Source organism: Falco peregrinus, chromosome 10, assembly GCF_023634155.1.
Source record: "Falco peregrinus isolate bFalPer1 chromosome 10, bFalPer1.pri, whole genome shotgun sequence".
NCBI classification, from domain to species: Eukaryota; Metazoa; Chordata; class Aves; order Falconiformes; family Falconidae; genus Falco; species Falco peregrinus.
The window spans coordinates 12,501-423,318 of NC_073730.1; the positions used below are offsets into that span (position 1 = coordinate 12,501).

Sequence of the window (410,818 nt, forward strand, 5' to 3'; positions counted from 1 at the left end):
CCCACTTATAGGTCGCTAGGCGGCAGCAGCGCTCCACCAACCGGGCGGCTGCAGTACCCATTTATATTTCGCTAGGTGGCAGCAGTGCTCTACCAACCGGGCCGGCTGCAGTACCCATTTATATTTCGCTAGGTGGCAGCAGTGCTCTACCAACCGGGCCGGCTGCAGTACCCATTTATATTTCGCTAGGTGGCAGCAGCGCTCCACCAACCGGGCGGCTGCAGCACACAATTACATTTCGCTAGATGGCAGCAGCGCTCCACCAACAGGGCCGGCTGCAGTACCCATTTTTATTTCGCTAGATGGCAGCAGCGATCCACCAACCGGGCCGGCTGCAGTACCTAAATATATTTCGCTAGATGGCAGCAGCGCTCCACGAACAGGGCCGGCTGCAGTACCCACTTATATTTCGGTAGATGGCAGCAGCGATCCACCAACCGGGCCGGCTGCAGTACCCAAATATCTTTCGCTAGATGGCAGCAGCGCTCCACGAACAGGGCCGGCTGCAGTACCCACTTATATTTCGGTAGATGGCAGCAGCGCTCCACCAACCGGGCGGCTGCAGTACCGAAATATCTTTCGCTAGGTGGCAGCAGCGCTCCACCAAAAGGGCCGGTTGCAGTACCCATTTTTATTTCGCGAGGTGGCAGCAGCGATCCACCAACAGGGTCAGTTGCAGTACCCAAATATATATTTCGCTAGATGGCAGCAGCGCTGCACCAACAGGGCCGGCTGCAGTACCCATTTTTATTTCGCTAGGTGGCAGAAGCGCTCCACCAAAAGGGCCGGCTGCAGTACCCAATTATATTTCGCTAGGTGGCAGCAGCGCTCCACCAACAGGGCCGGCTGCAGTACACAAATATATTTCGCTAGGTGGCAGCAGCGCTGCACCAACAGGGCCGGCTGCAGTACCCAATTAAGTTTCGCTAGGTGGCAGCAGCGCTCCACCAACCGGGTGGCTGCAGTACCCATTTTTATTTCGCTAGATGGCAGCGGCGCTCCACCAACAGGGCCGGCTGCAGTACCCATTTTTATTTCGCTAGGTGGCAGCAGCGCTGCACCAACAGGGCCGGCTGCAGTACCCAATTAAGTTTCGCTAGGTGGCAGCAGCGCTCCACCAACCGGGTGGCTGCAGTACCCATTTTTATTTCGCTAGGTGGCAGCAGCGCTCCACCAACCGGGCCGGCTGCAGTACCCATTTTTATTTCGCTAGGTGGCAGCAGCGCTGCACCAACCGGGCCGGCTGCAGTACCCAATTAAGTTTCGCTAGGTGGCAGCAGCGCTCCACCAACCGGGCCGGCTGCAGTACCCATTTTTATTTCGCTAGATGGCAGCAGCGCTCCACCAAAAGGGCCGGCTGCAGTACACAATTATATTTCGCTAGGTGGCAGCAGCGCTCCACCAACAGGGCCGGCTGCAGTACCCAAATATATTTCGCTAGATGGCAGCAGCGCTCCACCAACCGGGCGGCTGCAGTACCCCAAATATCTTTCGCTAGGTGGCAGCAGCGCTCCACCAAAAGGGCCGGTTGCAGTACCCATTTTTATTTCGCTAGGTGGCAGCAGCGATCCACCAACAGGGTCAGTTGCAGTACCCAAATATATATTTCGCTAGATGGCAGCAGCGCTGCACCAACAGGGCCGGCTGCAGTACCCATTTATATTTCGCTAGGTGGCAGCAGCGCTCCACCAACAGGGCCGGCTGCAGTACCCAAATATATTTCGCTAGATGGCAGCAGCGATCCACCAACCGGGCCGGCTGCAGTACCTAAATATATTTCGCTAGGTGGCAGCAGAGATCCACCAACAGGGCCGGCTGCAGTACCCATTTATATTTCGCTAGATGGCAGCAGCGCTCCACCAACAGGGCCGGCTGCAGTACCCATTTTTATTTCGCTAGGTGGCAGTAGCGATCCACCAACAGGGCCGGCTGCAGTACCCAATTATATTTCGCTAGGTGGCAGCAGCGCTCCACCAACAGGGCCGGCTGCAGTACCCATTTTTATTTCGCTAGGTGGCAGCAGCGATCCACCAACAGGGCCGGCTGCAGTACCCAAATATATTTCGCTAGAGGGCAGCAGAGATCCACCAACAGGGCCGGCTGCAGTACCCAATTAAGTTTCGCTAGGTGGCAGCAGCGATCCACAAACAGGCCCGGCTGCAGTACCCAATTATATTTCGCTAGGTGGCAGCAGCGCTCCACCAACAGGGCCGGCTGCAGTGCCCATTTTTATTTCGCTAGGTGGCAGCAGCGCTCCACCAACAGGGCCGGCTGCAGTACCCAATTAAGTTTCGCTAGGTGGCAGCAGCGCTCCACCAACCGGGTGGCTGCAGTACCCATTTTTATTTCGCTAGATGGCAGCAGCGCTGCACCAACAGGGCCGGCTGCAGTACCCATTTTTATTTCGCTAGGTGGCAGCAGCGCTGCACCAACAGGGCCGGCTGCAGTACCCAATTAAGTTTCGCTAGGTGGCAGCAGCGCTCCACCAACCGGGTGGCTGCAGTACCCATTTTTATTTCGCTAGGTGGCAGCAGCGCTCCACCAACCGGGCCGGCTGCAGTACCCATTTTTATTTCGCTAGGTGGCAGCAGCGCTGCACCAACCGGGCCGGCTGCAGTACCCAATTAAGTTTCGCTAGGTGGCAGCAGCGCTCCACCAACCGGGCCGGCTGCAGTACCCATCTTTCTTTCGCTAGATGGCAGCAGCGCTCCACCAACAGGCCCGGCTGCAGTACCCAATTATATTTCGCTAGATGGCAGCAGCGCTCCAACAATCGGGCAGCGCATGCGCAGAAACGACGTGACGCCAAAGGGGCGGGGCTTCCGGCCTCGTACGTATGGGCTACGCATACGGCCCCGGAAGGTGGGTTCATTTCCGGCCCGCGCGGCGCGCTGGAGTGGCTGTGGAGGTGCGGAGCCTTCGCCGGGAGCCTGGAAGAGTTTCGGGCCGGGACGTGCGGCGGCGCGGTGGGTGAGCGCTCGGGCTGAGGGCGGGCGGGGGCCGGCGGGCAGCGGCCGAGTCGGGGGGATGTGGCGGCCCGGCGCTCGGCCGCGGCAGGGAGCGCCTGGTGCCGGCGGCGGGCGGGCTGAGGCAGGCGGGCGGCCCGGCCCCGGCACCGGCGGGGCTGCCGCCGGTTCTCGTCTCCCCGGCAGGGACGGTGGTCAGCGGGCTCCTCACGGGGCTGCCCTTTTCTGGGTGGGTGGGTGTTTGTTTTTTTTTTTTTTTTCTCTCGGAGCCGCGCCGGTACCTCGGCGAGGAGCGGTGGCGGGGCCGCCCCGGTGCTCGCTTGTGGCGGCGGCGCCCGGGAGAGAGGGGTCGGCCCGCGCCGCCCCGCCGCCCACCGCCGCCGCCTCCGGGCTGCCCGGGCAAGCCGCCGCAGCTCTGCGCGGGGCTTTGTCTTTCCCCCAGCCGCTGGCCTGAGCCGTGGCAGCCGGCTGGGGCTGCCGGCCCCCGCGGGCCGCAGAGGCTGCCTTGGGGCCTGCGGTAACGCTGTCGCGGGGGGGGGTGGCTCAGGAGCCTCTTCCCGCCCCTGGGAGCGGGCAAAGGCAAGAAAAGAAAGCCGGTAGCAGAATCCCCAGCCGTCGCCCCCGACTGCTGATTTCTCCGCAAGCGTTTAACCACCGGGATGGGCTGGGAGGCAGCAGCTACTCAGGTGTCTGGCTGATCTTGTATCGTGACAGTCAGCTCCGGGTCCGGAGCAGCCGAGGGGAAGAGGCCTTTTGATTTGCTTCCCAGTGAAACGGGGGTCTTTTGTTTTTCCTTTGTCCTTAGGTTCGTCTGGAATTGTACATTGACAAATCAAGGGGAGCGGAACCGAAGGTCAGTTGAGATGTTACTTTTCCCCGTGTGCCTTGTGCTTGTGAGTCGGACTGCTGACTACGGAGGGATAACCTTTGTACTTGCCGAGGGCCCGCGAGGCTCCGTGTGCCCGCTGCTTCCGAGTGCTGCGCTGCGGCTCGGGCAACGGCCGGGGAGGAATTGTCGATCCCTCGTGGTTACGCAGCCAGGCCTGCTAGGCGCTTGAAGCAGCGCGTCCGGTCGGGCAGTATTATTTTTCTAGATTGTAAATGAGCCCGAGGTATAAACCCACTTACGTTTCTGTATGGCGGTGTACTTTGTGAGAGAGCTCAGATGTACTGATGGAGCTGGCACAGAGTTCCCTTGGGACTCCAGATTTGACTGTCTTGTTGAAAGGCTCCAGAGCCTGCTTTGAAAGTCGCTTGACAAAGCACAGCTTTGCCGTGATTTTTATACTGGAATTCCGACTGTAATGCCAATGCCACGTGTTAGCCTTTCTCCAGCAGCTATTAAAAGCAGAATGAGCGTTAAGAATCTGATTACCTTTGAACTAAATTCAAAAACAAAGCTGCGTGGTGAAGCGACTGGAAGCGTCCTGCCAGTCTGACGTGGGTATCGCTGCCGTGCGTGTTTTCTGCCTGTCTACTGATCGCTCCTGCCTCTTGTTCTGCTGTGGTAATTCCTTTGGGTAAGGCGTTGGGCTCTGACTGAAGTGCATCCTGACTTCCTCCTGACCCCTGCGAGATGTTATCGGTGTTTGCCTTCCTCCCCTTTCACAGGGCCTCGGCTGTTGCGTGCAGAGAAGCTGTCAGCCTTGTGAGAGAGCATGCAGCCGGCAAGCGCGTCGTGGTGCTTCGGTACCGAGCTGATACCACAGGCGTCCGTCTTTTGTTTGCAAAAAGGGATCGCGAGGAAAGGTGCTGACGTTGGAGGGGGAAAGGTGGCGGGAGAACAGGTAGGAGGCAGCTTTCAACCGGTTTTAGGCTTAACTCCTGTGTTCCTGAGCAAGGTTCTGGGCTTCGAGGGGTTTGCTTTTGGCTTTTTGCCTTCAGCGCGTCCTCCGTCACCGCTGTCGGCGTGCGCTGAGCTGCTGCTTAGGGAACTGTGGTGATACAGACTGTGTGCGTGCCAACCGTCCTCCAGGCTATAGCTGTATTCTACCCTAAAAAAAGCTTTCCGTAATACTATGCTTCCGTTAGGACGCAATTTTCTCGAGTTCCCCCCACCTCAGGGTGATTTTCCCACACCCCTAACCCCAACCCCTAAGCCCACCTGCAACACCCCATTTTCTCCTAGGCTTTTAGGAGTGGCCTGAGAGGTGCTTGCAGGGTATTCCATTTTGCCTTAGACAGCTTAGGAGACCAACCACATGCCTGGAGATCTGTATCTATCCTTAGGCTCCTAGTGGGATTCACACAAAACCAGTATGTGTGGGCACATTCTCCTAGCTGCTCGGTGTCTTTTTGCTGTTGCAGAGGTGATTTCCAGGCGGAGCTGACCAGTGGGGTTCTCTGGCTGAGGGGAAGACCAGCAGTCAGCTGGTGGATGTGCTTCTGGAAGAAATAGCAACGGGAGCTCTAAGAGAGGGAAATGGCTTCCCTGCATGGGTATGTGGAAGCTTTCTTCACTGCTTGTTTCCACTGAGATTAATTGGTAATAAATACCCATTAGGAAGGTGGGAGAATTACTTTCGTGGCCGGTGTCTTCAATATTCACCTTCTTCTTAGTGTAAACACTGAAAACTTTAAAGCCAGGGAAACTCAGGTGCACTAGAAAAGCTGAAACGGTGAGCGTACTGAAGACATAGCTGAAGTAGCCACACTTGACAATGATGCCACGTGAACCACCGGACATGCAGGTATTTCTAGTGGGCTCGAGCCCCTGCTAATGCTGCGCTATATGGCCAAGCCAAAGTAACAGCTTCCTGCTGCTGAAAAGCCTCATCCTCCTCCCCTCTCCCTGCCCCGGTACTGGTGGCCGTGACCGGGAAGTGTCCAGCAGAGCAGTATTTGGGTTTTCCCGGGTTACTTCTCTGCTGACGAGATTAATGCAGACAAGCGCCAGAATGACTAAGTAGCAAGACTACATTGTAAGGAATGACTGCTTCTTGTGGCATGAGGAAGTTCATTCAACTCACAATGTCCCATTGCACCGTACCCCAGCACATGGGGGAAGCAGGCAATGATACAGGGACAAGGAAGCGTTGCAAGAATTCTTCACGTCATACTAAGCACGACTGTATCCAGAGGTTCTCTCTGGGATAGAGTAGCATTTCTTTGATCCTTCGACGTCTTTTCCTCAGCCTTTCCAGAAGCTTGAACCGTTTTCCCTGCCATTCCTGAAAGGTATTTCCAAGGAAGATCTTTCCTTTTCTGGTTTTGTTGGGCAGAACCTCTCAGAGAGTCCCATTTTTTTTCCACCCTGGAGCACTCGAGACAAGTTGCAAAGGTGCTGACAGTTGTGTTTTGTAGTACTGCGAGACCCACACAAAAGACCTATCCCTAATATAATCCCTAAATCCCTAAAACAAATGTAATCCTTAATTAAATCTCTAATCCCTAAAACTTAAGTAACGTCAGTTTAATTCTTTGAATAAGGATAAGTAGTCAATGAGGTCTTCAGTGCTGTACCTGCTTGCATCAACTAGTTCTTGGATTGGCTCTTTCCTTTTCAGGAGAATGGGATTAAATTAGGGATTAAATTAGTTTTATAAGACTAGCTAGGTTTATCAGACTTACAAAGCTGGAGTGCCCACCACAAGCTCTAACACCTGAAGGCCCTCTGCAGACAATGGCAGTGCAAGCTTGTGCCTTTTCTGTGATGGGAGTTTTTCCCATATTCTTTCTCTCTATTTCCACTTTTCACATGGAAATTCCATTTCTAGGAGAGCCGCGTTATTTTCGTGCACATTGAGAGGCAGCTCTAATGCAGACCGGAACACATGTTCCGTGCTAACACAGCTGTAATTTCTTTCAGGAGGAGGAGGGGAGCGCTGAAGCTTTCGTGGCCAAGCCCCGGAGCCAGGATGTCAGGGAGAAGCAGGAGTATCTGAGCCAGCTGAAGAACAAGCTGGGAGATCTACTTGTAAGTATGGAGGGAAGGGGCTGATGGGGACAGTAGCTCAGGACCGTGCGTGCAGAGGGAACCCCGCAGTGGACGCAGTGTGCGTGGCCAGCGCAGGCCTCCCTGCGCTACAGAGCTGTGCCCGTTGCAGTGAATGCCGAGACCTGGCTGAGCCCGGCTCTGCGGAACACTGCCAGCAGCAGTCCCCGACCCAAAGAACTTTGGCGTGGCAGACAGCGAGCAGAGATCAGTTGTACCACTAATCCCCTTTGGTACAGTGCTCCTCTGTCGCGACGGAGGGAAGACACAGTCAATCAATATGAGTGATCAGCAGACTTCGTTTATTGTACCTTACAGTCACCTTTTATGCCTTGTTATAATTAGCTCATACGTATTACAAAAGTTAAGCTCATTATTGGTGAGTTGCCTAAATATCAAGCCCATCCCTAGTTTCTCTTCTGTAGTTATCTGTTCCCACCTGCAACATTCTTTTCCCACCGAAATCTTCCGTTATTTTGTAACAAGAACAGCCAAAGACAGCGTATTTTTGCTTTACTTCAGATAAGCTGAGAGCGATGCGCATCTTTGTCCAGTCAGCTAGACTATGTTTATGTGAACTTTTTCAGCTAGCCAGTTATCCACACTCCTCAGCTCTCCAAAAATAGCAGTAAAATCCTGTACATCTTCAGACACTGGTTCTGAGGAGTGGGAAGAGCAAATAGGACTGACAACTGGTGCAAATCTGAGAAATAATTCCACCTCAAAACAAGAGGCAATTACTGCATTGAAAAAAAGTCTGGTGCCACACCGAGCACCGAGGAGAACGCCAGAGGTGGGCAGGTGCCTGTGAAGTGAAATCCTGTCCAACGTGGGCACTGGATTAGCAAGAAGTACAGTTCTGTAATAAGGGATATCAATGCACAATAGAGTGAAATTAAGGTCTTCCCAGGTTATCATGAATCTAAGATTTCTTAACTTCCGGTCAGTTTGACGTTTAGCATTCACCAGTCTTTATTGCACATTTGTTTAACAACGGGATGCTAGTAGAGGCAGAGATGACTGTATCAAAAGACATCTCTGCTCTGCATTTCGGGCAACATGGATTCTCAGTGTGACACAAGTAAGTAAATGTTCTTTTCACATACCACAACGTAATGGTGACTGTGTTGTTTTGGAACAGAGAGGGGAAGGCAGATGATCTGAAGACTGCTTTCTGTGCGATTGATCCCGGTATCGACGATCAGACGCTAGATACCTACATTGACCTGCCGGATCAAGAAGATGTGCCTGTGGAAACTGCACTCGAGAGGCTGCTTGCTGGATATGCGAGACGAGTAGGGCCCTCGCCCTGGGAGGGAAGCACGACAGGCTTCGGAGGGGAGGAAGGAGACTTCCAATAATAAGAATAAATGGACTGTTTGATCTACGGGTTTGGGTGCCAAGCCTAGAGTTGGAGTTACTGCGTTAAATACTTCTTCCCATTGCATATGGAGGTACAGCTCGTAAGAGCTGAGTGGGTGGGCTAGCTTGAGCTATCGGAAGCGCTTTCATCTTAAGCAGCACAGCACTCCGAGACAATTTTACAGCCTCTGCAGAGTCATTGTAGCTCAGCAAGACCTGTGGTGGGAGGCTGCCTGATCCCCAGACAGAGGCTTCACACCCCCGGGGCGCCGAGGCACTTCAGGGTGTCAGGCGCTCTGCTTGGTGACACAAGAGCTGTGCTCCACAGCCATTGCTGGAACCTGAGAAGCCACCGTCAGGCTCCAGGCTGCAGCGTGGCTGCTTTGGCCCTTGGCCCTTACAGTCCCTTGTCTCAAAGAAAGAGGGTTTCAAAGATTCCTTTGCAAAATAAGGTGCCGGTTGCAAGCAAAAGGTGAGGTCAGCCCACACGAAGTCTGCTATCGTGTCTGTCCCCGAGGAGACTTTTGTCTTGGTGTGGCTGCTGTTGTCCAGTATGAAATCACTCAACAGACGTTCAAGTGCTGCCCCACGAGTAGATTTAACCAAACTCTGAGCTGCAAAAGTCATCCCAGCATAGAAAACCTGAAATCAGTCCCTTGCGTCGAGGAAGGCACCACGTGCCCGTTGGTAACTTTACTCAGTCGTCTCTACTCTTGGTGTCCGCTTTGCCCTGCACATAGCCCTCTCTAGGGAGGGGAGGGAGGGTTCTGGAAACTGTAGGAAAACAGCTCTGCTGTGGTCATGCCTGAATTGCCGAGTAACTGGAGCAAACCTGAGAAGCAAAACCCTTTCTTTTTCTTGCGATGTAGGCATATGAAAAGTAGAAATGGGTAAGCTGAAACCGAAAGACACCTTCCTGATAAAGCACTAGTTTTGTAAGCTTGCCAAAACTGATTGCATTTGTAAAGTGGGAAGGCACCACAGCTGGTGTGACACAGCATGAGCCACCCAGAGGTACGAGGCCCTGGGGCTTTCTGCCTTAATACTCGAATCTGGTGCCAGGCACTTCCAACACAAGTCACAAAATAGCAGGAAAGGACCTCCACCAACCGGGCGGCTGCAGTACCCAATTATATTTCGCTAGATGGCAGCAGCGCTCCACCAACAGGGCCGGCTGCAGTGCCCAGTTATATTTCGCTAGATGGCAGCAGCGCTCCACCCACAGGGCCGGCTGCAGTTCCCATTTATATTTTGCTAGGTGGCAGCAGCGCTCCACCAAAGGGGCCGGCTGCAGTTCCCATTTATATTTCGCTAGGTGGCAGCAGCGCTCCACCAACAGGGCCGGCTGCAGTACCCAAATATATTTCGCTAGAGGGCAGCAGAGATCCACCAACAGGGCCGGCTGCAGTACCCTTTTATATTTCGCTAGATGGCAGCAGCGCTCCACCAAAAGGGCCGGCTGCAGTACCTATTTTTATTTCGCTAGGTGGCAGCAGCGCTCCACCAACAGGGCCGGCTGCAGTACCCATTTTTATTTCGCTAGGTGGCAGCAGCGCTGCACCAACAGGGCCGGCTGCAGTACCCAATTAAGTTTCGCTAGGTGGCAGCAGCGCTCCACCAACCGGGTGGCTGCAGTACCCAAATATATTTCGCTAGGTGGCAGCAGCGATCCACCAACAGGCCCGGCTGCAGTACCCATTTTTATTTCGCTAGGTGGCAGCAGCGCTGCACCAACCGGGCCGGCTGCAGTACCCAATTATATTTCGCTAGATGGCAGCAGCGCTCCACCAACCGGGCCGGCTGCAGTACCCATTTTTATTTCGCTAGATGGCAGCAGCGCTCCACCAACAGGGCCGGCTGCAGTACCCAAATATATTTCGCTAGATGGCAGCAGCGATCCACCAACCGGGCCGGTTGCAGTACCCAAATATATTTCGCTAGGTGGCAGCAGCGCTCCACCAACCGGGCCGGCTGCAGTACCCAAATATATTTCGCTAGATGGCAGCAGCGCTCCAACAACAGGGCCGGTTGCAGTACCCATTTATATTTCGCTAGGTGGCAGCAGCGCTCCACCAAAGGGGCCGGCTGCAGTTCCCATTTATATTTCGCTAGGTGGCAGCAGCGCTCCACCAACAGGGCCGGCTGCAGTACCCAAATATATTTCGCTAGAGGGCAGCAGAGATCCACCAACCGGGCCGGCTGCAGTACCCATTTTTATTTCGCTAGATGGCAGCAGCGCTCCACCAACAGGGCCGGCTGCAGTACCCATTTTTATTTCGCTAGGTGGCAGCAGCGCTCCACCAACAGGGCCGGCTGCAGTACCCATTTTTATTTCGCTAGGTGGCAGCAGCGCTGCACCAACCGGGCCGGCTGCAGTACCCAATTAAGTTTCGCTAGGTGGCAGCAGCGCTCCACCAACCGGGCCGGCTGCAGGACCCATTTTTATTTCGCTAGATGGCAGCAGCGCTCCACCAACAGGGCCGGCTGCAGTACCCAAATATATTTCGCTAGATGGCAGCAGCGCTCCAACAATCGGGCAGCGCATGCGCAGAAACGACGTGACGCCAAAGGGGCGGGGCTTCCGGCCTCGTACGTATGGGCTACGCATACGGCCCCGGAAGGTGGGTTCATTTCCGGCCCGCGCGGCGCGCTGGAGTGGCTGTGGAGGTGCGGAGCCTTCGCCGGGAGCCTGGAAGAGTTTCGGGCCGGGACGTGCGGCGGCGCGGTGGGTGAGCGCTCGGGCTGAGGGCGGGCGGGGGCCGGCGGGCAGCGGCCGAGTGGGGGGGATGTGGCGGCCCGGCGCTCGGCCGCGGCAGGGAGCGCCTGGTGCCGGCGGCGGGCGGGCTGAGGCAGGCGGGCGGCCCGGCCCGGCACCGGCGGGGCTGCCGCCGGTTCTCGTCTCCCCGGCAGGGACGGTGGTCAGCGGGCTTCTCACGGGGCTGCCTTTTTTTGGTTGTGGTTTTTTTTTTTGTTGTATCTCGGAGCTGCGCCGCTACCTCGGCGAGGAGCGGCGGCCGGGCGGCCCCGGTGCTCGGTTGTGGCGGCGGGGCCCGGGAGAGGGGTCGGCCCGCAGCGCCTTGCCGCCCACCCGCCGCCTCTGGGCTGCCCGGGCAGCCGCCGCAGCCCTGCGCGGGGCTTTGTCTTTCCCCCAGCCGCTGGCCTGAGCCGTGGCAGCCGGCTGGGGCTGCCGGCCCCCGCGGGCCGCAGAGGCTGCCTTGGGGCCTGTGGTAACGCTGTCGCGGGGGGGGGTGGCTCAGGAGCCTCTTCCCGCCCCTGGGAGCGGGCCAGAGAAAGAAAAGAAAGCCGGTAGCGGAATCCCCAGCCGTCGCCCCCGACTGCTGATTTCTCCGCAAGCGTTTAACTACCGGGGAGGGCTGGGAGGCAGCAGCAGCTCAGGTGTCTGGCTGATCTTGTGTCGTGACAGTCAGCTCCGGGGCCGGAGCAGCCGAGGGGAAGAGGCCTTTTGATTTGCTTCCCAGTGAAACGGGGCTCTTTTGTTTTTCCTTTGTCCCTAGGTTCGTCTGGAATTGTACATTGACAAATCAAGGGGAGCGGAACCGAAGGTCAGTTGAGATGTTACTTTTCCCCGTGTGCCTTGTGCTTGTGAGTCGGACTGCTGACTACGGAGGGATAACCTTTGTACTTGCCGAGGGCCCGCGAGGCTCCGTGTGCCCGCTGCTTCCGAGTGCTGCGCTGCGGCTCGGGCAACGGCCGGGGAGGAATTGTCGATCCCTCGTGGTTACGCAGCCAGGCCTGCTAGGCGCTTGAAGCAGCGCGTCCGGTCGGGCAGTATTATTTTTCTAGATTGTAAATGAGCCCGAGGTATAAACCCACTTACGTTTCTGTATGGCGGTGTACTTTGTGAGAGAGCTCAGATGTACTGATGGAGCTGGCACAGAGTTCCCTTGGGACTCCAGATTTGACTGTCTTGTTGAAAGGCTCCAGAGCCTGCTTTGAAAGTCGCTTGACAAAGCACAGCTTTGCCGTGATTTTTATACTGGAATTCCGACTGTAATGCCAATGCCACGTGTTAGCCTTTCTCCAGCAGCTATTAAAAGCAGAATGAGCGTTAAGAATCTGATTACCTTTTAACTAAATTCAAAACAAAGCTGCGTGGTGAAGCGACTGGAAGCGTCCTGCCAGTCTGACGTGGGTATCGCTGCCGTGCGTGTTTTCTGCCTGTCTACTGATCGCTCCTGCCTCTTGTTCTGCTGTGGTAATTCCTTTGGGTAAGGCGTTGGGCTCTGACTGAAGTGCATCCTGACTTCCTCCTGACCCCTGCGAGATGTTATCGGTGTTTGCCTTCCTCCCCTTTCACAGGGCCTCGGCTGTTGCGTGCAGAGAAGCTGTCAGCCTTGTGAGAGAGCATGCAGCCGGCAAGCGCGTCGTGGTGCTTCGGTACCGAGCTGATACCGCAGGCGTCCGTCTTTTGTTTGCGAAAAGGGATCGCGAGGAAAGGTGCTGACATAGGAGGGGGAGAGGTGGCGGGGGAACAGGTAGGAGGCAGCTTTCAACCGGTTTTAGGCTTAACTCCTGTGTTCCTGAGCAAGGTTCTGGGCTTCGAGGGGTTTGCTTTTGGCTTTTTGCCTTCAGCGCGTCCTCCGTCACCGCTGTCGGCGTGCGCTGAGCTGCTGCTTAGGGAACTGTGGTGATACAGACTGTGTGCGTGCCAACCGTCCTCCAGGCTATAGCTGTATTCTACCCTAAAAAAAGCTTTCCGTAATACTATGCTTCCGTTAGGACGCAATTTTCTCGAGTTCCCCCCACCTCGGTGATTTTCCCACACCCCTAACCCCAACCCCTAAGCCCACCTGCAACACCCCATTTTCTCCTAGGCTTTTAGGAGTGGCCTGAGAGGTGCTTGCAGGGTATTCCATTTTGCCTTAGACAGCTTAGGAGACCAACCACATGCCTGGAGATCTGTATCTATCCTTAGGCTCCTAGTGGGATTCACACAAAACCAGTATGTGTGGGCACATTCTCCTAGCTGCTCGGTGTCTTTTTGCTGTTGCAGAGGTGATTTCCAGGCGGAGCTGACCAGTGGGGTTCTCTGGCTGAGGGGAAGACCAGCAGTCAGCTGGTGGATGTGCTTCTGGAAGAAATAGCAACGGGAGCTCTAAGAGAGGGAAATGGCTTCCCTGCATGGGTATGTGGAAGCTTTCTTCACTGCTTGTTTCCACTGAGATTAATTGGTAATAAATACCCATTAGGAAGGTGGGAGAATTACTTTCGTGGCCGGTGTCTTCAATATTCACCTTCTTCTTAGTGTAAACACTGAAAACTTTAAAGCCAGGGAAACTCAGGTGCACTAGAAAAGCTGAAACGGTGAGCGTACTGAAGACATAGCTGAAGTAGCCACACTTGACAATGATGCCACGTGAACCACCGGACATGCAGGTATTTCTAGTGGGCTCGAGCCCCTGCTAATGCTGCGCTATATGGCCAAGCCAAAGTAACAGCTTCCTGCTGCTGAAAAGCCTCATCCTCCTCCCCTCTCCCTGCCCCGGTACTGGTGGCCGTGACCGGGAAGTGTCCAGCAGAGCAGTATTTGGGTTTTCCCGGGTTACTTCTCTGCTGACGAGATTAATGCAGACAAGCGCCAGAATGACTAAGTAGCAAGACTACATTGTAAGGAATGACTGCTTCTTGTGGCATGAGGAAGTTCATTCAACTCACAATGTCCCATTGCACCGTACCCCAGCACATGGGGGAAGCAGGCAATGATACAGGGACAAGGAAGCGTTGCAAGAATTCTTCACGTCATACTAAGCACGACTGTATCCAGAGGTTCTCTCTGGGATAGAGTAGCATTTCTTTGATCCTTCGACGTCTTTTCCTCAGCCTTTCCAGAAGCTTGAACCGTTTTCCCTGCCATTCCTGAAAGGTATTTCCAAGGAAGATCTTTCCTTTTCTGGTTTTGTTGGGCAGAACCTCTCAGAGAGTCCCATTTTTTTTCCACCCTGGAGCACTCGAGACAAGTTGCAAAGGTGCTGACAGATGTGTTTTGTAGTACTGCGAGACCCACACAAAAGACCTATCCCTAATATAATCCCTAAATCCCTAAAACAAATGTAATCCTTAATTAAATCTCTAATCCCTAAAACTTAAGTAACGTCAGTGTAATTCTTTGAATAAGGATAAGTTGTCAATGCGGTCTTCAGTGCTGTACCTGCTTGCATCAACTAGTTCTTGGATTGGCTCTTTCCTTTTCAGGAGAATGGGATTAAATTAGGGATTAAATTAGTTTTATAAGACTAGCTAGGTTTATCAGACTTACAAAGCTGGAGTGCCCACCACAAGCTCTAACACCTGAAGGCCCTCTGCAGACAATGGCAGTGCAAGCTTGTGCCTTTTCTGTGATGGGAGTTTTTCCCATATTCTTTCTCTCTATTTCCACTTTTCACATGGAAATTCCATTTCTAGGAGAGCCGCGTTATTTTCGTGCACATTGAGAGGCAGCTCTAATGCAGACCGGGACACATGTTCCGTGCTAACACAGCTGTAATTTCTTTCAGAAGGAGGAGGGGAGCGCTGAAGCTTTCGTGGCCAAGCCCCGGAGCCAGGATGTCAGGGAGAAGCAGGAGTATCTGAGCCAGCTGAAGAACAAGCTGGGAGATCTACTGTAAGTATGGAGGGAAGGGGCTGATGGGGACAGTAGCTCAGGACCGTGCGTGCAGAGGGAACCCCGCAGTGGACGCAGTGTGCGTGGCCAGCGCAGGCCTCCCTGCGCTACAGAGCTGTGCCCGTTGCAGTGAATGCCGAGACCTGGCTGAGCCCGGCTCTGCGGAACACTGCCAGCAGCAGTCCCCGACCCAAAGAACTTTGGCGTGGCAGACAGCGAGCAGAGATCAGTTGTACCACTAATCCCCTTTGGTACAGTGCTCCTCTGTCGCGACGGAGGGAAGACACAGTCAATCAATATGAGTGATCAGCAGACTTCGTTTATTGTACCTTACAGTCACCTTTTATGCCTTGTTATAATTAGCTCATACGTATTACAAAAGTTAAGCTCATTATTGGTGAGTTGCCTAAATATCCAGCCCACCCCTAGTTTCTCTTCTGTAGTTATCTGTTCCCACCTGCAACATTCTTTTCCCACCGAAATCTTCCTGTTATTGTGTAACAAGAACAGCCAAAGACAGCGTATTTTTGCTTTACTTCAGATAAGCTGAGAGCGATGCGCATCTTTGTCCAGTCAGCTAGACTATGTTTATGTGAACTTTTTCAGCTAGCCAGTTATCCACACTCCTCAGCTCTCCAAAAATAGCAGTAAAATCCTGTACATCTTCAGACACTGGTTCTGAGGAGTGGGAAGAGCAAATAGGACTGACAACTGGTGCAAATCTGAGAAATAATTCCACCTCAAAACAAGAGGCAATTACTGCATTGAAAAAAAGTCTGGTGCCACACCGAGCACCGAGGAGAACGCCAGAGGTGGGCAGGTGCCTGTGAAGTGAAATCCTGTCCAACGTGGGCACTGGATTAGCAAGAAGTACAGTTCTGTAATAAGGGATATCAATGCACAATAGAGTGAAATTAAGGTCTTCCCAGGTTATCATGAATCTAAGATTTCTTAACTTCCGGTCAGTTTGACGTTTAGCATTCACCAGTCTTTATTGCACATTTGTTTAACAACGGGATGCTAGTAGAGGCAGAGATGACTGTATCAAAAGACATCTCTGCTCTGCATTTCGGGCAACATGGATTCTCAGTGTGACACAAGTAAGTAAATGTTCTTTTCACATACCACAACGTAATGGTGACTGTGTTGTTTTGGAACAGAGAGGGGAAGGCAGATGATCTGAAGACTGCTTTCTGTGCGATTGATCCCGGTATCGACGATCAGACGCTAGATACCTACATTGACCTGCCGGATCAAGAAGATGTGCCTGTGGAAACTGCACTCGAGAGGCTGCTTGCTGGATATGCGAGACGAGTAGGGCCCTCGCCCAGGGAGGGAAGCACGACAGGCTTCGGAGGGGAGGAAGGAGACTTCCAATAATAAGAATAAATGGACTGTTTGATCTACGGGTTTGGGTGCCAAGCCGAGAGTTGGAGTTACTGCGTTAAATACTTCTTCCCATTGCATATGGAGGTACAGCTCGTAAGAGCTGAGTGGGTGGGCTAGCTTGAGCTATCGGAAGCGCTTTCATCTTAAGCAGCACAGCACTCCGAGACAATTTTACAGCCTCTGCAGAGTCATTGTAGCTCAGCAAGACCTGTGGTGGGAGGCTGCCTGATCCCCAGACAGAGGCTTCACACCCCCGGGGCGCCGAGGCACTTCAGGGTGTCAGGCGCTCTGCTTGGTGACACAAGAGCTGTGCTCCACAGCCATTGCTGGAACCTGAGAAGCCACCGTCAGGCTCCAGGCTGCAGCGTGGCTGCTTTGGCCCTTGGCCCTTACAGTCCCTTGTCTCAAAGAAAGAGGGTTTCAAAGATTCCTTTGCAAAATAAGGTGCCGGTTGCAAGCAAAAGGTGAGGTCAGCCCACACGAAGTCTACTATCGTTTCTGTCCCCGAGGAGACTTTTGTCTTGGTGTGGCTGCGGTTGTCCAGTATGAAATCACTCAACAGACGTTCAAGTGCTGCCCCACGAGTAGATTTAACCAAACTCTGAGCTGCAAAAGTCATCCCAGCATAGAAAACCTGAAATCAGTCCCTTGCTTCGAGGAAGGCACCACGTGCCCTTTGGTAACTTTACTCAGTCGTCCCTACTCATAGTGTCCGCTTTGCCCTGCACATAGCCCTCTCTAGGGAGGGGAGGGAGGATTCTGGAAACAAAAAAGACTGTAGGAAAACAGCTCTGCTGTGGTCATGCCTGAATTGCCGAGTAACTGGAGCAAACCTGAGAAGCAAAACCCTTTCTTTTTCTTGCGATGTAGGCATTTGAAAAGTAGAAAGGGGTAAGCTGAAATTCAAAGATACCTTCCTGATAAAGCACTAGTTTTGTAAACTTGCCAAAACTGATTGCATTTGTAAAGCAGGAAGGCACCATAGCTGGTGTGACACAGCATGAGCCACCCAGAGGTACGAGGCCCTGGGGCTTTCTGCCTTAATACTCGAACCTGGTGCCAGGCACTTCCAACACAAGACACAAAATAGCAGGAAAGGACCTCCACCAACCGGGCGGCTGCAGTACCCAATTATATTTCGCTAGATGGCAGCAGCGCTCCACCAACAGGGCCGGCTGCAGTACCCATTTTTATTTCGCTAGATGGCAGCAGCGCTCCAACAATCGGGCGGCGCATGCGCAGAAGCGGCTTTGACCCCCTAGGGGCGGGGCTTCCGGCCTCGTGCGTAGGGGCAGATGACGCATCCGGCCCGGGAAAGGCGGGTTCACTTCCGGCCCGCGCGGCGCGCTGGAGCGGTCGTGGAGGTGCGGAGCCTTCGCCGGGAGCCCGGGAGACTTTCGGGCCGGGACGTGCGGCGGCGCGCTCGGGCTGAAGGGCGGCGGAGGGCCGGCGGGCAGCGGCCCGGTCGGGGGGGATGTGGCGGCCCGGCGCTCGGCCGCGGCAGGGAGCGCCTGGTGCCGGCGGCGGGCGGGCTGAGGCAGGCGGGCGGCCCGGCCCGGCACCGGCGGGGCTGCCGCCGGTTCTCGTCTCCCCGCCAGGGACGGTGGTCAGCGGGCTCCTCACGGGGCTGCCCTTTTCTGGGTGGGTGGTTTTTTGTTTTTTTGTTTGTTTTTTTTTTTTTTTTTTTCTCTCGGAGCCGCGCCGCTACCTCGGCGAGGAGCGGCGGCGGGGCGGCCCCGGTGCTCGCTTGTGGCGGCGGCGCCCGGGAGAGAGGGGTCGGCCCGCGCCGCCCCGCCGCCCACCCGCCGCCGCCTCCGGGCTGCCCGGGCAGCCGCCGCAGCTCTGCGCGGGGCTTTGTCTTTCCCCCAGCCGCTGGCCTGAGCCGTGGCAGCCGGCTGGGGCTGCTGGCCCCCGCGGGCCGCAGAGAGGCTGCCTCGGGGCCTGCGGTAACGCTGTCGCGGCGGGGGGTGTGTGTGTGTGTGGCTCAGGAGCCTCTTCCCGCCCCTGGGAGCGGGCCAGAGCAAGAAAAGGCAGCCGGCAGCGGAATCCCCAGCCGTCGCCCCCGACTGCTGCTTTCTCCGCAAGCCTTTTAACTGCCGGGGAGGGCTGGGAGGCAGCAGCAGCTCAGGTGTCTGGCTGGTCTTGTGTCGTGACAGTCAGCTCCGGGGCCGGAGCAGCCGAGGGGAAGAGGCCTTTTGGTTTGCTTCCCCGCGAAACCGGGGCCTTTTGTTTTCCCTTTTGTCCCTAGGTTCGTCCGGAAGCGTCCGTCGACAAGTCAAGGGGAGCGGAACCGAAGGTCGCTCGAGATGTTACTTCACCACGCGTGCCTCGTGCTTGCGAGTCGGACTGCTGACTACGGAGGGATCACTTTTGTAGCCGCCGAGGGCCCGCGAGGCTCCGTGTGCCCGCCGCTTCCGAGTGCTGCGCTGCGGCTCGGGCAACGGCCGGGGAGGAATTGTCGGTCCCTCCTGGTAACGCAGCCGGGCCTGCTAGGCGCTTAAAGCAGCGCGTCCGGCCGGGCGGTATTGTTTTCCGAGGCTGTAAAGGAGCCCGAGGTATAAACCCGCTTTACGTTTCCGTACGGCGGTGCGCTTTGTCGGAGAGCTCGGCCGTACTGACGGAGCTGGCACAGGGTTCCCGCGGGACTCCGGCTTTGACCGTCTCGTGGAAAGGCTCCAGAGCCTGCTTGGGAAGCCGCTTGACAAGGCACGGCTTTGCCGTGATTTTTACGCCGGAATTCCGACGGTAACGCCGATGCCACGTGTTAGCCTTTCTCCAGCAGCTCTTCAAAGCAGAGTGAGCCTTAAGAATCGGGCTGCCTTTTAACGAAATTCGAAACAAAGCGGCGGGGTGAAGCGGCTGGAAGCGTCCTGCCAGTCTGCCGTGGGTATCGCTGCCGTGCGTGTTACCTGCCTGTCTGCCGATCGCTCCTGCCTCTTGTTGTGCCCCGGTAATTCCTCTGGGGAAGGCGTTGGGCTCTGACTGCGGCGCACCCCGACTCCCTCCTGACCCCGGCGAGACGTGATCGGTGTTTGCCTTCCTCCCCTTTCACAGGGCCTCGGCTGTTGCGTGCAGAGAAGCTGTCAGCCTTGTGAGAGAGCACGCCGCCGGCAAGCGCGTCGTGGTGCTTCGGTACCGAGCTGAGACCGCAGGCGTCCGTCTTTTGTTTGCGAAAAGGGATCGCGAGGAAAGGTGCTGACCTCGGAGGGGGAGAGGTGGCGGGGGAACAGGTAGGAGGCAGCTCTTTCAACCGGTTTTAGGCTTAACTCCTGGGTGCCTGAGCACGGTTCTGGGCTTCGGGGGGTTGGCTTTCGGCTTTTCTCCTTCAGCGCGTCCTCCGTCACCGCTGTCGGCGCGCGCTGAGCTGCGGCTCAGGGGACCGCGGCGATACAGGCCGTGTGCGTGCCAGCCGTCCTCAAGGCTAGAGCTGTATTCTGCTTGTTACCCTGATGAAAGCGTTTCTTTTTTTCTAGGGGGCGTTCCCACAAGGCAGTGGTGTGGAGCCGAAGGGGACTGCGATTGAACGGTGACGGAGCCGTTTGGACCGAGTCTTGAAGATCTCTCTGGTTTTTGTCCGAGGAAACTTCGTCTCGAGACGGTCCTATCGCTCGCTGGCAACGTGGTAGGAAGCTGCTTTGTTGATCTTGACGGCGCAGTGTGTTGGGAGTGTTAAGATTCCTCGAGAGCTCAGAAGCGAGTAGGTTGTTTCTCTAAGGGAAAGGGGAATAGGCCTGTATCGTTAAAGGAAAGACTCAGAGCGGGTTTTGTTTCTCTTAAGTACAAAGCGCCCCATCTCAAGTGATTGCAAAGTCTGAAACGATGGTTCAAAAGCAGACTTGTGCTGTTTGCAAAGCGTCTGTTGCACTGCTCAAAGACAAAAGGCGCTCACCCGAGAAAGTTTTTGGAAACCGATGTCCGATAGGCACGGGGAAAGAGCTGCAGAGGTTTACGTCTCGTCTGTCGAATTCTGTTCTCTTTCGTGCCCTTCCATTTTACAATAAAAACTTTCGTGACCTCTTTTCTCGTTCAGGCACTGTTGCTAGTGTTTTCATAAGGGGGGAAAAAAAAGCGTAAGCCTGGTCTCTGGAGTGATTTTTTTTTTTTTTCTTTTTTTCTTTTTCGCTAGACTAGTTGAATCGAGAATGTTCGCTGCCAGAACTTCATCCACCGAGATGGGAAGCCAGGCAACTTCCTAACGGGCCGTGGGCAGAGTTCCCTTCTTGATGCCGTGCCTATATAATAAACTGTGCAGTCCGTTAGCTGGACGGGCTGCAGTACCCAATTTTTTTCGCCAGGCGGCAGCACCGCGCCCCCCCAGGCGGAGTAAGGGCAGCGCATGCGCAGACGCGGCTTGACGCCGAAGGGGCGGGGCTTCCGGCCTCGTGCGTATGGCATATGACGCAATCTCGCTTTGGCGCATGCGCAGAAACGGCTTGACCCCTAGGGGCGGGGCTTCCGGCCTCCTGCGTAAGGGCATATGACGCATCCGGCCCGGGAAAGGTGGGTTCATTTCATCCACCGAGATGTGAAGCCAGGCAACTTCCTAACGGGCCGTGGGAAGAGTTCCCTTATTGATTCCATTCCTATAATGAACTGTGCAGTCTGTTAGAATCGCCTTGAGTCTTAGGGGTGGGGTTTCTGGAGACTTTTGCATATGCGCATGCGCAGAAAACTTTCTGGCAAAACTAATGGCAGCGCATGCGTAGAAGTGGCTTGACTTTAACGACCCGGCTTCGCGTCACGCCGTCGATAGAATCTTTCCCGTACGGAGGACACGCGTTCGAGCCCCGTAGTCTGATACCAATTTTTGGTCGCCAGAGGGCAGCAGCTCTCCCTCAACCGTGCGGCTGCAGTACGCAAATATTTTTCGCTAGATGGCAGCAACGCTCTACCAGTCGTGATGCTGCAGTACTCAAATATTTTCGCTAGATGGCAGCAGCGCTCCACCAACCGGGCGGCTGCAGTACCCATTTTTTTTTTTTTTTCGCTAGATGGCAGCAGCGCTCCACAAAGCGCGTGGCTGCAGTACCTAATTTTTTATGCCAGATAACAGCAGCGCTCTAGCAACCGGGCGGCTGCAGTACCCAATGTTTTTCGTCAGACGGCAGCAGCGCTCCACCGACCCTATGCTGAGCACTGGCACGGTGAGCACGGGCCGAGATCCCAGCCCAGTTTACACCACCAGACCACAGGAGCTGCTCGCTGCGGATGCAGGGTTCACATTGCTCTGCCCTTTTCCCACTCGCAGCCCAGGCATTAATACTTATTGCCTCCGTATGCAAAAGCACCCACGTGGCTCATGCTGTTAAATCCTTTCTGTATGACGCATTCCATTTTGCTGTGGGAAATAGCAATTTGCTCTGTTCGCATTTCGAAGCACGTTAGTAACAGCGATTTTAATTTATTTTTTTTTTAAATAGAAGAGATTTTGCAGGAGTGCACTTTTTGAGTTGGAAAAAACGAGTGGTGTGAATGTGTGGCTTAGGAAAAGCTCATACAAGGTTTTCCCCTGCACAAGTAAGCCATTATGAGCTGTTGCACGGTTTAACCTTTTGAACTCATAGCCGTTCCCTGTGACGGGAAAGTGAGGTGTTACCGGAATGAAGGGGTGCAGAGTACGCGGCAGGGCTGGAAGGGGGAACAAGGAAGCGGGGTCTTTCCTCCGCCTGCCTCTCCCCGCCCCCCCCTCCCCCAGGTAGCCGCTCTCGGCACAGCCCGCACCCCGCCGGTGGCCCCCGCAGAGACCCGGGGGCCGGCAGGCTCAGAGGAGCACGCGGCGGCACCGAGCCCCTGCCCGCCCCTTGGGCGGAACGGCAGCCCCAGCCCCTCCTCGGCCGGCTCCGAGCCGCGCTGCCCGGCGGGGCGGGGCCGGGGCCGGCGCGCGTGGGCGGGGCCGGCGGCGGGCCTGGCCCGGCCCCGGAAGGTGGGTTTATTTCCGGCCCGCGCGGCACCCTGGGGCAGCTGTGGCGGTGCGGGGAGTCTCCGGGAGCCTGGAAGACTTTCGGGCCGGGACGTGTGGCGGCGCGCTGGGTGAGCGGTCGGGCTGAGGGCGGCCGGGGGCTGGTGGGCGAACCTGGGCGTGACTGTCGGGCTGCGGTCGGCCGCGGGGGACGTGGTGGGTCGGCGCTCGGCCGCGGCAGGAAGCGCCGGGTGCCGGCGGCGGGTGGGCTAAGCCGGGCGGGCCGGCCCGGGATTGGCGGGGCTGTCGGCGGTTCTCGTCTCCCCGGTAGTGACGGTGGCCAGCGGGCTGCTCACGGTGCTGCCTTTTTTTTTCTCGGAGCTGCGCCGCTACCTCAGCGAGGAGGCGAGGAGCGGCGGCGGGGCGGCCCCGGTGCTCGCTTGTGGCGGCGGGGCCCGGGAGAGAGGGGTCGGCCCGCGCCGCCCCGCCGCCCACCCGCCGCCGCCTCCGGGCTGCCTGAGCAGCCGCCGCAGCCGCCGCAGCCCTGCGCGGGGCTTTGTCTTTCCCCCAGCCGCTGGCCTGAGCCGTGGCAGGCGGCTGGGGCTGCCGGCCCCCGCGGGCCGCAGAGAGGCTGCCTCGGGGCCTGCGGTAACGCTGTCGCGGGTGTGTGTGTGTGTGTGTGTGTGTGTGTGGCTCAGGAGCCTCTTCCCGCCCCTGCGAGCGGGCAAGGAAAAGAAAAGAAAGCCAGCGGTGGAATCCACACCCCTCGCCCCCACCTACTGATTTCTCTAAAAAGTATTGCAAAGGGCAAGCGTTTAACTACCGGGAAGGGTTGGGAGGCAGCAGCTCAGGTGTCTGGCTGATCTGTGTCTTGATAGTCAGCTCCTGGGCTGGAGCAGCCGAGGGAAAGAGGCCTTTTGGTTTGCTTCTGAGTGAAACAGTACTCTATTTTTTATTTCTTTTTCCTTTATACCTAGGTTCATCCAGAATTGTACGTTGACAAATCAAGGGGAGATAAATTGAAGATCAATCTAGATGTTATTTTTCCACATATGCCTTGTGCTTGTGAGTCGGACTGCTGACTGTGGAGGGATAACTTTTGTACTTGCGAGTGCTGCGCTGCGGCTCGGGCAACGGCCGGGGAGGAATTGTCGGTCCCTCGTGGTTACGCAGCCGGGCCTGCTAGGCGCTTAAACCAGCGCGTCCGGTCGGGCAGTATTATTTTTCTACATTGTAAATGAACCTGAGGTTTAAACCCACTTACATTTCTGTATGGTGTTGTACTTTGTCAGAGAGCTCAGCCGTACTGATGGAGCTGGCACAGGGTTCCCTCGGGACTCCAGATTTGGCTGTCTCGTTGAAAGGCTCCAGAGCCTGCTTTGGAAGCCACTTGACAAAGCACGGCTTTGCCGTGATTTTTATACCGGAATTCCGACTGTAACGCCAATGCCACGTGTTAGCCTTTCTCCAGCAGCTCTTAAAAGCAGAATGAGCCTTAAGAATCTGATTACCTTTTAACTAAATTAAAAAAAATAAATTGTGGGATTAAGTGACTTCAAGTCTGACTGGGTATTACTGCTGTGCATGTTATCTGCCTGTCTACCGATCGTTCCTGCCTCTTATTCTGTTGTGGTAATTCCTTTGGGTAATGCATTGGGCTCTGAATGTAGTGCATCTTGACTTTCCTCCTGACCCCCTGAGATTTTACCGGTCTTTGCCTTCCTCACGTTTCACAGGGCATGGGAAGGCCAGAGAGACTGGAAGCCTCAGCTGTTGCGTGCAGAGAAGCTGTCAGCCTTCTAAGAGAGCATGTAGCCAGCAAGCGCATCGTGGTGCTTTGGTACCGAGCTGATACCACAGGCCTCAATCTTTTTGTGAAAAGGGATCACAAGGAAATGTGCTGACGTTGGAGGGGGAAAGGTGGCGGGGGAAGAGGTAGGAGGCAGCTTTCAACCAATTTTAGGCTTAACTCCTGTGTTCCTGAGCATGGTTCTGGGCTTTGAGGGGTTTGCTTTTGGCTTTTTGCCTTAAGTGCGTCTACCTTTCAGGGTAACGCTTTCTTGGAAGTTGGAAACGGTCCTTCTTGGGCACCAAACCAAACCCCGTACCTGGGAGAGGGCCATTTAGCGTGCTGCACCGTGTGTTTTATTCCCTGTCGTGTCCTAGCCGTACACGCTCTCCCAGTTTGGCACGTTCTTACCCTGCTGGCCGAAAGATTGTGTCTTTTCATTTCCTCAGCTTGTCACAGGCCATAACAGACCACTTTCCTTGCTCGCTGCTTTCGGATTTGAGCATCGATGCCATGGATGTAACAGGAGAGCAGCAGCAGGACGTAGAGCACAAGCCGTTTAAACAATGCTTGGATAAGGCTGGCAATCGTGTGACTCCAGAGGCTGAGAGACATGATAAGATGCTATTCTGCCTTTCTTGGATGGATGCTGTCATAGTTTTTCCATCACCTTATGCCTGCTGTGAGGTTCATGGAAACAAGTGATGGCTGAAATCAGGGTGTTTTAAACGCTACAAACTCTTGAAGAGTTTATAGGAAGCTAATCCATTACAGTGGCAGATCAGACAAGCTCCTCTGTGTGTGTGTGTGTATATATATTATACTCGGTACTTTTGCAAGGCAAGTCTTTGCCTGGTCCCTCTGAAATTGGGACAAGGACTCATTGATGCATTTCAGGAGCAAAGCTGCTGAGCAAATAGGCTTTTCCTACCAGAAATCAAGCAGCTGCTCTGGCAAAACTTGACTTTGGTTGCATCTTTAAATCCTAGGAGGCTGACAAATGGGACGAGCTGGTTAGAGGAAAGAGCCTCTCTCCAGGGAATGCTCCACTGACTTGACCCTTAAGCCTAAACTTGCGTCTTACTATGTTTGCTTTGTGTATGTTAATGCATACCTGATAAATATATTTCAGTTGATATATCAGTGTGTTCCACGTTGGAGTAAGTGGTCCTTGGCTACATAAAGCTCTACTCTGCATTTTTTACATGTTATGACTTACTGTTTTACTTCGATACAAAGCAGGAACAATTCTGGTAGTGTTGCAATGTAATGATAATACTGTCCCGACTTTGTTTTTCTAAAATGTGAGCTCCTTATTATCTGTTCTGGGAGATACTGTAGTTCTGTGTATTGGCATGAACTAAATTTGCTGATTTGTTGTAACTCAGATTTAACTTTTCTGTTCTTGAAGCTGAAAGACTAAACTACGCCAAGAGTTGAACAGTGGGTAGGGTACAAGACCTTCTGTTGTCATGGGAATGTGGTGATTGCGTTCTTACTATTGTGTCACTTAGCAGCCTTTCTGTATTCAGTGGCGTTACGAATGTAATGTCTGGGGATAAACCCCACTTTTCTGTATCTAATTCTCTGTTAACACACATAGGCCTCCTGCCTTACGTTGCCAGCCTCAACTGGGATTACTTGGTCTGAACCAATTGCTCTCACTCCTTATATTATCAACAGAGAGGAAGGAAAACCTGAAGGGAGCAAACCATCTCATCCAGAAGAGGCATTTTGAAAGCAATCAAGTTCCATTGCATGCAACAAGCAATTTCTTCTGCTGTCTGGAAAAGGGATGTGGCTAGTTGGATTTCCATAACCACTGTGGCATGTTGGATTGGAAGTGTCCACCCATCTTCATGAAACTCTATGGTTATCAGTTTCTATTAGTAACACTTGATGTTCAGTCAGTTATTTAAATGGCAACTACAGCAGTATTGACTGTTAAAGGAAAAATTTACACAGTCATAGGTACCACTGGGCTTTCTTTAGTCACAACTCAGAGCTGGGCCACCACCCCAGTGAGTGGCAGAGAACCAAGCGATACAGCACAGCTTATATACACTTATCAAACCATTAGTCAACATCTGAAGTTTGTAGCAGTTTCCTTTGGTCCTGTCGGTTCTGCAAATCCATCGCCTGACTCTGTCCCAGGTGATTCATCTCCTTGTTTCCAGGCTCTGCCTTGGTTCCAGGCTCCTCCTTGGATCGTGATCTTCTTTCTGCCAGCTTTAACTCACACACTCCTTCAAGCGTGCTTAGTCTTTGAACAAGCAATTCATATACTATTTTTTCTAAAAACGCCTGCGTTTCTGAGAGCACCTGTGTGCACAAATTGGTCGTCTATTGTTTCTCTGTTCTCCCACTGACTGACTGGACTGGGTTTTAAACCAGCCTTGGATTAGGGCTACGCTAGGGACAAGGCCTGGTTCTGCCACTTAGCTGCTTCGGCACTTTAAATTTCTTAGTTAAAAATACACTTTCTTTAACATTGACCTTAAACTTAACAAAGCATACCTAAATATTATGGAGTAGTATGTGGAGGCTTTTCCTGATCATAGTTACACTAAAATAGTTAATGGCTTAAAGATTTGTGGTAGGTTGCATTCTGTGCCGGGATGTCATCTCATTCATTTCCATTGAATGACAATAGAGGATTGGATTTTTTATGGGTGGTTCTTACTGTTTCCTTCCTTTTAACATGGACAGAGTTTTCCTGTGTCATGTGTCATATCTGCATGCAAGCTGAGGACCATGTTAACGGCAAGAAACTTTGCATGTGGGGTTTCATGTACTGCAGTTTCTTTATAGTATCCAAGCTGTGTGCAGTGCCTCTGGGTGCTCTTTGAGACAACTTGACAGGCAGCTACTGATTACATTCAGAAAGCTGTTACTGGTTGCTGTATCTTGAAAGATTCCGTGTGTTGTACAGGTGTTCTTCAAATGGCAGGAATCATGGCTTTGACAAAGAGTAGAAATTATTAAGCAGCATTCTTCCTGACACTATCTTCTAGTGTAACTACAGGAACAAAACCCATACTGGTTGAATTCCTAAGTGTACTTTCAACTTGTTTGAATGTTGTAAGCTGTAGAAATTTAAGTCTCATACCGTTGTTTAAGAATGGGTATATTTTCCTAAAAGTTTTTATTTGCTTGATCATAACTACCATAAAGTATTTGATCAAAGAAGCGAGGTTAATGATTGATTTTCATGCATATTTCATGCTTTCTAATTAAAATCTCTTTTTTTCTGTGGCTAATACAGATGTCTTCAATACTCATTTCTGTCTACCTGTTATACTTTCCAATCTCAACAAAGAGGGTCCCGATAACATTTTGTCCCCTCGGCAGTGTCTGACTTATCACCTGCCCTAGCCTTAGTTATCCAAGAAGCCACCTTTTCAAGGCTTGTAAGAGGGTAGTGCCGCGGTACCTAGAGAGTGAGCCTTAGAGGGCTTCTGTAACCCAGAAGACTTGGTCCTGTCCTTCAGGATTTGTGAGTGAAACAGCCTGGTTTTAAGGGGCCTCTTCTAATAAGAACCCATGTTTTTCAAAATTTTAGACGTGCAGTTCCTTGGCTCACTTATTCCAAGCTCCAAAATTCGCAGACCTTTGGTATTTGTTTTGGTTCTTGGAAAAACAAAGGTCCTGTTTGAGTTTTCTGGAGGCATGTCTTGCCCTTTGGCGGGTTTCAGCTGTCACCAGCTCTCATCTCCTCTTTTACGAGTCTCTCTGCAGCCTTCTGCACTTAAGAACATAAAACTCCATGAGTTTGTGCCCCAGCTGTACTGCAGCTGCGCATTCAACACACAGGTGGCACAGACACTGGCAGAATTGTAAAGTCGTGACGAAGACAGAAATTCCTTGGAGATTTCTAGTAAGCCAGTGGTTAATGTGTGTGCAATGTCAGCATCGTTTTTTCTGGAGGACTGAGTGTCAGTTTTCCGCTTGGGAGATTCCATCTCTGATCTAGTTCCACAGCAATGTATAACTGTGTTCCCTACGTATCTTGGGGCAGAATTATGCGTTAGGTGCTGTTGTCTGCTATTTAAAATGTTGTTTGTGTAACAGGTCCTGTATCAGTTGCAATTTGCTGTTTGGGTCTGCTTTAGACAAAGTTTCAGCAAAGCCTTTGTGCAAGTAACATCTGAACAGTGCTCCAACAAAGGCTTTCAGGTGGCTGGTTCTTTCAGTGGAGGGTGTTCTTCAGATGACAAATGCTACTCTGCTTGATCTTACTTTGCAGCTCAACAGGCTCTGCATTCTTTCAGGTGAGCTTCGGGTGCAGGATACGCAGCTTCTGACACAAAATCATTTCATTCATGTGTAGAACAGTTTCTGTGCATAGAGCAGAAGTACAAGATACTGTTGCTAGACATGCCTCGTCACTTTGAATCCTATTTTGTCTTAGAACTGGGGAAAGAAGAAGGAAAGGTGTTTGATCCAAATACTTTAGATGCTGATTGCTGTGAAAGCTGTTATGGGGCAGAGTCAAAGGACATTAGGTAACCTTTACATCTTCTTAGTGCTTGAATCCGTACAGTTAATGTGGCATACGTGGGTTGTCTTTTTTTTTTTTTCCAAAATGTCTGTGAAGATTTGTGCCATGAAATCCTCCTGGGCACCTGTTCAGAGAATGGTGCGAACTGTTGTGTTTTAGTATGCCTGTGCAGCACTCATGATTGTTAAGAGCATGTAGGGTTAGGTTGTCTGTTTTGTCTGCACGTCTGTTTAAGGGCAGTAGCACAAAGACTGTATCTCAGCAAACAGAACCTTTTCTGGGATTATTTGGTGTCCAGAGTGGAGCTGTGTAAATTATGTTGCCGTTCTGTGAGCTGTCTTGGAATAAAACCTGGTCATGGCTTTGCCTTCTCGCTTCTGCTGCAGGCTTTGCATCCTTATGGGAGCAAAGACCAGACACCTATCACTCACACAAACGATGGGTGTCATTCAGTGTTTCTCATTCATTTTACCTGCAAATTTGTGTAAGAATGGATTCGTGACAGTCCACAGGTTCTGGACTATCCTTTGCTATTATTGTCTCTGTACTAACTTACTTAGATCCATCTGTCAAGTTGCATCCTTCCCCAGAGATGTTTCCATCTTAAGGGATTTATGATTCCAGACTTCAACTTTTTTTTTTTTTGTCCAGCACAACACGGAACCAAGACAGACAGTTGTTTTTTCTGGTGACCAAGATGTTGTCCGGAGGTAGAAGAGCAATGAAGAAAGTTTGCCATTAACCCTTCCTGTGATGTTGGCAGTCTTGCCCTAAAAACAGAGGAAGGGAGGAACAGAAACAGGCAGATGCTTTGTTCACGTGGGAAAGTTCTAAGATGCTCAGAGCTGTGGGACACTGATGTCATTTCCGCAGCAAATTTCTTTGCTGAGGATTGACTTGGCTGTCTGAATGGACAGCTAAAGCCCTCTTCAGACTTAAGTGCTGCATTAAAACAGCTTGTATCCTCGTGCCAAAATCTCAAAAAGTATGTCAGGAAGCTCAAGCTCCTTCAGGAGCATTAGATCACCTTTCAGTGTTTAGACCCTGTTTGCATCATTGATTTGTTGAAATAAGATCCACCAGGGATTCGAGTCCTGAGCTGGAGTGTCTCTGTCTCGTTATAAAGATGAGGAGATGATACTTGTGCTTTTGTAGGTGTTGTAATACTTGTGATGATGTCAGAGAAGCATACAGGTGACGAGACTGGGCCTTCAAGAAAACCCGGATAGCATAGAGCTGTCTGACAGTCGACTGCAAATGATGTGTGTACTGTCTATGGATCAGGCATCACCAACATCGTTGAAGGTAACTGGACTATTGGATACAGATGCAGATGTCTCTTTCCTAACGAAACTGGCCTTCCTCTTGACCTGTAATCTCCACCATGCAAGGAGTTGTGGGCCTGGGGGGAATCGCAGACAGCCTCATGGCAGCAAAATTGGTACTTATCACCAATACAGAAGGACAAAAGGCTGCTGTTCAACCCTATGTGACTGTGGCCCCTCTGAATTTATGAGGAAGAGGCTGTTTGTCACAATGGGGAGTTCAGATAACTATGGATTTTCACTAGGGACCGCTGTGTTGCAGGGCATGGAAAGACCCACAATGGCTTTGAAATGGTTAACAGGAAAGCTGGTCTGGCTGGATCAGTGGCCCCTCGATCATGAAAAACTTGTAGCCCTGCGAAATTTGGTAACAAAACAATTAGCTGCAGGTCACATTGAACCATCTTATAACCCATGAAACACCCAGTGTTTGTAATTAAGAAAAAATCAGAAAAATGGCAATTATTGCATGATTTGTCAGATCAATGAGGTGATGGCAACAATAGGAGCATTACAACCAGAATTGCCCTCACCTACAATGATCCCCATGCTATGGGAAATTGTTGTGATTGATCTAAAGAATTATTTTTTTACAATTCTGTTAGATGTGAATGATATGGAAAAGTTTGCTTTTACAGTTCTGTCAATTAATCATGCTGAACCAACACAGACGTATCACTGGAAAGTGCTTCTGCAAGGAATGAAAAATTCACCCACCATTTGTCAATGGTTTGTTGCTCAGGCCTTGACCCCAATTGGGGAAAAATATTCAGCAGGGTACTGGTATCATTGTATGGATGATATCCTTTTGACTGCTCCAACATCTCCAGTGTTGTCAGCAATGGAACCCGACACGCGAGTTTCACTGGAGCAGTACGGCCTGCTGTGGCGCCAGAGAAGGTGCAATGCACCGAGCGGCCATGGCTTCACTTAGGCACGCAGGTGCTTGGCCGAGCTGTGCAGCCACAAGTGATCCAGTTAATGATGGAGGTAAAAACCTTGAATGATGCACAGAAATTAGCAGGAATTATCAATTGGATACAACCTTATTTAGGCCTGACTTCATCACAGCTGAGGCCTCTTTTAGAACTATTAAAAGGGGACACTGATGTTGCAGCACCGTGGTCCTTAACCCCTGAAGCAAAGCAAACAGTTGAGATGGTGGAATGGGCAATACAGGACAAGCATGTTTGGAGAATTGAAATGACTGTTGCAGTACAGGTATTTGTTTTAATTGATGACATGATACCATTTGCAATGATTGTACAGTGGAACTCTGATTGGGAAGACCCACTTCATTTATTGGAATGGGCTTTCCTGCCTTGTCATAACAGAAAAACTGCTCCTGGCCTATTTGATTTATTGGCACAAATCATCATTAAGACCTGAATGAGATGCTCAGAGCTGTTGGCAAGAGACCCGGAAAGAACTGTATTACCTGTGCAGGTAGACTATTTTGAGTGGTGTCTAGCTAACAGTTCAGCATTGCAAGCTGCATTGACAAATTATACAAGACAAATTGAGTATTATCTTCCCTTTCATCCATCATGTAGATTGGGAAGTCAGATTCGTATTGGCCAGAAACAACTAAATCAAAAGGAACCTGTGACAGGTCCTACAGTATTTACAGACGGGTCAGGAAAGACCGGAAAGGCAGCTGTTGTCTGGTGTGATGCTCGTCAATGGCAACACATACTTGAACAACAAGAAGACTCCCCTCAGATTGCTGAACTTTGTGTGGTTACTTTGGCATTCCAACAATTTACTTGTGCAGTGAATGTTGTTACAGACTCTGTATATGTAGTGGGGTTGTTACGATGACTGGATAAGGCAATCTTGGGGGATGTGCGTAACGCCTTGTTATTTGGTGTGCCGCAGCTATTATGGCTGACAATTCAGAAAAGATCACAACCATATTATGTTTTGCATATTAAAAGCCATACCACTTTGCCTGGATTTGTGGCAGCTGGTAATGCACGGGCAGACCAGTTGGTCTCAGCTGTAACAATGGGACCAGTGCCTAAAGTGAAACAGCAAGTAATTGAATCCCATCGGTTTTTACATCATGGCTTTCGTGCCTCAAAACGTCAGTTTCATTTAACAACTGCAGAGGCCCGTTCTATTGCTGCAGCCTGCCCTGACTGTCAGGGCCAACACGTACCTGCATATTATGGTACGAACCCTAGAGGTCTGCAAGCTTTGCAGATTTGGCTATCTGATGTTACCCACATTGGAGAATTTGGTAAATTGAAATATGTGCATGTGTCTATTGGCACATTTTCATCAGTCATAGTAGCTACCACACACACATAGGGGAAATAGCTTGTGATGTCATTTGACATTGGCAATGAGCTTTTGCTGTATGTGATGTTCTGCATCAAATTAAGACCGATAATGGTCTGCTTATGTTTCCATAAGTGAAAGCTTTTTTACAGCTTTGGGGGGTTACCCATATCACTGGTATCTTTAATTCTCCTACCGGACAGAGCATTGTGGAATGTGCACACAGCACACTCAGACGCTTTCTTCAAAAACAAAAAGGGGGAATGACTGGTGAATCCCCTGAAGCATAGCTTAATAAAGCCATGTATGTGCTGAATTTTGTTAATATAACCACCTATGGTTCACCACTTTGAGTCCCTATGTAAAATGACCACTGTCTCCCCTGGCGTTAAGGTTAAGGTGAAAGGACCTGCAGAGCAGTTGGTGGTCACCTCCATGTGATTTATTAACCTGGGGAAGAGGGTATGCTTGTGTCTCCACAGATAGTGGCCCCCGGTGTGTTCCTGCTCGCTGCATTCAGCTTGCCCTGGATGATCTACAGAAGTGATGGCTATTATCATCCGCCTGCACTACCTGATACCGACGTCTGGCTCATCCTCACCAATGCAACCAATCAATCTACACTGTGTGTTGCCATGACTACCCCAGTGAACCCATTCTGAACATGCCTGGTGGACATTCCTTTCACTGAGATGGAACGGGATTCATTGTATAATCATACTGTACAAGGGGCTTGCGTCAGTCCGGGCATTTGGGAACTGAAGTGGTGGTATGATGCCACCTGGTGATTAACAGGGGGTGAAGGTGCTCAGTGGTAGAGAAAGAATGATTCAGGGAGCGGGCTTGATAAAATTCAGAACTTCCCGGCCCTCCCATTAAGAGCCCAAGAACTGGAATTATTAGGAACTGTAAAAGCTCCCATGTGTTTTTATTTAAAGTTTACCAGGTGGCCTAGTGACTCGAATGAAACAATGGGTATTGACTTAACTAGTAGCTCGACAATCTATTGAAATGAGTCTGCATGGTGCAGTTATACTGCACCTAGAACAGTCAAATCCAGTACAGTCCTTGCTGGCCTTTTGAAAAACACATTTTTGATTTGTGGGAACAGAGCTTGGATGGGAATTCAGAGTAGGGCAATAGGGGGACCTTGTACATTTGGTAAACTTTCCTTTCTTCACCCCAATGACTCCACGGTTAGGATGTGGAAACAGCAACACACTCAAAAACAGTGCAGTGCAGATTTCTCAACAGACTGTAATTCTCAGGTTGAGTTTTGGAATGCAGTGCAGCATATATACTTCCTTCTTTAGTCCCTTCTATAGGAACAGCACATGCTCTTAATTCACTTAACAAGTTAGGTTGTTGGCTTGCTAAAGAAAGTAATGCTACAAACACTGCTCTTTCTGGCTTATTAGCAGATGTTGATTCTGTTCGTCATGCATCGCTACAAAATCGAGCTGCTATTGATTTTTTTCTTGTTGGTACAGGGACATGGATGTGAAGACTTTGAGGGAATGTGTTGTATGAATTTATCGGATCACTCTGAGTCAATACGTAAAAGTGTTCAGCTTCTGAAAGATGAGTGAAGAAATTACAAGTAGATGATGGATGGGATTGGTTGAATAACTTGTTTAAAGGATGGGGACTGTTTAAAGGTGGTTGCTGTCTCTGATAAAAACCGGGTTGTTGATTTTGTTCATTGTTGTAGTTGTGTTATTGATGTTGCCATGTCTTGTGTCTCTGCTGCAATGGGCCCTGCAGCAGAGAACACAGACAATTTTTGTAACACAAATAGAAAAAGGGGTAATTGTGGGAAACCTTAGCTGGTCTGAGGGATCGCAGTATGAGCTTAGCCTTGAACAGATACCCGTGTACCCATGAAAAGTCTGGGAAGTCCCAAGAAGAGCTGAGTTAACAAGATAAAGGAACTGCCAGATGTACAAGTCGAAGAAGTGTATCACGGATGCATCAAAGAAAAGGCCATCCAGTCATGAACTGGTGGTCTCTGAGTGAACCAATCATGTACAGACATGCACTCTTAAGAGAAAATATAAAAAGGTTTGTAAGAATGATAAACGGGGCCTTTTGGCTTTTGAGCACAATTCTCTGTATGTTGTGTCTGTCTCAACAATGACAACCCATGATGGCGAAGTTGACAGAGAAACACAGGTAAGAGACCTTTCAGTCCATTTCATTCACCCTCCATTGATTTTTGCATAGCTTAAAACTCCATCCTCACTTAGACATGACAGTGCTAATGCCTGAAAGCCATCCAAGCCCCTTCCCAGTCAGTGGAGAGGAAGAGGCACTCCCAGATGCCTCGCACTGTGAACATCTGAAAAGGATTGGGGTTTTTCTGATATTACCTGAAACTTTTTATTCTACTATCAAGATGAAGGGAACTGGTGTACTGAGCAGAAGTCTGATATAATGGTTCTCAGTTCAGAAAAATTTCCTCAAAGTCTTTTTTTTTTTTTAACAGGAAGATGATTTATATAGCATACGCATCTCACCAGCACCTACAGCAGTACCCACACTGATCCAAACTGGTTACTTACTCTGCGTTTACTGTGGCTTTTCTGCATGTCATAGTCAGTATGGAACCTCTTTCTTCTTTCCGGGTCCTCCATTAATCATAGGCATGTAATTGCAGGGGAATGGAGGGGGTTGCAGCTGTCCCATATTTTAGGATCATAATGAGGGACAGCCAATGTCTATACCTTTAAATGTATTAACATGTGCTTAGGGATGTAGTTTTTGTGTTACAGCAGCTTGCTGTACATTCTGCCTGTGTAGGAATGGATAAAATCTTGGTGGTTAAAAGTCCATCTTTAGGTTTATAAATTCAGTACTTGTCTCCTAGTGTTGCCGTTGAGCTCCTTAGAGCACACTGCTCTAACGCTACTCAATGCTGCTCAGTAAAAGTATCAGCATCAAACTCTATTCTGTAGCCAACAGGGGTTATTTAGTTGTTAAATCTGTTAGTCGTCACCTCTTAATAATTACATAATGCATACTTATCTGCTATGATGAGTATTATGATAATTATGAATTAGTTTGTATTAGTTAATTGTTACTTATCTGACATATTGGTATCTGAGCTCATGCTGGTTGTTCAAATAGTTTGCCTCATTCTAGGTCCTTTACACACTTTCTCATAGGAGTTTGTGCCATCGTTGGAGGCATATTTACAGGTATTGCACCTTTCAGTCTTTGGTCTTTCTAAATCGTAAACGTTTGCCATCTTACTTTTTCTAAAATCTGATAATAAATCCCTGTTTGATGGGGAGAGATGATTTCAGACTTCAGGAGGGGATATAGCATGTTCTGTAGAGCCACGGGAGTGGCATCAGAGTATAATGCAGACTGTCAAGATGCTGTGGATGATGTAAGACCTATCATAATATTTTACTTTGATGCTCTAAAGGACATTTTGTTTTCAAATAATGCAGTCTTTCACATACCATATGAATGTATCTGTACTGGTTTTTTGGCCAGCTTGGGTCTGTAAGCAGACAGTTGCTTTCACGTGGAACTAAAGCCAGTAGAACCTGTGAACCCAGGTTGCCATGAGCATAGCCATCTCAGAGGTCTCAGAACGTGTTTCCAGACATAGGAGCTCCAGTGAGTGCTCTGCAGGGACTAAAAGTAGCCTTCACAGCTAGATGGGGTCCCATAAGGAAAGGCTGTTCCTGCAGAACCGTTGGAGTGTCTGGGCTTTGTTCTCAGTGTCTGCTCAGCATCATGTGTGTGACACAGCCCTGCCTTGGTCCAGCCTTGCACTCCAGGTAATAACCCAGGGTGCTCTGAAACACAGTCATAGATGTTCACGTGGCTGTGAAGGGCCAGTCTGCAGATCTGGTCAGCAGATCTTACTGGACCTGAGAAGTCAGATTCTGTATGTATCGTGTAATACCTTTGTCTGCAAGGTTCTCCCATCACCAGAGGTGTCACAGTGCTCAATAAACCTGATACTATTAAGCAGAATTTCTGTCTGTAATAAATTGGTCATCATTAATTCTACGGCTGACTCAAGGACAGGCTTTCAAAACTTGTTTTCATGACAAATGCAAGTGCCCTCTGGCACTGATTAACTTTGACAGCCAGTTCATGCTGCCATATGCCATGTTCTGAGTCTATATTCTAGAGGAAAGATGAAATGGTGGCCAAGGCAGCCAGTAGCATCCTAGCTTGTATCAGAAATAGCGTAGCCAGCAGGACTAGGGAAGTGATTGTCCCCCTGTACTCCTGCAGTGGTGAGGCCACCCCTTGGATCCTGTTACAGTTTTCTCACTGTAAGGACATGGAGGTGCTGGAGCCTGTCTGAAGAAGAGCACTGAAGCTGTTGAAGGCTCTGAAGAACAAGTCTGATGAGGAGCAGCTGAGGGAACTGGGGGTGTTCAGCCTGAAGAAAAGGAGGCTCAGGGGAGACCTTATCGCTCTCTACAGCTCCTTGAAAGGAAGTGGCAGCGAGTTGGGGGTACCTCTCTTCTCCCAAGTAACAAGTGACAGGATGAAAGGAATGGCCTCAAGTTGCACCATGGGAGGTTTAGATTGGATCTTAAGAAAAATTTCTTCACTGAAAGGATTGTAAAGCACTGGAACAGGCTGCCCAGGGAAGCGGTTGAGTCATCATCCCTGGAGGCATTTAGAAGTTGTGTACATGTGGCACTTTGGGACATGGTTTAGTGCTGGACTTAGCAGTGGTAGGTTAATGACCGGACTTAAAGGTCTTTTCCAGCCTAAAGGATTCTGTTCTAAAGACATCAGCTGTGTAACAGTTTTTGTGTTACAGGGTCAAATTTATTCCATGGGTAGAGGTAATTTCAGGGCAAGACAACCACAAAAGGCAGTCATCTGAAGTGTCACTCAAAGACCTGATAGTAAGTCCAGTAATTCTGTCTTCTACAGTAATAAACAGAAGACTCAGTTCCCGTTTTAGCAGCTACTCTTTATATAGTATTGAAAAGTGTGTCTTTGTGTAGGGCCAAGTAATCACTTATTCCTTGAATTGAGATGTTGAATAAAAGAACAAACAACACGAATCTTCATAAAGGCACTGAAAATACCTTTAATTCTGGTCATGGACCGGACTGGTACGTTTCCTTTTCAAACCATTCAATGCCTTTATTGCTGCGCTCTGCTTCTGACACTGCTGCAGTTATTTAGGTCCCGGCAGGACTGGCTGGCATTACGTGCTGTAGGAGGAGCTGCTCTCTGCCTGCAACGCCTTCAGGACTTGCGAAGAAGTGGCAAAGCACCGTCACCCCGGCCACAAGCCAAACTCCAGCTCCCCTCCAGAGTGGCAGCTGCCTGCGTGTGAAGCAGCCCCTCTGCCGGTAGCAAGCCCCGCTGCCTCCTCCCCACACTGGATCTAGAGTACAAGGATAATGAGCTGTCCTAGACAAAGTTGTCATTTGCATAGAGATGCACAGCATCCCTCTTTTGCTAGCCGTATATGCAGGTATTGAGTGTCTGTCACACATTCTTCTTCTGTATGACTAGCTAGAAAGGTCATCACAAACTGAAGTAGAACGTCCTGGAAAACTGAAGTTTTGCAGATCATTAGAACAGTTTGCCCATGGTGTTACTGAGTAAATATTAAATTAGGCTCTAGAACTATCGGATGAGGTAACATGCTCATTCACCGCATGAAGATCCTGAGCAAATCTGTACTCTAGATCCCCATCTTCATCTATTCTGTGCTTACTTACAGGTAAAATTGGGCCATTATACAGGCTTTGGCATTCTCTGAGAATTCCTTTTTTTCAGGAAAAATTCAAGTTGTTCTTGAATGCTTGGGATTGCATCTGCAACAAATAGGACACTGTTTAATGGAGGGGGGAGTCCCTCCTTTTGTTTTATTACCACCGGCTCTGCCGATAGCAATAATGTCACATCCTCACTCGAGGTACTCCACAATTCCCAGGGAACTGCTTCTACTCCTAGTGGTATTTCAAAATGAGGTTCTTCATTTTTTAACACATGCATAATTTCAGAACCCACAAGGATTAGCTGAATCCTGTCACGTGCTAGAGATACCTGAGTACCACGTCATGCAGAAGGCCTCTCCCTAATAACGATACAGGGGAACAGGGACAAATGACAAACCTTTCCCATCTAACTTTTCCAGTGAAAACAACTGGAAGGGGTGGCGAAAGGTATTCCACTTCCTCGCCTACTACCCCTTTAACAGTAACTTTTTCTTGTGATTAAAAAATCGAATAGAATTCCATTTACTTTTGCAGCGATTTGTCCGTACCCCTTTCCCTCTTGTTCCGAGATTGTCGGGCGAACGGTGCGTTCCCGTTGCCTGTGTCCTGAATTTCCACAAAAACACATTCTAAACTCTCAGAGCGTAACCGAGACTGCCAGCTAGGGTCCTGCTCGGGCCCCCGACGCACCCGCCCTCCGCCGGGCCGCCGCCGCCGCCGCCGCCGGGCGCGGAGCCTCCCCTCGCCCCCCCCAACCCGGTCCGTACAAACGACGCGGCTCCCGGCGGCGGGGCGGGGCGGGGCGTGCGCATAGCGTCCTGGCGGGCAGCCGTTGGCCCCGCCGCGCGTGGGGGAGGGCGCGCGGGGATTGGTGGGTTCGAATTGCGGCTGCGCGTGGTGCGGCGATCGCTGCGGGAGCCGAGCGGGGCCCGGCGCCCGGGTGAGGTAGGGGCGAAGGGAAGGGGCGGCCGGGGCCCCGGTCCCTCGCCGGCTGGGGCGGAGTCGCGCTGGGTACGAGGAAGGGGGGGGGGGTGCGGCGCGGGGCCGCCTGGCCCGGATGGGAGCGCCGGGCCCCGCTGCCGGGCAGCACCTGCTCCCGCGCCACGGCTTCTCGGCCCTGGCTCCGCTTGGCTGTGGCGGCCTTTGCGGCCGGGCCGCTGCCGGGCGCCTGCGCGTTGCGAACAAACGCGCTGTACCGGGGGCTTGGGGGAGCGGCTCGCTGTGCCTGGGGCTGGCGTCCCGGCGCGGCGCGGCGTTACTCCGGGCGGCCGGCGGGCTCGCTGGTCTGTGAGCGCAGCAAGGCGGCCCGGCCCGGCCCTCGGCCGCCGGCTGGCACCGAGGGGTCGCCCTCGCTTCTCTGAAGCCAGTCGGTAGCAAAAAGGCGTCACGTCAGGTATCTTTAATCAGGTGTGTTGTGCGTAACAAGATAAGTAAGGATGGTAAATAGCAGATAAAAGTTTAAGGGAAGGGGAAGGAACGAAACAGGTTATTAATACAGCAGAAGCCAAAGGACCAGCAAACGTACTGTGAAGTATATGGGGAGCCAGCTCTAAACCCTTCAAGAATTTGAGGTAGACGTTGTGTTTTAGCGTGTCTACACTCAAATTGTACCATACCTAGTCTTACTTACCCACTAGACTCTAGCCTTTGCTGGTCTACTTCCTTCCCCTTTTGCTTATTCAGACTTTCAGTGGGGGGAGCATAGTTGGTCAAGAGTTCTTCTTTATCCCTTTATTGCCCTGGTTGCAAAGATGCGGATTTTACCTCACCTCGAAGCTGTGGCTTTTCTTCTGCTTTAGAAGCTTTTTTTCACCCTGACGCGCAGTTCCTGGTAGGTTCTTGCTGGCGGGCTGCAGGGTGAGTGCATCCTGGGTTGCCATGGAGAGCTGCAAAACCATCTCGGAATTTAGAAGAACGTGCTGAGTCTTGCATCTCAAAAAGACCAATTAAGAGATTCTGGTCCCTCCTTAAATTTTGTCTGAAAAGTTTACATCTTTTAAGTCGTAATTTCATTAGCACAGAAAATGTCGGGAAAAAGGGCATCATCACAGTGCAGTCTTTGCTTATATATTTTTATTGTGTTCAAACTAATTTATTGGCCTCTACCAGTGTTCCTTCTTACTAGTTGCATTAATGATTACCCAGACTTCTGAACTGTGGGTGTGTGTCCCTCTTTGGTGGGAAGGACTTGATACTTTCAGTTACTTCCATATAAAGCTGGGACAAAACTTACCTGAAACTTAAGGCAGCTTTATTGGACTGGAAGAAAACTCTGTGGGTCTTCTTGGTTGCTTTATTTAAATGCTCTTGTAACTCTTTCAAGCATCTTAAAAACTACGTAGGATTGTACATTCTTGCTACTCTTGCTGGAGAATTACTTCAGAACTTGATGGTTAGAAGGTCAAAATAATTTTTGAAAAGGTATTGATAGGCACCTTACCACTTTATTATTGTGCTCTTATTGTCATTTTACTTTACATTGTTAATATTTTTTTCTTTTTTCTGAGATATTTAGAGACAACATTTTTTTCTTTGCTTGGACCTTTTGGTAGTTAGCAAGTGTGTCTCTTAAAACTGTGAATGTTGAGAAAAGCATTGCAAAAACATAGAAAACGTGGGTTTTTTGGCATCTTCTACAGGAGAACAATTTTGAAAGCAAGTCTTACCTCCTATACAATGCCAGGATGTGAATATGTTCTTTTTATGCTATAACTATTTCTAACACCATTTTGCAACCTTTTCTTGTTAGCAGATGACAGCACACCGATTTTCTAAAGCAGTGTTCTTCAGATCGCCATGTACAATGTGATTTGTAAAGCAGCTTGGCTCCCCACTAGTTAGGAAGGAAAAGTTTTATTAAGAAATCAGTGGTTTTTTTCAAAAATGAATGCTACTTGTCCGTAATTTTAACTGTTTGACATGTGGGGAATTTTTCTTGCTTTACAGTTTATCTGGTTTCTGCTGTTTTGCTTAAAACAGGATTGGTTTTAGTTTCTCCTGATTTTCCACTTTTTTAATTTAGTAGTGAAGATACTTGTACTTTTCTCTTTTTGTCTGTCATTCAGGTTTTTTGTAGCAGTTGTGCAGTTGGTTTCACTTTCCACAACTTAGACGTTCCTGCCCAGATCTGGTAACTGGTCTTGCTTTTAGTAGCTTTTAAGGTTAACATGGTAATGAAATTGTTTATATTTAAGGAGTAAGTATTGATCTCATGACTTTTTCAAAGATTAACCTGTTATTGCTATTACTATTCCTGTGAATGAAAGAATAGAAATATACTAGGTGAAGAAAATCTTAACTTTTGTTTAGCCATTTAATAGTAAGTCAGCTATACAAATGATGGTATGTAAAAAAGTGAAGTATTATTTTGTGGAAGACCACAATGTTAGGCATGTAGAATACAGGAAAAATCGAAGTGGAAAAACTGGTTAGAGATGGTCTGCAACATATGTAGTATTGAACAAATGATGAATGTCGAGTTGCCTCTTGGGATTCAAATTTGGCAGTGTTTGAAGAACATGGTTCTTGTTCATGTAATAAAACTTTTGCGTATTAGAAACCTTATACCAGTAGGAAAGACAAACTTTCATGCAGCTGAGTTATAGAGAACATAATTGATATATGATCTGCAGAGAAGCCCCTCTAAATCTTTTTTATTTCTTTTCCCCTACCATTATTCTGCTAGTATACTGTCAGTAATTTTGTTCCTTGTATGCAATACTTTGGAGTCTGTACCTTATTAGAGGACAGGGTACACTATTGTGACCAATTGTATTTGCATGGTAATCTGTATGTATAGTGGATAAATCTATGGGCAGCGGGGGCAAAATGGAGTCTAGTTCAGTATGTCACGTAGACTGAAAAAAAATGCATCGACTAGCTTCTGAATAGATTTGCATTTGAATCCCAGATGTTAGAATAAATATGCAAAGCAATTTGCAACTTGGCACCTCAACAAATACTGTTGTCCTTAAATCTACATAGGTGATGTGCTATAAATAAACTGTATCTATGTCTATAGGAAGTAAAAAGAAGAAAACGTGTTCTTCTTACAAGAGTATGTGTTTATCCTGCACTGTACAGTTTATACAGGCTGTAGCCATATGTTCAGCTGTGGACTTGTAATAGAGAAGACAGTTAATACTTGGGAATTGAGGGGCACAGGTGATGCGCAAAGCAATGCTGCTGGCATTAAACTGTCATGGATCATTTTGGTTGTGTAATACAAGGTCTATGACAGCTACATCTGCTCCTTGCACAGTAAAAACTTGCTGGAGTGGTAATGAGTTCTTTATGCTGACTGCCTGCTAAATCTCTGAACGACAATCACAGTATGAAATAGGAAATTTGAAATAGCAGCTATATTGCTTTGCTTAAGTTGCAATTGTATTTTGTTACCAGTGATTCTAAGGACTTTTTTAAAAAAAATTATGGAATCTTAAGATTAATTTTCCCCTATCTCTGTAAGATGCTTGTGCAATCAGTCTGTCTTCTTTCTTTTACTTATGAGGATTTCTTTTTACAAGATGTTACAGGCCAAGAAGGAGTTAAGCAGAACATTTTATTGGAGAGATTTGCGATCTACTTGCTCTATCAGCTTAAGTGCAAATAGTCCACATCTTGTGCTGAAATTTTTTTCCCATCTGGTGTTCTTTCACATCGTATAACATGCTCCATTTCCCAAACTGAAGGTACTTGGGTAAATCCCTTGTTGGTTAGGAGAGTTCTGGTATATGTTAATTGGCATGATGAGATTGTCCCTAATAAGCAGAAGGAGCAATGTTTGAATTTACGTTCAGAACTTGGTAACAAAGCTCTTGCTGATTCTGTGGTAATATAATTTCCACTTACACTAAGAATAAAAGGGTCACAAGTTACAGGTTTGTTGTGAACTGTCATTGAAGTCTATTGTGGCATTTAAGCACTTTAAAGCTGCGTATCTCATCTGCAGTTGTGGTATGCTTGGAAAGAAGGCAGCATGATACTTGTCTTCAGTCTATGGATGACAGTATGTTTTAACTTGGAACTTGTTCTGATAAAAAATAAAAATGCAGGAATCGTAATACCATGATGTATCAAATATGTGAAAAATTACAGACTATTCTGACTTTGCTCTTTTTTTAAGGCAAAGAGAGGATGTTATTTTTGTGTCTTCTACCTGAAATCTTAATCGTGCTGCATTTAGAGTTAGCTTTCAGTTGCCTGATTAGTTTTATTTTGGAGGTGCTGGATTCTGCTGGCACTTCATGTTCTTTTCCTTTCTTATTTTGTCATAGTGTAGGATTGCCTTACTTCAGGATTTAAATAGATCGCTTACATAAACTATCTGCAGGAATATCCTTATAATAAAAATGCTTGTGGTTACTTGTGTTAGCTACACCCAGTTCTTCAACTTGCACACTGGACAGTAATTACGTACATTTAAGTAGCAAGCTGATTTCCAGCTAAATACTGATTCTCTTAGAAAACGGATGCTCTGTTCTGGAAAGATACTCTTTGATAGAGGTACTGAGAGGTCCACCTTTGCATCATTGAACACTGATAACAATCTAATATGTGCGTTTATTGCTGCTGCTTTGTGTTACTCAGTGGAGTCATGTGTGCTAGCTGTTAGTTTGGTTTTGTCTACAATACATTTTAAGACTGCAAGTCACTGTATGGCCTGCATCATTGCCAGATGCCTTAAATACTTCTATTTGCAAACGTATACTATACCTTTACTATGCCTAACAGGGCACCTTTGCATTTACTACAGTTAATAGAGTGGGCCTGAAACTATGACAGTACTCTGAATATACTAGCCATGAGGATGGTTTTTTTTTTGGTCACTTAGGTATTGCATCATTCTCCTGTGTTGCTGGCATCTCTTTCTGTTCTTAATTATTTCACTTTAAATAATGTCTTTACTTTTCAATCTGATTGCTGGGTGAAAATAGGTTGTTTAGTGGGACTAGAGATACCAGATTCTGGCCAGAAATTTGAATGTTCCTTACCTGAAAGTTTTAAGTTTTTCTTTAGTTCTTGGTATGATACATGTTTCTCTTGTTGCATAGTGTATATGCAATTTTTACCTACTGCTTTAGTGTTTTGTATAAAAGGAAAAGAAAATAACCCAGTAAGAATGCTGGTGAGCTGCTTCTGTGGTTCTTTCTGACTCAGAGGCGGGAGATGCTTCTGGATTCAGTTATCATGGTTGGTTGGAGTAGGTTTTTTTTATAATCTGGCAGAAATAACTTGTGTCATTAAGACTGCTTGTGTTTTAAGGTTAGTAATTGTGGATAATATTGAAAATAACATTAGGCAATGCTTACTTGTTAAGAGGTGTTCACACAACCTGCACAACAGAAGGGAAAAAATGAAGAAAAAGGATATACAGAGTTTAAAATGCTTGCCATGTTGCAGACCTTTAGCATTACTTAAAGCCCCAAACACTATTAAACTACGTACTCCACACAGAAAGGAAAAAAAACTACTCCTAATCTACAGAATAAGTGGGAAATATATACAGGTAATACCAGAAGGCATGTAGAAATGCTCCTAGACTGTTGTTTGCCTTTAACAGAACGTTGTGTAAGCCAGGGCATCTAGTCTGCTATGCCAAGAAGAGGTGTGGCGAAGAATCAAGAGGAATTAGTATATGCGAAAGGGCACAGAGGAAACGAACCTTCTCTTACATGTTTTTAGAACCCACAGTGCAGCAGGGTCCATTGGGTTTAGGTAACCAAAGAAATAAAGGAAACCTCAAACAAACAAATGTTTTTAGAAATAGGATGATAAATACCTCCACTGTTGCTATGTCTGTCATAATGCAAGACTGTATTAGCAATTAGATAATAAATTATGGGCTCTGCTCTGGACCTGTGTTCTTCTAGTGTGGAATTCAAGTCCATGCTTTCAGCTGTGGGTATGGTGAGATCCTCACTTCATTGTGAGCAAAATTTGTCTCAGAAATGCAGGGCACCTGTTGTTGTTTTATTATTTTTTTAAAATAATCTCAAGATTTAGAAGGATCTCGTTGCTAGGACATTTTTAAATCTTGTTTAAAACATATAAGTAGAATTCTGTAAACTAGTATGATGTATAATTATGTATTTAATCTTGTAAAATAGTATGTTGTATGCAGTATTTTCAATACTTTTGTTTCATGTAGTTATTAATATTTTCAATAAAATTATTTCACAGTCCTACTTTGGGTTGTTCTGTGCATTCTTGTACTCCTTTGTCAGCAAGAGGTTTCTCCTCCTGTAGTCACATTGGCTGAATTGACGTAAATTAAAATACTTGGACAAAAATTCTTTTCTTCCATTTGGCTAAATACAGTGCTAGAAACAAATTGGGGAGAGAAGTGTAGAATAGAATCAGTTGTATCACTCAGGAGTTTGTGACAGATGATAGTATTTGTGTAATTTTTCACTTATCAGTTATTTTAATTTTTGGATGGAGGAGTGTCATGAGTGCTATAGCTCCTATCATTAGTATTTTTCTACTCTTTATAACCTCTGTGCTTCTGTTGCCTGTCTTGAAAAGACTGCTGCTTATACTGAAGTAGTGAAGTCTTGGGCATTAGCTGACTAAGAGAGATGAAATAATTTCATAGATAATGGAGTCAGGTTACTGTTTCTCAGTACAGTGGTTCTGTTCTTTTGATTCATAAAAGGTATTTAGCTAGGCACTGACCGCTTCTGGTAATAAAATGTTTGTCTGGCCTTATGCTGTCAGTTACAGTTTTTTGACTCTCTTTCCAGCACAGAGCTGATGGTTTCATATATAAAAGATAGCTCTGTCCACATGATTTGGGGAAAGGAGAGGCAACTATATTCCTCCTTCTGTTAGTATGCTCTAAGTGAAATTTATGTTTGAGAAGCACTGTGTTAGTAGGATTCCAAATTTGTTGAAAGAACATCACATGTGGCCCAAAGCTGATACAATACCCCCACCACCCTTTCCACCCATTTTAGGATTGTCTACGATACTCAGTCATGTGGGTTAGTTTCCTATGAGCCCGTATTTGTAAGTCAGAATGGTAAATACAACTGGGGTGGAGGAGGAAGCATCTGAATCAAGAACATTAGATGGTGGTATTAATTTATTTGCAGCTTGTCTGATAGCATAGGATGTGTTAGGCTGGGTCTTCCCTGTGTTTCACAGTGATTAGAAACTGCAGAATCTGCTTTATCAGACTCACACCTAGGAGGAGTGTCTGAGGTAGTTGTTTACGAACCTCAGCTTTCCTGTTTTGTCCTTCTGATGCAACCTGTTGATGTTTGGTGTGAACTGCACTTGAGCTGTATGCTGGGATGTATGCTTGTATGCTGCTTGTATTGTGTAGTGCTAAGCCAGTCCTTTAAAAGAAGCCCTGTGGTTTATTCTGGGGGTGTATCTGCTCCATATATAAATCCATGAGGAGAAAAAGGCAGTATTTCAGAGCAGGTATTGTTCCTACATCATCATTGACCCTGGATAAAACCTCACCTTCACTTCATCAGTGAAGGTGGTTTCTATGTGCTGTCAGTTCATCAGCTGTTGAACTTGTGTCAAAAGTGGTGGAGAGAAGAGTTTAATTATAAACTTCCAAGAGTAACCACACTGGGCTTAGTACAGTGTTTCCTGTATCTGTATGATCCAGTGTCGTGACCAGTCACTTCTGTTGTGCTATGCTCGTTGTTTGGAAAAAATTCCTTTTTCCCAATGTGGCACACAGTTATTTTAAGGCTTGTTCACAGGGGAATATGTATTAGTACAGAAATGCTAATGATGCTGCTGTTTACTATGTAAATACAATATTAAACTTGGTATAGAAGTTTAAGGGTTTTTGTGGCTTATTTTAGGCTTATTTGTTAGTTCAGGTGAATTTTAAAAATGTCCTTGGGCAGCATTTGAAGGTGAAAATTATGGTTTGTCTAGTTCTGAATGCTCCTTGTTTTACTGTTTGTGTTTACATGCTGCAGTTGTAGATTTTGCTGGTCTGGAGTCAAGCTAATTTCTGTATTTAGTAATAGAATTGTCAATGTATTTTTTGTTGTTGTTGTTTAGTCTGTCTCATTCTCCATAGGGTATGCAAAGCTCTGTTTTGCTTTTAGATAATCCAGTGCAAGCATCTTTTCCTTTTTTTTTTTTTCACCCCGTGGTGTAGCCTCTTCCTGAAGGAAATTCACACTTAGTTCACTATTGGGATATTTGCCTTTAATCTTGAAACAGCAAATCTCTGTAGCTAGTTTTTCTAAGGAAATAAAATTTGTGCAATTGGTCTGTCTGTGCTTTCTTTTAGTAGCTTTTGAATCTTTGTCAGTGATGACTTCATTTGGCAGACGCTCATTTCCTGTAGTTTTGTGAAAAATAGCAGATGGGTAGAGACGGCATTACTTGATAGTCTCCTTTAGGGAAAGGCAGAAGGAATCAAACTGTTAGATGCTCAGTCTGTCAGCCTCCAAGTGACTGGTTGGCATATGTCAGCCATGTAACTGTAGATAAGCAAAGCAATACTTTTGATCATCAGACAAACTCCAAAAAGGAAGGTATGGATTGAGGGAAGGAGCCAATGAAGCTGCAGAAATGTACTGTTTTAAGGAGCTGAAGGAGAAAAAAACCATCTCCCTCTCCAAGTATGTTGTGATCATTGGTTCTATATACTGCTAATAAGTAGTATCAGTTTTCTGTTGTTGCCAATTGATTTTCACTTGTGTGGAAATACAGTATTCTATCAGAAGTTAAAATGGAGGGATCTGTTGCAGAAGTTCAGTGTAACTAAGAACTGCAAACTGGTAAAAGTTGATTGTCTACCATTGTGATAAAATTTGTAGTATGTAATAATATCTTTTGTGAAATGGAAAATGCCTTAAACATGAAATGCTTGTCTGGAAGTTGTAATAAGTAGGACGAGTAGTTTGCATAACAGGCTTTTGAGAAAGAAATTGCAGCTATTGTTTTATTGTTGTCAGGGACTTGAAATAAACTGATCAGAACTGAAGATAGGGGAGTCTTTGTTTCTTCTTTAATTTTTCTTGAGAGAGCACGTGCCTCATTCAAGTATTAACATGTATATCACTGATCCAGTTCAGTGATGTTAATAGAAGGTTGAGATGCACTTTGAATATCAGCTTTTAGGCCTTGGTTCCCTTTTTGAGAACACTAAACATAAGTTTATGAAAAATACTGAGTAAGTGCAAGTGTGGTGGTGTTTCACTTCTTAAAGCATTGTTGTGTGGGTTTCCTTTCAGTATGCAACATTCATATTTTACCATGATTTTTTTATTTCATTGTAAAATTTGTTGAAATTAACATAATAGATTTTATGCAATTTTAGAGGATCAAGTTAAAAGTAGTTTCATAGACTTTAGTAAGGAATTCAGCCTTAAAACCTCATGCCATGCAAACCCCAAGCTTCTGTATCTATGTAGCTTCTATGTAAATCTGTGATTTAATAGAAAAGAATGAAAAGTGACTTGACAGCGGTAAGAACATTTTTTTTAAATAAAACTTTGAACTGAAGCAAAACTGGCTTTTTACTGAGGGTTCAATTAAAGATCCTTTAGCTGTTTATAGTCAGGGTGGATAAGCCCTAGGTATGGCTCATGTTTTTCTCCTAATAGAGTTGAAGTATATGTGTTGTCTGTTGTGGGGTATAAACTGGCTGCCACATTTGATTGCCTAACCTCTGCCTTGCTTTATTTGATTGGGCGTGGGTGGGGAGGGGTAGTGGTTTTGGTATTGTACGACTGTGTAACACCGGTTTAGTTTTCCACTTCTGAAGGAGGCTGTATTTTTTTTCTGTATGCTTTTTCTCCGTACTTTGAAATTACAAGAGAGCTAGGACTCCCTGCATTTGATAACTGGAATAGTAAAATTGTGCATTTTAAAGTTGTGTATACAACTTCAGTTTTCTATTTATGCTTTCCTGAAAGGCAGCTCTTTAACATGGATATGGATTTTGCATTGTTTAGAGGTCTGAGGAGAAAAAATTTAAGGCAGCTGCTTTCCATCAATACAGATTTTTTTCCTAGTAAGCACCAAGTCCTTTTTTCATGTGAAAAAAGTTTTGATTACGTGAAGTTTTAATTAAAAATGCAAGTTTAGGAGAAAGCCCATTTCACTGTTAGATATGCTGATAGAGTAGAACTTGTGATTTCTGTTAATTCATTAGGCTTTTCTGCTGAAGGGTTGTGTCCTTGGATCAGTTGTGTTGATCGCCAGCTTAGGAAAGCCTTGGTTACACAGGGATACTCTGAATAGTTAAGTTGCATCAGTTAAAAGAGCATGGCCTAGTTTGCTGTAGCGTGGTCCTCCCAAGGCTGGTTTCCGCCTGAGAGATGCTGACTGTGGAAGCGTTCCTTGCTTTCCACCTCCTGAATTCTGAATTCACCGCTCTGATATGCTTTAAGTTTGCTTACTGATTACGTGGTGGTGTGGCCGAAGGCATAAGCTGGCATCCTTATGAGGTATGGGTGAAGGAAGCAAAGTACGAAGACCAGACCCAGTAATGATCTGTGATCATGATGTGTTGGCCAACTCAGGTGTGTCTGTATCACCCTCCCAAGACCAGGAATGTGCTGTGTGGCCTGTCAGGAGAGAAGAAGGCAGGAACAGTGATTCCAGCTGCTTGGAGATGGTGTTATCAGTCAGAGGATGAGGTTAAGTATGAGGACAGAAGTGTAGCTCGCATAAAATGAAGTTATAAACATCTGATGTGAAATGTGCTGCTGAAAATAACAGACATTTAAACAAATGCGGTTGTTCCGATGTACTTTCAAGTACAACTTTTTTATTACATTTGGCTTTTTATTTTAAAAAAAGCTTCTTAAACCAAATTACTCAGTTAATAACAATTGCAGTGTAAATATGCAAACAAATTACCAGTCATTTCTTGATCCATGGTAGCTGTTGAAGTGCACACTTTTTAGTTTGTGGCATGTAGTAATTTGCAGGAGTGTATCCATCTGTGGAAAAGAACTTCAAATTCCCTTGCATTTGCTGAGCAGATGGAATGCTCATGGATGATTGCTGTGGACTGGGTGGCTTACAGCTATCTGCTGGCACCAGTTACCTGACTGGAGGCTCAGACAAACTTCCGGAGAGTAAATACCTGTAACGCAATCTGTGCAGTGTGTGGGTTGCAGTGGTATTGTAAACTGTATGTGTCACACTTTGTAATGGCCAAAATACCCACACCCACTTGCTGATGCCAAATAATTGTAATGATGAGCATGGAAGGACAGAGTAGTTGTTTGACTCGAAGAATGTGGATGGTCTGTTTGAGGGGTGCTGTCAAGGTAAGAGTATGATGGGAAGCTGGTACTTGATGAAACTAATGAGAGGAAAAGGCATGGTCTACCTTGGCAATTAAAAATAGAGAGGGTTGTGTTTTCTTCTGATGACAGCTTTAAATCTGAGCTCTGTTCTTGTTTCTTGATATCTCTGCAGTCTCTTGATGAAATACGGATTTCTGAATAACACAACTATATGTTTACTTGCAAAGGCAGGTAATACTAGTATTGAGCAATAAATATGTCAGTTCCTCTACTAAGAATATGCTTAGAAGTGGGTAAACTTTTGAATACAGAGTTTCTTCTTTGTTTATCTTTTCCCTGCCAGCCTAAACATGTCTGATGTCTAAGTGAAAAAAAACACAACACAACAAAAAAACCCCAACAAAAACAAAAACCCAAGGAAAAACCAAAACCCAACCTCCCATACCTCTCCCCTTTACTTTTGGGAGTCGTGGGTGAAAAGGAGAATATAACTTAACCCTCTGCTGGCTTCTGTGCTTATAATGTTCCAAGCGGGATGATCTCCAGAATGGATGATCTCTACATGGGATTGTGCCAGCTAGTTCAGACTGCTGTCATGGTTTCAGCAAGTACTGTTTATGTGTAAAGCAGTTTGTGATCTCTTATATTATGCCTTTCCTTCTGTAGCTTTCATCCTTTAAGCTTTTTGCTTGCAACTTCTGAGGCCAAAGAATACTAACAAGAGTAAATTACTCCAAGTTTCCAACGGGAAAGAGCGTGCTGTTTTTTTGTTAAACCTTCTTTGCTTTCTCGCTTGCCTACAGGAATTGCCATATGTATGTAGAAGGCTTTGGCTCTGGCTTTAAGGTCTTGATTGACACTAACTGCTTGGTAGGAGTAGTGTGATGCTTTTACATCAGCTGCAAATGGTTATAAGAGTTCAAGCCAAGCATCTTGTGTTCCCTTTGCAGAAACACAGCTGAATGGAGAGCCACAGATGAACGAATTTGAATGCGTTTCTGAAGGTTTAAGACGTGTCTGACAGTGACCTCCTGACCTTACTAATAAAGAAGAGTTTTTCAACAGGAGCTTAGGATATCTTTTCTCCAACTTATTAATATAGTAACTGGAATGGTGTTCTGACAAAAATTCTCAGTAGTAAAGTACTTGCCCTACAGCAGAACAATATTATTTTCTCTACTGATAATGCAACTCCATGGAGGAAAGTAATGCTTTGATAAGTATGCGTGAAGATCGCTCCTTTCATGTGCGATACAGGTAAGACTATTCATTTTAGTATGGATGAGTAAGTGCTGTTAATAATAGAAAATGAAACAAGTTGCAACAAATAGTTTGATATCTCTGTTACTAGTGTAACTGAAACCGCAAGCTAAAATTTTTGTTTTCCTAGATTTTTGAGCTATACAATTTCACAAAAGTAGTTATATTATTGTGCAGTGTTGGAGCTGCATGTGTTTGCAGAATAGTACATGATTGTCTGTAGTGCTTTGTATTTCTGATAGAATGATATGAAGTATGATTTCTGCATGGTAATACCTGTTCCTTCTGCTTTTAGCTTTTGGGCTGCATATGCAAATTGTTGAGTTTTGTCTGCTAAAGTTCTCTGTACTTGTCTTATTATTGCTTTTATCAATGATGGATTTTTTATGTGCTGTCACCTAGAGCAGTGTTTTCCTTGCTTTAAATAAAGCAATTTGATTGACAGATAGAAACTGCTTTGATCCCTTGGACTAAAAAAGTACTGGTTTTGCAAGTCAAAAAGAGATGTGGTTTCCCTTCTGAGAGCTTTTATAATTTTTCTTCTGGAATCCCCTTTACAGACAGGGGATAACGCTTTAGCATTGTGGACTCACTATAATGAACCTGAACAACAGAAGCATTGTGTAGTGCATGCTATTTGGATGGCTGGTGTTTGGAAGTGTAAATATTGCAGCTCATTCAATAGGGAGGGGTGCTGGAATGATTGTGCTAAAAACAAATAAAAAGTCTGATTCTTGTTGTGTGCTTCCCCCACATTCTACCCTGGTCATCCTTACTTTGGAGACCTTTTCCTTGCTAGCTAACAGGAACAAAGCTTTTATTTATAAGCTGGCACACACTACAGCTTAAAAATAATTCTGAAAATGTTCTGACAGTGTTAGATTGCTGTTAGATTGGTCTTCCATTTCATAGAAAGACAGTCTTAGTTCGGGTTAGCAGATGCAGTCAGAAGAAGGAGCTTTTTCACGGTCATTAAGGAGAACATTACACCAAACTGTAACTTACTCTCAGATCTCTTAATTTTGCTAAATTCTTTCTATCGTGGCTTTGACAGCAGGAACCCCTAAGTGCGTGAGCATGCTGTTTCTTCTGTGCTAAGTTTTTCGTGGAATGGATTTGACTCCCAGCATTCCTGTGAATTGTTTACCTGTGCTGATGCTCTTGGACCTCACCAGACACCTGTAGCAGATCCTTGCTGTCTCTTTAATAAAAAAAGGAGCTGTTCAGAATACTACTATAGAAGTAAATGGATGAACAAAGTGGCACAGCCAATTGTCTGCTTTAAATTGGCAATCCAAAAATAACTTAAAAAAATTGGCAAGCACAATCAGGGCAAAGTATTTCAGTACAGGCTTGAATGATACTGATTAACAATAGAAATATTAATGGCCTTATTAAAACTTTCTGTAATAACTGTAATCTGATGAATATTTAAAAAACAGCAAGTCATAATCCTTTTAATCTTTTTTAAATATTAAACTTTTCTGAAGCTTAGATAAACTGCAAATTAATTCATTATATTGAACTGGAATTCTATGATGATTCAATTAAATAGCTATATTTTTATATTTCAGCTAATTTACCTGAAAAAGATTTTACTTTTCAAAATGTTGTAGATTACAGTTTAATGCAGGAAAGAGCAGGTCATTAATTAGTGGTGGTGGTCGCGGTATTTATTGCTTTTAAAACCCCTTTACCTACAGATCTTTCTGGTATTCCAGTAGAATTGACTTTAAAAAGTAGCTGGTCGCCCACTGCTAGGGAAGGGCTTTACTATGTGTCTGTTTCTTTCTCCCCACTGTAGCTGACCAACATCACTTTGGCAGCTATAAAGGTGCTTATGTTAGTGGAACAGAACTAATCTTTATTCTTATGTTGTTTAGTGATTGAAAATAAAATGCTGATATTAATAAATGGGAGCAATAAGTGGTCTATAGAGTAAATATTTGTAGAACTCATTTGTCTTGGCCTGCTAAATTAATACACCAAAATCTTGGAACTGCTTTCATCTGGACTGGAGCAGAAGAACCCAAAATTCAGGGTGTGGTTTCTTTGTGTGTGTTTTGTTTCTAAGTTTGACATCAGTCTTGTTTGACTAAACACAGTGTTGCAGTGAAGGTGTAGTTAAGTCCTTGGGAGCTGTCAGTGTGGTATGTGTCTGCATTACATAGAGGAATAAGGACGGGCGTCAGGAATAGTATGGGATCTTTGTTGTAGGCTGCTGTGGCATTTGTAATTTTGTGCATGTGAATTAAAGAGGTATAATAAGGGTTGGTTTTTTGGTTGTATCTAGGTATGTTGTGGATGTTGATGTGTTTCGTGGCAAATTGCATGGCAGCCCTGTTCCCCCTCAACAGCAAAAATCCTTTTAGTGGAAAATGAACAGAGTAAAACTAAATTAATTGTGTTTAGAGATTGTAGTAATCGATGAGTCTTCTTGCTGCCATCTATTGACCGACTTCTTACAAGTTTTCTGTTCTTTATTGTAAGATGAGAACAGCTAAAGGAAGGGAGCCTCCAAAATGGGAGAAAAAACCAGGGAGGCTGGGTTGTGAAGGCATTATGCTTAGGGTTTGTATTTTTATAAATGTAAAGGTTCAAAAGAGAATGTGAGGAATTTCGGAGATGAACAAGGCAGGGGGGAAGGGGGGGGGGGGAAGAAAAGGAAAAAGGAAAGGGAGCTAGGCAAGTTGAAAAGCTTAGAGAGGGACAGATAAGGATGAGGTAGTTTTACAAATGAGAAATTATTCAGGAGATGCCAACCTTTCAGAGGACAGACAGGTCCAGGCAACTGTAAAAGAAAAACAAAATGAAGCCCAGTATATGTATTTCCTCAGTCATATCGGGAAGAACATTATCCTGTTTAGCAGGAACAGAATTTCATTACACAGATGAATGGGCCTTGTTCTCTTCTCCTCTCTGTGGATTCAATATATCTTTTGTTTAGCCATTGGGTGTTGAATAAATAAGTAATTCAATTCAGCCCTGGGAACAGAGAAAGTAATTTCATATTCTCCTTGTAACTATTTAATGGCTTCCTAAAACATTGATAACCTAGCCCTGTATAGTCTGCTGACATCCTATTTAACCATTAGTAGTGACAGTTAAAACATTCCTAAGAGGTGATGGGTTTTTTGACTGGAGAGCACCTGTGTAAAAAAAAAAAAAAAATATATATATATATATATATATATTTTTAAAAAAAAAAGGTGTTGACTGAAAAAAAAACTCCTTCTGAGTCCAGTTTTGGTACTTGCTGGATAAGCGTAGCAAACTTAAAGTAACTCTATGGTTTCATAGCTCTTATGTAGCATGAATAAAATATTAATATTGGGTATAGGCAACTGTGGAAATAAATATTTTCTTTTCTCTGTTCTTTTTTTGTTTTATTTTATAGATTATTTAGACTTCAAAACTGTAGAAGGTCAGTAAGAACAGATCCAAATGGAATTATAGTTTTAATTTGCTGTACAGATTCTAGCGAACTATTAACACAACCTTTCTAGAATTGCACTCAAGAGTAGTGTTAAATTTTGGTGGTTTTCTTTTAACTCAAACAATTTATTAATGTTCATTTACTTCCTGTAATTCTGGTTGAATGGGAACACTCTCTAATTTGACAGCTGACTTTCATCAGCCTGGGTATAAGCCTTAGCTTTGCAGTTATTTATGTCCTGTATGAACATGAAATCTTTCATTTTCTTAAGTTATGTTAAGTCTAGGTTTGTGAAGTCAAAAGGTTACATATCAAGTTCCTTGAAGAAATGGTAGTGCTGCCTTGGCGTTTGGCAGTCTGGCATAGTCTGAAATTAATTGAATGCAGTATATCAGGAAAATTACCAGTCCATAGCATTCTCTGATATTGTCCTTGTGCCTTTTTAAACTGTGCCTTTTCTTTATTGATCAGGTGGCTGATGCATCACAGTTGCAAATCAAAGCATGGTATTTTTTAATGGGATAAATTAACTTATAGAACTGGCATCCAGTATAGCTTTTTGACTATCATATCACGTATATATTTTGCTGAAAGCTTTACCCTTCTTACCTAAAAATATAATGAAATCGATGTGATTGTGTAATGGTCTAAATCTTTGCATAAGGAGCACCATATTTTCTAGCTGTCACTTTAATTGGACATGTCAGTTAACATGAGGTGCCCGGAGAGAACCTCTCTGGATAGGATTAAGATTACCCAATGAAGTGTTTTAAGTCTTAAACCTTCAGTTGCTGATGGTGTAATCATTTCTGCCTTGTACTTAACTGCACTTAATCATTTCTGCCTTTTCCTGTCTTACATTCAACACATGCACAATGTAATAAAAACCAGGTTGTGTATTTTAGCAAGTAGGAATGCATTATCTTCTCTGAGAAGAGTTTCCAAACCTAAAAATACTGCATGTGTTATGGATATCCAACCTGAGAAGTTGGGCCTGGGAAGAACTTCATGCCTGAGTTATCATTTGCTGTCTGCATCTTTACCAACTACCAAGCATACAGTATTTTTAATTGCAAAAGTTAAAGATGTCTGTCATCTCATTGTGCTTAAGTTGTGGAATGTCGAAGACCAGCAGGTATGGTGCTATTTTGTGTTGGTAGCTTGTTTTACTTATGATCCAAATTCTCCTAGTTCTCTTGAAAGTCATTGGATTTTTCAAAAATATTTCTTTCCTGCCAGATTAGAATGTTGTATAATGTATTTTTTTTTCCAATTTAGAAAAATAAAGAAACTTAAACATTGCAGGTATGTTAAATGCTTCATCACTATATCTTGTCAAAAACAGCTGTCTTCTGGTGTTGCCATTAAAATAACTCTGAGAAAACCCAGTATTTGATTGTTGCTATTACTGATTTGTGCATATGAAGGGAAATGGTTTTAGGAATAGAATTCTAAATGGTTCATTCTTACAACCAGGTACGTATCAAATGATGACATAATGAGGATATCTTTAACCACACCAAATGTTCTGGTTTGGAGTGCAAACTGTTAAACTTACTGTATAATCCATCTTGAAGAACAATTCAAAACAATATACAAATTTACAAAGTTGATGTCCATGTTTTGGCAATATTAACATGTGCTTTTTAAATGCTTACAGAATGTCTCTTACTGAGTTTTTGTTGTGAAAAAATCTTTTAAAAGTAGAATGCTGACATTTTTGTGAGCTTTTAAAAATGCATGTACCTTGAAAAAGCTAGAGAACCATATTGCTTCAAGATCAAGACCTGAAGTTTTCTTTCTTCTCATCTTCCTCTCCCCCACCCCCTTTGCGTCTCAGAACTGGAAAGTAGGAAACGTTTGTATATAATCATTAATACTTATATTTTTGCTACTGTAAATTCAGGTAACATTAATATGTGAATGGTTTTTGGCAACTGCAGTTCTCTAACAGCTGCTTTGTTCGTTGTTGAAAATGTAATCTTTTACAAATTCTGCTGTAAATTCATTCATGAGTATCTTTTTTTACCATTTGCAGTATTTTGTACCTGTATAATTACACAATTGCTCATAATAATAAAAAATATTTCAGTGGGATTGGCAACGATGGCATCTCAGTTAAATAACTTGAATTGACACATTTTTGTCATTAATTCAATCTAGATCTTTTTTTCTTTATAAAGTCTGAGAATTTTCGTAGCAGTGCCACTATATAGGAGTGATGAAGTGCCCAGGAGTATTGAATTACATAGGAAACAACTTTGAGAAAAATAGTCATGGTCTTTGCTACACAGGAATATTTGATTATTAACCCCCCTCCTCCCCCGACATTTTGCAGGTAACTGTGGTATCAGCCTAAAAATTTAAAATACTTATGTTTGTCAGGATCAATATTTGTCAATAATAGCTTGATTTCTAGGTCACTTTTCTGACATTATCTGGATGGTGAAAACTCCGCTTTTTTAAATCCTACAGGTGCTATACATGGAGAAAGCAGTGTTTGGATTTCCTCAGTCAGAATTAAAAACAAAGAAAGGAAACAAAAAAGTTGAAGCTATTTGTCCTAACATTATGTTTGCCCATCACTGTTGAAGCTGCAATTTCCACTAATTTCAATATTAGTTTCTGTAATACTGTAGTACAAAGCTCATTGCTTCTACTGTGGTGCTGATTCCCTGCCCTGAACAAATAGAGACCCTCTGAGTAAAATAACCTTCTTAGCACTCAGGTTATTGGAGAAAGGTACTGCATTTAGTGACTGTTTTTCTTTTTTGCTTATATTGTGCAGGATGGAGGCTTCTTGCCTAGAGCTGGCTTTGGAAGGTGAGCGCCTGTGTAAAGCAGGAGATTGCCGAGCTGGTGTATCTTTCTTTGAAGCAGCCGTTCAGGTTGGAACTGAAGATTTAAAAACACTCAGTGCTATTTACAGCCAGTTAGGCAATGCCTATTTCTACTTGCATGAATATGCAAAGGCCTTGGAATACCATCACCATGATTTAACTCTTGCAAGGTAATCTTGTCTCTTTCGTTAACCATGTTTTCCATGTAATCCCGTTCTTGTAGAGATGAGCAGCTGACTGTTCATTTTACTACTAAACCCTGCTATTAATACTGGATAATGAGTGCATGTGGTGATGGCAGAGGGCTGGGGGTCTGGCAGGTAACTTGGTTGCACTTTAACCTGGGAGCTGATACTCAGTCTAGCACCATAATCCTGGTACTGGTTTGTGGATAATTAAGTGGCTTCTTTAAGTCCACCCTTTCTTTATCTTTCTTTACCCTTTCCTGTTTCTAACACTCAGTCTTTCTGGTTCTTCAGAATGTTAAGCTGGCTCTCGTTTACTAGACAGAACTCGTTCATATTTCTCTGTGTAAAACTCACACTGTGAAATCTAAAAACCCTATGCAGTTCATATGCTATTTATGCATCTGACTTTTAATGATTTGTTATAGATCCAGTGAAAGACACAGGCACCTAATGTACTTAACCTCAGTTTAGGCACAAATCTATTCCTCCCCCTGCCTTAACCTGCTCAAGTGCTGTAACCTTGTGGAAACTTATTTTGTTGTGTTATTTCCAAGTGTCACAGTCCAAGTGGTTCAGTGGCAGTCTTTTGCCTTCATGTCATTTAGAATCCAGAAATGTAGTATGACCTCTGAACTTTCTGGGAGACCAGTATGTCTTGTAAATAATATAAGATTATGAGACTCAAAATGCAGAAACAGTTAAACCTCTTTTTCAAATGCTGGGACTGTCTTTCTACGTCATCATTAAGAATTTTCTCTTTATTCTGTTCCTAAAAGGAGCGAATTTCACAAACAGCACCAACAAAATTAAATGTCTGTAACCACAGATTGAACAATGTTTATGTGAGCGCATTTTAGGTGTAAAATGAACTGAATACATGCACATTGACATGGTTGTAATCCCTTCTCGTAAATTCTTCTAATTGTCTACTGTATGGTGATCATCTGCTTGGTTTCAAATGATACACAATTTACTGGATGCTTTATTTCTGCAATTTTAGGACAATCGGAGATCTACTGGGAGAAGCTAAAGCTAGTGGGAACCTAGGCAACACCTTAAAGGTACTTGGGAATTTTGAAGAAGCTATTGTTTGTTGTCAAAGACATCTGGATATTTCTAGAGAGCTTAATGATAAGGTAAGGGAATGTGCAAGTAAACTGCTAACACATAGTACTGAATCCTGTTGTATTGGTAATGAGTGTGCCACCTTTCAGAGGGAAGTTAATTCTGAATATTCAGTTATTTCCTCTAGACAGTAAGAAGCTGTTGTAAGATTTTACAGTTTTAAGTTGTAAGTTGTTTGCACCTGCAGGACTGTAGATCCAGATTAATTTTGTCCTCTTTTGTGTCTTGTTGTGTTTTGTTTTGTTTTTTTTTAAATAAATTTAATTTTTAATGATAACACCGGCCTGAAGAATTAATATGCATCTCACACTTCATGAGGAAGTAGTATGCAAAACAATTTGATTGAGGGATATGACTGGTGGGAGTAAGGTGGGTGATAACATGTTTAGGATGGACAAAGCACGTGTTGACCAGTAGTTAACTTTTTTCTCCACCTGTGGATTGTACTAATAGTTGGTGTGACACAAGGCTTTGAAGCGTAAAATTTGAATGCCTTATTTTACTTTTGGTTTAGGTTGGAGAAGCAAGAGCACTGTATAATCTGGGAAATGTATATCACTCTAAAGGGAAAAATGTAGCTAGTGCTGGGACTCACGATCCAGGGGAGCTTCCAGATGATGTGAAAAATGCTTTACAAAAAGCTGCAAATTATTATGAGTAAGTAGTAGCTGTAAATGTCATGAACTCATCTGTGGCACGTTCCTGTTCAGAACAGTGGTACCTGTGAGGTTTTTCCCTTTTAAGCAGGAGAGTGTGCTATTCTTCTGTTGTGCTGTCATTTTTAGTGTACCTCTTACTACTTGGTAAGTCCTTCCCTTATGTTAGAATCCAGTAGTTCTCTTGAAACCAGACAGAGGCAGCAATGTGACCATGGTATACTTGCATATAATGTTAGCTTTATAACCAGAAGTCAGCACACCAGCTTGAGTAAGAATGCACTTGTCTGGCATCTCACAGGAAATGTTTTCTACTCAGTGGAAGGTTTATGGTTGCATAAAGGCCATTAAAATAGGCCAAAGCAGAATACCTCTACCTCTTCCTTCATATAAATGGAATGATTTTAAAAAATTATTATTTAAATGACTGAGGAAAAAAACAACCCAACTCTTAAAAGTCACTATTCTTCCCCTTCTCACTTCCCCCAAAACAGGGAAAACCTGACAATAGTAACAGAGCTGGGTGATAGAGCAGCACAAGGTCGTGCCTTTGGAAATCTGGGAAACACACACTATCTTCTGGGCAACTTCAGGAGTGCAGTTTTAGCCCATGAACAGGTACAACAATGTGCTAGTAAGGAATTGTGTTCTAGCAAAGTATCACTGGTTGCTCTGATCTTAAGTACGTGTATTGTGTTGGATCTTGTTGCAAGCCTTTTAATGCATTTTAAACTAATGGCACAGCTTTGAGTTTGACTGTTCTTTTCAAGCATTGTTGGCCTAAAGAACAGATAGAGATGCATGGTGGAAAAACTGTAAGTCTGCGTTTCTGTATGCAAATGTATGTCACAAAGTACAAAATTGACTAATGCAATTATTTCACATTTTTAAGCGTCTGCTAATTGCAAAAGAATTTGGTGATAGATCGGCAGAAAGAAGAGCATACAGCAATCTTGGAAATGCGCACATATTCCTGGGTGAATTTGAAACTGCTTCTGAATACTACAAGTTAGTTGACTGCTTATAAGTGTAATTTATACCTCTTCTTGTGCAGTTTACTTCTGTTGTGCCTGGTACTTTAGCTCGCTGTAGAATAGCCATCTCTTCAACATATACTTAGAGCTGCATTTGTTTAACAAAAAAACCATTTTTCCCTAGTTGTTTAATTATTCTTGTTCTTTTAAGGGAGGGGCAGCATTTGTCATCTTTATTTTTTTAACTTTTTTTGTTTCTTTAAATAGATTCTTCTCAGCACTGTAGGCATCTTTCTGTTGATAGGCATTTATTCCCCTTTATTCTGGAACCAAGCATTACTGTCTTAGCCCTTAGCAAGTTGTGGAATAATCTGAGTGACTAATACTCCTGAGATGCATAGCTGTCTTGGGCATACTCACTAGCTAAGAGAGGTGGTGTATGTCAACACAATTGTACATCTTTAGCCTGCATTTTCAGTCAAGACTTTTTTTCTTGATGTCTGCACCACTAAGCAGTTGCTGCTGTAACTTGAGAAAATACAAGCTCGGCAATGATACAGTGTAGGTGTTAACAGCATCTTATGTGGATTTCAGAGCTTACCTGTTCTTTTTGGAAGGGGAAAAAAGCCTCAATACTCAGCAGACTCCTCTTGGCGCTCGCGTTCGTCTTGCCCAGCGGGAGCAGGTGGACTCGGCAGTTACAGGGCTGGCTTGCTCATGTTGATGGACTGTATACAGCATTTATTGTAATGCTGGTACTAAACTGTTTCAAGTGCATACTGTCGGGAAAACCGCTATAAATTATTGATGAAGTAATAAATTAAAATTAGAAGATGCTGTTTGAGGGATCAGTCTCTGATCTCTTAAGAACATAAATGGAAATAGCATGCAGTGGAGGGGAGTGGAAGGCACACACTCAGAATATTTCAAGAGTTTACAAGACAGTGATTTATTGGCAGCTAATGTGCCAGCCCAGTGTCCTAATTTGGTTTATTTGTATAATTGATTTTTAGTTGTGTGAGTATACTTTTATAAACTTATATTTGCAGTGATTTTTGAGATGACTAACCCTTTCTTTCAGGCGGACATTACAGCTGGCTCGACAGCTTAAAGACAGAGCTGTGGAAGCACAGGCCTGCTACAGCCTGGGGAACACATACACTTTGCTTCAGGACTATGAAAAAGCAATTGATTATCATTTGAAACACCTTGTGATTGCTCAGGAGTTAAACGATAAGTAAGCCCTAAGAGATTAATGTATGTATGACAGAAGCCAAATCCTGTTACTTCTAACTCTGCTGTTACTGTTCTGTACGTGATATCTGAATTAATGAATCCCTACAATGCTGGGCTCCAGTTTTCATGTGAGAAAAAGAAAAATTACTAATGAAGGCATTGCAGCTAATGAGTCTGATATGAAAGATGAATTGATGAATGTCTGCCATTACATCATCTTCTGTCAGCAGCATCTTTGTAAATTATGGAAAATAAAAGGAGATCTCTCTTTTTCGTTGCTTAATCATAATAATTTTGCATACTGTCACAAGAATGTCTCCTACTTTTCCACAAATTAAGAATTATGGGAAAGGATAAGGCAAGTACAGGAACAAGTAATGCTTATTTTATAATAATGATTTCTAAGGCTTTTTTCTGCAATGTTGGGTACAACTGAATTTTTTTACAACTTTTAAATGCACTTCTAACTGAGGAAGCAGAATATATGAAGAACAGTAAGGCATGCAATGTGAGCAGAAGCAAAGGTGGTTATAAAATGTTCCATGTTCGCAAAACTGAGTGACTTACGTTTGCTGTAAGCTTGTAAATGAAAATTTTCTTTAATTTGCTCCTATTTATGGGGATCACACTCCTTTAAATACAATACTGAACATGTTTGTGTTGGAATGGTTTCTGCTGATAGCCTTCGTTTTTCTTAGCACAGCAATCTTATTGTGGCAGTACTATTGAAAACCCGGCCCCTAGTGTTCAGTGAGCAAAGGTATTAATTGGAAATGCATTCATGTTTTTCAGAATTGGTGAAGGAAGAGCATGCTGGAGTTTAGGGAACGCATATACTGCTCTGGGAAATCACAGCCAAGCTATGCATTTTGTAGAAAGGCACTTGGAGGTTTCAAGAGAGGTATGATTTTCAGCGCCTAGCATATGTTGGCTTGTTGGGTTTTGCTTTCATTTACAGTGATTTTTATGGAGGTGTGTCCGTGCATGTGATTTTGAATAATGGAATGGAATGGAGTCCAAGTTAATAGCCTAGCAGAGGGATTTTTAGGCTTGTTATATACCTTTCAGTTATTACCTACTTCATTAAAAAGATGATTTTCTCAGTTTTCAACCAGGAATACTTTCTCAGCCTTTCTCTCACAGGAATCTAGGGGACAAGGTTTGCTTTAAATTTACACAGGTGTATACTTTGTCACAGTAACAGAATTGATTAGATTATTTGCTTGCAGGTAGGAGATAGAAGTGGAGAACTCACTGCTAGACTTAATCTCTCAGATCTTCAAATGGTTCTTGGGTTAAGCTACAGCACAAACAACTCCATGATGTCAGAAAGCCATGCAGCAGATAACAGTATGAATGGTATGTGCCTATTTTTGCAGCATTTTCTAACAGTGGATCTGTCGTTTGCATTGTTTTCTGACTACAGATGGTTGAGTATGCAGGTTTGAGGTTTTTTCCCCCACCAGCAAAAGAATGTTGTTTTTGTAGTATTGGACCCCTTCAGCACCTCCTTTTCTGGGGGATTTACATTGTGAATCCCAGGTTACTGCTTAGTTTCATCACATGATGCTTCTAATTATCATGCCCCCCTCCCTCCCCCCTTTTTTTTCCTTTTTAATGTGGGAGACATCTCTTTGCTGCCCAATTATGTCTTTCCTTTTTTCTTCCTACCATCTTAGTGTCGCTGGGGGTTCATTTGGTGTTCCTCTGTTCAAAGATCCATGATCCTTATTTTGTGTCCCATGACAGCAACTTATGTAGCTTAGATTGATGTGGTTCTGAAAGCTGCTTTTACTATTGTTTATTTATTCTCTACTGATCTATTTAACTGCACTATTTTGGAACTCAGAATTGCTATATCTTGGACCTTAGGTGAGTACAGCCATAGCTTTGAAGGTGATGCTGTAAGTCTTTATGATAAAAAGATGAACTTAATTCTTTCCTGAAGGTACCAGACAGAGAGTAGGACGCCGTCACAGTATGGAGAACATGGAACTCATGAAATTAACACCAGAAAAGGTTGGCACTTTTCTTCTTTCTGTTCTGCCAATGAGACTGCAATGAGAGGTTTCTAAGGGTTTAACTTCAACAGTTATAAATAGTCAGACGTTTTATACTCAACTTTGAAGGAATCAGCAGAATGTGCCATTTGCATCTTTTAATTTAGTTGATCTAAAGAGCTCGGTAAAAGCAGGTCTAACAATTCTAACAAATACTATTGTCATGTAGGTGACAGCATCTTACGTATATAATGGTTGTAATGGCTTGTGGAAAGCTTGCTTTATTCACCTCATAAATAAGAACAAATGGGGTCCCATAGTGTGCAAAGGAATGCCTTTCATCTCCTCTTTAAAAGTGGTTTAATGTTGCAGCATGACTACACCTGTGCATCAGACTACAGTTTCTAAGTTTAGCTCAGTTGCTCTGTACATATTTTTTTTTGGTTACAGTCATTTTATGGTACTTAAAATATATGTTGCGTTTTTCACTTTGGGGTTTCAACCAACTTGCAAGCCATCAGGAGTTTCAACATCCAGCGTGAGTAAGGATGCTATTTCAGAAATGCTGAAACTGAGTCACAGATAGGTGAAGTTACCTCTCCCCAAGCTCACAGAAATCTGGAGTTGGTTTTTTTTGATTAAGATACTTGTGTCAATTTTGGGGATTTCCTTCAAGTTCTGTCTGCTGTTAAATGGTGGGCTGGCAGTTCTGCATAAATGTGGCAGTCTGAAATTGCTGGGTTTCCCTCCATACTGCGATATGTAATTCCCATCTCTTCAAGAGATGCAAAGCCTGCCATCGTGTTTATCAAATAGGAAATTAAATCTCAAAGCTCACATCTGGACATCTGGTACAGCTGAAGTCAGCACTGATGCTTAAGAGCCTCCTTAGTGTGCCAGTTTAAAATGACTGTTCCTGTAGTCCAGGGTGAGTCCTCTGCAGGGACCCTCTAAGCTTTTGGCCAGTGTCAGCTGTATTTCCTTACTCTATGAATCTATTCATCTGTGATCTCTTCTAATATACACAGCCTGTGAGTCTGTGCCCTCAATATACAGAAATGTTCCGTGTGGATTTTTGTAATGGCGTAGTACCCTTATTGCAGCTTAGCTCTTATAAAGGGCTTTTTTCAAGATACTCATTGAGTAGATTCTGAAAAGTCATTCCATGTCTCTGATACACAGAACCATGTATGACACTAGCATTATGGTTTGATTGTACAGGATGCTGTTTTCTCAGAGTTGGAATCTATGTGCTGATCCTAAATAAGCCTTTAAAAGGCAAATGTTGCTGAAAGATCTGTGACTGCGCTCACAATTTCTGATGTTGAAATAAGATTATTTTTTTTATTTAGTTATTGTAAGAGTTTGTCACTTACAAAGTGGTTGGTTTCATGGATAATTCTGTTTAATTTAGAAGAGAACTTAGCTTTATCAATCTGACGGATTTTCCCTATCTGATCTGTTCTGTTCTTCAGTGAAACAAATGGTTATTCCCATTTGCTCTTGTGCTGGCTTTCTTTTCCCTCTTACTGTTCAATCTTTACTGGGAATTTTGTGTCTATCAGGGACTTTGTAGAAGGCTGGTAGAGTATCTGGGGTTGTAGAAGGGTTTGTTTCGTTCCAACACTTTGTAAAAATATGGATTTAAGACATTTTTCTTTCCAATTATAAGAATGTCAGGTGGGAAATGAAATAACAGCTGTGTCTGCATTTTAGCATTTACATTAGCTATGTTTCCTGCACTGCAGTCAGCAAGGAAAACTTCAGCATGTTTCATTAAATAAACTATTTGACCACATTTTAATACATTCGATGTCACACTACAGTTCAAAGACTGATGAATAACCTGCTTCAGGTAACAAGAGCTCAGTAATCACAGGTCAAGTAACAGAACCAAAACTTAAGTTTTCACATCCTCGTGGCTGGATAAACTAAGTAATGTAAAGCTGCTTCTTTTTAGCAAGGAAAAGCAGCAGCAAATAAGAGTTAATAGTGTAGGTAAAATCAGGAGGCTTAATTTCATGACTCTTGTTTTCTTAGGTTCAGAACTGGAACAGTGAGATTCTTGCTAAACAGAAACCACTGGCTGCCAAACCTTCAGCAAAACTGCATTTTGTAAATCGACTAAAAGGCAAAAAGTACAAAAAAGGCACCGCTCCCAAAGTTTTGCAGGATGCCAGTAATTCTATTGATCATCGACTTCCAAACTCTCAGAGGGTAGGTTTTGCCAGCTGTGGAGATCATACCCTTTACTAATCTGATCAAAATGATGGAAGACACATTCCTGCAGCTGTCCATTTGTTTTACTTGATTTAAACACTGTGGCTCTGTAAAACCGTGCAGAAAATGCCGTTCTGTGGCTCTCATGGGTGGTGCCAGCTTTAAGCTTTTCCTACGGTTGGAACATTTTTTTCCTGCTGAATTTTCTAAAGTTACAGCTCAGCTTGCACATACATCTTACTTCTAAGTCTCTTCCTGACCCTGCTTCTCCAAACTTAACAAAATCTAATTTTTCAGATTCAGACAGTGGGAGGTATTTTTTACTTACTTTTTAGGTTATTACACTCTTTGACAGAAGTCAGTTAAAAATAATCAAGAACAGTCATTTGATCTAGATGAGTGATGAGGGCTTTTGACCACAGACCTGAGGAAACAATGGAAACTGTTAATTGCTGTTCTTGGGGTTTTTAATCTCATGGGCATTTTGGGTTTTGGCTGAATGGCTGAGGAGGAATAACTCCAGCTCTACTGATCAGAGTACTGCTTCTTTCTATTTCAGGGAATGAAATGTTTCTAATATATTTTACTTCCCAAAAACACTTCCCGTATTATTAGCATTTCCTCTTACGATACATCTCTGCCTATAAAAATGGATGACTAAATAAAAATGCATTTAATGGATTTCAGATATGCAAATATGAACTCATATTACTGGATTGAAACTGTGAGGCCGTTGTCCCAGTTGTAGGTACTCCAGAGTTCAGAATACCCCTAACTCTTCTATCCTTTTCAGAAAAGCAGCCGAGAGACAGTGGCAGATGAAGGGTTCTTTGATCTGCTGAGTCGATTCCAGAGTAACAGGATGGACGATCAGAGATGCTGCTTCCAGGAGAAGAACAGATTCTCAGCTGCTTCAGTGGCAAAATCCTCTACTCCACCTAAAACAATGAGAAAATGTAATTTTTTAAAAGAAAAACCCCTATCTGACTTTTGTCCCTGCCAAATACTATTTTGAAAATGTATTTGCATGCAAGACTTATTATGGAAAGGAACTTATTTCTAGGTTAACTTGTTTTCTTCCTTCTCCATAGCCTTTTCTACTTATGTAGTCTCACCCCACACAGATGAATTTCTAGACCTACTTGCTAGCTCACAGAGTCGCCGGCTAGATGACCAGCGTGCTAGCTTTAGTAATCTGCCTGGACTTCGTCTTAATCAACATGACAGTCAGTCAGTCCTGGGTCACCTCATGGCAAGTAACAACAGAGAACTAGATGATGACTTCTTTGATATATTGATAAAATGCCAGGTATGTTTTTTTACAAAAAATTTTCAGATTCTGAGTCTCTGGGGATTTGATTTGTGCATTCTGCTATTAGGTTTAAGTAAGCCACCTTGTTTATCATGTGGTTTTAAGATACAAAGTGGCAGGTAAGTAAAAACAGAACAAAAAATAAGGGAGTTTCTTTTGGTTGGCTTTTTTTTTGTTTGTGGGTTTTTTCTTGTTTTGTTTTGTTTGCAGTTTCTCTTGTTTAGATTTTTTTCCCCCCAAGTTATCCGTGTATAGTAAGTGTAACTTTGGTATTTATACCATGTTATCCTTTTTAAGTAACAAATGCTGAAAAAGTGAAGGAAAACAAGTGAAGCTATTAAAAGGAACATGTAAAATGATTTTAAGAAAAAGTGTTTAGATCTGGCTTGTTAGGAAGGCACCTGATATCCTAACTTATCAAATGAAAGAATTCAGTATCAAAGTTTTAGTGGTAATAGTGATTACCATTCCAGTCATGTTAGGTTTAAATAATAGTTCATAGCAATATACAAGTGAGGCATCTGTTTGTCAATTACAGCATTGATATATATATATATACTAATTAGTCTAGAAATAATTTAATTTAAAAGACTTGGGTCAATAAGGATCTCAAAATACAAAATTCAGATACCGAGTTCTCCAGAGTTAACCAAGTATGTTAGCTTTTGTGGGGAGCAGCACCTGGAATTGAGTGTTCATCAGCCTGATGAAATACTGTGTTCTGTGTTAGCAGCTTGTCTGTTACTTCTCTGAAGCAAGCAAAGAATCTAGTTGTTAATATGGTACCTTTTGTTGCTTCACATGCACTCTATGTAGCAAATGTAATGCAATAATTGACCCTGCTTATTGAGAAAGGAATAGGAAAATGTAATCCCCTCCATCCTTATAGATGCTACTGCTTTAAACAGAAGCACAAAAGGTGCCTTCTGAGACTTTTTGTCCAGGGTCTGTCCCGCACTGAAAGCCATGCTTTTCCCCGTGTGACCATCTTCCCCTCCAGCCTGTTGCTGTGAGAAATCCCCATTCCCAGCTAAGGCAAAGGGGCTCCTGTAGATGGCTGCAGTCCACAGGCAGGCCCAGGGCAACAGGCCAATGCTTGTAAAATCTGACCAGGAGGAGGTGGCTGCGTGAAAGGAGCACAGAAGCTCTTTCACATCACAGAGATGTTAGTGAACTGCTCTGGAACGTGGTGATGAAAACGTACCAGTTGCTGGAGTTTGGAAGACAACTTTCCCCCAATATTGCCTTTCCAAATCTGACAACAGTGTGGCCATTTTTTACTCCCTGTATAAGGAAAGGAAGACGACCCTATTCCTGTTGCATGAGACTAGAAATACCATGTACTCATCTTAAAATCCCTTTTCTGAACATAGGACACAAATCTCACTCTGTAACAAGAACTACATTGCAGAGTTTATTTTCAGGACGTTTAACTTTGTGGACAAGTGGTTCAGAGAAACCATTTTAGCTACACTTGTACTCTTACTAATTTCATTTGAGAAGTTTAACTTGAAACAAAACTTAGAAATTAAATCCTTATAATAGCTTTAAATCTGAAAACAAAAGCTTCTAGTAACTTTTTACTTATATCATTTGCTTGTTTTATTATATATACTCCTGTAAATATGCATCTTTTATTGCTTGGTCTGGCTGTAGGGTTCCAGACTAGATGATCAAAGATGTGCTCCTCCATCACCTGTGAAAGGACCAACTGTACCAGATGAGGATTTTTTCAGCCTGATTTTGCGATCGCAAGCTAAGAGAATGGATGAACAAAGGGTCCATCTACCCTCAACTATAAAGGGACCAAATTCTAGCTGAACAAACGGGCACGTATTGTACAGTAGCATCTTAGGTATTGTTTTTGTTTGCTGGAAAAACATGCATGCCTTTTTACAGAAGACTGCAATTAATAGTATTGTCTCCTGTCTAATTTTTTTGGTACAAATAGCAGCAGCATCACACTTGTGACCAGTAGTTAGAGCTGCCGCTGCTCTTTGCAGCTGCTTTGAGCAGTGTCTGAGATACAGCAGTCGGTATCCCCCTCATAACTGCCTCTGTAATTTTTCCCAGTCAAGGTAGACTTACTGCTGATGTGTGGATCCTACCATTGTCTTAATCTAGTGTAACACCTAAATTTGTACATTCTTTTTAAAGAAAACTTGATTTTTATTTTTTTCTGATTTGTACCTCCCTGGAAAAAGGTCCTGGTTTCTTATACTTTTTTTAATAATAAAAAAAATTATTGAGACATAGCTTCGGTACTCTGTCTTTCAAACTGTGTTTCTGCAAAGAAACTGATTTTTTTTTTTTTTTAAATCAAACCTTAGTTTTTATTCTGTTTAATACAAAAATAGTCTTTTCAAAACATGCTGGGTTTTTTGGGTAGTATTTAGTTAAGTGTTTCCTGTATTACTCAGCACAGTTTTACAACCAAAAGAATTTTCTAAGATGATACACTTTTTTTAAGTAACAGCTGCCAGTGCTGTTCTGTAGATCATGTGGGACACATCCTGCACCAGGGAATCACAGGGGTGGTAGGTACTTGGCATGAACTACCATGGATGTCAGGTAATTCCTGCAGTAATTGAATGTAAAATGTTACTGGCAGTAAATATATGTATGCTGCTTATTACCTGACCTCAGCTACTCCTCCTCTTGGTACAGACATGCTGTGCTGAGGTAGTTCTCAGGAACCCTGAGGGCTGCATGTTGTTTTTAAGCATAGGTATCTTGAGTTAAAAACCACTGGTTTTACCACCAAAGGTGGCAAACTGTTCACTTCAGGTATTTACAAATGAAGTGACGTCATTTTTTTGTTGAAGTATTATACCCCTAGAGGAGAACCTGCAGCTAATTTTAGCTTCAGTGTAAAATGGCATTGTAAGAATAGTCAGATGTAGGCTGCATATAATTAAAAGTATTTTACAATTACTGAGTTTTACAAACCTTCTCTTGCAGCTTTTTTAGCACTGAAATTGAATCCTACTGCAACTAAAACTGTCTTCCTGCTTTTAAGGAGAAATGCCTGAATATTCTGCCAAAAAGCATGTGTTACCATCAGTTTATTGCGCTGATCTCTGGTACTTGGTGCTATTCCCTGTTCAGCTCTGAACTGCCCTAAAAAACATGTGATACAACATCAGCTTCTCACTCCTCTGGAAATTACTAAACTAAAAGAAAATCAAGCTGTCCTAAAACCGAGCTGACAAGCAAAACACTGATTTTAAAGAATATAAACAAAGATAGACCTCAGGACTATCTTGTAGACCTCAGAATAGCTGCAGTCTTACATGGAACGGAAACTTGCAAGTTTCTTCAGGCTGTGTGAGTCACCTGACTGGGCTTGCATTTTGCTGTATCAAGAGTATCGGTGCTTTTCCACTGCCGAGCATCTAGTTTTTACTAAAACTTAGTACATGAACTTGATTTCAAACAAAAGCCAACACCCCGCAAGTGGTTTTCTTTGCCACTTAAAGTGGTATTATCGTACTTTTTACTTACACATCTATCTCAAATTCCAGAAACAGCAGGTATACTTGTTCTTGGTTTTTAAAACCCCACCTCACAGGTATGCATGCTAATGCTCTGACGCAAGATGAGTTCCTATCAGGTCACTGACATTCTCTTTTCTGCATTTGAGAGCTACCGCACAACTAGCAAGTATGTGACAACTGAAGATTAGATGATACTTACAGCAACGGCTTACAGGGCTTCCTTAGTCTCCTTCCTGTAAGTCACAGGAACTGCTTTTTCTTTGCTTCACATGGTTCCATTGCAGAACTTTTCCCTTCTAGGTTTTTATTAGGATCACAGTTTTCTCCAGTCTCTCGCTCTGCTTTGCCTGTCTCCTGTTTCTGCTGCTCAAGTGCATGTCCTTCAGTAAGGTTTTCAGCTGTGATAGTTTCTAGTCTACAAACTTCAGACTCAGAGTGCAACCTGTTCTGTAAAAATTAATAAGAAGCTATTAAGAAAGCAATCCAAAGTGATGGCATCTAGTGCTTCAGGTGCATCTCAGCTCAATGGCCAGAACCACCCCAAAGCCATGACCGCTGTCTTTTTTTCCTGGGGAAGCAATACATGTAAACAAGCACAATCTAGAGTGTAAGTCTGTTTTTAATGTTCTACAGTTTACAAAAAAAGTCAGCACTGCTTTTTTTTCCCCCGCCTTTCTTCTGTGGGTAATTGTGTCAACCAGGTTGACATAAGTACTGATCTCTCAAAATATAACTTATTTAAGTCTTTGATGTAGAGGGTTTTTAATTCAGTAGTTTCCTGCCAGAGTGAGCAACTGCACAGTGTTTTTCCAGAACAAAACATGCCCAAGACACCTCTACCAAACTGTTCTAAAGGACGTACCTTGTAGTTCCCCTAATCTACTCTCTCCCCAGACTCTGGGTTAGGCTTGTTGTTTAAACATGTTCTAGCAGGTGACATTAAAACACATTTAATTTAATCCCAGCTCAAAGAGCACCAGGACTAACATACACCAGGTTCTGGTTTGTGAGACTCTTCTACTTGCTTGTCTGGCTCATTGCCTGTATGCACAACATCAGGACTTCTGCTGCCATTTCCTGCTCTTACAGGAGCAGCTCCTCTGTTATAAGGTCCTCTGCAAATGCAAGGAGGCTTCTGCAAATAACAGCCATCTGATTTACTCCCATCGTATTGCCCAAAGTCTATTTTCTCCTGTTGACTGTCAGGTGAAGGAAGGCTCTTCTTCTGAAAAGATGTTAAGTATCTTAACATAGACACTGATGATCCTGCACCATAGCAGAAAGCCTGCAGGGGGGGAAAGGAGAAAGCAAAATATTTGCAGTTTATGTTTTTCACACAGAATTCAAAATCATGTGTCTGAAAAGCACTGAGAGAAAACCTTGGGTGATCAAAACGCCTACAGTAAAATTCAAGGTTTCTGCAGTCTGAGCACACTACAGGCTGCCAGACTGGATGTAGTTCATCTTGGTGCTACAGTAAAGATGTTAAAGGCTCTAACTCAATGCTTGGTGTACAAAATGCCAATAATATACATCCCTGTGTAATAATGGGAACCAAGCTGCAATAAACTGTCAGAGAATCTTAAGATTTTAACCAGTCTAACATTTTATCCTGCTTGTGAGATGTGGTTTAAATAGAAACTTAACCTATTTGAATTGCTAAACCAACTGTACTATGAAGATTTTGTCAAGAAAAATCCCTTGTAGAAATAATTTTGTGCATGCTAAGAAATCTGTTCAGTAGTACAAGATATCATAGATAATTATAAATAAGTTTAGTATATAAAAAATAAAACAGAGCTTTTAAATATAAGAGAAATGTATACAAACCACAACAGACAAAGCCATCATAATTAGCACTGGAACCTGCAGAATAAATGGTATCTCCTTCATAAGTGCTTTGATGAATTCACCAATACCTTGTCCTATGTGCTTTAGAGGCTCAGTTACAAAGTTGGTGAAAGTAACTGTGAATGCCTAGAAAAATACAAATAGAAAAATAATGTAGTCATTGATTACAAAGTTAAGCATAAATGGGCTCTTTGGGCTTGGTGTATACCTTTGTCGGTGGAACCAGCAAAACAGGATTTACTAGCAGAGTTTCATAGTACTTTTGACAGGGATCATCCTGAAAAGTCCATTTACTTCTGAGCCATTCTGTAGACAAAGCACAGACATGTTTTTACTACTTGTAAAAAATATATTTTATGACACAGTAGCCATACAGAATAGTAAGCTATACAGTATATACAGAAATTAGCATTTCAATTATAGATGTAAGAAAACCTTTCCAGATATGGTTCAAAGCTCAGATTTTGCTTCCTAGATTTCAAGGGACTATTTTAGTTATAAGCAGAAAGCCTTACTCCTTAAGGGGACTTGTAAGTTATAAACAAGTAATTTATGACATCAGTGTTTCTGTAGTTTGATTTTAGTGCAGTCAGAACATAAACCATAGAAATCAGACATGAACAGAGCAACCACAATCAATTATAAAGGAAAGACCATAATCAGCACTCATTAAGAGTTGCCACCATTAATCTACATGCTGTAGCAATGGATAACAAATAATGGGTAATAAATTCAGCTTTCTCTCTAAAATAGTAACACTTGAGTAAGTAGTTAAAGATCTAATTTCTGAAGTTCATTGTACTTGCAGGCCTGCCAGATGGAAAAAAAATACATTTTTTCTTGAATTCTGCCCTCCTACCTTCAATAAAGGGCACTGAATGGTACTGGGAGAGGGCAGTTGAGGAAACACTCACAGGGTATGATATAAGGAAAAGTAGTAACACCATCACATGCTCTAAGCACGGTTTTGTGATCAGCTCTTCTCCCAAGGCCTAGAAAATAAAGTCTTGTAGAGTGGAAAAATGGCACAACTACATATTCATGTATTGCTGAAGAAAAGTCAATGAAGAAATCAGAGTATTCTTGGATACTATTACTGAATATTTTGTGATCTTAAATACTATTACAAAATAATGAAACAAATATTTACCAATAAGACTTTCCCCCCAGTCCAACTTCTCAGCACAGATATTATCAAACTTCCCCATTTTCGCAATTTCTGCTTGATGCTGCGCAAAGGCCAGCTGCAAAAGGATAGGAATTATTTGTAAAATGCAAAACAAGGTGGCCCTGGACACAGAACACCTGTGTCCACGTAGCACTGCCCCTGAGCTAACAATGTCTGATTTTAGCAGGTTTGAGATAATTACCCTGGTAAATCTGTATTAAGAGAAGTTTGCTACCTGAACAATTTAAGAGTTACATTTTAAGAACTTCCTGGGAATGGATAAACACTACCGAGATGGCTCCCTCTGAGTTACTCTCCAAACAGAGTCTGAATTACTAAAAGAGCAGACTTCAACATTCAAAGGTACAAGTTCAGGGTGAAAGTAATCTGGTGACATCTTGTTTCCTTAAAGCTCCAGGATTAAAACCAGAGACAGCTGCCATGCAGTTACTAATTAAAAACATCAGGACATACTCTTATTTTTTTTATTTGAAAAAATACCTGTATTCATTATAATTTTGCCTTAGAGTTTGCAACTGATAATCAAACAGAAAAAGTTAAGTAATCTGTTGAACTCCTGACATTCTTCACTGGCTCAATCAAAGCCCTCCGCATGGCAGTCCACTTGTGCTCAAGAGCCACCCCACCCTGGCACTCTGCTATTCCCAGGTGTGACAAGCTGCAGTTAAATGCTGAAGACAAGACTGAGGACCAAGATTTTGTGGCTGGGCTATGACCTAGTAGCATAAATTCCTCCTCATTAAAACCAATACCAGTGCACAGTCAGACACTTGTATCATCAACAAGGTATTGATAGCTCGTCCATCTCACATTAGTTTCAGCGAGGAAATCTTAAGGAAAAACTCCCCACAGTAAATTTTTGTAAGACTTTTCTACCAAACTGCTTTAGACATTTTACGTCTCCCTTGTCCATGCAGTAAAATCACAGTTCTACTGCTTTATGAATTTTGTGCACCTCTGTGACCGGATAAAAGTTGGCAGGGTTTCTTTTACTCTTTAAGCCTAATACACCTGTCCACATGCAAAATAAAATGTTGATCCCTTTATTTACTTTGCTGTCGATTATTGCTTTATATAAACTCACTAAAGGAACTAAATAACCATGATTCCCTCATAACTGTGGAATTTTAAGACTAAAAGACATTAAGATTTCAGAACAACTTACCTTATACAAGTAAAGCCAATTCCATGCAAAACTGATGGGTAAACTTACTAATAAAAGTCGTTTTACTTGAAAAAACCAATGAATAGGTGTCCAGAGCTCTGTAGCTATTACAATTACAATGCACACTAAGCACAAGAGTATCTGAAAGAGAGAATAGGAAAAAATTATGATCCAGATTGGGAATTTTCCAAGCTTACTACCAGTAAGGAACATGAAGGAACTTCCAACTTTTGTTTTTACTAGCATCATTTACACAGAACAGCTGAGATAATTTTTCCTTACTTTCACAGCATATCTACAGCAGTACCAAGGCAGAAAAGTGTCACACTATTATTAGTAGGAGTCATTCCTACCACAGCCTTACATTGCAGTTGCTCGTTTCTTTCTTGTCATATTTACTCTTTTCTTCCTTATGTTACCTACCATGCTTTAAAATTATAATTGGTTAATTTACTGCTTGAGTAGTATGTGCCTGGGAACACCTGCTGCCAGCTCCTGCAGTTTGGTGAAGTAACAAAGTTACAGTTTGGGTAAAAGCAGGAAGACGTCAGAGAAGCACTTCACAGTCTCTTTCTGTTCCAGGACCCCTAACAGCAAGGCTATGCCACCGGCCGCTTGCTTTTCTCATTTGGCTTCCATTGACCCCCTCAAAACTAGACAGGCTACTTTCAAGATTATGTCAGCATAAAATGTTAGCACATTCTGAATTGTAAAGATTTATTCAGAGAGCTTCAGCTTATTACAGATCCTTAGCTCTTGTAATTCCATTTTAGAGAACATGACATTTTCACAGTCGCATTCTGCTCCTCTCCAACACTAAAATTTCTTTTCCCCACAAAATTCACAAAAACCTCTAGCTTGGTAAGAACTCAAATATCTACTTGTCTCAATATAAATATATTCCAGCTCCTGCAGAAGCTGACAGCTTCAGCATCTATTTGACTGAGAGACAAATCTAGAAAATTTGTAACGCACGAGTTGTCAGTTTAAGTGGCAACGAAGTACTGGAGTCTAATGAGTCACACAACACAGATATAAAGCAGAAAGAGAAAAAAGAAAGCACATCAGAAAACACCACAAAGCTACAATAAGAAAAGATGACCACAGGAATAAAAACCCTGAGTTCTTCCTCCAAGTGAATATATCACCTCTGCCTCCAGCAACCATGAAACAAAAAGTGACTCCCTGCAAGTACAGTGGAAAGTACTGCTTTACACGTGGAGTTGACATGGTAATATTCAGTGCCTAGACTTGCACAAAGAAACTGGAGAAAACGGCAATTCAAAAACAACAAAACCCCCTTTCTTCTTCTCTTACCAGAAACATAGTATACAGATCAATTCCAAAACTGTCTTCAAATCTCCAGTGCCAAGCTTCATAATCATGGTGCTTAAAATTGACCAAAATATCACTAAGTGCATCATCCACAGCACCTGACTGCCAAGTCTCCTCATTGAGAAACCTGAGGATCTCCAAATATGTCTGTTTTGTAAGGATGATCTCAGCATCATAATGGACATGGCCCACATTTTCTTCAGGCTGCATTAAAAGCAATAATGGTTAAATAATGGTTAATAATAATTGTTATGAGTAATAGTTAAAAGCTGCTTATTGGAAATAGAAGTACAAATGAAAAACTGTGTCCCTAGCCAAAAATATGATTATATACCCTTCATTGTACAAACAAAAACCTGTATCCCTAGCCAAAAATCCGATTATATACCCTTCATTATGTAGCAGCACCTTTTTGAAGCAGACTACAGGATGAAGGCATGGGACAGGGTGCACACTGATTCTATAACCTTTTTGTTCATTCTTCTAAACTACATAAAACACAAATTCAGCTGGTTTCTACTAGTCTAATTCTACGCAAAATCCTAAAAAAAAAATGAAGTGAGTTATCTCACCTGTTACTGAAATTTTAGAACCACTTCTCATTAACAAGTAATTACGAATGCGCTATGTGTGCCTTGATCATGGCTAGGTAATACAGATAGAAGCCATTAAATACTGAAATAAGAAATCTTACATCGCCAGGTATGATTTCTTTGTTAAATTTAATTTCAGTTACTGCCAAAAATTTATTCCCCTATCTCTGAATAGAAAAAAAAATATCTCCAAAGACAATATAACAAAGAAAGTAGTAAAGTGATTCTTATATGCAAACTCTAATAAGCTGCTATTCCTAGATGGTTCACATGGTAGAGTCTAAAACAAAGGCCTAAAAGGTCTACTACAAACAAACAAACAAAATCTGGCTCTTTCAAGTTTAACAACCATTAGCATGAACTGAACAGGCTGCATCCCAGCAACAGATATGTAGATACATACTCTGAAATCACGTCTTCCTTTGGATGCTTTATAGACCAAACAGCAACTGTCCTGAGCAAACACTACGAACCAACAGCAACACTGGATGCATATACCTCTATCATTTTTTTCCTTGGCAATTTAGTTCCCTTCATTTTAATTTAAAGTACTTGATAACTGTGAAAACCACATGAAGTAGTAATACAGATTCTACTCTGCCCTGGTGAGGCTGTATCTGGGGACACTGTGTCCAGTTCTGGGCTCCCCAGTTCAAGACAGACAGGGGACTACTTGAGAGGGCAGGTCCGGGGGAGGGCTACACAGATGATGAGGGGCTGGGGCATCCCCCTTATGGGCAAAGGCTGAGAGAGCTGGGGCTGTTCAGCCTGGAGAAGAGAAGGCTGAGAGAGGATCTCATCAACGTCTACAAATACCTTAAGGGCAAGTGTTAATAGGACGGGGCCAGGCTCTGTTCATGGTGCCCAGCGACAGGACAAGGCAACGGGCACCAACTGTAACACGGGAATTCCCATCTGAATATGAGGAAGAATTTCTTTACCTTGAGGGTGTCAGAGCCCCAGCACAAGCTGCCCAGAGAGGCTGGGCAGTCTCCTTCTCTGGAGACATTCAAACCCACCTGGACGCAATTGTGGGCAACCTCCTCCAGGTGATGCTGCTTTAGCAGGGGGGTGGACAAGATGGTCTCCAGAGGTCCCTTCCAGCCCTGACCATGCTGTGATTCTGTGCATTAATTTTTAATGACTGCTCAAATACTTACAAGGCCTAGTTTTCCAGCTTCATTTAAAATCTTATTCAAGTATCGCTTAAAAATATAAAAGCTACGGCTTTCACGTAATTTTGCATTCCTCTTCTCACAATCTGCAATCTGCAATATAAAGACACTTTTATTCACTTCTTGCTCAAACCAGCTTGTTCATAGCAGAAACCCCCCCCCTACCAACACATTAAAGTCAGGATTAACAGAGGTGTATTTCTTTAGTTCAGCAATAATCCCACAATGAGTACAACCAGATAAAAAGTGTAAGCAGTCACTGAAGATAGTCCTTTCCATGGGACTCGCCAGTACTGGACAGTTCAATCTGCTCATAATGTGGTTTGAATACTAACCTCAGGAAGACTAGAAAAAACTAAAGATCTGGATCTCCTTAAATTTTAAGTTTACATGAGGAAAAAAAAAAGTAACTGTAAAAAGTACTAAGTAGTTAAACTAACATTATAATGACATAGCCCATTGGGTCTCCAAATGGCTGAGGGAAGTGAGAGCCCAAGTAGCCACACAAGCATCACCGCATCCTCCTGATCTCAGAAGAAGCAGCAGCATGGGGGTCTTACAGCAGCTTCTGAGAGCTGCAGCACGGCACATTACGGCCAGCCACAAATGTGTTCTCTATGCCTACAACCCACCCCTTAAAATCCAACAGAACTGAAAAACTTGAAAATGGAAGGTCAGGTTTCTTGGCTTTTGGGCAGCAGGATGTAACATCGGCACCGCATGTTTAAACTGCTGACACTGGACAGAAGCGTGTAGCTCCTATCAACTTCTGTTACACTGTAAAATGTTTCAGGAAACTGACCTTGGTAGGCAGAGCAGCAATTCAGAATTGAATTCAAACTACTTCCAGCCTCTCCTCTGCATAAAGAGGTTCCCCTACATAACGCACAGTGTCTTGCAAGTTATGCCAGCAATTCACCTGTTCTATACTATCCAGAAAAGCATCATCAGAAAGCACGAACTGTAAAAGGCTGGAAAATATTCTGAAGTTCCATAACAAACCTTCTGTTGCAAGGAATCTAATTCCCTGGCACAGCTCGGCAAGATTTCAGTACTGACTGTATCCACAGCATTATCCTGAGAGTCATGATAGTTTGCCTAAAATTACACAAGAAAAAAGACATATTTTTAGAACCAAAGAATGTGATCAACATGCCATGTTGCACTTCTATAGTCAGATCACTTCAGGTAAAAGGAGCAAAGGAGCTAAAAACTGAGTATTGGTCTTTGCTGCTAACACTCTCCCAGTGATACTCCAGCTGGCCTCTCTGCTGTTATTTTAGGCTCCAAATATACAATTGCTGTAAGTTTATCTAAATGCGTGCTGCCTTCAAAAGGTGAGGTCTTGCCCTGCCCTCCCCCATCTGCCCTTTCCCCTCCTCTGAGTGTTGGTGCACCATGCGGTGCATCAGATTAGATAACTGGACTGGTTAAAAACTGACTCAGCAAGCAAAGAGGCAGTTTGTCATCCAGACAAATTCCCAATCCAGCTGGCCATGCAGCTAGCCAGACTGAAGGTAAACACAAAACCTCATTCTCAGCTGCATGCCTATCCTTTCCTGTTCCCCCTTCACTCTGAAACATCCCATTTTTTCCTGTTGATTGCTCAGACTTAGCTTTAGCAGTGCTTCTTTTAAACAACCAGGCATGCACATTGAGGGAAGTCTCCAAAAGGAAGTGCAACATCACACAAATCAGTGCACTCAGGCTGGTAGGAAGTTTGGTTTTGAGGACTTGGTTGGCTCACACAGCCTGCCTACCTAAAATCTCTCACAGCACAGCAGAAAAGAAATCCTGAAAAGATGGATTAGCCCGAAGCAGTTGTTTTTCTCCTTTAAGATGCAGTTCTATTTTCATAGGAGACAACAGTAAAACTCCTAATTTTTTTTCATAAAAGCTGAAGCAGTTGAGCACCAAGTTCAAAAGCTCCAAAGCTTGCTGCTTAGCTTTAGGGATGCTAATGACTGTCCGGGGAAGTTGGGGCAGGTGCAGGCTGAGGAGGAACTCTATGGAGAGAAATAATGCAGTCTGCATTTTTTTAAGCTTCAGAAAATTATGTTCTGAAGTGTTAAATGGTATTGTTCAAGACTGCAAAAACAAACCTAAAAGCTGAAGAATGACAAAAAATCAAGGGTGCCCATACAATCAACCACAGTTTACAGTGCCATATGTAATGGATAATACGCATCTCATGATACACATCCACCCCTCATATAAGACAAGTGAAATGATTCACCTTGTTAAAACTAGCTTTTCATATTTGATCTTCTCCTCAGTGTTCATGAATTATTAACAGTACAGAGTACAGCACTCAATCCCTATTCTGATCATTCTTCTGAAAACTCAGACGCCCAGCAATATAGAACAACATTGGCTTTCATAATACACTCACACAACAAATGGGGTTTATTCCCATACTGCTGGGGAACTGGATAATTCAAGTAAAATATAACCATTAACATGAATTCCCTCAACTTTTATCAGCTAGGAACTTAATTTTCAAGACAGCACTATACTTGAGAAACTAGCAAGCGCTGCTTAACACAGTACTTCTCAGAGAAATAACTTGTGGAGCCACAACCTGCATAATGAATGACCACCTGTGGAAAGACAAAAGCATGGCTGCTGTGACTTGATCAGCGTGCAATGAAACGCCTCAGTAAAAGGCCCTAAGCTAATTATCTACAATAATACAGATTGCTATTTTTTCCCCTGCAGTTTTAACAATGGCTACACAACATTCTCCTGCAGATATAAACTTGTAAGACCTTAAAAAGACCATAACTATCGTTTTCTAATGTCATGATTTAAAGGCAGTCTTTCAACAGTGTGCGGCTCAAGCACCATTCGGAAGAGGCACCTATTTGTGTGTCCCTTCTTTTTCTACCTTGTAAGGTCTTCTCATTGTTCCCGATGCTGCATCGTAATTGAGCATATCTGTGGGGTCGATCCACTCATCGTCTTGAACTTTACCGCTCCCTAGTAGAACAGCTGCACACAACACCAAAGGCAACCACATCCTGTATCGCTAAATATAACAAGAAACTCGGGTATTTAGTTCACGATGTAACAGACTACAAAAACCCTGAACCAACGTTGCAACATGAAAAAGTATTCTCCACTGTTGTTTAAAAACCCTGTTCTCCATTAAGTAGGTTAAACATCACCGAGGTGTCTTTTTGCTAAAGACAACACCGGCAAGAGCATGCAACAACCCCAGCGCATTACCAGGGCGGCTGGATGCAGCTGGCGGCAGTTACCCGCGGGCGTGGCCACCACAACCCAGCGCAGCCCCCCCAGCCTTGGGACAGGGCCCCAGCGCCATTGCGGCCACAGAAACGCCCCAGCAAGGCTACAAGGGCCGCGGGGGGGGGGGGGGGGGGGGGGGGCGGGAAGGCCTGCAAGGACAGGCCCCGCCCGGCCAACAGCCAGGGCGCTGGTACCGACGTGCCCGAGGCCGCCCGCCACCGGCCCCGCTCCCCGGCCGGCAGTGCCGCAGGCCACCCGCCGCCAGCACGGGTAGAGCCACGCAACGGGAAGCCCCATACGCGCTTCTCCCGCTCCCTCGCCGACCCCGGAGCTGCAGGAGCGGTGCCGCCCGCCCGCTCGCCCCCCGGCCCGCTCACCGCGACGAACGCGCTGGGCCCAGACGCGCGGGTTCCAGTCGGGGGCCCCGCGGCCCGCAGCGTGGCCTCCCCGGTACCAGAAGGGCTGCCCCGGTCTACCTGCCCACCCCGGAGCCGCCCCGCCTGCGCAGGGCCCCGGCGGGCTCGGCGGGGCGGGGCCACGCGCTTGTCCTTGCCCCTCGCGCCGGCGTTTCCGTCGCCCGGCCCCGCCCCGCCCCGCCGCTCCGGGGCGGTGACAAGGCCGCCCTGCGGGCGAAGCAGCGGGCGGAGGCTCCTCACGGCGGAGTGGGCCGGCGCGCGAGCACCGCTCCGCAGCGGACGCCCGGGGCGATTCGGTGCCAGCCGCCGGGGCAGCGCCGCGCCAGCACCACTCCGGGCCCCGCGGATGTTGTCTTCGTCCCTGCCCGCAGGCGGAGGGAGGGGGTTCTCAAGGAGAGAGCGAACAAGGGCAGCAGCCTGCTGCCCCCCAGATCGGCATCGCGAGAGGAGGCAGAGACGTGAAACGACAGGTGGAAAGCCAGAGCCTCTCTGGGAAGGCACGTGTTGTAAAAAAAAAAAAAAAAAAAAATCATTTAAGGAAAGCAGTATTGAAATAGTTGTTTGAAATAGTTGTAGCGCTAATTAAAAAAAAGTCTGCCAGCTTCGACCATAGATGGGCAGACCACTTAGGAGCAGCATCTGCCATCCCAGCAGCACCGGGCCTTAACCCGCGAAAATTAACAGAGCAGCACGCAGCTGGAAACCTGCTGCTTGCCTACTGCACTGCCACGCCGGAGCCCGGGCAGCAGGATTACAGATCTGAAGCCTTTGCTAGCTCTGTGCAAACACCAGCTTTTGACAGACTGTTTCATTATCAGCCTTGCACTGAGGTATTATCAACCAAGACACCTAACCAACAGCTGAGATGGGCACAGGTGTTGGAGGTCTTTATTGAGATTATAGCACAGATACACTTCTACAGTTACCTTTCCACTTTTATACAATAGTTAAAAATGCTTGCTACGGTGCACATATAATTTAGTAACCAAGAGAATCCAAAACTTAACTGCTATTCAAATAAATAAATAACCTGAAGTTTAAGGTCTATATTTTAAAAAGTAAAAGGAACTGTACAATATGAAAATATAACGATACATAAACATTAGATTCTAAAGTTTTGTAGAAATAAAACTGCAATTTCCCATACATAAACAGTGCAAGAAATAAAATTCAGATAAGCCTCTGAACGGGAAATTTAAACAATTCTTAAATTATCATGCAGACACAGCATTTTAAGCCATGCTGGTTTCTATTACAGCATTAATGGTATCCCTTTTACTTGAAAAACCGATAGCCATTAAGCTCACTGTGACAACTGCTGCCAATCCACTCTTCTACAGTACATTATACACAGAGGTATTCTGTTGCATTCAAAAAGTAAAATATTTGTGTTTCTACAGAAAAAAAAATCTCAATATTTTACTTCCCCCGCCCCCAGCATGTTATCCAAAACAATGTCATGTAATAAAACCAGCAACATTTCCCCCAGTTTAGATGAAAACAACCCCCACTATTATAATGGACCATCACCAAGATGTGGTTACTGCCCAGTCACCTTTAAAGTTCAGAATTTACTACTAAAAAAGTTGAAATTGTAGAGATGTTATAAAGTTTGACCTCCTGTTGAGAAGTGATGAATAAATCTGAAAAAACAGTGGAACTAATTTCTTGTGTGTGTGTAACTAGTTACATACAGATTTGATTGAAGTGTTGTTCAACTTAAGTTTCTATATAAAATTTTGACTGAGGCAAAGACCAAGGAATGCAATTAATACCAAACTGTAAACACATCATTCATGTTACTTTAAGTGCACATCGACAACATCAGAGTTCTCCTCATAGACTTTGGCAACAAGACTACAACAGGTCACAGCAGCATGAGTTCACATGGAAGACTGAAAGCACTGCAAAAGAATATACTGAAAACACCAAGACCTCCTAGAAACCAGAAAAATCTGTGACAAGTGCCCCTCCTCTTGTCACTCTCCTGCTCAACTGCTGCTCTCTCAATGCCTAATTATTATTACTTTGTTTTTACAGTTCTGTAGTCTCAGGTCTCTGTGCTTTAGCTGCATAGGTTGCCTTTGCACTCTAGCCATTGTAGGTCCAAAGAGTTACAGTTCTGTCTGCAGAAGACGACAAGAAAGAAAGATCTTGTGTATGCCATCTGCACTGAATAACTTTGTCCTTGTGTTCTCCTACCACCATAAGAGGAAGCTGCTTCGTGAGGTCCCCTACAGCAGAAAAACAGAAACCATTAGTCATTTACATAAATTTATATCCCAGCTCTCTGGGTTTTTTTGGGGTGGGGTTTTTGTTGCTTTTGCTTGTTTCACTTTGGTTTAGTGAAGCTTACATATGTCTTTCACCTTATGAAGCGTGCTTGTCCTCTCTATGTCACACACAGAGCATAAGACAAGACCCCAGGATTTCAGTTTTTAGGCATTACTGGACATAGTACAAAACATAGGTATTCACAGGTTTGTTGGTTGTTTGTTTTTTTTTCCCCACAATGTGATTACAATTTAAATTTAACAGTCCGAGAAAATCAAGTCAATAGATATGGAGTATATCTTCTCTCTTTTAACTCTTCCCAATAAAAATAAGCATTATCACACTTTTTTTTTTTTTAAAGGTCACTTCTACGAATGCTGCCTGAAAGCAATGGCCAACTCATCAGGCAACATTGTTAATTAGTTCTTTTATCATAATTAGACCTTCCACTCCAAAACAAGATGTAGTTTATAGCCTGCATTCTTAAGAACACAACTAGCCAATTGCTAACAGACACAATCCAATTTATATACATGTCAAACCCTTCAAGCTCTACTGGTTCCCCCCCCCCCTTTAAACTAAAACCTGATCTTTTGTCCTGGTTTCAGCTAGGATAGAGTTAACTTTCTTCTTAGTAGCTGGCACAATGCTGTGTTTTGAATTTAGTGTGAGAATAATGTTGATAACACACTGATGTTGTAGTTGTTGCTGCATAGCGCTTACTCTAAACGAAGGACTCTTCACATTTCCCATGCTCTGCCAGTGAGCAGGTGCAAACGTAGCCAGGAGAAAGCAGAGCCAGGGCAGCTGACCCAAACTAGCCGAAGGGATATCCCATACCATAGAACATCATGCTCAGTGTATAAACTGGGGGGAATTGGCCAGGGGCTGCCAATCTCTGCCTGGGGACCAGCTGGGCATCGGTCAGTGGGTGGTGAGCAACTGTGTTGTGCATCACTTGTCTGGGGTTCTTTTTCCCCTAAGGTTATTATTCCTCTCTCCTTTTCATTACAAGGGTTGTTGTTATTATATTTTTACTTTATTTCAATTATTAAATTGTTCTTATCTCAACCCACAAGTTTTACTTTTTTCTGATTTTCCTCCCCATCCCCCAGGGGTGTGTGTGGGGGTAGGAAGTGAGCAGATGGCTGTGTGTTACTTAGTTGCCAGCTAGGGTTAAACCACAACATCTTTGAACCAAGTTCTCTTACAACTTCAGTATTAAAAGCACCAAACTGAAAATTAACTCATCCTTTGTAGTATGTTACCTTGCAAGTCTGTCACCTTTATTTTCATATCATAAGATCCTGTGAGCAAGTAGTGTGCCCCTGGAGAAAAGCGAACCGAACGAACATCACTGGAATGAGGATGATAGCTCTGCACCATTCGTCCTCCTCGAATATCATACAACATACAGCTAGAGTCCTCTTGTCCTGTAGCCAGGAGACGACCACTAGGATCAACAGCCACTGAGGCTACAGCACTTCCTACAGGAGAAAAAAAAAAACCAACAAACACACACATGTTATACTTAATGTACATTTGTGACAAACAGCCGACTTTTCATATTTAGTCAAGAATATACATTGTTTAAGAATATGAAATGCTGGCCTTAAATTAGGGTGAACATACTTAGCTACTGTTAGCTTAAGATAAGAACATTTTTATGTTCTAACACTTAAAACTCCGAAGCCACTGGTCACGCTGGACTGGTAGCAAAGCCACTATTAAAGCTGCAGAAGGAAAAAAAAAAATGTTTCATCACAGGAAAGAAAGTCACTTTTTATAAAATCATGTAGAATAATGCAAGGAATTCTGCCCCCAATTCTAATTTATTGCCCGCTGCCAAAGGTTTCAAAAAACAAAACCAAATCCAAGTGGTTCTATAGAAATTGGTAAAAGGATTCTTAAGACTATGTTGACAACTTGCAAAAATGGCTGCTCCTTCCCATCCTTTCCTTTGATTTAGAAACAGTTATTTTGTGTCTTATTTCAATGTTTGTTTGAAAGTCACAAGGCAAAAACCTACCCAACTCTTGAAAGAAAGTGTTACTTTAAAAAACCCAAACAAGACACACAGGTAAAGATATCCTCACAACTTTTTTCTTTTAAAGCTGAGCCTCCATTCTGTGATACAAGACCTCCTTACATTCACTCTATAATACTTAAACATCTTTAAAGTATATTTTTATGCAAGAATGATCAGAAGCACAATACCAAGTCTTACCTGTTCCATGAAACGTGGTTCCCACAACACGAACACAGCTTGGCACTCTCAGATCCCAGAATCTTACAGTCTTGTCTTGGGATCCAGATGCAATCATCCAGCCACTCCATGTATAAAGTGCTAAAATATGACCTGTGAACAAGATGACTCCTTTACTTGACTGAACACTATTAATCAAATAACGGAATATTACAGTTCTGATTGTATTTTTCCATTCAGAGACTTAACAATCCTATGGAAAAGCTGCATGTTGCGTGATCTAAAATGCTGATAAAATAAGGCAATACCCAGCTTTGCAATACTCCATTTCTCTGGAATGAAGCATGTACTCTCCATTAAATTAACAGCCAACACACTTGAAAACAAGAACTCCCCAGCTTCCCTCAAAATACCTCAAGAGCAATCTGGAGAAAAAAAAAAAAAAAAAAAAAGTCTTGCTAGAACAAAAACCACAAAGACATTTAAAAAACCCCAAAACAATAATTATATTTATTAGAATCTAATACAGACTTAAAACATGAATGAGAGAAGCAACAACGTAACATACCAGTGTGACCACTCAGAGCATGCAGGCCTTGTCCTCGCTGACAATCTGTTGTGTAGATATTGCAGTCCCCTGCTCCAGCACTTATTAAAATAGCACCACCACTTTCTGGGCCTTCCATAAAGGCAAGGTCTCTGATTGTCCCATCATGCATGCTGAACTCCAAATCTGGTCCTAAAATAATTTTAAAAAAAAGGTCAAGGAACAAAACAAGGTATACTTTGTTTACCACTGTTAGTGCCACAATCATTAAAGCAGCTATAGTGATAATGCAGAATATTTTAGGCAAGGATAGGTATACCACCAAGTATAAACATTGTTATGCACTTTCATAGAGCACACCAATTCAGTTAGCAAAGTTCAAGTAAAAATCTCTAAGAATCATGTTTTTGAGAGTTGCTCGATTTTCCTAAAGTTCCTAAAGCTTTGCAAAATGTATGTGAGACCATCTCCACAGCCAATTCCAGCCAAGCTTTATAGAATATGTTTATTTCTTTACGTAAGCTGTGGTAAACTAAAAAGGCTTTCTCTGCCAGAAAATGATCATCAAGAACCCTGACCACATAGGACGGGGTAGCCTAAGTTCCAAACAGAAAAGATAAGGGGATGTATTTAGTGTATTGATGAGGAGGCTTTGGCATGGAAAATAGTATTTGCTGGGAGAGAAACCTTAGACTTTTAAGATGGGGAGAAGAGGACAGAACTAGACAAGAAAAAGGGGAACTGGAAGTAGTGATAAATTCCTACTGACAATCAAGAACTAGAGTTGGGCAAGAATATCTGGTTGTTTTACCATATCAACAACAACAAAAAAAATTCTACCTGAAGACAGCACAACACCAGAGAGTCTTGCAAAACAAACCCAAAATGCAATCAAAGAAAAAAAACAAATTAAAAGCCCAAAAGATAATCCCCAACCCCAGTGGCTCTTTGCTGGACAGAGCCTACAGTCTCTTTTCCCTTTCACCATCACTAAGTTATTCAAGGTATTAGAATAAAAATAACAAATCCAATTAAGTACGTGATGTAATTTGAATGGTTTTGCCCAATATTGGACAAATAATTGAAAAGAGATTCTTTAAATACACACACACACACTACCTGTTGCATTACAAGTTTCTGCATTAAAAGGCAGTACTTTCACGTATTTATCATTAGAACCAGTAGCTAACAGCTGTCCACAGGGACTCCAGGCTACACAGTAGATTGATCCTTTATGATGCTTGTTCCTTTTGAAGCGAACTACAGGTTGTTTAGGAGAATTATAAGCACTGGGGAAAAAAAAAAAAAAGACAAATATCTAACTTCCTCTTATTTGTAAGAAAACCAATGTATTCTAAAACAAAAATACTATTTTTCTGTTATTTTGGGTAACATGAAATACATATGACATATACATGTGATCCAAGAAAAAAACAAAATGATTTCTCCATTCCATTTTCTGTTTTTTCGCATCTTCCCATTGTATTTGCCACTGGACAGGCAAAAAGAACTTACAGTCTCTTCATCTATAAAGAGTTGATAGTGATAAAATATACTGATTACTAGCTACATACAATGAAATCTTATCCCCAAAGTCCTGAGTTGGTGGGTTTTCCTCTACATCCTTCATACTTCCAACATCTTGATACTGTGGCCACTTTTGAACATGCTTGAGTTCAGTTAAGCAGCAGTAGGCCAAGAAAGCTCAGAAGGCACGCGCTATCTGGGTTAGTACCCAGTGTGGCTGGCACAGCTAAAGGCTGGCTCTGGGACTAAACTATCAGGCTGCAGATTGGAAAATCCAGATTCCTGAAAGAAGAAAGCAGAAGCCAGCGTAACCTCTGTGTATGTGTGTAGGAAGGTGTTTCTCAGTTTCCCACACAGACATAATCCCTAACTGGGGATTGTGTTTGGTATGACAGCATAATTACATGACTGGACTCCATGTGCTCGCGTTTGGGGCTGCTGTTGTGCCTAATAGTACCGTAACAATAAAACCTGAGGCCTGCTGATTTATCCAAACACTTGTTTTGGATATCCATGCCATTCTTCCTGTCAGAATGAGTGAGACTCATCAAGCACCTTAAGTGGTTCAAGGATCAAGAAAAATGCTTCTGTGCTAACACAGAAAAATGCTGCCCTAAGTTAAGCACTGTCTCCCTTTTTGCCATTAAATAAGTTAAAAAAAAATCATACAACAAAATAAAACTCATACACATGCATCATTATGAGCTGTGCATTGGATATTATTTGTTGAATAAAGTGACTCCCAAAGCTTCACTCATCAACCAGAAAGTCTAATACAGCAGCCAGTGCAAGACAAGATACGTTCACCATTACATGTTAATGCAGGAATCTTCACAGCATCTAGACATACCATACATTCTTATTTCTGAAACCAGATCAGCTTTACACATGGCTGAAATAAAAGGAACAGTCCCACTGATGTACATTTCCTTTATTTCAATCAATTACCTTCCTACAATTATGTTTCTTTGTTCCATACCAGGAAATAGGCAAGTGCTGAAGATAAAGTACTGCTGTATCCAGCTCCATCAACATTCACTCCAGTAACACCAACAACAGAAATTCAACAAATTAAATTGCTATTGAAAAATTCAGAAACCATATTGTAAACACTTGAAAAAAAGAGGCAGAGAGAAAAAACAGAAGACAATCACCTACGTTTGTTTTAAAACTTCTGAGATAGATATGGCTTTAGTAAAAAATACTAACATAAATCTACAGGAAAGCTAATTTAATTTTGTTGCCAGAGAGGAAATCCATGACAGATTAGCTGAAATCAGGATCACCGTTCACATGCTACAGAGCTTCCTAAATGGCTGATGCCTTATATCGCACCCAGGGTTTGGATTCACTACATTTATTAAGAGGCGGAGGCAGCACACTGGCTTGTCAGGACATGGGAGCACGGCCCAGAATAAAGACCACGTGCTGCCAATCAGCTGCATGGAAGTACTGTGATTATTTGAGCACCATCTGCACAATTGTTATGTGTATCTATCAGTGTTTAATCTCAAACGTGAAAAAAAAAGCACACTGCTACTGTAACTTTATAGAGAAAAAGAGAAAAAAAAACAAACCACCAAACCAAACCAACCTGTCCCAAATCATACAACAGTTGGAAGAACAATTTAAAAAACTTAAAAGTCACAACAAAGCTTTGATGTACAATTAAACAACTGCTGTTCATCAGCTATTCTACACAATTACGGCTTTTTGAAAAACATGAAAGTTTTGAATGCGTGTCTAGACTCGGGTTGTTACAAAGATTAGAGTATCTTTGAGATAATGCAGTCTCTCTGCCGACTTGTAAATTCCACAATGAAATGTTTTTGGCAAACTGTAAGCACAGTGGAAAAAGAACAGTAAAAGAAAGCAGTACAAGTTCAGAATTACGGAAGTCTCAGTATTCCTTTCATATCCAGAAGCACTGTTACTTGTCACATCAGATCGTTACTGTAACTGGAGACTAAGGCTGCAAAGTCAATCTAACCTTTCCCAATGGTTGGAATAACAAGCTGTATGAGAGCAGACCATAGTTAAGTCAATAAAGAAGCATCCATTCCACTGAAAATGTTTTGCACTGTTTACCAGTCAAGGGGAGGCCATCTGGGCTTCAAGCCCAGCAAGTCAGCTTGCACTGTGTATCAGAAAAATCAAGGCTTTTTTTTTTTAATCTCACACATTGCCAATAAATATTTTGGAATCAAACTTCAAAGGCTACCTTATTGATGATATTTAAGGAGGAAAAGAAAAAAATAATCATCAGATTACTTCCTGAACACTTTGGAAACCTGCACGTGAGTCCTAAACTGGGAAGGTGTCCCAGATAAAGTCACTGTGCATACTTGTAGCTCCTGACGTTGTGAAGTTTCAGATGCCTGCACTTCCACCTTACTCCAAGAAAATACTGTAACTGGAGCAGAGACAAGGAGATGGTTATTGAGATGGCAATACTTATTTCCAGATGAAAAAAATGTTTTTCCCTCTCCTATTAGAAAATGGGTGAAAAGAAAACAGAAAAGACTAGGTGTACAGTAAGCCACAAATGGCACTTTTCCTGTCAAGGATCCAAAGTATCAGGCAAACAATAGAAACACTCTGGCAAATTTTGCTGTAAAAATTGAAGATAGTGCTTTTTCTACTGTTCATGTCTGTCCTCCTGCCAGACACTGCACCCCACGAACCCCAGCCTGTGCTGGCTCAGGAATTGATACGTGCTTTCTCCCACTTTTACAGCTGGAATATCAAAACCAGAAGCCATCACAGAAAATACAGAAAAGCCCACCTGCTGAGACAAAAATAACACTTCTATAAGGAAAGGTATGGTATTGTGGCAATGCATCTTGCCAGTAACAGAAGAGCACCAAAAAGTAGCCCACAAATACATAAGTTCTTCGGCAGATCATCGTATGTTTGGCAGTTCAGGTTTCTAGAAAGAGCGCTGCAGTATTTACAACAACGAAATAAAGGTATGAAATGGACAGGTACCAGTAGCTACAGGAGTGCTATGATACAGAAAAATAAATGATTATACAAGCTTTCTTACCTTGGGTCAATTACTTCTGGATAGGCACAAACCCTCAAAGTTTTAGAGTTGGAGCCAACGGCATATAAACTCCCACTGGGATGAAAGGCTACAGCTCTGACAGCTTGTGTGTCTTCTAGAGTATTAATGCATATGAACTGCTTTTTTGATTTGTCATCCTGTGTAGAAGGATAGCAGCTGTATTAGGTTCTTCAGCATAAAACTGGACATTTAAAAGCAGACATGACTTTTGCAGAGTAACATAGAACTATTGTAGCAAAGTATTAATGAAGTAACAGCACCCGCTAAGTTATTCAAATACGGACTTGTAAAACAATGTCTACTCCAGGTCAAGGAACAGTGTACTTCAAAAAGTTCTTTTCTTCAACCCACTTTTATAGCTAACATTAGATGAACATTTCTCACTCTCCCTCCAGGCTTCCAACAGCTTTTGTTCTTCTAAGCAGCCCAGAAACTTGGTATTACAGTTTGTTTCCATGTGAACACTTTTGATCCGTGTGAAACTTGCAAGGGGAAGGAACAAAGCTGTATTTTTACTGAAAACAGTCCAAGTCATAAACACAGTTTATAAAACAAATACAACACTCAACATAAGAATCAAATTTTCACCCTGTAGTTAACACGAAGTTATCCTTAAATTATGCTAAACTTTACTACATCATCCTCCTGATGACTTCATCACCACTTTTCTAAGATTTTTTTGTCCGATACAGAAACTTTGGAAGGTACTCATTGCAAAATCATTTCCCTAAAATCGGACCATACTGACTGGAGTCCAAAAATCAAAGTTTCAACCTGGAGAACGCAAAACAATGGCTGCAAAAGACATCCTGCTGGAACCTCTGTTGTACAAGGAGAAGCTGTGACTGTTTGGCCTTGAGATCAGAAGGGCTTTTCAGGGCATGTGTAAATCTGAGTATATAAATACCTGACAGCAGTAATCAAGAAGATGGAGTAGACACTTCTCAGTGGTAGCCAGTGAAAGGAAAAGAAGCAGTGGACTCCAACTGAGATACAGGAAATTCCATTTAAACATTTTTGTTGTTTTAGAAACACTGTAAGGGTGGTCAGACACAGGAAGAGATTGTCCACAGAGGCTGGGGAGTCTCCATCCTTGGAGATATTAAAAAATACAAGTGACCCCAGCCCCAAGCCACCTGCTCTCATTGAGCCTTCTTTGAACAGTGGGTTTGGACTCAGTGTCCATATAACCCTTCCAATCTCGATGGTGCTATGATTCTGTAGGTACTGCATCAACCAAAATTCATTCTGAATATCTATTAATTATGAGAGGATGTCACATCCTCAGAATTAAATATTGAATCTTGTGAAAACACAAATTGTAAAGGACAATAAGAAAACTCACCTCATCGCCTCTTGTCCTAGCCACGTTTCCTGAAGAATCTTCCAACTGTGGCTGAGTGACAGCATGTTCTGAGACACTGTTTTAATTTGGTGAAGAGTTCAAATTTGTAACAGAAAAAAACAATAGCAGGGACAGATTTGTTCATAAGTATTTCTTGGACTACAGTTAAGTCATTCTCAGAACTGACTAATCTGTGTGGACAAGTGTTATGTCTGATTCTTTATCATTAAACTATTATTTCTACAAGAGGTTGTCCTTTATGCAGCAACTCCAGGCACTGAACAAGTGAATGCAAGTTAAGAATATTTGTTTTCATGCCATAACATATGTAAGTAAAAGCATATATACAGATATGTGTGGAAGAACAGTTTTTGCTTTCAGGTCAGCACTACCCTTCAGTTAACAGAAGAAATTTAGTTCCCACTCTGTCCTGCCCCTCTCTCCATATGGTTTCTATTTCATAAAGCTTTCAGAATCTTAGTAGCATACAAAATAAACGAGAATTATACAAGTAAGACAGAATAAAAAGTGTGAAATTAAGAATAAGCATAAAATGTAAACCATAACAAATAACTACTATTTCTCATGTGTACTGTCAAAAAGAAAAGGATTTTATAATCCCTACAAAAATATATAATAAACACTGATCATGAGCTAAACACCTGTATTCAAAGACAAATTCATTTGATAACTAGAAATAAATACAAACAGCTACTCCCATAGTGCTAACAGAAGGATATTTCCAATCCTGAAGAGTCCCTAATAACTTACTTTTGATTCCCCTGTACAGGTGACTCCTCAGAAAAGGGTATCTGATTAGCAGATCCACGCTTTCGAGGAGTGCTTGTATTAAAATTTTGGCTGTCCGTTGTTACCCTCTGACTAGCATCTGAAGGTGGTGATGTAAAGTTACTTGTTGGATTGGTAGATGCATTCGCTTTGCTCCCGTTACATTGCTGGCTAAGTGTTTGTACATCGTTTCCAAGACTGTCCATACCTATATTTAATTCTCCTAGTTTCTGGATAGATCTAATAACAAGGGGAAAAAAAAAAAAAAAAAAGACCACCAAACCAGATTATTATGAGAACTTGAGGAAGAACAGGAGTGGATGGAAGGAAAATCAACAAAATCCCCCAACCTGTTAAGAAACTGTTCAGTGAGATTCTGTTGCTGGTCAGCTCCATCTTCTTGATTTACACCTCCTTCCAACAACATCTGCTGGTACAGCTGTCGTTGTTGCTCTTTCTGTTCTAAGTGCTGCTGGTAACGTAGTCTTTGTCTGTAATACTCCTGAAACTGCTCTGTTGAATCACGGAGCTAAAACAAAATGAGAATTTCTGATGAAAATTAAATAGTTAATTGTGGTATTTAACCTAAACATGCAATTTCCGGTTCATTATTTCACAACAGGCATCAAAACGCCAGCAAATTCTCCTCTAAGGAGCAATGCTTTCATTATTCCTTAAAACCAGACAACTTACATACTAGAAAAGGTAATCCCTGCCAGCCTGTCCTATCAACTGTTAAAGTAGTTCTGCCATAATTCAGGAAGAGAATCTTCCTTCCTACAAAACTTCCTAAGTATTACTTAATATCAAAACAAATAGGCAATTGGAAACTGAAAATAAAAATCAGAAAACAATGTAAGCTACATTCCAAATTCCAAATCATATTTACACTACAAATTTAGTATTTTCTGCCATGTTGACACATCCCTGCCATTAGTCTGCAGTGCTGATTTACCTCTCCTAGCAGCCAACCTTGAAGCGTGTCCTGGTTTTGGCTGGGATGGGGTTAATTTTCTTCTTGGTGGCTAGTGCAGTGCTGTGTGTTGGATTTGGTGTGGAAACAGTGTTGGTAACACACTGATATTTTTGGTTGTTGCTAGGTAGTGCTTGTACTGGGTCTGGGACTTTTTGATTTCTCAGGCCTTGCCAGCAAGAGGGCTGGAGGGGCATGGGAACTTAGGGGGGGACACAGCCAGGTCAGCTGGCCTGAGCTAGCCAAAGAGGTATTCAAACCATGGGATGTCATGCTCTGTATATAAACTGGGGGGGTGGGGGGGGTGGCCAGGGCTGACTGGCTGGGCATCTGTCAGTGGGTGGTGAGCAGCTGTGTGGCGCGTCACTTTTCTCCCTTCCCTTTGGATTTTGTTCATCTCCTTCTCCCTCCTTTTCATTATAACTGTTACTGTAGCTATTATTATTGTTCTCATTTTTATCTCAATTATTAAAGCATTTCTATCTTAACACTCGAGTTTTACATTCCTTTCCAACTCTCCTCTCCATCCTCTGGGTGATGGGGGAGTAAGTGAGCGGCTGCACAGCACTTAGTTACCAGCTGGGGTTAAACCACAACAAAGCACTGCATCTTGTTTTTTAAATTGGTGCCTTGTTCTAACCTTAGAATTCCTTACTTTCTGGACCAGACACAAATACTTTGGCTTCCTTTCTTATGGTCTCTTCCCTTTTATGTACTATCTTTAGTTTCTCACACTGCCAGCTTGCCAGGACTCACTGCCTTCTGCATTCCTTAACCCTCAATTTCTCTCTGTGCTGCTAGTCTCAAATGCTACCATCATAAAACAGTTGAGAACAAGTTAAAAATGAACACACAAAAATATCCTGTAGAAAACCAAAAGCATATTAGTCCAAAGGCAAAATATCAACACTGAAGTGCCAAACATTTTCTAATGAAAAAAAACTTAACTGCATGTTTACCAACTAGCAGGGAAAAAAGTAGTAGAACCGACAAAAAACCCACCTCAGCAAGGTTGTTTTTTTTTTGTTTTCAGAAGTGACATTTTGTCATCCAGTGAAGTCGTATACAGACATCCTGATAACATTGCATTAGTTCAGACAACTCATGCAGAGAATCTTTCTTCATAATTACGAGCCTTTGCATGTCTTTTAAATAAAAATACTTGCATTATGATTTTGTGTTCTCTGACAATTATTTTTTGGTTTATAGTACATTTCCTATTGCTGTTGCATTTGTAAAAATTTTACAACCTTAGGTTTCCCTGAGATATCTGCAATTTAGAAACCCCGAAGTTACTGTTGGAAGTCTAAGAAAGTATTTGTTCTCTGTATTTCAAATAGGTGAATTAACCCCCAGTCACTGAGTTATAATCCTTCTAAGCAACACTTATATTCTTGTCTGTATGTCTTTCCATGGCTGATACTTGTTTGTACCCAAACCAACACCTAAACCTAAGATATGTTGTCCAGATGCTCTACTCTATAAACACTGACTTTTTATTCAATCCCTCCAGGAACGATGAAAAAATAAAGCTATGAAAAGAAATTTAGATTAATTTCTTACTCACATGGATATAACACATATACCACTACAATATGGAAAATAAAACAAGGAAATTGGACTGGGTACTACGTTCTTTTCCACTTGTGTGTAATAACCTGGCCAACATCTTCACCGCAGCACAACATCTCCTGTCCTCATTCTCTCCTAAAAACTCTGCATCCATTTTTTTGCCTTTTGAGGCTCACTCTGTTATACACCTAGTTAAGCTGTTTCCCCCTTCCCCTTATTCCCAATGCACATACACAACACCGCTGCAGCAGAGAAGTTACTTAGCAAAGTCCTTGAGGGGAGTGAAGTCCTCAGCTTTGGAGGACTTTGTTAATCCTCCAAGAGGCCCCATTGCCTCACTCAAGTATCCAGAGTCTACAAGAATATATAGCCCTGTCAAGACTAGACTGGTTTTCAGTACAATATAGATGTCATAAGCCAAGACAAAGTTTGCTTAAAAATCGAACTGGAGTCTGCAAACAAAACCGACCACATACTCAACGTTAGTCAACATTAGTGAATTAAGAGACAGATATTTAAAACTGTGGAAAAAGAGTAGAATAAGTAACAGTTTTCATTGTTTCCTACCAAACTATTATTTCGCTTTCCCCATATTGCTGTTAAGGTGAAAAAAGGTAAAAAAAAAAGATAGTCAAGGGACAAGCCTTCAGAGATGAATCCCCCCAAAAAGGTAATACTATTGGATTCCAAAAAGCAAAGATACATTTACCAGGGAAGTATCAAATGTTAATTTCTCTGTGTTCTAGACAGAAAGTGATGTAAGATGACCTATGAACCTTGGTGCTAACACCAAAAATTGCAGACTACATGCCAGATTCCTTGCTAAAACACTAAGATGATTCCTAAGCATTGTTTAATCTACCATTGCTGGCTTTCAGTACTGCAAAGCATTTTTTTCTTTTAAAAATACACACAACAGTTTAGCAATACTGCTGACATGAGAAGGCACGCTAATCAGCTGCATTACAGACTCAAATGACAGCAGAACTTTATACAATGGGGAATAAAGTAGTTTCTTATACAAGATAACACAATATTTTTACCATAATAAAAACAAAATTCAAAGCAACCCATTGTCATGCATGATGTTCCCAACACAAAGGCAAATCATTATGCAGGGATCAGAACACAGTTCAAAGGGCCTCATTTTTAAACAACCAACTACTACCTCATTTTTCTCTTGCTTGGCTGATGCCTGACACTGTGCTCCATTAAGTGGTTCATTTTCTGGAACTGAACTCTGGCACAAAGTCTCACTGCTGATGGGATGCTGTGGCTCCACGGGAGTATCACTTCTTGCAACAACATGGAAAAGAAGAGAAGCTTAACTGAGAAAAATTAACAGTAGAAAATCCCCTGGTAAGTAGAGAAAGATAATATTCCAGAGTAAAATCTGGGAATACAAGTGTGCAAACTACTTAAGTCACATAAAAATAAAAGATATTGCTTAGGAAAAAAAATGCCACTTCCAAGGGGTTACACTGAACACAACACCCCCCCCCCCCCCAATAAACAAAAAGCACAGTCAGTCAGCATGCTTTGTCCCCACATTTTGCAGAAAGCCTTGCTACCGTGGGATATCCAAACCCCATGTTTTCTATCCCTATACTTGTATTATATACTCTAACAAGTTACTAAGATCTCGTACTTCCAAAGCAATTACATGCATGGGAAGTATCAGGTATACTACACCTATGTTTAACATCCATCAGCTTGAACACTCCTGAAAGTGCTACACAGGAAAGTATCAGTTTTGCTACTCTTTATTAAGTATTTCTGCACAGAACTCTTTCCAAAATGCTTTAGCAAACAGTAAGTGTGCTGATTAAAAGCCTTGGATTCCCATCTTGAGTTTTGCCAACTTAAAGTCCTTTACTCAGTGAGACTTGGAACAAAGCTCTTTAAGAAGTTTTTCCTGTACCTTCGTATAATAACAAAAGTGACTTAGCTGACTAAAAGACAAGTTATTGCTTGCTGAACACAAGGTATAAAAGAAATACTATGTTTCTGTCATGTGCAAGAGAAATCAAGAGCCAGATTTCCATAAAGCTCAGCTTCCAGCCTGGCAAATATTGCCATTTAATTTGGACACTTAAACTGCAGCTGGATTTTCTTCTGAAAAATTTAGTGCCTTCTTGACAGGTCTGCTTCCTTCAATCTAATTCTAACCTTCAAAAGATGTATTAATGAAAAAACATGTTAAGAACTATAAACGTCACAATATGACATGAAAATGGCTATACAAAGAACTGCAGCAATTTACCACTTTATTTAGCCCACAAGATAACTATCTGTAAAAAATTATTCTAGCCCACTAATAATGGAAAAAGAAACAGGAAACTTTCAAGAATCAGTTTTAACATTGGACCCTGGGCTGTACGCACAAATGTCAAGATTTGTGCATACAGATCAGTAAAATTAGAGGATTCACAATTCATCAGTATCTTCAGGATGCACACTTAAAAAATATAACACAAGGGATGTTTCCATAGCTACTTTCAAGATAAGCATTAATATATCAAAACATACAGTCCTGTAAGAATTTCCATTATCATCTCGTGAACTGACATCAGTATGATGGTGTTTGTTTCCTTTTTATTGAGTTTAGTTACAGATGCTCTTTGCCTTAACACAAGGTACAGAATGTCGTTGTAAGGCAAAACTAACAAGAGGGTATCACCAGCTGCGGCCAGGTTTGACCACCACAGCTCTACAGCGTCCTCTGCTGGCCAGTGCGCCCAAGAGCAGCGCTGGTTCTCCAAGAGCCAAAAAACCTGGCAGCTCCCTTCTAGCGAAGTATGGATGTAACATTTAGAAAGGGACAGAACTACTGATCAAAATAAAGGCCAAGCAAAACCACGATGATAAGCTCGTAGTTGACAAGCACCATTTCTCCTAGTTACCAGGGCTCTTCTCTCAAAAGGTAAGAAGTACTAAGTCTTGATACAGGCTTTAGGTCTTCAGAAAGGAGAGAAGTTTGCAGTCTACATAGCATTAGGTCATTAATAGCATTCACCGCTATCATAAAATATTACAAAAGAAATACATTCAGCCACCTTATTCAGATTTGGTTTCAAAAAAAGCTAAGTAAATATTTAAGCTGAACTACTACTGTTAACAATTTAAGGAGTGTTACAATGACGACATAATAGTAATTTCCACTGACATCATTGGAACTACTTCTGTAAGTAAATTTTTGAAGTTTAGTCATTTACAGTGTCAGGACCAAAATTTACAGACAACTGAGGACAGAATGGGACGGGGAAAGAAGATGGAGTTACAACTATTGCACTGCCTCCATTTATTTATCCAGAATGAAAGAATTCAGTAAAATTGAGCATAAATTTTAGCTAGACTCTGTTACATAATCAGAGCATATTTGTACTCTGCACTAGGGTTTCAACTTCAAGAAAGTCCAAATTGAATCCATCAGGCTCAAGACCAAATATGAAAATCTACTTTGACTATAAAAGCATAAGGAAGAAAACTCCTTGAATACAGTTTTAATTACAACAAAATTTAAACAATCAAATTATGTTACAATTATGTCCAAAGTTACAACACAGGTGAGAACCCAGTAATATAAAGTGCAACATAAGCCAAAATAAAAATAAAGCTACAGTCGCACTTACCGCTCAGGTGATTCTTCAAAAATGCTGTGACACTCAGTATTCTCAAGCATGAGACTTCGGCTGAGATTCTGTACTCCTGGGTAATGGAAATTGGCAAAGGAGTGTGACATCGGAGAAGTTTTGGTCCCAAGGTCTGTGACTCGTTTATCGTGATTTGTTAATCCACATGATAGCCCATCTAATGCAGGGTTTAAGGAACGAGTCATGTAAGCATCTGCTGACTGAGGCCGTCTCATTGGGGATGATGGATAAGGAGAAAGTTTGCTGATAAGGGGTGTCAGAAGATCAGCATATGCAGCTTTTGTAGGCTTGAGGAGTTTATCAACATGAATATTGAGCATCTTCTGTTCAAAAGCGCAAGAAAAGACAGTAGCTGGCAGATTCTGCAGCCACGATAACAAGCTAAGGTCCAAGTCATCACATCCATTACCACACAAGAGATCAATGCCCAGCAATACTTCACTTTCTGTGATTTCTTCTCCCGTTGCTTTACTCTGACAGAATTCCACACAACATTCATAAAGCAATCCCTTCATTACAAGCTGAAATAAACGATTGTTACTTGCTTTAAAGCCAGCCTCACTCAGTTTTCTATCAGCAGGAATAAACTCTGCCACCATGACACAGGCTTCTTCAAAGCAGTGAACCCGTGCAGTGCTGGGATTCCAGTCCTTGAATTCTGCGTGGTTGGTCAAGCGAGGCAGCGTCAGCAGCAAACAGAGTTTACTATAGTCTTCCTTAGAGGGACAATATTCTTCCAACGCATGTAGGCACTGTACAGCCTCTCGCATTGTAAATTCCAGCTACAGAAATATTAATAGAACAGTTTGTAGTACATACATTTCTACAATAAAAGTTAGTTGAAGAACAGGTAGCAGCTCTGCTATCTTTCCTTTATTACTATTACTGTTCATATTTTGATTAAACTGCATACAATAGAGTCTGAAATTGCTGATGCAAATGTAGTTGCAACAAAGCCAAGTTCCTGGATGTTTCGATTTCCTAAAATCCCCCACCAAGTCCCATTTTCTACAGATTTATGGAACTTTTTCATGTCACTGCAGGTTTGATAGGCTTAAAATTTTAATTTTGTAGCTAAAAAGCTGCAATTCTATTGTAGCACAGAAGGTTGTTCTCATTCTCAAAGCCAACTGACTTATTTTCCCCCTTTTTTAATTCTGTGAAAAGCTATTGGCAAAAATTACAAAAGGCTTGTAGATTTCTCTAGTTTCCAGAGATTAGCAACTTTGAGTTGCCTTTTATATTGAGATTTTCTGTTCCTTAGTCAAAAATGCTAAAAAAGTTCAGAACATTCTCCGAAGTCCTCCATGAATGGAGGGCTTTAGTACAAAGCTTGTTGATAGCTCAAAGCCCACAAACCATGTTAAACACACGTAACTTGGCATTTTGAATTAAAGATTTAATACACACACCCCTTTACCCATGTTAACTAGCATCTGCTCAATACAGCCTTCCATTCACAACATGCCAAGATATTTGGTATCATTAAAAACAAAAAATAAAGGACATGAACCTGATTTTTCTCTACTGCTACCTAATAACAGTATACAGATTGAGTGATTAGAGGAATAGTACACCTTCCCTTTCAAACTACATAAAGGCAGACTTACTTTTAGCTTTCTCTACACTGTCAACAGAAGACCCTGAAGTTACAATGCATGTGTAATGGAATAGAGAATTAAAATCCTTTCAGTTTTTCAGAAAATTAAATAGCCATAAACCTACTAGCATTCTTCATTTTTAATTTCATAACATTGTGTTAGAAATTTGATATACCTGTATTCTAGTTATTCATTTATGTCAATAACTAATTTCACAATCTGCACACCTTTGCCAGTTTATGTCCCTTCCAATATTGAAAACTTAAGTTCACAACTCCTGCTGTTTGCACATTTAACTGATTAAGATTAATTCAAATTGGAATCTTTCACCTGGTCCTGATTATGACAATAAATTTCTGTGATACCAAGGCTTGCTTTAGAATACTTTTGAGAAAGAGAGCCCTGTGCTTCAGTGTAATGGCCTGAAGTAAATCTCAGGATCAGAACCACAAACATGACATGTGGTCAACTGATCTACTCTGCATGGGTTCCAGCAGCCCTTGTATATCTAATTCTGTTTGAGACCTGGGAGCCACATTAATTTCCAAAGGATACCAATTATTTTTTCCATTGTTCGTAAAACCATTTGGTAACAGCTAAAACTTGTGTCAGTGCTGGGAGCTTCTGCTCTGCCTTTAAATCAGAATATTTTCAGAGGCTTCCTGACAACAAACCCAGAGATTCCCAAACCAGAGACAATTCTTACATGCTGAGGCTCGTCTTCTGCTGACATTGCGTTGTTTACACATAAGGCTTCCAAGAACTTCTGCTTCATTATAATGTAACGAAACCTGCAGGTGAGAAATGAAATACTATACATCTTGCTCCGGTAGCTAAACGTTCTTTTAGAGACAAGCAGGGTATTTTACAGTAAATGGTTGAGTTAGGCATAGAAATTACAATGACAAGGAACTCTGATCTCAAATTTTAACAAATTGGTAACCACAAAGTTATTTTTTTAACAGGAAAGTCCTCTTTCAATTATTGCTTTCAAAAATATTACATTAAAGATATTAGAAGGTTAATAAGAAAAAGTAGTATAGCAATCTTACTCATGAATAGAAATATGACAGAGCAGCCAACTATAAAAAGATAGTACAACATGCACCTTATTCCTAAAGTGTATGGCAAATCAAAACTCATTATAGATTGTGTGCACATATTTTTCATAGTTTAAGAGAGAGACAGACAGACATGCACACACTTTAGGAAATGTATAGAGGTTAGAAAAACAAAAAACTAAGGTGAAAAAACTTAGAACTACTGCAATACTTAGAAATCTGCATGCTTTCCACAACTCAAAAAATTGAACTCTGACATACATTCCATTTTACCTTTTCTTGTCGAATTTTTCCATACATTCAAGGGGCTGAATAAATTGAAGAACCTCATCCCACTGACCATCAAGAATCAATTGCCTAGTAAAAGAAAGAGCCACTCCTTTAGTTTTACTCAACAAGAAAATCCTCCTTCTTTCTAAGTATCTCATTTAAATATACAACAGGTGATCAGCCTGCTTCAAAAAGTTAATGCTTTGCACAGATGCCAAGATGACTATCTGATGTGACTAGTAGTAAGAGCAAAATCCAGGTCTCTTCTCAGTGTTTTGTAGAAATAACTGTATACTGGAATCACAAATATTACTTTCAAAGGCACATCAAAACGGACAAAAATGGTCCTGTGTCTCCTGCTTTACCTGTAATTATTGTTAAGAAAAAACCCCCAAGACCCTTACTTGAAGAGTATGAATAAATACATTGATTCAATGAACACATCCTGAGCAATGAAAGTGAACTTAAAAATGAGTTAATTTTAATTGTATAGATACTGCTGGGCCTATTTAATAAGGGGTGGGTGGGAAAACATACAGTTCCCATATTAAGAAGAGGGACAGCTTGGCAAGAACTATGCTGACAGAAGAGCTCCACCTCCAAGGCCAGTGGGCTGAACTGCACAAGTGGATCAGTTCAGTTTCTTCATACCCTCATATCACACACAGAGTTCTCTATAAAAGGTCCAGATCAACAAGGAAGGGGTGAATTTCTAATCAGAGGTATAATCCAACTAAGCTAAGCATGAAACAAACAAGTAAGATTAATAACTGTAATACTTCTCTAATTCTTCTTTCATTTAATCTTATTCCAATATCCACAATTCTAATCAAAAGCAAATCCAGGTGAGTAATCTTGTTCAGTGATAGAATATATTTTATGATGTTTTAAGAACAACTGGATACATTATTTTCTTATGCTTCTACAAAGTTATTAAGTTCCTTTGGCATGGAATAGAAAACAGCAATGCTAAAAAAAAGTATGCATCTACAGAGACTCCTAATGATTTTGATGGTAGGTAGTACCCTGAATGGTAAATCACACCAGCTCTCACGCCTTGTTGATAGCACAGACCCCTTTCATATTACTAAATTTAATAGAAATGTATTATTTTGAAACGCAGATAGTATTTTTTGGGAAAAGCTTTGAAAACCACTCTACTCATCCTAGAACTTAGCACTAGAATATTGTCAAAATATTTATTTTAGAAGTCAATAAACTACACATTCAGTTCCACGTGATACAGTAAGCAGGTAACAGATCTCTGATGCCAACAAGATCTTGCTCTCCTGTTCCTGCTCATGTGCTTTCCCTGACTTACCCTGCATGAACACCAGCACTCGTTAAGATTCCTTCCCACTTTAATTCATTGGCATGCCAGAAAAATAACCAAGCTAAAATGAATGAACAAGCAAACAAACACAAAAATCTAACTCCACCTATGTTGATGCTGCCTAGTCAGTTACTTGAAGTGGCTAACAGAAGGATGTTGTCAACTTCAGAACTCGAACATGATGCAGGGCTGGACCTCAGAACTGGGATCAGGAAGAAGCAGCATAAGATGAGGGCAGAGATCTCCTGCTTAGCGGCATGGGGCTGCCCAACTGTGTGTTATTATATATATGGTATTTAAGCACCAGAGAAAGATGTCCTACCTTAGAAAAAGCATGTCATCCGAAAACAAGCCATTTATGACCCCGCTTTCTTTCTCAAGTGCCAGCATACTGATATGAAGTTTCCTCGAGTTCAGAAAATCTAATATTAGTTTAATTATTTCAGCTTCTTTAACATTCACTGTTTCTTCAGCCGTCATGATGGCAGCCTAAAAGGGAAGAGAGAATTTTAGCTATGATCAGTATCTTATGTTCTGCTTGGTTGATGAATGTTGGCTACTAAAAAAATAAAAATACAGCTTTATATGACAGAATATTGTAGCATTACAAGAATTAAATAGACAAGATTAGGAAATTGATTTTAAGAGATTGATTATGAAGCCACAATTAAGACCTAACAATATATCTGTACCTTTTCTATTCCTGTCCTATGCATATATAGGGGCGCAGATAAACAAACCTATCAAGAAATCAATCCTCTTGCAGTGTGAAAATATTGTGCTTACCAAGTTTGCAAAATGTGAAATTTTCCCTTCTGAAATGCAAACACTGAAGTTCAAAGAGCATAAAAATGAGCCAGTTACTATGTCATTATCTAGAGATCTTACATATAAACTTAAATGTTTCTAACACATACAAAAACCACAGCACGCTAAAAATGCAGTGTCCCCCCTACCCCATTTTTTAAGTAGTGTGTGTGACAATTAAGCTAGGGGTTTTCATTCCTCGTCCAGGACACCTATTTCTATCTACGTGCTTTATGAAGAATCTAAAGCTGCAAACCCAAGGTGGCCTAAGCCAGTTTGACCACTGACTGCCAGTCCCATTCACTCACCTGCGTGTCCCTCACCCTCCCTGAGCGCTTCTCACCTTTTGTCAGTGTGTTAGCTTTTCCACCAACTCATGTATTGAAGTGGCTCAATGACCTAAAGAGCTTTCCAACCAGCAGACAGGAAAAGCGGGAAGATGCAGCTGGGGCAGTGATAGGCCAGGGCCCCGGCTGCCAGCAGTCAGCTTGTTTCAAGCTCCCGTGGACACAACGTCCAAGCTCCTTTGCAACACAATTCCTGCGTGGATGTGAGAGTATTCCATGTACTTCTCTTAGGAAACCTAAAATAAATCCTGCTCCTGACTAACTCTTGCACGGCTCCTTAAGTACAATTTAAAGTACAGGCTGTTCAATTTTTTTTCTTTTTTAAACCTTAAAAAGGCTTTAGAGCTGTAGCTCCCAAGTTGATCTGCTGAAAACTATCTGGGGATATGGGGAGAAACCCTGTAACACAGCCAAGCCACGTAGCATCACCTCATCAGAAGCTCTTCAAAAAAAGCCAGCAGCTACAAGAGTGCTACTTCACATTTGGAAAAATTCAACTTAAGCCCGTGTTACTGCAGAAAGGAGCAGTCCCTCTTCTCACCTCTGCACTCAGCCATACATTCCCAGCCATTTCATGGCACCCACAATGGAGCTATATGGTTAGCTAGATCACTCCTCTGATCCAGGTGCAAATTAAACATTTTTTCACTCTGGACACAAGGGCACTAATGCTGACACAAGGAACTGACAGAGCTTTGCTTTCTGCCAGTAGCAGCGAAGTCTTAACCTGTCTTAAATTGATAATAACAGTGCACCAAAAAGCAGGGAAGCAGCCACTATCAGCAATGAACCGTCAGCATGAGGCAATATCCCCAGGAAAAAGGATAGACGGTGGAATAACAGTGATCAGTAAAGTTAACAAATAGAGATGACAATACTGAGCAAGATGTCCACAGAAGTAGGTTATAGTTACCCCAGCTGCTACCCCTTTTAATTCAAAAGCAAAAATAAAAATACTTCTTAGTTCCCTCATGCAACCATTTACTTAGGCAGAAACCTAGCAACTACAGAAGACAACCAGCTGCAGGTAACTTAGCTCCCACAACAAGCTGGAGAGATGATGCAGCCTCCAGATACCTCAGCCTTGGAGAACTGTAGCCCATAAGCTAGTTACCCATCTCTTATTAGGAAAGGTGCACAGACAATACTAATAAGAAATCAAAGAACAGATATAAAAAGTTACAGCAATCCAAGTAAGACACTCAAAGTATTAACAAGAAATTAATTATTTACTGGAGAAGGGGGGAAGACACAAACACTCCAGTGAAACTTTTCACTGATCATAATAAACCAATGCTAATGAACTTGAAGGGATACAAAACATTAGGCATTAATAAGAGGGGGTTTTATACTACATGGTCTAAATCCCCAAGTTTTCCATCTTCCTCACAGCTGTATGCCAACTTTTTTCCAAGTTTTTGTCAGAACATTTGACTAGGAAAGCATTCGATTACAGCAGCACAGTTTATTTTGGAACAAGAGAGACCCAATTGTGCCAGATGAAATGGCCTAGCTTTAAAAAAAAAAAATGGCTGGGTTTAATTCTCATTGTAGTCACAGAAGACTCCAATCAGCAAGTTCTTGATGGGTCTCATGGAAGACACACCCAGAGACCACCTGCCCACTCTCAGCCAGTGAAGTCAGAGGAAGAAACTAAAATCTGTCTTGCAGAAAGTTTTACTGCAGGAAAGAAAGCAGATAGACACACAAATCCAAAGCCAGAACTTGTAGAAAGAGGTTTTTTCCTTATGTTTTAGCACTATTTCAACTTCCTGTTTTGGCAACTGGATATGGATTTTTGGTCCCGGAGGAGAAAAAAAAAAAAAAAAAAGAAAAAAAAATCAACCCTACCCCTATAGGGTGAAGGAAGAAACCAACACACATTTAACCAGCAGTTTAGTATTAACATCCTAATTCCCAACCTAACCTAATGCATCTGCATTTCTCTTTTGTTACATTTTATGGCACTGGTGATTTTTATAGAAGTTAAATTAACTTCCTTGCCAAAAGACAAAGTAAAACTTAGACAAAGCTATATTGAGACTTCTCATCAGAAAACTGCTAGAAAAATTCAGATCAAGATTCCCTTTGAAGAAAGGAACACGCAATCCAGCTTTCTTTTCAATTGGATCTGCCGGATCCAATTGAAAGTCTAAACAGGAAGCCACCCTACAAAGCTTCAAGATAGTTTTAAAATTAATTATTTATATATTCTTTTGATTTAAAAAATGAGCATAATCAGTACAACTTAGCAACAACATTAAGTAAAAACTAGCAACTGCAAGAACTTGTCTTCCATTTTCCACTGTAGTTTTAAAAGAACAGGTTTGTCCTGAACATGAAGCCTTTGCCAATTCTAACACTTCATTTATGTTATTTATGTTGCCCACGTAACTTTGGCTAAAGGATGATCAGCACCCTCCATTTTGATATAGGACTTTTAACAACACTTTAGGGGGCCTGTTCAGGAAAATATAATATCCAAACATAATTTGGATACTGAACTGGAGTCAAAGCACACCGATAAGCTCATATTAACAATATTTTGAAAATACTTAGTGTGCATTTGCTGTCAGATCAATACAATTAGCTAGAAAACAATGGTAAACCTACTAGAGAAGATTTTCACGTAACTGATGTCTTTTTAGGCTGATGAGCTCAGGCTCCCCTTATATGCATTATACTGTCAGAATAACAAGCAATGCTGTAACACTACCATGAAATTATAAATACACATAGGCTTATACATCACCCCCTATGAAATATACCAGTTTTTCTGACATTCAGTGGTATGTTTATAAATAAAAACAATAATAATTAAAAAGCAAAGAACAGCAGGGAAACTCAAGATTAGAGCTCAAGCTGCATCTTTGGTCCATCCCACTATATTGCTTTCTGCCAGCACATATGGCATGTAACATTACAATCTGATCAGCTCAAGCACTAACACTCAAGAATGACTGAAGCACAGCATTAGCTTGAGGTAGAAATGAAAGTAAATAAGCATTAGAGCTTAACGTTTCAGGTGCCTTTTACCAATCAGTTTTTTGCTACAAACTTCTTACCTTACCCAGTCTTTTCAAAAGAGCATTTTCCATGACTGTCCTCCTTCCTTCATTCTTCTATTCACTTCCCCCTATCCTCCCCTAGTTTAGTTTTGCCATTTGTTATCTTCCTAATAAATCTACATAAAGGAAAAGACCCAAACACCTTCTTGCCACGAACACAGCACATATTTTTCTATAGCTTCAATGGACTTTTAAACAAGCTCTTCAGAACACAGACCACCTACTCCTAAGTTCTCCAGACAGATTTCACTCTTGTTCTGTCATCTCATGTTCTAAGAACATGGCAAAAGCAACAGTCCTCTCATGTTGTTATAAGCACAGAAAACAATCCTTTTAAAAAAAATAAATATATATATACACCTGTGCATATAAAAATACTGTCAGGAAAATGTTTACAAACTAGAGTGTCTAAAAAAAGCACCTAAATGATCTTTCTCTAAGTTACCTCCCTCAGAAGAAATTTAAAATGTATATACATTTACATGAGAGAAAGTTGAAATAAGGTTTAATATCCTGGAAAACAAGTAAATAGTGAAGGAATAATTTTTATTTTAGAACTATGTTATTTATAATCTGAAACAGATCGCTGATAGTATACAATAAGCATTCACAAAACTGGGCAAGGAATGTAAGATCAACTACTCGGAAATACAAGAAAAAAATATTACAGTTCAAATGTTAAGTGTCATACTGAGCATGGGGCAGTACGTTTAATGGGAGAAGCGAAACCTAATTACAAGTCTCGGTTCACTGACTTCAATGAATGCTGCAATGCATATCCATAACATCAGTGTCCTGGTAAGCTATGTCACAGAAAAACTGAATGTGAACAGTTAATACATATTTAAAAGGCTGGCTGTTTTGCATTAAGTTATTTCACCTTTTAATTTGTCCCACAGTCACTTACATACGACCCTTGGGCCTGCCCAGAGGCCACTCTGGAGTTCTGCCTACAAAGGCCCCACAGGGGACCCTGGGCCCAGTCAGTACCCAGTGGTTCCATTTCTGACATGCCCTCAATCATCTTCCAGTTATTCTAAATCAAAAGAATTTACAAAAACAAATAAAAATTTTTAAAAATCTATAGGCCAAATTTTTTTGTTACAATTGATTCCCCCAACAGTCATTGCAACTCACTGACACCCACCTTACCCTAAGAGACTGTGCGATTCATTATTTCAAACAATGTCGAACATATTAGGTTCTTAACAGAAAACCTTCACCAAACTTTGTACAGCTGAACTTTACAACTGAAACCTTTCTCTACTCCAATACGTAACAAATAAGCATCCTCTTGTGTACTAGCCTTCTCCTCCTCACAGATTTTTCACTAGCTTGTCCTCTAGTAATCCTTTTTTTTTTTTTTTTTTTTTTATCCTGCTTAGGTCAGCTGTTGCTTTAGAGCCACCGCGGTAATGCTCACCGCCCCGCGCTCTAGCGCGACGGGCAGGGCTCTTCGCATCCATCACCCCCGCAGGAACGCTCGCTCGCACTTCACCCGGCGCGTCCTGCATCGCCAGCGCCAAGAGGGACATTAAATTATACAATACTTCCACGTTAAAGTGAAAAAGGAATGCAGAAAAATAAAGAATATAAGCAAGTCACACGGACTAGGGACGAACGCGTTCCCACTGCAAAAAAACCCACAACTGCACTTGCTCCCAATTTTTTTTCTTTTCCTCTTCTCGCGCAGTTCCAGACGAAATCCCCCCCCGGCTGGCGACAGGGCTGGGCGCTACACCGCGGCCCACACCGCGCCGAGCCCCGCCCGGCCCCCGCAACCGGGCACAGCCCGCGCCCGCCTCAGCCCCCGCCGCGGCCCCTAGCGCCCGCCCGCCACAACAAAGGGACGGCGCCGGTCGGGCGTCGCCGCCGCAGCGGCAGCCGGGACGATACTCCCCTCGGAGGCGCGGCCGTGCCCGCAGCCTGGGCCGGGACGCGGGCGGCCCCTCGCCGAGGCAGCCCCGGGGCCGCCGGGCAGCGCCCACCTCACGGCGCTGCGACAGCGGCCTCTGCCGCGCCGCCGGTCAGTCGGCCCCGGCCCCTCCGAGGCGCGGTCCCCCGCCCTCCGTCCCGCCCGCCAGGCGCTCACCTGAGGGGCCCAGCGGCCCGGTCGCGCCGTCGGCAGCAGGGGCTGAGGGGAAGATGGCGGCGGGGCAGGCCCGGTGCCGGTGTCTCGCTCCCGCTCGACTGCGCACAGGAGCTGCGGCTGCCCCCAACCCTCGGCACCGACTCCCCGGCGCGCGGCGCCCCAGGACTCACCCGCCCCGCGCCGCCCCGGTCGGGGTGCCCGCGCCGCTGCCTGAGTGGAAAGCGAGAGGGGGCGGGCGGGGGCCGGCCCGGCTGGGCACCGCCCGCGCCGCGGGGGCGGGAGGGACAGATGGTGGCGACCGCCGCCGCGCTGGGGCGGGGTCTGCTTTGTTAGCGCCGGGCTGGGGCTGCCGGGGTTGCAGCCGCCAGCCCCGGCAAGCCGAGACTCCGCGAAGGCTCCGGGCCTGTACCGGGGGAGCGGCGGGCGCCTCCCCGGCGGTCGAGGAACGGCTCTGACGGGGAGGGTCGGTGCCGCGAGGACTACTCGTAGGCGACTTGGTGTCCAACCAGGCGGGGCTGTGCGGCCCCGGCCCTTCCCCGCCTCGCCCGGGGTGCGCTGCCCGCTGTCGCCGGCCCGGGGCTCCCCGTGGCCGGTGCCGCCGCCGCCGCCGGGACGGGCGGAACCCGGCGCGTGCTTCGCAGGGCTCAGGCCTGCGCTGCGCGTCCGCGGCGGGACGATGCGTTTCGGTATAACGTGACTTGTGCCGGTGTTTGTCACCCCGCGGCGCCCCCGCGGTGTGGCTGCTCGCAGGGCCCGCCTCGAGGTGCAGCAGCCCCGTTACAGCGCTGCTGCAGCACTGGCAAACCCCCGCGGGCGCTGCGCAGCGCACGGGCAGGCCTTGTCAGCATGGAGACGGTGACAGTTTTCTGACAAAGGGTGTACCAGAGATCCGATTTTAATTTTTTAATTTTTTTTTTTTTTATTACGCAGGTATGACACGTATCGGAGATTCAGGGAAGGCTGCCAGGGATTTATCCGCGCTATGGTTAGCAATGTGAAGAACCACAGTCAGTCCGAGTCTGCTCGCAGACTGTTCTGCTGCGGGTCAGCTGAAGGGCAGAGCGGAATCACGCTGTTGCCACCTCCTGCTCTCCTTTCCGCAAAGAAATACAGAGAAATGTCCCAACAAGCTGCCCAGCAAGGAGTGCCACTGGGCTGCACGGGAGGGCTCTGCCAGGGATGAGCAAGGAGTGTGGAACTTGATGGTTCCTTCTGCAACACTCAGGTCCTGGCACTGCATCCCAGGAAGCTTGATTTGCTAGTAAAACACCAAATCCTTCCATTTATTTCTAAAGCTATCGCTTGATGCTCAGTTGCCTTTGGAGGCACTGATTAATAGAAAATGTAATTATAGAAATGTAACCGTTTCCCAATACATACAATACAATCGTGATAGAAATCAGAGGGAACCTGGAAAAACAAGATGACTTTAATTGCCTAAACAAATACACTTAGATAAGAAAAGTCCATTTTAAACTCTTTAATCTACAAAACACTAGGTAAACACACATGCTTTTAAATGTAATCTTTGTTTCACAGTGGTGTTACTGTGGTTTACCTCTTTTGTGCAATAGCTTTGTTTTCAGTGGAAGTCCTAAGATCAAATCTGTGACTGTCTCTCTGGAGGGTGAGAGTTTTGGGATGAAAGAAGGGTAAAGCTTCTCCCCAGTTATAGACCCGAAAGGAGGAGTAAATTCTGAATTTAAATACTCTGTTTCCTGCTCAGAATGCCGGGCCTTTCACAAGGAAGTAGAAAATTCCTGTAGTTGGGAAAAAGATTTCAAGAACTGAGTATCCATCCTCAGGAAGAGGTATGAAAGAATACATAGCATTACTTGATGCACCTGCTTTGGAGGGCAGCCGCAGTGCTCTTCAATGTTTGTGAGGATACACAGTAGCATCCTATTGGAAAAGGGCAAGTGGGAGACCCTGTTCTCTGGTTGTTCCTTACCTTTTTGCTCGGGCATAGAAAGATGTTTTTGGGATGGCCTCATCTTGCTTTGAACTCCCTAGTCATTATTGCAAAGAAGGTAACTCCCACGAATAGCCAAGCTGTTGGGTGTGGGTTTCAGAAAGCTTGAAAATCAGGGTTAGTAGAGGAGGAGTTAAGCATTGCCTAGTGACAAGACAGGGCACTACAGTCTATTCTTGGAACGCTTCAGAAAAAATAGTAACTGTGTGACTATTTTACAGGTGTTGCAGCTGGCCACAGCCAACATCAGCAGGGCTACACACATTCTTAGAATTATTCCCCAGTGCTAACTTTGCACAAGCTCTGCCACTGGAGTCCAGCAGCTTGCGCAGAGCATCTTTGTGTTGCTATTATAAAAATGGGCCAGTCCTGATTTTCAGTCATAATAGAGCCATTCAACTTTACATTTGACATTATGTGTGCATGATCTTGTAAAAAGTTGCAAAAAACCTCTCCTCTGTTTAAAATTTTACTTCTGGAAACAGTTTTTACTCATTTCAAGAAAGGATTTCCAGAATGTCTGGTTGCCAGTTCAGCAAAATTCTTGCACAATCTGTAGGGGGATTTTTTAGGTCAGCATCATAGCTCCAGTTTCAGGTAGCTTAAACAAGAAAAATACTGAGCCAAAGTATAATCCGGCTTCAGGTAATTAAAATAATTGAGGCTTGTGGGGCCTTGCCAGGTCTTGTACTGCAGACATTTAGATCATTGATGATGTAGAAAGGATAAGACAGAGCTGTCTTGATGGAAAGCTTCATATTAGCTTTTAGTCTTTCTGCAAAACTCCATTAACAGATGAACAGTGACATAAAAATGCCTATAGATATTACTTTGTACGTCTCCATAAAATTCACATACCATTAACCGAAAACTGAAACGCATCTGAAGTGAAAAAAATTCTTTCAGTATCTGGCTGAACAAATTTGTCAGTGGGTAATGAATTACGCACGCGTAAGTATTTTATACATCCGGTTGTTCATTATGTTGAAGAGTCTGAAGAAAGTTTTTAGTAGCATTTTTCAGTGGAATGCTTAACTCTCACTGTTTTCCATCCTTACTTGAAGTCCTAGTTGTTACTAGCTTTTCTGATCAGAGGCCTCCATCTGTCTGATCTGTCTAGCCTCCATCAGCATTATCCTCGAATGCAGAAATTTGATAAAAAGCCTGGCGTTAAGAACTCCATCTCCCAAAGAGATTGTACCGAGCTCTTAAATGCGTATGTTGTACACTGCTTCCCTGCCTCTTAGGAAGACCAGTAATTTGGGGAATAAAACAGACAAGGATGCTGCTTTTCTTTCTTGCTAGAAGGAAATAAGCTGAAGGAACCTCACTACCAAATGTAACTCTGCTGTGATTGTCTAAATAAAGTGTATTTCTTTTATATCTGTGTGTAAGCAAGTAAGCCTGAAAGTAACTATGCATTTATCTGCATGCACCAGCACACTTCACATCTTTTTTCCTAAATGGAATAGCTTGCTTTTAAAAGCAAATTGCTCATAAATGAACAAAGCTGCTGAGCATGTTGAAAATACTGACTTTTTACCTGCCATCTAGACCTGGAATAAGATTATTTCTGGTTTTGTTTGGATTTTTTTTTCTGGTTCTTTTTAATGTTTTTTATTAATTAGAAAATGTAAAAGCAGATGTAAAGGGCCACAGCTGTCAGGATAGATCTTTACAGCCACAATTCTTCAGACTGCTTATTAAGCTTATTAACTTAGTAACAAGGCAGTAAAGAAATGCTGATTTGCTATTTGAAAAGATACAAATAGTTAAAGGGTTAGCCATTACTAAAGCTGTGTCTTTAGTTATGAAGCTGTTGGAAAAAAAGACATCTGACATCTACACCTAATTAGTACAGCTGGGTTTATGAAACAAAGCTATTTTTTACATCACCTTTGTGTGGTGACTGATCCAAAAGTTTAGGTTCCGAGTGTAACTGAGATGATTATTCTGCAGTTGGCAATACCAGATCTCTGCACTGGATCTTGCAGCAGTGCAAATTCTGTACAACATCAGACATCTGTCAAATTAACCAGGGCGTGATCTGAAGTTTCTCAACTACGGTGTTACTTGCCAAAGAATAGAGAAAATGAAGTCTGTTCTAAAGCCTGTCTGTACAAAGGCTGTTTTTAGATGAAAATTTTGAGCTGTGCACGCCACTGAAAAAATAACTGCTCTGGGTGCAACTGGGTGTTTGTGTTCCAACATAAGTCCTTACTTGTATCGGCCTGTTTGTGATGCCATACAGGGAACCAATTGAGCTGACTGAAAAATAACCAGTTTGAGGGGGAGGAGGGATGGCTATTCATTTCCAGCGCATTAGTTTTCAATTTCAAAAAAAGCTGCCCTTTGAATAGCTCTGAAATTTTGAGATTCCTTATCTGCGTAAGTTAGTCCAACAGTTCCGTCTGCCTGTTGACAGTCTGGTGATGTCATGTCCTCTTTCAGCAAGTGCTTGCTCTTGGTCTGCAACCCAGCAGGATAACACAAAACCCCCCAAAAGGCACAATCTGGACCAGAAAAAAACTGCTAATATACAAATCTGGAGAGGACACCTTATTTTTTGGACATGATTTCTATTTAAGACCACACCACTAACATGTACAAGTTATTTCACTAAAAGTCATATTCTGTTAGCTGTCTTAATGAAGGTAAGACTGGCTGATCCTGACTGAAAACCTTGCCAGCTGAAGCAAGGCCGTTACATGGACCGATAAGTTTCAGTGCTTTTGGAACAATAGAACCTAACCAGAGTACACGAGTTAATCAGTTGACTTGCAGGTATGAAACTCACTTCTGAAGAGAACAGGGTAACACCATGTTGCCCTCAAGAATGAAACGAGGAGCCTAATTCTTCAATAGCCTCCCTCTGGTAACATCAGAAAGCTGAACTATATGTGAAAGTAAGACAAACAAAGGGGAACAAAAGGAGAAATAAAAATGGTACATATTTCCTACAATTTCTATGTTGTGGAAATATGAGAAGAAACAAGATTTAAACATTCATGTGAACTTTTTATAATTTCAGTTTACATTTAGATGTAAGCAAGAAAACAAAAAAATGGTACTTTTGGTGCCATGCTTTTATTTAAATGAAAGGGAAAACTACACTGTACCATGTAAGTAGCAATGACAATATTTTACAGCACAGCATTTGAAAAAAAATATGGAAGCTATGCTCCAGAGAAGTGGACAAGTAAGCACACAATCCACTGTACATTTTTAAACAGTGCCCATTATATCATAATTAAATAGCTGAATTTGGCTTTAAACAGCCAAATAATAAAAACTAACAGTCATACATTAAAAAAAAAAATAAATCAGTAGCTATTATGACTGTTAGACTATGAAATTTTGCTCAAAAAACTAAGACAAGAGTTTGGCAATTCAGTTGTAGCAACAATAATAATACCCCTGATGAAAGCACCAGTGTGTTCTGAAAAGGTCAGTGATAAATACTGGCCTTTATGGAAAGCTTTCTTTCTTCACAACCCCCCCCCCCCCCCCTTCTTTTTTTAAACATGATTCCAACCAAAGATCCACTGTAATTAGAAAATCTGCAGGCTTAAAAAGGAAAAGCATATCTATATCTTTACTTTTCCTGTATTAAGTAAAACTTAATCCTGCAAGCAATGAAATTTTCAACTGCATTATTCACATTCTACTTTTAGACATTGCACAAGTGTTTAACCTGTTGACAAATGTAGATTTCATAATACATTCAGAAATATTTAAAATTACTCAAATAATTCCTGTCGTGAGTTTAAGCTCACTTTGATTAGATCGCTGCATGTGTCTTTATGGTATTGCAAATCTTCAGTTAAATCATAGTACAGATTTTAGAAATAGAAAGCCTCCCATGATAAAACTTCTTTTGAAGTTATTCACCACGTGTATCAGTTAATACCAACCTCCTGGTTTCTTGAATCACTATATATTATACACAGTTTCATATTGTTATTTCAGGATGTTCATACAACGGTATTTGTACGAACTGTCTAACAGGCAGAATGTGCAAACCCTCTTTCCCCTTTTTTAATATTATTTATATCCTATATACACAATATGTATACACTTGAAATATTAGAGTTACATATCCTGGTGATATACATGCAAACAGTAGGAATCAGCTAGCCACAAACAGTTTTAAGCCACATACATATTAAACATGTATTTTAAAGTGTTTTTTCTTTTTTTTTTTTACAGTTTTAACAAATATACATAAATATAAGAACATAAATTACAGTAAAATTGACAGCATTTTTGAGAAACTGTTTATAACCCAGATGCATTGATGCCTAAGGCCTTATAATAATTTAAAAAAAGTCCTGTTCTAAACTGCTTAATGACATCTCATTCCTGTGCATCTTTTATAAGTAAATGAGTACATCATAGTGAGGCATAGTTTCTCTCAAAGCAGTTTAATGAGAGAAATACAAACATAGTTTTAGTCTCCCCATGAAACAGAATGGACTACATACTTAGAGCACAATACTGTCTTATGTTTATGTTAATGTAGTCATCACAACACTGAAACAGAACAGAATCAGAAATCATTCAAGTCTTTTCCTGAGAATGAGATTCCCGCCCCACCCCCCACCCCCCCCCAACAAATCCTCTGGTGTACATTACCAAAATAGCCACAGATTTAGGGGAGGCTTCAAGTCTGTAGTTGTTGTTGTTTTTGTTTTTGTTTTTGTTTCAGAACAGTGCTATGTTAAAAACAAATTGTAAAAGAAACAAACATTGAAACAGAATAGTGATCTATGAAATAATTAAACACTGTTTTGAAATAAAATGCAGCCCTTTATAAATAATACTGAAATATGCCTAGAGTTTGGTTTCGTAAATGGTCATATTAGAAATTTACTGAAATGTCATTTAGGCTTTTTTGACATATGTAATTTAAAATTGCTAAGTGTCACAAGACATCATCTGTTAGATTGTGTCAAGAAAACAATTTACTAAGACACACTGAAAATTCTTATCAGATGTCTATTCCCTAGAAAAGTGATTTAAGTCTGAGCTGGCAGATCCGAGGAAGAACAGACAGTGACCTGGATATAAAATCAATGGGATTAGATACACGACTTCTGAAACATCTGTGACTTAGTGAATTCTGTGATTCTTCTGAATATTTTTAGTGTTCTGTCACGCAAACATCAGGGATCTAGTTCTGAATGTTTCACAAGTTCCTATTCCTTCCTTGGACAAGCAGTACCTGACCATGTGCTTGCGCTCTTCATCTGGAACACTGCAAAATAACGCACATTTGCTTAAACTGTTTCAGAGGTCTACCAAATCTTTTTACTTTGCATTTCAATGGTATTATGAATGCACACATGGTCAGTCATTACATCTCAGACAGTAACTTACTGAAATAGGAACAGTTGCATCATCCAACTACACCCTGTGTTGTTAAATAACTCATTTGAAGGAAGCTTCAAGCAGTTCAAAGGTTTCTCCTTTACTGTTAAGTCTATGAGCAAATCAGTATTATTTAATTGAAAAAGAATTATAAATACTCAGGGGAACAAATCTTGGTTTTCTTACAGCACACAGTAAGGACCTTACAGAACAGACCCATTCAGCTGTTCTTCAGTGACATAAAACTTATTATTTAGTCTTTAAGTACACAAAGTTCAATGGTATTGAGAATATTAAGTAGTATTTCTTTAGTGAAAGAAAAAAATATTTCAAGACAAGCACAAATACAAACATAAGGCAACAGATGTAAAAAAAAAAACCCTTAGTTTGAGTCACTAAAGAGGAACATTCAGTGCTTCAGTGTATCTAATCAAAATACAGAGCAAATATACTCTATATATTGTATTAGCACATACAGATCTCCACACAAGTCAAAACATTTCTGTAATCACTCATAATTATTCACCTAAGCGATACTCTTCTGCACTCTTAAACACTGTGTTTACATTCCAGTTGGACATGATAATAGAACTTGGTGTCCAGTTTTAAATTGTAAGAGTCTTGTTGGCAACTAGAAATCTATTTCCTATAGGCAGTAAAGATGAAGTGCAAGTTTATCATAATTGTCTGAAGCAATTTTTTCCCCCCATCTACTATGCCTTGGTGGGTAAAAGTTTCTTAGGAGTTACTGGTCTCTTTGTTTGCCACAAATGGCTGTGAATGGTAATTGCATCAACACTGGCAGACAAAGTTTTAGCAGGTATGTGGCTAAATTGCTTCCTGTCAGAGTTGTATTTATACAGTCCCTCTATCATTTTCTTTGTGATAGATTTGGGACCTATTCCCGTTAATTTATTGATTTCTTCTGTATCAGGGCAGTATGTATACAGAGATCTGAACTGGCAGCCTGAATCCCGGAACAAGATTAAGAAATTATTGGCATCGGATTTTTCCATTTCCTTTAAAAGAAAGAAAGAAAAAGATTCACAGTATGAATTTTGCAGTAGTAGTTAGAAAACATTCAAAATCATTGGACTATCATTTTGAATTTGGTTCCCACCACAGCTGAGACTTACATCTAACTGTTGACTAAAAAGCATTATTTTCAATTAGAATTCGCTATACTTCACTTACCTGAATTTTCATAAGGCAGCTATCTTTCTCAAGCAAAACCTTATCATGTAGACAATTTCAGGTGTACTTGTTTAGTTCAACCTCAAGGGCAGACATGCTAACAAATTTTTTGTAGACCAAATAAAAATTTTTTGATCCATTTCATCAAGCAGGTCTAATAGTTGCAATTTTGGCAACAGGAAATTTAGATAGGTCTACATGTGCCTGGAAAGACCCTCCAGTGCTAAAATGGGGTTTCAGTCACCCCTAAATCCATTCAAGTTTGGTCAAACCATAAAGCTAGTTGAAGTGTATTAAGCAAGGGTTCTTTATTGGCTGAAATCTTCAGATTCCTATTCCATCCAACACAACTTCTACAGGATGTGTGCCCTGAACATGTACAGCTTCTACCAAGTGACATATACTGCATCCTACAGTTAAGCATGACCTTTTTACAGTTTTCTTTCTTGGGATTTCTGGGGGTTATTATGCTCCCAGTTACTTGAACTGAAAAAGGCTGCCCTGGTTTCTCACTTATTTCCAAAAAGTAGCTGGAAAGGCAGAAGAGGCAGCATCTAGACATGAATGCAGAAAAAATTACAAAGAGAAGGGAAGAAATACTGTCATGACATTTTTTTCACAAAAGAAATTAAATCCAGATACCAAGTACCTCTGTGTTCTTTGACCTATTTAATCTGTCAAATTTGTCACCGTTGGTAAAAGGAACAGTGCCGTTACTCTCAGCGCTCAGGGCCTGTGTTATTCCTTTTGCATGGAAACACACTAGTCCCCGAGTTCTCAACCTTACAATATCTGTGCATCTTCAGAAAGCTTTATACCAGCACAAGAGAAAAGGCTGGAAGGCACCTCTTCTGTAGTACAAAGTCCTGAATTTGCCCTACTGCTTGGAAACTGGAGAAAAGCCTAGGAGGGATGTATTTCAGTTCTTTCTGTTCACGAGAGATCTGTGCTTTAGTTCTAGAGGTCCCAGCTGGAGCAGCTGTATGTCTAAGGTGGATATTTTTCATGTGAGGAAAAGCAAGTTTGTGAGCAAATTATCATATTCTACATATTGAAGTTCCCACATTAAACAAGCAGTAGCTACTAATAAACATGTCTATTAATTCAGCTTCCTGTGCTGCACATACTGTTTCTGCAGTACTAGAGAACCTTTCTGTCACACAGGCAGCAGGTCACAGAAGTTACTCCAGCCTTTCACTAAGAGCTGGCACAACCTCCAAGATTCCTTTTGATACGTGCATTTATACTTCAGTGTCTTCCTAATTTCTGACCATGGTTTGACTCGAGCATTTATGCTTTTAAAGGAAAAATACCCTTACCTCCAGTATCTTTTTCTTTTGACCTTCATTTACTTTTCCAGCCAAGCAGCAATGTGCCAGCGCATTCTGAATTATATACTTATTGGATTTAGCACTGGGTTCTTTGAAGAGCTTTGGTCCTATGGAGGAGGAATTACAAACCAGCTAAGTTAATCAATAAGCCAACAGTTACTTTAATTGCTGTGAAGCACTTCTGGTACGGATCTTTTGCATACATAAATACACAAATCCAGGAATACAACAAAATTAGGCTAGAGATCACAAATTTCACAAACAAGTAAAACGTCATTCTTTCAGCAGCTACTGAATTTACTTACAACTGTGTCTTTCGTTATTAAATCATTATTGCCAGTCTTTGTAAATATATTTTCTCTCAGAGGACCTTTTCTATGAACAACAAAACATCCTGCATTTTCTTACTAATATTTCCGTTGTCCAGGAAGGAGCAAATGCTTTCATTTTCTTCATCTACACCTCTGATTTCAAGGGTGAGAGGTATAACAATGAAGCTGATGCAGTGCTTAGAGTAATCATAGCCTGTCCTCCCTGGAATTCCATAAGTGTTTTACCCAAAAACATGGATAAAAGATCTGGCCTGACACCTGTCAGGTTATTCTGTCTGTAAAAAGACTTGACTCATCTGGTTGAAGGAGATATTTCCTCTGTTTTGATTTCTGAAATAAATATGTACTTATATCAAGACCATTTGAAAAAACCAACATGTAAGTACCAATTCTGAATCTTAGAAAGGAACATAATACACAAGCAATTACCAATTACATTTAAGATTAAATCTCATTTTGTCTGTGCTTTGGGAACAAAAGCTGCATGAAGTCCGACAGAGTGAAGATAACAAAACATGTGAAAAAAGCCTTCTGTTCCATTCCTAGGAACGGTATTTTCCTTCATATAAAAATAAGCTCTACATAATGATCATTAAAAGATGATCTTCAGCACTATAGGTGTTCACGAGAACTCAGCAAGACTACCCAGGCAAAGTCTCACTGTCCCTCCTGTAACGTAATCTGACATGCATCTGGCACAAACTGACACAAACTGAAGTTCATTACTTAATAACAGGCAATTATTTCCTGATTTTCAGAATGAACACTTTGCCTTTCCAGACTGTAGTTATTTCAGCAAAAAGATGACAAGAATATTTTCAGAACAAACATTTGCCAGTACAGACAGAGCTATGCAGGCCCATCAATCAAAACTGATCTCCCTAGAAGTTTATGAAAAACACCTAATGTTATTTTACTCTGATTTACTGAAGTCATATTCAGTGGGCAAAACCAGAGCTTTTATAATCCTGATGATGCAGGATCTTTGCAACATCATGTGCTGTGTATTTGGAGAAAAGGGATGCAAATACCATTATTATTTGATTCCTAATATAATAAAGAGTTAGAAGTCAGATTTTAAAGTTTTTAATAATTAAAAAAAAATTAAATATTTGTTTCCAATTTTTAGAATATTTAAATTCGCATCACTAAGCAGATTTTTCTTCCTGTTGCAATTTGTTTTTTGCAACTCTATTCTAAATTGAGCTTAAATTTCAACTCTTCTTGCCTTGCTAGAGAGACTACTTAAGTGCAGAGCGATCTGTGAGCCCATTTGCTATTCTGAGCCTAAGTGCAATTTATTCTGGTTATCACAACTGCTATTGAGTCAGTACTTTTAATATGGACGTAAAATTTTAACCTTGTATTGTCATTATCTATTTCAAAAGAGGTGAAAAGTAACATTTCTATGAAAGCGTCCTCAAACAAGTTTTAGGAAACCAAGTAAAGATAATTGAACACTTTTCATGCATAGAACCAGTAATGGCCAGGTACTTTTTTGAATATTGTTACCACTGACCTGTGTATTCTGTAGCAGAGGCAACTGAAGAAGTTGTAGATGCGTTTTCCCAATCTTTTTCTCCATTACGACTACCACAGCGACTTGGAGATAAGAATCCTTCCACAGACTCAGACCTAAACATTAATTTTAAAATCTATTAAAAAAAAATGTCAATGTTCAGCAGAGAAGTCTTCTAATATGAAAGGAAGGCAAACTGTATTAAGGTAGAACACAATTATTTGAATTGTAGACTATAAACCTAAATGCATAGTATTTACAGATTAAATTAACGGATAACTGCATTCATGTCCTGTATAAAGTATTTTGAGTTATACAAGAAGTTGGTGTTCAGGTGAGGTGGATGTTCATAAATTTTTGGGCTATGTATGACGGACATAAACCTAATAGATATTCTAGGCTGTGGAGTATTATTACTAAGTGGAAAATTGGATTACTTTTACATTAGCAAACAACGTTATTGCATGCAGCAAACAAACCAGTTCCTGATAGAATGATGAATGTGGAGTAAAAATACAGTTCATTTGTACTTATCATTATAGCAACTGGTAGCGAGAACTGCTGTATTTAAGACAGCAAAACAATTTCCTTCCTAATTTTTGTTTTCACAAGCAGTAACTTGTGATGCTGTAATTCCTCAGGCTGCACTCAAATGTGAATGGTTTTGAATTTAAAGGTCTAAGCAAGACTATCATGTTTTCTTAAATTATTAAAGAGATATTTAAAGCTTTTTTGATTGTGGCTACTGCAAAAAACCAGACAAATTTTCAGCTTGGAATGAAAGCTTTTCCAAGTGAGAAGAAAGGCACTACTAGCAAAGAATAAGGAAAAAAAGTGGTATTTAATAATGTCTATCTGCACCCTAACTTCCAGTAAAATCAGCAATGGAAGAAAATTCAGTTTATAATATACCCTACACCTCTTGTGATTAGCACCTGCATGAAGGAAACCTCAAAGGTATCACTGAAATTCACTCAGCGTGATCATCAGAAGACAATTCTGATGTGAGGAAAAAGGTGCAAGTATAGGTCTGGAAAGATTCTGAAAATTCTTTTGGTAACTCTGTTACTTTCAGCAATCTGTACCAAATTTTATCATATTTTAGAAGTCTCAACCACCTAAATGAAACTCAAAGCCAGGGGAAGATGTGCTGGTTCATTACAAGCACAGTACAGCACTGTACAACTAAAGCTACATAGGTTGGGGTTATCTCCTGTAAAGTCTGTATAGATAAGATACACCAAGTCTTTCTGAATAGCTAATATAGCTGTAAGAAATCCCCATCCCAATTAAAACTGCTCACTTTTAAGAGATGACAAGAGATGTTAGGATACTTGGATCATTTCATTAGTTTCTTACGTAATAACCAGAAAGTCAGTTCTCAAGACATGAAGAAAATTGAAGTCAACTGAAACCAGCTGCAGGCATGTCAGAGTTGATTAGTAATTGTAGCTGGCATGAAACATGACAAGTGATATCATAACATGTAGTAGTCCTTATCAAACCCCTATTCCTGCTTTGCCTTTCTTCCCCATTTCTTTTCTACACAAAAAATAGTATTTCTCCAAATATAATTAGGTAGTTACACAGAAACAATAATTTTCCTCTGAATTATAATAAAGATTTCAGATATAAAAATCAAACATCATCTTTTATTTTAATCCCTTTTTATTTTAAGGTGATTTTTAATGCAGAATAAATTCTGTAGTTTGGAAAAGGCTGAAGTCCTAGTGAACATTTAATACTTCCGTGTATGACTGCTAAGGGGAAAAAAATACAGGAACTTCTCCACACGTTGAGTCTTGAACACAAGGAGGTGGATTAAAGAGGCTGTGTGAATGGTGTTTTGTTTTGACCTCATTTATAGCTGCCCAACTGGTTTACTTGGTAAAATTTGGGAAACAAATTATGATGGCTTTGTTCCCTAATGCCTGACAGGGAAAACTATCAATGCCTCAAATCAGGAAAACTTACGTGTTCTTGGAGTACACAATATATACATGACCTCTTTAGAATTCATGCTAGTTTTACATAGCTGATTATCAAATTTTATTAAGTGAAATTGTTATTTTAGCTTTACCTTGGCGTCCTCTTGCCTGACTGCACACTCTCATTGTCCCCTGTATTCAGCGATGCCAATGAAAGACTAGATACTGAAAAAACATGATAAAGCTGTGAACCTGGATAAAAACAAAGTTAAGGCTCATAAACCTACGCAAGTATAGAGTCTGTTCATTAGATCTAACACCAGCATCAGAAAGTCAGTAAGAGGTTTTATATACGACACTCTTACACCCATATGTTATATACCTGCATGCATATGTGGCACACTTCATCTAAACAGTTGCTGATACCCAGCCATTTGCAGCCAACTGGGATGGTCCCAGCCTAAGTACTGATGTGAAGCATGGACAGGGGAATATTGGCACTACACAAATCAAAGAAAGCAATCAAAGCTAGGTAAGTCTTCATGAAAGAGAGCTTACAAGACTTAATTTAAAGCTTGGGATGGATTACTGGAAGGTGTTAAGGGAATACTTCACTCTGGAAGATGGACCAAGGCAGTTAGAGAAAATGCAGCAGAATAACAAAGCTATATGATGCTGTAACAAAAAGGATGACCGGGCAGTCTTCTAATTGTAAATTAGCAATACTTCTAATCATTACTGCAGTTACGTGGGATCTAAAAGAATGCTAAATTGTTCCACATGATTAGTGCTGCTATGTCAATACTATACATGTAGTAGGTCAGTGAGCAAAATAGAAAACCCCATGAAATGTAAAAGTAACTTTTTAATTTTAATTTTGTCTGTACTAAGCAGGAGTTTAAATACTCTTACCTTATAACCATTTTATTTATCAATCTCTTACCTCTCCACTTTTATTCATTCTTAGCTCTACAGGTGCAAGAAGAGATTAGTGAAGAATACATGGGTGTGTATGGAACTTGCAACACACATTGGTGCCTCCAGTGGGTTTTCATACAGTTAACCTTTTTGTTTCTTGATATATGCATGCACGTATAGCAGGTAAGTGACATTCATCTCAATTTCTGGCAAATTTTGCTTTCTAGTTTGGTCACATGCAGCTTCAATTTAGCACAAGACACTACTAAATGCACGTGCTTGTCAGTACCCAAAAACAAGCTGGTGTTTTAGCATGAACAGACTCTTTTCCCACATGAACATTTGTTACCTGGTGGACCTTTGATTGGCGTCTTAGGTGATTCAATATGATCTCTATGAATTGATTTTGGACGTGGCTTTTTTTGTTTGATTGAGAGGGAACGTGGCTTTATGATGGTATCCATTTCTTCCATAAGCTTTAACTGTTTCCTTCTCATATATTCTTGCTTAATAAATTCTCGCCGTGCTCGTTCATCCTCCTTCTTCTGACGTTCTTCTTCCGTTTTGCGTCTAAAATAATTATCAAATAAATTCAGCAGTAGAAACTTTCCAGAGTAACAGCTTTAGTTAGCCCAGTAAGGCCAACACAAGTGTCAGATTTTTGAAACTTTAGAGTTGTCAGACGTCAGTAAAAGGAACTTGCCTTTTTTTTTTTTCCCCAATGTTCAGACAGTTTCAGCCTTTTGGGATACTGTTACCAGTAAAATCAAAACCATGTTTATTAGCATGACTACTGTAACTGAATGAGCATTGTGCATTTGTGCAGAAAGAAGCCCCAGGTGATACACTCTCCCACAGAATATGAAATGCAGGGCAGGGCAGTGCTCTGAGGAGCTTCACTCAGACTAGCAGAGCTCATATGTTGAGCGTGAGCAACAGACTGATGCCACCTGCTGATTTTGCAGGATCAGCTGACATGTGTCTTCAGCTGGGCTCCTCAGCACATCTGACTCTAGAATTAAATATCTTGGATATTAAGATGCAATTTTTTGACACGTAAGTTACACTTCAAACTAAACCAGACATTTTTACATTCACAGTTATTGATCATTTGGATCAGAACATGTACTTTTACCTTGTCTCTTCCTTCTTATGTTCTAGTTCTGCTTCCAGCTGCTGCTTTCGAAGCAGAGTCTCTCTTTCCCTTCTCAAACGCTTCTCCAATAATGCTGCTCGTTTCATTGCCATATCATTTTCTGCCTTTTGATCATCCTAGCAGCAACAGTATTTGAAGGAAAGGACCCAAAAATATTAAGATCTCTGAATTCAGCAACTGACTTTGGCAAGCCATTAGACACTTAATTCTGTACATTGGGTTACAATATCCTAATATACTTTTGCAGTGTTTGAAGTTTATTTTAAAATATTTTTCTTAAGATTACTAAAAAGTTTTCATAAAAGGATTCCTCCTTTCTCAAGTCAAACATGAAATTCAACACTGATATGAGAAAACTTGCTAAGTGAAATTGTCATGGTTTAACAGCCGGCAACTAAGTACCACGCAGCCCCTCCCCGGTGGGATGGGGAGGAGAATCAGAAAATGGTAAAACTCGTGGGTTGAGATAAGGACAATTTAATAGTGGAAATAAAATAAAAATAACAACAACAACAACTATAATGAAAAGGAGAGAGAAAGACAGGGAAATATATTCCTAGGGAAAAACCCCAAGTGATTTTAGTTTAGAGTCAGAACCCACACTGCATAAACTTCTGTATTCAGCTTTGGAAGACTCTATGTATACAGAGATTAAGGTAATTATCACCAAAACCCGTAACTATGAAAAAGTAATGTCTGCTGATCAAGCCAGGTGTATTGTTAGAACTGAGGAACACTTCCAGACAAGCAAGCACACCTCAGACATATGATACAAGATTCTGGGGTATTCCAAATTCAAAATCTTGATGGCTTTCAGTGTCTAGACCACTCTCCTACAACGTGCGTTACAGTTAAAAGCCTGTCTGAATATAACTCTTTAATAAGACAACAGGGAGTGCTCCCAAATACCAACTTCAAAAGGGAGTCTCCGGAGACTATGCTTCCTCAGCCAGCCATGAGAGGGTAAAAGGCTCTCTAAAGTACAACTCTGAGACAGTCAATGTTTTAAAAATGCAGGCTGCTATGTACTTCAAAACCTTATAGTTAAATCTGGGGGTGGGATGGGGAAGTGGAGGCAAAATGCAAGCATATTTAATTACGATCACCCAAGCTTATGTTAAAAATCAACTCTTCCACAGCTATTAATGGAAAGGGATACTCTGGTATGCTCAGAACTGCAGCATGGTAGAATCTCACCACTCTTGCAATGCCAAATTAATCATCAAGTGCAAAAGATATGCTTGTACATTTAGAGTTGCAGAACCACCTGCTTTGACTTCAATGGAAAATCATCACTGAAATCCATATCTGGATTAAGAAGTTCCCTTTCAAAGGAAGCTTAATAGCAGACATACACTTCCACTAGTTCTCTTACCTTAAAAAAGAATCCACAACACACTTTCTGGTCATCCTCAAATTGTTCTCTATCACTCTCACCTTCATATTTCTCAACAGATACTTCCATTTTTTCTGGTGGCTTCAAATCCGATAGGGAAACTTCAATTAAGTTAGCTGTTTTGGGAGCTGGTGCTGGTAAAATCGGTTGGCTTAGCTGATCTTCATTTGGGGTGACACAGACAGTTTCTGTGATAGGCTGAGATAATACTTCAGAAACATTAGATTCAATAGGCTTAATCTCCTTTTCCTCTAACTTCAGTTCACACTGTTTCGGCAGGTTTGGTCCTTCTTCTTTTACCACCTCTTCTGTAGGCTTGACATCCTTCAAAAGATTTCCCCGTAACTGAGGCTCACCTGTATGTTCACCATCATCTCCAAAGCAAACAAATGATCTAGTCTGAATGGGAACCTGACTTGGAGAAAATCTCCTCAAACGAGGAAGGCTATCCACAGACCGCGGGGCAGTCAAGGTACGATTTAAAGGTGTTATTTTCAGCTCGTTTGGCCTAGGAGTCCTTTGCATTTTAACGTGAAAAGAGGCATTCTTCCTGTTGGAAGACTGTGGAAATTGATGTGTAGAGCGAGGAGATTCCTGTGAGAAAGGTGCAATGGGAGACGAAGTTCCTGTTTGCCTTGTTGAAGACTTCAAGTCCCGAATCTGCTTCTGAGGAGAAGGCTGAGGAGGAGAAATAACCCAAGTCTGTTGCTCTCTCATCTGCATCAACATCTCCTGTTGAAGGGATAGACGCTGCATTTCTTGTTGTAAAAAATGTAGGGAAGAGTTTAGCTTTTCGATAGATTTCGTGTATTCTAAGATATCTCCTTCATTAAAATTTTCTTCTGAGGGGCTTGCTAAATTCCATTGCTTTTCACCATCCATAGGAGTAGCAGTTTTTAACCATTTGCTATGAGAATTTTCAGGGTTTTCTTTTATTACTTCTGAAGTCTTACTAGTTTGTTCATCTGATTTTTGAGTTTCTTTTTCTTTCAACCGATTTCTGTCAGTGAATACCTTCTCGTCTTCAGCTCCTGCTGCTTCTTCTCGGAGAGGTGATACTCCATCACCTTTCTTTTTCACAACGTTAAGAAATGCTGTTCTTCCCATTTTCTGCCGCTGCTTTGTGAATGCAGCTTCAACTTTCTTCTTCTGTGCTTCAATAGCTCGCCTCTTTTCCTCTAGCTTCATCCTCAGGTGTACCATTTCAGAAGCCAGTAACTGGGTAGTGTCTCTCCCTTGAGGAACAGATGCTTCCTCGGGAATATGAGTCCAAGCAACCACATGAGGAATGTTCAGCTCAGAACCTTCTGGTGTGGTTTTCTGAGAACTGCTTCCACTGCTTCTACTGTCTGTGTGATTCAGCTTCCTGAATTTCTGCTCTGCAAAGCTGGTCATTTTAACCCCTGAACTTGAAGAAGCACTGCTGCCTGCCTGTGATTTAGTACTTACTGAGCTGGGACAGGGACTTAATTGATCTCTGTGACTGCTAGCTCGCATGTCATAATCCTGAAGAAATTTAGATGGTTCTTCCATGTCAGAGTCCATGCTTACAGTATAATCTCTCAAAGAAGAATCCTCATCCATTGTTTCTGGAATATCTTCTGAAGGGACATGTATTCCAGTATCTACTTCTGTATTGTCAGTCACAGGACTTAGAGTACCTTTTGTGTCTGTAATTATATCAGGGGTAGACTGATTTGGCTTAATGTTTGAATTCAAGATGCTCATTTCCTGATTGTGAAGAAAGAACCCATTTGTAATCTGGTCTGGTTGAATAACTCTGGGAGATTTTTCAGTGTCATGAATTATCTGCAAAGCCTCTTCAATGCTTGGTGGCTCAATCTGATTGCCAAAATCATCCAGAACTGACCTGTTTTGCAGAGCTCCGTTTGGAAACCTGTAGTGGCTGCTCTCATTGGCATTTTTTTGATTTGTGTTAAGAGATTGATTGGCCTTTATGTCTTTATGAGGTACCATGTCCTTTTCCTCTTCAATATCTTGATTTTCCTCTTCTCCATTTACTGGTTTGAAGGACAGATTTTTTCTAATATGTTTCGGCATGCGGTTGATGTTTAGTGTAAGGCCTTCATTGCTCACAGACCTAGTAAGTCCTCTGTTTGGAGTAGATACTGGAATGCTTTTCTCTTTGTCAAAAGAAATGTCAAATGAAACTCCATGTAATGATGACCTAATAGAGATCAGAATAAAAGAAATAACTGAGCAACTCACGATTAATAATAATCACAGAATCACATTTTGTTTTAAAATTATTTTAAGATTGTAATATTAAAGGCAGTGTTAGGTGTACTGTATTTTGCTTTGCTTTAAATATAATAAAACATACTTTTTTTATATATTTAATGAACAGATAAAAATATCATGAAAAATGCACAATAAAATAGTATATAACAACATTTTACCCAGAGATAACCAATGCTTTTTATTACTTTGGAATAAATTCTGGGCATTTAAGGAATATAAGGGTTGCCATAGTAGATCAGTAGGAAGGTGTGAAAAGAGACACAATTTAAGCTTACCAAATAACCCATCACTATAACTCTTTACCATTTTAATTTTGGTTTACACTCTGAAGTTTAAAAGTTTATGACTGGTCTAACTGAAAAACAAAACATTCACCCTGATCATTCCTACCCTCCACAAAATAATATAAGTTAAAATGCTACTGAGCTCATTAGCCATGTTACTCTTACCACTTTTAGTTGATTGTGATGAGTCAATGTGAACATATTTAATTCCAACAATTCAAATATCTCAAATATACCTCATTTCAATGTAAAAAATGAATGACTTATTTATAGAAGTTTGTTTCCTATTACCAAGTTCTTACTCCATGATACAGTTTTCTTCTTCTTTTTGTACCTTTTCAAGTTGCTTACAAGAACTCTTATTACAGGACTGTGAACATCCAAACTACAATGGAGCATTTACTACTATGTATGAACAATAAACAAACATTTTATAATTAACCTGTAAGCTAAGACTGCTTACCTTTTCTCTTTGGGCCATGTCCCTACATACCCATCTACATAAGACAGCGAAGTGGACCTTCTGATGACTCCTAAATGCAATTAAAATAGAACCCAAGGTAACCGCTTGAAAAATTATTTTAACATCACCTTCTGTTGCTTTAACAAATTAGTTTGCTTCACTACTTAGAACACTGCCATGGCAAAAAAAGTGGTTTTATACTGAGAATACAAGTAGAGCAATTAAATCAATTTCATCCTGAATATACATATTATACCCCTCATCAAAGAATTTACTAGAGTAAAATATACTACAATACACTACAAATACTTGTTGTAAGCCATATTCCACATAATCAAAACAGAAGTAAAATTAAAAAAATATACACACAATGTAAGAGGTACAAACCAAACCTTCCCATTTATACATTTCATAAATTACAGAACTCATTCATTACTTTTTCACGTAAAGCTCTCCCAGTAATTTCTCCGTAAGTAATGTTAGAATAAACATAAGCAAGATAGCAATTTACTCAGAAAACACCACCTTGTCTCACTGCGTCTTCCACCCATTTGTAAATTATTACCTGGAACAGATGAATAAGGCTGCTGGGGCGTATGCAGTTGGTGAGATGGTGTGCAAGTTGGACTTTCCAATCTGTAAAGCAAGAGACATTAACTCAGAAGTAATACATCAAAAGCCACATATCTAAAGGGCAACCAGACTTCACGTGCTGGGCCAACACAAAAACAGATTTATTTTTTGTAACAGGGAAGAAAGCGAGGTGTAATTCTCTTGAAATATTAATTTATTAACTGAAAAGAGAACACAGTTACTACCTTTAAGTGCACCTAATGCAGATAGACCAAAAACTCAAAAAGGTAGTCCTCTTACAGAAACAGCCACAGAGCAGTGTTAGCTTTGTTAACATACTTGTCTCCTGATCTATTTCATTTAAGCGGCGTTATTGAAAGGTTCTCATTTTTAGGTTTGATTTTAGCAAAAAACCCAAACAAAATGAGACAGTTCCTAGTGGCCTCAAAACTGAGAGACTGCAGCTCATATCACGTATTTTTCATGCATATCTCTTCAGTTGCTTAGTCTGAAACGTCTACTTTGTGTCTGGACAGCAATATGCACTAGAAGTGATAAAGGAGATTTTGTGATAGATGAGACTTTATAAACAAAAAATATACTTACTAATACAACAGCAATTAAGAAGATTGCCTCTGTTTCTACTTAGAGCAGATACTTTCTATTGGTTGATAGTGAAGTTCTGTAATAGACTAGCTGTGTTAATCCAGAATAGGATTAATGAAATTCAGTGTTTTGATCTCTTGATCAAGGTGCTTCTTCAGAATCAGAACAAAGACACATGCATTTGTATGTAAAACACTTCTAAAGAAGCCAGACTTCCAAATGACACTGGATTAAATCCTTTCATGTGCTGAATTTTGTTCAGAGTTCAAAAGCACGCTCATAAATTCCCTTTCTTCAATCAGTAATTTTCAAAATATTTGTTCAGTGCTTTTATAGTTTATATACAGTACGCTGTATAAATATTTCTAAATAATATTTGTGGGAAGGATATTCACATCAGTTTAAGAAAAATATTGTTGTTTTACAATCTACAACAGCATCTTTCATAAGTATATATTAAATAATTCAAAATAGGTTCTCAGAAATTCATGATTTTGTGTTAGTAGCACTACACACTAGCTACATGACATCTGTTTTAAATGGCACTTAAGATTTCCGTGAATATTTAAAAATCATAGGTACAATGTCTGTAAGTTATCTTAAAAGAAAAGCATGCTTTCAAAATTTGATCCAGCAGCCTGTGAAATTTTTCTACCACACAGAAAATCTCATTTTCCCTCAAGAAAAGACTGATTTTGCCACCATGACTGTGGTTCCATGGCAACCTCAGACATGCTCCTTGCCACAAGTCCCACTCCCTTCACTGCACTGGATCTGGCTTTCCATCCAATCTTCTGAGTCATTTCAAGAAGATAAGCCAACAGAAAAACAGGCACTTTTTCTGACTGGGTTAGTTTTTTCTGTTTTTGTCACTGAAAGGAAGACATCAGACACTCAAGGGGGCAGGAACACGCAGCTGGGACAGAGAAGGTGGTCAGGATCACAGCCACCTGCAGCCAGGTCTGTTCTGCCAGGGAGCCTGCAGCCTGTGTGTTAGATCCCTACCATCTGAGTTAACTTCTTAGGCTCCTCCTCTGTCCTACAATGCAGTGAAGCGTCATCCAGTTGGATGATGTGTCACAGCACTATCACAACCAGCCAGCTGCAACATGGCTTTTACCATCGCAGGTTAAGTTCAACAAGCAGTTCCCACACCTTGCCCCAGCACAGCCACCGATCCCCCACAGGGATTCACAAGTTCATCTACTGTCTGTGCTGTTTCTTCATCCTCTTCAGGCCAGCCCACCCTGTTTCTTGCCTCTGCTCCATCAGGATTCTTCCTTCTCCGGCTCCTCTTCCAGTCAGCCTCTCCTCATCCCAGCCCCCTGCTTCTCCTGGGGCCTCTCCTTGTCTCTCCTCCCTCTGCTTCTTCCAGGTCTCTCCTCATCCAGTCCTCCTCTTCCACACCCCTTGGAGCTATTTAACTCCCTAGCAGGAATCAGCCACAGCTGCACATCATCCACGTCAGCCAGCGCACCACCCCTGAAGCCAGCCCACAGCTGTATATTATCAATGATAATTAACCTGCCTTCATGCCTCTATAATTCCTCTACAATGATGTACACTGGTTTATAAGAAAAGATATAGCTCTTTCTATTACTCATGGATTGCTCTCATACTCCAAAACAAAACCATATCCATCACTTGCAGAGACACTAGAAAAGTGTTGTGATGAGCTAGCAGAATACGCAATCCACCACCCACAAGGGGTTCACAACGGTTTTTACTATATGTCTCAGCATGTCTCACAAAACACGTTGGTGGCAACGTAGAGACTTGTTAAATTTGGAATGGTAATGGCACTAAGAAACATAAAGCCTTTTGTAAGCGTTTATGAACCGAATTCAGATGCTTATTGTAAAACTACTACTCAATCCTCTTCGGTTTAGAGGCCAAAACCATCTGCACAGACAAAATGTACAAATCTGAAGAAACAGCAGATTAATTTGGATCAAAAAGATACTATGTTACTGACAGAATTTGTCAGAGCAGGGATAAATGTATGGTTAATGGCTTCAGCTGCCAGGATTTTTTTTTCACACAGTCAAGGCTACAGATAAGACTTCTTTTGCGGTGTTGTCCAGTATTCATCTATTAACATTCTTTACAGTTAAAGAAAATCTCCACAGTGATGACTACCGCACAAGAATAAGTATGGCACAGAACTCTGTGTTTCTTTAAGTGTGACTGACATAAGATTTACGATCTTTGTAGAACTTCAAAAAGATAAGTCACTAAAATTTTTGTCACAAAGGGCTCTAAAAAGGGGACATTAGGTTGGAAACCACATACAAATAGTGATTTTTTAGTGCAAACCTTTCTTGGTTCTGTAGGACAGTCACAGCTAAAAGTCCTTTGTTGGACTGCTAGCAGTGGCTTTGCAAAGTGTGAATCACCTTGGCAACCCCTGCTATTGTTTGTTGTTCTCCTGGTTTATATGCTCAGTTTACACTAAAATAACTATTGTCTGCAAGGGAAACACTTCAGATACACACAGGAAAAAGAGATTTGGAATCACAGCATTTAATGATAGTAAAAATTATTACTCCCTGATTAAAGTCAGCATAGGTTCCTAAACGCTAAAAAACCCCTCAACCCCAAAGAAACCCTCAAACAAACCAAACAATCCCCCCACCTCCATGATAACTCCATTCAAAAACAACAGAAAAGGCTGAACAGAATTAGCTGGGTTGGTAACAATTTGCTGAATATCCAATTGAAGTGCTAATTTTATCTTTCTCTGTGTCATTCCAGACACAATCAACAAACCTTTGACCCCAAATGATAAATGTAATGCAATGCTACCCCTTATGCACTTTGTTCAGATCAGATCACTGGAGCGCTTTCTTAATCCTATCAAAAGGAAGATTAAAAAGAAGGCCTAATGTGCAATTTGTGCCTCTTATCATAGAACCATTTCCATTTAGGTTGGAAAAGATCTTTAAGATCATCAAGTCCAACCATTAACCCCAACGCTGCCAAGTCCACCACTAAACCATGTCCCCAAGCACCAAATGTACATGTCTTCCAAACACCTCCAGGAATGGTGACTCCATCACCTCTCTGGGCAGCCTGTTCCAGTGCTTGACCACCCTTTCAGTGAAGAAATTTTTCCTAATATCCAACCTACACCTCCCCTGGTGCAACTGGAGGCCATGTGCTCTTGTCCTGTCATTTGTTACTGGGGAGAAGAGACCCACATTCACCTTGCTACAGCCTGCTATCAGGTAGTTCTAGAGAGTGGCAAGATCTCCCCTGGGAAATGAATCAAATATATGATCAGCTAGAGACCACAAAAGAAACAGGATGTTTTTATATTGCTTCCAAATCTGTAACAGTAATACTAAAAATGTTTCACATATATTTACAAAAAATACAAATAATGCTAAACATATTTAATAAAGCAGTTAGTTTTCCATCCCTGATGCTCACAAGATTTGGGAAGTTCATCATAGCATAAGTATTTATTTTCACCTATTTGACCTTCATGGTACTTAAGTAATACAATCAGACCAAACTAAACCCATCACTCAGTGGTTTTCTTGTTGTTACCTTAGTTTACTTACTTTACCGTTTTTGGAAAATTTGCTGTGTATTCCAGAAAAATAGCTCTTTCAGAGCACACTTGGTCAGCAGCCCCACACGAAATTGAAGAGGACAAAGAGGTCATGTGGCACTTCTCTGCTGAATGGTAAGGGTCATTTTGTAAACTGGTGAGGCAACAGCACACTGTCAAAGTGACAACCACAACCTGTACAGACATGAACACGCAGCCTGCCGTACAACTGGGCAGGGGGGGGAAACAGCTCAGCTGTGGGATCTTCCACAAGATTCTCTAGGTTATATTTGGGAACTCAAGCCTTGAGAACTGCAAAAAGGCAACAAAACTAAATAAAAAAACCTGTGTTTGATTTTGCATATAAAGAGAAGATTGTGAAACAGTACTAGTGATTCTCTGACATTACCTGGCTACAAAGTCAGAACCAGATGGGCCATCCACATAATTTCTTCTGTTCGCATTCAAGCTGTGAGCAGAAGCTGCATCTTTTGCAGGTTCAGCTGCCAGGAAGAATGAACCTCAAGTTATTCGCGTTTAGTATTTAATTAAAATCCACAGTACAAAAGCTGTCTGAAATAACATGAATTAATGATTTCTAAAGATTTAAAGAATTTTCATTGGTTCCATTATTTGCACTGAAACCCAGTCGCTTCCTTTCAGCTTTACCTCCTCTCAAGTTCTCATAGTGGCACTGACTAAGGGAATGGAGCATGACAAAAACTACTAGAAAAGGCAAGGGAAGAAATAATAAAGAAAAACCTGGACAGAGCCACAAAATTAAAAGCAAGCAATCCTCTCAGCAAAATAAATACTGTTCTTCTGGAAGAAATTTTTTTGATAAAATTTTTTTTGTCCCAAACCCTTAAGACTGAATTTTCAGCTAGAAAATAGTATTTTGGTCATATCCTGAATTAGTTAGCAATATTTAAAAGACGTAAACTGGATTTGTATATGCTATAAAGCATACAAATGAAAAAAAGGTATAAAAGGCACACAACAAAAATCCCTTCCTAACTCTTGAAGAGGCAGCCACAGCACTACTGTATGAATGTTTAAGTTACCATGACTCATTAACAGATCTCAAGATCTACCTGAAAGGGGAATTTTTAATTTTGAAAATTTACTGTTGGAAGACTGGGCATTTGCATCATCCAGGTACAAAATGCAATTTTACAATTAACTATCTGTCCACTTTTCCCGCATTTATGTTTCTTTCTCTTGCTATCTGCTCCTTGGCAATACAAGCTCTTCAGGCTAAATTCTGTTTTTGGCTCCTCATTATGTTCATAATCCCTGCATGGGTATAAATGGATTTTAGCCTTGTTTAGGTTAGGAAAATTTGCAAGTGATTATACCACAACAATTTAAATGATTGTTTGGTAATAGACAACTAAATCTAATTATTTATGAGATGAGATTAAGATTAACATGAGGAAAAAGTACTTTGCTCCTTCTTTAAGGGGGCTGTACACTGTCAAATCCTGTTAACTAAAATATTCACTGCATTTGTGAAAACAATGGCAATCTGTAAATATACATACAAACCCCATGCTTACTAAAACCAATTATTAATACAATTACCTTCGGGATGCACAACAACACGAGGTTGTACAAATGACGGCTTCACTACTTCAAACCACCAGAACAATTCTGCCATGAACACCATGTAGTTGCTCTACAAAAAACACCAAAGAAAAAAATTTTCTGGTTGATTCAGGCATATATGACTGCAAAGTCTCTAAATTCTCTGTTGTCAACTCACCAGCTTGAGGAGGAAAATCTAAGCAGAAAGATGAAGCTTTTTGTGATCCAGTAGGAAAGAGAAGAAACGAGCTTTGTATTCTGTGATGGACCCATTAACTTTCCACTGCATAATTACATAAATAGGCAAGATTGCTTACATTCAGTGTTGAGCTGTATATTTGAGCATAGCTGGTGTATGCCCACAGAGGGTGTACTAAAAAATTGTATCCAGACTATGTAAGATTTCCATCAAGACTTCTTTTGACAGCTTCACTGTATTTGCAGTCCCTCAAATGTCCACTTCCATTGCTGCATTAATTTTGTTGCCTTAAAAATGCATACCTCAAACGTTGGAGTGCAAACAAACATTTGAAAAAAATTTCTAAACAAAATGTCATTTTCTTTCAGGAAAAAAAGCACAGGCATTAGGGGTAAAAACATCTTTTTTAAAAAAATTAAAATTTACAACAAAAATGTTTATAATAAGTGAGAACCTCAATTCCATATTAGTACATTTGAAAATACAACTTTAAATATGTAATTGACACTTTTGATTGAGATTTATTTTTCCTGAATATTTCTAATGTGGATAAGCCTTCACTCCAGCAAAGTAGTGAAGTGCTTAAACTGAAAGCTGCTCATACACTTTAGGATATGGTGAAGTGATCAGCCAGATGTTCCCATAGTTATTACATACAAACTATAAGTAGACTAGGAAAAACCTCATCTCTGCTTATTCAGCACAACAGAACTGAATGCGGAAATGGTTGTAGTAAAATCTTTTCCATTCAGACAAAACGCTAAGATAGCATTTTGGTATCACACACTGATTTAATCAGGAAGCAATATATGTAAAGAAAAAAATCAGATGTACTTCTCAGACAAAATATGATTTTTAATACTACAATTCCTAAATATTACAATTTCTACAATATTCCTCCTAATATTTTCCACCTCCCCTCAAACTTTTAAATTTTTAACTTTTTTTTACTACAAAAAATGAATCATAAAATGTTCCAATCATAGCTTTGTTCCTATCTGAAATAATATTGTACTTAAATACTCGTTTCTCACGTTTATCACGTTTAGGTTTAAATGCTGCATTTGATAGTGTGACTAGTTTATGAAGGACTCAAATACTGCCAAGAATATCTTCTGTGCAGTCCTGAGCTACTGCAAGACCGCTTGTTTTTCCAAAATCACCAAAGCAGTACTTACTGAAGTAAAAATGAAACCATTGGCTGCATGGCCCAGTTAGAACTGAGGCTACTTTAGATGTTTGATGGTGAAGCATCATTATGGAGCCTGCATTTTCTCAAAAGCTATTTTTAGTCAGAAAGGGATGTTAATAATAATGATCAATGGGAAAGACCGATGACGATCAATAACGTAATTTTTTGGAAATTACTGTGAGTCTGTAGTAATACTGCTACCCCTAGGCTAGAAAGAATGTTGACATTATTTCTGTAGATTTTGCTTTGATTATGCTGAAAAAAGTTTTAATAGCTTGTCATACGATTATCACATTCACTTATACACAAAAATATTCAGAAGCAAACAGTATTTTAATAGTAAAAAAATAACTAAGCTCTGAAGAGTTCGGACTGGCGCAAACCCACTGAACAGCAGATGGCAGACTTGCAGCTTCATAGATAATTTTATGTGCTAAACATTCTGATTTGATTTTTTCAATTTGATATTTGCAGACTGTTCATTAGTTGTATGTAGTCAGCTTGCTACTGGTTACATTTTATCTATTGCATCTTCTCGTACTGCACAATAAAACTTCTGTTTAACAGATCTTGGAAGATTATCTCTTGGAAAAACAAATATTCTCATATTTTAAGTATAAAATCTGAAGTCATTGCTTGTTTCTGTATCCAAGGGAGATATAAGTTAGCTTGTTTTATAAAAATTTATACAAAAAAGATAAATCATTTTCTTTAATATCACCACAAAACACGATTAATTTTTAAATCAAATTAGCTAACAGAAATAGTATATCAAATCTTGCCACTTAAAATAAATTCCATCCAAATATTTACAGGTTTTAGATCTGCATATTTATAGAATAACTGTTACAAGGTCATACATACAGGTGATACAACTAATTTGTAATCAGGCTTGAATCCACTAAAATTGAATGCAAAAGCAGCCACAGATGCTTTTAGGAATTTTTTTCAAAACAAACATAGAAATACACTGTAAAATTTGTATCATGATGCACATAAAAATCTCTGATCAGTTGGTCAGGAAAGTTATCTCTAATGCAAATCCATAGTATATATGTTATAAAGGTGCCAACATAAATGTGTCAAGACTGAAGAAAATTGGAGCGTTCCAAGCTCTCTGGAGAAGGCTGTATCCACTACCAGTTTGTCCTATCTTCTGCCACAGGTTAATAAACGCCACAATAACTCAAGTTGAAAACTCCAGTTACGTGTTGTTTCAGACCAGAACAAAGAAGTGGGAAAACTGGCTGATGAACATCAGTGAAAGCAAACCACGCTGCTTCCCTTTAAAGAATGAGTCAGGAGCATTTGGTCCCTCTCAGGGAGAATTTGTTAAAGAACTGTTTCCTGGTTGAATCCTCCTCTTCATTCCTGATCACAAATAATTTTAAACCAGCCAGATGGGAGTCAAATCCCTGGACAAAGACCCACCATAGGTACCTAACTGCCTCACCAAACACAGGCAGCTGCTCTCCCAGGTCCGTTGGGAATCCATGCACGCTTACAGGGACCTCAACTGCAAATTCTAGCTTGGGTTAGCAGCCTGATCACAGTGGGTTTTCACATTGAGATTGGAGGGAAAGCTGTACAACATGCGTGGACATCATGTAGCCCTTCATTTCTAGGATTTATCTATGTGACTTATCTAAACACTGTTTTTCAGATCTCTGAGGACACTGCGTTGATTACAGCTTCTGCTTACATTGTTTGAAAATTACATCAGAAAGCACAAGTATTCAGAAGTGCTCAAGTTCAATAAATACTTCAGTATAAAACAATCCTTTAGATACAATATTCTCCTGTTTTAATTTAGCAGTGAAAAACAAAAATAAAAAGGAGGCTCTGGAACCAACCTCTCCATCTGGCCTACTGGGCCTTTGACAGTGCAAATGTTTGTTCTCTTGGCTCTGGTTACTAACTTAAGTGCAAAAATAAGGTAACTATTCCATGTGCTTAGTTGTGATTCTGCATGGTTTAGAGTCTGGCCCACATTTAGGTCAGAGGAACACCCTTCGCAGAAAAGAGACAGCAATCATCTCTCTGATTTGCTTCATTTCACATTCAGAAAGCTTTCATTCTGAATAAATGTGCCTTCTGCATGACTTCGGGTGAACAAACTCTACAGTCAGAAAACAGCGGCCAAAGAGAAGAAGTGTCCGTGCTGCGGAGCAGCACATAAACGTTTCCCCAGAACTCAGAGGCTCAGAGAGTTGTGGCTGTGGCCCTGCTGAATCCCCAAGAACCCAGACACTCAGAACAGCAGGACTCAGCCACATCTGTACAACCATCAGCACATGCTAGTGTCAACAACAGGTTGTATGACCTTAACCATGCCCACAACTGCAGTAGTTGTTACATGCAAATAGTACAAGATTGTATGTGTATATATATATATGTACACACACCTAAATAGACAAATGAACACCTCGAGAGACTTTCTGGACACCTTCCCAAAAGCCACTGGTGGGCTGGTATGACCCCCTACTGCTGAGAGGCCACTGGGTTGGCCTCCAACCCAGTAAAAATGACTGTGTGTGTACTGTGTGAGCAAATGAATGATTGTGTGAATAGTTATCTCTTATTAATAATGAATCAATTCCATTAATAACAGCAATTGAATTAATAAAGGGTGTTCTAATACTGGTTGTGATCTGTGTCTCATCCTGATTCGATCCTCTATCAGTGAACAGGGAATGTAAAACAGTATGTGTTGATCAAATGAGTAGCACAAGTTTAGGATCAATATCTAAAAATACCCCACACCACCACACATTTCTAAAGGCTCAGGTAAAGGAACACTTTCAAAAGACAATAACTGTGTGTCAATTCTTCAAATGCCAAGTTCCTACGTGAGCTCTCAAATCATGGCAAACCTCAACTGATCCAAGCCATCCATCAGTACCCTCTTTGACAGTTAACCTCATAAATGTCTTGGTCTTAGGCCTTAACCCTGTGGTCCTACCAGAATGAACTGGCAGAGAATGATCTAAAGATATCAAGAATATAACCAAAGATGTGTCTTCACTCTTTTAGAGATACTTTCAACATATATCTCACATGACAAATGGAACATGTGACATGCATTTTTTCCTTTCTATTCAAGGATCATACATGTCCCTTACAACATCCTTTCAGGAACTACATATTCCATAAAACCTTTATTCAAGTCACAAATGCTACATACTGACTATTACACTGCAGTACTAATCAACTGTTGAGCCAAAGCAATGAAGAAATCTTTACTGTTCTGCACGGTGGTTCATGCTTCCTATGCACTTCATGCAAGTTCTATTTCTACGAACTTCTTTGCATAGGCAAAATACATGTGTGTCAAGACACAATAAAACAGCTCTTCCAGTTCTATGTCATTTCCTAGATACAGGCTAAAAACAAGGTATTAAAAAAACCCAAACATTCTGTCTCAGGATAAAACTGCTTACAGGAGGAGAAGGAAAAAGGGAGGATCAGGGCAAAAAAGCAATCTGCACAACTAGAGATATTCCAGATTTTCTATTCTTTTCTCTTGTTAAATATGCAAGGAGAATTCATAAAATATTGTGATTATTTTCATGTAATCTCTCTCTACTTGTGTTTGCCTGTCTCAAAGGACAACAGTCAGGAACCAGTATGATCCCTTGGTGGTGCCTCAAGCATCCATGGAATGTACTCAAATATTTTTTTCTTTAAGATCAGTAGCCCTGCCTTAGCAAACATCTTACAAAGAACTTCACAGATATATTTTTCTTAGAGGAGGACAAATCAGCAAGTGAGAAGCAACACAAAACTTACTTTCTGCTTCACATGATTATGACACATTAAAGCTGTCTAGAAATCCAGACAAAGCCTATTTCTCCTCTGTGCTAAAACAGAACCAAGCCAACAATTTCATCTGATGCAAAATCTGAAAGCCCGTACCAAAGACTCTGGATGTTTGTTAAGTGAAGTTTTACATTAATCTGACTTTGTTTCTGTGCATTTTGATGGGAAAGCCGAAAGTGAGACAACCACCTTGGTCAAGTCCTGCACTAGATTTCCATATTGTATACCTACAACCTACCTTGATTTAATGTAACAGGACAGTGCAGCGTGCCCAGTAAAGAACGCATGGTGTGCACTTTGTGCCTGATCACTTTAAGAGAAAGAGGCTCTGCTCCCTTCCTTCTCAAGGACCAGCATGAAGTCAAGATACCCAATGTAATTTCTAGGACCACACAAGACACAACTTTGTAATTCAAAAAACTCAGTTGTAATTTTTTTCTTGAGGCTTTTTCCAGTAATGTATCAGCAGTTTTGTTCTTTTTATTCTTTCTGTCACCACTACAAACGTAAAGACTTTCAACCAAAAGCATAGTGTCACCTACTGCACCCTGAAAGCAAACAGAATTTTTTGCTGATTAAGACACACCTGAAACAAAGACACATGCTTCTATAAATCCTACAACTTCACAGTATATAAACTTGTAGACTGAGATAAAGGTGACTCCTTCCAACCAGTTTAATTCAATGCGTAATATTTAAAATATCCATTTACAATACAAGTTTTTTCAAAGTGACAAAAATCTTTACATTGACTTTGAAGAATATGTACATTTATTAAAACTTACTCTAATCAGACGGACTGGAAAACTAAGAAAGAGCTCCTTTAACTATGAATTTATTTAAAAAGCAAATTAACACTGGAAAAAACAGAGTTTATAGCACTAGCAAAAGTTTCTGTGCCAGGTTTTAGAAGGAAAATTTGACAGCCTTTCTTTGTAGCATTTACATCTAAAGTATCCACTCCACAGCAACTTGTAAAAACACGATCACAAAAGGGCTTTCTTAGTTCTAGAAATACTCTAAATCCCCTCTAAAAAGCGTTCAGAAACAGCAAAATTACTGTCTGTAGCATTTTGAATGTGTAAAGTCTGATGCATTGGGAGATTGACAAAATATTTTATACCGTTACTTTTTTTGAAATTCAAGCTTCCTAGTGCATACTGGTTTGAGAAAAAAATTATTATTATAAAAAATGGTATTAGTAATTGTCATGAAAGAAACTGAAGAATAATGAGTTCTGTTTATTCCATGTATCTGTAAGCAGAGAGAAACAATCAAAATGCAGTGAAGCAGTCCTATTCAAGATCACTGAATATGGTTGTAGGACCATATGGTGGGAAACTACAGACTGAAGAGACTGCAATGCAGCAGACTTTTTACAAGTATGTAAGTACCTGAAATTTAAAAACACCAAAAGCCGACTGAAAGCAGTCACTATGCAATTTTGCATACACAAAATACAATAGCAATAGCTAAGTAGTCTAGACTTAAGTCCCACTGCCCTTACTCACCCTGATAGCTCATCATTTATTTGCAAAAGATTGGGTTCAACCCTACAGAAGACAACAAAGTTGTATTCAAACTCTGGCCTGTGTGACTCAGATTGCAAGACTGCTATAATGATCATAAAAGCAGGCAAATGACCCAGATATTTAGAAACCAATTACATCCCATGTGCAATGGATATGCTGACTCCATAAAAATAACATTTCATTCCCTAAAGGCAGGGCTGCAAGGATCTTAAGCAAACCAAGAGTGTTTTATACAGAAGAAAGTCTTAAAAGAGACACAAAAATGAACAATTAAATTTACAATTAGGCAAGAAATAATTTGATTTCTCCTTGTCTTTGCGCATAGGTTTAAACAAATTGTAGAATAAAAAAACACTTTTTTTCTTTCTATCAAGACAAAATTCTCAAAATGACTGAAAATGCTTAATTGCTTATTCAAACAACTGTATTTGTTGGTACTGTGCTCCTGTTTGTGTTCTGGGCATAAAACCATTGGATTTTACAATGAAATTAGCTCAGATCTTTACACTTTTATGGAAGAGAAAAAGCTTTAAGGTTAAAAACCATAAAATTACTGTCTACACAGAAATGAGTAAGAAGAGTGAGTAATAATTCCAAAAACAACTCTTCAATTATTTTATCCTTTTGTTAAAGCCTTAATAAATTTAAATGAATGCAGATCACTTACATTTTACCAGCAATATCATGGATTACATGCATTAACTAACAATTAATTAATCAGAAAGAAGATAAAGTGTGAAGGTTTTGCACAAAAATAAAAAATTTCATAAATTTCACAAGTGCTTTGTATTAAAAAACTCTGAAATCACTATAACAACATAACTGCCAAAAGAAGACATTTTTACATGCTGCTGAAATTTGTGTTGCATGCTATACCACATGAGATGCAACGTGCTTTTTCGTATCGCTATATAGCAGCAGACAAAAAGATGACTAAAAATATCATTAGCAATACAGTCCTGTGGACCCCACTTGCATTCTTATTTATTTATTTATTTTTACCTTTATTGAAGAAGCTGCATAGAGCATATCCTCAAGACTGAAATGGCAACACTGGTTAAGGTATTCCTGACAAAATTCTTGAATCAATTGTAGATTATACAGGCTGTCCGCCAAAGACATTGTTTCTTTCAAACAAATATCTAAAAAGAAGAACAGAAGCAAAGATCAGATATAGTTATAGATTTGCAGAAAAATGCTTTTTCCTTTGCTGGATTCTGCAACATTTTCTGGATAAATTCAGACTTGATTTCCCCCACCCCCCCAGAATGTTTTTATTTTTTTGTTTCAGAAACTTAAGAAATGACAACTCTACATTTTATCTTTGCAGTTTTGTATCTTCAGACATTTTTCTAAACACGAGTTGTGTTTTTTCACTATTGACACGTTTATTTTTTTCTCCTTTGCCTTTTGTCAAAATATTAGTTATGCTCTACCTCCTGCTACCTCCACACAATGAAAAAACACATTTAATCACTAATACACATCCTATACAGCAACGACAGTAGGAAATGTATGCTTTTTAACAGTTCTCCATAGGTACTAGTTCCTTGTCTTTGCATAGGGACCTGAGAGTACGTTTTAATGCTATTAACCCTGAAACTTCCAAAAAACCAGCATCACTGTATGGTCTTAGAATACCATACAGAATGGTTTGGGTGGGAAGGGACATTGAAGATCACCTAGTTCCAACCCCCTGCCACAAGCAGGGACACCTTCCACCAGCCCAGGCTGCTCCCAGCCCCATCCAGCCTGGCCTTGAGCCCTGCCAGGGATGGGGCACCCACAGCTGTCTGGACAGCCTGGGCCAGCACCTCATCACTCTCACAGCAATTTCTTCCTAATATTATGTATTTGTTCTTGTGGATTTACATGTTTGATATGAGATTTTACAAGAATCCGAAGCCTCTGATACATGAATTATCATTCTCTGTTTGAACGTGCTATTTAAAGACAAAGAACTGGTAACAGTGAACAGGCCAGCGTAATTCCACAGTATTCTCTGAACACTGTTTACTCCCAGCTAACCTCCTGTTCTCTTTATATGACTGCTTCTTGGAAAATGAAGTAGCAATAACAACTTCCTAGAAAAAAAGACAGTCCTTTAAAAAGGAGGACTGAATAAAAGAAAAATAAATATACTTCCAGAGCATGCATCAGATTTTATTCCTAAAGCAACAACGCATGACAGAGCATAAGTTTGAATTTGTTTAGGATAAAAGGTTTCTTCAGATGTCTAAGGAATCTACCTCGTTGATAGCAAGATAAGGATTTCCACCCTGAGGAAATAAGACATATCCCATCATCCCAATCCCACAGACAACAATCAGTGGAAAAAAATGTTTCACTGAACTGACTGAAATGGGATTAAATTTAATAATGCAAAATGTGAAGTCATGCACTTGGATCTAATAAAATTCTGATGTGATTAACTGGTTGAAGGTGATATAGAGTAGGAAGGTATCGTGTATTAGCCAATGTAAAGATGTTTGTGAGCTTTCAGCATCATGCAGCTATGAAAACAAGCAAATGTGATGCTAGAAGTATCAGAAAATTGATTTCCAGTAGTGACAGAGAAGCACTGTACAAAGCAGCAATGAGATGCCAGTCTGGATTTCTGTGTATCCGTGTATCAAGGATGATATGGTATGACCATCCGTGTATCAAGGAACATGAACCAAAACTGGACTAGTTGCAGAGGAAGACTACTGAAGAAAATAATGAGAATGGAAATCTGCTTGAGAAGGGGAGACTGAAAAGGCTTGGTTCAGTAGCCTGGGCAAAACAAGAGGAAGAAAATATATCAAAAAGGTAGACATCAGATTAGAAGAAGCTATTTAAACCGAAGGGCACTGCTGGAAGAACAACTAAAGCATGCAGAAAGGCTACAAGCATTTAGGTAGAAAACAAGAATAAGATTCAAACTCATGGAAAAAATGGAGCTCTGCAACAGCGGGCAAGAATAGTACAGATTTTAAAGAGCTAGACAGTTTTAAGATAGAACGATAAATTCATGAAAGATTATACAATTTTGTACAACAGCCAATTTCCTGACTCACTGATATCAGAAGCCTTTTATTCCTTGAAGAAAACTTACATTTTAAAGTTAAATGAAGTCTTACTGAGAAGAAACAATGTATTTCAGAGTACAGAGAACTTTAGATAGTATTTTTTTTCCTTTTCATTAATGCATTTTTAAGCCCATGCTTTTTTGTTACCTGCCTTCCTCAGTTCAAATGCAGAACCAAGTCTCAGTGAAGTTTAACATGCACCAAAAAGTGTATTATTTAAATACAGGGAAGATGAGCAAAGTCTTTTTAAAGTACCTTTGAATTTACTTCTGAGACAATGACATGCACATTCATAAATCTTTAGGGAAGATGTCAGGACACCTAACAAGAACATTAAAACCGAAGTTCCAAAGATGATATGTGCCTCGTCTCGTGTAAGTCTGATGCCAGAAGAATCTGCTGGTAAGTATGTATGTGGTCATGCAAAGTATACAAGATCTTTTGGATTGTCTGTACTTTCAGCCATGCTAAAACAGTAAGAAGGAACTAGGTGTTACCCCCATTCAACACAACTCTTCCCTAAATGCATACAATAGTATATATTTGGCTGCAACATTTATGTAAATTGAAAGTTCTATTTTTCAAAATTCACAAGCCAAAGAAAATAGTGAATGCATGCATCTTAGTGTCTTTCATCTTCAATGCCTACTGTGCTGGAAACTTCCTGTAAAGTAGCTGTGTATATTAATTCCAGATTTCAGTCCTTAGCAACCTTTATATCCTTGTTCGTATTCCTGGATTTCTCAGGATGCTTCTGTGTAAGTGTTCCCACGACATCAAAGGTATCATGGACAGAACACAGGCAGAAAATGATGGGTGTTAGCTGCCAAGACATTTTACAACTACAGGAGGCTCTTAGTTGCCAAGAGGAAGATCCGACTTTTAACCAGGCCACTGAGCAAAAGGACAAGATGAAGGTGCTCGTCATCAGAGACAACTGTTATTATAGAACAGCATGACAACAACATATACTTTTTTTTTTTACTCTATAGATGATATAGGTAACTGTCAGGTGAACTAAAAGCTCAGAACCCAGAGCAACTATTTGCCATACAGTGCAGTCACACAGAACTTGACTAATTCTAAGCTCTTCCATCTTTTATATCCATAACCATTCAGATTCACAAGAAAGCACTTAATGCAGCTTCAAAAAGAGTTTTCCAGCTAGTCTGAAGTTTCATAGAAACAAAGGCAAATGTGTTGCCACAATCAGATCTGTAACAATGTATCTAGTATGTTTAAATAAGTACCATAACATAAAAGTAAGCACAGCATGGAAGGACACCTTGATTCCTTTTATTTAAATGTAAACATAAACAGGCACAAAGTTAATATAAAACCCACCACACTCAAATTATGCCTCTTGTATACCATATTTAAGCAATTCCTTCACACAGTTATCAAACACAGACATTTAAACTTTTATGGACATACTTTTACAAGCTGAGACACGTTACACATACCCTCCAGTTTTACAGTATCTGGACAGTAAAAGTGGATCAGGGCAGCTAAAGCACAACCATCTGTACCATCTTTCAGCAGATTCTCCACCAACGGAATGCAGGGCAGCTGTTTAAGCAATGTCTGCTCCTTCCTGTAACGAGCCTACAATATAGAATGAGGAAATTTAGAGACATAGGCTCTGAAACGCACGAAGAAACACATTCATACTGTGGGTTTTACGCCCTATTAGTGAGAAGGCAGTATTCAGTAACTAGTTGAATATTCTCAGTATTACATTTCTTATGACTGTTCATGTTATGCCCCATTTTGAATGGCATAAAAAATATCTAAGAGGAAAGGAACCTACAATGCTAATATTGAGCCTTTCCTTCAAAACTAACAAGTTTTGATGATCTCTGTATAGCACACGGAATTAAATAACATTATATATCTTAATTAACATTCAACACTCAACATTATAAAAATCAGAAGTGATCTCTGTGTAAATACAATGAGGCAATTCCTTAGCTGGTGTAACTTCAGTTTACTGGGAAGTCAAGTGACTGCGAAGTTAACACACCTAAGAATCTTGCCCAAAATCTCATTCATCTAACTGTCATAATGCCAAATTTGGAAACAAGGAAAACTGCATTTGATTAGCTCCATTTTTATTACTAGCACGTGTCACTATAAGCAGTTGCAAACACAGAGAGCAGTAAGTGCTATGACCATGTAGTGGCCTACTTACAAAAGGAAACATTTTAAAAAACAACTTGGTGTATAAAGAGATCATCAGTTCAGAATACCAAGACAGCATTTATCTGCAGTGAATATATTTTTCATGGGTTGTTGTTTTTTTGGTTGGGGTTTTTTTTTTTCGGTTTTCTTTTTGGGGGGGGGGGGGGGGGGGGGGAAGAGAGCAGCTTAAAAAAAATGGCATTTGTAACTTTTAATTTCTTTTCATTTCTTCCTGGGAAAACAAATGGAAGTAGAAAAAAGTGATATAGATTTTAATTCCTTATTATTTGCTAAGACTTATTTTTAGAACAGTATTGAAGGATTACTTTTTTTCATACCACAGAACTACTTATGATACCAAGAGTGTTTCCGAGTTACTTTTACATTATTATCATTAATCTATACACGCTACACTGGAAGTCTCCCTGTAGGAATTCTGAGAAGTCCTAGTGGATGTTACTCTTCCCAGTAAAGCTGAAGCTGACAGACAGTTCCTGTCTCCCACTCTCCACCTTTTTGCTGTGCTGGAGCAACTGCTGATAGGGGCCGAGTGGTAAAACCATTTATCCAGCTACATCTCTCTCCTCCTTAGTGCCTGCAGTGAATAAGTGGGCAAGCCTGGAAGTCTTATGGGTGGGGTGGGAACAGTTCAAACTAGCTTTGCTGGCGAAAAAGTCTGTGGAACCACAGACTAACCCAAAGGCTATACTTACTGTCACTGGATTTCTGTCAAGGATCACATAGGCTTATCTTTAGTGAATGTCAGTGTCCTGTAACTGGTCCGAGAAGTATGAGTCTAATCTGGCTACAGCAGACACATCAGTTCTAGAAAAATAAAGGGCTTGTATTTGGCCCACAGAATTTATACTTCAACCAACTAATATTTAAAAAAACCCTGAGAGTTAGTCTATTTCATACCTGAAATGTACTGGTATTTGTATGTCAAGTATGCTGTATAAAAATGAAAATGTAACTTTTGCATGCCACGGGAAATATTCACCAACTCCAAACAAAAACATGTCAGATTCATGAATTACTAATATGCTTTTCCCCAACGTCAGAAATACTCCCTACTATTTCTAATGAAACAGGCCAATTATACTTGCAGTGAAAGTTTGTCCTTTTTCACTCTATGGCAATCCAATGACCCACTGTGATGAAAATACTGTGTTTCAAATATCATGTTAATATGTCCGTGTACTTCCTCCTCAAAATGACTGAAATTAAGTCTATGAAGTATTACAAATTAATTATGAAATAAGGATAAAAGATACAGGAGACATATGAACTCTAACATCATGGCCAAACAAGCCCTGTGTAATTTAAATATTCTTTTAAATAGCATCTTTTTTATGGAAGTCTTCAAAAATATTTTAAATTGCTAATACAGTGGTCCTGCACAGTAAATCCTGTGAAAGTCTGTCACTTTATGATGCCTTCACTGGCCTCATCAACGGTGCCTGCAGATGCTGGAAACTGTGTCATATCGTTACAGTGGACCTAGAAAACAGGCTTAATTCATGGTAGAGAGAATGCCAAGCACATTACTTGAGGAAAAATAGTTATATAACCTGATATGCTACATTCATGAGAGTGTAACAGGCATCATGTTTCAATTTGGTTGAAAAGATAAAAGAAATACTGAAAAACAAAATACACTGGTAATTGCAATGCATTTTTAATAAACTTCCATTTGAAGAAACTCTTCTCATCAGTTACAATGTTTGCTACTGAATATGGATGCAATAATACAAAAGATGAACCTCTACATTTATTATAAAGATCTAGTGCTAATTTTAGCATAAATGCTAATGCAGGCATCTTGTTTCTGAGATCTTAAAGCAGCCTCATTTAGCATCTTTGAGCTTATTCCACTTATGTCTAGGTATAGTCAAGACACTTGCATATAAACAAGGTCAGCTAAAGATGAACCAACAGCCACCAGCTACTCTGTCATAAGTGCTCATGTGTATTCTGAGTTCATCATTAATAATGAACACTCTTACGTATTTACCACATAGTAGATAACATGTTACAGATTTACTTCTCAGAGTATGTTTTCAGCTGCCTGTACACTCAGGAATACTCATTTCAGCATGAAAAACTTGCTCTATGTACAGGGAAGAGATCAGCAGACGGGTTGAACTGTTAGAGCAGCTTGAGCCACTGCCTTCCCACAATATTATCAGTAGCCCTTGGGTGTCAACTGTATTGCTACTAAACTAACAAGCTCAAAGTAACAAAAATACCACTAGTTCAAGTTGCTTATGGAAAACTGGCAGGCAAAATGCAGTTAGCAATTCAGTATGTTGAACATTTTATATTTTAATATCATTTTTATGCAGTGGAAGAAAATAATTTGTAAACTAACATCTTAGGTAAAAACAGAACAAAACCATATTCTGTCACTGCTTTGAAGTAGCCACCTGATTTTGTAGAAATGAGGCCCAAAAACATGCTTAAACTTCTGATCACAGATGGTTCTTTTTTTTTTTTTTTTTGCTTTATTCCCTCCATTTAATTACACTGTCTTAGTCCCAAAACAAAATTAAAGGAGTATATTGTGAAGAGCAGTGTATTTGTGTGTGTCACAACTGTAACAGATAGCATTATAGAAAAATTGCCCATATAGCATAACTTGTTATGAATTTGAATACTGATTAGTCTGCTGAAGACAGTACTTTTAAACTGGTTTTCCAGATAACAGTAATTTCTCTTGTTGCCTACATGGAACTACATTGTTATTTTCAATTGTCTTTGCAATGTGTGAACAATCTTTCACTATTTATGACAACATGCATCTGAAGGACTGCTAGATCAGTTATTTGGTAATTCTTAGATCAAACGTACATCAGAATTAGTTCTTTGGAATTCAGACCCAAAGTATGCAATTCTGCATATACATAAACAGCTGACTATTTCATTCCCAGCCAAACCTGTTGTAGAATAAACAACTTGAGTGCACTTCAGAGGTGAATTAATATATGACAGAGGAAAGCAATGATAATCCCAAGGCGACACAGCACAGAGAAAACAAACTTTATTATTATTGCAGGCCTGAACAGTTACTTTTCATTGCTTTTAGTGAAATGATAGTCTCACTAGAAGTAGACTGCTTTGGGTTACTTTGTGTGGGGAGAGATTAACAGCAGTCTTAAAGCAGCTGAAAAATTAGGGAATTCTAGACAAATGGTTGTTAAATAAGAAAATTTCAGATTCCATATAACATCAATTTCTGCAAGTCCCTTTTTGAAAGAGTCAGTATCAAATAACATATTTACTAAAAGCTTATGAAAAAGTAGTTTGCAAAAAACCTGATCATTTGGTATTAAAAAACAGGTAGCACTGTCTTACACAAAACCAAAGAGAACCTGACTGCTTGAAAAGAAGCTACTTATCTAACATCATACCTTACATTTATTTTGCACAGATTACCTTGCAAAATAAGCTTCTGTATTAGGCGCACCGTTGCAGAGGCAGAGCAAGCTCTTATAAAATTATCTTGTACAGATAAATGAAATGAATGATTAGACCAGCATGACATGGACAAAGCCATTCTCAAAATAAGCTACTTGATCAAAGTGAAGCAGTTGGGCAAACTTACAGGAACCAGTTTCCAAAACCATTTGGTAGGAGACTTCAGAGGAAGCAGTAGGAAAAAAGAATAAAAGCAAAAAGCAAAGAAAAAAAAGGAACAATTTATCAGATTTCATAAATTACTTTTACAAAGCCATTTACTTTAACATTCTCAGTTTTGTATAACAGTGAATTTTAATTTAATGTTAAGCATTAGTGCACTGTAACCTCTGCGTATTGAACTAATTAGCAGAAATAACACTGGAGAAATATGTCTGCGGTCTTTGTAAATCAACATGATTTTCCCACATGAACAGATAAGATTGTCAGATCAATGCAGTTTTACTTAATGCTTTCACACATCTAATTATACCCTACATATGCAATCCGACTGAAGAATTAATTTGAGATTTGAAGTCTTGATACCTCAAGTATCAAAATGAACTCCAGCAGCACATATGGGGCAGCAGGGAAGCTAAAGCAATGAAAAAAAGGTATAAACACACTGTAGTCAAGCACAACAATTGCAGTGAAGTTTGCATTAGTTACTTCAAGCCAAACAGTTATGTTTACAACATTCAACAATATTTTTAAACAATCATATGACAGATTTCAGAACAACAAGAGGTGCAGGCAGCTACATTTTGCAATGACAAATCACATAAGCATCAGCTGCATGATGTGCAGTGACCTGAAATGTACATGAAGTTTTGGTTACTGGCAGAGAAATTACCAGTACTGATACATACAATTCTAAACTCATATGTGATCAAAAAATACAATGTCAAATTACAAAGAAAAAATTTTACAAATGCAAAATTTGACCTAGAAGCTTAACCCCTAAGTACAGTCAGTGAATTTTTTCTCTAACTCTATACATCAGTCTGGTGATGTACTTCTATTAAGACAAAAAACATTGTGTAGTAGTATTATAAATACAGAAATTTTCACCACTATTGATTTCATTGTAGAAATTAAAAAAAAGTAATATTCAAACCAATTACCAAAGTGCAGGATTATTTATTTTTTTTTTTTATGAAGAGAAGTATTTTCTGGAAATGGTGAAAAAGTAGTTTTAAAATTATTATGGAAAACACTGCTATGGAAGCTTACTAATTTATGTAGTTGTTAAAATACTGCACTTCAATAAAACCCTTACAATAATTGTAGTAATGAAATAAAGCTTTTATTTATGTAAAAAGGCTATTGTACACGAAAGGGCACGCATTAGTAACATGACTATTCTCAACATTCTTCACCATTTAAGTGGACTGTTACAATGGAGAATTCAAAAGCCACTTAAAAGAAACAATGAGATGCATGTTCATGTGTGGCTCTAGACATTACAGTCACACCCAATTAAAGCACTTTCTATAGGATTCAGTTTCTCTTCATCTCACTGAAATATAGTCAATGTATGGAAAAGTACATGAATTTGAAAACAAATGATCTTACTTTTCAACTTGGGCTGCCTACCATTCTACTTACTGTTGATAGGAACATTCTTCTCTGATTTATGAAGCTGAAGTGTATTTCAGATTTGGACTCAAAAAGTCCATCACTATGTATTTAATGATAGGCTGAATAAATATTCTTTGGAAAAAAGCACACGTTTGTTTCAATTCCAAAGACTAGCTCTCTGTAACAGTACAAACTGAACTCAAAACTAGCAATTCAATAAGTATTTTCATTTGTCCATTTGGCTGAAACTATGGTTGAGACAGCTATGAATATGCCTCAAGAGGCTGAAAGACTGAAGATAATCAAGTTTAAATTCAAGCATACTGTAAGATTTATAAATATACACTTTGTAAAGGCACTTACAAGAAAAAAAAGAGAAAAAAATCTAAAATTACTTGGACAACAAAATGGGAATTCAAAGGCTGTTGAACTGGCACTTCATATCAACAGGAATAGCTTTTTTTCCCATGAAACGTATTAAAAATCAGTCACTATAAAACAAACTGAACAGAGAATCCTCAGTGACTTCTTCCAATGTTTAAAAAAAAACCCCACTACCAACAACAAAAAAACCCCAAACCACAACACCTCACACAACCAAAAAACCCAAAAGAACAAAACAGTCCCTCAGGTTGTGGACCCACCATTTTACAAGAAGATTGTTTAATCCCCCCCTAACAAAAAGTTTTAAAAATTACTGTGATAAAATTAACACAGTATAAATTCATCCTATGGTACCAAAAAATGGTAGTTATGCCTTTCATGAAATATTTCTTTCTGCTGTCTTCCTTCCACTATCATTTGTGTTCATGCAGCTGTGCATTAATTGGAACAAGAAGCTGACCCTGCTGCATGCCGTTCTTCTTGACAGGTTAGCTTTTGCTAGCAGTGTGGATCTATGACACATTAAATTGAAAGTGGAACTATGTCGTTAGTGTTTTACCTTCACGCAAAAAGTTGCACTGTTTAAACTGATATTCCAAAAATGTTTAAAGAATTCAGGTCTTTGGATGAATACTCCTACATTTGTTTCTCTCATAGGATTTGCCATGGTGTGGCTTAAATATGTTAAGACTGACTGAGCCTAAATCACAAAAGCAGACAGAAAAAAATAAAAAGTTTTTGAGAAAGCTTCAACTACCTGGAAAATTAGTAGTTCAACCAGTGCAACCGTACATTCACTACGTATTATTCAATGGAAGCCTGAAAACCAAAGCTATTCACTACAGAATTGAAATCCTAATTCTGAAAGAAGATGCAGAGACTCTACCAGAAAAAGATGAGGTTACCACAAATCACCGGCTGATCAAGATCCACAGAGGACTACCTGGAACTAAAAATCATAGATACTCCTTCCTCTCTTATCTTCCACAGGAAGCTAGCAGCAGATGATAGCGAAGGAAAACAAAAACAATCTCATAATCTGTTAATACTGGTTTTATCTGTCCAGAAATAGAAAACAGGTATATTTTATCAGTTGTCTCATTTATTAATCTGTGTATATGACACTTACAATTTTTAGAAATGTAGAGATTTACTCTTTATTGCAGAAAGGTTCACTGTAGATCTAGAACAGTAAGGTACTAATTTAGCAGGCTTGAGGATTATGCTGAAATTATTTTTTACAACTGATAAATTTATCATGGTAAGAAATTAGTGAATAATTAAAAAGTCTATTCATTAGCTTTGCTGCTTTGTGGCCAGAAATTAAACCCAACGAAAAGCTGCCCCCCTAATGACGGGAATGATCTACTCTTCCCATGTTTGGCCATCTCTCTAAATCAGTAGAAGGGGAATTCTTAATTTAAATTTAGCCCAGGTTCAAAACCTGACCACACCTTAGGAACTCTGAAATTTAAATTTCCAAAGGTGTTTGGCTACAGCAGAAGGGAGATCGCAAAGTTTCTTAGAATTTAGAATGGAATGATCACCATTTGAACAGCTAACTAAATTACAAAACAGAGGCCCAACCTGAAAAGGATGGTGGAAGACAGAAAAGACACACAATGGAACATACTGGTTCCCCTTCATGCTAAGTTTTAAAATACAAATAGAAGCAGCAGTCAGGATTTTAAAAATATCAAAGAAAGAGAACAGAACAATTGAATTCAGATACTGAAATTTAAGCTACAACTGTAATATGAGCGTAGAAAATGCTATACCTAGTAAGTATACAGAAGTAATTTTTCCATCAAAATGCAAAACCATGTAATAATACCGAAGGCAGAAATCAATCCCCTCTCCGTCATTTTTTAATTCTACTGATACTAACAACTAAACCTAGGCATAGCATGAAATGGGGGTGGGGGGAAAGAAAAATCACACTAATTAGTATTAGGATAAAAATTTTTTTATATATATATATATATATCTATCAACAATACCCAAGCCTGCTATATGAATTTAGCTACAGTTATTTCACAGCTTTGCTGAGATATGCGAGATAGGGTCAATGCCATAAAGTAACAGGATGTGTCACTGGTTCTGTGCTGTAAAACCAGGAATACACGGACTGATGCAATATGGAGACAGATAATCAGGGTAAAACACCTGGGTTTTATCTGGGAATAAATACTAGGAGATGCTTGACAGAAGCCACATCATAATTTCACAGAATCTACTGTTAAAACTGACCAAACTGATTTCATACAATTGATCCATCCAATGGACCTGCATTATAGTTTTCTTCGGAAAGCTAGCATTCAGTATGACCCATAGTTAAGATGTACAGGTTTTAGTTAAGGTGCTTAATGTGTTTCTAAATCTCAGATGCTTCCATGTGTGCAATCACCATTAGCTTTAGCAAAACTAAGTGGAAATTTGGGAAATTCTGTGAGGCATAGGCCAAAAAGATTGTCTGAAATTTCAGAGTAGTAAATTAGAATAGATCAGTGTTTCTCAAAGAAAACCTGGAGTTAAATAACTGAAATGAGTTGAAAATATGTTGCTGCCCTCCCTGCATGCAAAAGAAAGTTCAGTAATTAAAATTCTTTAAATACTTCAAAATAGAGTTGACTAAGTATTTCGTGTTCTAGACTTTTCTTGAAGCAGATTCCATTTCATCATTGTATTTGCTGAAAATTTAATGCACAAATGATGTTTGACTCATTATCCAAGCAGTTTTATCCTCATTTTCTCATGTAATTCAATGTGAAGGACTGCCAACTTCCTAATAGCTTTTTTTTTTCAACTATGACCTGCAATAAATTTACTGTCAGAAGAGTCATCTAGGTGTCAACTGGAGCCTGAGGTTTTGCCCATGCTGAGATTTTGGCTAATAAAGCTGTGCTAATACAACCCTCTAGCATGGAATACCTTATTTGACAATGTAATTCATACAGCTGAATCCCATGCTAAGGCAAATAGCATAACATATACCCAGGATAATAGTAACAAAAATTCAGTGTGTAGAAGAGGAGACCTTAATGACAATTTTTTCCGTGATATGGCAACTGTAGCATGATTTTGCTTTTTTGCAAATGCATTTGTACATTGGTCAACAGAACGGGGCTCTGATTGTGTTATAGCTTCACAATTCATATGAAGAACACCACAAATGTATATACCATTTTTGCATGTGTTTTATTCCACTGGGTTCATTTATGGCCTCAGTTCGACTACACAAGTCTATCAACAGTCGACTCAAGAATGCTGACACTAAAGAGAAATTATAAACTAAAATTTTTATCTTGCTATTCCTAAGATAAAATGGAAACTATAATATAAGTGTAAAATAAACATTACTGAATTTTCACAAATACAGATAATTTTATGGCATTGCTCTGATAGTAATGTTCTCTTTGATATATCTTTGTTTACTATATTATGAGTCTCATGCACTTTGGATTTTAAAAATTATTCTCATCTTTAAAAGTGACCTGAAAAACACACACAACTTCCTGCTACTATTTTCAGGAAAAAGAACAATCACTAGAGGACAGAGGCTCATAGGTTACCTCCCTGCCCCCCATTGACTTTTCTTTTATCTAATTTTTAGAAATGAACTTGTCAAGGATATCTTATTCTCCAGATTTCTATGCTATTATCGCTATTGAACACAGATTAAATTTTCCGTATCGGGATATATGCATATTGTAAAAAAATACCATTCTCTTTTGCTGAGTCACATGCTTACTAGTTAGCCTTCATCATTCCTTATATTCAAAAACAAACCACAAGTGCAAGGACGTTGATTGCATTCATGCATTTTGAAGCTGAACTTCTAATCTAGTCAAGTAATCCACGACTCCTTCAGTGCAGCATTGAAAAGGAGATCGCTGCTTAAGTGAAAACAGAGCAGGAGGGGAACCGGGATTACAGCCTTGCAGTAGCTAGGAAGTCTGCTCTGCATTCACGCGCAGGGATAATACCAAAGGGTGTTCAAACTGATTACCAATTCTGCAATAATAATTGTATCACAGTAGGATAAGCGATCTCATTCTGAAGCAAGCAATTTTACATACTCTGGAACTGTACACTACACTTCTGTGTTTTGATGTGTATAATGCTACTTAATTAACCGAGCTCCACAAACAAAGGGAAAAAAATCCTGTTAGGAAAGGGAATCAAACATAATCTGGTTTTATTGCATATATAATGAAACCTGTAATCAACCAGTATTTTGGAACATAGCCAAAGTAATGCTTCCCATGATGCCACATACAGATTTCTCTTTTGAGATGCATGCAGTTCACAAGGGAAAAACATTAAAAGTAATGAATAATAATATGGTGGTCTCCTTCATATCACATCTGACTACAGTTTTAATTAATGTAAAAGTATGTATTAATCTAAATAAATTCTTAGGACTAACATAACAGATGCTATCCTGCTATCAAAGATTTATTTGTCAAAAAGGACAACTGGGAATAAAAAGTGCAGCTCTATTAGTGTTACAGTTAAACGGGTATCTTCATGGAAATGATAAAACTAACAACATGATGGAATACTGAAAAGTTTGCTTTCTTTAACAAGCAGTTAGAAAGTTCAATGCCTGCAAATATATATTTATGTATATGTACTATATGCAGTACTTTTTTTATAGATAAAATATTTTAAACAAGAATATACATTTAACTTCTACACCTACCTTTTGACCTCCTGCAGATTCTGCACTGTGATGCTCTTTCAATTTTTGTTCCTGTTCCATTATGTCTTTCAAATGTTCATTTACCTAGAGACATAACAGTTCATTCAGTGGTCTGTTCTAAGAAACAAGTCATATAATTTGTAAGTTTTCAAAAGGTCTATATGTCACTAACACCAAGTTAACTGAAAAGATTAAACAAGTATTTCAGACTGTAGCCCTGAGGCCAAACCAGCAAATGTCAGTTTCAGATGCAGTCTGGGGTGTCCTGGTTTCAGCTGGGATAGAGTTAATTTTTGTCTTAGTAGCTGGCACAATGCTGTGTTTTGAATTTAGTGTGAGAATAAGGATAACACACTGATATTTTAGTTGTTGCTGAGTAGTGCTTACTCTAAACCAAGGACTTTTCATGTTTCCCATGCTCTGCCGTTGAGCAGATGCACAAGAAGCCAGGAGGAGGAAGAGCCAGGACGGCTGACCTGAACTTGCCAAAGGGACATTCCATACCATAGGATGTCATGCTTAGTACATAAACTGAGTGGAGTTGGCCAGGAGCTGCTGATCACTGTCGGGGGACAGGCTGGGCATTGGTCAGCAGGTGATGAGCAAATGTGTGGTGCATCACTTGCTGTTTTCTTTCCCTTGGGTTTTATTCTTCTCTCTCTTTCCTTTTCATTACAATTATTATTAGTAATAAATCTTATTTCAGTTATGACATTATCATCTCAACCTATGAGTTTTGCCTTTTTTCCGCAATTCTCCTCCCCATTCTGCTGTGGGGGCGAGGGGAGCAGGCGACTGGCTGTGTGGCACTTAGTTGCCAGCCACAGTTAAACCATGACATGAAGTCACTAGCTGTTAGCTTTACATTGTACAAACTAACTTGCCCCTTATTATGCTCGATTGCATTTGATTAACAGCCTATCCTTGGTACTTGATTTGATTATGCAGTGAAGGTAGACCACTTCAAGCAAAATGTCTTTAAATACAAAAGAATACACTGGTTTTAAGTCATGATAAATTACACAATGAGACGACAGTGCTTAAAGAGCCAAAAAGAGACCCTCAAGCAGCTGTCATGACATCCCAGTGTGTCAGTGACTGCTAAGATGTCGTATGTAATGTATATTATAGTATTTTATTTAGACTTCCCATTTATTTGGCTCACATAACATGTTTTAACTTGTTTCTGCAAACTTTGCTTTTTATCATCCATATACAGCAGATGAAGAAACAGTCTGTATCACACAGTCTTGATATACCTACATACATACAGCTTCTACCCACCTACCTCTAATCAAATCATATAGACTACAAAGAAAATCATAGCTTGCTTTTCCAGTACTCGTACCTTGTTTATCCAGTACATAATAGCATCCTCAATGTCATAAGGTACATCTGTAGCTTGGAAGAAGGATGAATACTGCTGTGTGCATGCAATCACTTTCTCAACGCTGACCATCTCTACAGTGTATGCCATCATAAGAGTATCGATCATGGCCAAGTGAGCACTCTACAAAGAGAAGGAGCAATACCTAATCAGTTTGCAAATCGTAAGATCACTGTCTTATGTATCATTTCTGAACACAGCTGCACACATGCAAAGAACAAAACTATAACTGCTAGAAGTTTTTGTCTGGTTGTCAGTTTTTGAATGGAAGACAAATGTTTGTACACATGTAACATGCTTAAGAACACAATACAAAGCACAGGGACATTAATTAAAAAATTCTTATTACAAATTAACTTCTGTGACAAAATTAACACCAAAAATTAAGAACTGGAAATGGAAAGAATAAGCAATTTTAATGATTCAAACATTACCTCACTTCTAACAGAGCTAAACAGATCTCTTAAATTTGTCACGCTAGCGAAAACAAAACTCCATCTGATCAATGGTATTTGTACTGGAAATAAAAACTGAGGCTGGCTGGTAAACAACCTTCATCATCAAGAAAATGCTGCATTAATACATGGAAGTTTATTATTTTTACAGTCATAATCCAGGAAGAAGACACAGTTACACTAATCAAGAAAAAACCCAACATGATAGAAAATATTTTTCTTCTAGTAAACTGATTATGTTATGCAGATGCAGCTATATATGCACAACTAGATTTAAAATAAACATGCATTGATAAATAAATTAAAGCCTCTGTTAAAAGAGGAGGCATGTTCCTCCTGTTGTTATGTATTGAAAGACAATGGTTATTTCACAGTCTGTAATAATTAAAAAACAAACAACCTCCCCAATAAACAACAACAACAAAAAAAGAGGATGACTATCAGTATTACCATTAGATTCTTGCAACTGAATAAGAAAACGATGGCACTTTGTAGCAGTGCCTACAGCTAAACAGATCTGTTTCTGCTTCATGATAAGAACAGCCTCAGCATTCTAAGCATTAAGCAATATTTCCCATGAATCAGAACAATTTCCAGACACAGTTGTTTTTTTAAAAAAACTTTGCCTTTAAAAACAGCTCATGATGTAAAGATCCCAAACACTTGTTAACACCATGACTTCAATTCTATAAAAAAAATATTCATATAAAATCTCACAAGGTAGCTCTAACAGCCATGGCAACAGCAATGAACAACATGAGTCACACAGCAATCATTACAGTTAAGGTAGTACATGCACATCATTTATCCCAGAACACCAAGCAAGGAAAAGATGAACAGATCCAGACTTTGTGCTGCCCTTACTGTTTGTATCACCAACAAAGTTGAAGGTGCCGCCCCTAGAAGCCAGGAGTAGCATGTACTCATATTTTAATGCAGTTAAGTTGCTTTGTTTGACAAAAAAGGCAAACTATACTACTGAACCCACACAGAAAACTGTTCTTGACAGCAAACCTTCCTGGGACAAGCTTATTCTCTTCAGACCTGGGATATGAGAGTCCCTCATCTGCCACACACTCCATCCATGCTCCTAGCACAAGCAGTGCAGCTAGGGTGGGAATCAGCGCCTCCTCACTCCTGTCTCCATCGATTGCCTTACTCAGAATAAACTCTTTTCACCATATTCATCTTCCTTATGATTTTTTTTTACTGACATTTAGTAGACAACTACTGATACAAGCTCTTAGGAAGGAAAGAGCTTGCCACCCAAAGTACTTAAGGAAAAGATGGAGAGTATTGCCCATGACCAGCCTCCTGAGGAACTTGCACTCCAGTGTGAAACAAAGCAATTATATACATAGATACAAGTGTCATTCCTTTGTTGACCCAGCAATGCAGTGCAGAGAAGGAGTTCGGATGGAGTATCACATTAACTACTAGTAAAGTCCCAACACCTTGTGAGGGATTGCAGAGCCTGGGTCAACCAAATAAATCCATGCAGCTTTGCAGAAGTTTCCAGCTCAGATTGCAGAATGCTGGTTTAGCAACTGGAAAAGGGAAAAAAGGAAGACTTGGATTGTATCTAACATCCAGGGGTCATTGCTCTAATGGTCTTTCCTTGTTGCCTTTGTCGCATAGTATGAATGGCACCTGGATTAAAACCTTGTGCCATCTGCAGAACCTCTCCAGAAAGCGGAGATACTAAAATAGCAAGGAAACACTGGATTTGCTTTTCAAGATGAGGTAGTGTACAAAATGCACGTAGCCAGACATAAGGAGCAGCCTCATCTGGACTGCTACTGCTAGAGGTGTGCTGGAAGTCATCTGTGCTGATGCAGCTCTCCTGGGGCTGCCTGGTGCACAGGAGGGTTGCTTCCACCCCCTGCCTGCAGGGTGGACACAGCCTTCCAGCTGAGGCCTGACAACCAAGGAAGCTCCAAGCAGTTTGGAAGCAGAATCTTCTTCCCCAGCTGTTGATCCACAGCTAGTTCGCTGGCTACTGTGCCTGTGCTCTGGGACTGGCCTGCCAGAAAAGCAAACACTGGCAACTCTCCCAGAGGGAATTTAGCAGCCTTCACCTCCTGTGCTGGATGATCAGCTGCTCTGCAAATCTTGATCATACCTATGAAGTGGACTGCTAATGCAGAGAAAGCCGTCAAAGTGTTGCTACAACTGCCAATATGGCTCCATAAATTATAAATACATTAAGAAAATTAAATTATTTACAACCAGCTAGCTGAGTCACATTTTCAATGTTTCTAGCAATTTATTAATGAACTGCAAACTACATAAGCAAACAGAGGGAACAATGACAGGGTTACCTTAGATAATACTCTGTACTATCAAAACCAAGTGTAATAAACTCTTATCCACACAGACTGGATCCATGTCACAAGTCTATTTCATGTAAGCTATCAAATACAAGCATCTTCAGAGTCCCAAAAATTACTCCAAATTGTTGTCTTTACAGATAGGCCACTCAAAAGGAGATTTTTAAAATATATTAAATAATAATAAAAAAGAAATTGAGTTAACTTGCACCTATTATGCTGAGAAACCAACTACAAAATTGCTATTTTTCCCAGTTAGCAATAATGAAACTTTATTTCATACATAACTTCTTTACTAATAAAAATATTTAGAGCTATTAAAATCTATGGATTTTTTCCCCCAGAAAATTGCAAGCAACCAAATACACATATAAGGTAACTTACACCTATAATAGTTGGGTAGGGGTTTTTTTGTTGTTGTTTTGGTTTTGGTTTGTTTACAAAAAACCCCAAACAAACAAAATACTCAAACCAGAGGTACAGAAAGAAAGAGAAAACTACTTAATTCCACATACAACTCTGCTGGTTTTCTTCCACTTACCTGGAAAGAGTCAGACAAACTGCATTCTTTTACATCTTTTAATTCACTATGCTCAACAAGAAAGACTACATTAAAAACTGCACTAAAAAAAAATCAGTATCCTAGTGTTCCAAATACAGGGTTTATCAGCATAACTGCGGAAGTTCTCTAAAAGAACAATTTTTAAAAAGATCTACTGATAGCAAATAAAGTTCCATTTTTTTTTTTTTTACATCTCTCTCTAAACAGTGTATTTTAGGTACAGCTAAAAAAGCAAGAGGGAGAGGTCACTTTTACTACTTGGATCTGCAGTTGTGACTGAATTATGATACAAAGAAGCAACCTTTCATATCTGAAGGGGAAACACAGACACCATTCGGAGCTGGCAGGAACTGGGATCAGCTGCTCAGTAACGTCTTTCTCTGGACAAGCCTGTAATACAATGCCTGAAGGAACTCCCCAGGAGCTGCTGATGTCTGGTGCCAAGACAGTACCTGAAATGCTGCTATTTCCTCCAAGATGTCAATGTTCTGACATGCAGAATAAAAAAACCTAGGCAGGATTTCATGCTGCACACATAGCTCCCTTATCCAGAACTGCAGCAAGGCATATTTGAATAAGGATGTACTGTTTAAAAAAGAATATATAAATTTATAGAAATAATTTAAAAAAAACAGTAACATATTAAAGTACACAGCGTAGAACACAAAACCAATAGAGAAATATCTTTAAAAAAACCAAGATCAACAAAGCAGCAGTGAAAACCACAGAAAGTAATACACTGTTTTACCACAAAACTGTTATGCAGATTTAGTTTAAGCCAATTAAAAAATGAAAATCTTTTCATTCTTTGATCTTTTCACTACAATGGTGCAAAGTACCAAAGTCTCCCATGGACAATACAAAATGTAATCCACCCCCCTTCCCCCCCAATCTAAAACCAAAATGCTGGACTCTTAGAAGTATTTTATTTCTTAAGATACAAACATGGGTTTGTCTTTCTACAGCTATACCCTGCACGGAACACAGGTTTTAACTTACTCATCTTTACAGTCCCATGTAATTACTAGTTAGTTTCTGCCCTGTAATGTAGATTCCACAGCTTTATTTTCTACTGCTGAATAGCTCGGTAAGAAGCTTACTGAAATGTAGAAGAAAAATTATTCTGAGCATGGCTGCTAATGATTCCTCTCTCTGCTTAGTCTTTGACTATAGAGCTTCCTTCACCTCCCTTGAAGGACTGCAAACAACTTCATTAAAAAGTGTACTAAGCAAAAGGTATACATGACACTGTACACACAGATACTCATGGATAAATAGCACATATTATAGACAGCTCAAATTATTACCTACTACTACAGATATATCTCATATTCCATTAAATGATGCTCAAACCATGAGTTGTCTTTTGACCTGCCCCTTTAGGAAAATCATAGACAAATCCATTTCCCACTGTAGTGCTTGAAGAAAGGGGCAGAAGGAAAACAGAATGTAATTGTTATCTTAATAATAAAATAAATAAATAAATAAACAAACAAATTACTCTTTCCTTAGACCTTTTACCGAAAAAGTCCCATAATCTCACTATACTTCGGAGAAGAGATTTGATCTTTGACAGAATATAGCTTTTGTAAACAAGAATATGTATTTGTGTTCTTATTGAAGTTGGTTGTGCCTTCAGGAATTTTTTTGTGAGAATTTTGTGAAAGAATTTGGTCATATTTAAAAAAAAAAAAAGTCTTCTCACTGTAGCTCTCAGTTGCACAGTAAAAATATTTCTAGCTAAATTCCCTAAAGATTTTGCCTACACTGGATCACGCACTTGAACAAAGACCAGAAGAGATCAGCTGTCTACAATTAGCTGGGAGAATACGTATCACCTTCCTACCTATAGTTATACATGTAACCATCCATATTTCTATCTTCTGAAAACAGAGCTTTTGGATCGAAATACTTCTCACAATACAGTAAAAAAACCAGTAACTTCAGCCAGTCACTTCGGTTAAAGTACAGATTAAATTCCACTGGCTTGATAAAACTTACTCTGAAGGTATTACATACAAGTAAGCACCAAGATTACAAATATGTTGAATGTTTGGTGTATTCTTAGAAATAATTGATCTGTTAATGGTAACTGTAAGTAAATTTCTTAAATTAAAACTGAAATTCCCATTAGTGTTCTGCCAGGGTACATACCAGTTCTTAAATTAATGTTACATTTACGTGTATGATTATCACCACAGATTGATTGTTATTAAGACAAAGCAAAGATACCAAAACAAGAATACAGTAACTAAGACAGAGATCATCCCCACAAGAACAGTCACTGAATTTATAACTGCTAGAAAGTATTGATCATATGGAATAACCATTGCAGGACACTTAGGGAGAAAAGACGGGTAAAAACAGAGTTGCTGACATACAGAGTAAAAGAAAGGAACAGCCCGCAAGTAAGGGATTAAACATACAAGACAACTGCAGCAGAAAAGGTGTGCCAAAAGCACTGAAGGATCTCCTTCCATACCATGCTAACCCACATCTCTCAATCTGGCTTTCTTGCAGATTCTGTGAACAATGCAGTTTGAGGAGGCTGAGTAGCTTTTACCCCCAGGCATCCTTTCCCAAACAGACTCTCCTGGATAATCTGAGTCTCCAATGACTCTGCTAGCATAGTGAGATACCATCCAAATTCCAAGTCTCAACTAAGAGTGGAAAATTGAATTCCTGCTCCGGGAAAGCACAGGCCAAGGCTCGATACTGCAGGAGATGAGAAAGGAATTAACAAGCAGAGCCAATAGGTGATAACTCGATTACAAACTTCAAAGCTATTGCTTCATTTCACCAACACTGATATAATAAAATGAGGGCAATCCTGATACTACAAAGGAAGTAACAGTTTTAAAAGATTTTGATCAACAAAATGAAGCAGTCTACAGTCAGTTCTACCCCATTTGATGATTTTTGCACCCAGTTCTTCTTTAGCCTCACACAGTACTTATGCTTAGCACAAGTCTAAAATAACCCCAGTTGTCTAGTTATTCTTGTCCTGCAATGGAATGATCATGTCAAATTACCTCCTCACCGCATTTTCGTGAAGAACAAGTGCTTCACTCTGATAAGATACTTGTTCAGCAAGAATGGGCATTACTGAGTCATGCTAAACAACATCGTAACAGGTTCTGCAAGGTAGAGGGACCGGGTTTTAATTTCAATATTTATTATAACCTTCTGTACTTGATTAACTTTTAAAATTTAGTAATCAGTTATAGGAATACACATAAAACATCATTATTTGACTGATGATACACATCTGACATGGGAAATGTATTTAACTTCTAAAATTTTTTTTAAAGTACAGATACTTGCAGAGTTAAGCATTTTGATAGCACTTCTAAGTTCTTCTACCCCAAGCTTCCTCATTATGCTTGTTAGGGAACTTAATCTGATCTATTAACTCAATCCTAACTAAATACTTAACGGACATTCCCAGATTCTTTCTGCATCACACAATCAAGGGAGACCTTGCCCCACCCCAGGTCACTGTGAAACAAATTAACTGCACAACATCCACTGGAATTGAGAACCAGCAAATGGTGCTCATCATCTTATTTTTATTTTGTCATATTTCATAGCCTCACACTACCTACTTCGATTTTTTTAAAAAATATACTTAACAATTACTCCAGAAGTTGCCTGTATCCTATTTACTGAAAGAATCAAGTGCCCAATGGTAAAACCCATGGTACCTTTATGCCAAGTACTCCATGTTTCAAAAGTACAACATTTGCACTTGGATAGGTTAAACTAAAATGAGAAATTAACATAGGATAACTGATAACAAAATAGTTATACACACTTAGATGAATAAACAGCACCAGCCTCAATTTTTGCAGAGTATTTTGATTTTGCTGCAGATAATTAAGGATTTTCCTAGAATACACTGTCAAATCTTGTCCAGATAAACCAGAATCAAGAAAACCCTTTAAAAAAAATATCATATTCTGTTTACATACATGCACTGTCTCCTTGCTCTTATGCTCTGGACATTTAAACCAAGAAACACCATCTGAATTTCTTCTGTCACAACATCTCCACCAATCTTTGAAGAATACAAGACTGAGAAAAAGAGAAACAGGGCTTCAGTTATAAGCCAACTATATCCTTATATGAATTAGTAGTTCCTTCTTCCTGACTCACTCATACCTGCATAGCAATGACATTAAAAGCAGTGGTTTAACTTCTATGACAGCTGAGTTAACACACCTCCAGAGGCAGTTACCACCAGGAAGCATCCAAGCCTGTTCACCTCAGGAATCTGCTGAAGGAACACAGCCTACAGGGGGCCTGGAGAACTACCCCTTCCTCACAGAGACACAGGAGCAAGGACAACACAAATTGGGTTGCTACAGAATTTGGGGTGAAGAGTTCATGTTTGGGTGATGCACTGTAAGTACTTAAGAGAGGTAGTTAGAAAGGTAGAGGTCCCAAAATTAAAATATATGTAGGGCTGCGGTCCTAATTCATGGTGTGGAGAAGGCAACAGCAGTGTTGTCCTCTCTAGCGCATGACTTAAGCCTGGCACTGTGCTACAGCATGCTGCAAGTCCCACCATTCAGAGATGCTGCTCAATATACTATCAGAGCAGACTAGTTTTGAAACTGCAACAGGCTTCTGGTTAATCCATTTCACAGTTAAATACTGATAGCTACATTTGAATGGCAGCTTTTGTTGCTAGGGTAACTGATACAACATGCTTTCTGACTAAACTGCATTTCTATTTTGCCTTTTTCTTAATATGAAACTACTTACTCTCACACTATCTCACAACCCTTATGAAGTTTAAAGCATTGAATGAATGCAGAAGATCCATATGGTAGAATTCATGCCATCAACTTGATGTTAGAACAGTGATTTATTAATATTTTGCCTTAAGAAATACAGAGGATGCAATTTTACATCATTCTGAGCATTTAAGACATCTCCTTCTACTGCCCAGTGGCCTTGGGTTCTGATAAACTAAGTTCTAATAATGAGCTCTTCTGCACATAGTACCAACAAGTGAGAAAAATGACGCTTTACAGTGATGAGTAGTACAATAAACTGGTTTGTTCAATTACTGGTTTTGACACAACAGAGATTAGAAGGTTGATTACTCATTGCAATTCAGGATGAGTCTCAGTTTGAGACAAAAGGTAAGAAGTTTCTCATTTTCTACAATTTGCTGGAACTCAAATAATACTTGAAAGAAAAACTCAGAAGCCTAGGAAAACATAGACCAATCCCCTTCCCAAAGCAGGTCCAACTAGTTCAGGTTTCTCGAGGACTATTGCAGTCAAATTTTTAATATCAACAAGGATGGAGAATTTGGGCAACCACCTAACGTCTTCCATCATGTCAGTGTTACTGGTATCCTTCTCAGTACAAAACCCCAGCCTCATGGTAAATAAGAGTTGAGTCAGACTCTAGCCTTGCTTCAAACACTGAGCTCTCAGTATCACTGCATTTGTATATATATAAATTTTGTTTCTATTTTTTTAGTTTGTTTGGTTTTTTTAAGGTTAACACAGAACACTGCTTTCCTACAAGGAAAGAGACAAAATTAGCTGTAGTTCCCTCATTTCTCAAACCAAAAAAAGGATCAAAGTAGAACCAAATTGTGGAAATCTCCAACTAAATTCCACGATTGTTGCTAAAACACCTGCAACTCTCCCAAAGCTCAGCTGAACACTGCAAGTTGCCATACTGTTCTGCCACAATATAAATCCAGAATAACTTCAGTAAAGGTGTGAAAAGATTCAGACTTCAATCCAGCATAATTCTGCCTGCCACATAAAACCTAAGTTGTTACAAGATGGTGTGAGAAATTGAAAACAAACAGGATAGTATCTTTCAAAAGGGAGAAACAAGTGAGCAGGGTCCTTATTATTTTCCTTCTGTTCTATGTATACTGTTACATGTCATTTTTTAATGTTTCCTTTACTGATATGGGGATATTGCTGCATCTTGCACAGTACTGGGACTGCTTTCCGGGGTAAGATTTTAACTCCTACATTCTACTCAGTTTCCTCAGGAAATGTGCCTCCCAGCTGGAACTTGCATGAGACTTTTGCCAAAATACAATACTGGAAATACAGACTTAATTTACTCAGGGAAGGCATTTTAAGAACAACTTTTAATTATAAAAAAGATATTTGATTTGTTGTTGCAAAATTGCCCTTTGCTTTTGAGAGCTGACCATCATTCTTGGTCCAAATGTGTATTTTTAATGTGTGGTGGGGAAACATATCTTTTAGCATCTTAGGTAAAACAATAATATTTAGCGTTGAAGCCAATGTCTCTGACATGTAAACATCCAAGACCTAGGGACAACTTTCTTCTGTCACATCAAATATCACCGCATTTTTCTAAAGCTGCTGCTCAAGAACCTATGAAATGTTTCTGTGATTTTTGTTAAACTGCTGATGTACAAAAACCTTTTCTTAGGACAGAAACATGAGAATCTTTCTTAGGCTCAGCCTTCTTCATTGATTTAGGAAAATTCTGGCTAAAGAAATCAAAACATTATGCTGATCATTTCTACATACTATCTTCAAAAAGAGGAAAACTAGCTTCAATTTTTATATGAAGACATAATACAAAGTCTTCCTGCATTTGCATATGAACAGCCTCCTGCTAATTTCCTTGCTACTTCTTTATTAATCACAAAAAGGGCAGAGAACTAAGGTCATCAAGCTCATTACTGCAATGGCAATTACATTACGAATAGGAGCTATTTGACCTTTTCCTCAAAGGTTTATAGGAATATCACATTTATAGACCATATAAGCACAGTAAGATATGAGAGGGAAATTGACCTCGTCAAACATTTTCTTCTAAAGTGATAGCCAAGGTCAAAAGAAATTTCCCAGTCTCCTACTTAAACTCTATCAGCAGTGTTAAAGAAATGAAAACAGACACAGAAAATTATACTGATCACAAGAAACTTGTTTCTCTATGGCTGCTAACGTAGTAAAACCTAGTTAGTGACAAGCTGCTAACAGCATTACTAAGACAGCTGACCAACATGTTTTCATCTACTTAAAGGATTGCAACAGGCCAGCCACAACAGTGCCGCTACACAAGGACATGGTCTACAGTGATGTTGTAGCCAAAGTGGAAAAGGTACGTGATGCTTGTTTTGATAGATACATTCAAAAGCCTTTCCACTTGTTTAGATAATCTGGACTAAACACCATGCTTCAAGACAGATCTTGAACCTCTAAAGTAAAGCAGGTCACCTTCAGAGAAGGGCTCATACACACACAGACGCAGGCATAGAACAATTGTTTTAATGTAAACTTTATGATCTGTTTTTTTCATCTTCCCAACTAACTCTACTCATGTATGTAAAGCATACTGAAGAACGAGCAATCTGCGTGCCTTCACAGAGATCCTGCTGTACCAATAATTTTTTTAATACATTACTTGCACCCAGGGATGTCCACTTCATCCACTGCTACAGATTTTTGCAGAACATCTGGCTGTATCCCCCATGACTACAAGCTTCTGTTAAGCACAGGGCCATGCAGGCTATGTCTGCTTAAGTAACTGCTGGAGATCACCAGGAGCAGATTGCTGGGCAGAAGAGGATTGTGTTGAAGACAGGATACCTACAATACCCCCTTCTGTTGTCAACCATCACTCCACTTTGAAAATAAACTGGAATTTCAGCAGCGTACTAGTAAGGCAATGGATCGTCTTTCTATTAGCTCTTCAGAAAAGTTGGAATTTCAATGAAATAATAACTAAAGCTTTTCTTAAAAGTTACTTTGATAGAGACATGAAAAATAGTTAAGAGATATGATACCATCTTCAGGGAGTAAATCTTCTTTCCAAGAAAACTTTCTTCTTAAAAATGAAAATGGTAATTAGCTTGTGGCCTACTCATAGAAAAGGCTAGAATGTTCTTCTCCAAAGAATGAAGATAGAACAGGACAGTGTTTTGCACTAGACACTACGTCTCAGTTAACTGGCAACCAAGGTAAAACGATGCCTGTTCTCATTCTTTACAAGCATCTGTTTGTAAACTGATACATTTTTATGGCATGAAAAAGAACTGGAAAAGTCTCCCTCCTCCACCTCCTTTTGGTAATGAAATAACTACCAGTTTGTAAGTCTATTTAAAGATTAAAACAGTGAAACACACCATCGCGTTCTCATTCCTCATGCCTTTTTGGTTCATAATGTTATTCCAGGAGATGTTGCATAATTCCTAGCTCTCAAAACAGTAAAGTCAGTTGCGGCAATAACCTATTCACATTGTAATAAACAACTGTTGTCTTTGGCAAAATACCACTCCTCCAACTAAGGCAAGCTGAGTAAGAGGGCAGCGCAATAAATGAAACAAAACCGACAACAGCTGAACTGAAAAATGAAATACAGGAACATGAAAAATAGTAACTCCTATCCTTTCATTTTCAAAGGAACACATTTCAGTGACTTAAGATGGCGATTACTAGAATGTAAGTACATATTTGCTCTGCTTCCAAGAACAGCAGCAAATACCAGTAGTATTTTTTGAAGCTCTGCTGCAAGCACAAGATGTGTCAGCACACACTGTCCAGAAACCACACAAGCCCCTTGCATTAATGATGAAACCTTTGCTTCAGCAAAAGGAGCGATGCCCATGTATGAACCCCAACTATTAAATCATCTTGCTAAGCAGAAAGAGGAGGGGAGACAAAGGGAGGAGGGGAGGGAACAGGAAAGGAAAGGATTTTATAGCTGTCCTTAAATGATGGATTACAGACCAACAGCTGTAAACACTAAGCCCCACCAGCAGTGCCACAGAAGGATCAGTGCAGGCCCCATGCAAACAACAGGTAGAAGTGTAGTGTGTTTAAAAGCATGTAATTCCTGGCAAGATTCAGGCAGTTTAATTGTTTAAATATGCTGTTTTGTCGGTCAAAAGGGTACAGCAACAGAACAAAAATCCTTGCTGGGCATTTTGGGTGTAGAACTGAAAACAGTTTTGTTTGGAAGAGTTGGAGAGTAAGTGGTATGAATAGTAAGGACTGCAGAAGAATGACACCAAGCCAAGTCAGAAATCTCTAGAAAGGTACTGCTGCAACAAATTAATTGACAGGTTTCTTCCATTGGACTAAAAGCAAAGTAGAAATTGTGGTTTCCCGATTTTTTTCTGAATGTCTTATTTTGCTCTAAGTTTGTTTGGTTTTTTGTGTTTTGGTTTTGGTGTTGTGGTTTTTTTTTTTCCTCCCCACGTCCTTCTCAATAAAATTACAACTTAACTGTCATCTGTTCTTTCTCTTCAAGTATCCAAACTCTGTGATCTCCTAATACTTAAAAAAGAAAGAACAATTACTGTGAAACTTGTCTACACTACATGTGAGATGCATTACTGGACATTTTAGCAACCATTTTAAAATAACTGGCTTCAAGTATGCTGTATCAGAATTGAAGGCAGTATCTGTAACTTATGTTACCCAAATACCCAGAGGAAAATCTTATCAAACCTAAACCGCTGTCTGTATAGGCAGGCTAATCCATAGTATTTCAAAAAGTAAAAATCAATATTGTGATAGTACAAGATGGAATGGATGCTATTAGAAAAGCTGGTATATAACTCTCACTAAAGAAGAAATATCACAGCACATATATTGGTCACAAGTAACAGGCAATATACATTACAGTGTCTACTTGATCATCCAAAACGTATGATAAATCCAAACCAGTAAGCAATTCTGCAAAGGAAATTCTTATAGTATGCATTATAGATATGAAAGACTGGGCAGAAGAACTTAATAACAACTTGCAAATATTTAAAATAATTTAAAATGTACTTTAGAATAAAATTCAGATAACTTGGGGTTTACTTAATAATGTTAATTACTCTGCCATAGAGGAGGCATATAAGTAAGCTGAACTGTTGTTGCTCAGTTGGTTTCTCATTTCTTAGTATGTTATTCTTTTATAAACAACATGGGGGTTTATTTGACTATTTCCTATACTTTTCCATAGCTGGTGAAACTGGTTCATCTTATAGTCATTAACACAAACCCACTCCCCAGATATGATACACCTGCATGCCAAGCAATATAGATGATGCTAATCAGTCCTTCGGGGCATTTGTCATTTGCAGCATTTTCACAGTAATGAAGATTACAGGTTATATCACAAGAAAATGTTAAAGTTACCCAGAGTATTATTTTTTAAGTTGCTGTTAAGTATTCATTCCAAGCTGAACAAGAAAACAGATGATGTTACTCTCCAGAATAGTTTGATTTATTTTTTAGCCTCATCTCTTCACTCCTTCAGATTATAAAGGTTACTCATTATAATTGCTTCTTTACTGCTTTTCTCTTAGGTAATTTCCCTTTGAATCATAACATTTTGCAGTATTATCAGTTGTATGTTCTATGCTGTGGGAAATGTGACTACGAAGTGAACTATCATGTGTAATATATATACCTCTCTGGCACAGGATTTTCCCCTATCATTCAGTACATTATTTACTATTAAGAATGCATTTTCAAAAGAACTTCTATCATCATCTTTTCACTCTTTACATCCAGGCATAATCAAAACCTGCTAAAACATTTAAACAGTAAATTTTAATAAATTTAACCTGCATTAAAACTAAACACACCATTTGTAATGATTTTTTCAAATCATTCCTAACATGGAGATACAGCTCACTATATTCACCCTCAAACACAGAGCAATTATTTTGAGATATATTACTGAAGAACTAAGATACAAAGTCTTTTCCAAGTTACATGTTGGATACGTAGATACACATACCAATCAAGGCAAAGAGCCACTGTAGAGCCCCAAGAAACAATACAGGCTACATGAATGCCAGGCCTACAAGAGAAATGCACACATGGTTTCTCCCTGAACAGAGGGTCCTGTGATAATTTAGCTTCTAGTAACATGTCATCTAGCATATAAAATGCAGCTACACAGATATATTAATTTAAAGCATTATTTTATTAACCCACAATAGAAGAAAGGTACAGGAACAGAAGTGAAAGATTTAGATGACTGAAGAAGTATTTCACAAGCTTTTAATTATTGATGGAGATCAATCACACATACACCTGTAAAAAATCACTAGGTTTTATTTCATAAAGACAATTCAAAATTCTCATATTGCTGCAAAAGAAAAATGACAAAGATAAAAACAATTCAGATAAAATGATAGGAACATTAATATTAATACACATGCCTTCTACTGTATTTGGCACTCTTCCTCTTCATCCTCTTTGCACTTAGGTGCAAAATACTGACTATCAAAAAGCATATGGTGTAACACTTGCTATACAGTTCAGATACCTCAAAATGAAGTATCAAATCCAAATAATTTTGATTGTGACTTTTGCAGATGAGAAAATAGCTGTTAATGCAAATTACTCATACTGAAGGAAATAGTCAAACCAAAATCAGTTTGCACTTCCAATGTGCACAGGAAGGTTCAACCAGAGCAGCTACTACAGACAAAAGGAATATTAGCATCTCTCACTGCTTTCTTCTCTGTGCATTGCAGCCTGCAACTTCCTTGTGCTGTCCCAGGATGTGCAGTCACACAAAAGGAAATGTGCTTCCCACCTTCATCCCTCACCCAGAGCAGCAAGCCAAGCCGTACGCTGGGACGTTACAGCGTAGCAGGAAGCACTCTGAACAGCATTTGCTGTTCAGATACTCACTTCCTCCGTCCACTGCAGAAAAGGCTGCAAGCTGGCTGGCAGCCAGCTGGACCATACTGATCTACAGAGAGCTTTGACTACAACTATGAAATGGTTCAAAATAAAGAACACTGTGAGTCTTCAAACTTTTTACTTGAACACTATTTAAAATACTTCTATCATTCATTAACACAACCTTTAAAATGGCTTTTCCATTAATCCCTAACTGACTATACCATGGCTCTCTTCATGTAAATTATAAATTCTTTTGGCAATCTAGGTATATCAATGGCAAATTATAAAAGTTAATTTGAATCCTGTCTTTATCTTAATTCTTTGAGATTTGAACAGAAGTGAAAAGAATGTTACAGTGTAGGACAGGGACATGAACTGGAAAAATTATCTGACAAATTAATATAAAATCCAAGATTCCTTAAGTCTCACCACTAATAGTATGCAAAATACCAACCGGCAAATGCTTCTCATCTGTTAAATGATGCACACTGCATGTGACAGCCTACTACTCCATCAGTTACTCCATTAAATCAAAGAGTACAGATCTACACTGTGTATCTAGAAGTTCTGATGATGACTGAAGCGCACGCTCACCTAATTCGATGCAAGAGGATTTCAGGTCTCATTCTTACTACTGTTTTGACATTATGACAAGAGGGCAAGGAAAAAAAAAACCCAGAGATGAACCAATTTAAAAAAAAATATGTTTTATGGCTTTCTTGGGAGTCCCCTGGTAGCCAGCTGAATGCTCACAGCTTCACTCCTATGTTCAGTAATTTTATGATCTTTAACTTCTGGACATTTGTCTTCAGACAGTCACATACTGACACCTCATTTTGCAGCTGTAGTGAAGTCAATGGAAGCCAGTTTTAATACATTAAAAGTGCTACCTAATGCTAAGTGAACTGAAACCTAAGGGTCTTTACATTCTTAATGTCTTATTTGCCTGCTTATAGGCAAATATTATTGGCCTAATATGTTTGGCTCTTCCAAATTTCTTTATATATATACACAACTTTACACACACACATATATGTATACTTATAGGAATAAGGTGTCAGCGCAACATTGAACGCATGTAGCAAATTATGTTACAGCAGGCCTTCAACAATGAGAATGAATCAGGCACTCAAACCAGCATTATCCCTTTGGGATGCAAATGAGACAAGTTGTCATATTTGGAGACTAACATCACACTTTTGTCTGAGTCCCAAGACTACAAATAAAAACATCACCCTGACTTTTCCTAGCTTTCCAGGATTTGGCATTGCCACCGATTTATTTTTTGTGCACAGTAAGACACAGAAATAATATTCCCAATTTAGTTTTTACAGATACTGGTGTTTATATTAAATAATGGTTTGGTTTTAAACAGATTATTTTTACAGAGTAATCAAACATTACAAACATCCATTGTTTATTGTTCCGTACATGTGCCTAACAGGTCTTGTTCAGCTGTTCACAAACTTGGGACCTTTTCATTCCACTGTTATCCTGATCCAACATGAAAACTTGTCGTTACACCCTGGTATTTCAACAAGACGCTGGAATAAACAATTTAAACTCTCTCCTAGACACCGTTAATGAATGTACTGCCAAGATATAGTAGTGAATGTATTTATATCTGCAAATATACCTCTATATATCATGGTAAAGTGCACTGCTTGATGAGATAAAAGACAAACAATTCTTCCACAAAACTAACTAAATAATAATATATATAGGCCCAATTTGATAGTCTTCTCAGTCTCCAGATTTTATTCTGCTTTTGATTAATTTAATAAATATTTCACTGAAATAGTAAGCAGCCCTACCTTAAACACTACCTACTGCATATTGAAATATACAACAATCTAATTCAGGGGAAAAAAGCCACCTACCAAGCTTTCAAATTTCACCTTAAAAAAATCATTTAGCTTTCAATATATAATCAGGTTCAAGCTGCTTACGCACATGCAGCTAACTGCATCCTCTAAAAAGGCATCTGAAACATGTACAAGATTGCAAAAACAGTTTCTGTAAATATATAAGTCTACTGTGACATGCTTTTTCACAGCAGCAAGTATGAAAGTTAGCCTTTGAGACCGAACGCTGGACTGACAAGAATTTAAACAATTTTTTGTTTAACACAAAAAAACAATTTAACAAAAACTAATGTTTAAAATTACAGGAATAAAATAAACTTCCACTGGAAGTGCATGTATCTTGATGGCTCCAACAAGTTAGATTACTTCCAATATATAGGGAACAGGTGATATTTTCAGATGTGAGATAGAAGGACTGTGAGTTTTTGTACAATCTGTGACATCAATTCCAGATAAGCCTAAAGTCACTTTTTCCCCTTCCCGCCCCCCATTTAGGAACAGTCATTCCAATGCTTTCATAAAACTAACATTCTGAAAAATTCTAAACCTAAGAGAAACCTACCTAAAATATTTGGCAAATCACCAAATAATATCTAGTAGCATCCATGACATAATCATACATAATCATGCAGCTCACACCCTAAGACTGAGACAAAAGCAGTGTAGTAAATTCACTGGACAGTTATTTTTTTGTATTAACTATATATTGTATTGTTTAAATGGATTTTTAGATAAAGAGATAACCTAAATTCACCTAAGAGTGAAATAGTTCTTTTGGAAAAAAAAATGTCACATTTCAGGATGATAAGACAACAAAACAAGTGAAGCTGTGGGATAGATGTTATAAATGAAGAATAGCCTTAACATCCAAGAACTATAGATTAAGCCCTTCGAAATTCCTTTCACTAAAAACACTGTGGAAAATAGTGATTAGCATGTAGTTACAGTATTTATACATTTTAAACAAGAACTAAAACTTAATTGTCAGTTTCAGTTGGGATAAAACTGAACAAGTTCATAAAAGGAAATAACCTGGTATGGTTTTAGTAAGTACTATCTACATGTTCATAAAAGGAAATAACCTGGTATGGTTTTAGTAAGTACTATCTACATAAAGACATTCAGCCTTTTCAACTGAAAACTGAGTAGCAGTTTTCAAGCTTTGGTGCATTGTACAACTTTGCATAATTGTTAAAATATTTGTCACGTTAAAATGCCAGACAAAGAACAGACAACTTCGATTGTTATTTTTAAATTAGTTCTTCTATAATAGATTTTATTTGGTAAGTTTGGTAATGTCCATTTCCAGTCAAATAAAGATACAGGTTCATTTATATTTTCTAGTAATTCAAATATCTTGATATATTTTTATATTGATATATATTATTTTTTCTCAGGGAAAAGGTACACCTTAAGACAGTATTTATTATATTTGCAGGCTTCAGAATGTTCAGTGAAAAGAAACCCTGACTTCTCACTTGAAGATTTTTTTTCTCATACTCAAGCAAATACTTCAAGATTAAATTCTCTGAAAGCCTCTGACACACTCAGCAAATGTTCCCATTTGGAAGTATCAGTTAATGTGTAAGTCAAAGACCTTCAGTCAACCTTTCCTGCATAAGGATCTGCTATTCTACTGAAAAGGGTTTTGAGAAGAAAAAATTGTGACCCTCAACTGTTACTGTTTTAGTTACAATGCTGCTGGCAGAGCAATGAAGGAAACTCCTGAAGATAATTCAGTGGCAAATTGGAAAAGAAAAAAGCAATTTCCTTGTTCTGTAGGACCTGTACTTTCATCATGAAAAAATAAGAACAAAGAAAATGCTTTCTGCCCCTCATATAGTGCACAACAACCCAGCATTTTTCAAAGGCAAGCATTTCCCTGAGCTGTGCACTACAGAATTTCATTTTCACATTACTTCTCAAAACTAACCTTGGCTTAAACATTTCACCACTGAATTCCATTTGAACTGAATGTATTGCTAGTAACTAGTATCAGTTTAATGTATGAACAACATTAAGTAATAAAATTCAGAAAGTTCAATTATTATAATCCATAATTTTCTTCAGTATTTTCCTGTTTTAATCACAATCCATTATTTTGCCCCCAGAAGTTACGACAATAAGGTAAGAGATAATAGCATGTCTAGTTGCCAACAGATTAGCAATGTATTATTTTAATCTGTAAAGTACCACATACACTGATGCCATTGCCAGAAGCAAAGGAGGAGAGGTGGGAATTATGCTGTGGGAGAAAAATAATTTGTCATCCTTCTGGAAAAGGGTATTCCTGGCAATAGGCTTTATCACACCATACCTACACACAGCTCTGGAGGTCTCTGCTTTATTGGGGTTGTCACAGATTGATGATGCCCTTTGGGTAACATAACTGAAGCACTTTCAGGAAGCATCTCCAAGCACTTGGCTCTGATTATCTTTTGGTAACAGAAAGCTTTTGGAAACAGAAAAGATGAAAGAATTTAAGTTGCTCTATAACAATTAAGCTTTGTTGCTTGATGAACAGCATGCTGTAGTTTCAGGAGTAACTTCACTTCTCCTCCCATCCAGCCATCACTCAATCTCACGAATGATCCAGTTCCCATTCTGTGCCATCTAATCTCCCATTTTTCCCTCAGACCTACATCCTGAGGGCCTTCTTGAACTGCTCTCAATATGTGTTGGCTCAGGAAGGAAGCTCAGCAGAGTCTGTAGCTATTTGGTCTGCATTTCAGCCTTTCCTTTGGCAAAGGAGTGAATTTGGCTCACTCTCCTCTAGTCCAGCACCTATCTTCAATATGCTTATAAGAACTTGTGTAAAAAAGAATCTGTGAAATAAATATCCAGCAGAAGATAGATACTGGCCATTCATAAGGGGAACAAAAGGCAAAAAAGTACCATTTGACTAGGATTAAACTTGTGAATTCCGATCATATTTAAAATTCTTTTCAAAGAAGGGCTGGGAAAGATATAGCAGCAATGCAAAGAACGAGAAATTAGCAATGTATGCCTTCAGGAAAACTTAAAGGCAAATTCAGTCAGTGGTTATACTAAAAGAATGGTATTTTTCCAGATACAATAGGTAGCAGGAAAAAAACCCACAACAATCTGGAAGACTACAGTTTGGATAAGACAACAAAAAGGGACAATAAGGACAAAAATTAATACATTTTAAAATAATATTAGAACTGTCTTGCATTATTTTAAATTTAATGTAGTCATCAAGATGGTAGCCAAGATGAATATGATCTAAAAATAACTACAAACCAAGAGCTTCATACAGGAAAAAATGACATAACTGGCAGGAGACACATGCAGTTATCACCCCAGGGAATGCAGTACCATTTTAAATGACAGTAAGTGCTGGTGGTCTTTTGTGCTACTGTCCAAGGTTTCAGCCTCAAGAAGATGGCTAGTAGCCATTTCTCTGACAACCGAAGACATTTGTTGTGTTTAAGGATAAGAAATAATGGTCTACAGTGAAACATCCCAATTCTATCACAAGTATAGATAGCGATCTGCAAACTGATACTAGTATCTTTCACTTTTTCAAGAGTTCTGTCTTCTAGAAAGTACATGAAATATTCATAGCCTTTAGATTATCTGCAAGTCTGCCCATTGCATGCATAACCCATATCTTCATCTCAGAGTCTCAAGCAAATAAAGAAAAAAATATTATGTGTTTTTAATTACAAAAGGATTGAAAGAGGAACGTAGATATTCTTTCTGTAATTCTAAGAACACTTGGGCCATACATTCCAAAAGACTAGAAGAAATTAAACAATGGATTATTTTTTTGAAAGCCACCAGACAATACAAATAATTTTAATGCCCTGCATCCTTCTTCTGATCTCATACAAAATAATTTGAGTCAAAAAGCAGCTTGACATATATATAAAAAAATAAGATAATGCTAATTAAAGCATGAACTTAGAAAACATAAGCAACTTCTAAAATTTACTTATAAATGCAACTTACAAGTGCAAGATCGTCATTATGAGCACAAGGCATCTACCTTGATACTAATACATTCCGATTAAATGGAATTTTTTAATGTTGGATACATTAAACTGATATATAATCTAGTCACCTATGCTGCAAATGCAACTGTGAGCACAAAATCAGCAATGAATAGGTGCACCTTCCAAGAAACACTACAGGGATGAGTTATTGGCTCGCCATTTCTTACTGTTTTTACCAGTGACCTGGAAGAAAAACTCATCACTGATCAGGTTTGAAAAGAATGTAAACTGTGCAAGAAGTAGCTAAAGAAGATTAATCAGAGGAACAAGGTGATCAGATCTCCCTCTAAATTTGAGAGTGTAAGAAGAGAATCAAGTCACACTGAAATGGAAGGTTCCACCTCAGTTGAAAAAAAAAAAATAAATGCAAGCTATAGTAATTAGAAAAGTACTGTCTTCTGTAGTAAAGGAAAGGTTTACAGTTGCTTGAGAAAATGAACCTAAAATAATTGACACTACAGCCATATGTAAGATAAGAGCATAATTGTGTTTAAGTCATTAAGACATCAGATCTTGTTAGAACAAGCAAGGCTGTATTACCCTTCTTCCTCCCCCATAATCAGTACAATCCAATAATACCCAAGCCACATGTAGCCTGTTACATAAGTTCTCAGTTTCCCTATGTTCTGGGAAAACCAGACAAATTATCCCTCAATGCCTAGAGACGTATGGGTATTATCTTTTTTTTAATTATTGAAAGTACATAGTATTTTAGCTAGATTCTTTTTTCCCCCCAAAGCTTTGACCTGGAAAAATAAGAATTTTCAGGCATATGCATATGCTGACATAGAGAAAAAGAAAATTAGTGATGCTAACTAACAATAAAAATACAAAACTGAAGAGTACCTGGAGATAACATAACACCTCAGAAGATACTAGAGTAATTTGACTGATGCCATTACTATCTAATTACTATACTAAAACTGATAGCAAGTTCAGCAAGTAAATTATTTCAGTAGGACTCTTGGCACCCGTATTTCCTTCTGTCTAGCAGATCTTTGCTAGTACGTATACATATTTCTCTTCATCAACTCCATCACTACCATACTATTTTACTTTCCAACCACATTACGTCTTCTCTGTGTTTCTTCCTGTTGCTGAAGAAAAACCAAAAGCAAGAGCTCAAATAATCTCATTCTTTGCAAGTACCTACCTATTAGATACACTTCACCATAAAGAATTCAGCAGCACAGAAGTTATGAGGCTTCCCTGTCAAAATTGTATCATCATTTACATTAATTTGCTGTCTTTCTATGGGCAGTCACACTGTTGAGTTTTTTTAACCTCATAAACATGTCTTTACAAGGAACTTCTAAATATTGTTAGACAGGTTTGGTTTTGCTTTTCGGAGTTGGGGAGTTAAGGGGCCAGGGGGAGAGTAAAACCTGTTCTAAACTGTGAACTGAATTCTCCTTCCCCAACATTTTGACCATTCCATTGTTTCTCTTTTTTGACTCCACACAGCCCAGTATTTCACTCCAACTTTTTTTTATTTATTTGCACAGAGCATCAAAAGTGTTAACGTAATGCAGCACTTAAAAGTGAACTGAGCTCCTTACAAAAGCTGGCTGCCTTCATAAAACAATACCACAGAAACATACAACCCAGATTTACAGAATTATTTTTATGCAATAGACCAGGAAACCTTTACAAATGTTTATTCCCTCACAGCACACTCTTAAGAAGAGAAATCAAGCACAGGGTATTTTCCATCAAAGCACATGCCACTAATATATGGTATATTCAGTTTCAACGTAATCTTAATATGATGGAGAAAAGGGTGAGAAAAAAAAAAAAAAAGTCTTATTAACCTTCTGCATCAGGGTGGAGAACACCAGACATGATCCGAGTTAAGAACATAATCACCTGAACATGAGCATACAACAAATGTTGTGCTAACACAAAAGAGGCTGCTGACATTCAGGGGTGTGTCAACTGCAGGTGCCAGTTTGCAAAAAAGTGTACCAGTACCCACTGTGCCCTCCAAGCCTTGATCAGGTTTCAGTTTGAATCCTATGTCCATTTTTCAGTACCACCTGTCAACAAAGACTGGCACCAAACAGAGGACATTTGGAATGAAGATAACATTTGGGAAACACAAGTGTGAGAGACATCACCTGCCCACACATAAAAAGCTGCTACAAAGAGGAAGGGAATAAACTGTTCTTAATTTTCATAGTAGACAGCACAAAATAAGGGGTTAATACCGCAGAAAAGATTTAAGAAAGAAATTTAAGAAAAAGGAGACTTTCTGATGGTAGGGTTCTTCTGACTGCCAACATGACAAAATAAAGTCCCCACCAAACTCCAGAGATTAATTTATAAATCGTAGGCCAGCAGGCCAGTATCAGTAAAAAGGGGGTAAGGTGATACAACTTCTGTATGTCTCAACAAATGCTTTTGATAACACCGATTGCATTTTCTAGCTGCCTTCGACAGCACTTACCTAGTACCTACTGCAGTAGGTTTGTTGCCTAAATACCACTATGCAATTTACTTCAACATATTATCTTTCAATATTTATGAACTCAATTTATTAGTTAATATTAACAATACTGTACATAAACCAGTATCTTTTAACAATAGAAGACAGCTCAATATTTAAGAAACCTAAGTGTTCCTATATGAGATCTCATATTATATACTATATACATTTAAGAATTACATCATGTAAAATTAATCTGATCCACCATTATATGCTTACCCAATACCTACATATTCAGTCTGCTTTTCTTGAATTATTCTTCTTTAAAAGCTCATAGTTTTTAACCTGCCACTCCTTTACCAAACCAAACAGTTAAAAAAATGTCAATGCACTTGACACTGTATAAACTTATTTCATAAATACGGACTGCTACGTGTTCCAAACATTCAACTTAAAGCTTATAAAGAGTACTTGCCATTTCAACTTTAAGAGGTGTCATCTGTCTTGACAATTGACTGATCTGGATCTCTAGCTACTGCTAAATGATTATATAAATTGTGTTAAAGACAGCTTTTTACAATCTTCTAAAAAATTACTGAGTTGTAGGATCTCTTTTGGATGTAGACTTTGCTATTTATCCACCAGTCTTAGAGTCATGGTTTGGGAAGGCAAAGAAATATATTATAGTGGGAGACACCCTTTCTAATGACCTTCTGATGGATGGGGGAAAGCTGAAAATCTTTCACATCTATAGTAGAGAGTCAATTTGTTGAAAAGCACTATTACAAACTATTTATAACTTAAATAGTTTGATAAGTTACCAGATAATGTGTTAATACAATTCCTAAATTGTTCCATTTACACAGGACCAATTCTACTGCATTTTGCTTTGGGTAATTTAGAGATTATTTCTGCAAGTTACTAAACTTTCCCACTAGTTCATATAAACCTAATAGGTCATAGAAAACCCACCAGTTCATATAAACTACTGAGGTGCACTGCTATTTACTACATTTCCCAAGTGTCAAACCAAAAGACTAGACTTATGAAGACCTTACAACATTCTGTTCATTCAATTTCAGGAAACAAAAATATTCCATAACCTTGTTAAATTCCACAGAGTTTGTAAAAACAAGGATTTTAATGTTACGATACATTTACTGTGATGACAGTAAATTCTTTGCTGATAAATGTGAGCAGATTGCCAGGTTTATGTGTGCAGATCAACAAATGCAGATTAGCAGTGTCCTTTTGTACTATATTGGAGCAGCTGCTGCATCATGGGGAGTACAAACTGTATTCCTTCAACAGTGTGGTTCTGTCCCCTCATTGCTGTGTGTATGTGCTATACAGAGCTGGCAGTGAAGTTCTCCTTATGTTTACATGACAGACCCACACCTCCTAAGCTAAAAGCAGCTATTTTCCATAATAGGAAGAAAGCAGTGCTCTTAACCAAGTTAACTGCCTGCTAACAACGATACAAGATTTTTAGCTTTCCCCTATCTAGCAGAAAGGTATTAAGAAAGATTTCTTCTAGCATAATTTACTACATAGACATACATTCTAAGTAGTCTGTAAAACAATTCATAGACTCCTTTTTCTAAACAGCTTAGTTTCTATACTCCAAAATATACTTAACCTAGCAGAAGTAAGCCCATTCCTAAACATCTATTCAAATAACCTTTCCACATATATAAAGAGATACAAGGAAAGTTCACAGCAAGCAAACCAACAGCCAAAAGCTGAATCACACTACTTGAACTTTGATGTAGAAACAGGAAGAAAATGTTCTCTATGTTTAATAGTATTTCTCTCAAGGTTAATGAAAATACTTCCTGACCTGTTTAGAAAGCATTTTCTACATAGTATCTGGCATACTTCACAGAGTTTAATTCATAGAAGTTTAATTCATACCGTTTCTTTCATAATTTATACCTCCTTCTAACTGTTTTTCCTTGTTGGGCTTCAGGAGTGGGGTCTTTTTGGTCTGTTTGTCATGGGGTTTGTTCTGGGTTTATTTTTTTAATTAAACCCCCACCCTCTTTTTCTTTTTTCTCCCCAGATTAACAGCAGCATAAGAAGGAACACTAAGAATACCATCAGAAGCTCTTCAGTTCAAAACCTTAGTTTGATCAAGGCAGAAAAAATATCAACTATTTTTTTCAGCCCTCACAGCACTCCTGTGTTTCCTAATTAGGAAGGAAGTGAACAAGACAGACAACAGTCAATAATGATGCACTGCTTTATTTTCCCATGAAAAGGCATTAGACTTGACTTTGGGAGGTACTACATTAGAGGTACACATTCACTTTATTTCCTGTCATCATTCCAACAGCAGCAGTTTGGTTTGTTTAGTATTATTATGTATCTCCACTGGAAGATGTGTTGCAATGTTATCTCCTCATTTTAAGTAAAAGATTAAATGTAACTGCCACAACTTTACATTAAAATAAACATGGGATAAATGTGCTGCTATTTCTGAACATTGCCTACTACTTTCATCTGGCAAAGGCAAATGTAAGGTCAGTTCTGTATAGATCAGGGATTGGCTGTTCTAAGAACATGCTTTCAATGCAATACAAGCAACACAGTCTATTCAATAGCTCTGTATAACTGAAACTCCTACAAGAGCTGTTAAGAACAACAATCAGATTTTATTATTTTCCATGCAAAGATTTTTAGTAATACGAATTTGAAGTGCCAGCTACACTGCTGGAACTCTGAATAAAGCCAAAATCCCACATAGATTTTTGTACTGAAATTAAGGATACAGAAAGGAAAAAAATAATCACGATAATGAAAATTAAAGCTAGAGAAATATCAAAGGTTTGCAATTTTCTTTGTGGGGAGAGTTGCAAACATAAAAGGAAGTGGATGGGATCAGTTTTCTAACGCTACAGTTGCTGGAAAGGACTACCAAAAAATACCCTTGTATTCTTTACAGACATAACTTTGGTAGCTCTGCTAACTTCCACGTTAGTTGCCACACTTGGTATGCAAGTTGAACAAACAGCATTACATCAAAATCCGAAGGATGACGCAGAGGACTTTGTGGTTACCTATGCCTTCCACAAATTTCTGATATGGTTATCTACATTATCTTTTGGAGTTAATTCCTACCTTTATATGCAGAGTCCTTGTTAAATAGCCTTCAAAACTTATGCTCCAAGAATAAATGTCTCTTCTCCCATAAGAGATCTTTCTAATAAATAAAGGTCCCTTACAGCAATTTTTCTTTTCGGCTATTCATAGGCTAAGATACATATGAATATAAGTAAGCATAGAATGATTTAATTATGTAATTTTATTTAATCTGCAGTTTCTTTCAACTGGCTTGGAGAAACACAGAAGTGACTCAGTTTGATTTGAGCCAAGGTAATCATTTACAGTGTGAAAGAATGGCACTAGCAGCAGATAATCAGAGTTCAGTTTCAGAAAAGGAGCAGGCCTAGATTTAAAGACACTCTTCAGTCCCAGAAAATCACAGAAATAAAAGAAACCCTAGTACAACTCACTAACCTATATTTGTGTTGCACATGCTGGATTCTAGACTAACAGACTGTAGAACACATCCCAAGTCACTCCTGTTATTTACATGACACAGAAAAATGCGTTTTCTACTTACTAATTAAAAACAAGCAGCAGGCAAAACAAAATCCCCAGGCTGTAAGTCAACATAAACTGCATGAAAAAAGCTAACAGGATCCTAAGCTGGAAGTTACAATGGTAACAGCAGAATAAACTTTATGAAAAGTTATAGCAGTTACCATGACCAAAGCATGAACAGGCACCTTGTCCTTGAGGGAGCTTGGTTACTACATCACACAGATGTTTGTGCAATGCTGACTAAAGTGTGATAGTATAGCTGATACAGCAAGATGAGCAAAAATACTGGATCACTGTTTTCAAGCAAAGAGAACCTTACAAGGAATGCATGTGAAGAAATGAGTCTGGAAATTGAGCAAAAAATATGGAACATCTAAAGATTACACTATCCCAGCCCAAAACCACAGCTGCCTGGTTCTATGCAGCATATTAGACTAAACTCTGGTTGTTTCACCACTATGTTTGCTTATTATTTTTATCTTCTGAGAAACATTACTATGCAAGATGCTTAGAGTATCATGAATCAGTCAATATTATAATTACCGTAATACAAATTACGGTATCTATAGGCTCAAGTCAAGTAACTGCAAATTCTTTTTACATGTCCTCATCCAACAAGTAACTCACAATAGCACAGGAATGGAAACGTGTTACATCATGCCTAAAATCAGAAAAAAAGTTCTTCGAGGCAGAACAAAGGAATAAGATGTGGCATCTATGAAGTGTTTAGTACACTTTTTGTTGCTCTACAGAGTTAAAGGAATTCTACAGCATGAAAGCACAGAGGCTGCAGCGTGTAGCTGCAAGCTAAATGGTTGAGCTGCTGGAGTCCTTCATCAAGGAGAAACAGTCCACTGATGAGAGGAACTGTCATTTCAAATGAATGTAGTTTGTCAGACAGACCAAAAATCTGGATTGCAGAACGAGTTAACCACCCACTGTCTGCTGCCTTACCCAGAATGAGATCCAGATTCTGGCTATGGGTACAAAACCAGCACTTTCCTTCCACAGAAGTTTCACTGGCTATGACTAACATAGCAATTTGTACTGGCACAATAAAAAAAGCAAAACTGGTGCCAAGGTCCCAGGAATCGCTTCTACTCTCTTCTCAGGGGATTCACTTCAATCCACTCTAGTCCTGTGAAATGAGTACCCTTGGCAAGTGGGCTACTGTAGGTGCAATCCTAGAGCTGCTGAAAGAAATTCAGTTCATGCTCCCCAAGGTGACTCCACAACATAAACCAGAAGAGCAGTAACTGGGAGAAATATGGAGATTTGCCTCAAATGCACGCTCTTGATAACTACTAAAAAGCTAGTACAGGCAAACCTAATTATACCTCAGTTATAGCCCAGATTCGTGAACTGCTACAGAGAGAATTATTGCCAGACTCCCTCACTGAAGACGTCTTCAAGGAAGAAGGTAATTTGCAGTTAAACAGATAAACAATCTGGATGACAACACACTGCTTTTTATATTAAAAACCCATACACATTAATTACATCTTAGAATTAGGGAGGTAACAATTTTTAATCCTACCAGCTATTATGGACTTATTGCTGGGGTTTTGCTGAGCCTCTCATTCCCTTTGTATTTTGGCTGATGATCGTGGAATGGTATGGAGGATTTAAGTGTTTCTTGATTAATGATAGTATTTTTCAAAAATAATTATACATGGCTGTGAGTTTAAGGTAGCTGCTCAGCTGGCTGACATTTTTCTGCAACAGTATTTTTCCAAATTAGAGTTCAAATTTTAACAGAAGTAACACTTCTTGACTGCACTATGCTTAGTAGGGCTTCTATGTTTTCCCATGTTAAGAAGATGATACAAAGAAATATTTGGAAGTATGGCCTGTTTTCCTGGAGATAGTATTTATATCCAGGTTATTCACTAACCTTTTTTTAGTTGCTAAATTTTATTTAAGAACTAAATATGCGGGGTTTTTTTTGCAAAAACCTTGCAAGATAGTAATTTTTTTTCCTAAGATGAAAATGCTCTATCAATATACAACAGGCACAGAAAAACCAGATTTTTAGCACAAATCTTATAATAGTCTGTAGCATTACTGTATCTGTATACTCCCCAACACACACTGGTTTTAAACAGGTATTCAAGATTTTACATTATTATCCCCCAATCTTGAAGTTTAGTTGGTTTTGGCCCTGCCACATGACGGACAGACTGGGCAGCACTGAAGTCCACAGCTCAGGCAATTACGCGACTTCAGTTTCCCTGCAGAGTATCATGCAGCAGAGAACTAAGATGCTTATTCTTTGTTCCTTTCTCCACACGGCAAAAGTGTTTTTTTTAAACATAAAGAGATCAAATACATAAATGAGAAAAAACATGAAAAAAACCCTAAATTGCCTTCTTCTTGTCTACCTGACATTTGAAGGTTTAAGTCAGTTTGGTTCATGAAATAAATGCGAAATTTAAAAAAGATAAATCAACATGGAAATACAAAATTCAATCTTGACTTAAGCAGCAATCTATGCATATTGTATCTGGAAGCATTAAACCAGTAATTATGAAATAATTATCAGAACCATGCTGAATTCTTAATCTGTTTCTGATTTCTATAGTCTGTCAAAATCTCATGTATGATTTCCATATAGAAGTGCCTGCTTCACAACCAATTTTATTTTTTTTAATGCAATTGGAACTTGCCAACAGAAATAAGTAGCTTTGCTCATATTTTTGTGACTTAGCTTTCATAAACTTCTTAAGCATCAGGTAATTCTTTTGTAGTCCTGACCTGAAATATAATTTTCAGGAGAACTACACTCTGGTTCTTGGTCAGCACTGTTTCAATTCCAAGAGCAGAGCCAAGACCATATGAATTTCAGCCTAGAGAGTAATAACATGGTATTTGGTTCTTCTGCTCCCCTACCAAAAGTAAAGGCAATAGGACGTTCCTATCAAATAAGAAGATTTAACAAAATAAACATAGAAATAAGGTTTTATTGGTTGCAATACAAGGAGAACAGAAACAGAGGTGCCACTGAATAGTTCTATGGTATTACCACAAGACGCAATCTCTCAGGAACAGACAGTTTCAGTTTTTAAATCACAACAAGCTTGAAGAATAACCTAGCTTTCAATTCTACCAGAAAAAAACATAAAGACGTGTGAACAAACCAAACTTAAGACTAAAACAAACCAGACTTCACATGGAATTCTCTGTCCCTACAAAGGGGGGGGTGTCTTTAACAGAAGCCTTTGCTCCTGTTACTGTGTGTTAATTTCCCAAGTGCCTTTTTCCTAATCCCATTCCACTGGAGGAAGCTAATTTTTACATGTACATACACCTATGTATTTATAATACAGATATACACACACAGAGTAATCCACAGCTTCTCAAATTAGATACTAATGCAGCCAAGTCAGTCATGACTAATACTGAAACTACCGTCTATCCTGACCCCACTGCATAAACATCTCTCCTTCAAAGACTTCAATACGTGAGGCACTTCCTAGAAGAAGGTTCAGTTATAACTATCTAAGAAACAGAGAAGGCCAAAGTTTGACATGCCTGCTTTAATAAGTAGTCACACGTCAAGTAAATCAACAATTGCCACAGCTATCACTGCTACATACAGTACAAGGAACTCCAAGTCTGTTGACCACAGCTACATGCACTATAAAGCACAAGTAAAATTAAAAACATTCTACACTCTCATCTCTCTCCATAGCTTAATTTTGTATTAACACTCATCCCTTACTCTGCTATGGAAATGCAGTACATCTGAGCAGATGATAACAAATGTCCTCTAACACACACCAACATCTTTCCCCTACTCACAGAGAAGACAGGCTAGCAAAGAGAAATGACTATGATACTATTTTTCTATTGAATTACTCAAAATTACATTGAACATATGTTTAACACAATCTGGTCTACTAGAAGAATGTATGACAATTACATATGCAAACTTTCTGTTCCACGTAATTGAAAAAGAAAAATCATTCCATGCTCTAAAACAGGATACAAGTCTTACAAAGTAAGACTTGCAGAAACTGTGACATATGGAATACTAGGAAGAGGTACTGGAAGACATCAATGGGATAATTATAAAACTCTGTCAATACTGCAAGTCAGATTTGAAGTCCTCTGCCAAATTTTCTAATTGTATAAAAACGAAAAACATTTGAGACTTCCCAATTAAAATCTAGCATTGCTACTAGGAACTTGCATAGGGACGCGAGTATGGCATGACAAATCCAAACTCTTGGGCTGAGAACATCAGTATTGAGACTGCAGTTCCACAGCCATTTCTTTGGTAACAATTACTTTGGACATAGCTGCCCTCTGCCCAAACCAGTTTCCACTCTAGCACTCTCTCTCATTGCCACAGCCCAGCTACTTAGAACCAACTCAACAGTATCAGTACACTCATCTGTTGCTGCTACTGGAGTGAGGACAAGTGACGGGGGCAGAGCTGGAATCTGGGGACGTCAGCAGTTATGACACTGATGCCTGAATACCTACTTGGTGGATTATACCCAAACAACACAGTAAAGATGGGCACAAACACCCACTCAAGCACTGGGGAAAAATACAAAATTGCTATTGAATTGTATTTTAAGCAATATCAATTACTGATTTAAAGATCAGCAACCCAAATTAGGGAATACTGACACATCATCTCAACTGACAACTCTGAAAAGAGATGCCTCTTACAACTACTCTAGAAAGGGATCAAATGAGAAAAATCAAATGGGAAGACCATAGACTCATAAATGCAAGTCAGTAAACTTCCTTCAGAGACAAGAACAGAATTAAGCTCGATTAAAAAAAAAAAAAAGTGAACAGTCAGGAAGTTTATTTCTTAACCTCTTAAATTCTTTGACTTCTACGAACACTTATTCCTAAACCACTCATGACTGCTGCAAGCGTCCTGCAAATTTTTTAGTACTTCAGTATGTCTTATTTGCTATCCACTACTCCTTTTACTAAAATGCCACTTGCTCTTCACTGAGCTCTCCTTTTCAAGAAGGATATACAGATGAAATTTTGCCAGTCTCTCTCAAGTTATTTGCATTCACTGAGCACAGCTTAATCACAAGGAAAAAATGTCCCAACTAGTTTTATTACTATTGTTGAAATACTTGTATCTTTAGATCTTAAGCATTCTATGAGCAGGAAAGAATTTTTAAATGAAAAATAACAAAGTAGATGTGAAGAAATAGTCTTTCTATAGCAGTGGCTACCAAACCATTTGCATAAACTAAGAGGCCTAATACTTCTTGGCAATACTGTATGGAATAAATGAATTACTAATGAGTAGCTTTGATGTTGCACCTGTAAAGCCCCTGCAACTTATCACTTGATACCAACTGATCAAATAACAGAGGCTCCCCAGTCAGATTCTGCCAAATAATTGTTAGTCTTCGTGTTAGTAAACACAAGTTGCTAATAAGCTGACAACAGAACATAGCTGTATTAATTTTCACACACCTCCATTCTAGTAGCAGTTACAGGTCACCGACCATTAAAATATCAAAGGACTTAAAATAGAGCAGTCAGCCAAATCCAGAGGGTAGATTCAAACAAAAGAGACCCTGGGAAAACTAGACTACGAAGTCTAAATTCAGCTAATGGATGACAAAACTTATAGAAGTCTTTTCTCTATGAGATGTTTTCTTCCCTGTATCCAATGTATTCTACTCTGAAAAGACCAGATTGTGCCACAAATACCTCCAGAGTATAATAGCAACAGTAGTTCCATTGATATCACAATGAAATTTGCCTGCGATTTCAAATGAGGAAGACTAAGATGTGTATTAGAATGGAAGTCGTCAGATCAACCTCTGTAGTCTCATACTTTGTTTACTTATTTTCTGTATCAACTATTGAACAAAGAAGTGAAAATAGTTTTAAATACTTCACTTTAAATGTAGTTGAATCTTTTTCTATCATACTGTCATTTTATAAACAACCATACATAACCATCCTTTTTACAGATCTTTTTTAACTCAGCTCCAAACAAGAAAAAAAAATCTGTGACTTAAGAGGTAGTAATAGAATCGTTCATCTGTTGCACTGATGTTTTAATTAGGAGTTGTATAAAGCAAAAACATATTATTAAAAGTCTCCATGAAAGAGTATTACCATTGTTGCGTGTTTTACATTGACTTAATAGGTAACTGGTGACTACTGAATGTTATTAGGTTGAATTGCCCATGTCATTCAAATGTCTTTTTTTAAAACTTTTAACTGAACATTTCTATAAGGAGGGAAAAAACTCCCTTATTTTCAAACCACTTGTCCAACACAGAAATATGCACTGACAGCCAGTGCTGTAAAGTTGAAATCAAAGCAATCATATTGCCACTATATTTAAAAATATAACACTTGAACTAAGCAGAATGACAAGTGTTTTCAAGCACTAGTACAGAGGAAATACACCTGTACTGACAGCTATGAGGAAACAGAAAAAACAAACCAAAACTATCATAAGCCTCCCAGTAATGAATCACATTTAACTCGAGAGAAGTACTTCAACCCAATGATGCATGTTAAAAGATAGGTATGTAGTTGTTGGGAGTACACAGAATAGAAGAAACACAGCATACATACAAACTTTGAACACTCACCATCTGAACTGGTTTTTTGTGAAGATCTCTTTCAGTCACCAACTTTTCTTGGTCAGTGACATAAAGGCCTTTTTGTGCCAGAGCTTGTATAACAGCATCATGACCTAGAAGTGGTTTTGCAGCATCACTCTTGAGAATAAGGCTCCCAGCACGACAGTAGAGTTCTGCAGACAGCAGCAAGTTAACAACAGGTGGCTTAATGTGCTCCTGATCATACTGGTCTGTGTAAAATGGTTCTCGTAGTTCTTCTGGAACATTTTCTACAAAGACCAAAAATCCACAGAAACAAAAAACAAGAAGGCATGAGTCAGTATCAGAAAGAATAGATATATTATTAGGGGGTTTTTATATGTATGACCACAAAATTATGTTAAATAAAGCATATTCAAGGGAAGGCCAGAGTCTTTACCAGTCATCATGATATAAAACACTGGGGAAAGTTTCATACAAAGGTAACATTTGAAGTATAAATAGAAACTTAAGAAAAATGCAAACACAGTTCCACACTGCAAAGGCCACACCAGAAGTCCAACCTGTGGTTTACAGAACCATTACTTCAAGATTTCTTGACTTCTCCAGATACATGCCCAAACATTCTCATTTCCTTTGGCATAACATTATATAGGTCAGACATATAAAGGCAGAACACCACCCATTTAAATACATAACCCTGTCTATTACACTAACAAAATGGAAACGAAACATTATATTTGGCACAGAATAATTCAAGGTGAAAAGGGAAATTTCTACTCAGCAGCCTTCTAGTTTCACATATGTATGAGAAATTTGATTACTATTTTAAACATCATGCATCACAGAACGAAGACAATCCAGCAGTTAAACACATGGATGTTTTACTGAAATTAAAGTAATGGAAAGAGAGGGGGGAAAAAGATTATCAATTTCCATCTGACAAAATACTGAATTCTTACTTGCCTATCTGTGTTACTGACCTCATTTAAAATTGTGGCTTTCCTCCTTTTTCAGTAAACTTAGTACCCACACAAAACTACGCATGATTTTGTCAAGTTTACGCTGAGATTTTAACCCCCAAATTAGCATTCCAAGACAATCTAACAGTTATTCCAAATACTGTACACAAGCAGACTATATTTATAATTGTATACCACAAAAATAATAGTTATAAATTAATTAAATATGCTACCAGAACAAATTAAATTAAATCATCAGTGAAGTGGAAAATAACTTAGAAATGGTTTCAGACTTCACATTTCTAGACATACGCACTGCAAGATTCTCCATTTTCCCCATGTAAGAATTTCACCCTCCATTTGTCATGAAATTAGTTAAGCCAACAGCATTTATGGGATAAAGAGCATGTGATTCTATTCCTGAGCCCAAATGCAAAAACCTATTTAATTGCTACAAGGAAAAAAGTGCATAAGAAAGTAGTGATGCAATTCCAGGTTCCCATCCCCTTTGCCTTCAGCTGGATAAATGGATAAACAGACAAGGTTTGAAGCAGAGGGTGGAGTAAACAGCCCAATAAGGGTGGAGCAGGACAGAAAGAAAAACCAGAACATGCCATCACAAGATAATGACAGATTTTTTTCTTCCTCATACATATTCTATTGCAGTTCATTTGCTTCTATTACGGGCTTTAGAAGAAGAGCTAGCTGCCTTTTAGCTGCAAAAGGAGAAGACACACATTACAGAGTGGAAAGAAATATTAACACACACTTTCTTAAATGCCATAAGGATGGTAAAAAATAGTAAGATATTTCTTCTTATTTACCAGTTTAGAGTACCAAGGGGAAGACAGGTATAATTTGCTTAAATCAGGAGCCTAAATTTGGCTAGAAAGCTGACAGTGCTGCTTTAGAATCCAGACCAGAATATACTGTCAGCAAAACTACTTTGCCCCTTGCCTAATAATATTACTTTTTAAAAAGATAATACTCAGACTACTAACAAAAATCGACCTATGTCAGGCAACGATACTGTAATATTCCCTTGCCACTTCCCAGCCTGTTACTGACTCTAAGGACCTAGTCAACCAATACTATAAAAAGCATTTATAATTAAGGAACTCTATGAGCTGCTAGGTACTTGCTTCCCTAGGTATTATTTCCATCTGTCTCAGTTCTACCTGCCCTTCTTTCTTTTCCCTGTTTGTTCACACCTTGTCTATTTAAATATTAAGCTCATTATGTCTGAAGTCCCTCAGGATCCATCTCCACCTCGGTATCAGGAGCTCAATCCTCATCATGACTTAATCCGAAGTAATTCCAAATGCCAACTTTCAGAGCAGCCTCGTGCTATTTCCTCAAGCTAGACAGCATTAGAAAACTTCTGTAAATATCTCACAATGCCAAAAAAAAACCAAAAACCCAACCATGCATCTTTTTTGAATTACATGGGAAGTTAGATGGAATGGGGGGCAACAGGGAAGAAGGTACAAAACTATTTGTAATACCTTAGAAGACCTGAAAAAAGCCTCATTTCCATATGAAAAAATACCTCAAGGTAGGAACAGTTAGCTACAGACAGAAGTCACATTCTGGTTTTTTATATTCGCTGAAGACAATGACAGATTTAAATTCTGAAACTAAGCCAAAAGAGAAATCCAAAGACAGGAAATACCAAACCAAACACCTGTTAATGAGTTAACTTGTGATCTTCTATATCACTGAAGCAGACCCTAAAGTGACAAGATAAGATGCAATAAATGCATTTGTCATGAAAGAATGACACCCACTAGTAGGGTTTAGTAATAAAACCCACTCAATACACTACAAAAATCAAGATAATAACTATCAAAGGCAAACTATTTATACAGGATAATTCTGCTTCCAAAAATATAGCATAGGACAAAATGCAATGCACATAATTTCTTTCATTTCATTGGTGTTCACAAAAATAAATAGGGAATAGAAACCTAGTGGTGTTCATAAAGATAAAACCGGGAAAAAATTATTAGAGAAATAGAAAACAGAAACAAGGGGCTAGGAAAAGAAACTGACTACAGACATATTCTAAATTTATAAAAACAAAAGCACAGAAATAAGGAATCCCTGCTGCAACAAGATCAGAAGTCTTCACAAAAATTCCCATCAGTTTGCACAGACAGAAACACATGTGCTTTTCCCCATTTATAAGATGTATCAAACTGTTTGATATCAGAATACTTCTTTACATAAGATAGAAAATGTGTTCTCATTTTATAGTTAAAAAAACCCACAACAACCAAAAAGCACAGCAGCTAGACAGGGGAAACTGTTACTGATATCAAAGCAACAACCCTTCCAGAATCTGCACGTGTTGCCCCTGCAGTCGGGCGGAAGGTACTTTTAAGCCTACAGCTAGTTCTCAGCAGATTATCAGAACAACCAACAAGGTCAAATGCCTTTATTAACAACTCTGGCATGATTGGAGATTATTAAACAGCTCTGTTAGGCAGAGAAAAATCTTAACACTAATTCCCAATAGGTGTAGGAAAGTCCCTTTCCTTTGCCCAGCTGATGAGCCTTTCAGGATTCTGAAGTAAATGAACAGTTTTAAATAAATACCTTGTAGCAAATACTGCCATAAAGTGCCATTTGACCTTGAAATTTGTGACCAAGTACAGCAATCCTGTCAGACAGATCAGGAACACTGAGTTCAGGGAGCTGAACACATGAAATATGGATGAGACTGAGGAACAGGGTTTATTTCTGCTGGAGAGGCAGTGGGAGGATAGAACTGTACTCTTCCAGCACCCAACAGACAAGCTGCAGAAACATGGACCTGGACTGTGCAATGAAGAGACAAAAGGCAGTGGTCATGGGCCCACAAGGGAAATATCATCTGGATACAAATTAAAAAACAAAAAATTCTTCACAGCAAGAGCAGCAGAGCACAGGCATAGCTTGCATGGGGACTCCTCAGCTGCGAAACCACCATCCGCAGGGATTTTCAAAACTTGAGTGGACAAGACCCTGAGAAACCTCTTCTAACTTTAACCTCCTGCTCCAAGAAGAGCCAGCTTCAAACTAGCTGATCTCCAGAGACTGCTTTCACCCGATTTTTTTCCTGCAATTTTCAACAGGAACACAGGTTTCAATTTTGGAAAAATTTTCTTGTTATGGGTTTAAATAAAGTTTGACATTCAATTCTGCAAATATTGAACTATGAAGAGAATAAATGAAGCTAATATACAAGTTCAACACACAGGGAGAAGAACAGAAAGGAAATACCACTTCAGCCCAAAACAGTAACGCAAATTTAAGAATCAGGCTAACTTTAAAACAGTATTCAACATATCTTCAGGTAATGTTCCCAGAAATTACAATGGACTCAGAAGTCCTGCAGATGGTTTCTTTAGAAAAGGGGGAGAAAAAAAAAAAAGGATTTATTCCAAGCTTTAAAGCAAACAAGGTATTATTATTTCTCCCCACTATGAGATAGAATTGTAACTTAACTTTCTATTAAAGCAAACCCCTTTAAAAGGAAGGAATAATCTGAAATCAATTCATGGCTGCCTTCTGTGAATTCATCTTTAAAAGCTGTTTTATAAACTAAACTCTGTGCTCAGGTAAGTGTGAATTGCTCCTTGGAGGACAGCACGAATTCCTCCTTTGCAAAAAATTACTTGTATTAATGTAAAAAGTCTACACTTTCTTTAAAAACAAACCATTTTTTGGTGAAGTTTCCAGACTTCCATACAGATTAATAGTCCTGTAACTCAAAGGATTATATTAAGTTTTTCAATTTTATAAGAGAGAACAGTTCCAGATTGAATGTCTGCATTAAGGAAGTCCAGAAGCTTAGGAGTATCTGTTAACCAGGTCCCTATTTTATTTTTATTCCTGAGGACAATATAAACAAGCTAAAATACTTCACCATGAGCTTTCTAATTAAAATATACATCATTCTTGGAAGCCACGAAGCCACAATAAGCCTCAGACTAGAAAATATCTATCTCTACAGGTTACAGTTGTCAATCAACAGAGATATTAAGAAAAAACCCTATTTGTAGAATACTGAGCTTTAATACAGAATTATTTAATGAAAATTCTGACTAATGCCTTTAACCACTTCCTAGTGCAAACCGGTAGATTAATTTAGATAAATCTTAATGGACTCAATTACTTGACTGTTTTCTGCAGGACAGTAAAGGTATGCTTTTGCGATAAGGTAACACTGTTAAGTTACTTCATTCAGAAGAATGCCCCTTGACAACAAGGACTTTGGTGCCACATTTGCCATTTGAGCACAAGAGAGCAGAGCTTGCATGGAAGCCAACAGTCCTCAGAAGGACTGAGAACAGGTCAGAGAAGCGTAATTTATGTTATTTTGCTTTAGACAAATTTCTGTAGTTGGCTCAGTAGAAGAGGGAGACATTTGAATTTGCTATTTTATTTTGGATACACCTTCAAGGGCTCTGATAAGTACTCCGGTTCTAAGATTTACAGCAGGTTAGTAATCCCTGGATCAAACTGATGCTACTCAAAAAAGAAAAATCATAGAACAAGACTTAATCAGGAAGCAGAAAGCAAAATGACAGTTGATATTAAAGAGATAATTTTTACTTTTTTGTTTGTTGAATCAGTCTGCCAGTTACATTGTTCTTGGCTACCAGGCAGTAGACCTACTTTTGCCTAGGGGCAGGTATCTAAAAGGTCAACCTCTATAAATCTATGGCAGACCGAATTTCACTATCAATTCTTAACTTTGTCCACCTAACTAAACTGAACTGGAGAGATTCTTGGATTTACCATCACAGAAGTACTATCCTCCTGCCTCTTAACAGACCACTATCCAACTCTTTGATAGCAGTTGTGCACTTACAAGGGATTCCTTATTTTAAATTTTGTTGGTGTTTTTAAAAAAAAAAATAAATGCCCAAACATCCAAGAAAAAACCATGCACAGACTCTAAATTCACAGCCCCCCCCACCCCCCGAGTTCAGTTATTTTTTCAACACAGAATCACATAAGGAATGCTCTACTGGGTCAAACTAATTGTCTACCCCATCCAATATTCTCTCTTCAGTAGCTCAACAGGAAACACTACTCACAAAGCACACAGAATTTGTCTGGCAGCAGCATTTCCTATTAAAATGGGGAAGTTTAACATCTACTGTGTATTCATTCAGGTTCTGATAAACAAAAGAATGACTTAGAATTAACCCTGGCAATAAAGTGATCAATTATTATTAGCATAATTAGCCTTCAGAACGTATTTTTGGGAAAAGTAAGATAAGAGAAATATAATTAGAATAGTATAGTTATGATCCCATCTCACTCAGCTAGCACCCTGATGACTGTTACAGTCAAGATATGATTTACATAGCCTATGGAGTAGGGCAAAAGATTGTTTCAGAAACTTAGAGATAAACACTGATTTCTTGAACTATTATAAGACTTCATTAAACCAAAGAAAACTTTTTGCCAGCCATAACTAGATAGACACAAGCTGACACATCTCCTTTGGTGTCTAGCTTACGGGTTCTTTTAGGTTAAGACTAATTGGGGAGGGGTGTTTGTGTAAGAAAACACATAGGAAAGAACTAGAACTATAAAACAACCCTTAAATTAGGCAAATAGATTTCAGACACTACGTTTCAACTCCATAGCAGAAAGTTTTATCACTAACACCTGATCCATTAAGAATGTATTATCCAAGGAGAAAAAAAAAGGGGGGAGGGGAGGGAGGAAGGAAGAACTGTATTTGTCTTGCAAAGTCTCCAAGGTTTTTCATCCCCAGCCCTATTTTCCAGAATGACCAGCAAAAACATTCTTCTGGACCCCACGGTTTACCAAAGTAAGTATTTAAAAGTTAGTAATTTCAGGAGTATCCAGTTGTGTTCATTAAATTCCACCAGTTAGCTGTAGAAATTAAATCACGTAACATATCAGAAAGGTAGTAATTTCCTGATTAATAGCATAGTATAAATACTCTTCAAGTTTGAATGAGAGCCACCTTCAAACTTGAGGTCACTAAAGTAACCCAACAGATTACCTGAAATTATGGGAGGAGGCAGAAGAAAATATATCTTCAGTAGGAACTGCAGTGACAGTAAAAAAATATAAAAGGTATAGGTAGAGGAAATATATTTCATCTCATTACCTCACAACAGTGAGCACCTGGCTACAGTCTCTTATCATATTCTGCAGACAGGCACTTCAGTTGTGAAGACAAACAGGCTCAGAACAGGCGCAATGACATGAAGTCACTGAAAGAACAGGTTATAAACTACCCCATCTGAGGTCTATCATGTATTAAGAATCCTGATAACTGTTAACTAATTCACCTTCCCATACTTTTGTCCATGTACAGTCTACAAGCTCAGATGATTCTACCGAACCCAACAGATCCAGAAGTTCATACAACTTTATTTACTTTAAAAAAAAAAGGTGATATACAGTCAGGCCATGTTTTAAATGTGTTCTACAGAAATGAGTGATGCAGTCAATTTATAAGTAGACCATCTCAGCAGATGATTACTCTGATAACTGGCTGACCAAAGTATCAATTTGTCAGCCACTATTTTAGAGAGGTGATGTAAAGAAATACACTAAAAAAAAAAGTTCCCTCACAAGCATCTCAAATATTTGCTTTTATACTCCAAACTCTTATGCAAGTTTTTGCTGGCTGCTATACTGAGTAAAAGTAAAGAAATTAGGTCTGCTAGGAAAAGATTAAAAGATGTTCTGGCCTGCAACACCCAACGTAACAGATGAGAGTATTCAGTTAAAACTTGTTTCTGTCAGATATATAAATGTTCATTTCCTCCCTTCACGGTTCTACTGGCAACATCTGGAAAAGCTGTAAGGAGCTGCATATGAATTCTGAAAATATTAATCATCAGGAGAAAGCCATTTTAAAGTTTCTTGGGTAATGTTCAGTTGCAGATGATGCAATTTGTAATCTACTGCTTCAGACACCTATAAAAGATAAATTTAATGTCAAAAGGTGGACGGAATATTTAATTTTGAATGCAGAAAACACTCAAAACAATGTTTAAGGGAAGTACTCAGACTTATGCAGCTTTCATTTATAGTTTATCCCTGTCAAAAAAATCCTCAAGCTAAACCAGTGAAATTTATTACTGTAGCAGGATAATATATTGTATAGGTAGTAGAACAGCAACAGATTTGACTTGACTTTAAAATTGCTCCCATAATTTTTTAAGTAACATACATGTCAGAGATAGCGTTAACTTAAGTAATATTTGTATTATGCAAACCTGTCTGAAAAACAGTTTTTCAAGAGTACTTAGAGGTCCCCATCAAATGGGAAGAGCATGCACTTCAAGACTCAAAAATTAGTATCTTCATACTAGCTGAGGTTCTAGAGAAGCAATTCCAAGGTACAAAGGGATTGAAAACTTTTGGAGGACAAAATTACAGTTCAAGATGATTTTGGTAAGTGGAGGAAGTGGTTTGAAAATAGGATGCAGTTATATAAGTATAGCTGCAAAGCAGAAACCTACAACTGTACAACTACAAGATGGGAACAATTGAGTAGGCAGCAGTTCTGCAGAGTAAGATACAGTTACAGTGAATCACAGACTGAATGAGTCAACAATTCTAGGCTGATGCAAAAACGACAAACATCATATTCTAGTGAATAAATGAGACTATTATAGGTTGGAAAGATAAAAGTAATTTTCCAAACCTTACCTGTACTAAGAGACGTCTCTTTTGTCAAAACAGTAGAACAGAGAAGAGACACCAGTTTTATTATGTGGAAGGTGTTAGGTAAGGCGCCCACCATTCTCACATCCACCAGGAATAGGATAAGTAACAGGTTTACAGGGTAACAAAAGACATCAAGATTATGCTGTTCTAAGATCCAGAGATAAACAAGGAAGCAAACTGACTAGCAGACATACCATGGAATCTCTATAATTAGAGATTTTCAAAAAACAGGCTAAACAAACATCTGTCAGGATGATGTATATTTAGCTTAGCTCGTCTTTGGGATGGCGGATGTGTAGTAAATTTCCCAGCCACATTTTCTTTGACTATAGTAGAGCAAGAAGACAAAGCCTTCACACTCCAAAATAATGAAATCTACTTCTGTTGTTTTAGAAATAAAAAGGGCACTGAGTAACACAATATCAAGACCCTTTTAAAGTTATTTCTGTGAAGTAGGTCCTGTTACACTTTTAAGTGGAAGCATATAATATCAATAGTTTTACTACTTCTTTGGAAAGCAGTTTTTCTACACAGAAATGGTTAACTCCCAGCACTGGGAGGTAATGCTGATGTTTAGTGTTTGCAGATTTAATTTCTAAGGTCAAATGTTCCCACTTCAATACATCACAATTTTGTTATTTTTTCCCCCTTTCAGTTTCTGTAACTTGGGTCACTTAAATCATTGGCTTATTACAAAACATTTAAACTGACCTGCCCTAACAATAACATTTTCCTGCAGCAAAACGCCAAGGCACAAAATCCTATGCTCACTCAACACTGAAATATGAACGCTGTCTTCAATTACTAGTTCTTAAAAAAAATCTTCATAAAAGATGCCTTCAACACTACTGTTAGTATACTCTTATGCTCATAAGACACCCTACTGATAAGACAACCTATTTTGACCCGCCTGTGTTGTGGCCCAGACTGTATTCTAGCAGCTTCACTGAGAACAGCAATATACAATTGGTGGGTCAGTTTTTGGATGCAGATAACAAACACCAGAAGTTACTGCTAAATGTTAATGAACAGTACCTATTTAAAAGTCTTTTTTTCCCAAGACAGAATTCTCTTCACAGTGCCTAGCCAAGCTGCATCTGCAAGTTTGATTGTATTAAAATATGCTTTTAAGGATGTGAAACATGTCCACTGAAAGATGCATTCATTTGATATATAAAGATTTAGATTTCTTCAATGGATACACGATTGCAACCATATGCTTTTCATTAATCAAAATGAATGGCATTAATGTATTTCAGAGAGAGTGGGGAAGAATCCTTCACTTCCCCTGCCTGCTTAAGGAATGCCAGCATTTCAGTGATAAAAAAAAAGAAATAAAATGTGGCATCCATAAACACATTAATAATCATCCTTTGTATTGCCTTTGTACACATGTATATAGCAATAGGTAGAAGACATGACTGAGGTTGTGATCTACTCCAAAGAAATAATTTAACAAACCCAAACTTACTTACTTCTTGGAAAAGGTGAACATCAGTTCTGTTTTGCTCCAAGTATAAAGGAAGCATTTGTATTGCAGACATGCAAGTCCTGGATACCGTTTTTCCCTACTTCAGCCACAAACTCTTTTTTGAGGCTACTAGCGATATTTACTTAGTGGAAGAACTGTGATATCAGAGACACTACAATTGTGTATGTTTATCTCTCTTCCTATGATTACATTATGGCAATATTTAGAGGGCTATTATCTCCTCTAATCATGTTTCATTTGTGCATCTCAGAAGCACCACAGTAATGAAGAGAAAGAGTGAAGGAACTTGTGTTAGATCACACTTTTTATAGAAAGCAGCATCAAAGTACCCTGTCAGTTGCTTTACACATCCACAAGAAACCCAACCAATATAAACAAAGACATTTAAGCCACAGACTGAGAATTTGTCAAACTCCAGTAGAAAAAGATTTTAGGGTTAGAATGCTGGGTTATATAATTGCACAAGCAGCGTACACCCAAAATCTCCTGAGTAGAGCCTACAGAACCAAGCTACATAAGAGGCTAATGATCTCTGAAAATGTTGAACCAGGTACTTCCAAGAACTTTCACTACTACTATCTTACCTCTTGTATCTCCACAACTAATAAAGACATACATAAAAATATTATATACTTCCCCAGATTACAAAAAGGATAGCAAGCTGAGTTTATTGACAAATTTTATAAACAAACAATATTTTGATCTTTTTTTTTTCTGAAGCGATGAACATGCACTTTATGTCAGTAGCTACTGACCTTACTGAAATTTTACTAGGTTCAACCACTTTCCAAGTAGCTTTTGGGAAGCACCTAGTCAAATACCATCACTTCCTAGGGGCATCATAAAGGTACACCTTTAACTTGTTCAAATACATAACGATGCTCTGGCCCTAAACACAAAAGGAGCAAAATTCCAGGAGGAAGAACCTTTTCCTGTCATTTTATAAAGAAGAGGGGTATAAATATTAAGTGTTGATACCTGACCTTTCCAAGAAAAACCGTATTTTTGATCCACAGAAAATTAAGTTATTAATATACCACAATTATATTACAAAAAACCCAAAACCAAAAAAAAAAACCCACAAAAAAAACAGCCAACCACCAGCTTGGTAAATTTTCAAAATGCTTCCCTTAAAAGAACTCTGTAAGTCTGCTACTCCTCAAGGCCCAACAATATGTCAGGCACGGAATAATAGGTCTGGTATTCCTCAAGGCCCAGGTTTTCAAAGCCAGAGCACGGCCGCCTTTCACAGGCGCTACAACCACTTCCATTTACTTACAGACGAGGAAAGCCTCCCGCACCGTGCCGGGCAAAACCTGGCATTAAACGCTTTTTTCCTGAAACCTTGCTTACTGCTTAACCACCCAAACGGCTACAGGCTACTGTCGCGCTTGTCAAAACTATGCGCATTTACTTCCACCGCCAGCCTCCAATGCAGCTCTGAAACAGTATTAGGAACATTTTCCAGACAACGGACAAACACGGATCGCGGGTGTTTTTTCGCACTCTGTAAGCGTGACCCGGGGAATGATTAAAGCGCCATTCGCAAAGTTCGGTTCCTTCAAGAAAACTGTATCAGCTCCAATACGCAAAATTTACTCGCTAATGGAAGCAGCAGCAATACTCAAAAAATTATTACATGTAATTAAAGAAAAACAAAAGAAAACGAACCCCAGAAGGTATAAGGGAAGCTAAAAATGAGGGAACACACCAAAACCATTCCCTACCGCCTCCTATCCCACCTTCCCAGCTCCTCAGGGAAGGGCTCGCACGTCCTCGCGAGCGAAGCAACCGAGCAGGAACCAGCATCAAAGAAAGGGAAGAAGAAGACGCCACCTACCTGTCCCAAAGGCTTTGGCCACTAGCCAGGCGAGATTACAGGCGATTTTCGCTCGGGAGAAGTCATAATGGTCAAAGGGTTTGATGGCAGGAACAATGAAAGTCTTCCTCATCTCCTTGGCGTCTGCGGCATCCCCCATCTTCTCACAGGACCCCTGGCAAGTCGGGACTTACATGGTTCTTCCTCCTCCTCCTCCCGCGGCCGGGAGGGACGTCTGCAAATACGCCGGCAGCAGCTGAACGCAGCGCCGAACCCAGCTGTCCGTAAGGGCCAGCGCCGCCTCTCGCCTTCCTCCACGCAGGAACGTAGCAGAGCCCGAGTGTCCTCGTCTTCCTCCTCCTCGCTCTTTGTCTCAATTCACTCACGCCGCCGCCCCCCACCCTCCGACAGACGGCCCCCGACGGCCCCAGCCCCCCGCTCCCTTGGGGGGGCCTCCGGCCAGGGCTGGGCGCCCCAGGCCGCCGCGGCCGCCAGCCCCGCGGCCCAGAGCGGGAGCCACCGGCGAGGTCCCCCGCAGCCGCAGCGGGCCGGGACGCGGCCCTTCCCGGCCCCGGCGGAGGCGCCGAGATGTCAAAAACGCCGGGGACCAGCTCCAAAACGCAGCGCAGCCCGCCACCCCACCCCGCGCCACCCCACCCCGCCCCACCCGCGCAGCGGCCTGCGGCGGCTGGGAGCGGTGCCAGCTACGCCGCCGCTGCCCCGCGCCCGGGCGCTGCCCCAGCCGCCCCTCGGCGAGGCCAGGCACCGCTCTCCCAGCTCGCCTCAGCAGCTGCCGCTGCGGCTTTCCACCCGCGGCTGCCGCACTGGATGGGCGAGCGGCGGCTGCGCATGTGCCAGCGCCAAGGCCGCCGCCACCGCCTCCCCGCTCAGGAGGGGCGGGGAGCGCGAGCGAGCGAGAGGGGCGGGGCGCCCGCAGCCGCCGGGCGGTCACGTGGCCGCCCCCTCCCCGCAGCGGGTTTCTTGGCGCCGGGCCCTCATGAGCCAGTGGTGGGGGTCTGGTCAGGTCCGGTCTTAACCCAGCGGCAGCGAGGGGCGGAGTGTTTCCCGCCGGTAAGGGGGCGCCTGGTGGTGCCCGGCTGAGGGGAAGAGGACGGTGTCCCTCATGGCGGGATCCCACCGCTGCTGGCATCAGTGCTTTCTACAGCGGAGCCGGACGGGGCTTCCCGCGCGCAGCCGTTGGCCTTCCGCGGCGTCTCCTGGGGAGCTGGGCCTGGGCCCGGCCCCGGCGCGGCGGGCCACGTGTGCGGGGGCACGTGAGGAGCCGGCGGCCGCCTCGATGTGGGGGAGCGCGGGCCGCGCTGGCCGGAGCAGGGAGCGCCGCCGCGGAGGCGGGCTTCTCGTTCCTTTCGTGTGTGTTTGTCTGTCTTATATTAAATTGTGGCTATATGTAACTTCTCGGATGCTTGGGTAGAAAGACGTCGGCACCTTAAAATGGTTTGGTTGAGGGCTGTTCGCGTCATAACTGTAGTGACGGGCAGTAGTAGTGATTTGCCCTAGAGACCATCTGCTGCCTCGCTCGTACCTGGCCTGTTTTTAGAAACGTAAAATCGCTGTGACTGCGGCCCGCGTGGGAAGCGGCGTTAATCACAGCAGGAACGAGGGGCGGGGTGGCGAATGACGGCGCTCCAGCGGGGCTGGGGGAGGGAGCTCTGGTGGGGGTGCGGGGCGCTGCGGGCCGCCCCTCGCCCGGCGGTGGGCAGCGCAGAAACGGGCCCGGCTTCCCCGGCAGCCTTGGCCGCGCTGGGAGCTGGGCGGTGGGCCGGTTCAAGAAGCCGATCTGGCCGAAACTTAATAGTTTTTGTAGTTAGTTTTTTATCTGGCTGAGCTTTCTTGGGTCACTAAAGGACCACTCCTGACTTGTGGTGATTATTAGCTAAACTGTTTCTTCCTCCCACCCCTCTTTATGGTAATATCTTCCCAAACTGTTGCAGTGGAGGTTGGCAGTCTGATGTGGGTTGATGTTGTTGGGGTTTTTTGTTGGGTTTTTTTTGTATGTGTGTGTTGGTTTTTGCGGGTTTTTTTACCCCTGCTGAGTTTGGAAAAGAATATTTAGACGGCCTTAGCATGACACTGTAAGGCTTCAAATAATATTTTATCCCAACTTATTTTTTTGGGTTTGAACTGGACTGTGAATTGATCTGGACAGAGATTTTCCATTGCTACGTGGCTATGTATGCTTCTAGCACTTCATGTGCACAATGATACAAATGTCGAGATTATGAGGACATGGTGTGCTTTAGAGTTTTACTGACATGAGTTGGTATTTACTAGCAGTGAGTAAATGAAAGGCTTGGGGAGGTCAACGTTTGAAGAGATTGTTGCTGGCTACTTCCCCAGCATCCCATATGCTGCTCTCTGTGATGCGATTCCCAAACTGTTATGCATACCACTCCTAAGTGGCATACAGCTAGCTACAAAACTAGGAGCTGCTGTTGGCAGTGTTCAGCAGAAGGGAGGGGAGAAGGGGAGTTCAGAGGTCTTTGCTTTAGCACACTTAAGACTGAAATAACCAGATACCCTACACCAGAAATAGGGATAATAATACCAAATTAACTTACAAGTGTGTCTTGGGAAAATCTTCTCTGATCAGAAAGAGTATATGCTTAGTTTGCAATGACTAAAATAAAACTTGTATTTACACGTCTTCCTGAATATTTTTTTACATATACTTTGGAAATAAATTGTATTAGTTGACATTATTTTAACTAATTTTTTTTTTCACATTGCCACTAGAAAACTAGTTTAATTCTTCTTGTATATTTAACAACAAACACCTGGAATTCATAAGCTTTAAAACATCAAATAATTAGAGCTAGAAAAAAAAAAAATGTGTCCCAGATCCCAACTCATTTTTTTCTTGTATGACTAAAAAAAATATCTAAAACCCAGATCAACTTTCAGGAAAACTATAAGGCCATTATTTAGGTACGATGGATAATAGGATCCATTTTAAGATGTCGAAAGATTATAAACTAGTCCCTGTGAAACAATACAAAGCTTTCAGAAACTGCTTTCTTACAGAGATGTGGTATAATCAAAGTAAAGAGCCATTGGGTGTATTTGTGGTACTCCTGTATTTATTGTCTGTTCCTATGCACTTGCAAAGCATCCTATATATGTATGTTCTGTACTAGACACTGAAACTAGTGATACTTACCTGAAGCAAATAAAAACGTGGTCTGATCTTACAAAATTCTTGCAATTGTGAGCCCCGTCTTACATATCAAAAAAAAAAAAAAGTCACTTGTTAGAGAATGCATCTCAAAAATGGCAATAGAGGCAGTTATGGGTAGGTACATCTATAAACATTTCTACCAGTCTAGAGTTCAAAATGCAGAAATTTTTATGGCCTTTGTGCTGATGAAACCTGCTCAGAATCACGGAACAAAATCTAAAAAAGCTGTAGTGTGGTAACTGCAATCAAAGCATTTTTTAATTTACTCAGTGCTCTTAGAAGTGAATGCATGAATATAAAATTAATACATGTAAGTGAGAAAGAATCACCACTGGTTGCTGGAGTTCTTGTGCTAGTTCTACTTCTGCAGATGCACCAAAATGTGATCTTGTTTATTGCGTTGTCAGAGATATCAACAGTCAACATGGGAAAAAGATTAAAATTTGCTCTAATTGTTCAGAGTAGATAAACAGAAAAAAAGAGTGAGGAGTCAGCTCCTTCTGCTCTGCTTCTGTTTATCCATCTCATTTTAAATAGTGATAATCTCTTCTGTGCACAATCTTTCTGCTGCAAGTTATTTTATACTTTAAAGTTCATTCCAAGCAGAAAGACAGAATATTAAGAATTAAAACAAGTAGCTCACAGATTTTTTTTTTTAACCTTCTTTCTCCCTTCCTTTCCCCTGCCTCACTCAACCCCAAATTAGAAACCCATTTGACTAGTTTTATCCTGTAATTACATCATCGGCCTGATTCTTCACTGTCATGTGTCTCGCCATTTATACAGTGGGTGTACCAAGCCTGTAGTCAGTGTCAGACAAGGAACAAATATGACTGTGAAGCTATGAATAATAGTGTGGATGACATTGTTGTTAAGTCTTAACCTTGGCAGATAATGGAATGAGCCTTGACTAACAATTTTTTGTTGGAGAAAAAAACAACCTACTTGTTTTAAGATTCCCTTGGCTTCTGAAGAGGCTACGTGTGGAGTAGACTAATACAGGCTAGCACTAGATTACAGAGTGTTCAAGATGGAATAAGATTTAATGCATAATTTCTTCCATCACAATACTTGATGATAAAGGTAAAATGTTTTAAATTAACAATACCATTACTGATTTTGGCTACAGACATTGCCACAGCAGACTCGGTGCTAGTGAACAAACAGCTTTATCAGGCTACCTACAGAGCATAGTAAAAATATTCCCATTTCAGATTAGCCGGTCGTATTAGGCTGAATCTACAAAAGCAGCATCTCACAGTGATGTAATGCTTCAGTCTTGATGTTGCAAAAAGGCTAGGAATAACACTGTGGGGTATCAAATTTGCCTATTTAATGTGATCCCATCTGTTTGCCTTAGCCTATTTACCAGTCATGATAGAAATGGTAGTGGCTGAGGGAAGGGTGTGCCCTGTGGCCTGTAACCTCTGGCAAAGAGACAGCATGCACAGCTTGATGTGGTGCTGTCAGACTGTCAACAGACAGACCAAAAACCAGTTGTGTCCCAGTGTGATCCTTAAGAAAAGTGCTTGGTGACTTCAGCAGGTTGTGTGTTGGGAATGTGAGGTTGAACAGATAATCTATAAATGATTCTGTAAGGTTATTACAGCCTGAGGATGACGTGAAATGGAGTTACTGGTATTCCAGCCTCTTAAACTTACAATGTTTTATTAAATATATTTCTTTATAAGTAGTGGTAAACCCCGTATAACTGTAAGAGTTAAGAAATTATATTTTTAAATAGTTATTATAAAGTGAGTGATCGTCTGAATTATTAAACTTCCTTGGCATTATTACTGAAATGTACATGTGTAGTTTCTGCAAGCTAGAAGTTTTCTTAGAGCATGATTTTGGAGGGGAGTATGTTCTTTCTTTTTCAGGATGGTACAAAAATACAAGAACAGTTACGTAATTATTGGCTTTTCAAATTCTGTCTCAAATTCTTCTATTAATTTGTAATCAGGAAGTGCTTAGGGAAGAAAACAGTTTACCAACTTTACAGATTCTGGTAGAGTCATGACTCAAATGGAAGATAGAGCTTTGTATGACATTATACTTGGATTATCTGTGATTTTTGATACTGTTAAAAAAGGAAAAAGGTGCAGTAATAGCTACTTCAGCTCATTTACTACGGAAATCTGAACAACCAAAAAGCTGCCCAATGAGAATCAAATATGGTAACTGACAGTACCTCTCAGTACTGGGATGCTACTGGTTTCATTTCCTGAACTTGGCTTTGACCTAATGTAGCTCTTTTAAGGGAGGGGAAAACCTACATCTCCACTACCCCGCCCCGCCCCCCCCCCCTCCCCCCCCCCCCCCCCGTATTCCACTGGGTCAACAACTGGGCAACAGATCTGTCCCTTTCCTGTGGTCTGTGAGAGTCAATATCTCTCATCTTCAGCACTCATGCCTGGTTGGTTTGTTTGTCTTTTCCTCTGGTTACTTTGCTGTCTTTTTTATTTTCCCTGAGATTTTTTAACTTTTAGGTTTTTAATCAGGTTTTCACACTGGCTGCTTTCATGGTATGCCCATCTCCTGGAATTGCACTCATCCTAGGATGTTTTAGATTACTTTTCTTCCAAGGTGTGCTGTGCAATACTCCCTAATTCCCATTCTTTCTCCTTGACATTCCACTGTTGCTGTGTTTTCTGTGAGGACAGCAAATACCCTACTGTAACTGGTTTTTTTGTTATTGTAAACCTGATATGGAATAGATCCTACCCTCTTTCATTAAGTGAAACCTGTATACTGTTTCTTTTATGGCCACTTAGTGCCTGATGTGTTTTCTAAGGAAAATCTTAAGAGTGATTGTATGAATGTAACCTTTAAATATTAGAGCTAGTTTAGCTGCACTATAAAGTAAATGCATGGTGGGAAATGTACATTCAGAGAAATGTACAGAAATAAAATGCAATGTTACTGCCATTATGGTAGCTGTTAGATAATGCTCTGTTGGCACTCCAGAGGAAAATGAACTCTAGTTTTCAAATTGTTCATTCAAGTATAGGAAATTTAAATCAGTTAGCAAGGCTTTTTTACTAAGTCTCAATGAGAGTGGATACTAAATTGTGCACTTCTCCCTGTTGAACTATACTTCATTGAAGTGACTGGCTGATTTTTTTTCATTCTGCTTCTACATGTGAAGAAAGATCTGAATGCTCTTAAAAGCTCATTTGTTCTGAGCATATACGTGATGTATTAGTGGAGCATGAACAGGCATCAGTTTCCCATCTTTTGGCCCTGCTTTCAGTTTCCTCGGAAGCTCATGTGTGTCTGAATGAGACTGGCAGTAAATAGTAGAGAATGCTCTCTTCGAACAGTAAGATTCTGGTGTCATGTAATCACAGCAGAATTATTTTTTGGAAGGGGTGGTAGCGAAGGTGGATGAGGAGAGGAAAGCAAGGGAATAGCATAGCAGACTACTGGAGGAAGAGGTTTTTTTTCTATACATCTTCTTTGAAACATCGTCATCATCCAGTTTTTCATGGAATTTTTTAGGCAGTTTCTCAGTTTTCTTAACTTACTAGAGAGACTGCATGTTATTGAGGAATTTTTGATGATTCCTTTAGGGAGCAGGTGTAAATAGCTGGTATACTGTTGAAAAAGTGGCTGTGGAAAGTGTGTGTCAAAGATCTTATTGTAACCATTTATGCATAGTGACCCTTGATGGCATTGGAGATTTTGATTATGCATGCATGGTAAGGTCATCACAACCAGAGTGCATAGAACTCTGTTACATTTAATTCACTTTTGGCATAACTGAACTTGTTTGTATTTTCTGAGTAGCTTTACAAGCTGTATGCCTTATGGTTCCTTTGAAAATATGTTCAATATACAAAAATGTATAGGATGTCTAAGCTTCATGTAGAATAATTTGATTTAAATACTCCCCTATTTCAATATATATTAGAAACATGGAAAGAACAACAATTATTTTAATAGTTGCCTTAAACTAAATGTATATATCTACTTAGCAATAAAACTTGGCCCCAACAAGGATTTTTTTAAAGCTTGATGCTACAGACATGATTAAATTTCAGTGTGTTTATAATTGTGTTTCAGGATTAAGGGTGTTACGCAGAATATTTGTATTTGAAGAAGTGTGGATGATTTCTTTCTAGAAAGTCTCCAAAGAGAAATAACAAGTCTCTCTTGTTATTCTGTCCTCATATAGAATTCTTGCTCTATAGTTTATGTGGATCTGTTAAATCATAGGGTGTTATCTCAGCTGTCTCACCTGGGCAGGGAGCAGTCATGATTCCACTTGTTTGCGCAAAGAATAGAAATGTCCATCATCATGATGGGTGTCAGAAACAGAGCCCTCTCCTTGTATTAGCCAGTGTAGTTGAATATGGTTGAAGGAATGGGGAAAGCAGGCTGAAACTTGATGTTCAGGGAATGTTTGAGCCCTAGTTGTGATGGCCACTACCCTGGAAGCAGTCTGAGACAAAGTACACCTGAGACTCCCAGTTCTGCACAGTACTTCATAATCCCCCATAATGTGGGGTTTGTTTTAACAGCCACACTACAGCCCTTACAGATGATAATTTACTAAATGAAGAAAGAATCAGTCTGGGGAAGAGTATGCTAGTGGGCACTGTGTTGAATCAGGGAGATCATTGTATGAAACAACAAAAGGAACACCTGGAGATTTTCTACAAGCACAAGGACTTGCTGGGGTATATACCTATCAGTTTCCCTTTGATCTGGCAAGTCTTCCTCGTTTGTGTCAAGCTCTTTCCTCCTTTTGTATGTGTTCTTAACAGAAATGAGGCAATTGCCTGATTGGAGAATGTAGGATAACAGAACAGATTTCATGGCAATGAACTGTGTTGATGTAAATCCAGTTTGTTAATTTGTGTATTTTGCTATGCATAGGCTAACTGTTGAAACAGAGTACCTCAGAGTCTCTGTCCCAGTTGGTAATATGCTCTTTCAGAAGTGGGAAAAGCGTTAAGCCACAGTCATCAGAAGAGGTAGGGAAGCAAAAAGTGGCTCAGTAAGAAAGCGTATCCAAGGTAGAGGGCACACTGCCATGTGCACACTCTTTTACCACCAGGGCCTTAAGTGGTAGAAATACTGTTTGACTTCTTTGAGTGAAGAGAAACACTGGATGTGGGATACTTCAGCAGAAACAGATGAAAAAATAACAATTATCAATGCTATTTATGCTGTAGTAGTTTATAGATGCTCTAGTCAGGGGCCAAGATATCACAGTGGAAATGCAGAGTTAGTTCAGGGTCAGAATGATAAAGTTTTAGATATTGCAAGACTAGGAAAGCAGTAATAAAAAAGGCTTTGATACTATTACATTGCTCTGATTTCATTATTTAAGAGAGTCCAGTACCACAGTAATATCCTCACTGCTGCTAGATACCAGGTTTCCTGTGTATCAACAGAAGATTAAGAGCCACATGCATGGAGATGCTCTGTGTCTGTGCCTTTGCTGGCTCTTTAGTCATTAAAGGAAGACAGGTCATGCTTCCCAGGGCCAACACCCTCTTGTAACCACTGACTACCTTTGTGGCTTCTTGCAGACAGTATCAGTAATGCAGAAGCCTTTTCACTGCCTAGCCTTTTTGCTCCAAGTTCCACTGATCTGGCAGGAGTTCTTTGTTGTTACTTGTCTCTTGTCTGGCTAGTGGTGTTTTACCTTTGTTCAGGTTGTATACTACAGTAGTACTCTATTTTTCAAGTGTTTACATCAGTAATGTCAGGGGCAGCTGTTCTCCTGCAGCTTTAATTTACCCTGGAGCTGAGCAGATTGAGAATCTGAGTATGATGACTTACTCCAATTCATATAAACTCCTCAAGAATGGTAAAGTCCTTATATACTCAGCATTTTTGGCTGAATCACAGATAATCTCAGAAGAACTGTTGTTTCATAGGATTACTTAGTTTTAATTACTTAGTTATTTTAGTATTTAAATTACTTGGTTTAGGATTAGCTTGTGTGGAACTGTAAGGTAGGTAGGTATATTCTGGCAGACAATTCGCTCTAGGCAAATTTTCCTGACAGAACCCCCCAAGTTAGTCAAGAAAACAAGCAGAAACATTTCTAAGCTACTCTGTCTCATTGTATTTTCTGGCCCTGTTCCTTCTAGTGTTTCCTTTGAAATGATCTCACCAGATATATTCAGAACAGTTTTAGAATTTATTGATAAGTTTGATTGTCATGTTTTGTTTTGAATTGCTGGGAGGTTTCTTCCTCTTAGACTTACATCTAAGTTACCACTTTTTCACAGTTTAGGCAACTATTGTACCCTTCTTGCTTTTTGACACCTGGCTGTTGCCTGAGAGAGAGTTTCCTTAGCTTGGGCTGCCATCTTTGTTGTGCCTGAAATCTAATTTCTATGTGTCTTGCTGGTTGCCACAGGAAACAATATTGCTTTGGCAAGGAACTGTACAGAATTACCTTGTCCTAATAGGTCGTGTCCAAAAAAGAAAACGGGGATACTGAAACTGGACTTTTGCATGGCTCAAAGCTTTAAATCGTTTGGTTAAAAACAAACCAAAACAAGAACAACCCAACCAAATTTGACATGGAAATTTTAGGCTTGTGCTTTGTAAGAATGATGTATTAAACTTAGCCAATTTTTTCACAATCTGGCCTTATACCCAGGTCAGCTGAGCTGTATTAAGAAATAGTACAGATTTAATCAACGGAATTGTTTAGCAGATGGAATTCCATGAGTGCTTCATATGCATTTCATACAGTCTTCCTTAAAAAAGAAATACACGACAGTGGAGTCTTGGATAATACAGCACAAGTCTCCTTTCACACTATAATACTTCAGACTTATTTAATACCAAAGAGTTAGAAACATAATGATTTGGGGTGCAGACTTGTTAACCAGAGGGGGTTTTTTTATAAAGCAGCTAAAAAATATATGAAGTGCTAAATTGTTTACCTTATTTAGTGTAAATTTAATTTATTCCAAAACTTGAAAATGTGTTTTAAAACTTCTAATCTGAAATCTTTTGAACCAGGCACTATCATGCTGGATTTTTTTTTGCAGCCAAGTTACAAATCCCAGAAAAATAAGGTTTGCATGGAAAGTTCTTGGCAGATCTCTCTTGGAACAGCACAAACAAAACTGCTTAACAAGGAGGCATTCATTATTTCTGTCTTGTTACCCTCTGTTATTACAGTCACTAGCTGTAAGGTTACTGGCATCTTTGAATCTTTCTAATAAAAAGCATAGGGAGCAGTCATTCAAGGGTAGTAGTGAGAGAGATGCTGCATTTTTGAGGCTTGCTTTCTTGTTTAATAGTTTTGTGCTTTATCAGTCTGAGTTAATGCATTGTCTGCATGTTCTCAGAGCAAACAAAGTTTAGGAAACTAACTGAATTTCAGAAGGACAAATCTGTAACTCTAACTTCAGCAGTCTGTAGTCTTGAAGCATGCAGTTAAACCACAGATGGACAAGTTCTCACCACCATGTCATGAGAATTGGAGTTTTGTTTGCTTAGTATTTTTAACAACTAACTGATAAATGCTGCAAGTGATTCACAGAAGCAAAAGCTCAAGAAAGTTAAAGGATATATGTGTTTTGAACATTGGGATGTATTCTTATCTCTTTTGGTTATCTTGAATACCTAGTCTCATCTAATTGGTGTTTATTAGTGTTTTCACTTACTTAGTGCTTTCAAGTCCTCAGTTTTATCACACCTTGACTGTTTTTGCTAGCATGACTAGCTTAAAAGAGAAAACAAAACATTCTCTCTTATGCAAGAAAACTTAATTACACATACAGAGTTTTAGATGTATACCTTAAGACAAGTACTTCAGTTTTATGTTTTCATATCTAATAGTATGCTTCCTTACAGAGCTTTGTAAGAACAACATTTATGGGACAAATCCATACAATATCCAGTGTTTGGTCCAGTGCCATTCACTGACTGATCGGAGGAGCCAAGCCATGTATGAGAATCCCATTTTAGGTAGGTGAGAGGTTGGCTGGATTTGTATGGGGGGATGGAGTGGGAGCTGTTTTCAGATGAATCATTTCTGCTTCTTAGGTTTGGATTTGGGAGGATATTTTTAATTGATATACTAGTACCAGGAAGGGCTGATTTAGCTGGAATTGAACTAGGAGCTCAGTCATTTTGTCTGAACTGGGTTTCTCAGAAGTATATAAGCTGAGACTATATGTACCTGAGAAACCTATAAGTAGTGCTAAGCTTTGACATGGTAAGTATTCAGAGGTGGACTACTAAGGCTTAGAGTAAGGTCAGTTTTGGATTTACACAGACTTGGTCCCCTCCTAGTTTACCCAATCTGTCTTTGGGGGCTTTGGTATTCCCGGACTGGGATAGAGCCTAAAGTCTTTTACCCCCTCACAGACTAGGGACTTCATGCCAGAAGACACAAATAATGCCAAGACCTGCTATTCATTCTTGTTACTTTGTCATTCTTAAATTTGGGGTTTTTTTGGTCCCCATGGGATGACTATTATGCATTTATGTGTACAGTAGTACTTGCCTGGGAGGGCAGTTCATCTATGCCATGAGTGAATATCCAAGTGTGAGGATGAATTTAGTTGAAATATATGATCAGATTAATGCAAATTCTTTTCATTGATGAAGCAAGATAATTAAATAAGCAAATGGAATTACTGGGATTTTAAGGTATGTTTTCACTTACAGATTACATAGGTGTTTTAACTCCTTAAAATTTGAGTAATGTATTGATTCTGTAATTACTTGATCATGACATGTTTAGGTGTATTGAAATACATTTTTAGTTCTACCACCTAGGAGCCTACTTCAGTTCATTTTTATGTATAAATGTTTATAAAATTATTTTCTAAGGAATTAAAGGGGTAAAGCAGTACTTGAAATCATAGTAAAATGACACAGTGAATCACTTCTGAGGCTAACGGTATCATGAGATGCAAACCATTTGTCCAGTACATAATTATTGTTCCATTTCAAGTTTCAGCGTGGTAGCTTTCTGTTGACAGGTTTTACCCTTATTTAGGTGTTGTCCTTACTAGTGCAGCAAGCATAAAAGTATATTGTGTATTGCAGATAATGGGACAGAAATACAGTCATGCTAAGACCAGATCCAGATTGGTTCTTTACCACCCTGTTATTTCCTAGAGCTAATGAAAACCATGGCCTCCCAGATAGAAAAATACTTTCAGCTGTTGCAAATGGCTATACGTTTTTTAGTAGGGAAGAACTGGTAAGAGACTTTAGCCCCGCATTTGCAGCTTCCCAGTTTTATGGGTTTTGTAGTTTATGAAAAGGAAATTATAAAAAAAGAGCATTAACCATAGCAAATGTTAACAATCTTTTCACTTCTTTTATGCATAGAAAAGAGTAAGTAGGGAAATAAAACATCTAGGAAAGGAACAGTGATGTTGATACACACATTGTGGAGGTAAGAAAAAGTAAAAATTTTTTTGACTTTTGAAATAAAAAACATCTGATATACTTCTCTGTTAAAGAAGTCATGGGCAAGTGGTCTACTTGGTAACCAGGTATTTATATTGCATTACAGTCCTTCTGGAAAGAATTTTAGCTGATGGTGTAACATTGTTTGGTAAACAAAGTCACAATTCTTTTATCCTCTGTTTTGCTTAGCAGTCATGTACAATGTCTTTTTCAGCACATGACAAAGATCTGTACTAGTGCAATTAATGCCAGGTACACCACAGGTCTGCAGAATTAATATTTGAGACCTGTAGTACAAGTCAGTGGAAAAAATACCCACAAGGTGTGTGTTTTTAACTAAACTATTAAGGCTGCATTGAATACTCTGTACACTAAGAGTAATGTCTGAGAAATTTAAAAATCATAGGGTAGAGCCCGACAGTCACAGCCACTTAGAGCAGTGGTGAAGTCTGATATAAAGGAAGCTTTTGAGACCTGAACCCTGGAGCTGTGTGGCCACCAAGCCCGCTACTAGCGGAAAGTACAGGAGCTGCAAGGATCATCTGTTTTGTAACAGCTGCCAATGTCTTCCAAAGGCAATAGTCAGCTGTCAGTCACTAGTGGGGACATCCTGAATTTGGCTTCTACTTTGGCAGCAGTGAGTTGGCTTTTTGTAGATACAGTTATAGCTTTTCCATGTTCTTTAATAATTTTTGTGTGAGGAATTCAACTAGGTCAATTTAAGACTTCATGCAAAGACAGAATAGGGACCAAATGTAGTGTAGGGAAGTCTGAGGGTTAAACCCAATTATTAGTATTGGCATAGATTTTTAACAAGACAACTGGTGAAAAGTCTAGTTTCTAGCAGCTCATTTGCATGTTTTCCAGACCATTCTTAGTACAGGGGGTTTTGCTTTCAAAACTAGCGATGTTGGTAGAAGCTTTAGAGGTAGAAAGGGAAATTATTATCCATTTAATCAAAAGGCCTATGTTGTAAACTTGTCCTTTGGTCTGTCACATTAATCGATTATAACTGTGCTTCTTCCACTTGTCTCCCTGTAATACAAATTCAATGTACCAGAGCATAAACTGTTACTTTTGTCATACTTGCTGATTAATTAGAAAGGTCTTCATCCCTTAAGAAGTGACATGATTGGAGAGAGTTTATTGAGGGGGCAGGTGGTAATACACATCGAACACAGGTCATCTGGCAAGCTGGAACTTAAATAATTGCTGTTGTCTCTTGTGGATTTTCTTTTCTTCCTCTCCTATCCTTTTCTCTGGGACCCCAGAGGGCATGGAAAATGGGGTTTAATTTCAGTAAGTGCATGTTGCAGGAGCGTTACCTTGTTTTTAGAATATATGAGAATCTCATATGCCTCCAAACAGCATTATTAATTGGAACATAAATCTAAATGACAAACTGGTAAGCAGCTTTCAAATACAGTGGTTTATATCTTGTCAGGAAAAAAATAGATTAAAATGAAGGGAGAGAACTTTTAATTCTGAAGTCTGCACCTCTAATTAAGCTGTATTTCAAGATTTCTTTAATCATGTTAATTTCCACCTGAATTCTTTAAGAATCTGGGTTCCAGTTTATTGCTTACTGAAGTCCCTGGAAATTTGCAATTGTCTTTGCAGTCTTTTGATCACATCCTTGTTCTGTAAGTCTCAGAAACCTAACAGATTTGTAAGCTGGTTTAAATGATTCTCATACCATAAAATCATTCCTTTTAATTGGAAAAAGCTACTCTGTCTTGTACAAAGAAGTTGGTAATTTTATTCACTGTAGCTTTTACAGCTGTGCTGAGGCTATGGTGATAGTAAATCAGAGAGTCCATTGATTCTGAAAGTAAGTATTATATGCAGAATTTGAGCATATAATAACACATGTTAATTATGTTGGTAAATTTTGCATGATTTGCCCTGTATAGTTATTACCCTATGGACTAGTGGCATTTAATGCTAGAGCTTCAGGGCAAGACTGCTGTTTGTTTTACTTTTTTTAAAAAAAAAAAAACAACCAACACCTCTTTAATATGCTATAAGAATTCAGATTTAATTAGTTTTTTAATTTATTTTTTATTTTTTAATTAATTTTTTAATTCCAATTTTACCACAGTTTTCTGCAGAGACTAATATAGGCCAGTATTTCCTTACAGTGGGGTTGTTCAAACAAAGAGAATGCTCAGGAAGCCTGAAAATATTAGTCCAAGACTTCTACTGATTATTTTCTTCGAAAAAGCTTAGGAGTTGCCTGTTTTCGATTAAGCAATATCAGAAAAACTATACTTCAGAATAAGTATATTGCATGCAATATCTGTACTAAATCAGGACATTTTGAATGAATATTAGCAGACTTGACTAGTTAATGGTTAGCCAGCGTTATTTGGTTTTAGATTATCTTGATTTTTCTGTGTGATTCCTTTAAAAGTGTAATTCAGAAACCAGAGGAGTCATTGACTCACTGCTTCCATCAGTCAAAGAACTATTCATTAAGTATGCTTTGGGTTAGAGCTGCTGTTGACTACCTACCTACAAGACTGCTGAGTGGCTCCAAAGTGCCAAAACATTAAAAAATAGGAAAATATTTGGTTTCATAGCATAAGGTAGAGCAGGCATAGGTGCCAGTCCCCAAGTAAACATGCTTTGACTTCCACGCCTTCTGAAGGAAAAGACGTTCCCCCTCCCTTTCACCCAAGCAGTGGATGTTGTTTTAACTACAGTGATACCTATTGTGGCACTCTTAAAAAAAAAATAAACAATTTCAGGGAATAATTGGTATTCTTTAAGTGACATCTTCACAAACTTCATGATCTTAATCCATTACAACATCAAAAAACCAACATTTAGGCACTTGAATTCCTTGGTGTAGAACAATACGTAGAATATATATTGAGATATTTAAAATCATTAACAGGATAAAGAAAAACCAAAACTTGCTTTTGATGAGATACTATCTCAAGGCATGTTTTAGTTTTCAGGTTTGTCAGTACTAATGCTTGCCACTTGAGGGGGTGATGCATTAGGGGCTGTTTGGACTCTTAGTTTTGCATGCACTGGGAGCTCACTCTTAAGAAGAAAATTCAGACATCGCATGAGGATAGTGTTGGCTATAAAGGAAACTTAAAGTGCACTTTATTAACATGTTTTGGACACTTACTCTTTGGGACGTATTTATCTGTTAATCAAGTCACTGTGTGGAACTTGAGAACATCTTGCTTGACAGATTCATGGAGAGGTGCCTACAGGTTGTGTTCCGGTACAGGTTTTAATTAACAGGGTGACTCTGGGAGGTATCGATGTGGACAGCTGAGGCATATGCTACAGTCGAGCAGCTCTTTGAAATGCTTGTGATACTGACTCTGAATTACTGTGCAGAATGCCTGTTTCTTATGGATTTAGTGTGTCTGGGAGTAGAGGGATTTCAGTCTCCTGCTTTAATCCAGTCTTGTTTTACTGAATTATTTATTATTTGCATGGTGATAGGAAAGGTTGGTTCATGCTTCTAAAGAATGGCTGTGTGATGTTATAAGACAAAGCACCTGTTTTTAAATTGAGCGCAGGAATCCAAGATGCCATGCTTGCTTTCTGTATATTTGATGCAGAAACCATGAGGAAATATGGAAAAATCTTCTTGATGTAATTTAAAATAGACCAAAAAGTGGGATACCGTTGTATTAATAATTTGTGCTTGAATTATTGTTTTAATTATTTATTTTTACTTTTAACCAAGTTACTATCTTTGTAATTCTAACAGAAATTTGCATAAAGCTGAAATACTCAGTTGCTGTATATCTATGTAGTAAATCTGTATCAGTATGTATTAGTCCTTTTGTACATGTGGGTTTGTGCATTGTTCCATTTGTGTAGTTCCTAAATGTTTTTCGAAATTACTCTGAAGAGGTGTATTTATTATATATGGATTATATTTGATCAAGGGTTTCTAATGACACTGTGATACTTTCCTAGGCAGCTATTGTACTGGAACACGTGCAGCATAGACAAGATGAGAAAATTGTAAACTCTTGCTGTTTTACCCACTAAATTAAATAACAATCTCTATAAAATAGAGATGGTTGTTGGTGTGGTTTGGTTTTTGGTGGGTTTTTTTTTACACTACCTGGAAACCTTAAGATTTCCTGTGATGACATTCCCAGATAAATTGTCCATATTGTGCAAAAATTACTGTCCTAATCGTTCATGGTTTTCTAACAGGACTGAAACCCAAATTCATTCAGCCAGTGCTTGAACTAACTCATTTTTGGAAGGAAGACTACCAAGACAAAACCATTGTAGGATATCTGAGAACATCTTGTCTGGGGACATTTTGTCCAATTTGGTGAACTCTAAAGGTACAAAACTTGAAGTTCAGAAATCTTATTAAAATGTCATTTGCCTCAGATCTGACTAGCAATATCAAGAGCTGAGAGAATAGGAATTAAATTCACCAAGGCTATCTATTACTCTTATATATTTCAGCATTCTAAAAATGCTTAGGAAGGTGACTGGACTAGAATGTTTATGCTTTATACCAGGAAAAAAAAAAAAGTATTTATTTAGTAAGCTCACAAAGCACAGTATCTGTTCCAGAAGAGTTTTTGGTATGTCTATGCTGATTAACTTCCTCAGGTAAATAATGAATAACATAGTACATTATGTAGAAACTTCTACTCTTTTTTTAGTTGTGAGCACTTACTATAAAGCATGTTACAATTTCATATTACAATTTTTTTTTTTAAGAATAAACTATCAATAGCTGTCCAGCCTTTATGAACCATTCAAAGTACAGTAGATGTACTGTATCTGTTCCTCAGTCGTATCTTCAGGTTGAACAGTTTATGTAGTTGTCTTGCATGGAAGTCCTTCCATGCCTCTGAATGTCCATGCACTCCTTTTCCAAAACTTAATTTCAAGTTCTTCTGTAGATCTTCCTCAGATAAGGGGAGTGAGTGATGGGGAAACTCCAATTACAAGGAGCGTTTCTATAGGTGCATTGTCAGTTTATATCGTAAAGTTATCTTTACCTTTCCTAGTATTTCCTACCATGGAACTGTTTTTCTGACTGCTGTTAGATGCTGAACTGATGTTTTAACAGTTATTCCTCTTAATCCTCAGATTTTGTTTCTGAATAGTAATGGCCAATTCACAGGCTACCATTCTGACATTCAGCATTAAGGTATCTGAGTACCTAGGTTTGTATTTGTCTGTCTGATTTTTACCTGTCAGCATAACCAAATCTTCTAAGGCTCTTGTAAAGCTCTTCTGTTGGACCTTTAGCATTAAATATCTCAGAGGAGATTGCCAGCAAACTTTCTTGCTTTCTTGGTCTTTAGGTTGCTATATCAATCTACAAAATGGTACCAAGTTTTGCAGAATTCACTGGTGACTTCCCTCCCTTCACTGTGGGACCCCTTATTAGTGAGTCCCTGATTTTTTCTTCCCTGTATTCTGATCAATGGCATGTCCATGCAAGACCGTTTCCTCTTACCCTGCATTTTTTTTGTGTCCTTAAAACTTTTGGCGAGGAATCTCTTAACAGCTTTTGGAAAGTCGAGTATTCTGTATCAGTGACATTTTCCATAATCACAGGGGTCTTTTTATCAGGTATTAACAGTTGTCCTTATTGAATAACTCTTTAAGGATTCCTAGATAATTGATGATGTAATGAGAGGGAGGCTGCTGTTTTTTTATTGATAACATAATCCTGCAGAGTGATACTTGGTTTCTTTTAGTCTTTAGCCATCTTGAATAATCTGTGACCTCCTTTAATATTAACGGCTGTGATGAAGTCTGAGTTCATCTTCTGTAAGACTATTATTTGCTAAAGAAAAGGAAGCTATTAGTGTGTATTAGAAACAGCAGTAGAGCCTGGTTTTCTGTTTGGAGAATGTAAATTTGTGTTGCATTTATAATAAATTTTTCTATAATAATGATCTTAGAAAATGCAACATGTGTATCTTCAAAGTGATTGTAAAGAATAATTCGGTACCTAATTAAATAGTGTTCATTACTAACAAAATAGTGTTCTCATGAAGCAGATACAGGGTAGAACAAAAATTGAAAGTCATGCATCCATAAGTGAATCATGGAGTACACCCACTGCCTACATTATTCCTTCCACAGAAATGCACATTCTAGACTTCTGCACTTTGCAGCTTAGAACAGCAGGAATATGTACTATGAACAAAAATGCTAAGTAATTGTATTACAGTATGGACAGTATTACTGAATCTCAAGAGCTTCAATGTATCTGTGTAATCGAAGTGTGCAAACTCTTCTCTCACAGCAGGTGAGGGCAGAACGGTAGCTTTCAACAAAACAACAGTGTTCTTACCATCACAGAAAGGTACTAAACTTCTTTAGATTCAGTTGTTTCCATTAGATTAATACTTCTGTCACAGAAACCTACTGTTAGCAAAAAGTAGAAGAAGCTGATACACCAAAATGCAAACTTCCTATATGTATGTACTTCATAGAGTATGAAGCATCTCCTATCATATGGAATATTGTTGAAATACTGGTCTTTATTTAGCAAATGATGTTTTGAATTCCAGGAAATGACCTTGTAAAAATGAAAGAAAAGGAAATTAGCCTATGTTAGAAACTCTCTGAGAGGGAAAATGAAGAAAAGAAACTCAGTGCAAACAAAGGGGAACGAGAGAGGCTGAATCAGGGAAAGGTGAGGGTTTTCACAGAGAATGAGGAATGTCTGGAGCATGGGTGAAAGGTGCCCAACAGCTTTTCAGGTCTAGAAATGCCCACTTAATCTTTCCAGAAGCTCAGTAGTTTCTTCCGATTGTACCAGTTAATTAAAAATCCCACACAGTCCAAACCCCCCTGTTTGCACTAATTTAGTCTTCCTGCTGCAGTAATCTACTACAGATAAATCCAGCATACTTTTAAGATAGACCATGTTTCAAGTATGACTGGACTTGAATGTCTGTCCGGGTTTCAGCTGGGATAGAGTTAATTTGCTTGTTAGTAGTTAGTACAGTGCTGTGTTTTGGCTGTGATGTGAGAACAGTGTCATAGGACACTGATTTTTTTTAGTTGTTGCTGGGTGATGTTTATACTAAACCAAGGACTTTTTAGTTCCTTGAGCCCTGCCAGTGAGAGGGCGGGGAGGGGGCACGGGAAACTGGGAGGGAACACAGCCAGGACAGGTGACCCAAGCTAGTCAAAGAGGTATTCCATACCATATGGCGTCATGCTGAGTGTATAAACTGGGGTAAGAAAAAGGAAGGGGGTGACACTTGGCATTATGGCATTTGTCTTCCCAAGTGACCATTACGAGTGATGGAGCGCTGCTTTCCTGGGGATGGCTGAACGCCTGCCCGCCGATGGGAAGTGGTGAATGAATTCCCTTGCTTTTCTTTCCTTGTGTGCAAGGCTTTTGCTTTACCTATTAAATTGTTCTTATCTCAACGTTTGAGTTTTACATTCCATTCCGATTCTCCCCATCCCTCAGGGTGAGGGGGAGTGAGCAAGCGGCTGTGTGGTGCTGGGTTGCTGGCCTGGGTTAAACCACGACGATTTTACAGAAAGCTACCATGGCCAGCTGCTTGAAAGCCCCCAGTTTTGTGTGTCTTTTAATCCTGTTCCTGCTGGCTTCTCTGAAACTATTTCCAAAGGGGCTGCTAGTATTTATGGATTTTCCCTTTTAGCAGGAAATGGTGGTGGTGACCAACAAAAGTAATCAGCCAGAAAGGAAATGGAACTCCCCATCAGTGTGGATGCTTTCAGGCTAATGAGATCAGTGTTGGAGGAAGAGGTACAATCTGTTCTGGAGTATCTGGAGTGCCTGGGAGTACATCAGCCCAGATAGCTCCCAGCAAAGTGTCCTTCCCATGCATCAAATCACTTATAGCCGTGGGGTATGCTTCTGTGTTGGGAATACTCTGGTTTTCCTACTTGTGCTCAAAACCAGGACCTCCTGCAAATGATACAGACACAGTGACACCACATCAGGGTCCTCATTTTGCAAGGGAGTATCTGGGAGAGATTGACTGTCCTCTTGGTGATGTGAGGCCTTGGAAAGAAAGGGAGTACCAGTGACTGCCCAGTTCACAATGGCCAAGCAGCTAAAAACTGTCGGACTTATCAGTGGCTGTACACCCAGGCTGTACCCTTCCATGAACTGGTTTACCTGGGGTGGTGGTTGCACCTAGGCTGTCTTGCAGAGCACTGGCTGAAGTTAAGTCTGAAAGTCTCTTCTGCCATGCAGTGAAACATGATGAATTACGGTGTTCTCGTGCATTGTGGCATAAATAAGGTACGCTTATTTATTATAAAAAATAATAAAAATAGCTTGTTCAGTTTGCAGTATACGAACGGCCCTCTCCTGCCCCTGCAAGTGTTTTAAGTGGCTCAAGGCATGCGCTGGGCTCTTATCAGCCACACCTTGCCCCTCCACCACGTGCACCAATAACATTTTTCTCGTGTGTGCAAACACCGGTGTGTTTGTAGCGTCTGGCAGCTCGGGCCGCAAGCAGAGGAGCGCTGGGCCAGCCCCCCGCAGCCGCGCCCGCACCCTGCGGGCCCATTCCGCGCTGGGCGGAGCCGCCTCCCGCGGGGGGCGGGCCGGTGACCCCCCGCACGCCTCTGCACGGGGGGGAGGGGTTTGAACGGCCGCTTACAGCGACGTGTAGGCACGGTTGTCGCTGGTTTGTACGAGCCTCCTCTCCATTTAAAGGTACAGCGTGCTTTTTTTATCCACCGACATCCTCTGTGCGGAGGGGGCTTTCTTTGCTCGAGGGCGGGTCTTTCACCGTGCTAGTTAGGACAGGTCACACACAGTTCAGAAGTGCTCTGTTCGGCTCATTGAGCATTTGGTTCGCCTTGGGCTCCTCCTGTTGTGCCCCAGCTCGGCGTATTTGCGGCGTCTGCGCCTTCCCCCGAGGCACCGGTTGGTGACTGTGAGGATTTAAGGAACATCCTGGTGTTCAGATTCTTTCTCATTTTTCACTATAGATACCTACGTTTTCCCTTTTTCTTTTTCGTGTATGTATTTCCCCTTGTGCCAGCGGCGCTCGCCCCCGTGCGGCCGGGAGCCCCCGCCCTTGTCCCGCTCCCCGCCTGCCGACCCGGCTTCCGCCTGCGCTGCCCGTGGAAGGCCACCGCCATTTTGTGAGGCCAGGCGGCGGGGCTGACGGCCGGCCGGTAGCAGTACGTGAGGCGACGTCCCTCCGCCGCCGGTGAGCAGGAGGTGGGGGCAGGGCTCCGCCTCGCAGCGGTGGGGCGGGGGTGCGGGCAGGGCGGCGGGGGAGGCCGTCGCGTAGAAACGGCTCCGCGCCGAGCCGGTCTGGCGTGGGCCGGGAGGCGGTAGCCGGGGAGGAGGGCTGGGCAGGCGGCGGCTCCGTCCGTACGGGCTGCTTCGTCAGGCCGGCACGCGTGGGCGCGGCGTGTGCCCCTCACCCCGGCGGCGTGTCTGGAGGGTTTGTCGCGGGCAGGTCGTGGCGCTCCGTCCCGGGCGCCGGCCGCAAGAGGCGCCGCCATCTCTCGGGGCCGCGCCGGGGCGGGCGGGGCGCGCTGCTAAGGCAACCGGCTTTGCACGCCCGGGAACCGCGCTTGGAGAGAGGCTGACACCGGCTGGCACGCAGAGTACGATTAACGCAAAATAAAACTACAGGATTGTGTGTACTTTGTTTACCGGTTGTACCGTAGCAAACATTTGGTGAGAACCTCTGACGCTTTCAGAGTCAGTTACTGAAAGTTTCCGAATATAAAATTTATGGCTATTTACACGCTTAATTCAGCTTTCTGTTTTACTGTAGAGATTTGGTAAATTGGTCGTGTAGGCCAGCTCTTCTGCACCCTGACCAGACATTGCTGTTTACAGCCTTTTTAGTTTGAGTGGACTTTGCAAAGGAGGTCTTGGATGGGTCCTGCACTAAATTTGACATCCTCTTCAAAATCGATTATTTTGTTTGGTTGGTTTTTCATAGCTTAGAAGAATGCATATTTTGCTTCTTTATCTCATCTTAGAAACTGCTAAACTTCCCAAGAATTTAAATATGATGTGACTTTCAAAATGGATAAATTTCTAGACAGATAGTGAAAATCAATGGGTTTATGCAACTACAGGTGTCTAATACTGAAAACTAACTGTGGGTGGATCTCTCTGTGATGTTCTAAGCTTCCACTGTTATTTTCAAGTGTTGCTTTGCATTGCATCAACATTAAGTCCAAGGTAATTTTCAAACAAGGCAGTTTTTAGACCTTTTCAGGGATTATGGGTTGGTTTCTAGGTTTGCAAATATATTTCCTAGACTTCAGGTTTTTTTGTGGTAACAGGAAAACGTACCTTTCTCAATGGCAGTAGTTTCTAACGACTGTAACAATTTTCTTCCTAGTGTACCGAAGCATGTTTTTACCAAGATCTGTTAAAGTCAAGAGGACTGCTCACGAGGACAAAAGTTGTGCGGTGAAGAAAACTAAATTGTCTTCTGGAGGATCTTTGCTAGAGGACACTAATGAATTCCAAGACTGTAGGTCAGCTAGAACAGAAACTTCTGCTTCAAGATGCAGTTTGCATGAGGTTGTACAAGAGCACACAGAACCTGAAGCTGGAGACCTTAGTGTTGGTAGTACAACTCTGGGAGAGGGCAGCCGAAATACTGATGAAGATTGCTCTTCAGAAGAACCCATAAAATCCTTCAGCAAATCTCAGCGTTGGGCAGAACCTGGAGAACCTGTATGTGTTGTGTGTTGTCGCTATGGAGAGTATATCTGTGATAAAACAGATAAAGATGTTTGTAGCTTGGAATGTAAAGCCAAACACCTTCTACAAACTCAAGCGAAGGAAAAAAATCTAAAATCTGATCAATTCACAAGAGCAGAATCTCAAGCAGAAACTCACCTGCTTAATACACCTTATTTCTACAAAGATCATTCCTTTATTCTAGGTTTACAAGATGAGCAGATTGAGAACCTTAAACTGCAGCTAGGTATTGCTGTCCAGGGCCAGCAGGTTCCAAGACCTATTATAGAGTTTGAACACTGTGGTTTTCCTGAAACTTTAAACCATAATTTAAAGAATTCTGGCTATGAAGTCCCAACTCCCATCCAAATGCAAATGATCCCAGTTGGACTATTAGGGAGGGATATTGTGGCTAGTGCAGACACAGGCTCTGGAAAAACAGCAGCCTTCCTACTCCCTGTTATTATGAAGGTTTTGAAAGAGGTAATGGAACTTTGTGTGTTCAGAGCAAGTAGTTTGCAACTTTGTTTCTTGGTTTCCCAATGTAATTGAGAATGTAATTGCAGGTTTCTTTATTGACATTCAGTGGTTTATTTTACTTTTGATTGATGGAGCATTGTTTTTTTTGGAAGGGCGGGGAGGTGCTGGTTATTTTTAATGACTTTGAATGTTTTTCACTTTGGTCAGGCGATAAAGCAACTCTATTAATATTGCCCAGTGTACAGTTTCTCCTTGTTAAAAAAGATACTAAATTCTGTGGTGAACTTCCTAAATGCCTTAAAATAGAAAGTGAAAACAATTCCAGGCCCTCTGCAAGAAGTTGTTCCTCTGTCTTAACATATCAGGTGGCTGAAAAAGATGTTTTGGTGTTAATTTCAGAGTAATTTCTGTTGGAATAACGTTCAACTGGCTATCAAATAACTACAGGAATTTGGGGTAATACAATTTCTGAATTGCTGTAGTCATATGGTCTCCCCCGTGTGACACTGGGGAAAAAGCAGTTAAAAAAACTTCTGCTTTGTAGGGATGTGAATGTATGATGAGAAGTAATGGTACATAGCATTCTGTACCTTGTGTGTGGTTCAGTATTGCTTTTTGCTTTAGTGGTTTTATTCAAAAAATGCATAAGAATCTGTCTGAAAGTTCTAGACCTTACTCTAGTTGATGTTTTGGACTGTTTACATGCCTTTATAGATACATACACACACAAGTGTGTGTGTGATTGTTTCCAAATGAATAATTTAAAGATTATTTAACTCTCTTAATCTTTTAAGTAGTATAGCATTAGTTTTAAGAATGGGAGCATTATATAGGAGCATTTAATAACAGGAGTATTACACTCCACTACTTCCTCTGTCTCATTATGTTATGTGCTTATAATAACATGCACAAAATTGGAGTCTCAATGAGTAATACTCAATTTCTCTACATGATCTTTCTCATTCTTCATCTTCAGGATGCTATATCATGTCTATATCAGCTAAGACTTATTTTGTTGTTTCAAGTAATTTCCATTTTAATGTAAAAGAGATGAGATGTTAAGAGCATAAGGGTAATCTGGTTATGAGATACTTGACAGTTTCGGGCTTCTACACATGCGTAGGTACCTTTTCTTGTGGTGGTAAGCTCAGGTAAACTCTGTTGCCCACTTGAAAACAACTCAAAAAGCCCTTCTTGAAACAAGTATTTAACTATGAAGTTCCTTTGATGATGCAGTGGGAAAGGAAAAACCTACTGTTGGTCAATTGTAAATATTCCAGCTGGAGGCTAAAAAGAAACACATACCATCCAGAAAACTGTTATGTGAGTTTGTGACTGTAGTATCAATACATGAGAGTTTTGTTTTATTAGCTGAAGAGGTGATCAGTATTATGGAAATAATGTGTCTTGGAGCTAGACCAGTCTTCCACCCACCCTGTTTTACCTTATGTTCTTTTTACTTTGTTAGTATGTGTTAACTGGAGTTAAGAATCTACATTAATCTGAGAGGAATTGCTACCTTGTGACTTTGTGTTTTCTGGGTTGGGGAGGTATCACAGAGGTGATAAATTATTTTAAGGTCCTTATATAAGGAACAAAAAAAAATAAAAATAAAAAGACTGTAGCACTTTAATGATTCATTTCTACCTGGCTGACTAGTAGTGGGTCACAGGGCCTATTAATGTTGTTTTAAAATTTCAGGCACACATATTTTGCTGTATAAAGTTCCTATCACAGCTTACCATCTCTGGCTAGTGTTTAATGTATTTACTTAGTGATATGCAAGAGAATAAAGGAAAATAGTCTATAGTAATATGAAGACTTCTAAAAACTTTTTTTATGATCTCTAGATTAAAGTAGCATCATGTGTTTTGAGTTTGTCTGGAATGCATTCTGAATTTGTGTTACAGATTAAGTACAGTAACTAAAATAGAAAAAAACAATATTTACAAATGTCTACTAGCTTTCTGGGCCTTTTGTTGTCAGGAAGCTATTTTACAGTATATTTATGCATGCATTATTTTTTTGTTTTCAAAAGTTGAGCAGTTGAGGGATAGGCTTCCTTGGCCTGCATTGTTAAGGATATAATCCCTTTCTGCCTTCTGTGTTCAAATGGAAAGGGTATTAGCAGTCTAACTGTGTCCACAGTAGCTACACTCTATATTTTAGTATTGGGAGAATTAATCTTGAAAGCTTTTTATCTAAACATAAAGCAATTACACGGTCAACAGATTTCTCCCCCTCTTTCTAGACAGAAACTCCATCTGCCCTTATTTTGGCACCAACAAGGGAGTTAGCAATTCAGATAGAGAGACAAGCTAAAGAACTGATGGCTGGTTTACCTAACATGAGAACAGTTCTCCTGGTAGGAGGTTTACCGCTGCCACCACAGCTTCACCGTCTCAAGCAAAGTGTTAAGGTAAGGACTATAATGTAGAAAGATCCTGTGGAGAGTTACATTTTCATGACATTCATAGAAATGAAAAATGCTGCTGTTGACATGTATGAGCACACAAAGATGTGGTTTTCCTAAGTCAAAACTACAAAAATATTTGTTAGCTCTTGAAACTTTGACAGTAGTACATTATTTTTTTTTAACATTTTGACTTCTGATTAAACATAACATTTTTAGTTGTTAAAATGTTTCATGCGTGATACTGCTGCTTTCAAAGACTGAAATGTTATTTTATTAGACAAGAAGTTGTAATTTACAGCAAAAGTAGTTCATTTTTAATGAAAAAAAGTATTACGAAAAGCAGATTACATTGCTTGTGTTTAGATACTTCCATTAGAGTTCTAAAAGGTCTAAAAGGTCCGTTTCTTTTTGAGGCTTCATAATCTTATGAAGTTAAGTATAAAAGTTTTAGGACTTACTTGAATGGAAGTAATTTAACTAGTTAGTGCCGTTCTCACCTATGTGCTGTAACTGTAGTTTCTCTAGAGTACTTACCTGTCCTTTTATGGAATTTCTAACTCCTGGGTGGTTTGGGGTTTTTTTTTTGTTTGTTTGTTTAATTTTTGTTGGGTTTTTTTTAGGTTATAGTAGCAACACCTGGACGACTTCTTGAGATTTTGAAGCAAAGTTCTGTTCAGCTGCATGGCATAAAAATTGTAGTGGTGGATGAAGTAAGTTTTTATTTATCAGGGCTGTATTGCCTGTACAGAAGTTCTTGAAGAGCCAGTGTGAGTGGCTAGTCTAACTGATTAAACATACAGTGTTCATTATAAATATGAAATATATTTAAAAGAAAAACGCATTTTTTTAACACAATTTGAAATATATTTGAACAGTGCATGTTCTGATGGCTATAAAAGACTTAGATACCTGACTGGGTAATTCTGCTAGACGAGTCTGAACCATTTGTTATTAATTTTCTCACTTAGCTTTTCTTCTGACCAAAATTACTTCTGCATTTGGACTATTACATGCCAGTCATACACATTGTGGTTCTTCTGTCAATTCAAGGTGGATACCATGTTAAAAATGGGTTTCCAGCAGCAAGTGTTGGATATTTTGGAAGACATGTCTCACGATCATCAAACTATACTGGTGTCAGCCACAATTCCAGTGGGCATTGAACACTTAGCAAATCAGCTTCTGCACAATTTTGTAAGAATAACAATTGGGGAAAAGAATCTGCCATGTTCCAATATTCGCCAAATTATCTTGTGGGTAGAAGAACCATCTAAAAAGAAAAAGCTGTTTGAGATACTAAATGTAAGTGTAATATATTTCTCATAAGAACAACTTTATTCATGTCTTTCCACATCTCTGTCAGGTTCTCATCTTTCATTCTAATCTGTATGTAGTGAAGAAGTGGAGTGAGTTTAAGCATATTACTGCACTGACTAGTTCAGTAGTTCTGCAATGAAAGAGCTTTAATGGCAATTTCAGGGATTACTCCACCCCTGTCGCTCACACCTCTTTCTGTGCTACAGCAAACTAGATTCCTGTGCTGAGATCCAAAAAGTACAATTTTGATAATTTTTTTGTGATTTGCAGCATGGCATCCCAAAGGTTTGTATTGGTTATTTGTGAGTGGTAGAAAAACAGGAGTTTCTTAAGCTGTCATAGCTGCTTTATGGTCTGGGAATGGTTTGTTATTTTAAAAGTTATTAAAAAAAACAGTGAGAAGACTAATTTAGTTCATTCTTTTTTCTTTTTTTTTTTTTAATTAATATGAATAACAATATATACCTTGTATGAGTACTTTGGGGAGGAACTCGGGAGTCTTGCCTGACTTGATTGATTACCCAAGAAGTAAATAAGAATCTTTAACAGCACCTCAGAACATTAAAAAAAATTATATAATTATTACATAACATTTAAAGAACCAGAAAAGAAAGCTTCTGACTTCTAAAAAAATGCATGTATTGATACAAACATGGGTTCTGAGTCTACAAACCATTAGATGTTCATGATGTACAGATTTGTATAGTTTCATGGCTGGTATCTTGTTCCTTCTTATGTGGAGTTGTAAAAACTTTTATTTATCTGAAAGTCTTGTTAATGTTAGAGGTAATGAGCTGAAGTTGAATCCAAGTTGCTGATGATGAGCAGCAAACTGTTGTGATACCTTCTCACGTAAACTGCTTAATTTTACAGGATAAGAAACTGTTCAAGCCTCCAGTATTGGTGTTTGTGGACTGTAAGTTAGGAGCAGATCTGTTGAGTGATGCTGTTCATAAGATCACGGGATTGCAGTGTACAGCTATGCATTCTGAAAAGTCTCAAGTGGAAAGAACGGACATATTACAGGTTTGTGTCCCCTAAAGTTATGGAGGTTTTGATAGATTTTAAATGGCCAGGTTTGAATCAGTTAAGTCATAATTTACTGCTTTTCTGCAGTAAAACCTGGAGTATTGCTGGGAGAGAGGAGAGACAGATGGGACCAAGCAAAACTGTAGATAATAATGCCATTTTAAATGCAGATTAAATACTGGAGATTATTTCCTAGGTTATTTGCTTTGAAATGGGAATTTAAACATACATTTAACTTTAATTGATGATTTTTTAATTAAAACTCTGGGTTCGATCTCTCTTTAATTAGCTCTGTGAATTATATTCCTATTCAAATCAAGAATACAGGGGGGCCGTTGTGTCTTTTGCAGTAGAAGAATCCCACTGGGTGTGTTTTTACACTATATAACTAACCCTAGCTTATGCTTGAAGAGGTTCAAAATATAAATAAAGAAAACAATTATTTTTGTTTTGTTTTGTTTCTCCCTTGCCAGGGATTACTTCAAGAGAAGTATGAAGTTATAGTAAGTACTGGAGTCCTTGGACGAGGGCTTGACCTTGTCAATGTCAAATTGGTAGTAAATTTTGATATGCCTTCAAGTATGGATGAATATGTACATCAGGTAAATAAATAAATTGCTGAAGTATTATTTGAAAAGCATACTGAAATGTGACATCCACCTGTGGAAATTTTGATTTACGTGAAACATGAAGATTATTTTTCTCTTCAGAATATTGTTTTTATAGGAAAGGAAAGAAAGGTGGAATATTTCTTCCATAACTGAATATAACTTCCATAACACTGTTCTCATATCTCCTATGTAAGTTATTAAATCCTGGAACAGTGTTCTGGTATCAGTTATGTTTGCATTATTATTCTTCCTGTTTTGTACTCATTTGTATCATTTTGTGTCAACAGAAAGCAAAATTTACCATGTTTTTATTATTTGTGTGAAGAAAGGCCAAATACTCCTCTTCCTACTGCAGCTCATATGCAGTGTGGGATATGCATGTAATACTATCAGGAAAGCAGTTGTGAACTCTGATTTTCATTCCCTCTTCCTACTTCAGTATCTGCTATGATTTTTTTTTTGTTGAGGATCTCCAGCTTTAAGATGGTGTGTGGTTTTTGGGTTTGTGCATGTATGTTTATGTACACACACCCCAACCTTAGTTTGGCCAGCAGACCAGGAGAACTAATTAGTACCCTTTTTGGCACTTACAAAGCCGCAGTACTCTACTACTGTGCTCGGTTTTGAGGCCATCAACTACAAGAAAAGCCAACAAAGTAGAGAGAGTCCGAAGTCAGGGGGCTGACGAAGAGAGGCAGAGGGAACTGGGCTTTGACCTGAAGCAGAGATTTAATTGCTGTTTTCTGTTTGGTAATGGGCAGTTACATTGGAGACTCTTCTTGGAGATGCATAGTGAAAGCTCAAGAAGCCACAGTCACAACTTGTTGCCAGGGAAATTCTGGTGTCATAACAGGGAAGAATGTTTTTCACATGAGAGTAGTCAGGCAGTGGAGCAGGCTGCTTAGGGAGGTGGTGGGACCGTTGTGCTTAGATGACACTCAGAACTCCATATGACAAGTCCCTAAGCAAACTGATGTAATTTTGAAGGTAGATCTGTTCTGAATAGGTGGGGAGGACCTCTGGAAGTCATCCGTTCTGATGAACTCCTAAAGCATTCTGTGTTACCAACATCGGTACACCTCTGGTTTTTAATTGTCTTTCTGCTAAATTTCAAGTGAGTACTAAGTAAATAAAAATGGGTCTTCCCTAGCATCAAAACTATACCAGTAATAACATACTATCTCTTCCTAAGTAGTATTTGTAGATTGTTTTGTTTCTAATTTGTTCATGCACTTTGGATAATACTGAAAAGTAATGTTGAGTTACTAGAACACTGAAAGTAAAAGGCATTTTTATGGTCATGCTTGTATATCGGTGCTTGATGGCATTGCTATAGTAAACATTTTTGTAAAACATTTTGTTTGGACCAGATTTACTGTAAGCCTTTGCCCATAGGCTGTATCTTATATCTCAGTATCAATATTGGAGTTCCAGTATGTCCCATGAGCAAGTTGTAATTTTAGATGCTAAAGCTTCAGATCTGCATATCCTGAATTCAGGATGCTTATTAAAACTTTGTGCTTAGAAGATGAGATCAAGATATTTGGCCTTATCACTTAGGTCAGTTGCTGTTTTATAACTAAAAATAAACTTAAAGAACATTTGAAGGACTTCCATTTAATATTGATAACTTAAAATGAGTTTTTGCTTTTTCAGGTTGGAAGAGCGGGGAGGTTGGGTCACAGTGGAACTGCAATTACTTTTATCAATAACAACAGCAAGAAGCTCTTTTGGGATGTTGTGAAGAGAGTAAAACCAACAGGCACCATTCTTCCTCCCCAGCTGCTTAATTCCCCTTATCTTCATGACCAAAAGAGAAGGGAACAACAGAGACTTAAACAATTACAGAATAGCCTTGTAACAGGAGATAATATCATGGACATTATTAGAAAACATGACAAAAATAATTCTCAGAGGTAATGAAGATATATTTATAGTTACATAATTGTAATAAAAATGGGATTAAAATAAACATGGAATTATGATTCTTGTATATTGCCTTTTTTAAAGAACTTTATATAGTCAGTTTTTCAAGGAGTCTCATTTTTCATCTTTATTTTGAAATACAGACTATTGTGTGTTTGAATTACTCCATGTAACCCTTTTTCAAAACCAGCAGTCTTTGGTCTTGCTTGCAACATACGCTGATAAGATACTTTTTCTTTTGTTTTAATATTTCTGAATAATCGTTTCAGAGTTCTTGTGAAACAGTCTGCTGGCAATTTTCATGTCATTATATTGAGATAAGATCTTTGCAAAGGATGCCCCCCACCCCCCGAAAAAAATATTGTTGACATATTAGTCTTTTGAAAACGAGCCTCAATCTATTCCTGTTAGTGTACGTAAAAGCTTCCACTGAGAACGTTTCTCTGAATCCTCAGTATGCTGTCTGAGGGTTTCTCATGAACATATACGCACGTTTTGTTTGTAAACAGTACTGAAAGTTTAGTTTCTCCTTTATTGCCTGTGAACCTGTTAGAAGTCCTGCTCAAGCATTTGGCAATACAGAAAGACTTGGTTGTTAGTATAACTTCATTCTAGAGAAAGAAGATAAACCATGCAAGTTAAATTAGAAGTTTATGGGTTTACTTAATGAAATGTTAAAGTATAACTGATTGTATTTACTACACATTTAAGCATAACTTGCCATGCTTTTGACACCAGATACTCATTTTTTTCAGGAAATGAGAACAAAACCATATTATGTTTTTAACCATAACCATTGTGTTACTTGCCATCCAAAGTCTGAAATAGGTCATAATCAAAACTTTCCTTTTCTTTCCCCTCCCTGCCTGCTTTTCTTTTAGACTGAGGCTTGGGGAAACTAGTTTCAGCAGACCTTTCATGCTGCTGTGAGGCATCATCCCTTTGTGGCAGATTTTGTTCCAGGTAGTTAATGTTAGCCCTGTGCATTGTATGTCTACTCTACCCAAAGGACAGCAGTATGGTAGGCTTACTGTGTAGCAAAATAATTTTAAAAAGTTTAGTAACTGATTTTTTTTTCTCCAACTAGAAACAAAAAGAGTGGGTCTTACCTGCTGTAAGACAGATGACTTATGCGTGGCACTGGTGAGGGGTTCTTTAACAGCAGCAGATTTAGATAGTTATTAATAACTATTATAAATTCTGATAATCTAAAATACAGTACTTACTATGATTTCTGCTGTTTTCTATGCACTGTTGCTACTACTTTTAAGATAATCTGATGCAGGGAAAAACCTCAAATTAACTTGTCCCAGCCCTGCCTTGCCAGTTCTCTCCCTCTGCGTGATTGTTTATAGATACTTTTTCATATTGCTCAGTTGTACTGTATTTATAAATGCCAGATCTTATATAAAACGCGTATATTGTTCAATATGAGACCGGTCTATATTTCTGGTGGTGGATGCACGAAGGGGTACTTGATACTCTTGCTAACCCTGCGCTCCTCAGCGGGGCAGGCGGTGAGCGCTGCAGCCGGGGGGTAGACCCGGGCCCTGCCTGGCATTCGGGGGGCGGCCGATGGCGCCGGGTGTCCTGCCCGTCGGCCTCCCTGGCGGGAAGGAAGCGCTTCGCACGGGAAGGCCGGGGCGCCCGGCCGGCTGCGGGGAGCGGGGCTGCGGGCGGGGCTCGCCTCAGCAGCCGGGATGGCACCGCGCTTGCTCCCGCGGCGGTGGCGTTGGGGGCTGCCCCCTCTGACGCGGGCCCCGCAGGAGCCAATCGGCGCGGGCCCGGCGCATTCAAACGGCTTGGGCGGAGGGCGCGCTCGGTGGTCGGTGCGGAGTGAGGCCGGCGGGTGAGGTGGGGGACGGGGCTTCCCGCCGGGTCCCGGCTGAGGGACGGGACGGGGCTCCCTCCCGGGTCCCGGCGGCTGAGGGAAGGGGCTCCCCGCTGGGTCCCGGCGGCTGGCACTCCCTGGCGGGGGCCGCCGTTTTGGGAGCCGCGAAGCTGGGCTGTCAGCGCGGGGTGGCGGGCTCTGGGCGCGGTAGGCGCTGCCCCTGGAGTTCTCCTCGGGCTCGGCGGGGGAGCCGCTGCGCTCCCCTCGCCTTCTCCCTGAGGGCGCGGGGCCGCGGCGGGTTGAGGGTCTGCCTCGGTGGGGCCGTCGTGCAGCGAATCTGTGGCGGTTACGAGTGTCACGGGGGCCTGACTGAGGAGGGTGGGTTTGGAAGGGCAGTAAAGCTGAACATTTCTCCCACGCTTCCATCCAGCTTTGAGCACCTGGGTTTCATCTCTAGCTAGTATTTGTAATCAATCAAAAATGAGGAACAAACGTACTTTTAACAAATCTTGAACCTTATTCCTTACTTTAGAATGAAGGAACTTTTAATGGGGATATTAAATTTTCTATAGAAAATCTGTGAATATTCTCAAGGCGCTGCTAGCAACAGGGAGGGGTGCAGAGTTTGTTACGCTAGTTATTTTTAAGCTGAATGGAAAAAGCAGACTTTTCAGAAAACACTAAAGCAATTCGTGGCTTACAACCATGTTTCTTTATTTACTCATGCTAGAGGGAACCACAAAATGTGTATTTTACCACTTGTGTAACATAAGTAGCTTCCTGTATCAGACTGGATTGAGCAATAAACACCCTGGCTTGAAATTCTTCTAACTTTCCTCGCTCACAGCTTTTGAGCTATCAAAACTTTGTGCAGTAATGACATGTAGAAGTGGATGTAACTGCGAAAGTTCTGAGAGTACTCCAAAAGCTGTAACTTAAAAGCATAGCATTGAAAGAAACTTCTATTGGAGCAATGGTTAAATCATTGCTTCTATATCACTCACTGTCATCTTGCTTTCCTTTTTCCCCCTGACCTTCTGCTTCTTTTGTAATGATCTGTACCATTTTTGAAGGATCTAAGGCGAGTGACTTCTTGGTGACTTTCAATAGCAAATTGGTTGCAGCTGGCAAGTCTGTAGTGCATAGTGATGTTAGACCTCTAACAACCCAATAACTACGATGCATATACAATAGTGAAAGCTTTTTCTGTACAGATTGTATATATAAAGTTTTCTAGATATTTACATGTAAAAAGGATGTGAAGCACACTTTACAGTTTTTCTTATGTCCCCTAGGCTAGGTATCTTTTTGTTTTGCTATGCGTGTATGTACTAAAGTGAATGAAAGTAATGTCCAAACATATTGTAGTAGTCATCTTTATTAACTGCCCTATTCTGATAGTGGGTTTTATATATCAAAATCCTGAAAAAAATCTGCTTTCCCTGTTCACAGATTTCCTATTCAACATTAATAATGTTGTTCTATTGGAGTCTGTTAGCTATGAAACACTAAGAGCATAAATAGTTGTGTGTGAATGGAGGCATGATCCTGAATTCCCTTTCTTTTGGCACTATGGTAGATCATTTGGAAATGTCCACATTGATCTTTGTTGCTAAACAGTTAGATAGTTCTTTGTGCCGGCTGGTGCTTCTTCATGACATTTGGTTTACCTTCTGAAATTTGGAACTCAGTAAGTGGAATCAAATAGCCCATTATTGGTGGAAGCAGTCATTCAAATATTAAGGATTATTTTTTTTTTTAAGTACTTGAGATGAAACAGGCTACTAATTGTTACTAATGTTTAGGAACATGTATTTAATGCAGTATATGTGAAGAGCTCCTTATGCACCAAAACATAACTCATGGCGGACATGAGCATCATAAATAATTTTTGCTTTCTCTCCCAGATTCTTTAAGAAGAAGCAACTAGAAAGAATCTTTTAGGAAAAGTGTTGTACTTATTAAAAAACTAACATTAACTTGCTGGAAAACAAAATGCCTATTTACACAGTTCCTGCAAGAGGCCCAGCTGAGGTGCGGTGTACTGCCACTTTGCAGAAGACTTCTCCACAGAATACCTTTACTAGCAGTAAAGTGTCTGGGCAGCAGCTGAAATCACAGGTGTCAGGAGAAGAAAAAGGTAGTCTACTTTCATGTTCTCAGAGTAAGACTGAGGAACTAAATAGGACCTATGTAATTTCAGCCTGTAAAAAAGTGTGTGACACATCAACTACACTTAAACCTGAAGGCAGATTAACACTCCAGAGGAGAACAGGAGCAAGCAAAAAATCCATGTCCGATAGCAAACAATTGCATACTAACACAACACAGGGTGTGGAAAATACACAAACGGAGAAAGGACTTAATCTGCAGAGGCGTGTGAGGACTGGCTCTATAGAGAAGAGTAAAATTAATCAGTGTGCTGTGCCTGGAATAGAAAATAATGACTGTGCTACACGAAGAAATTACAAGATTGCACTTCCACCAAATATTAATAATAATGATACCCATGATGTTAAACCAAGCTTTAAGATAGCTGAGGGTCAGTCAAGTATGAAGTTGCAGCGTTACAGGAACAACAAGGATTCCTCTGGCTTTGGTGATGGTCTACATGAAAATGATAGCTGCACCCATTCAAAACACAGGACAAGCGCTGCTGACACACAATTTCAAAATGAAGTTTCTAAATCAGAACAATTCGTTACCTCAAAATATATTAATGGGCTATCAGGAGAACAACTGAAAGAAAAAAGCAATATAAGTAAGCTAGCTGTTAAGCAAAGGTTACAACACTCGAATGCAAAACATAACAGTTTGGAAAGACCAAGAACACCAACAAAGGGTTCAACAGAAAGGTTTAAGCTTACACCAAAGAACAGCACTTCTCAGGATCAAGCACCTCTGTCTGCTTCAAAGAAACTAACACCCCCTCTTCAGATTTTAGCCAAAAATAAAGCTGGTGTCTCCAGTGTTCCTTCTGTGAGTAGCTCAAAACCAAACGAGAACACAGAAACTCCAGCTGAGAGCAGTAGCACCGAGAAAGATGTTTTCAAAGTGGAAAACAGCAAAGTGATTGTAGCTGTGCGTGTACGGCCTTTCAGTAACAGGTTTGTATCCTGGACTTATTTCTGAGGTTAATAGTAGCTTTTATAGTGTATGTTGATTTCTGCTTTGTATTTTCTGAATTGTTTAATCACTAACCCAATAAAGATAAAATACACACTTTGAAATCAGCTGATATTTCATGGAATGTGAAGATAAAGCTTGTATTAAGAGGCTGGATTCTCTTCATAGGCATTTGGGGATATTTTTAACATTCATTAGCTGAAATACTTTGAGCTTGAATACTTAGTATGTTCATTCAAACAGGTTTGTTGGGTTTTTTTTAACAATGATTATCAGACTTTTTATTTTCCTTAAGACAATTGAAATGATTAACTTAAAGCATGTAGCTTATGCTTCTTAATTTTTATTTTTTTCCCTCTTTCCATTCAGAGAGAAAAATGAAAACCCACTCCCTGTAATCTCCATGGGTGGTTCGGAGACAACTGTACGAAATCCAGCCACAAACCAAGTTTACAGCTTCAGTTATGACTTTTCTTTCTGGTCTTTTGACAAGTGTCATCCTAATTTTGCAAGCCAAGCAATGATTTACAAAACTTTGGCAGTGCCGCTCCTAGAAAGAGCTTTTGAAGGATATAACACTTGTCTTTTTGCTTATGGGCAGACTGGTTCTGGAAAATCTTACACGTAAGTTCCTAATAATAATTGTTAAAATTCTGTAGGGTCTCATTGTTATGCAATGTTATGAAAAAGAGATCGTATGAAATAGATTTCATAGTTATTAAATGGTGTTGGTATGTTTTTGTATATTTCAAAACAAAAATAATTAAACCAATTTTATAACAATTAAGACTGAGCTGTGGAGTATTTATATGTACCTGACACTGACCTCTTTCAGCTTCTACTGAAGAAAAAAAAAGCTCTTCCCAGAAATTTTAGTGGAGAAAAAACTTTATTAATGCTGAGAGCTTGGCAGACTCTCCCCATGCTATTTTTCACCACTGTTTGTGATTTTGTGCATGAAGTGACATGTTCTGAAGTATATTATGCTTTTTGGACAAGACCTTTAAGAGGTCATTCTAATTACGGTCTTGACTGTTTCAGAACTTCAAATAAAAAAATACAGGTGTTTGTGGCACTGCTTATTTGAAATCCAATCTTTACACAGAATAATCCCAGACAACATTTGAAGGGTTTGTAGCCAATTTTGAATATCTTGTATTTTTCAATAGAATGCCTAGTGAGCTTTTTTGTTTCCAAGCATGCATCTATTAAAATAAATTCTTTCAGCTTTATAATTCCCATGAGGTACTTATATATGTGTAATTGTAGATCAGAAATATTTCTATTAAATTTGTCCTAGTTTTAAGGTTTCTATTGAATTTATAATAGATTAGAAGTTATTCAGAGGTAGGATTGTCCTCTTTAATTGGGAACTAAAATTTTACTTGTAATGTTTATTTACCTTGGCCTAAAAGAAAGGTATGCTCAGTATTGCAATTGTTATCCTATTTGTAGGTTTGTTGTTTGGTTGGTTTTTGTTTTTATTTCTTCCACCTTCATGTAAACAATTACTTAATTTCATCCCTTTGTATTTTAAGCAAAGCTGAAATTAATATCAGTAATAACTGTGTTCTCAGATCAGGTGTACACAAGGAATTTCTGTTGACAACGATGTTGTACAGCTGTGTGCGCCTCTAGACTGTAGATGGATTACTCCGGTACACTGGTGTTGTGCAGTGGCAGAACTAGACAGGAAAAAACCATACCAGTGGTGGAGAGAGGCTTAGGTTACTACACTGACAGTGTTCAGAGAATATAAAATGCATGAATGTTAGGATATCAAATGTCTATATGTTCACAATCTATACTGCAACTTGCTCTTAAGTTGCTGTAGGGTTTTCGTTCAACTTGGGTTTTCAACCTGTTTCTCAGTGGATGAATTGGAGAGGACCCCTGGATGTCATCTTGTCCAACTCCCCACTCAAGCACCAACTTAGATCAGGCTTATTTCTGATGGTTATTACTTCCATAACTTGGAAGCATATGACATTTCAAGTTTAGAGCTATACAATTAATATTAAAGCTACTATAAAGAGTTACAAAACTGAATTTAGCAGGTTTTTTTGTAACTACAGGATGATGGGGTTTGATGAAGACCGAGGAATAATTCCAAGACTTTGTGAAGATCTTTTCACTCAAATAGCACAAATGGACAAGCAACAGGTGGTATAATTACACATATACTGTATGACCTTACATTGAAATTTGAAGGAACTGATGCAGTTTGTTATTTTGATACTCATTTCATTCTTTCATTTGATACCTTAGTGCTATTCCATTTATTAAGGTTTGTATTCTGTTGCTGATTCAAATCTTACTTCTGCTAGTAGCCCTGATTAACAGGGTTCCCAATATGGTCAGAATCAACATTGTTTTGCTTCCTTAATGACAGTAATGTAAAAAGGAGATATGGGCTTGGTATTTTTGATGTGTTACTAGACTAGGATTCTTTCCTCTGTCGTATGTCTTACAAGATAAGATTTTTGTAAAGAAATGCTAGTGGGTACCATACTTTCAGCGGAGGCATATAAAATAGAACTCAAAAAATATAACTTTTATGTTTAAACATTGTCACGTATCAAAGCAAAATACACTTTCAAGTATTCTAGCTCAGTATTCTTGCTGAAATAAAAAAAAAAAACCAACAGCTATTATCACCACCTGGATTATTATTATTTTTTTAAGACTTGAAAATTCTCATTGTAAATAATGTTTTGTTTCCTTCTCTGTTTTGAGAATAGGTCTTTATTCATACATAACTCCATATGGAAGAGTTGTTTTCTGAGAGGGGGTGGGCATGTTTCATCTGATCACAGTGTGTTTTGATTTCAATTCCTGTCCTACACCTATGATACATTGTTTTAAAAACAACAGAGGTAATCTTTTCAAGAGTGTTTTAGCGAAGGGTTAGATTCTGTTTCTGCCCCAGTTAATTGGTGTAGTAATGGTAGATTTTGAGAATCATAACTGGAGACACTGTTAAAGGCTGGATTTTTTTTAATTACTCATTTCATGTCTTAAGAAGAAAAGGCCCAAACCGAGAATGCAGGGGATTGGTTTGTGGGAATTCTTCAGGTATGCTTATTATTTTGTCTGACTGATGTTAAGGTTTTTCTAAGACTGAATTGCTGGTACAGAATCACTTCAGGAACCCGCCTGACTACACTACAAGACCTGAGATTTGAATTGTGCACCTAAAGCTTTCCACAGTAAAAATACAAATCATAATCTGTGGTTAGAAACTCTCAATGTCTCTTAAAACTGTGAAAAGGATTAGAAATTTAGATTTATCCTCTTTTTTGGATGAAGAATATCTGATGCAAAACATGCTGGTGACAAAGGCTGTTCTTTGTAGTCTTTTTCTCTGTATGTTTGTCCATATCGGTAAGGACTGAGACTCAGGGCAGTAGACCTTAATGTTCAGTTAAGCTTATGCACACAAACTTTTCCTTTTTTAAATAGTCCAGATTTCTTTATTGCTTTATGCTTGAATTCTTGACTTTGACTCCTAATACCAGTGAACACATAGTATTTTGATCCTACAGTAGATTTGATAGACACTGAGAAATCTAGGAAGGTTGTTTATTACTGAGTTTGGCTAGAGAGCATAATTTCTAAAAAATGCCCATGAGTGAGTTATTCCTTTGCCTATGCATTGTAAGTAAGTGATTCTGTTGCTGCAAATTGTCTTGAATCTTGTATTTCTGACTTCAGTGTTTTAGGTTTTTTGCTGCTTTCTTCCTTGCCTTTTGAAGTTCAACTTTATTTAAAAAAGAAAAAGACCTGGATGCCTTCAGAGGAAGGAGATATGTTTTCATGAAAGTTTGCTGTTGTTTTTTAAATTGCTGTAGGTAGGATCGAGGTTTATCTCTCCATTAGGTCCTTCTGTTCCAGGACAGGATGCTGACAACATCAATCCCTGCCTCCTTTGTCACATGTATTATGCTGTAGAAGCGCAATCCCCCTAAGGGAATGAGACTAGTGTAGGTGCAAATGAAACTATGCTTTCATGTACTGAAAACCAAACCCTGAAACTTCTGAGGGGGTTGTATAACTTTATTTATTTATTTATTTATTTAAGCTTGATAGTTATCATCTGGGAATGTCTGTGGATGGAATGCCAATAAATTGTATTCTTGGCAATAGCAGGCGAGTTGGACTAGATCACTTTCAAAGGTCCCTTCTGACCCAAACTATTCTGTGATATCATTTCTCTTGGCAAGTCCTTTCAGTACAAATGCTTGTAGCATTGAATAGCGGGATCTGATAATCCAGGTTAATTTTTGAAGCAAAGGATGATGAAAATATTTTTTGAACTGTATTATTAACTTTTTTTTATTAATTTCACTAGATTTTGTATCGTCTTGAAATGAGCTTTTTTGAAGTGTACAATGAGAAAATTCATGACTTACTTGTCTTTAAAGCTGAAAGTGGACAAAAGAAACAACCAGTAAGTTGCTCATGGAAGCTTGTATATGATAATCTTCAATATGATAATCTATTCTGTAAACAAAAATGCACAAATGACAAGTGATCGTTGTTTTGTTATACAAGTACCATAGATTGTTGTGAATAATGGTATTCAAGTAAAAAAACTTACTATATGAGTGCAAGCAAGATGCTCGGAACTTCAGAAATGCTAAGAAAAAAATCTTGCTGAAATAGAAACAAAACTATTCAATAGAAGCTCTCAAAATCACTGTTAACATCTCTCCTTATCTGAAAAATGAAGGTGATCTTGTCAACTTTTATAAAAAATCTCTTAGAATAATATTTATCCACATCTCCAGATTATATTGAGAGCCTTCTGTTCAATATAAAATTAGTTACAACCTTGTAATTTAGATGGAGTTCCAAGATGGAAGAATGACATTGTCGGGAGGCTTCTAATGGGGTGTGGGTGTGTGTGAAATTTGCCTAATTGTGCTTGATTAATCAGTCTCCTCATTTCTCAGTGCTACTGAAACATCCGTTCACTTTCTGAAAATATCTGTGATTATCTACTGGGATGCCCGTTTGCCACTGACGTAATTGCAGTCCACAGTATACTAACATTTGCAAAGGAAGATTTTTTTTCCCCACTTTTTCTCTGTGTATTTACATTGCTCAGCTACAGAAAACTTCTGTCACGTAAGAACTTGGCACCAAGATGAAGAGTATCTTCCAGATTCTTTGCCATGGATTTGTTACTGCTTAAGGCCATGGGGCTGTCAGGAAGTTCCTTTTTTTATTAATTTCCCTTCCCCCCCCCCCATTTGTTTTCCAAGAAGCTGGAAGAGGGGGGGAAGAAATGGTGGCCTGACTAACTAGTTAAGGAACAGTAGCTAAACTAGTTTAGCTAGTTTTTAATGCTTGTGTGTTGGATTATGTAAACCCAGAAATTAAAGATATTTGTATTAAGTAGTGGATGTAGGGAAGGAATTAGTTTGGTTTATTAAAAAATAGGACTCTACTGTTCTTTGACATAACAAACACTGTACTGGCTTCTTGTGTGTAAACTATTAGTATTAGTTCATGATAAAGAAGATCTACTACATAAAACTTGCTGTTGAAATAAGTACTTTATCCTAAACTTGGGACTTAAGTGGGCGTGTTATACAGAAGTGAAGACTGTACTGTCTTATTTATAGTAGGAGTGCTTTCATCTCAGTTTTGTCAGTGTTTTTGAGCTAAGCTATTTCACTTAAACAGATTAGACTTATATTGCAGAAAATATACTTCTTTTTTTTTTTTTTAAAGTAAATATTTTATGTAAAAGATAGTTGTCCTTGCATGGTACAGTCTGCTGTGGTTTCTCAGGCAACTGGAAAAAAATCAGTTGTAGGTATTTTCCTGAAAATATTGTTCTAGATGATTCATGTTAAGTTTTTTTGATGATAAATGTCATAATCGGGATGTAGACAGACTGTCTTTTAATTTCAATATATTTCTGAATGCTGGGTCTAACTAATGCACTCCTAATAATTTTTCTTTTAAAATTATTCTTGCTAGCTTCGTGTAAGAGAACATCCAGTGTTAGGACCATATGTGGAAGGCCTGGCAGTGTAAGTCTTAACTGTTCTCATATTAATAGATGTATGATGTAATTGTGAAAGTGTGTGCTAATTATGATATTGAGACTCTGAAAACTTGTGTACTCACCAGTAAATTGGGCAAGATCTTACTATTATGTAGTTACAAAAATGTATACCCATGTCCAGCTCAACTTCATGTATTTCCTTTAGCGTGTTGCTTTAGCAAAATAAGTGTGTGGAAGTCTCAAGACAACTGGAGCTTTCATGGTGTATTTGTATTTTGTCTGGAACTGAGGAAACGTTTCAGAACTTGGGCAACAGGAAAAACTGTAGAAGGAAAATAGTCTGAATCCAAACTTTTCTTTTTCCCCCACTGTAGGAACGTTGTCAGTTCTTACTCTGATATCCAGGTAAGAGTTACTTGGTTACTGAAAGACAATACAAATATTTCTGCTTGCTCCTTCCTTCACTGCTGAAAACTAAGTTCCATGGATGGGAAGGAAATGCTTTACAGACTGCCCAGTAGTCTCTGATATTTCAGCTGGTTTTGTAAAAGGGTAATGAAGACCAGTCCTATATAATGGAGCTAAGTAGATGCATACAGGCAAGTGTCACTCTCTTAAACTTGGGTTTTAATTCCTCCTTTACAGATTTGGCATTTGTGTGTGTAACTGTGTTTGCAAACATTTTAATCTCCAGTTAACTACCTAAAGTAGGTTTTGGTTTCATATCCTGACTTTTACCTTTTACAGAGTTGGCTTGAACTAGGAAATAAGCAGAGAGCAACAGCTGCTACAGTAATGAATGACAAGAGCTCTAGGTCTCATTCTGTCTTCACCCTTGTCATGACGCAAACCAAGGTATTGCTGGGTGTCTTATATCCATTCAAATCTGGTAGTAAAAAGTCATTTTGCACGCTGCCTAGAAAATTGTTGTGAGAATATAGTTGATGATGAGTAAAGCACAAGGAATTTTAACATGGCTTTCTACATAACAGAACTTGGATTATTTTACATGTTTTGAGTAGATTCTCATGTCTCTATGCTACCCATATTTATAGCAGCAATATAAATATGTCTAGACTGGTGGATCTAGGAGCAGTTCCAAGATTCTGAGTGTGAGTTTTGAGATGTAACTGGAATCCAAATTGAAGCCAGACTTAATTTCACACTGCTGCTCTAGAGGGTTAGGCTATGTGAGGTGGACAGTAGTGCTGAGTTCCTGCAGGTGATGAACTGGGTCAAAGGTAGGAGGTGCAGTTTCTGCTCAGTTTCATAAATGTTTCCTTGCTTCAGGATGCCTCTCTCACCCGTGTGAGATAGAGGATATAGGGACTACAACTCCTCATCTGATTTACAGATGTGTAGCAGACAAAACCTAACTTAACGAGATGAGCCTGAAAACAGAAGTGAAATAAGTAGACCTCCTCAGAAGTCTACAGACCGTCAGTTTTCTTCATTCTCAAAGAACTTTGGTTGTTTAATTTTTCTGCCCAATTTCCTAATCTTCTTCCTTCTTCCCCTCACCATTCTCACAACTAGATAATTTCTTTTCTGTATCAAGGACTAGTCTTGAGACTTTTCGACTGACTGCTTAACTGATTTCCATTGGTCTGAGTCAGTAACAGCTTACTGATTTCCATTGTTATTGAATAGCTGCAACAGTCAAACTTCAGACCCAAACCCATAGTTTGCTAATCTGTTGTGTTTGTAGTTTATGCTTACACAGTTATTCAGACCTTTAACCATAGTATCAATTGTTTGTGGTTGTCTCCTTCAAGGGATGTACATGAAGGTATCCTGTCAAAAAGTAAATGGAAATGTCAATTTTCTATGTATTTAAAGTGAACATCTTGTTAGATTTCTGCTTGTCTTCAGTTTTTTTGTTTTGGTTCAAATGCAAACTTCCCCCTTTTTTCCAGGTAGAAGTTCTGGGTGAAGAACAATGTGATCGTAGGCTTACCAGTCACATAAACTTAATTGATCTAGCTGGCAGTGAATGCTGCTCAACAGCTCAAACGACTGGAGAAAGGTTGAAGGTAAACCAAGATTGGAAATCTGTGGGAAAGGGTTGACCCCAAAGCATCCTCATCTACCAGGATTCTTGGGCAGGAACTGTAGTTGTAAAAGGATATGTGGCCCTTATGCTTGTGTAGCATTTTGCAAGTGAGAGTGGATGGCCCTAAGAAGCTGTTTTGACTGTGCAGTATGGCAGGCCAGATCTTGTTTAGGACAGCACTCCCCATGCCATGCAGGCCCCACAATCCTTTAGAAGGAATGAGGAAAAACTGTCTATGTGACTTCCCAAATCATGAATACGATTTTGTATGGAGTTGGGGCTTGCCCCTTTTTGGGGGGATTTAAGTAAAATGTTTCTAATAAAAGACTTTCAAGCTGCCTTCATAAGTTTGATGGTTCTTAACACTGCTTATTTTAAAGGCAGGGTCTCTGTTCTTTCCAAATGAAGATCTTCTAGGCTGCTTTTGCATTTGATTATAATCAATGACATTTAATATGGTACAGCTGTACCATATATTGAATAAACACAACTAAGTCAACAGTACAGTCAATAACATCACACAAGAAAATGCAACTGTATTGTAATTATTTTTATTTTTGCTTTGTGTAGGAGGGTGTGAGTATCAATAAATCACTGTTAACCCTTGGAAAGGTTATTTCTGCACTGTCTAAACAATCTCGAAATGGACAGAAAACTTTCATTCCTTACCGGGAATCTATCCTTACTTGGTATGTACACTTCAGAATTTTTCTATATACAAGTAAAGGCTTTCTCAGAGTGTGGATTCCTCTTTTATTCCCCTCCTTCCCTCAGTGTCTCAGATGACTGATCGAGGGAAGAAATTAGTCTCTGGCATCAGGTAAAGAACAAACAGAACCTTGGCTTGTATTTTAAGTAGCTAACAATCACTCTTGAATAAGTAGCAAGACCCTAGGTGTTCTGTATTTAGTCTGTTCAGACTGAGAAAAGGGATTTTTCCTTCAATGTGGAGGCTGTGGATTGACTTCTACTATCCTATCAAATGAAGGTTGTTAAAGGAAAGTCTTGGTGGAAATTCACAAACTGCTATGATTGCCACAGTAAGTCCAGCTGCCAGCAGTACAGAAGAAACACTCAGCACTCTTCGCTATGCAAAACAAGCCTGTTCAATTATCAACATTGCTAAAGTAAATGAAGATGTGAATGCCAAGCTAATCAGAGGTGAGGCTGACATCTGCAGTCTGAGGGTTTTTCATTTGCATGTTTGTATTTAACTTACAGCTTCATAAAAGTCATTAGTACTAATAATCTATTGTGTTGACTGACCACTTGTCAGCTAGGCTAATACAACCTAGGATATCTTCCTTTTTAATATTATTATTCTTTGTGAGCTTTTTTTTTGTGCCAAAGTTCGTATGATATCTTGGGCTACACTTGAGAACCTGGAATGGGGAAAAATGTTAAATTTTTAATTAACGGGATGAATTTTCTGGTATTGTACTTAAATGTCTAAACCTGTTTTGTCTTCACTTTTTATGTGTACTGCGTGTCTTGTTTGTCTAATGTAGAATTGAAAGCTGAAATTGAAAAACTGAAGGCAGCTCAGAAAAGTGCTCTGAACACTGATCCTGAAAAATACAGACATTATTTGCAGGAAATAACATCCTTGAGGGTAAAATTACACCAGCAGGAGAGGGACGTGGCAGAAATGCAAAGGTCAGGCAGTTGTTAATATCTCACTTAGAAATACAAATGTTAAAATTTATATGTTGTAATTTTTCTCCTAATATGTTATTTTCCCCTTAATGTATTAAGGACCTGGAAAGAAAAACTTGAACAAGCAGAGAAAAGGAAATTAGAAGATATAAAAGAATTGCAGGTACGTTTTCTTTCTTCACTTTCTAGAGGAGGTAGCACAGAAAACATGACGTCAGCATATGCAGAAAAAGTAGAGTGTAAGATATGGTTTCCTTCATGCTATTCTTTTAACAGGCTACTGTGACTTCTTAGAAAAATTCAATATAGATATTTAAATGCACAAAGTGATTTGTTTTTTTATGCAGAGCTCTCTTTTATCTAGAAAGCAGGAATTGCAATCAAAATGGACAATCATTTACCAAACCTTGTCAATCTCAATGAAGATCCTCAGCTTTCTGAGGTGCTGTTGTATATGATCAAAGAAGGAGAAACTACAGTTGGAAGATATACGCCAAATTCAAAACATGATATCCAGCTTTCCGGAGTGCTAATTGCTGATGACCATTGGTATGTAGTGTTCTTTTCATACTTGAATTGAAAGCAGGAACCATTTCTTCTCACCCTTCCCTTTCTTTTGGAGTCATTCTTCCTTCTGGCAGTAACAAGATAAGATTTTCTAACCAGGAAAATACTATTTAGGGATAACTTATATATTGGTCAGCGATTAAGATAACTTCCTTCTGTTCCCCATAGAAATCTTATAACCAAGATAGCTTAATTTCTTTGTTCGTGTCATTTGTGCAGCAAAATCTTCTATTCGTGCAGAAATGCTGGAGAGGGATCTGATCAAATGGTACTGTGTGATAACTCTAGTACATTAAGTTCAATGGAAAAGTGAAATGCCTTGACAGCTCTTAATTAAAATTAAAAATAGAGAGCAACTTGGCCATATTGTTTAAAGTGCATTCCATCCAATTGATCCTAGATGAGATACTCATAAGAAATTTAACTAATCAATTATTAAAAACATGAAAGATGTGACTATGTTGGGAAATAAAGCATTAGCAAAGAAATGCTTGGATGACAGGGTATTGTAATTTTTTAGCAGTGGATTCTTCTTGGATTTAAATATCAATTCTCTTCCAAAATACAGGTTGTCACTCATTAATTATGTATATTGTAACTAAATAGTATGAAGTCTGACCACATCTGGAAAAGCAATAACAGGACCTCATCTAAAGCATTAATTTTTGTCAATTAAGAAAATCATTTGCAATTAACATGAGCTACTGATACTGTAAATGTTTCTTGTTTTCAGTGTTATAAAAAACACTGTTGGCAAAGTGAGTATTATTCCACTGAGAGAAGCCAAGACATACGTAAATGGGAAATGCATTTTAGACCCAACAGTTCTACATCATGTAAGTAATTGATTTGGTAATAGTACTATGTGCATGTGTGGATTTCTTTTGTTTTGTCAACGTTACAACTTCAGGCTGCAGATTTTCTTTGAAGGTTCTGAGACAATACATATTTGTCTCTTCCTCTTTGCTTTCTAGCCTCACCTATTATGTTTTAAGTACTGTAAATTTGCTTATAAATGTAAAAGTTATAGAACAAACTTTTTTCCCCCCTTCTTTCCCAACAGGGTGATCGAGTGATCCTTGGGGGAGACCATTATTTCAGGTTTAATCATCCAGTAGAAGTTCAGAAAGTTAAAAGGGCATCCTGTGGGACTACATTTTTGCATGATGGTCCAAAAGATTTTGAATTTGCAAAAAATGAACTGCTTATTGCACAAAGAACACAGTAAGTATTGTATCTTCTTGTTCTAAAAAGAAATTCAGCTATTAATGCAACTGTGCAATAAGCTCAAGAAATAAGGAACTTAAGATTATTAGTCATTTAACAATAAGGGAAAGCTGGAATATAGTGAGGATTATTGTTAACTCCATTTCTAATGGCAATGGAAGTCCCAGACTTAGCTGAAATGAATGTATACCTTTGAGATGTGATCACCGTAATCTAGTCCAGTTGGCAAGAATGTAGACAGTTATTGAAGAAACACTGAGCTCCAGGGGTCCTCAAAGTAGTGTATCTTTTCAGTTACATTTCTCTCCAAGCACATAATGAATCTGAAATTGATTTGTAATGTTTTAGAGAAATTTAAAACCTGAAAAGCAAATGCTTTAGGAAAATGACAAGAACCCAAAGCTACACCCTTGGTCTTCTGTGATGGTGGAAAATTTGAGAATACAGCAAAGTGTTATTTGTACTTGCTTCATTCCTGGGAGTTATTAAACCACGAGACTCATTGACTTAAAATTTACTTTTCTGTATCTTAATGTGATTTAGTGAGTTTCTATTACAGTTCTTAATTTTGTGAAAGGTGCATAGTAAAACAAATAAGGAATTTGAGTGGACTTTAAAATTCTGGAATGTCTCGCTTCTTTACCAGTGTCTACATTTTCCCTATGAAATAAAAAATATCTAGGTTAAGTATAAGAGTTGTTTTCAAAAAACGAAACCAAACGCTTGTATTTTTATTGTTAATTAGAGGTTCTTGTCATGATAGAAGAAAATATTACAATGTACGTAGCCTGTAAGACATTAAAGCTAGTATTCTAAATGTATGATACTTCCACCTGTAGGCTTGAATCGGAAATTGAAGAGGCACGACTCAAAGCCAAGGAAGAAATGATGCAAAGCATCCAAATTGCAAAGGAGATGGTTCAGCAAGAACTGATGTCACAAAAAGAAGCTTATGAAAACAAAATAAAATCACTGGAAGCAGAGGTGGTAAGTTGCCATTGCATCATTACATATAAAACTTAGCAATAAAATAGAAGTTGTAGTATGGCATTTCTGGGGGGTTTTGGGGGGTTTTTTGGGGGTGTGTATGGGCTTTTTATGTTGGTTGTTTGGGTTTGTGGTTGTCTTCTTTGGTTTTGGGTTTTTTTTGTCTTGCATATTGTAACAGTGTCTTAAGGAATGCTAAGCCTTATTCTTTTTTTAAAAAAAATCGACCTTCTAACAAGAAGTTGTAAAGTAGGTTTTCCATTCAGAATGGTTCTAGGCGTTTTGCTTTACAGAGTTAGTCAGGAACTAAAATGTTAATCCACTGTGAATTTGAGGGTGTGACTTGTATGTGAAGAGAAATCCCTGCAAAATCTAACTTTTCTATGAGACTTTCAAATTACTAAGGTATTTTAGTTAGTATGACTTTTTTTTTTTTTCTTTCAAGTTTGCATGCTACTTTGTTGTTAGTCTTTTTGATACTTTGACTTATGCATATTGTAAGAGTTGTATATCGTGGTAAAAACAGTAATAATGATGGAGTATCTTATTTCTTAAATGTGCTATAGGAGACATAATGTGATGCTTTGGAACTGGGAACCTTTCATTGCTGATGCTGGGCAGAGTAGTCCACAGGGGCTGCATGTTTTAAATGTGTTGAAGTGAAAATAAACCTTTGTATTTGCTGGAGGAATGGGTCAGAAATGCTATAGAGTTGGTATACCTCCTCCTGTTTGTCCTTTTTCACATTAGAGAGAAGAATCTCGTAAGAAGCAAATCCAAGAACTGAATAACCAAAAAGCTGCAACTAAAATACAGGAGCTAGAGAAAGCAAAACAAAATCTTGAGCTAGAACTACACTTCAGTAAGAAGCGTTTAGAAATGGAGACTTTAGCTACCAAGCAGGTAACTTAAAAAAAAGGCAGCTTTTTAGGCAATAAGCTGTGGTTGGTTTGTGGGGTTTTTTTGTTGTTTTGTGTTTTTCAAATAAATAATTGTAAAAGAAATGTTTCTGAAGTTTCTTCTATGTGATTTTATGCACAAGAACAGAGGTTATATTTATACTTAGAGTATGATATTGTATTAAATTTGGTGATAAACTAATGCTGACGTTATTTCTTACATAACATGGATGGTTTTTTGGTGTACCACACTAGTGATCATTGCCTATGCTAAAATTTATGGCTCCAGGAATTAGTGTAAATAATGACTATCTCTTGGCTGGTGTTCATGTATATTTGACTGCTACAACAAATACGACTTTAAAAAAAGTGATTTCTATTTAATTCCAGTGTTTTTTTTTAAGCATAACATTTTCTTAAGCAAAGCTAGAACACTGTCAGGGTTTGAAGGTGGTTCCATATCGATATAGCAGATGTCCAACAAATTGCATTCTGTTCTGAGTCTTTAAAATGACAGTAACAACAAAATCTTGCTTCAATATACAGCAGTAAGAGTTATAGATAGTTATTTACTTTTTTAATTCCCTCCCACTCCCCCAGGCCCTGAAAGATCATACTATTCATCATGCAAAGATACTTGAAGCTCTGGAAGTGGAGAAGCAGAAAATTGCTGAAGAAATACATACCCTTCAGAAGAATCGTGGAAGTGGGAATAAGGCTGTGACTAGTATGTGTATACATAATGTTACAAAGGCAATGCTGAGTTCTCTTTTGTTTGGTGGGTTTGGATTTAGTGGATGTGGATCCAGGAGCTTTTTCTCTTCCTCTAACACATCTCTAATGATCCTGAACAAGAAGAGCCTTTTGGCTGCTATGATCCTTTCTATTCATAAGCTGTATATATAAAACTTCTGTTTTAGTCACCTTCAAGGTTTTTAGGTGGATATACATGCAGTCTGTATTAACCTGATTACTTAAAAGTCCTTCCCCTGTCTGGGGGTGTTATAGGGGAAACTGGAGTAACAGAATTGATTCAGTTCAGTTTCCTGTCTCAGATTAATCTGGTGGTATGCTTCTATTTCCGAAATACCCTTTACCTGACCTTTTATAAAGGGTTGTCTTGGCTGGGAGGGTCATTTTTTAGTTAGTGTGTTGGGAATTCACAGAACTATTGTTGGCTAAATTCCATTCAAGTTTTTCTGGTTGTGGTACCTTTTTTTTTTTTTTTAAAAAAAAAAAAAAACACCTAAAGTTATTGCATCACATTGTTTGATCCACTTAGTCATTATGTGCTATATTTTTTATTAGTTCCACTTAACTGGAATTCTCTGAAGCTCTCTGTGATGATCAAAGAGGCCAACACTATTAGCAATGAATTAGGGAAAAACACTGTTTTCTGTAGGTGAGTATCTGAGTTAGTTAATAAGGGGGTGTATATATAATATACGTTTTTATATAGATATAAAAAAATCTGGGGGCTGGATTGTGGATGTGCAGTGCGCTGTTTGGTTTTCTTTTAACAGTTTTGTTAAATTGAACATGTTAAATCACTTTTCCAAACTAGCTTCAGTTAAGTGTGTAGTTTAGCCTTGTTCGTTTGAAATGTGAAATTCAAACTTGAATTTTAGATGAAGTCTTTAATTGTCTGTAGACATACCTTTAATTTTGGGTTGAGTGTGCTTTGGGTGTCCATGTCCATCGTGCTTTGGTTCACATGTTAAAGTAGTCCTAAAGCACATTAACTACATTCCTTTTGGACAAAACTAAACCAGGGAATATGTGCCAGCCACTAAGAGATGGTCAGTTCACAGGACCACAACAGAGGGAGGCAGAAGTAAAAAAACCTCAGAACATGGTTATAGTGGATATCAAGTGTTGGGACCAGTTACTTCGCTCCACAGATTTCTCACCGTGCCACAATACTTGCTAGTCACACCTGAACTGTTCTAGAAGCGGACCTGTATGTTGGCCAGGTGTTCTTAGTGGGAGCAGAGACATATTAGTGCAGAGGAAATTCATTAAAAAAAACCCAAAGCTTCAGTAAGTTCAGGTAAGCTAGGACTTCCTAGTATGTGTATATATCACTATGTTTCTCAGGTGTTTTCTTCTCACATCTTTCAGCAAGAAGTCTGTCAGTCAAATTCTGTAGTGTATATTTGGTTCTGAGTTTCAAGAGAGCCAGGAATTTATATACTAGTATCTATTTCTATCTCTGAATGCAAGGATTCCTTTTTTCCTTACATAAAAATAGTTTTAATAGCTACACTAATGTTTGCTTGTGAGATATGTCTCAAGCAATTTCTGTGTGTGTAATTACTTTTATTCTCTGTATAATCCTACCTACAAGTACCTTGTTTATTTTTGAAATATGAATAATGTTTTTGTCTTTATTTTTCACTATTTTCTTTTAAACTTTCTCAAATTCTTAGGCACGACAAAATTGATAAAACGGGAACAGTGTCTTCTGTTCAGGTGCAAGTTCGTAACATCAAACTGGGAATAGCAACTTTCTGGAGCCTAGAGAAATTTGAGTGCAAACTAGCAGTGATGAAAGAACTCTATGAGGTCAGTAACAACTGAAGAAAACCCACTAGTAATCAGTAATATTTTTGTCAAAGATATATTTTGATAATTCATACAGGAGGAAAGTCTCGGTGTTTTTTTTAATGTGATTTTAAACACCAAGACACATGATTATTTTATATTAAGCATGGGTAGCACATTTGTCTGTCATGCAGAAAGAGGACAGTAGAAATCAATGACTTTATTCAGGTAATTTTGTGTACAGAATGGGAAGCAGTAAAACGAGGAATACTTTGTGGTTCTTTTGGTTGTTAAATTGTTTATCTGTTCTGGAGGAAAACTTGACTTTTTAAAGGTATCGCTTGAATTTCCATTGCTATATTCAATTTTTCTTCTGTTCTGGTAAGTTAATTTGCTACTGGTTGCTTTTGTGTGTGCTTTAGGTTCTTCAATGGGAGTTTTTAAAGGCATTTTTCATAATTTTTTGTTTAATAAACTGACAGTTAAGGTGCACGTTAATCCTTTTTTCTGATTCCATTGCTTTTAATCAGATAAACTGGGGATTTTTGTACTGTATTTCTCTAAATATGCAGTATTTTGTTGTGTATCACACTATCTTTTGTATTGAAGAGGAGGATGTAAAATAGAAGAAAGGGACAAGTGGAAACAGAACCTATGTTTTATTCTGTATCCACAAAAAATAAAAGTAGACAATGGTTTCAAATTATTGAACACAGATAAAATTAGAGTATCAGCTCTTATTTGCCAGGTGACTGGTATTTTTTTTTATCTCTTAAGGAGAGAAATGTCGCAAGAAATAAGTTTATTGACTCAACATGAAGAGACAGTGTTTTCATTGCATGCCAGTGCATTTTTTTTTGTGTCTGTTTTGGAGCTGAATTCTCAAGAGACCTAAGAACTACTTGTGGGGGGAAAAAAACCAACTCAGACCTCGTGGTCCTTAAAAGTACCTTTTTTTTTTTTTTTTTTTTTGGTGATGATAGAGTATTCTGGGATCTTCCAATCTCCAGGGCTGATCATTGCATTTTATTTGTGTTTTGCTTTCTGCCATATTAATTGAAAGTTGGTTTAGACTTCAGTGAAATAATGAAGGATAAAAAAAGGGGAAGTCTTGAAGGTGAAAGAGTTGGTTAACTTGAAGGAGAGATCCAAAGCAATGCAGCAGAACCGTAGTGATCTTGTATTTTATGCTAGATGAGTTTGGAGTGTTTTGAATAATATACAAAAGAAAAATATATATTTAAGATCAGGTTTTAGATTACGGTAACAGCTTGTCTAAATTTGTTCTGTGTTTGAATTTGTGATTCTCCTGATCATATACATCCTTGTCATTCCAATATCTGTATTATGTTTAGTCTGGAGCATATTGAAAAATGAATAGAAATTGCTTCAAATAATGTATAAATAAATATTTGGATGCTTGGTACTTCCAAATGAAATTGCATTCTGGCATAAATAGTATACTTGAAATTTGCAGAGGAAGAAATGTCAGTTGTTGGAGTCTTGAAGGTGCTGGTAGGGGAAAATATGAAGGCTTTTTACACCTCAAAGCTCTCTTTTTTTTCTCTTTTTTTTTTTATTAATTTTTCTTTTTTTTTCAAACCTTAGAAAATAATTGCATGCCATTAAATAATTGTTTTATTTGAAAGAGTAACTTCTTCATATGTGAGTATCTATCTGAAATAAAAACCTTTCAATATTATGTCCAAAAAGGAAAAAAAGCCATTAAAAAAAAGCCAGAAAAAAAGTATGAGAAAACATTCTGTTATGATACAACTCTGTAATATGCAAGTATGTCCAGTGACAGAAGAATATTGCCATATTTATTGCTAAAAGCTGTTTGGATCTTAATAACATCAGAGACTGGATTCTATTTCCTGCAGAAAACTATTGCTAAAACTGTTACACAAATCCAGATATAAAAATAAATAAAACCAGTAAATTATATGCCCAGAATTTTAATAGATCTGGCACGAGGAGAGAGCTGTGAAAAAGTTTTGTACTTAGCGTTCCTGTGTCTCAGATGCTGGGTAGCTAGATGTCTTCACTAAATATTTATCTTGTTTTACTTTGTTTTTAAATAACTCAAGTTGGCTGGCAGTCGGCCAACAAAAGAAAAAACATTAAATCCACTGTTCTGCTGTTAGTAGAACATGTTGTCTTCATCCATACATTGAATGCTTTATCACTCTAATTCTGTTTAACCCTCTTCCTCCCCTGTTTTCTTCATTTTTTCAGAGTAATGATAGCAATAAAACTGTTGATGTATTTTACGACCCTGCTGATGAGTGGGAACCTGACCTTTCAGAAGCCTCAGTTTCCTCTCTTTCCAGAAGAAGGTGATACTAATTCATAATTCCTTAATCTATGCTTAAAACAAAGCAAAAAATAATTGGTGCTTGTGTACCAATAACAGTCTTTTATTTATTAATTCTTCTTTTACTTTGTTTAATATTAAACTTACAAATTCAATTTATGTATATATTTGTGAGAAGGGAGGAAAGTTTAAACTAAATATGTTACCTTACTGTGCTTTACTGGCCTCACTTATGAAATGTGTGTTAGTAAGCAATGTGCTGCTAATAAAAATTACAAGCCCACTAAAGCAGTTCAGCAGATTAAACAGCAATGTTTCTGAGGTCAGGCATAGCATATATGCAATGTACGTCTGGTCGGTGTTAGATGGTTTTATGTATGATGATTGACAGCTAGCTGGAGGTAATTAATTAAAGGCTGATCCTAATTATTTCAGAAAGCTGTCTCAGAAATTGGTACATTTGTGTGTAGCACAAGACCTCTAATTAATCTGCAGAGGACCCACAGGTTAAGGTTATAGATACCCATGTTTCATCTAAGTAGTAATAGAAGCAATTTTAAATAGGCACTTGGACATCTGTTCCTATCCTTACTTACCCCGTACACTGTGCCAATTTACATTCTTCTGTTCATTCATTCTCATCTTTCCTCGTGGACAAGATACAGGAACAAAATTTCCTCCAAATCCAGAAGTTTATTTTGTCAAAACATACGTAAAGTTTTCTAATCCGTGTGTCTAGACATCATTGGTGCAGAGTGAAATGCGTTTTAAATGCTTTCTTCACACTACTGTAATATGCAAGCACTGTTTTTAAGGAGTAAATTGCAGCTGGTCTGGGACCTTGTATTTGAAGTTTTAGCCTTGTAACAATTGTTAAAACTGACTTGCAAACTTCTGCAAGTTGTAGCTTGTAATGGAAACGCTAACAGATCCTTGATTGTAGCTTTGCTAGTGGGTAGCAACCCATATGATTGTTGTTACTCTGCTGTGAAGCAGGTTGGCTTATCTGACTGTAAATTTTGGAAAGCATTTCTGACCATTCTAACAAAAGTTATCTGCGAAGAATGCAGTGGATAAACAGTTTCCTTATTTTTAGTCCAAATACTGTTAAATGATATAATGTTGCAATACTTTTCTTTGTCTGATGCTGCCTTCTGGACAGTATTGTAACATGTGTTCCTGAGTCTCAGAAGTGTATTTGGTTTTGTTCTATTTTGAAAATGCTGAACTGAACCAGAAAAGGTACTGGAGAAGGGAAATCAGCATTGTATGCTGTGTTGACAGCAGTTAACTGATGTCAGGCATACATGCCAGTGAAATAAATTACATTGCATGCGCTACTTTAAGATTGTGCTCCTGGTGTGTAGTGTCATGCAGCATAAAGAACAGGCTGTTCAAGAAGGGAAGGGCAGTTTGGGGCTGAATGTGACAAGAGGGTAGACAGGGCAGTGCCTTTGCCAAAAAGGGCCTGGCCCCACAGTATGTGAGGTGAGCGGACTAGGTCTGGCAATGGTATTCATGGTCAGCCAACAGTCCAGTTATGTGATGTAAGTATGTATTGATGAGGTAGGGCTGAGGTTAAGCTGGGAAATTGGCTTAGTGTGTCAGGATTAGGTTCAGGGACAGTTGGTAAGGTCAACTTGCAAGTCCAGTGATTGCCTGGTATGGCCATCATGACAAAGTCCCGGGTCAAACTGGGAAGTCAGGCCTGCAGATCAATGGTGTTACATGGTCAGGTGCAGGCACTGTTACAACTACAGTGTAAGTCAGGCAGGACTGAGGGCAAGAGACTTATTTTAAATGCAGCTCTAAGAAAAGTTGGGCAGCCCCCACTGAGTCTCCTTCCAGCTGTTTCTTTAACAGCCTCAAGGCTAGCTGAGGATTCCCAAACAGCTCTCTCTGGCAAGAGCTGGCCTTGGGCACTGGCAGCTAAGCAAGCTGAGCCAGGCCAGAGGAGCTAAGTTAGCTTGTCTCACTGACAATGGAGAACTTTACAGAACGTCTGCCTTCTATGGAGAAAGAAAAGCCTATCTGGCCTTCCAAAAGTAATTCATTCTGTCCAGCCAACAAGATCAAAAAAAGCCAACATGTCTGCTTTCTATAGTCCACATAGGTAGGAAAGAAATGTGTTTTTTGTCTCAAGTTCTAGACAATAATAATAATCTAGTAATAAACCAGTCACTTAAAAACAGGAATGTAGAATGAAGATCCTGCTATAATAGCAAGAGCCTGATGAAAGTAAGTATGATCCATCCTATGGGCTGTATTGTCTTGCTTTTGCTGATTTACGTTCTGTGTTAACAAGTTCCATTAATTAAAAGTAGATGCTTGTTTTGTTTGTGTGACAGCTGTTCATATTAGTTAAACTTTCAGTGGGTATGGGGAGAGACATTCTTTTAAAGTTTGGGGTTTTTCCTCATTTTCACTCTATCATCCTCTCCTAGAAGTAGAAGTTTCATGAAGAACAAGAGAATTTCTGGATGTTTGTCCAAGATAAAATCACAACCAGTTTGGAATGTACATACTTCCTATTTAGCAGGTACTTACGATATGGCAGAGCACCTTTCATGTCATACTGAGAACTTGAAACTACTACATGTATAAAATATACGCACTTCTAATACTAGTTTTAAAAAAAAAGTATGGGTTGGAAAACAAAATTTTAGAAGTCCTGTTTATATTATGTTCAAATTCATAATGTCCAGCTGCTAACAGTAGGGTGTTTGGTATTCTTGATTATGCTTTCTCAGGGCAAAAACTTCCTGACTAGCACTTATAACCCTGTTTAAGAAATTTACATAAAACATTACTCTGCTTAACTATGCAGGTTAACTGGAGAAAGATGATAGTTCATGTAACAAATTGCCAGAGACTAAATCCTGATATAATAATTTGGAGACTTTGTGTGCTTGAGTTGTTGGTATTCATTCAACTACTGAGGTTCGCCCCCAGCTTTTTGTCAGGTTTTATAAACTTTTTTTTCTGGAATACTAGATGCTTCAGTCTCCCAAATATTTTTATGCATTCAGTTATTTTAGATTGGCTGGGTTTTGTTATTTTCTGTCTCTCTGTAGGTTTGATTGTTGGAACAGGTGGATTCATTTTAAAGAATTTCACTATAGTATTTGTCTCTGTACTAACTGAATCTAGAAACTATTTAGAATGTTGTATACATGTTTTTTCTGACTTGCTATCTTGAGTAGCTGAACATTACTGAAGATGCAATATAAAATAGTCATTAAAAAGACATGCTGACTGCTCACTCCTATGCAGAGTTTCTTTTTTTTCTGTTTTGCTTTTACATCATACAGGTTCACAGAATAAGTCCGCTATATGCCCAAGCTTTTCTGAATCGTTTCTTCCTGGAATTTGCAAGACATCTGTAAATTCAGTTTTAGATTCACTGGAACAGAATCATGAAGGAGGAAAGAGCATAGCAGATAGTCTTCTAACTAATTTGTTTATCATTTTCTCTGGAGTGTCTGCCATTTCAAAAGCCTATGAACAGCAAGATGAAGAATGTCAAGAAAACTGTAAGTTTCATTTTCATAACGGTTTAAAGGAAACATTACTAATGACTTGTCTTTCCAATCCACAAGAATTCATATGTTTGCCTATCAGAAGATTTAACATTCCTGCTTTCATTTGCAAAGGAGGCTTTCTAATAGAACTCTTTCTCTTGTAGTTTTCTCTCTTGATCGTGCTGCTCAGTCCTACAGCATCAGAATTATCTCTGCTTTTGATCAGCTTGTGGTTCTAACGAAGCTCTGGCTTAACAATGTCCAGAAGTGCCCTGGATCTATGAAAGTTGGTGAAGAAATGAAACAGGAAGTAAAGAACTTGGGAGGTTATTTACTGTTACTATTGCAGGTAAAGTATATTAAAGAATTAATCTGTATGTAGAGAAGTTCTATGCATTAATGCAGTTTTTACTACAGACTGGCTAAAAACACTTAAATGTGCAATGTATGCAATGACAAAAGACACACCTAAAGAAAACGAACAGCAAAGTGCGTGCATTTTTGCTGGCTAAACTGGTACTTCCATATGCCAGTTCAGAGTAATGCAGACTTTTCTCTGCCCAGGCCCTGACAATAATATCGGTTCTTAGATATAAAAGGGGAAAATAAACCCTGCAGTGACAAGAGTAAATGCTAGTTTAGATCATGAAGTGCTATTGTGTATAAATTTATAAACCAGTGGCCAGCAAATATGACTCTTGTTCACGCTCCAGCCTTGTGAAGAGTATTGAATTTTTGTTTTAACAGTGCAGTATAATGATATCATTCTCTGTGGTTGCAAGGTATGGTCTTTTACCTGTGGTGGATAAGCTATCGGAAGTAGGAGGATGTAAAGCTGAAAATGCCTTAATCTACTGTGTGCTATGAACTATTATGTTATAGAAAGTATGTGCTCTTTGACCAGAGATACCTTCTAGCTTCGGTGAACGCCATGCCTATATTTCTCAGGGATGTTCTTCAGATATATCCTCAATGGTAACAGAAGCATGGAGCAAAGTGAAACAAACAGTAAAGCAAACAATGAAATACATAGGACACTTGGCAGTACTCACAAGAGCTGATATTTCATTTTCTGAAGAGAACAACATTCCTGCAACTAGTCTACAGGTGAAAAAAATGTTTATTAGAAATAATAATTTTAATGTTGACATCACATTTATTTTCAGTAACTGTGTTCAGAAGCAAATTGTTACATATAAGTTTGATCAACTGAATTAAGTATTTTCAGAGTTTATGCGATACTTAATTTTTATGGCAAAAATGGATATGTTAATAGTCTTGAAATTATTCTTTTCCTTAAAAAAAACTACACTTTAAATCTGTAGAATTTCCACTTAGAAAGAAATACTGTGCTTTTAGGATTGCATTTGCACTGAGGTTGTACAAGTTTACTGAAGTAAGTGTTGAATTTCCATGAAATAGGTAATCTGTTACTAAGTACCACATTGAATTTTCAGAAATCTGAAGAAAGTTAGGAAAAGGAGGTTAAAGTGCTGAGCCCCTGTAGTCCAAGAGTTACATGTGACTGAAGAGACCAGTACTGAACAATTTGCACAAAACAAAAATATATTTCTAGCCCATTAGGAAAATCTGTTGCAATGCAAGGCCACATCAGTTCCTTTAATCACCATGTTTTGAACCTTTATTTTAAAAGGACTTTGTACTTGCCATTTATGATGGAATAGGCTCAGGGCTGGAGTTTCTCATTGATACTGTACAAGAAAAAGCAAGAGTGGTGCAGGAAGAACTCATGAAACAATATCCACAAAATGAGGTGAGATAAAAAGTAAGATTAAAAACTACTGCTGTCTCTTGGAGACAATTGATCATGTCCTATTATTTTTCAGCAATTCTGTCTACAAATTTCATAGTAGGAATACAGTTTTGATTAGTAGCAGAGATTTGAGGTAGGTGGGAAGTGGGAATATTGACCACAGTTTTGCAGAGATTTTGAGTGTTTAGTCTTTCACCTGTATGTAGACTGAACATTTAAGTGTATTTTATTTAGAATGATTTATCTGTGCATTGGAAGGCATTTTGTGTAATATTTCAGTGTAACCATGAAGGAGAGGGAGAACATGAAAACTGGCACAAAGGAGCAAGTGGACCTTTCATTCTCTATGCTACTGTTAAGCTTGATTTGCAAAGCAATGATTATTTAATATGTAGCACTTTATGATCCTGAAAGTTAATTATTTTATATTTGTAATAGTAATCACCTCTGCTATCACTACACACTATTCTTGTCAGGAAGATTGTTAGAAAGTCTGAGGACCTTCTTTTGTCATACATTGTTCTTTACAGTCCTAGTCCCAAACAATATGCTATCTAAATATTAAACTAGTTCAGTGGTACCTTTTAAGAGATAGTCTTCGCATACACTTAATGCTTCGGGTACACTGAAGCACATTCATGAACTGGCACTTTAAAGGGAAAATGTTTGGCTGAAGTAGCTATTTAATAGCACAGAAGCCAGAAATGTCCTGCTTGATTTGGTGTCATTCAGTGAAATCACAGCTGACCTTCAAATACTTTCCAGGTTGATAAGCAGCAGTGGAATTTAATTTGAACAGCTTTTTTCTAACACTTCATAGTAAAATTAAAGCAAATTAATTATATTCTATTAATGAGTTGTATGTAATGTACTGTGGAAAGGAATTACATCAATGGGAAGCTTTTATCTCTCATAGTAAGACCTCAGTTTACTTTGTAATTTTAAGAGACATTCCTACTACTTCATAATAAACACATATGTGACTACTGTTGTGTCCTTGTCCCCCTCCCCAAGATACCGGTTTAGCAGTTACATTTTATCAAATTGAATAGGTTTGGAGTTTTTTGTTTTTCAGTATGCTGAAGTCAGAATCTTCTAGGGAGGAGTTGCTCTTTCATGAAGCAAACATACTATTATTGATGTGTGTCTAATGTATTTTGTCACTTAAAGCAAAATAGACCTTATTACATGCTGAATTCATTAGTGAGTTGTTTGAGGTTTTGCCTGGAGGGGCTTTTTTTAAGCTACAGCCTGTTATTTTGTGCTTTTATTTTGCTTAGATGACAAATCATGAGGAACATGCAACTATAGGGAGTTGCACAATGTAGAGAATAAAGTATAAGGAATAAGCACTATAGTTAAAAATACTTCTCTGTCTATGAGAATTCTGGTAGGCAAGTTAGAGTACCCCTTGAATATATGCCACTTTCTTAGTGGATGAGCTGTTTTGACAGAAAGCCTGGCTGAATTCCAGGGAAATACTTTGAAAAGCTTGAAATGTTCTTCAGCAAGGTACTAGGTGTATATAGTGTAAATGGTTTCTTTCAGCGTTTGGATGTATAGGCTTGTTTTGCCATATTTTCTCTGAATAAATGTTTTGTACAGACAGCATGTAAAGCCAAAGATCACAGTTCATCTGTGTCTGAACGATCCCATCTTCTGCCTCAAGTGTTTTCATTTTTGTTCTTTTTTCTCAAAGTTGAGAAATTTGCAAAACTGTAGCCAATAAGAAAATTTATGTAATGAGTTGGGATATGTAAAATACTTCCAAACAATTTGTTACTACTAAAAAATTTGTTGCTACTTAAAAATCTGTAATATGTGACCTGGGATAAAAGGTTCAAATCAGTTAGAGAGGAGTGATAAATTGCTTCTGTCAAGGAAAGCAAAATTTTCTTCTTATTCTGGCTTTCACTGTTGTTACTCTTAAACCTACAGATAATAGTGAAACTGTCCAATATCTTTTATGTTCCTCTCTGCTTGCTTAACTCCCAAATGCTTCATGTCTCCAGCAAAAGGAATTGAGCAGTCTGTTCATTTGCAGCAGATTCCTATATATCTGCAGGATTCCCATATATGCTTGTCACTGGTGGAACCAATGTGAAGTCGGGGAGGAAACACCGGAATATTAACTAAGAGATTACCCCTGCCGCCTAGAATAACAGTGATAAAAAAAAAAATAAATTACAGGACAGTCTTTCTCTTAGCAAATACTTAAATGTGCTCACTCGATCCATATTAAGGGGTTAAATAAAACCATGCAGATATAGTTAACAATATTTTCTACAAGTTAACATTTTATTTGAAAAATTGCATGTTAAGTTGCAGAAAACATTACTTCTGCTTTTGAGTATTTTCTCATTAGTATGCCAGTGTTCGTTGTTCTCCTTCTAAAATATGAATGTACTTTTACTTTGTCTTGATTCAAGTGCACAATATAATTAAATGTTTCTTTGTAGATTCAAAATCGAATAAAGGATAGTGTTGTGGCATTGGCCAGATTCCTTGAAAGTAACATCTCTTATTGCAGAAAGGTAAGAGAAACGTTTCACAAAGTGTGCGCTTTGAGTCTACAGTTTAAATGTAAAGGATGTATTTAACAAAGAAGAGAATTGAAACTACCTTCTGTATATTTACAATTGCATGATAATACTTCATGTCTCAGTGGCATTCATGTGTGTGGAATGCTAACTATTCTGGCTACTACATTTTTGCTTAAAACTATGTGATTTTAATTTTATTTGAAGTATTTTTGGCAGTACTTTTGTCTCCCTCCTTTTTGTGATCATAATGAACAGCCTAACCACCTATTTTAAGTTGGAAGCCTCAAGTTCAGTAAAGCTAGTGTAATTGTGTTATAACTATTGTAATAGTTTATGTTTTAATTAAAAGCCAGGATACATGATTTAATATATCTCCTAAGAGCCAAACCTTTTCTGGATTTTACAATTCTGTTTGCTCTTTTTGGTCAACAATCTGCATTTCTTTTCGGAGCATCTTAAGTTTTGTGCCTTGGCATTGCTTTCATTTTGTATTTCAGCATTGGCCTGTTTTATGACACTGAATCCATAATAGGCATGTTTAATAGTCAATATACTGTCATGTATTTGATTCCTTTTAAATTGTTCTTAATACAGAAAGAAATACAGTCTGAAATACCACAAGAATGTCTGTATCAAGAAATAAAGAAAAGCACTAACAATGCTGCAAAATACTTGGAACTGGAGCAGTGCCTTGCTGAAGTCTGTGAAATTGTTTCTTCTACATTACAAGGTATGTAGCTGGGTTTGTACCTGTCTTGGTAGTAACCTGTGGACTACAGGAGAGTAGTCCTGCTGTAAAGGAAGAGGGAGGGAGGGTTACTTGCTCTTTCTTTGCAAAATGCTGCATTTGATTCTTCTTGCTTTTGTTTTTCATAGGGTCGTACAGAAGCGCAAGCCCTCTCAGGAGCTTTGCAGAAAAGATTTGTGTCATAGCTGGATATTTTAACAACTACTTCAGTTTATTTGCCTTCTCTTCTACTTCTGCAAGCAATCCTATCCAGAAAATACCCATGCCTTTTATGAACTTGGATGAATTAGACTCTCTGGTTGATTCCCTTATTCTGAATTTTGAACTTGAACAAGGACAGGCATCGCTGAAATCTCAAATTATTTGTAATGAAACTGCTGAGGGTCAAGGAGGACAGGCTGAGACAGGTGAAGTTGGAATCCCCTTCTGTTTACAAGCAAATTCAAAACACGCACACAAACTCCAGTCTTTACCTCCATTTCCTGCTGAGCTTTCACCTGGTAGGATACATTGGGTATAAAATGATATTAACAAGAAATTCAGGCAAGCTCTTTCCCTTTATGTGAAGGGGAAGTGACATATCACAAAAAGCTACCATTCATTGCTAATATTATTAGTAAGTTATACAAAAGCAAATGACATGATTCTGTAAGTACCCTAAATTTCACAAGAAAAACTGGAATTCCTTAAGGGACTGTTAGGCTTGAAAACAAAAGGCACTATATTTTAATAAAAGTCTATTATTACTTAAGCCTATAAGACATAACTTAATAAGTAAAAAAATATTTCAGATAATATGAATGGAGAAATTAAAAACTGTTGGGGAATAGCTAGGAAACACAGTAAACACTTGATAAGACAATCGCATCTCTTAATATTAAACCTTTAATTTAGGACACTTGCATAACAGTAGAAGGAGATTCCTTTGAAGAGCATTCATAATATACATTTGTTGCATACAGTTAGACAAGAAGACCTGCCTTCCTGTCTTAGACACTTGAAAGGCAGATGATGTGGGTACCAAGTATTTTCTTGACATTGTTGCTTCACCTCTGCTGCATTATAATCTAGTAGTTTTACTGCAACTTTGAAGTGGGTTTTATGCCTTTCATTTTTTAAATGCCAACCTATTTTTTTTTTATTTGTATGAAGAAAACCCTCTATTTCTGTAGGGGAAAATACAAAAGACTGTAAAAGTACAAAACCTGTGAGAGATAGTAAAATACTTTATAACCTTATTTGGTGAATGCTTTTTAAAGTGGTTTTGTAGTCCACTGAAAAATCTGGACTTAAGGTATCAGTGACGGTGCTCTTCAACTCTATTGAAGTAAGTTTGCATTGAGTGTTGTTGCTAGTGGATTATCTTTTTTTTTTGATTGATTTGTGCTATTGAGCTATGCTCAAATCACTTTCGGTACTATTTAATGTGGATGTGAAGCATAGCTCTTTCTAAACAATATATGTCATCCTATGAGGCTGTAGAGAACTTTCCCAATTAGCTACTTCCTTGTACTGAACCAGTAACCCCCACACGTTTTTCTTGAGACTAGTATAACTTAATATTTTGTCTTGTAACGCAGTCCTGCTATCAGAAATATTAAATAATCTTTACTGCAGCTAATAATTTCCTTCTCACATGAGATGTGATGTTGCTTAATCACTTTCCTCCTGTAAAGACCTTTACACGTCTGGTCACGGCTTAACAAAATATGTTCAGTTGTTTGGGTTTTCATGCTTTAAAAGTGAAGAGAAACTTAGTATATTTTGACCTTACAGAAGGAGAATCCATATTAGTATCAGGCTTCAATGTAGAATATGCCTCTGGTCCATTTGCCCTATTTTTCCCTACCTGAATATGCAAATATTATACTAATAAACACACTTAATGCTATCTTATTCATCAACCCCAGCTCCCTTACCCCATCCCCAGAGCTATTCCCAGTAATCCTTGCTACAAAACCCCTACTCCTCAGGTTTCTTATGAGTTCATGCCTCATGACTATGACTAACTCCGCTATGACTAATTTACACACTTTCTCTGAAAAAACTTCCTACCACATGCTAGCGCTGTGTCTTTGACACACTAGCATGCCAATCTGCTACACAGGCATCTCCCCCACTTAAAAACACACCTAAACATAAGAAAATGTGCCTGAACAGCCAAGGGTCGCTATGATAAAGTGAACATAGAGGTACACCAACCCTCAATTAGGAAAGTAGGAATTGAACCTACACAGAAGAGCTCAAACACCTCCATACTCCCCTTATATTATTTCCTAGTAGGGTCAGCTAAGCAAAAGCTATCAGGCCCATACCCTAAAAATGATGGTTTAACCCCTTCCCCTACTAAATGAGCCCCCTCACAAAACTAATCTCCTCCTTAAGCCTGCTCCTAGGAACAACCATCACAATCTCAAGCAACCACTGAATAATAGCCTGAACGGGACTAGAAATCAACACTCTCACCATCATCCCCTTTATCTTAAAATCACACCACCCCCAAGCCATTGAAGCTACAATCAAGTACTTCCTAGTCCAAGCAACTGCCTCCACACTAGTTCTTCTTTCAAGCACAATTCACTGGGCAGTGAGATCTCACCCAACTAACCCACCCAGTTGCCTGCCTGTTATTAACAGTAGCAATTGCAATAAAACCAGGCCTGGCACCCTTCCACTTTTGGTTCCCAGAAGTCCTACAAGGTTCACCCATAACCACTGCCCTCCTCCTCTCCACAATAATAAATCTTCCCTCCATCACCGTTCTCTTCCTAACAGCCCCCTCACTAAACCCGGCCTTACTAACAATCATGGCTATTGCATCCGCTGCTGTAGGGGGATGAATAGGGCTCAACCAAACGCAAGTCTGAAAAATCCTAGCTTTCTCATCAATCACCCACTTAAGCTGAATAACCAGCATTCTCATATACAACCCTAAACTAACCGTCTATCTTTACTCCCTAATAACTACTACTGTCTTCCTCACCCTCAACACAACATCAAAACTATCAACAATAATATCATCTTGCACAAAAGTACCAGCACTAAACACATCTCTAATACTAGCACTATTATCCCTAGCTGGCCTGCCCCCAACAACTGGCTTCTTACCCAAATGACTCATCATCCAGGAACTGAGTAAACAAGAAATATCCACAACAGCTGCCATCATTGCTGTACTATCCCTGCTAGGCCTATTCTTCTACCTACGCCTTGCATACTGCTCAACAATTGCACTTCCACCAAACATCACAAACTACATGAAACAGTGATATACCGATAAACCCACAAGCACACCAATTGCCACCCTAACTTCCCTATCAGCCCTCCTCCTCCCCTTATCCCCCATAATCTTGACCATCACCTAAAAACTTAGGATAGCCCATCTAAACCAAAGGCCTTCAAAGCATTAAAAAAAGAGTTAGACTCTCTTAGTTTCTGCTAACACCACTAAGACCCGCAGGACATTAACCTGCATCTTCTGAATGCAACCCAGACACTCTAATTAAGCTAGGACCTTTCCCCCAACAAAACTAGACAAATGGGCCTCGATCCCATAAACTCCTAGTTAGCAGCTAGGGGCTTAAACCAGCAAGGCTCTGGTACACTCTTAATGTACATCAATGAGCTTGCAACTCAACATGAACTTCACCACAGAGCCGATAAGAAGAGGAATTAAACCTCTGTAAAAAGGACTGCAGCCTAACGCCTAAACACTCAGCCATCTTACCTGTGACCTGCGGTGAATGAAGAGATGGGACGCAGCTTGATGCAAGCAAGTTGTCCCTTTATTAGTGATTTTCTTACAATTATATACGTTTCTACCTTCTACATATTACACGCTGATTGGTTAAATCTTAAGCGTAAAAAACACTGATTGGTTGATATTTAAGGCACACCGTTAGAACAATAGGAACTTACTAGTTTATCTTGACATAGCAATAATTTCTATTCCAAGGTTAGGGAGTTTCTTTCTACGCGGCTTTCTTGATTACATATTGGCGCCATCCATTCCCTTATCTGGCTACTTGTTTCTCTGTCCGTCTGGTTGCCTCCTCAACTGTAATGGCTCAGGGGTCTGCAGTTAGCTTGTTCCTTTGTTCCCAGGGCTTGTGCCCTACAAGTTCTAACAAGTCTCTATTTATCAGGCTATCAGTACTTGGACTCTTGTCCTTGAGGCCTTGTCCTACAGTGACCTTCATTAACTGATGATTATTCTCAACAAACCATAAAGACATTGGCACCTTATACCTTCTCTTTGGAGCATGAGCTGGCATAGTTGGCTCTGCCCTCAGCCTACTTATTTGTGCAGAGCTTGGCCAACCAGGGACCCTCTTAGGAGATGATAAAATCTACAACATAATTGTCACCGCCCACGCCTTTGTAATAATTTTCTTTATAGTAATATCTATTATAATCGGAGGCTTTGGAAACTGACTAGTCCCCCTCATAATTGGCGCCCCGGACATAGCGTTTCCCTGCATAAACAACAAAAGCTTCTGACTCCTACTCCCATCCTTCCTCCTCCTACTAGCCTTCTCCACAGTAGAAGCTGGAGTCGGTACGGGATGATCTGTGTATCCTCCCCTAGCAGGCAACTTAGCTCACGCTGGTGCTTCAGCAGACCTAGCCGTCTTTTCCCTTCACTTGGCAGGTGTATCCTCCATCCTAGGAGCCATCAATGTTATCACAACAGCTATTAACATAAAACCTCCAGCCCTATCACAACACCAACCCCCCCCTATTCGTATGATCCGTTCTTATCACCACCATTCTTCTCTTACTTTCACTCTCAGTTCTCGCCACCGGCATCACCATACTACTAACTGACCGAAACCTAAATACCACATTCTTGGACCCCACTGGAAAGGGAGACCCCATCCTATACCAACACTTGTTCTGGTTTTTTGGCTACCCAGAAGTCTACATCTTAATCCTTCCAGGCTTCAGAATCATCTCACAGGTAGTAGCGTATTATGCAGGCAAAAAAGAAACGTTCAGCTACATAGGAATCATTTGAACCATGCTCTCAGTTGGATGAGAGCTTCTTCGTATGAGCCCACCACATATTCACAGTAGGAATAGACGTAGACACCTGAGCATACTTCACCTCTGCCACCATAATCATTGCCATCCCAACCGGCATCAAAGTTTTTAGCTGGCTAGCTACACTACACGGAGGCACCATCAAATGAGACCCACCAATACTATGAGCCCTAGGCTTCATCTTTCTCTTCACAATTGGAGGTCTAACAGGAATCGTACTAGCAAACTCTTCACTAGACATCGCCCTACACGACACATACTATGTAGTTGCTCACTTCCACTACATCCTCTCAATAGGAGCTGTATTTGCAATCCTAGCTGGATTCACCCACTGATTCCCTCTTATTCACCGCATATGCACTACACCCCACATGAACAAAAGCCCATTTTGGAGTCATATTCACAGGTGTAAACCTAACATTCTTCCCCCAGCACTTACTAGGCCTAGCCGGTATACCATGACGCTACTCAGACCACCCTGCTGCTTACACCCTATGAAATACCCTATCCTCTATTGGCTCTCTAATCTCAATAACAGCCGTAATCATACTAATATTCATTATTTGAGAGGCATTTGCAGCAAAATGAAAAGTCCTACAACCAGAACTAACCACTACCAGCACTGAGTGAATCCATGGCTGGCCACCCCCCTATCACACTTTCGAAGAACCAGCCTTTATTCAAGTACAAGAAAGGAAGGAATTGAACCCTCACATGCTGGTTTTAAGCCAACTGCATTAAACCACTTATGGTTCTCTCTTATGGGATGTTAGTAAACCCATTACACAGATTTGTCAAGGCTGAATCACAGGCGAAACCCCTGTGCATCCCTACTATGGCCAACCAATCCCAATATGGATTCCGAGACACCTCCTCCCCCATCATAGAAGAACTTGTAGAATTCCACAACCATGCCCTAATAGTTGCGCTTGCAATCTGTAGCCTAGTTCTATATTTTTTAACACTCATACTAATAGAAAAACTATCCTCCAACACTGTAGATACACAAGAAGTAGAACTCATCTGAACAATCCTACCAGCCATCGTTCCTTATCCTACTTGCCCTACCATCCCTACAAATCCTCTATATAATAGACAAAATTGACGAACCTGACCTAACACTAGAAGTTATTGGACACCAATGATACTGAGCCTACGAATACACAGACTTCAAAGACCTAACATTTGACTCTTACATAATCCCAACAACAGAACTCCCACCAGGACACTTCTGACTACTAGAAGTTGACCGTTGTAGTTCCAATAGAATCCCCCATCCACATTATCATTACTGCCAACAACGTACTCCACTCATGAGCTGTTCCATCCTTGGGAGTAAAAACTGATGCAATCCCAGGACGACTTAACCAAACATCCTTTATCACAACCCAGCCAGGTGTTTTTTACAGCCAATGCTTAGAAATCTGCTGAGCTAATCATAGCTACATACCAATTGTAGTAGAATCTACCTCCCTCGCCCACTTTGAGCACTGATCCTCACTCCTTTCATCCTAATAATTAAGAAGCTATGTATCAGCACTAGCCTTTTAAGCTAGAGAAAGAGGAAAAAGAGGAAAACTCACTCCTCCTTAATGATATGCCCCAACTCAATCCCAACCCATGATTTCTAACAATACTAACCACCTGAATAATCTTTTCACTAATCATCTAACCTAAACTCCTAACATTTACCCCTACCCAGCACCCCTCCAATAAAACCCAAACTCTCGACAAAACTACCCCCTGACCCTTGACCATGAACCTAAGCTTCTTTGACCAGTTCTCAGGCCCCTATCTTATAGGCATACCACGAGCCCTGCTCTCCACACTCTTCCCCGCCCTCCTGCTCCCCTCCCCTGGCACTCAATGAGTCAACAACCACTTCTCCGCCCTTCAATCATGATTTATTCAACTAATTACAAAACAACTAATAATACCTCTAAACAAAAAAGGCCATAAATGAGCACTAATTCTCACATCACTAATACTTCTCCTCACAATCAGCCTGTTAGGCCTACTACCATACACATTCACCCCCACTACCCAACTATCCGCAAACATAGCACTAGCCTTCCCACTCTGACTTGCCAATCTCCTCACAGGCCTACGAAATCAACCCACAATCTCCCTAGGACATCTCTTACCCGAAGGCACCGCCACCCCATTAATCCTCGCTTTAATTATAATTGAAACTACAAGCCTACTCATCTGCCCACTGGCCCTAGGAGTCCATCTCACAGCAAACCTCACAGCAGGACATTTGCTTATTCAACTCATCTCCACAGCTACCACCACCCTACTCCCCATCATAACAACAGTATCCATCCTAACCACATCAATCTACTCACCATACTAGAAGGAGCCGTAGCCATAATCCAAGCATATGTCTTCGTTCTCCTCCTAAGTTTATATTTACAAGAAAACAACTAATGGCCCACTAAGCACACTCCTACCACATAGCAGACCCAAGCCCATGACTAATCTCTGGAGCCGCTGCCGCTCTTCTCACCACCTCAGGACTAGCCATATGATTCCACTTCAACTCCCTCCAACTCCTAACCCTAGGCCTACTCTCTATAATCCTCATCATACTGCAACAATGATGAGACATTATCTGAGAGAGCACATTCCAAGGCCACCATACACCCACAGTACAAAAAGGCCTACGATACAGAATAATCCTATTCATCACATCAGAAGTATTTTTCTTCCTGGGTTTCTTTTGAGCCTTCTTCCACTCCAGCCTAGCCCCCACACCAGAACTAGGAGGACAATGACCCCCAACAGGAATCAAACCCATAAACCCCATAGAAGTACCCCTACTTAACACAGCCATCCTCCTAGCATCTGGAGTCACTGTAATATGACCCCACCACAGCATTACAGAAGGAAACTGCAAACAAGCAATTCAGGCCCTCAGTCTAACCATCTTACTGGGAATCTATTTCACAGCCCTCCAAGCCATAGAATACTATGAAGCCCCATTCTCAATTGCTGATGGTGTATATGGCTCAACCTTCTTCATCGCCATGGGATTCCACGGCCTCCATGTAATCATTGGATCCTCCTTTCTCTCAATCTGCCTCTTACGACTAATCAACTTCCATTTTACATCACTTTGGATTTGAAGTCGCAGCCTGATACTGGCACTTCGTAGATGTTATCTGATTATTCTTCTACGTAACTATTTACTGATGAGGATCCTGCTCTCCTAGTATATTAATTACAATTGACTTCCAATCTCCAAAATCTGGTATAACCCTAGAGGAGAGCAATAAACATAATCATCTTTATACTCACCCTATCTCTCACCCTAAGCATCATCCTAATCACCCTGAATTTTTGACTCGCCCAAATAACCCCAGACTCAGAAAAACTATCCCTGTATGAATGTGGCTTTGACCACCTAGGATCAGCTTGACTGCCATTCTCCATCCGATTCTTCCTTAGTAGCAATCCTATTCCTTCTATTTGACCTAGAAATCACACTCCTTCTCCCCCTACCATGGGCCACTCAACTACAATCCCCCACCACCACTCTAACCTGAGCCCTCACAATCATTCTTCTACTCACACTAGGACTAATCTATGAATGACTACAAGGAGGCCTAGAATGAGCAGGATAAACAGCAAGTTAGTCTAACTGAGACAGTTGATTTTGACTCAACAGATCTTAGTCCTAACCTGTGACTTTCTCTATGCCACTTCTTCATCATCACTTCTACTCAGCCTTTACCCTAAGTAGCCTATGACTAGCTTTCCACTGCACTCACCTAATTTCTGCCCTACTATGTTTAGAAAGCGTAATACTATCCATATACATTGCCCTCTCAACTCTACCCATTCAAAACCAAACAACATCATTCACCCTCATACATTATATCATAACGTTCACCCTCATACTGACATTTTCAGCCTGCGAAGCTGGCACAGGCCTAGCAGCACTAGTAGCCTCAACATGTACTCATGGCTCTGACCACCTACACAACCTAAACCTCCTACAACCCTCCTACTACTCCCAACGGCCCTCCTATCTCCAACAAAATCCTTATGAATCAATACCATAACCCACAGACTCTTAATCGCCCTCCTCAGCTTACAGTGACTCCTCGCAACCTACTACCCCAACAAAGCCCTAACCCAATGAACAGGCATTGACCAAATTTCCTCCCCTCTCCTTGCTCTTACTTGCTGACTCCTGCCCCTTATAATCTTAGCCTCTCAAAATCATCTACAACATGAACCCACCTCATGAAAATGAATTTTCACTCACCCTAATCATCTCTCAACGTTTCAACATCCTAGCATTTTCAGCCACAGAACTAATACTGTTCTACTCCTCATTTGAAGCAACCTTAATTCCAACTCTGATCCTAATCACCCGCTGAGGAAACCAACCAGAATGCCTAAGCGCAGGCATTTACTTACTTTTCTACACCCTTATCAGCTCCCTACCACTACTAGTCGCAATCCTAAGCCTGCACTTACAAGCCGGCACCCTTCACCTCATGATAATAAAGATAAATCACCTCACCCTGACCCACTCCTGAATGGGCCTCCTATCAACCATAGCCCTATTAATAGCCCTCATGGTGAAAGCACTCCTGTACAGCCTCCATCTATGACTCCCCAAAGCCCATGCAGAGGCTCCAATTGCAGGCTCTATATTATTTGCAGCTCTCCTCCTCAAACTAGGAGGATACGGCATTATATGAGTAACCCTCCTAATAAACCCCCTCCTAAACCACCTTTACTACCCATTTATTGCCCTAGCACTATGAGCATTAATAACCAGCTCAATCTGCTTACAAGTCGACCTAAAATCACTCATTGCCTACTCATCTGTAAGCCACATAGGCTTTGTCATCGCAGCTAGCATAATCCAAACCTCCTGATCATTTTCAAGAGCAATAATCCTCATAATCTCCCATGGCCTAACCTCCTCCATACTATTCTGCTAAGCCAACACCAACTACGAATGCATACACAGCCGCATCCTCCTACTAATACGAGGCCCACAACCCCTTTTACCTTTAATAGCAACTTGACGATTAACAGCCAACTTCACAAACATAGCACTACTCCCAACCACAAACCTAACAGCAGAGTTAACTATCATAATTGCACTATTCAATTGATCCACCCCAACAATCCTTGTCATCGGAACAGCAACCCTACTAACCGCCTCATACTCCCTATTCCTTCTTCTCAGAACCCAACAAGGAACCACCCCCAACCATATCACCACCCTCCAAAATTCAAGTACGCAGGAACAACTCTCAAAAACCTTCCACATTCTCCCCTTACTCCTCCTTATCTTAAATCCAAGCCTAATCTCTGGAATGCCCTAATACAAGCATAGTTTAAACCCAAACAGTAGACTGCGATCCTAGGAATAGAAGTTAAACCCTTCTTGCTTGCCAAGGGGAGGTTCAACCAACAAGAACTGCTAATTCTTGCAGCTGAGTCTAAAATCTCAGCCCCCTTGATTTTAAAGGATAACAGTAATCCATTGGTTTTAGGAGCCACCCACCTTGGCACAAATCCAAGTAAAAGCAAGGGAGACCTCACTACTCCTCAATACCTCCAATACTCCTCACTTTCACAACCATTTTCACCCCTATAATCCTACCTCTCCTAACAAAGAACCTTAAAAACTCCCCAACCACCACCACCCGTGCCGTTAAAGCACGTTAAAAATTCCTAATTAGCCTTGTACCAATGACACTCTTCATATACCCAAACATAGAAAGCATTACCTCATGCTGAGAATGAAAATTCACCACAAACTTTAAAATTCCAATCAGCCTCAAAATAGACCAATACTCAATAATTTTCTTCCCCATTGCACTATTTGTAACCTGATCTATCATACAATTCGCAACATGATACATAGCCTCAGAACTGAACATTACAAAATTCTTCTCCTACCTCTCTACATTTTTAACTGCCATATTAACCCTAACCATCGCCAACTATATATTCCTATTATTTATCAGCTGAGAAGGAGTAGAAATTAGATCCTTTCTCCTAATCGGCTGATGACACGGCTGAGCAGAAGCCAATACCGCTGCCCTTCAAGCCGTACTCTATAACCGAGTCAGAGACATTGGCCTCATCCTAAGCATAGCATGAAGTGCATCCACCCTAAACACCTGAGAATTTCAACAAGCCTTCTCTCCCACATGCACCCCAACACTTCCACTACTACGCCTAACCCTAGCAGCCACAGGAAAATCAGCCCAATTCAGACTACACCCCTGACTCCCAGCAGTCATAGAAGGCCCCACTCCTGTCTCTGCCCTACTACACTCCATAGTAGTAGCGGAATTTTCCTTCTTATTCATACCCACCCAATATTCTCCAATAACCAAACTGCCCTAACCCTATGCCTATGTCTAGGGGCACTATCCACACTATTTGCTGCCACATGCTCCCTAACCCCAAATGACATTAAAAAAAATTATCGCCTTCTCTACATCCAGCCAATTAGGACTAATAATAGTCGCCATTGGACTAAACCTACCCCAACTAGCCACCCCCCACATCTCAATACATGCATTCTTTAAAGCTATATTATTCCTCTGTTCAGGCTCAATCACCCACAACCTAAATGGAGAACAAGACATTCGAAAGATAGGCGGCCTACAAAAAATACTCCCAACAACCACATCCTGCCTAACCATTGGCAACCTAGCACTAATAGGGACTCCGTTCCTAGCAGGAGGCTACTCAAAAGACCTCATTATTGAAAACCTAAATGCTTCCTACGTAAACACATGAGCACTAACCCTGACACTTCTAGCTACAGCCTTTACGGCAACCTACAGCCTCTGCATAACCACCCTTGTCCAAACAGGATTTACTGGAATTCCCCCAACAACACCAAATAATGAAAACAACCCAACAATCACCACCCCTATCCTTCGTCTAGCCTTAGGCACCATTATATCCGGCCTACTCATCACATCCTGCATTGTCCCCACAAAAACCCCAACAATAACTATACCAACCCTTACAAAAAATGCAGCCATCCTAGTCACAATCCTAGGCATCATTCTAGCACTTGAACTCTCAAACATAGCACATACCTTAACTTACCCCAAACCAAACACCTACTCAAATTTCTCCCTTAACCTAGGATACTTCAATCTACTAACACACTGTCCTAACTCCACAAACCTGCTAAACAGCGGACAAAAATTCACCCTTCACCTAATTGACCTCTACTGATATAAAAAAATGGGCCCCGAAGGACTTGCTGACCTACAACGCGTAGCCACAAAAACCTCAACAACTCTACACACCAGACTAATCAAAACATACCTGGGATCCTTCGCCCTATCAACCCTCATCATCCTATTAACACTCTAAAAGAAAAACTAATGGCCTCCAATATCCGAAAGTTGCACCCCTTACTAAAAATAATAATTTCGTAATCGACCTCCCCACCCCCTCCAACATCTCTGCCTGATGGAATTTTGGATCCCTGCTAGGAATCTGCTTGGCCACTCAAATCCTAACAGGCCTATTACTAGCTATACACTACACTGCAGACACATCCTTAGCCTTCTCATCCATTGCCCACAGATGCCGAAACATACAATACGGCTGACTGATCCACAACCTACACACCAATGGAGCCTCACTCTTTTTCATCTGCATCTACCTACACATCGGACGAAGCATCTATTACAGCTTCTACCTGTATAAAGAAACCTGAAACACAAGCATCATCCTTCTACTTACCCTAATAGCAACAGCCTTCATAGGCTATGTCCTACCCTGAGGACAAATATCATTCTGAGGGGCCACAGTCATCACCAACCTATCCTCAGCCATCCCCTTACATCAGCCAAACCCTTGTCGAATGGGCCTGAGGAGGCTTTTCAGTAGACAACCCAACACTAACCTGATTCTTTGCCCTACACTTCCTCCTACCATTCCTAATCGCAGGGTTTACCATAATCCATCTTACCTTCCTCCATGAATCAGGCTCAAATAACCCCCTAGGAATTACATCAAACTGTGACAAAATCCCATTCCACCCCTACTTCTCAAAAGACATTCTAGGATTTATGCTCATATACCTTCCCCCAATAACCCTAGCTTTATGTTACTAGCTTCAAGACCATTCTTTCCCCCTACACCCCCAGCACAACTTGCTCTTTTGCACCTCTGGTTCCTCTGTCAGGGCCATAACTTGTCTATTCCCTTAATCTTGCTCTTCAACAAGCCATCTGGTTTGCTATTTATCAACTGTTCAGTTCGTGATTGCGACATTTCACCTTTTTGGTGCCTTTGGTTCTCTTTTTTTTGGGGGAAATCCTCACAGGTTGCCCTTCTGGGTGCAATGGGTGAATACAATCTAGGTCTGAGCATCGCTGGGCTCCAGACGATTACTCACTTTCAAGGATTGTTGAATGAGACGGTTTGCGTATCCAGGGAATCAACCTTACACTGATGCACTTGCTATTCCATTCATTTTATGTTACCTCCACTTCACTGACGTATACCAATATATATCTGAATGCTTATTGGACATGCACTATTAACTCCTCTCATGTTCCTTTATCTTTCTAAGCAACACCAATAAATTCCTAACCATTCTACCAGCATACCATACCCACATTTTCACCATATCTTTCCATCATTTTTTTCCATTTCCAATTTCACATACTTGTGGCACTAAAATCACTTTAATAATAACACCCACCCCATCATCCACTTTTTGTATTGAATTCTTCCCAAAATTATTCCTTTCCCCCTACCTCCACCTCAGAAAAAGAGGGCTCAAACCTCCATCACCAACTCCCAAAGCTGGCATTTTTTATTAATGGAAACTGAAACTTTCCACCCAAAACCTAAACTGCCCAGATCGCCCCACAAGATAGCCCCCATACAAGCTCCAACACTACAAAGCAAGCAACAACCCCCAACCTGCAACCAAAAACAACCCAACCACACATAAATAAAACATAGTCACCCCACTAAAATCCAAGCAAACAGAAAACACATCTCCACTGTCAACAGTATTCACCCCAAACCCCCAACAACCAATACCACCACCACCAACTACAATCCCCATAATTAACACCAAAACAAACCCCACACCATACCCTGCCATACGCCAAACCCCTCAAGCCTCAGGAAAAGGATCTGCCACCCACCAGTGCTATGGAATAAACAAAACCCACCAACATCCCCCCCCCCCAAATAAACCAAAAACAACATCAATGAGATAAAAGAAACCCCTGAACTCATCAACCACCCACACCCAGCAACAGACCCTAACACTAACCCAACAACCCCATAATAAGGAGATGGATTAGATGCAACCACCAATGCCCCCAAAACAAAACACACCCCTAAAAAACCCACAAAATAAGTCATGAGTATTCTCGCCTGGCATCTATCCAGGACCTACAGCAGGGGTCCTCAAACTTTTTAAACAGGGGGCCGGCACATGGATGAAGTGGCAGGCAGTCATCTGCGGCTGTTTGGTTCCCCCCCCCAACCCCTGGCGGGGGGAGGGCAGGGGGAGGTCTGTAAATACTGGGGGCCGGATTGAGAACCCTGAGGGGCTGTATCTGGCCCGCAGGCGTAGTTTGAGGACCCCTGACCTACAGCTTGAAAAACTGTTGTTGTACAATTCAACCACGAGAACCTAACACACAGACCCTACCAATAACAACCACCCCAAGTATAACTCAATCAACGTGAACATTACACAGCCCCCAACAACCTTCATAAAAACACTAAATGAAACAACCCACATGCTCACACATACCCCCCCATCCACACTTCTCAACAACTACACCACCACACCTTATACATCTTCACCACAAACCCCATCAAACACCCCAACACTGAAGTCACATTAACTAAGCCACACTCCTACTCCCAAATAAAAAGTTTCCCCCACATGTAAAAAGTGTTTTTTGTAGCCCACAAGTGAAACAAAATGACTTTAACTGTGTTTCTTTCCTCTATTAGGAAAGTGCTAATATACTTCATAGTGCACACTTAGAGGCTGAATGTTCATGAACTAGTCTGCACCTATTAATGTCAGAATACACAATCCCTTCCAATTTCTGCTAATAAATAATAGTCATGTTATGTTAAGTCCCCATTGCAACATATGTGTGAGTGACTGATGTTCTACCTGCTCAGGTGATTAATCATGTTTGTTTCTGTTCTTGTATTTAAGGAGAAGCATTGCTCAGAAAACATCTGTTGGGTTTTTTTATGTGTGTTTTTATGAGAATATTTTGCCCGTGTTGTTTTCTCTTTCTAAAACTGAAAGACAAGATTTTCACAAACTTGGAGCTCAAACTGACTTTGATTTTTAGCCTTTCTGAAATTCAGGAGAGAGACCATGCAAACAAATGTTTTTTAGCTGAGGTATCGGATGGGCAACCTTAATCATAGCAAATTTAGCTTTGCAGGATGAGTGAAAATGTTGTCAATAGCTTCCAGCTGCTTGGTTGGGGCTGTTTTTGTTTTTTGTGGGTTTTTTCCCCTCCATGCTAACTAACCATGTCTAATCAGTCAACTAAGCAGTCTCTCTCTTACTCCCATTATTAATACTATATTCACGTTTTAGAGTAATACTTTAACAAAGTCTAATTCTGCTAGTATTTTCTTCAGCTTGGTGTCCTTGTTACAGTTCTACATCATTGAAGTACTTCAGTCTTACAATATATACAGTGCCCATACATCATCAGAGTGAGCTAGTGCTCTCATAACATACTGCATTAATACATCAACAAGCCTCACTGAGGCTCCTGTAATCTATTGGTGTAATATGCCATAAGGTATATTTATAACTATAGGCTAGTCTATCTCTAAATTATGAATGTCAAAGAATTGGGATCATAGCAGGCAGATTTTGGGGATGGATTGATTTGAACGGTACTAGGTTTTTTTATTAGTGTTTTTTTTACTAGTCTTTCCAAGGAGCTGGGTATGTGTTAGGGCCAAGTCAGCAGCAGTCAGACATGGCTGGACCCAGCACCTGCATCACCTGCTAGGCATAGTGGTGAGACGGCTGTGCAGTGCAGTCCAGGTATTTTCATCATCCTGCATTTTTGCAGATCTGACTAAAGTTGGGGTCTGGATAGTTTCTGGCAGGTAATGGCAAGACACAGAAGAATATTCTTGTGATGGTACCTTTGGAGTTTCTTCTAAACCATAAACTAGAGCAGACACCAAACCAGTGGAATTTAAGTAGAGTTTTTACTTATAGTATGTCACAAAGTTAGTTAATTTTGCAGGAATATGTATTGGTGTTGTATATTTCTCTGCTGTAAGAGTTGAGATAGGAGAGGGATCACAACCAGTATTTATTAAAACACCTTTTTATTAACTGTTAATAGAATTAAGATACATACTTGTAGCAGATAACTGTTCAGGCAGCACACTCACTCACTCCTTCACACTTTACTTGCACCCACACATAAAAATCACTCATAACTACAAGGTTGCAGCAACAACTGTGAGCTGCTGCCTGAAGTGGAGGCTTATTCTGGCTTACCCACAAGACTCTGATGGGCTTAAGCCTCTCGGCATGTATGTGTCCTTGGCTAATGTTTTCTAGTTGCTATTTCTCCATCCACAGTCATAGGTACCAACAGAATCCATTCACACACACTTGCATGGACAGGGCTTTTATAGTTTTGGCTGAAACCTAGTCGTTATAGTAGCTGATGTCATGCTTTTTCTAAGAGCACTAAATTTGGTCTTGAAAGTTTTTCTCTTGGATTCTCAAACCTACAGTTTTCAGCTCTGTGTTGCTGAAACAGAGTGAACAGTCAGGAGCATGCGTGGGGAAGGGAGTGGGAAGTGTTGTGAAGAAATGTTTAGATTTCTGAATTGGATGCGTTATTTATTGAAGTTATGGTTTTACATATGAAGTTACTTTGTTGTATGTATTGATGTAATCTACAGTTTGTGGGCTGTTTATTGTGGTGTTGTGTTTTGCGGTTGGTGTTGTTTGTTTTTTTACTGTAATGTCCTTATTTCTTCAGGAAAATCTTTGGTCAGATTTCAGGTAAAAAGTGATTACAACTTTATGTACTTGACCCATGGATTTTATTGACTAACATGGAAGAAAGAGGGGGGCTTTTTTTTAAATGTGAAGTGGGGTATTCAGACTTCTGCACCCTAGTTTCATTTGAAAATGCAAAACTAAGAAAAATCTAATAAATTCTCCTCATACTGTCACATAAATAAGTTAATAAGAAATAGTATTTTTTCAGTTCAATACTTAATTTGAAAAATAGTGCTGCATGAATAAAAATACATAGCGATTCTGAGAGTATTGATCTGCTACTTTAGTGCTTTTGGTCATTCAGCCTCTAGTTTCATTTGTTTAATAGTAGAAAACAAGATTAAAATTACATGTTTTAACATCACCCAGTATTAATGCATGAGGTAAATAACTGCACAAAAATATAATGTAAGTTGATTTTTATTGTGGCAATTGATAAAGAGGTGAGAGTCTAAGTGTGCGTAGGCATGAAACTGTTCTTTTTTATATATCTAATCAGGAATAAGAAACATCTTTATTTCAGGTGAAGGTAACAGTCCTGGGAGGAAGTATATCTTCTGAATATGAACACTGGATTTCTTGAGAATCCTTCAGACAATGTTAGCCCACCTTTATTGAGATATGCTGTATGTACATGGATTTTTAGAAAAAAGTATATTCTAGCTATGCTTTTTAAAGAACATGTACCAATGTTAGAAATTAAGGGTAAGTGAACTCTTCTAGCACTCACTGACTCATGAGAATATTCTAGATGAAGAAAAACAACAAGCTGCAGCTTAGATTTAATTTGATCCAGTAATGGCATCTGCAGGCAGAAGAGGAGACCACATACGATTCACCTCTGCAAATACAAGCTATTACTTTTGGACAGGAAATTTCTCATTCTTTTTTTACTCTAACATACTGCAATTAGATGAGGCCAGTTGCTTTTGGATATTATGGAACTCTTCTGATTTCATGGTGAGGTGGGATTTTGGGTATTTTTTTTTTAAGTTTTAGGACAGCATTTTAATTCCCTCCTTAGCTTTTGGTAGGATCTCAGATTTTTATGCATTTTTCCCAAGGAAGGGTGTTTTGCTTATTTTTTTTTTTAAAGTCCTAATATTTTATTTTTCTATATTAAAAAAGCCATCTTTTTTTCTGCTCTTTTTAGAACTTGGAATCAGTGTATATAACAAGATTTGTTTCCCTGCCCTCTTCTGTTTGTCCTTGTTGTTGTCTTGTTGTCTTAGTATATTTATACTCACAATAGTGTATGGTTTCTAGAATAGGAGATGGTGTATATAATCTCATCAACATCCACGTAATTTGATTTTTGCAGTGAAAACAAGGACAAAATTTGGGAAAGAGTTCTCCTGAGATAATGTTTCATCAACAGCAAGCACCATAAACAATATAAAAAAAAATTCAGGTATCTTTATCTGAGTTAATTTTTAAATACCTCAATTAAAGTAAGTCCAAGTAAATTGTAATCACAAAGACTTATGAGGAGTTGAGGGAAAGGAAGGAAAGTATCAGAAAAATTTATGGCAGTCATCTGTAATTAAAAAACCAAACCAATACCCACAAACAAACAACCACACCTACACACCCCCCCCATTCATATGGAGTTAAACTATACTTGATGTCTTTAGTTCAGATTCCTTAAACCTACTGCAAGCATTACTTCATTAATTTTTACATAACTCTGGTAGCTTAATACTTCATTGGCTATTGTCTGAATAATTCAATTATTTTCTTATATAGGTATGTATAGTATAGAGACAAACTTCAAAGGTTAAAAAAGCCCAGACATTAACCATGACTGCTTTATGTTATTTAAAATATTTTAAAGCCTGGATTTGTTCAACCGTTATTTGTAGTGATATAAATAAATGTCAAACTACAAGTTGAAGTGCATTGTAACTGGTATGACACTGGTCTCACAGCCTACCCAACTACTTGTATTATGTATTTGTATAAACCCCAAGCTATATTAAGATGATATGTATGTTAATTAAGGTAGAAAACGCTTTTCTACCTCTCCCCCTAGTGTGCAAGCAACGGTATTGATAGATACTGTTCATGGAACAATGAGAAGCTATGTTACTTGCTGATACGTTTCTACAAAATCGTGCACTCAGACATGAAGGGAGGTATATATGTAGCTAGCTAGATATGCATATACCTGTGTAAGCATAGAAGGCACATTTACAAAATAGTAATGGTGCAAGAACCAGTCATTGATATGTAGTAAAACTTATTTCCCAAAAACTGAAGAGTAATTTTTACTAGTTTGAACTCCCAAAAAGAAACAGGATGGCTAATGTTCTGTACATCTTTGCCGTAGTGATAAGTTTCTTATATCTTTGTATTGTCTGGTTGTGTCGGTGAGTTTGGCTGCCTTCTAAGGGTTTGTTCAGGCCTTGGTATTGAGGTTTTAGAGAGTCTTTTGCGTTTTTACTTTCAGCATGTGCATTCATTCATGTGAACACTTCTCCAGTTTTCTGTCAAAGTCTGCTGCTCTTTATTTCGACCATATATTTCTTACTCACCCCTGGTTCTGGGGAACCTGTTGTGCCCTATGTAGACTGTGAATTATGTGTACTAGAACAACCTGGGTTTGTAACTGCTGCGGTGGAAGTCTAAACCTCTGCTACGACTAGGTGCCGCTGCAGTAGCTTTTATCATGGTGTGCTGCATCGAGTTTATTGGTGGCTGGGGGGAATCTGAGTGTGCTTCTCTGCAACAAAATACTCACGCTGGCATTCTTCAGGCATTTAACATCTCAAAATGCAGATGGAGTTCAGATTTTTATTAAAATATAAAACTAATGATACAACATTTTTAAGAATTATGCTTTTCAGTATTTTTCATAGAATGGTTTGTGTTGGAAGGGACCTCTAAAATGCATCTAGTCCAATCCCCCCTGGAGTGAACAAGGTATGCAGAGCCCCGTCCAGCCTGACCTTGAAAGTTATTCTTCCAGGGGCAGAGCATCTACTACCTCTCTGGGCAACCTGTGCCAGTGTTTCACCACCTTCATCTTAAAAAAAACAAAAACAAAACAAAACAAAACAAAACCAACAACAACAAAAAAACCCCACCCAAAACTAAACAAACCAAAAAAAAAAAAAACAAACCCAAAACCCAAAACCGAGTAAAGTTCAAAAGTAAATTGCCCTGTAGGTGTCCTAAATGCTTTCTAAAAGAATGCATGACCACAAGGCACTTTGCAAAGTCAGATGACTGTGTGAAAAGAAAGAAACAAATGCTGCTTTTGAACTCCCGAGACACCTAGAACAGTAGATAGCAACGTTGATAAACAGGACTCAGTTTGCTGGTCTTCTGCCTTACCCCTCCCCTCTTCCCTTACAAGGAAATTCTTTCAGTTCTGCTTCTTACCTCTAAAATACCAAACTATGCTCTTAAAATAATTTTAAAATTTGATTAATGAAAGTAAAATCAGAAAAGCTTACATCAGTATTAGCTTAGCTGGCCTTCAGTTGTTGTTTGGTTATGACCAGTAATATGCAAGTTTTCTCTCACAAACTTGGCTCTCATCTACATACTCGGTCATCTATGAGATGATTAAGTTAAGTGTGTATATAGTGTGTATATAAACTTTGAAGTTATGCTTACCCTGCACCAAGCATGTAACACAGTCTGAAAGGAAGTATGCAAAGGTGTTCGTTCCTTCACAGTCCGCCTCATGCTGTGCAGCGCTGTGTTAGTTGTTCTGATTTCACTGGTTATGGGGAGAGGGGATCCAGGCTCCTACGTAAACATGCCTACAAAGTGCTATTCGGTAGCACTGTGAGGTTTGTGGTGTGTAACAAACAAGTGATAAGCAATGGGCTAATGCAATGAGGGTATGAGATAATTTTTTTCCTGTTTGCAAAAAAATTTTGTAAATATGTCTCTAAACGCTCACCTTAGACATCTGTAGCGAACACTGCAAGACTGAATCCATGCCGTTTCCACGGCTGCTGCTGTCATGTTGGGAGTTACTCTAGCTTCATGTGACCTGGTGGATCCACAGAGTGTTCCAGACATAGCTTTTGTTCAATTGTGGACCCTTAAAATACTCCAGCAGCAAGAGCCTTTGCTGGTATTCTGTGTTGGCGTGCTGCCATGTACCATGGCTACCTCGGGAGATAGTGGGGGTACTTCCCTGCTTAGTTCTACCATAAAATTAAATAAAATCTCCCACTGCCAGGGTTGGAGTAGATCTCTATCCAAAGCCATTTGTCACTTATTAACGCTTCTTTTATTATTTTCTTAGCTGTTTTAATTCTGCCATTTGCCAGCACAGTCCCTACACAGCCTTCTCAGAAAAATATAGATAATGACAAAAACTTCTGGATTTAGTTTTGAATTTTTTTCTTATTTTAGAAAAGTTCTACTGTCTATACCATGTCCTTCCTGAAAAGAGTAGTTTCAAGAAGATGGATATTTGATTTTTTGGATTAAATATTTGATTTTAACTAAATAAAAGATTTGATTTGTTTTCTTCCCCCTCTGGTAAGGTGAAGAAAAGCTTGGTCAAATATAAAGCCATTTATTAGAAGACTATTTACTAGAAAATTGTATCAGTTTGTACGCCACGTTGCAATTTACTTCAGCAGTTCATGGTGTTCCTATTGGAGCCGCTAGATGGCGGTGTTTCCCCAGGCTACGCCAGCCCGGCTCTTCGGCAGAACTTCCAACTGGGCATGGAGCGAGTCACACCGTGTTCGTACAAAATTTGTTTCTATAGAAGAAATCTGTTTGTCTGGGGGTTTGTGCAGTTCATAGAATAACTTTTCTGTTATATATTCCCTTACACAATTATATGACAGTAGCAGTGAAGATAGCTGTTATATGCAAAAATATGTACTATCCTAGTGTTATTTTTCACATTGTTAGCTTAGAATTTTCAGTGTATTTAAGTTGCTATTAAGGAAAAAGATGTTATTTTTCTTGTGCAAAATACAGTTCAATAACATTTTCATCAATATCACAAATATTTCTAAAATAGTGGGCCTAACTATATAAACAATATCAAGGAGATCTCCTGTGATGTTCACATGAATAGCACAGTAAAAAATAATTTTATTGCTCAGCTTTACACTTTCCGGTATTAAATCTAGGAGATATAATGGCCCAGTGAAGCAAATCTTATGCCTGTTTAATTCTTCAGATACTTCTAATCACCAAAATTCTTATGAATAAAGTTATGTTTTGTTGCGCAGGGGCTTGTATGGCTCCTTATAGCTCCTTGTCTCTCCCACAAGTACGCAGTGGGGATGAAATTCAGAATGGAACCTGGAAATTCTGGCATTTCGTGTTATAACTGGTAGGTAGAGAAATAAGTTAGTCTTTTGTTTAACGTGTTAACTTTGTGAATAGAAGCCGTTGCAGATGTGTTCTAATGCTGAAACTGTTTATTAAGGTTCATATTTGCACTGAAAAAAGAGAAATACTAGGAAAACTTGTTAATATCTTCAGAGAAGCTCCATACTCCATTATTTAGGAACTTTTTTGTTATATATAATCTCTAACATAATATCTGGTGTTTGTTAGCATGCCTTATATTATAATTTCAAGATGTATCCAAACGTCTAAGATCCAAGATAAATTATACGTGTCTTTCTCTAGCCTTGGCTATGCTTCTTATGAAAGTGAGGTTGTAAATCAGATGGCAGGGATTTTTCTTTTTTGAGAAATTCCTTGTTTAATGAGCAGTCTGCATTTACTCACAATCCCACCCCTCCAATAAAAGCATAAAAATGTGCATGAAACAATGCAACTTGTCAATTATTGTGCTTAAAAAACCTCAAACCACAGGTTTAGAAACTATTTTATTATGTATTGGTAGCATGGGATTCACACAGAATTTTTGTCTGTGTTTTGGTGGAATTGCAATGGAATAAAGGGGTTAACAAAATCTGTGAGTGAGATGAAAGCAACAGCAGTAAAGCAGTCTCATTTAATAAAAAAATTTTTAAACCCCTTCTTTCAACTGATGTGCAATATTAAATACTATGCACTTTGCGGACAGATCAGCATTGGGTATAGCTTCTGATATAAAGTCTTACACTTTAAGTTGGGGATTGCTTTTTTGTTTGTTTGTTTGTTTGGGTTTTTTTTGTTGCTTTCAGAAAGCCAGAAGTAGATACATTTCTTGATAGATATAATTTGAAGAGAGGATTTCTCTTTAAAAGTATTCATATACTTGGATCATAATAGCTGTGGCTCAACCCCTCCAGTGTCTGACACTATCAAGTCATCATAAAAATATCTCTTGTTCTCTTCCTGTGATTGGAACTGCATGAAAATCTACAGTGTTTCTCATCTAGTAGATCTCAAATTGCTTTGCAAAGGTGAGAAACTATTTCTCGTTCAACAGATGGGGGGACAAAGTATTCAAATAATTAGATTATTCCTATCAGTTTTAAAGGAAATCAGTGGTCTAATTATATCTTTGTTAACAGATCTTATTGAAGAAATAGGTCCTTAACTTCAGGAGGATCTGCTTAACTGAGGTGGTATATTTTAAGTTTTAGGGAATAGCCTACATATAAGTTGTCTTACAAATTTAACTGCTAACAGTGCAGAGTTTGCATGTTGTAACACTGTAAAGGAACTTACAGTTAACAACAAACCAGCTGCAGGCAACATCCTTGTGTACAGTAGCAGGTGAAGGAGGCTGTATCACTTGAACTTAGGAGCACGGCATGTGGGCCAGCCCTGCTGGTTTGCTTCCTGTGCTTCTTACTGTTGATACCGGATGACCATGTGTAGCTGCTCTTGCAGTACCGAAACTCCAGTGGAACCTGCTTTTTAATCTGTTGGTGTAATGGTCCCTTTTCACTGTGCTTGAGACTAAACTTCCTATTATTAGTTGACAGCAGTGGTCTCCAGGAAAGATGAGACTTCAGTAAGATACACAATATGCCAAACATACGATACGTTGCAGTGGTAACACTATTGGTAGGCTATGATGTCCAGAGAACAGATACCGCTCTTTGCTATGTGCTTTAACCAAGCGATGCTGGGTCCTGAGAGGGCACTTACCAGCATTCTCTGCACAGAGAAGTCAGGGCATCCGTGACCTGTTCCTTACAAATGCACAGAAGCCCAAAACGGAATAGTTGGCTTTTCTCCTGATTTCTCAGGTAACTGGAGCTTTCAGAAAAAAACCCCAAAATTCTAAACATGGAAGAAGAAATCCTTGAAAGAATTTGTTGCTGTTTTAACAGTATTTTGTAAACAGTATAAAAACTGTCACAGTATTTTGGAAACACTGAACATTGCATACAAGCAGTTAAACCTAAAAATAGGTTCATGTGGCTGGTGCACTTAAAATTGGGAAGTTTCTTTGAGGCTAAAGGCGTAACGTGGCTCAAATATTTCTCTGCTTTGTCTAGGTCTTAGAATGTGGAAGCCATGCATCCAGCACAATGCCAATACCTTTTACAGTCCCACAGTATTAGGGTGATGACTGCTTAATGGAATTTCTCGTGTCGTTAAATGTCTTCATTTCCTGTGTCTTTTGTAAGGAAGGAGTCATCTGCCAGGCATTTTCAATAGGAACTTAATAATTCAGTGGACAGTGCAGAGCACCAGCTCCTTTTTCCCATTTCTGTTTGGGCTCTAGAGTCACAATAAGATGTACTAGTAAAGCTTCTGTTACTAGAGAATTGAAAATATAACTCTGAATGCACGAAGCTGGCTTTTGTGTTGAATAAGACTTTATTTTTACAGTCACTTTTTCTGATTTAACATTTGAGTATTTGCATAAATTAGGAGTCATGTACACTTCTTTTGACAGCTTATCTTTGTATGATCAAAAGGGGTCAGTAAAAGTAATATTCACATAGAATAGCGGTTACTAGTTATTAGATTCCTGTTAGATTCTTCTAAACCTGGTATGTAATGGATTTCTGTGCTAGTGTGTTTTCTGTATTTATAAAGAGTAAGCACATTCTTAAGTGTGCGCACATTTGATCTGTTTTCTATTATTTCTGTACTTTTAAATGTCACAGTATTCAGAGCACATTTGCATATTCCATGTTCATGAGATGCAGACCTCCAGGCTGATGCTGTCTGTAGTTTCGTAGCCTGTGCTTTGTCTGCTGGAAGCATTTTTTCCCTTTGTTTTTTCTTGTTTATTTTTTGCATGGGGAAATATATAGACCTTTCTAATTTAGTATAAATGCAAAATCAGACTGTAAAAGTAGTTTGAGGAGGGTAAAGCCTTTTTGGTTTGCCACTGCAGAGGCTGCATCAGGAATTTGGTTAGGTGAAGGTATTTGTTATTATTTAGATTGTATAAATGCTCACTACTTGGCAGACATTTTCCAAATGTAGAAGAAATACCTCTCCTGAAGAGTTTAGAGTTGAAAAGAAATGGAGGGAAAAAAATTAATTTGGAAATTACAGCAGCACCTGAGAATCAAAATTCCTTTCTAATGTACAGGTAGCATTTTTACATTATGGTATTGTTCCTAGAAATGCCATCTAGAAGAAAAGAGTTGTACCTGTTTTGAAGGGAGGTCAAAAAGGGGGAAAAAATATCTTTAAATATCCAACATGATGAAGGTGACAAAAGGTAGGAATATAATGCATGTTGAAAGGAATAGTAGTTGTGTTGTGCTTACCAAGTTTTTCATAGGATTGGTAAAGTAGTTAAAAATACCATATCACTTACATGATTTGATTCTGAATTCAGAATTTCCCTAGCATGTTTACTGTGTCCATTCTGGAATGCCAATGCATATAGCATAGTCATCTATTTGTGAAAATAACTTAAATAATAAGCATTAAAGTAGGTCATGTGATACTACATTATAACATGTTTTACATGAACAGTATATAGGATCTCTCAGTATTTTGTCCTGGTCCTTTATGATTAGCATGAAAGACCTTGTTGACACTTCCCTGGTTGACACCATCCTATTAAATAAAGGAAAACGTTAAGCTAATTACTTGCCAGTGGTAATTGTGGACTACTGCTTCCTTAAGTAAGTAGTGTAAGTTTTGCTATTTGGCGTTCTGTGCTGTAGTACAGTAATTATACCAGGCTTTTTCTTTTGTTTATCCACTAGAAAACTGTTGATGCTGTGTCAATAATAGCAACTCTCAGCAAATATGCATGTTTTGAAGCCCTATAAATTGCATGCATTTGTAATATGGTCTTTGGAAAATATCTGTACCATTCTCTGCTAATTAGTAAAATTCCACAGATATCACAACAGGCATCTAGCTCTGGTAAACTCATATCTCTATTAAAATACACAGCTTTTTATAGAAAGGTTGAATACAATTCTTTAGTGACGTGACAGCTGCATAAATAAGAAAGCTGTTAAAGTGGTGTGTTATATTGAGAGATTTTCCCAAACCTGCCATGTTCTTCGGGTGCACAGCTACCACTAGACCGTAAAGGGACAGTGGCTTCCAAATCTATTTGGCTATTCTGAAAACATCCCTCCAAGCTTTAAACTGACGTTGTGAAGAGATAGACAAAGTGCACTTAATCCTTCCAAGTGGTAGCTTTAAGTAGCCAGGCTTCCGATTAAGTACTCGCTTTGATGCCGAGCCGAGTTTAAAGCTTCTGGCCTGTCAACACTGGACCGAATTCTGCATAACAGAGCATCAAGGGCCAGAAATTCTGGTATCTCCACTTCTTGTTCTAAGAGATCTCACTTAGATTCACCTTCTAAAATCTATGTAAAGGTGTTCCTATCTTGTCCTTTAACATTTTGTGGAACTTGCAATGGGTAGAAATAATTTTCTTTGTTCTGCTTTTAATTTATTGATGTCATAGTCTCTGAAACTGCAACTTTGTTTTGGTGTGGATGGACAGACCTGGGGCCAACAAAAGCAGTGATTGTAGAATGCATTAATGACTAAAAAATCTGCGAACAAGCAAACAAATTACAGAACTACCTACTTGGTTGTTCTAGCGAACAACTATTACTGCAACTTATGTACTGAACAAATTGGACTATTCCTTCAAAACCTGTAGAATTTGCACAACCAGATGTGCTGGTGATGTATACAAAGAGTGGTCAGCGTCCCTTCAGCCCCTTGCTCAGAATAAAACTCAAATTCATGGTAGCTTTAATGTCAATGGGAAGTATGTTTATTAAAGCAAATTTTTAAAATAGGAAATCTACCATCAACTACAACATATCTAATTATGTTTCAGTTAGTGCAGTTTGGTGCATTCGGTGTATTTGTGTGTTCTGTCATTTTTAATGTAATTCTAGTTTTAATTTTTTCATATAATGAGAACTATATTTAAAGAGGACCTTCTTAAATGATAGGGTAAAAGCGATTTATATTCTAGGTTGTCTTGAAGATACAGACCTATCAGTCTATTGTTGATCTTAAGTTCACTAGAATTAGCATTTGTGGCACAACTTAGAAAGCAGAAGGGAAATGCATCCTTTTAATTTAAAATTACACACACAAAAGAAATTTTGAACAGTTTTGGGAAGAAAGGCATGTGGATATTTTCACTGTTGCTTGATTGTTTTTTAATGCAAATATAATAGAGATTTATTTTAATAAAGTAAATATACTGTCCCTCTAACAATTTTTTTCAGATTAACAATTTTTCAGGAGGGTTACAAGGCTGAGTAGTCAGTTTTTGAGAGGTGGAGTATAGTTTGGTTGGTGGGCCTGCTGTGATTGGAATTGATTAATGGGTGTTGTGATAAGCATAGAAACAGATCAGTGGCAGCTTATCCTGCCTTCAGCTGTCACAGCTGTGCCTCTTCACTCTTCTTCTAGCCCTATCACACTCCCTGGCAGCCTTTAAAGTACCTCCTTCCCTGTGGAATTTCTGCAAATCATTTACTCAAATGCCAAAATACCATAGAAGCAGCTGTTTCTGAGAAAATTTGTTCAGGCTTACATATTTGTTGTGATGAAGAATGTTATGTTAGAGAATCCCTTCCTATTGCACTAGGAAGCATGCTGTGCTATACCCTGTAGAGAGGGTTAAGTGATGGTTCTGATGGGCAGGTGTGCTCCTTAGGCAAGAACTTTCAGCCCTGGCTTGTACAGTGACACAGTTTGCAAATCTGCTGGTTAAGTGATACCACTGTTTCTGCTTGACAATTGCAATCAATAATCACTGATTGTTAATTTTATTGCTAATGGCTTGATAGAAGCAGTGCTACTATGTGTTTAAAATCCTGGTAACTGCCTTTTTTTTTGTTGTAATATTCAGTAGTTTTTATAGACATTTATAAAGACAAGTTTTAGAAGTTCTGAATATGTTTTGAAAATATTTCCCTATTTTTCTTATCAGGAACGGTGATCTCCAGCATGATCACATATGCAGCTAGGTAGCTTGATGGGAATCATGCAGTTTTAACAGCATACTTAGAGGTATGTGGATTTTCTACAAAATGAGGGCTGTGTCTTGGCTTTTGCTAGAAAAGGTTGGACCAGATGATCCTTAAGGTCCCTTCCAACTTACTTAGTATTCTATGACCCAAACTCTGTATGTAACCTCATGCATTTGAGGAGGATTGCCTAGTAATGAAATGGTTTGCAGGATATGATGCTTAATGTTCTGTAAGATCTCTCCTATTAGTTACAAAAATATTTCATCAATTTGATTGGAAACTAAATAAGCCTAGAGCATGAAAATAATTGTACTACTCTTTCTGGGCACTTTGTAGATTATTTACCACCTAAGTATTATAGTCTTTTTATGACATCTTTGGGTGTGATGTAAATCATTGTTGGCTTCTCTGTATGCTTTAAATGCCTGAGGCAGCTGCATAAGCATTGTCAATAAATATTAAAAAAAAGTGAGCAAGCTCAGGCAAATTAAAGCTAAATTTGAAAGCAAATGATGCATACAGAGGGTCTCATCTTCTGATGATCCACTAAGATAGCACACAGTTTATCTGCCACAGCAATCTGTGAACAATAAGTTTAGACAATTTAGGAAAATAATACTTAGAGCCAAAAAGAAAATTTGTTAAGTTTCTATTATCTGTGCATGTACAGTTTCTGTGCTGATTATTTAGTCAGTTAAGTCATGTTAGTGGAAAACTACTTCTCAAAGAGATTTGAAAAAAAAATTTTTTCTTTCCATTTTTAAATATATATTAGAGAAGTACATATCTAAAAACCTTTTTTGTTTTAAAATCGTGATTATTTATTTATTCTACAATTGTATTGCATGTCAGATACGTATCTTGCAAAAGCAAACATAGTAATGCTACATTAATGACTTGTCGAAGATCATATGACTGCCTGCCTGCAATTCCATGCCCCTTTGCTATAGAAAAAACATGACCCTGAATCTTAAGCAGTTTTTGAATGAAGGTACCTACAATTATGATATGAAAAAAATGTTCATAGGTTTATAACTTAGTTATTTCAGTTTTCTTCCTTTAGCAGTTTTAGCTTCAACTTTCATTTGCATGTTATACATTAAAAAAAAAAAAATAGCCATACTGAAAGCACTATTTTTTTCAGAATGTTGAAGTAATATAAAAAGAGTGGACAAATAACACCTATAAAGTTGTACCTGTGCTCACTCAACTTATAATTGTGCTTTCTTTCTTGTACAGCGTTTTAGTTATTTGAATTCAGTACAACTTAAAAATCTTCTGTTTGTATATTATCTACTGCTGCATAAAAGGAAGATTTTAAGTGAGAACAAATCAAAAGGAAAGAGAAAATGTGATTATATGTTGCTCACATGAAGTGTGGTTGTTGAATTTTCCACATCTTGATCTGCTACAGGGGTACCTGTTCTTTGGGGATCCAGCCTGCACTTTTGTCCTTCCTGTGATTTCTTATTTCAAGCTTGATAGAGAAAGCATCCTCGGCTGTATCACTTCCTTCACCGCTAACAGCTTTTATTCTCTTCAACAAGTGTTTACAGAAAAGTGTTGATGCTTATTAATCTGTTTCTTGTCCTAAAAATGTGCTTATGCATGATTTGTGGTAAAACTGGCATTTCTCACAGCTCTCAATGTAATCTGCATAGCACAATAAGATTGTTACATTGAACAGATGTGGTTTGGAGTTGTTATTCTTTGTAATTGCCATCATTAAGTGAAAGCACGTGTCAATCAACTTTGTACTTTAAACACACCAATCACTTGTGAGAGACATGCATCTGCATTTCAGACAGATATAAAATATTTTGCTTTAAAATTTATTTCTGTTTTTTCTATTTAATACAATACTCCATGAGACACATGATGACCAAAGATTTCAAAGCAACAGATCACCAAATTAAGAAAGGCTTTACTGAGGGATTGTCTGGATTCTGTTTTTTACTAAGAACAACAAAAAAAGTCCCATCCTCCTTTTCTGATGTAAAAGGAAGGCATTTAAGTTTAATTTTATAAATTTCTTAGGTCACTATGCTGCCTTGATCTTGGACTATGACTTTCTTATTTGAAGGAAGAAGGCTCTGTAGGCAAGATCCTCACATACCTTTCAGGAGGATTTTTAGTGCGATTACTTGGGGGCAAAAAGGAATCTGCATCAGTAAACTGACATACTGGGGTTTTTAAGAATTAATGTTTGGGTCATTAATGTTGCTAGGATACCTTTTCGGGTCAAAAATGTTCACATTGGTAATAAACAAGATTAGATCAGGAAATTATATTATGAGTGGAGTTGAAAACAAAGGCATCTTAGCCTGATTGTACAACAAATGACAGTAGAAGTCTGAAGCACACAAAAGCAAGGACGTTTGGAGCTGACATTAATTTTCTCCTTGTTTCTGCATATATCAACTTCAGGTTTTTTGTGTTGGAGACAGTACAGGTGATGGCACTTATGTCTTGGGGTTTTTTCACCCTGTGCTGTGACATTTCTTCTCAGTGCCAAATAAAATTAACTTGTAGATAAGTCACAAAGTGTAGTTCATCATGGTGGGATGGAATGGCCCTCAGTCTTTGGGTGTGCTTTAGTCTATATCTTTACAATGAAAGTGGTTATTCTGTGATTTTTGTTATTTTCTTTTAACATATTCCCCCCACCCCACCCAAGACAAAAAAACCCTCACATCTTCATGCTTCAGTTTGCCCAGAATGGATTCTTTTAGAACTTTGCCTGCTGTGTTAAAGATGATTCTGGTATGTTGTATGTATGTGGTATGTGACTTATCTGCCTTACTAACAAATAAAGCACTGCATAAGTATCCTTTGGTATCTTTCATGAAAGTATATAGTTTAGATCCTGCCGGAGTACTCAGGATTTCATATGGATGTTGATTATTTGTTAGACCCTTGTTAGATTCTTGGTCTTCTGCTAGAAGTACTGAAATAGAAATTGAGGAAGTCTATCTGAAATTTAGAAGCCAGATAAGCCTCATCAAAAGAATAAATGATGGAGAACTAGGAAATAAATAACTTTTCTTTTTAAGGAATTGTGAAGATGAAAATTTTATTTGCAGTTAAGTCCAGAGCCAGATGCAGAACCAGGACAAACAGGGAAATGACATAGGGAGCACAGCAGTACAGTCTGACAGATACCGACACATCTGTTACCTCAGCCCTTTCAGTTAAAGAAGAAACTTTGTGAAAGTAACTTGCAGGTTGTCTGATAGCTGTGTAAAATCGATTGCTGGGACACATGAAAACCAGGTCAACACATTGATTAGTACTTAAGTGGTCCCAGACAATTCTGAGGTCCTTTTATGGAGAAATGGTGTTTGGTAATTCTCTTTGCCTTTAGTTTCTCCACCCATTAACGGGGATAATGCTTGGCCACTTGGAGTTTATAACCATGCTTGCAAAGCAGTTTAGAAATGTTAAAATTCACACAAATGCATATGTCAGTCTGGGGGCAGAGGAAACCTTAGTGACTTCTTTGGATAACTGTACATTCTGCTTGCAGACTTCCAGGTGCACTATGTGGAATGAGCTAAGTTTCCATTGGAGCAAAGTGCTGGGAATAAGGTTCATTCATACATTTTTAATTTAATATAATTTTATGCAAAATAAGGAATTGAACTGTTGTATAAGCTGGAGTTGAGAGGCCTTTCATCACTAGAAGAGTGGTTGTGTTACTAATGCTAGTAACACAAGTGTTGATCTATGATGTAAAATATATCACTGCGCTTCGTGGAAAGTAGGCTGCAGAAAACTAAAGCATCTTGGGGTGATCTAGATGTTTGAATTTTAAGCCTTGCCTCTGGGGTGCCAAAACCTGCCCCTAGCAGACCCAACTATAAACAGACATCTGAGGTGGCAAGCAGCTTAAAGAGATGGCATGCTAATCATATCACTCTTGTATGATGATGGTTGTAGAAACTAGTGTGTCTTGATTTTATTTATCCCTGCCCCTGATCCCCTGGGCTAGCAAAATCCAGGGTAGATATTTTGGTATTTCTTACAGAAATGCATTGTCTTTCAGCTTCTTTGGGTGTAAGTGATGAAAATGGGAAGTTGTAGTTATTCATATATGTAAAGAATTTTACATGAAGTACCACACGAATGGCAATTACCTATTATGATATTTTCAGGTATTATACTGCTAAAAGAAAACTGGATTTAAATTGGAAAGCATTTATGGAGCTTTTTTCTAATCGGTAGTTTTCTTGCTCTTAAAGGTCCTCGTAGCACATCTTTGTTGAAGGTCATGATGCATGCACTTTTCCGTTTTGTTGAATATTTTATTTTAAATATTTTAGAACGTCTGCTTATTATTCAGGAAAGAAATGTAGGACTGAACCTTGCAATTCACAGTATACAACAGACACAGTTTGCTTCTGTGGTGAAACCCCGACATCTGTCTAGATTTCCTGCAGATACACGTGTTCTTCAGCACACTATTTCAAGAGTTGGACTTCCCAAGAAACTCAGCATTTGCCATCTTTTCTGTCAGATACCAGCTGTATTTTAGTTGCTTTATCACATAATACTTTCAGTTACTTGAAATGTAAAGAAATAATACATAGAGGTAACGAAAATGATACTTAATTTTAAAAAGTGGTATATATGTTTTTATGGATTTGGTTTTATTATAGCAGTTTACCTAGATTTCACAGATCAGTTTAATTTTTTTACATTCTGCTTTAGGACATGATGTTTTGTTTCTTGACGTTTGGGACTTTCTAGTTATTTACATGTATAAAATAGTTGTTTGAACAAAACCTTTGCTCAGAAAGATAACATTTTCAAGGGAATGACAGAAACAAGAGAAGAGAATAAACTGAATTGCATATTACATGCAAGTGGAGCAGATATTTTATTCAATATGGTACATTTAACATATTTTTTTTTCTAAAAAAATCTGTTTTATTTTAGGGAAGTTGTACTATTGTTCACCTGGGAGAAGCCTGTAGCTTTCTGAAGTGGCTGAAATGAAATATTTAAGTACATATGAAAAAGAGATAGATTCCTGGCCTTTTGACCACCGAGTTCCTCTGAAGTAGAAGCTATGTTATGAAGAAACTTTTTCTCAAAGTGTTCCCAAAATTATTGTTATTTAAAGCAGGTTGAAGGCATATTTTTTAAAACTTTTGCTTTGGGTTCATAAGAAACACTACTATGAGGCCATATTTAACAAATATTTCTGTATCCTTATGTCAACCGTAAGTGCTTATAATTTGGAAAAACAGGTATTATTAACATCCAATTTTTGCGAATTTAGAACTTAGAAGAATTAAGAATGAAGAAAGGTAAGAGATTGAAAGAGTAGTTTAATTTAGTCTTATCATCTGAAGCTATACGGGCTTAGAAGTTAAGAAAAGCATAGAAGAAAACGTTCTAAAGAGATTTCGCTGTTCCTCATGTGCTCGGAGAAAGGCTTTTGCAATCAGAGTCAATGGTATTAGTTTCTTATACATATTTTATTTATTTTACTTTTTAATGTAGAACCATAAATGAATTTAGCAGTAACTATTTAGGGATGTTGTATGTCCCTAAAATGGGATGTGTTTGAAATCTGGAATAGGCATATGTTGTGTTGAGAATAGTAAATGTCTTGTAAAAATCAACATAGCAGGGCATTTTCTCCTCTTGAGGTGCATATATAGTTTTCATTAATGTTAATGAGATTTCTAGAACTGCAAGGGGAAATGTACACGAGAGTATATATTATATATATATTGTATCATAGATATTAACATGCCATAGGACCTTTTTCCTGTTATTTATGCTATGGAACCCAGATATGCACAAAAGACTAGCTTAAGACTTTAACTTTTTGTTTGTTGTATCTGGAATAATTGCCCTTGAGTGTAATTAGCTCCTTTTGACAAACCTGTTCCTGTCCTATTTTGGCAATGGTCTCGATATGTATTGATAGAACTACACATAATCAACATTAGTTGCTAAATATGAATTGACAGCCAAAAGAAAGTTAGCTTTCCTGATGGTTTATGCTGCGTTAAATGGGCATTCGTAATTATTTTAACTTTGTGTTGAAATTTAACTTTTTGTATTCCTATGAGTTAGCCTTGTTTTGCTTGAATTTTGCTGGAATTATCTTCAGAGTATCAATCTACTACCTTGAATTCTTCATTCAGTAGCTGTCACTCAAACAGTTCTGCTTGGATTTAAGATCTATTCCAAAATGCGAAGGAAGCACTTTAGCTGTGGATAATGAGATCTGACAGTACCTGAGCTGCAGAAGGAGAAGAATCACTATCTATAGAAAATAATATTTTTTCTACATATTCAGGTTAAATGTGTGCACATCCTGGTAGCTGAAACATCTGTTTCTAGCTTGTTGTTCCTCATGGCTGCTTCTCAATTGGATTTCCTCAAGCAGGTCCAGAGCTTGTCACCTTAGCCAGGGTCTGTTAACTATCACCACTGGCCCCACATTAAGTAGGAGGTTCAGGGCTAAGCTAATAACTCTCCTGCCTTCCTGACTGATCGCAGTGATTCTCCCTGTGGCTACTTATCATGCCGTGCTCCTATGGGAGGGTTATCTCCTTTGTCTATACTTTAGCTGGGAATTGTTTTCGTTTTCTTCATTCCTAAGTTTTCAGGTGGTAATGCTAAAAGCATTGTTGCTTTCTGAAGCAGCTGTTTGATTACTCTGTTATTTCTCCCTTACCATTTTAAATAGTGCTTTCTCACATATCTAAATTTCGCTCCTTTCCTTTTCTCTGGCCATAAATGTAACTGCTGATTTCCAAAGCAGAGATTTTAACTGGGTGAATGTGGCAGAATGGACGTAATAGGAACACAAACATAATATTGTAATGCTAGTTTGTGTGAACCTTGAGTCAAATTTTATGCTGTCACAGGTGGAAGTGATTTTCATGATCTTGGCTTCAGTGTACAGTGATGCATAATATTTTAATGCTTCTTATCTAGCACATTAGGCTGTATCTACTGTGTGCTTTTTAAGAGAGCTCAAGAGAGTTGAGTGAGAGAGGAATCTATGAAACTGCTTGTCTGATTTATCGTCATTGGTTACCTCTGAGCCTGATGTAAAGCATTACCAAAGTCTATGAAATTGTTTGGTTGGCTTTACTGGGCATTGAGTAAGTCCCTGAATGAATATTAGGGTATTTGGTGCGGGGGTTGTTGCTTGTTAAGATTTTTGAGAAAAGATGGTGGCAGTGCAGGCAAATCTGTGCATCTCCCCTGGAAACCGTTCTATGGAATTAAGGAGACTGACCTTAGAGTAAAGCTAAGGTGATTGGAGGGCAAAAAAATAATATCATATTTGAAAAGTGCATCAGGCTTGATATAACATGCTAATACTTTGAGGACATGACAAACCTAAAACAAAACCAAAACCCTAAAAAAACCCCCGAAAGTTAAACCGAAGTTCTGTTAATCCTCACATTGTAGTCTGATGTGCTGCTTGGATTTTAAAATTCTTCCTTTAAGTATGATGCTTTACCTGACTTGTATTAACTGTTCAGTCAATAAATGGAAAAGACACTGGTGTAAAGTGATTGAGGGGAGTCTGAGTTTCAGTATGGGAAGGAAAAAATGTGGGAAAGAGAAACAAGATCGTTATCTTCTGGATTTAAGTCTGGAACAAAAGCATCCTGGGTCATGAATAACAGTGTGGAGAATTGAAATGTTTTACTGAGTGAAAGTTCTCTTATCAAGCCTTCAGCTTTGGCTTTTGTCTGAATGCGAAGGGATCAGCACAGAACTACAGTGTGTCATGAGAATGGTGGCTTTTTGTATTGAAAGCATGGGTAAACACTGCATAACCCTGACACAATTGTCCCTATCACCTGTTCTTTCATCTTTACTGTACTATGGTTAGCTTGGGATCAGTCAGGGCATAATCACAAACTTGGTATAAGCAAGGACATGGATATAGAGCAGCTCAGTGGTCAGCTAGACTTAATCCTGCCAGGATCTGCTTGCTTTTGTTTTTTCATGCCAATAAATGTGAAGTCTGAACTGAGTTATTAGGTGCTCTTGAAAGACTTTAATGATTTAAAGTAAAATAAAAACTCTCCAAATCTGTTCAGCAGCAACTGTATTTTCAGTCCATAACAAGGTACTGGACACTCTTAGATGTTCTTCATTTCAATGCTCTTGAAAGACAACTGGTGATGACAGCAGCTTTCCCCAAGATATAGGAAGCTGCAGATGAAAAAAATATTCTGAATTGAGATGGAGCCTAAATAGGAGTGATCCCCAAATTGATCATGAGTTAAGTCTTGCAAGGTAGCATAGCTTTTTGTCAGAAATATTTTGAAGTGAACACAAGAAAACAGCAATGAGAAAGACAGCACTGGAGACTGAAATGTGAAGAAAATATCTGCAAAAATTAATAGGGAGATATGACTGAAAGAAAATAACTGGAAGAGGTAGGGATGTCTGGGAAATGTGAGAAAATATATAAAAAATCGGAAAACAAATGAACCTCCAAACCTCTGTGTGGTAGTGTACTGCAGACAGGCAAGGCAGATGCTAGGCAAGAGTAAGGATTGCTATTGTAAGAATTCTCTTGCAGGATAACAAACTCATTCTTAATTTCTTCCTCACCTAAGGGTAATCATTTCATTGTTTCTAACTGCATAGTGTCCTTTTGGATCTCATTCTTCCTGGCCAATCTTCCTCTTTCTGTTCTTAATTTTTTCTGTTCTATTTTTCCTCAAATATCTGATGCTCTCTTCTTTAAACACCTTATTTGGGTCATAAGTGGTGTGGAAATAGAGTTGAAAGGGCTAGTAGAGGAAAACTCTTACTGGATATTTTTTCTCCTTCTTCGTTAATCTTTAAATATTGAGAACCTTATGTAAATGTAAAACATTACTAGCTAAGTTCTTACTGCAACTTACTAAGTAACTTACCATAAGTCGGATTCCTAGCCAATTAAGTTAGGACAGTGATCTACGCGGTCAGCTCAGTTCAGTGCTGGCAGACATGGGACTTACTATTTCAATCATGAGAACTTGCTGGAGAATTTAATGAGACTCCAGCCCATGGTAATGGTCATACTTCAGTTTAAGTTGCATGTCGTGTATTCTCTTAACAGGAAGTCTGAATTGGGCCGCTTAAAATTAACAAAATTATGAAGCTGAGAAGCCTTATTTCTTTCCATTTTTTACCTGCAACATCAAAATAAATTTAATAAGGATAGATATAGCATTAAAAATTAATAATGAAAAGTAAACAAAAAATTTCTTTGTGTTTCTCTGGTGGTAGTTTGTTCAGTCACTTAAGCAAACAAAATACTAAAAAATATTGTCCAGAGTAAAATAAAATATTGCTTTCTTTAAACGTCTTTTAATTCATCCTACATATATCAAAAATGATTCTGTGACCATGAAGAGGAAAGCAAAGAAGGGAATAAGGATAAAGAGAAGGAAAAAAGACAGAAGTTATTTAATAGGTCTGTAATGATAGGAAGTTTATTCTAGGGTTGAGGTAAAACTTAATGGTTCATAAATAGCAAATTCATTATGTTTTTAATACTCAGGTTATATTAACACTATATAACATCTTTATGGTACCATTAGTACCACTTAATCCCAAACTCAATTTGGAAATAAACATTTCCAGATCTTTTTCATGGAACAATTGGCCAAATTATTTTAAAAATAAATTTTATTTGATTAGTGCATGGCTCATTCAATCACAAACAGACTTATAAATGTTTTATGTCAACTCTTACACAGAGCGCTTAAACATTAACAAATTAATTTATTTTAAAGGCCATATCAAGGTGAAAACACCAGGGCCCTAGGCAGCAGGACAATACATCACAGAGCCATTTCTCATTCAGTCACAGTAATGGCAAAGGATATGTTAAGACATAAAACGTGATATGGTTTGTTAAATATTCATTTATAATTTGCATTCATTATTAAATCATGCGTTAGAACTAATCTTTAATCTCAAAAATATATAATGTGTCGTAAAGTCTATTTGAAAACATAACAATAAATATTTTATGCTTTTCATGTTGCTGTTTAAAGCTTGACTAGTATACACCAAAATCCTTGTCATTAACATCATTTAATTATTCCGAAGAGATTTGGTCTACACTGATGTTGATTTCAATAATTTATTTCAACCTTTAGGTCAATACAAAATAAATACCTGTTTTTGAGATGGTCTGTTCTATGATTGATGACAATTTAGCTCGCCCAATACTCCATGGCGACACTGTCGTTCATTGTCTGAAACATTTGCGGTGCAAGGCAGTAGCTCCAAGAGGTTTATTTTCCAGTGGTCCTTAACGGTTTGCTTGGTGAGAACAGCGAAGCTTGCTTTTCTACATGTTCTGTTTCATTGCCTGTGATTGCTGGAGATTGTCTTTACGTGACTCAATACCTTAAATGTTTTTACTATTGGGAGGTATACTGGCTAGAATACGATAGTTGCTGAATTTCCATAGAACTGGTATTCAATTTGCATTTTGTACACTGAGGAGAAAGGCCTGTATGAGAGGGCTGAGTGTGACGGAGAAGTGATTTGCACTATAGGAGACTAGGAGCTAGTCAATGAACCACGTAAAAACAGTTCATTAAAATGTTTATGTGCTTGGCTGGTTAATGAGAAGAAAGCTTTACTGCAGTCTTATGAAACCTTCAGGTTGAAGTCAGATCAATGCATCTGTAATAATTCAGACAAATGCCTGATTTAGGTTACGAACCACCAAAAATCAAGGCAAGAAACAATATTCTTGAAGTCTTTCTTCCAAACTAAGACAGTTTTAGTATTGAACTTGTACAACTACAGAACTTCCTTACTTGGTGAAAGATTTCTGGACAGAGCTACCACCTGTCTAGTTTTCCCTTGATCTTTTCAACCCTGAAATGTCTGTTAGGTGGGATCAGAGGTATCTGAACATTTACTAACTCTGCAGCACTTGTGCTGAGGCACTGTGAATATGCTGGATGCTCTTAATGTACTGTGTCCTGTACATGCACTATACACCTCAATTCACATACAGTTCTGGAAGAATTCTGGTTACCCTATTTCTGAAGACTACAGTAAAGAAGAAAGAAGTCAAGCCTCTAGACTGCATTTCCCATTTAAGTGTTGATTTGTCCTAGGAGTAAGCACTTATCTGAAAATAGGGATGTAAGTGAAATGGCCTTTTTGTCTGTTTGTTTGTTTAACCTAGGCACAATAAGTTACCAAGACGGTCCTGAACAAAGTGTGATTGGCCTAGTTAGATGCTATGGGATTAGTATTAGCAAAAGCAAACCCCTTGTAAAATGAGGTTTCCTTCTCCCTGCCAGAGATGGTGGCAAAGAAAACCACAGAGCTACAATTCTTCTTATTAGCTTAGCAAGGCAATTACCAAAGAGACTCTGTAAGGAACATGACATCCTGGAGATTCTTAAAAGCTAAGAAGCTGGCCTGTGTATGAACCCTAAGAAGAGTAGGTGAAGCTATCTGAGAAACCATGCTGGGCTGCCTAAAACCTTAGAATAAGTTGGGTGGTGTTTTTGATTAATAAAATAACGAAGCAGACTTCCCTCTCTGAAAAGCAATACCATAGCTGAACAGTGGGGAATCTACTCTTCTTAATCACATTTTCCTGAAAATAGTAGTAAGAGAGGGAAGAAATATCTTTAAAAGATGCATAGTCAGAGTAAACCCCTGGTTCCTAATCAGCCACATGCTCTCTCCATCCTTCTGGAGAATACCGACCATCAATTTCCCCATAAGATGAAGGGGAGGAAAAGCAGTGGTTTAGCATCCTATGCATTATCTCTCTTTTTATGATTACAAATAGAGCACTTATGTTCACTGACCCATATCTCATACCAGACATAACTAGCCAGGTCCAGATTTAGGTTATTGTTCCAGCACTGGATTAGGCCATGTGATCAGAATCAAATTTATCTAATATGATCACTTGATTGTGACATTTCTGATTGGCACTGCATGTAGGCACAGCTGAAGCTTGAAGACATAAAGCAAATGCTTTTGAGGCCCAAAAGGACAGTTGTCAGTGCTTTTACAATGAGCTTCGGAAAGGCTGAGGAGATGCTCTCTGTTGGGTTAATTAAGCTGTCCTTTTGCTTCAGCTTTAGAAGGGAAAAGCTAGTTTGCTCCCCATGTGGCTTTCCCAAACTTTCAGCTGTAGCTGTAAGCTCAAATGACCTCGGTCCTGCAGTGCATCAACTTGATGTGTATAATTGATTGCTAAACATTTTTTACAGCCCGTTAAATGGTAAGGCTTAAAAAAAAAAAAAATATGAATGTTGATTGAAGTGCTTTTGTACAGAGGGGTCAGAGACATTAGCAAGTTAAAAAGAAAGTGTGAGCTCTGCTGTGGTACTTCTAACCTGTACGCTTTATTTCGCATAATTGATCCCACATGTCTAATCTAAGTTGTTGGTGGTGTGTCTTTTTTTTTTTTTTTTTTGTCAGGTTTCAAACTGCAAATATTAAAATGCATTTGGAATAGAGTGTACTTCAGTAAGGACACTATACAGAATGCTCAGCAATGTAGATTGCTGGTATTATAATTGCAATGATTATAAAAGGAATAATTTAGATGACTACAGTAGCTTGTAATTGTGTGGTAAGGTAGAAGAAAAAAAAATCAAGGTGTAAAACAGAGTAATAGTAAATCGGAAATGGATTAAGACAGACATTCTAATAATAATTGCCAGTAATTTTGTCTTCATTATAATTTGTGGTGGTTTTTTTTTAATAACTGACATAAGGCATAATGTATTTTTCAGGGTTCTGTGAGAGCTAGCCAACAAATGGAAGCTGTCACAAAATATTTGCAGCTCCTGTTAGTGAGAAAGGTATGATGCTGTTACAAGTACAGATTGAAAAACGTTCTGAGTGTACATCCATGAGGTTTTTGGCTTAATAACATAATGACTGGGTATCTGCAACAGAAAAAATTGTTTATCCATTTGTAAAAAAAAAAGAAATAAGAAATCCTCAGCCCTTGTTTGGGAGTGAACGCTTCAGGAGTTTAATAAGCATAACTTTTGAATACTAGTAAGATATTTTGGATTTTTTTCTTTAAATCATCAGTACTGTTAAAGAAAAGGTGTAACTTGCTAGAGTTGCCCTGCCAAGATAGTTATCTATGAAATTCACAGAAGTACAGGAATAGTTTGGTCATTACTATTTCTCTGCTAATTATGACAGTTAATGCTAGTTACAAAAAACATTCACTATGATTTATCCACAGGTGCATCTGACAGTGAATATAATCCAAGAGCTTTGTGCATATTGTTCAACATCCAACGCGTAAAAGCAAGTTTTAGACTGTACCTATCCAAGAAGGATTTGAAACAATCATTTAGGGGTGAAAAGTTCAATGTTTCATGTACAGAACTCCCACATTATTCCCTTCCTTTGCACAGGTTGCTTTTTCTAAAAGGCCTAAAAGTAGAAGCTTTATTTTCTTGAATACTTTTAAAATAGATTTAAACATAACTTAATTGAACTCCATGGAATGTGGCAGTTCAAGACTTCTTTTCATAAACATGAAATTTCAGAAGGATGTTTTATATTTGTATCTATGCTATTGGAAACTGGGTAGAATACCTGTCTGGATGGTAAAATCTAGCAGGTGTTTGGTGATATTTTTTTTTTTATTTTAAATTTATAAAGTTATTTTAATTGGTAATATCTGCCAAAATGTGCTGTTTATAAGAGTGAAATACTGAAATGATTTATTTTGAAAGTTGCTCAAGAAATGGAATCCACTTCTGTGATTTTAGATTATTTTATTTTTCATGTAATCTAAGACTATGATTTTTCACCACATAACCTTAATATTTTTTCAATTTCCTCATTTACCCAGAAACAGGATCAATATTTCTAATGCTGTATGGAATTTTAAAACTTTTATTTGTATTTTTTTTTAAAGAGAAGACAAAATGGGTTTATTTAAAAACACATCAGTCATTATTAGAGTACTACTCCTAAAATATTTCAAGTATATCATGACTTTTCAGCTGCATAGGACAATACAAGTTAGCTAAAATGAGTTTAGAATCAGAAGCAGAAAAAGCTCCAAGCAATAAATCCTATTGCAGTGGTGAAATGATAGGGAAAGTGACAAGAGGAAATGAGAAAAGAATATCTCTTTTAACAGGAGAAGTGTGTTTTATTTTCTATAAATGTTGCAGAAAATTGTCAGTAAGAGCTTTTCTTTCTCTCTTCCCCAACGCTGCCCCCCACCCCCCACCCCAAGTGCACAGTATCTTGTTTATACAAAATTAGCTATGCAGCTGCCTTTAACTTGAAAGCTAAGTAACTTGGACAGAATATTTCTGGAATAAGTTTCATTTAAGACAGCACAACAACACTGAGGTTAGAAACATGTTTGTGTCTTTTTTTCATGACTAGCCCATGTCTATTCTCTATGAAATTGATGTCAAAAAAGTATTATATATTTTCAGTGGGAAATAGAAGGCTGCCCTCTACTATCCTTGTCAGGGCGTCGTATCCCTTTAATCATACTTTTCATTTCAGTACATTGAAATTTCCGTTACCAAGGACAACATCATAAATAAAAGTGTTTGTGAAATTTTTACCTGCAGCTTCCTAACTTTGTGCATTAAGCATGAGACTAGCAGAAAGGTGGTCAAATGTGAAAATTTATAATCATTTATTACGTACGGCTGAAGCGAGAAGGGAATAAAAGCGTGAAGGCATACATCTATAAACTGGAGCAGAAAAGCTTAAATGAAAAGTAAAGTGAATTTCTGTGTCTTGTCATAAAGTAATGAGAAGCTAGAGCTTTATTCATAGCAACCCAAGATGCATTTACTCTCAATCTAGCTTTAGCAGTAAATGCTTCCCTGATGTATTGCTTCAGACTTACAAAGAAATATTTGTGCTCTACATAATAGTATAGTTAGGAGAATTACTGCATGGCTGAGGAGATTCTATAAAGGTTTATAGCTGGTGGTGTTACTGTAATTTAATCACAATGTAGCTAATGTAGTACTTTAATATCACAGGTTACTTTTTTTATTTACCATTTATTAGTAACTGACAGTCAATCATCACCACATCATAAACAAATCACGCAGGATTCTATAGGAACCCTGAAGTTCCAGAATGGATGCACTGTAGCTCTTACATGTGCTCCATAATGAACTAAACATCAAATTATTTTTTAACAGAGTAATCAAGTAAGTCGGGGTTCTTGTTTTCAGTCTGTCAGCCAAAGAAAATGTTTCATGTCATGAATACAATTAGTGTTGCATATTGTGCATACGTGTGTGAGGTAACGCACCAATCCATTACAAGACATACTGGAGAATTTTTTCAAAAATATGAAGACGACTCAGGCAAAACACAGCGTATATGAATTTGCACATAATGAATGAGTTTATACAGGCTAAGAATTATGCCCTCTTAATTTCAGCCACCTTTTTTCTAGGATTACTCTGCTTTGTAAATTGAGAAAGTAAATGTAGCTAGTAAATGTAATAGAGTCCATCCAGTGCTCTTAAGGCACTAAAATCTCAACATATATTTTTGTGATAAGAATGATTTGTTTGAATTTTTCTTTATTGTCCTTTTTAAGATGCACTGGAGGATTGACTTCCCCCCATTTTGTGCTCATCATCAGGTTTTAGTACAAAATTACTGTACTGCATCCAAAGTCGCTTGTCTTAGCGAAATTAACCACTGACTGGAACTCTGAAAGTAATGCCTCTTTGAACTGAAAATTGTGGTTCTCCCAAGACTCTAATGACACTGTCATCTTTTAATTGCAAGCAAAATCTTTGTTTTTCAGTACTCTCTAGCTATAGGGGGATGACCAGTAACCAACATCAGACTGCCATGTTGATTAATATGTAGTAGTAATAGGCCACACAGAGATGTATGTATGTAGGCTATTGGTGCATGTCCTGGGTACACTGCAAAGAAACAGGCTGAAGACCAAGTGCCTTCAATCGCTTGCAAGGCATGCCGATAAGTCTAGTAATGCATACCCTGGCATGGCTTATTGCTATTAGAATATGTCTCTTTAAATTAAAATTTCATGCAATCTACCCTTTCACCGTGAAAAGTACTTCCTAGAAGAAAAATGTAAAATACTTGGAGGATGTATATGAAAAAAACACCCCCATTGCTATTAGATATATTAGAATATGAAACCTCCTCTTCTGTTCAGCATTGCATTGTTTATGTCTGCAGGCTCTCCAGACTAACCAGACATTTCCAAGTATTAAATCTGATGGGAAAGGAATGCTGTTGATTTGACCTTTCTTAACTGACTAACTTAGAAAAAAACCCAAGAAAACCAAAACCAACCCCCCACTGTGCTATTAGAAGACCCTGTAGCATTGTTTTCCTGAAAATTACTGTACAAATCTTTCAGGTCATACTAAACTCTTGAGTTTATTTACATATTTATCAATGCTTTGACATAAGAGTTTTCCAAAAGAAACCTGGATGGCTACAGTTTGCCCTTGTAGTTAGCACAAGTAAATGGACGGTTGTCCCATGCACTGCCAAATGAAAATGGTTACTGATTCTATAAACATAGAATTATTGTTAGTATGTAAAAAACCCAACAAATAAACATTGCAAAAGGAAGACGCTAGTAGAAAACCATATTCATTTCTGTCTCTGTCTTTCTTTTTGCTCTTCGATGGCTGTCTACAGCCACTTTCAGTGCTTCCTAGAGTGGTCAGCAAAGATCTGATTTTAATCACACTGCACAGAGATGAATCAGTTTATAGACGTGCTATTCTACTGTCATACCTTTTTAAGGGTGCCTTCTGGTTAGATTACCAATGGGTTGAATTGCAGACACTAACATCTGCTTTGAAAGGAGGATTTTAATACTGCATGGATTCAATTAATACCTTCCTTGTGCAGATATCCTATTCATAGTCTATATTGAATCTTGAAAGCTGTAGAACCATTGTTTCTTTTTGCAGTGATGTTTTAAGAATTATTCTGCTGGCTAGGTTTGAGACTAAGTTTCTGACATTTAGACAGTTCTAATCTGTTTTTATCGCACCTGTCCGAGCAGCCTGATACAGTCTCCTACTTGACACTTTTCTGTTCCTCCTCGTTTGACCCTTTCTTTTCCTCTTGTCCTCCTTACCTTTCCTCACAGACCTGCTGATAATGTTGCCCCCATGCTGCTTTGCATCTCATCTGAATTGGCTTTTTTTCCTTTCTTGCTAACCACACATGTAATGTTAACGGGGATGACGTTATAAGAAGAGTGGGAAGGCTGACATGAAAATGTTCCATGACAGAAATGGTCAAAAAGAACTGAAAGATGTGATGCAAAGGAAAGTGATATCATTCTTTGGAATATAAAACTTAAAATAATTGTTTTTCATAAAATACATCGTTAGAGCACTTTGTCTCATTTGCAAACCTATGTGGAAATAGACTTGACTTTTCTTTCCTTACCATCTTAAATTTGCTTAACTGAAGTATGAGTTACTTAGTGCTGGGCAGAAATGAAAACTCCGTTCAAAAGAAATGATGTGTGAACTTGCATCACATTTTCAGACTGGCTTTCTTAGAACTTTGAAAACATGGGTTGTTTTCAGGTGTAAATAATTTGCTTTAATATGCCTATCCTTTTCAAGTCCACTATTTTATGAAATATTTAAAAACTCCAAAAAGAAGCTAAATGAAATTTGAATGTTTCTCTTTTTTTTCCCCCCCTTAACCCCCACCCCGCAATTAAATGTTTTTGTTTATTTTGCCATGAGAACTGAGAACATAAGCATTTTGGGTCAATCCTAAAGTAGCAATTAATTTCAGTGCCTATATTCAGGCAGTGATTGAACAATCAATTATTTATATGGACTTTTTTCTAAGGTAAAGTACTGCAAGTTCTTTGTATTAATTATACCTGAGATACCGTTTTAGATTTTGTTTTTCTCAGATTGTTTTCTAAAGGTCAATTACCATCATCAACTGAGCAGTTTAAGGCTTCATTGCGTAGTACGCCGGGACACTATGAAGTGTCTTCCAAAGCATGTAAGAACAGTGGTTTTTACTCTTAACTGCAACAACAGATGATTGAAAGCAAAATTTCAAAGGCATATTTGGAACCCAACGTAGAGTATAAAACTAAATAGTTGAGATAGCTTGATGATGCATAAGCAGTCAGAACACATTGTAGCTTTCACAATCATGTGGCTGGGCTGGCTCATAAAAGAACTCAGATTGTAAGCTGAACATATTTGCATGGAACAATCAAGAGAATGTAAGCATGACCTTTGAAAACTATTTTCACATTGACATTTTTAGACTCAGAAAAAATTTCTAAGTTTCTCACTCAAAACAATGCCGTGTATATTTGTCACCTGAATCTTTGGTTTGGGAAAAATCTGGCTTTTTACTATTTAATCTGAATTAACATCCTTTTGAAATTATAAATTGGAAGTTACAAAACTAATATTTGTAACTTTTTTCATATTATTACAAAAACCAGACTGACTTCATCTTCCCAGCAAGGATTAAAAGACAGAAAAACAGGCAGGGGGAAAAAACCCAACCTTATTTCTGGGTAGTTGCTCACTCTGCTAAGAGTTTCAGATCGACAACCAAAATATAAGTATATTAATATATAGTTTTGAATATAATATCATGGGCCCATCAAAGGTTTCCCAGATCTGCAACAGCGGTCAGGGTCTAACTCATTTTGAAATTTATTTTTAAACCATTAAAACTGAGCTATCTGAAGACAAGTCTCTGCAAATCTGGACCTAAGCAATTACTGCCTCTCACAGAAATTCAGAACCAATAGAAAATGTGACCTCTGGTAAGAGGTAGCATTCAAATAATTTCTGATAATGAGATTTTTTTGTGAATGTGTTTTATATTTGTTTTTAAGGCATTTATTCTTGCAACAGCAACAGGGCAACAGTAATATCTGAAAGGCCACAGATACAGTGATCTCCCTCTAATATTAAAGGTGAGCATTATTCCCTAGAAGGATTCACTAGCAGTGACCTAGCATTGGAGGAGCTACAGACACCACTTAGGGCTGTCTTATCTTTATGCCCTTTTCTCATCATTCAAGAAGGAGTTTGTACCAGTAACTGTGCCGTTTTGTGCCAAGAGCCTTCTCTGTACTCAGGCAAAACTCCTGCTTGAAAGTCCAAAAGGGCTTCTGCTAATGTAGGAGGGCATCATCAGGAATGTACAGTAATAGGAAAGATGTATTTGGAATGAAGCCTCAAATACTGTGTTTCTTTTACAGGGTATCTCCACATCTGCTCCAAACAGGATTATGTGAATGACATGAAAAACGGGGGAGAGGATGTGGCAAAACTGTTCAGTCACATAATAAGGAGATTAGCTCTATGGGAAATAGTGTCCGTCATGAATACATCTGACTGGAGAGAATTTAGATGGAAAGCCTTTCTGAGGGTTTTTTTTTTTTTTTTTTTTTTTTTTTTAGGCTAGCAATGAAATCTAGGATGAATAATGCTCCATCTAGAACGTGTGAAAGTATCTGTGTGTCTTGACATCTTAAAAGAAATATTTTAAGCTATATAGATTGTCTACAGTTGTAGCTTAACAAAAAATAATCCAACACACTTGATCATTAAGTATGAGTTATTATTGTCCAGTTTTTGTTATGGTAAAATAAGAATATTTAGAATAGAGTCTGAGCTTTCAAATCTGTGGAAAAGATCCTGTTGGTTTGAACAGGCAACACTCAGATGTTTTTTAGCCATTGGCTGTACATTTATAGGGCTCTGCCTATTATTTCTAAGGAGCTCAAAAGAAGAAATTTAGAAAAGCAGATTCTGCATTCAGTATAGTTCACGGAACTTTTTCTAGGGTCTACAGATTCAGAGAAGCTGTAACCTTAGGCTTTAAATTACTATATAGCAAAAGGAGGGCAATATACAGCAGCTTCCAGCATGTGGTACAACCTTGGGATCTTCTGCAATGCATGTACCTGTGCGTGCATGTAAGGTGGAGAAATACTTGCATATATAAACTTGTAAATGACAATAATACTAGGATTACACTGGCTGTATTCTAGCTTCCCTATAGAGATTTTACAGTGATTCTTACAGTCTAATCTACACCATTGTAATTCTAAATATTTCCTTTTCTTAAGAAAAATTTCTTGAGACAGATTTTTCTCCCCACTGCTCACATTTAATAATGCTGTAATACCTCTGAATGGTTGAGACTAAATTGGCTAACCATGTTGTGAGGTGCTAATAAATGTACGAAATACAGAGTTTAGCTTGATTTGGTGCCAATCAACATTTTCTGTACCACATCAACATGTTACAAACAGGTTTTGCCCTTATTTGTACATGTGTCAACTTGTTTTGGGTGAAGCAGACCAACTTTAGAATGAGAATGTAAAGCAACAGTTTTTCAATACAAAAGGTATTAAAGAGATGTAATTGTTTTAAATAGCATGGATTAATTTTTGGGTGAAATAATCCATTTCTCTGTATGCTTCCTAGCTCAGTGAAAGTACTTGGAGAAACTTTTATGAAATGAGAAAGCATGGTTTATTAATAAAGACATCTCTGAGATGACAAGCGCAAGGAATAGATGGCAGTTGATAGAAGTTATGAGCTGGTAAAAGTAAGCAGGTAGAATGAAACTGGCAATTCTTTCCCAACAGCCAGTATTCTAACACAATGTTGTACAGAAAGACACTTTCTGTACAGCAGTGGAATCACGCAATGGTATAGCAAGGCCAAGCCCTGAGTACACATTAGGTTTTATTCAAACCACTTTGTGTGTATGTATGTGAATAACAGATATATCTGTCCTTTAGATCTTTGATTTATATGGTGATGGTGTATTTATGGTAATTAATTTGATCAGAAGAAAAAAAAACCTCTCTTCATGTCGTCTTGGCTTTGCATGCAGTCAGTATGCTATGGAAGAGTATCTTGATATGTAAAGTATAATTCTGAAAGGAAGAAACAGAAGAAGGAAAGCTTTTTACATTATGATAAATTTCCATTAAAAGAAATTTAAATCCTGTAGCCCTGACTGTAATGCAAAGATCAAGTAGTTCTCTTGAAAGACAGGTGGAAAGAAGGACCCTGATCACCTCAAAAAGTAGATCAACACAGGCTTATCGAGGTGCTCCAATAGGATCTTGGTAAGGTGGTTAAAAAAACCTGTTACGATGACACACTTCAGTCACACCAGAAATTTGCTATATCTGCCATACGATAGCTTATTCTGACACATAAACAGCATATCCTTGCTTAAGCAGAGAGGTGGACAGATGACTACTTTTTATTTATTTTTTTTAAACATGAAAATTTCATATCATTCTAAACATACCTTTATGCAGAGAGGTTATTGCTGACTTTATCTAAAACAAACTTGAGGATAGGCTTACATTTGGCAACATGGAATGCTAATTTGCTGAGGCGGACAGGAATCTGAACTGCTCTTTTAATACACTAGATCTCAGTTATTCTACTGCACACATTAAATATGATTTCATCTAAAATTTCCTATGTTGCTCCTTTAGCAGCATGTGTTTCTGAGAAGGAAAGGTACTATAACGTCCCTGGTAACTAAGGTGGAGGTTTTCTTGGCATTAAGCTCTAGGAATTATGATATTAGGCCACTCATCTGACTAAAATCAGATTTTTCAACTATTGCTGCTCCTTCCCTTAAAAGCAGTTGAATCAGTGTTTCAAAAGTCATTGTCACTTTTTGAATCATCAGATGTTCTATGGATAAAAGACAGACTTTCTGTTTCAGGCTGTTTGTTGATATAATTTTCAGTATGGGATAGATTTGTCTTTGGAGCAATGTGTATAGAGCAAAGCCTGAAAAACTGTGCTTCATTTCTTGCAGAGGTTCTTGGTGTTGATCTACCTGTGCATCTCCACTTCACTGACGTTAATGGAAGTATCTTTCTAGCATGGCTCTCTGAACTAAGGAAATAACATCTGGCTCCATTTACAACTGAGGCAGAGAGGAATTAATTTCCAAGGCCATACCAAAGAATCTTTCACAGGGTAGGTTGCTGATTTGCTCCAGGGCCTTTGCTATGACAGTTTATTACAACCAAATTTCTGAGGATTTGTTAATTTGGTAGTGTTACAAAATTTTGGCTTGTTTGGTTTTTTGTTTGTTTTAACTTCTAGTTTTTAAAGGCAGAAAATCTGAATCAAAATCACATTGTCTCCTCCTGTTTGCCAAGCCTGCAAGTACTAATTTCAGTGATAACTACAAGAGCTCAAGTAGTTGCCTGAGGGACAGCGACTTCGAAATGTCACAGCAGTACTGTTTCAAATGTCATACTTGTTAAATGCTGAAGTAAAGATTTTGGACATCTTCATCTATGGTAGAAAAATCCTGTAACTTTTGAATTTGGTATCCATTGCATTAACCCTGATGTTGCATGGCACAGTTTTCCTGAGGCTTATAGATACCAGCACTGGTATGGTTTTAAAACAAACAGTAAACTCCTAGCCTATCCTTGCCAAGACAACTTTTAATTCTTTTAGGATTGCAGGAAGACAGTGTGATTAAGATGAGTTCTATTTGCAATCTGCAGTTTCCACTGCTGTAATACAGCTATTTTTTAATTTACAAAAAAATAAGCAGAATTAGTTCTGTATACCTGTACATGATCTTCTGTCTTTCTCTATCCCATACAGCAGAAAATTCCTTGCAACACAAACTTTTTCAGTGATGGAAATCTTAAAGTTCATACTAGAGGCATGCTTTTAAATATTGAATTGTTTTTATTACATATTAATTTACTAAGAATGTATTTAATTGACTTTAATTCTTCAATTCTTCTATATAATGTTTACATACATGTTTTGCTAATATAGTTTTATTTAAGTGACCTTTTGAAGTATTCCAGTATGGATATTAGTAGTTGAAAATTCTTAAACATCTCTTTAAATTGTGTCAAACAAATGAAAGATCAAAGGCTTAAAAATTAACAGAAGGATGAAATAATTCCACATACTAGAAAATGGTATGTTTAAAAGGTGCTGAAATTAAAAATATTAAAAGTGTCAGTGTAACATTCTCCACCACACCAAAAATTGATTGTAATTTATTGTTTAATTTTGAATGAAATATGCTGTCTATAAAAGGAAGCTTTTAGGAAATGTGGAATAGTAACAGTTTGAGAGACAAATGTTAAAATCGGGGAAAGAAATCGTCTGATAAAAGAATTGTCCTGCAGCTTTCTGTTGCCCTAAAGCAGAATGAACTTCTGGTAAGTGTCAACTTTCAGTGGTATCACCCAAATTGGAACAGATCCTGACAAACTTGCTAAAGATTAGAACTGTGCATAGACTGATTTGTTCAAGATAGCAAGGACAATTCTGTGAAGACCTGCCAAATTTAAAACCTGAGCAGTCCATTTACGCCCTGCAGAGTGACAAACAAATCTGTAATTAAGCACACAGCAATTCTGTTCCTCAGTCTCCAAAAGGCAGGATTCCAGCTCAGCTGAAGGTTTTTAAGTTCTAGTCGATGTCTACCAGGAAAATGTCCTACTTTTCCCTGAGACTTGAAAAATGACAGGTGTGCTTGTATGTTCTCTTTTCTCTACTCATGGCCAGTTTTTCTGCCTAGAAACCTTTAACGTTTTCGAGGCACAGACAGCCTTATGTTATCTGTATATGCTACTTAGCCTAATGTGGTTACAGTTCCCCTGGGTGTTCATACCTGCCGTCGGAACACAGAAAAAATACAAATGTGCCTACACATGCCTATACAAACTATGCTTCTTAATGAAGGATTATTGGCGTGGTTTTTTTTAAATCCCGACAGGTAAAATAAACAGTCCTGGATAAAATTACTGGCTTGGTCACAACACTGCTTAATTCTCAGGCTGGTCAGATGTTCTTTGCCTTCTGGGCAACTGAAGAGTTGAGGCAGCTGCTCACAGAACCATACTGCAGGTAACACCATGGTCTACTGAGGAAACAGAGCAGCTCTTACTCTTTGCAATTAATGAGCTAAAGAAAGTGAACTATCAATAATGCAAGACCATATTATTTTTAACATTTCAAACCACCTGAGGATCTTTATCTCTCTATTTTGATTTCAGACAGACCACAAACTATCCTGTACAGGTAATTGTTGATGACACTGTCGTGTGGAAAATGACCCCTCTGTTACCAGTTGCAGGTGCCAAGACCTGGATGTAGCTCATTGCAAGCAATAAGTAAAATCCTTGTTGGCCTGCACAATTTATTGATGTTAAAGGAAAAAAAAAACCCACCACCACTACAACAAGATAAAACAAGACCAAAACCTCGCAGCAATCTACAAGAAGAATTAAGAATGTCCACAGTACTTGGTATCTCTAACAGTTAAATACTTAAATGAGCTGATCAAGCTCAAGAAAAGCAAAAACTTGGCATGCCAATTTAAGATCTGGAATCCTTAATAACTTGTTTCTGAATTTTCTGTAACATTACTGAACATCCAAACCTAAGTAGCTAACTAGTTTGCTTACCTGTGATTATAGAAGATTAACAGATCTCGAAAGAGACTGAGAAGCATTTAAAAACAGTATCTGTGCAATTCAAAATGAAAAAGCAGTCCAGTGTGTTGGTGTTGGAAGGCTTAAATGTATGTATCTTAATATCACAGCAAACGATATTGTTTGGATTGAGAAGACTTTTGGCAAGACTTTTCACTCATGAAAGTACCTGAATAATAAGTGGCATGTGATTTTACTCACACTTCTGGGAAGCCTGAGAAAGGAATTTATTTCCTCGCCCCCCCCCCCAATTTTAACAATAGCTGATTATTCTCTGCCTCTTACTCTGGCATCTACCCATTCCAGCCTCTTTCCTGGGAGAGAAATCCCTAAAATCCTGAGAACTTGAAATGGAGATAGGAGGAAATAAAGGTTTACACTTTACACCACCTCCTTTTTTATGTATGTATAAAGCAGGCCCCAATCAGATTAATACATAAAAACGCATACATTATTTAGCTATTTATTTCTATTACATTTGTATTGTTAGCATTAACATTAGAAGCCATCACTGACAGCTTTCAGTGCTATCAAAAGCTTAATGATTCTTTAAAAGCTTTGTACTAAGACACTTAGAATGATTTTTTTGCAGTGTTCAGCTACAAAGCACCTGTGATGCTGCTTATTTGCTGTATGTTGAACAATTTGATCAATCAGCTGCCAGTTGCCTATGTCCAATGCAATTATGATGTGCATCTTCCTGAAAATCCAGTATTTATTTCCATCTCAGATAAAACTAATTTTACTTCAGTGTAACTTTAGAGAAAGTTTCTCATCTCTTTTGTTTTTCAGTCAAAATGCAGATTTCAGATGATACTGGGAAGAACTCAGAATGGTCCACTAACACTATATTTAAAGAGAAAACTGTCATTTTATTCTACAAATAATTTTGCTTGGCAAGCTTCTGGATTCTGGTTGTTCTGTTTACAAATAAGCAGCATGATATAATTGGGGTATGTTTTGTATGAAGGCACACCCAAAAATGTAGCTGTCTGTTCTCTGAATCTGCTCTTAACTTATTCTTGAAATTACTGATGTAATCTGGAAATAACTGGAAGTAAGTATTGGATATGAGTGCTTTTGAAAAACTAAACAAAAGAAATGATGCAAAACCAGTCTGTCAATGATTTTTAGTGGCATTGGGTAATTCATAGAAATATTACATATGAATGTATTATTCCCTGCCTAATAACATAGTGATTTTGCTGATGCGCAAATCCAGAATTAATCCAACTGTCTTCAAGCACTTTGCATGTTGGATTACAAAAGTTGTAAATTTCTTTGGTACTCAAATGTAGGTTTGGGTTTTTTTCCCGAAAATATTTTCTGTCTGAAAGTGTTTTTTTTCTTGATATATTAAAGTGGTCAGTTTAAATATTAATATTACTAGATAGGGTCATTTTACAAATAAATTTAAAAATCTGTTATAAACACAGGGTGAATCTGAGTTACAGAAGCATTTTCTTAGGAAGCTATCTTGTACATCTTATTTTGATTTGCTATTCTGCTCTTCCTAGTAATTAGCCTGCATTTTTCAGGATTCTGCCTGCAGATTTGCAAGAACCAGTAAGGTGTTGCACTGTTAACTTAGAGCCTGGAAACACATCCTTTGATAAGGTGAAAGTGTTTGGGGAAACTCACTAAAGTGTTTTGTTTGGTTTTAGCTTGTTTTGTCTAATAATAGAACAATTTGAAGCAAGATGTTAAAAGCACTTTGATAAATCATGTATACTATTTGCTTACTTGCACTTTTTTTGTGTTCTCATATATCAGTTTCTTTCTATTTAAATTTCTAAAAAGTGGGTTGTATGTATTTGTCAATATATATGCAGGAAAGTATTTGTAGTGTAGAATTTGGTAATATATGTTTTCCTAATTTCAGTTAAAAAAAACCAACAGAAGTAAAGATGTTTGCTCATTCTGTTTGCTTTAGCATCTTTGTTTTCACATTTTTTTTAAATTTAGCACTTTTATTCAGAAGACCATTCAAATATAAAATTAATTTTTCTAATTAATGCTTTAGATCCTTAGGTGCTAAGTGTTTTTTATTGCCAAACAGTTGACTACCACAAACGCTGTAGGTGATGTACTCCCATGTTATCAAATAAATGCTCAAGGTGCAGCTTATAATGCTGAAAAATAGAAAAATAAATTGACCTTGATGAAGTGTGTCTTCTTTTGTCTGTTCCCAGGAAAGTTTATTTCAGGTATTTCTACTGCTGAAATGATTAGAGTTAACAGCTTTTTCCCTCCATTTTATTTTACAGGGTCTCTTCATCTTCCTGATATATGGGGTGTACAACACAGAGGTAAGTCTGCTTGGAGTATCTCAAGGCTGACAGAGTGAATGAGAGAAATGACAGGTTTCTTATCTTGATAACTGAGGGACAAAGTTGGCTTTCCATATGAGTGTCCTACTGCCCTTCATGCTTGGGCTAGCTTATATGCATCCCAGCTTACCATTAAACACAGACACCCTGAAAAAAGGGACAGACTCATTTCTCATAGGTATTGACTAATATTTTACTGCTGCTTTTAAGTTTTTTGAATGCCTGGTCTTTCTTTTAACACTTAGCTAAACCCAACAGTCCTAAACTTTCATAATTTAATTCACAATTTAAAATGAACTGTTAGTTTACATGCTCTTTAAAGAAAACTATTTAAATTATAAAAGGAACAAGTTGTACTTACTTGACTGCAGAATTTTGTTGGGTATAGAAATTGCACTAACTTCCATTTTTTTACATCAACTGGACATTTTCAAGGTTTTAAAGTCTGACCCAAGGCCTGGCAGTACTCAGGCCTATGGAAAGCACCAGATCGCTGCAGGCTGAGCTTGATAAAAATCAGAAGGCATTTATACACCTCCATTACTGCCATAATGTTAATGATGAAAACGAGTGTTATATGTTCAATCCCAGGTTTTTAAGCCAAGGTACCTCAGCACTTTACAATAGAACCTGGAATGCGGCAGTAAACCCCACCAGGGATCGAAAAGGCTCTCGCAGTCAGCGGTTAGAAATGGTGCGGCGTTCCGCCCAGGGTTCATCACAGCCCGGGGCCGTGCCCTACTGACACACCGTGGGAAAGGCCGCCCCACGGTGGGGGCGGCTGGGGTTTCGCTGCAGGGGGCAGGGCCGGAGCCCTCGCCGCGGCAGCGGGGGCGCAACGCGCCGGGTGAAAAGCGAACGGCCCGTCCGGGTGGCGGTGCCCACTGCCGGCAGCAGCGCCCTTCGCTCCCAAGTGCCGCCGTCGTTCCGAGCTCCGAGCGGCCGGGGTCACCCGCCCGGCCGGGGAAGCGGGGCCGCCGGGCACGCAGCCGCCTGTGCCGGGCGCTTGGTACGCGCGCTCGTGGGGCCCGCAGCCGCCAGGCTGCACCTGCCGACGCGCCCGGAGCCCAGCCTCTCCCGCAGGGGCGGGGGCGCCGCCCGCCAGGGGCTGTGTCTGGCGTTACCCGCTGCCCGGCCCCTCCCGCGCGGCCGCGCCCCTCGACGGCAGGAGGGGGATGTGGCCGCTGCCCCGCCCGGCAGCGCGGCGCCCGCCGCCGGCGTGCTGGGCACGGCCGCCCGCCCCGCCGAGGCCGCCGCTGGGCGCCGCGCCGGGCTCCCGCGCCCCGGGGCAGTGCGGGCCCGCGCCCCCGGGCGGAGGCGGCGGGCGGCGCTTCGGCCCGGGCCCCCCGACATGGCACCGCCTTCCAGGCGGGCGCGGCGGCGGGCGGGGGCCCGTGGCGCCTGCGCGCTCCGGGGGCTGGTGGCCGGCCCGGGGCCGTACCCAGCGTGCCGCGCGCCGCGCATGTGCGGTGCGGGGCACAGGGGCTGCTAATTCCATTGTGGAGCGGACGCGGCGTTATTTTTAACTGGAGGCGGCGGCGGGAGCCGTAAGTGCAGCCCGGGCCGGGGGCCGCCCGTCGGCGCGGGTGGGGGTGGCGGCGATGCGCCCGGGTGGCCGCTGCCGGGCCGCCGCGGGAGCCAGCCACTGAGCGGGCGCCGCCAGCGAGGCGGCAGCGGTGTTCGGCGGGCGGGCGGCGGGTCCCGCAGCCCCTCTGGGCCGTGCCTCCTTCCTGGCCCGCCTTCCCGGGGGATGAAACTCGGCGGCGGGTTCCTCGGCGGCGGCAAGAGGGCGGCGGCTATGGAGCCCACCTTCCCCCCCGGGATGGTTATGTTCAACCACCGCCTGCCCCCGGTCACCAGCTTCACCCGGGCGGCCGCGCCCCCGCCGGCGGCCCAGCATCCCCCGCAGTGCGTGTTACCTCCGGGCTCCGCCGTCGCTTCCTCCACGGCGGCGGCCGAGCCCCCGGCGCCTCCGCCCCCTCAGGACATGACTTTCAAGAAGGAGCCGGTGGGGGCTTTCCCCTCGGCGCCCGCCCCCGCGCAGCGGAGCCCCTGGGGCTTCCTGCAGTCCTTGGTGAGCATCAAGCAGGAGAAGCCCAGTGAGCAGGACGAGGAGGAGCAGCCGCCGCACCACCACCACCACCACTACGGGGGGCTCTTCGGGGGGGCGGGGGAGGAGCGCCCCCCCGGGCTGGGCAGCGGCGGCGGCGAGGGGGGCGGCCAGAGCGTGATCCAGGACCTCAGCCTTCTCCACCACCTGCACCAGCATCCCCACCGGGACCTGCTCCTGAGCGGCAGGGGCGAGGGCGCCCCCGGGAGCTCGGGCGAGCCAAAGCACGATGCCCAGGTCAAGAAGGTGAAGAGGCCAAAGCCAGAAACTCAGGGAATCAAAGCCAAGCGGAAGCCAAGCGCTTCGTCCAAACCCCCCCTGGTGGGAGATGTGGAAGGTGCCATCGCGTCCCCCAACCAGAAGCCTCATGTCTGCGAGCACTGCAGCGCTGCCTTCAGGAGCTCCTACCACTTGCGCAGACACGTGCTCATCCACACGGGGGAGAGGCCTTTCCAGTGCAGCCAGTGCAGCATGGGCTTCATCCAGAAGTACTTGCTGCAGAGGCACGAGAAGATCCACAGTCGGGAGAAGCCCTTTGGGTGTGACCAGTGCAGCATGAAGTTCATCCAGAAGTACCACATGGAGAGACACAAGAGGACACATAGCGGAGAAAAGCCATACAAATGTGACACTTGTCAGCAGTATTTTTCGAGGACTGATAGACTGTTGAAGCACAGAAGAACGTGTGGTGAAGCCATAGGTAAAGCAGGGGCTGGGATGGAGCCCGGATTGTCAAATAACATGGGTAGCTTGGCTGCATTGTCTCAGGGAAATACAAGTTCCTCAAGGAGAAAAAGCAAAACAAAAAGTACGTCCACTGAAAACAAAGGAAGTAAGTGTAGCAGCAAAGTAACTGAATCTCAAGTTACGAGTAATGTGGCCATACCAAATTATGCAGTTGATATTCCTATCGTGTCTTCCAGCAGTGGTCTAGTTGGCACGGGTGTAGAAGAACTTCAGAAAAAGGTGCCAAAATTGGTCTTGAAAAAAGGAAGCAGGAAACAGGCAGACAAAAGTTACCTTAATTTTATATCACCGCTGCCAGATATTCTGGGGCAAAAACCACTGTCTGGGAAACAGAGTGGCTCACTAGGCCTAGTAGCCAACACCGGTGTAGAAACCATTGGCCTTCTCCAAAGTACAGGTGGTAAAACAGGTCAAATAAGTAGCAATTACGATGATGCCATGCAGTTTTCAAAGAAAAGAAGATACTTGCAAACTGCAAGCAGTAACAGTGCCTTTTCAGTTAATGTCGGACACATGACTTCCCAGCAGTCCGTCATCCAGTCTGCAGGTATTAGTGTTATGGATAACGAAGCTCCATTGTCTCTTATTGATTCAGCATCTTTAAATAGTGAAATAAAGTCTTGCCACGACAAGTCTGGTATTCCTGATGAAGTTTTACAGAGCCTTTTGGACCAGTACTCTCACAAATCGGAAGGCCAGAAAGAAGATCCTTTCAGTATAACTGAACAGCGTGTGGACTTGCACACCTCAGGTGAACATTCAGAGATGGTTCAGGAAGAAAACTTGAGCCCTAACTCTCAAACAGTTTCAAACGATAAGGCAAGCATGTTGCAAGAATACTCCAAATACCTCCAACAAGCTTTTGAAAGAACAACCAATAGTACTGGTTTTGCTTTTGGACCCAGTTTTCAATTTGTTAGCTTGTCTTCAAGTCTGCATAACCACACTCTGTTCCAAGACAAACAGATATACACTACATCTCCACTTGAGTGTGGCTTCAGCCAATCTGTTACCTCAGTATTGCCAACTGCGTTGCCAAAACCTCCGTTTGGGATGTTGCTTGGATCTCAACCAGGCTTTTATTTGTCTGCTTTGGAGGCTACGCATCAACAGTTGACTCCTTCTCAAGAGCTGGATGATCTCATTGACCCGCAGAAAAACTTGGAGACTTCATCCAACTACCAGTCAACATCTCAGAAACTGACTGGCCAGAAGGAACAGAAAAACTTAGAATCCTCAACAAGCTTTCAGATCCCGTCTCAGGAGTTAGCTAGCCAGATAGATCCTCAGAAGGACATAGAGCCTAGAGCAACCTACCAGATCGAGAACTTTGCACAAGCGTTTGGTTCTCAGTTTAAGTCGGGCAGCAGGGTGCCAATGACTTTTGTCACTAACTCTAATGGAGAAGTGGACCATAGAGTAAGGACTTCAGTGTCAGATTTCTCAGGGTATACAAATATGATGTCTGATGTAAGTGAGCCATGTAGTACACGAGTAAAAACCCCAACCAGCCAGAGTTACAGGTAAGGTCCTGACTGTGACCAGGCTGTGGGGTCTTCTTAATGTAATTTTGTTTTGTTTTGACAACACTGCCATTGGAATGTTTCTACATGGTCCTGTTAAGAATAATGTAACATGCCCTTTCAATGCAACTTTTCATACTTAGTTTTATTTTGTTAGTGTGATTTTTTTGTTTTTTTAGATTTGTTTATTACGGTTTTTAATCAAAAATCAATAGATTAAAATAGTGTTTTTGTTCAAGTGACAATGTTTAGCAATCAAATTTACATTATATAGATTGTCAGGGAATAGCCCAAAAGTTTAAAATGCAAAAAATTAACTTTGTTCCTAGGACTAAGGTTTATTCTAATTGCTTTACTCTCAGGAAAGTGTAATGAAGCATGGGAATTCTATGCACCACTAGTGTATTGGAACTTCCAATTTACAGATAGTGACGAATATATCTCAGCATTTTGAGGAAGGGATCTATGACATTTCAAATTGCTGTTTTTTAATATCTGGGCTGATCTGAAAGAATTTTGCTACCTAAATCTCATTGTTTTTAAAATACTCCTGTTCTTCCAGGTGATGCTCATTCCAGGCAGGTGGAGCAAGTATTCTTGGGTCCGTACAAAGAGCCCAGAATGGTAGCTTTAATATAAACAATAATATCCCCAGAACTCCTGTGTAAGACTGTAATTCCGTAAAGAGATTCTGTTGACACAGACAGTGAGAACAAAAACGTGTGTGTCTGGTTCATGTCATTAGAACCCTAACTTGAAACTACAGTCATAATCCAGATAGGCTTTTGGGATACATTATTTATTATAGGTGGTTCAAACAAAGTCCTCTTGCTCTTCCCCTTCTCTTTTTTTCCATGTTCTTTTAGTGTATAAGGTTCCCTTCCTTTTGTTGTGCTCCCAGTTCCTCTGGACTTGATATTGGGTTGTTGTCCCTGTCCCTGCCCTCCCCCCCCCCTTAATTTACACCTTTTCTTCCCTACTCACTCTCTCACCCCAACTTAATAGTTAGCATTTTAAAAAATTTACATTCCAGAAAGTGCGTATCTTCTTACGTACTTTCTGATGTCTTATGACATCAGATGATTAACAGTAAACACCCACATGTTTTAGAATTATGTCAAGGTTTCCATGTATGATAAGAAATAATATGCACCCACTTGTGCATACTAAGGCCCCTGTCCTGCATGAGGATCAGCTAACATGGACCCCTGTGCCCAGAGGTACACCTGTGGTGTCACTGGAGCCCTGTACAGCTGCAGGGGTTTGCAGCAGCTTGTCGTTGCAGGCTTTGAGGGCCTAAGGCTGCAATTCCATCAAAGGCTTCTGGTGATGACATGGACTACAAAAGTAGAACTTGAGTGGCTTGTTAATATCAACAGAACTTTTCATTGGAATTATTGCCTTACTTTATGTATATTTTGTGGTACATTATTTATTATATGTGAATCCTGATTAATGCCTGTGGAGCCACGGAAACCTGCTAGAAATACTGGTGGCCATTCAAAGCTGCTGAAAGGCAGTGGCACTGCTCTAAACCACTTTTTGCAAATGTATTTTTTGATTAGTTTTTTAATGTAATTTTGGTGATGTTTATGCTGATGGTTTTTTATGTACTCTTGGTGATGTTTCAGTCTTATGTACTTTTCTGGTGTCAGGAAAGTACCAGTGGTTGTTTGCAGTCTTATTGTGTAATCAGCCTATTACAGGCTTCCATGTATAATAAAGTTATTAACATTGTGCAAGTGTAAAACACTTCTGTCATGAAAGTGGTGTATTATTAAATGAATTGTTACAAAAATCCTGGGTAATTTCTCCTGTTGTCCCTGACCACTAAAAATGGAAACCTGAGCCCACTTGTAATCTCTTTTACTAGGTAAACTACCTTCCCCCCCTGCCCCCACCTTACTAGCCTAGAGTTTGTTCTCATAGAATCCATGTAACTCCATTAACTTTTTTCTTTATACTTGATTATGTATGTCGCCCTATTTCAGTTTAAATAAGCAAACAACGGTGCTCTGAAAGCAGAACCCAGCCTGTTACCAGGGATGGAATAGTCCTTAATCACTGTGGTGGCTTTTTCAGTACCTTTTGTTTTGCAGAGGTTATGATTTACATTCTTTATTGTGTGTAGTAGAAGTTGCATATGTATTGTTCTGGCTGTTTGCTTTAACTTAATACTAATAAAACCCATTATTCACAAAATCATAAAATATATGACTTCTATTATCCAGTCACACTTTTGAGAGCCTATTAAGGAAATGTTATAAGGTTAAGTTTTGAGAAGAAATAGTGTAACTCACCGGCATGTTTTCAGCTTTTTTGTCTGTCTTCAGTTTCTTTTTGGGTCAGATATCTGAATGCGCTATTTTAGAAATCGGGGTTCTGTCTCATACCTTTAGGTTCCAAGGCAAAACCTAACACATTTCCTTTAAGTTAAAATGTTCGTACAACCTAAACTTTTTTAATCTGTGTCTTTTTGTATATGGTTTTGGTTAAAAATATATAAAATGCATATTGTTAACTTCAAAGATGTTTTGTAATTTTTGGAAATCCAGAATGATGCATATAATACAATTTTGTTCAAAGTAAAGATTTTAGAAAGTCCTCTTCCTCTATCTTTTTGTTTGTTTGTTGGTTTGTTGGTTTGTTTGTTTGTTTGTTTGGGTTTTGTTGTTTTGGTTTTTTTCCTTCCTGCTCTTAACTACTGCATTGTAAGGAAAGCCTAGTAAAAACACTGTTATAGCACAATGTTTAAAAGCATTATAGGTAATGTGAAGATAGTTTGTGGACTTCCTTAATCTGTATTCAATTTTGCATGTGAATATAAGAGTAGCAGTGCTGAAAATCTGAAAATGGTTGAAAAGTAGAGTATTGAAGAACAGAAGACATCAGCTTGAATCAAGGCAATAAATGGACAAAAGAAAAAGTCATTGACATGCGGAAAGGCAAATAAGGATGAAACCTTTCCAAAGTAAATATGAAATATGCTAATTTTTTAATATTCAGAACATTATTAGGAATCACTGAGGGGAAAATCTGAGGGAGGAAATGACTGGAATTCTGTATGTTCTTTCCACAGTTTACCAGTAATTCAAAAATGTTTCTAAATAGAACACAACTAGACCTTTTCCTACTTTAATACGGAGTTTTTATTTAAATCGTGAAGGTTAAGGATATGGTAAAATGCACAGAAATCATGATATGGTTTGTCTGCTAGATATTAGAAGGAACTACATAGCAAGTAGTAGTAACCCACATGGACTAAAGCATTATTTAGGAATGTGGCAGAGAGAGAAGGAGAAAGGAAAGCAAAATGTCCCTTCAGTTTCTTTTTCCACTAGTTCTTAGTTTAGTTTGTTGTTGTTTTTAAAGGAATTAAAGGTGGGGAATGATAACCTGTGTCCTATCACTAACAGGAGTGTTAAGAAGAATTGATATACAAGATTGACAGAAAATTGTACATGAACTTACGCTTCTTATTATAGTAGCTCATGTATTTTTGCTTTGGAACAAGTGCATTATGGTACCCTGAGTTGTGGATGTGTCTGTATGCCCCAAGCCACTAGCAGTGCCTGTCTGGTCTGCCTGCTGGTGTTCTAGAAGAGCTGACTAAAATTTGTAGTAATTCCTGAATTATTTAAATTGGACACAGACTTGTGGGTAGTGGGTGAAATTTTAGAGTAAGAAATAGGTGAAATGAAAGGGGGATGGAAACAAAGTGAAAATATGATGGAAAAGGCCTAAAAATATGTTGGTGCAAAGGGAGATCACAATTTCAGGTTTATGGACTGCTGATGAAGAAAAACTGTGTGGTGCCTTGTGGAGATCTTGAGAAGATACTGGAAAAATTCAATGTATTCCATTAGTTTTATGTTGTTTCAATTGTTTTTTCTCCCCTGACACCCCCCCCCCCCCCCCCCCCCCCAGTATTATATGCATGAAAAAAACGTATTTGTCTGAATGATGCTTCTGTTTTTTCCCCCCGCTAACTAGAAATCAGTGTTCAGGTGAAGTTGCAAGTGTGACTGTGGAAACGTTTGTTATACCTGAGAAGATAACTCTGAGAATGTCGTAAGTCACTACCTCACTGTTTTCATTGTATGTGTCACTTTGGAATGGAAGACAGTGTTTTCAGCTCCTGCTGACTACCAGCTTTAACCATTTGGACTGGAATTTTCCAGGCTTTGTCTGTCTCATACTCCGCACATTATCTTTCACTGGGAAACTTCTGCAAAACTTGCTCATGTATTTCCTAAAATAAGATTAAGGAAGAAAACTTTCAGGTTCCACTGGCATTTCATCCTGTGCTGTTTTAGAAACAAATCAGAATCATCGCCCTGCAAGCTAGGACTTTAGACTAGGTTGATGGGTATCCCGTGTTTAAAACCTGATAGTTTGGTGGCTCTGTCTTCACAGATGACCCCTCCAGGATAACGGATCTGGCTTACATAATTGTTTGGTATGTTAGTCCAAGTGGTAATTTCTTCTAATGTGTCCTATATGGAGGAATATGCTGCATATTCTTAAACTCAAATTTGTTTTCTGGCTTCTTGTATAGACCGTAAAGGTCTTTACTTTCAGTAGTCCTCTAAGGTGATTTTTGTGCAATTTTTTTGTGGTTTGGTTTGGGTTTTTTTTGGTGTACAAATACTTAAGAAAATAATGTAAAGTATTGTGCACAGCATTTGGAACACAGTATATATACCCTGTCTACCAACTGAACAGCTGAACAGAAAGTGCCGTACACTTTGTTATCTATGTTGTTTGAAATGTTTTTCTTGTGTCCCCTTTTTTACTTCCAGTTAAAACCCAGATTTATCTCAGTGTTGTTTGTTTTCTCACAGACAGTAATGTCTGGCTACATTACAAAAGAAAATACATTAATTTTTTTCCATATCCTTAGACTAATTCTCTAATCTTGTGGGTTTTATAGATACTGATGCAAAAAATTTATTTTTGGATGCTCAGTTTCACTTTGATACCTATGACCTGGAGGGATAAATAGTGGAATTTCATCTCTTTGATAGAAGTTGAGTTCCTTGATATAAGACTCCTGTGTCTGTGTGGAGAGAAATTGAGAAATAGTTACCAGCTTAGTAAATGTGGAATGGCTGATTGTCTAGAATTGAGTAGAAGCTGTGGGGCAGTCATGGAGTCATGGGGTAATTTAATTATCTAAGGTGACATTCAGGAGCCTTCAATCACTAGGTTGTCTTCCCTTTTCTTGTGTTCACTGTAAATCTGGCATAAGTGAAACCAGGTTCTGCATGTAGTAGCCTCATTAAGCATAGTTCTGCTTCCTTCTCTGAGTGTTGCCATCCTATTCATTGTGGATACAAACAGCAAGGCAGTGTTGCTTGGAAAAAACACTGTGTCATCACGTTACCAGTCTGTCATAATGCACGTACAAGATGGGGTGAATTGAGGATTAAAAAGAAGATTTAGTTCTGGCATTTTTTCAATTCACAATGCTTGATTCATAATCACAATATTAATTACATTTTTTAATATAGCATATTACTATATTTTCATATGGAGACTTTTCAGAATTTTGTTTTTATTAAGTTTCCAGTGGATTTGGTAATTTTAAACCCAAGGCCATCCTTAGTAATGGTATGATGCTACACTAGAAAGCTGCCTGGGGACTTGGTCTAAGATTTATAATGAGGATATATATATAGATGTATAATAAAACATCTTGCATGTTTTGCTGAGGTGCTTTAGATTATGGTGGGTAAAATATGCCTATGGATCTTCTGATGTCTTAAACAAAAGGAATCTCTAGAATGAAAAACACATTATCTTAGAAAGTACTTCCTAATCTGGAGAACAAGACTAATAAGGATTAGTTTATGCAGCTGAAGAGGGCATTTATATTGTCTTAGCTCTCTGCTTGGAATTTGAACAGGTTGGTGATGATGCATTTACTCTGGAAGCTCATGGCCCCATCATGTCTCAAGGGGCAGTAGGCAGTCACGCAGTCTTGGTAGGGAGGAGGTGGCCTTTGTTTTGGGCTGTGGTCACTGGTTTGGAAGTGTGAGAGAGATACAGTGCAGCAAGTTCCATCCCTTAGAGCACAGAGGGGTTTTTTTGAAGACCTGCCAATTCCAAGTATTCATTGACTTTGTGAAAATGAAATGTAGATATCTGCCAAATTTCTGCTATCTGGGGTCTGGCCAGCTTTAGTCCAGAGGGTTATTCAACAGTAATCAATGGAAATGTGTCACTAAAAATACTCAACCTGTTCATCCTAAGAAATTTGTCAGCCTTAGAAAGCCAGGTCAAATTATATCACGGAGCAGTTCATGTACTTGGTCTATCAAGCCCTATAACTGAACATGCATACTTGGTGATCTTAGGGTATAGTTAAATCTGTATGAAATGTGTAGATGATCAAAAAGTTTATTTCCTGAGCATTCTTAATTAAAACTTCTTTCCAGGTTTACTTCTTGAATAGTCATTTAATATTAGCCTGAGGAGGTCAAGGTTAAACCAATTACTTTTCTCAAGGTATTGGAACTTGGATTTTTTGAGAGGTTGCAATAATTTTTGTGTAGGTACAATAAATTTGATTGATTGTTTTGGAGTTTAGAGAGGCACTTCAGAGTAAAAATTTTATATTTTGTTTTACGTGGTTCTGGAAGTCATATTTCACACATCTTAAGAGCAGATGGCAAATGGGATGAGACTGCTGGTAGCTAAACCCAGCAGTTTTTACTATTTTTAACACTGTATTCTGGTGCTTGCTTGTTTTGTTCTTCTCACAGTGAAGCTAAATTAAAACCTCTGAGAAAGAGGTCCCTCTAATATAGCATAATGAAGTCTTTAAATGGGTACAGTTGTAGGTCACCATGAATAGGAATGCAGTGACCTTTGTCTTGACAATGAAGCTGACACAAGCTTCTCAAAGAGCTGCTCCCTTTTTTTATTATTGCGCTGCCAGACAGGGCACAAATAGAACAGGGTATCCCCCTTCTCCCATCAGTGAACAAAATCAAAAGATTAGAAAATGTATTGTAAATTGTCACTTTGCAAAATCTAGAAATAACATGGAGTTCTTCCTCAATATAGGTATTGTTACAGGACTGGTATGTGGCAAGAACTTGGGAAAAGAAGGAAAGTAGAGGGGCTATGACTGGTAAAGGGCCTTCTGGTTTCTTAAGATACTCTGTAATAGTCTGTTTTGATTTTTGGATACACAGCAGTGAGGCATTCAAAATTACCAGTAGCTTCTTACAATTTTGAATCTAGAGAAATCAAAATCTTCATGTCATTAATTTTGCAGTTACTTTTACGTGTATCTGCAGGTTCGTAATGCACTGTGTTGAAATATAGGAAGGCTCAAATTTCTTGGTGGCCTGTATAAAAAAGTAAAGCATTTTGCAGAAAGCACGTAAATGTGGCTGTTTCCTAATGGGGAGAGCCTGTTGCTCCATCCAACTTTAGCGGAGGTTTTGAAACTGCAGTGCTCAGCAATTTTCTTTAGCCATAGAGAATCATCTGTCACTCTTAAATAATGGCACTACCTGCTAGTTTAGGACTTTCTCAAGGTTTCAGCAATGTCGATCTGAATTGTGCTGCCTCTTGTAGAGGAGAGGCCTGTGTAGCAGAGCAAAGTCTAAAGTGTGCAGTGAAGGTAATGAGTGGAGTTTTGTTCTTTTTTGTAAGAAGTCTGATCCATAGGAGTGTTCCTCTTACGATCGGATAATTTTTTATTACTATTTTTTAGGCTGTAAAAGGTAAAAATAAATTCTTGGACTTTTTTCTTTTTCTTTTTTTCTTTTTTTCTTTCTTTTTTCTTTTTCTTTTCTTTTCTTTTTTTTTTTTTTTTTTAAGCCAAGGACCTGACTACACGTTATTTTGAAGAGCAGGTTGTTTCTGTAGTGATGGTGGATGCTACTCCCGTAAGGGTATAGCCTGGGTGAGCACCTGAATCAGGTACTTTGATTGGGAGTGTGCCTCTTTGAGAATATGCTTCATCAAAAGGGTGGTTGTTTAAAAAAAAAGAAAATGTAAGTTTAGAGTATGCACATGTTTCAGAGCTATGTAAACTGAAGGAGTGAAACAGCAGTTACCATATAATATTTTAAGTCTTTAGAACATATTCCAGGAAAACAATATGCTAATACTTTATAAATAGATCTAGTAGACAGTGAGAAGTGACTTTAAAATGTGAAGGTCAAAAGATTTGTGGAACAGCACATTAATAGTGGAATGATGAAGTTAACTTGTTCTTCTCTGCAAACAAGAAGACTTACCCATAAAAGCTAACTTTATAAGCTATGACCTGACTAATTTGATACCAGAGCCTTTTATTTTTGCAACTTCATTTCAAATTCTGAGGGATAGAAAGCGGAAAGAATGATTTTATTTTTTCCACAGGAAAAAGTGTGCCAAGGAGTGAAGAGCAAGTGCCATACAGTTCTTGGATGTGCTAGCAAAGTTACGGCAAACCAATGGTTTCTACTTTTTTACGTTAATGTGCTAATACGAAACAAAAACTACAAGCTGCCATAGCTAACATTTAGCAGGCTGAAGAAGTAGGCTGATGGGAATCTCATGAAGTTCAGCAAAGTGAAATGCTCAGTCCTGGATCTGGGGAGGTACAACCTTATGCGTCAGTATATCCTGGGGGCCAGCTGGCTGGAAAACAGCTTTGCTGAGAAGGACTTTTGGGGTCCTGGATGACAACAAGCTGACCGACAGCCAGCAATGTGCCCTTGTGGCAAAAAAGGCTGACAGTATCCTGGGATGCATCAGGAGGAGCGTTGCCAGTGCTTGAGTAAGGTGTTCTTCTAATTTGCTCGGCACTGGTGGGTACTGGGCTCCCCAGTACAAGAGACGGACATTCTGGGATGAGTCCAGCACAGTGCTGCAAAGATAATTAGGGACCTGAAGCCTCTTTTGTGTTAGGAGAGGCTGAGGGAGCTGGGAGTGTTCCATCTGCACAAGACAAGGCTCAGGGGATCTCATCCATGTGCACAAATAACTAATGGGAAAGAATGAAGACGGGGGAGCCAGATTCTTTGTGGTTGTGCCCACTGACAGGACAAGAGGCAATCAGTGGGCACAAATTAAACACATAAAATTCCACCTGAGCACAAGAAAACACTTTCTTACCAAGAGGGTTGTCAAACACAGGAAGAAGTTGCCAGAGAGGCTGTGAAGTTTCCCGTCTGTGGAGATACTTAGAGCCGACTGGACATGGTCCTGGACCCTGCTGTAGCTGACATGGCTTGAGCAGAGGATTTGGATGAGATGACCTCAAGAGCTCCTTCCCAGTGTCAACACTTCTGTGATTCTCTGTGGTTCTGTTTGATCGTTGCTCTGTGCCAAATAGCAATGGCAGAGTTTATGCTGAGGAGACTGTATTTGTCTCTAGGAGGTAGCACTGTGGAGTGTCTGAAAATGCATTGTTTAATGAAATAAATGGGCTAGAGAATTCAAGATGTTGTTGGAAATCCTATCACTATGCAGTGTTAAGCAGTTAATGTTGTTTCAGATGTCTAGCTTGGACAACTGAGTCTGCTTTAACGTGCAGACGTTTTCCATGACAAGTCTTCCTTAGTCTTTTATTAAAGATTTAAGAAGAAAAGACAGTGAAAGCATTTTGAAATAAAATCCTTTTTGCTTCTTGATATTTTAGTAACTTTCCCTCTTTCCTTTCATGTTAACTGTAGAAGGCTACCATAAGAAAACATCTAGCTGACACTCATGTACACCATTTGGGAGATGGTAATTGTTTTTTTCCTCTTGCCCCTCAAAGTTAGCTTGAATGGCCTGGCTTGAAGCTGCTCTCATTCAGAGCTCATGCAGGAGAGAAGAAAAAAGCAGAGCAGGGAGGGAGATTGCAGCTTCTGGTTTTGGTTCAGACTTTAACTTGAAATCTTTCTGCTGGAGAAAGGCAGGCACAGAGCATTATCTTATCAGTCTGTTGATAAGTTGTAACAGCATTAGGCTGTTTCAAGCACTGCTGTTAGCTGTTGTTCTGGTCACGGGCTTGATTGTTGCAAAAGTCTGCAGATTATCTTGACTGGTTGAGCCAGATTTTTTTTTTTAAAACAGCAAAAAATTATTGAAAATGGTGGGGATTAAAATGTACATAGTGAACAGATAACAGCAGGAACATAAGTTTTGTATTCCAAATGTTTTTCAAGGCTTAATCAAAGCTGGATTTATTATGGTGATGTAATTTGGGTCTTCTTTGGTGGGTTTAGTCTGGCTGTTTCTCGGGATCAGGGCAGCAATGCTAAATGACGCTGCAGTGAATCCTGGGTTTGCCCTTCCCATTATTTTTGCTAATGGGAAGTTTCATACTTTTGGACATCTGTTGTAGGACTAGATTTAAGTAATGACTTTTAACAGAGGTCAGCATTTTTCTGGCATACCAGAAATAGGCCTTTCATTTCTGTGCCCTACGCTTCTTTTGTTTGTTAGACTTGATTTCATCACAGTCCTTGGGTTTTATCAGTGGGTGGTGTTTGGACTAACTCAATATTTCCATCTTCATCTTTTCTGGCTTCTATAAACAGTGAGTCTTTACTGGTTTATGCCTACAGATATATTTTTCATGCTTTTAAACCCTCTTCAGTGCATACTCTGTGTGTATTTAGTTTGTCAAGTATACATAGTGTAAATGCAGTAAAAATTTCTGTGAAAATCCCTGGTTCTCTGAGATGTTCCAATAGAAAGATGTTGTATTTTCTAAAGGGTAGGTACTGGACTAATGTTCCACTAAATTGGTAAAGGATACTGTCCTCTTTGAGATGGAAAGCCATGTTATTGCTGAATACTGTGATTATTGATGAAACTTTTTTGCTCCGATAATGTGGAAGGCCAACTCTTTATTCATGTGTCAGCCTGTGGTTATTGAATTTAGGGAGTTTGTCAGAAAAATATTTAACAACTAGCCTCAGGACAAATTTATGGCTTTAAGTTGTAATCTTGATGTTCTTGTACAGGTTTTTGGTGTATGTTTTTCCTTCCCTGCCCCCCCCCCCCCCCCCCGTCTTTTTTTTTGAGCTAGCAAGCTGAGAAAACAGGCAAAATTCCATAATGTGGACTTCTATGCATGTTCTTCTAATTCAGCAGTGGATCTGAAGCCCTTGGATGACAAGGACCATTGTCATTTCATGTAACTGATGATAGTAGCTGGTTGTGATGCTCCATGAAACAGGACCAGTGGAGAAAACATCTTTGCTATTTGTTTTCATGGGTGGATGCTGATATCTTAATATTATGGTGTACTTGGTTATTCTCATCTTCAGTGTGGTCCAGGAAGCAGTAACTCCAGCAGATGGACTTTTACTTGTTATCTGAAACTTGACCCTTGTTTCTTCTACCTTGTTTCTAATGCAGTTCTTAACTCAGTAGCAAACACCATAGTCTTCTCATTCAGATCTCCCTGCTCTACAAGTCTTTGCCTCTCTGTTCTCTTGGCTCCCACTTTGCTAGTTCCATCATCTTTTATGTGTACCCTTCTTCTGTCCTAGTCTTCTGTTCCTGTGTTCCTTGCCTGACCAGTTTCTGCATCCAGCTACATGTTCTCTTCTTCCCTCCTGTTCCAGTTTACCAGACTCCTTGTCCCTATGTGCTGTTTCCTTTTGTCTGTGTATAGATTTTATTTTTTCTGCAGAGGATTCATATTTGCTTGCAACCTGGACGTCTTACTGCTGTCACAATACAAAGCCATTGTAACTAGCCTTTACATGGATAGTTTGGTTTTACTCCTCTTGGCAGGGCAGGAGGTATGTATTCTAGCATACTGGAGGAAGAGAGCCAACAACAGTTTTTCAGACATATATCTTACGTGGATGAATTTAGGTAGATTTTCTTGAAAATAAGCAGCAGTGTACCCCTGATGCAAAGGATACATTCCTATTGAAACTCAGTTATCTTTGAGAGTACCAGAGATTTACAGATAAAAAGTTCCCCCCACCCCATAGTTAAGACAATGTATTTTTCATTCGCATCCTTCTTAGAAGTGAGCAGGGTTTTCTGCATAAACACTGTATATATTTATTTTCATGTGCGTGTGTGCTCAGAAAGCATCTGACAGTGTCAAATATGGTTGATGGAAATGTCAGCCTGAGTAATCAACTTTGAAACCAAGAGCTACTGACAACAAGATCTGGAAGTGTTTTAGGGTAACATTTGAGAAGGCAAACTATACACTATTATAGTAGGGTATATCAGCTGAAATAATATTGAGGGCAGTGAAGATGGACTGGACTTTTTACAACTCCCAGTGAAGCATCAGGAATTGCATTGCCTAGGGCAAGTTATGTGACCAGATACAATAGCTAGTTTATCTGATGTTGCAAGTTCCATATTCCTATAGATGAGCTAGTGCTGCAAATTATCCAGTTATAATACAATAATCCATCAGACATCTACTCCTTTTGAAGGCTATTTAATCGAATGAGTAGCAGTATAAGCAAGTTGTATGGTTACATATATGGAGGTCCCACAAGGATGTGACTTGCTGGTTCTGTTGCCTCTCCAAAATATTTTTTTTTCTTCATTTGCAATGGAGAATTTTAGCAGGATATTTCATTCTAGTAAACATTTGACTTTTCTAATCATCTATATATAAAGTAAATACCAAATTAATTCCCCTCAGCCTTTTTAAAAATACTTGGGACTTTATGGAGTATATGTTGGAAGGGCACTTTTTCCTTCTAAGTAGTACCTGCAGCCAGAAATTAGTTTAGGTTTGCATGTTAAGCTGTCAGTATTGCAGAGATGAACCACTCTGAGACTGCAGGGAATACTGAACAGTAGTGTTAAGGACTGTAACTGCCCAGATAATGAAATGTTTGCACAGTCTTTCCTGACTGAATAAAGATGATTATATTGATTGTATTTAAAATGTATTTCAAAAAACCATTTTACTAAAACTTCCACAAACAATTATTTTGAGTTAAACCATATGAACTTAGCTTAAGTTGAGGAGTTACCTAATTTAAGATAAATGGAACTAACCTTCTCGTATTGCAGATTGAGCACAGGAAAGGTAGTTCAGTTTGATTTAGAATTTTATCATAAGTTAAAGCAGTTCATCACTACAATCAAGTATATGCTTTTCAGTCTGTCATAAGCACTGTCTTACTGGTGCAGAGTGTAAAAGTACTGCAGATAAGCTTGGTAGGAAATGGTATTTTTTTATTCCACCTTTTTTGTGATGAAAGAAGTGTAGTTTATTCAGGCTGTTGCACCATCAGTGGTCTTGTGTTCTGGGGCTGCATTTTGAATACTGTAAGGTGGCACTATTACTGCAAGAAGCCAGCCTTACCTTCTGCAGTCCTTGATTGTTTGTTCTCTCCAGCAAAAAAAGAAGGCTCATTTTTTCATGTACATCATACTCATCATCCCATTCCCTGCGGCTCACTGAAGTACTTATCTTGGCACAGGTGTGTGTGGGGGCACCGAATAGGACAGGGCTAGTGTTTTTCTGTGACAAACTTAATTTAAATTGATGGTCAACATGTTTTTCCTTTTTTTTGCCATTAGTTTAATTGCTGATTGTTCCTATTCTTTTGTTGTACTCTATCTAGAACTTCAGGTCAGGAGGTCATGTCTGCTGGCATATTTTCTGTGCCTTCAGAATGGAGTTGCCTCTGGCCCATGCATTCATCTCCCTCCGTGCCATGCCGTTAGTACGTTCTCTGATGTACTCACTTTAAAAGCAGTATTTATGGTTTTAGATACTCTCTCCAAAACATAAATGTGAATAATTTAATTTATATGTGACATCACTATAAGTGATATAAGCATAAGTAATTGTGTATAGTATGCTAGGAAAGAATTATTTCAGTTATGATACCTGTTCTTTCTAACCAATTACACTGTCTTTGCTAAATTCATATAGAAGTGAAGAAATGCAGAGAGCTTCATTTGCAGTTGACCTTTTGAAAGTTGAGTATTGCTGTTTGATGTATGCACAGATTTTTCACTTCTGACAAGAAGAAATCCTGTGCTGTCCTCATTTATAATTTATAGACCTCTCTTCTCATATTTATATTATTGAAATGAAGAATAATGTGAATTCTCAAAAACACTCAATTCAAATGCAGAATGTATAGTACCTAGTTTTTTGTATGTACAGGTTAGGAATATGGCTATGATCATGCTATCTTAATTACTACGCTGCTACATTTCTGAATAATGACTGAAACCTTGAAATATTGGACAACTAAAGGCCACCTGAATTTCACTGTATTTGAGGACATGCACAGCTTGGACAGGTCAAGAGAAGAAAAATTAACTGACTTTTTGGCTAAAATTCCCTAATTCTTCAACTATTCCTTTGAATTCTGGCCATCTTGCTGAGAGAATTTCTACAAAGGTGAGAAACATGAACTTTCTAATTCTTTTAAGAGTACAATGTTTGAGTTTTATTTAGACACTACATTGGTAGAAGTTATAGAAGCAAAACAGATTGTGGAGCCAGATTCTCTGCGAGTTGGCAGCTTTCTCAATTGCAGTAGAAGCACTTGTGCCCATAGTTACAACAACTACTTCACATGAGCAACTTAATTGGTTTCTGAAGAGAGGGGATTTTTAAAATCAATTAGGTCTCTGGAAAATAGATACATGGGTTGAAAAGAATAAATCAGTCTCATGGGTGCATAATTTTGTGATCATATTGGATTCACTGTATCTGTAGAAGACTGACTGGTGGTTCTGTGGGGTCTGATCCTGCAACTTGTTAGGTGAACACATAAGCTTTATCAGTATTGAGTGTGCCTAATCGTGAAGCCATTTATAGTCTCCTACTTTTAAAATTGCCTATACTTTGTATAGCTGTTAAAGGATAGTGAATGCATAAATAGTATCACGGAATCCCTAATCAAACTTACCTGGCTATTTCCTCACCTCAAAATCTGATTTAGTTTGCAAGACTTTGTTAAGAATCTTCAATTAAGGTTTTCAGTTTGATATTTTTCTCATTATCCTATGCTAATACAGCACTGCAATATTTAGGATTACAAATACAGCTTTATTTAAATGAAACAGCTTTCAGTGAAATTGCATTACCTTCCTATTATTAAACATGAATTTATATTTGGGGACTGGAACACTGAAGGTCTCCAAGTCCAATGTTATAAATGTGAATGTTTCCACTAGCTAATATTTATGCTTTTTCTTATTTTCTGAAAGGTAATATTACTTGTTAGATACTCATAGTGAAGAGTTGAATATCTTTTTCTTTGTATGAAAGTGTAACAGTCTTCCCCTGACTGATTGTGCAGTCATGACATAGCTGAGGTGAAGATCCAACTTCAAACATTGCAAGATAAATCATTTCTACATTCTTGCTTAAGTGGCTATTTTAGTGTAGAGAAGCACATTTTCTGTTGAGTGCTAATGCCACTGTCTCCTTGACCCAAGGTCTTAACTATTTTGAGCAAAGTAGATTTGGTAGTTAGTGTAAGAAAGAGTTTGTAAGTAAAACAGTTGTGCCACATAGAAATTTTGAAATGTCTGTACCTCGTGGGATTGTCTTGATAAAAGCCTTGATTGAATGAAATGTGCTTTATACAAGGTGTTAATAGACATATATTCCTCTATCTTATTTATAGAAACTGGGCAGGGAGGGGGTGGGATCACAGTCACGTATGGGCTTGTGTAAGTGGGACCTGGGAAGAGGGAATATGTTTCTCAGTTCATTATTTTGCCCAGCTGCTTCGCTTTTGTTTTCAGCAAGAAGATCTATTAGCATGAGGCATTCTATTTTTTGCTAAAAGGGGAGGAAGTAGGAGTGTTTAACATCACTTAATGGAAACAGGACTCTAGTTTTATCTTAATTTTGCTGTTTGAGGGCAGCCTAGTAATTTACTTATGAGAAACAAAGCCATGGACTTATTTTTGTGGTCTTAATGGATAAATCTCTAGGATTTTGTCAACCAGCAGTGCTGGCTAAACTTCAGTAGCTTTATTACCACTAAGAATATAATGGAATTAACTACAGTCAGGTACACTTAACATGAGCTAAAGCTATGGCCATTTCTTCTTTCAGTGTGCTACCTCTGAGATGTGTTACTGCTTTCAAGTTGTGTTGCAGGTCCTGTGTCCTGGTGACGTTCCCATGCCCCCCAGGCAGCAGTGGTCCTATTGCAGAAGAGCCTCTCCTGGCCCCTGGGTTGTGCCAGTACATGGCGTTGAGTTTTCCTGCAAATGCAGAGAGGCCTTGAACATCTGAAAGGCATTCTAGCTTTCAAACGGGATGAACTTTTGCAGAAACAGGGGGAAAGTACATGCAATTATTCTGCTGTTCTTTTGGCTGCTTGTTTTTAGTGGCTGCATAAGATAAATCTATAATAGAGCATTTACAGGGGAAAGAAAACAAGGGCACTCTTCTCCCCTGGTGCCACCTGGTGATTCTCCAGCTAGTTTTCTAACACAGAGCTGCCCAGCTTCATTTGTCAGAGTAGAAGGAGCGTGAGACAAGGTCTCTGCTTCATGCTTTTCCTCCCTCCTGCCAGAGTACTCCTGCATCTCTAGAAGAGATGGGCTGTTGTTTGGAAAAGCCTCTTCCTATTTCTATTTTTTCCTTGTCTCAAAGAGTACCCTTGTGAAGGACAGATGGTATTTAGCTTTAAATGAGTTTTGTTGTTTTTAATTCAAGAAGCAGCTTCAGCGAATAGTTATCAAATACCATCATGCTGCTTACTTTTTTAAAGGAAATGGAAAAAGTGTCTGACACAAAGGCATCTGAAATGAAGCACTTGATTATCATCACCAAGAATGCAACTACTGGAAATATTGTGTGGGAGTGTTAAAAATAAAACATAGACTCATTTAGTCCTGAGCATTTAAAAGTAAATGGCTTAAAACTGTAGAGAATGGATGTAAGATGGATTTTCCTGGGAAATAAACATAGGTGCTTCAAATTCTGCTTCTTATGCTATCTTGCAATAGGTGTTTTAGTTGTGTGCATAATAAATGTGAAATTGTTATTTAGTAATGTGAGCAACACTGTCAGCAATAATAAGGATGAGCAATGACAGTCCAGAGGCATTTGCTGGCTGAGGACACCAAGGGGAAAACTGTTATTACTCTCCACAACTGGTAAAGTATTGTTTATATGTTTTTCTTTTTTTTACTTCCTTCAAGCTGCCTGTCCATCAACTATTACTATGCTCCGTTGTGTCAGTGCATTATAAGGCAGACTTTCAAAGCTACTCATGGAAGATTTAGCTACATTAAAAGGATTTGCTTAAAAAAGAAATTCCCGACTGGCTTTACAGGAATGCCCAAAGGAGTCAACCACATGTGGATGTGGCAAATAGCTATGTGGTGGAGCATCAGCAGCCATGAAGATGTAAGTATAGTATATTGAATCCTAAACAGAAGCTAAAAAGTGAAAGCAAGTATGGTGAATGTTTTGTGTAATAAACGTCATTAAGGATGCAAAGTAACTGCAGAAAAGTCACTCAAGACCTTGCCTCCCTTCCCATTCCTCTGCAGCTGACACATGCACACAACATTAGATTTGACTGAGTGCAGAGTGCGAAGGCACAATGCTTGTTTTTTTTCCTTTGGAAACATATTTAGTGACACTTGCTTAGCCGCTTCATCCTTCTAGTCTTTCTTTCCCTTCCTTGGAATGCGAAGATTTACAAAGCATCTACAGTTGTATGAACAAAATTGTTATGAAATTGTTGGGCACAGAATGCTGATGCAGTGAATATATACTGAATATACAAAGCTTCAAGTGACAACATAAGGTAGTAGCTGCAATTGAAGATAAATGTATATTCATGTATGCTGCATACTAATTGGTAAAGTTCTGCTTGTGCTAGTGTCTCTCATTTCCTTCCAGCCTTAAAAATGTTCTCTTTATAATGAAAATGCAGTGCTAGTTTGCACATAATTTAAGATTTTTTTATGTTTTATTGATTCTAATAAAACCAGATGTAGTTAAAACATGGGATATGTTTCCATGTTTTTAAGTGGAGGCTCTTTCAGAAGCATCTGATCTTTTTATGGCTGTTTCAGTTAAACAGTGGAATAGGAATTAAAAGGGTGCATTGGGGGATGAGTTTACAGTTCTCAGGGTTGCTAACTGCAGGTCATTTGCACCAAAACTATTTTTGACAATTTCTTCAGTGCAGGAAAATGTAATACAGGAATAACTAATATTTCACTAAGTGCTTCTAAATATACAAATTATATTTAGTGTTAATTTGCATATCCAGTGTTTCAGACCTTTCAGTCATCACAAAGATTTTTATTTTTAAGTAATAGTTCCTTTTGGCATTGTTCTGAAAAGGAAGGGGAAAAAAAAAAGTCTTGGAAGCGAGTAGTTATAGCCTAAATTAGCACGGACTGAGTTCAATGTAACTTAGAAGCAACATGGTCTCAAATTGGAACAGAGGGGAGGATATTTAGCTCTTAAAATACTTTGTGCAATCAAAAAAATTAGTTTGAAATTTTTCTTGCTGTGACTTGGAAGGTTTTGATCCCTTTGCAGATAAGACTGAGATTTGCAAGGGGCAAATTAAAGTCTAAATATTTAGTAAAGTGTATGGTACTTAGAAGAAAAAAAAGTAACAGTAATTGGATGTTAGCATTAATTATTAATATCAATAAAAGCATCATGTTTGGTTTTCTTTCACACCTTTGACATCTAGAAGAATCCCTGAAAATTTGTTTTGGTATTTGCCTTAAACTTTACTTTTTTTTCCCTTCAGATTGCATACATTTCTGGTAAATTTGTAGGTTTTCAAATGTAGAGTTTGAGTTTCCTCAGTCTTTCTCTGCATAGCTTCTTACCTTCTTGCTTTTTGCTTCCCTCCCCTTACCTTTTTCTTACCCTGGATCATTGTCTGCTAATAGTCCTTGTCTTTGCTTTCGCTGCTGGTCCAACTATTATTATGACCTTTAACACCCAGGGAAGGACAATGACTTCTTTTCCTGTGTTATGGGCTTATGTACGAGGTTGTGAGTGTCTTTGAAGAGAAGCTGCCCCTTCTTTTGTTGGCTTCAGCTGACTAAAGCTCCGTATGTGAATTCTTGATTAAATTAAGACTTCTGTGCATGTAACTGTTTTTTTTTTTTTCTAAAAACAATACATGTTCCATGTGAAGAAAATGCTTGCAGGGTGCTGGTGCTGATGTTTCCCTTTGCATCACGGGGTTTTTATATCTAACTTCTTTGCTGTGGGAGAGGACTTTGCAGTGGGTAGTGGAAGGAAGCACTGGGGAGCAGAGGAGCACTGGGTTTAAAGCAAAGTCAGCTGCGTGGTTGTATAAGCTAAAAGCAAAAATTGGCAGAGTCTGGGAGATAAATTGTTGGCTGGGAAAAATATCTTATCTGGAGTGATTCAGAGACATCATTGAATGACTCCAGTAAATATTTGTTTGATGTGTCATGAAAGCAGCCTGACGTCCCAATTAGTGGAAATCCAAAATTTTTTATAGGCAAACCCCCAAATTAGCTGGCTTCTGGGTGGCTTGAAACGCATATGGGCCAAGAGGTCAGCATCCCTCACATCACACTGCTTCAAGAAATGTATTCTGGCTAACTTCTTGCCCTTAATTGCCTCAGTGTTTGAAATTTTCTGTTGAAGCATGTAACTTTGACACAGTAATTTACATAGCCTAATATTTTTAACATCTGATTCCTTAGAATGGCTGATCTCTGCAGTGTCAGAACAGACCTACTGCATGTGGGTGCTGAATGGAAGCGGTGGTTTGTTTTCTTTTTTTATTTACCTCGAAATGAATTTTTTGGTATGTCCTCCTCCTTTTGGAAAGTTCAGGGTCTGTTTTATTAAAAATAAATGTGTGATGTGTACCTGCAATTCACCGTTTTGCCCAGCCCATCAAAGCAGAAGCAGCCGGGCCTACGCGTGGGGCTGAGCGGGCCTGACCCGATGGCTCGGAGCGGGTCGCGGGGCGCGGGGGCGGGAAGGGCCGCGCCGCGGGGCGGGGCCGTTCGGGGCCGTGGCGATCGCGTGCCGTCCGGCCGTGGCCACGGGGGTGTTGCCTAGAGCTGCTCTAGGCGCCGCTTCGTGCAGGCTGTGCAGCGGGGGGCGGGCCCAGGGGCTGGGGGCCGGGGGGACCGGAGCCGCCGCGGGAGAACGGGCCCTGTGCCCCTGGCGGGAGGGGAGGGCGCCCCGCCCCGGCTCACAGGGCGCTGGGCCCCCGCGGGGCTGGTTGCGGGGGGGGGAGGGTGCTGCCCCGGACCCCCCTCCCTGCCGCTCCTCGGGGCCGCCCGGCTGCGGGGCCGTGCAGGGGGCTGGAGGGGCCCGCGGCCCTGCGCCACCGCTCCCCGCTGCCTTCGGGGGCCCTGAGGAGCGCGGTGCCGCGGCACTCCCTGCCCGGGGAGTCGCCGGCTCAGCCCCCGCGGTTCGCCGAGCACCGCAGCGCAGGTTTACCGGGCAGCCACAGGCGTCCTTCCCCTGCCCTCAAACGGGGGAGCCCGCAGGGGCAGACACTTTTTTGTTGTCGGTGGTTTTTCATATGTATACATATATTTAATTCGGTATGTGAGGTATAGTCCAAGACGTACCAGCACGAATTGAGCGGTAGCATGAAGTTGCCTTTCAGTATTCTTTTAAGGGAATAATTCTTATTACCAAAATCGGCGTCAGGCATTTCCTCGTATTGCCCTTTGCCGCCAAGCGACCTGATTTCTCAGTCGATCTTGTGCTATCCGCTTTCGACTCAGGTGCCCATTGTAACCCAACGCTGCATTATCGAGGCAGCTGCACTTGTTCCCATGGGCTGCTAACAAGGTACACAGCTGGGCACATCTGCATATGGGTCGGCTTGAAACTTGTTGTATCCTGTAGTCATTCCTCAAAGAAAAGTCGTGGTGAGGAATGAGCCCTCAGGAGTTACATCCTGATGGCACTGGTGGAGGGGCCCAAAATTCCCCTGACTGTTTGTCAGCGGAGTCAGAGTCCTGTCCCAAAGTCCTGTTGCACCCTGCACACGTCTGACTCGCTTAGAGCGCGCTGCTCTCGATGCAAGGATTCTTAGAGGGGTATTTTGGTGGTTCTGTTTTGATCTGGTTGCTTTGGTTGTTTCCACCAAGCAGGCAGTGCTGTAAGGTATCTGTAGGTTAAGCTAATCATTGTATCCCAACGATAACAGGGTTGCTTCTCATCTGTATCACAATGATACTGGATGTTATTCTTTCACTCCATGGTTTGCAGTTCAAGGGGAGTATTTTATTGCAGAAATGATAACTTTCAGGTAATGCTTTTGAACTGAGTTTGTGGTGACTCAGGTGTTTTAGTATTAAAATGATTCCATTCAATTATTTATCTTGTACAATGGTTACCTAGTTATCATTTCAACTCTGCTTTTCTTGCTCTTCAGCTGAAAAGAATTTTGCAGATCATGTTTAGGATTTTTTTATCAATAATTACTTGTCAAGAATATACAAAATTTCTGTTCAGGTGACGGGGGAGAAACTGAACAGCTCTAGATGGCAAGTTTTTCTGCCTTAGGTAAGGGAGAAGAAAATCTCTTTTTTCATGAGGATATCATGAATATCATGAGGATGTTGTGAAATGAACCACAGCAGCTGAAGGAATGTGGTGAACCTGATAAATTATTTTATTGATTACCACTATGTGAAAAGGACAAGAAAAATTAAGAAAAAGGGGAAGCTTACTTAGCAGAGTGATTTCCATCCTGCTTAGGGAAGAATCCTGATAAGCCCACATTGTCCTTATCCTCCCTTTGCTGTGGAGGCTAGGGAACTGTTGAAAGGGAGACGTGAAGAAGCTGCTTGCTACTTTTCCAACAAATCATCTGTTGCAGATAGGTACGAGGTAACCCAGGATTTGTCTTTCTGTTAATTTTCTGTCTTTCATGATGGTATTTGAGCTTGTTTCAAGTAGCTACAGATGTAATTCACAAATGGTCCAAAGATGACTTTTCTTTCTCTGAGAAGTATGATCTTTAAACAAGCAAACTTTCTCTACTTTGTCTTTCGTTTGTGGATTTTATTACCCTGCCCTTTTTGACCAGATGTTTTGGACCATCTGTCTGCTCTTTTGGCCTTCTAAACATTTTTACAGGGATGGTGTAGCTGTGTAATACTTGTAAGCTGTATGCTGCAGGTTGGAAACGATTTTGTTACTGTATAAACTGGTTTATAATTTCTACTAATTTCTGTAGTGTTGGCATGAAAGTAATAATTTGAAATGAATGTATTGCCATTTAGAAAAGAATGCATCCTGAAAAGATGTATAGTATCTAATGTGTATTCCCATGCATCAAAATTCCTGAAATCCTTTGAGTCAAACTCCTGTTGGTTACAATGTGGTTTTGCAAGTATCACTCAGTCTTAGAGACTGTTGTACTGTTAATTTGAAATGTTGCACTGAAAGGGTGCATTTAAGAGACTTTAAGTCAAATCTTGTATTTACTATGACATTTTGTTCCTAAATGTTTCATCTTGGACAGGTGGAAAAGGTAGTGATTGAATGACCTGTTTGTCTAATTTATCGTGTTTGTTTGTTTGACTACTGATTTACTTTGAATTCCTTTGTTCAACAGTGTATATGCAAAATTCCTAGGAAATACTCAGAGGATCCTGCATGCTTCTTTTATAGATATCAATACGCTTACACTGCAGAATTAATTACTGCAACCATCCAGCATGGAACTGGAAGGTAAAGGAATTTTCTTATGTGATGCTCTCTAAAGGACAAAAAGTGAAAAAAAATTAAGATGGTTTGGTTTTATGTAGTTGTTTTTGTGATATAGGCTTTTTAAACAGTAAGTATAAAGATTTTGTTGGAGCTATCTTCCCTTTTCTAGTTGTAGTACTTAACGTTCCTACATTGGGTATTTTATGTATTTTATTTCAACTAGTGTTCTAGAAAGCTAAACTGGAAACGGAAGGTAGCAGATCCTTTGCAGCCTCTGACCAGCGGATTCCCTTAACAAACTATTGGCTGAAATAATTTGAAGAAAGCACTACCTCACTTTTACAGCCAAAAGAATGGTGGCTGTTTGTTATGAGGATCACAAGAGAAGAGGTACAGTGTATGCATATCTGGGAGCTTGTCCAAAGGTTCTAGAACAGAAAATAGAAGTGACCTGAAACACTTTGAGTGAACCCGAACTGTAGTCCTAAACCACATTCTTTATGCATATAAATGTTGTTGTCATTTTCTTTTTTAACATTAAACTGTTGTTCAGATCTGTATTCAAGAATCATCCTTAACAGTGTTTTTCCACTTGTTTTGGAAGATCATGTATGAAGTAGGCAAAATAGCTGGAAACATGTTATCTGTGCTGCCTATGCAGTGAATGTCAGTGGTTCACATACATGGAGATCAGTGTCTTGGGTTTTTTTCTCATGTCCTTTCCTTTTTCTGTAATAATTTGTAATTTAACAATGTGCATTTTTTCCGTCCAGTATAAAATTAGATTTATTTCCTGAATTATGCAAATTACCCTCATGAGCAAGTTTAGGTTATTATTTCACTTCATATCAGTATTCATTATGGGCTAGTGGATTTATAAACACACAAAAAAGATGTTATCTTCTCCAAAAAGGGCTAAAATAAGATGCTACAGCCAGAGCTCCACTATTTTGAGTGACATTGTTAACATATGTTGTCATACATTTCAGTTGTTAATAACTGTTAAAGCCACTGGTCTGAAATACTACTTGGCTGCTTGAAAAATTTCAGCAGGAAGCATTTGTTTTCAGGTGTGAGATTAGTGGAGGCAGTCTTGCCCATTTTGACATTCTTATGTTTAGTTTCTTTGAACTAACATGCTCTCGAAGATACATTTTGGAAGTCATTGACTGGGCTTTTCAACATTGTTACAAAATTTTGCCTGAATTTAAAAAGCTATGAACTGCGCTAGGCTGAGGTGTTGCTGCGTGCGGAAGGGTCAGAGCAGCAACTGCCCTGGGCAAAGAGTCCGCCCCGCCGGTACCCGTTGTGGCTGCAGCTGGTGTTTGGGAGCTGCCGGCTCTTGTCGGGGCATCTGGGCTGGAAACGGGGATTCCCTGTGGGCAAAGGTGTGAGGAGGAAGCCAAGACAACACGAGTGAGCTTTGTGAGAGTCTGTTACAAATGAGAAAGCGAGGCGGGGAGCCTGGGAGGCAGAAACAAATGCTGAGAGTGCAAAGCAATACGTTCATAAGCTGGTATGTAACAGGCAGACTGAGTCTGATCTGGGAGAGAGCTCAGCGCAGAGGTACCACATGGTGAGTGGGTTTTTAATTTGAATTTGCTGAACTGAGAATTGTATGTGATTCCCTCTAGGAGGGAAAGAAGGACGTGAGACTGGTTTGAAGGACGTGAGACTGGTTTGTTGTGTTTGTCACAAGATGTGGACCTGCTGGCTGGTCCAGAGCAGTAGGTTGCTTGGGGCTGGTCCTCAGGTGTGGGACAGTGGCACACAGGCAGGTCTTGAATTCTAGACTGGAGCCTACCTACAGCGACTGGGTGGATGGGCTTGGAGTGCTAGGAATGGGAATGGAAGCTCTGTATCCTTATGGATGAGGTCTCCTGCCCGTGTGATTCATTGTGGATTTAAACTGGGCCCAGGAGATCTGGGCCTTCCACACCTGTGGGCACGTGGAACAGCTTCTGAATATGTGGTATATGTGTGTGGAAGGGTGTAAGCAGAGAAATAAAAAAAAATGTGATTTGCTGTTTAATCCCATCCTCCTGTGTTGATATCCTGGCTGTTGTTCAGGAGACTTACGTTCTGGTGGAAAGCCTGGAGCTGGAGGGAAGGAGCTGCGGCCCCAGAGCCAGTGACACCTGGGAAAGGGGGTGTTGGATGTGGGTATATGTTGCTGTCCTTTTCAAAATGCTGGTGAGAAGTCTGGTGCTCTGTAAGAGTACTAAGTGATCAGCAAGCACAGTTAAGTACAAAGGAAGAGTTACGCCAACAGGCTGGCCATCTGTAACAGCACCGCTGCACCTCGCCTGTCCTACTAGAAAGCTGGCCATCAAAATCTGGTGTTGTGTGTGCTGCAGACAGTGATGTTCAGTTCTGAACAAGTTGTATTGATACTTTCTTTTTCAAATGCATATGTATTCTTGATCCTTCCCGCATTAAGTTATGGTGGCTCTGAAGTTTGGGATTTTGTTAGATAAAGGTTTGCTTCTTTCTTAGTGCCACTGGCAGCTGTGCTTTATGAGACACTGATAAATCAGCTCCCTTGTGTTAGCACTTTGTTTCATGTCTGGTTTTGCATACATAACATACTAGTGAGCAGTGGCTCTTTTTCATTATTAAGCCGTACCTTTCTCACTCACATAAGCGTATAATGGTGATCAGAGGAGAAATACATGAAGCACAAAGTAAGCTGTTATGCGGTAATTCAGTAGTTTATTAAGCCATGCAGTGATCTTTTCGTATCCCTATCAGCTAGCTATGTAACTGCTTCAATCAACAGATCCACGGTCCCGAGTTTGAACGTGGGCATCTGCTGAAGTACCTTGCTCAGTACAGACTTTTGTGGTACCTGCCCGAGCTGACTTTGAAGAGAGTGTCTTCTGAACTGTTCCCCTTGTCTGTGGATCACACAGCCTGACATATTTTTAGTTGCTGCAATATATTTCCATTCTTAGATTAGTAGTATCCTCTCCTGGATTGGGCAGCTACACGAGGACTAAACTAAACCAACTGGGAATGCCTCCACAGAAGATGGTGAGTGTTGCTGCCAATATATTAGAGGGCCTCTTAAGGGGTGTTACGTTATGCATCTGCTATCTTAATTACATGCAAAACATGAAAAGTTGTGTGTCCAAGAAACAGTCCTAAAGTACCTTAATCCTTATATCGATAACACTACTATTGGGTTACACTGTTTTAATCCCAGAGGAGTTGTCGCCTGACATTAAACTGTCCAAATAGTATTTATATCTGCTGCTGCCCTGCAAGATCACTTAACCCTGCACAGCAGTTTAAAAGTAGTTAATGACAGACCCAGCATGACTTGCCCCTTATGAATGATCACATAAGTTCGACCTGTGCTGTCATGGTTTATGGAGGAAGGCAGTTTGTCCATAGCCTGCTTCAGCCACAGCAGGTAATTTGAAATGAAATGAGACAGTTTCTACAAGCAGATTGATTTGGGAATCTTGCCTGTTCTTCCCTTTGACCCTTGACAAGTTGACACTACAAAGATTGTGACTTTAAAAAATGATTGGGTGCAAATACATTTAGGTAGATGATTTACTATGTGTTAAAGCAAGGACAGTGCATTTAGAATGGAGCTGTGAGGGAAGGTAATTGTAAACTTTAACAACTCATGTTTTATGTTTCTGTATCTTATTAATTATCCAACTAGGTGAATCTTCTGATAACAGTAGACCAAGTACCGTATCTAATAAACTGTATATGAGAGTCCACAGACTCTGCATGCTGGTATTCAGAGTTTTAGCTGTGCAGAAATAAGTATATATGATTTAGAAATGCAACTGAAATGCTTTCTTTGAGCTGCAAGGGTTATGTGCAAAGATGAGCATTTGAATGTATAGGTTTCCCAATCCAAAGATGTCTTTATTTTGTTATTCTTTTGTAAATGCAGTCATGCAAATACAAATATTGAAACAGCAAGATCTAACAGATGATAGGTAACTGGCAAATGGTGAAATAATGAAAGGATGCCAGAAAGAGAGATAAAATCACAATTATGTGCCTATAAATATTCTGGTCTTGCAAAGCATACATCCTCTTAGTTAGAAAGAATTATGCATACTTTATAAGATACTATATGAAGATTTTATCTGAGTGTCTATTTCTGATCTATGTAATTGGATTTTTCCCAAACCCATTATGTGATTAATTATGTAATTCAAAAATAAATAGCTAAAATATATTGCTTCTGAAGAATTATAGTATGGTGATCCAAGTTAGTATGTAAAACACGTGTGCAAATACTGCTGAAAAAGGTATCATAAATGTCATGATAATTTTAAATGGAACATTTAATTAAACAACAGTCATAGGAAGCAGAAACTTATTTTTGGTAAGCCACGTAGCACTAAATGTGCTATGAGTATGCAGCTGTAAATGCATAATGCTAAGTAAATATTTGCACAAAGTTCATCTTTCTGCAGGTCTTTCTCCTGCTGTCTGTTCAAAATGCTTTGTATGAAGCATAATTTTGAAGATGCTTATAAAAAAAATTCTTATTGGTCTTGGTTCGAATTATTTAATACCCTTTTGACTGTGTCTTCGCCGAACTGTGTTAGAAGTATTTTGCTGAAATGTTTCTTTATGTTGTCCATTGGGTTTAATAGACGTGCCATTTAATAAGCTCTCTACCTGTAAGGATAGACTATTTGACCTTTGTGACCTGCCAGTGGTAGACATAGTATAAGATTGCTTTGTGAAATAAAGCTGTCGGTAACATCAACAAAATAAAAAATGATCGTATTCCAATACTCTCTGCTGAGTACTATGACAGCACTGAAATATGGAATAAAATTGAAAGTAGATTAGTTTTGGGTCCTAAGTCATGTTTTGACAAGATATAAGAGAGGAGAACATATCTTTGAACTTTTAGTTTTAAAGTTTTTTAATGAAAATATTTATCATTTTGTAAGGTTCCTTCTTTCTTTATCACAACTGGGCTGTATAACCTTAAAACAATCCATTCTCTTATTGTGAGGGATATAAATACTGTACTATCTTTTATATTAAACATCATAAAGGATACATGCTCAGTATGAAATTGCTTGACACTTGCAAGTAAAGGACTGTCATGTTAATAAAAAGCTTATTGGAGAGGTTGAAAAATCAGTCATTAATAAGCCACATATTTTTAAACTATGTAAAGCATGTAAATACTGCGGACAAGAAGGCAGTTTTTGCCATATTTTCTCCTCTCTATTTGAAATGCTTAAGGTTTAAAGCAATAAAGTAAATAAGAATGATCAGATTGCCTCTGCTGTGCTTACTGTAAACTTTATATGATTAGAAATGAAATTCATTAATATTTTAAGTTATAATGATTAATCAAATCATTGAAGAGTTTGAGGGGGAGCAATGCTGATGTGACTGTGAATGGTAACATTTATGCAACTTGCTTTCAATCTTTTCTGGAAAAAAAAAAAAGAAGCCTTTGATGTGGGGAGGGGGGGATCCCAAATCACCAAAATACACTTCATATAATAGCTACATAGTGTGGGGAATGGAGGGGAAGTTATATTAAAATGGTAAAGATAGTCTTTCTGTCTTCATCTGTGTGCATAACAAATACAAAGCCAATTAATTTAAACTTCACAATCTAGGATTAACATAGTTGACTGTTTCTCCTTGTTTATTTTTTTAATTAGTTTTTTTTTAAAATGTTGTAAGTTAGTGACCGTTTTTAAACAAGTATTGAGAAGAAAAATATGACAAATAATAAAAAGAAAACTACAGAAAAGCTGATGTATTTTGATTGCAGCAGGGAACAAATTATTTGACATAACTCATAAAATGCCTTGTAGCTTGGTTATTCTCATTTGGCTCTTTTATGTGCTTGATTGTCTGATACAAATGCAGGTTTCTTCATTTTTTATTTTTTTTATTTTTTTAATACTTTTAAGGCAGTGAAGTGTTTTGTTGTTTTGGTTTTGTGTGGGGTTTTTTTATGGCAGATGTTTGGTTTTGAAGCCACAGAAATGAAATACATTTTATTTTTTTAATGCTACCTCATAAACAAATATATTGATATAAAATCAGGGAGCAGCATATAGAAATTGTGTCTCATACAGTGCCTGTAAAAAGACTGTTATGATGGGCTTTTAGCAGAGTTTTATCTTCCTTAGAGCATGAGATAACTAAAAAGTTTATTAAAATAACTTAAACTGAAAACAAAGGAATGTTTTTAGGACCATCCTCAAATTGTCCCTCAAGTGGTTTGAAATGAAGAGAAGTAGAAAAGCTTTCTGGGAAATCTACTTGGTCTGTATTGGGCTGTACTAAATGTCAAATGCATTTGACTATATAATGACTGTCCCCCGCCTTTTCCCTTTCAGACAGTGTGAAAGCAAGGTAAATGGATTATCCTTTGGCCCTGCGGATGGTTTGTGATGCTCTGTGGCTGAGATCATTGGCAGAAACGGTATAATCTTACTCTTTGAATGAAGCTGATCCCTATTATTAATCCCCATATTAAATGCTATTAATTTCTGTGATTGTAAGCCAGGGGCCATGTCCTTAGTAGCAGCACCTTTGCCTTGGGAATGTGTTGAGGTCCCAGTGCTTCAGGATCATTTCCATGCTGATGGCCAGCGTAACCCTCGGAAGGCAGGCAGGGCTGGAGGGCATGGCGTTTTGGTCACCAGCCTGGCAACTCATCACCACACTAACACGGAGGAGGCGTCGCCTGCTGGAAATACCATGTACACCTTTTTCAGTTGTGAGTATCCCGTGGAGAGAGTGAACTCTTCCTGGCACAGCGGGATGCTCTTCCCATGTGTCGTGTGGCTCGGGCTGTCAGCGGCAGTAGTATATGGCTATGCTGTGAGTTCACTGAAGTTGAAGGAAAAGGCTCCGCTCCTTCCCCCAGACTGTGAATCAGTACGATAGTATTTCTTGTGGCAGGAATTTCTTTTTTTTTTTTCCTTTAAGACTTACATACATATTTTTAAGTATAGTCTATAATGCTGTTTTTTCTGCTTTCTCATGATTTTGCAGAAGCTTATCCTGTTAGAGGTGATCTGATGATCAGCACAGTGATCAGAGGTGAGGCAATGAACAGCATGGTGACGAGCCACTTGGTTTCATGTCCTGGTTGTTTTCTGTAGCTATTCATTTGCTGTTTCACTTCACCATGTATGTTCTTTATCCTACTCAAACCATTCCTTGCCCATATTACAGGGATAGATAAAGTTGCACAGAAAATGGGCAAGAGAAATGGTGTTTAGCTGCCCATGATTTGCCAGCAGTTCTTTTGGATTTGCACTGGTCTGGCTATGCCAGTTTTTTTAGTCATTACATTGCTAACCAGGTGAGATGGAGGCAGTTTTAGTGATATGTACAAATGTAGGGTTCTAGTTACTAATCTGAACCACTTGGAATTACTGCTTGAGGACAAATGGACTAATCCTAAATGTTTCTTATGAGTCAATATTTGTTAGTGCCAAGATCTGTTGTTACAAAGATGATCAGAAATTTGTGAAGTTAAAGTTGATTTTTGGAGGCCTGTACCTCAGCGGATTATTTAGAGCCTGAGAACATTTAAACGCGATAGAGGAGGGTTTATCTTTCAACATGGACATGACATTTAGGGTCTTATGCCTACCTGACATGGTTTGTGTTTCTTAAAACCTCTGACTTGTTTAAAAAGCTGTGTAACCATATGCCTCTTAATTTATTTGCTTTGCATCAAAATTCATAAAGATTTGAGCAGAGGCTCCAGATTCTCCAGCGTTGACCTGAATAATTGACTTAAAATGGAGGCAGAAAAAATAACATGTAAAAGTTGGTATTAAACAAAATTTTTGACTTAGAAAAGGTAGAGGGGAGGACTAGGAAGGAGCAAGAAAGGAGGAGTGGGCTAGCTCAAGAGATGATGGCCTAAGATACACTGTCTCACCGATCTAAGTCACTCGTAAAGCTGAGTATTACTTATGTGGACAATTCTGGGTGATTTTGAAGTAAGTGTCAGTGTGGTCCAAATAGCCTTGTAGAAGATAGCTATGTGTCACTGTTTCACTGGAGCTTGGAAGAAGGCCTGAGACTGAATGAAGTATGGGTAGATAGAAACTTTTGAGTATGGATCCATTGATAGGATGTTACAGGGAAGCTGCCATTTAATCCATCATACCCTTTCTGAAAAGAAACCAAATTCTTGCCTTTTCAGACCGTTCAGTTGCCTGCAAATCCACACTTGAAAAAAAAAAGTCATTCCATGAACCATGGAGCAGGCTCTGGTGTGGATTACTTGGCTGAAGAGGCTTCTGACTGTGCAAAATGTGCAAAAGCCTTTCCTGTAAGTTCAAACTCACAGCACACTGCAACAGAAACTTTAGCTTGGATTTGAGTGTCACCTGGTTGCCCTTTTAAACAGATTTACAGAAGAGCACAGATTAGAAGTGGTGAACACAGTACAAAATAGATATAAAAACTTAGTGTAAAATATATATAAATTACTAGCAAGTATATATCTTTGGAACCTCTTCCAATTGTACCGTACGGTACAGACCTTCTTTTAGCAATTGATTAGCCTTCCTTTTCTTTCCCTCTCACCCCTCTGTGATCATTCCCGTTCTTTTTTACAGGAAGGTAATGGTTGGATTTTGTATATTCAAAGGCGTTTTTCTGCTAATTGCTTGTCTTTGGTCTTAAAGCTCAAGTCTTTATAACTTTTATTCAACATTCCTCAAAATCTTTAAGTTGCATAAATGGAACTCATTTGAGAAACGGTAGAAGCCAAAGCTTTTTGTCACTTGTTTATTATATAATGTGCATAGTCAGGGACGACCAAAGCGGCCTGTCAGAAGTGGCCCCTGTTGTGCTGGCAGTTCACGGGCAGGTTTCACGGGCAGGTTTCACCCCTGCGGCTGGGCCGTGCCGGGGGTGTCGTTTCCCGCCGCGCTGCTGGGAGTGACCGAGAGGTGGCAGCACCGCCGCCGCGGGCCGGGCCGTCTGCCGCGGGGAGCGCAGGCGGAGACCGCGGTATTGATTGCGATAGAAATGGTTTGGCGTAAGGGATGGTATTGTTAAAGAGCTGTGCTTTGTGCATGCTCAATGCAAATAGAGAGACAGAAGTCGTGCTTATGATTTTGGGTGTCCCATGGAGGCTCTATACACCAGACTCCGGTGACTGAGCAAATATCTGGTTGTGTAAACCCAAATATTCTCTTACCCAGATCAGGGAGCAGCAGTTGATAACACAAGTCTAAATCAACTGCATCAGCCCCTGCTGCACTCTGCGAGCTGTGCGCTGCGGCCTCTGTTAAGCAGAGGCAGAGCAGGCTCTGCAGAATCCTTTGCTGGCTGGCTGCCATTCGCTGGAGGTTTTGATTAATAACTTCCATGGGAAAAAAAAAGAAAAGACTTTACAATGATGGTTTGTCTTCAGTTATTTTGGTAATTATTTTTGTGAGTAGGACGTGCTAGAGAAATGTTCTGCATTTTGACCAAGCCAGATTGCTTTGGAGAACAACCTTTTTAGCAGCTATTGCTGCTACATATCACTTTTATGATCACAGTGAAATCATCTGAAATACAACTTATTTGTGTTGTTCTGAGGTTTTCTTCTTTTTGAGGATCTATGTTTATTTCTTCTTTTCTTGCCATATTGAATAAAGTCAATACTACTGCTTGAAGGCTGCACATTTTTTCCTTTCCTCTGCTTCTGGCAAGGACTTTCCCATTTGCTGTTTCTTGACCTTGCCTGCATGGTGTTTTTGGAGGAAGAGACCTTGACGCTTTTCCCTTCAAAGGCCTCACAAACTACTTTTCACCTTTCTATTGGTAATCTATGATGGATTAAATGCACTCACTGTGTGTGTAATTCCATTCTAGCAGGCTCCAGAATTTGTTGTGGAGTTAAGCTTGCAGACAGAATGCACATGCTAGTGCTGGTAGAGGTCTGTTAGCAGCCTGGATTGCTCTTCCACTGTGTTTCTAATACAAACACGTTAAAGTGGCTTAAAAATGCCCTCTTATTTTCTGAGAGTCACAAGAAAACAATAATATACTTTGGCATTGAGAATCACAGGAAACTCCTCAGCAATGTGAAGCATGCTGCTTTCCCCATGGATGAATGAGCTGTTCTCCACTGCAGTTCGAGTCCCAGTTGACTTGGGGGAGAGGCGGGAGGCCATAATGATGAATGAAGCCGAGTATCCCAGATGACAGTGCAGAGTAGTGCTGTTGTGTTGTTCACTTATAAAGCATTGTAAGTTATTTACTGCTTTTTTTGGGGGGGTTGTTTTTTTTTTGGTCTCCAAGGTTACATTGCTGTACTTAACACAGGTCAGATCTGTACAAGAAATACTGTAGTCTAAGGTGTTTCTAGTAGTTCTTTTTTTTGCCCTTTCATCTCTTCCCTCTCTCCCTTCCTCCTCTTCTCCCCACCCCCTTCCTGTTAAAGGTAGGGTTTGGATGATGACAAACCCCATTTATCTGTCCAGTGCTGGATCTGCTCAAACAGCTCTGTGTTCCTGCAAATGCACCATGTACCAATTGTGTGTCAGCTCTAAAACAAAGTTTATGATGTTTTTGAAGACTCTGTTAGTTCCTGTCAATGTTAACCTAGAAACAGCAACAGCAATTCACTACTCTCTGAAGTTAGTTTATGGATTTGGTGGCACTTGCCAAAAGGACTGTAACCCAGAAATGGTGGCATCGTGCAGAGGAGAAATCAAAAAGGAGTGGAGTGGATTTTTCAATGATTAAAGAGCTGTGGATACTGCATGGATTTGTCAGTGCTGCCATTGTCAGCCTCCCGTGGAACTGTTCTCTTGTGCCACCAGTTAGCAGTCAGGGCAGCTGATTAACATACAACTGCAGCAGGAATGGTAGTTTCTGTGGCCTATCTATTTACCTGGCACTTGTATCTCCCTCATTCTGAAAGGGACTTTTGTTGGATGAACTAAAAAAACCCCAACAACAACAAATCAAAACATTACTTTTATGAAGACTAGAGGTATATGCCAGCAAGATCGGTTTTTTCTTTGTATTTTGCATGTTGCTTTTTTTTTTAGCAATCATGACTCTGTGCGTTACTTATGCATTATCCTAGTTGCTGAAAAAACTGAGAAACATGTAATCCTCTCTCTGAATATATTAATTTTCTTTCTGCCTCATATGGCCTTCAATCCCAAATATGTGAGCACCTATCAGTCATTCATGTGTTTATTTTCACAGTGCTTTGTGGAGGCAGGGAATACTACAGAAGGGCAGCTGAGGTGCAGGGACTTTGGAGACTTCTGCAGCATCACATAAGGTACTAGTGGTTGGCCCTGGAGTTTCTGACTGTAAGACCCCTGTTCAATAAACCTTCTTACTTCTCCAATATAGAATGGGGGTAGAGGACTAAATCTGGGGGGGGGGGGGGGGGGGAAATGCCCGAACAAAAACCCCCAACCCCCCAAATAAATTAAAAAGCCCCAAAACCCAAACAACCCCCAGATGTACATCTTAAGTGTTGCATGGAAGCACTGGACATTTGCAATTTGAATAAATAGCATGGAAACAAGATCATGTGCATAGCAGTCAGTGCATGTAACAAAGAGCTGTTCTTCATGCAAACAGGTCTTTATACAAAGCTGTAGTGCTCTTCAAAAACTGCACTCTGATATTTTAGTATAGCACTTTTGTACGAAGATGAGGTGTGTCCAGCGTGACACTCATCCTCTGTATTCAGGAGAAATGCAGATGAGTGTTGCTAGCCAGCAATCTCCATCCGGGGCAGCTGGATGCAGCACTCTCCCTTTTCTTTTTCTATCTGTGAAAGTTGTAAATGCCTTTTAGTAGTTTCTGGTACAAATTTTTTTATTATAATGGCTATAATTTTTTTCCTGAAAATTAGTGCTGTATCATGGTAACATTAGATTGACTTCAAATATTTTGTTGCTCAGGTTTTCTTTGGACTCCCAGGCCAAGTGTTCTGCCATGCGCATAGTGCTCTGCAAGCAGCATATCCTTGGCGTGTTTTGGGGTGTATTGTAAAATGCATTTCAGATATTCATTTGTTCTTATTTGTGGCTGAGTTAACAGGTTTTAGAGACAAGGTGGAATGAGTGGGAGCTGTTCTGCTGCTACCAGCTTTCTCTTGCGGCCGCAGGGTATTGACTGGCCAGCTTTGGGACCTGGCCTTGGGGATGGTGGTTTGGTGGGTGATTGCTGGTAACAGGTTGGTTCACTTCATGCCTGAGACTTGTGTCTCCCTGCATCAGGGAGAGGGAATAAAGCGGTGTGGGTTTGGAAGGACAAACTAAGGCAGTGTAACCACAATTCCTGCTTTTCCTCCCTGTTGCAGGATAGCCCCATCACGGGGGTATTTTGGGCGAGATGTGGTAGCGGTTCATGCCAAGACTGAATATGATGCTGATATTGCTGTGATCCTTGTGTTGCAGGTTTCAAGGAGAGTAGCAAAGGCTCGTGTCTCTGGTGAAGAGAAATCTCTGAAGCAACTATTCTTTCATGTTGTGGTAATGAAACTTCTTTCCCAGAGGACCATGCCATTTCTCTTCTGAAATCCCTAATTACTGTGAGACTTTGATAGTGAAGCGATGACTTGGTTAAATTGCAAGCTGTCTCACCCGTTCTGAGGGGCATCACGTCCTGTTTTAGGATTTCTTGGGGAAATCAGCTCTTAGCTTTGTCAGCTGGTCTGTCCCGCAGACTTCAGTCGTATGCACTCCTGCTGCCCTAGTGTTCCCAAAACAAGGGCAAGCTTTTATCTGCAGAGAAATCTACCTATCTTTGCTAATACTCTGGAAACATTGACAGTCAGCCTCCTTTGGAGTAGGGCAGAGCCACAAGCATTTCCTTCTAAACCTCTCTTTCTTTGCTGAGCAAGCATTTATTTTATATATATATAATGCTTATCATAAAATGGAAAATCTATATTAGTATGTATGTAGTACCGCTAAAATTTGTTAATATACAGGGACTCTTTCTGTGTCTGTTCCTCATCCTGTGCTGAATGAGAAATGGAGCGCAGTATTGAGATGGCCCTTTGTATTTCTTCAAAAAACAATCATGGGATTTGCTCAAAAATAATACAATTATATTTTTAAGCTATATAGTATTCAGATTCTTTGGATTTGTTGTCAGAGTTTGGAACCTACATGATACACTTCGATTGTTTCCAATCTTTTTCTTCTCTTATCATGAACTTAATTTTATTTTTTAAATTGAGATCCTTCTGTCATCATGTCTCTCCATTAAATATCTTGTGACTGGCAGTAATACACTTAGAACTGACAGTAATTGGAGGGGGAACTAGATTTGTAATCTGCTTTAGAAAGCAAGCACACTATGTGACGTTAAATGAGAATTAACTGATATTTTTCATATCTTTCATCTGAATTGTTTACAGGCTTGCTGTAGTGGTATCCTAGCCTTTACAGAAAAAACCCAAACCCACAACCTTATGATTCTGTAAAAATGGAATACAAAATAGCCTTTAATTCATGCTTGGTTTTTCCTTGCAAAAAGAAACGGTAAGGTTTTGAAGTTGGCATACCATTTTACGTAGTAGGAAAAAAAAAAGAAAAAAGAAGGGCCAGTGGATGCCTGCATGAGTGCTTTGTTAGAATTATTTTATATGAAGTAAGCTCTTGTACATGTATAGGAAATGTAATTTTTGATGGGGACTTTTTTTAAAATTTCCTGCGGCCTGTTGTAGACCTGGAACATAAGTGTATTAAACAAATATGTTGAATGGCTCAAGAAATAGCGTGTTGCCTTGTTCTTCATAATGTTCATATTAAGTTCTTTATCAATGTGGGAAAGCTCTGGTACCTATAAAAATACCTAAGGTGATGCTTGAAATGGTAGGTGAAGAATATAATTGTATTCTGTAGGATTATAAATTCTATGAAAGGACATTGTGGAAAAATATGCAACTGTTTCTGTTTAGTACAGAAGGGGAGGAGCTTTCCAGAGTAAGTGTTGCGAAGGGGAGAAGCTTTTGGGCAAGTTACTTCCTTGGCGCAGCAGCCTTGCTTTGCTGAGAAGAGGGGGAGCCCCCAGGAACCAGAACAGGTATGGATCTTGGAGCTTTGGTGTTTGCATTTTGTGTCAGACCTGCTGTGACCACAGTGCTTGTTTTATGTGTTTTGTCAGGGAATGTTTTGCAGTGCTTGGTGAGGCCAGAGTTGCTGTGTAGTGATAGTTTTGAAGTGATGGGTATAATCAGGCATCTCCTTGAACACAAATGATGTGACTAGCTTCAATGGAAGGAAAAATCCTTGTTTTTACAATAAAAGTTTAATGGCATGCACTTCGTTAACATACAAGCTACATTGCCAAACAGAAGGAAACTGTCCTGACAAGATGTCTTCTGAGGTAAGTGGTTTTTTTGGTCAGGCTATCAGCTTGGCCCCCAACTATCCTACAGTTGGTTGCTGAGTTCATATAATTTCCTACTGGTGCCTGATAGCAAGATTTACTGAGTTCTGAGTTCAGTATGGTTTTATATGCCATTAACCTTGGATGTTTTAGGGATGCTGATATTGACAGGGGAAAAAAAGAAAAAAAAGAAAAGCTACCCTGACATGTTTGTGGACATGTTTGAAAGGACCTCTCCCTTAGCTACACCTGAGAATTTTGCCAGCTTAATGCCCTTTGTGTTTGCTTGTGATGATTTCAATAAGTATTTGCATTGTAGCAGAAGAGTAAGTGTGTTCAATATTTAGGTTAACTCCTATTTTTCATCTGTGCTGTGGTTGTGCTACCTGCCACAGCACCTTAACCTCCTTTTGTTCCCTGACCCATGTGTCTGTGCAAAAGTGACTCTTTTAGGCAGAGGAAGGAGCAGTGCAGCCAGCGTCCTCTTCCCAGGAGATCAGTTTCTCAGTCTGGGAACATCCTTCTGTTGTTGAGTGTACTTGAGAGTGTGCTGGCTGACAAGTAGGAGAAGAGCCATGAGGGCCATGCATCTTCCTCTGAATCAAGTGTCAGAGGTGGTTAAGAGATATTGACTTGGCAGCACTAAAAATCCCTTGTGTGCTTTGGGGAAAAGCGGGGGACAGGTTACCAGCATGAGGTTTTGGTTTATTTCATTTTTCCTTCTTTTTTCTAACTAATCTGTCCTTTTCCCAGTGCTGCTGGGAGAGTTTGTATTGATCTCTGCCCTTGATGCCCTCCCCAGCCGAGTAATATGTGCCATCGTTGCAGTAACTGGCTGTAGGGCAGAGGGTAGGGCTGCCTGTTTGCCTTCATCTGATTGTAGAGCCACTGATCCTCCCTGTGCTCTTGGCCATCTTTAAGCCCAGCTGAGGCAGTGCAGACTTCTCCTCTGGTCCGTAGCCCATGTAATGTGGTCTGTGAATTCCAAGTGCAAAGGTTTTAATAGCTTTGCAGTAACGTGAGGTACAAATGCAGTGTCTGTTGCATTGCAGAATCCCTGACAGCAATACCCGGGCTGGGAATTGTAATTGAGGTCTTGTAGTGGTAGCAAGTTTCTGGATCATGTCATGCAGGGGTAATAGACTGATCCTGCAGCCCAAAGGGAGCAAACTGGAGGAAGGGGTTCCAGATGGCTGAACATGGTTCATTTGGCTCAGTTTGTTGGAATTGCAGTGAGCAAATGACTGAACTCTACTTTAATAAAGCTTTGTGGATACCAGAGCAAAGGAGTTGAGGAGGGTATAAGGTATGACAAGACAATTGAGCTAGGCTACTTAGCTGCTTATAGCCCTCAGGAGTAATTGCTTATTTTGCAGTGTCTAAAAGTATATCAGTTACACATTTATCAGGTGCTTATGCTTCAAATAAGGAAATAAAACAGAAGGTTCAAATATATACTCAGGTTCAAAAATATTCTTTTTGCTGGTGGGAAGTGATTTTAAAATATGCAGTTGCAACAATCTCTATATATGTATTCAGATTTCAAATAATGACTCTATCCCTCAGGTTTAGTGACTGATCTTCATTTTCTCTTTGAAAATGGAGATCAACCAGGCAATTTAAAATGTGTTGCTTTCTTGCAGCTCCTGATTATGCCACCCTTACATGGAACAGTATTTACCTGAATGAATAGTACCATTGTACTTATTTGCAGGAATAATTGCTCTTTGGTTTAGTAAGGGTAACAAAGTTGAGCTTTAATTTGCAAGAGCAAGGACATATGCTAGTGATTTTCTCTTTGCTGCATATAAATAAAGAGCCAGCACGGAAGTATATGGACAGTCTAAGGTTTTTCTGTGTTGATATCTTCTGTTTGGGTCTCTGGTATTAATGGAAAAATGTTCTTAGGACCACATTTCCATCATATGAGAATGTTTGTCTAGACTTGTTAAAATAGGGATATATTTCTTTTTCCTTTAAAGAAGCAGACATTAATGTCTGAGAAGTTTCTGACACTTAAAGCTGCTTCTCATCTTGGGAAAAAGAGAAATGTGAAGAAGCAAGTACAGATTTAAAAGAAAAGACGTTGATAAAAGGTTAGAATTAAATATTGCTTTTGAAGAAATAGTCAAGTCAAGGTGTTTCATGGAGATTTTGCAGTGATCATACTTGAGCACACATGTTGTGATACAGTCCTACTCCTTTATCACGCCTGTCACCTGTGTGTTCAGTTTATTCAGATCAGTGGGCAGGCTCTTTTCACTCCATCCTCTCCATCTTTCTTGAAAATATCAGGCAATAGTGTAACTAATAGTATTGCTGAAGCAACTCAACAGTGCTCCTATGTAGAACTATTTTAGAGAAGGCAAATTGCTATGCAGCCCTGTTTGTGATGTAAAATGGTAGGCAGTTAGTCATCTGCCAAGGCTTTAATAATATTACATGTAAATACTGCAGCCAGTAATATGCTATTTGCTAACTGTGGTAAAGCAGAAGAATGCTATTCAAATTTATATTAAAATATTCAAATTGTTATATTAAAAAAACTCCCAGATCTGAATGTTAAAATGTCAAAAAACATTAATTCTTTCACAGCAGTTTCAATTTCCTCAGCCAGTTTACATGTTTTTTTCCATTCCCTTTAAGAAAAAACTTCTGCCTCTGAAGAAGTCGTGAGATAGGAAAATGCAGAGGCTTAGTCATCTTGGGTAAAACCAGAGTAAATTAAAGAAACAGGGTTAGTGAGGCTGCAGGAAGTCCTATTAATATTTGAATAAATGACAAAGAAAACTAAGTGCCAAGCCTTTTTCTCTCATGAGTAGTGATGGGGGATTTTCTTTATAATAGGTCAGAAATAGTTATTCTCAAATCCTCATTTGTATTCTTATTTATGGAAGAGTGTTAGTGACGGAACGATATGTTGAAGTTCTAAGTTCTTGCTGTTGGGTGCTCAGGGCAGACACACCTACACCTAAATAAAAACGTTGAGTAGTTCTGTTAAAAAACACACTTTTTTTTTTTTTTTTGGGGGGGGGGGGAGGGGGTTGGGGAAGAATTTCTGTCATTTTTCTTTGACTGAAATGTAGTTCTGAGCAACAGTGCTTTTGGTTTTAATGGCATGGTCCCATTCTAGTCTGGCTGACTGAAAGCCACCCAGGAAAGAATGGACCCGGCATTTGGAAATCTTGTGTTGTCACAGTAAAAAGGACCTTCTTTCCCCCTCAGACTCTGCATAATTATTTTGTAGAGTAAGTCAACTTCAAATAATTTATCCATTGTGAAGGAAAAATACAAGCTACCAACAAAAATAACAATCTGTCACTTTTTCTATTGTAACATCTATTAATTATCACCTTTAAGTTTTTCTTAAGGAGACATGTAAAATAGTGCTACAGCAAGGTAAATGTAGGTGTGCTTCTGAAAAAGTACTTTATTTGACGTTCTGCTTGCCGTTTCAGCTGTCCTTTGTCACTGAGTTTGCTCTAGTTACTTCCTGTAACTTTAGCAAGCTGGACAACAACCTCTTTTGTTTAGTATTTGTTTAATTTGATATAATATTTCATTATTTTTTTTTTAAAAGATAATTTTCTTGTAGATATTAGAGCATTTGGACAGATTGAAATACAGTGCTATGCTCATGACATCAAAGTAAACTGTAATCTGGTCACCAATTTAAAAATGCTTAAAAAAGGTGTTAGATCCCGCGAGACCACAGTGGTTTAGTTGTTGTCAGTGTGCCACGTGGAGGAGACAGCTGTAGTTCCCCTGTGTGTCATGCTTTTCAGACAGAGACAAATATGATGTTCACGTTGAACCTGCATCCCCACCCGTACCACGCGTGAGATCACCTGTTGTTATGTTTGGCGGAAAAGGTGCCTTTTAGCTCCATGGTTTGAGTGGCTGCTGATGCTTTGTGTTCTTCAAGAGCTGCCCCTTCTTCCTGGGAATCTTTTGGGAGCTCCTCTGAAGGAATAAGCATGGAGCAGCTACTGCTTGCTTGGGGGAAAGGTCCCTGCCTGAAGGGACCAGGGAATTTCAGCTTGTTTCCAGTCATCCCAACCACATCCTCTGAAAATCTGTCAATTATGTATGCACGTGCGATGCTTTGGGACAATGAAATGCGTCTTAGAACTCAGACTGAAGAAAGTGTTCCCTTGGCTTGTCTTTTGCAATTGCAGAGAAAACATGTTTTTAATTCTTAGTTCAGTCAAGTTAATATTACACAACCTTTAAACAGAACTCTTCAAGAGGCACGTTTAGAGCTGTTTTATTTTACTGTACTTTCATATGGGAAGAACTTTAGCAACAGTGTATAATATTATTTCCAATTCAGATTAAGAGACTTTCAGTTTTACTGTGCTGACTTGATTGTGGGCAGCATTTTGTCTGTGAGAATCCAGGACAAATGCATGGGGAACACTGAGGGATGGTGAACTCTTAAGACTTCAAGAAAGACGCACAACCCTGTAGCTATGAAAGTATTAAATAAATCTCTGTGGCATTTCTAGTAAGTGGACTTCCTTGTGCATTAAACTGGTTTGTGGGGACAGAGGTACATTTTCTTGTCCATGTTTGCTCCCTCCCTTCTGCTGAGACAGTGGTGTACCTGTTATGATGGGGACATTTATTCAGCTGGACTGAAACCATCAATTCATTTTTGCAGAGGTCACCAAAAATCCATCAGTTGGTAATGACACTCAGTCACTACTGATGTGGGCTGGATGTGAGCCAGTGATCTAGAGGAGAAAGGCAGTCTAACCCATTACCAATCCCCTGGAGCCATTGGGTTCCCTACTTTTTGCTCATCTTTCTGCTTCTACAGCTCTCATAGGTTAATCTTTCTTCTTCTATGTCTAATGTGATAATCTTTCTTCTCTTACATATCTTCTTTTGACTTTCATGACAGTATGGCTGACAAACATCCTCAGCATTTTTCCTTCTGATGCAGAAGATATTAGTCAGTAGTGCAATGGTCAATAAGGGTTATTAAAAAAAGAAAAAAAAAAACAAAAGAAAAAAAAGAGAGAAGGGGAAAAAAAGGTCCAATAGATAAAGTGAACTCTATATTTTAGACTTTGACACTAGGGAATAACTCAATGTTTTAAAATTTGTATCTTCTAATAAGAATATGGATGTGAAGGTCTGCTGCCTGTATACGGTGCCTGTGGCACAGTGTCCTGTAATTCAGGGCACCCCGTAACAGGCAAGCAAAAATACCCACCTCCGCTACTGGAGAGGAATACCTTGCCAATTTGTGCTTTTCAGGCTCTAGTGTTCCTGACAGTCATGTGGAAATGTCCCAAGTCACCTGAGTGCTGAGAATAGTCCCACTGTACTAAATAGCAGCACTCTTTCAGCATCTCAGCCCTGCTGGAAATAAGGTTATGTTAACTCAGGTGCAGTGGTGTGCTCGGGTGACTACACTGCTTCTGGTGTTTGTGTTGGGTTGTACTTTAAGATATGGCCAAAAATCTGTGTGTCTGTGGGCCAGGTGATAGGGATTCAAACTTGGATTCAAAATTCAATACTGGTGCAGATTTGCCTGGACTGTGTTCATTTTGAGGGAGTAAACCCCAAGAATTTTCATCAATTGTTTTTTTTTTTTTAATTGTTCGTCCGTACTGCAGTACTATATAAATGCATACAAAACAGTATTTCTAAGAAAAATTGCAAAAGCGACTATAAACTATTAAGCCATATAAGTATGTATTGATTCTGGAACAGGGTTTGCAGCCATCCCAAGAATCCTTTATTGCTGCTGGAGTGTACCTAGTCAGGGAGAGCAAATATCCCGTGACAAATTAATAACTTGCAGGAGTTGCTGTGAATGCTTTGGGAAGGATATATGCGCTGAGATGCTTTTCCCTAACAAAGTCTATTTTTCTATGCTTTGTCAGTATAAAAAAGCTTTGTTACTTAAATTAAGTCTTGCTGCATCACTTAGAGTTGAAATGTGTCCTTTGCCCTTTATTGTGCAGTCTTCTGATGAACTGAGAGTTATAACAGGAACATCTCCCCTTGTACCCTGTGCCACTTTCCTCCCCTCCTCCCCTTCCAAATTAAAGAAACCAGGGCCTACTGTTTCTGTTTAACAGAAATTGTTTTAAACTAGCCTGGCAGTGTGGTTACTCCTGTAAACCACTGCCTGTAAACATATGATCCTGCCAATAGAACAGCATAGGATATTTTAAGCTGATATGAAGTGGACCTATGCCAAGAATCTTTTTGTAGGAATAATTAAGTCGAGTTTTCAATGTCATGCTTTGCTCTATGCAGCTTCAGTTACAAAATAGTCCTGAAAATAATTTTGAACCTTCTGTGAGGAAGTAAGTTGGAAGTGTTGAAAATTATATTACAGCAAACACAGCAAACCTTCTTTCACTCTATAAGCAGCCCGATATTGGAAATTTCTGTTAATCTACACATATGAAATCTGAAGTCACTGTAAATTAAGTTGCACAAAGCTAATATTGTCACCACTTCCCTTTTGCATTTTATTACATCTTGTATTTTTTCAGGAACAGTTTGCACTTATCTGTGGAGCTTTAAATACTGTCCTAGTGAATAAACATTTCATTTCAGTAAACAACTCCCAGAAATAGATTTTTACCGCAAGTAGTTTGTTTTTTAATAACACATGCTGCCTCTTGGAGTTAGAATTCTAAAGGAACCTTAAAATGAATTTCTTTCACAGCATCTGACTTCCCTTCTTTGTCAACCTTTTAACAGATGTATTGGGTTCTCTGTAGTTACAGGTCAGCTTCTGTTTATTAAAAACCAAATCAAAACAAACGGAAAGAAAAAAAACCCAAACCCCAGTGGGGGGGATGGGGAGAAAAGGTGTGCATGTATATTGAAATAGGTATTCAAATTCTAAATTGAAAATTTTGGGTCCAAAGCAATTTTTTTCCAGTAAAAAATGTGGAATTCTGAGACACTACTTTCAAACTCTGAGTGTGTTGTGAAGGTTGCCATTAGGAAGTCTGCATTATGGTCCTTTATGGTCTTTTTTAGTCAAAGGGCAGTTTTTACTGCCATTTTGAGGTTGCCAATATTTTTCAAGAACAAACCTAGTTTCTGGAAGAGACACTGGTTTTAAAGTATTTGCTGCTTGTACATTTGGTGTTTCACACTTCTTTTAGTGGTGTACTGTGGGCATGTATTGTATGAACTAATTGTTTTACTGATTTGTATAGGGCATGGAGGTGCTGACACAGGAGTTGTGTGGTGTGAGCAGCAAGAAGCATGCAGGAGCCTGCTGAGTTCAAGCAGGATGAGATGCTACCCACCAGGTATGTCTGTGACATGCCAGAGGAGAGCGAGGGCCCAGAACCAAAGCCCATGCGAGGTAGTGGAAAAGTATCTCCCCTTGGTTCAATGGGCTTTGCGCCACACCGTGGGGTTTGAGTCCCAAGAAGGCTGTGCAGAAGCTAATGACTTCTGGCGAACTTGGAACTCAGTGAAGTTACCTGAGACTTGAGCCTGGCCTTTCTTACCAAACCTGCATTCTGGGGACGCAGGTAATTTGGCGCCCAAATCCAGCAATGTATTTGGATTTAAATGGATATTAATCCATTATTAATTGGATTATATTGGAATTAAATGGATAAAAAATATAATCTGTATAATACAGATTTTGTGTTTTCTGAGAGTTGGGCATGTTAAGCTAACGTTCATAAGGGTTTCTTTTTCTTTTTTAAATCCCTTTTTTTCCTCAGCTTTTTTTTTGTCAGAAATAAATTGTGATTCAGCGACACATTGCACTCACCACTGATTTGTGGAAACAACTGTGAGCACTATTGCTTGTACATGGAAAGCTGAAGATATGAAAAGAGTTTTGTGGATTGGGCCAATCTAGTTGTAAGGTGCTTACATCAGTATAGTTAAGAGCAGAACCTGACCCCTTAATATTTCATGTTTCTCCTCTCCTTTATTTTGTACATCTGTGGCAGCGTGCCATGTGTAATGTTTCCTACAGATTTATAATGAATGATATTCAGATCTCCTTTAAAGCAGTGTAAAACAAAACATGATTTGCCTGGAAGAGATGACAATATGTTCAAATTGGGTTCTGCAACAGAAAGCTCCCTTGCAACTTTTACTTTTTTACATCTGCATTTTTGGAAGACACCTAGGCCTGCCATTAGTTTTCAGCAAAAATTTCAGTTGTAAGATTTTTGTGAACGAAAGAGAAAAAAATAATTCTTTGTGGATTCATAGTGCTTGTGTGTGAGGATTAGGCTAATGCAGATTCACAGGCAAAAATCAATATAGATTTCAGAAATCCCTTCTACTAACGATGAAACTGATCATGCAGTTCACAGACTTAATTATGTATCTTCTTTATGAGACAATAGTAATATCCCTTCACATGGACATACAAGTTGAATTTAACCTTCACACTATACTAATTCTTTTTCTTTCTGGGAAAATGTAAGTAAAGTACTAAATATTATTTGTTTGATCAAGGAGTAATAAAAATGATAGGCCATTTTATAATTTGTTCAAAGTAATCATACTGTAAGGAACAGATTAACTTCTGTCTCCTGTTCTCCACAAATACAAAGAGTAATTCCAAGTAGTGTTGTCAACAGAAGTTGCAGCATTAGACAGAGGTTTACTGTGATTAGAATAGCTATCACTCAGATTTTATACTTTTATGGAGTAATATTGCAGAGACCTTGTAATCTCAAGAGGAATGAAGTACCCATTTCTTTTAAAGAGCTGTGTGTTTTGTGTTCACCCCTTTAATCTCTCATCCACCCACCATGGTAATAATTATTTCAGCTGTTTCTGCAATGGTGTGTGGTTCTGCATTAAGCTGAGCCTCTTCCTGTGGTCTTGAACAAGGAGGATACATTTGAAACCAGTGTCTCTTGTGATGCTCACAGAATAAGCTGAGTTTTTGTTACCAGTTTCTCTGCTTTGATGCACCTGGAAAGGACAGAAATAATTTCTATTAGGTAGTCTCTGAGGGACAAGTAAGGTTCCCTGCAAGCATACATCAAGGAAAAAATTTTTGCCACCAGTTAATGACATTTTTGGTTTGTGTATTTTTTTTTTTTAGATGAAAAAGTTATGTGAAAAGAAACACGAGTTCATTTGATGTGTTGCTGAGCTGGAGATGCATCCATTCTTTGTTGCTTCTAGGATAAGGCAGCATATGTGGTTATTGCTGAATTAAAGGAAAAGGCCCAACTTTAATTCCAGCTGTGATCATGTGATTTTCTTTGTGACTTGCAAATGCTGATGAGGAATGGATTTAGAATACGGGATTTTAATTTTATGACCTTGATATTCTCTGAAAAGGGAGGTTTAAACTGTCAGTTCTTTATAGATTGTGTGACTGTGCTGGAGCTGTAATGCTAATGGCAGTTAGGCCCATCAGGTGTTGGTTAGGATCATCTTCTCGAGGATACTCCACCATGTGACTGTAGAACAGAGAGAAATATAATTTGTTAGGTGTTTAGAGTAGTTGAAATTAACCAATTAGGCCCAAAATTGTCATTTTGAGATGTAATGTGTTTGTAACATAGGATGTGAAAAGATGTTTTAGATCATGATTAAGAACTAAAATGAGGAGGGAAACCCTAGAGATGATGATAATTAAGTTCAGATTGAAGGAAACTGTCTAGATAAAAGAAATTTAGAGCTCTACAGCCTTTTCGAAATTGTAGTTTGAGTTTGACTTGTATCCTGCCATGGAGTGGCTGAAGTTTTAGTGTTCAGAGGGAGATTTTGCTGTTTTGGAGAATTTTGTTCTTTCCAGTGTTATGCTGATGTAATATCAGGGGGATTTACAAGGAGAATAAAATTCATGGATAGGAACTTTCATGAACTTTCAAGTATACTCTGCATTGTCTAAAAGAATAAATAAAATCTCTTGACCTCATGAATGTTTCGAGATACTTTTCCCATTTCCTTCCTACACATTTCAAACATAAACATGCCACTTCTGTACTTGATTTGCTTCTTTTCTTGCTAATTTTTGCATGGTGACTAGTCAGATTCTTTCTCTCTTCACTGCAACTACATTTTCCATTAATAAGTTCAGTAGCAGCTTCTTCAAGGCAAAATCTGCCTGGTCTGTTGCATTATTTTATTTTATTTTTTTTACAAGCAGTATTCTCTCTGTTTTAAAACTTTAATTCTTGGGCTTGCAGGGTTCAGTCAATGCTTTACTGTTGTTCTTTGCACATTTTCCTTCATTTTCGCTGTTACTGGTTCCAGTTCATTTTTCTCTGCAATAACTCTTTCAAATTCTCATCCTTTCTTTCTGTGTTTTCTCTGTAACTGGCTTCTGCATCTAAAACTTTGAACTGTGTTTTCACATTGATGACATCCAGGTTCCCTCAGAAATTTTTTCACATGTCTCTGGCTTTTTCATTTTGTTCTGGTTACCTCCAGCTCAGTCCCAGTCACTGTTAACATCACTATTCTCAATACTGAATCGATCAAGATCGAATCAAGTATTGATCTTGACTCTTGAGCCTTTCCTCCTTTGTCTTGTTAGACAAACCTTTTTGGTTCTTCCTGTGTGTACTGCTTGTTTAAATTCCTACAGTAAAATGCCTGTCTTTGCTTTAGTAACTAGTTTTCTTAACTAATACCAGTTTGGTCTCCTTTCTTCCCTCTGCAGTCTTTCCCAAGCCTGTGCAAAATCTTGATTTCTTATTCTCTACCTCAGGATACACCAAAGCCTGTCTGATTCATTGAGTGCTTTCTTACCAGCTTCCTTCTCAGTGACATGGCTGTTGTCCTTTGCCTTGCCTACTGCTGTACCTAAGTCCCCTGTTCTTTCTTCATCTTCCTGCTGTATTTATTTCCTTGTTGTGTTATTTCCTCTGTCCCCTTGGGAGCATCTTCTCTTCTGCTGTTGCATGCCCCATGCAGGTTAGAGCAAAAGGTCTATATGGTATTTTGAAAAACATAAAAGATTTTTAGTTCAAAAGAGGAGAATCTGGTTTACTGTTCTAAGTAGTGGGTTATTTGTACAATTTGGGAACTTTAACGTGACATTTTCCACCTTTGTAACTTGTTATTGGCAAGTGATGAGGTCACACTCAAGGGTTCTTATGAATAACAACTCATATTTAGGAATAATATAAGCACAAACTTTTTTTTTTTTTTTTTTTAAAAAAGATTATTCTGAATTGATAAGGAATCAATTAATAGAGCAGAAAATGTTGAATAAGCTTACTGGAGGTCCTGCAGTGCTGAGACCTCTTCCCAATGATTTAACATGCATTTCATTTTGATTTTCCAAGGTTTAGGGGGATTTATACATGAAACCAAGAGCCTTTTCAATGTTTATTCCTTATACTTGGCATATCCTTACTGCTGTTCTAATGCCATCTATTTGAACTGAATAAAAACTAAAAAATAAAACCAAAACTAAAGAAAAACTCATATTTTTGTTCTAAATGTCTCAGTGGCATACTAGCAGTATGTAGTTGCTTGTGTAGAATTCAAATTAGGATGAGTTTTGTGGTTGGTATTTGTGGTAGAACATTTTCCTCTCTAACAGCTGCTAGTATCATCCTTTAGTGAGTGGAGTTCCTGCTACAGTTTACGTTGACTGCTAAAGGATGTGAAAACTATGTGGACTCTTGTTCACAGGAGAGTTTTGCCATATGTTAATTATTTTTGAATCACGGTTAAGATATACACCCTCTACTCCTCCTTCTTCTAATGTGGGCATACCCCTATGAAGGGTAGAAACATAGTGTATCAGCTTTCACTTAAGAAATATCAAAGCATTTCTTAAATTGCTTTGCTTGAAGAGCTGGGCCTTTAAGAAGATAGACAAAGCTATGAATTGAAAATGAAATCATTAAATTGGGCAGCATGTGATAGCGTCCATCTCAGACCATATGTGTTTTTATATGTTCAGGAAGTAACAAATACAGCAAATAATTTAAGTTTATACTAGTGCGAATGTTGAAATGCTGTGCTACCTTTTAGCATTTGTATTGCCCGGCTACCCTGTTCTTCATTTAATTTTTAAATCTGCCTATCGTTTTGCATTTCTCTTAAATTTTATGGGCTCGTGAAGGTCTGAACAGTAGAACTTTATATTAAAAGTAACTCTAACCAAAAATGCTGTCTTAGGATGCTTGTGGACAATTAAGCTGGTTGTTTTTCACGTTTGTATATTACATTTTTCATGTATTCATGTCATACAGTTTTCTATACAGAAAGTTTTCCAGATAAGGAGTGTAAAAATCTGCCAAGGATACGTTTGCATGTTCAAACCTAGACATGTATGGCCCAGAGAGTGCCTGTGTTAAATGTCTTCACACCATCTGAGGCACACATTTAATGATAGTCATTTGCAGTTATAATCTCTTACAATGAGAAAAAACTTATTCACATCCAGGAGGATAAAATACATTAATTGGAGTGAAATTGCCATTAGAAAGCAGTCTGTATCCTTTCTGATAGGCCTCAGTGCCTCTGAGGAAAAAGAGCAGCTACCGTTGTGCATAAGCAGGTAGTTTGCTTTTTTACCTCCTCTATTACTCTCTGGGTAATTTTACTCTATTACTTTCCTGGGTTAGATGCACTAAATAATTTCTTGTTTCTCCTCATGCTAAAAAGGATATCCTAGTATTTCCTCACACAGAATATCTTAAGTAATACTGTTGTTGCCCCCCCTTCTTTCCTTCTCAGTAATATCCCATTTGCTTGTCTTTTGAAACTTCTGCTGTGCCTATTTAAATCATTTTAAGATGTTGTTTGCTGGCTTTAGCAGATAAAACCGATTATGGTTATAGCTCTGTACCTCAAGAAAGTGAAAGAAACACATATTTATTGTATAAGAATGTCTCAAACATCAGTTATCTGGAAAACTTTACCGATCTGTCTTGTGAGATTTCAGGCTGTTCTTGTTGCTTGTCAGAGGAGAAACCCATCCTGTGTAGCTATGAGTGCTGCCGTTTCTGCTGGAGGGTGGAGGTTGGAACGAATAGGGAAACTTAAAAAACAAGCAAGAGCTGATTCAGCTGGATAAAGAGCTGATTTCTTGATACTGAGTAAGAACTTGTAGGCAGCACGTTTTTGGGTTTTGAGGGATACTGAAGGTGAAGACTTTTTATTATTTTTATTCCAACAGAAGCTCATTCAAGATCAAGATCCTATTCTGCTACTTACTGTTCCCCTCTGCAGGAACACTCCCTCGCCTACTGTGAATCTTGAAGTCTGTCTGCGTTTTAGCTGTTACCTGTAAATTTATAGAGTATCTGCTGAACTTCCTGATTTCCAAAGGATCATGTGGTGATTTCTCTGGTCAAAAACAATTCTGACCTGGAAAAGTAAATCATAGAATCACAGAATCATTTAAGTTGGAAAAGACCTTTCAGATCATCAAGTCCAACCACTAACCTAACACTGCCAAGTCCACCACTAAACCATGTACCCAAGTGCCACATTACACGTCTTTTAAAGACCTCCAGGGAGGGTGACTCCATCACTTCCCTGGGCAGCCTGTTGCAATGCTTGATAATCATTTTGGTGAAGAAATTTTTCCTAATATCCAATCTAAACCTTCTCTGGCACAACTGGAGGCCTTTTCCTCCTGTCCCATCACTTGTTAGCTGGGAGAAGAGACCAACCGCCCCCTGCCTACAGCCTCCTGCGAGGTGGCTGCAGAGAGCAGTCAGCTGCCCCTTGAGCCTCCTCCTCTCCAGGCATAACACCCCCAGTTCCCTCAGCTGCTTCTTACAGAACTTGTGCTCCAGCCCCTTCCCCTGCCTCGTTGCCCTTCCCTGGACACGCTTCAGCCCCTCTGTGTCCCTCCTGCAGTGAGGGGCCCACAACAGAACATGGTATTCGAGGTGCAGCCTCACCAGTGCTGAGCACAGGGGGACCATCACTGCCCCAGCCCTGCTGGCCACGCTATTTTGGATACAAGCCAGGGTGCTGTTGGCTGTCTGGGCCACCTGGGCAATGTCCAGTAGCTCTCATCCTGCACTGTCTAATGTTGCTGCTTTGACTCTGATCCCTTATCTCCTCCAGCAATAGCTCACTTGCTCCTACTTCTTGTTGAGTACAAGGAGAGAAAGGACATGGAAAAAGCAAAATGTTCTGTGTTCAGCCTCCTTACTTATGATGAAATATGATATGGGAAGGGAGCTCTTGCTCTGTAAAAATTGTGAAGGGAAAGCAAATCTGTTCTTCCTGTGGCCTTGTTGAAAGAAAGAAAGAAGAGTGGGAGGGGGAAGAAAAAAGGCAAGGAGACAGCAAGCAGGTACATGAGAAGCTCTGCCTGCAGGAGAGGAGAGGGCTGGCACCCGTCACCATTTGGATTGCCCAAAAAGGGGCTGGGCCCTGCTGTGGTAGGGCTGCTTCTTCCCAGCTTTGCCTGTACTGCTGATACCGGCTGTGACCAAAAGCCGCATGTATTGGGGTGAAGCATCACCCCTTACCTGACAGTCACACCACACACAATGGTTTTGGCCCGAGCTCGCTGAGCGGAGGCGGCAGCAGAGGCCAGAGTATCAGGCAGGGACAGCAGTGCATTCAGCTAGTTGTGTGGCATATAAGGCGAACTAAACCAGCCATCTACACAGGTGCCTTATTGATACCTTTACACTGGTACTAACCTTTGCAATTAAGGGTGAATTTACTGTTGAAGACCTGTAAAATAGCCCACACAAAATGCTGATGTAGAGGTTTGTGTCGCGGGGTGACAGGCAGCATACATGCAGAGTGAGTCATAACCGTCTTGTGCTGCCTCTCACTTGCCGGCAAAGGTACCCATTTCATGTAGCAGCCACGTGAATGTCAATTAAAGGGAAGCAGTAAAAAAATTCAGCACTAGTTTGTTAAAAAAGTATTGAAGGAATTGTTGAATTTAGTTAAGTCCCTTTCGTTAACTGTTCTGCATCCTTTGGGTTTACCTGATGCTGCCTGGGCTATGCAGTATTTCTATTGTAAACACAAATAATTTCAGATACTCCTTCAACTGCTTCTAAGCTCAGATTCAGAGCGTACGTGACAAGTAGTGCCTCCTGAAAACCTGCACGTTTTGCAGTAGACATTTCTCTCTTATATTTACGGAAATAGAAGTGGATATAGTGTTTTCTTCTCAAATTTTTGGTCTGACTCTTGTGACTCTGAGTCCAGTAAGTAATGCCAGTAGCATGGGTAGATGGATCTGACAGGGTTGAGAACTAACAGCATGTCAGGCGCTTTTCTCCAATGAAGGCTATAGATCAGAGCTAGGAATCTGCTGTAGCCGGAGAGGGTGACAGGGGAATAACATCCCTTTCTCTTCCATCGACAGGGGTAATAACTCCTGGCTCTCTGGGGACAGATTGTAAAAGCCAATAGCCAGAAGCTGTGAAGCAGGGAGGGTAGAAGAATTGAAAATTAAAGAGGGAGTGAAAATTTTGTGTAAGGCTTTAGTGAGATGTTGGAATAAACCATCAAGTGTCAGCCTTTTAATTGCCTTATTGTTGATAGACCAAGTTCTTGCAATATTAGTTTTTATTACTTCATAAAGTTAAAACATTAGTAAGATACTAGTTAAAATGATGTACCATGCATGCTTTTATGTGTAGCTAGGTATCATATATTCTGTGATAACTGTTGTAATTGGAAGTGTGTGGAAAAAATGTTTTAAAAGTATTGCTTTGAAGTTAAAAATCTTTGAATAGCAGAAAAACTTGTTAATATTATTACTGTATATAGACATATTTTGAGCATGGTGATACTGCACATAGTACACAAATCAGATCATGAATGCAAATGGCTGTGTGATTTATAGTTGATGCCTCTTCATATGTAAAATTTCATGTTGTTGAGTCTTTCGTAGTTCATGAGCATTTAAGCTGTGGCTGCATTTGTGTCCAGGAGGAATGTTCCAGTACGACTAGATTTTTCTAATGTTATGATACCTGTATTATACTATGAGTTTTTCATTCATTTCTTTGTGGAGCAGTAGCTTTAACAGTTTAATGACAAACACTTAAAGAAGCAAAACCATAATAAAAGGGCATAGCTCTTGGACTCCTAAAATACAGAAGTGCTTAAAAGCGGTATTTTTTATATGAGTTGTTCTTGCTTAGTTTTTAAACTGTGACTGGTGTTTAGTTAAATCTTTTACAGACTCAGTTCACTGAAGGTGACAGAAGTACTCACTTGAGCTCAATGAAAAGTAGACATGACAGTAAATTTTTCAGTCAGAGACAGGAGATCTTGTTATAGGAGTCAGTATGGGGGTCAGGGCAGAGCCTGTTGATGATTGAGGAAAAGAGAAGTAAATTCATTCTGCTTCAGGCACTTTGTCAAGTGCCAGTAGCTTACCATTGAGAACTAGTCACCCGTTCTAGTCTTACGGCCCTAGAGGTCACTCATTTGATATAAATCATAGCACTGCATAGGCTCAGCAACCTATTGCCATTTGAGATGAAGTAAAAAAAAAAAAAGAGGGATGCTTCATTCTGAATTGAAATGACTGTGAATATCCCACCACATGTTGCTGTTTAATGCAATATGTGGTTAGATATTGATCTCCAAAATCAAGTCATTAAAATGTGCAGTTTTTGTTTATTGGAATGAAGCAATTAAATGGTTCAGTTATGCCAGACCTTACCTTTTCTGATGAAAACTATTGATTTCTTGCCACAGCTTTATAAGCGACAATGTTTTTGATTACTCTTGACAAACCTCCTTGGAGTGTTAATTAAAATTGTACCAGATGAGCAGGTGTGGGAGATCATTAGATCGCCCGGATCACACACTACACTTCATATTCTGCAGCCTTGCATAATGAATAGGGCACAAGAGGGGAAAAACAATATCTTCATCAGCAGAATTAGCATCTTCTCTCTCTTTTCTTTTTTAACTAAGTGACATTACATTTTACAGTGCATCCATTTATCAGCTATTGAATAACTTCTACTGAATCTGATTAAATTCAATTTCTTTTGAAATATTACAGTGCTACACAAATGCAAAAATTTAAGTACTTGCCTGGTTTGTGTGTGAGTGCCATGAACTCATGATAACCAATGCATTCTTTCAAAAACAAAGCAGAAACTTTAGACTTTTTCCTAGCTGAGACATTTTAATGTCTGCATTTTTCTTTTGCTTAACTACATGATGGTATAAAATAACATGCAATCTATTGATTATATTGTTTTTGAAAGAGCAAATTATTCCATGATTTATTAACTTATAATAGATTTTTTGTCTGGTGCAATATTAATCAGTTGATAATTTTTTCACACCTTAATATTATGGTAAGACAATGACAATGTATTGCATTTGTTGTATTTGTGTAGTGCAGTACAAGGATGGAGTATGCTGGTGATTATGTAGCCTGCTGTGATGAGCAGCTCTGTTGACTAGGCAGTGTAAGGGGAAAAAAAGCAAGTTAAAACAACTAAGAAGATTAAGGATGTAATGTAGTTGACGATGGGACGTGTGTTTGGAACAGCAGAGAGAAATGTGCAAAACATTTGATCACAAACTGCTTGGCCTGTAAATAAATAGCTTCTATTTCCATTAACATCACAGGTGAGTCCTAGTCATCAACTAACTGAAAACTTGTGTGATGTGTTTGCAACTCAGCCCAAGTCTTACTGAACTGGTGGTTTGGGACTTAACAGTTTTAAATTAAAAAAAGGGGGATATTTAAAAAAAATCAAAATACTTCAAGTAATAAATGGAAAAAAGGGTGCCTGAGCATCAGCAGCATTTGGGATAGGCTCCCTTGAACAGAGCCAGAGCTAGATAGACATCATATGCCCTTTGACGAAGTTGTCTTCTCTGTGCCTGTTTATCTTTCTGGAAATGAGGTAAAACTTATTGTATAGTACTTGCAGTACAACAGCATTGCAGTATTTCTTTAATCTTTATAAAATTGTTAGAAATCCTAGCATAAATGTAAATTCAAATTGCAAACCTGATATACATTTCTTAATGCTTAATTGATGGTGCATTATGCTTTTCAAAAACTCTCCAAAATGGTAATAATATTGAAAAGAGGCAACCCTGTGTTTACTGTTCTGACTGCAGAATTATAAAAGCTAGCACATTACAACAATGGAAGAGAAGGTTTAGAATTTACCTACACATTGGACATGTAGATACATTATTGTCTTCCAGCAGCAGAAATCCAGCGGAATAACTTGAGTTGTCCCATTGATTTAGGTGAGCAATATAAATGAGCTGGATATTAACTCCAGCCGGAGCAGTGACTCCTTTACAGTAATAGTGGACTATGTTTGAATCTTGTAATTTGATCATGTTTTTTGAGCTTGAATGCAGAATGTGTTGATCATCTTTATTTTTTGACCTGATTCTGTAAGATGTGGATATTTCTGACATTACCTAAAACATTCTTTATATTAATGAATTTACTACTTGCTGACTTCACTCGGAGACGTTGCTTCTTTTCATTGCATTTGAAAGGGGTGACTTTCATTCAAATGCATATCATTTGCAGGACAATTTTCCATAGACTTCAAAAATAATTTGGAGGCACTCTTTGTAATCTTTTTAGGAGGAGGAAGGTATTTCTATTCCTGGACTGTAATTTCTCTTGAGTTAGACTGAAAAAAAGGAAGAGGCGGTTATTTCCAAACAGTGACTGAAATTGCCATGTACATAATGTTTGCTTGGTAGCTTCAAAGTGGATGAAGAAAGATTGATTCTCCCAGGATGGTTTAATGTGGATACGACTGTAACAGCTAGTATCACCCAGTACTCTTTGGAATAGCCTTCGTGTGAGCCTGTTAAACAGAGTGGAATGGAAACTAATACATGGGCTCAGCCCCTGTCAGAGCTGAGGTATAATGTGAGAAACCCTGGAGTGTTGCTGCTTGTGTGCTACCTTCTTGGATAGGTTACTGCAACAGCTTCTAAGAGTCAAACTTATAAGAGCTAAACTTTGCAGGAAAAAGCCAGTGACAAAAGAGATTAAATAATCTAACAGGTATAACTGAAAGCAAAGGAAGGGATGTTCATATGCTGTGAGCACCTAGGGTGTATTTTCCCATGTTATTCAATACTTGTTCCAGTTAATTTGAAATTAAAAAAAAAAAAGACATTAAGATTTTTGCTGACATTCCAGATGTATCATATGGTATTTAAAATTGTAATACTTCGGGAGGTAGAGAAACAGTTTTGTGCTACATGATCAACATCCTAAAGGAAGGCTGAGGAAACTATTTCAGCTTTGTACCCTAAAATTAAAAATACTTTTTTTTTTTTGGTACCTGAATGCATCCAAATAAGCTTTCAGATTGCTGCTTTTTCTGCAGAATAGTAGCAATAATAACAATCATTTTCTTTTACATAGTTCCTTTAATTTCAGGAGTCAAATCATTTCACAGTCAGTGATTAAACACGAAATGGCCAATGTGCCTGAAAACCAGCTTTAATTGCCTGCAGAGGATGCATCACCAACTAGCCAAAATGTAGACAGCATATAAGGTATTATAATATTGGTTGGGCATGGAAAAATCTCTGTACTTCTAACTGTTGATTTCCTATCTTTTCTTCAGAACAATTACATCATTGTGTTTGTTAGTAACCTTTTTCTTTTTTGCTTTCAAATGGCTCTTAGCCACATTGCATGTAAAATGAGTGAAACCTGGAATCTCTCAGGACTAGTGGTTCTCTTTATTCTTTGCTCTGTATTGAAAATCATTCCTGTCAGCTGATGCTCTCCAAGCTGCCTGGAAGAACTTTGGCATAGTTTTCCTAACCTTTCAAACAGTAAAAGCAAAACTCTGCTTTGATATTTTTTTTTTTTTTTAAAAAAAAGCTAGAGGACTTGGCCCAGCGCCATTAAGGATGCAGGCAGCTGTGCTGCGGTCTGACAGCATATTCCACAAAACGCTGAAAAGTTCTCCTCGGGGTCCCTGGAGTGGGCTGAGGCACTTTGCTTGTACTTAACATATATCAACTGTCACCCGATGGCGGTCGGTGTTGAACTGAACACAATGGAACATCCAGATGGTCTAAACAAAGCGAACAAATGTTCACTGCTATTAAAAGCTGTTTACATCAACTTCCAGTATTTCATGTGCTGAAGTTTATATTGTGTCACTGCTGGGGTGCTTAGCTCCATCCTCAGTTCATATCAGAGATTTCTGAACTATTGTTGCTTATGTGTTAAAATAACATTCTGAATATGCCTGAAATACATGCCACTGAACCTTTTTTAAAAAAAAATAGGAAATAGGTCATTGTATGCTAATCACATGCTTTCAAATACTGCAATTGATTGTCCCATCTAATTTCCCTTTGCTTTTCCCCCAGTGTAGCCTCCTTCCAACACCTCCCACCGCCCCACGCGCTGAGCGTGCACTGCACGGGCACTGAGCCGATTGCTGCTGCACTGGACTGTCTCACTGTGGTAGCAGAGTGCCACCAGTGCCTGCTGGCTGTCCCGTGGGTATGTTTGTGGGTGCCATAGTTTGCTTTCTTCCCTGAAAGACACTGAGATATCTACTGCTGTCTTATTAGTGATTAAGAAGTGTAAGTGACAAATGGACATTTTGCATCTCCTTCTTCTGACCTTTGTTCTTGGTGTCTGCTTTACTGAAAGTCTAGATCCCTGCCTTCTACTTGTTAAAATAAATTAATTTGTGGGACACAAGCTTAGTTCAGTCTATTGTTCTTCCTGAAGCTGCAATGAATTTCTTAGGAAGACTGTGAGTGAGAAAACCTTTCCAAAAGAATGCTGTGTTTTGCAACCATGGCTTCTGGTTAATAGTATATCATTCTTGCAAGAACACCCAAAAGTGCTTGAAGCACTAAAAAAACCCTAAATTGTACTGATTTAAAGAACTGAGAGATATTATTTCAAATATGTGAGTGAAAGTTCACATGCAAGCTGTTATCCATCTGCAGAATATTTGTTTCCAAAACACAAATGAACTGTTATTTCAATTCATTTTAAGATTAAACTTAACCTGCCCTCCCTCCTCCCCGCAAACATCATGTTGTTAAGATCTTAGAGAAGATTGAATTGGTCATTAGCCTTTTCAGGTAAGGGCTTTTTTCTTTCGTTTGTGCCCTGTAGACCTAGCTGTTGCTGGTCACCATGGTATAAATAATACAATATTAAAAAAAGGGTGCTTGAAAAACATTTTTAAACCGCAAGAATCTAATACTGATGTTCATGATTTGTTTATACCAATTGTATTTATCCCAGCATATGTCATTTAGCTTCTTGTTAGTGATAGCACTAACTCTCACAAAATGGACAAAAATGTGCGTATGTCCTCTGAGAGAGAACTCCTGTCACACTTTAGAGGTTTTGAATAAACTGGGCTCTGCAGCATCAAAACAGGGCTGCTGGGGACATGTTCTGAAGGTCTATTTGGAGTATGCTAGTGATACTCTTTTTAAGATCTTTATACCGTGGAGAAGATTTGTAATTCTCAAAGTTAGTGCATTTACAAAGTGGATAGGGAAATTATAATTCTGAATTCAGGTTTATTTAATAAGCTATTAATATTTAAAAAGGATGGTTATTTTATAATACCTAATAAACAAATGTTTCTGCTTATTTACAAATAGTTGTTTCTCTGCAAGCATGTTAATTACAATGTTGAATACAAGAATTTGAATATTACAAGACTTATTTTAGTATTGAGAAATATGATGTGATCTGTTACTTTTGTAAGTGTGATTTTAACTGCCTCTGTAAATGTATGAATGAACAACTGAAGCTGTTCCAATCTTCTCTGGTATTTTTAAAAGCTTAAAAAACAGTGGTACGTGTAATAAAATGAAATGCTTTACAAAACCATTTTCCTTTCAGACAACAATACGTGACCATAGTGTAAGATATAAACATTAAACTTTAATATCTGGTTTCTCTATTAGTTGTGAAGGTGATGTGGCAAATAGTGCATTTTTCTGGTGTGTTCTAGCTGATAATTGTTACATTGCATACAAGACCAATTTCTATTTTCAGAAGCTTTGAGCGTGAGGTTCCCAGGTCCAGATTTGGTATGCATAACTTTTTCAAGTCAGTGCCATTTCATTCTAAGCTTTAATAAAATATTTAACTTTAGGCTATTGATGTGAAAATCCTGTTTGTGGTGTTCTGCACCATGCCCCCCCCCCCCCCCCCCCAGCCCCCAATGCTGCAGAGAACCAGAGCAAGCTCAAGTTTTTCAAGCTTTTCTCACTATTATTTTTTTGTTGCAAGGCTAAGTCTCCTTTCCTTAGTGCTGTGTCTGCTGTACAAAGACCAAACCCTTGGCTTGGCAAATAACCTTAGGCATAAAGTTACTGCTGGTAATTTCCTTTGAGTTCTGCAACGCCCACATCGTTTTCACAGATGAAATGGCTCCTTACAGGCAACTTTATCTGTGGAACGTAATGGAAAGGGTCTGATACATCTCTGTCATGGAAGATCTATAATTCACCTTATTGTCCTGAGCTTTTCTGTCATTTCCCTGTCTCCTGAATCCTTGAACCCAGCAAGTATACGGCACTGCTCTGCACGGAGGTAGTCTCCTGGCATTATGGTGCACTTTGATTGCAGGACACACACTCTAGAAACACCAAGGTAAGCTTTTGCATAACCAGCTTGCACAATATTTAGTTCTTACAAGGTCCGTGCATCAGAAACATATGAAATATATAGAAGAAGTAGGGTGAAACCCCTGGTGACACAGATGGGCGTAGCACTTGAGACGTCTTTTCTAGAAGGTTGAGCTAGTTCCTATGTTATGCTGGAACATGACAATAAAAGAACTGAATATTTTTCTGCATTAAAAAATGATTAATCTCTGATGTTACCATTCCAGGGGGTTTATTGCCAAAACTATAGGAAGTAGATGCATAAGGAAATGTTTTACAATAAAGGTGACATCATTAACTTTAAGTATTTTGCAAAGCAAGACTTTTCTTGACCATGCAGAATGAGAGAGAAAGATTTTACTTTACGTAAGGGAGCCCCAAGAGGTACTGGGAACAGAGAACTCTTGCAAAACCATGGTTCTCATGTTTGACAGGGGTCAAGCATTGTGCCCGCTGTAGATGAGCCATTTGGAGCCAGATTGTCAATCCAAACGCAAGCTGCTCCGTTTCCTGTTTATGCCTGTGCAGAGTTACACATCCTGACTCGCTCGCCTTCAGCTGCAGGTTTTTCCGCACTCCCTAGGAGATTTCTTCTTAAAATGGCTTGTTATTTGTCATTTAAGTAAGCCATTGGAATTTTGTTAATTCCTGTTTTACTTCGCACATGCAAAATGGTATAATTAGCTAAAGGAAGATAATGTTAAGGTAGTAAGAGTTACTGATACTACTAATTAAATGACCTCTGCAAAACAAAATCTGATCAGACCATGCCTGAATGTAGAGAACTGATGCCAAGTTTACAGCTTCACTGAGGCCTGGCCTATTGTATATCTGACCTGAGGTTATCAGCAATTAAAACCTGGTCTAGTCATTTAAAAATAAGCTTTTTGTATATTACACATGTACATTTTTCCATCTGTCATAAGATTAATTAAACATGATTTCACTATAAAGGGACATTTTTAGCAGAGTGGTTTGCTTGGAATGTTTATGAAATTCCTCCACAGACAGAGACTGTTATGATTTTTTTGTTGTTCAGCAGTGTAGCTCTTAAGTAGTTGTCTTTTTTTTTTTTTTTTTTAATCCCCCCATCCAGTGAAGTGAACTGAAAACTAAGCAAACTTGACAGTTCACCGTGTTTTGTCCTTTCCCCTTAAATTGGAGCACAATGAGAAATAATTTTGATTATATCCAGGTTAGCCCTGTCAGAGTTCCTCGGCATTGGCTAAGTCGTGCCCTTCTTTAAAGCTAAGGTTTTACTAAATGTAATGGTCTGTCTTATAGGTACCAAAGAGTTTCTGTTAATTACCTACATGCCTGGCTTAAAAGCTAAAGGAGAGTAGTTACTGAGGAAGGAGATTGCTAATTAGTCCTTACTTCCAACTAAATGTGGATGCTATTTGATAAAATGACTGACAATGAACTACATATTCCTCCCTCCATCTCTTGTTGCTTTACAGTAATTAGAACTTAGATCTTTAACACATGCTACACTGATTCATAAAGAAGCACCACACTGAAGCTGGAAGGGATTTTATTAATCTAACAGTATACTTTCCCATAAAATAACATATATGGCATGAGCAGAATAAGTGTATTAAAAAAAAAAAAAGTTCAACCAGCATAATTGCAAGGGGAAAAAGAAAGAGTATTTTGCAGCTTTTCTGCAAATTTGACAGAATTAGGAGGAGTCCTATTTTCCTCATACTCAGTAGGAGCAGGATTGGACAGGGTCTTCAGCTGGGGTCACTTGGCCTAGTTTTGAAATTAATGTCCCTTTTGCCCTTTACACTATAAAAGAATGTAACCTGTGACATACTGATAAAGACTGACAAAAATATCTAAACATCTATAATGAAAATTAAGAAGTTCTTCCTTTGCTCACTTATTCCTAGCCTGTGAATAACTCTGTTAAACTTGGTAGCGCTATCTTTGCTTATGAATATGGTTTTTATCTGTATGGTATTAAAATACTTGCCAAGGATTAATGGATTATAATATAGTGATACCACTATAAGGCAGGAAAATCTTGTTGCCCTCATTTTACAGACTGAAACTGAGCAACTTTGATGATTTCTGTAATTTTGTGTAAGACTGAGACATGTCTGAAGCCCCTGTTTTTTCCAGTCCCAACTCTGAGGTGGACTCAGCCACTCATCACATAAACTTAAGTACCAAAGATTCACACCTGATACCTGTGTTCTGAACTTTGTCTTCATCCAAAACTCCCTCACTCCCTCCCCAACAAAAAGAAAACTCAATGCAAACCAAAAACCCAAACAAACCACCCCGAGCCACAAGTCAGCTTTGGAAAAGTCATTACAGAAAATATCATTCATATACACAACTGAATGAATTCCTTTTCTCCCAAGGGATGATTATATTTAATGACAGAGCAGAGCTGAGGCTTGGAAATTTGGTTTTAATGGATGTTAAACTAACCATTAAATGCAATCAAGTTTATTTTCTATGTTATTTGAAGTCAAAAGGGTGGTCAGAGTCTCTTTCCAGACATTCCCTGTTGTCTTGATAAATTTTGTTAGATAACAGCTGATGAAGGTATTTATATCTTGAGTAAAGTGAGTATTGTTTGACCATAATTTTCTATTTTTGTCGTCATTTATTGTGTGCTTCTTACATTATAGAAGTACTTGATGTAAATTGCAGAAAATAGCATTTTAAACCTTTTTTCCTCAATTGTCTTTTCAGTACACGTAAGATCATGGAAACATTCTGCAGTACCCAAGTTAACTTTAGAATGGTTAAGCAGCAATTCCCTTGATGACCATGTTCACATTGTGAGATGCATCAACACACATGTTTTGTCTATCAGGCCAAAAGAATATCCCATTTAGGGCTTTTCCCCACAGTAATCAAGGCTGAAGACAGCAAAACAGCATTCCCTTCAGAGGACACAGCAACAAAATGAACTCAACATTTGTTAAGATTAAGCCCTGGTCCTAGTTCCTTTTTGCAATATATTGTAGTGTGACTTCGGTTTCCTACAGCAAAGGCAGCCAAGGTAAAAAGTACAAGACTGCAGATTAATTTAGCAAAAATGCATTGCTGTGCATGAAGCTCCTTAGGTTCAGACTTGTTACTGGTCGAAGCTGGCCTATTGATCCTCATCCATTCTAGCTGGGTAAACCTGCAAGTCTCTGCTAAGGTATGCTTGTAGCATGAAAGGGCTCAGGCTCTAATTAAATGCATAACACATGTAAAAAGCTTTTCCAGTTGTTATAGTTAACGTAACTAATATCAGTCTGAGCCTAATGCCTTCCTTTATTTAGGAGGTGAAAGAGTTTGTGTGAAATATATTTGTGTCTCTGAAAATTTTAAAACATAGTGTCTGTTTTACTATTATGGTTTTCACTAATTTTTTTTTCTTTTATTTATAGCAAGATGCCTACAAGAAGCATATTGGCTGCCTTTTCCTGGAAAAAAATGGCTGGCATAAAAACAAATAGCCTGTGGATTTGGTAAGATGATAAACAGAAAGAATGTCATCAGTTTCAAAACATTTCTCTTCTATTTGCAATGGACTATTGAATTATGCCTCTAGTTGAGAAATATGAATAGTAATCTCACTTTTGTACACCTTGTGATGGCTTTCTGGAGACCACTCAAAAATTTGCTTTAAAATCCAAGAAAACAAAACCAAGGCAAACAAAGCAAGCTATGTTCACAGTTTTGCTTTGAAATATCACAGGCATATTGTTACTAAGGACCCAGTTTTACCAGCCTCTTCTTTGTAGAATTCTCATCTACTTTGATTATTAGATAAAGGCTAATTTTGTTGGTTTGCTTTGCCTTGGTTTAGTTTCTTTTTTTTTCTTCCCCACCCCCCCGAATTCTTAACTTTTCCATACTTCCAGTGTATTTTTAAATTACTGCAAAAATTCCCCTTCCTTCTCTTGCGGCTAGCAGGAAGCCAGCAGGATACCAATACTGCTTACTCACAGAAATTAAAAACAAAACAATAAAGAAAAATAAATAAAAAAACAATAAGAAAAATAGAGAAATAGAACAAATGAGACACTATCTTTTCTCTTAAAGCTTAATGTGTTGTGCATTGGTTATTCAATATACTGGAGTTTAGAGTAATGAAACTTCCTCAGGAGAGTTTCTGCAGAATTGTGTTCCTAGTTATTTCAGTGTCTGCAACTGCAGTGTGGTGTTGAACTGCTCGTCCTGTTTGTGTGCTCATAAAATGGGTAAAAAAGCAGTAAGCCAGCAACAGCAGCCTTGCAGCCCACAGTCCATATTCAAGGTGTGACAGTTCATACTAAGAGGCAATCCATTTATTCATTTATTTTTCTCATACCCCTGCAGATGCTGGTGTTTGCAGCCCTTGCCAGGCAGGCACAGGTGATGTCAGGTGGTCTGGGGGTGTGTGTTCATCGTATCCTCAGCATATCAGGTCTCTCACTCCTCCTGTTAGGTCTTTCCTGAGGTACCTGGACTATCCAGCACTCCTGCTCACAACTAGAACTGCAGTGTGTGCCGGGGGAGACACATTCCTTGGAGTTCACTGGCCCAGACAAGGGCACCAGCAACTCATTACCCTGCTCATGCTGTAAAAAAATGACTGTAGTAAGAAAGAAAAGGAGGAAGTACACTTCTATCTTCTTTTCTCTTTCTTCAATTAATACTATTGACATCATTATGTGATCAAGCTGCCTATTCCCCCTTGAATCAAAACATAGCTCCCTAGGGCGTCTATTTGAAATATTTTTTGATGCAATTACTTAATTTACATTTACGTAATTGTAACCCACCCTCCTTCAAAAATGTTGATTCCAAATTCTCAGTCTCATATTTTTCTCCAAATTTGCATATCTTTTATTTTCTTAAATCTTTAGGTTCATCAGCACCATGGACATATGATCAAAGACTTGTATCCAATTCAGCATCTTCACTCTAGGCTTTGGGATAAATAGACCTCTCCATTTGCCACTGACGTGTGTGAAGAACAGCTCATAACATGATTGAACTCCATTGATTTTTCATAAAAGTTTAATAAGATGATACAGGTCAAAAGCTCTGCAAAATTTGCAATAAATTCCTGTGGCAATCTGAACAAGACTTAGTGGGGAGAGATGACACCAGAAGAATTTAAATACACGTTGAATTATATGGAGGGTAGCAAGGACTTGAAACTTTTTGATTAATCATTTTGAACGTTGGACTTCAGATTATGAGATATATAATGTTGTGTACCTTTCCTTGTGTATGCTTTCTTTTTGTGTAGAGGTTACTTGCACATAACTGCTTTAGTAGGCAACAGATCTCAGAAAAATTCACTCCCCCACAAAAAAATAGAAAAAAAAAGCCTCAGATTTACGTGTGAGTAAATAGTTTTGGGTTTTGCCATTTTCCCTGAGATAGTTGACTAACATTGCATGAATGCGTTCAAATCAGGTGAGGCTCCAGCTGTGCTACAATTTTCAACCAAGTCCAGGGCACAGCTGTCTAATAAGTTCCCTGAGCTGGTTGCAGTATGAGTTAGATGCCATTTAAAAACTGGCTGGGCAAAACACAGAATCAGATGTCCTCTGGGGTTACAATACAGAAAACACCTCTACAGGAAGCCTTGGTAGCTCATCCAAGAGCTTAGAGGTTGTCCCCAGGCCCCGTTGCCTCCTCTGTGGTGGCCTGGGAGCCCTGGCCACCAGTGGGGGAAGCCTGGTGCAGCACATCACTGCTGCCACGCTCGTGGCTGCAGGCCAGAGTTGCGGGCTGAAGACTGGCCAGGTTGGTCTGAGGAGTTGTCCCTCATGACATGAATTTTTCATGAACAACAAAACCTTTTTATGGCTTAACTTTATTCCCTGAGCTTGCAGGCTGCAGAGGAACAGGATGTTTACTGTACGTACAGCAGCCGTTGCCACTGAAGAGGGGCTGCCTTTAGGGCAGGCACGGTTCCCTCCTCAGCTGTGCCGCCGTACTTGCAATGGTGTCATGGGTCCCGAGGACCTCCAGTGGGAATGGGGGCTGCGCCTGGGAAGTCTGTGCCTGGCTGTCCTTATTGCCCTTTCCAGCAGCAGGAGGCATGCACTTCTTTCTTCCCGTGCTAGTACCTCCTCTCCCCAGCACTGGCAGGTGAGTTGCCGGTTTTTGCTCTCTACACTGAACTCCAGAACTTAGTGCAGCTCTGCTCAGATGGAGGGAACAGCACAAGGATTCAAAACCTGGGTTTTGTCCCTGCCACTGAAACACCCCAGGGCTGATTCATTCCCTTTTCCTCTCTTTAGCTTGACCATTTTCTTTGCAAAAAAACCCCACCCAAAACATCACTCCCACCTTAAAAAGCTTATACTGCTTTCGGTGGGCTTAGGGCTAGGAATGCCATGAGTTAACATAAGGATTCCATTAAATTCCAGTTTTGCCTTGAGCGAGATGGGGGTTCCATACAGTTTTTCAGGGAAGTGCATGCTATGTTCCTCCCAAACGCACTGTGAATAGGTTTTCATGCAAGTAAGGTGCCGTTTAATCTCATCCTCAGGTTTCAGATACAGGATGTGGTAAAAGTCTCCTTGTCATTAGCTGATGTTTTTGTGTCACATGTACTACGTAGATCACTTCATGAAAAGGTGTGGAATTTTCTTTTGAATTCAAAATCACAAAATACAGTTTGTTGAGAACACTAAGAAGTTTTTTGCCACAGGTTTTGTGGCATGGAGCAGTATCCTATTAAAGATAACCAAGAATACCAACATTCCTATGGATCTAACACACTGAAAAATGAGCTTTGTGCTCCCTTGATAGTTGAGCAGTATGAGAGGGGAGAATTCAGTGTATAAATCTAAACCCCTCTGGAAAACATTCTTTATAGCTCCAATAAAGTCCCCTAGCTACTTCAGTGTTTGCTGTTGACACCAAAGACACCTGAATATTCCTTAATGTACTGAAATGTCCCAGAGGGTCACCAGTAAGAATTGCACATTTTCTGGTGTGGTGCACAGTTTTTAAAGGTTCCTCTCTATTACCATCTTCATTGCTGTCCTATAGATAAAAAACCAGGCAATTCTCTATTTGCTTTATGCGCTGCCTCAGTGCAATGGCTATGTCCCAAAGTGATGCACTCAAAATGTCAAGTACAAACCCAAAACTGGAGAGAGGATTCTGCAGGAGCTATAAATTCCCTCTTCTCCAAGGGTTATTTCTGCACTCACCCTTGGTGTGCACAACTTATTTCTGTGCTTGGGTTAATGTTTAGGTTTTCTTTGTAAATCATCTTTTATTCTAAAAACTAAATTGAAATCCTCCTGTTCACTTATTAGATTTGTGGGTTCTGTAGATTGTACAACATTTTTAAGTGGGAGAATTCTGTTTTGAGTTATAGTTCTTCAAGTGAAGTGTTTATTTGCTCTATAACCTTTCCTGTCTGTACTTTCAGAAAGGCAGTCCAGCAGTGGTTTAGGGGCTCATATTTTGTAATTAGTGTCTTATAATTAAAATATGTTTTCATATGATTTTAATTTATCCAGTATGTACACCAAGCTCTAGATCTTTGCACAGTGTAAGTTACTACCCAGACACTGTACTTTGTTAGTACTTCAGCGTCTGATGCGTTCTACATTTCCTTCACACATGTGTCTTGTTGGTGTTTCCATTAGTGTTTATTCTGATCAAGTGTATTTGTGTAAAGATTAGGACCTGGAGCTGGTTAGCAGGTTTCAAAAGTCATCACCTTGGAGAGAGTGATGCTTTAGCTGTGGCAGCACGCCAGTGTGGCTCACCAGGCAAAAGGCATCTTCTGAGCTGGGGCTGGGCCCCAGGGAGGGGCACAGAGGACAGCTCTGTCGCCCACGGCAGGGTGGCCAGGGCAGGTCTCGGCAGCTGCCTCCTGCCTTCACTCCAGCTCTGCCTTCAGCTGTAGCTGGAAGGGCAGGGTCCTATGGATGACCTGGCCCTGCGGTGCATGTTGGATACTGCACAAGGTAGGAGATGAAACCAGTTTATTTTCCGTTCTTGTTCTGCACTCCCAGAACTACTCAGTAGCTTTCACCAAAGCCACTCGGGCTGGATAGGTTTTGTTTCCCCTCTCCCCGTGTCCATGAAGGGGGGATTCACCTAGGTGAAATACTGTTGGGACCTACGAGGAAAGGGACTCTTTACATGCGAAGAACCATTTTTTTTTCAGGTCTGCTATATGGCAGTTGATTTTATACATAAGCAAAGTTATTTTTATGAGGCCTTTCCCACCCTTTGAAAGTTGAGCACCTCTTTTTGTTTTCTTGGCTACATTTTCTTATGAATCTCTTACTCTGCTAAACTGTGTTATTTTTTTCTTTCTCTGCAAAGACTTGTGATTTTTGAATGTGTATGAGTAGCATTTATCCCCCCTCCAGTAATGTGACTACTTATGTTTTATGCTTCTGAAGGATTCAGCACTGTGGGAAAACAGAATGCTGTGTACCAAAGAAATAGAAGAATATTAATGTATTCAAATGAAGGGAAATAAAAATTGAATCCAGACTTGCATTGCCTATAAATTATTACAATGTGTACAAGTGTAATTTAATAGAGAGTAACTTAACTGCAGCTTAGTAATGACATACTTTATCCTGCATGTAAACAATAAGAAATGTGTTTTTTCTTCAGAAATAGTTGATGCGTTAGGCAGGGAAAACCAGCATCTTTCAGAGCTTATGTTAGACCAGTGGAAAATATCAATGTAGGGAATCTTGAGAGATAAGACCAGAAAAAAACAAGTTGACATTCATAAAATTGGCTTATTTAAGTATAAATGGACTTTGTTATAGGGATGAGCTCTGAACTGGGGATGCAGTTACCTCCAAACCCCCAGGGAAGTCTAAGCACTGATTTCTGGCAGAGGCCTCTGCGTTATCTCCCTGTCTTGTGTTTGTCTTCTCTGCCCTCCATGCCTTGTCCGTCTCGCTTTCCCCCTCCCTCCTCGGCACTTCTTGTTCCCCTAGTGTTGTCTCGGGTCTGCTCACCTGCCCACGGAGGTGGCCCCTCATGCCAGCACATGCTGCTGACTTCCACAAGACTGTCGGAAGGTGGAGGCACTCCAGGAGCCGCCGTGCTGAGGACTTCCAACACTGGCAGTGTTGGGCTCTTACATTTTCACAGCAGCTTCATGGCCCAGTGTAACTTCCACTGCCCTAAGCAGGGACAGAGTCACCCCAAGAGGCTGCGAGCGATGCCGCACCACCAGCACCCACCACACAGGTAGTGGGAAGGTCCAGAGGGAGCTTCCAGGTGGCAGTGACCTGTGCACCAAACACAGCCACCTCTCAGCAGCAGAAGCTGCAGGAGCATGGAGGAACGCAAAAAGAGCCTGGAGTTTCTGGGGAGCAGTATGTATGTAGAAATCGGCCATGCCTTCTCTGGTGGGAGAAACGTGTTGCCTTGGACATGCCGCAGTGTTGAGTGGGTGTGGGGAAGGCTTCTGAGGAGGGGGCTTGGCTCAGCCCTGGGGAGGCTCATGGGAACTTCAGCCAAGTGCTTTAAAATGAAACGTGTTCTTGTCGTCTGTCTGGGAAGAGCTGTGCCCGTAGGAGATGGGCAGCTCTGTGAGGGCAGGGGGCGTGTATCCAAGCAAACCCCTCTGGCGCCAGAGAAGGAGGAGCCCAGCGAGCCTGCGGCTGAGGAAAGGGGATGCAGCTGAAGGCTTCGTATGCATTACTATTGTTTTCTGCAATGATTGTGCTTGAAGAGAAATTAATGAATGATTTATGAATAAATAATAGGACGAAAGATTTACATTGTAGCCACAAAATAAGCTTTTAAATTTTCATCCTTGTATGTCAGGATCTGCAGTCCCAAAAAACAACCAAGTGGCTTTCATTCATTTTTATTTCCCTTTTATCATGTAATTTGAATGGTCAGTTTTTTGTCAGGGTGTGGGGCACTAGTCCGTGGAGTGATGGGCACCTTTCCTCATGCAGCCCATGTGGAATTCCCTTCTGCCACCAGTCTGTGAGCCTGGGAGCCAAGTGCTCTTGAGCTCCTGCTGCGCTGTCCTGTGACAGTCCCGATGCCTTGCAAGGCCCATCAGGAGAGAGGGAATAAAAAAAGGATTTGTTTGTCCCTTAAAATTAGAGGCAAGCAAATATCAAAATACCTGAAAGCTTCTAAGACCTTGTCTGAAAGAGGGAGCTTCAGATACAACGAGCACCATTAGTAACGCTTCGAAGAGCTCCCTATCCATGCTCTGGTTTCTGCTTTTGCTTGTGCTAGAGGAGTGACAGCGGCAGAGAGCCACGGTTCTGAAATTTGCCATTGTTGTTGTTTGGGTTTAGTTTTTCTGAAAGATTTTTGAGGAAGACACTTCTCATTTTCCTTCCATTTATTTTTATCTGTGAAGATTCTGGTTTTCTTTTCTTTCTGGCTTTTTTTTTCCTTACCTGTTTGTTTGCAGATGATAATTTTGTTTTCTACTTTCTGTCTTTATTTTGCTGCAAGTCCTTTGTTTTAACTTTTGTACTTTTTCTTCTGTTATGTGCCAGCATGTATTCTGGTTTTGACCTCTGAACTTCTGTAAAACATCCCTTCCCAAACCACGCATGCCTACATAACCTGATTTACTTTGTAGACATATAGACTCATTGGTCAGACTGGTTTTGGTGTGGTTTTGCCAATCATGCAAGAAAACATCTGGAGGAGACCTACATAGCGTGTGTGAACAGTGGGTTGCAGTTCTTTTACATCAGAGTCATTAAAGAGGGATTTATCTGTACAAACGTTGCCTGTATAGCCAGGTGATTGGTGTTACTGCCTTCTGCACTGACTAAAGTCTTATAATATAATGGAAAGACATGTGATGCAGATGATTAGTTAAAGTTTTTCTTAAAGGAACTGAAACAGGGTGGAAGACCTCTCTTTTTGAGACAGTTTTTCCCTCCTATGTTCCCACAAATAATCTCTGTTAGTAACTTAATGTATAGCTCACTAGAATGGTCTATGCTCTATGTTGCTGTCATGAAATGAATAACTAAAAGATTAAATTTTTATTTCGTTAAGTTTCTCCGTAAATTACCAGCAGAGGAGAGAGTTGGGTGGGTAGTGCAGGGTGCGTGAGTAATCTGATGAGTACGTATCTCACTGTTTTGGTGGGGGTTTTGATACGTCACTGCAAATGTGAGCAGAGTGTTTAAAAGTAGGGAATTTTTTTGAAATAAATTTCACCTTTTCTCCTGCAACTCTTTTTGAGGAAGTTTGTCTTTAAGAAACTCTTAATTTTATGGAGCCTTTGCTGGCCTTTTTAAGGAGGAGCTGGTTGTGTGCAGCATTTTGGTGTGACTGCAGAGTGGGTGGTTGGTTCCCCATCTCCTCACACCGTGCATGGGGGCTCAGGGCAGAAAGCAGGCATGCACCAGTGCTCCCCTCCTCCCCAGCTACGTGTACCCGGTACGGTAATCCACTCTGTGGATGAGGGTGTATTAGATAGTGGACTGTGAAATAGCTTCTTAGGAATATTGGCACTTATCAGTAGGTAACTACAGTCTTCTGTCCCTAGTGAACACTGTAATTTCTGAGAAATTAAAAAACCCCACAACCAACCAACCAAACTGTAAACTCATATGATGTAAATAAGTTGAAAAAAACACAAAACTTATATTGAGAGTTTTCTGGCTGTTGCTATGTTTTGGAGTAATACATTGTCCAAGATACGGCACTGCTATGATGCATTAAACTAATATATCATAAGAGTGTCATAGCTTTGATGATGTATTAATGTAATACATCGTTAAGGTGCCATTGCTCTTATGATGCATTACCCAAAACATTACCAATTGGTTGGGTTTGCACACAAGCATCTGTGTGTATGAAGTAATGTTTCCATACATAAAACTACAGTGAAACTTAAAAAAATCCTCTAAATGCGAGAACAAGTTAGGAAGATCTTAGAAGCAGGGGCTTCTGAAGAGAGACTTGAGCTGGGTGGGACCAAAACCGAGGTCAGAGCTGTGTGCTTGCAAAATCTCTGTCTGATTGTACAGACAATATGGGGAGGGGAGAAGAAACTGTCTTTATTGGAACCAATGGCAAGTTTTTTCATTCCCTTTCAAAAAGTAACACATTATGTGCTATATAATACATTAAAAACTTCAGCATTATTCTAAAATGTCTTGACATGAATTTTTTTTCCAGGTACTTTTTGCAATTTGCCTTACACCTTGCAATTTGCTATCACATTTTCTGGAAAAACTAGATTGAACATGTTTTATGCAGACAGAAAAGTTCTTTTGCCTTGCCTTTTATTTGTTATTTTTTTTGTTGTGTATGTCAACCATTTGTAGTTTCAGAAAAGCAAGTAGTATGTATTCTAGTAAGCAGTGACTGTCTTTCATCAAGTTAGTTTTTATGACATTTCTGGACATATCCAGTTTTGGATACCCTTTGGAGAAGCATTCTGAAGGAAACTGAAAAATCCCCCTCACTCTGAACTGGATATGAAACTTCAACAAAAGGTATTACAAAACATGTTAAATATGCATGATGATGATGATGTTAAATACCCATCTCCTTGTTTTTTAACAAAAAGACTTTAGATATTAAGTGTGTGTTTATCCTTATAAAATTCCTATTTCTTGACTTCTTTAAATACACTGTAATGTAGTAGATGTTATGGATGCTATTGACTGTGTGTATGCCCTTGAATGGACTAATTTATTGCCTAATTTTGTTGAAATCCAGATCACAAATGCACTGGTCTTGCAATGGCACATATTTACTAAATTTAAACATTTGTGTTTAATATAATGAATCTCTTTTTCGTAATTTATAGAGCTGCGAGTAAGGTTTGCTCATTATGGATTTTTTTTTCTCCCCTACCATGTTTAGAAACAGGAGGATGCAGAGGCAGACATAAGTACCGTTCTTTGCTGAACCCATTGAGAAGGAAGTTCAGGAATATTTCCAGGTACTGAAAAACAACCTTACCAGTATAAATTGCTCTTTTGTTCTTTATGAGGAGAGGCATAAAGTAGCCAGTATAAAAAGTTGCATTTCTCAGCTTTCACTCCAAACAGTATCTGCATAACTTTACTCACCTTTTCCCCATCACAGTACCTTGACCACTAGATGGCAATGACATTGTTAGTGTAAGTGGGGAGGAGATGGAGAATGCTCAAACTTCCTCCCCCCAGTGGTCCCCATCCTCCTTCCTGCCGTTCAAGAAGCCCAACCAGACAAGAAAATCCTCAAGCACCCAGACTTAAGACCATACCGAGTGCTTAATTTTCAGAAAGTCTTCACTATTTACTGCACAGTCACTGCAGAAATGTTGACCCAACCTATGTGGAAGATTCCTACTACAGGACAGTTCCCCTGGCTGTGCACAGCTGAGATGGCACCTGCAGCAGCCCCAGCCACAACCTGTGGAAGACACTGGTGCATGAACTGGACTTGGCAGAGCCTGTGCTGTGATGCATTCGCAGTGCTTAACAGACTACTTTTTGGTTTGGCTTTTTTTTTTTTTTTTTTTTAATTAATTAATTATGTTTTATAATCTCTGTAATAGTTATTGCCATGGTTAAGTTCTGCTGATTCTGTCACTACTGTTGCTTATAATTACTGAAAATTATGATGTCAGTGGGTATTCCAGGCATCTCTCATAATAAGAAGCAGTTATAGTTGGCATTACCAACCTGGGATATTAAAACAGATCTGTGTGTATAGGTTTACATCCTTTTCATGCCAATGGAACAGTGTTTTCCAGCATGAAAGCTGATATCTGGAGTCATGTTGGTGTCCTTTAGCAGTGCTGGTATGACCTTGGCTTTATGTAACATTTTTGTCTTATTTGTGAAAGCCTAGATGGAGAGCTTGAAGAAAATCTTGGGAAGCTGGTTGTGAGAGGCAATTCTTCTGGAAACAAATATGATGAGGAAAGTTATATTAAGATATACTTTTTTCATCCACCGCTCCTCTGATATTTTGAAATTGGGATGCCAGTGATGTGCTCCAGCATCAGGACTAGGGCTGAGCTCTGGCCGGTACACGGGCCTCACACCCTCCTCCCTCAGGCAGAAAGGGAATTTACAGTTACGTTTCTTAGTAGCAGAAACACAGGCTTGTTTGTATTTAGTCTGGGAAATAATAGGTGTTTTCTGCTAACCTCTGCAATACTGGGGGAGTGTTTCATTGGGTGACTGTCCTGGGAGAGGTTTTTGCGGCTAGGTTTGTCACACTGTTACTGATACAGAAGTGAGAGAAAAACCACACCAAACAAGCAAGACCCAAACTTTTTCCAGTGGTTTCTTCAGTCACAATGGCTTCTGTGTGTCTTGTTGGCTTTGATGGTGTCATGGTTTAACCTCAGCCTACAACTGAGTACCACACAGCTGCTTGCTTGTTCCCCACCACTCCCACAGCAGGATGGGGAGGAGAATCAGGGAAAAAGGTACAGCTCATGGGCTGAGATAAAAACAATTTAATAATGGAAATAAAATACAATAACAATACAATAATTGTAAGGAAATGGAGACAGAGAGGACTAAAACCCAAAGGGGCCGGGGGGAACCCCAAGTGATGCACAACACAGCTGCTCACCACTCACTGACCGATGCCCAGCCCGTTCTCCAGCAGTGACCAGAGCCCCTGGCCAACTGCCCCCGGTTTATATACTGAGCACGATATTCTATGGCATGGGATATCCCTTCGGGTAGTTTGGATCAGCTGTCCTGACCATTCTTCCGCCCAGCTTCGTATGTGTCTGCTCACTGGCAGAGCATGGAAAACGTGGAAAGTCCTTGGTTTAGAGTAAGGACTACTTAGCAGCAACTACATCAGTGTGACATCAACATTATTCTCACACTAAATTCAAAACACAGCATTGTGCCAGCTAATAAGAAAAAAATTAACTCTATCCCAGCTGAAACCAGGACAGATGACAACTCGAGTAGTGTAGCAGCGGTGGGTGGCTGTGATAAGTTCACAGGTAATTCAACAGTTTGGCATATTTTGTCACAAGAATCAGTCCCTAGACCTAACAGATGTTGCCTTGCTGGTCTCCCCATGCTTGGGGACCTGCTGCTGCTGCTGCATGTCTGTCATTGCTCTTGCAGAGCTTGAGGTTGGCTGGTATCAAGTGACTACCTCTGGGACCAAGAGGGCTGCCTGTGTGATGTGGGAACTTGACATCTCATCAGTGATGCCTTAGACCTGCTTTAAAGGTCCCTTCTGACCCAAACCATTCTATGATAATAGAAGTTTGATTCTACCATCTGATCCTGTTTCTTTTGGGATGGCTGTGTAAGAAAGGGCTGTGAAACCCATTTGTGCTTGGTGATAGAGCAGGATGAGATCAGCAGTAGAACCACAATCCCCTTCTTGCAGAAATGTGCTGATTAAAATATCCTAGGTGGATTCATCCCCTTAAATTTGCATTATTTACAGAATTTACATATCATAAGTAGCAAATGAATTGTTTAAGAAACAATGCTTGTATTCCTCCAATATACAAGTAGCTGTATTCTTCGATTGAGAGTCATTTATAACCTGCTGTTAGAAGCAATTATTTTAATGATGGTTTAGTGACATGCCACCAGACTTGGAGCAGATGGGTAAATGGATTCTCAGAAAACTGTGGGATTTTTTTGGGGGGGTTATTATTTGTGTTTTAATGGTTGAAATTAAGGCAGGAGGTGGCATAAGAATGAAAGTAGCAGAGCCTGGAAAACTGAGAGGCAGTGAAGCAACTGAACTGTTTCGCATGGGCAGTGGTAGGGAAGTACGAGAGCAGTGCTGTCTCTTGCTTGCTATTCCTTTATCAAGCATTAAACTAGGCACTTAGCCAGGTCAGGGCTTTGTCATGCTAGCAATAAACATACAGCTTCCCGCACAATGGATGAAATTGGATTTATTTTTTAAAAACTATCATAGAGATTGTACCAGTGATATTATTAGACAGCAGTACCTCCCAGTTGTAGATGTGCTGTATTTCAACCTCTCCAAACACAAAAATATTCACTGCTAAGGGGAGGTGATAGAAAAACGCATGGAAATAGTTTGGCATTGCATGTTGCTTCTTCACGTTTAACGTACTTACTACGTGCTGCATTAGCTAGAGCTGAAGTGTGAGCACACTCAATGTTTGAAATTCATGATTTTGAAGAAAAAATAATAAAAATAATTGAGCTGTAAGAGCTCTGCTCTGTTGTTTTACCTTTTACTAAATTATATGCCACCAGTCACAAGCTGATCCAGTCCACCTGGCTGTATCTGAAATGTCAAGTGTCCCTCTGAAACTGAGATTCCTCTCCGAGGAGCCATGGATGTGAAGCACGTGGGGACCCTCCCCACAGTTCTGGAGTTTACTCCACCATCTACAACGTAGTTCATCAGGAAATCCTTGGCAGCAGCAGAGAAGAAAGGAGACTCGTTCTTACCTGTCCTTGAACTAGGAGGCCCAAAGCTGAATTTTCTTAGGGATTTATTTCCAGATCAGTCTCCTTTCTCCATGGAAAGGTAGAAGTTGTGTTGCAGGACCCTGTCTCTTCTCCTGCAGCTGGATTTAGCTACTACATTGACAACACATTTGCCCGAATATTGTTAAACAATCCATTACCTTTCACTCTGGCTTCACAGGCTTAATGTTTCTGAAACCTTTGCTGTGCCATGCTCTGCTTGTTAGAGGTTAGAGGAAGAGTGAGAAACAGAAGCTTCTGGTAATTTATAGGGGGGGGATATTGTCATGCTTTTGGAAAGAAATTGTGTTAACTGGGATGTTTCAATGGATTTGTCTGGCTGCAGTGGATTTGGAGGGTGAATTCTTAAATATCAGTGATACTCTCAGCAATTTCATCATAACAGTACAATGTGGGATCCTGGCAAGTTTTGTAACATAAATTTATTGATGTTGGTCTGGTTGTACATGCCAGCGACCTAAGCATTGTTGCAGCTCTGACAGTGGCAGTGTGTGGTCTTCCTGAAAATGTCTTAAGTTATTATGTGTATTACTAGAAACTGCTATGTATCCCCCTTCAAAAAGAGAGGCTGGTCTTGGAAATCAAAAGAGCATTTTTTTCTCTATTAGCTTCACAAAGAGTTCCTTATAACTATAACCACTGACCCAATGAGCCAAGTACCTCTATCAAATATTTCACTTAATGATGTCTTTTATTACAGTTCAGCGACCCAATAGACTGAGTATCCGCCTGGTGAGCTAAGTGCCTCTGAAAGCTCAGCAGTAAAACTTTCTGTGCACCAAGGGCTGTGAAAATGTTCTCCCATGACTCAAGTAAGTGTTTTTTTTCAGTGTAGCTTGGAAGAAATTACACAGTAGCAAAACAAGTCAGGAGAATCTGTGCCCACCAACCTACTGATAATAATCAACGATCAGTGTGCTCAAGAGGTATGTTTTACAGTGCGTTGATATCACCAAGCACATCTCTATGCTCAGAACTTCAAAAGCAAATACAGAACAAGACCCATTCCTAAACTAACTGCTAAATTTTATATTCAAAGGTGATTGTTCTCTTAAATGCAGTTATACCTGGGCTGCTTTTATTTTGTTGGAGGGTTTTTTTTAATGTCTTTTTTTTGGGGGTGGGGTGTGTGGTTTTTTATGTGTGAGGGGGGGGTTGTTTTGGTTTTTTGGGTTTTTTTGGTTTTTTGGTTTTTTAAATGACTCCATGAAATCATTCTCCCTCCTAGGTCTTGCAGAAAAATGCACTCATAGATTGATTAGCTTGTGGAGTTTACATTTTGCAGTGCATTAGAGTGACACAGAACCAAATAAACTATGTTGTGTGCATGTGCTATGGAAATAAACTTCTGTATAATAAAGTGAATTGACTGCCCTGAGTAATTTTCAGCTTCTTTCTTTGCTCTAATTGGAATTAATTACTTCGCATTTCTGTTGTGGTTTTGCATGACTTCTCATTAAGCCTTGCCTTTTAACTTTCCATTCTAACTGCTAAACTGCTAACTACCTTTTCACAGCTCAGCTTTCCGTCAGCAATGCCTGGTTGGTTGTGCCCATCATACACGTGCCATGTAATAAATGCTGCTGGTAAACCAGCCCAGGCTGGGGCGCAGGGATCCTTTTGTACTTTCCGAGGTATATGGTGCCTATGGGGATAAGGCATGGCAAAGGTCTAAAACTCAAGATTTTTGTTTCTGGGGAAGTTCAGATCCTTAAGAACAGTTTAGTAATGCAAGGTTAGTTTTTTGGGAAAGGCATCACTTAGTTTTACGTTAGTAAAAGGTGTGTGTTTGGCTTCACATCAGAGATAAGAATTCAGAGAGTTTGAAAAACCTTTGAAGACTGTTGCAGCTGTAATTGGTGTGTTTTGTCTTGGGTGGAGATTTTGGAAGGTTTATTTCAAAAATACACTCTTAAGGGCAGGAACTGTTACTCATCTATGTTTGGAAAGCAGCACCAACACAATTGGGGTAACAATAATACTACAAAAGGCTGAAAGAACAATTAAAGAGTGGAACTAATTACCTAAGGGAGGACCACTTGGCATTTGGGGAAATCAGAGGGGAGGGAGAGACCAAAGGAGTTGTTAAAGAGGCTAATACTCTCAGAAGAAACATGTTGAAATCTCTGCTTACATTTGATTGAAACGACATCGAATAACTTGAAGAAAAATCATTTGAAACGAGAGGAGGGAATTTGTCCTCATTTGTGTTTCCTCCTAGGACAGCTCGCCACATTCTTTGGTTCTTTCTCTTTCCTTCTGTAGCACCCTGGGACAGAGGGAGTCTGTCAATAAAACACCACCCCCAAAGCCAAGTTCTACTTGTGAATGCCAGGAGACGTACGGGAAAGCTGCCTTCTGCCTGGTACATCCAACCCCTCGGTGCTGCCCCTCTGGAGCAGCCTGGGGGATCTCCAGGCAGCCAGTCTGCCTCCAGGGTGGATACACCAGGAACACCTCATGTTCTGGTGGCAGTTATCAACTATTTCTTGTGTTTGTTAAAGGTTTTAAATGTCACTGTGACAAACAATCATGTTTCTGGAACAGCACAGGATGTAGATCAGCCTTGGCTGTGTGCTACAGGTGGGAAGATCAAGGCAGCGCATCCTGGGGATTTTCCGGGATTACAGAGGAGTTTGTGCCTGAAAAGAATTCAAGATTCCTGCGTTGTCTGCTGTGGATCTTTAGGAACCAGCTCTCATACAAGCAGTACTACAGACTTGAGCCTCAAATACCTCTGAACTAACAGACCTATTGAAACAACAGGTTTTTTTTCTTTTCTTTTTCTTAAAAAGGAAAAAGTGTGGCAAGAAATTTTGCTTTTCTATCTACCTTCTGGAACACATTGAGTATGTCTCTACATGCACGTTTTTCTAAAATAATTGTTTAAGCTGCAAACAAATTATTTTCCTCCTGACTATGTTAGTTTGTATTGTGTTAGTTAGGGCTTTCATGAGAAGGCATTAAAACAAAGCAGAACAATTGCAAAGTAACTACCAGGAAGAAAAAAGGGTTTTTCTAGTGTCCTTGGCCTGAATTTGATCACCCTAAAGTGATCGCTTCCTTTCTGGAGCTTTTTTTCCCCCCCTTGTGCTATGTATATCATTTCTGCGTGTAGCTGTTCACATGAAATCAACCTCCAAACAGTGCCAAAGTGCAAATTTAACAAATTAGGTGAGGGGTAAATTGGGGTGAAGCTTATAACATCAGTACAGTGATCCTTTAATAAATCAATTATAGTCTAAATATTTGAAAATATCTTTTATTAAAATGCTGCTATTTCTTCACAGCTCCCGCACGCAATAGATGGACAACAATTCTTCATTATTAATTACTTCCAAGTATATAAAAGGGGGAATTTAGTTCTAGAGCATCAGGTAACGTCACTAAATATACCTCCTCTGTCTGTTCGCAGGCTGGCACACCTGGTGCCTGATGGTGCTGTACCGTTGCATACAGGGCGGGCAGGCTGTGCCGCGCTCACTTGCAGTGAATGCCCCTGTCGCCTCTTTGGACCTGTTGCTCCATCCAGAACCAAACATCACTGGGACGCTGTTGATGCTTAACCAGGATGCTGTTGATGCTGCTACACAAGACATCCTCAGGGCCTTGGCGCACCAGGTGAGGTACCAGCCAGTTTTTCTCACAACAAGGAAAGGTGTCTTAAATCTGTCACCCCAGGAAGTACTGTGGGGTTTCTGTTTAGTTTTCATTTTTTTCCCTGCAGGATGCCCAGAGGGTAAAGTTGTGTCAAAGTTTGATATATAAAAAAACAAAGGGGGGTGGGGAGGGGATAGTTGCCTTTATTTTTTTGGCAAAGGCTGTTTTCTTGGTTGTGTTAAATATTGTTAAGCATGTTCTTGGAGCAAAAAGGTCTGTCTCAAAATAATTTCATCCTAGCCCTGATGCACTCCTCTGTTTAGATTTTACTATTAATAATTATATGTCATTCTTGAACTAAAATTCTTGGATGTTTCCTATTTTCCCTCTGAAAACAATGTTTGGTAAGAATTGTTGATTATTTGGGTCTGTAGAGCTGGTCATTGTAAGCCAAGACACAGCGGACTGACTGGTGACCTTACCTGGCTTTTGGCTGGGGTTTCTTCAGCCGGGCCTGGCTGCGTCCCACAGCCACTTTCCTGTTTTGACATCTGTGGTCGCTTTGCTGCTTCCAAACGTGTAGACAGTATAGTGTCCTTGACCTTTCCCCCTCCCCACCATATAGGTAACTCTCCTGAAAACCTTGATGCGTTGGGTAAAGTTGGCTTGCAAGTTTTGTTTGTGATACAGTGAAAAGGGCAATTAAAGCAGGACGGCGTGACACGGACTGGGGTGGAGGGGAAGGAGTGGAAAGGCAGCAAAAGGCTCATGTGAAGAACGAGGGCTGTCACTAGGAGGGAGTGGGGAGGGCCGGCTGGGTTTTCAGCAGTGTAAGTGAGCAGAGGGGGAAGATGGGCATAAAGAAGGAAACCAAAGCAGGGAGACGCACCCCAGCACCCCCTCCTTGGGCCAGCGCCTGAGGTTTTGCACGTGGAGGCGTGCGGGACCTGCGGGGAGGTCGCCGCTGCAAATCCAGCTGCTGGGGGACTCGTGGGAAGGTCGTCTTAGGCAGAGTGGGGTATTGCGATAGAATATTTCAACTGAATTTGCTAGGTGAAAAAACAATTTGACTTAGTTTGTGAGGCAGCTATAGTGTTTGATTTTAAGTAAAAACATACTCCAGTAATAAGCTTCCGTTTCACAGCATGAGTTGAATGAATTGATTAAACACATTCAATCAATTATTCCATGCTGTGTTTTTTATCTGAAATTTATACACATTGTAAAACCAAACTATGTTTATTAAATGGAAATTAAAACTGATATCACTTACCGTGGCAGGTCGCTGAAATACATAAATGATAACTTATTCAGGCCTTATTAATACAATATTAAAGCAATGACAATAATCCAGCATATTTTATTTATTTTTCCCCTTCAGATTAAAAGTGAATCAAGATGAAATATTTAATAAACATAAATATTCTTGTGTCTGCTCCACGTCCATGCACTTCCTTTTTATTTTATTTTTCTTTTGGAGCTATTCCTCCCCTGTTATCTCTTTCACCTTCTGCTGTATTTGTGGACTGGTCACAATAGACATTTACACCAGTCCCTATTTCTTACTACGGAATTCAAAGGCAGGCAGCTCCACAGACCTCCTACCATACAGCTGTGACATGCTGCTGGGCTCTGGGCAGCAGAGCACTTTGAAGAACTTCCCTTCTTTGGCACATGGAGGTTAGGTTCAAGCTGTGAGGAGCAGGAGAGCTGCGGTGCGGTGTAGCCCCCACAGCAGGGTTCCAAGCGCCTGCCTCGCTCCTCTGTTCTGCACCAGCTCTCTTCTGCGTGGGGAGCAGGAGGACAGCGCTGCGGCCAGGAGCTGAGCCGTGCGGTGACTGCAGCTCGCTGTGCCCCTGGGAGCAGTGCCTCCTGAAACGTTCTGCAGAGGAACAGAAGCACTGGATGTTCAAATGTGCTTTAGGAATTCCCATGGATGGCACGTGGGTGTGTGTGCATGTGTCTGTAGGCATGCCAGCAGCTACGGAATGGCCCTCAGCAGTTTCTGTTGTACAAACAGTGGCTTGTTTGGGGTCTTTCCCGCAAACACACTTTATTCCCTCTGGTACAGCATCCCTGTTTTACTACATAATCACAACTGACAGCCTGGATTGGTAGTATCCTGCAAACATTCAGCAGCAGCAGTTGCAGGGTGATTGACACAATTGCCACACAGGGAGGCTCTTGCTCTGTGAAGGTTTTGATTTGCAGCAGCACAATAAGCAACTGGTGTTACTGGAAGCATCCTAACGCCCTGCTTCTCAAACTGAGAGTCATGTCACCCTGTTACAGGGAATTTACTGATCCTGAAGCATAAGAAAGGCAAGATGTGAACGGACAAAATGGTGACTCCAGTGCTAGGCTTTTCTGTTCTTTGTTTCATCCTGTGTTTTGTTATAATTAATGTTAAAACCTGTAGTCCTTACCGAGGCAGGGCACCAGGGGTCCGAGCAGGGCACCACAACCGAGCCACCATGAACACAGACGGCATCGGGAGTCTGCATTCCACTACCTTGCTTTACCTTGCGTCTGAATTATCCACTCAGGTGTGCGCAGGACATACATAGCAGAAACCGCCATAAGCCTGATAGTTAATCTAGGACTAAAGGAAGTTACAGTGAATAGGAAATAGGGGTCAGGACCCTCTTGGGGTAATGGTGAAAACTCAGCTAGTATTGCAACTCCAAGCTTGCATGCCAGACTTCAAGACTGTCAATAAATTGCAGAGGGCTTTGTTCTGCAGAGAAGCGAAAGTAAGAGGTTTGGAAAGTATGTTTGGTGACGGGAAAATGTGTCTTGTCCCGCTGATGTGGGCTGGACCAGACTGTATCTATCAAGTAACTTCTGGTGTTGCTTTCTTCAGCTTGGGTCCACGGACGTCTATTGTTTAGCAAAGTTTTTTCAAATTGTTGGCAAATTGCCCTTAGAAAATGAATCTTTTCTCTATAGGCACATGTGCAATTGAAATTGCTGGACTGGCACAGAAGTATTTGGGCTCATGCCACCATTGCAGGGTTATATAGCTCTAGGATCTGATGCCCTTAAAGGTTTATCTGTAATTTTCTCGTC

The 410,818-nt window shown here is 39.7% G+C and overlaps 8 protein-coding genes, 4 long non-coding RNA genes and 1 pseudogene across 31 annotated transcripts; 9 read left to right on the forward strand and 4 right to left on the reverse strand.

Moving 5' to 3' along the window:
- Positions 1–4,471: 4,471 nt before the first annotated feature.
- On the forward strand, positions 4,472–6,918 carry LOC129785266 (uncharacterized). Of its 3 annotated transcripts, XR_008749050.1 has the most exons (4): positions 4,472–4,486; positions 4,578–4,753; positions 5,274–5,405; positions 6,775–6,918. It is a non-coding gene; the product is annotated as an uncharacterized LOC129785266 (long non-coding RNA). The 3 variants fall into 3 exon arrangements; XR_008749049.1 differs by lacking the exon at positions 4,472–4,486 and having other exon boundaries at positions 4,500–4,753; XR_008749051.1 differs by lacking the exon at positions 4,472–4,486 and having other exon boundaries at positions 4,500–4,614.
- Positions 6,919–17,563: 10,645 nt separating this feature from the next.
- LOC129785267 (uncharacterized) lies at positions 17,564–20,587 on the forward strand. Of its 2 annotated transcripts, none has more exons than XR_008749052.1 (5): positions 17,564–17,637; positions 18,522–19,223; positions 19,328–19,503; positions 19,747–19,895; positions 20,400–20,587. It is a non-coding gene; the product is annotated as an uncharacterized LOC129785267 (long non-coding RNA). The 2 variants fall into 2 exon arrangements; XR_008749053.1 differs by having other exon boundaries at positions 18,522–19,156; positions 20,400–20,586.
- An 8,515-nt stretch (positions 20,588–29,102) lies between these two features.
- Positions 29,103–37,142, forward strand: LOC129785268 (uncharacterized). The gene is made up of 2 exons (XR_008749054.1): positions 29,103–35,267; positions 36,328–37,142. It is a non-coding gene; the product is annotated as an uncharacterized LOC129785268 (long non-coding RNA).
- A 1,494-nt stretch (positions 37,143–38,636) lies between these two features.
- On the forward strand, positions 38,637–69,534 carry GPSM2 (G protein signaling modulator 2). Of its 4 annotated transcripts, XM_055815587.1 has the most exons (15): positions 38,637–38,732; positions 50,983–51,289; positions 57,517–57,738; positions 58,757–58,892; positions 59,396–59,538; positions 60,032–60,155; positions 60,430–60,545; positions 61,593–61,748; positions 62,540–62,648; positions 62,977–63,106; positions 63,696–63,766; positions 65,788–65,964; positions 66,761–66,923; positions 67,059–67,276; positions 68,936–69,534. In XM_055815587.1, the coding sequence occupies exons 2-15, from the start codon at positions 51,228–51,230 to the stop codon at positions 69,098–69,100; spliced, it is 1,992 nt and encodes a 663-aa protein (XP_055671562.1). In that variant the 5' UTR covers positions 38,637–38,732; positions 50,983–51,227; the 3' UTR covers positions 69,101–69,534. The 4 variants fall into 4 exon arrangements, with proteins under 4 accessions (XP_055671562.1, XP_055671563.1, XP_027649135.1 ...); XM_027793334.2 differs by lacking the exons at positions 38,637–38,732; positions 50,983–51,289 and adding an exon at positions 54,490–55,863; XM_027793332.2 differs by lacking the exons at positions 38,637–38,732; positions 50,983–51,289 and adding an exon at positions 56,643–57,066.
- On the reverse strand, positions 64,371–81,880 carry CLCC1 (chloride channel CLIC like 1). Of its 2 annotated transcripts, none has more exons than XM_055815590.1 (12): positions 81,711–81,880; positions 80,972–81,112; positions 79,087–79,182; positions 78,070–78,177; positions 76,299–76,520; positions 74,982–75,122; positions 73,778–73,871; positions 72,836–72,933; positions 72,607–72,753; positions 71,864–72,061; positions 70,976–71,223; positions 64,371–66,905 (listed from the first exon to the last, which is right to left on the reverse strand). In XM_055815590.1, exons 2-11 carry the CDS (start codon positions 81,101–81,103, stop codon positions 71,017–71,019), a joined length of 1,443 nt encoding a protein of 480 aa, XP_055671565.1. In that variant the 5' UTR covers positions 81,104–81,112; positions 81,711–81,880; the 3' UTR covers positions 64,371–66,905; positions 70,976–71,016. The 2 variants fall into 2 exon arrangements, with proteins under 2 accessions (XP_055671565.1, XP_055671564.1); XM_055815589.1 differs by having other exon boundaries at positions 71,768–72,061; positions 81,711–81,879.
- A 730-nt stretch (positions 81,881–82,610) lies between these two features.
- WDR47 (WD repeat domain 47) lies at positions 82,611–110,560 on the reverse strand. 5 transcript variants are annotated; one of them, XM_055815414.1, is made up of 15 exons: positions 110,282–110,560; positions 104,290–104,456; positions 102,638–102,721; positions 102,010–102,094; positions 99,682–100,484; positions 97,215–97,341; positions 93,855–94,033; positions 93,487–93,744; positions 92,716–92,791; positions 91,350–91,507; positions 87,896–88,065; positions 86,798–86,968; positions 86,251–86,382; positions 85,292–85,510; positions 82,611–83,983 (listed from the first exon to the last, which is right to left on the reverse strand). In XM_055815414.1, the coding sequence occupies exons 2-15, from the start codon at positions 104,445–104,447 to the stop codon at positions 83,841–83,843; spliced, it is 2,763 nt and encodes a 920-aa protein (XP_055671389.1). In that variant the 5' UTR covers positions 104,448–104,456; positions 110,282–110,560; the 3' UTR covers positions 82,611–83,840. The 5 variants fall into 5 exon arrangements, with proteins under 5 accessions (XP_055671389.1, XP_055671387.1, XP_055671390.1 ...); XM_055815412.1 differs by having other exon boundaries at positions 97,215–97,344; XM_055815415.1 differs by having other exon boundaries at positions 97,218–97,341; positions 110,282–110,557.
- Positions 110,561–115,321: 4,761 nt separating this feature from the next.
- CAMSAP2 (calmodulin regulated spectrin associated protein family member 2) lies at positions 115,322–206,100 on the reverse strand. 2 transcript variants are annotated; one of them, XM_027793361.2, is made up of 18 exons: positions 205,728–206,100; positions 193,751–194,010; positions 160,197–160,358; positions 158,849–158,932; positions 152,327–152,359; positions 148,005–148,146; positions 144,473–144,612; positions 136,726–136,819; positions 135,551–135,644; positions 130,972–131,042; positions 130,407–130,476; positions 127,377–129,585; positions 125,981–126,117; positions 125,195–125,415; positions 124,080–124,152; positions 122,000–122,115; positions 120,137–120,255; positions 115,322–118,642 (listed from the first exon to the last, which is right to left on the reverse strand). In XM_027793361.2, the coding sequence occupies exons 1-18, from the start codon at positions 205,864–205,866 to the stop codon at positions 118,337–118,339; spliced, it is 4,470 nt and encodes a 1,489-aa protein (XP_027649162.2). In that variant the 5' UTR covers positions 205,867–206,100; the 3' UTR covers positions 115,322–118,336. The 2 variants fall into 2 exon arrangements, with proteins under 2 accessions (XP_027649162.2, XP_005242075.2); XM_005242018.4 differs by lacking the exon at positions 152,327–152,359 and having other exon boundaries at positions 205,728–206,099.
- A 538-nt stretch (positions 206,101–206,638) lies between these two features.
- On the forward strand, positions 206,639–236,826 carry DDX59 (DEAD-box helicase 59). Of its 7 annotated transcripts, none has more exons than XM_055815420.1 (8): positions 206,639–206,777; positions 228,642–229,471; positions 231,720–231,887; positions 232,505–232,594; positions 232,935–233,186; positions 234,075–234,227; positions 234,704–234,832; positions 236,498–236,826. In XM_055815420.1, the coding sequence occupies exons 2-8, from the start codon at positions 228,653–228,655 to the stop codon at positions 236,759–236,761; spliced, it is 1,875 nt and encodes a 624-aa protein (XP_055671395.1). In that variant the 5' UTR covers positions 206,639–206,777; positions 228,642–228,652; the 3' UTR covers positions 236,762–236,826. The 7 variants fall into 7 exon arrangements, with proteins under 7 accessions (XP_055671395.1, XP_055671396.1, XP_005242076.1 ...); XM_055815421.1 differs by lacking the exon at positions 232,935–233,186 and adding an exon at positions 216,736–216,849 and having other exon boundaries at positions 206,691–206,777; XM_005242019.4 differs by lacking the exon at positions 206,639–206,777 and adding an exon at positions 226,865–226,981.
- Positions 236,827–238,208: 1,382 nt separating this feature from the next.
- LOC129785252 (basic proline-rich protein-like) lies at positions 238,209–239,024 on the reverse strand. Its single transcript, XM_055815521.1, has one exon. It carries the CDS (start codon positions 239,022–239,024, stop codon positions 238,209–238,211), a length of 816 nt encoding a protein of 271 aa, XP_055671496.1.
- On the forward strand, positions 238,489–270,475 carry KIF14 (kinesin family member 14). 2 transcript variants are annotated; one of them, XM_055815485.1, is made up of 31 exons: positions 238,489–238,621; positions 240,506–241,705; positions 242,094–242,348; positions 243,800–243,887; positions 246,076–246,174; positions 247,716–247,768; positions 248,118–248,148; positions 248,491–248,598; positions 249,660–249,776; positions 250,367–250,485; positions 250,785–250,957; positions 251,305–251,452; positions 251,552–251,615; positions 251,817–252,001; positions 252,753–252,855; positions 253,083–253,243; positions 254,086–254,233; positions 254,984–255,136; positions 255,733–255,859; positions 256,441–256,534; positions 257,562–257,697; positions 259,915–260,015; positions 262,438–262,532; positions 263,305–263,526; positions 263,679–263,863; positions 264,463–264,621; positions 265,169–265,288; positions 267,748–267,822; positions 268,426–268,561; positions 268,708–269,873; positions 269,912–270,475. In XM_055815485.1, exons 2-30 carry the CDS (start codon positions 240,594–240,596, stop codon positions 269,097–269,099), a joined length of 4,959 nt encoding a protein of 1,652 aa, XP_055671460.1. In that variant the 5' UTR covers positions 238,489–238,621; positions 240,506–240,593; the 3' UTR covers positions 269,100–269,873; positions 269,912–270,475. The 2 variants fall into 2 exon arrangements, with proteins under 2 accessions (XP_055671460.1, XP_055671458.1); XM_055815483.1 differs by having other exon boundaries at positions 238,507–238,616.
- A 10,431-nt stretch (positions 270,476–280,906) lies between these two features.
- Positions 280,907–281,760, forward strand: LOC129785248 (cytochrome b-like; annotated as a pseudogene).
- Positions 281,761–325,095: 43,335 nt separating this feature from the next.
- On the forward strand, positions 325,096–330,837 carry ZNF281 (zinc finger protein 281). Its single transcript, XM_005242037.4, has one exon. The coding sequence runs from the start codon at positions 325,593–325,595 to the stop codon at positions 328,224–328,226; it is 2,634 nt and encodes an 877-aa protein (XP_005242094.3). The 5' UTR covers positions 325,096–325,592; the 3' UTR covers positions 328,227–330,837.
- Positions 330,838–386,115: 55,278 nt separating this feature from the next.
- LOC129785250 (uncharacterized) lies at positions 386,116–395,478 on the forward strand. The gene is made up of 3 exons (XR_008749029.1): positions 386,116–386,198; positions 391,145–391,225; positions 392,609–395,478. It is a non-coding gene; the product is annotated as an uncharacterized LOC129785250 (long non-coding RNA).
- The last annotated feature ends 15,340 nt before the right edge of the window (positions 395,479–410,818 follow it).

Coding starts and splice junctions, on each gene's coding strand:
- GPSM2 (XM_055815587.1), top strand. CDS start 51,228: ATGGAGGAAAGTAATGCTTTGATAAGTATGCGTGAAGATCGCTCCTTT. Junction 61,749..62,539: donor GCTCAGGAGTTAAACGATAA/GTAAGCCCTAAG, acceptor CATGTTTTTCAG/AATTGGTGAAGGAAGAGCAT. Junction 63,767..65,787: donor TGAAATTAACACCAGAAAAG/GTTGGCACTTTT, acceptor TTGTTTTCTTAG/GTTCAGAACTGGAACAGTGA.
- CLCC1 (XM_055815589.1), bottom strand. CDS start 81,103: ATGTGGTTGCCTTTGGTGTTGTGTGCAGCTGTTCTACTAGGGAGCGGT. Junction 75,123..76,298: donor ATCTGTATACTATGTTTCTG/GTAAGAGAAGAA, acceptor TCTCTCTTTCAG/ATACTCTTGTGCTTAGTGTG. Junction 71,224..71,767: donor CTCACAAACCAGAACCTGGT/GTATGTTAGTCC, acceptor TAATTTTTACAG/AACAGGTTGCACTCTGAGTC.
- WDR47 (XM_055815412.1), bottom strand. CDS start 104,447: ATGACGGCTGAAGAAACAGTGAATGTTAAAGAAGCTGAAATAATTAAA. Junction 102,095..102,637: donor GAAAAATTCGACAAGAAAAG/GTAAAATGGAAT, acceptor TCTCACCTGCAG/GTTTCGTTACATTATAATGA. Junction 91,508..92,715: donor CTAGGACAAGAGGCGATGAG/GTGAGTTTTCTT, acceptor CCTTCTACACAG/GATGACAAATCAAAAAAGCA.
- CAMSAP2 (XM_027793361.2), bottom strand. CDS start 205,866: ATGGGGGATGCCGCAGACGCCAAGGAGATGAGGAAGACTTTCATTGTT. Junction 160,359..193,750: donor ACAAAAAACCAGTTCAGATG/GTGAGTGTTCAA, acceptor TTCTCTTTGTAG/AGTGCTCACTTGGCCATGAT. Junction 136,820..144,472: donor ATGCAGCTTCTTCAATAAAG/GTAAAAATAAAT, acceptor TGTTTTTTGTAG/AGCAACTACATGGTGTTCAT.
- DDX59 (XM_055815417.1), top strand. Junction 232,595..232,934: donor AAATTGTAGTGGTGGATGAA/GTAAGTTTTTAT, acceptor TGTCAATTCAAG/GTGGATACCATGTTAAAAAT. Junction 233,187..234,074: donor AGCTGTTTGAGATACTAAAT/GTAAGTGTAATA, acceptor TTAATTTTACAG/GATAAGAAACTGTTCAAGCC.
- LOC129785252 (XM_055815521.1), bottom strand. CDS start 239,024: ATGGAAGCGTGGGAGAAATGTTCAGCTTTACTGCCCTTCCAAACCCAC.
- KIF14 (XM_055815485.1), top strand. CDS start 240,594: ATGCCTATTTACACAGTTCCTGCAAGAGGCCCAGCTGAGGTGCGGTGT. Junction 246,175..247,715: donor GTGGACAAAAGAAACAACCA/GTAAGTTGCTCA, acceptor TATTCTTGCTAG/CTTCGTGTAAGAGAACATCC. Junction 248,599..249,659: donor TTGTCATGACGCAAACCAAG/GTATTGCTGGGT, acceptor CCTTTTTTCCAG/GTAGAAGTTCTGGGTGAAGA.
- ZNF281 (XM_005242037.4), top strand. CDS start 325,593: ATGAAACTCGGCGGCGGGTTCCTCGGCGGCGGCAAGAGGGCGGCGGCT.